This window comes from Pogona vitticeps, chromosome 3, assembly GCF_051106095.1.
Source record: "Pogona vitticeps strain Pit_001003342236 chromosome 3, PviZW2.1, whole genome shotgun sequence".
NCBI classification, from domain to species: domain Eukaryota; kingdom Metazoa; phylum Chordata; class Lepidosauria; order Squamata; family Agamidae; genus Pogona; species Pogona vitticeps.
Genome location: NC_135785.1, coordinates 215425840 through 216002555, shown reverse-complemented (window position 1 = coordinate 216002555; position 576716 = coordinate 215425840). Strand labels below are relative to the sequence as shown.

At 40.0% G+C, this 576716-nt stretch overlaps 1 protein-coding gene, 1 long non-coding RNA gene and 1 pseudogene across 4 annotated transcripts; 1 reads left to right on the top strand and 2 right to left on the bottom strand.

Moving 5' to 3' along the window:
* Positions 1-194203: 194203 nt before the first annotated feature.
* Positions 194204-242225, bottom strand: LOC140705646 (uncharacterized). Its single transcript, XR_013542906.1, has 3 exons — positions 242125-242225; positions 221991-222087; positions 194204-194293 (listed from the first exon to the last, which is right to left on the bottom strand). It is a non-coding gene; the product is annotated as an uncharacterized LOC140705646 (long non-coding RNA).
* On the top strand, positions 241763-439044 carry GBE1 (1,4-alpha-glucan branching enzyme 1). 2 transcript variants are annotated; one of them, XM_078388995.1, is made up of 17 exons: positions 241763-241989; positions 285386-285555; positions 303934-304049; positions 340095-340220; positions 342222-342357; positions 344074-344164; positions 346450-346659; positions 366039-366154; positions 366317-366444; positions 368741-368839; positions 371582-371692; positions 376279-376450; positions 400642-400826; positions 406299-406429; positions 425715-425832; positions 428364-428429; positions 435761-439044. In XM_078388995.1, exons 1-17 carry the CDS (start codon positions 241898-241900, stop codon positions 435815-435817), a joined length of 2124 nt encoding a protein of 707 aa, XP_078245121.1. In that variant the 5' UTR covers positions 241763-241897; the 3' UTR covers positions 435818-439044. The 2 variants fall into 2 exon arrangements, with proteins under 2 accessions (XP_078245121.1, XP_078245122.1); XM_078388996.1 differs by lacking the exon at positions 428364-428429.
* A 52262-nt stretch (positions 439045-491306) lies between these two features.
* On the bottom strand, positions 491307-493536 carry LOC144587758 (nucleophosmin-like; annotated as a pseudogene). Its single transcript, XR_013542904.1, has one exon. The product of XR_013542904.1 is annotated as a nucleophosmin-like (transcript).
* Positions 493537-576716: the final 83180 nt, after the last annotated feature.

Here is a 576716-nt window from a genome sequence, read left to right as displayed (position 1 = left end):
GGAAATGGAAATCTTATTCCAGCTGACTGGAAAGTCTTGGTTAAAGCAATGCTCACTCCTGCGCAATACATATTGTTTATGCAGGAATGGAAAGACGCCGCTGTGATTCTGGCCATGAATAATTTACAAAACAATATTGCTGTGTCTGCAGATATGCTAAATGGAGATGGACTCTTTGTCACCATGGCACAGCAGATTACCATCCCTAACAGGGGATTGGAACAAGTGGGTGACATTGTTAGAGCAGCCTGGTTAAAAATCCCAGACAAAGGAGTCAACAGCGGATGTCTGAGCCAGCAGAGCCTACAGGAAACACCCTGAAAGCTTTTTTATTTACTCAGCATGGTTTACATAGTATGTTGTTAGAATTCAGATAGGATGCTAGTTACCTAATCATAAATAGGATTGGCTAAAATAATCCTTTGATCTTTACCTCTAAGCAAAAGGGCAGAACAAGGGGTTATCCCACCTGCTGGCAGCTGCCACTTCCTGCCAGGGGCATATGCACGTCACTGGGACAGAATGCAGCTACAACCTTTAAGCAGAAGTTTCCCACAGTAGTCTACTCCAGTCTTGGGTTTTTCTATCCCTTAATTATTTTGCAAGCAACTTTGACTTGGATCAAAGCAGTCTTGGTCAGGCAAGGTTGAGATTGATTTAAAAATGGGTTTAACTGAATACATATGTTAAAGTTGTTTTTCCTCTCCAGTAATTGAGGTATGGCCCTAGAAATGGCAGATTCTATCTCCATGTGTCATATTGGAAGTGGAAAGTGGGTGTGTGTTGCAGTTGCTTTTGAATAATTGGTGCAATTGCCTGTGAAGTGTGGGTTAGATCATTTCAGTGAGTGACTGGTTTTATCTTTTAATTCAAATAAATGCCTTAATAGTCCATTAAAGCATGTTTTCTCCAGACATTTATCAATAATTTACTATAGTGTTCCTGGCAAAATCAAAACTGGTTCTCCAGTTTCCTTCAACACACAGGACTCCTCCCCCCCCCCCCCCAAAAAAAAGCAGCACTGAAATAATTTGAAAGAGTAGATGTCATGCAAATGTGCAGGAACTTATGCATGTAATTTCTATTAGCAATTACAGATGTTCGTTAGGTAAAATGTCATTCATGCTGACAAAGAGCTATAAAAAGAGGTGCACTCTTGTGACACTAATATTTATCCCTTCTTCAAAGCACAATGCAAACAAAAGCCCCATTTATTGCTCACAGGGAGTCTGAATGGCCCCAGGTTATTATTTGCATTGTTGTAGTGCCTAGAGGCAGGACCTCAAGTTAGGACCTGACTGTGTTAGGCAACATATATTCAATTAGAGCTGAACAGGAGTTTTTGGCTCAAACTATTTCCCCACAAACACACACACAAAACAAACAAAACACAGACTAGGGAGAAAGGGGGAAAGTAGTATATGAGGGAAGGTATTGGAAAAAATCCAAAAAAAGGTTGCTTTTTTACACTGCAATTTAGTGTAACATTTGTTTGTTAAATGTCTATCCTCGCTGGCCTCTAGTGAGCGAAGGGTGGTATACATGGCTCTCTCCTTGCCTGTGGTACTTGCACACGTCTGTGAAGTAAATCAAATGGAGTTACTGCCCAAGGTCACCCAATAAATTTCATAATTCTACAGGAACTGGATCTCCCACATCTTAACCAAGAACTCTAACCATTTGAATGAAGGGTGTTGCACACTGAGTTGCACACCTTCTCTGCTGTGCTGTCAGGAGATCATATTGGAACATTATCCCACTCCATTTCTTGTGTACAACTGCACTCTCAGGAGAGTATCAAGATATGGTTCTTTCCTTCACATCTCAGCAAGTCTAGGCTTCTATGAGAGATATCCGGACATGTTTTTCATATGTAGATTTGCCTTCCATTCTACTTCCTAGGAATGCAAGAAGATGAACCTCTATGCACTGCTCTGGCCAGGAATGTAATATGAGAAGCAGGTACCTCCCAGTGGGTTCCAGTGTGTGCCAGCACCTCCGGCGAGATTTGGAATGGAAGGAAGAGGCACAGAAACATGGCTCTCTGACAGCTTCTAAGCAACTCCCTTGCATGCATAGTTGCACAAATGGAAAGAAGCACCTTATTTTGATAGGGTTTGGATGTTTCTATTTTTTTTTGTAAACTCAGACTTTTTAAAAGGAAAGTGTCACACTTCTGTTAAATAAAATAAAAAGATAGAGGGGTCTCTGAATGGCTATGTAAATGATAACTAGGACATGCTATGACAAATACAGAACAAAGGATTATAGTTTGCATTTCCAAGCAGCAGATTTGCTGTTGTCTTTTCACTGCTTACCATGGTATTTCATGGCAGAATGTAAATTGTTGGTAACCTCAATATTTTCTTGAAGGGATGGATGTCTTGATCTTTGAAAGCCTATAGAACAAAGTCTGTTTGCTGCCCTTGCTTTTCTGAATCATACACCAATCTGATTCCTCTTGTTCCGCCATGCTATGGGAACTCCCATTTATCTGCATGTCCAATTATCTGAAACTTTTTTGATGTCCCCACTGACAATTCAGATCAATGAGTTTAAACTGTAAAGTCATTAGAGCTGTCAACTGGTTAAAGATTCTGGAGCTGATTAATTGTGTTGTTCCAAACAACTAACTGACAAATTAATTAAAAAACTTAGTCTTGCAGAATCTCAGCACGCCCATTCAAAAGCCTCAAGGGCCTGTAAGATATATGCAGTCCTTGTGCTTCACATGCTTAATATTTTACAGGTAGTATTGGGAGTGTTTCATTATTTTTATGACCATTTAATTTTTGTTTCCTAATTTTTCCAGAGGAAGAGCTTCATAAAATATATATTTCAATCTATGTTTCCATTTTAAAAAGTTATTTTTATAATTTATGTATAAAATAATAAAACAGTACACATGTTTATGCAGAAGACAGTCCCACTGAATTCAATAGGCCTTGCTCCCAAATAGGTGTAAATAGGATTACAGGTATTCATAGAGTAATCTTATACAATATATATCAAAGAAAGATCTATTGTGTTCAGTGGGACTTGTTTTCAGGTATATTGGATAAGATAGCAGGTTTCAACTTGTGCTGCAGAAGTGGTGGCCCTTCAGATGCTGCTGAGCCTCTACTTTCATAATCTCCTATTACCGGCCAAGCTTGCTGGGAAGATGGAAACTGGACTCCAACAACCCCAAAGGGTGCCAGGTTCTCCTAGCCTTGCTTGAAAGCTGCAGTCTTATGTAGACCTCACTGCTTTAAAGTTAAGGCTAGTTTTGATATCCTTTCCTTCACTTATACATAGGGTTGCCAGATACATGGGTACCAAAAGGAGGACATAGGAAGCCAAAAAGGAGGACAGAGGAGGATGTATGGGGGGGGGGCGGGCTCCGTGCGCAGGGTGGGGTGGGAGGTGTGTTGCTTTTGGAATTAGGTATTGGGGAGAATTGGAGGGACATGGTGGCACTGCAGGTTAAACTGCAGAAGCCTCTGTGCTGCAAGGTCAGAAGACCTGCAGTCATAAGATCGAATCCATGCGATGGAGTGAACTCTAATCGCTAGTCCCAGCTCCCACCAACCTACCAGTTCAAAAGCATGCAGATGCAAGTAGATGAACAGATTGACTGCCCGGTGCTGTTCTACAGCTGTAAACTATCAAGCCACCTTCGTGCCGATTGCTAAAAAAACCAAGGATTTACAAGTGCTGCAACCAAGGAAGGAGGGAGAGGTGATGTACAGTTTGAGGTTCGGCTGCATTGGGTGGGGAGGGGGTGGGGGAGGGGACACAAAACCCGGACATGTTAAAGGTTTTTTTCTTTGCCTGCCAGACAGAGGACATTAGCTTGAAAAGGAGGACATGTCCTCCTTTTGCCCGACCTCTGACAACCCTACTTACACAGGACCCTTCACCCATTCATAGGTTTGTCAAAAGGGGAATGAACTTAAAGCAAAGCAAAGTGTTCTGCTTATATACCTCACTATATAGCTTAAAGCACTGTCTGGGTGGTTTACAGTTTAATTATGCAGGCAACATATTGCTCCCCACTCCTGTGAGCAGGGTACTCAATTTCCAAACTTGGCAGGATGGTATGCTGAGTCATCCCTGAGCCAGTTACCTGAGTCCATTGGGAGCAGAGTTGTGAGCAGAGTCTTGGCTGCAGTACTAAAGCCACAAGCTTACAAAAAAGAGAGAGGAAATAGCTATGACTTTTAGTGATTTTAAAACCAAACTAGCAAAAGCTTCCCAGTGTCTTCCTTAAGAAGGCCAACAAGAAGCATGCTGCATCATGACATAGCACTGTCTTCTCCTTCTTCTGAATAAAAAGATGGTCAATGTATTCATTCTATTTCTGTTTCATCATTCTGTACTGAAGACCTAGATCAGAGGTCTCCAAACTTTTCACCGTGAGGGCCACATCATATATGTTCCACATTTTTGAGTGCTGAAGGAAGAAACGCGCACACACACAACTCCACACACACGTCTGCTACATGCACACATGAACGCACACATGCCGGGTCAGATAAAAAGGGCCGGATGTGACCCACAGGCCATAGTTTGGAGACCTCTGATCTAGACAGTCAAAAGGACAACTTTAGGGTCAAACTAGAGGAAACTCTATCTAGACAATTAATAATAACTGCATGCTATTGTCAACTCTGAATTATGATGACCCTTTTCAGGGTTTCCTAGGGACAGAGTACACAAAAGTGGTTTACCATTCCCTTCTTCTGGGGGTGCTTCTGTGACTGTGCAGCTTGCTCAAGGCACCACAAGCTGGCTTTCTGGGATGCACAATGGGGAACTGAACTTCCAACCACTGGCTCTGTACCCAGATACCTAACTGAGCAGTTCTACCATCAGAACATTATAAAATATTTTCCTTTCTGAAGGCAGTCACCAGAAATGATGCTTGCATAGAATCTGCTTGCAAATGGAAGCCACAGTTATCTCCCAACAACCACCACCAAAGAAAAGCAAACCAGCACGTAACTTAAAGAGCTCAGAGACCCTGTGCTAAGCTAGATGAACACATTTCATTTCTTAAGGAAGCTTCATTTCTGATGTAGTGCCTTTTTTGGAACTATCTACCCCTATGTTTTGTGTCTTCTTTTGGCTGGTGGGGGGAGGATAATTGTATATTGTACAATGTCCAGTGTCAGTTGTCCCTCACTGGGGACTCTTCAGTGAATTGCTGCTTGTTGGTGATGGGTTTTTTTTTTCCAGTAACACATATAGAAGATACTTTTTATATCTCTTATACTTTTATTACTCCAAGTTCCACAACTGTGGTATTATATATTGCCAATCAACGATAGCTCAGATTTCCCTGCGATTATGACTGCCTTCAAAAAGCCACCACATCCAAATTGTTCTGAAACATCAGCAGCAAATATTGTACTACCGGGCAGGCTGTGATTAAAAAGATTACTGTTATTGAGCAGAATAATCAGCTGCCTGAAACTTTGAGCTTGACAAAAAATAATGAGGTGCCCTTGATCTCTTTAGCCCAGTAAGGTACCATGAGATCGCCTGAAGCTCTGAAGTGAATAGTGCCAACTCTATTCAGGAAGAATGGGGACAAATTGTCTCCTTTGACAGTATGGGAATTTTTATGTTGCCAAGTTGGGAAGAGTCCTTTTTCTTTTAATTGATTTACTTTCTATAAAGTGCTCAGTGTTTTCTGGTCTCAGGCAGGGAATCTGGTGCCTTTCCTCCCAAAATGTTATATGTGACAGATTACTGAAGCTGCCAACAGAGGCACAGAGGAGAACGATTCTATTATATAGTGAGGCGAGCGTTCCCACACAATAGACAACCAAGCTGAAGAAGCATCTTTCATCTGATGGGAGGCTTTGTGAGTTCTGCACATTTTAACCAGAGTAAGTGCTTCAGATTATCTAAAGTGCTAAATTAGCAGAACATTTTCTGTCTGTAGTAGGGGTAAGTAATAAATTTGTTTCCATTTGGTTTTAATAATTTTTGTAATCAAAATCCACAAACTTCTTCACATTCAGTAACCTGAAGTCTTTAACAAACTAAATGGTGAAGAAAGTGAAACTGGCACTTGATTTACTGTAATGTTTTAACTAAGAGATGCTTAAACATCAAGCTTTGAATCCCTGTGTATTCCACCATGTTAATGCTGAATTAGAATAAATTTCCCCCCCTGAAAGACTACTCATTTTAATGCCTGCATGGTAGACAGACATGTCTACCATGCTTCAATGCTAAGCATAGCTGAAGCTGTTGAATTTCCAAATTAGAATTTTAGAAAGTTCTTCTTTTGAACACTTTGCCAAAACTGAACAGTTTTTCATGACTTCAGATAAAAACTGAGTTTTGAACACTTTCAACCATGGCAGGTTTCATACGCAGCTTTTGAAACTCCTATTTCCAAAAGAAAATTAAATATAAATGATTTAAGATACCACACTCCCAAAGTATAATTGAATTTGACATTTTTACACAGGAATTAATAGAATATGTGTTGACTAGTATTGTAGAAACCTTGAAGGCTCATGTTTCCTGTATGGGCACAGGCATGAAGCCCTGGGGTCACAATCCTAGGTTAGAGAAAGCCACAACTTTACTGCTGGTTCTATTCATTGTTGAAGAAAAGGGTTAGGAATCCTGAGAGAGATTTTAAATGTGTTTTCTCTGAAGGCCAGAGCCTGTACCCCCAGCTCAATTTATTTTTATTACCATTCCATTACAGAGTAGTAGTACAAGACAGCTTACACACATCATAAACCAGAATAAAAACAACAGATTAAAAAAAGAATACAATCATAAAGACTATTAACTGAAAAACAGTTAAAGTTATCACAAGGAGTCAAATACTTTTGTGAACCAGTTTAAAAGGATGTCTCTTCAGACCTTTCTTAAAGTAGTAAGAAATGATTGCAACTTTGAAGGGACTTTCCAGTGATACAGAGCTGATTACAACTCTCTACTGAGTTTCAAATTGTTTCTGAAACTCCTTCACCTAAGGATGAATGTGTGAAGGGGAAGGTCCTCATCCATTAGGCTCATTCCTAATACTGCTTTGGCTACTGACCATGTCCCTTCACCAGCCATGTAGTCATCATAAATGAGAAAGGCTGATGAATAAACACTTGTGTACTTAAATGGTTCTTCAATGATGATGATGATGATGTTGTTGTTCTTGTTCTTACTGATTTGACCTGTATACTGCCCCATAGTGCTAGAGCACTCTCTAGGTGGCTTACAGCATAATTATACAAGAAACAGTAAGTAAGCTGGATACTCATTGGAAGACTGAGTCAATCTTGAGCCAGCTACCTGAACCTGTTGGGACTAAATTCAGGTCATGAACAGAGGCTTGACTGAAGTACTTCCACGTCACAAGTATTGCACTCTCTGATGCAACGATATTTACAGCTATTCTGGTAGTAACAGAAGAAGGCAATCCTTCTCCTCTTTCAGTCAAAATGAGTGCTCCCCATACCTTGTTTCCCACTGAAACTGGGGCTTCTCCTTTTAAAATGGTAAGCACTTCATTTAAATTTCCAGTTGCACCTCTGGGCAGCTTCCACAGAGGTATTTTACTTTAGGTCCCTTGTTTCAAAGGGGAAGATCCCAATTTCAGTTGTAAACAAGGTTCATAAGGCTCATACAACTTGATTTAAGGGGTGAAACATTTTTTCTGTCATTGCAATGACGACAAATCCAAAGACAAAAGAAAACATAAAGACCAATTTGTTAGTCTTCAAAGTGCTGTGAAATGTTGGCATTTTTCCCACTCCACCCTCCCCCACTTAATTTTTACAACATGTGTTCCAGACCTATGTGTTATCCACAGATAGGGCAGATTCTTCTGGTTGAACAAAACATTCCAGAATTCAGAACAAGAATTGGGGGGGGGAGCTGTTTGAGGGTGTGGAGACCAGACATTTTTCTAGGTCTCTCATGCAAACCTTTGGTCTGTACAACTGTGAGAGTCTCATTAGCTCTGTCCAATGTTACTGAGGTATTGCTCACGCATTAGTCGTGTGAAAGAAAAACACAAATACAAGAGGACGTGAGAGCTGCACTCTCAGCCTTTTCAGTTTGCACAGTTCTTCCATACTGAGCACACACTGCTAATTTCCATAAGAGAGAAGATTTAGCACTCTGGAAAGCCTTCTCTCTCTCTCTCATCTACCCACAAAAAGAAAGAGAAAGAGAGAGAAGTGGAGAAAGAATGACAGATAAGGACTCACCAAGTTGTGTTAAAGTCACTTCAATTTGCATGGTTCTCTTGATTCTGGTGTACTTAATGGAGATTTCTCATCAAAAGGGATCCATTTTAGGATGTAATTTAAATCAAGGGTGTCCAGACTTAATGAGTTGCAATTTGATAGAGGGTTTATAGATAGCCTCTAGCCCATGGAGGCCTTCAGAAATATTTATTACAACTAACAAACTGTCACTCCCTTCATTGTTACCAAACCCCATTCATTGGTAAAGAGATTATCCATATAAGTTGTCATCCCACCTCATATAAGGGTTCCCACTGGCTGCCTAACAGCTATTGAAAGCTGAAGAAAATGACATTATGAGTATAGTAAACACCACCTAAGGAGAATTGATCAACCATAATCTCTTTGACATATATTTTCTCTTACAAATTGATATATTTTTATGTGTCGTGGACCAGAATTCTGTTGCTTAATGTAGTAAATCACACTATAATAGGCCTATTGAAACAACAGGGATTTGGTAAGTCAACGCCTCCATAATTTCCATAATTCAAATAGGCTGACTTTAACTGTGACTCACTATGCTAAAGTAACCCACAGATAGAGTAGGCCGCTTTAATGGAACTTATGAAGATAGTGACTCACCTAATCCTCATATTACTCTAGTGCAATATAATATGTTAAGCAAAAGGATTTTAGCCACTGTGTGTGTGTACATGTGTGCACATAAATGCAAACAAAATAATCAAAAAGCAGTGGTGTCACATTCCCAGGGGTTACAACAGCAGAGTCCAATAAGCCAGTCCTATGTCAGGAATTCAGGGAATGCAGAGCCAATATCCAAATACCAAAGCCAACTCACACAACATTGTCCAGAGTCAGAGTCCAAAGCCAAAACACACAACGTAGTCCAGGGTCAGAGTACAAAGCCAAGGGTCCAGAGAACAAGGTTCAAGGTTGTCAGGAGCATGGAGGCAAGCCAAAGATTTGACTTGTTGCTTCCATGGACTTTCAGCCATCTGAGAGCTACTTATATAGTAAAAACAGCCCTTGAACTGCTGGAAGTCTTTTCATCCTGTCAGAACTCAGGGCTAGTTGATCGGATGTTTCTGTGGGCAGCCTTCAAGCAATCCTCTGACCTTTTCCTCATAAGTCTTCCCCGAAGCCTGGCCCTCAGCCTATCTACTGGGGGAGGAGAATCTGGAGGCGATTCAGGTGTTTGTATTTCTAATCGCTTAGCATTCTCCTCAGCTACAGTTAACCCTTCAGGTTCCAGATCTTCGGCTGCACTCATGACAAGTGGCATGTTAAAGACTAATGAACATGTAGATGCACAACTGTGTGAGAGACACAAACTCTGTGTGTGTGTGTGTGTGTGTGTGTGTGTGTGTGTGTGTGTGTGTGAGAGAGAGAGAGAGAGAGAGAGAGAGGAAATGTGTCAGAATCTCCTTCATATGAATAAGCCAGTCATGAATTTGCCCACTGCCAGCTCCAGTTACACCTTCAGGTATGCAATGTCTGATCCATGACCCAGCAAACCTTCAGAGGCAAACAGCTTGCTCACCCTTGTCAGAAATATCCTGCCCATTTTGCCCTTTCTGAATCAGACTCTGTTGCTGTTTACAGTTGATAATATTTTTAAATTAATTATTTCTTTCAAATATATTCAGGTGCTGGCAGATGTTACATCCAGATTTTCTCAAATCTTCCTTTTTCTAATTCTAAGCTCTCCAGATATTTATAAGGCTTGCAGGCTACCTTATCATTCTTTGTTGAGTCCCATTGAAGGCGCTGTCATTTCTGCACTTTACTTTCTTCCATCAAGGCAATCACGAATCTTCCAGTGAAGCAAAGGGTATGGCAGCTGCATGGGTCAGTGGACAGATGGAGAATGTGGGCTTGAGAAAGCTAAACAGTTTGCATCCACCTCTGAAAGACAGCAAAGCTTGTGACTGGGGATTGACTGTCGGCTTTGACAGCAGAGTGTCCTATAGCTGTTTCAGTAGGTTTACAATCTATCTATTTAACTGACGGGCATGCTGGTTACTGTGCTGCTCTGTCATTCCCCACTTTGTATTTACCAAAATGTAACAATATAAAAATCACACATTTTCCATTGCCGCACAAAATAAATGGTGTTTTCTTTCCTGTGGAGAGGAGAAGCACTGTATGATTTCTGTCTTTTTCTATAAAGGCTTCCCTGAATGCAAACATTAGGCAAAGAAAAACTGATTTCAGTAACTGCCAATAATAGTCTGGGAAGAAATTCAGAAGATCTAACTATCTAGTACCCAAGAGGTTTCGCCATGCTTTCTTATCTAAATGCTAGCATAAAATGGCAGCCACAGAGCACAAAATAAAGAGTGAGACATTTTGTGCTATGCGATAGCTAAATATGTATACAGTATTTAATAATAATTTTTCATGTAGGCATATTATAAAAGGCATCTACCAAAACATACATTTTAAATCATTCCTCTAAGGCTTTTTCAACATTCACTTCTAGTAGAAGAATGAACATGCAGGGGAATAGGGATCAAGATAGCAGCTGCAGGTTCTATTCTTGCCTAACTCATGTTCCTCAGAAAAAATGAAGCAGGCATGGACAAAGCCGCAAGAAATTGTCCCCCATGGTGATTTTGTGGATGTCTCAACACTGACAGAATGTTTTGCAGTAAATGGGTTCCAGGTCCCCCAGGCCACAGAAATAAAATTGGAAGTTGTCTTCCAGCAACATTTACTTTTCATTGTACATACCTTTTGCTCCTTTGGACAGCTGGTGCCATCCTTATGTGTGTCCCACAATGGAAAATTGGTCATCAGATGTTGTCAACTCCCAGACTAAGGAGACCCTCTACATGTACAAGTGAGGCCTTTCTATGTGAATATGACATCTGCTTTTTCTAGGGTTTTTAGTCATGTGAAGAGTTCTCAAGCACATAAACTTGAACATACATCTATTTTGGGTGAGTTAAACATGTAAGGGGAGGAGTGGTCTAATTCCACTTGATTTCTTTGCTCATCTAAAAAGTGATACATCTGAAGAGGAAACATGATTAAAAATTGTGTGGACTTCATTGCGCCATGCATACAAAAAACAAGAAACTTCTAGAACATGACCAGTCAAACAAACGATGGACCAATTTCCCTTTGCCATGCCTCAATGTGAAAGGGCTCCACTGGTTGGATGAGGGGTACACAGATTCTGGTAAGATTGAGCTGAGCCCCCACCCCCCAGGCTCGATGACTGGAATTTCCAGAACACGGTTTGGTTTTCATTGCAGTTTCAGCTGTTGATCTTCTGCTTTGACACTATAGCAACAGGCATAAAGTATTTTGTTTAAATTACAGCATTTTTAATTCTCCAGTTTGCTGGAACAAATTTTAGTGAGTTGTCCTAGCTGACCCAAATGTTACTGTGAGATTCTTGAGCCATTCAGTATCTGCTGTGGTAAAATACCACTATCCCTTCTTCACCTTGTTTCAATATTTCTTCCTGAAATTGTTACCAGATAACTAAGTCTGAACAACACACTGTCAAAGTCCTTGCCAATGCCTCTCCTTTCCTCCCTCCATCCCTCCCCCCAAATCTGTGTACACAGAGATTCTGGTGAAAACTGGGAACTTATTTTCAAAGGAGGCTATGGAGGCCACAGTCCCAGGCAAGTTTCAAACAGAAAAATAGAAAAAAAAAAAAAAACCAAGGACTTGATTATCTAATAAGCTTCCAAGACATGGAAAGTCACAAGAACACCAGCAGAGCTTCAACAAAAAATAAGAAAGTCTAAAACTCAACAAAGCTTGGCTCCTAGCACTGAAAAATACAGCCTGCACAAAGGTCAATGAATTCCACCCAGCCACAAGGACCAGTGACCACTGCACACAAAAAACTAGCTAACTAAACTCATTAATCACAGGGACAGATCATCTCGCCCCCTCATCACAACTCTACACCCATAACAAAAAATACCTTGATCACCATAATCACCCAATCTCATGAAAAGGACAGAAAGCTGATACCACAGCTACAAATACTCAGCTATCCCACACACTACACCAGAACACAGAGAGAGTTCTAACTCCTGTCCTCTGAAGATGCTGGCCACAGAGACTAGCGAAACGTTAGGAAGAAAAGCCTCCAGAACACGGCCAAACAGCCCGAGAAACCTAAAACAACCAATCATTCTTTTGCTCCCTCCTTTCAACTTCTTTTTTTCTTTCTTTCCCATCTTTCAACTGGAAGTAACTCTCTCTGTGTTTTGTTTCTGTTGAGTTAATATTAACCAAAAACATTTTTGAAACAAATTTGTTTGCTATTTGATGCTGCTATACTGTAATGTTTGCTATTTCCCAATACAATCATTGTGCATGTTTTGATTTTTCTGTGTTTAATAAAACGTCCATGATGAATAATTCTGTATGGATATTTTATACTCAGTCCAATCTGTGTTGAGACATGCTATTGCTACGATTCAGAGGTCCCTTACAAGTATGTCTCAGAACATGTGGAGTTCATACAGGGTGCATGATCCTAGTTAGCATATTCCTCTCTTCACATGTATATTTTACTTTAGAGAGAACAACTGAATGGGGCTTAGTGTTTCATACCTTAAAGTAAATACATGTACAGCCTCTTAATGTGCTCCTCATCCCTAAAGCACATGCTGATTTTCACATATTGTATATCAGTTAGATCTATAACTCATCTTTCCTGTAGTGAGTTCAGGACAGCATACTAGTTCTACGTAAGAATGAGAATGAATGACCAGTACCAGGTTACTCATTGTTTTTCATGGTTCTGAGAGGACTGTAATATTTTGCTTTTCAATACATATGCATTTTTCAATCATGATTTTTTTTTATGTCAAACAGTTTGCAAATTTATATTGATTTTGCAAAAATGAACTTTTTTGTTAACTTCTCTCTCCTTTGCTATGTGCAAATTTATGGCTACTGTTAATCCTAGAATGACAAAAACATGCTGTACTTGCTTGGCAGGTGCATGTTAAAGATGAGGGCCCTTAGAAGAAAAGAGGTGGTACCCCTAGTTCAGCAGCAACATGGTTAATGTCACAGTGGTTGAAACTCACACTTTTATGATGGAAGTATGCAAGGCCTTGGCATCAATGAATTAATGTGTCTGTCTTGATCAGTTTCCATATCCTCCCACATTGGAGTCTGACTAACCTCAAGTTCTTTTTACCCCAAATGTAAGTGCATTTGTCAGTGTTTGTAGATGCTTATCAGAAACAAACTAAGTGGAATTCGCACACATCACTATACTCATCAAATCTTCTTTCAGTTAATGTGATTTGGCATAATACAGTGGATAAAAGAGTGACACCGTGGAAAGAGTCATTAATGATCAAAATCATTTTTTAAAAAATCACCAGTTCATCACTATAACAAAATAAAACATCTCCACTGTGTGCAGAAAAATCCAATATAAAGAGCTATGAAAATAAAATGAAACAATAGAATCTGTACTGTTAGAAAATAGTTCCTATCATATGCTTGGAAACATTTCAAGGATATTTCATAAAGCAGTCAAGGATACACTGAAGATAAAAGTCGGCGTGCTGGCAGGGAGAAGGACAGGCTGACCCAACAGAGCTTTTTCCAGATCTGATTTCTCTGATACCATGAAGCATGCCCTCTATTTATGTAAAGCGGAGAGCAATACAGAAGCTTCAAGGAGGCAGACATTTGACAGTAGTTACCGTAGCAGATGCCAACCCCATGAGATACTCGCTACCTTTGATTGCTGGGACCTTATGAGCATCTGCCACTTTTCTTATCTTCTGAGGCTAAAGCCTCTTTGAGATCTTTTGACCAGGATGTCAGCAGAATATGTACTAAATATGTGTTGCATAAAGTGGCTTTTGCTAGACTTACCTAGGATGGATAATCCCCAATTCTCAGCAGCGCAACTATGCACACATAAAAAAGAAATGGGTAATTAATTACTGCAAAACCTCCACCACTACCCATTCCCCACACAAATCCTAGGCATGTTTCTGTCCTAGGTACCTCAAGGCAATGGTGTGCACACTTTTTAAAGCTTAGCAACTGTTCCATGAGAAATAGGAAGAAAGTAGCAACTAACGTGGCTGACATCAAAGCCCATTGGGGCTATTCAGCTATATGACTTCCTGTGAACAATAGCTACTAATCATGTTCCAAAGGAGCAGCTGCAGTCATACATTTTTTTTTCTGATGTAGAATGCAGAAAATATAGGCATGTATAGCAGCTAAACTGAACACCTATTTTCTCTCTTAAAAGATTAACAGGTATGCCATATCCATGAGGAAAGGTACTTATTTTGAATGACAAATATGCAAAATATTAAAAACTGCTGATAATGAGTAAGGAAAGGCAAAGTATAGTGGAAAATCCACTACACAAATATGAATTGCAGGCATATTCTGCCTTCTCATAGGTATTTGCCCTTATAAGTGCTATGAAATTTTGCTCTCTAAAAATGAAATCAAAAAATGCAATTAAATTGAGCATGGATCAGAGATAGATATGTGGAAGGGAGTAACTTTGCAGACACAGACTTGAATAGTTGCACATCCTTACCTAACTCCACAATCAGCATGTGATATTAAAACATGCTGGATATACTGGTGTTTCTGACAGAACAGTCTAGAGTAACTCTTTCATTTTTATGTTGTTCTCCATAGTAAGGGGTCAGACTTTGTCAAACCCTGTTAGAAAAAGCAGCTTCTAGAATGCAGAACAGCATATTTAATTTATTTCACTCATTTAAAATATTTTTACCTTGCCTTTCTCCTAAAAAAGGACACGTGGCGTACATAATTTTAAAAAGAGACCAAACTGATAGCTAAAAACAGTAAGTTATTTGAATATTAAAAAGAATTAAATAAACATCGTATTGTTAAAAAAACATAGCATATCACCATCTTCCCTCGTAATGCTTAAGATGAAAATCAAGTATCTTTAGAGAGCAATGCATCTTTCCAAAGCAAAACATGGCTCCATTTCTTGTCAGATCACTTTTTCCCCAGTATTTTGTGTATATTGAATGCACCTAAGCCTGTGTTTGATTAGTTCAGTGGGGCAAGAGTGATTGCAAAGAGAGATGGATTAGTCAGAATTAACCAACCAGCAATAAGAATCTTTATTCTTTATGTGTCCTTAGGCTGCCAGCAGTGACAGCTTGGGGAAATGCAGCCAAATGCAGAAAAAGAAAGGTGGGTGGGGGGAGCCAACTCCTAACAGGGCTTCAGTTCTGGGTCAGAAATTGAAATTGACGTGTCGGTCCCAGAGCAAGAAACACTTCCACTTGAATTGTGGGACTTCTCACTAAAATGATTGGAAACCACTCAGTGATACTAAACTGTATCCTATTTGTGTTAACTGGATTGCTTTTTATATGTTGAAAAATATACGAAAAATGTAGTGTGCCGTATGTGGTCCCTGATGTGCGTAAAGAGCCAATTTAGACAACAGAAGCCTGACGGTTTGTGTTAGCTACTTGAAGGGGTCATTGAAACAATAACAATAATAGTTCCATAACAATAACAAATTACTTTTTCAATAAAACTTTCTAAGCTCTGAGTTGTGACTGTTATATGCTATCAAGTCTTTTATGACTTTTGGTGACCAGATGAGTTAATAATTTTTTTAAAAAAAGCTTATAGTTACAGCCCTGCTCCAGTCTCACAAACTAAAGGTTGTTTGTTCCTTTATTGAGACAATTCATCTCATTTTACTTCTGCTTTTCCTACTGCCTTTAATTTCTCCCAGCATTATTGGTTTTTCTAGAGAATCTTACTTTTTTATGATGCACTCAAAGGAATGATAGCTTTAGTCAAATCATTTTAACTTCTAGTGAGAATTCAAGCTTATTTGACCTAAAACCCTTTTGTTTGTCTTTCTGACTACCTACTTGTGTTATTGTTGCATAAGAGTACAACAATGATATGTGCTGGCACAGCAAATCAATGTTCTATAAGGCAATTCTAAAAATAAGAGAAGCCCAAACAAAAATTAATAATTTTTAAACTTCAGATCAACACCAGATTCGACACATGTGGCACAGACAGTCTGCTCTTGCTCTGTGCCTGATCTGGAGAAACTCAGGCAAAGAGTTTTTAATTTTTTTTAAAGTAAAGCTGTTTTTACCCCTGTTCAGAAATAGGTGACTCTAAACAGATTTAAAATAGCTCATATAAATTGAAAATATGAGTCTTGCTCCTAAAGAGAATGGTTGGCTCCACATGTGGGTTTTGTTTTTCTTTAATTTGGAAAGAATCAAGACAGGGGCTGAAATAGTATTCACTGTTGCACTTTTGAGAGCAGAAAATGGAGATGTTTGGAGACCTTAAGGTAATTAAAGGTCACGGAATCAGAATCAAAAGACAAAAATTTGTCAATGTTGATTTGTGTTTGGGTGAGAAGTGATGAAAAAAGGTGTCAATTTCTGGGATTTTGGTGTCTCTTGGTGAATAATAATGAGTACAAGAGAAGATCCCGCAAACCATCTTGACTGTTGTTCTTGGTACTGTCAACATTCAGGCTGCCCTTTGATGTGTAAAACTTGGTGTATTTTTTCCTGCTGGCAACATAGACATACTATTGCATAGCAATATGCGGTCATTTCCTGGCATTTTGAATCATGGATACAGAAGAAAAATATCCCACAATCATAAACGAGAGGTTTTTTGAAGAATTGAATGATAAAGCTCTCCTCCACAACATCTTTCCTGTACCTTCCCTCACATGGCCTCCCTCCCTGATAATGAATTAGCACACTGGGGAAGAAAAAAAATCACAAACCAAATCGAGAGCTTTCACTTTTAGAAGACACTCGTACATTAGAAAATGTCCTAACTCAATTGATAACTCAATTAACTGGAATATGTTGTAAAATGAACAGCTGCAAGCTAGGGTCCTGAAGAAGAGTAGGCATCCTTCAGTCTCAAGAAACTATGGTAACGTGCTCTGTATGGAGGTCTTGGAACAGTGTCTAGTGTGGCTGAGAAGGCCAATTCAAGAGTGACAATCCCTTCCACACTGAAGACAAGTACAATCTGTCTCCTGTCCAGCTCCCTGATTTTGTTGCTTTTGGGACTACCTCTTTGCCTCAGCCTTCTGAATAAGTGTCTCTTCAGATTGGGGGAGGCCATGATGCACTGCCTGCCTCCAGGCTGAACACTCAGACATCAAGGTTTCCCATCTGTTGAGGTCCATTCCTAAGGCCTTCAGATCCTGCTTGCAGATATCCTTGTATCGCAGCTGTGGTCTTCCTCTGGGGCAATTTCCCTGCACTAATTTTTCATACAGGAGATCTTTTGGAATCTGACCATCAGCCATTCTCACGACATGCCCAAGCCAACGTAGATGTCGCTGTTTCAGTAATGTATACATGCTAAACATTCCAGCTCGTTCTAGTACTACTGTATTTGGAACTTTGTCCTGCCAGGTGATACGAAAAATGCGTCAGAGACAACGCATATGGAATGTGTTGAACTTCCTCTCCTGCCGTGCACAAAGGCTGATTATTAGTCCAAAGTCTTGGCAGGCCTTGCTAAAATGATTGATGTGTTGCTGGAGGTCTTCAGTAGGCCTTGCTAAAATGATTGATGTGTTGTTGGAGGTCTTCAGCAGAGTGGGCAACAATGGCTACATCATCGGAAAAGAGGAAGTCCCACATGCATTCCAGTTGGACTTTGGTCCTCATTCTCAATCTAGAGAGATTAAAGAGCTTTCCATCTGATCTAGTCTGGAGATAGACACCTTCTGTTGCAGTTCCAAAGGCGTGCTTCAGCATGACAGCAAAAAAGATCCCAAACAGGGTTGGTGTGAGGACACAGCCTTGTTTTACTCCACTTCAGATGTCAAAGGGATCTGATGTTGAGCCATTAAAAACTACAGTGCCCTTCATTTCCTCATGAAAGGACCTGATGATGTTAAGGAGTTGAGGTAGACATCCAATCTTGGGAAGTATTTTAAAAAGGCCGTCCCTGCTAACCAAATCAAAGGCCTTTGTGAGATCTATGAAGGCCACAAAGAGTGACTGTTGTTGTTCCCTACATTTCTCCTGCAACTGTCTGAGGGAAAATACCATGTCAATGGTGGCTCTGTTAGCTCGAAATCCACACTGTGATTCTGGATAGACTCTGTCTGCAAACACCTGGAGTCTCTTCAGCACAACACGGGCCAGCAGCTTCCCTACAATGCTGAGAAGAGAGATGTCATGGTAGTTATTGCAGTCGCCCCTGTCTCCTTTGTTCTTATACAATGTGACGATGTTTGCATCCTTCATGTCCTGTGGTACTCCACCTTCCCTCCAGCAAAGACAGAAGATTTCATACAGCTCAGTGGTGATGACAACACTTCAGTACTTCAACAGGGATGTTATCCTTCCCAGGTGCCTTGCTGGAGGCAAGGAAATCCAAGGCCGCTTTTATTTCTGCTAAGGTTAGTTCACTGTCCAACTCTTTCAAGACAAGCAGGCACTCAATGTTATTTAATGCTTCTTCTGTTACTACATTCTTTCTGGAATATAGCTCAGAGTAGTGCTGCACCCAGCGGTCCATCTGCTGTGTTCGGTCCTGGATGATCACGCCTGTAGCAGACTTCAAGGGAGCAGATTTCTTCTGTATTGGACCTAAAGCCTGCTTGATCCCATCATACATTCCCTTCATGTTACCTGTGTCTGCTGCTATCTGTATCTAAGAGCAGAGCTGAAGCCAATAATCGTTGGAACATCTCCTGGCAGCCTGTTGGACTTGGCTACGAGCAGCTCGAAGAGCCTGCAAGTTGTACTCACTAGGATAGGCTATGTGCTGCTAGAGCTCTCCTCTTTTCCTCGATGGCTGGCATCACCTCCTCCAAATGGGCTTCGAACCAGTCTGCTGTCTTTTTGGTCTTCTTGCCAAATGTGGACAAGGTGGTGTCATAAACACCGTTCTTGAAATGTTCCCATCGTTCAGGTGCATTTTTATCAGCTGGGCCTGGAATGGTTTCCAAGTGCTTGGGCAAATTCCTCCACTTTTCTTTGATTGTGAGTCTTGTTGATGTCAGTACATGGTCTTCCTTCCTTTTTCATGTGATACAATCTCTTTGTTCTCAGTTTTACTCTACTACACACCAGGGAGTGATCAGTATCGCAATCAGCACTCTGGTAACTGTGTGTGATTATAATACTAAGAAGGCTAGAATGTCTAGTTCTAGGGTCGTACTGTGCTTCATTTTGATATTGGCCATTCAATGATGTCCATATGTATAATCATTTATTAGGTTACATCAAGCATTTTTAATAATAAAATATGTAGATGTTGCAAAATTCAATCAGTCACTCTCCTGTTTCATACATGTGCCAAATTTTCAAATAATGTTTGGTTCCATTTTATTTCCAACTTTCATAGTCCAGTCACATCTTGTTTTTGTGTGTGATCATTTTTTGGTGTGTTGTGCATCTTCATACTTTCCTTTTTCGTGTGTGCATATTAGCAACTGGATTTAATCCAGGTTGTTTTTTGTTTTTGTTTGTTGATTTGTTTTGCATTAGGAAATACATTATTTGTACCTATTCTTAGCTCTTCCCCAGTAAGTGACTAAGTGCTTTCTGACTTGGGAGTCCTATCCTCCAGTACTATCTCTTGCTTCCTTTTGGGTTGTTCCTCCCGTGTCTAAGTCTTAATATGGTGATGGAGTTTACATTCGTCAGATATGCTCAGAGAAATACTGTTAGCTGGCAATAAGAAAAATCTATATGGAGAATGAAGCACCTTGAGATAAACTGGTCAAATCATTCAGACAAACCAGGTGCTTCTGCAGTACACAGACCATCATTCAATAGAGACCCTGTCTACCAAAATGACAGGAATTATTCTATTATTAGATAAATACTGAAAAAATATTCATTATAGATATGCACAAAGAAATTGATGAGATACATGTAATGTTTTTCATCATAATGGATTGACACATGTTTGTAGAAATGTTGATGATGCATCTGAGTGAGTAATAATTTACACTGTGTTAATTATTTTGACTATGTTTGGAGAACATTATCAAAACCCATAAGTATGGCATCTGGTGCTGTTACAATAATTAAATATAAATATTTAATAGATTTAAATTAATTGCATCCAATCAAAACTTGGCTTATCTTTTATCTTCCCTTGATAGTCATGCATCCTTCCGAACTGTTAAACAATTCTGCAGTTGTTGGAGCTAATGCACATACTGTTTGTAGCAGAGAGGAGAAATCTGTCATTTTGCTTTCTTCCACATCCGTTTTTTAAAATAACCTCATATTCATATTTTAACCCAGTGTTTCCCAACCTAGGGGTTGTGATCCCCAAGGGGGTCACAAAGTATTTTGGGGGTGGTCCCACGTCACCATCTATGTGTTATATCCCTTGTTAAATAATTTCTTCCTTGACTGGAGCCAGATATTAAAGTTAGGATGTATATGTATGTATGAGAAACAGATCCTTTGGGGGAGAAAGAAGCCTCTACATTTTGAGAAGGGATGACTTTACCGTATTAAAAATGCCTTTTGATGCAAACATAGAGGAGGGATCACATGTTATTTGGCTATTATAAAAGGAGGTCGTGACTTGAAAAAGGTTGGGAACCACTGTTTTAGTCCTAAGCACGTGATTTTTGAATTTTGGTGAATTCTCCAAAAATGACATGAAAGAAAATCCACTGCTATTTGCACCAACCAAATCCCGGTAAATGCAGGTATTTCTAGCAAGGAGAGTGCCATATTGTTCCTGCCTATCATCTATATATTAAATGTAGAGTATTTCAGGGAGAAAGTGTACCAAATATTTAAATACAGAAATTTAAATAGGGATTTTTCAGGAATCAGATGGCCAGAATAGAGTCAGCTATCAGTTTCAGGTAAAAATAAATAAATAAATAAATAAATAAATAAATAAATAAATAAATAAATAAATAAATACAAACTCGGATTTTTTTTGTAAATGAAGAAATTTATGAATTTCTATAAATTCTTGCTGAAGATAAACCAAAGCACAATGAGAACATATCCCTATCTTGTTGATAATCACACTCTTTAAAGATAAATGTGTGAAGACTAGGGTATAGACAAAACTGGAATCCTAGCCTGCCTCTGGACTCCCACTCTGTCTCTCCTGCCATCTGAATAGGGCCCCTGCCATCTCCCCAGCAGTCATGGAAGCATCAGTCCTGTACAAAAAGTACCATAAATAATAAAAGATTCTCTCTGTGAATACCGTGTCATTAATATTAAGTGTAGCCTCATTAAGTTCAGTTCAAGTCAAATGCTATAAATGGTAACTGATGGTAGCTCCAGGCATTCTTTTTGCGGTACCTCTTAATTGAAGAAAATGCCCTTCATAATGTATGCATTCCTGTCTGTTTTATATCCTCTCCTCCCTTCTCTGAACCTCCAAGCAAAGTAAATTTCTTGGAGTTATAAATTTTTTTATGCCGACATCAGAAATGGACCTCCCATACAATGGGAAGCAGTGCTGATAGGAGCAATATCCTTCAATATTAAAAACAAAAACACAAAAAAGCCATTGGCCCCTTTGTTGTAAGACAATAGCAATACAATTATCAATGCAAATGGAGACTGTAAGCAAGAAACCAGAAGACTAAGACTCAGAAGGGCAACAATGAAGGAATTAGGAAAAAATGCATGGAGTGTAAGGATGTGTCAATGGAAACCAAGACCAAGATCAGTCATCCATATCCTTTTATTCCTAGTCACCATGCATGGGTGTGACATCTTGACAATGAAAACAGCTGATAGGGGGAAAATGTTTCTTTTGAAATATGGTGCTGGAGGAATGCTTTGTGGATTGTGTAGACTGCCAGAAAGACAAACAAGTGGATCCTAAATCAAATCAAGCCTGAACTATTTTTGGAGGCAAAAATGATGAAACTGAAGTTGTCCTATTTTGGGCACATAATAAGAGGACAAGATTCTCTGGGAAAGACAATAATGTTGGGAAAGGTGAAAGACAGCCAGAAAAGAGGAAGACCAAATATAAGATGTGTAAGGAACCCACAGGTTTGAATTTGCAAGAGCTAAGCAGGGCTACTGAGAACAGGACATTTTGGAGATCTTATTATATGGTCACCAGTGAGATCATCAAATGATTGAGTGGTTTCCAACCACAGAGTATGCCCTTTTTTTTAACTCTAAGGATCCCAAGAGATCTTATGCTGTCTCTCTGTTAGACATCATGCTACAGGAATATGATTTCTAAGTACATGAACATCAGTGATTGTCAAAGCTTTTTCTAAAACAAAAGTAATGGGAATTGTTACTTCCAACCCAAAGAAAGCAGCCCCAGTCCACGACCATGTTGTATGACTCTACGAGGCATTATATATTTTACAATTGGATCAACTAGCCAGATTCTCTGGCTAGCCATTTGTCTTCCCACCGTGGGAAGGTAACGGCATTCTGTGTCTAGTCGCGCTGGCCATGTGACCACGGAAGATTGTCTTCAGACAAATGCTAGCTCTATGGGTTGGAAATGGAGATGAGCACCACTCCCTAGAGTCAGACACAACTGGACAAATTGTCAAGGGGAACCTTTACCTTATCTTGTCATGTTCATCTTGGAAATTTCTCTGTTTAGCACCACAGCAAAAAGTATTTGAAAACAATTTGTACTGAAATGGGCACAGTCCTGAAGTAGTGTATATGAGCAGTAAACAGCTGATTAGCAAAGTCATTCTCCTCTGTTATTACTCTGATCACATCTCCCTCTTAAATCCCTAGTCCTCTCCCTGTGGACTTTTAAGAAGCAATTAAAGACACTGATTTGCAGGGAGGCTTTCCACACCAACCCCAACTGATCTCGTTCTTCTCCCCCTTTCCCCCCCTTCCCTCCCCACTTTTCCTCCATCTGCTCTTAGATTAGTCGGTACCATCTGGTTCTCTCTCTCTTTTTTAAGGGTTTTGTCATCAGTTTTAATATTTCTATTTTTGTGTTTTCTATTTTATGAGATTGTTACCTACCCAGAGTGGACACTATGACACTAATGGGAGCGGGATACAAATTGAATTTAAAAATAAATAAATAATATAAATAAGTCCCTAAATGTAAAGGGAAAGATGACAAATCTCAGGTTGCCAGCTAAAATCTCAGGTAATTACTGTACTTTCCTACATCTCTAATTAAGGAGGAAAATTTCAAGTTGAGCAGAGGTGGAGAAGAATGAAATTTGATTTTTGTATAGGAGGTATCTTTAAAGCATGGGTACCCATATCATCCATTCCCAACTGGCATCAGAGTTCACTGGCTCAGCACAAATGTATCTCTCTCTGTGTTCAGCTTGCTTTCTCCACCACCACCACCACCACCCATCCTTGCATGTCCCTGAAATCCGTAGCAATGTGATATGCTACCTGAGCAACCACATACACTGGAGATATTTCTTTAAAATATGTATGAGGAACTTCTTAGCATTGGAAGCTGCACTGGACACCTACCTACCCACCCACTCACTGGAAGTTACATTGCTACTACTACCAAATAGCTCTACAGTTGACTATCAGAATTGTGTGGTAATTGCAGTGGCATTTCTCTGGTGCAGGAGTTACCAAAAGGGGCCTGTGCAAGAGCAAATCAATGCCATATCAAACAAACTTTTGAATGGCAGTCCCAAACTTCAGTGACGTGGCAAAGGCAGTTGCAGCAACAAATCTGCATGGTGCGGTTCACAGCAGTGGCTGAAGAAGGCACACACAGCCCAGACTTGTTCAAATATGTCTTGCTTCATTATTAGGAGACAATTTTTTGCCTTCAACTGCATCAGTTACTTAAATGAATTCATTGTCCAGAATTCTTTTTTAGTTTAATTCACAACACACAGTTCTCCAGAACTCAAGGTTTACTTGATAAGCCATGTTAAGGAAGGACATCTGTTATTGGCAGAGGTCACCGGGGAACAGAGAGGTAAGAATGGAAAAACTGAGTCCTGAAGGGTATAGGAACTAGACCCCATTCTACACATACCTACTTATTCTCTTTCAAGCTTTAATCTCCTCCAATGAACCTTTTCCTACAATTTAAATCCTGAAAAGGAAGACACTTGAAATCTTAGAGTAATTTTTATCAAGGCGACAGTGTACCATCACTGCTTCTTCATTTTCCATCATCATCATCATTAGGAGATTTTCTTCCCACAGATAGGCCAGGTTTACACATATTTGAATGCAATGTGTCATTTCACAGGGTGGTACAAGGTTTCCTGTTACCTGAGGTTGGAAGCAAACAGTTCCCTCCACATTGGGGAGGGACTCTGCAGTTGTCACTCTGCTGGGACATCTCATTTATGACATAACGAACTGGCAAAGTCCCACCTTCACCCCCACAGAAATCCCTGGCCTTGGAGATCTGTTCACACCACTCTATTCAACCCCTATGATGTGATCACTTTCTTCAATAAGAGTTTATTGCAAGGGGTATTTGCAGACAAGGCACAAAGGAGGAAGTAACCACAAAATTTGTCTTTAGGACTTCTTCAAGCCAGGTCATGCCGATGAAGCCAGCCAAGGCCATTGAAGCTAAATGGAGCAATGTGGAATGGAGCTGCAAGACAAAGGGTGGCATGAGGTAGTCTAACAGAGGCAGGGTTGCAGAGATTTTACCACTCCACCATTCTGTTACCCAAGGTATCTGCCTCTATTTAGCTTAATGATAGGGTTGGTTATCTCATTTTGGCCCGAATCCATTATAGTCCTGCCATTTAGCAGGGAGAAGTAGTTGCCTCAAGAAGCTGGTTTTGTGTGCCCTGCAAGGGAGGCAAATTGTCATTTACTTTGTGTGGCGGACAGCCCACACATCACTCCTGTCAGTCATTTTAGAGCTCTAGTACAGGAGCCTATGACAGGACAGGAGGGGCGGAGTCAACAGAACTGGGAGTGCCAGAGAGGCAGTTAGAGAGAGACAGAGAGGGAGTTAGAAAAAAGATGGTGAAGCATTTAGACAGTTAATCTCCTCCAATGAACCTTGAAGTGTACATTTTCCTACAAAGAGCCCGAAAAACCCACAACCACTATATTTATTCACCCCAGCTATTTTTCTTGACCCTGGCTTCCACTTAGGTCCCCTCAAGGCTCCCTTTCCTCAGAGCTTTGGGATCTAAAGCTAGCCTCTTGGTCCTTCCTTTACAAGTGTGAGGCAAACTTTTTAAACTGAGGCTTCTCTTCAGAGTCTTTTCCCTGCTTTAGCCTTTCCTAAGGCCTGTGAACTGGAGTCCCTTTTCAAATTGCTCACCAAGAGCTCTAGGGTTCCCTAGTCCTTCTTCCACAACCTTTGGCTATCAGGCTCCTCAGACTCAGAATATTTCTCTTTAATTAGGCTCACTGGAATGCATTCCTTTCGAACCCCACCGCTCTGCCATCACTTTTGTCAAAGGCGGAATGGAATGTGGATGTTAGCCATCACAGATCAAATTCCTACCCCTGTGTGATTGGGTTAGATTTATCTGAGCATGTTAAGAGTGTTTTAATAACTACTCGCTCCCAGATAGAAAAGATAGCAACACCTGAAGAAAAATGTGGAATCTCTGATGAAGAAATAGGAGAAAACAAGCAAATGAACTAGTTGAGGTAGTGAATATAAGGAATCCTCAGGAAAACAGTTTTAAACAAGAACAAGGACAGGATTCTACCTTACAACAATGCTGGCCGGAGAAGGACCAATAACCCCTGAGTCCCTTGAAAGATTCTTTGTGGACAGAGACCTGTTATATAGGGAAGTCCTGTTAAATCCAAAGAGGGGAGGGGAAAGCATCCACAGACAACTGGTCATCCCATTTAAGTACAGGGAAAAGATGGAAAAGTGACATACAGACACCTTTGCAGCACACTTGGGGATCACGCGCACAAAGCAGAGGATAGCACAAAATTTTTACTGGCCTGGGATGGGGAAGCAAATAAGGTCATATTGTCAAAGCGGTGACATATGTCAGAGACAGGGTGCTGGCAATGACAAAACTAAAGCTAAATTGTGCCATTTATCAATTATATAAACCACAACTTCCACGCATAGGACTGGACTTTGTGGGACCATTACCTAAAGTAAATAGAAGGAGAATATCACTCACTTCCAGATTAATGAAAAGGCTGTGGCAACTTTGTGGCATAGCTCCTATTACATCAGCCCCATACCAGACAAATGGATTAGGGGAGAAATTTAATGAGATCCAAATGCAAATGATCAGAGATACAGCTGAAAACCCCATTGACTGGGATCATGGGATACAACCCTGAGTATATGCATACTGGTGTGTACCCCAGGAAAGCATGGAGTTCAGTTCATTTGAACTGCTATTTGGATGGAAAGTGCGGGGACCCTTAGATTTACGCAGACAAAATTGGGACAAACAAGAGGGAGAATACCCAGAGACAGTGATCCAGTACATTAATAAGTTAATGAATAGCTTGCAACAATCTCTGAAGTTAGCTGCAGAAAACTTGCAGAGCCAGCAAGGGAAGCCAAAGTTGTGGTATGGTAAAAAAAAAAGCCAGAGAAATATTGTTCAGTCCGGGAGAGAAAGTCCTGAGGCTGAGGTCTACAAAAGGAAATGAGATGCAGATAAACTGGACAGGTCCTTTTAGAATAAAATCCAAGATGGAAGAAGTAAATTACATAATTCAGGAGGAGGGAAAGGAAGGCCAAAGTCCATGTGAACTGAATCAAGTTTAGAGAGTTCACAGTAGTATGCATAAATGAGATAAGGAAATATAGTCTCAAGTGGACAGGTCACCTATACCATAATGAAAAGTGCTACTAAGAATACATGAGACTGGATTAACAGTGGAGGCTAGCAAAGGCCTGCTGTGTAACTTCAAGTTAAAGGACTTAGGCCATAGTGATGGGGGAGGCATAATCAAACCCCTTACATCAAAGATTAAAGAAACCAGTAGCTGCCCTAAACCAAAAAAAAAGAAAGTCAGAGCTTTCTTAGGGTTAATTAGATATGAGAGGTGCTCTATCCAGAACTTCTTTGAAATAGAGGCCCCTTTATCAGACAGAACCCCTAAAAGGAAAGCTGGTGAGATCCTGTGGTCGAGCGACTGGGAGGAGACCTTTGAGAGGTTGGAGACTGCTCTGATGACTGGTCCTGTCCTGAGAGAACCAGATTTCCATCGAGGGTGTACCGTCTTCACAGAGGCATCCCACATTGGACTGCGAGCCATGCAGAGCCAGGAGCATGACAATGGGGACCTTCACCCGGTGGCGTTCCTGAGTAAGAAGCTGCAGGCTGTCGAGAGACATCTTTCCATCATAGACCGTGAGTGTTGGGCGATTGTAGGTCTTTGCGGAAGCTAGGAATATGGGGAAGACATTTTGTTACATGCACTGACCATTCCCCACGGCTGGGGTTGTGGACTAACAGGGAGTACAATAAGAAATTGAGGAGGTGTGCCATACTCTTACATGACTGTGACGTTGAGATCCAGAGAGTTAAAGAGACTCAAAATGTGGTGGCCAATGCCTTGGCAAGAAGACCAGCAGACTGGGTGACCAGCAAACATTAGGGAGTAATGTAATATGTATCTTTAATGTGATAAAAACTACTCTAATTAAAAGTTCTAAGTGTGTATTAATTTGAAAAATAATTAAAAATGTAAGTTGGAGATGAATTAATGGTAAGTCAGGTTTGTATTGTAAGTAATAAAAATGTTGATAAATATAATTTAAATATAAAGTAATAATATTAATATGCTTTAAAAACTATGCAATAGAGTAAGTATATATGGTATATGTTTAACTGAGCAATGTTTTAAAGAAGATATTTTGAATATGGGTAAGTTATTGCATGCATTGTTCATGAGGGTAACCCACTGTAGGTGTTACCCAATGATACAAACTTTCCAAGGGGGGAGAGGTATGTGGCAGACAGCCCACATGTCGCTACTGTCAGTCATTTTAGAACTCTAGTGCAGGAGTCTATGACAGGACAGGAGGGGCGGAGTCAAGAGAACTGGGAGTGCCAAAGAGACAGTTAGATAGAGACAGAGAAGGAGTTAGGAAAAAGATGGTGATGCGTTTAGACAGTTAGAGAAAAGACTGTGAAGTGTTTAGACAGGATAATGGACAGTAGGTTTGTTAGAGAATATTAAAGAGTTAAAAGGAATTAGAAGTACATAGACAGAGAAGATATTGAGACGTTGATTAAAGTAACTGAATACAAGCAAGCTTATAAGTAATGAAATACACGTTTAATGAATGAAAGATCATAGAAATCCATGATTTTCCTTCAGTGATTCACTTATTAATCCTTAAATACACCTTGTTTTATTTGGCAGCAAGGGTGTGAGATTCTTAATTGATATAGTGAGGATAATATCCTCTGGTGGCAGCGAAAAAGTGGAAAAGTACAAGTCATGTTCCAAGGTGAACTTGTGTGAGAGGCAAAACACATGGGTCACTGGAGGTACACAACACTTTGCTATGAATTTAAGTTTTATTTCCAGGAGACTCAGAGAGGTACTTGTGGAATTCCCTGCCTAACGGGGCCAGAACAGTGTGCCTGGCTTTGGATACTATGCACCTAGAATTGGATGGAGGGACATTATCTGCTCTATCTTACCCGGCAAAATGTCTTGAGCTAGTCCTGCATGCAATGCAATGTTTAAGATAATGTTTATAAATACTTAATTGGCTCATGTCAAGGATGTGGCTATGATGGATGGAGGAAAAGAGGGAGGATACTTAAGAACCAAAGGGCAGGAACTCATTCCAAAGCTTAGTGATGGATGACAACGTTTCCTGCAAATTCCATTTTGCTTGTCTCTCTACATATTCTATCCCCCTTTTTAATTTAAAGGGTGAAAATCTGACTTTACTGATGTTAATGGAAGCTATCCCATTGGGTAAAGGGCTGCCAACAGGTTGACGCCAGATGCTCTTCTGCCCCTGTGGAACTGTCAAGCAACAAGCAGCTGCTGCTTTAGGTATTCTTCTCATTGTTCCCAGTTATGGGACTGCATCGTCATTTAAAATTTTGATGGCAACAAGATATGCTTTGTGACTAAGTAACCACTCTTTAGCATATATTTCCCAGAGAACATCTTTGTCAGCTACAATTTAGCAGCTCAGTTAAATTACTTGCTGAATAATCAATGGCTGTTTTTTTTAAAGGGAATGGTTTCTATTAGACATAGCAATATCAGAAGGTTTTCAGAAGTTCAAAAACTATCCACTTTTTTGTAAGATGGGGACAGACGAGGGCAAGATAGGAGCTATCAGGTGAACAGATCAAATTCAGACTACTACCCTTACCTAACTGAAAAATTCCAAAAAGCAGAGGCATTTCTTTAGACTATATTCTTAGTTCTTACCAAAAGGTCTACTAGCAACCTTAATCAGCTCACTGGATAGCTCAGTAAGTATCTCACTGCAGAGATAGAGCTTGATTCTCTACTGTGCCCTTTGCAAGAAGAGCCTACCTGTGTAGCCTGTGGCATTCTTAACACTCCCAGAGTGACCCCAGAAGAAAGCAATGGTATGTCACTTCTGAGTACTCAGTACTTAGGAAGCCATGGGGACAGTCACAATAATTTGGAATTGACTTAATGGCATGCAACTATTATTACTGATTATTAGTAACCATAATCAGGTGGAAATCTGATCAGCCATAATTTGAAATAAGTGTGTGGACCAACCACAAGGTTTGGGTCATATCCCAGCTAGGCATTTTTAAGAACAGACTTATCCAGCCAAGACAAATTTGGAGGCTGTTCAGTTCAACTTGAATTCAAATCCAAAATATCAGTTCAGAAACCAAGATCTTTGTACTTCCCATTAAAAATTACCATTGTCTGCAGATTTTCTGGTTGATCAAACTGGAAACAATTTTCAAGAGATTACTATACCATTCAAATTCTTCCTGTGGGGTGGCTATTCAGTTTTACATTTGTTTAAAGGAAATGCCAATGTGTATTTTGTTTATGTCTTGGCAGAGATGGATTCATCTCCTGAGTGAATGAAGACCACTGAGTTTTAAAAGAATAGCAGCAAGTGTTTTCTTCTTCTTAATGTGCAAAATGCAGTATTCAGAGGTTGGGTTTTTAGAGTTTTTAAAGACCCTGAAAAGGGACATATTAATTTTCATGAATTTTTGAGAGCTATTATTCTGGTAATAACGAAAAGAATAGAGATGGTTCAAGTGAAGAAATCAGAAAACTTTCAGAAGAATAGCTGCAGACAGAGTCTGGAGGGGAAAGAGAGGGTTTGGATTGGAAGAGGGATGGGATGCATTTTGGGAATTTGTGAGAAAATGGCATCTACATGGGGTTGTCTCTAGACCAGAGGCATGGACAATATCAGCAGCATACAGGACAGGGCCCTAGGGACTTTTTATTATATTGGCAGAGTGCACACAGAAGGTGCAATAAGACATGGATGAGTGATGGATGTGGAGCATGTAATAGAAGTAGCTCTAGCAGAAGCTAGAGTTGCCAGTCACAGAAGCTAGAACCCTTCTTTTCTTCCCCGACTCTTGATTTTTCCTTATATCAGATTGCTTGGGACAGATATATCAGGGATTTTTTGAGACCCACTGCCTATGTCTCTATGACCCTGTAGCTCCAAGTAGCTAACTGGACCTCAGAGATTCATTCATATATGATCTGCTTCAGAGGATTACTAACAACTTCCAATCTGTATGAGGCAAAGTAAGATTGTGGACAGTGGCATGGGTGCCCCAGTCAGCAGGCAGTTTCGCCTTCTCCCTTGACCTGCAACGTTTCATTTTATACATTCCCCAGTGGACCTGGGAGATACGGAATCCTTTGAGGAAGCCTCAGAGAATCCTGGACAGGATGAATCCAGGCAGCAGAAGGAGAGCACCCAAACAGAGGCCCTGAGGGGAAAATACATGGCAACATCCCCAGCCCTGGGAAGTGAGCCATGGAGCAGTTAAAGAGGGCCCTGGATCTGGAACAATATAAGGACAGCCCTGGAAAGGACAGGGCAGTTGGAACCAGAGAAGTAGAAGGACACCACAGAGTGTGACAATTGGAGACCCACTCCCTGAAGTGATTGTTGAGGAGGAGGTCAATAAAATGTCCTGGAGGGATGCCCTAGAAGGACCCTAATGATGGATACCAAGTGGAGATACAACTCTCAGAAGAACCCAAAGCCTGGATAAGGGTCCACCTCAAGGTCCCTTAGAATGAGGTAGACTGTCACCAACCTATGTCCAGCTTCTCATCCCTTTTACTGAGGACAGCAGAAGTGAAGGGTTTAGGAGACACCAGGCTCAGCAACCCAGCCCCTTTATTCCTACCTTTATCTGCTAGTATATTCTTATGACCCATCCTTCTTTGTGTCTTGATCAATGATGTATTTAGAGCCTAGTTTTTTTCAAGGAAATGTTCTACTATTAGCTTGTTTTCCCCTCAGAGCACATTATATAGGGTCTATAAACCTAAAGGTTGTGTTTTTATGCTTTATGATGTAGGTTGATCTGTTCGTGTCCATGTTGTTCCCCCAGAGCATACAGAAGCTTCAAACATTAATGTTTCATTTTCCTTTAAAAGGCTGGAACTAAACTATAGCATACAGTAACACTGGCCATGGGGACTGAGAGGTATTGATTTATTTGGGTAAGCAGTCCTGTCTGCTAGGCTGTAAATTCAGTGTACCACAGAATGGCTGGCTGTAATCAACTATCTACAAATTCCAAATGATAGCCATTTTAGTGAGGGGTTTGTACTGTATATCCACCCCAGTTCAAGAATGCAGGTACCAAAGTAAAAATACCCCCAAATAACTAATGGCTTCTAACATACCTATACAAATGTGTTTCAGACTTGTAGCAAATGTGCGCAAATGATATGCAACATCATCATAAACCAAAAAGGCAACACCAGTGTATAAACGCCATGCTGCCATTCCATCACTGATGATAACAACAATAATGAACAACTGGGATTTGAAGTAACAAAACCTGGTGAGCATCTAATCAGAAATCATTCTTTTCGAGTGTTCTCCATGATGACCAAGAAGTGCTTGTTACAGTCCAGTCCTGCAGTCCTTCTGTTCTTTAGATGCCAGTACCCAGCCAGTTGAGGATCACACCAGTTGGGGTACAGTCTGTCATGGTTGATCAATGTAGAAGCAGACTGCAGATAGAAACAAGGAGTTCAAACAGGGTGGGCAATTACAAGTCAAGTTGTACTATCAATATCATGTATTCAAACAAGGAGTAGTTGAAACAGTAGTAAAAGAAGCATTAATGTCAAGTTTCTAGTAGATCAATGAAACAGGGTACTGTCAAGGCAGGCACACTAGAGAAATCCGACTGGGTTGTTCAAAAGGAGGCAAAGGAGGCAGGACAGCCAAGCTACAGAGCAGGATTTGTTAGGATTCTGAGTGCTAGGGGATGATATTTCTCATAAATTATGATTTGATAGGGATAACTGAAACTTGGTGGGATGACTCCCATAACTGGGAATACAGCAACCGAAGGATATAAATTGTTCAGAAAGAACAGAAAGGGAAGAGGTATGACTATAAGTCAAAAACATGTATTTCTGCACAGAAGATGAGCTTGGGTGTCCCATCAAGAGCATCTGGATTAATATAATTGTTGCAAAAAACAAAGGGAATATGGTAGTTAGAATCTAGTACCAATAAGATTTTTGCACTGAGGAGGAAGTTGGACTCAATGGCCTATATAGGCCCCTTCCAACTCCATTATTCTATAAGAGCATTGTTGCTAATGATGCAACTAGATTAAACACAAAAGGATGGCTAGTGAGTGACACACAGTGAGATGAGAGGAAAGTCTGATGTTACATGACACATATAATTGGAACATGGAATGTGAGAAGTATAGATCAAGGTAAACTGGAGATTGTAATGCTAGAAATAGGCTATTTAAACATTGCAGTAATTTGGTGAGAGTGAATTAAAGTGGAGTGGATTGAAACATTTTCAGTCAGGTGACTACAAAGCATTTAACTTGGGAAATGTCAAACTCTGAAAAAACTGAATGACTCTAAACCCGAGACAAGATGTAGCACAGGCAGTTATGACCTATAATATAAGGACTGAATGAATATTATCAGGAGTCAAAAACAAAGTGGGAGGATGATTCACAGAGCTCTGTGAAGCCAACAATCTGTTCATCACAAATACATGCCTCAAGCAACCGAACAGACAACTATAAATGTGGACATCACCAGATGGTCAATACAGAAATCAAATAGACTGCATAATTGTAAGTAGGAGATGGACAAGCTGTATTCTCTCTGCCAAAACAAGACCAGGAGAAGAACAGCCTACTCCAAATTATTAATATCAAAAATTAGACTAAAGTTGAAAAATAACACTAAAGGAATCATGGTATAAAGTATAATTGAAATAGCAATCCTGATATGTTTGAAGTCCACATAAAGAACTGACTTACATTACTAAATTCAATTGACCATGATGCAGAGGAACTATCGATTGAATCCAAAGATACTATTAGGGACAAACACAAAAAGACTAATCCTGTATTCAAAAGAAAGAAAAAGTCAAGATGGATGATGGAAGAAATACTTAAAACTTTAAAGACAGGAGGGAAACAAAAGAAAAAGGAGACAATAGTCAGAATGCTATATGCAACTTTTCAGTGACTATCAAGCGGACACAAATAAAACTATTATAATGACCAGTACAAAGACAGAAAAGAGAATAACCAAAAGAAAAATAATAGAGCTCTTCTGGAAGAACCCAGAAACCAAAAGGAAATCTAAGCCTTTTTTAAAGACACACACTGTGGGAAATAAAAGTCATACTAAGTACTTTTATATAACTAGTTACTTTTAATTAATTCATTTATCCAATAATGAAGATACCTATAACTTCATTACAGTATGGATGTAAATTAATGAAGGATTTCATTCTTTTTTGTGGTGTAACTGTAATTTTTTAGTTACTGTACATTAATAGTTGGGAGGTGATCTTGCTATAAATTTTAGACAAGAACTCTCACATGATTTGAGCGCTGGCTCATGCTGCACCTCATGCTCTTTTCTGAGTGTTGAAATGAAAATAAAGTGGATGAAAAGAGAATGTTTATACCAAGGTCACCTGCCTGAAGCACAAAGATTTCTTTTTAGAAAGTAATGGAAACGTAGCTGTTCCACTTTTGAAGAAAGGGGAAGTAATCAATTACATTTTTGAAATTCTACATACAGTTATAAAAACTTTATGGGCCTGTAACTAAAGACTTTTAAATAGAATCTTTCCACATAATATCTTATTATGTATTCACAATATCAGATAAACATATAAACTGTGCACTTGTCTTTTGTTGCCACTTTATACCTCAATTGCTATAGCATGCACCACTGTCTGTGTTATCTTTGCAATGCGCCAAAAAAAAAAAAACACCCAGATATGTTAAATTAACCACAGATGTCTTATAAAATGGCCAGTAACTATTCCTCCTGGCTATACTTTCCAAAGGGGTCAACTATCTTCTATTTAAGGCAACAGGCACACTGTGACAGCCATGTACACTATTGAGAGACTAGTGTGAAGGCTGTAACAGCCCTAGAGCAAATATGTACAAGTCAAGATGAGGCCAGTTGGATGAAGAGATCAAAACCACAAGACCCCTTTCCAACTGAATTTGACCTCTGAATAGTACTATTACAGTTGTCAGCATCCATTTTGATAGAAAGGCAAGGGCTGTGATCAAGCTCACAGTTGCAAGCGTTTAAATCTCTTAGTGTCATTGGGGCTTGAACATTCTTAACTCTTTGCTGGACTATGTCCAACGGGCAAGTTGTTTCCAAGAAGGTAGTGGTATTTGTACAGAAAAAAGACTAATGAGTGGTTTCCCACTAGCAAGCAATGTTCGCATGCCATCAAACCAGGCATGAGGTTACATATAATTTTCTTCAAATAGGAAAGAGTTGCTGGTTGGTATCATTCCTTACAGCTGAGTGATATTGTCTGATTGTCTCATCAGCTAATTGTGATCTACGTTTCCAAGGGATTTTTTCTAATCATGACCGCATAGTCCCTGTGATCATCATACTGACCATTTGTGTTTTCTGGCAGACTTGTCTTTTTGAATAAATATTCAGCATCTCTCCCCTTCTCACTGTCTCACATGCACAAAGCCACATGTTGTTGGTGGTGGTGTTTAGTCATTAAGTCGTATCTGCCTCTTCATGACCCCATGGACCAGATCACACCAGGCCCTCCTGTCTTCCACTGCCTCTCAGAGTTTCGTTAAATTCATGTAGGTTGCTTCGATGACACTGTCCAACCATCTTGTTTTCTGTCGTTTCCTTCTCCTCTTGCCCTCACTTTCCCAACATCAGGGTCTTTTCCAGAGAGTCTTCTCTTCTCATCAGATGGTCAAAGTATTGGAGCCTCAGCTTCAGGATCTGTCCTTCCAGTGAGCACTCAGGGTTGATTTCCTTCAAAATGGAGAGGCTTGTTCTCCTTGCAGTCCAGGGGACTCTCAAGAGTCTCCTACAGCACCACCATTCAAAAGCATCAATTCTTCAGCGGTCAGCCTTCTTTATAATCCAGCTCTCACTTTCATACATCGCTACTGGAAAAACCATAGCTTTGACTATGTGGACCTTTGTTGGCAAGGTGATCTCTCTGCTTTTTAAAATGCTGTCTAGGTTTCTCATTGCTTTCCTCTCAAGAAGCAGGCATCTTTTAATTCTGTGGCTGTTGTCCACATCTGCAGGGATCATTGAGCCCAAGAAAGTAAAATCTGTCCCCTTCTATTTGCCAGGAGGTGATGGGACCAGTGGCCATGATCTTAGTTTTTTTGAAGTTGAGCTTCAGACCATTTTTTGCGCTTGCCTCTTTCACCCTCATTAAGAGGTTCTTTAATTCCTCCTCACTTTCTGCCATCAGGGTGGTATCATCTGCATATCTGAGGCTGTTGATATTTCTTCCAGCAATCTTACTTCTGGTTTGGGATTCCTTGAGTCCAGCCTTTCACATGAGGTATTCTACATATAAGTTAAATAAGCAGGGAGACAATATATAGCCTTGTCGTACTCCTTTTCCCATTTTGAACCAATCAGTTGCTCCATATCCAGTTCTAACTGTTGCTTCCTGTCCCACATATAAATTTCTCATGAGATAGATAAGGTGGTCAGGCACTCCCATTTCTTTAAGAACTTACCATAGTTTGTTGGGGTCCACACAGTCAAAGGCTTTTGCCTAGTGAATGAAGCAGAAGTAGATGTTTTTCTGGAACTCTTTGGCTTTCTCCATAATCCAGTGCATGTTAGCAACTTGGTCTATAGTTTCTCTGCCCCTTCGAAATCGATCTTGTACTTCTGGGAGTTCTCGGTCCACATACTGCTGAAGCCTACCTTGTATGATTTTGAGCATAACCTTGCTAGCGTGTGAAATGAATGCAATTGTATGGTAGTTGGAACATTCTTTGGCACTGACCTTCTTTGGGATTGGGATGTAGACTGATCTTTTCCAATTCTCTGGCCACCGATGAGTTTTCCAAACTTGGTGGCATATTGAGCGTAGCACCTTAACAGCATCATCTTTTAGGATTTTAAATAGTTCAACTGGAATGCCGTCATCTCCACTGGCCTTGTTGTTAGCCATGATTTCTAAGTCACTTGACTTCACTCTCCAGGATGTCTGGCTCAAGGTCAGCAACCACACTATCTGGGTTTACAGGGACATTCAGATCTTTCTGCTATAATTCCTCTGTATATTCCTGCCACCTCTTCTTGATGTCTTCTGCTTCTGCGAGGTTCCTACCATTGTTGTCCTTCATCATGTCCATCTTTGCACAAAAGGTTCCTTTAATATCTCCAATTTTCTTGAACAGATCTCTGGTTTTTCCCTTTCTATTATTTTCGTCTATATCTTTGCACTGTTCACATACAAAGCCACATACTTAACATTAAATCTGTCATTCCAGAACACATTGGCAAAAAAAAAAAAATTGCAATAGCATTGAGACCTCCTAAACACCAACTGGTTAAAACTGAGCAAATAACTCTATGGCAGCTCTTGGGAAAGTTCTGTTGTGACACTGCAACTTTTGGCTTCCACTATCTGACATATTATGAGCAATAAAAATCATGCCATTTAAAAAAGAAAGAAAAGGGGAAAATAGTACAATCTGTTTCTGTCTGGGCAGTTTTCTAGTTCTAAAAATGAACTGGAGTGGTTGTCTATGGCCTATTTTAATGTGAAATAGTCCAAATAGTTTTTGTTATATATTGTGGCCGATTTCCCCCCTATGTTGGATGCCAAGGAGATGATAAGCTGTCCTCCCCTCCTGCTGGTAAATGTAAGCTGTTTCAGATGGCAGCCTGTAATGATGAAGGAAAGAGAAGCCGAAATTATGTAAAGGCATTTTCTTTCCTTTTCAATGATAAGCTTTATTGAAACTCTCTATCACAAGGGAAGACAAGGTCTGCAAAGCTAATTGAGATCTGGATACTTAGTGCTCCTTTCTGTCACTTCCCCTTATAAATATATAATAAACGATATGAATATTTAAGAAGCAAATGTTCCTTCTACAGTAGGAGGTTTCTTTCTTAAAACCATATTTCAGCATGTAATTCTGCTGAAAATGTAGTACTACTTTTTGGCTGTTACTGTTGATACGAAAAGCAAATGATCAAAACTGCAGAATGGGAGCACAGGATTAAAACTTACATGTGAGGATCGCCTTATATATATGTGAAAAAGCCAACTTAAGGAACTATGCTTTTTCAGTCATGTTTCCTTCCCTATAGCAAAAAAAACTTCCAAGAGAGGCTTCTCTAGGCACTTATCCTCTTCATTTTAAGAAATTATTTTAAAATGTATTATTCAGAGCTGCCTTTCATCAACTACCTGGAACACTCACATTTGTTACGAATTGTTTAATTATAGTGAAAGTTATAGTTTAGCTAGGAACACAGTTTTATCTATTTCACATATTTATTGATGTGTATTTGTTGTATTTATATGTATTTTTAACTTGCTGAAAACCTCTGAGGGAGTGTGTGCATTATGGATGGTATAGAAACTTAATTAATTAATTAATTAATTAATTATCCATAATTTATTCTTGCAGGCTTTCACAGCTGGATCTGATGGTTGTGGATTTTCCGGGCTGTCTGGCCATGTTCTTAAGGTTGTTCTCCCTAACATTTCACCAGTCTCTGTGGCTGGTATCTTCAGAGGACAGGAGTCAGAACCAAAGCACAGGCAGAGTTCTGACTCCTGTCCTCTGAAGATGCCGGCCACAGAGACTGGCAAAATTTTAGGAAGAAAAACCTTAAGAACATGTCCAAATAGCTCAAAAAACCCACGACAACCAATTATCCATAACACAGAAACCTTGATGATAACAACAAAACATGAAACAGGCATCAGCTGCTAATACTTTCGGATAATTAGCTAATATGGCCTCGAAGAAAGGACAGGGTGAAAAAATGGGTAAACAGCCAGCAAAGCATAGAACTCCTGCCAGGGTAAAACACACACACACCACTTTCTTCATATGATGAAGAAGAGTGGTCAGATTATAGCGCTATCCTAGCTAAGTTAAGCGAGCTGGAAAGGAAGAGGGCATTAGCTAGGAAGGCAGCTAGTGCTGCTACACCTTGGAGGTTGAGCAGGGAGTCCAAAGCATGTAGAATGGCTGAGCTTAATCTTTTGGAGAAAGAATGTTCTGCAGCTTCCGGTGCCAGGACCAGGTCTTCAGCACAATGTAATTCAGCATCTGCACCCTTGGTGAGTGAAGAGGAAGGCACACAGGAGACAGCGATGGATGCCAGGGAGCAGGAAAGAGAGCAGCCAGCTGAGGAGGTTGCTGACCCAGGTCTAAGCAGGCATCTTGGAAGGCAGATGGAGCCACCTCTCGCTTCGAAGCCTTGGATGGCCCCATTTCCTCAGAGCCTTTTGCCATGCCCAGGGCCTGGTTTTGTTGAGAGCTATCGACAGTTCAGTTACCCTGTGATCCTGAACAGAGGGTACAACTCCATAGTCCAGAGTGCTCTGCCTTGTTGTGACCAGTCGTTACCTTTGGGTGACCACCTTTTACCAGCTACTGTAGAAAAAAATGGTGAGGCGAATATGTAGACGAGCTTTTAAATAGAGAGGTTGAGGAGAAGAAAGGTAGCAAGGAGGAGGAGCAAGACAAAGAGTGTTTTAAGAAGAAAAAGGCAGATAGGTGCTGGGCTAACTGGCTAACCGGTTTCTTAATTTATGCTGGCACTATAGCAAGGGCGTATCCAGACTGGGCTTTCGCTCTTTTGCAATACCTACACCTCATTTATCAAACTTACATGGACTTCCCAGGCCCCACTTGGCTTCTTTATGATCAAGGATTTAGGATGAGGGCTGCAGTTAAACCCCAGATGCAATGGGATGTTCATCATCAGGGGCTCTGGCTACAGCTAATGACCCCATCTCGACCCATGTCAGGCGAGCACTTTGACAGTGGGCATTTGGTTCAAAGGTCAGCTAATTTTAATTCTCCCCACTTTTTGACAGCCCAGGAGAGTTCAACCCCACCTGGTTTGTTGGGATTTTAACGCGAAGGGATTCTGCAGTCATAAGTCGTGCAGATTCCGGCATGTGTGCATCTCATGCATCAGCAATCACAGTAACATATCCTGCTGCTGAGGTCACCCCAGGGCAAGTGGAGGTAAGGACGGAGGCAGACCAAAGAGGCCAGCAGCAGGTCCAGCCACATCTGCAAAGGGGTCCCAGTCCTATTAATGTGTCAGTTCTAGAGGAATGGTTGCAACTTTACCCCGATCATGAGGCCTCCAGTTATTAATTAAGCGGCTTTACAGTGGTACAGTGGTGCCTCACTTAACGGGCACCCCGTTTAACGACGAATCTGCATAGCAACGAAGATTTAGCGATCGCTTTTGCGATCGCATTGCGATGTTTTAAATTGGAAAAAATCGCTTTGCGATGATTGGTACCCTGTTTCGTTTACCGATCATCATATAGTGATGATTTTCCAACAGCTGATCGGCAGTTCCAAAATGGTCACCGGGTAAAAAATGGCCGCCGGGTAAAAAATGGCCGCCCGCTGTTTTTTTCGCGCTGATGCCTCGCTTACCGGGCAGCAAAAATGGCGGCCGTATGGAGGATTTTTGCTTTAAGGTGAGTTTTAAGCACATAGGAATGCATTGAAGGGGTTTCAATGCATTCCTATGGGCTTTTTATTTTCGCATAGTGACGAAATCACTTTGCAGCGATTTTTGCTGCACGGATTAGCATCGCTATGTGAGGCACCACTGTATTTAGAATACCTGTCCAGGGTACTAGATATGTGACTTTAGCGAGGAATTTAAAATCTGTCAGAGACAGATGCAGTGAGAAGGAAAATTCAGAAAGAGGTAGCTGAAGGGAGGGTAGCTGGCCTCTCTTTGGAACCTCCAGTCCCAAATTTGCATATCTCCCCTTTGGGGGTTGTACCTAAAAAGTCGCCAGGTGAGTTTCATTTAATTCACCATTTATCGTACCCTGAAGGGGAATCTGTTAATGACATGATTCTGCATTAGCTGTGTAGAGTGCGGTACACATCTTTTGATGCTGCCATACATATGGTTCGTGCCTGTGGCAGTGGGGCCAAGCTGGAGAAGGCTGACATTAAATCAGCTTTTCATTTGCTGCCAGTCCATCTCAATGACTTTGAGTTATTGGATTTTCAATTTGAGGGCCTCTTTTATATAGATAGGGCACTGCCAATGGGGTGTTTGATTTCCTGCGCTGCTTTTGAGCGCTTTAGTTCATTTTTGGAGTGTGCTCTTCAGCAAAGTGCAGGCTTCACCCATGTTGTTCATTATTCAGATGATTTTTTTATTTTCTGGGAAACCGGGATCAGAGCAATGTGTTTTCCTTATGAGAACCTTTCAGACTCTCGCAAGGAAGCAGGGCATTCCCTTGGTGGATGAGAAGATTGAGGGACCTTCGATGGTCATTACTTTTTGGGGGATCAAGCTAGATACAGTGCAGCAATCCAGCAGGTTGATTGGGTTTAAATTAAAGGATTTGTATATCTGAATCAAAAGTTTATCGCAACGTAAAAAAGTCATGCTGAATGAATTGCAAGAGGTGGTTGGCCACCTTAGTTTTGCCTGTAAAGTTATCGCCCCTGGCAAGGCTTTTCTGAGGAGGCTCAGCAGAGCCATGAGTGGCTTAAAAAGGCCACATCATAAGAGAAAATTGTCAGCGAACATGAAGGATGACCTTCATACATGGTTGTGTTTCTTGGAGCAGTTCAATGGTATTTTATTTTGGAGAGATGAAAACCATTTACAAGCTGACTTCCAAGTTCACTCAGATGCTGCCAGATCTTTCGGCTATGTCATGTACTTTAGAGGCCGTTGGTGTTCCAGTCTGTGGCCCGAGACATGGAATTACTCCAAAGTCATCCGTGATCTCACATTTTTGAGTACTTTCCCATTCTTTTCTTGGCTGAATGGCTCTTTGGTTGTGGGCCGAGGTTTAGGCCATTTCCTCAGTCACTTTCTGGTGTGACAATATGGCTGTTGTTCATGTAGTGAATACCCTCTCATCTAAGTCATGGAGGGTTATGAGACTCATGAGAGCCTTCACTTTACATTGTCTGGAGTACAATATAGTGTTTCAAGCTTGTCACGTACCTGCCGTTGAGAATGAACTGGCTGACGCCCTGTCCCATCAACAGATCGACCAGTTCAGGGCATTGGCCCCAGATGCTCAACTTCAACCAGAGATATTGCCCCAAGAGGTATTGAGACTTGGAGAATTGAAGCAAACAGGGCCATAAGTTTAGCCATCGCTTCAAGTACCTGGCACAGCTATGCATGTGAAGAGTTTTCTGCATTTTGTGCAAATGAAGGCATGGACAGACCATGGCCTCTAACAGTAGACCACTTGCAGGAATTTGTGGTTCACCTACATTTTAAAGGTTTGGTGACACGCACTATTCAAGGAAAGATGTTGGCCTTAGCATTTTATACTAAGACTCATGGTTATCCAGATCTGGCCAACGATTTCAGGGTTAAAAAGATGATTGAAGGTTGGTCTAAGGAGAGGGGTGTGAGCAAAGACGTGTGCACTCCCATATCCCCCAGGATACTGGTCTGGTTGGGCCACATTTGGAAAGTGGTCTGCGCTGGCTCTTTCGAAGAGTTTTGTTCAAGGCAGCTATACTCTGCATATTCTTTGGGACCTTTTGGATTAGTGAGTTGGTGAGGGCATCAAAATTAGATAATTCCCATTTGGTGTTGCAGATGGAAGACCTGCTACTCTCTGAAGACGGGGTCTTGTTGTATCTCCACTGATCAAAAACTGATCAGTTTGGAAAGGGTCAAATTATCAGGCTGGGGGCTTGTTCTGCAAAAGAGCTCTGCCCTGTTATTGCCCTCACCAGGCTTGTGCAAAAGAAAGGGGAATCAGGTGGTGATTTATTTCATCACAGTGATGGTTCTCCCCTGACAAGATATCAGTTTTGGGCTATCACTTCCCAAGGCCTTTTTGAAGCAGGCATTGTGGGATGGAAATTTGGAACTCGTTCATTCCACATAGACACAGCCTCTACGCTGCTGCCTTGGATTATGGTGAGGAGCAAATAGATGTGACTTTGCTTTTCTCTTATAGGACCTGTGGCAGCTATTTCTCGGCTATGAGAGGTGGTGTATGGCCACAGCTATGTTCATTGGGCCTTGAAGCATGCCTTGAGGAGAGGTTGGGGACATAATCTTGGTTTAGGAGCTTTTGCCACACTCAATTGGAAAGGAAAGATGGGCATGTTATGGTCAGAGCTATTGGGAGCAGCCCTATCGAATTTTGAACGCACGCCTCCCAATTTGATGGTGGTTCATTTTGGTGGGAATGACTTGACAGTTAGAAAGGGAAAGTCATTGATTTTGGACATCATCCACGACCTGCAGACATTGAAGGATTGTTTTCCTTCCTTCCTTGAAAATAGCCGCTTGCCGTGGCAGGTAGTGCAATAAAAAAAAAAGCTTGGATGAATTCAGGGTTGTCACGTGGTGACAACATTTTGGCCATCTCTCTGTCAGTTTCGCTTGTGAGATGAGAGGTGTGTTTTACAGGGTATGGTCTCCCAACTAGCTGTCCACTTAGGGTCACGAGGCTCGGCAGGAGAGTTGGTTGGGGGGTACCAGTTCACAGAGCATCTGAAGGCGTGCTGTACAGCAGACAGCACAATTCAGAAACAGGAGCTCTTCCTGCTAGAGGAAATGTCTGGAGACTGATGATTATCCAGACATTAAAGAATATCACACTATGGTAGCCCCCCTTGCATTTTGGGGGGTGACTTTAAATGGTTAATAAAGTTGTGGACCCAACACCTGTGTCTTGTCTCATTATTTCTGGGCTGGGTGGGCAAAGAGCAGCGACATGTAGCAGCAACAGCTTTCAACATCACCTTGGAAGAGACAAGGACAACAGGATTTTTCTCCATATATTCAAACTGACTTGGCTCAGAGAGCAGTTAATTTTCATGTGTGTTGAGTAATATGCTTAAAGGCTAAAAATTGCTCAAGATTACAATGCTTTTTAATGATGTAGAGTTATATTTTCTGCTTTTTCATTATGCATTTTAAGGCAATAAGCTCCTGCAGTTTTAGAGTGCAATTAAAACATTATTTTTGTATTTCTAGTATTTTGGATTGAAATCTGACTTTAGTATTTTCCTGCAACTTAAGTTGAATTTTCATATATTTTTAAGCATTTGAGCTTACAGTTTTTCCATGACTGTAATATTTCTGGATGTTCTCCAAAATTTTAAAGTGTTTTCTGCATATAGGCTACAGTATATCACAGAAGTGAGTACATCCCCTTACATTTTATAAATATTGTAGTATATCTTTCGATGTGGCAACACTGAAGAAATGATACCTGGCTACAATGTAAAGCAGTGAGTATAAAGCTTGTATAAAGGTGTACATGTACTGTCTCCTCAAAATAATGCAACACACAGCCATTAATGTCTAAACTGCTGGCAACAAAAGTGAGTACACCCCTAACTGACAATGGCCAAATTGGGCACAAAGTGACAATATTTTGTGTGGCCACCATTATTTTCCAGCACTGCCTTAACCCTCTTGGGCATAGAGTTCACCAGAGCTTCACAGGTTGACACTGGAGTCCTCTTCCACTCCTCCATGACGACATGGATGTTAACATCGAGCTGCTGGATGTTAGATACCTTGCGCACCTCCTCCTTCTGTTTCAGGATACCCCACAGATGTTCAATAGGGTTTAGGTCTGGAGACATGCTCGGTCAGTCCATCACCTTTACCCTCAGCTTCTTTAGCAAGGCAATGGTCATTTTGGAGGTGTTTTTGGGGTCGTTGTATTAGAATACTGCCCTGCGGCCCAGTCTTGAAGGGAGGGGATCATGCTCTGCTTCAATATGTCACAGTACATGTTGGCATTCATGGTTCCCTCAATGAATTTTAACTCCCCAGTGCCGGCAGCACACATGCAGCTCCAGACCATGACACTCTCACCACCATGCTTGACTGTAGGCATGACACACTTGTCTTTGTCCTCCTCACCTGGTTGCTGCCGCACACGCTTTATATCTTCTGAACCAAATAAGTTTATCTTGGTCACACTGGACCACAGGACATGGTTCCAGAAATCCATATCTTTAGTCTGCTTGTCTGCAGCAAACCGTATGTGGGCTTTCTTGTGCATCAAGAAAGATAAATAAAGCTTGTAGAAATAGGCAAGTTTATGTTGCCTGGACCATAAAGAAAGCTGACCGCCGAGGAATTGATGCTTTTGAATTGTGGTGCTGGAGGAGGATCTTGAGAGTCACCTGGACTGCAAGGAGAACAAACCTATCCATTCTGAAGGAAATCAACCCTGAGTGCTCACTGGAAGGACAGATCCTGAAGCTGAGGCTCCAATACTTTGGCCATCTCATGGGAAGAGAAGACTCCCTGGAGAAGACCCTGATGTTAGGAAAGTGTGAAGGCAAGAGGAGATGGGGACGACAGAGGATGAGATGGTTGGACAATGTCATCGAAGCTACCAACATGAATTTGAAGAAACTCCGAGAGGCAGTGGAAGACAGGAGGGCCTGGCATGCTCTGGTCCATAGGGTCATGAAGAGTCAGAGATGACTTAATGACTAAACAACAACAACATGTTGCCTGTAATTATTGCAACAGCGAAGCAACTTTTATCTTGATATCTAGATGAATGTTGATATAATTGAGAATAGTTGTCTGGTTTCATTCTGGAATTAATCCTATCTGGGATAAATATCAGTTGTGGTGTACACAGGCTTCTGTTTTTTCTATAAAATCTATAAAAAATTTAGGGCTCTTGGGAGATGTAGAAGTGTCAGACTCTCTGACCTAACATTCAAGTTAATTCTGACTTGTGGAGACCCTTTCCAGGGTTTGCTATGTAGAGAATGCTCAGAAGTGGTTTTATTATTCCCTTCTTCTGCAGATGCCCTGGGACTGAGACCTTTGCCTAAGACTAACCAAGCTGGCTTTGCTCATGGGAGGCACAGTGGGGAATCAAACTCCCAAATTCTGACTTCACAACCAGATACCTAACTCACTGAGCTATGCAACCAACTACTAAAAACAATATAGTGCATTAAATAGTATTGTTACAGAACCAGACCTCCCATGTAGAAAGGTGAATAGTCCTCTTTTAGATGACATCAAGAAAACATAACTGATTAATTCAAGGGCTGGTGTCTGAATTGAGATACCAAGATTTGAAACACAATTGACCTGAGCAGAAGGAGATGACATTTGACTATGACTTCGAAGTTGGCAGTGACCATGTTCACACATTTCAAGACATAGTTCTGAACAATCATGCTTATCTCACGCACACTGGTGCTCTTCCTTCCTTGGCTTCTCTGACTAGAAGGTATAGCTAAATAAACCAATATTAACTAGGGGTCAAAAGGAATATCAACAGGATAATTCCTCTGACTAAACTGTTCTTCATCCCATTAGTGAAATTTCACAAGTGATGATGTCTCAAGAATTAGCCTTGCAAACTAAACTCATGTTTGGTTTCAAAAGACCAACCACAAAACCCACTAAAAACAAAGCACGCTACATGCAAGATGTTTGTGTGAGGGAAATAATGTGTTACTCCAAAACACATCTTTCAGCACTTGAGGGAGCACCTCATCTACAAAACTTGTGTACACCTACATGTATTATCTAGTTTGACTCTAAGGAACGTAGCACTATGTCCAGAATCCTCAAAAGCCTGAAATCAGAAATAAATGATGCCTCAAATTTGCTCACCCAGGATCTAAATGGTCTGGGGTGAAAATCACTTAAAATCTTGCCTCATTCCTTATGAGTATGACCATAGTCTGACATCATGGACCTTTTTACATGTCCCAGCACCAGGATATATTAATCTGAAGAATACATGAGACAGAACTTTTTTTTTCTGTAACAATACTTTTAGTTGTGGAACTCCCTGGCAGGTGAAATCATGTAGACTCAATCTCCATCAAGTTTTCAGCAGCTGGTTAATTGGACAGTTCACCAAACCTTTGGTCTTTAAAACTATTTGGTGCTTGTTTTCAAATAATGTTTTGCTTTTATGCTTTATTTTAATATTGCTGATTTTTGTGTATCATCTTGTATATCATTTGATAGCATTGATCCACAGAAGAGCAATATATAGGTTATTTATATAAATAATAAAATAAATAAATAACCTCAGAGAACAATGACACAAAGCAGAAGTACAAAAACGGGATTTGATTCATCCATAGAAAAAAAAACTTCCAGCTCAGGTAATGCCTTTACTGGATGTTGTAATCCAATAAAGGCATTACTCAAACTGGAACTAGGAAAGCAGATTCTCAGCATGCAGGACCAGTCAGGAGGTGCTCTTAGAATCCTGAAGTTCTTCAGTTTGTGGGCAGAAATGAAAGCATAGTGACAAATGATGGAGTATAGTCACTGTGAAAGACACAAAACAAACGAGCCTTAAAGCTCCAATATGATATGCTGTTTGTTGACATGTTTATTTATTCCATTTATATCTTGTACTGTACCTTCAAACATGTTCCTAGGGCAGCTAAGAGAAATATAATAAAAACAATCTACCACATAATAATTAAATAGCAAAACATAGCATACACACACAGCTCCTAGCAACAAGCCTGAACGGATAAAACAGGTTGCACTCTTGGCATAGGCAAATCTACACTGCAGCCATCAAAACACCATGGGATCTAATTGATGCTGCAGAAACCTATGATGTCTCCAGAGGAAAGAGGTTTGTCCAGAGTCTCCATTATACCAGAACAGGATCATTCCCATAGACGGTCTAAATGAGAAAGTGACAACCCTGCTTTGAAACTGGTGACTGGATGTAACTGGAGAACATATATTGCACTGGAGTGGCTCCAGAGAAGATTTTGAATGAACATAAGAGCCTTTATTCTAGCAGAGGCACCGACTAACAAAATGAAGGAGTTGCATTCATCCATTTGTTATCATTATCTTAGCAGTCCACACCCATGCATCTTTCTACATTCATCTGGACCAAGGCGAAAAATTCATTATTATCTTCTCCTCTCCTGGTAGAATGATGAGAATATAAGAGCAAAATTGCAGTCACTGGAGGAAATGGTGAAGAAATTCAGTTAGTTCACATTTCACCTAATTTGGCACTTTCCAACCAGAACCTGAATTAAAACTCAGTCATCCTTCAAAAGTGACACTTCTCCAACTTAATAATGGATCCCTCCAAGTAAAATGTGATTATTCACATATAATGGAAAAAAATACATTATATTAAACCAGATTACAAACCAAGAAGCAACTGTTAGAAGCAATGTACACAAAATGCATATTAAATGGGTTAAAAAATTCAAACAAACTAAGCTTCAAATTGGAAAAAAGCTTAAATCTTGGAAGAAAATGAACTTATGGTTGGAAAAATGAGAAATAGGGAGAATCTGTATTGACAGATCTCATCATCTCTGAGATCTTAGGCTGGAGATCTTGCAATGATCAGTAGGCCCTTTGTAATGGAGACTCCTGCTAATAGAGGGCAATTATCATTTACATTGGCATTACTGTCTGCAGTCTCCTTTGTTGTTTTGGAAAGTTCCCCAACTCTCTGAGCTGAGAGAAGGAAGTGCCTGTTGCAGTTTTTGAATTTTTGTGGTTAAACTTTCCTCAACTGTGCAGCAGAAGTGAAGGGACTCACAGAGCAAAATAGATATTGGTTCCTAAGAAGTCCATCCCTTTTCTCATTAACTGGGACTTATAGTTTCAGTGACTCACTCTGAGACATTAGTAGTATAAAGAATTTTTTAAAAGTTCCATTTTGGGACAATTGTGAATTTATAAACAACAAACTAGCAACATGACTACTTTTAATAACTTTGTTTCAATGTATATTCATTTTCTACCAGCCAACATCAATGGGCATCAATGAACTCTCTGAGGTAAAATGTATTCTCAGCAGAAAGGCAGGGTTCTCTTAGAATTTAAAACACACGAGGAAACTATTGGCTAATGTTTAACAGATTGAGAGTCCTTCCGAGTCAAACACGCTAGATAGAGGCAGCATGTGAGGCTGCAATACCAGCAGTGCCACCACTAGAGCAGAGTCTCAGTAGGGCCTAGGGCCAATGGTCAATTTGGGCAGGGTCACAATCCCTTCCAAAATATTGTCCCAAATTAGGGGTGTGATCCACCTCCACTGAAAATTAGCAATGCTTCTCCACAATGGCTTTCAATGTTTTGAGGAAGCAACTGAATAGTAATTGAACTTTTAGAATTTGTTTTGTTAATAACCATTGTTTCTCTTATGTTCAAATTTCTTTCTTTAAAAAATCTGAAACTGCAGTACCATAACTACCTGAAGAAGTCTTCAATAGATGCATTTATTTCTTGGCTTCCTTCTATGTTAACTGGAGACTGTTATTCCTTGTGATGGCTAGGAACTATTTAGGCATCAACAAGTCACAGCTCCCTGGTTTTCTGATTCCTAAAACCCCCTAACCTTTGAGACAGGCAATAGGAAACAACAACCAGTCACCAATTAACCAGGAGGGAAGTCATATATCAGGAAGCAATTACTCTAGTTGAAGACTTCCTTATTCAGTTAAAACCATTAGAGCCCCAAACTGCAATTTTACATATAAAGGGAAGTGATAAATAACATTTACTTACTAAATAAGTTAAAGTATTAAAAGAAAGGGGGGAAAAAGCTCTTGTAAAGCCAGGAAAGCACATTGCAAACCATACAGACACTTTTCACAGATTAAAAAAATTGGGACATTTTTATTGGTTTTCACCTAAATTTTGCATAAACTGGCACAGCTAACTGCAGTTAACTGACAAGGTGCCAGCATATGTCATGGACCCAATTGAGCAATCAAGCTGCACCCCGGCACATCATCAATCAGCCACATTGAAGTGTGGCAAATTGCATAGTCCTTAAATGAATGCCGTTATGATTCTGGCCAGCATTTCTGAGGCCTCATGGAGACAGCAAGAATGACTTTTGGGCCTCCATGCAGCCTCTACGTTGTATGATGTCAGCCACTGCACCACAGAGCACCAGGAGTCCATTTTATTGCACTGCATTACATTATACCATCAATTGAGGCACCTCTTAATAAAGTTACTACAACAGGTCTCTTCCGCATGCATTCAGCAATCATAAATTCAGAACAGATGAAGCAATAGTTCATTTCCATTTATGGATGCTCTCGCCAGTTCACTTCAACAACGGTGGCCAGTAGAAAATAGCATCAACTTACCAGCACGTTAAAAAGAGTTTACAAAGTCAACAAAACTAGTGTCTGCCTTGAAATTTTCTGCCTTGAACTAGGTAAGGAAGAGGGGCACCATTTGTTGCTTTGTGTTAGGCGGCCAAATATCTCAAGCCAACTCTAAAGCCATGTTTTTCAGAGATTGAAAAAGTTACCTTTTTTAACTACAAGTTCCAGAATCCACAACTCAGCATAGGCAGTAGTCAACGTTTACTTTAGCCATTCACTCACTGATGTCAGTACTATTTCTTTCTAATGGAAGTCAAGATCTCCATGAAATAGGATTCCAAGCCTTGCTGCCTGAGAACATTTAACTAGGAGGCTGGACTTAATGATCCATAAAGTCCCTTTCAACTCTGCAGTTTTAAATTCTCAGAACGATGAGAACTGACTTGCAGGTATTCTGGATGCAAAAGCCTGTGTTTTGCCACCAACAAACAGTCCCCCTACAATGTGGCACCTAACTCATGAAAGTCTGAAGCAGCCCCAATAACCGTTCTGGAATATTAATTTTGTGAGGCAAACAGTCACTGAATGGTGCTACATATTGTCCCCCAAAGGTTCAATAAGACACACACCAGTAACAAAGAAATGGGAAGATTCTGTATTTCACATTAAGAAAATGGCAACACTCATTGCAGGTTATACAGCTCAGAGGTATAAAAGATGCAATTTAGAGGGTTTTCTTGGTGGGAGAGGTAGAATCCTCTTCCAAAGATTATCAGTTTTATTATATACTGGTGCTATTTCTTTTCCTTTTCCTGATTTCTTCCTGCAATTCTGCTATTTTCTCTTAACAACCAATCTTAAAAACCCCATTTTGTTTACCTTACACACTATTCACAAAATCTCCTGTGGGAGACAGTTTCTTTGTGCTATCCGTTTCCCAGTGTTTATATCATGCTCTCCTTCAATTTCTTTCTGCTTCTGTACAATAGTGAAAATGTGTTTGTATCAGTTTTATCAATTCCCTTCAGAGCAGGAAGAAAAAAAATCTACCCCCCCTTTAATTACAGTATTGATTCCAAGTGGAGCAATATGCCATGCAATTTCCTACCATGTTCCAGGTCAGCTCTCGGATGGAAGCAAGTGCGTTCAGAAGCAATAACTTCCATATTATCCAGTAATAAGGTCATCTTAGCTCATGATAATTCGGAGGCTGACATGTGTCACCAGGAGTGACAGGTGAACCAGAGATTTTACATATTAAAAGTAAATTAAATGCTTGGCACATCCTCTCAATAGCTTGGGTACAGAGCCTAGTGCAAAGGTAGAGAACTAATCTTCTCTTGAGGGCCACATTCTTTCATGGCTAATCTAGCATGGGATACAGAGTGGCAACCCCAGAACCGGAGCCATCTTTTTTGTTTCTGTCTCTCTTTTGCTGCCACTGTCACTTCTCAGGCTCTGTTGCCAGATGTCTGAACTGACCTTCTGCAGATGGCTTCAGAAATTTGAATCATGCTCATGTGCAGCCTAGGATCTAGGGCAGGACACCAATGCAGGGCTCTTCATATAATTAGATTGCAGCCTTCAGCAACTCTACCCAGCGTAGCTGGTGGTGAACAATTCTGGGAGATACTGTCCAACAACATCTGGAGCACCAAAGGTTATCTATTCCCAGTCTAGACTCCCCTGAAGAATGCTCTGGTTTCTGAAATTCTTCAGAACACACAGCTCTTCTCAGTTCAACAAAAAATTGTAATGGAATAACAGATGGCCAAGACAAAGGTTGGGCCTTTTTTAATTATTGACATATAAACTCCTTTTCTTTTTTAGTTCTCACAAAAGAACATAGACTCACTATAAGAAATGTTGCAAGTTGATAAATGCAATAACTTGTGAATATTCTTCAGGGTTAGGATTTTCCAGAGAGCCCTCTTCTCTTCTAGAGTACTCATCTGAAGTACTATCTTCTAAAGCAGAACAGTCTTTTGAAGTGAACCATTTGCACAGATCCTAGTAGTACACTTATACAACACAACACTTTCGATATATCTTTAGGAGTCCTGGGGAGGGGTTCAGGCACTAAATGAACCAGCATGAACCACTGAACTGGCGATACATGCTCATTTCTACCCTGGATCCATCCTTTGGATTTGTTGGTCCCAGAGATCTCTGGGGCATTTTTGTGAGCTACAACTAGTCTAGCAGGGAATTCTAAGTCACTCACCAATCAACAAATGTCAAAGGATGGAACCAGGGCAACTAAAGTGGCATCAAACACCTATAACGGTGCAGTGGAGCCTCATGGTGCAGTGATTTAACTGCAATACTGCAGCCAAAAACTCTGCTTGCAATCCAGGTTCAGTCCCAGGTAACTGGCTCAAGGTTCACTCAGCCTTCCAAGGTTGGTAAATTGAGTCCCCAGCTTGCTTGCGGGGTGAGTGGGTGGCAATGTGTAACCTGCATAATTAAATTGTAAACCATCCACAGAGTGTTTTAAATGCTATGGGGCGGTATATAAGCAGCACACTTTGCTTATAGTGCACATGCTACATAACTACAGCTGAATACAAAGGCAACCATTCATGAATTCTAGGACTTTTCTTTTTCTAGATGATCAGACCCCCAGCACAATACTTTTTTCAGTTAAAACTACCAGAGTGACTATTATTACAAAAGCCATGCCTTGGTGAACTGGCAGATGTAAAATTACATTGAAAGAAGTGCAGCATGAATGGCCATCAGTGGTGTCTAACCTGTTCAGCTATCTAAAAGTGAGATAACTTTTGAAGTGGATAATGCTCCCTTCCAAAGACATTAAGGCAGAGTGATTCTATGGTACTGTACCAGATAACCGTTCACTGTAGCAGGTTTTATATGGAATGTCCAAGCATTGCATATGGCAGGGGGGCAATAATTTTAAGTACAATTAATTCAGTTTTAAGGGCATCCAGGCTATGAGCATCATGGTCAGTCTAGCATACTATTGTCTGGATCCTCATACTCTTGCCTATCCCAAGAACCTTGCCTATGTAACCTTTCACAGAACAGTAGACATATTAGGCAGTGTTAAGTGGTGCCACCACATACAAAAAAATAGATTACTGTACATGTGTACAAAAGCACTGTGGCTGAGCTTCTCAGGAATAGGAGGTTCTCTGCAGGTCTTCAAAGTATTTGTAACTTGGGAGGGGGGGAAGAGAAAGAGATCAGACAGAGCCCACATATCCTCCAACATGTGGTGGGAAGAGGTGTGGTTCTGGAGTGTAAATCCCATCAAGCACAGCCAATGGCAAAGGAGAATGGGAGCTGCAGCCCAGTCATGTCTAGAATGTCAGAAGTTGCCACCCTGCAATAAAATAATCCTTAGGCAATGGGTTGCTAATCTTTCTGCAATTTTTTGGCTGCATCTTCTGTTAGCTTTTCTCCTTAATAGCAGTTTTTGTCTCGAGCTTCCCACAATGAGAAACAAGATGTACAGGTTGTTACCATTGATTGTTCAAGGTATAGTAAATGGGAAAATAAGTGCAGGAGGGAAAAGAACTGTTTGGCTGAGCCACCATGAGGACTGGTTTGGTTGCAGCATGACATCACCTTTCAGAGAAGCCCGTTCAACATCCGGTAAAAGAGGAAGTGCATGAAGAAGAAGTCTTCATCTGACAGTTTATCACTATTGCTTCCTGGTGTCTTCCATCCTGAGTCCTCAGCCCTCAAACCCAGCCATCATGAAAGACAAATCTCTGTCCTAACCTCCATGTTCGGTCATATATTCTGTTCTATTTTTACACAGAAAGCCAAGCCTCTTTCTCACTGGCAGTCAGGACTACAGCAGCTCTCTGTATTTTCACACTAACAATTTAACCTTGCATCAAGTTTTGTGGAACGTTGCATCCCTTCACAAAACTGTACTCATGCATATTTTTCTTCCAAACCGTCTGCGCATTTTGCCACTCAGCTTCTTAAAATAATTTTTTTTGTTCTTCAAGTTAAGATGATTTATGTGAAGTAGGCATACAGTGTTTTCTTTTGTGTGTTTTATTTATTTATTTATTTATTTATTTATTTATTTATTTACTTATTTACTTATTTACTTATTTACTTATTTACTTATTTACTTATTTATTTGATTTCTATCCTGCCCTTTTAGACAAAGTCTACTCCTGGCGGGTTCTATTAAACATTGTAAACTAAAACAGTTCAAAACAATTCAAAACAATAGTGATTAATAATGCTTAATAATGTTTTGGTTTGGTTTTGATGGTTGTTTTCGTTCGCAATGTTGGCACCACACTGCCGCTGTGGGGACGCTTTGCCCTCCCACTCAGAAAGTGGTGTTGCACAGGTGACGCCGCTTCTGGAGGGGAGGGGGAACAGAGCTGTTAAAAAGCCTCCATCCCTCTGGCTCAACCTCTTTGCCAGTTAAGAAAGCAATCTCTCCCCCCGCACCCTTAGTTTTAGAGTGAGATTAACTGGTTGCCTCTGGAGCCAGATGGGAATTTTTGGCCTGCATCCTAATTGCCTTATGGTTGTGGGTGCGTTTTCACCCATCCCATTCTTAACTACAGGGTGTGGCATTATAAATGTTTGTTTAAATATCAATAGTTAAAGTAATCACCGGTCATAGCTTCGGGTAGTGTGATGGAAAAAGTAGGAATGAGTTCATGGTTGGCACGAGGTGCCAAAAATTAGGACATCTTGCTGGCAGGTCAAGTCTATTAGCTATCACATGAGAGGTGTCTCATATGGAAGGACCTCCCTGCCAGCTGCCCATTTAGGGTAATAAGGCTTGGTGGGATGAGCTGGTTGGGGGTACCATTTCACAGAGCAACTGAAGGTGTGCTGTTCAGTGGACAGCATGATTCAGTAATAGGAGCTCGCCCTGCTATAGGAAGTATCCGGAGATCTAGGATTATCTGGACATTAAAGAATATCGCACTATAGTAGGCCCCCTTGTATTTTGGGGAATGCAATTAAATAGTTAATAAAGTTGTGGCCCAAGTTTTAACCCAACAAACTGTGTCTCACCTCATTCTTTCCAGGCTGGGAGAGCAAAGGTAAGAGCACTGGGAAATTCTTTCTGGCTTAATTGGGTATAAGTTGCTCAAACCAGGAAGGTTTATCTATGCATGGAAGCAAGGTCTTGTTCACTGACTATCCCTGCCCTCACATAAAGGGAGGAGGTTCCTAGGGCAAACAGAACATCCAGAAACTGGTGCCATTCAGAGTTCTTTAGAGCCATCCCACCTTTTTACCTTGACACCAAAATGATGATTGACTGACGCTGTGCATGCTGATCCCTGAATGGCACTAGTGAATCTGGAGGAATCTTTCTTCAAAAGTGGGAAAAAATCATGCCTGCAAATATGTGGTAATCTGGAAGTTGAAAGAGTTGCACAAAGATCTCTATGTTCATTTTTTTTTGTTGTTTAAAATCAGGACTTCCTTCAGAGATAAAGGATGTCTGTTTATCCTAGCAGCAGCTGCTCTCACCTTTGCAGGTTGCTAATCAGCCTGCTTCTGTTTCATGATTGGTCTCCTGGACATTAGCTTCCTCTGTAAGTCTCCTTGCTTGGCCACTAGCTCTGAAGCAACTGTATCACTGGAAGTAACACATTTTATCCACTTGTAACTGTGAAGATGATGCCTCATCTCATTTGGCTCTTCATTATGTCTGCAAGACAGATTCTGTTTGGTAAAAAGATCTTTTAAAAGATGTTCCAGAGTTCTCTTCTGGACAGTTTCCTAGAGAGGAAGCAATACTTCTATAATAGGTATAACCCCTATGGTGTTAATTTTTGCCCACTGGTCCTAAAAGACTATCCATTTTGTATGATTTTGTAACTGCCATGGTTAATTACCATTTACTTGCTCATGTTTATTACCACAACAGTGGTATCACTTTTACCAATGCACCTCCTATTGACAGCATTAGCAATCACTTTGGCTATTTCACCCAGCATAAACCAAAAGGCATTCTCTGATTTTCTCCCAGGTAAAATCTAGTAGTAGTAGGAAACATTGCTGCATGGGGTTTTCTTTCTAATATGACAATGGAAATCCTGCGGTCACAGCATAGATAGATAGATAGATAGATAGATAGATAGATAGATAGATAGATAGATAGATAGATAGATAGATAGATAGATAGATAGATAGATAGATAGATAGATAGATAGATAGATAGATAGATAGATAGATAGATAGATAGATAGATAGATAGATAGATAGATAGATAGATAGATAGATAGATAGATAGATAGATAGACAGACAGACAGACAGACAGATAGATAGATAGATAGACAGACAGACAGACAGACAGACAGACAGACAGACAGACAGACAGATAGATTGATTGGAATCGATCAGCTGTTAAGTCTAGAAGGAATAAGAAAATAAAAATGGTACAGAAGGTGAAAAGATGTTCTGCTGAAAGGGCAATTCCCTGAAAGCCCCTCTCTCCTATCGGTGACCATTTATGTAGCAGACTGATTCAATCAACAGAGTGAAAAACTAGATGTTCTACAATCCCTGCCCGCCTATCCAGCAGAAAAGAGCTTAGAAAACTACAGTGCCTTCAGCTGCTAGGTCACCTTTCCTAACTGTAAATATTATTAAGGCCAAGGGCTCATATTAAAAGAAGGAATTTCAGTAAGAATTTATCTTGCCAGAATAATCTTGATTGTAATCATAATCATAACCTCGTGAAAGCTACAGCAAGAATTCAATGTCAGCTTCTTGCCCCCATGGATATGAAATCAGATGGCGATAAGTACCTCTAGAGAAACATTGCGATGGGGTCAAGATTCAGCTCCTCCAAATCTATTAGGTAAAATCCTTTGTGGAAAAAACAGGACACACATCTACAGGTCCCAGAACCTCCCCAGATCGGGGAAATGGCCAGTAGCACGATCAGTGTGTCCAACTTTGGCAGCTCCATAATGTTATTTGGAGGTTTATTTACATTGCTTTACAACAGCTATTTTAGCACATGTGAAACCGAGTACTTTCACCAGTTAGATAATAAGAAGAGCCCTAATGGGTCAAGTTAAAAGTTGACCTCATTCAACACCCTGTTTCTTACAGTAACCAACCAAATGCCTTTACATACCCATACATTGGATATGAAGCAATAGCTGCCTGGTTATTTCAGAGAAAAAGACTGAACAAATGGAATGCATTCGATAAAACCATTAGCACTGTGAACATCAGTGTAGCAGCCTGTCTCAGTCTGAACACAAAGTCACTCACAGCTGGAATCACAATATAAGAGTTCAATCCCCATTACAGTAACCATGTCCCAGTGTTGCTTCCCAGCACCTGGTGTCTTGTTACTACATCTGACTTCACCAAGGCTCCCATGAGATGTCTGTGTGATCAGATCTGGTTTTAATTCCTTTGAAAGTAATGTTTGTTATCATGGTGCTATCAGCTGCAATTAGCTACTTTTTATTTAATGCTAACCTTCTTGAAAAATGATCTGTCTCACCACTGAGCAAATGTCAGATGTGTTTAGTGTGTCATCTCTGAAGCAGAAGTAATGGTAGAGCAGAAAGATATTTTATGATTTGCTTGTTTCTGATGTGTTTGCTTTCCTTCAAAATCATCCTGCCCTGCCTCTCAAAAAAGTAAATGGAATTTATTCCTTCTGGGGTATTGTTTACGTGCACGCATGGTTCTGACCTCTCTCAATTTCATGTATTCTACTCCTATTTTTCCCTCTTCTAAAGGTCACACAAAGATCTTTGTGCAACCAAGGCCAGACTCCTCCTCACCATTGAGCCATGAAATTGTTTATGACAATACCACATTGAAATAATGTCCAAATATATGTGGAATTAACCCAATGAATTCTGGCTGCTGGTAAGAATTTTGATTAGACTAGGATATTAATTCACTCAATTATTTCTGAGGACAGGGATTTTCTTGCGTTATCTTTTTCTTTGATTAAGATATTTACAACATTACTTTTGGTTTAATGAAGTGCTTAAGTTAAAATTATAAAACCCACAATGGTTCACTGGAGCAAATGCCAACAGGAGACTAGTAGTCACCCTAAACTAGTAGAATCATGCTGAACTAGTGGATTGTCATTGCTTCCTTCATGCAACCTCCTTATTCATACTGTTGTAGGGAGATACAGTAGTGGATTTTCTGCGATGGGGGGGGGGGGAATTGGACCATGTATAAACACATTTTGTTTGTTAATAATAGTATGCCTAAAAATCTAAATGTCTGGCCCTCACAAACTCTTCCAAAAGTACTATTGCAGAATAGTACTATTGCCAAAATAGAAACAATGTTTGTGTGTGTATATATTTTCTCTGTCTACTCCAAAATCACTGCAGTAGGAAAACATGGCTTTGATTACAGCCCTAATGGGTTATTCTGATTGCTTATTTGAGAAAATTTCCTTTTTCAGATAAAATCATCTGAAATGGTTTAGATGTTGATTAAAACCTCTCCAGTGGAGATATGATAATCCTTTTATTTGTCATCTTCATCAGTTTCTAATGGTGCAGCATTTAGCTCCAATCCTTTGCAACATCTCTCAGCTAAATTTCTTTTCTTTTCACTTTTCTTGACTCACTTTTCCTGCTGTCTCATGTTTCAAGTTGGTCTTCCAAGGATTGAATTTGAAAGAGAAAAACCATCCCACTGAAATTTCATTGTCTCAGAGCATATGTTCAGACATTTCCAACAGCTATCAAAACTAAAGAGAAGATTCTTTTGAAAGAGGCTCAGTTCCTCAGAATGATCAAAGTGAAATGTTTATAGGATGGAAACAATATCCATAATCCTAGTGTGGCCATCAAATTCCTGCTGAAATCTCAGCCATTCTTCAGAAACTGACAAGAATGACATACTGAACATAAGGTGCATCAAATCATGGTCATAGTCATAATGATTTAAGAGAAACATAAAGCAGATTTTCTAATGTCCTCATGTAAAGGAATGTTCTTGATCCACTCTGGATTATCACTTCAACTTTTTTTTCTGGATTCAGTTAAATCTATCATTCTCTTCTCCTTCATATTTCATCACTAGAGAAAATTCTCATATTTGTTTTATTTCAGGTTCTTGAGGAGAGGCCTTACTCTTTTGTTTTCCTGTTTTTTCATGTTCCACTCATTTTGTTTTACATGAAAGGAACCATCTCCTTTGGGGCAACTGTATTTTCTTTTTCTTTTTTCCCATTTGGGTTTTCTGGCACTAGTATTCCAAAAGCCCTAAAGAAGTCTTTAAAATTACTCCCCTTCCCCCCCCCCAAAAAAAAGCAAAGGGACAAGGCAATGTATAATTAACCTATCTCAAAAGCAGGAAAGAGTACATCCAGCAAAACGACCAGCCATATAGCCCGGTGATACACTGGCACAGTCACAAAGTCAATCTACCCACAAAACAAAACTAAACAGTTCACAATACTCCACCAAGATATATATATTTAATATAATAAATACACTGTAAATTAAACAAATAACAATTTAAAGAAAATAATTAACAGCAAAAGCACTGCACCTACGCCAGTGGTATCAGGAGACAGGTATTTAGTTGTCTCATATGTTCCCAGAGGCATCTGGTGGGGCCACTGTGAGATAGGAAGCTGGATTAGATGGGCTCTTGGCAGAGCTATTTTTATGTTCTTATCTAATCCTGCATTTTAAAAAATCATCTGATGCATCATTCAGAGACCAACGTACTCTTGGTCTGAACAGAGCTCATGGTCTTTGTCTGTGTCAAGTCACATGTAACTTATAGTGACCCTATGAATTAAGAACTTCCAAAAAAGGCTTATCATTACCAGCCTTGCTAAAATCTTCCAAACTGAAGTTTGAGGCTTCCTTTGCTGAGTCAATCCATCTGATGTTAGGTTTGTCACTTTCCCCACTAATATCCATTTTCCTAACATCACTGAAATGAGTTCTATCTTCTCATATTATGATCACAGTACAATACCCTCAGTTTAGTCATTTTAGCTTCTAGTGAGAGTTCAGACATAATTTGATCTGGAATTTACTTGTTTCTTTTTTTAGTAGTCAATCATATCTTCCAATGTGACACATAGAATGAATCATTTCTGTTCCTGTCAGCTTTCTTCATTGTCTGAAGAAAGCAATCTGAATGATAATACAATAGTGTTAATGATCTAGATCTTGGTGTCCAGCAAAACAAATCTTTACTCTTAAGTATCTTTTCAATTTTTGTTCAGACCCACCTGGAGTACTGTATCCAGTTCTGGGCACCATAGTTTATAAAGGGAATCAGCAAGTTGGAATGTGTCCAGAAGACAGTAACCAAAATGGTAATCCAGATGATTTTTGGGGATTATGGAAACTGAAAAATTAAAATATTTGTAACTATCCTTCCACCCAGAGAATGTACTAACCACAAGTGGCATTTTGATTGTCTATATCACATATTTACTGAAGATTTTAACCTGTGAGCTTCAGATGGAGAAGATGCATAGACTACTAGTCCAACAGGCCAATTACTGGCCTACTAACTTATTTCTTCTTGTTGTTGTTGCAAAACTTTTCTTTGATTTCAGTGAAGTAAATAATCCTCTTTAATCAATATTCTACTTGGAACAAACCCCCTGGCTTGCAATGGTTTAAATCCTTTCCATATTTCCTTCCATCATGAAAAGGAAACTTGGCATTTCTATCACTTTATTAAAATAGGACCTGAGCCACCAGTTTGTTCTTCAGCAGGATATTGTTCTCCTTGGAATACTGTAAATCTAGCTCTTCTGCACTGCAACTTTTTTGACTTCTGGAACTAGATTTCAATTACCATCATGCCAAAAATCAGTTAATAACTTGAATATATTCATAAATATATCCAAAAAGGCAAATAGTTCCTTTTTGTCACTTTTAACTGTTCTAAAAAAACTGTATATCATTTTTTTTAATATTATACAGTACACAATGAATTAAAGCAACACAAAAATGGAGCTACTGGTGATCAGTCGTATCCCAAGTGTGACAATGAAAGGGAAGAAAAGTAGAGTTCTATAAGAAAAGCAAAGTCCTGGATAGGGAAGGCAGCAAAGGAATAGAATACCATAGAAACAAAAGACTCTGGGCAAAAAAATGGAGGTGGACCTCTAGGTGACAGCCCATGAAGCTGAATGGGATGACATTTTTCTACAACATAAACATTTAGGCAGATGTTTACCTAGGCAAATATATTACCCTTAATCATAGTCTGCAAGATAAGGGTCCATCCTTTAAGTTTGACCTTAAAGGATGCTCATGTCTGCTTCTGCCTCTCCTTTCCCCAAGGATAAAATAAACTGGACTTGCAGCTTAGAAAAAGAAACAGGAATGTAGCAGGAGGCACTTCTAATTCATCTTCCCATTGGGAACTGAGGCTGCACTGCCCATACCAGATTTTTTAGTGGAAAACTGATATTTCCATTGAGTATCAAGACCCCAAGGAAGACAGAAGCAGAAATGGGTATTTAGAAATTGTAGCAGAATTCTCAAGTGTCCATGAGGCTTTAACGATATTGATTTGGAACACATATGAAACCTCAAACCTGCTCAGCTTGAATACAAGAAAGTTTATAAAGCCCCTGCTGTCTTTTTTACAGGATAATGAAAATACACAAGATCCAAGGGGTAAACCTGTGGTTCTAAAAATGTCCTTGGGGAGGTCTTCATCTTAATTTGTGAAACATGCAACAGAAGGTATAAATATCAGTATAAAATAATATTCATGTCCAATGTCATCTCAGTTAATGTGAAAGAATATGCTGACAAAATTATGATGCTCTGTGCTTGGAGAATTGCAACTAGCTACTCATGGTCTCTACATACAATAAAACAGAAATGCAGGTATACGGTGCCTATTTGGGTAAATGCTACTGTAATTAAAACAGTTCTACTTTTAATGCTTTGATTTTTGTCAGGCTAAGTATGAACTTAATGGCTATGTTTGACAATGTTTTAGTTTTTGTTAGAAAATGCCTTAGGATGGGAGGCTCTTCATCCACAAGGTATCTGAGCAATAAATAGTTCATTAAATGGGACAGAGGAGGAGAAATTGAATGCTACAGATGGCTGCAGAGGACCTAGTTTCTTGCTTCTTCTTAACAATCCTAGACTTAGTGACAATAAATCAGACTGTATAGTGAAGTTCTCCTCAAGATCTGAGAAGAAAGTCCTCTTTTTATTTTTAAGGCATGATTATAGTTTACACAGGGAAGTGGAAGACAACATAATAGTAATTGTGGTCTCTTGAACTGGTTGCAGACTAAAAGTCCAATCCTAGCTGAGATGTTCCAACTAAAGATGGATTAGAAAAGGAATTAAAAATAGTCTAGGTTCTGGTAGGGTGCGGTGGCAGCATTTCTCCTCGCTGTTCCATTCGTTGATTCTATCTAACTCCCTTTTTTAAATAGTGTTTATAGCTCAATAGTTTTATCTAACTCATTTCCACATAGTTTTTACATTATTTTGATATAGAGTTTTTTAACCAAACTTATTTTTTTATTTGCTGTTGCTTTTTCTCTCTCGACAAGCAGTCTCAAGGTCTCCGCTGCTTGTCATGTCCGATACAACTTGGACTCCAACCAGCAAAGTCAGGGAGATTTTAGTATACTTTTAGTTTGTCTTATTAAGAAATCACCTGTGAGATAAGGCATTTGGTCTTCCAAGGGAGTTGATGGTAGCTTATCCTGAAGACTTCACTTCTTAAAGGACCCATAATGAAAATACACAAGATCCAAGGGGTAAACCTGTGGTGTGTGCGTGTGTGTAGTGTTTTTAAGTGTGGCCGGTAGCCATATTAAATTCCAGGTATGGTTTACATACCTGGCCAGTAAATAAATAAATTAATAATAACAATAATAACAATAATAACAATAATAACAATAATAACAATAACAATAATAACAATAACAACAATAACAACAACAACAACAACAACAACAACAACAACAACAACAACAATAATAATAATAATAATAATAATAATAATAATAATAATAATAATAATAATAATAATAATAATAATAATAATAATAATAATAATAATAATAATAATAATAATATGAGGAAGAAAAGTGAACACAATGATGACTGCTGGCTGGTAACCAACTCAAGGCCTACACTCACTCTTCTGTTTTGAGCTTTTACCTTGGACTTACTTTATTTCATTTTATCTCACTTTGAACTTACTGTCCTTGATTTCCCTGACCTATTTAACCCTAAAGAAAAAAAGACAACGAGCTCTCTCGGGACATTCCCCTTCACTTAAGCCCTCAAAACAGCTCTGCATTGAAGAGGTTTTCAAAGATATGAAGTTTGGCTCTTTGGCCAAATACTCCAACCCATCAGTCCTGTCCGTGGCAACCAGCATGAAACAGAGTCTGGATGGGTCCCTGGGTAGGTGCCTGGATAGGTCTCCAATATATGGGGAACCTACCCTGCTGGACTCTCACCCTGATCCATTGGCATGCGAGGATGGACATGTCCCAACAAATAATTCACCTGTTGGCCTTCTCAGAAGCACCATCACAGGGTCTACATCAGTGGAGCCAAACCTTTTTCAGTGCCCAAAATGAGGGGGTGGGGAAGAAACCAGTGGCTGCCGTGCCACCTGGAAGACCAGAACAGGAAGTGGCAGTTTCAGGGGGAATCATGGGGATGGACAGGAAGTTAAAGGGGGAATCATGGGGACAGACAGGAAGTTAAAGGGGGAATCATGGGGATGGATAAGAAGTTAAAGGGGGAATCATGGGGATGGATAGGGGGAATCATGGGGATGGACAGGAAGTTAAAGGGGGAATCATGGGATGGATAGGAAGTTAAAGGATCCAGAACAGGAAGAGAAATGGAGAATCCCAGCTACAACCACTTCAAAAGGTTTGCTGCATGCTAGAAGAAACGGCTTCGCATGCCAGCTGTGGCACGTGTGCCATAGGTTCGTCATCACTGGTCTACATCATCACTACTTCCAAACCCTTAAATAGAGGGTGATGTGCTTTCCTCCTTACAGGGCCCCCAGCATTTTCAGATGATACAGTATCTCAACCCTAGAGCAAGAGCACCTTCTTGACCTCCTGGGTGAATATGCCGTGCTAAGAGGCAAAGTAGTGATGGCACTATTCTCCAAACTAGATCATTGTGTTGATCGACTTGCACTAACAATGGAATTAAGGATGTCTGGAATGGTCAGGAGCCTCATGTGCCAGCACATCTTCTCTTGTTCCATGAGAAAACACTTCTGCTGGCTGATCTGAGGAATATGCCAGCACAATGGTTGCAATTTCAGTTTATTTAGTTTTTAATTAAAATATGTTTACCCCGTCTTTCTCCTTCAGAAGGACCCAAGGGAGCGTACATTATTAAAAGACAATATTGAAAGCTTTAAAAAAGGCAAGTATACAAATACTAAAAAAGATAAACAAATATCACACTAAAAGACAGTAAACAAAAGCAACACCAAAGCAGCAAGGCACAATGGCTAAGATCAGATGGCAGAATAGCCAAGAAAGAGCAGAGGGGGAAAGACAGAAGTTGAGTTAGATCAGTTCCAATCTGTCACCCTGCTTGCAGCCCAAGGACTTTGTATATCAGTGCAAAGCAGGACAAAGTAAAGATAACCCTAAACAATTTTTGGAGATCTGATAGCCATCTCAATATGGAACGTTCATAGAATCCTAGAAAAGTGAAGTTGGAAGAGGCCCACAAGGCCATCAAGTCCAACCCCCTGCTCAATGCAGGAATACAATCAAAGCATATCTGCCAGCTGATTATTTGAGTTTTTCTTGAATGCCTCCAGTGTTGGAGCACTCCCCAACTCCCAAGGTAATTAGTTCTGCTGTCATACTGCTCTAACAGTTAGTAATTTTTTCCTGATATTCAACTGAAATCTGGCTTCCTTTAAATTGAGCCCATTGTTGCGTGTCCTGCACTCTGGGATGATCGAGAACAGATCTTGCCCCTCCTCTGTATGACAGCCTTTCAAATATTTGAAAAGTGCTATCATAACACCCCTCAGTCTTCTTTTCTCAAAGAAATATAAGGATTGGTGTAAGGAAATGTGGAATATGGCTATTAATGATAAACTAACTTGTGAGCTTAAAATAAGAAAAGGAGTGATGCACATTATTGACTTTAGAGACATATGAAAACCATTCTTGTTACATGTATTTGAGAAAGGGCAAGGCTTTGCTCCCGGTGAAGACTCTTATTTCTGAAGAGAAACGGGACAATAATGTAATGGCTAAAAACAATTAATTATAAAAATTTGATTTCTTAATAGTGAAACAGTCTCAAGTGGTGAAGGGTGCACAAGAGTATACAAGTATGTGTAGCTTTACTTGTTATTTTTGTTTTCTTTTTCTTTTATTATTGTATTAACATGATTTTACTATTAAAAAATATTAAAAAGTAAACCAACATGGGTGTGAAACTGTCCTTAAGTCTCATTTTGGGAGAGTGAACAGTTAGGTGTAAACCTCTGACTTAAATATACCTGCAAACCAGAAATATATACAGCACTGAAAGTTATATACATAAGTTTAAAAGGCAAAATATGCAATATGTTTACTTTTGTTTGCCTTTTGTTTTATGGGGAAACAAAGGGCTTGTGTCTAGATGAAAGTAATCCTCCTGTAGCCCTCCTCAAATTAGTGAGTTGCTTAGTTAGTAATTTACTGTCAAGTTTGAACCAACCTATAAGCAACCCTAACAGGGCTTTCAAGATAAGTGAGATATTTAAGGAGCAGCTTCATAAATTTCATTCTCCCAGTGAGCTTCCAAGACCAAGAAGTAATTTCAGCCCCGGCTTCTAGAGTCCTTGTCCATCACTCTATCCACTGCACCTTCGTGTACTTACTTACTTATGGCTGAAATATCTCCCAATGATTTCAATGAAATGATGGTTTATCATACCTAGAAGCAAGAAATAACTCACAGATTTTTCCTCCTGACTTTCTAGAATGAGAATTACTTGATTCTATAATTTCTATTGGATTGTGCTGGTTCTATCATCTGTGTTCTTTGAATTGCAATCTCTCAGTGACCAGTAGTATCTCATGATGTTTTGGTGGCATAAAACTCAGTTTATAGTATATTTGTTGTTGTTCAGTCATTAAGTCGTGTCCGACTCTTCGTGACCCCATGGACCGGACCTAGCTCTAAATAATCAGGAATTCCAAGAAACTGAATAATTGAATAAATTCTACATAAGTACAAGCTGAATAAAGTTGGTTGTACTATTGTGTATTTTAAGAGGAATGAAGGCATGGTATTCACCACATAACAAAAATATATAGAATATACCTTTTTCCAAAAAATATAAACTATGATGCAAAAAAAAAGGATGAGAACCTTTTGTTTAAGGGCATGAAAATTACATTAACCTTTTTCCAAAGCTGTGACTTTCACATCTCTAAAATATCCCAACCAACAGCCTTAACATACTTCACAAACACAGCAGTAAGATATTATTGATTATTACATTTTGAACTCACAAGGGAGGGAAATGCATTTTCCTCCCTTGTGATTTCAAAATGTAAGAAGTCTTTACTTTGTGCTCCAGAATAGAAGGGATTATACTACTGTTCAGCATTTTTATATATGGTATAAATCAGCATTATATATGGTATATATCAGAAAGATTTGGATATCCCGGACAACCCAGACAATGTAGTTGCTGACCTTGAGCCAGACATCCTGGAGAGCGAAGTCAAGTGGGCCTTAGAAAGCCTGGCTAACAACAAGGCCAGTGGAGGTGATGGCATTCCAGTTGAACTATTTAAAATCTTGAAAGATGATGCTGTTAAGGTGCTACATTCAATATGCCAGCAAGTTTGGAAAACTCAACAGTGGCCAGAGGATTGGAAAAGATCAGTCTACATCCCAATCCCAAAGAAAGGCAGTGCCAAAGAATGCTCCAACTACCGTACAATTGCACTCATTTCACACGCTAGCAAGGTTATGCTCAAAATCCTACAAGGTAGGCTTCAGCAGTATGTGGACCGAGAACTCCCAGAAGTACAAGCTGGATTCCGAAGAGGCAGAGGAACTCGAGACCAAATTGCTAACTTGCGCTGGATTATGGAGAAAGCCAGAGAGTTCCAGAAAAATATCTACTTCTGCTTCATTGACTATGCGAAAGCCTTTGACTGTGTGGACCACAGCAAACTATGGCAAGTTCTTAAAGAAATTGGAGTGCCTGACCACTTTATCTGTCTCCTGAGAAACCTATATGTGGGACAGGAAGCAACAGTTAGAACTGGTCATGGAACAACTGAGTGGTTCAAAATTGGGAAAGGAGTACGGCAAGGCTGTATATTGTCCCCCAGCTTATTTAACTTATATGCAGAATACATCATGCGGAAGGCTGGACTGGAAGAAACCCAAGCCGGAATTAAGATTGCCGGAAGAAATATCAACAACCTCCGATATGCAGATGATACCACTCTGATGGCAGAAAGTGAGGAGGAATTAAAGAACCTTGTAATGAGAGTGAAAGAGGAGAGTGCAAAAAACGGTCTGAAACTCAACATCAAAAAAACTAAGATCATGGCCACTGGTCCCATCACCTCCTGGGAAATAGAAGGGGAAGATATGGAGGCAGTGTCAAATTTTATCTTCCTGGGCTCCATGATCACTGCAGATGGAGACAGCAGCCCTGAAATTAAAAGACGCCTGCTTCTTGGGAGGAAAGCGATGACAAATCTTGACAGCATCTTGAAAAGCAGAGACATCACCTTGCCAACAAAAGTCCGAATAGTCAAAGCTATGGTTTTTCCTGTCGTGATGTATGGAAGTGAGAGCTGGACCATAAAGAAAGCAGACCGCCGAAGAATTGATGCCTTTGAATTGTGGTGCTGGAGGAGGCTCTTGAGAATCCCCTGGACTGCAAGGAGAACAAACCTATCAGTTCTAAAGGAAATCAACCCTGAATGCTCACTTGAAGGACAGATCCTGAAGCTGAGGCTCCAGTACTTTGGCCATCTCATGAGAAGAAAAGAGTCCTTGGAAAAAACCTTGATGTTAGGAAGGTGTGATGGCAAGAGGAGAAGGGGACGACCGAGGATGAGATGGCTGGACAGTGTCTGCGAAGCAACCAACATGAACCTGACACAACTCCGGGAGGCAGTGGAAGACAGGAGGGCCTGGCGTGCTCTGGTCCATGGGGTCACGAAGAGTCGGACACGACTAAACGACTAAACACACACACATAAATCAGCACATGCCAAACAAGTGGATGTAGCTCTTAATGAATTATACAGATTATTAGTGGCAGCCTAAAACCTACCCCCACTGAAAAAGTGTATTATTTGGCTGACATTGCCCCTCTGGAAGTTCATCAAGAGGTGCTAGCAAATAATAAATGAAATTAGGTAATACAGCACTTTATGGACACCAGCCCCCTAGATGATGGCTAAGTTTTCTGCAAACATCTCAGGCTAGGCAAAATCCTTGGAGAGCAAAAACAACACACTTTGCCAAATGGATGAATGCTGAAGACTGTCTTTTGCTACTACAAGATTCTGGCTGGACTACATGAGAGTCTTAGACTTCAAAGTGAAGAAGGAAGATCAAAGAATAACCAGGTAAAATGGACTACCTGAATACAGGACAATTTTTCTGCAAAGGTGTAAAAATTCAATCAATGCAGAATTTATGTCCATGCCATTTATGCCACACCATGTGTATCAAAGAAGATCTAGTATTTTGTTGTCATTTTTTACTTATATACCTCTCTATAATGCTAGAGTATTCTCTGGGAAGTTTACAACATAATTATGCAAACTACATTGTGCCCCGCAGCGAATTGGGTATGAAATGGCTGAGATAACACTACCGATGTAGCCCATTTCTGGTCAAAAATAGTCTAATATTTTAACATTTTAAATTTGTTTGAACTTCATCTATATTCCATGTACATCTGTAATTTTAAATTGTGTAACATTCTGATATGAATAAAGAAAAGAAAGACTACTCAGCTATATAACCTGCGACTTTATAGCTGACAGTTAACTCCCATGGGTGTTGACAGATAGCATATGAGCATGCCTTAGTTATATCACAGAAGCAAAGCCTAAGACATAAAAATATAGAGAGCAATATATGTTGATGAAGCTAGATAAGTAGCTGGGTAAGATATGAAACAGTGTAAGATTGCATTTGATAGTGACTGTAATTATTAATTTTTTTCATCTCTGCAGTGCATGGAAACTTGACTATTGGGCTCAGCTCAGATGGAAACAGTTTTCAGACCACATTTTCTAATGATTCTTGGATCCCCACATGCATTTTTGTTCCAGTCCTACTTCACATCTAGATGTGATTTATTTTCCCTTGCAATAAAACCTGTACCTTTTTTTCATTTATTTTGAATTCTAAAAATATACAAATATGTTGGTACACATTTTAAATTCATTGACCCCATTAGCTTCATCATACTGATGAGTATTTCTGAGGCTCCAGTACTTTGGCCATCTCAAGAGAAGACTCCTTGGAAAAGACCTTGATGTTGGGAAAGTGTGAAGGCAAGAGGAGAAGGGGACGACAGAGGATGAGATGGCTAGACAGTGTCTGCGAAGCAACAAACATGAATTTGACACAACTACGGGAGGCAGTGGAAGATAGGAGGGCCTGGCGTGCTCTGGTCCATGGGGTCACGAAGAGTCCGACACGACTAAACGACTAAACAACAACAAAAAATTTTAAAATATGTGTGCCTACATGGGAAGACACTGCAAGCATTGCAAATTTGTGGGTTTTAGAAGCTAGGGGTGTTTGAATTTTGTTTTCTACATTTGGGGGCCATGGAGAGGACAGCATCATATGGAACTGCCTAGAGACACTAATGAGCTGCCTCCAATTTGTTTACATTCCACTTGGACTACTGTCTCTTTCATTCTTCTTGGATGCCTAGGCTTTATCATCTCTAGGAGGAAAGAGGCCTACTTTTGTTCCATTGAGAAGTCTCTCCCTCCCTCTCCTTCCCAAAGACATGTACATATTTGAAAATAAGCATGTTTTAAAAAGTGAGGCCTATGTTATTATAGCAGAGACTGGCTCTTTACACTGGCTCTTTAGATCCCCACCTGCAACCAGCTACAGCATTAAGCTCAACCTTCAAGACATGTTTTCTTGAGATAACCAACAGTCATGACAAGTTGTTGTGGGTTTTTGGGCTCTTTGGCCATGTTCTGAAGGTTGTTCCTAATGTTTCGCCAGTCTCTGTGGCCGGCATCTTCAGAAGCCATTGAAATCCACAAGTACCAGCAGAACTTCAACAAAAAAGAGGAAAGTTTGAAATTCAACAAAACTTGGCTCCCAGCTCTCAAATACACCCACAACAAGACACACTAATCACCCATCTACAGAAAAAGACAAAAGCCCATCTCACAGCCATAAATACTCCATTCTCAGGCCAACTACACCAGAGCACAGAGTGCTGTCCTCTGAAGATGCTGGCGAAACGTTAGGAACAACCTCCAGAGCACGGCCAAAGTGCCTGAAAAACCCACAACAACCATTAGATCCCGGTTGTGAAAGCCTTCGCGAATACATTAATCTTGACAAGATTTTTTTTATTTCCAAGGAGATCTCTTGTCCTGAGTAGCTTGGTGTCTGTCTCTTAGCAATGGATTATTATCATTTCAAAATGTAGTTCACAAACCTACTCAGGTTTCCCTTAGTATCCATGTCAATAGTCTAGGTTTCACAGTTTTGGAGCTATGATAGTGCTCTCTCTTGCTTTCTTGCTCTCCCCGCCCCCTACAAATCTACTATAGATATTGCATCTCTTCCTCTTGTTTTTCCCAGTTTCAGTATAATTTTAGTATTAGTTTACTATCAGTTTCAGTTTCAGTAGCTAGAACAGAGTTGGATGTAGCTAGTTTGATGGGGGTAAGGAGAAAGAGATAAAAAGAAAACAGGGACAAATTGACATTCTAGTTGTCCATCGTTCAACACTGATATATTCCAGCAAAACTGTCTACCAATATGAATCTTTACAAGCACATGAATCTCCAATCACTTGCAACAAAAGGAGGGCTAAATTGCAAACTAAAGGAAATACCATACAGTTCACTTGCACATAGGATCTTTGGTTTTCAGATTTTGTTTATTCAAAACAAAATGGTATGGTTAATATCTGGCCTGTCTCTTCAAAGTGTGGTTGATTCCCTTTGTGTAAATTAAAATAAGAACACTATTATTCATTTGTTTCCATTTAGTGTTTTCCTATATTTGCTTTAATCTGATCAGTATTCAAAAAGTGTTCAGAGGATTCTGTATATTGGCTGAAATATAGGACAAACATCTGTCCCCTCTCACCTTTCTTCAGGAATATTGTTCTCATTTTTGTTCTCTTGGAAGAGGAATAGATAGTGGGCTTTTTGTTCCAAGCCTCTTCTGGGAGAAATCAGAATTGTTTTCTCCTCCTTAGATACTTCAATTTATTTTCAGATCATTTTTACATCATTTTTCTTTTACAAATCTCAACACAGTTTACAAATAGCATCTTGCTTTATCTGTTGAGATGGAAGTAATAGGTAATCCAGGGAAGAATTTTAGAAAATCATAGCAGCATTTCTACTTTGCACATCCATCCATCCATCCATCCATCCATCCATCCATCCATCCATCCATCCATCCATACATACATACATTCAGGCAGGCAGGCAGGCAGGCAGGCAGGCAGGCAGGCAGACCTCTCTCTCTCTCTCTCTCTCTCTCTTTCACACACACACACACACACACACACACACACACACACACACACACACACACACACACACCTCTAGACTTATATTTTTAAAATACACATACAATAATTTGGGGTGAGCACTAACAAATATTAATCAAAGGTGGAGCTTTGAAATATGGAAGAGCCTTGCTACAGTTCTATCTAATACATCAATAATGGCTTTCTATACTTAGTATTTAACTGTTAGTCAATTTGCATCCTTTATAGTTTGAAACCCAGTTCCATTGTCCTGTAGTGGCATAGTATTTAAAACTTGAATTCATGTCAGTTAAATGAAAGGCCAGAATTTTCTGCATCAGAAAAGCAGCCATGCTTCCCATTCAAAGCAATGGAGGCTGTGTATGTAATGTGCCTTTTAATGTGCCTTTTCAAATTGCTCAGTCTTATTTACAGCTTAAAATATTTCTGCCTTATATTAGAAGATAAAAAAGCAGTGTGCAAACCATTTAAAAGTAATATTTAACATTTTTTTAATTGAGCAAAATCAAAATAAATTTGAAGGAACTAAAAAGTAAATTATGCTCATTGGCCCCTAAATGCTTGTGTTTTAAACTTGGCACCAGATTTATCTTGGCTCCAAAATGAGATCAACATCTGTCCATCCTCCAAGGGGAGGCTTTTTTTTTTCTTAGATGATGCCCTAAGGGATAAGAAGTCCCTCCTATCTCCCCACCTTTACTACTCCCAACATTCGAACTCTAAAGTCCCCAAGAGACATCTTACTAATCAAGCAAATACATATAGGGAGTGGTATATTAAGGTCTTAAGGCATTTAGATCTTTGAAAACCATCACTAGTAGCTTGAACTCAAGACTGAAATACAGTGACAATTTCACTTTTTAAAAAACAGTGTATTATCACTCCTATATAAACTTGCCCACAACAATTTAGCCACTGCATCATGCACTAATTATAGTAATTACAGTGGTGCCTCGCTTTACGGGTGCTCCGTTTAGCAATGAAACCGCATAGCAATGAACTTTTTGGGATTGCAAAGTGATCCCATTGCGATGTTTCCTATGCGGTTTTTTCGCTTTGCGATGATTGGTTCCCTGCTTCGGGAACCGATCATCGCAAAGCGATGATTTTTTAACAGCTGATCAGCGGTTCCAAAATGACCACCGGGTTTAATAAAATGGCCGCCCACTGTGTTTTCGCGCGGATTCCTCACTTTAGAGGCAGCGAAAATGGCCCCCGTATGGAGGATCTTTACTTTCAGGTCAGTTTTTTGCCCATAGGAATGCATTAAACAGGTTTTAATGTGTTTCTATGGGCTTTTAAAAATTGCATAGCGATGAAATCACTTAGCAGCGATTTTTGCTGCATGGATTAATGTCGCTATGCGAGGCACCACTGTACTTGCTGTCAAGTTGATTCTGGCTTACAGCAGCACTTTCCAGGATTCTCTAGACTACTTAGAAGTGATTTGCCTGTCACATCTGGAGGTGCTCTGGGAATTTGCAGCGTGCACAAAACTACACAATCTGGCTCTTTTACCAGGAGACACAGCAAAGAAATGAATTGCTGGGCACTGGCTCCACAGCCATTTACACAACTCACTGAGATCCAGCCAGCACATTGCATCTTGCACAAGCCACCAGTTTAAATTCATCTTCAAGGGAAGTTCTATAAAGAACACATCTCAGTAATCTAGATGAAAAGTTATCTCTACATGAACTATTGTGGCTAGATTATCCTTTTCCAGGAAATGTCTACCAAAGCTGCCGAGAAGCACTTCGAACCACAAAGGTCACTGGAGGGTCCAATGACAAAGATATATCCAGAAATATTCCAGACTATACCCTATTCCTTCAGAAGGATCCCAACACCATCCAGAATTCCTAGATCACCAGTCCATAGTGCATCTATCTCATAAAAATTCAGCTTTGGTTTATCAGTGTTTATCAAAAGGTGCAGACAGATACTCCTGTCCTTTTCCACTGTCTGTCCTCCAAACCTACTTAGAATTTGGTGGGGTGAGTTCATGTAGGAGGGGCCTGACAATTCTAATCCTAGCCAGTTGACTGAAAAGTAAACATTCTGATAAAAGAATCTATGTTTTCAGGAAAGCCTTCCCTCAGTAACTACCTACCTATGTGTGACTTTTAGATGGATTGTTATGCATTACTGCTTTGACTGGATTTTTAGTAGTACTTGTGTTTTCCATTTTTGTGTTTTCTATTTCTCAGAGTGACATTTTTTAAAATATGTGTATACTTATTATTTTTAACTTTCATATTGCCTTTCAATGCCATAGGACACCTCTTTATACTTATTGTTCTGAGCTTTAAATATTGTCTTTTAATGAAATTAACAACCATTGTATACTCAGTGTTTTCAATTTTAAATAATGTTTTTCAATGTTGTAAGCAACTTTGGGTCATTTTCAAGGAGAAAGATGGGGTAAACATATTTTAAATAGCTAAAATAAATAAATAAAGACTTCAGTCTCCCACAGAAAACAATAGGAGCAAAAATAAAGAGGAAAAATGAAAGCAGGCAAAATTCTGCAGTGACAAAGGCACTGTTCTAATGAATTAAAATGGGATGATATGAGAGTCTGAAGAATGAAAGAAAATACTGTCCCCTTCCAGTCTCTCTTGAAAATCCTGGGTCACAGTGAGCTGGAATTGACTTGACAACACCTTATCATTATTTTCCATAGAATATTCTGTTTTGAAATGGTTTACCATCTGCAGCAACTTGTAGTTGGAGTCATCTAATATAATTACTCATAAACAGATAGGTGTTATTATAGGCACAATTAAAAGGACTCTTTGGGGTTTTGCTCCCAAGGAAGTACATAAACATTGAAAACTTCTTTAAAAAGATATGATCCCATTAACCATTTCTGAATGCGTACATTATATTCAGCACAGAATGGGTTTAATCTAGTCTTAATGCAGTTTGTTTCTATCAACAAAACACTGTGGTTCTTCTTAGCTTAAATATTTCAAGTAGGTTTCATTAAATGAAAAGATTGTTTCAGAGATTCAAAAATCCCCATGATATACATAAAAGAGGTAATTATTGTCACTGAAAACAAAATTGCAAACTTATGTCGCACATACTTGTTCTGTATTATTATATTATCCCAACTCCTAAAAAAAATATTGATGTGTGTTGCAGGGTTCTTGTGATTCAGTCACCAGGAGCTAGAAAGAACTGAGGGGCATCCTGCATTGCTTTGCTGTGTGGTGCTTCATCAGCACCATGGTCAGCTCCCTCACTAATACTTTGATCAAGATCTCTCAAAGTTGTTCAATGAGGAAAAATTAAACCTGGGCAAATGATTTGACATTAAAGCTAAGGATAAAGGCATTTCCTCTTCAAATGGCATAATTAATAATGAGATTACCCGGGCACATTTGCAAATATATCCCAGAAGGATAAAGTTACAGGTAAAGATATAGATATATGTAGAAAGTGTTATTCAAATTACAGCAATAAATTATCTGGTTGAAACTCTTGTCACATGCTAGAATATTAGCTTCCTGCTATATGATGCAGTTGCTATAGAAACTTACAACTGGGAGCTAAATAAAGTAATTTCTATGCTGGTGGTGGTGTCTGGAACGTCAGCACCTGATGCCAACAAAATTGTGCCCAATAAACGTATTTAAACTTTAAAGCAATGCAAGAAGTTCACAATTGTTTCTACACCACTGATTACTCTCAGATTAAAATGTAAGTGCATGGGAAATCATAGATACAAAAATAGTATATTACATAATGCCAGCGTGTAGGCTCCTTCTGTTTAGTCTGAAGTGTTGCTTCATCCTTCTTTTCTTTTCTTGTTTATTTTCAAACTGCCTCTTGTTGGTGAACCTGATATAGCTAATTGTTTTAAGCAAAATGATTCTACTTGACTTGACCTTCAAAGATAAACCTGAAAACAAAGTTCACCTTGTTGAATTTTTCATGAAACATAAATGCCAACTTAGCAACAACAATAACAAAACCAGGAATAAAGTTGCAGTGGCTATATAAAATTTACATTATACTGTAATTAGCTGTAAGCTTTAATCATTCTAATCAGTTGTAACTGATTAATCAATTAATCTTTGACAAGAGACTGATTCCCTCTCCTCCCAGGTGATTACATCTGTATAGTAAGATATGAAAGAGTAAACTACTGAAGGGTTGCCTGATAGCAAGGCAAGGGTCCATTTTTGCTGACCCCTCTACCCTTATACACCAACTTTTTCCAAAATATTCTCTCCTAGATGGTTTATTGCCCTCTGGATGCTTGGGGCAATCTCTTCCCATCATTATCTCATCTTGTGGGACCCTATGAAATAGAATGAAATATGGGTTGGAAGCTTGCAGTTAATTGGCAGTAGAGATGCAATTTCAATAATGTTTGGATTTCCAGTCCCAAAAGTCACCAAGAATCCCCCAAGCAGATTTCTGAGTCTTGGAAAGCAGAAAACAGAAGGCTTCAGAGATGTCTTTCTACCACTCCACATGGTTTGGGGAAAAGAAACACCCCTCCATTGCACTATTCCATAGGAATCATCTCGCTGCTCCATAGGAGGGTAGCTCAGTGAAAGGTTCCCCCTATAGACTCTAATGTTTAGTGAGACTACTCTGTTCATAGACCACTATGGAGGGAACAGTGTTGAAGGAGTCCCAAAGAGTCTAGGTTTGGGGCTCACCCCCATGCTTTGCACACCAATTACTCCAAGGGCCACTCTTTCCTTCAAAGGTGGACAAACTGTACCCAGTGACACTGACAACCTGTGGAGGTGGAAGATGAGGAAGTGATGGGAGGGGCTTGCCCTGAGTGAGGCTCAGGGTAAGTAAGAGAAAAGGGTAAGAAGGATCTGGAAGGAGGGGTGCAAAGCTCAAGCATATAAAAAGGAAAGCAGAAAGGGAGAGGAGTGATGGCAATGAAAAGGAGGTGGGAAAGGATGGTGAAGGAGAGACCTGAACAGAAGCACCAGAGTGGTCTCAGCCTGAACTGCCTAAAGAGATTCTGCAAGGTTGTTATGAGTTTTCCGGGCTGTTTGGCCATGTTCTTAAGGTTTTTCTTCCTAACAGTTTGCCAGTCTCTGAGGCCGGCATCTTCAGAGGACAGGAGTCAGAACTCTGTCTGTCAGAAACCCACTGCTATAAATACTCAACTATCCAACAAACTGCACCAGAGCACAGACAAAGTTCTGACTCCTGTCCTCTGAAGATGCTGGCCACAGAGACTGGCAAAACATTAGGAAGAAAAACCTTAAGAACATGGCCAAACAGCCCGGAAAGCCTACAAAAACCATTGGATCCTGGCTGTGAAAGCCTTTGAGAATAGGTTCTGCAAGACTTGTGTTTCTGCTGGCTGAAAGATAGCACAGAGAAGGCATGAGCAATCATCTGCCAATGTGAACCCAACAATGCCTGCTCCTACAGAGCCGTCTCATTAGAAGAGGCAGAGGCAGCTTTATTGCCTCTAACAGCTTGAAGCTGCAGTGCAGGCCATGCAAAGAATGACATCTTCCTTCTGAAGCAGAGGGCAGCGCTGAGGATAGTTTTGAGCACTTCGAGAGTTGCAAAGGAGGGTGAAGTAACTATTTCCCATATTTGGAAACTAGAGCTTCCCAGAATCGAACTGATTTGGTGAACCAAATAACAACTTAGGTGGTAAGATAGTTTGGAATTATTTCATTGGTTTCATCAATATATATCATGTTTAAAATATGCTTCAACTCTTACCTTATCTCTGGACTGGTGGGAAATTTTGATGCCCCCCCCCTACCTATGTGACTGTGGGGATGTTACCTTCTGTTTCCCAGACAGTAAGCTGAGGACCATGTGACCCTACAGATGTTATTGAACTGCAGCTCTCATCTGTCTTAGCTAGCATAGCCAGTGATGGGAGATTGTGGGAGTTCTAACATCTGGACGTCACGTGCTTACAAATGCCCATTTTAAATATATATATATTTGTGATATTTTCAGGCCAAAAACAGATGTTAGCAACAGCCTATGGTTAGAAAAGGAAAGTTTTTAACTAATGAAACCATCTCAGTGTCATAGCAGGGGTTTCTTTGCCTCCAGAGGTATACACACTAACTTACATTGCTTGGTGCCTGATGTTCAGGACATAAGTATAGGATTCCTTCAACTCCAAATTCCACAAAACCAAACCAAGAAAGCCTCAGTCACCAGTCTGCAACATTAACATGCTTTCAGACTGAACCATATGCTATCTGTAACATCCATACCTGGACTCAGCTTCACCATTTATAGGTGGCTTTTGTTACAGACAAATAATGCCCTCCTTATTCAGAAGAGGAGCCAAGGTAGCTAGAACAGGATGATTGTCCCTCCTGCAGTCTGTTTTCTGGAGGGTGGAAGTAGAACAGAGGAAATGAGAAACTCTTACTGAAGACTGGCCGGGTGATCCAAGACACGCGATCTGAGCCTGTTCACTGCCAGTTTTGGCACTTAGGCCAAACAGCTGCAGAGCAGACCCAGTCTATACAGGGAGGGTCTGCTCTGTCTTCTGGTTGTATTGATGGAACTCCTTCTCTTGGTAGATTAAAAGCCGCCTAGAGTGGTCTGGTAGTCCAGATAGGCGGGATACAAATCAAATAAAAAAATAAAATAAATTAATTAATACTGTTGGATCGTGGCATCTGAAATCCCAGCAGCATTGTTTTAAAAGGATATTTTTAAAGAAAGGCATCACTGAAAATTACAACCATCTTACTGCTACATTTCCCTGTGTTGTAGAAATTGCTAAATTGCTAAAGTCTAACAATGTGTTCCATAGATAACATATATAAAGATATGAAACAATGGGATTGGTGCCAAAGATATTCTCAATCGTGCTAATCATTAAAAACCAAGAACAATAGCATATGTGTGTGTGTGTGTGTTTGTGTGTGTATACATACACATATATATACATACACACACACATATATACACACACATTACACACACATACGTATACATATATATGTATGTGTGTGTGTATATATATACACATACATACATACATACATACATACATACATATATATATATATATATATATATATATATATATATATATATATATATATATATATATATACACATACATACATACATACATACATACATACATACATACATATATATATATATACACACACACACACACACACATGCATACATACACAGGTGTGTGTGTGTGTGTGTGTGTGTGGTATATGCACACATATGCACACACAAACACTCCTATACTGTATATGTATATGTGAGTGTACATGTGTGTGTATGAATGCACATGTGTGTCTGTGCATATGCATATACCTGTATATTTGTGTTTCTGTCTGTGTGCACGTGCCCCACACACACACACACACACCAATGATACAATGGTTATTTTCATCTTTAAAAATCTGTTTGTGATTCACATACTGCACAGATGCATTTTATGTTAGTTCAATAGCGCTCTTGATGGAATAGAAAGCAACTGGTATGACTTTGGTGACATAATAGGAATTCATTGCCTCATGGTGCTGCAGCAGGAGCTGACAAGCCTTTCATAGTTGGTTAGAACCAGCCCAGAGTTTGGGCTTGCCTTATTCAGAGAAGGCCATGAAGTGTGAAAGCAATGGAGAGTGCATCTGGAAGGCTCTTACAAGCAGGTTGGAGCATCAGCATGCCTGTGTATTAGCCTGAGGCAAGACGTGGCAGCTAACTGGGTGACCCAAGCCAGGTGGTCCGAGTCTATTCACTGCTAATTTTGGCACTTAGGCCAAACAGCTGCAGAGCAGAACCAGCCTGATAACAGACTAAACAGCAGTGGAAATCAGGAGCCAGGCCCTCAATTGCCAGCCAAATCTGAGCAAAGCAGGCATTTGTCCAGAGTAGAGAATAAAGGCTAATTTCTAGTGGTGCCTGCAGGGCATCTGCAGTTCAATGCTTTAGAAAAGTCTCTGTCAAAAATATCACTGGACAAAAGCTGTATGTATGATATGGGGGTGGGTGGGGAAGCAATGATATTAAATCACTGAGTTTTAGTATAAAATTGAGCTCACACAGTATTAAGGAATGAGCTGGGTTTGGTCTCCACATTAATACGCAGTACAGTGACCATTATATTATTTTACCACCCGGAGAAAGAAACATTGTACACATAGAAATCTAGAATACTGAGCTCGCTCTGCTTTCCCCAATGTTTAGTTTTTCACATGCTGTATTCTCTACAGTCACTGTGATATTACCAATAGGTAGATAACACTCATCTGACCCTCCACCTGAATCAAGAGAGGTTGTGTATTTGATGGTTACCTAGAGACAGAAGTGGGCTGGATGAAGGAAAATAAACTGAATCTTGAAAAAGATGCCCACTCAAATAGATAGTTGTAAGACTCAGGAATTAAGTAGGCATCTTGGGTGGGGCAGGAAATGGACAGCATCCCCCATATGCTGGAAAATACAACTAGTTTGGGTGTATACCTCAGTTCAAAGCTCTCACTTGATGGCTTCAGAGGCAAGGACTATGTGTGTCACCTGGAGCTTATTAACCAACTGTATAGGGTCCTTATCAGTATATTCTGGCAATAGTAACACTTTTTACAGAAAGCATTAGATATTATAGCTCATGCAATATGTTATTGCCTTTTGTTGACAATAGAGGAAGAGAGGAACAACTGATACTGTATGCCCTGGATGAGCAAGGACTGCAGGGCAACCACAAATGGCAAGGTCTTCTCTCTGCTGGCATCATAGCTATGGAACTCTTTTCTGATTGAGAGCTGCATGTGTCTCCACACCCCATTGTTTAGTCATCAGTTGAAAATGCATTCATTTATGCAAAATTTTGAAGTGTAAGCAGCTATTATATTTGTTTAACTGTTGATCCCTCTTGATGGTTTTACTGCATTTTATTACATATCAGTTACCTTGTAGTTATGATTTCAGTCCTACTTGTATTGTGCCAGTATAGAACTGATGGATAACTCAGTTGTTTAGGTATCTGGCTGCAGAATTGGAAGTTGGGAGTTCAGTTCCCCACTGTGCCTCCTTGACAGGGCTGGACTCGATGATCCATAGAGTCCTTTCCAGCTCTACAGTTCTAAGATGAGGAGGAGGAGGAGAAGGAGGATGACAAGGATGACAATGATTTCATGCCTACCATTTCCTCTTTGTGAGGAAGGCTGGGATACATACATAAACTCAGAAAGTTATTTTATTAAAATATGCCGTACTTTTGTCTTTGGCACTTCTTCATAGGTTTGGCAGTTGGTAAAGGTTTGAGAACCCAAGGGAACATTTAAATATGCCTTCAATTCTGGATGAGCCAGAAAAGTGATTTAGTGCCAGATGTATTTTTTTTACAGACAGATCTTCCATGCATTTCAGGCATTGCAATACAGCATGTATACTTCTTTGGGGAGATTTGTTTTGCCTACACTGATCATCCACAGCTCCTTCTTGGAGTGCAATCCACATAGGGAAGGTTGAGTGCGAATGATTGGATGCCATTTTTGTGTCCAATTTGTACACTTTGTTTTCATTTCCTTAAAACTGCCACAGTACACATGAGGAAATGAATGTCATTTTTCATCCTGTAGAAATATGCCCTTTATGGAAGATAAGAAAAAGATGTTAGGACCCAGAGAGCTTCCAAGAATAGGAAAGAAATGCCATGTGCACATTCCATCCACTCTGTGTTATAGAATGTGTGTGAACAACTAACTGCATGAAACAGACTACTAATCAAAACATAGATTATCAAGACAGAGCTTGGATTTCCTTCTTTAGAAACCTTATTTAAGTTGCATGTACAAGATGCACTGCATGCCAATACATGCAAAAGAGACCATGACCTACATTAAAAATATTCTGCAGTAGTGTATGACTTCATTAAATGCGAAGGGACCCGGACTCTAGTTTGCTAAGGGGTGTGTGTGTGTGTGTGTGTGTGTGTGTGTGTGTGTGTGTGTGTGTGTGTGTGTGTGTGTGTGTGTGTGTGTGTGTGTGTGTGTGTGTGTGTGTGTGGTGTTGAGTATCCTTATAACATAACCTTGATAGAGTCTTGACACATAAAAAGAAGTCATGAGCAAGTTTTTCAGAGGACAGAAATTCTTATCCACAAAGTAATTGTAAAATGTTCATTTTATTGTTCAATAAAGTGTTCTTCCATCCAGGAACAAACTTGCTTCTTGGAAGGATGATTGTTTCTGACTATTCCTAGAAAAACCAAACTGTTGAGTTTTGTTAGTCATGGTTTAATCCACCTACCCGAATATCATAATGTTAATATGGTAACTATATTAAAACAAAGGGGCGTGGTGGCGCTGTGGGCTAAACCGCAGAAGCCTGTGCTGCAGGGTCAGAAGACCAAGCAGTCGTAAGATTGAATCCACGCGACGGAGTGAGCGCCCGTTGCTTGTCCCAGCTCCCGCCAACCTAGCGGTTCGAAAGCATGCAAATGCGAGTAGATAAATAGGTACCATCTCGGTGGGAAGGTAAACAGCGTTCCGTGTCTAAAATCACACTGGCCATGTGACCATGGAAAGATTGTCTTCGGACAAACGCTGGCTCTATGGCTTGAAGAGCGGGATGAGCGCCGCCCCCTAGAGTCGGACACGACTGGACAAAAATTGTCAAGGGGAACCTTTACTTTTATATTAAAACAACAAGAAATGTTACATTGAGTAAAGATGTAATGCTGGGAATATTTATCTAAGTCAATGGGACTGACTTCTGAGTAGATCTGTTGCAAATGAGGAGACTCCCTGGAAACTTAGTAAAATAGACATGCTGCCTCAAAGAATAGCACACTATTCTAAAATATGGTTTTCTAATACAGAAAATACAGAAAATGTATAGGGTGTTTTCTATAAGATGACTCAAAAGATAGCAAAATGTAAAAAAAATGCAAATAGCATTTAAAACATAGTTACCATAAAGACATGACTATGCATCATACCCAATACAAAATATTGTAAAGTGAGCATGCATGCTGTACATCTTAAGTACAAGTACCTATTGTTACATACCGAATACACATGTTGCTTGCTAGTTGCTACAGCTTCTGAGATCACCTGCTTTATCTATTTATCTTTCCTCCTGTAGCATAAGTTGTAGAGACAATTCAATTTGTTGAAGTCTCTCTTTTAGCCATCTAATGGTGTAGTACATTTAGCTTGATATGCTATTTGCCACTTACTGTTAATGAATCTTTGATCAGCTTATATGTAGTTCACAATTGTGCCTCCATGTTTCACTGTCCACAGATAAAAAGGTAAGAGTTTAATTTTCAAAAGGGCAAAATGGCAAACAAATTTAACAGGGTCATTGCACTCTAGGAGGCTGATCAGAGATGGATCCCCTTGATTCTAATTCTCTAACTCTGTCGGTCCTTCTTAGCCATTCCTGATGTTAACCAAGGCAGACAAGGAATGAGTTTGGGACCAAGCTCTCCAGCTACAACAGTTTTCTTTTCAACTAAAGTACTTCAGCGTGGCAGAACCTAAAGACAGCCTTTACTGAATAGTAATAAACAATCACCCCTTGTTCTTCATGCACAACTGAGCCAATTAGAAATGAGAAGTCTATTTTCCAGATTTAATTTGAAAGAGTTACCTCTTATTCGCCAGTTGAGAGGAATGGAAGCTTTAACCCTTGGAGTTGTATTATTTCTAAGCAACCGCTATCCCCCAGAGCAACACAGTATTGGCTCATGACATCAGGATATGTTCACTCAACCCTAGGCAAGCCGTTTTCTCCTGTGTTGCTAAACAGTAGGCCTTTTCACAAAGATCTATGTCAGCCAGGATCACAGACCAAGCAGGGGGCAGGAGCCCCCCCCCAACAAATTCCTTTGAGTGGACACAAGCTATCTTCTATACAAGCTTGGACTTTCACCTTTTAGCCATGAAGCTTCCCAGTGCTTTGAACAAATTACTCAGCCTAACTAATCTCATGGGATTGCTCTGGATACACAATGGAGTAGTGTCATATATGTTCCTTTGAACTTTTCAGAGAAAATGTGTAATTGTAATAATAATTAAATACATCAGAGGGCATAAAGGGTGTCCATGGGGGCCCAAGTCTGCCCTCTACCATCAGGGTTGCAGGACCAAAAGACCACAAAACAGGCCTGTTACATCTTCTGCCTCCTCCTCCTCCTCCTCCTCCTCCAAGTTACCATCCAGATTGTTCCCCAACACTTCTCAATTAAGGCACATAGATATCTCTAGTCTGAAGACTTTATTCAGTGATTCAGTGTGGCTGTGACATCAGAACATTTTCTTTTCTGGTTATTTTATTTTTAGGGGCTATGGAGAGTATAAGGTTAGAACCACTGTACGTAGACTGTGAAATATCAGAACTTCTGTGGAAATCAATAGGCTACAAGTGTGTTCCTAGGCAAAAACTTTCAGTCATGTCTTCATTTTGATTTCTATCAATGCCTTCTGCTCTTGGCTTATGCTTTAAATTACTACATTCCACCAAAGAACTTTGATCATTCAGTGCTTTATCAGAGACCACAGTTTATGCTTACAGCCAATTGATAATAAGATGATGTTTTTCTGAACTGAAAAAAAACTTTAAATTCAGTGCCATTGTATGATGCTGTTATCATACAAGATGGAAGTCTTGTTCCTGTGCAAAGGGAGGGATGCGAACAAATACATGTTAGTCTGGGGTTTCAGCTTTGACCATTCCACTTTGGGCGACCCTGTAGGAGTCCAGACATGTAATGGGTTGTAACCTTCTTAAGGCAGTGCTCCCAGCTTCCCTGACACACTCAAAGCCCCCTCACCATGTTAAGGAGTACATCCAAAAGAGAGTCATTTGGATACTGACAACTGTTTTAGTGGACCTTCTCTAAGTATGACTAAGCTAATATCAAACTCATTAGAAACAACTCTGATTGAAAATAAGGCTTGATGCTGGACATCAAGCTGCAAGTGTTGAAATGATTGGATTTATACTGATGTACCTTGTTGCAGCTCATTTTGACATATAGAACATCTTGTTGTAACAGTGGGCATTGAATTCCAACCAACGCATATTCTGCTCTCGCGGGGGGGGGGACATTTACAATGAGACATTCCAAATATGTTTCAGCATCACCCTATATTATACACAAGATCCTAGCAGGCTCATTTTTGCTGACTTACTTTCTCCATGAAGAAACATAAATGTCAAATCTCAGTAAGGGTTTACAAAGATGCAAGGTAACTTGGAGGAAGCTATAGATTGCTTACCATTAAGATCTGTGTATATTATTTATCTAAGAGGAGGAGCTGGAAAACCACATGTCAATATTACTCCAGAATAAATTATGTAAAATGAGCATCCTTCCTGACACTAATCCATCCAGTACTTCCAAGCATAAATAGCAGGGGTCCTTATCAATAGCACAAATGTGTCCACTGGCAGCAGCAGAATATGTAAATGTATACCAAGGCTTTGTGTTTTAGAGATGTCAGCAGTGAACCATTGCAGGGATTGATTTTATAATTCTCTGTTTCCTACAAGCACTTTCCTGAAAGCACAGTTGCTTTCTCTGTGGTGATCAGGGTTTAGGATTTCCACCTCAACCCTACCGGGGACTCCTGAAATGCCACTCTGTAACATATATCCCAATTGTCTCTTTTCCTGTCAATGACTACAACCTAAACTAGCATTTTCTGCACCTATCTCATGACAATCTTATAAAAATTGCAGCATTTCCTTGCTTTTAGGCTAGTGTTTTCCCCCTCTGTCTTTTCTATTTTTCTGGTTTCCTTCCATCTCATTCTCTTTGCACAGTAATTACAGAGTAACATCAGAAGCCTTGCACGGGGTTTTTTGAGAAAATGTCCTTTTCAGTGAGTTACCATTTGTTAAGTCACATCTGAACTCAAAAGTAAAGCCCATGTTATCTAAAAGCAATAAAAATGACAAGGACATTGTCTCATAAACAAATGTAAAGAGAGAATAAGGTCAAAGACACGACATCCCACATGCTACTGATCTTTTAAGATTTAAGAGATGTTTCATGCCTTATTCCAGAATCCATACTCTAGTAATATCTTATGAGAGAAGTAGCCACATGATGTCATATAGCTGACAGAGCGCCTGCTCCCACCTAGCTCTGCTTGTACCACTCGATCTAGCCAGGCTGGGCAGTTGAGGGGCTTGACCCCAAGAGAGGCCCGGAAGGAGAGAACTAGAAACCGGGCTGTCTCGGTGGTGACCCCTGGCCTCTGGAACATCTTGCCCTTGAGGTTCGCCTGGCACCCTTGCTGGGAGTTTTTAAGAACAAGCTGAAGACTTGGTTCTTCAGGCAGGCTTTCCCCCCTTCCAATTCTTAGTTCTCTATCTCTTACCATCTTGGACTTTGCCTATCTCTATGATTTTGATATTGTTTGTTTGTGTTTTTTTAATTTTGTATTATATTCGGACTGTAAGCCACCCAGAGTAGATTTGTTGAATCTAGATGGGCTGGGTAAAAGCCAGAAAATAAATAAATAAATAAATAAATAAATAAATAAATAAATAAATAAATAAATAAATAAATAAATAAATAAATAAATAAATGTGCATAATTTACAAGCATCCTCCACACCATTACAACACAGTGGCTGAGATCCTCTTATGTAGCTATGCAACACAAAGCTGTAGAACCAGATTTAAAGTCTGTAGCATGGTGAAAGTGCTATTCACAAAGCACTTCTACAGACATGCTGCATAAGGTTCATGATGGGAACCATACAACTGACTACGCAACTGAATTGTGCAACCTGCATTGCCTTGGCATTAACAACCAGCACATTTATAAAGGTGTAACTTTACATTACGTGAAAACAAAGATGATCTCAGCCAATGTGTCTAATGTACATTGAAACAATATATTTGAGATTTGGGCACAGGGACAAGCTTTTTCCCTCAGTGGGCATCCATATATCTTCAGATACCAGAATATCCGAATAACAGTTGTATGATGTTTGCAAACAAAGACCAAAAGTAAAATTTATGTTTTGTTTTTTGTTTGCTTTGAACACCTACAAGTCATTTCTTATTTGCAAGAATTCAGGAGAGAGACAGATATTACAGCCAATGAAGGCTGCCACTAAAGAAATAAGCCTTGTAGTTAAATTTTCCCATCTCTCTGTCACATAAAAGGACCCAGCTAGATGTGATGATGAAGAAAAGCTTTGGGATTCTGTGATTTTCAGCATTCAGATTCCATGCTGACGTGGCATTCTGGGCATTGTGGCACAACAAGATCTATATAAGTTTTCAGGTAAGAACATTTCTCCATCAGGCATAATGACATTATAGCAGGGCTGGTCAGGTGTTTAGTTTCATCCCAACTAGAGGTTCAGGTTGAAACTGAACACCTAAAGAGTCCTGCCATAGTGCCTGAGACTTCTTCACTCTTTCATTTCAAGATAGCATGCACAGAGATCTAGTAATCCTATAAAAGGTATCTTCACAACATGGAATCTAAAATTTGTCTTGAGTCCAACATGGTTTCCTGTACATTCTGTGTAGCTTTCAACTGAATAGGGATAATTTCACTGGGAAGGGTTTTTTCCCTGAACCATTTTTTCCTGATTAAAATGAAAGAGAGAGAGAGAGAGAGAGAGAGAGAGAGAATTCTGTGCTGCAGGTTTCATAGAAGCCGCCACGGGTTTTCTCTTATAGATAGCTGCTTACGGGAATTTCAAATGAGAAAATGGCCAAAGGGGGGATATGAAACCCCTCTCCTCTCCATGTTCTGCAATTTGATTTTCTATGCCTGGTATTCATTTTTCTAGTTATGTCCTAAGAATACATAATGTGTCATTTTGCATCACTGCACTGTAAATTTCAATGTCCTTGCAATTTCCAGTGTCAGCTATATGTTCCCAATTTGGTAGATCCATAGGGTGGGAGTTATATGCAACACTTGACATCATCTAATATATCTTCCATCACTAGATATTACCAGAGGGAGGGAGCATAGGGCTGCTGTTTTCAGTGGAAGTCTTATACTTGCTGCAATGTCTAGTTCTTTTCTGGCTGCTATCAAAGTTAGAGTCAGATTCTTTTACTCTGCCATGCCAAATGCTTTAGTAATGGTCTAGGTGAAATTGTAATTCATTCCCCAGATAATTGCTCCTTTCCCCCAGTACTCCTGTTACTTATGGCTTTCGTGACACAAGTGCTTTCTCCCGTGGGACTTTGATGTAGGCCACCAACCCATTTCTACTAGGCCAAAGAGCATCAAACAGCCATCAGATAGCAGCAACTTTTCATCGCTGTCAGTCTGGTCTTGATCTGAACCAATGACTTAAAAATGAACAAACCCGTGTCCAATTACCAGTGTCCTAGGCAACGCATCTGTGTCATGCAGATAAAATCAGTTACCGTTTGTATATTCAGACTTCAAGATAAAACTGGTGAGCCCAGGGGACAGAAAGAGAAAATGAAGAGGAAGTTCATTCTGACTCTATCTTGTTTTATCCCCTCATTCTGCGATATCATCTACTAGTACTTTTCGAGGCAGCCATCCAGGTTCTCTCTCTCTCTCTCTTTCTGTTGCAGTGTGAATGCTTTACCCATCTTCTGGGTGCTATTGGAAAAGAACAAATACTACTAATAAAAGACAGTAGTAGTGAAGAGAATGAAATCTTTAGGAGGAAAAAATAATAATAAAGCCCCAAATAAGTTCTTTCTTTGTTAACAGGGGAACTGAATTCATATGGAGAGCCTCCATCTGAATTCCCAGCAAATCAATCTCTTGAAGGTAGCAATCTGAGACCAGAAAAGTTTTAGAGAACAGTGAAAAGCCTTAGAGCACAAATCCATATAGCAGCCTGTGATGTACTTCAATTGAAAAGGGGACTAGATCAGCCAGAGGCAAGGGGAATAGCTCACAAGAAAACACAACATTTTAGGTATAGATGCATCATGAATGTAACAGAGTGGAATACAGCATATGCTTAACAAGTATGTTTTGTTATGATTGCTATCTCCTTTTGTTACAGGGGAGCCGAAATAAAGAGACAGAAGAGCAGTCCCATGGGAGCTCAACACAAAAAGATGCTTTAAATCCTGGCAGCCTAATTGGAAAGCCTTTAGAAAACACGTAATTAAGGTCATTGGGTTGCAGTTTAATCACAGCACTTTGTATGCTCAATGTGGGTTACACTGTTATATAAAAAGATTTATTTTTTTATTTTTGTTAAGAAGAGGCAACCTGTTATAGTAAAGAAAAGAGTGTGAATTCTCTATTAAATTACAAATTGCCTAAGCATTCCACTAAGGGAATCTGAATGACAGCATCTTCTAAAGCCCATGCAAATTTCCTTGAGGTGCAATAATAGATGTTCTCTGAGGATGGAATACTACTTAAAAGAAACATCGCTCTAGTGCTGATAACAGAGTTGAATAGTTCATTGCTTTGAGAAGTGTGCTTCCTCTCCTCAGTCTCCCAGAAGGATTGGGCTTAGAGAAATGATAAGTGAAGACGAAAACTCTCCTGAGCTCCACAGCATGATGGGGTTTGAACTTTTCAGGCTCTTGCCCTGTTAACAATGTGAGATTACTTGCTGTGCTGTGGCAGCTTTCAGTTTGTATCACCTTTCTCTTGCACATTTTATCTTTCTCCAACCACCACATGTTACACATTTCCATCTTGCCCTCATCTCCAGATAATTTCCCCCTTTTATTTTTCCTGAGTTTGGCTCCAATTCATTTCTGACATCTCCTGTCTTGAAATGTCCTGAAACTAAAGATGCCTGCCATAAAGTCACCAGAAGCAAAATTTCAGAGTGCCACACTGAGGCAAAAGGAAAGAGCAGGGCAGGTGATAACTATTAGCAATTTTAAACAATAAATCTTAGCAAAACCATGTATCTGTGCATACAGTATGGTCTTGTACATCCAATTAAGAGTAGGGAGAAGAAAGGTCAGGTCCCAATTCACCTGTGATGTTCCCTAAATGGCCCAGTCACTCTCAGCTTCTCTTGGTGGTTTTGAGGGTGAAATAATAGCCAGGGCCACTGTCAAACAAAAGTCAAAATCTGAACATCCTTGAAGGTTTGTTATCCATTTGAGTTAGAGGAACACAGACAGTGTGTCTGCAAAAAAGGCTGGTTCTCTCCATTGGATCCTCCACTGCAGGAAAACATCAGATAGGAAAGTAGCAGGTGAAAGGAGACTTTGTTTTGGCAGGTCTAGCATATAATCTGAGGTTTTATCACAACTCAACAGCTGCAGTCCTTTGGAGGCAAGTAGGTAGATTTCAGAGCTCTTGCAGCATTTAATATCCTGTGGGATCGGGGAAGATGTAGCACTGCAAAAATATGGATTTTTTTTGTTCTCTACCACTATATGCTCCATAACCATCATCTACTTTTCTTTTCTTGTACTTTTTGTGATTCTGATGACAACTGAGCAGAAAACTCAATCTCTGTTCAGAAATTATGCTTGGAATCATGTCGAGAACTAAAAATTTTGTGGATATGTGCACATTACATCATCATCATCAATGTCCCCTTTCCAGCAAAAGTGAAGATACTAAGAAATTATGATGTATGGAGAGTAGTCTAATATTTTAGCCCTGTTCAATCATTTAAACCTGAAGCTAGTTAGAGTATGGAGCATGATGGTAACATGGTCATATATGGAAATCATGTTCCCATGACTGCTATCTAGACGTCACTGAGATCTTTGTGTGAGGAGCACACAAAGATCTGAAGTGGATACTTGGAGCATGCTTGGCTCAATGTGATTACAAAACTCACCTGATTAAGTATTTAGCTCACCTATCACATGAACACTCTAATCACATTGAGCTGAATACACTTCCAATCCTTGCTATAAAGAATGAATAGGGTTGAAGACATAAACTATTCTTCAGCTGGCTTCAATACCTTCAACCATGGTATCCTCCTGGGGAGGATCTCTGAGTTGGGAATCAGTGGTCTGACACTTACCTGGCTCCAATCCTTCTTGGAGGACCGCCCTCAGAGAGTATAGCTTGGGGAGAGTGTATCAGCCCTGTGCAGTCTCATTTGCGAGGTTCTATAGGGCTTGATTATCTCCACAAAGCTGCTTAATATCTATGTGAGGCCGCTGGGTGGGGTCATCAGGGAATATAGGGCTTTGTGTTCTCAGTACGCTGATGACACCCAGCTCTACATCTCCTTTTTTCCAACAACAGTGGATGCCTTTTCATCCCTTCAGTGCTGCCTGGAGGCTGTACTGCAATGGATATAGGAGAATGCACTGAGGCTGAACCCAGACAAGATGGAGGTCCTGAGGGTGGGTGGCCCTACCATCGGTGGTTTGGGAAACTCCCTCTCTTTTGGAGGAGTGACTCTCACCACGAAGAGTGACATTCACAGCTCAGGTGTCCATCTGGATCCAGTGCTTACCATTGAAACATAGGTAGCATCAGTGGTCCGCTTCACCTACTTCCATCTTAGGCAGATTGCTCGGCTTGTACCTAGCTTGATGTTGGGGCGCTCACCACTCTGGTCCATGCTCTTGAAGTCTTGAGATTAGACTACTGTAATGTGCTCTATGTGGGGCGACCTTTGAGATTGGTGTGGAAATTACAGATGGTGCAGAATGCAGCGGCCAGACATCTCACCAGGGTGAGAAAACATCAACATATTTCCCAGACTCTGTCTGACCTGCACTGGCTGCCCATTCATTTCCACATTGATTTCAAAGTGTCAGTAATGACATATAAAGCCCTAAACGGTTTAGGACCTCAATATCTAGCAGAATGCCTCCTCCCTCCTAGATCTACCTGAATCACTTGTTCTAGCCAGGATGGGTGGCTGAGGGGCCTAATGCCAAGTGAGGCCCAGAGAGAAAGAACAAGGAACCAGGCCTTCTCGGCAGTGTCCCCTCGCCTCTGGAATAGTCTGCCCGCAGAGATCTGCCTGGCTTTCCCTCCTCTCATCACCTAATGACTTTGTCATTTTGAATTATATTTTCACTTTTGTTTTTATAAATCAAATAAATAAATAAATAAATTCATCATAATCTGTTAGTCTCTGAACTTACGCATATGAAATTATAGAGGTTTCTTGTTGAAGAATATCTCTATGGCATATGCAATTTTCATGCAAACTACATAGAAAATCCATGAGAGATAAAGAAAAAGCAATCACATTTAAACCTCTTCCTCCAAAAAATGCTGACCTAGTCTGAATTTTCATAAGACTACCTTTATGCTGTATGCTATTTTCAGAACAATTGTGTATGTAGAGCAGGAGGAAACAAAGTGGGGGTGCAGATTTTGCTAGTCTGTAACTCCCCGAATTTCTCACTACACTATTAGCTATGTTCACTACATCTGATTGGAGTTGCAGCCCAACTGCTTCTGGATGCCCATCCCAGATACAGAGAGATGAGCACAGTTTTCAAAAGCAATACAAAACCCTTGCTCATACTTGACATTTAGCAGTCAAGAACCTCTCATAAAGTGCTGTCATGCCTCCATACATAACCCAGTTATGACAAGGAGAAAAAGACTATCCATTTATTGATTTCTGATTATACTTTCTGGGAGTCATGGATATGTAGATTTCCAAACCTGGTTATTGATTTTCAGTTATAGATTATGGGAGTCATGGATATCTGGATTTCCAAATGCAAATGGAAATTCAGACCCAGGTTGGACCCAGATTAAAGCTAGCAGATTCTGAAACAGCCTGAGTTGTCAGATTGTTTTCTAACTCTCTGAAATGGAGTCCAAACTAGGGGTGTGCACCAGCTTCCAAAGCAGGGATATCTGTATGCTACTAGAGAAGATATGGGGCAGTACAAGGTACTCTCAGTAATGCTTGGACTGGTTAGGATGCCTACTGATCACTGAAGTTTGCTTTAGTGGTTCTTTTTGGGGGAGGGGGGTTTAAACACTGATATTTGAACAAAAATACTTTGGGCCAGTTGCTATAACAAAAAAAATTGTAAAAGCAGAAGGAGATTGTCAGCTGAAGCTCCAATGAAAGACAAAACCTTTACTAGAAACTCCATGCATTGAGTACAAGGGAGGGATCAGATTGGATTCTATTTACTCTATAGCCACCCAAATGAGCAAGCTTTACACTCCCCATATTCTAGAATTTTCTTGTCATTCATACCACCTTCTAATCAACTTAAGGTGGGTGAGTTGCACCCAGTTTGTACGGCAAATATATGATTACAAATCAGATTGGATGATATTTCCATACTAGTCCGAACAGAATCTTGTGATCAAGACATACACCATGCCAAGATAATGCATGGAAAACAAAATATAAATTAAATAAATCTCCTAATATATATTAAAAATATCCAGCAAGCCACCCGTGATGGACATGTGATAGATATAAGAAAATTTGATTAGTACTGGCTTCTTGTTTGCAGATTCTGAATTTACCCTTTCTTCAGGTAATACATGAGGCAAGAACTGAAAACATGAAGGAAAGTGAAGAGAACAGTGGATGTGCAAAACAGTTCTTTCCTCGTGTGTTATTTGAAGAAACAGCAAATTCAGAATGAAAATAGATCATCAGCAGTACTGGAAGGCTATATGGTTTTATGCAATTAGAGAAATCAATGTGTTACTATGAGACTTTTTAGTTAGTGTCATGGTAAAAAGCTTCATCAAAAGCTAAAAAGATTGTTCCAACTCTAGATTTCTTATCAATTTGAGGTTATTTTCTCATTTTGAGTTTGAAGAGAATTCTTTGGCTCAACTTTTTATAAAGCAAAAGTACCCATTTTTGTTGCCAGGAACTCTAGCCTTCCATTTATCCTTCACACCAAATCCCTAATGCCTCTAAGAGCTGCAAGCAAAAAAAAGTCTTGCTCTGTGGTCTGAGCTGCTGAAGTCACAGACTCTGGATCACTTGACATGCCACTCATGTACAAAGGGCAGGAGTTACCAACAGGGACTTAAATGAACCCTTAGTTCATTCCTTGTATGTTTTTGCTATAGACTGCAGAGTGTTAAAAAAAACCCACTAAGCTTAAGGAGCTTCTGTAATACTTCAACAAATGTATTTACTTTTTTAAAGAACAACCAAGTGACATACATGCCTATGTGTCAATCAATCCACATCAGAGGAAGGCATTAGATCTTTAACCCTGTATGTATGTGTTCTGTGCCATCAAATTGGAACCGACTTATAGTAACCATAATAGGGCTATCAGGGTAAGTGAGATATTTAAGGAGTGATTTTACCACTTTTACTCCCTCAGTGAGTTTCCATGGCCAAGTGGGAATTCAAACCCTGTTCATCAGAGTCCTAGTCCATCACTCTGTTCAATAAACCACGCTAGAACCCTCATTTTCAACCCTGTTACATGATTATTGGGACTGTGCCTGTTTGTTAAACTAAAAGCTGCAGAATTTTGAAAACTTAAGACATGAGCCAACCAAAGCAAGTGTATTGTTAAAATATCACTTCCACTGGAGCATTAAGTCTATGCTTTCATTTTTTTTTTTTAAACTGAAACTATCAAAGTTTTAAACTGTTCAATATTTGTGGCCTGGTGCTGGCACTTTATATACCAGGAAAGTCTTTTGAAAAACAACTGCTATGGGCACTGTACATTTCCTTATTTTGAACTAAGACATATCTAAACAGAAAATGTACCTCGACCATATTGGTGTATCAGGTTTCAGCTGTCATCATGCTGTGAAACCACAATGCATATCTCTTCACTTTGTCAAAATTAACAGGCTTTTAAAAAAACACACAACCAAACCAAAACAAAAAACTACCAACTTTGGGACAGGAGATCTTAATACAGTAGGCTTCTACTGTCTGCTCCTATTTAGGACAGTCATCATGTGACACACATTCTATCCCAATTATACATTTCTGCTCTCTATATGACATGAAATTGGGAGCATGAAACAGATTCATCTCTCTTTTTCCCTGATTCACTTCTGATTACCTAGAGAGATCTCACATTTAGCCTAACCCCATCTCATTGTGGCAGCCTGGCTTTAATTTGAGATTAAAATACTCAGTATAGGAACAAGTACTCCCTATGATAAAATTGCCAAAGGAGGTAGGAGGTCAAGAACTGGTCTTCATCTTACTTTAATTCAGTCTTAGTGGGGACATACAGTTTCTATGTCTGTAGAAGAGTGTGAGTGTATGTGTATGCATGTGTGCATGCAAGTGCTTGCACTGTGAGTGTTTAACTCCAATTAAGCTTTGTTTGGCACCTGATGGAAGCTAAGGACCAGTCTTCTGACCCTTTTATCTTTTTTCTATCATTCCTCAAAGGAGAAGGGAAGGAATTGTTATTCATCTCATGAAGAAGATCTATTGTTCCTCATTGCCAGAAGCAACCCTATTTCAGTGGTGCTGTGCTGTGTGGAGAGTGAATCTAGGACTCAATCTCCCCATTACATCAGCCACACCCACTGCTGAAGTGATCATTTAACAAAAGGATCATGGTTCTATACCTAACTACAGCTAGTAGAAATTGATCACTACTGTGATAGTTCTACCTACCAGCTCTATTTACTGACAGCACACTTGCTCCCCCAGGCCCCGAAATGAAGACACAAGACAATAACTTTTGGATAAAATACAGGCCACACTTTATTAAACCAATTCTGATTAATGCAATCAACCAATTCCAAAATTGAGGGGGCTTGCGGTAGTGCAGAGAAATAACTGCATGGCATCCAACCAATCCTTATAAGTCAATGGGCAAGTCCCAGGCCCCAGGTTCCAGCTGTCTTGACAACAGGAGAAACCAGGCAGGCCTCTATTAAACACCCCAGACCTCGAGCCATCTATATTTTGATGACTGTTAGTCTGAAAGTGGTCCAGCGCATCTTGCCGCCTCCGGCCCTGTAATCACATGATCCACAGAGCCAGAAGGTCCGATACGCTGTTGGCTTAGCATAATTATCAAAGGGACACACTGAGACAACCAGTTTTTCCCGCAGTACCCACCACAGCATGAGGACTAGCATAGCTGTGTCCCATGTTCCCACCGAGCTGACCAAGCTCAAAAAGCAGGCCCCCTTCATATCCTCCAGCAAATATCCAAACCTGCAACAAACAGTTGGATTCCATCGGTCTCCAGTATAACAAGACATCAGTGCCATTTCTGGCGATCTGTACCAACCATTGCCAACCAAATGTACCACCAAAATGCCCGGAGGCCCATTTTCCAAAGATGTCATTCTTCCAAGCTGTAACCAATTCATGCCAGGCATGCCTTTCCAAGACATAAATGCATGGGCACCAAGCCCCCAAATCATTCCCACATGGGGAAGATGCAGCACCATGTGCCACCCAATGGATGAAACTGTGCCACTAATCATGATGTGTCTTCGTCACTCCAGAGTCTCACCACCTGAAATGATATAAACAGCCTCTGCCATATGTTAGGTAGTGGCCTCGTCAAATGAAGTGTATAGACTTCCCTGGGGATATGAGGGTTTTTTTCTTTTTTGCCATAAAGGCCGATCTAACCCTAAAGCTGGTACTCATAACCCGTATCTGACACCAAATATCAGGTATTCTGCTCCTTCTCTCCTTGGGTAACTCACTAATCCCTCCTCCCAGTTCTAATTCTAATTGGCATGGTTCCCCTTTCCCTGAGCACCATTACCCCCTTCCGATTTCTTGTTGGGTCCCCCTATCTTGTTTTGCTGCTGCGTCCCTGCTTTAAAGCAGGTTATTTTACGGTGCTTTCCACCACATGTAAGGCAGTCATGGTAAACCTGCATGGGGACCTTGCACAAGAACCTCTGTTATTGAATTCGTAGCAAGGTAGCCGAGGCTGACCCTCCCCCTGGGGGGTATCAGTGGTCTCTGCAGATTTTATATTCAGATGCCCACTGTCAAATCTATCACCTAAATTGCATTTGGCGGGCGTCATATGTTGCAACCAAAGCCCAGGGTGTGTCTCGTCCCATCTCAGCTCGGGCCTGATTGCGCTCCTCATTCTAAACGCTTCGTCGTAACGAAGCCAAGCCAGGCCTTCAAATTCTGTTTGTGCTCTACGAATTATGTCGAAATACTGGAATAGTGCTGATGCCTTCCAGGGTTGGGTTTTAACCAGTACCTTTGCATATATAGTAAATCCAGCGACCCAATTAGTCCAGTTCCTATCGGGCCTCTTTTGCCTATATTTCTCCTTAATTTTTTCATCGTCTTTCTCTATCTCCTTGACCTCAATCTTCCGATTAAGGAGCTCATAGAAGTCAATGTACTGTCACTTCCATATCTTCTCCTTCACTGCTGGGGTCAGATGATTCCCCCAAAGGCGTGCTATAGTCTGAATAGGGAAGTGCCGCTATCAGAACTGTATTGTATCAGGTACTGAAGGGTGTTGTTTAGTTCCTGAATTCTTACCCTCACTGGCTGATACTGCTTTAGCCGGATTTGCATAGGGAACCCCCCATCCAAACCACTGTGGGCTTATTAGGGGCCAGAAACCACCAGGCCACGTCATGGGAAGAGTTGTACAAGGGTTGGGTGAAGCAAATGGTTGCTGCAGGCCTCCAACCCACGGCCAGGTGGCCGACTGACTGTGTGTATTGTGGGTGGTTATGTACTCACCATATGAAGTACATGATGTTCCAGGAGCCTCAACAACCCCTTGCAAACTCGTGGAGGGTTCATCATAGGGCTCATGCCCATATGATGCTCGCCCTTCAACCTCCTGGCAATCAGCTGCTTCAATCCTTCTGTGTTTCTGCCCTCCTGACCCCTTAGCTGTTGTCATTGATCCTTCGTCCACAGTTCGTCTTTCCACCTCATGACCCTGCTCAGATTCAAGGGCATTAAAACGTCTCATTAGATCCTGTGTAAGTGCCCTCATTTCCGCCTTATGTCATCCCCTCGTGTCTCTGACAGAACGACGAGGGGTAACCTCATGGTCCATAGAGGCCTGCCTGTCTAACTTTTTGGCCTCCAAATTTGCCACTTTTTATTAACTGAGGTGTGTAGATCGCACCTCCTGGGACCCGTTTGTGCTGTGGTGGGGGGACCGGCTGAGCGGCTGCCCAACGCTTCATGGCAGGCGCGCATACCCGCCACGCGTAACTTTATCAGCCTCTCCCCAGCTAAGTCTTCCTTTTCCCTGGACAGAAGGAGGGGGGAGCCCAGGACAACTGATCCCTTATCCTTCTTCTTCTTCTTCTTCTCTCTCTCTCTCTCTCTCTCTCTCTCTCTTTAATAATAACTGGTGGGGAGGAGGGGAGGTAAAGAACTAAGCTGATGACTCACGGCGTGCAGCGGGGCGCGCCCGCCCGCCGCACGCTACCCTCCTCGCCCTCCTTATACGGCTAATTCCTCCCCGTCCCACTCAAAAGTAGAATCAATACAGTCCCCCATGCAGCCACTGATTAAATTAAATAAGTAACAGGGAGGGAGATCAAGGCTACCTCCCCTCAAACCATCGTCCAAGCCTTGCGTTTGCTCTGTCAGTGAACCAGCCAGCCAAATCTGTTTCTCGTTCTCCGTGCCAAAAGCGAAAGAGGACAAACTGAGGGCTGGCCCTTCCATATAAGGGCCAGCCCTCACCCCCGTCACGTGGTCCAGCTGGCTTGCTTCTTCCAGGGCCGGGAGAGCAAAGCCACTGCGTATTTCGAGGGCGTGGCCATGCCCCTCCTGCACGTGAAACCTTCTGTCTCTACACTGTGTTGGCACCTTAACTCCTGAGGTAGCTAGAATGTTCATGTCCATTCCAATGGGATGGCCCCACAACACTATAGGAGATATCAGTCTTCATGGCACCATGTATGTATGTATGTCTTGAAAACAGCAGGCAAGGAAAGACAAGTAACCTTTGCTCATTCTCATCTCTTCCCTAACCCCCCCCCACACACAAACAAACCTTTAAGTACAGTACTTCCTCGTATTTTCCTAGAAAACATATCATAAACTCATAGTAGGTATCAACAGCACATCCCATCTCATCATGAGCTCAGAATCATTGCATGTAGGTATCCAGATAGAATTCAGATCACCAGCAGTTAAGTGTTTATGAGATTATTTTATCATATTTGCAAAATCAGAGGAAGACAGAAATACTTTGCGGCTTGAGCAATCAGAACAATTACCTCATAGCTGCTGTAATGTGAAAGGTAGTTCTGTTCAATTTTCCACAAGCACTAGTCCAAATGAGAATTGCAAGCAAAGCCACGAGCGCTGCTTCCATCACACACAAACACACACACATCCCCACCCCTCCCTGCCTTTTCAGAATTCATTCCCTCAAGGTGAGGAACACATTCTAAGCAGTGTGTGATGATCTCAGGGCACACTGGAGGGAAAATAATAGAGGGAAAGACCAAGAAATAAAGAAGTAAACTTCATTGGATAAATAAATATTACTTGGTAATATGCTTTAAAAATAACAGCTAACTGAAGATGTTCTCTCAGAGGGAAAAATAAATTATGAGGGCACTAAACAATCTGTGGAGCTGTACTAGCATTAATAACCAGGTAACTAGGGATGCACTGCTCCTGTTTTGCCGATGTTGATACATTTTTTTTAAGCTTGAAAATGATTTCTCAAAGTCAAATAGTTTTCCATTTAAAATCTGAGCCTGTCCAATCACACTGCTTACTCAAGCCAGGTGTTTCTTGAAAAGTATCTTGGGGTGCCAATAAGCAAACACCTTCAAGGTTTCATATCTCAGCACAAATCAAGGCATTATTTTCAGTGGCAGGAACTGTGTGTTTGGAATCCAGAGTTTGTTTGAGGTTTTTAACCAATGAGAAGAGCATGCTCATCTTCTGAACATTTCCTCTTCTTCTCCACTCTCTCAAAAGCATACCTTCTCTTCTTGAAGAAATAAATACTGCCTTCTGGGAGCTCTACGGGAAAGTTCTGCAATAAAAAAAAATATTGTCGTTAGGAAACAAGCTTGGCTGGATAGCTCAGTGGTTTTGATATCCAACTGAAGAGCCAGAGGTTTGGAGTCAGATTTCTCATGGTGCTTCCCATGAGTAGACCTGGTCTGTGTGGCCTTGGGCAAGCTACAGAGTCCCAGGGCACCCCCACCCCCAACGAAGGGAATGCTAAAACAATTAATATTTGTGAACTTAGCTTTTCTATACTGTTATTTTATATACTTTTATATTTTAATGATGTAAGCCACCATGGGTCCTTTTAAGGAGAAAGGCAGGAATGTTAGCTAGTATAACATGCAAGTTAACAGAAAGAATTTGTAGGTATCCTTTTCTGCAACATAGAATCTTTGTTTCGGATGTGTCTGAAGGGGTGTGATGGATGGGTGAGATAGGATTATCCTTCTTTTGGAAGTTGCCGATAAAATTATTAAGTAAATAAAGCATGGCAAGTCCATAGTTTTTATGTAAGATTATGGAAACCAATCTGGACTAGCTGAATTCAGACCAAGTGCTCCTGTTATAGCAGGTATGCATACAAATGTCAAGGATACAGATGTGTAGCTCAGTACATCTCTGTTCATTTTCGTTTGGTAAAAAAATCACAACTCCTAGAATCCCCCAGCCTTCATGACCAATACATTTATAATAGAGATGGGGGTATTCGTATATGAATATGAATATCCCCACACAGGTGGAAATAACGAGGGTCCGGCCCATTGGGGCCAGAGTGTCCATTGATGATTTCACTGCTGCCACCAGCTCCGTGGAGGCTTCCTATTGCGCTGTTCTCTGCAATGGATTAGCAACTCTCCAACCTAGTAGAGAGGCTTGTCATCCCACTTCCTGCCAGAACTAGGTAATTGATTGCGGACAACGGTGTGATAGGAAGGTCCAACAACCTCGCGTTAGTGGTGAAATCATGAGTGGACACCCTCGTTATTTCCACCTGTGCAGGGATATTCATATTCATATCCTATCGGGGGCTAGAGCCTTGCTTTAAAAAAAAATGAAGCTGGGAATCCAGACCAGCAAATGGTCCAAAGAGGCACCAGGTGGCATGTTTGGAATCCAGACGATACCCAGCCAAATGGGCAATATGGCAACCTTGGCCCACAGGCCTTATGTCTGATATCCCCATAAGAGGTTATAGAAAAGTAAAGAACCCTAAATCATCAATGTGTCCTTTTTTACAGTCTGTAAATAACTGAGAAGAGTTAGCTTGTGAGTCACATCTGATTGGGTACAGCTGTAACCACTTTCCATAAAATTATGCTAAAAGGAGAGGGAGGGATCAGTCTGCAGAGATGTAAATAATCCCAGAAGCCTAAATGAAAGATAACTGTGATTGAAACATCCTCGTCCAAATCAGAGAAAAGAGAACAGAGCTTTTTAGTAAACTGATGTCGATACCAATAGCAGGAATTACAACAAAGGGGATCATGGATCTCCCAATACTTAAAGTACCTCACAACCTCTGAATAAAATAACACAGGTGGCACATGGTGTTTCTTCAGTGCACTTTATAGTGACTGATATGCAAAGAACAAAAATCTATCATGTCCACTTCCTCTGTTCAAAAATATTTCAGTTTGTCAATGGAAAATGTTTGCCCTTCAAGGAAATTGTGTCAATGGAGTTCCATCACAGCTTGGAACAGCTTTTCTGTTGTTGTTGTTGTTGTTGTTGTTGTTGTTGTTGTTGTTGTTGTTGTTGTTGCTGCTGCTGCTGCTGCTGCTGCTGCTGCTGCTGCTGCTGCTGCTGTTGTAGCCCAAGCTTTGAGATTGATACTAACAAAATACTAATAATAATGAGTTGCATCAATAAACAATCATTTTATGTTCATCATCAATAAAAAAACAATCATATGTTAAAGAAACAGCAGATGAAATCAACAAGAATCAAGGTAAATCTGCCTACCCTATAGTCCACTGGTCTGCTTGGCAAGCTCAAGGAAGGACCACTACAGTGTACAGGTGACATATGGCCCATCCCTTGCCTGTTGCATAAAATAATTTTTGAATTACATGTACTAGATAAAAATGTGCTAGATAAAAATCATTGCTAGAGATGTCAAGAGAGGTGGAAATAATGTTCTACCTAGATTATGACTAATAATATTAATATTGATGGATGCACACTACCTTCAGACAAATGTACAAAAATGGACCAAATTGGGGATATTTATAGAGGAAGGCTCATAGAGGAAGATGTGATAGCTCAGACCCAGGCCATTTAGGGCTTTGTAGGTTAAAACCAGCAGTTTGAATTGTGCCTGGAAATGGATTGTCAGCCAGTGGAGCTGCTGTAACAGGGGAGTTGTATGTTCTCTGTAACCAGCCCCAGTTAACAATCTGGCAGCGCTATTTTGAAGTTCCTGAACACTTTCCAAAGGCAACCGCATGTAACTGGGGCATGTGTCACCGTGGCCAGATCAGAGCTCTCAAGAAACAGGTGCAGCTGGTGCACTGGTTTTAACTGTGCAAAGGCGCTCCTGGCCAGCACTGAAACCTGGCCATCCAGGCTCAGGGATTAATCCAGGAGCACCCCCAAGCTGAGCACCTGTCTTTTCAGAAGGTGTTTAACCCATCCAGCACAGAGAGAATCCCTGTTGCTTGATCTGGTTTTTGACTGACCAGGAGAGCTCTTTCTTGTCTGAAATAATTTTCAGTTTATTCAGTCTCATCTAGTCCATTAGTCCATTACTGACACCAGGCACTGATTTAAAACCAAGACAGTTTACTTGAATTTAGATGGAAAGGAGAGATAGAGTTGGGCGTCATCAGTGTATTGGAGACACCGAACCCCAAAACTGCAGATGACCGCTTCCAGTGGTTTCATGTAGATATTAAATAGCATAGGGCACAAAACAAAGCCCTGAGGGATGCCGCAGGCCAAAGGTCAGGCCATCAAACAGGAGTCCCCCAGCACCACTCACTGGGTTCTCCCCTCCAGGAAGTGCCTCCGAGTCCCATTCCAGAGAGACAGCCCAGAAGGTTGATGGCATAAAAAGCCACTGAGAGGTCCAGCAGAACCAACAGGGACACAGATGCCCTGTCTAGTTCCTGGCATAAATCATCCACCAAGGTGACCACAGGAGTCTCTATCCCATAACCAAGCCTGAAGACAGACTGAAATGGACCTAAATAATCTGTCTCATGCAGGAATCCCTGGAACTGAGAAGCCACAACCGACTCCAGCACCTCGCCCAAGAATGGCATATTAGAGACTGGCCAGTAATTATTCAGTACTGTGGGGTTCAAGGAGGGTTTTTTCACTCATGGTCTTACTACTCCCTCCTTCAAGCAAACTGTGATCTTACTCTGTTGCAAGAATGCATTCACTGCCTCTTGGACCCCCTCAGCCAGTCCCTCCCTGGCAGCTTTATTAAGCCAGCATGGGTAATGGTCTAGCAGATAAGTGGTAGCCTTCACCGCTCCAAGGATCCTGTCCACATTATCACATGGCAAAAACTGAAGTTTATTTATCAACATCAGACAAGCAGAAGACATAGTTTCATGTACAGGATCTGCATTAACTACAGCATCCAAGTCAAAGCGGATTCAAGCAATTTTGCCTGCAAAGTGCTGCGTAAATTTTTCACAGCAAGCTACCAAAATTTTATGTGTTTCGGGAGGGCCTGCAGGGTGGAGCAAGGAGCCACTGGGCCCCTCAGGTTAGCATGGATCTGCACCACAACTGACCCTTTATATTTCAATTCATTCATGGGGATACTAAATACATGGGCATGGTGTAGTTGATAGAGTGACAGACTAGGACTCAGGATGCCTGGGATCAAATCCTTGCTTTGATCGCTGAGGGTATAGAACTGATAAAATGACTCCTTAAATATCCCACACCTTGAAAACCTTGTTAGGCTGGTTATACATCAGTTCTGACTTGGAAGCACATAACAATTCATAGGGTTTTTAAAATGGTCAGCAATTTAAACTGAAAGTCATGCAATAACAGTACACTCAGATGCTGGCATCACAGGAGAAGGCAAGTGATAATTAAACCTCCCAGTAATGCCCAAGAATAGAGATGGTGGTATTCGTATACAAATATACCCATGCAGCTGGACAATCCACTCATGCATCCAGTGACAGCCCCTCTCTTCCTTCCAATTGCTCCAGAGCGTTGTTCAGTTCTACAGGGAGACTCATCCTCCCTCCCTCACAATAATTACATTTTTAAAAACTAGAGGTCCAAAAATGCAGGAATAACAGATATGAGCATAGGGTGTCTCCTAAAGGGTACAGGGCAAGTTGGCCTTAAATTTTATGCCTTTTACTATGGTACAGAGTGAGAAAGGGACCTTCTACACACCACAGTTAATAAAAAAAAAATCACACCAATAATGATCATATAATACCAATAACAACCATACAAATAATACCAAAACCAACAATGCCAATAATAACACAACTGTCACCATCATTGACAATTTGTATTCAAGTCTGAGTGACTACTGAAATAATAAAACAACTTAAACTTGTTTAAAAGAGAGATAGAGATAGAGAGAAATCAATCATCGTCGTTTAGTCGTTTAGTTGTGTCCGACTCTTCGTGACCCCATGGACCAGAGCACGCCAGGCCCTCCTATCTTCCACTGCCTCAATTTCAGTTCTGTCAATTTGATGTTGGTTGCTTCGCAGACACTGTCCAGCTATCTCATCTTCTGTCGTCCCCTTCTCCTCTTGCCGTCACACTTTCCTAACATCAAGGTCTTTTCCAAGGAGTCTTCTCTTCTCATGAGATGGCCAAAGTACTGGAGCCTCAGCTTCAGGATCTGTCCTTCCAGTGACACTCAGGGTTGATTTCCTTTACAATTGATAGCTTTGTTCTCCTTGCAGTCCAGGGGACTCTCAAGAGCCTCCTCCAGCACCACAGTTCAAAGGCATCAATTCTTCGGCGGTCTGCTTTCTTTATGGTCCAGCTCTCACTTCCATACATCACTAGAGGAAAAACCATAGTTTTGACTATTCGGACTTTTGTTGGCAAGGTGATGTCTCTCCTTTTTAAGATGCTGTCAAGGTTTGTCATCGCTTTCCTCCCAAGAAGCAGGCGTCTTTTAATTTCGGGGCTGCTGTCTCCATCTGCAATGATCATGGAGCCCAAGAAAGTAAAATCTGTCACTGCCTCCATATCTTCCCCTTCTATTTGCCAGGAGGTGATGGGACCAGTGGCCATTATCTTAGTTTTTTTGATGTTGAGTTTCAGGCCGTTTTTTGCACTCTCCTCTTTCACCCTCATTACAAGGTTCTTTAATTCCTCCTCACTTTCGGCCATCAGAGTGGTATCATCTTCATATTTGAGATTGTTGATATTTCTTCCAGCAATCTTAATTCCGGTTTGGGATTCCTCCAATCCAGCCTTCCGCATGATGTGTTCTGCATATAAGTTAAATAAGCCGGGGGACAATATGCAGCCTTGTCGTACTCCTTTCCCAATTTTGAACCAATCAGTTGTTCCATATCCAGTTCTAACTGTTGCTTCCTGTCCCACATATAGGTTTCTCAGGAGATAGACAAGGTGGTCAGGCACTCCCATTTCTTTAAGAACTTGCCATAGTTTGCTGTGGTCCACACAGTCAAAGGCTTTTGCACAGTCAATGAAGCAGAAGTAGATATTTTTCTGGAACTCTCTGGCTTTCTCCATAATCCAGCGCATGTTAGCAATTTGGTCTCGAGTTCCTCTGCCTCTTTGGAATCCAGCTTGTACTTCTGGGAGTTCTCGGTCCACATACTGCTGAAGCTTACCTTGTAGGATTTTGAGCATAACCTTGCTAGCATGTGAAATGAATGCAATTGTGCGGTAGTTGGAGCATTCTTTGGCACTGCCTTTCTTTGGGATTGGGATGTAGACTGATCTTTTCCAATCCTCTGGCCACTGTTGAGTTTTCCAAACTTGCTGGCATATTGAATGTAGCACCTTAACAGCATCATCTTTTAAGATTTTAAATAGTTCAACTGGAATGTCATCACCTCCACTGGCCTTGTTGTTAGCCATGCTTTCTAAGGCCCACTTGACTTCACTCTCCAGGATGTCTGGCTCAAGGTCAGCAACTACTTTGTCTGGGTTGTCTGGGATATCCAACTCTTTCTGATATAATTCCTCTGTGTATTCTTGCCACCTCTTCTTGATGTCTTCTGCTTCTGGTAGGTCCCTCCCATTTTTGTCCTTTATCATGTTCATCTTTGCACGAAATGTTCCTCTAATATCTCCAATTTTCCTGAACAGATCTCTGGTTTTTCCTTTTCTGTTATTTTCCTCTATTTCTTTGCATTGTTCATTTAAGAAGGCCCTCTTGTCTCTCCTTGCTATTCTTTGGAAGTCTGCATTCAAGTTTCTGTAACTTTCCCTATCTTCCTTGCATTTTGTTTCCCTTCTCTTCTCTGCTATTTGTAAGGCCTCGTTGGACAGCCACTTTGCTTTCTTGCATTTCCTTTTCTTTGGGATGGTTTTTGTTGCTGCCTCCTGTACAATGTTATGAGCCTCTATCCAAAGTTCTTCAGGCACTCTGTCCACCAAATCGAGTTCCTTAAATTTGTTCTTTACTTTCACTGTGTATTCATAAGGGATTTGGTTTAGATTATACCTGAGGAGCCAAGTGGTTTTTCCTACTCTCTTCAGTTTAAGCATGAATTTTGCTATGAGAAGCTGATGATCAGAGCCACAATCAGCTCCAGGTCTTGTTTTTGCTGACTGTTTAGAGCTTCTCCATCTTTGGCTGCAGAGAACATAATCAATCTGATTTCGATATTGCCCATCTGGTGATTTCCATGTATAGAGTCACCTCTTGTGTTGTTGGAAAAGAGTGTTTGTGATGACCAGCTTGTTGTCTTGATAAAACTCTATTAGCCTTTGCCCTGCTTTATTCTGAACTCCAAGGCTAAACTTCCCTGTTGTACCTTTTATCTCTTGGCTCCCTACTTTAGAATTCCAGTCCCCTAGAATGAGAAGAACATCTTTCTTTGGTGTCAGTTCTAGAAGGTGTTGTAAATCTTCATAAAATAGTTCAATTTCAGTCTCCTCAGCAGTGGTAGTTGGTGCATAAACTTGGATTATTGTGATGTTGAAAGGTCTGCCTTGGATTCTTATTGACATCATTCTATCATTTTTGAGATTGTAACCCATTACAGCTTTTCCCACTCTTTTGTTGACTATGAAGGCTACTCCATTCCTTCTACGGGATTCTTGCCCACAACAGTAGATATGATAGTCATCTGAGCTGAATTCGCCCATTCCTGTCCATTTTAGTTTGCTGATGCCCAGGATGTCGATGTTTATTCTTGCCATCTCCTGTTTGACCACTTCCAGCTTCCCAACGTTCATAGATCTTACATTCCAGGTTCCTATGCAGTATTTTTCTTTGCAGCATTGGACTTTCCTTTCACTTCCAGGCACGTCCACAGCTGAGCGTCCTTTCGGCTTTGGCACAATCATTCATTAGCTCTGGAGCTACTTGTACTTGTCCTCTGCTCTTCCTCAGTAGCATGTTGGACGCCTTCCAACCTGAGGGGCCCATCTTCCTGCGTCATATCTTTTAGCCTTTTGTTTCTGATCATGGGGCGTTCTTGGCAAAGATACTGGAGTGGCATTGCCATTTCCTACTCCAGGTGGATTGCGTTTAGTCGGAACTCTCCACTATGTCCTGTCCATCTTGGGTGTCCCTGCACGGCATAGCCCATAGCTTCTCTGAGTTACTCAAGCCCCTTCGCCACGACAAGGCAGCAATCCATGAAGGAGGAGAAATCAATACACTTTGCTATTCTGAGACTTAAAATAGTGTGTCTTTCTTTGATAGTACCTCAAACTACCCTCTAAAAGACCAGAAAGATTGTGTGGCGTTTCTATCATAGTTTGTTTCAGCAAAAATTTTTAAATGGGTTTGGCAAATGCTTGAAAATGTCAAAGGATTCATAAACAAATAGTTGCCAAAACAATCCCCATCTCAAACAGAAGACTGGAGCCATGTATGCTTTTAAATATACCCTTCAACTTGGAAGGAGAATCTATCAAGAGATAATTGATTCCACTGAGCAGAAGCAAAGATTTAAAATGTCACAAGAGAATCTTCCTACGTATAAAAATGTGCCGAGGAAACATGTGAACACTAAAACTTTATAGTACATAAACAGCCTTTTTGATAGCTAGCATAAGGAATTTGTCAAATATTCGCATTTGATTGTCTCAGTAATTTTCTCCATGCAGTTTTATGGTGCTTAACTTAGTCTGTTTGCATCAAACGAATGTGTGATAAATTAGAAATGGGAGAGCCTGACCTGCCTTCCTGGTGTAGTGAGTTGCTGATCTTGTAAAATTTTCTTTTCTTGCAAATGTAGTGCTGTGTTTACAAGTTGCCTGGTGTGGAGCAGCCCATTATGCCAATTTATGTTTAAATGGCTTTTTGTTTTTAAATGAGGTCATATGCATGTGCTTATTTTAGCCTCTCTCTTGGTGGCTCGTTTTCCATCCCAGATTTCCTAACCTACCAAAATTCCAATTTTGGACAGAGACATGTGAATGGAAATATGCATCAGAATACTCAGAAGGAGAGAAGATGCCACTTCGAAGAGACAAGGGGCCAAGTTGTTAAAATTCCTAAAGGGCTAGGTGTGTTTTGGTTGTTCTGATCAGGAATTTTTAAAAGCTTCTCACAGTACCCAAATTAGTTTGCTTTCTTTTGTGACTGTTCATCTAAATAAGAATACAGCCAAACCTTGCTGAATGTGAACTTGTTGCCACCAGACTTCTTCAAAATAGTGGTGTTTCAGGAATTCCCTAACACTACTAGCTGAGTAGATTCTGGAGGTCATATCATAAATCAAGGCAAATGTATATTTTTCTTTCCCCAGCATGCAATTTTTTTCTGTGCTACATGCTTGAGACATCAAGCTTGGAAACAAAGCTACGCTATATCCCAGTTGGCAAAATAAAAGCAAGCTACTTTACCAAATGCAGACTGGACCAAGCTCATGCTACAATAAAGAGTTTTTTTCTTCTAAAGGGTGCACCATTTCTAGAAACAAAACAAGCATCTGATCTACTCTGTCCTTTAGGGAAAAACAATTGTTAGAGTAATTGCTGACATAAAGATCTACATGGTCATCATTTTTTCCTTAGTTACTAGTAACACCATCTTTCTTGCATTCAGCTAAATGCCATTGCCCAACAAAAGAATGTAAGAAGGCACCTTATAATTGAGTCATATCACTGGGACATCTACACCCATATTATCAACAGTATTAAGAGCTAACCATGGCTCTCGGGGATTTCAGTCAGGACTTATTTATTTATTTATTTATTTATTTATTTATTTATTTATTTATTTATTTATTTATTTAGCTCTGACTAGAGATGCCTGATGGTTTCCCATCCAAATACTATCCAGTCCTGAACATGCTTAACTGCTGAAACTAGATGAGATTGATGTGTTCAGAATGGCACAGTATTATGTGTAGATTCCATTAATGGATTAGGCATGGCCCATATCCAGTTTACAAGTCTTGGAATCTGATTTACAAAACAAAAGCCTGCATATACTATCAAAACAAAAAATTAACAATATAATGTACAAGAAGCATCATAGAAGTAGTAATGGCCACAGTAGAAAAGATCCATGGAGCTTCACACACAGAATACCAATAATAGGCAATGTGAGTACAAACTCAACCTCATCCTTATTCCCATTGGTGAGTGGTTAAGGAAAATTAATCTGAAAATAATGTCATCATTTCACACAATTCCAAATTAAGCTTTTATTCAGTGACTGGTTGCCTGAGTGGGGTTGTTAACTGGATTGTTGTACCTTACTGCTTTAAATGTGTTTTTTTGTGTTGTTGTTTTTTTTTTTACCATGTTGTACTGTGGTATTTGACCCTTTCTAGTATTTTTATACTTATTGTTTGTAGCTTTAAATATTCGGCTCAATCTTTATGTATAGTCGCAGGCCCAATAATAGCTTTAAATATTTTCTTTTAATTATGTAAGCTGCCTTTGGTCCACTTAAAGGAGAAAGGTGAGTATAAATAAATAAATAAATAAATAAATAAATAAATAAATAAATAAATAAATAACTTTGCACTACAGGGATGAAAGAAAACTTTCTGAATCTGGAGGGAAATATCTAGTCTGTGCAATTGCTCATAATTTTAACTCCAGCAATATTGCCCTCATGCTCTGTCATACATCAACAATTAATGAGGTTGTTCCACATTTTGAAAAGGCATATTTTGAGTCATCGTAGTTGACTTCCCATCCTCAGCAGCTCTCTTATGTTAACATGTTGTCCTTTCACTTTCCTAAGTCCAAAAGCAAGCAATCTATGTATTGGAATAATTTAAATAGTGAAAATTAAATGGTTTTAGAACTCCTTGCCACCACTACACATATATTAAATGTTTTTAAGTCAACTCATTCAGTGAGGAGATTTTGGATAAAATACATGTTGTCACTGTCAAGACACAGAATGCAAAAGTAATGGCTATAAATAGAAGTATAAAATCATAGTGCCAAATCTCAGAAGTACTGCTTTCTCTAGAAGAGCAATGCAATTGACAAGCAATTTAAACCTGAGTGTGAAAGGATGCAAAAATAACAAGATTTGCATGAAAAATATTGAGATCACGAGAACATCAAATTTCAACACCCCCCAAAAAAAGGCTTCATGTGCCTCATGATTAATTCATGAAAGCTGACATTACTGTTAGAGCATTCAGTATCCTTGGCTTTGAAAACAGTCTTATAATGAGGAAAGTGTCTGTCTGTCTGTACAGGAAGTAAACATTGTAGGCTTTTCATTATGAGAATCAAGGACACAAAAAATCCTGAGTCACAATGGAGGTCAGAAGATCTTGGATGGTTCTGGTTGCCATTGTCAGAAGGATAAACCAAAAGCAAAGATAGACATAGACATTGTGTGTGAATCACTCAATCAATCTAAGATTAAACAATACAAAAGGGCAAAAGGATTTCAATCAGACTCTTGATTGTCTGCTTATTACATCTTATCAGGGGCCAATCTCTCTTAGGAAAGGATAAACAGTTACCCTGATCAGTGAAGAAGGCAGCCGATGTAAAGCCAGGTCCTTGGAGGAGAAATGTTCACTTCATCTTGTCTTTGTATTTTTGAACCAGTTACGTAGTTTCCACGATGCTCTTTTTCTGTTTTATGATATAATAGAGCATCTGGAAGGTGGAAAAGCAGAGGCTATTCAAGACACGTTGTGCAAGGTGATGAAAAACTTTGTTTTCTGTTTATGCTTTGGCTGTATATTATAAACCTGTTAACCTGGGTGGTATGTCCAAGGGGGTGCCATATTCATTACAGAAAGTGCTTTTGTAACATTTCATATTCTTCATTTCTGTATTCTTTCCCAGCCGTTATATTTTTTAAAAATCTTCCAGTGTTTTAAAGTAATAGTTTTATTTGTTACAGCGCAATTGAAAAATGCAAGACAGCTACATTGTCAGGTAGCTATCGTTCTCCTAGTAACTCATGACAGATTTTGTAAAGGACATGGTATTTCAACTGAATAAAAGGAGAGATACTAATCTAAGTAGGCTGTTGTCTCAGAGCGGCCAAGATCAGCTGCTTCAGTGAACCTTGCTTAATAGAAATATTAAGAAAGAAGACTACACACACTACTCTCCAAACAGAAATGCCTCTATTTTAACTTTCTGGTAGACCACATGCACCCAAATGATTTCTATTAAGAGGATTGAAGAAGATCTATACTTAATTAAAAACAATTAAGCAAAACAGGACATGTCCTGCTGTGCCATAATCCCAAGGAGTCATGTCATTTCATCCCACAAGTTTCCTCATGGTAATGCTTTGGAGATGGCATTTTGTTGCGCTGACATTTTGCCATGCACCATTTCATTACAGCAGCATCTTGTCATGAAACACCTTGCAACTGACATTTCATCATGGACATTGTCTTGAAGATTTCTTCATGCTCCATGTCATTGGTGACATTGTTGTCACTGGGGTAATTTGTCTTTCCAAAAGGATAGTTCCATCATCCCACAAATAATGTAATGACTCTCATTTGGGATCTAATTTGCTTTTTGTGCAGGATGAAACTCATGCAGCAAAGCAGCAGGCAGCATGAACATCAAAATGAATGCCAGTATAGTCGAGAAGCTTTCCCATGTTTTCCTTGCAGGAAATCATACAACCATTATCTCAGATATATCCATTTGTATCTAATGTGCACAACTGAAGGATGACCAGCAAACTAATTAACAGCTTGAGAAGCAGCTTGATGTAAATGCAGACCATCAGCTAACTAAAGCTAATATTTTAAATTGTGGTTGAGCTAAATATTTATCCATTGCAATGTTTGCATTTAAAACTATGCTTTCAACAAGATACAACTTTTTGTCAAAATAAGAAGCAAATTCAATTCAAAGCAACATAGAGCAAAAAAAAATCCAACATTTGCTCTGATGAGCAGTTTATCAGGCTCAAGGGCTGTGGTATGAGAGCAGTTCAGCAAGATCTGGGAGGGCCTCATGCTCCTCACTATTGTTCACATACCACCAGCTGTTCTGCTCTCCATAAAGAAATGTAGCTGCTATAACTCCTGTGATTGTAGCAAGAGGAAAACATGCTATTAAGCTCTCAGAAAGCATTGTATGAAGGAAAATGTGGCCATGAACACTCTCCACAAATATTGTCCAGAAGCCATTTAGGAATTTTCATTGTTATTTTATTTTGGATACCTTGGCTTTGCAGGGGCACTATCAATTCATCTCACTGCAAATTTAATTGTTTCTCTGAATGATTATTTTAGTTACTTAATATTAGAGCTGCATACAAATGATATGTTTGTATGCAGCAAGCAGTCCTAAAGACAGGTTAAAAACCATGTTCTCTTGAAATAATGAGTTAATGCATAATTGCTTGCAACAAGCTCTTAGAATGAAGGCAATGTATGAAAGCAACAAAGGGTGTGTGCTCATTTGTGTGTGTGTGTGTGTGTGCTTTGGAAAACATCCTATTTAGTTTTCAGCATGGAATCTACTTGAAATATTTCCCTCTCTGTGTAAAGGGATAACTCCACTCTTTTAATAAATATGTATGTAAGGGCTTGTCTACAGGAGACCATTTAGTGTGGGCTGGTGCGGACTAAATAGGAGGCAGAGGTCCAGTATGCCATTTGATGTGATCCTTGCTTCCAAATGGGATACTCACCTCATGCAACTCTATCTGGTCTGCCTGCCTGTTGGAAACTTGACCAGAAATTGGCTATTACCACTAGACTGTTGGAAACAGCAACAACAAAATGCCGCTCCCATCCCCTCCCAACTTGCAGGACAAATATTTCAATGTTTTAAAATAGTTTTATAAGGGATGTGGTGCTGCTCCAATTGATTAAAAAAAAGGAAGATGTTTTTGCTTCCTCTTCTTGCTTCATAAATGAGCAGAGGAAGGAAATTTTTAATTTGCGTATTCAGTATGTGTTATGTTTTTGGGTCGGAAATCACCTTCCTTGTCCCACCCTGACTTCTCCCTCTTTGTGGAGGAAGTTTTCAGTTTTCTCTCATTTTTTTAGCACTGTCATGATACAGACTTATTTTAAAAAACCTTCCTTTTTGCTAAGCCCCGTGGCTTCACAAAAGGCAAGGAAAAGTGGCAGTCAAAGGGAGCCCTTTGATCCCTTCTTTTCCCTTCCTTTTGCTAAGCTCCACGGCTTAGCAAAATGAAGGGAAAAGCAGGGATCAAATTTTCTAATTTGGGGTTAGAAAAGGGGAGGTCATCTCATACATTGGGTCATCTTATAAATGGAAAAATATGGTAATATCTATTTGCGTATCCCACTTTCCTCCCAGTAGTGAGACTCACAAAGGCTAACAAAAGGAATAAAAAGGTACAGGCACTTTTTTCTGAAAAACAAATGCAGATGAAAACAAAATGATGATCAATATTAACACATAATCTGTGGAGCGTGACTACCCCACTGAGTTGCCAGGGAGTGTTTGTGTGTTCAGATCTCACAATCCTCTTTGGGCACCAGTATGATGTCAACCCCTTGCGGATTGGCAGGCAGCGTGAAGCCTCTAGATTTGTCTGGCTTAGGAAAAATACCAGGGCTGGCCAGGCTTGGAATAAATCCTAGGAGTTTTGCCTTCTGTTTTTTGTCTAGTCAACAATGCATTGTATTTTCTGCTTGCTGCTCTTCTGGTGCCAGCTTTTGGGCCAACAACTTTGGCCCAAGGTTCTGAACTGGAGGATCCACCTTCTTGGTCTGGATTCAGATGCAGGCACTCAACAGCATGGCCTGGACAATAGGATCTGCCAACCTGGGAAGGTATCATATCATATTTTCTTGTTCCAATGGCTCCATGTCACTCACACACAGATTAATTTCTCCTCCAATTGTCTGTAGTATACGTGGGAGTAGCAGTCAATACATGTGCTTGCCTATCTGACACTTTCTGCAAGGAGTAATTCTAAGCATCTTAAACAATTTAGGCATGTCAAATAAAAACTGACAAAGCATAACACAGCTTGTTTTTTTTTCTTTGAGAAAAGTGGAATCAGAAACTTGAAGAATTAAACTGTAAAAGAGGGAAATGGTAACATTTCAAAAAGGTAAAACACATTTTCCTATGAATAGCTTCCTGAGGCACATTTTAATCATTTCTCCTTTTTCAACAAGCTTGGGAAAGCATGTCTTAAATATGATCCTTTCTTCACTAGCAAGGATGGGTTCAGATAACATTTCCCATATCTAAATAGCATTTCTTTAGTGCTAAGTCCTCCTGATTTCCATTTTCTAAAGCCAGCTGTGGAGTGTGGGACTAGTTATTGTTGTCTGCTTCAGTTTGTGTAAAACCCTTACTACTAAAAAAGTCTACACGTATTATATCTATGTGCATGGTGTTAACATCTTGATAAAAAAATGATGTGACCTGCAGACTCACATCTTCTTTTCGAGATTTCTAATCTTCTCCAGCCTCCATTAGCAATTAATGCTCACATTGTATGTTCTTCTGTCTGCAGAAAAAGATACTGACTTAAAAGCACCTTTTGGGTTCTGAACTTCTGTATTCTGCATGTTAAATAATTATGTTTTCTTTTGTGAACACAAAGGTATGTAGCATCAACAACTGGAGAATATCTCCATTAGGCCCAAGCAAAGTGTCACAATCATGTGTAACCATTTAGATTTTTCAGAACTCTAATCAGGATAGATTCTATAAAAAGGAAGAGATGGAGGAGAAACTAGGCCAGATGTTGTGACCATGAACAGACCCCTCCTCAAAAATGGAAATTTGAGACTGAATGAGTGATTTAGTCAGGAAAAGGTCTGGCCAATGTCTAATTGCATCTGGAAATGCATTCTGAGGCTGGACAAAGCAGCAGTTGATCATCAGTTATGAAACATAAAGACTGGCTGAAGTTCAGATCTATCTTGGCAAAATGCAGAAGTAAAGAGGAACATTCCAGTCTTTGTGTGAATTAAAGATCAGTTTTCTCAAGAAACTCTCCACACCCCAAGCAACATAACCCACTTTGTAAGTACTAGGGTGTGACCAGACAGGAACCTCTCTCACTGTTTGGTCTGCTATGAGGATGGTCCTCTTTCTGACAATCACATAACATAAGTGCTGGAGCAAATGAGCGCATCTCCAGATCATTCCTACTTACATCTTTCTGAGTCTTGTCAGAAATAAGACTGCTTGATTTTGGTTCATTTCCTGTGCATGTGCTCATGGTAAATCAATTGAAGCATGCATATGGCTGTCAATTAGCCAATATCATGAAGTGGCTTAAGAAGATAGGTTACCCACTTCATGACATTTGCAAATTAAAAACACTACCTGTGCTATATGGAGGGGCAGAGGAACGTTTTTTCCTTTTCCATAAAGCGGCCATGAAAGGGCTTCAGGATCAAAGGGCTGCAATCATGCAGCCCTTTCATCACTGCTTTACCTGAAGGGAGCCTTCCCTTTCTTTTTGCTAAGCCCCGTGACTTTGCAAAAGGCAGGGAAGCGACTGCCTTCCATGAATAAAATGACCCTCAATTTTATTGTCTAATTATTTAAGGGAAAAGTGTCACTTTATACATGGAAAAATGTGGTATGTGGCTTTTGGTTCCACTGCTAGATGCGCAAAAGTTCTGAAGCTACTAGCAAGATGCATCTCACACATCCCATGGCCTGACAGCACTACGAGAAAAAACTGTTATGAGTTCTAGTCAGGAAAACCATTTAGTGATTCTGGAAGCTAAGCTGGGATAGAGCAAAGGACATTTGCTGGCAAACTCTCATGGATCAGCCATCCTCAAGGGAAGTCTATGGCAATTTCAAACCAATTTAAATCTGCTGCCTCAGAATGCTATTTGTGCTCTACTACCTGACTCTGGGAATTGTTGCACAAATATCCTATTATGCAAACTGCTGAGGGTTAGGAGCAGCCACACATTTCTTTAAAAAAAATCAGTACAGTACAACTATTATGGGAAGGAAGCACAATGCTGATTACCCATCCCCCCCCCAACAGACCATTCCCATCCCAATATTAGACAGGTTGTTTTGTACCCTTTATAGGCCATGGGGATAATTTTGCACATTTCCCTCCTCCACAGCAATGTTTTGCTTTAAAAAAAAAAAAAACCACTAGAGCATGTGTGAGAGCTTTTTGTTTCTTTCTTTGTTTGTTTCTAAAGTCTTTTCAAATAAAAATCTTTGAGGGATGTGAGTATAGAGAGGCTGTCCAATGTCTTGGCATGGATATCTTCGGCGCTCAAACCTCTGGGGGTTGCCCACCTCTCCATTAGAATAAGCGGGCAGATATTAGGTGACATCATTGGCGCTCTCCTGGCTTTTACTACAGCAGTTAGTCCTTGCTATCCCAAATGACTCCAGTTTCTTCAGCATATTAGAAGCCCTACTCAGATTTCATATTAGCTGATGTTCTGAACACTGCTAAAGGATAGCAGCAAGTTCTTCCCTCTGTGTCATCTCATGCTTACAGTTTCAGGAATGAGTCTGAAAATGGAAGAGTTACTGCTCATGTATAGGATTTACATGCAGGAAAGAGCCCTGGAAAATCTGAGTTCTTGCATGCATATAGACCTTTATGCAAGCACCTACTCTCTCTTGTGTAGAGTAAGCACTGAAACCTCTGACAAAGCAATAGTAGAGGGGCTGGAGCTGTGTTCAGAATTCCAGCTGACACCTGATTAGATCTATTGTCTCATGACCAGGGTTGAAACTAATACTACCTGTAGGAGATATTTTGATGTCATAAGTGATGAAGTAATGTGGAACTGCTAATAAGGCCAACTTCTATCCAAGGAATGGAGAAGGGTATCTTCTTTTCCCTCACCTCAGGCAGCAAAATGCCTGGAGCTGATCTTGCCTATGACATAATTAACATACATCTGGCCACACAGATTGAAAGTTTGCCTTACCATCATCTTAAGCACTTTGAAGAAAGCAGACCCCTCAATATAATATTTTCCATAATTAAGATAAAAAGGGGAACATTTTTTATTACCACGAGCAATGGTCAAAAAAGATAGGATTCATTACTCTGGAACAATAATCAATGCGTCCTTGGGAATGAATCATACACTTCTGCAGAAATCCCTTGTTAGACTTTTAACTGAGATACTGTATTTGTGAGTCATCATGTCATCAGCCACTTGAGGCTTTTTTACATTCTTTGCTTTAATAATGCAATTATGAAGAAATTTGTGTATCATCTAATCTGATATACTTAGTCGCTTCATATATAGATATTAACTTGGGAAATCAAGAGTTGATTTATCCATCATACTGAATTTTTTCTTAAGATAAAGTTGATCTCAAAAGCCAACATTCTGTTGTTACTCTTTAAAGCAATAGGGATGACAATGAACACTCAGGTTGTAACACCTTTTGAGGGGGGTGGGAATGAGTATCTACACAGAAAAACAATAACCAGTCTGTTCTGACTGAGATTGGAACAGGAACACTTCTCATTTTGGGCTTATTATTCCCAATGAATTCTGCAGAAGTGATTCAAAAAAGAACTACTGTAGCAGCAGAAGCTGTGGGTAAATCAACACTGAGGCCATCCTGAAACAATGTACAACCTCTTTTATAGACTTAGCTATGTTCATGCCTGTCAGCAAACACGGGTCCAAGAACACACGTGTAAGCCTGGACAGAGAGCAATCAGGAGTTTGCACATGCTAAAATGGGCTGAATGAGTCCAAATTCAGCTAGCCATGCTACAACACTCCTTCTCACAGGTCTGCCCACATAAGAACACCCTGGTACTCTCGGATATTATTATGAAAAGGTCAAGTGGGCTTTGTAGTCCTTAGACTTAACTTGCACCACTGACAGGACTCTAAGTAAGCTAGGCCGAGGCAGCACTCTCAGATGACCCTATGACAAGTGTACTGTTCAGGAAAACCAATTGAGTTTTATAATCTTTATTTTATTAAAGAAAAAGCATGTTACTAAGTATCAAAGCCAAATTAAACCAAAACAAATAAACTAGCATTGTGCTGTTTAGTTACACAGATGTAGTGAGGCAAAGAAAACATGAAAAATATAAAAGAGTACAAAAACCTTACAAAAACACAAAAAGCCATTAAAAAGAATAAAAACAGTTCCAGCCTAGGAAATCATTAGTAAAAACAAAATAATCCAAGTAGGTTATAAAAAGGCTACAGTCCTCAGTGATACTATAGAATAAAAATCCCTTAACAAAAGTAAAAATCCCTTATATGTCCCATAGTCCTTAGAAAAGAAAAATCCAGTAAATATACCATAGTCCTTACAAAATTACAAGAGCATAGTCCATATGGAGTATTCCAAGAAAAGAAGTCCATAAAGAATATTCCATAGAACAGTCCATAGAAAATAGTCCATGCACAGGAAAAATCCCATAAGTCCAAAAGTAATCCCGCAAAGCATAGGAACCAGTCCATGTAGGTAGGCCACCAGTCCGTCTTGAAAGACATTAGGGTGAGTCCCAAATGGCTGAAGAGTAGGTCACGAATGACTGAAAGGTCGGTCTTGGAAAGACAATGTCCATAGGCAAAAAGTTCCTTTTTCAAGAGTAACTGGCAAGGGCTCATCGCACCTTCCCACGATGTCATCCAATCAGAGTTCGTTACTAGGCAAACAGTCCTGTTGCATCACATGACTTCTTTCCCATACCACACCAGATGTTATTTGGGTTTTCCGTGGTTTATCAAAGAGTCACAACAATTCCCATCTATCTAATCACACCGAGTCCTTTCTCAGGCTTTCAGAATAACATTCTCTCTGCTCGCCTAGAAAACAACTTGTCAGCATAGCAAAGACACTTTACACAAAGAAACAAGATGGAACCTCTCTGGCTCATTTCTTAATTACAAATCCCATATGCCTTAAAAGATTTTAACTCAAAAACCCATCTCATCACAATGCCTTCCTTTAGTTCTTGATGCAACTGATGAAATAAAGGAGGGCAAACACAATAACAAGCCAGATGAAGGAGGCATACTTTTCAGAACAGCTTACTGAGAAAGGGGATGGGGGAAATAGACAAGGAGAAAGAAGAAGAAAGGCCTTACACCTGAGTTGACATGCCAAGCTGATCAATACAGATTTTGTTAGAAAAGTCCAAACTTCCTTTCTGCAGGCAGACTGAATACCAATGTTGGCATAAGATGACAATGTACAAGAGATTCAGTAGGAGGGGAAAGAAAATGGAGGTTTAAATCAGGTGGGGGGAAAGTCATTTGTTCACCAAGTGATTCCATTCAATATTTTCATTTCTAAAAAGCAGCTCATAGTATTGTACACCCGCTTGGTCTCTAAACTTGTGTGGTTTACATACCTTTAAGAGACCAGATCCCGTCACTATTCAAAAATGATTTTCAAAGGAAAATTTTGCAAGTTGCTCAAGTGATTTTATTTCTTCTAGAGGAATAATAGCTAACAGGGACTCTTGGATGGGAAACATTCAGAATCTCAGTTGGTGCCTCACACTCTATTGAAGGCAAGGAGGGGCACCTGCTGGCTCCATTATGTGAGTCTCACACCATGAGGCAAGAAATGGAGCTCCCTGTTGAAGTCTCCACAAAATAAAAATCACATAATATACAGAGAATGTATAGCAGTTGTTAGTTTGGCAGCCACCGGTAACTTATGCCTCTTACCTGCGAACTCTCCAAATCCCCATTCAGCAGCTCACAAGGAACAATAATTGTTTATTGATCTAACTGTTAACAATGTATCACTTGTTATTCAATAAGGTCTAGAAATGTGACTCAAGGGCAATAACGGTTTTGGATAGTGACACATCCATAGGGTCTACGTGCTTTCTTATTCTTTACCATAATTTAGTTAGATAGCTAGATTGTTCTTTATTGTTCTTCACAGGGTTATGGCTGCACTTCTATTTAACAGAGGATTTCTGGGAAATGGTGTGTACTACTAGATTAGAAAAATGCGTCTTTATAAATACAGAAGCATGTTTGATGATTGAAAAGATCAAATGGTACTATCCTCACAGTGTAAGCTTGCATGTTACATTAAGGATTTTTAAAAAAGAATATCCAGCAGCAGACATGCCATCATGCTCTACGCCAAGGCAACACATAAGTCTATGAACTACAAGAGGCATCCATTTCTGTTTTTGATACCCAGAGCCTTCTACATGTTGCCGAGTGAAATTACTGGAGAGATTTGTCAAAAAAGGAAAATTATCACTTCAAGAAGCCTCCAGCTATATGTAGCAATTGTCTTCAAAAGCAAGTTGTACTTAGTGGGGAAAGTGTATTTAAAACCTTCTTATTTATATATTTATATTTACTTGATTTTTCTCCTGCCTTTCTTCCCAGTGGAGATCCAAGGTGGCATACAATTTTTTTTAAATCAACCATTAGTTAAGAGAAATAATTTAATACTAAAAATCGTGTATTTAAATAATTTAAATAATGTTTTAAACATGTTTAACACATTATTTTTAAAACATACATTTTGAATCTTTTTCAGGAGAAAGGATGCTCTCATCCTTTTTATTTGTTTTTACATTTTTTAGAATCATGTTCACTAGAAGTGAGCTTGCTGTGTTTGTCTACCCCTCTTCTAACCCTATGCACCATTCAGTTTGGTTGCATGAAAACCAAAAGTGTTGAGGGGACTTGCATGCATCCCATCCTAGAAAGATAGGTGCATACTGGATTTCTCACTTGAGAAAGAGAGAAATACTTGAAATAAGTAAGAGGTAAAATTTGCAAGACATAATTATTCTGTTCTTGAAACAAAATAACCCAAGAAACACACTTCAGGTCCCCATTGGTACACAACACAAGGTTGTTTTGATTCACACATTCTGGAGTACAACTTATTTTCTGTTCTCAAAGCTCTGTACTGCATCTTCTGATTTGTGAGACCTAAGTTAAAGATGACATATCTATTCTTTCTGCTGAAAATAGGGTACCTTTAAGATACTACATCTGTATAACTAAATGTAACTTATTAAGGTTGCATTTACACTGCACAGGGAGTTATGCTCTCTCTATTACAACACAGTTATTAGGGAAAGCAATTATGTAGAAATAAATTAGGATTTTGTAATTATTTACTTCCAAGGTATATTTCCTATAAAATTTTTGCCATTTTTATTTAAATTTCACTGACAATATTGCATGATATTAAATGCAGTGAATGACAAATGAAATATTATACTGAACTGTTTGAAATGAGGTAATTCATTACTCCTTAATAAAGCAGAAGGCAAATAATCATCATGATGGCCCTAAGCAATGAGAACAGCAATAGTCGGATGTGGCACTGATCTTTTAACACAAAGGGCTTTCCTCATCAAATTAGTACTGCAAAGTTTTCAAGTTCACAGCTTATAGCAAATTTGTAGATATGTGTGCCAGATAGACTCTTAGATACTATGGTGACAATTAATTACTTATCTTTCAATTCCGAAAATAGAAGTTGAAAGTTAAGTGGCAACATAAAGCAAAGCACCTCTGGGATTGAATCTCAAGCCAAGGCTAGACAGAAATGACAGAAAATCATTGGGAACAGAAGGCATTAAAAGGTCAAAAATAAATTGTGATCAAGCCCTGTTTGATCATTTTATCAGTCCGTATTTTTCTTTACTTTTGAATAAACAGCACTTTTAATCTCAAAAATGACTCATCAGTCTCTACAATTAGGAAATATCTAAATGCTAACAGTATTTTCATACCTGGGTAATATCTGGCTTCAACAGATTGGATGAGAAAAGAACCACATATTATGGATTTTTTTTTCTCAAGGGAGGAAAAAAATCAGACACACATGCAAAGAAAAACTCAAAATCCACAGGTGGTCAATTAGGACCCAAATTCAATTCCATAACACTGTACAAGCTTTTGAGTTATTTTCGCATGTGAACAAAGAACTTTAGTTAAACTCTCAGGATTACTGTTCATCTGGCTAATGGTTAAAGAAAAGTCCAAGCATCTGGTTAGATTTTTTGAGCCATAACCACAGCAATTGAACTCATCTTATGACTTAAACATCTGGACTTAGATGTCATACAATAGTAGGCAATGTTCCCTCTAATTCTCCAGAGTTCTACGCAGAGGCTCCGCACATGGCGTTCCAGGTGCAAATGGGCGTTGTGCATGCCCAATGGAATGGTGTGCTCCTATGCACACATGCAGCTTAGAGGGAACATTGATAGTATTGTATTATATATACAATCTCTGCTATGTCTGTCCACCAAAGATAGCTAATATAGCCAAATACAAGTTAAACATATCTAAATTAAAACATAGCACAGAACCATCGAGCTCTAAAACACAATTAAAAATGTAACAGTAGAAGCCACAGACAAGACCAGACATGTCATGTTCTCTTCAACAACAGTTCAACTTTCATCCCAAAAGACCAACTAGGTATATATTTTGTGGCCTGCAGAGAGGAAAGCAACAGAAAGGATGCTTAATTCAGCAGGGAGTTCAAGACACTGGGAACAGCCACTGAGAAGGCACTGTTTTCTATCTCAAATGCCTGTGCTAAAATTTGAGAAACGGAGGGGGAAATATATAGATATTCCATCAAATTTCAGAGCTCTAGTGCAAGCCTTACAATCATGGACAGATTTCCAGACTGAAGTTTCCTGAACATTGACTGAAAAAGTAACACACTGTTTTATACTACTGTACTTTAGATGGCTATATTTAAACTTGATTGGTATTCTTTTTTGGAGGGATGTATGAACATTCTCTGACATCTAAGAAGTACCTGTTTCAGCTCTCCTATTATAACCAGAGTTGTGTAATGACCAAATTATAGCACAGTTATGATTTCTGCCAGTGCAGCTCAGTAATGATTATCTAATTTAGCTTTCTTCCGCTTCCTATAAAAGATTCTTTTGTCCCAAAAGAGACAAAAGTGGTCCGGCTAAAATAGCATGAAGATGTCTAGCAGTGCATCAAAGGGTCTACTGTATCCTGCCTGCTCCAATATGCCATCATATTGCTATAAGGGCCAGAAGGTATCATGCACCTGGCAAGGAATCTTTGATGCCTCTAGGCATAAGGCTGGTCCAACACTATCAATAGGCAGCATGAAGAAGGCTTTGAGTATTGTGAACATTGTTTGATTCATTGCAATTATTGTTTCTTTGATTGTCATATGGTCTAATGTCTCCGGTATTATAATTACTCACCTTGTTTTCTGTACTATATACATGAATTTAAGAGGATATAGGATAGGTATTGAATGACTTGCCTCATGCACCAAATGTCTTGGGGTAACTCTGGATAATTCTTCAAAAGGAAACATCACCCCCAAATACAAAAACCTAATGCTTTGAGCCTTGAAGAAATTATGGACAGCAGGTAAACATATGAATGAGACATTTGTAAGCATCAGGGCAGATTCTGAAAGAAAGCCTATTTCACTGCTGAACTCATGTCTGGAAAAAGCATTTCCCTTCTTCTGTCACTTTTCGAGAAAGACACATTAGTATTCTGCTGTTAGCACATCATTCTAACATGCTGCTTAAAAATAATTTTAAATAATTTTCCAGTGCAGCATGCAATTGGCAGCCACCTACAGGATACTGTGATACAAGGCACACTAAGATTCAAATGTTTTTAATTACTACTTGCTTCTGCCTCCGAGTGCCCACACAGGGATCTTTCTGTTAACAAGTGAATTTCTTTTCAACTGTGCAAATGCAATGTTTAGAAGCTTTGATATGCCAGATCCCGTTTCAGTCTAACGTTTTATCCTGTATGCATGCCCCTGCCCTTGGCATTATAATTCCAAAGCAAATTAGTAGCTGAGGTGGTATCTCCTTCTGCATCTTATCTGTTTCACATGGCTGTGAAGATAGAGCACAACTTACCAATGTTTTATGCTGCTGAAGGTGGCCTTTGTATGTTCTTTCTGCCATTTAAAGAATTTGGAAGCAAAGAAATAGAATGCACTGAGAAATAATTTTTTAGCTGTGAGAGGCCCAAGAAGCATGTATGGTTTGAAGAACTCAAGTAACAAAGGCATTGAGTTGCCTCAGATGTAAGCTTAGAGTTATATTGCTGATGCCAGGCTATATCAGGAGTGAAAGCCAATAACCACAGGGTCTTGACAGGGTTACCTGCAAGAAATAAGCATCCTTTCTGAAACATGATACTGAATGAGGTGGCAGGAGGGACAAGGTAATACAGAGGATTGGAAATATATAATGGGATAATTCCTTGTTCCATAGGCAGGGAATATGAATAAGCTTCAACAAGATCTTGTTTATGGTCGAGATTTCTTAACCTCCACACAAAAAGCCTTGCCTTCAGCATGAGAGTGAGACACCAAACCTTTTATCCATCCATCATGGTTTATGTAACTTACACACATCTTTCTGTTGTATTTTCTCTCTGTGGAGCTAAGCACACACAGAGAGAGAGAGACATACACACAACAAGCAGAACTGAAATCAGACTGCTCAGAAAGGTGCAAACAGTTCATACAGTGCTTCTGGTTGTTAATAATCCATGCAAAAGTAGCAATTATTATAGCTTTAAATGTTGTACAGGCACAAAAATGTATAGTTGCTTTTGCAAATGCTCCCTGAGACTGACAAAAATTTGCAAACTCACAGACAAGAAAAATGTCAGTTTAATTTGTTCCTTTAGTACAAGAAAATGAATCAGGTCGCAAATTGTATCTCTATCTGGAGCCAGTTTTCACAAGATATCTGTTTCAGCATGTATAACAAAAATGAAAGAGTTGTAGCACCTTAAAAACTAACAAATTTGTTTGAGTGTGAGTATTTGTGGATTAAAATCCACTTCCGCAGACACAAGGACCTTAATGGGTAGGCCACAGATTTATACACAGAGGCCAAAATCTTGTTGCTGTTTCTTTAAACAATCAGAGATAAAAATTGCAGTCAGGTCAACAATCCACAGGTACCATTAACAGACACTCCTCCCCTCCAGTTATTTCTGTGGATGCCCTTGACAGGAGGAAGACATTTTCAATCCTTAAATAGCTCCTACTTCTGTAGGGTTGGGCTTGTCTGACACACATTTAACCAGTTTCATTGTGTGGGAGCTAGGAATGTGCCATTTGGAGGTTGGCTGGACTGCAAATCTGAGAATTGCCCACCCAACCCTGGAATAAATATGCAAAACAGTGATATGGATTAAATACGGGCCACACTTTATTTAAATAAATTCAAAATTGAATTTGCCAACGTGGGCAAACAAGGGGGGCTGCTGTAATGTGGAAACAGGTGAATGGTGGGGGAATCTAAAGACCCTTTGATCAGTAAATGGGCGAGTCACTGGCCTCCAGCTCCAGCAGTCTTAGACAGCAGATACCCAGCTGGCTGCTAATTAAACACCACCTCTTTAATTGATGACTGTTGGTCCGGAAGTGGCCCAACACATCTTCCCACCACCGGTCCTGTAATAGCACAATCCACAGAGCCAGGAGGTTGGATGCGCTATTGGCTTACCTGAATTACCATGGGACACACCAAAAATACCTGTTTTTTTCCGCACTACCCGCCAGTGTGACCAAAATTGCCACCAAAATGCCAACAACCTTTTTCCAATGTGGGATAGGCAAAAAATCCCCCCATCCATCTGCCAATCAGGATGAAGGTAAAAAAAATCCTATCCAGCCCCAAAGGCAACCAGAAAAACCAACACTAGAAATAGGGAAGGCGGATGGGTGCCGGAAAAAGGGCAAAACAATGGGGGAGCGCTCTTTTAAAGACTCACGCTCCCCCTCCCAAACATAAACACGTGACCCTGGAAACATCTCTCATCATCCAGGGTAGTGGGCAAACACCAGCTATGCTGTTCAAGGTCAGTAGACCACCCAGCGGCTGGGACCTTCTCTATTCTGGGAGACCCACCTGACAGAAAGACACCCACAGACACCTACATGTTTCTCACATGGAAGAAAATCCTAAACTAGAAGGCTTAATGACCTAGCATAGGCCTGTAGAAAAATGAAGCTCCCAGTAACCACTGGGGCAGTTTCCTTTTTGAACAGGAAGCTAGACAAAGCTAGGCTGATATGAGGCCACAGAGCCACAGATAGAAGGATGGACTCTTTAATTACCAGGAATATCCACTACTGAGAGATTTTACCAGCAGGGAGAGATTTTCAATAATCAAAGATTTCCTTCTTTCATCCTGCAGCTCCCATGGCTTGCTTGCAATCAAACTGATTACATACAAGTTGGACAAGCTGCAGAAAGAATTAAGGTAAAGGTAAAGGTTCCTCCTGACATTTAGTCCAGTCATGTCCGACTCTAGGGGGCGGTGCTCATCCCCGTTTCCAAGCCACAGAGCCAGCATTTGTCACATGGCCAGCGTGACTAGACACGGAAGGAAAGCCATTACCTTCCCACCATGGTGGTACCTTTTATCTACTCACATTTTTTTACATGCTTTCGAACTGCTAGGTTGGCAGGAGCTGGGACAAGCGACGGGAGTTCATTCCGTCGCATGGATTCAAACTGCTGATCTTTTGATCTTGCAGCCCAGAGGCTTTGCGGTTTAACCCGCAGTGCCATCACATCCCTCAGGACATAATTAGGAAAACTTTACTTACAAAAAAAACCCCACCCACATCCTCTGCCAGTAACATCATCATCTTTGTAGAGCCATAAGTTATACAGCAGGATTTTGGCCTTTGTACATAAACATGTGAAAGAGGCAAAGGGTCTAGCACTTCATGGATTGCAGCTGCATTTTTATGGGTTCCACAGATTTCTGCCAGCAGTGACACTCAAGCTTAAGTTTCGTTAGTACTGCAAAGAAGAAGGTAACAGTAAAACACACCTAAATATTTCTTACCTTGGAAACTCTACCATCTGAAATAAAGTGCTGAAATATGGGACATCCATATGAACCTTTGGCCTATTACTCACCCTGTGCCTGAAGAAGTGGGTTGGTTTCAGTGTGAGGATTCATAGATTACAATCTCTTAGTCTTTAAGAATGAAAACTCTTATGTTTTATGTTTGCTATAAATATCTGGGATCAAATAATGAGGAAAAAGTTAAGAAAAACTGCCATAAATGAGCAATCTGCCTGCTAGTTATCTGCGGCTTCAAGCAGTCTTTTCCAGTTCAGCTGCCAGAAATTATTTTGACATGGTGGTGTGAAGATTGGCTTCTGTTCTCATACATGCATCTCCTCCTTCAACTCTTTATCACTGGACTACTCCCTTTCCAATAGGCAATTGTTGTTAACTGTCAGCTAGCATCAGAAGATTTCTCTTTCACTAGAGTCCTGCATGACATGCACTTGAGAATGTTATATAATCTGAAAGTGATGCTACTAACTCTTAAAAGATATAAAGAGATAAGAACCAAGGATGTAAGGAACCAAGGATGATAACTATGACAAACCAGTCAGCACCTCATCTCAATAGCCACTCTGCCACACTATTCCACATCATAGAGTGGGTGAACCCAGGGGAGAGTCAGTTGTAGTGATAACCATGGAGCCCACCTGGCACCAGATCACTCCTAAGCAGTTTACTCAGATCTCCAGGGAGTTTTAAAAAAATCAGTAAGCTAGACATGTAGATGTAACAGACTTGCCTTGCAAGGTAGAGCTGTCACACACACACCCCAAATTCCAAGTTTCCAAATAGCAGGTCAAAGCAAGACCTGGTTTTAGTACCACAAACCCTATGATCAAACTACCCAGACCAGTGGTTGAAGAGATTTTTATATTTTATTATAAGGAAAAGGAAAAAGGCCAAAAGACAAAAGTTCCAAAAAGTTGCTAAAGGAGTTCAAAAGCATATTTGGAGCAAAATATACTTTAGCTAATCTAAGGCAATGCAAGAGTTCACACCGGAAAATAACAAAACTAAGAAGTATTTACCTGATACTGACACATCAGCATGGAGTCAGGATAGTTTCAAGGTATGCACATAATGCATCCTTCCAAGCTCAGACAGCAGTTGGACAAAGCCTCCCCTCAAGAGCCAGGTTGAGCTGGACAAGGCCTCATTCTCTTTAGACACAGGCCAAGACACTGAAGCAGATTCATAACCCCTTTTTATGAAATCACTAATTCCAGACTTTTCCAAGCAACATTCATTCATTCATTTCTATCCCACCTTTCTCCCCAAAGGGGACCCAAGGCAGCTCATGTGAATTTACTTTAATGTGTATCAAAATAAAAGCACCTTTCTCCCATCTTCCATTCAAAAATCTGTACTCCTCCATCAATTTGCATGACTCCTGGGAATGAAGCAGACTGGCTTTTGGTGACAAGAGATGAGGTGGAGTTGTTAGATCCCTTTGGTACTTTTTAATGTCCTCTCAGGCCGGAAATCAGTTGGAGACATCACTTTGTTCTTGGCCAATACTGACCTCTGCCTTCTTAGACAGTTTTCCCAAGCACTCACAAAGAAGCCTCAAAGTTTTAGCTAGATTTCATGTTCCATGTTCCCCTAAGTTCTTGTTTTCTTCACAACAACATAGAGAGAATAGGGAATGATTTTGTTAGCCTGATTCTGATGCTCATTTTTCATTCCTGGCATGTGTAAAAATGGAATGTGTGGTTCCATCTGTAACATGATGTGGAAAGCTTCCATTGACAAGTCTGGGAATCAGGGGAAATGATAATAACAGTCAGTTTTTCTTATTTAAAAGATTTGCTTGAATTTCTGCTGAAGTGGCTGTTTAAAAGCTGCTGTCACTGGGCTTAAAGAGGATATTTATTTCGGTTGTAAATTGGGGGCACTTTCTCCCTTGGCTCTGTGGCAGAAAGTATTTTCAGCTTAAGGGGAAGATTTCTGCTTGGTTAAGTATGTAAACACCATAACAGAAGGGAAGCGCTGATTTCCTGGTGCTCTGTTGACACAATGAAATGGGAGATAGTTTCAGGTACCATATTTCACTGAAAGTGAGACGTAAAGCCAAAGTATTTGCTTATTTTTATTTATGTAAAATATTTATTTCCTGCTTTTCAGCACCACAAGAAAGGCAATGGATTTTGGTCTTGGACGAATAAGAGCAAAGCAATAGACCAGCTGGAAAAGTGAAAGGGAGAGAGAGGACAAGCCTGGTTATTAATAAGAGAATAATAGGATGGGAATGGGCTGTATATATTCTTATATTTTGACTTGGCCAAAATTGCTTTAAATAGTTTTATAAACATTTAATATTGTTAAATATTAAGACCTAGAGTAGTCTTTTAAGCCTGATGGGTGGGGTATAAATCAAATAAATAAATAAATAAATAAATTTGTGGTCTGTAACCCATTCTAAGAGCTCTAGATTAAAGGGCAGTATGTATGTTAGAATCAACTAAAATAAATTAAGGCGATAGAAGGGGAGAAAGAAAGAATATAAGGAATGACTGAGACTAGGAAAGGCCATAATTAAAGAATTCAAAAAGATGATGAAATGTAAGAAAACTATTTGGTCACTGGGACTAAGACTAAATTCATCCATACTCTTCTATTTCCAATGACCATGTATGAGTGTGAAAGCTGAGCAGTAAAGAAAGTTGACAGGAAAAAAAGTAATCCATTTGAAATGTGGTGCTGGAGCAGAGCTTTGTAGATATCCTGGACTGCCAGACAGACCAAAAAAAAAGTCCTAGATCAAATCAAGTCTGAACCATCTCTGGAAGCAAAAAATGTTAAAACTGAGGCTATCCTACTTTGGGCACATCATGAGAAAGACAGATTCTTTGGAAAAAAACTGGGAAAGGTTGAAGGCAGCAGGAAAAGAAGGAGACAAAATACAAAATGGACTCACTCCCTAAAGGAACCACAGGCTTAAATCTACAAGAGCTGAGCAGAGCTGTTGAAGATAGGCCATTTTGGAGATAGCTCATTCATAGGGTCACTATGAGTTGGAAGTGATTTGACAACAACCTATTGTGGTATAGACCAAGGGGTGAAAGTCCATCTCCAATTTCAGTATTATCAACATAATGATAATTTCTTCGGAGAGTATTTAACAGCATCATATCACGTTACTTCATAACTGCTGGATAGTTCAGTGGTTTATGTCTCTGGCTGCAAAACCAAAGGTTGGGAGTTCAATTCCCCAGTGTGCCTCCTTGACTGGGGCTGGACATGATGATCCACAGGATCACTTCCAGCTCTGTAGTTCTAAGGTTATTATTATTATTTCTCCTTTACCATATTTCACCTAGTGCTTCATCTGTATTATTAATTTAGACAGTTTTAATAAGAACTGATAGAAACCTGTACCACTAGTTGATATACAAAGAGTAATGTTTGTCATCAACCACATAATGGGGCCTGCAATGGTTGCTGACAATCCCCTTATACTACAGTCTCAAAGTCAGGACCCCTAGTGCTCCACCTTACATAGTGGGTTGAGTGAATTCCGCTTGATAGATCATATGTTGCTCATATAAATGTATTTTAGAATATAGAGACAGATATGTGAAGAAGATCTAGTTAATCCCATTTCTTAGAAAATGGTGATTTGAAGACATGCCCTAGGATCAGATATTGATGAATTGAGGAAGGCATGAAAACACTGTACAAACTATTGATTCACTCTGCAGATTAAAGTTCTGCTTTATGCCAGTCCTCATTCTGTGGTTTATATTTCTGGACTAAAGATCATTACACAGCGAGCCTGAGATAAATTATTTTCCAAAATGGAAAACTGCATCAGTTAGACATTTCATATCTAAGCCAGGCACACAGTTAAGAAAATTGAATGAAAGAAAACTGTATATTGTCTCCATATATTATATTTAAGCAAATATAGCAGAACTGGGTGAATCTCCAAAGAACTATAAAAGATTTAGAATATTTGTTGATGTGCTTTTTTCTGTAGCAGCATTGCAAATTTTCCGACACAGGTTGGTAACTATTCAGCTGATGGGATTGTTTTAAGGGAGAAGTATAATGCAGAACTGGAACAGATGTGGCACATCTAATCTGAATTCAGAAGCACAAGGAAAACCATGCAAGAGCTGGAAAAATCAGTTTATGGAACTTCAAACCTCTCTATGGAAGAAAGGTTTTCTTAGTGGACTATGCAAAGCAATACTCATATGTTGCAATCTGAGAACTGCATTTCATTGCACGTGAATTCATTTGCATTTAACTTTAAATTCCCCTAACAGTAGTTTATGCACTGCCTCCCATAACAGTTTCTGCCATTAGATCCATACTATTTATTCAGCTAATTAGACAATGGGAAGAATAAATCATGTAAGAGAAGTATTAGAAAATGTGTGCTTCATCTGATTTTACTTCCATTTTGCAATATGTCAGAATGAACTGGAAAGAAATATTCTAGAGGTCAAACTACATATTAATAAATGTTTAAATTTCTTTCAATTAACCCATCTTCCCTACTACAAGAGGGTTTCCTCTGAAATATGTGCCTCAGCAATCAGACTTTTTTTAAAATTTTATTTTATACAAAAAATACACAAAAAACACATACATAACAACAAAACTACAAAAAATACAAGTAATAGTGCTTATTATAAACTAAATTCTAATGTGCACCCCATACCCACTGGACTCTATTTACTATAATAATATTTTTTTTACAGATTACCTCTCCAAAATTGTATTGAGTATTCTTTAGAGGCTTTCCCCCTTCCTTTCACTAACCTCAGCAATCAGACTTGCAAATGAAGCCTGTGTTTACCAGTTGTGGGAAATGTCTGCCTAAAGGTTGTAGCTACATTCTGTTCTAGTGACGTGCAAACACTCCTGGCAGGAAGTGGTAGCTGCCAGCAGGCAGGGTAACCCCTTATTCTGCCCTTTTGCTTAGAGGTAGAGCATAAGATTAAAGAGTTATTTCAGCCGATCCTAGGTAACTAGTATTCTATCTGAATTCTAACAACATACTACGTAACTCATGCTAAGTCAATAAAAAGAGCTCTCAGGGTGTTGCCTGCAGGGCTCCGCTGGTTCAGACATCCATAGTCAACTCCTTTGTACTTTCTCTAAGGCAATTAGCCTTCCTTTGTTCTGTGATCACCCATAATTTTTCTGCATTTTTTGGCTCTTGATCAAGGCACATTTACATTGTAAAACAGGAAAATATGGGAAGGTTTAGACATAAAGTGTTACAAAGAATAGTCCAGGGCTTGTGAATTAAACCTGGCCTGTAAAGCAATTATTGCTTGCCAAGGAAAAAAGAGCCATTTTCACAGGTTCCAAGAAACGGAGATATGTTTATATGATTTCTATGGGATTATCCTCTACAAAAATCCTCACTGCAGGGTATTGCTCACTACATTACTAAATGCGTATCTTAATGTGTTGGATTTGGGACATTAATCAGGACATCTGGCAGCATGTCTACTTCCAACGAGATTTGCCCACCCCACAAGAACATCTCAAGCAGGCCAGCTGAGGAGGCTAACCCCAAGAGAGGCACACAGGGAGAAGATGAGGAACTGGGCTTTCTTGGCAATTGTTCCTTGGCTGTGGAGTGCACTTCCTCCTGCGATTTGTTTGGCCCCTTCTCTGGTGGTTTTCATTAAAGTCACTAAAAACTTGGTTATTTAGGCAGGCATTCCAAAACAGAAATCTAAGGATTCAGCTGAGCTTAGCTAGCCTACTCGATCAAGTTGTCCATTTCAAATGTTTCAAATGTTTTATGGAAATTTATTTTTTTATGTTTTTACTGTACTGTTTCTTTGTATTTTATTATTTTTGTTTTCTGTTCTGTTAAATTGCTGTTTATATATGTTGTAAACTCCCAGAGTGGCCTTCAGTATAAAAATTAATTAATTTTTAATTTAAATAAATAAATAAATAAATAAATAAATAAATAAATAAATAAATAAATAAATAAATAAATAAATAAATAAATAAATAAATATCTGTTCTTCTAGTCCTTGAGCTTCCACTTGGAGAGCCAGCTTCCACTTTGGCTCTCCAGAATATTTAGAACTGTGACTCGTTGACCTATTACCACAGCTATAGTGAGTGGAGGTGACGGGAGAGAGGCCAAAACATTTGGAAGAAGAATCCCTACTCTGCTCAGGAGAATAGCATCTCCTGGAATAAAGTTTTAAGACTCTGAAAACTCAGTAAATAGATTGAGATGGCAGAAGTACACCATCTTTGACAGGGTGGAAGCAGATGCATGCATGACATTTTAAAAGGATCTCACGGGACACTAATTACTTCTTGGCAGCTCAATTGCCATTATCATCATCATCATTGCTTCTATGGCACAAGTAAGTTGGTCACTTGTGCATTATTAACATATTGTATTGTCATAACCAGCAGGTCAAAGAAGTACCCCCTGGTTCCATCTGTTGTACCTTGGAAATGTTTATAAAAATGCAGACATCCAAACCAAAGAGCACTCCTCTCGTTACTTAAGATTGATTGAAAAGCAGCAGAACATCTGGAAAAATGCCCATACAAAGTAATGTTTGAAAATACCTTCATGTTACTCATTGCACTTAAGTAATTCTGATGTTACTTTTTATATCGACAAAGTAACATTAACAATTTTTATTAGTTACATTACTTTTTAAATAGTTACATTACTGCTGCAGCTATCTTACTTTGTAACTAATTGTTATTGTTACAAGTAGTGTAGTTGTATTAGTAATGTCCAAAGTAAAAGCTAGGTGCAGGGGAGAAGCTCTCTTTTTTTAAATAAAATGGGCACAGAATGTTAAAACCTCGATGCCTTTGGTTTTGTTTGTACTACAGTGTTTTTCAAAGGAACTAATGATTGCACGTGAAAGTAAAGGCTCTGACTTAAGGTCTACAAATGAAACCTAGATTATATATACTGTTGCTCCTGCTTTTACCAGCAGCATCCTATTCCGACATGTGTCACCCCTCTGTTAAGTGGAAAGTGTCAAGACTGTTTCCTAGTGAAAGAGAAATCAATGAAGCAGAGCCTCAAGGTATTCTAAGATAAAGTGGTTAATTCCCATGGAAACTTTATCCCAGAATGGAAGTGGCCAGCCACTTGCCCTTCCAGTTCTTACAATGCTCTTAAAAACAGATTGTGAAATATACAAAACAAAACAAACATCTGCTTGACATCCGACACCTTTCTCCTAAATGTTACCTGGTTTTCCAAGTAGTCCAGTCCATTATTTGAAGGAGAAATAAATTCCATATTTGAATTGTGCATATTGCTTATATTGTCCAGCATCTTATTGACATTTATGAAAGGTTAACTGCAGCTAATTGTCAAGGTGCTCAGGTGTATCTAGGTTGCAGACTTCGATACATGACCAGACATGTGTGAACCTCATCAGCTTGCAATAATTAGCCAAGACAAATTACTCACACCTTACATAAGCATCAGTAGGATTCTGGCCCTTCTGGTTTTATTATTGTTGTACATCTGTTTGAAATCTTCACATCTAAGCAGTTTCTACATATTTACAAACAAACAAACATTATTCAGAAGGAATTCTTTTGACATTTCAGTAAAGCTGCAATCATATACTGCCCTCCCCAAGAGCAAGGCTTGTTGAATTCAATGGTACTTTCTTCTGAATAGACATATGCAGTATTACAATACAAGTCTACAGAAGTGTATTCAGAAGGACCATAAATAACACAGACACAGCCATGCTGACAATTACTACAACTGTATGGTGTAATGTACAGAATGTCAGACTAGGAATCAGAAGACCTGGGTTCAGATCCTTGCTTGGCCATGCATATTCACTGGGGAGTTTATAGCAGCTGTAAACCACTCCTTGAACATCTCACATACCTCAGAAACCCTATTGAGGATCATTATAATTCAGAAGCTTTACAGCATACAGTGGTGCCTCGCATAGCGAGGTTAATCCGTTCCGGATTAACCCTCGCTATGTGAAAACATCGCTAAACGGAACATAAAAACCCATTGGAATGCATGAAACATCATATTAAACATCATTTAATGCGTTCCAATGGGCCCTAAACTTACCGTTCAGCGAAGTTTCCTCCATAGTGGCAGCCATTTTTGCGCCCTCGGTAAGCGAGGGGAGGGTGCGAAAACACTGCACGCAGCCATTTCGGGCATCCGGTGGCCATTTTAGAACCACCGAATAGCTGATCCGCAGGCATCGCAAAGCGAAGATCGGTAAGCAAAACGCTTACCGATCGTCGCTATGGGAGTTTTGCCCATTGGAACGATCGGTATGCCTCCGCATTAGCGATCCCGAAAAGGGGCTCGCTATTCGGATTCGTCGTTCTACGGTGCGCTCGTTAGCAAGGCACCACTGTATAACAAACTCACCATGTGACTTTAGAGCCTATTTAATTTAGCGGGATATCCGCCTATGAAGTAGCCGGCAGCTTCAAACAAGACAGAAAGAGAGGCTGAAATCCACAGTGAGAGTTCCTGTTGTCAGGTGACACTGTTACAGCAACAGAGGACCAGTATTTTCTATAATGCTTGGTTCTCAGTCAATATAATGGCTTCTTCTTGCTGCACCCCAGGATTAGTAGTACTGCATGTCTTCTGGGTCAGCCACAAATGAACATCTACTTTTTCTCCTTCCTTCATCACAACTGGGAAAGAAGGGAAGAAAATATCTTAAGACTTAGTCCGCTTTTGTTTCTTATCACTCCCCTTTCCTGATTCCTGCCCCTTCCCATTTGCAACATCTTGCCTGACTAACAGGTCAGATCTAAGCAGTTTCTACATAATTGCACATAATTTGGGGGCAGAGTGAAGGTGATCTAATAAACCGATTATCCTAGCATGGAGTCTGCATTTTCTCCTAAAGTCAATTGAGACTTGCTCTCAAATAAATGTGCATTGCACTGCAGCCTTAATGTTAAATCCTAATCATAAGACTATAAGGATAATTAGACATTTATGACCAGTAGTTATAGTATGAAACTGGTACATTTAAGCCTTGCAGTTTCCTGAAAAACTGTATTTGCTCACTGAACACATGAAGGAAGATTATACTGATATTTGAACCTTTGATCAGATGTTTGTTCTTCCTTGGAGTGTGGAAGTGCACAAGACACTGTGTTTGTAAGGTCTTTCACATGATCAGGAAGCCTGTATGATCTGGGTCCTCACTGCATATATGAAGCCTCCAAATGCACAGATGCTATGAATGCATAGAACATTCTGCTGGAGGGCACTGAGTGGCCCTCCAGCAGTGGAAGCTGGTTACACTATAGGCAGTAAAACCACTCTCTGTTTCAGTCCAAAATTTTCAAGAGCAATTCAAAGTGTTGACTTTTTTCTCCAAACAAGCTTAGCACTGTGTGTAGATCCTTCGAGACTTCTTTAGACAAATTCACAGCAAATTCACTACCTCTACAGAATCGATAGCACCGCCTCTGTGATGTTATTGGACTACAGTTCCAAGTATCCTTCACGATGCATTTACCTTGCCTAATGCTGATGGAAAGAGCAGTCACAATCCTGCTCTCTCAATCCTTCATTCCAAGTTCACAGGAGGGCAACAAGAATAATCAGGGAGCTGGAAACCAAGCCTTATGAGGAAAGACTGAAAGAATTGAGCATGCTTAAGCTTTGAAAGACTGAGGAGAAATATGATAGCTCTTTTCAAATACTTGAAAGGCTGCCATACAGAGGAGGGGCAGGACATGTTCTCAATCATCGCAGAGTTCAGGACACACAACAATGGGCTCAAGTTACAGGAAGCCAGATTTCAATTGAATATCAGGAAAAACTTCCTGTTAGAGCAGTACAGCAATGGAAACTACCTTGAGAGCTGATGAGTGTTCCAGCACTGAAGGCATTCAAGAGAAATTTAGACAAACAGCTGGCTAATAGCCTTTGATTTGTATTCCTGCAGTGAGCAGGAAGTTGGACTTGATGGCCCTATAGGCCCCTTCCAACTTCATGATTCTATGATTCATGTATAATCCTGCTTCCAGTCCCCTGTGCATAGTGAACAGAGTTGTGAAGGTGAGAGCAAGGGGAAGGTATGAGAATGTGTATGAGCATCAGAATGGATCATAGGTAGGATAAATTAAATATATACATGCAAACATACAAGAAACCCTCATCTCTCAAACCACCAGAGTTTTTATCCATGCTGTCAAAATTTGCTACTTGTAAGTCATGAACCCTCCTGTTAGTATTTGCTGAAGGAAGAGTGTGAATCCATCAGCCCTGGGTGTGCATATTGCCTAAACTCTTCCTTTTTGTAATTTCCTCTCAGAAGGACATTTATAACATAAAGGCTTGGCACAAAACTGATATTACTGTCATATGCTGAGACACCTCCCCATTTCTTCAGCTTCTGCCACATATGTAAATTCCATATGAACCAAACTTAACCAAGTTTGGTTCATGTGAGCAAGACTCTTGGTGCCAACAGTGCTAGTTACAGCTCTGCAGTCCAGTAAACATATCGTCCATGAATTTCCACTCCTATTAGATAGAAAGAGAGAGAGTTTTCTATGTCTACAAAGTATGTGTAACTATACAAACAATACAGACCTAATTTTGTTCTGAGATACCTTATAACACTTAGCAGTCTCTACATGTATGATTTATTTTCTTATAGGCACATTGAAAGCAATGTAGTGTTAAACAGTGTTTATAACCTCCATCTTGTTTTCCCATATATGGACTGGTTTATAAGCAAGGGGTATAGTTTTCTCAGATAATCCTTCCCTCTCTCACACACACAAAGAGCCAAAACAAAGAACTGATCAAACTTGTGTCACTCATTATTATCAAATCATTCAAATAACCTACAAGGCCATCTTTAGATCTCTGGCTTCTGTGGTGTGCACATTTCTCTGGTGGTTCAATACATTAAGTCTGTTCTGAGGATGATAATCAGATGGTTTTTCTTTGGAGACAGCCTGACCCCAAACCTTTTGCTACATGAGGTGGAGCAGCAAATGGCACCCTCTACTCAATCGTGTCTAGGCACATGGCATCCCAAAGCAATCATGTTATTTTGGAAAATGTGGAAAATCCCAGACGTCCATCTCCCCATTTCAATCAATAAAATAATAAATAAATATTGGCTTTCCTGTCGTAACTCAACACCTGCTGCCTAAGTTAGCTGCTGCACTTAAAATAAAACTGGACCTCTTTGAGGGAGCAATTTGGATAGCATGGTATGTTGATCCCTTCCAGTTCTCCATACGTTATTTAAATATTATCCTTCCTTTAGTTCCAAAGTCCATGAAATAGTTCCATAAGCAGCACTGTTGCCTGCTCACTCAAGTATGTCAGGATATGCAGTTGAAGTTTTTTAACCAAAGTTAGAAAATAGTTATCTGCTTTCCGGGTGATACCCAGAAATCTAAACATTTTATAGTCAAGGGTTAGAATGTTTTTCAAAGACTACAAGGACTTCTTATGTTATTATCCAACAATAACCTGAAACAAATGACTCAACAATAGACAGACAGACAGACAGACAGACAGACAGACAGACAGACAGACAGACTGACTGATTGATTGATTGATTGATTGATTGATTGATTGATTGGTTGATTGATTGGTTGGTTGATTGATTGATTGGTTGATTGATTGATTGATTGGTTGGTTGGTTGGTTGGTTGGTTGGTTGGTTGGTTGGTTGGTTGGTTGGTTGGTTGGTTGGTTGGTTGGTTGGTTGGTTGGTTGGTTGATTGATATAACTAATCCGATCACACAATATATCATTTAATATTTAAAGCCACAAGCAGGTTTACACTATGGAAGTGTGATCATTTTTTAAAATTCAGTCGGTTATAAAAAGCTGCTGAATTCAAAGCCTTGTGAAATATAAAAATCATCACTAGTTTTCAGGCTTGTGAAGAAATCACTTAATATATGGATTTATGGTACTTCCTTTCCGTTTGCTGATTTACAGTCTTAAGGTGATAAAAGAAACCAGAGGGTATCATTTTTAAAAAGTAGCAACAATTGAGGTAAACTAGAGAGATCAAGAGCTAGAAAGATAAAACCATGGTGATCCTGCAGCAAGAAAAAATGTGGGTGGGTCGACTGAGGGGGGAGACTCGAGAAAGGATGGATCCATTCACAGCTGAAGCGATGGGTTAGTACAGTAGACCTAAATTCTTATTTAGAGCTCACCTTAGCTACTGTTCTCCACAATGAAAAATGGACATATGGAACATTTTTATTTCTACTGACATGATGTCCGCCTGTGTCTGGTTTTGAACCTCTGCCGTGACTCATGAATGTGGCTTGCTAGCAACATGTTGCCTAAACATTACATTATTATCTGTAACAAATGTATCAGAAAAACAAAATGTACACAGTCTTGGAAATCCAAATGTCAAGCATCTTGTGTTAGTTTGAGGGGGTGACTATTCCACAGACAGGCACTTGGGTCTCACTAGATATGTCTCATTGCTAGTCCATCTGTTATTCTCCTGCACTTTAATTTTGATACAAGTTCAATCATGCACATTGAATCCTGTGGCTGGATTCTCATCTTTTGCACATTTTTCAGGGATTATATTCGGAATCTTATCTCAAATGACTATTCTGTTCATTATCCTATCTTTAGAAGAAGGAATACTGATATTCAGACAGCACAGAAAGAAAACAGAACTTGACAGTTAGTGGCGACATAGGGAGTAAATAAAGCAAGGCTCTTCATTGTCCCCATACTTCCCAATGGCTATGAAAACTTTTAAAAATAAAAACTCCCACTTTAGATCCAACTATGCCCCCCATCCCACCAAATCTGTTTTAAGCTCTGGAGAAAAACAAACAAACAAAAAACAAAGGCAGAGGGTTTATTCTAGGCATTATTTCCTGCTGCAGTGCTTTCTGGGGGTGGTAGTGTCATTGACCTTTATGCTCTATAGTAAAGTGTGTGCTGCCTATATACCATCCCAAAAAGCTTAAAGCACTCTATGGACTGTTTACAAGCTATACATCACCATCCCCCTAGTGATATGGGTACTCAGTTTACTGGCCTCTGAAAGATAGAAGGCTGAGTCAACCTTGAACCATTGATATCTAACTCATGTCATGAACAGAGTTTTGTTTGCAGTGTTGTTTGCATTAAGTCATGTCCAACTCTTCATGACCTCATGAACCAGAGCACGCCAGGCCCTCCTGTCTTCCACTGTCTCCCGGAGTTTGATCAGATTCATGTTGGTAGCTTCAATGACACTGTCCATCTATCTCATCTTCTGTCGTCCTCTTCTCCTCTTGCCTTCACACTTTCCCAACTTCAGGGTCTTTTCCAGGGAGTATTCTCTTCTCATGAGATGGCCAAAGTATTGGAGCCTCAGCTTCAGGATCTATCCTTCCAGTGAGCACTAAGGATTGATTGATTGCAGTACCCCAGTTCAATCATTGCTCCATGAGAGGACAATATATTCTGAAGAACCCCTGCTCCCAGGAACCATGGCAGCAACTTCATATCAGAATGCACTGCAGCAGGAAATAAGGGTAGGAAGAAGGTGGTCTCAGACTTTCTACAGGTAAGTGAAATGATGTATCTCTGCAGATGCATGCTTGTGGGTTGGAACTTCCAGAATTCTGTCTGCAGAATCCTTGGAGAATCTCAGGATTTGGAGTTCAAATAAGGTACTTCTCTATGACATGTTTCTTAAGAAAGAAAAGACAGAATGCTTGAAATCCAGTAGTAAGTTGCAACTGGAGTAAACCCATTGTACCAATGGAACATACATAAGTGTTGATTCACCAAATCACCATCGGTTCAATGTGGGGTTTTTGGGCTCTTTGGCCGTATTCTGAAGGTTGTTCTTCCTAACGTTTCACCAGTCTCTGTGGCCGGCATCTTCAGAGGACAGCACTCTGTGTCTGTTCAATGTGATTTATAACTGGACTTCACCCAATACCTGCACTTATTGGGAAGAAATCTCCATCTTCCTCTTCAATTTTTTTCATTCTTCTGATGTGACATGAATCCCCATGAAGTTTCATTATAATTGCACAGGAGTGCAACTATCATATCGTGCAGCAGAGCAAATCAGCATTCTACACGGCAGTTCTGAAAATGGGGGATAGCACCCCTCCCAAAAAAATTATAACTTTGAAACTGGCAAAGGCTGCCCTTTGCTCTGTTAAAGCTTGGCATCCTTTTTCCTACTAGCAATTTATTTATTTATTAGATTTATATACCGCCCATCTAGAATGTGTCTACTCTGGGCATATAACATTAGAATAAACTGAGGTAAATGCAGGCATGATATTATGCAGCCACATCAGGCCATTTCCCAGCATTTTGAATTGAGGATAAAGAAACACAGTATGCCACATTTATAAACTTGACAGCTGTTTTTGTTTTGTTTTTTACATGTTTAATATTTAAACTAGAGTAAAGGCAATGGACCAGTCTGGGAATGCTTGGAAATAACATTGTGAACAGTGCAAATTGTGAGGCTTGAGAGGTTAAGAGCCACAGTACAATTTCTTGTATTTTCAGGCATGCATACACAATAAACAAATTCTTCAGGAAAGTACAAACACACAAATGCTTAACTATTCCCTGCAGACACTGGTACAACAAGGCAGGCGGCTGATTCTATGAGGAAATAAAAAGTAACCCCTGACACTGTTATGTAGGAGGATTTAGGAACTAATCAAACAACTTGATTGTGAAGGACTGTGGGAAATTTAATAAAAAGAAGAAGTAGCAATTATATTGCTTCAGCAGATGTATACATGTAAGTTGCTAGTTTCTGCTTAGTGTTTTTACTTCATGGTGAGCTTGTACATTTGTTACAGGAGATCAACTGGAGTTATAGAGATGCTCTGTGTTGAAGTATTTTGGCTCTCCTCTCCTGGTTGTTCATTCAAAATAGTAACTGTCTCTCAGCACAGGAACTATTATATATGTCAAGAGGGCCCAGCTGCAAATGGCAGTTTTTAAAGTATTCCATCCGTGCTGCTGACGTGTCCCAACATGTCAGTGGCCCAACTCACGTGGGAGGTCATACACTAGACCTGTTGTTTTCCTCTGAGTGGAGTGAATGTGGTCGGATGATAACTGACCTTGTGTCAGTCCCCTTGTCATGGTCAGTGTAGCAGGCTACTCTCAAGCCTCTACCCATCCAGGCCTCTAAGAGTGCTCACTACTTCTCTTCAAAACTGCTGCCACCAACCTATCCTTTAAATTACAAGGACAAGTGTTTCTTTCAAAACAAATAAAGTGTTTATTGAGTACACAAAATAAAAGGAGTAAATCACAGGTATAAAATCTAGTTGTCAATCACTGTTTATAAGACACTAGCTCACAGACTTTTCCCTCACTGACAGGCTCTTTCTCACTCTCTATCAATCTCTCTAATCACTCATCTTCCCAACTGATCTCCTCCCTTCTCACACATCACACACACCTTATATAACCCAGCTCCTCCCACTTCTGCACCACCCTCCGTCCTCTCATTGGCTGAGGTTCCCCTGCCCAGCAGTGACGGACAGGTGAGAGCAGAGCTGTATGCCACAGTTGGATCACCGCCTAATAAAATACAACCTCTCAGTGGCTCTCCCTCTCCGTGGGGAGAAAGGATCTAATTTAATGGTCTGCCCTTACCATAGTCTTTCGAGACTGAAGGATGCCTAACTAATGGTCTGCCCACAAAGGCTACTGGATTCTATAGGATTCCAGGATTCCATGAGAGGGTTTCTGGCTGATCTCACTGGTGCTCCTGTCGAAGCTCTGGTCAAAGGCTGGTTCACTGCTGCCACCAAGGCTGTTGACACGATTGCTCCTAAATGCCCTCTCCTCTACAGAGCAGCTGCGAGCTATGAAGTAGAATAGGTGAAGGCTAGAATGCAACTGGAGACAAAACCCGATGGAATATAATTGGAAAGCTGTAAGGATCGCAACTAACCATTACCTGACCAGGGTGAGGTCTGCTAGTCAAGTTTACTTCGCTGTCTAGATAAGCGAAGCTTCAAATCAGCAGGTGGAACTTTTCTGTATAGTACGCGATCTATCTAGAATTGGTCACAGTGATAGGCCTCCCACTAACATTTCACCTAACCAATTTGCAGCATTTTAAAAATCAAAAGTGGAGGCCATCTGCATGGATCTATCTCCTTTTTTGAATACAGTAGATCGAGCAGAGACGTTCAGCACTCTGCCTTGTTTCTTTCAGCCTGTGATGTCAGATATGGTGGACAAAGTGGTTGATCACTGTCAAGCCACCACCTCCTCACTTGACCCTTGCCCGGCCTGGCTAATCAAAGTAGCCAGGCCTGTAACAACTGAATGGGCCACTGCAATAATTAATGGGTCTCTCCAGGATGGCAGGGTTCCCCTTGCCCTCACAGAGACACTCATTAGGCCCATTAGGAAGAAGCCACGTTTGGCGGCGGACGACACTGGCAATTATAGGCCTGTCACCAATGTTTCTTTCCTTAGCAAAGTGGTGGAGAAGGTGGTGGCTGACCAACTTCAGTCCCTTTTGGATGAAACCAATGCCCTGGATCCATTCCAGTTGGGCTTCAGGCCGCGACATGGTATGGAAGCGGCATTGGTCGCCTTGTTGAATGACCTGCTGAGGGAGGCCGACAGGAGCAAAATATTTCTGTTGGTCCTCCTCGATATCTCAGCTGCCTTTGATACCGTCAACCACTGTATCCTCCTAGGGAGGCTCTCCGAGTTGGGAATTGGTGGCTTGGTGCTTGCCTGGTTCTGTTTCTTCTTGGAGGACTGTCCTCAGAGAGTACAGCTTGGGGATAGTGTATCGGCCCTGTGAAGCCTCAATTGTGGGGTTTCACATGGCTCGATTATCTCCCCAATGCTGTTTAATATCTATATGAGGCCGCTGAGAGGGATCATCAGGGAATGTGGGGCTTCATGTCATCAGTATGCGGATGATACCCAGATCTACCTCTCTTTTTTTTCCTACAACAGTGGGTGCTGTTCCGTTCCTTCAGCGCTGCCTGAAGACTGTAATGCAATTGATGCAGGAGAATGGACTGAGGCTGAATCCGGACAATATGGAGGTCCTGAGGGTGGGCGGCCCTGACATTAGTGGTTTGGGAAACTGCCTCACTTCTTGGGGGGGGGGGAACTCTCGCCACGAAGACTGAGATTTGCAGCTTGGGTGTCCATCTGGATCTGGAGCTTACCATGGAAACACAGGTAGTGTCAGTGGTCTGCACCAACTACTTCCATCTTAGGTGGATTGCCCAGCTGCGTCCCTATCTTGATGCTGGGTCGCTCACCACTCTGGTCCATGCACTTGTAGTATCGAGATTAGACTACTGTAATGCGCTCTACGTGGGGCTGCCTTTGAGATTGATGTGGAAATTACAGATGGTGCAGAACATGGTGGTCAGACTTCTCACCGGGGTGAGAAAATGTCAACATATCTCCCCCACTCTGGCTGCTCTGTATTGGCTGCCCGTTCAATTCTGCATTAATTTCAAAGTATTAATGACGACATATAAAGCCCTAAATGGTTTAGGACCTCAATATCTGGTGGAATGCCTTCTCCCACTTAGATCTACCTGTATTACTCCTTCTATCCAGGAGGGGCACCTGGGGGGCCTGATGCTAAGGGAGGCCTGAAGAGAAAGAACAAGAAACAGGGCCTTCTCAGAGATGGCCCCTCATCTCTGGAACAATCTACCCCCAGAGATTTGCCTGGCTCCCTCGCTGGGTGTTTTTAAGAGCAAGCTCTAGACCTGGCTCTTTAGGCAGGCCTTCCCTCCTGTCACTGCTTAGTTTACTATGCCATCTTGTACCATACTATATTGCTGTTGTTATTTTACATTGCCATGGTTTTTATGAATTTGTTGTAGTTTGTTGTTAGCCGCCCAAAGTAGACTTTGGTCTAGATGGGTGGATTATAAATTAATTAAATAAATAACTAAATGTTAAGCTGTGAAGAGAGTATTCTCATGAATGGGGTTAGGTGGAATCTATTTTCTTAGACTGTATTACTTTGTGATTCTCCTAAGCGAAGCTTGCCTGCACACATTTCAGTTCTTAAATATTCTCTAAAGAATTTACAGCATGACTGAGTCCACTCAATTGATAGATTTGGATCAAATTGACCAATTCACAAACTATAATGAGGAAGCTTAGATGATTTCCAGCAAACCAAACTACTTTTCTCAAACAAAACTTTTGCAACCTAGTTATTTAAAATAAAAAAGGAAACAACAACACACAAAAATGGAAGGGAAATTGCTTTATATATGTAACTAGGAAAATTGAGCACTTATATCAGCATCCTCAATAGATATAGCTAGCTGTGAGGTAATGTGAATTGCACATTTCATACTCGAAGATTATCCCAAAGGAATATCATATTGTTTCACAAGCTGATGATAGAATAACAAAACCACAAAATGTTAGAACTAGAAATAACGTCAAAAGTCATCTACCCAAAAGTGGCTGCATATTTGTGCTATGAGCAGTAGGAATAGTTAAGCCATTCCTGCTTGATATATATCCAGTGGCATGTTAAAAATTAAAGCCAATAAAGGCTTTCTGACTTACCCAGTTACAACACCAGTTCTATTTATACTAGGCATACAGTCAAACAAACTCTTAAAAAGTTTAGATTTGATATAGTCTCTGCACAGTCATATAAATAACCACTTCTTTGGCCAAATCCAGATGTTCAGAGAAACCAAAGCTTGTACATGCAAACAGTAACTATTTACTTGGAATTAATTACTTTAGGGGCATAGGTCAGGCACAACTATACCACATTATAATATGACTGCAGTTTAAAGAGGGATAATTTCACTCCTTTCATGTTGCAACTGAAATGACAGGTTATTTTTACAGTTAACTCAAGGGTGGCCTCTAAATCAGTGGTCCCCAACCTTTTTGGGACTGCAGACTGGCTGAGTTTCCAAGGAAGGCACACACCCCCTGCAGGTGTGTGCTCTTGGGCGCATGTGCGAAGCGATGGGGGAGCGCCCGTCCACCAGGCAGGGCCAGCATAAGAACTCCCGCCCCTTCGTGCATGTGCAGGGACACCTGCCCACCTGCCCACATGGCCGCCCCTTCATTTGGGTGCTTGGGCACTCGGTTGCATGAGTGAAGGGGTGAGGGAGCGCTCATGCCAGTGCTGGCACATGCGCAAAGCAGCTGTGGGGAGGGGAATGTGTGCGGAGGGAGGTCTATCTTCACAGCCCAGTCCGGCTCAGGCCACAAACCGGACCCCTGGCTGTGGACTGGGGGTTGACGACCTCTGCTCTAAATGGTGAAGAAAAACTATCACGTGGTTCAAGTACTTGTTCCTACCTTACCTTGTGCTGCTGGGTGGTGAGATGACACTGAAACAGACCAGGGAAACATGAAATGTAACAAAATGCAATGAGAAATATTCCAGATCATCCGAAAAATGTGTGCAGCATAAGAGACTCAGGTTTTTTAAAAATATATATTTTGTGGGTTCTTCTAGCTGTGCCCAGAAACTTCCAGCAACAACAAAGGAATTAAGGGCGCAAGGCAACCAGAGATTTATCTCTCTTCCTCAAACTCTAAGTCATATGGTTTACTGTATAGCCACCAGTGCTTGCTCTATCATTAGGCAGAGGAAGGCAGTGCAGGAAAAAACAGCACTGACATTCTGCAGTCTGCTCTTCCTAAGCCCCCAATTATGTTCCTTTCTGCTGCAGAACAGAGTCATGTCATATGTTCTGCTTCTCTAAAGTGGCCTGCTGCCTTCAGGTAAAGGGATCCTCCAACATTCTTAAAATGAGAATCAAAAGATGGTCCAATAATTATCCTAATGGATGAGGGGTATCAGGATAATCTTTCCCTCATGAAAAGAAATATTTTGGGCCAACACAAAAACACAACCTCTCTTTTTCGCATTCTTTGCCTGTTTTTTGTTTGCTTGTTTGTTTTGTTTTGTGTTTACTCACTGAAGAGGAAAAGGTAGCAAATTTGAAAGAAGTCAACTTAAGGAACAGATTTAACTTCCTTTCCTATATGTGATAATGATGAGGGCACTTTTTAAAAAAATAATTACCTGCAGTAGATATTTCTGACTTGGATTGACTCAGTAACCGAACCCCACACTGTATTGATATATCATATGTTTCATTTAAAGTATTACATGAATTGTTTGTTTGACCAGCCTCATAGGACTGTATGTAATCACGATAAAAATCATTAGAATCAATAGAAAAACACAATGAAAAATAAATGTAGTTCATATGATAAAAACTAATAACATCAATAAAAATTGTCTGGAAGCTAAAACCAGATCCAGGGTTATGTAGTCCTGTTACTGACAATATAGGGCCTTCAAGTCAGTTTTCAAATTGAGTTTAGAAATACAACAGTACTAATTTTCATCAGAGTTTGTTATGTGAGTCTAAGCAACTCTGCCTTTCTCTTGACCCCTGAACATTTTTTTAAAAAAATTCTTATATTGAGACTCAGTCTGAGACTGATTCCCTATTTGTAAAATTTCAGTCACAAGAATATCCTGAAGTCAAATATAATGAACTATTTCAATTAATAAGCACCTGCTTTGGGCTTACTCAATGTGTCTTAGTGCCTAGGGAAAAGATGTCCACCACCAACCCAAATTCTACATTCCGAGTGGACTGGACTAGTAGCTGAATCTTTCTTCAACACTGGTGATGGGAGGATCTCCTTTACCTCTTCTGACGGTAATACCCTAGCACAGAGTATGCATGATGGACCCTGAGGCAGCACAGCTGTGTCCTCCAGCAGAGATGGATGGCTGGGGTGGAAACTGTTGCTTTATTTTCGCCCTGCTGACATTTGGCTCCAAAGAGATATAAAAGTAGTTTGCTACCTGATCGATTTGACAGTCAGTTAGAGGGTGGCCAATTATATAACACCCAAAAAGGAAAATCAAAGAGGACACTGAATTCCATACAGTTGCACATCCTAATTTTACACATGCAGATGCATGTGTAAAATTATATTTATAATTTAAACAATTACAAAGAAGGAAGGCACTGGCAAAGTAACCAGTATACCTTACAAGGCTGCTATCCAGATGTTCACTGTGGATTAGCAACTCACTGTAGATTAGCAACTTTATGGTTCATTGCCCAGAATCCTGTTGGCTAATTTGATCCCAGAAAGGCAACCACTCAAGCATTTTCATCCTTCAGCAGGCTCTCCCTTGCATGAAGAACAGCCTGTTGGAAGGGATAAAGCACAGGACAACTGTCTCTGTATGTACAGATATTCGTAAGAGGGTTCTGTCCTTTATCTTTGAATCAGATTTGGAGTTGCAAAGTCTTCATATGAAGGGCAAGGGGAATATTATTCTTTGTCACCTGTACTCCTTGAAAAGGACTTGTAGTCGTCCCATGCTAGAAGTGAGAACAGTGGTTCCTAGGCCTTTAACCTGTGTCCTTAGACTAGTGGTTCCCAACCTTGCATAATGCAGGTGTTCTTGGACTGCCACTCTGAGAAACCCCTGGCCAGCATACCTGGCGGTGAAGCTTCTAGAAACTGGAAACTGCAGTCCAAGAACACCTGAGTTAACCAAGGTTGGGAACCCCTGTCCTAGATTAATGTAAAGGTATGCTTTTTCACTAGTCTGCCATGAAGGTTGAAGCACCACCTTTGCAAATAAATAAATAAATAAATAAATAAATAAATAAATAAATAAATAAATAAATAAATAAATAAATAAATAAATAAATAAATAAATAAATAAATAAATGGGATACTTTTATAACTTTCACATAAACTACCAAATGAGATGCAGTTGGCAGAGCTAACCGGTGTATTTAAATTAAGTACATTATTCTTTTTAAATAAAGTTAATATTTCTTTGCAAATGTTCTGATTTTTGAATGAAAACATTACCCATTAGTTAATTTTCCCTGTAAAATGCACAGTGTGTACTGCCCTCACGCTGCTTTGTGTTTCTGCATCTTGACTGATTTCCATTTCTGAGAGCAGGACAGGACAGACAATAAAATAATGTCATCTGTTGTCCCTGTGGGCACTTAATTCAAGGGTGAGAGAATTAAAATTAGAAGGACATGTTTTTTTAAAAATCAGGTCATCACCACAGGGCTCTGAGTAGACCTTTGGGCTTTTATATCAATGAGGCCTTTGCTCTTTTTATCCATCAACATCTAGTACTTAGAAGTCAGAACACTTTGAGAAGCTTCACCTTTGACAAGGAGGGCAAAAGTTCTAGCAGTGGTAGCCATGTCCTTCAAACTGTACTGCAGAAGGTTTCTCCAGAGCAGTTAACTCACCAAAGACTAAATATCTCAACAAAGACTTCATACTGCTGCCACGGCATCTCTCATGCATTGTTAAAGTAAACACCAAAGAGTAAATCACATACACTAGAAAAGACTACCAGGTACTAACAAAATACTGCATGTCAACAAAGGCTGTAAAATGTGGGGGGAAAAGAATCAAACTATAGATAAAATAGCATACACTATCTTAGGAACAGGATCCCCAGTATGGTGTAGTGAATAGAGCAACGGACTAGGTCTCTGGAGAACCAGGTTCGAATCCCCACTTGGCCATAAAAACTCACTGGGGGAGTGGAACTGGTAAAACCACTTCTTAAATATCTCATTTACCTTTAAAACTCTGTTGGGGTCACTATAAGTCAGTTCTGACTTGACAACACAGAATACACACACATCTTAGGAACAAATTATCACACGATATACAAAGTTATCAGTTGAACTGCAGATTTATGAATAGTGTTTAATTAACTGCACACTGCTTACAATTTCCTGCCTTTAGAACTATGCCTGTGTGCATGCACTCCTGCACAATAATGCATATTTCTCCACCTAGATTAGAAAACTATAACTTCCATTCCCATCCTACGGTTCTTGCTCTCTTTTCTTCTCCCATACTGACATGTATTCTTTCATGTTGGTTATCCTCTCCTTCAGTCTTGGCATTCATTCAGCCTCTACCAGCTCTATCTAGGTAAAAAACACTTACAATCCCTGCCCCTATGTTTTTTCCTCCCCTCCTCCACTTCTCTCTCTTTCACCTGCCTCTCCAATGCTCCTTCTTAAAAGGACAGAAAAAAATACTCATATTCACTTCTCTTCAAAGGTAATGAGACACTCCATCAAAAAAACACAAAACAAAACAAAACCCTGTCAACTCCTGGATAACTTATATGTGAGAGTCAAAATATGACTTTTCTCATCATCAGCAAATTAGCACAAAAGAACAACACACAAGTATAGGGGTTTTGCACAAGAAAGTTATGTTAACAAAACATGTGCAAAATGCTAGGTTTTCTGTGCAAAAATACAAGGTATGCGGGGTGTTACATGAAAAACTAATTTTTCCCAAACAACTCAACATAACAAAAAAATGCTTAAGGCATCATTTGATCCCTGTATCTATGCTTTTTTAAGGGTTATTGCAGTTTGTTTTAATATCTGTTTTTATTTTTGTTTTCTGTTCTGTGAGTTGTAACCCACCCAGAGAAGTGCTGTGACAAAAATTGAATGAATGAATGATTGAATGATTGAATGATTGAATGAATAAATGAATAAATGAATAAATGAATAAATAAATAAATAAATAAATAAATAAATAAATAAATAAATAAATAAATAAATAAATAAATAAATAAATGTCACTGGGGAGAAAACTTCTGATTTTTTTTTAACCTGCAATAGGTTATATTTCACTAACTGTCAAAATGACAACAGAGCACCCCACTAATGAGCAAATAATAAGAAAGCCAGACATCACAAGGCAGCAGCAATGGACATGGAGGCACAACATCTGCTTGGGCTGTCCAATCTGGACATTCCATATCACTCATGAACTTCTCACGCCAGAACATCTAGATAGAGTAAAGAACCTTGTACATCCTACATGACCTCTGGTTATTTGGCCAGACAAGACTGGTTTCTGCCAGTTTCTAGCAGACAAAGCCTTTCCCAGGTAACCTTTAGTAATCTCTAGTTACCTGTCAGTTTTAAGCATTATCTCTGTCAGTTTTAAGCATATTGCTCCATGCAGTGCTAAAGCTCACCTTTTTTCTGCATGGACAAGAAGCTGCTAAGTATTCTGTGTTGCAAAATGCAAAGAATATTTGCCAACTGAATAACTCTCACATCAAATGATGTTCCTGATCTCCAGTTCCTTGATGTATACTCACTGTTAGACTCATGTACATCTTCAGCATGAAATGTATGCCCACTGCTCATTATGTCAGATACTCATGAGTTAGGTACACTACACATGCATATTTTCCAGTATAGAAGATAACAAACAGTACTGTCTATTTTAGGTTAGAAGCTTAAAGCAGAGCCATTTTTATTTACCTAGAGGCAAATGTTTCTGACAATGGTTATGAGCCAGATGTATTTGTACTCCCTAAACATATGGTTTTTTTTCTACATAGGGCATTTTATAGTCATAGCTATCACAGGTCCATTATCATTAATCAGCATTCCCAGCAACTGTACTTTACTAAATAATTTAAGCTGGATACAGTATAGTCTGCACCAGGGATTAACCTTGTGTCTTTCCCATCTCCCTGTTAGCATTCATTTCTTATTATCCTGTACAAAGATAGAGACCCACATTAACAGTTGGAAGCTTTGAAGGCACACAATATGGAACAGCCCCCACCCCAGCAGATGCCAGAAAGTGCAGATGCAGAAATCTTACAATATATATAGCATAGTATTTGGTTCTTTCTAGTAGCCAGTTCTGGTAGCACACCTTGGAAATGCCTACTTGGGGATTAGTTATTATTTTCAGGAAGTTGATTAGCAAAACTGTTGGTATTGATCTTGCAAATACAGCAGTCCAGAAGAAGTTAAATGCACATATATATTTTTTAAAAATACATTTTAATGTATGCAACATGTTTCCACACTAAATTTTGGGTGTTTGGTTGAAGCACAGCTGAGTCTACACACACACACATTCTTTTGGACACAGCCATTTTTACACCCCATAAGAGATTGGAATTCTTTTTTGTCAGAAAATGTGCAGACATATCCTACTGCATGAAGGTTAAAGTATCACAAGTTGATAGCTATTCCATTCTTGCAATGTGCACACAGGAAGGTGTGCTCTCTCTAAATGACCCAAATCAAGTGCATTCTTTTGCCCTAAAGAAGACAAAGAGATGTCCATAAACTTCCTTCTCAACACGAGATGCTCAGTCCTACAATCAATTAAAAGACATCCCAGAAAAACTGTGTAGAAACAAATGAATCACTTTCCCAGAGGCAAGACGCAGAGCACCTTACCAGGAAGAATACTAAGGAATGTTTTCTTTTGATTAAAGCAATCAGCCCTCAACAATCTTTATGTGTTTTTGTTTCCTTACATTGAGATGTTTTCTATACAATATCAACAGTTGTTGTGTAGCATTTTTATTGTATATACTACTGTTGTGCTGATGTTGTGCAGCACCGGTCCTGTGCAATCTTCACACATTTGATTCAAATGATAAATTATTTATAGACTACACATGCATTATTTACAGATATTTTCAATGTACCATGCTACATTTGTAAATCTATGTTTCTGCTTATTTTAACTCCTGAAGCATTTTCCTGTCCTGGACATCAGAGGTAATGTTGGGAAGCTCAAAAGAAAGAGAAATTTACTACATTCCATATGCAGACAGCCTTTCACCCCTAAAAGAAATAAAATGACTCTTCCCCACAAAGGAATTTAAAAAGAATCAAACACACAGTGCTTCCATAGCTATGCTTTGGTGTCTTTCTGGCTACTAACCAAAAGACTCCTCAGATCTATTTGTATGGTTACAACCTCCAGTGCCATTGGCAAGAAGCTGTTAAGTACTCTCTGTTGCGAAATGAAAAAGATGTATGTTGGTGTTAGTATAATGGTGTAAGATTAGACCAGGATTGCTTTACTTTTTTGCATTTCTTCTATGATCTGTGTAACTTCAGTTTAGGAGGATATATATTGATATTGCTTTCTCTGTATCTCCCTCTTGAGCCCCACACTCAGAAGTTGTTCTCCGAGATCTGTTTGCCTGTCTCTCTCTCTTCTCTCTGCTAATAGTATTACAAAAAAGGTGCTGGTCTTTCCACTCATGTACAAAAGTAAAACATCTTGCAGCAGTTGACAGTTTTTCAGATACCAAGTCACATGGTTGGCATGTGACTAAGGATATCACTGGCAACTTATTAATTAATGGCATGTTCCTGTCACCATATAGTTATATCAGCTATTAATTCCACAATAGAATTCTAGCCAATCTCTCCCCCCACCTTTACTGAAAAATGGATGACACACAACAACCCATTTTGAAGGAACTGAAGTCACTTAGAAGTTGTCATTTTGAACAAGCCCTAATGGACACCAGGGAGCTCAGAGCCAGATCCATTGCAAGGACACCAGCTGTTTTCCTATTATTTACAAATACAACTTTTCAACAAAAACTCCATGAAAGTGATTTGTTGCCTTAGCATTACCAGGTTTACAAATCTTTTTTAAAAGTGTGTGTGTGTGGGGGGGAGAGATCACCACCCCCAAATTAAATGAAAAAAGAAATACTGTAGCAGGAAAACATCTTTCATCAATTATTCCTGGATGTTTTGTGGCTTCTTTGTTCTTGAGAAAAAAAGACGGGAAAAGAACTTTTAAAAATTGGGCCAGGAAAACAAATGATTAATTAATAAACACAGTTCAAAGATCAAACAATAATCTTGCTGAGCTGTCTTCAAGGGGAACCTCATAGACAATTATGGTTGGCAGCCATGAGATTCTTGAAGCTGTACACCAAAATAATTGATTTATCCATTTCTGGACAGTTCATCTCTAGATATCACCATAGCAAGAACAATAATATTACATAGAATAATGAAGTTGGAAGGGGCCTACAATACCATCAAGTCCAACCCCCTACTCAGTGCAAAAATCCAAATCAGAGTATATCTGACAAATAGTTGTCTAATTTTCTCTTGAATGTTTCCAGCGTTAGAAAACTCAGCACCTCCCAAGGTAATTGCTTCCTTTGTTGTATTGCTCTAATAGTTAGGAGGTGTTTCCTGATATTCAATAAAAATCTGGCTTCCTGTAAGTTGAGTACATTATTACATGCCCTGTACTCTGGAATGATTGAAAACAGATCCCGCCCCTCCTCTGTATGACTACCTTCCAAGTATTTGAAAAGTGCTATCACATCTCTCTTCAGTCTTCTTTTCTCAAGGCTAAACATGCCCAGTTCTTTCAGTCTTTCCTCATAGGACTTGGTTTCTAGACCCCTCCTTTGAACTTGTTCCAGTGTGTCAGCATCCATCCTGAAGTGTGATGTCCAAATGCGGACACAGTAAGATGAGATCTAAACAGTGCCAAATAGAGGGGAACTAGTACCTCATGTGGTTTGGAGATTATACTTTTGTTAATGCAGGCTAAGGTAGCATTTGCCTTTTTCGAAGCATCTTTGGGATTATAGATCTGGCTAAGTAGGGTCCAATCTCTCATAATGTATCCATGAGTCAATCCCTTTTTCTTTTTTCTTTAAGTATGAGATTCTCTGTACCATGGAAAGGAATGGAAATATGAAACTGGGAAGATTTTGTCTTGCACTATGAAGAACTATGATGGATTAAACCAATGGCCTAGTTGGTCTAGGCATCCCGATCACACCTATTTGAGTGGTCCCCTTTCTTAGGAATATATGGAACTCTGGAAATACAATGATATTGTCACAGACCCAGAGAGAAAGTGGGTCGGAATGTCTCCTAAAGTAAAGGATGAGCTAGCCCCAATCTGTACATCCTTTGTTCGTGAAGCAGTCAGGTGCTTCAACATATACTTATTCTGCATGTAAAGTGAACACAAAGGGAGATAAAAATAACACCCTTGTCTAGCACCTTTGACACTTGGAAATTATTATATTTCTCCTTATTCTATTCAAATAGTAGCCTCTCATCTACAGCATAGGTTATGCATTAAGAACAACAAATGTTCTGGCACACCTATATTGTTTTAAATGATACACACAGTGGTGCCCCACTAGACGCTTACCTCGCATGACGTTAAAATCGCTTGACGACAACATTTTTGCGATCATTAAACGATGGTTCCAATGGGTTTTTTTCACATTATGTTGATTAGGAGTCTGCTTCGTGAACCGTTTGTTTGCAAAATGATGTTTTTTCCGGCTCCGCAAAATGGCTTCCCTCCACAAAATGGCTTCACTCCCTTCTCATAATGGCTACTTTCTGGATGGAAGCTTCTCATTACAGTGAATAAGAACAGCTGATTGGCGGTTCTCTATGGGCAATCTTTGCTGGACGATGAGTTATTTCCCCTATTGGAACACATTGACCGGTTTTCAATGCATTCCAATGGGGATTTTTTTTCCCTTGATGATGATTTCGCTTAACAGCGATTTTCATGGAATGGATTATCATCGTCAAGTGGGGCACCACTGTAATTCCCATAATTCATACAGTCACAGGCTGTACAGAGTGATTTTCTTCTGAAATTCTTTTATATGTCCCAGCAGCCAATGTATATTTGCAGAATAATCTCTAGGGCCTCTTTCTTATCTAAATTTGGCTTGAACATCTGGAATTTCTTACTCTTTATATCATAAACGTCCTTGTTACAAAATCATGAGCACCACTTTGCTTGCATGGGACAATGATGCAATTGCCCTATAATTTTTGATGTCTCCTTTCTTTGGCATTGGAACATTGCTGAATGTTTCTGGTTTGTGGGCCTTTATTCTCTCCCCCCCACCAATATTTCTTGGCATATTCTTGTCAAGATTTTGATATATTCATTATATGTAGTTTGAAATAGCTGTACTGGTATTCCATCTACTCATGGAAGTTTCTTTCTTCTGATTGCTTTGATATCAGTTTTCACTTTGCTTTCTAAAACTGCAGCTATTTTGTTAAATGATTCTTCATCAAAGGAAATCTGTCATATTTCACTTTTTTCCTTATAGTTTTTCATCATATTGTGTACTTTATCCTCATCTCTGCTTATCTTTCAGTATCCATGATCTTGCTCTAGATTTCTTTTTGATTTCTTGGATCTTATTGAAGAAGTAGGTTGTTTTTCCTTTTTAAAAAAAAATATATTGTGATATATTTGTTTGTCCTATGTGCAAATCACTGAGAAATTGCATTTAGGATTCTGAATGTATGTCTGACAAATTTTCCTTCTCAATTATTAAGATTATTATTAATCTGTTGTTAATTTTAAGAGTTTTCATACGTTTTCCATCAAGGCCTTTCTTTTCTTTTGCCTACAGGATAATATTTTTGCATTTGTTCTTCTGGTTTTGTTTCTACTTCTGGTTTCCATACATAGTAGTTCTGGTTTATTCACAATTGAGTTTAGTCGTACAAAATTGCTCTTTACCAGTGGTGGAGATTGTTGGCTTCCAAAGGCTTCCCAGGACGAAAGGAATCCTTGGGATCTGGGGTGGGGGGTTGGAAAGTTTTAATTCCCTCCAAATGTCTTCAGCTGATGATGTCATCACAGTTGTACAGCATACATTTGCACAACAGGAATCTGGCAAACATTTGGCTTGGTTTTATTTCCTACTTTCCCATTTCAATCACTTACGATTGTCAGGATCTCTTGCTTTGTTATGTGATCAGTTTCCTCCTAAATATGTGCATAAAAGCTTCGAACTTCTTTGTCAGCATTTATACTGGAAGCATTGCCTTGAATGATGTTAGGCTTTCCAAGTAGTCAAATTGATAATATTTGGCATATTCATTAGCTGGTTTTAAATATTATGCTTATTATTGTTAAGTTTTCACATTTTATCAAGCTAACGTTTCACTTTTGGTATTATTTGAAAAGAATGCATTGGTTTCGTTTTTAGTGTGGTTCTGGCATGATGGCCATTTCCTTTAAATCCACTGGAACAAAACGCTGACTATAAAATAACTATTTCCAAAAAACAACAAACACACAAAAACAGCAGCAAAGAAAGCCTATTTGTATCTCTTTTTTGTTTTGTTTTATTTTCAGACATGTAGCTGGAGTATTACAGGTAGTGTTTATGGAGATAACACCCACTTAGTGCTGCTAAACTGGTGTCGATCAGAAAGCACGTTGAAGATATTTAATTAACAGGATAGACGGGGCTTTACTCTTTTGAAAATGCCCATTTAAAGCAAAAAGAACAAAAACAACAGGTTTTCTTATCTATGTTATGAGGCCCTGACCCCTGTTTTTCTGAAGAATATTGTTGAGCACTGTGGCATAGATATGATCTCAGTATTAATCTGTTTTCATTTCCAGATTTATCAAGGCAAGACTAACCAGATATTAACTGCTTTCCCCTTAAAGAAGAACTTCACTTAAATAAGAACTCAAATGATCAACTTCAAGGAGATAATTTAGCATCAGATCTAAGCCCCTTAGGGAAATATTTACATTTTACCAGTTTACTCAGAGAAACAGTGCTGGAGATGTGCAGATATGCTGTGACTTTTATTTTTATTTTTTAAACTGACAGAAACATAGATGCTAGAGCTTCAGGTAGTGATTTAATCATAGGGCATTTTAGTCTCTGGCAGCATAGAAAAAATGATCAATAGGTGCTTTCTCAGCTGTACTATTAGAGGGTTCCCCCCCTTCTTCAAGATATTAATTTGTGTATCTTTTTGTGGCCTATCTTTTTTTACTGAATGGTCTTAAAGAATACAGGACTAATTTATTCCAGGAATCCTTTTTATATCCAGATCACCTATTTTCATTATTGATTGACATATAGAAGGCCTTTCTCATGCATCAAAGCACTTAGCAGACTTCCAAATTGCACGCACATGAGGACTGTTTTACTACAGCCATTGCATGAGCTTAGTCCTCAAAGGGAAGTGGCAGAAATTGCATAACCATTTTTATAAAACACAGAGAAAGCAAAGTGAACTGGCTGAGTCATCAATACCTGTCCATTGCCTTTTCTTTTTAATCAACATAGTAACAGCTCCACTGTTGTCAGACGTTCATTGCTTTAGCCACTATTGCAAGATATGAATCTGCTCAACATTACCTTAAACAGAGACTCCCTGCTTTACCAAGAGAAAGGTTTTGAAGTTTCATACCATGAACATTTCAGGAAAATGTAAGAAGCTGCTGAGTGAATTAAGGAGCAATGGCTTTTCTGTATGATGATCATACACAAAAGGGGTGGACAATTTCTAGACTGTGGACTGAAATTGCCCCCCCCCCAGCTGATATTGTGGCCAAGAAGACCCACCACCACAAAAAAGATATTTTTAATTCATTCAAGTACACTGCTATCCAGGAAGAGCTTTTTTGTATTAAATTAAGGTATACAATTCCAGTCTTACTCAGAACGTTTATAGTAAGGATGTGCATTCTCTTTGGAGAAAAGAAGCAATATAGAACAGATTAAGAGTATCTGTACCATCTTTGGCCAGTGACTTTTAATTTTCCCTAAGGTAGGCCACCACCCCAACAGATTATGCAAATTTCTCTGGCAGTATTGGGAGGTAAAACGGTAGCAGAACAGGGAAAATGCCATAGATGCAATGGTGAATCAAGCCCAGAGCTCTCCTGGATGGACCTGCAACTGAGATCCTGAGGAGGACTCAGAATGAAGCCACTGGAGTCTATTAATCCCTCTGATCAAGCAGCCATTTTTGCATTTAGGTGAGGTGGAGGGAGGGAGCTGTGTTGCTTTCAGGCTTGGTGGTAATTTTCTGAAATTTTCCTTTCCTTTTCTTAAGTGGCTTACACTTTCGCATTACACTATCAGGATGGCATGTGTGGTAATGTGGATGAATGAATGTGTTCTTTCCCTTCTTTTTCCTTCCTTGTTGGTGTAGCACAAAGAAATATCAATGCTTGCTGCTCTTGTAGTCTCTTGGAAGAATTTAAACAGAACCAAGTGTTTCTCAATTCAAATCACATTTTTCTAGTCATATTGGATCTTTGGTGCATTGTGTCATCACTGGGAACAAAATCCACTGGGCACATTTCTGGAAATCTACATTATTGATGCAATGCACTAAATTGGAGGTAACTCACAAATTTGAAAAAGTTTCCAATATGTAAATACAGTAAGATTCCCCTTATTCACTGATTCACTTATCCATGGTCTGAATATATTTAAAATATTAAAAGAAAAATCTTAGAAATATAAATTTGTAAAGATCAAGTTATCATGACTGGACACTAGATGAAGCCATGGACCATGTTATGTGTATTATTCACTAGCGAAATGTATGTTTCCACTATGTCATTACGAGAAATGGCTACTACAGGGAGCCAAATAACAAAACAGTTCAAGGTCCATACACTTGCCAGCTCTCTTCCCAGTGCCTTACCCTCCCTCCTGCATTTTTGGTTCACAGATATTCCCTGAGCACAATACACAGACAAACGTCTTCACACAGTGCCAATAAGCCTTGAAAGGGGAAGAGTGCATGCCCACATTTTCAAGTCACTATTTCTACACAGAAACCAGATTTTCTCCTTTTCCAATGCTGTTTGCTCTGAGATACGTCTCACCACCTGAACGGCTGGAGAAGCATACATTTAGCTGGCAGCCTTAGAGCTCCGCTGGCAGGTCTGTGCTCTGAAAAACGAAGCCATGGTTTGGTTTGACTTGTGACATAATGGTATGTGGCAAGCCAAGTACTGAAGATGCAGCACATTTTAGATACCACAAATCCACCACTAAATCCTTTCAGCATTATTTCTGCATCAGGATCATGACAGGGAAAAAGAACAAAAGCTACAATATTCCTGTTCCACTCAACACCCGTCTACATATTTCCAAGTGGGAAACTGCTGCCAGCCTCTGAAACAAATGGCTTTCTTTCCATCACTCTGCTGAGCTGAAGTAGCGGGGCTGGTTTCCAGCAAAGTTGGAGCTGCTGCTGCAAGACAGATATCACCCCAGTGCCTTCAAGTGGCAAATACAGAACCTTATGGGACTTAGCCATGGCAGAAACAAGAATTAAAGTCAAGGTCTCCAGTTCCTTTTAGCCATAAAAACATGCCTTCCTTGTATACTTCACTAATGTGTCTGAATATCCCCAGAGGTCTTTCATCCAAACACTGACCAAGCTCGACTTTACTTAGCTAATGAGATCTGACGAGATCATGGCTCAAGGCAGTATGGCTGCAAAAACCACATTAAACATGTCAATGCAGGTGATTCTTTCAGTATATAAATTGACAGTGGAAGCTTAGCTTGTATTGCATTGGAAATCTATTAACATTTGAAGTAGTTTGCTTGAATTAAAGGCCTCAACAGAATTACAATTACTTCCCTTCTCCTTTGACAACTTTGCAATGTTTTTTTTTTCCTCTTTGTTTCTTTGGCTCTCAGTTTTGGAAAGTTTTCTAAACAAAAGGACATTTCCCAGATGTTTGAAAAAAATACAATTTTGTATTGAACAATAATATGGGTAGCTCTCCCCCCACCCCATAAGGGATAACAAATAACTGTAGAATGATGCACAGCTCATTCAAATGTAGGGTACATTTGAGTACCCTACATGCTCATTAATTGCTGCTGTTTGTGTTCTTTCTTCATTAGGAAATATGAATGAAAGTCTAGTAAAATAAAAATGACTGAAATTGCAGGAGTTCACACTTGGGTATGAGCATCAGCTCTTTATAATGCCAGCAGCAGATCTGATATATACGTTATGGCCTGTTGAATTAATCTCAGATTTTAAAAATGCCTGTATAGCCATGTCTTCAAGTTAGTCTTGAAGACCCTCAGCAAGGTAGCCAGGAGGATCTCTACAGGCAGGTTGTTATATAGGGGAGGGGCCACTGCCGAGAAGGCCCAATTTCTAGTTTTTTCCCACCGGGCCTCTCTTGGCGTTAGGTCCCTCAACTGTCCAGCCTGACTGGAGCAAGTGATAAGGGTAGAACTGGGTGGAAGAAGGTGCTCTGCCGGGTATTGAGGGCCTAAATCGTTAAAGGCTTTGTATGTAATGGTTAGCACCTTGAAATCAATGTGGAAGCAGATAGGCAGCCAGTGTAAAGCGGCCAAGGTGGGGAAAATATGGTGAAATCTTTTCAGACCTGTTAATAGCCTGGCCGCCGTGTTCTGGAGCATCTAGAGTTTCTGCATCAGTCTCAAAGGAAGCCCCACATAAAGAGTGTTACAGTAGTCTATTCTTGATACTACACGTGCATGGACCAGCATGGTGAGCGCCCCTGCATCTAAATAGGGACACCCCGCTGGGCAATCCATCGGAAATGTAAATGGGCAGACCGAATCACAGATGCTACCTGAGTCTCCATTGTAAGCACCGGGTCAAGATGGACCCCCCAGACTGCAAACCGAATTCTTTGTGGTGAGAGTCACCCCCCCAAAAAAAGAGAGGGAGTTCCCCAAACCACTGACATTGGGGCCAATGGAACCGTGGAGACGAAATCAGTTAGCTCTGGTAGGGAGGTGGCTGGATCACGGGGAGCACAGTATGTCATCAAGATCCTAATACCATCCCTGGCCCCAATCGACATGTGGAGGGCCTCTAGGCCTGGCATTGCCACAGCAGAGAGCCTGACAACCTCAGGGGTATCCTTATAAACAATGGCAACTTCTCCCTGACCCTCCTGTCTCCCCTGGTGCTGGACAACATAAATGGCGGGAACAGGCAAGAGACAGGGGTGCACCCCCTTCACTAGCCACCCACGTCTCAGGATGTGTGTCTGATTTGGACAAACCATAAATCCTGAACCTTCAGCCTGATTCAGATAGATTTCAAAGCAGTATGGATAAATTTGGCTATGAAGAAGCAGATTACCAAAAAAGATTTGTATCTGAGTACAAATTCAGTCACCTGATTATTATGGACAGTACTGGGGCTGCACATGGGTCTCCCAATCTTCTTTGTAGGCCAATTCAGGGCTTCCGAACATATTCAGATTCAATCTGGACCAAACTCAGCCACATCCAGTATGGCGTGTGCCCTGGATCTTAGCTGATTTGTGAATTTGTAATTGCATTGCACTAGAAAACCAAAATGGGGGTAACGTCCTTTGTTTTAGCCCTAGTGTATATGAAAGTCAGATTTATAGTAGTTTCAAAACAGAGGGCAGTAAAGCTGCCACATGTCAGACAGTTCAGGGGATTGTGTGCGAAATATCTTTAATGTTTGTTTTCTATGAACCAGAAAAAGAACATAACATACAGTAAGAACATAAGAACAGCCCTGCTGGATCAGGCCAAGGGCCCATCTCGTAGATACCTGTCTCTGATACCCTTCCCCTGCATCTGGCATTTTGAGGTACCTTCCTTTTAAGCCTGGAGATGATGCATCCCCATCATGGCTTGTAACTTGCAATAGACTTTTCCTCCAGAAATCTGTCCAATCCCCTTTTAAATGCCAGATGCCATCACCACATCCTGTGGCAAGGAGTTCCATAAACTAACAACACGCTTATTTTCTTTTGTCTCTTCTCACTCTCCCAACCCTCAATTTGAGTGGATGTCCACTAGTTCTAGTATTGCGTGAGAGGAAGTGAGCTTCCCTCTATCCACTTTATCCATCGCCTGCATAATTTTACATGTCTCAATCATGTTGTTTCCCACCCCCCCAAGAAACAGAGACAAGAGGCTGGATGATTTGTGTCCCACCTGATTCTATTTGTGTCTTGGTTCTGAACTAAGTTACAAAGTTGATTTATTTTCCCACAGAACGGACTCTAGAAATTCTGCTTTGATCCAGACCTCATACAAAAATCAGCCCCATTCAATTGGGAATTCAATTTTCAGCCAAAACCATAATATCAAGCTCTATGCACCTGTTCATGTTACAGTTGATAGCTGGCTGCATCCTGAATGTTATGCCCTGCCATTTTATGATGGGTGGGGCATAAAAGGGAAGCAAATGGGAAATGATCTTTCTTTCTTTCTTTCAGTCTCACAAGTCTCATCCTGGTATGTGAAGATGAGGAGATGAAGTCTGCAACATATTTGTCCTTCCCCCATCCCCAGAGGTTGGATATTATGTGGTCCTCTTTGATAAGAAAATGAAAAAGAGGTGCACAAATTGTCCAATCTCATAATGTTGCTCATAATGTTTTAATGCAAATCATAAAAATTAAGGAAAGTATGGTTGCTGCTTTGTTGAATGGAGGAGTTTGTATCTTTCTGAAAAACCATCCCAGTTATTCTAAGTACACTGTGACTGTACCCTTTATTTCTCAACGACAAGGGGCACTGTTTTGCCCAGAAAGAGTTTGCGTGTATTGCAAGCTGACCTCCCTCCAGTCCTGTTCTGTTACCTGGAGGTGAGGAATCTCACAAGACTCTTCTTGAAGTGCCTCATTGAACCAAGACATGCAAAATCTGTAAGAGTGAATATTTTTGAGTATTATTTACATCAGATGTAAATGTGCTGGAGAAGTCTGACCTTATGTTTCCTCTTTTCTTCTGCCAACCCTTAAACGATACTATAGCAAAACACTTTTTAGAGCCCAATTGTCAATTCTAATATGAGTAGCAAGACTCACTGCATCTTTCTTACCTTTCGCTAGAGGGATTTTTGAGCATCTGATATCCAGTTTCACTGATGATAATGACTAATGTACATCTAGCCATGCAGTTAGTTTCTGAAGAACCTCTTGACTCGGGCCATGAGAAAAATGCAATTTGTACTATTAGAAACCCAGACATCTCTATCGTCCTGTTAAAGATCTCACAGTCAGTCAAATGAATGTGCTATCTATTATTCAGCATATTGAGAACCCAATTAGAATGCTTTGAATATTGATGTATTTTTCTGTGACAGATGTTCTAGAAATTAGGTATTAGGCTATTTATAACTGGCAGTCAGAGAAACCACTAGTATTTCCATTTTTTAAAAAAAAAACATTTTATTTATTTTTCAATCATACCTTTAAACCACCCAGATAACCAATATTCTATCAAACATGCACATTGGGGGAAAATACATATATTTAAGAAAAATGGCATAAATGGGCAAAACCATCTGCAAAAACATCAGTAGCATTGAAATGTTGTGCTTCCCCTACAAAATCACAGTAAAACTATCAGTAAAGAGGTGTATATGGAAAATTTAAAGCCTGATAAAGGTAAAGGTAAAGGTTCCCCTTGACAATTTTTGTCCAGTCGTGTTCGACTCTAGGGGGCGGTGCTCATCCCCGTTTCCAAGCCACAGAGCCAGCGTTTTGTCCGAAGACAATCTTCTGTGGTCACATGGCCAGTGCGACCTAGACACAGAACGCTGTTACCTTCCCACTGAGGTGGTACCTATTTATCTACTCGCATTTACATGCTTTCAAACCGCTAGGTTGGCGGGAGCTGGGACAAGCGACGGGAGCTCACTCCGTTGCGTGGATTCGATCTTACGACTGCTTGGTCTTCTGACCCTGCAGCACAGGCTTCTGCGGTTTAGCCCACAGCGCCACCACGTCCCTGAAAGCCTGATAACATTGATTCAAATTAGACATGGGATTTTGTATTCAATTTTCTGGAGAAATGAACACAAACCACAGCACCATAGGTGCCATGGTGGCTGAATTCCCCCCCCCCCCAGAACTGGCTGGGCCACTTACTGGGCTCTGTGTGGCACTCGGCTCTGTCATCATCATTGTGCCAATCCTGGCAGGAACCCAAAAAGCCCTTCCCTGCCTCCCCATGTAGACAACCACTCATCGGCTGAGTGGGGAACTCCCTGTCCTGCCTCCGTGGCAAAGTGGTCAGCTGTGCAGAGAGGCAGGCCAGGCTCCTTCCAGGACTAGCATGGTGTCAATGACGAAAGAGTCAAGCACAGCATGGAGCCCAGTAAGTGAGGGCAGGATTGGGAAACAAACACAAAGTGCCCATGTCTAATTGAAATGCATGTGTGCGGGAAAAAAGCCATGAGTTCAAAAAAAGAAATCATGACGTCCATGGAAGCTTTCAGAAGGCTATTCCACAGATGAGGGTTTGCTACCCAAAATACTCTCTCTAATTTATTAACTCACCTTGCCTCATTGGGTTGGGGCAGCTGGGAGACAGCTCAAACAACTTCTTTATCTGATTTTCCTCTCCTCCCTTCCCACAGAACCCCCTTCTGGTCCTAGGTGCTTGTTCTGAACTAACTTACATTTACAGACTGTTTTCAAAGTCCATTCCACATGTAACAGATATTAACAATCCAAACAACCAAAATACAGTGGTGCCTTGACGTACGAACATCCTGACTTACGACCAATTCAAGTTATGACCAGCTCCGGCCGCAAAATTTTGCTTCTACTTGCGACCAGAGCTTTGAGTTACAACCAGAAAAAAGGCAGAGAAAAAAAGGTGAGGAATTCAAATTGCTAACCATTAGTCAGTGAAGAGGCTGCTTCTTTGTAGCTCTTTCGCCCCAATGGTTAGAGAGAGTGCATTGGAGGAGGCTTCGGACTACCTGGTGCTGCTTTCTCCTTCCGAGTGAGTATATACAGGGTTTTGTGACATAGGTTTGGGCTGGGGGTTATGTTTCTGTGCTGTGCTGTGATTTTATTTTATTTTTTGTATTTTGGTGTGTGTGTGTTTTTCTGGCCTTAACGGATTAATCACGTTCCGATGGGCCTTACTGTGATGGTTTTTTTTGGGGGGGAGAGATTTTTTTCCAGCACCAGTGCGTTCCAATGGGGCTTGCTGTGTTGTTGTTGTTTTGGCATTTTTTCCCCCCGGCCCCTGCGCGTTCCGATGTGGCTTGCTGTGTTGTTGTGTTTTTTGGTGATTTCCCCCCCTGGCTTCAGCATATTCTGATGGGGCTTGCTGTGTTGTTGTTGTTTTGGCGATTTGTTTTTCTGCCCAGTGTGTTCCGATGGGTCTTGCAGTGTTGTTTTGTTTTTTGGGGTGTTTTTTTTCCTGAAAGCGTTCTGATGGGTGTTGCAGTGTTTTTTTGGGGGGGGTGAGGGTGATTTTTTCCCTGGCTGGAATGGGGTTTCAATGCATTCCTATGGGAAATGGTGCTTTGAGTTATGACCAACTAGAGTTATGACCATCTTCCAGAACCAATTTAGTTCGTAACTCAAGGCACCACTGTATGAATGCTTGTTGTAAGGCTGCCTCCACCTAGGTGGGGTCCTAGCTAGACTATCAGCCTGAGCTGAATAAAAAGGTGACCAAGCTGTACCCTGAGCAACTACCAGGGATTTCACACAGTAAGACTGTGTGAACTGGGAGTACCTCACCTCACATTTTCAGTTTCCCACTCAGGAGCTGTCTTTTGACATAACCACTTGGGAGGAATTCTGTGTTTGAACTAGAAAGGTGGGGTGGACAATTATGCTGAATTTTTAAAATGGACCAAATGCATGCATGCATAAATAAATAAATACTCTACATTGCAGAGAATAGTGGGAGAACTGACTTTGGATTATTCAGTTTTTAAACTGTAACCTTTTAAACCAAATAAATGTGCATAACTAATAAATAAGCAAATATGTTGCAAAGAGAAAAGTAGAGAATTGGAAGATAGGACTTTTGAGATATTTAAAGGTGGAGAATTAAAACTTGTTGGAAAGTAGGAGACAGGAAGTAAGTGAAGGAGAATGACAGAGCCAAAGGGAGGGAAAAAAGGACAAGGTGTTATATGGAACTATGGCACAAGTTTACTATGAAAAGGTAAAGGGATTGGTTCAGAGAGACCTCTAGTGGTGGAAACACCATGCTATGATGAAAACAGGAGTAAACAGAAAAGAGATTCTAGGGAACACTGTACTTCATAGACTCATAGAGTTGGAGGTCTACAGGGGTGCCTTGACTTACGACCATCCCAACATACAACCATTTCGAGTTATGACCAGCTCTGGCCACAAATTTTTGCTTTGACTTGCGACCAGAACTTTGAGTTACAACCAAAAAAAGGCAGGGAAAAAAGGCGGGGAATTCAAATTGCTAACCATTGGTGGCGAAAAGCCTGCTTCTTTGTAGCTCTTTTGCCCCAGAGGTTAGAGAGTGTGCGTTCAGAGGAGGCTTCGGACTGCCTGGTAAGGTGCTGCTTTCTACTTTTTAAAAACTGGCCATTCTGGGTGGGTTTTGCAGCGTGGGTTTGGGCTGGGTGCTGGGGTTATGTTTCTATGTTGTGATGGGTCTCACAGGATTTGTTTGTTTTTTGTCCCCCCCCCCCATTTCCGATGGGTCTTGCAGGGTTTGTTTGCTTTTTGGTGATTTTTATGGCATTTCCAATAGGTCTTGCAGGGTTTGTTTGCCTTTCTGTTTGTTTGTTTTTTCCCCTTTGGCCAGAACGGATTAATTGTGTTTCTGATGGGTCTTGCAGTGTTTTTTTTTTGGTGAATTTTTTTCTTCAGACGGAACAGATTAATGGCATTTCAGTGCATTCCTATTGGAAATGGTGCTTCAACCATCTTCCAGAACCAATTAAGTTCGTAAGTCGAAGCACCACTGTATAAGGCCATCAAGTCCAACCCCCTGCTCAATGCAGAAATCCAAGTAAAAATTTATACAACTGATGGTTGTTTAAAATGTTGAAATTGTTTTATGGCAGTTTACACAGTGGTATGATTCTTATGTGTTCATAAAATGATAGTTGTGTCTCCAGGAGTGAATGTTGTGTGGTCATGTTTTAGACAGAATCATTCATGTCTGGAAAATGGTGTATCTGAATTCTCCAGACACATAATTCAATTATTTTCTTTTCTTTTCTTATTAGGGTTATGGTCTTTTTTGTTTCTGTCAAGAAGTCTGTTTTTTTATGATGACCATTTTACATAGACACTGTTCCTCTAAACTGAGTTGCTCAGAAAGGGATGTTTTCATTGACATAGCGACAAAGTTATTCCTCATGAAAGAATTTATTTCCCCAACTTCTTTTGCAAAAGTCAATCATGCCTACCAAGAAGCCTGATTGATTGTGCAAAGTCCACAGACGTTAGATGGCCACTGAAGGGGAGAATGTTAATTATCTAGCATTTTAGTAAGGAGATCAAGAATCTAACCTTTAGAAAAGGACTATTGGGAATGACTTAAGGGAATAGTAATCAAATATTGAGCATGCTAACCCACAACTCGCTAGTTCAAATCCTGTCTCCTGGGACCAAAAGTTATTATCGCCTGGCAGGTTTTCCATAAACCTATATCAAAGGGATTGATGGCACCAGTCCATTTGCAAGGAATACATGCCCTCATCATAACCTAGTATAAATACCAGAAGACTGAAAAGGAATTGCAATCTCAGTACACTATTTCCCATACAGATCAAGAACAAGATGGAGAAGGATATTTTGTGGCGGGGGGGGGGGGAAGAGAAGAACTTTCTGCTGCTTTCACATGTTCCTAGAAATTAGATTTTCATCCCCTCCCCACTATAGGAAATTTTAGGACTAATTTGGAGTGCAGCCTGCAGAATCCCCCAATCCGGCATGCATTTTAAGATTCTAGGATTTGGAATTTTTTAAAAAAATCCAACTATACCATGGTTTGTGGTGGTACTTTTATTCTGGTCTTCTCTTGTTGTTGTTCTTTAGTCATTTAGTTGTGTCCGACTCTTCGTGACCCCATGGATCACAGCACGCCAGGCCCTCCTCTGTCTTCCACTGCCTCCCGGAGTTGGGTTAAATTCATGTTGGTCGCTTCGATGACACTGTCCAACCATCTCGTCCTCTGTCGTCCCCTTCTCCTCCTGCCTTCACACTTTCCCAACATCAGCGTCTTTTCCAGGGAGTCTTCTCTTCTCATGAGATGGCCAAATTATTGGAGCCTCAGATTCAGGATCTGTCCTTCCAGTGAGCACTCAGGCTTGATTTCCTTCAGAATTGATAGGTTTGTTCTCCTTGCAGTCCAGGGGACTCTCAAGAGCCTCCTCCAACACCACAATTCAAAAGCATCAATTCTTTGGTGGTCAGCTTTCTTTATGGTCCAGCTCTCACTTCCGTACATCACTACAGGGAAAACCATAGCTTTGACTATGCGGAGTTTTATTGGCAAGATGATGTCTCTTCTTTTTAAGATGCTATCGAGGTTTGTCATCGCTTTCCTCCCAAGAAGCAGGCATCTTTTAATTTCATGGCTGTTATTACCATCTGCAGTGATTATGGAGCCCAAGAAAGTGAAATCTGTCACTGTCTCCATATCTTCTCCTTCTATTTCCCAGGAGGTGATGGGACCAGTGGCCATGATCTTAGTTTCTCTTAGTAAAAACCAAATAACCAGGCTCTGTTTATGAACAGATATGTATTTAACATTCAGAGTTGAATTGTCCACATTTTAAGTACTGTTGTGCTTTTATCCTTGTGCAGAGCTAAGAGTCAATGAAATCTTGGATCTTTTTAATCTGAAATCCCATCTATTGTCAATCAGTTTATTCTCAAATCAGTGTTGCTATTCTAAAAATTTCTATTAAATAAGGCAGAACTAATGTCATGAGATAAGTGTAAGCAAATCAGATTGAAGAATTTAAAGGTGGGTAAACTACAAAAAGCAGAAAGGAGCAAGCACAAAGTAGAACTTTCAGAGTACAGCTATTACAAGAGAGGGAAACAGAAGTGAAATTCAAACAGCAGTCATATTGCTTGGCTATTCTTGTATATACAGTACCTCCAGAAAACCTGATTGCAACAAAACCCTGCTGTCAAAAGGAATTGTGCGCTGCTTGATTGGTCAGAATCAGGCATTAACTACAATGCCAAAGGAATCTATTATTGGAAGGGTAGAATTCCAATATCACACAGCTCTGTTTTTGTATGCCACAATGTTTTTGTGTGCCACAATTTTCGCCTACAACAGCCATTTGAAGTAGTGACATCCAAGAGGTTATTAGCAACCTTGCTCTGATTGATTGGTTGGTTGATTTCCAGATCTCTTCAACATTTTTCAGCATGATTTCTTTCCCAGCAAGTCTTATTTTCTCATTATGTGCCTGAAGTATAAGTAGGACCCCTTTATCCATGAGATCAATATCCACTTATTCAGTTATCCACAGTCTGAGAAGATTAAAAATATTAGAAGAAAAATCCTAGAAATATGCATTTCTAAAGATGAAGTTACTGAAACTGGCCACTAGAGAGAGACCAGTATAGTATTTCCTATTAAAATAATAATTGGTATAATCCGCATTTCTCAGCATCCATGGGGGAACTTGGAACCAATCACCCATGGATATGGGGAGAGAGGGTGTCCTACTATATAATAATTTCAGCTATTTTGTGTTTCTGGAAAGTGTTCAAGATTGATTTGAATAAGCACATTTTTATTTGTCTTTCTGATAGTCCATATATCCATAAAAGTATTCTTTAATAGCACATTTTGAACAAATCAATTTTCTTTCATGTCAGTTTTCTTCACTGCCAACTTTTGCACCTCTACAGGGCAAATGGGAATACCATTGTATGGATGATCTTGGCACTGGTCCACTTACTTCTAAGGATCTTTTCTTGTTCCTTTGTAGCTATCTTTCAGAGTCTCCATCTTTTTTAAATTTTTTGGCTGCAGTCTCCATTTGGATTGATAATTGAATTGAAGTTCAAGACATAACTCTACCGTCAGAGAAAGTACATCTTTTAACTTCATCAGAAACTGATTTGTGATATTCATGTAAAACAAGCATTTACATTTTTTAAAAAAAAAAAATTGCAATGCTTTAGTAATCAGACCACTATTCAGCAAGTTCATCTGGCACTTCTACACACACACAAATAGACACACACTAGTTTTTTCATCTTGTTACTTCTGGAAAAGTCTGACATGCATCTTTACTAGAATTCAGAAAATTTCCCTTGAACTGGCTGGAGATTCTGGGAACTGTAATCCAAAAAAGTAATTTTTCAGAGCTTTGAACATTATGTTTATTTCTACAGTCATAAAAGAAAGTTATTGCACTGTTCATCTTAGGTTTGTAGGTTGGAAATGAACTAGATCGGATCCAAGCATAATTACACTTTAGTCCAATTGAATCCAATATGGCAAGTTTAGTTATCATTCACTTAGATGTCAAGATCTGTTAATGACACGGCCTTGAAGGTTATGAATTCATAAAGTCACCACAGATTGGAAATAACTTTACAGCACATAATAAAACTTGAGTGTGACTCCAACTGCCTGGGTAGCTCAGAGAGTTGTATACCTGACCATGGAGCCAGAGTTTCAGCGTTTGACTCCCCACTGTGCTTCTTGAGAGAAAAGTTAGCCCATGTAGCCCTGGGCATGTTGCAGATTCCCTGGGTGCCTTCAGAAGAAGGGATTAGTAAACTATTTCTGAGCACTCTGTACATAGAAAACCCAAGAAAGAGTTGTTATAAGTTGGAATGTGACTTGATGGCATAGAATAATGGAGTTGGAAGAGCCCTATAAGTTTATTGAGTCTAACCTCTTGTTCAAAGTATGAATCCAAATCAAAGTACATCTGGCAGATGTCTGTCTAGCTTTCTCTTGAATGCCTCCAGTGCTGGAGAGCTCACTGCCTCCTGAGGCAATTGGCTCCGTTGTTATTAGCTAAATATTATTAACTATGATTCACTCTGAATCTATCCCTAAGTTTCTCCCTTCATCTGAATTTTTATTTCTGCCTCAAGCATTACATTAACTATATTCAGTTACATGATTCATCCCTGCCCTTTGCAAATGACAGAAAACCCTTTCATTCTATATGAGTTAAGAAAATAGTCTGTAAGACAACAACAAAAAGAACAATAGCCCTGAAATTTAAAAAGCCATGAAAATCATCACTAAATTAGTTGCAAAAACTGTAACTCACTACTTTTTAGTTTTGTACTTTTAATATTTTTCACACTGTGGTGATCTCTGTGGCCCCCCTAGAAGGACTCAAGAATAGAAACTGGACCTGCTGAAGTTGCTGTTATGTGTCATAAAGCTACAACTGACATATAGCAACCCTGATAGGGCTTTCAAGGTAAGTGAGGTATTTAAGGAGTGGTTTTATCAGTTCCACACATACCCAGTGAGTTTTTGTGGCTAAATGGGAATTGAAATTCAGGCCTCCTGAATCCTAGCCGTCACTCTATCCACTACACTGCACCATTCATGGATCATGCTGAAGTTGCCCACCGTTAATTATAGAGTCATAAAACTGTAGAGCTAGAAGGGGCCCCCAGGGCCATTGACTCCAATTTCAACTGAAGCTTGAAATCTACAGCTAAAGGATCCCTGACAGAGTCCAACATCTGCTGAAAATTCTTCAGTAAAGGAGATGTTTTCATTTTATAGTATATGTACAGACAAGTGCTTCCATACCCTTGGAGGTGAAATTCAATATTATTGCTGCATAGGTGTGCAGCACTATTGCATGACAGCCCAATTCAGAATTTCATAAGCCAACTCAAAAAACAGGGATGCCCCAAACAAAAAATTGTAACTTAGAAACTTCTGCTCACTACCATTCACACTTGTTGAAAAACAGCTTTTGCAATTCCTGTCTGAGGAAATGAACTTCTTCACATAAGTGTGCATTAAAATATAAAGTGCTACCACATTTTTGACTTTTTTACCTATAATTTTTTGTTGCCTATAATGCTTGCACAGACTAACATGGCTACCTCTTCCACAACACTAACAATTGCTTTCTATTTGGGTGAAAAGTGGCTAAATGATGAAAAAGGAGTCAGATTCTGGGGTTTTCCCTGGCTTGGTGTCACTTTGTGAAAGATCGTGAACAGAAGAGGGTATCCTGTAGACTATCTTGACTGTAGCCATTGGTGGTTTCAGCATTCAGGATGCCCTTTGCTTTGTGAAGCTTTGCATCCTTTCTCATGACAGCCGCGGGGGAATGATGTTGTGAAGCTGTATCAGGTCACTTCCTGGCTTTTTGAACCATGGATACAGAAATACAGTATCCCACATTCATAAACCAGAGGGTTTTTTGAATATTTAAATCATTATATTTGAAGCTGATTTTTCAAAATACAATGTCCTTGATTTTAACTGAAGATCCAGGGGCTTTAATAACTATTGTTGTTTTGTTGTTGTTGTGTCCTATCAGAAATGACTTTTAGCAATCCTAATAGGGTTTTCAAGATAAATGTAATATTTAACCAGTTCCACATTCCCCACTCCCCAGTGAGTTTCCATGGCCAAGCAAGAATTCAAACCCAAGTTTCCTGAGTCCTAGTCCATCCCTCTGACCACTTTCCCTCATTGAATACACCTAGCCGGGAGAATTTTTGTGGTTTTTCTGTCTCTCTCAATCCAAAGCTCTGTAAGCTCAAGACTGAGTCCTGGAGAATTGTTTTGCCCTTTAAATGATATTTTAGTGGTCCAATAAAGGTATTAAAAGATCCTGATTACAAATGTGATTGTTAATGATTTTAGCATGCATATCTATACATCTAAAATGCACATAAATAAGTATCTGCTTTCAGATTCATGACATTTACCTAGGATTATCTGTTAATACTGACAGGTAAATGCCAACATTTACAAAATTTCATGCATTCAAACACTAGTACATAAATGTATGTTTTGTTGTTTAGTCGCTGTGTCCGACTCTTCGTGACCCCATGGACCAGAGCATGTCTGGCCCTCTTGTGCTCCACTGCCTACCGGAGTTGAATCAAATTCATGTTGGTAGCTTCGACAACACTGTCCAACCATCTTGTCCTCTTTCGTCCCCTTCTCCTCTTGCCTTCACACTTTCCCAACATCACGGTCTTTTCGAGGGAGTCTTCTCTTCTCATGAGATGGCCAAAGTATTGGAGCCTCAAGGTAGATTTCCTTCAGAATAATGATAGGTTTGTTCTCTTTGCAGTCCAGGGGACTCTCAAGAGTCTCCTCCAGCATTGGACTTTCCTTTTACTTCCAGGCACGTCCGCAGCTGGGCATCCTTTCGGCTTTGGTCCAACCACTTCATTAGCTCTGGAGCTACTTGTACTTGTCCTCTGCTCTTCCAGAGTAGCGTGTTGAATGCCTCCCGACCTGAGGGGCTCATCTGCCAATGTCATATCTTTTAGCTTTTGTTTCTGTCTATGGAGTTTTCTTGGCAGGGATACTGGAGTAGCTTGCCATTTCCTGCTCCAGGTGGATGGCGTTTAGTCAGAACTCTCCACTATGACGTCTCTTTCTTGGGTGTCCCTGCACGGCATAGGCCATAGCTTCTCCGAATTACTCAAACCCCTTTGCCATGACAAGGCAGCAATCCATGAAGGGGAGACCCACTTTACATGGTACTAAAAAGTGCATACTGGCAATTTCTTGCTGATATATGATCCACTAAAGCGAATTCTTCTGGAGAAACCAGACTTCCTGGATGCAAATTCTCAGTGGATCAATTCACATTGTTCCTGCTTTGTAGTTGCACCTTTGATGTTATTTGCTAAATAACCAGTTAACAGATGGCTTATGGGGGACAAGTTATTTTAAGCATTTTAAAACTTCTGCAAGTTTAAGAATTTCTTCAAATAGTCAGATACTGCCTCTTGTTCTGCAGTTACTAAGTTTTGCCTACAACCTTGTTAGCACATGCCAGATTAGTTTCTATTGTAGAGGTAATTCTGTTAATTTGAGAACTTGAAAATATGAAGCAATGTTTCAACTTGTGTACAAAATGGAGTATTGAATATATACAAATTATCTAGTCATAATAATTGATAGAAACATGAGTTTTTATGAGAGACTCCTGTAAACACTGGATTGTCAGTGCAAAGTAATCGCTGCTTATTATCACTGACAATGAACACTGCTGATTTCACCTCCAGAGTGTGAAATATAGCAGTTTTATTAACAGGTTTATTCCTTTGGGACTTTCATTGATGAAAGAAGTGCAAGCTATGTATTTTTCCTTAGATTTCTTCTCTCTCACTCCCTGGAAACTATTTTCTATGCTTTACTTTGTGAGACACAAAATTTGACTCTTAGGCTTGACATTGAACAAAAAGCAAAGAATACATGGAGCTGACAGGACCAAGGGATGACAATTATTGGCTGCTACCTTTGGAAGTTTTATTGGCAGGTAAAGAAAAGAGACCTCTGATTTTAGCAGTTGAGGAGATGTGTAGGGTCAATATTGGCAAGTGGTAAAAAAGGTTAAGACATGCTCCAGACTGTAACTTCTAGTGCGAGATAAATTGGCAGGAGTTCTATGTGTTATTTATTTAGAGCTGGCTCTCCAAATAGTTGAATTGCATCAGGCATCCACAGAAATATACAACAAAGACTTATGTGATGTCTTAACAACTGATAAATTTATGATGGCATAGGCTTTTGTGGACTGCAGTGGAAAGTTGTGTTCTAAGCTGACAGCTACTTGCTTCCCTGCTCCCAATATAAAAGCAACAGAACCAAAAATTAATGAAAAGTAAAGTGCTAAATGAGCTTGTGTGGCACTCTCACTGAAATCAAAGGCAGGCATGATGAAATAGCAAATTGATTCCTAATTCTGAGCTGCAGACAATTGAATACTGAGATATCCAGTATATTTTAGAAGAGGACATTACCACCTTGTTGGAAAGAGGATTGTGTCAGCTTTCACTCAAGGACATCTTTTGGAATGACTAGATTATTCATGCTGGATAGGTAGTATGCACATAAACAGATACATTTCTAAGGAAGGTACAGTGGTGCCTCATTTAACAATTGCTCCGTTAACCGATGAAACCGCTATACGATGACTGTTTTGCGATCGCTTTTAGGCAAAATCCGCTTTGTGATGATCGGTTCCCTGCTTCTGGAACCGATTCTTCACATTACGATGATTTTAAAACAGCTGATCGGTGGCTTCAAAATGGCTGCCCACTGTGTAGAATGGCTCCCCACTGTGTTTTTGGATGGATTCCCGGCTATACAGGCACTGAAAATGGCCACCCCTATGGAGGTTCTTCGCTGGACAGTTTTCAGCCCATTGGAACACATTGAACAGGTTTTCAATGCATTTCAATGGGTCTTTTATTTTCACTTAACGAGGGTTTCACTCTTAAGCGATTTTGCTGGAACGGATTATCCTCGTTAAGCGAGACACCACTGTAACTCAAAATGCCGTATGCAGGGGAGTGGTATCAGGAGACAGGTATCTAGTTGTCTCGTGTGCTCCCAGAGGCATCTGGTGGGGCCACTGTGAGATACAGGAAGCTGGACTAGATGGGCCCTTGGTCTGATTCAGCAGGGGTCTTCTTTTTTTCTTATGTTCTTACATTTGCAGGAGTGTATCTGTTTCATTCTGTTGCAATAAAAGCATGAAAGCATCTTATGACATTGTGAAGCCTGGCAAGTCTTATCTAGCATAACATTTGGTAGTGTGCATAACATTTGGTAGTGTGTCAACCATTTCATCTGATGCACCGCAGTGTGCAGATTATTACACACATGGGAGGGAGGACTGGTGGACTGAGGTACTCTGAAATTCAAAAAGTATAACTTTTAAACTCTACAAAACAGATAACATCTGCTCTGGTTTTGTAACTTTCAACAATTCAACACTAATAATTACACAAGATTGTGCCAGATTTTGGGCATTTACCTTGTGTTTCATTAAAGTATACTAAATGATTGTAGGAACAATCATGCTGAAAATGTACCAGAAGCATACACTGTCAAAAAAAAATTAGTACATTTTGAAAGGGTTATGTGCAGCAGAAGAATGAGCATAACCATGTGCAAAACCAGTTGAGATATGGGGCATTTGTGCAATTTTGGTGCAACTACATTATAGAGCAAAGAGCTACTCTTCAACCAATCCAGAATTCTTAGTGCTGAAAGAGGGTCAGTGTGCTTTGAATTGAGGAAATAGGAAGTATTAAAAAAGGACAGCAGACTGAGCTACTGGTGGTAATGCAGAGTGCAAGTGATAGTCAAACCTCCAATAAAAAAAACAAGATCTCCCCTAGAACATTCCAATTACTGCAACAGCATGAAGGCTCATACTGAGATTTGCATGTGGTATATGTATCCTCTTGTAGTTATTCTGCCAGCCATTTTGTGGAACCATAATGCAAAGGAAAAGATTTAAGTTGCTGTTGACAATGACTTTTTCTTCCTTGAATTTTCTTCTATTTGTCACTTGTGTTTCCCCCTTATTATGGTACTTTACTTTTTACTGAAAATTCAAAAGCACACAGATAAAATCACGTACTTGGAGACAGAGTGGATCAGAATGTCTCCTAAAGTGTACAGCATAGGTTGACCGATTTGTATGTCCTTTATTTAGCTACAAGGCAAGTTAGGATGCTTGCATGCACCCCTACTCAGTAGTATATGGAATTAAAATTAAAAGCATTAACAATTGCTATGGATTGTTGCTAACGGCCAGTGCATTGGAGATACTATTGATCACCATCCTAGGAGGAATAAAGAAAGTCCAATAAAAGCTGGGTTTACCAACATCAGTTATTCAAACATCTTACTTAATCATTTAAACCCAAAGGGGATCTTATTAGCTCCATAATGTGCAACAATGTGCATGAGAGGCTGGTGAGTATGCCATTATTTTCACTTATGACATAATTGCTATGGCTTTTAATTTTATATAACACTGAGAAAGATATCAGTCAAAACATGTTTGATATGAACCTGTGATAGGGAGCCAAATGTTTTAGATTCATATTCCCATCAGCCCCATATTAATTAAAATTCAGGTTTTAGTCTGAATTTTAAAGCATTTATCCATATTACTAAAATTATTTTAGGATCAGGTTCAGTGGATTCTCTTGCTTCTACTGCAAAGAGTAATATGAACACAGTATGAGATGACATCTAATACCATCTATGTGCACCTAGGCTTCTGTGAACCCAGCTTCCAGTAATAATTCACTGTTACAGTGCACTGTCTCCTGCTTAACACCCAGATGAGCTATCAGAGTATGTTAATGCTTTGTTTCAAGAATTCAGTCTGCACAGATTGTATAGACAACATGTACAAAAGGATTGGCAGGTCAGAAAGAAAATATTTCCTTGAAGTTTTGCCAGTGGGCAAATGAGACACAAGAGAATTATCTTCCTCCACAGCATACGGGAACTCTGAAGCAGTGCAGAAATGAACCACTAGCTTCTAAAGTGTGATCTACTACCTCAGTTATAAGATCATTCATCCTTTTGTAGTTCAAGGCTTCCAGAAGACTGAATATTACACTCTCATCTGTCTTTCTGTACTGTTAAAAGAAAGAAATCTTATGCCTCTTTCCTGACACAGAGTACTCCCCAGTGCTTGTAAAAAGTTACAGTGTCAGAATTTGTATTGAACCAGAGATGACAGAATTACTTGCCCTCAATTTGCATGTGACTATTAAAGGGACACAGTGACCCACAAACAACAGATTGTGTGTGTGTGTGTGTGTGTGTGTGTGTGTGTGTGTGTGTGTGTGTGTGTGTGTGTGTGTGTGTGTGTGTGTGTGTGTGTGTGTGTGTGTATCTTCATAATTATGGAACTTTGCATTTCCCTGTCAAACAATAATCTTCCTTAGCTCATTTAAAGCCATGTTATTGCAAATAAAAAACAGTCTGAGGGACATTTGTTTTGAATTGGTTTGAGAAAAGCAGTGCATGTATGTATTCATTCAAACAAACATAGCATGTGATATACTGACAATTGTAACCTCTTTGATAGGGAAAAAGAACATTTTTATGTCTAACATGCAAAAAGTTATAGCTCTTGAATCCTGAACTGTCAGCTAGTGTCCAGGGCCCTGGCAGTTTGAATTCACAAGTGAGTAGACCTTGGTCCTTGTCTCCATAGCATTGCCCACAAAGTGACACCAGGACGTATTTGTGTTCTAAAGTTGCTTACTTGCTTTTTTCACCCCAAACTCCCAGTCTCCTGGTCATTTCTTGTTTTAAAAAGGCAACTTTATCAAGTTCTGCATTTATACTTGGCCTGTGCACCAGATACTTGCTCACTGTTGTTCTCCAAACACACTCAAAAAGTGTGACATATAGAAGGTGCCTCTCCAAGTACTGACACACCCAGGATGCATTGTAGCAGCTTCAACCCAGGTAGCTTTGTGACATGAAATGAAGGCCTAGATTGTGATAGAGCTATGGAGGACTAGGCCTTTGTTTTTTCAGGTGAGTGAAATGAAGGTGTTGATCTGCAGGCTAAAACTCCCAGAATTTTCCTGAGAAACTATTGGAGAATTCTGAGAGATGGATTAAAAACAGTAGCTGAAACAAGTGTACATTCCTAATTGTTACCTGAGGAAGGCATCTGAATCTCTTCTATCATGTGCATTTAACCTGTCAGTCACACATGATTCTGGTGATCCTGGCTGACCCCTCCTCTGGAAGGCATAGTGAGGATTCAGAGTCCTATTCAAGTGCACTGAGCTGTACAAACTCATAAATGCTTCTCATTATAAAGGTGAATATATCTTTATATGACTCATATCCTTTTGCATAGTTATGCTGGTGATGTATTTGAAGTGAAAAATTACCACAAGTCCCAGCTTGGATTCCTAGTTGTTCGCCACCAACTGCTGCACGATGTAGAATGCAGCTTGTGGGGTTGTTAACTAGCAGCAATTTGAGGTGCTGTGAATTATACCTTTTCCCTCCTGCTGACATAATGACACAAGAGGATTTTGGCTTATAGTGTACACAGATAAATCATAAACGTAAAGATGTCTACCACATGTCCACAAAACATCCACAAATATAGAGTACACAACAACAGTAACAACAAATACACTTTTTTTCCTAAACATATCAGACCTACTGTATGTCTTTTAATTAAATGTTGCTCTAAAATTGTTTCCACTGTCTCTGATTAGAAGAACTAAGATTTATGTACAGGAGCAATGCCCTAAGAAATCATTATAGAAATGAATATTTCAGAGCATAGGGAACACTTTGGAAGTGAGAGAGACATATCAGTAGAAAATCAAACCAAGAAGAATTTTATAGGATTTCAAATCCTTCCCCATTCTTTCTGCTTGGTAGATCATGATGTCAGATTTTGAATATAGGTCCTGGTTTCAAAAGTAGCTGGGCTCTTCCCAATTAAAGGGGCAAAGATTTACTGGCTATAGTGCCTCGGAGAGCTTCCAGTATTCTGCTCTCTTCAGTTTGGTTCTGAGCAGCAGTTGGAATTATCAACATGTACGTAAATTTCTAACTGGCCTCCTGGGTCACTGCCTGAATTTTAGCTGGAAAGCATCTGTGTTGAGAATAGGAATCTTTCCTGCTTTAAGCAAAAGGACATATATCACTATGGAGGGCACAATGTCAGTCATTCTGAAAATGCTGGTGAGGGTGATTGGGATATTTTTCATAGCCATTGAACCATTATTTCTCAATTCATGGCTTCTTTTTATAAACATACAAATCTCATGCCTTGTTTTAAACTTTCAAAGCTTTCTCCAATAACTTTATTCAGATTTGGAGTACTGTAACTAATGAACAAATCAAAGCATCTGAAAATGTACTGAAATGAATATTTCAATCTTCAGTTTTAGTGCATTAGTTATAATGTGCACTTTTATGCTATTTTATTGTAAACCATCCAGGGCAGACGTTGTCTAAATTGCAAGGGCATAAATTGAATGAATGAATGAATGAATGAATGAATGAATGAATGAATGAATGAATGAATGAATAAATAAATAAATAAATAAATAAATAAATAAATAAATAAATAAATAAATAAATAAAAGAGTTGATACATTTTCTGTAACTGCACTGTCAAAGTGATTGTTCCTTCTAGCTCTTATTATTATTATACGTCATCAAGCCACTCCCAACTTATGGTTGTCCTATGAATAACTGATCTCCAAATGCTACTGGCTTTAGTTTGCAAAACCTGAACAGGGCTATTCATAAGACATTTTAGAGGCCCTATCATTAACAACGCTGCTCAGGTCTTGCAAACTACAGCCAGTGGGATTCTTTATTGATTAAATGCATCTCATGCTAAATCTTCCCCCTTTTCTAGTACTTTCTACTTTTCCCATCATTATTGTATTTTTCAGTGACGCTTGCCTTCTTGAGATATGTGCAATAGATTCAGTTTAACTAATTTCTCTGAGAAGTCAGACATCATTTGAACTAGAAGACACTTATTTGTCTTTCTGGTAACTATTTGTACCCTTTATGAAAAGAAAATACATGTTTCTTCCATTTGGTTCCTCTATTTTTGTGATAAATATCTCCCCCTTGTAAATGCATTATTCTCCTCTTTTTACAATTTTAAAGTGAACATGGAATAAAACTGCCAACACATGTATTTCCATAAAAGATCATTCACTGATTCTGAATTATTGGGAAGCCTAGAGGCCAGTACTGCTTTGGTAACATCTTTCTTGTTTTCAGAACTGGGTTTACTGAAGCAAGAAATACCAATATGTTAGATTAATTCCAGCAGTGGCACCTGATTCAAGAATGACTCATCAGTGTCCAGTTTTTAACAACAGTCTTCTCAAATGGGCAGGTAACAAGAACCATGCTGATCAATAGAAACAAAGGAGCAGCAGAGAGATTATAATATCATTTCCCCCATTTTTTACCTATGTTCTTCAGGTTTTTGGCTTCGTTTCAGCATTTAATTAGATTACCTCTAATGATCCAGGACTTCACCAGTCAGGAGACTGCTCAATAATATTCTTCTGAGAAAGGTAATCAAAGAATGTATGCACTCAAGTGTTGTTTATCTATTATTGTGGGCAGAAGTGCCTGTCTATTTAAAGGGGCAATCACTATAACTGGATAGTCATCACCTGGTGATCTGTTCATATAGAGAAGTATCATTACCTGATGTGAGTAGAATGAGTTTCATTGTACAGAACTTTTCAGCAATGACAACAAGACATTGCCGTTTATCTCTATATGATTCTGTGTTTGTTCGGCTCATATTTTATTGCATTTGGCCAAGAAATCAGTTTTATTTTATTTTATTTTATTTTATTTATATCCCGCCTATCTGGTCGGTTAAGACCACTCTAGGCGGCTAACAGCATAAAATAGTATAAAAAAATTTTAAATAGAAGAAACCTCAGGAGAGGGAGGAAACAATAGGAGAGGGAGAGGAGAGGGCATCAGGAATTGTCTGGAGGGAAGGCCTGCCGAAACATCCATGTTTTTAGTTGATTTTTAAAGATACCCAGCGAGGGTGCCACGCGAATCTCAGGAGGTAGGTTGTTCCAAAGGCGAGGAGCCACCGCCGAGAAGGCCTGATTTCTTGTCTTTACCTTCCGGGCCTCCCTTGGCGTTAGGCTCCTCAGCCTCAACTCCAGGCTTGCATGAGTGACACGGGTAGATCTTGGTGGGAGTAGGCGTTCCGCCAAGTATCGAGGCCCTAAACCATTTAGGGCTTTATATGTAAGCATCAACACTTTGAAGTTGATGCGGAACCGGATGGGCAGCCAATGCAATGCAGCCAGAGTGGGTGAGATTTGTTGGTCTTTTTTCACTCCACTAAGTAGTCTGGCTGCCGCATTCTGCACCACCTGTAGTTTCCGCAGCAGCCTCAAAGGCAGCCCCACGTAGAGCGCATTACATTTTGTGGTAATATAATTCTCTTGGAGAAAAAGACAAGTCAAATTTAACTGAATTAAATCAAAGTTTTTTGGGAGAATCAGTATAACCCTAGAGACTTCAACAGAAGATCAGAAATATAGACAATGTTTACAAATTATAATACCTTCTTTTAGTACCGCACTCTTTTGCAGGTAGGTACAGAAGAAATAAATGTAGATATGAAGAGTGAAAGTGTGCATGCTCTTTGTTCTAGACAGGAAACAGAAAGAAAAGAAAAGCTAAAGATATTTCAGGTAAAGGAAATTAAATATCAATATTTAGAATGCAATACAGTGGTGCCTTGACTTACGAACTTAATTAGTTCCAGAACTCCGGTCATAACTTGAAATGGTTGTAAGTTGAAGCACCATTTCCTATAGGAATGCATTGAAATGCAATTTAATCTGTTCTGGCCAAAGAAAAAAATCACCAAAAAAAAAAAAAACCACACCACTGCAAGACCCATCGGAAATGCAATTAATCCATTGCAGCCGAAGAGGAAAAAAAGAAAGAAAAGCAAGCAAATTGTGCAAGACCCTTCAGAAATGCAGAAGAAGAAGAAGAAGAAGAAGAAGAAGAAGAAGAAGAAGAAGAAGAAGAAGAAGAAGAAGAAGAAGAAGAAGAAGAAGAAGAAGAAGAAGAAGAAGAAGAAGAAGAAGAAGAAGAAGAAGAAGAAGAAGAAGAAGAAGAAAGGAAATAAACCGTGCAAGGCCCTTTGGAAATGCAAAAAAAGCAAAGCAGAAAGCAAACAAACCCTGCAAGACCCAATGGAAATGGGGAAACAAACCCCCAAAAAACAAACAAATGGTGCAAGATCCATCGGAAATGGGGGAAAAACTCCAAAAAGCAAACAAACTGTGCAAGACCCATCGGAAATGGGAAAAAAGCCCCCCAAACAAACCCCACAAGACCCATCGGAAATGGGGGGAAACCCCAAAATACAAACAAACCCTGCAAGCCCTATTGAAAAGGGGGGAAAACCCAAAAAATAAACAAACCCTGCAAGACTCATCACAGCATAGAAACACAATCCTACCACCCAGCCCAAAACCATGCTGCAAAACCCATCCAGAGCATTTTTAAGAAGCAGAAAGCAGCACCTTACCGGGCAGTCCGAAGCCTCTTTGCCTACCAGCGGTTAGCAATTTGAATTCCTCACCTTTTTTCTCTGCCTTTTTTCTGGTTGTAACTCGAACCTCTGGTCGCAAGTATAAGCAAAACTTTGCAGCCGGAGGTGGTCGTAACTCGAAATGGTCGTGTGTCGGGACATTCGTAAGTCGAGGCATCACTGTATCACTTTTCCAAATAATAAAGAATAATTCAGAAACTGACTTACATGCTAATTTAAATATGTGCAGTTTATCATGCTAAAATGGACCTTTTCCCTTGAGTGGAAGATGTTCTGAAGGCATCCTACTATCAATTTATCTAAAAAATAGTGTTTTAAATGCCTTCCTTTTGGGAGTGTCTGAGTTGAGAAGCTGGTGCAAGCATCTATCTCTTCCTTCTTACCAAATTTATTGGAACAGTAGGATCAGGTGTTCCTTTTGTGATGGTCACAAAGAATTCTACAGTAATGTCTCTCTGAATAAATATTTAGTTCTGAGGCCAATTTTAAACTTCCCACAACACAGCAGTGAACTTCCATACGATGTGTGTGGTATGTAACACAGTGCATTGTAAGACATTGTTCCTTCTCATTTTCACTTCCAATTTTAGCAGCCTTTATGAGAGAAAAGATCCCCTAATCCAAGGCTAATTAATAGGATAGACTGAAATTCTATCATGTCATTGCACTCTTCATCTGCCCTTAATCAGATTAAGACACTTAATCTAAGGGCTGTTGACAGGACAGATTGCAGTCCTCCTGGGAAGCTGCTATCTTCTCTAATATGAAAGGGATTATGGTGATTTAGTAGTTATTCATAATTTAAAATCTTTTGTGAATAGCATAAAGCAGACACTTGGGAAAAATGTGTCCAAGTCTCCTTTTCTCGATGAGCCTAAAATTTTTTTTAAAAGGAAATATCTGCTCATAATATTGGTATCTTTGCCTTTTCTAGCAACATATATTTAACCAGACAAGAAAAACATGAATTGAAATATTGATCTTTTTGCCTTAATAATCATGTGGCATCAAGTCAATTCTGACTTACAGCAAAAGCTTTTCAGGATTTTCCACATATTGTACATAGTACTCAGAAGTGGTTTACCGTTCCCTTCTCTTGAGGGGCATCCTGGGAATGTGAACCTTGCCACACAGGCTGGGTTTTCTCTCTGGAGTCACAGTGGAGAATCAAATTCCCAACCTCTGGGTCCACAGCCAGATACCTAACCAGATACTTATTACAAATAGCACCTTCAAGAAAATGTTGAAATGTGGACTGCTGCTGTTTAGTGTTCTATTCAGTTTCATAATAGTTTCTTCCAATGCCTTATAGTATTCAGCTGGAAGTCCATCTGGTCCAGGGGCTTTCCCATTTTTCTGTTTCTTCCATGCCTCCACAATTTTACTTGTCATGATTGATTGATTTAGAATTTTCAATTGTTGGGAACTACATCTCCAGTTAGGGAGTTTACCCAGATAGTTCCTATGCTGAAACAGAAGGCCCAATGCAGTATTTGCTTGAAGTCCTTCTGGATGATAGTAAAGTTAAGGAGGCCTGAGGATATTGACAAGGCACTAGCACACTGTACGGGTATTGCTCTGTCTTAGACACTGGCCCATCATGGTTATTCAAATCTGCCAAGGATACTACAGTAGAATGTGTCTCATATGTTATCAATGCCTTTCTTTCAGAAAGCCTTCCTGTTTAAAAGAAATGATGATAAATCCCATGGTCACTCTGCAAGATGATCTGCTAAGTGAGGCAGATGAGAAAATCTGGCTGGTCTGTTTGGATCTTTCTGTGGCCTTTGATACCAGGAACCATGGTATCTTTCTGGGTTTTGATGCTTTCTAGGTGGCCGATCCCAGATGATATACAGTACTGTAGCTTGGGGATGCAGTCTCTACCCCTTGGGATCTCTGCTGTCAGGCCCCACAGGGGTCAACCATCTCCTCAATGCCTTTTAATTATCATTCATTCATTCATTCATTCATTCATTCATTCATTCATTCATTCATTCATTCATTCATTCATTCATTCATTCATTTATTTATTTATTTATTTATTTATTTAATACCCCGCCTGTCTGGCCCACCGGACCACTCTAGGCGGCTTCCAAATATAAAATCAAATAATAAAACATAGACAAATACATAATAATCAGACAAGAACAGCACTAAAAATAAAAAGGAAAAGTAAGAAAAAATCAAGAGTTGGCTGGAGGGAAGGCCTGAATAAACAGCCATGTTTTAAATTGGGTTTTAAAGGTGCCCAGCGTGGGGGGCGCGCGAATCTCCGGAGGGAGATTGTTCCAGAGGCGAGGAGCCACCGCCGAGAAGGCCCGGTTTCGTGTCTTCTCCTTCTGGGCCTCTCTCGGCGTCAGGCTCCTCAGCCTCACCTCCTGACTCACGCGGGTGATCCGGGTAGACCTTGTTGGGAGGAGGCGTTCTGCCAAATATCGAGGTCCTAAACCGTTTAGGGCCTTATAAGTAAGCATTAAAACTTTGAAGTTGACACGGAAACAGATGGGCAGCGAATGCAATGTGGCCAGCGTTGGAGAGATGTGTTGATATTTTCTCACTCCTGTAAGGAGCCTGGCTGCCGCATTCTGCACCACCTGAAGTTTCCGTGTCAGCCTCAAAGGCAGCCCCACGTAGAGCACGTTACAGTGATCTAATCTTGAGATTACGAGCGCATGCACCAAGGTAGTGAGCGCTCCCGTGTCGAGGTAGGGTCGCAGCCGGGCAATCCACCAAAGATGGAAAAATGCGGTGCAGACTACCAACGCCACCTGAGTTTCCATGGTGAGCGTCGGGTCCAAATATATGCCGAGGCTGCGGACCCCACTCTTCGCGGCCAAGGTGGTCCCCCCAAATGTGAGAGAGCCACCCAAGCCACCTACCACGGGGGCACCCACCCTCAGAACTTCCGTCTTATCCGGATTCAGCCTCAGTCCGTTCTCCTGCATCCATTGCAGTACAGCCCCCAGGCAACGCTGAAGGGAAAGGACAGCATCACCTGCAGTGGGTGAAAAGGAGATGTAGAGCTGGGTGTCATCAGCATATTGATGACACGAAGCCCCACATCCCCTAATGACCCCACCCAGCAGCCTCATATAGATGTTAAACAGTATTGGGGAGATAATCGACCCCTGTGGAACCCCACAGTTGAGACTCCACGGGGCCGAGATGCTCTCCCCAAGCTGAACTCTCTGGGGACGGTCCCCCAAGAAGGAACGGAGCCAGGCAAGTGCCGAGCCACCAATTCCCAACTCAGAGAGCCTGCCCAGGAGGATACCGTGGTTGACGGTATCAAAGGCCGCCGAGATGTCGAGGAGGACCAGCAGGGAGATTTTGCCCCTGTCGGCCTCCCTCAACAGGTCATCGTACAGGGCGACCAATGCCGTCTCAGTACCGTGGCGCGGCCTGAAGCCCGACTGAAATGGATCCAGGGCATCTGTTTCGTCCAGGTGAGCCTGGAGCTGATCGGCCACCACGCTCTGCTTGGAGCTTAATGTTAATCATTTAGAGATTTGGGGTCTGGGCACTATCACCTGTATGCTGATAATACACAGTTCTATCTCTACTTTGCTTCATCAACAGTTGATGCTATAGGAACTTGAGCACTGTCTAGCATTGATAATGGACTGAATGAGGGCCAAGAAACTGAAACCCATATAAAGTGGAGATCATACTGTTAGGAGGATTGTCGGACTGGTTAGAGGGAAATTTACTTAACCTTGATGGGATTACACGCCTCCTAAAGGACTGGGTCTGCAGTTTGGGAGCTTCTCCTGGACCCAGCACTCTCTATGGAGGCTCCAATATTGCCCATGGCCAGGAGTGCCTTTCATTAACTCTGGTTGATTGCCCAGTTGCATCTCTACCTTGATAAGAAATGCCTAATAAGAATAGTTCTTTCATTGGTGATCTCAAAAACAGGCTACTGCAATGCTCTCTATGTGCGGCTGCCCTTGAAAAACCACAGAAACATCAACAGGTCCAAAATGTGGCAGCCAGACTGATTTATTTGTTTAGTAAATTTGAACATAAATCCCAAGTTGTGGCACGCCTTCACTGAATCCTGTCAGTTTCTATGCTTAATTCAAGGTGCTGCTTATGACCTATACAGCCCTTAATGGTTTAGCACCTCAATTCTTGTCAGAACATTTCTCCCATAAATCAACTATCTAGACCCACTCCTCTCAATCCATAGTGCTATAAGTGGCCACAATGAGGAAGGCCAGCAAGGTGAAGACAAGAAATCGGGCTTTCTTGGTGGTGGCCCCCAGTCTCTGGAGTAGGTTACCAAAAGAGATACACAGCTTCCTTCCGTACTTATTTTCAGGAAATTGTTGAAAGCATAACTATTCAACAATTTGAATAGTTAACAAGTGAGTCTCCTGGATGCTATTAATTTCGACATTTTATTTTTTCTATTCTTGTTCTTTCTTTTATTTTATTTTTGTATTTTATCACCATATTGTCGTATGTATTGTTAATGTGGAGTCTGAGATTTTTAAACGTTAACTTCTCAGCTGCCCAGAATAGTGTGTGCACTAATAGGGTGATATATAAATAAAGGAGAGGGAGAGAGAGAGAGGAATGCTAGGTGTTACCTAACAGAAAATTCCCCAATGATGTTTTCCAGTAGTCTATCAAGAAGCAAACCATTTTCACTGTCTGTTATATGTAGTACTATTGCAGTGGCCACTGAAATGTTTGAAAGTATATTTCAAACCTTCAGCAGAAGAAAATGTTAGGTTTCCATCTTTATTTCTAATGGCACACATGCAATTCAGCATCCCCTTCGCCCATCTTCAGAAAATGCCAGCCAGACATTTAAAAAAAATAGAGTAAAATATGCTGAACTGGTTGGATAGCACAGTACTTCAGTTATCTGGTTGTAAAGCCAGAAACTGGGATTTCAGTTCCCTACTGTGTCATCTGGGATGAGAGCCAGCCTTTATAATCTTACGTTTAGAACCTCGATACTTGTCAGAACATTTCTCAATCCATGGTGGTAAAAGTGGACACTTCAAAACAGGTCAGACATAGCCTATGGACGCCCCCAGAAGAAATGAATGGTAAATTACTTCTGAGAGCTCTATATTTTGGAAACTCTGGAAATGGTGGCCATAAGTCAGAATGGACTTGACTGCACATAATTATTACTAATTATAATGTCCTGAAGATTCAGGGTTTGAAATATGAAAGGACAATTAATGTTTAGAGTGGAGATTACAGTATTTCTAAAAGTGAAATGGGGAAACACATAACATTATTTGTGTTGCTACTAAAAAGTACGCAGTATGTTGAATCTAATCATTTCATTATTAGAACTGTACATTTCATTTTGATATCAGTCCAGAATGCAATGTACCTATCATGCCCCAATTGGATTTTTCATACTGATGAGCAACAACAGCACGATGCTCATTGAGAACAAAACTGAGCCTTTGGTAAGATGGGCTATTCATTGTTTCAAAAGCTCCCTGGATATATCCACTTTTTCAGCTATTTACCAGCTGCAAAAGCAGATGAGGAATTCATCTACAAACATAAAGAGTAAAGAATTCCAGAGCAGAACACAAAGGGCTATGAAAATCCCTATTGTCACTGCCTGAATTATGGCCTAGATAATAGCTTCTGAACCTATCTGTATTTTTCCAGCTATTGTTTAAAATGTAATGAAATTCAGATGGAGTTTCCATCTGTGAATGTTGGTCAACTAGAAGACTTATTTAATGCCCTTGAGCTAGTTCTTAACTTTTAATAGGCCTCTGTGAATATAACCATTCAACAACATGGATTTTAAATAGGGTAAGACATTTATAATTGATATGGTTGAGATTTTGGCATATGATGGAAGATTTTGTGCAATGAGACTACCATGTTTCTAAGAAGATATTTGGTCCATGTTGCTAGGTACATTTTGGACTTGGTGTTCTACAATGGATATGACAGAATGATCTGAAGGTTGGGAGAAAGCAGTCAAGACTAGATAATTCTACAACTAAAACTCTATAGCACCCTAGCAGAATTACATAATAAGTGTTTCTGGAAGGCTTCTCAGAACACCTGTAGGCTTTCAGAGAAGTCATGGTTCCATTCTGGGTTTTGAATAGAAAAGGGGGAAGTGTAAAAATGATGAGGGAAAACTATTTTTTTTTATTTTTTTATTTTTTATTTTTTGGCGAAGGGAGGCCCTCATCAAATTCTTTTGGACTGTTGGGGGGAGTTTGTGTTTCATTTTGTTTTGCTTTTCTAAAAAAGGAAAACAATGTAACCAACTAAACCCAATGAGATGGTTAGCAACTGCTTGCTGGGGTAGATGCAATAAGAAATGTAATAACATTTCCTTTTTTAGACCTATCATTCCAAACTCTGTTTACAACACCACCTATTTTCCCTTTATTTCTCTCAGGCCATGAAACCTCTAAGTAAGTACTTTGAGGATGGAAGATGTTGAATAAAGTAAAACTTAATCCTGACAACGTGGAAGTGCTTTGGTACTTTCAAAGAGCTCTATAAAAAGTTAGTGAGATAGAAGCCATGTTGATCCTTTTCCAGCAAGGCTTGCCCTTCTCTACAGTATGTCTGACTATTATCATTTTAATTACACTTCCCATAAATTTACTTAGAACAGATGTTAAGCAAACCAGTCTGTACCTTCTTGGATTTTTCCTTGGATTTCTTTCTAAAAGCTAATGTTACACAGTCCACTTATCAATGAACCTTCAGTGAGACTTCACTTGTTGTTCTGAAAACAGGCATCGTTCCGGGCATTTTGCTTACATGCCTTCCCCATCTCATAACCAGTGGTCACAGTAAATATGATGCAAGTCTTCAAGGAACTGCAGTAGGGGATTGTGCTCTACAACATACATTCGGGGGGGGGGGGGAATCATACAAACTTGATTATTTACAATATAATCATGCAAATTAGGAGTTGTCCACACAGGGTCAGATGGTAAATGTGATAACTGTTAGAACACACAAATCAATTTCCACTTGGACTCTTCTATTGGCATCATGGACTTAGTTGATAACAGATGGGCTTGCCCAGATTGGAAGAAAAAAGACACCATTAGTTACTGGATTGCATTGTCTGGTATATATTTGTTCTATTGCAGTGTCAGCCAAAGCCTGGGTCTCTACCAGGATAATACATGTACCACCACGTGTACCAAACTGACTTTGTAAATCTCAACTGGAATGGTTGCAAGGAAAGGGTACTCTTTTGAAGCACGTAAAAAAAGCCCATCTGAAAATTGTGTTATTCTAAATGTATGCACAAAGGATGTCAGGAACACTTTTTAAATATCTAGCTTATTTTTTTTTATAAAAAAAGGGCAAGGCTGATGTGGCATGTGACACTGGAACAAGCAGTTTCCAGTTAAAATATTTGTTACTTGGAATGGTATTATCAGTTTATTTCCTCTGCTGTGAACAGAAATGGTTTTACACATGGGCATCCACGAGTACTGTACCTTTAGGCTTATATTCTTGAGCTGACGTAGCCACCATTCTAGATAAATGTAGACTGTGGTACTTCCAATAGCATTGGCAACAAAATGCTGAAGGCTGGATACTGTATCTGGGTACAGATATAAACAGAGCTTGGCCCATCATTTTAAAGACAACTCATATTACTTGTTACTCCAGGCAGCCCAATTGTCATTATCATTATCATTCCTCTCTCTGCAAGGGTAATTTGCTGTGCTGTGTATTACCAATGCATCACATTTTCCTCACTGATTCCCAGAAAATTGCTGGGAAATAATCTCTGGTTCCTTCTTGCATCCAGTCATGACTTTGGAAATACTTCCAAAAATATAGCAGACTAAATGAAACATAACTTTCCGTGCTACTTAGGACTGTTAACAGCATGGCATAAAAACCTGAATAAAGGCCATGAAAATTCCTTAAAAGGGCCTTTTCTAGTAACACCAAACACCAAAAGCTAACTTTGAAATTTTATTTATTTATTTATTTATTTATTTATTTATTTATTTATTTATTTATTTATTTATTTATTTATTTATTTATTTATTGAATTTCTATCCCACCCATCGAGACCAAAGGTCTACTCTGGGTGGTTGTTATATTACTTTTAAAGCATTACTTATTATATTATTAATATTACTTGTTATATTACTTTTAAAGCAGAACTTAGTTATCCACTTATTATAAAAACATAAATAGTGCTAAGTAAATATTAATTGTAATGAGTTACCTCTAAGCTCTTGATATAGGTGAAAGTAGTTTTTAGCTCTAGAGAGTCAGAACATTAACACGTTGTATCTTGTTCACCTTTGTGTCCGGTCTTACTTCACATTTTGAGATGTTTTGACAAGTATCTGTCAAAATAAACTAAATCATATCTGAACAATAAAGAAGAGTGGTGGGTAAGGACTCAGCCTAATTTTGTATCCCACAGAAATGGTAAAGGCAAAATAACAATAGCTAGTGCAACTTATGGTTTTCTAAATTTTGATAGACTATAACTCTCATCAGCCCTCACTAACATAGCTATTAATGAAGGCTGATAGGTCCAACAATGTCTAGATACCAAAATGTTGCCTATCCATGGAGTAGAATATAGAACTAATTATGAGCATATTTTAACAATATATGACAGGGCTGACTTAAGTCACATAATATATTTACTCAACCTTCTTCAACATAGCAAAAGCCTAATTGGACTGGTAATTGAATCCTATTTTAGTAGTGATGACAACATCCTTCAACCCACACAATGGTAACAGACTGAAATAAGGGCCTCAAGGTAGACTGCATGGCCAACTCCACCCTATTCTTTAGGACCTTACAGCTACTTTCTGCCTATTTTGTATTATATTTTGTATGCTGCCCATAGTAGTGGCATGCTCACTAAATGGGTGGGGCATCAATCTAAACAAACAAACAAACAAACAAACAAACAAACAAACAAACAAACAAACAAACAAATAAATAAATAAATAAATAAATAAATAAATAAATAAATAAATAAATAAATGTGCATCTGGAGCATGAGGTGGCTGCCATACTCTGATATATAATAACAATTGTAACGTGTACTGTCAAGCCAATTCTGACTTAGGGAAATCTTTATCAGGCTTTTCTAGGTAGTGATCATCTGCCATATAACATTCCCTCCTTCTAGGTGCTCTCTAGAATTGTACCAAGAATACACAGACTGGCTCTTCTCCTGGGAGGTACAGTGGAGTATTGAATTCCTGACCCTGGCTCTGCTCCTAAACAGCAGCCCCACAGCAGTATTTCAGGTGAAACAAGAGAAATAGTTTGAAGTATGCAATCTAATTTTGCAGCTTACTGCTGCATACTGTACATTACAAAACTTTGTGCATGAAGGAAGGCTCTGTGATCGGAAGGTCTCTGGAGTGTTATTTAGGACACCATTTTTTAAAAAAGAAATATAAGAAAAAAGGTAACCTACAAGCTTCAGAGGGGAATCAAGGTCACAGAGAAGAAGGTCATTTATGTTACAAAAATGCTTGGCATCTTACAAGAGATAGCTTGCATTTTTTATACTACTGTAATGCCTTTTGAGTTTCAGGTTGAAGTGTAAAAGACCGTTTCTAGCCACTTAAGATACTATAATTGCTACTCTGAAAAGCTGTGTATGTCCCAAAGGTTACATAAGTGCTGCCAAGGCATTATGCTGGTTGCTATGGTAATGCCTTATATTTTATTGATTAACAGGTAAATAGTCCTGAAAATCTTGTATTATCTGTTGACGAGGCGGGGAAGGTTGCCTAAGGCACCTGCACTTTGCAATTCCCCTTTATGCCTTGTCATCAAGGTTATATGTTTAATTAATACTTATTAAAATTCTATATAAACGTGATGTTAAATTGAAGGCCAAATTTAAAGTGTTTCGTGTGTGTTTTTAAAAGCCACCGATAATTTGACTGGAAATGATATTTTAAAACTAAATGGTTAAAAACCTATTACTTACATTAGTGTACATCAAACAGTACTTGTCACAGTAACAAACTGCTATTAGTTCAGGAGTTGGGACTTGAATTTCTTGTCATGCAGAGGCATGCAATTTATTATTATTATAGCTGCTGCTGCTGCTGTTGTTAACTTGGCCTGTCCACACTGTGAAATTTAGTGTAATCTGGCTGGTGCTTAAAAGGTCCACATTCCACACAGGAACGTGGTGGCGCTGCAGGTAAAACCGCAGAAGTGTCTGTGCTGGAAGGTCACAAAACCAGCAGTCGTAAGATCAATCCACACAAGGGAGTGAGCTCCCATCTCTTGCCCCAGCTCCTGGCAACCTAGCAGTTCGAAAGTATGTAAAAATGCGAGTAGATAAATAGGTACCACCTTGGTAGGAAGGCAACGGCGTTCCCTGTCTAGTTGCACTGTCCACGTGACCATGGAAACTGTCTTCGGACAAAACGCTGTCTCTATGTATTGGAAACGATGAGCACCGCGCTCTAGAGTCAGACACGACTGGACTAAATGTCATGGGGAACCTTTACTTTTACCTATCTTCACTGCAATCTATTTTAACTCAAGTACCCATCAGGGAAGGTAGAACAAAGAGCTATTTTGCATCTCAAGGAATCATGCCCAAAACATTGCATGCCCTAACCCTGTGCCAGAAAGATACTGGCCAGCTCTTGAAAGGTAAGAACAAATCATTTTAAGTAGACACACAAGCAGATAAGGTCTTTTTCTCTGTGCCACACAGTGCCAGAAAGATATGGGCCAGATGTTAAAGGGGATGAATGAATTGTTTTAAATAGAAACACAAATGAACAAGGCCTTCAGGAAACCATATATCATAGCTATATTGTATGCCAGTGTAGACAGACTCTATATTTATACTCTGCCTTTCCACTAAAAGATAGCACCCAAGGATACTTACAAACTTCTTAAAAGAATGTTGTTGTTTAGTTGTTAAATCGTGTCCAACTCTTTGTGACCCCATGGACAAGAGCATGTCAGGCCCTCCGGTCTTCCTTAAAAGAATAAAGCCATATAAAAATCATTACAACATTTAACCAACCTTACTGTAAAACCATTAAAACAAATAAATACATTAAAAGCAATTAAAATGCACAAAAGGTTTTTTTAAAGCTCCTGAGGCAGGTTATACATCATAAATCCATCTGAAAAGATTTACTTTTGCTTCCTTCATAAAATTAGTCAAAGTGGAAATAGATCATAATTCAGAAGGGAGTACATCCCATAGTCTAAGAACCACACAAGCTGGTAAAATAGATCTCTGAAATGGCTCGTGTTTTTAAGAGGGCATCTTCTCAAGATCTTAACTTCTGGGCAGGCTTGCCCCAAGCCAGCCCACAAGCCATTTAAGGCTTTAAAGTTTAAGACCAAATCCTTGAATTGGGCCTGGTAAGCAAGTGGCAACTGGTGCAGGTCAGTATGTGGGTCATATGATCACAAAACTGTGTACCAATTAGCAACCCAACTGCTTCATGATGTGCTAATCAAAAGTCCCAGACTCTTTTCAAGGGTAGTTCCATGTTGAGCGCATTGCAGTCAAGACATGATGTAAATTGGTGTGTGGTAAGAAAGAGGAGACCCCATTCCTTCATTAGAAACAACTTGCTTTTGCAATTTACACTATTCAACTTACACTAGTGTATTTAAACAATAGGATTCAGTGTTTAATAAAATGTTGGCTAAAATCCTGTTGCACAGTTCTTCATGCACAATAGGAAAGACATCAGAAGCAGCAGGAAATAACTCCTGATTACAGGCTTACTTTATTGATTTGAGGGTGTGACTTAGTTGCACTGTGTACAAGTCACATGTACTCCCAAATCACCAAAGAAACATTTCATCAGTGGCAATGAGTGATGATCATACCATCATTTGTGCTACACATGCAGAGCTATATAACAACATTTCAGATGCTGTTTTGTAGCTGTGAAAATATCTAGTCTGTAGTTTAGAACCAAAGTTAAGGGTATTTCATGGGAAACTAATTCCATAAAGCCAGGGTACTGGAAACTAAGGCCATATCAGGTATGGTTATGATTGGAATTGATGGTGTGATATGTCACCAATTGTGCTTGCTTACAACTTATCCCCCAGATACCCATACTTTGCCTTTGTTTTATTCAAGCCCAGATTCAGATGGGGAGGAAGGAGTGCTTGGGACCACCAAATATACTTTGCCTTGTCCTGGTTCTGTGTTGCCTTCTGAGGCACGTGAATTTACAATGTTCCTAAAGAAATGCTACTGTGAGTTCACCCATACCTCTGTTGCTGTGCTTTAAAATGACAACTAGTTCTAACAGACAAAAGGTAACACAAGAGAGAATGAAAGTTAGTAGTTTGTCAGTTTCCATTGGAGATGAGTCAGTGGGTGGCTATAGATTCTTGGGGACATTCTACCTCAAGGGGGTGAAAGCTGAGTCTGCAGAGCATGATTATGCCAGTATTTATTTATTTATTTATTTATTTATTTATTTATTTATTTATTTATTTATTTATTTATTTATTTGATTTTTACCCCGCCCCTCTAGACCATGCCAGTACCTTCTGCAACATACTTTAATGTGGCACAAAAACCTTAATAACATTTGAGACACTCTTCAGAATTTCGCCAAACATATCAAAGTGACTCATTCTCAACATTTCTGAATAACTTCCATCAGTAGTATAGAAAGAAGTATATGATATATGCCAGTTTAGAAACTGGGCAGACGGGGGAGGAGGAGTGGATGTGTCAATTTTCAGCACTTTTCAATGTGCTGTCGCCCTGGCAGTCTTTATCAGATCAGCTTGCAATCTGGCATATATGTATATCGTGGATGACAAGTTTTGCATTATTAGCTCAAGAGGTGTCACTTGGATAGGCAAAAGAATTTTTTCATGGAGGATGGATTGGTTTATTGATAGTAACTCAACTGAACTAGAGGGGCTCTCTCATGCTCATTTAATATCTTAATTTCCCCCCCCCCAAATCCTTGAGTGCTGCTCTTCTATTGAGAGTTTTGCTAAATGCTTCTAGTTTCATACTGTAAAAAGCATGATTTGAAGACATAGCCTTTGCAACACTCACTTGTGAAACCACCCAATGCCATATCTCATCCTGCCTAGATCGTTTACTAAAGACAACCACAACCAAGTTATCACCCACAACATTTCTTGGGCACATATTTAAATATCTCAAAAGCAGTGAAGATAGTAAAGGAAAATTTCCTATTCTTAATTAAGGCTTTCCAAAATACAGCAAAAACTTCCCTTTGAGCAGTTCATCCTGAAAGTACCTTTTCTCACTCAGGTGTTAAATAGCAGGATGCCCTCTTGTGTAGGGGCAAGACTAAAGAGAGAAAACTGATTTGATGTCTATTCTTCTGGGGTTTGCCTGCCATCAGGGCCAGGCCTTGAGGAAATACCCTACCTACCCCAAGGCATCTTTCTGGCCAGGTCTTTCAAATGTTGTGGTGACAGGAGTCTCCTGATGGAAAGCAAAACTGAAAAATGCCTTCCTCATCAATCTCACTCTACTGCTGGACTGTGGCAGTCTTCTTGATCTCACATCCAACTTCCATTTGGTGGAAATTTCATTTGTAATGCACACATTTGTAATAGCAGATTCTGATATGTAAATTCTCTTCCTGAGTAGTATAACAGTACAGTGGACCCTCAATTTACGGAATTAATCCATATTGGAATGGTGGCCGCAGGTCAAAAACTCCATAGGTTGAGGGTCCATTTCCCATAGGAATGCATTGAAAACCATTTAATCCATTCCAGCCAAAGAAAAAAATCCCAGGCTTCCAAAGCTGCCTTCTGTCCCCGCTGCCCTCTACCTCCCGTCCCATGGGAACAGGAGGCAGAGGGCAGCAGGGACAGGAGACAAGAGGCCAGCAGGTGCAGCTTTTGAAGTCCAGCAAGCCGAAAGCCAGCAGCAGGCGCAGAGCGGCTCTCAGCTTGCCGGGCTTTGAAACCTTTGAAAGCCCGGCAAGCTGAAAGCCGCTCCACACCTGCTGCCGGCTTTCGGCTTGCCGGGCTTCAAAAGCTGCCCCAACTGCCCTCTGTTTCCTGTCCCTGCTGCCCTCTGCCTCCTGTCCCCGCAGGATGGGAGGCAGAGGGCAGCGGGGGCAGCTTTGAATTTCCTGCCCTTTCCCTCTGCCTTTCATGGGTCAAAGTTCTGACCGCAAGTCGAACCGAAATTATGCAGCAGGAGCTTTTTGTACCTCGAAATGTTCGTAAGTAGGGACCTTCGCAAGTCGAGAGTCCACTGTATGTACAATATGAATGTTACTATGCAGTGTCAGATCCTGATTCTGTCATCAAGTAGCGATGATGTATACACAAAAACCTCAGTGTGTTATGCACACAGAAGTCTGTAAATATATTTGCCAAGTATTCTCGGTAGAACTGGACAGTATTTGTGACGTGCCTTGCAATTCATTTAGACAAGAGTCCTCTAAGTTGAAGAAAATGGGTAACTTGCTGTCACAAAGAAGGAGTGTCTTGGCATTTTGATAAAATACATAGAGAAGAAAAAGGTAAAATTTTAAATAATGAACATATTGTTAATAATTGTTATTTTTCCTTGGCTTAAATAACCCATCTTTGCAAATTGGAATAATGGAATAATGACGCGAGACAAGTATCTTGGGATAAACATGGGCCACACTTTATTGAATAATCATTATCACCCACCATAAAAAGGGGCTTCCTGCTGTAGTGAGGAATCACGTTTTGCACAGGGGTCTCAACGGACCCCTTACCAAACAATGGGCGAGTCCCTAGCCCCAAGTTCTCACAGTCATGAAGACAGCAAGAACCCAGCCGGTCAAAATTTGACCATCCGCAGACCTCAAGCCATCTTCTCTTTGTTGACTATTGTTTCGGGTGTGGCCCCAGTGCATCTTCCCCCCCCCCCAGCACTGTAATCACACAATCCACTGCTCTGGGCAGTCAGAGGAGCTATACATTACCTGTGATTGCGAGGGGACTCACCAAAACCTGTTCTATCCGCACTACCCACCATACTATAGGGACTAGCAACGCTGAGTCCATGCCCACCATCCAATCTCCAAAGCTCCAAAAGCACACACACACCCCCCCCCGGATATCTTTAAGAAATAAATCTGAACCTTTGTGCGAGAAGTGCACTCCACCGTTCTGCAAGAGCTCGGGTCTATCCTTGCGACCTATCCTGATCTCCTTGTGACCATTCACCAATCCAAGGTCATTGTGCACTGCCCAATACATTTAATTGTTAATACTCCTCCACACAATATTAATGTGCTGGGCATTCCAAAAGAGCTCAGGCCTGTCCATGCAGATTTCCTGGTGACCAATCACCGATCCACGGCCATTACATTCAGCTCTGCTACTTCTCTGTTAACACTCCTCCGCAGTGTTAACTTGCTGAACATGGCATTCTGCTCTCCACGCGAGCCATGGGATGATTGTGGACCATATAATGTGCACAGCAGGGTAAGTCGTCCTCAGCCATCTGAGGTCATGTATTACATTAAGATCAAGGCCTTTCAACTATACAGGCCCAATCATTACCTCCCAAGTGTATTAACAACACATCTGGGGGTTGCAAGCCAAATGCAGCCACTCTGTAGAATTGGCCCCACTGAGTTCCTCGAAGCTCCTTCCATTCGATCAGAGCTCTATCTTTGAGGCCCAAATTACCCCCCCACACACACACACAGAGAGAGAGAGATTTAACTGCATAGTGCGCTGCCTGAAACACGTCATAATGTGCAGCCACTTTGCCATCACTATCGGACCTGCAACAACAGAAAATAAGCAGGTGCCTCCCCAGACGTGAGGGAGTGCTCTGACATATCCACGGTAAACTGTTGAATGACCAACGCCCAAGCCTTTGAATATCGACCTATGGTAACCTAGGGTGGCTGCAGCTGAAGCAGCACCCATTCTAGCAGAATGTGCACCAAACCATAAACCTTGAATTCCCACCTTATGCAGTGCCAGGTCTATCATCTTCCATCATTAAAAGAGAATGTCTTTCCGCACCAAGAAGTAATCCTGTCTTTGCCCCGACTTCCAAATATGCACCACCCACTCTTACCGGGCATAGCTCCACTATACAACATGGTGCTAGAGTAATATCAGCGCCTCTGCCACACTGCTATGCCTTGGACCGGCAAATGTGCATCCTGACCGTACTAATCTCTCACCTAACATCTTGCCATTGTAATGCTACTTTGGTCAGATCACTCTTTCCTGTAGTTACCAGTTCACTAATCCTTAATGTACCAAAATATGTTAAAAATGATGCTGCCATAAATAATGCTGCCTCATACTCATCTATGCAACTAGCCAGCCATCAATGGCCAATTTTTTACAATTGTGGGGATATGGGTACCCTTGTATCCTAGACTGGACCCCTTTCTTTACTTCAGCCTGCAATCATCTTCCTAATGCATAAGTCAGAGATATGATCCTAATACCCCCAAAACCTGGTGTCAAATACCAATGCTGACATCCAGCCCCTTATGGATCCTGGCAACAGTCCTTTCCTATGTGAATAAACTAGAAACTGAACGGTGAGTTTTGGAGCCATAGGAACGCATTAAATGAAGTTTAATGCATTCCTATGGCTTTTTACGTTCCGTTTAGCAATGTTTTTGCATAGCGACGATTAATCCGGAATGGATTAACGTCGCTATGCGGGGCACCACTGTATACTGTAACCAGAAGCCTGGCAAAGGCTTGTCCCAGCGTAAGTTCAGGTGAACAGCACTTCTCGTCTGAAACAATTCATCAGAAAGCAACCCTCCCTCCCAAGCAGCTAAAGCAGAGCTATGCAGTTAAAACTCTCGCAAGCAGCAGAGCTCCATCCTCGTCTTTTGCCAGCAAGAAAGAGGTAGAAGGGAGGGGGGAATGCTTCTTAAGTAGTTCACTCCTCCCCCCTCCCTTTCCGGGTAGCTCTCGCGAGACTTCCAGGGTTTCACAATATCCTGGGAGGAGGCAAAGGAACTTCGTCCTGATGAAGCAGGCTCGTCAGTGCAGCGAACACTGTATGCAGTAGAAATGCCAGATCAGCTCCCATTTTAATCTTCCACACCTATTTCAAATGGGATAGTCAATCCTTTAAAACAAAAATGTGGCATATGCAATTTCTATATGCATTTACATCAAAGGTAATCCTCCAGATGTTTTTGGCCTGCTATATCTAAATGGTTTTAGCCAGCATAACCAATACTTATCAAAAATAAAAATAAAGACAGAAAAATCAGAAGGGCCAATGCTGCTCATGATGCACACAAAACCATGAGAGTCACAGTTCAGGGTCTCAGGCTCATTTGGTATTGCTATTATGATGCCCAACTATAGTTCTCTTTCACAATGCATGTGAGACTGTGGAGATGCCTAAAGTCAACAAAAGGTCAAATGAGGGCCAATAAACACAAACATACTCTGGGACAAGGTGAAAGCTCTGTGACTAGGTGGTCTCTTCAGAGATATGTTAATCCTGTTCACAAGGTGGCTATTTTTCTTCTAAAAGTGGGAAATTGCAGATCTAGATTCTTGTCTGGAGGCCCAACTAAAATACCTCTCCTGAAAAGAGATATCCCGGTTACAGATATCCATGCTCTTGTAAAAACTGCAGTTGACTGTTAGATAATTATTCTTCAGAATAAGAGCCATTCAACTGTTGAGTGAGACCATTTGGTGGAATTTGTCACTGTAGAACTACATTGGCCTCATACCTCTTTCTGAGCATAAGTGACTTAAGTTAACAGAAGAATACTCATTTTCCTACCAAGTCATCAGGTAGATTGTCTTAAGAGACTCTTCTTGAGATGCCTCCTTCATGTATGGTAGGCAAGCGGTGACCAAAGTAAAAATCTTCATAGTACTGTTGCTACAGGATGGTTCACAAGGCACCTATGTTGGCACCTATTGCTTTAAAATGTAATTTTAACTCTCATGGCCCAGGATTTTATTTTTATAAAACGCTTGTATTGAGTTGTGGAATATTTTCTGGTTTCATGAAAGTTCCTGCTCTCTGAGAGTTAGCAGTACAGTTAGTATTGCAGTTAGGGTATGATTACTGGAAGAGTTTGATTTCACTATCACCATCTTTCTCCCAAGATGGAAAGCTGCAAAATTGTTGATGCTTTTTAGAGGATTCTCTGGGACACAAAAATATATGCATTCATGGTAGGATAGCACTTTCAAACTATTTTTAATATACAAGTGCTACCCGTGGTTTTTACCCCCAGTTTCTGATTTTCTTGGATCTTTTACAGATCATTGTGATGATCTGTGAAACTGTGAAATCCACCCACCACAAATAACAACCCTGCTGTTGTTTACACAGGAATTTATAATGGGATGGAAAATATGTGAATTGGAAGCTCCTAATCTTATCAAAATTTGTTGATTCGTTTTCAGTTCACTTAGTCTTTTGATTGACCCCTTTAAATACATAAACACACCAGAACCTGATGTGAGTTGAGAGATTATTATCGCAGAATAAACTTTGTGAGTAAACTCACAAGCATTTGAGTAAGGGGGGGATAGTACAAAAGTATTCTTCTAATAGTGCTGATTTTGTCTCAAAAATACTGAGTGCAGAAGAAACAAAAGATGTTATCATGAAATGCTCTCCATTTTCCAATACTATCTTAAGAAACAGTAGCAATAGAAACGATGCACTGAAATACAGAAGGAGGCTGAATTAATCTTTCCCTTACTCAAAGAACAGAAAGTATTTATTAAGCTGAACATTTACTGAACGCTTTTAAGTAAAACTATACACAAAGTATAGGCACATTTTTCAATTTGCCTTTGAAGGGGAAAGGGAAATACTGCTTCTGGTCCTAAACATTATTCAACTTTGTAAAACAATGGAGCAAAAATACAATCTGTAAGACAGCATGTGGCTCTTACTGCCTATAAGTCATCTAACATGCAAAAGAATCATGGGTTGTAGTTTACTACAGGCACAGAGCCATGATTTGCATAATTATCACCTCTCTTCACTTCTGCAGCTCATTTTTCTTTTCTCAGGTGTGGCCAGTTCTCTTTCTACATTTTTCCTTTCCTTTTCATTCTTCATCAGCCCTTCTCTCAGTGCTTCAGTCATATACAGTACCTTCCAGCACTTTGTCAATAAAATAAAATAAAAACACTGTGTCCACCAGTGGGACCTCTAAAACCAGTTAGTTGCCTTCAGTTAGATGTACAGTATACTGCACACAACATGTTAGGTTCCTATTACGTTTTGCCATGCTGGCCATCACTGATTTGGAGTTGGGCCTGCATGTAAGAGTTTATGAAATAGAATGGTCATAAAATCAGACGATAAAAAAAGACACCAGGCACCTTCAGTGGCAAGTCAGATTTCCATTTGAGTTGCCAGCTCTCTGAAGCCTCATAGAATTGACTTGTTGCCCCTAGGTGCCAGATGGGAAAAGAAAGCTCAGGGCAAGATTGGGAGGAAAGAGTTTGGATTTTATCTGTCAAGTGGTTTTAAAACCTCAGTACCTATCTCCACCTGGCTGGCACCCAAGCACATGCAGCAGACTGTCCAAGCTTTGGGTTGTTATACTGATCGCCCCCCCCCAAAAAACTTGAGACAATTTATTTAACCCTTTTGTGACCATGTGCACAACTAGCTGGCCCCAGAAGCAATTCCAGATGCATTCCCAACCCTTCCTCCATATTTCTGTGACATCACAAGGACCAGCCTTGTGGTCTCAGGTTTTGCCTCTGACATCTCAGGAAACAGAATGCTGCTGACCTGGGAACTGTGTGTTCTATATACACCTTGTGCATGCAGTTCTGCTTCTGACATTGAAGTCTACACAAACACACACACACACACACACACAGAGAGAGAGAGAGAGAGAGAGACAGACAGACAGACAGACAGACGGACGGACGGACAGACAGAGACAGAGACAGAGACAGAGACAGAGACAGAGTGAGTGAGAGAAAGTATATATACAGTAGTAATCATAGTCTGGAAAAATTATTATATTGCTTACTTATGTGATTCCGGTTTTTAGCATAACTAAGTATGTGGATGTGAGAATACTTTTTAGCTTTCTGGAATTTTATCTTTTTCCCACTGAAGGGACCATGTACAAAAAAGCACTACAGGAAACAAACAGGAAGAGCACAACTTTGATCAGATCACACGGAATGCAGTTTGGAGAGATAAAACAAAGCCAGCTGTACACATATATGTACATGTTTTTGTTCCCTCAAAGAGTCTCTGTAAAGGAATAAGGCTGGCCAGGTTTCCTTTGCCAGGGTGGGTTATCTCGCTTTCCAGTCTAGATTGGAGAAGCAAACAGACACAGCACTGCTGGGTTTTGTCTCTCTCCCTCCAGGCGAATACCAGAACCAATCTTATGCAAATTGAACTCTGGAACCTGGACAGTCTGCCTGCACAATATCTTTTTCCTCTCACCTTGGAAGTCTCCTTTTCATGCAACCTGTAGCCTCTTTACAAGATAATAAATTGCTTTCCTGTCAGAACAATACAACAATGTAACTATGTATTTCCATAATTGCTGTCTATAGACCCACCCTGTTGTAAAATTCTATCCCTTCTGTGATAAAGTTCAGATTCCTCTGTAACTTCATCCCTTCTGCCAATAGGTCACGAACCACCAATTTCTCCATTTCTCCTCCCATCTCCTTGTACCATGAACCACCCATTTCTCCTCCTATTCTCTTGTGTAACCAATGTTATAAAAGTCCTGGTCTTCCTCTGCATGACACTTGGAGTCATGACTTCCGTCACGCCTTTTATTTAGCTAAATAAAACAACAAGCATTTGAAGTCTTTCTCATGTCAAGGTTATTGGCGTTAAACCTTCGACTCGCTATTCCGGAGACTATTTCCTGGTTTCAACACCATCCTTACTCATCCTTTCTTTAGCCACCTGTATCCACACCCCAACACCTACTCCTATTGAAAATGAATAAAAACTTAGAAAAAAGAGTATATATACAGTACACAGGTACATGCACACACACATACGCGCGTGCACACACTTGAATGGCTTGCTTCCCACTGTAGAAGGAATGTTTTTCTAACTTGTAAATGTGCAGCTGTAGTAATAGATGCTGATCATTTGAGAAAAGTGTTCTTTAACTGCTTACAATACTAAAGCAATTTCAATAACAGAATTGAATTTAATACTACTATATAGTGGCTTCCACAAACTCATTTTAATTTCCTTATCAAGAGGCATCTCAGCCATTTTCTGGAAAAAAAATAGATTATGTATTTAAAGTTCTGAAAAGAGCCGAGAATATCTGCAACAGAAATAACTTAATGGCTATAGATTTCAGAATTAGGGTGGTTTTTTGGCCATTATGGAGTTATTTAAGCATCGTAAAACTCATTAAATTTCATGGATTAGTTTGTGCTGTATTATAAAATGCTTTCTTCATATACTAGTGTGAAGGTTTAAGAACTAATAAGGTTTAAGAAGTAACAGAAAATATGAAGTTCATTGTGTCTGTTTTCCAATTCACCTGCACTCATTAGCCTTTCAGAACCAGAACTCAAAGAGTCAAAGCTCTGGGACTTACTGATTAGACAGGTTGATGACATAACATATTGTCCCTCCATCCTATCTTTCTCCTGAGACCAGCAGCAATTTTAATTTTAAGTTCGATCTAGTGATCTTCCATTGTTTAGGAACATGTTGTATGTTTTACTTCCATTTCCATTTCTACTGAAGTTCTACTGAAGGAATGTCAACTGATATTTATATTTTGGTATGTGCTCCAATGTACATGGAGTGAGATTAAAAGAGTGAGAGGGTGAGCATGCAGAGTTGGGAAGTTATTTTAAACTGTCACAGTTCCGAGACCTCAAAATTTAACTACTGTCACTGTTATAGGTCTCATTTTGAAGTAGCTTGATTTTTTTGATATTCAAAAGTAATTATAATTACTTTTAGATACTGTTAAACACAATGAGAATGCTATAATCATTGGCCTGTTGTACAATCCATACCTGAGTCTTCTGACCAATCATATTTTGTTACAATATTAGCAAATAAAACATTTACAGTTAGAATACAACAGGAGCGACATTATGAGCTATCAGCTGCCAGGTCTATACAGGCATTCAGAGTCCTTGTGGGCAGGCATTCATGAACTGGGTCAATAAACAGAAATATTTTGCATGGGTCTGATGGAAGAGATGAGAGAAGTTGAGGATGTGCAAGTTGACCCGAAGCTGATTATTTGACTGTATCCATGTACGCAGATCCAAGAATATGGTGCTATAAGAAGGAGGAGATACAGACTTGGAAACACATTGTGGGGAAAATGTTGGGAAGCATTCTGTGTTCTTGAAGCTACAGAATCAGTAGTAAGCAGAAGAAGGTATCTTGTAGACCACATTGACTGCTGCCATTGGTGTTGTCAACATTCAAGGCTGCCTTTTACTATGTAAAGGTTGTCATCCTTTTTCTTCCTAACAATGTGGGCACGATATTGAAAAGGAAACTCAGGCCATTTCCTAGCATTTTGAAATGCAGAAGCACAATGTCGCACATTCATAAACTGGAGATTTTTTGAAGAATTGAATTTTACATATGCTATCACTCATTCACAGTGAACTAGTAGAATAGTTTTATTTAAACTAGTGGCTACAAAACTAGCCTAGAAATATTTTGCCAATTAAATGATGCATATGTCTTTTGAAGGGTGTCCACTTTATCAAATGGCCTTGTATTTGCTAAACTCCCAAGAAACGACCAGTTTGCTCCTTTTTGGAAATAAATAACACATTCTCAGCTTTTTGCTATGTAGTGAATGACCCCTATTAATATCATATCAAGTTAACAAATGTTAACAGCTCTCCACTAAAAGAAGCAAAATCTACAGCCATAAAAACATTTATTAGATATCTTCTATTTAGAATAAAACCAAAATAACTTTGTAGGCCTTATACTGGATGTGCAGTCGGTGGTGCTAAATATAAATTAATAAAACTAACAGTTTTCAAGTAGCAGATTTTATAACTTGTTATTATCTGAGTCCCAGTTTGGGCTACTGCCAGTTGTCTGAGTGCATACTCTTATTATTTTCTTAATGTAGCCAGAGGACATGAAAAATCTTCCAGATAACAGCTTGCACATTTCTGCAATTTTATTATGATGTTATTTACAGTATGATATTATTGCCTAATGACTTCTGTATCTAAGCAGATTTCATAAAGATAAAAGCTTGTGCTTATGGGGGCGGGTGTATTTAAAGTTCTGTATAATAAATTTACTGATGTTCTGAGTACTAATAATTGGGGTAAATTTATTTTGTGGGGTAGCAAACATTTTTTTAAAGGTTTGGCATTTTTCATTAAGCAACCTGGATATTTCTGTGAAACTTATTGCTACACAAGAATAATCAATGTGGATGCCTGGAAACCCAAGAGGACAGAGGATCAGACAGTGATGGTAAGGTTTCAGGCTTCTGAGTACTTTGATTACACTTTGATTACTTGCACAGCCTAGAATTCACTTTATCATTAATGAATGTACAGTAACAGGTGCGTGGACATTATTCTCTTAAGAGATTCTCTGATGCCTATGCTTGTCTAACCTAGAGTCTGAAGCTATACAGAATGAAGTTGGAATGAAAGAACAAAGCAACTCATGGGAAAAAGCTAGCCCAAGTCTTTCTGGCAGTGTCTCGAAGGAGCGGCAAGGAGGAACCTTTTTAGACTATAGCTCCTGGAATTCCACAGCCAACATGACCAGGACCATTCCTCTCCTCCTCTGTAAACACACACGCACACACTTTCCCACCCTGGAGACATAGGGCCTATACCATATACCATTGGGGGAGGAGGTAAGGCAGGAAAGAGAAACCTTTGGCCAATGGGACTAATCCAGCCTCCAAAATCTCTTCTTTTGGCTTAAGTAGAGTCTGGTGGTGCCTAGCTATATATCAGGCAGAGAGCAAAAGGATGCTTTGCTTAGAGGTTGATAGGAGAGTATGGTATAGTTTAGTGAGCAGCAATTTATATTTATTGTGCTAAGGCAGTAAATGGAAAGAGAATTAAATCTGAATTTCTTACTTCAGGCAAACAGCTTCTACTTAGCTTTGGTAAATCCTATTCCCCACCCTGCCTGAGAAGGGCCTGGAAAGGAACAAAAGTTTTGTTTGATCAATACACTTAAAGCTACCACATTGCCCAATTTCATCCAGAAAATGAAAATAACTGTGACTTTTGCTCAATCGGAAATTACAGCATAGTGGCTACATATCACATAGCCATTACTCATTTGTTCCTCAGTGGAAAAAAACATTTAATTGTACTCTTGAAATGCAGAAATGAAAGTTATAGAAATAGCAAAACCAATCATCTAGTGCAGAAAGCTGAGGGCATTTCTAAAGTTCAAGAAGCTTTTCAAAAAAATGTAAAATGAATGTAATCTTTATAGGAAATGTCAATTTTATTCTGGGTAACTGCAGTCAAAACATAAGGGTTTTAGCAAGAATGGCAAAGGGCTCTACATGCAGAAAACTAAAAGGGGAAAATAGTAATACAGGAAAAAAGGTTAACATCTTGACATTAAATTATGGTTTTACTAAAACTCACAGTATACTTATTCTTTATAATCAGGTACCAATGACTAGTGTGGCAGGTAATAAAACAATGAAGGAAAAAAGCTGATTCATCTGTCAATCTTTCGATTCACTGGTGCTTTGCAGGAAACCTAAATATGGAGCCCTTTGAACTACGTTAAATGGCTGTCAGTCTGATCCAGAGAGTCTGTTAAAGCTGAAGTGCTTGAATTCAAGCCAATGGGACTAGAATCACATTAAACCCAAATTCAGGCTTAGCTGAGTTATGGTCTGCTCTGCCGGGGAAGTAAAAAAAGGCAGGATCTTTGCATTTATCTAGAAGAGACAGCGCTTTTTATGTTCTGTGGCATAAATGCATTCATCAATTTATCACACTGCACTGATTCATTACCACTAAGGAAACAAAGAGCCAAAGAACCAAGTCACACGTGATGCAAGCTACACATGATGCACACTTTTTACATGAATTTCTTTTTCCTTTCTTCTTTTACAGAAGAGAGTCTGGAATGCAACCCAAAGATCCCTGCAGAGTAGGCTGCAGGTGTACCTAACCCCTTCATTCCATGCAGTTTTATTTTCGAAAATACATTTTCACTTAAGGGGGAAGGCTATATATAGGTTGCTGTTCCTTTTCTTTTATGGAAACACATCTTTGGGGCAGGCATTGTTAGTGGAAAAGACATCAGAAGATATGGACAATACTAATAACAATAACATCTCTGCAAAAGATTGCTAAAGGAGGAAAAGCAGTTTTGGGAGCCAGAGTGGAATGAACACAAGCAGGAACTTAGATTAAAAGTTAAATCTGGGCTAGAAAGGGAAAGGTTCACCAAAAAGTTAATACGGTGGGAGGTAGAATCAAACAGCACATTCAGGGAAATGTGTTTTTCATACTATTACAATCTTCCTCTCTAGGCACACAGTTCTTTCAAGGTTGCATGCCTTAGCAATTTGACTTACACAGTTGTCCATGTTTTCTTTCCAACAATCCACTCCAAAACAAGACCAAGCTAATTTGCAACATGCAAATATAAGGAAATCTTATATTAGGAAAAACATGTGTATTTTGCTTCAAAGGAGCTCCCCTTCTAGTGAAGGGCTAACAGTATCACCCAATCTGATCTGTAATTACACAGCAAGGAGCTCCTTCCTTGGGATGGTTGAGAAGTGGAGTTAGATGTATACGTTGAACTAAAGAAAAGAAAGATGCACAGGAAGGCAAACTAAAATTTCACAAAAGTACACAATCTTCAGAGATCTGTCTCTGAAATGCAGTCAGACATGTACTTTAAAGTATAGCATTTAGTCTTTAACATGCCACAACATTTATTTTCTTTTTAAAATTATATTTCTTTTGTTTTTACTTCTCACACAGATTAGTTACTAATTAATATCTTCCAGGGTTTGTTTGGGTGAAACTCAAATTAACATCAAGTGCCTGAAAACAACAGCTATGCACATTTAGTTAAAGGGGTGCCTCGCTTAACGACGTTAATTTGTTCCAGCGAAATCGCTGTAGAGCGAAAATGTCGTAAAGTGAAATAAAAAAGCCAATTGAAACACACTGAAAACTGTTCGATGTGTTCCAATGGGGTGAAAAACTCACCGTCCAGCGAAGATCCTCCATAGGGGTGGCCATTTTCAGTGCCTGTAGAGTGAGGAATCTGTCCAAAAACACAGCGGGGAGCCATTTTGAGCACCCAGTGGCCATTTTGAAAACCCGACAATCAGCTGTTTTGATCGTCGTAATGTGAAGAATCGGTTCCCGAAGCAGGGAACCGATCTTCGCAAAAAACCATTTAAAACATTGTTTTACTATCGCAATTGGAAGGCCAACAAAAACATTGTGAAGCGGATTCGTCGTTATACAGGGTAAAGGTTAAGCAGGGCACAACTGTACATTGAACCCAAGGAGCTCCAGCAGTATCTTGACTACAGGTAACCATGAAGGAGATTTTGATGTCTACGTTCAACTAGATAGGTGGGGTATAAATGCAATAAAAATAAATAAATAAATAAATAAATAAATAAATAAATAAATAAATAAATAAATAAATAAATAAATAAATAAATAAATAAATAAATAAATAAATTTCTGCTGGGGTTAGGAGAAAAGAAGAGAAGATACTTCATAGGCATTGTGAGGAGTCACTTGATTATTTGGGCATTACGGGGTTGAAGTCCTTCTTAGGACTGATTTAAAGACAACCATCTTGTTGTATCCACAATATCAACATTTAAAAAACCCTATTAACATCATCAAAGATATTTAACTTCTCCTCTTCACACAATGGAGGGTTCTTAAAGTCTCACCTCCCTTCTCCTTCTCTCCTCTTCCTCATGAGGAATTATGTTTTTCTCCACTGGTGAGTTCAGGGACTTTCCATTCAGATCCCATCCTGGTGGGAGTATCCTCTTCTCCTTCTTTGAGTCTGCCTCTCCTGCTTCTACCATCCCTTTCTTACTCTTCTCCCCCTTATATATCCCTGTTTTCTCCTTCTCTATATGATCTGGGGCTTCCCCTTCTGGGCATCTATAGGTCTTTCCCTTTTCTCAGTAGGGAAGGGACAGCACTTGAGCTGGGGTGGTACCAGACTGGCTATTCTCCTTACAGGCATACAACCCAAAGACACCTCCATTACCTTAACTGTATGTTAACAGATTATTTCATAATGTGATCGCAACTGGTATGCCACAGCTGTCATAATATTTGCATTTGAACCACAGCTGTATACAATGACTGATGCTACCGTCTAATTTCATATCATGTGTAATAGTCCTCCTTAGTAGCCAGTTTATTTTTGTTTCAATTTTTTACCCCACCTTTTGTTGAGAGTTCTAGGAACTTGTGTAAGTTCCAATAAAATGCACAGTGGAAGGCCAGCTGCTTCAGCTAGAAGTAGGTGAGGAAGTTCCCTTTTATCCACCCTCACCAAAGTCTAGCACTTTTGAAATACAACACTCAGGAGGCTATCTTTAAATGTAAAAAAGTTTTGTATATTTAACTCACATTAGCAGGCACTCAGTAGTTTTTCAGGTTGATACAGAAGGAAAAAATAGTAAAGACAAAAGTTTCTTTTCTTAGCACACGTGGCTAGGAGGATCTCTGGGGTTCAGAGATTCTGCCTGGAGGTCTAGCATCTTGCAAGGTGAAGAAGGATCTGGATTACAAAACAGAGTACAGTGGTGCCTCACTTAACGATGATAATCCATTCCAGGAAAATTGCCGTTAAGCGAAAACATTGTAAAGCGAAATTAAAAAGCCCATTGAAATGCACTGAAACCCATTTAATGTGTTCCGATGGGGTAAAAACTCACAGTCCAGCGAAGATCCTCCATACGGTGGCCATTTTCGCTGCCTGTATAGCGAGTAATCCGTCCCTAATCACAGCGGGGAGCCATTTTAAGCACCCGATGGCCATTTTGAAAACCCGACGACCACCTGTTTTTGATCGTCATAAAGTGAAAATGGGTTCCCGAAGCAGGGAACCGATCATCGCTAAGCGAAATTCCCCCATTTAGACCATCTTTTGCGATCGCGATTGCAATCGCAAAAAGATCGTCTTAAAGTGGATTCGGTGCAATGTGGGGGAATCGTTAAGCAAGGCACCACTGTATCTCAAACCACAGGGTAAAAAGGGGAGTGACAAGGGGCGGAGCTTATTTAACCCAGGAAACAACAAATATCGCTGATTTGTTAGCATGTAAACAAACAAGCAAAAAACAAGTTAGTCTCTGATGCAGGCCCCTTCCTCCCACATCTTGAAAATTGCATTTGGATTGCTGTGTAGCCAACACCTTTCTCCTAAAAAAGGACCCATAATTAAAAACATAAACTAAAACATTAAAGTATTCAAATATTGATCCTGTGTACTAGGAAAATATTATTTTTCTTTCCTTGAAACAAGATAACAAAGTATTTCTTTTAACAGGATTGTTCTTTCCCCTGAACTCAGCACCTTTATTTTAAGTGGCCCATGGGGTTTTCAGTGTTTCCTCTGCTTCCTGACCCAGCTAATATGGTATATTTGATAGTGGCAGCTTTAGTAACTGGCTGCAAGGAATACAGCAATGGTGTGGAGATGCTTCATCATGTTCTGCTTACCTCAGTTTAAAACTATAATAGCATCTCGTAATTAAGATTTAATTATTTACTTGTCTGTGGTAATCATTGGAAGACAGAAGTATTAGGTGTATAGCACTGAGGGGAAAATGGTAATACTCTTCTAATCATTTCTTTGTTCAATAATGTAGTTATTTATTAGTGCTTCCACAGCTCATGTTGAATCATTTGTTCTGCCTTATAGCTGACCCTTTATTAAAATGTTCATAACACAGACCTCCTCTTTGGACACCTACACTTAAAAAAAAAAACCCACAGTTCACAGTTATAGTCTCATAAAATGGGTTCTTTTCTTCCATTGCCCAAAATAATCTCTGGAGAGTGAGGTATGTTTACTTTTTTAAAAAAAAAAAAAATTTATTTATAACTATAACAAAAACAAATCATATACATAAAACATATACACTTACAACACAATAACAGTGTTCCCCACCACCATATACGGGACCTCTTGCCATATTCTTCTTTTTCTTCTTCTTCTCATTCTTCTTCTTCTATTGTCCTCCTCTCCAGAACTGCATAGATTCTTGATTTGGAGCTCTTCCTTTCCCCCTTATTAACACATATTCCAAAAATTTGCCCCATATTACATAAAAATTGTTCTTTTTCAACTCTCCTTTCTTCATCTTTAAATTACAAGTTAATTTATCATTTAATGCTATATTCCATATTTCTTTATACTGATTAGACTGAAAGATTGGCTGTATAAAATGAGATCGATAGACCAAATGAAACAAGTATTTCAAAACAAGACTATCTCGTGGTTGAACTATGTACAACTGGAAAGATGGACTAAGGAATGGGCAAATAAATATAATAAAAGTAGAGAACACACAAAATTTGAGCAATTTCTATTCTCATATGAGGACATTCAGATGACTGACTCAGTAAAAGGTACAGTGAGTAAAATTTATTCACTTCTTAATTTAGAGGAAGAAGAAAGTGAGAAAGAAGGATTGAAATTGGTGTGGGAACAAGATATTGGGAAAAGAATAAATGAAGAAGAATGGAGGAGGATATGGAAAATGAGGGTTTTAAGATTTATGTCAGTAAGAATAAAGGAAAAAAAATTAAAACTTAGTTTAAGATGGTATTTAACACCGGTAAAATTAAACAAAATTAACACCAGTCATCCGAATGTCTGTTGGAAATGTGAGAAAGAAGTTGGTACATACTTTCATATGTGGTGGGAATCTGAAAAGGTACAAAGATTTTGGAAACAAATTTTCAAAGAATTAAGATGTATCTGTGGAAAAGATATAGAATGTAAGGCTGAGATTGCTTTGTTATCAATATATGAGAACGTGGAATATGACAAAATGATTAAAGAATTGATAACTAATCTAATAACAGCAGCTAGATTGATTATTGCTAGACAATGGAAATTAAAGACTGAATTACATCACATATATTTGGAGCAGTTTGATCCCTTTTTGACGACCATAGCTTCATCATATGAAAGCCTGAGATTTATAGTTCGGTGGAGGATTTAGAGGATTTAGAGGATTTAGAGTTCTCTGCTGGAGAGTTCTAGTGCCATCCCTGAACTATAGCAGAGAACTGAAAGTCCCTCATCAAACTTCAGATACCAGGAGTAACATCATTTCTGTATACAAGTGATGCCTCGCTTGACAATGATAATTTGTTCCACTGAAATCACTGTTTAGCGAAATCATTGTCTAGCGAAAAGCATTTACCCATTGGAATGCATTGAAACCTGTTTAATGCATTCCAATGGGGAAGAATCGTCGTTGTCTAGAAAAGATCAGCCATAGGAAAACCACTTTGCGAACCGCCAATCATCTGTTTAAATCGCTGTCTTGCGAAGCTTAGGTCCCAAAAACACCTGTTTGCGAGCACGGAGGGAGCTATCAAAATCATTGTCTAGCGAAATTGGTTTGCGAAGCAAGGACCAAACATTGTCCAGCGAAATTCCCCCATAGGAATCACTGTTTTGCGAATCGCTATAGCGATCGCAAAAAGCCAACGACTAGCAAAAAAATTGTAATGCGGGGTAACTGTCTCGAGGCACCACTGTAATTGCAGCAGTTCTTATTTAATAAATTGAGCACTAAATAAAATATAATAATAAGAAACACTAAATGTAACTATCACTGTAAAATGTTGCAAATAATGCAGTAAATGTAGCATATATACAATCTGAGGTGGGACATACAGGATTATTTCTTGAGCTTCTCTGAGCAGGAAGCCCCACCAGCATAGTAATGCAGGATTGTGTGGGCAGTGATCTCCACTCCATATTGCGCTTGCCATCAACAACGCTTGTGCAAGTGACACAACCCTGTGTTACTAACACTGTTTGTACTTCCCACTCAGTGAAAGTTCAATAGGATAGTTGTCATGGGAAGTTTATAGCAATTACATTTAAAGAATCCCACCTCCCTTAAAAAATAGAAGAGCACTAAAATAACAAAGACTAAATTATCAACACGAAGTAATCCAAAGGCTTTATACCATGACTAGATCACTAAAAAAAATCACAAACATGAGCTAACTTTCCACCCTATGTAGGTTGTCATCAAGCTGGGTGCAACAGAGCTGGGGATGATGCAGAAAAAACATAAAAGTTCTAAAAATCTTGGCCGGATTTGTATGCCACGTTCTGTTGTTGAAAGTAAGCTGCAAAACAGGAGCTGTACTTTCACATCAGAGACACAGCTTCAGATTCCATGTCTGTTGGAATGTATCTCCCAACCTTATTAATCAAATGGCTGCCAGTCATTCCATATCCATCTCTTCCCCAATCACCTTTTATTGAAAGTGCTTTTTGGTACACAGAAATGTGGCAAATATATGTAAGAGAAGTTGACATAAAATTTACTCCACACAATAACTGAGCCAACTGCAGCCAAATTAACACTATTAGCTAGCGGCTGGTAAAAGGTCTTGTCCTGAATAGCTGACTAGAGCACTTTCTACAATAAAGAATGGACATTTACTATCATCCAGGTGAGACTGTGAACTGAGGATAACATGTTTCCTCCAACCAAGCTTTGCAGAGTAGCTGGGTTTTGACTAATACCTTTTAATACAGTGTTCACAAATTAGATGATTATTTAGATCACTTATTGGAGTGATGATAGCACAATTTTGTTTCTCCTGTTTGCTGATAACCAGATGACATACCCCAGATCGCAAAGCAGCCCAGCCTCGCTCCATGCCCAGTCCAGACCTTTTTAGTCCAGCAACAAGGCTCCCTCTTCCTTCCTTCCTTCCTTCCTTCCTTCCTTCCTTCCTTCCTTCCTTCCTTCCTTCCTTGCTTGCTTGCTTGCTTGCTTCCTTGCTTGACTGGTGTGATTAGGACTGGATAGAAGGATCACTTAAAAGGGTTCCTTTTAAGATCACACCCCAGAAGTGAGAAAACACAACATTTAGAAGCAACAAAACAAATAAAGTCACTTAACCAGATAGATTTGGTTTTAATAGAAAAATTGTAAGTGAGATGTATTGGATGGAGTGACAGACTAGGACTCTGGGGTCATGTTCCTGTTCAGCCACAGAAAGTCATTCGGGAATGGTAATGGCACATCTCCTTCTTAAATATCTCACATATCTTGAAAACCATATCAGGGTCAAAATAAATTGGTTATAACTTGACAACGTGTAATATAATCATAACTCCATTTATTTTGTTTTTATTACTTTAGCCACTCAAATACCACATTATGGCAAAAACATGATATCATTATTTCAGTACTAGACATTACAGTATTTGAAATAATATTTATGATATGTAACTATCTATACTTTTGCCATAAATTAGCTTACTGAATTTTACATAAAGTTATTATACATACACAACATACTCTAGCTATAAGAGTTTTATATATTCTTTTTATTGCAATTTTAATTTTAAGCTATTGCCTCTGAGTTAATTAATTTTCAATATATGATGCCCCATTTCAAAGGAGAGGAATTAGCTTGGTCATAGAAAATATAGATAATGATGAAAAATGATGGGAAACAAGTTGAGATGGTTCCTTCAGCTCTTCGAGCATAATGGACTATGAATGAGGTGTAAAATTAATTAGTATTACTGGAAAGACATGATGTGAATCTTATCAGGAGCTTTTTAGCTCATTTTTAGAATACCTCTGAGATGATGTTTTGCAAACAAGGCTTTCAATGTGAAATTTTAGAAAGTAATATTTCAGGAATGGTTCCATGTTTGATCCACCAGAGTATTAACTGTTCATTGACTATGACATTTTATTCTGTGGGTATCAAATCCTTTCAGCTTAATTTTTAAAGTTCAAAGTGCTATTTCATCCTTGGCTTATAGTGGATGGACATGAGTGAGATACTGACTAAATCCTGTTGTGCAGGCGGGCCCTGAAGGCACCTAACATTGAAATGGAGCAACAACTGTAACCCAGGCATAGCTGTTCCCTGGATATGGGAGGGCTTGGGAAGCAGGGTGAGGTAGAGCCTTGGACTTAGTAGGAATTCTATTGCCACTTATTTCCAGATAATCTTATGGTGGCAGAAAATTGTATGTTTATTTATTTGTTTTATGTCCATCCTTTCTCCCTTGCTGGACCCTGGTCAGATTATAACACAAATTTAAAAACACATGTGGCTTAAAAAAACTTGGTATCAATTACAGTATTCAAAACACCAGTCAATAAATGACCATATTAAAACACAGAGTTAACATTATTTAAAAGCAATTTAAAACACAACAAAAAGTAGTACGGTACAACATTTATAAAGAAAATGAATAATCAAAAAGTGGCCAAAGAACTATGCTTTAAAAAAAAGCAGAAAGGTAGGAAGGAGGGGCTAGTCTAGCTTTTCTCAGAAAAGAGTGCTGATACTGAGAAGGCCCTCAGTTGTGTCATCACCAAATGGGCCTGTGAGGGATGAGAGAAGGGCCTCTGGTGAAGAGTGTAGGATCTGGCCAGGCCCATATGAGGACATAAGTTCCATCAGATGGCCTAGACCCAGGACATATTTAGCTTTATAGATCATAACCAGAACTTTGAATTGCACCCAGAGTTGGACCAGTAGCCAGCCAAGCTGTTTAGACCACTTTAGACCACTAAAGTCTCACAAATAAGTGCAATTTAATGCAATTATAAAGGTATCACCCATCCTTACTCTAGGAGTTTGTTCAAGGACATGTTTTTCCTCCCTTTCTTGTTCAATCTACTGTCGAAGTTTTTTACAAACTCAGCTAAAGCCCTATGACATAAGTTCTTAACTTGTGTGGTATGACAACCCCTGGAGGGGCACAGTGTCCTCACAATGGGTCTGTGAAGGCTTTAAGAAATGTTATGATCTTTTCCAGTTAAAATAGAAAGAAGGAATAAATGAGAGGGGGGAAAAGGAAGAAAGAAAAGGAAACATGGAACAAAACTCAATTTCCCTTGCTTGCTTGTGTAAAACTTGGCTTTTCTAACCTACTGCCACCATTAAAAACAAACAAATGTAAAAATTGGTTATGAAAATAACTGTTTGATAGGAAATAACTACATATTAGATATTTCTGCACACGGTGAGAATATGCAAGTGAGTGATGTTGAGTGGCTGAAAGACAGCATGTGATATTTCTTGCTACTGCGTAGTCAGAAGCCACGGGATGAGAGAGTCAGAGTCAGTCAGTGTCAGTGAATGTTCGGATGGACTTTGTGTTTCTTCTTTTTCTGCTAATAAAACTGTTTGTAATTGTCTGATGAAGTGACTTTTCAATATTGTCACAGTGAATTTCATAACAATACATTTTGACTGAGCCTCAGAATGGATTGATGCTGTTGATGAGGTTGCATCCTGTTCAAAGCAAAATTATGCTTCTTCCAGTCATTTTAAAAATGTCTCTGTTATAGCAAGGAATATCTGTTGATGTGATACTTGATACACTTTAGGGTTTTAAATCTTGAGTTGGTGACCACAGTAACAATATATATTTAAAGGGGGTCTATGTTAAAGAAAAGTTTAAGAACCACTGCCCCGTGGGGTTAGTTGAGCAGAAGGTGCCTATATATTGCACGAAGTAATTGAAAACCCCCACCTTGGAAGTCCTTCATATTGTATGTGGATTGTAATGGCTGCCCGTTCAATACTAGTAATGTAGAAGGAGAGCTTTGGTTAAACAGACTATGTCTCAAGTAAATCTTGGACTACCAACTGAAGTAAGGACATAATTTTTGAAGGAAAATCTAGTTTGGTAATTTGAAATACAGTCTAAAACAGGATATGAAAATCAGTCTGGAAAAGAGCTTGTCAAACACATTTTTTCCAGAGATTTGCAAAATCACCTGCTGGGCACCTGCTTTGAAAGGCTGGAAATGGTGGGTGGTAAAATGCAGGCATGGTAATTCAAACACTGCAGCTGGTTGTCTGCCTCAGGAGTATAGGACAGTATGTTTGAGCCGTGAATAGGATTTCCATCCTTTTCTGTATACAATTGAAAAGCAGAATGCTCTCTCTCCTTTCTTCCCAGCTGTTATGCCATTCAAAAGATTACAGCTGACTATAATAGCAACGAAATAATAGAAGCAGTAATAATAATAAGTGCCATCAAGTCAATTTTGACTTCCTATGGCATTCTAGGTATAGAGTACTCAGGAGTGGTTCACCTTTCCTTTGAGGACGGTGCCCTGAGACTCCACAGTTTGCCTAGGGCTACACCGGCTGCCTCTTTTCCCAGGAGGTACAGTAAGGAATTCTCAGCCTCTGGCTCCACAGCTAGATGCATAACTTGAAGTGTGATACATAGGAAAAAATGCAGGAAATGCAATGGAGTTGGGGCAGGGCGATTCACTATTTTTCTAATGATCACCTGACACAACAGGAAATGTGAATCAGCTCAGATTCCCATTCCCCCCAATCCATAGCTTTTCCTCCTCAAGTTCTGCTTTTTCAAAAAGCAGAATCCTTTTGCTTCAGTTCAAAGCATGTGATCACTTTGAACTGATGAAGAAAGGAAAGAACAATTGACCGTGCACACACATACAAAGCAGTGCCTTGGCAAAAGACCACTTACCTCACAACAGAGGATGAGGCGAGCACACACACATGCAGGTGCACACACACAATTGGAAGTGAATCCCCCAGTGCAACTTCACAGCTGGATGCATTCAGCTGAGCTAGCCAGCCAGGCATTTGAAATAACAGCATAGATTATACAAATTTGATGATAATGGTAAAACCTGACAGAACAAGACAGGGACATTACATGAAAGTGGGAAAAAGAGGATGTCAGTGGAAGTGGACTTTAAGGATCTGCATACCCCAACTGCAGATTTTTCTTCTTTAAAGGATTCCATTCATCTCTGCTGGTGCTGTACAGGAAAATCAACAATAGGTCCTTTTAAATAACACTTTACCTCACAAAGTGCTTCTTTTTTGATACATGGGGTGCAAACAAAGTCAAAAGTATGTGCCTGTTTATATTGATGTCCTCACTTTGAATTAGCTTCATAATATTATCATGTAGCTAGATGTGAAAAATGTCCTGAAATACAGTTGAAACCCACTCAACATATAGGCAATATAGAACAATGTTCTATATCTATACTGTAGCTCATAATTCTGATTTGTTAGGATGACATAACCAGTTTATCACATGGTGTGTTGCTCCCTCATGCTAGCTGTAAGATCTTGATCTGCTAGGACTGTGTGGTCAGAGGCAAGTCTTTTTAAAAAAATACCACTGAGACGGTCAATCAAGCAGTAAACACATCTTGAATAAAGGAGGAAGATATGGAGGATGCATCTACTTATACTGCAAATACTGGGCACAGCCTGTATTTTCTTAAACTCTCGGTTGCCATAGCTTTTTCCTAAGGATGACTATCATTTTTCTGAAGTTGACTTCACATTGGCCTACCTACCACACAATTCAAAAGGAACAGGTCAAGTTTAGGATTGGAACACACAGCATGCCTCTAGATAGAGTATCAGCAATCAGTTATCTGTGTTAAGGCAAAAGCAAAATCCATCCATCCTGAAGTTTCTGCAATGCTAAAGACTAGAGGAATTGCTGTTCCACATGATAATTGTGAATATACAATAATTTTGTAAACTTTCTGCTAGGTGTTAACCACTGTTTATTAAATATTTAATTATGACTTTATATAAATAATGTGTGTGTGTGTTGCACATCCTGTAGGCACAAGGTAAATGGATCTGATACGAAAGCATATTTAAAGTGAAATGCTTTGCACATCTACTTGGAAGCAGATCTCTGGCATTCAGCAGGTACTAGTTAAGTAATTGCACAGAATTGTACAATTACTTCCAAGTAAGTGGGCACAAGATTGTAATCTTAATTGTTCAAAATTTATGCTTAGCTAAAAATATAGTTGCTATATTTTTTATTTTCCAAGTTTTACATAGTTCCTCTTTCAATGCCAGCAAAATGTTTCTCTGTATCCAAAACAATGTGTTTTTCAAAAGTATGAGATGTGATGTGTAGCTATTTCAAGGAATCAAGCATTGGAAACGTTCTGATTGTGTGATTACCTAAGCAACACACTGTCCCAAAGTACTGTAGTTTATTCTTCATTTTTGTTTACTTGATTTGTTTTTCAAGCTTGAAATCCACTCAAGATGGGCCACAGAACCTAAACATTAATATTGGTAATTCTGCCTTGTGAAACTGAGTTAAGATTTAATTATAGATCATGAAACTGTGAAAATATATATTATCTCCTACTATTTTCTAATAGTAAAGTGCTCTATCTAGTAATTATCTGAATATGTGAGTATTTAGTTTCAGGCTCCATAGTTACATCTGGGCAGGGATACATGCACTGGATAAATGTTCTATATAAAACAAGCAGTGTGTGGAATAGGTAAATGAAAATACTAATATCTTGCAACTTTAGAACCTACCTCAATTTTATTTTATTTTAACTATAACAGAAACATAAAATATATAAACCAAAATACAAATTAACTGTGTTCCCCACCACCATAGATGGGACCTCTTGCAATAATCCTTTTCTTCCTCCATCTATATTCTTCTTCTTCTTTTATCATCCTCTTCTCCAGAACTGCATTGATTCTTGATTAGGAGCTTTCCCTTTTCCTCTTGTTAACACATATTCCAAAAATCTCCCCCATATATCATAAAAATTATTCTTTTTTATCTTTCCTTTCTTAAACTTTAAATTACAAGTCAGCTTATCATTTATGGCTATATTCCATATTTCATTATACCATTCTTCCATTTGAAATTCAGATTTTGATTTTCATTGCCTAGCTATTATTAATTTAGCTGCTGTTAATAAATTAATAATCAATTCTTTAGTCATCTTATCATATTCCACATTTTCAAATATAGGTAGAGCAATCTCAGGATTAAATTCTATATCTTTTTCACATATATCATTTAGTCATTTAAAAATTAGTTTCCAAAATCTTTGTACTTTTTCACATTCCCACCACATATGAAAGTACAGTATGTACCAATTTCCTTCTCACATTTCCAACATTTAGATAACTAACTTTAATTTTATTCAATTTTATCGGTGTCAAATACCATCTTATATCCAATATGAATTTTTTTCTCTTATTCTCACTGGCATAAATCTTAAAACCCTCATTTTCCACATCTTCCTCCATTCTTCATGATTTATTCTTTTTCCTAAGTCTTGTTCCCACACTAACTTCAATCCTTCTTTCTCACTCTCTTCTTCTTGTAAGTCAACCAGGAATCTATAAATTTTACTCACTGCTCCCTTTACTGAATCAGTCATTTGAATATCTTCGTATGATAATAGTAATTGTTCATACTTCGTATATTTTCTACCTTTATTATATTTCTTTACCCCTTCATTAGCCCATCTTTCTAATTGCAAATACTGTAGTTCAACCATGAAATATTCTTATTCGGAAGGATTTGTTTCATTTGATCTTTCAATCTCATTTTATAACCAGTTTTTTTATCTAATCACTTTTTTCTTTAAACAATTCCACATAAACATTCATATTGACAGAAAAATTCTCTATTTCAGTGACTAGTCTTACCTCAATGTTTTATAGAAGATATGGCACATACTGCATGACAAACATCTGATGTCATCATCATCATCATCATCATCATCATCATCATAGAACTGCAGAACTGGAAGGATATAATGAATCATTGAGTACAGCCCCTGTTAAGGAGGCACAATGGGGAATTGAACTCCCAACCTCTGGCTCTACAACCAGATGCCCAAACCACTCAGATATTCAAATCTTCCATAACCATCCCAGCATGACTGCCATTCTGCTGTTTTGTCAGATTTTGAAAGGTTTTGAGGGCAAAACAATTCCTATATACATATACAATGGATCTGCCTTGAAGTAAATGGCTGTTCTATTTGTTTTTTTATCCAAAATGCTGATTAGTCTATTTCATTATATGTCACATTAATACATTGCAGAATAAAATAGTTTAGTTGAAAGAGATGAATTCTGTTCTAAAGTCTCCAGATCAGCATATGAACATGCACAAGGCAATTCAGACAACTGTTTAGAACAACCTGGGATTTCAATAGTCAGGGAAGTGCAATTAGGTAACTTAAAATTCTGGCTGTAGGGAGACTCCTTCCCATATGTATCTGACTACAGTACAAGGGAATTGATTGCGCTCTCTCTGTGTGTGTGTGTGTGTGTGTGTGTGTGTGTGTGTGTGTGTGTGTGTGTGTGTGTGTGCGTGCGTGCGCGCGCACACACAGGCATGCAAAGTCAGGACCAGCACTCAGTAAAAATGATTCCAATTAAAAATTTATTATTACTAGACAGAAGGGGGGGAAAGTCCTGCTCTGAAAGGGAAACATACCTTGTTTAAATATTTACTATTTCAGCTGCAGGGGGGAAAAGGAAGCCAAATCCAAGTCAGCACTGTTTATTTTATGTTATTCTTAGACTCTGATACACTTGGAAAAAGTGGATGCGATGCAATAACCACCAAATCTCCTTAGAAGTGGCAAGTTACATGAAATGACTTACCTGGAGATCACAATGATATAATGAGAGGGAACTGTGAGGGTGTTATGCAGAGTTCCTTTTTCATGTTAATGCTTATGTTGCAATTGTAGGTTTTTTCCCCTTTGCCACGGCAGCTTGAGAAAAAATAGTATCTTAAAATGATGCAGTGTGCAGAATATTGTTATGAATAATTTAAAGCAATCATCTTCAGTAGCAGCAAGAGTAATCTAAGACTGCTCTTTTGAAGTCCATGTTGGCTGATGGCTGGATTCCATGACCCTGACTCCCCTGCATGGAGTCTCCTTCTTCTTCTTCTTTGCTTGTAAATGAGTCTCAGTATAACTGAGTGCTATGGAATCAAACCATCACGGAGCTGCGCTCACTTTCCTCAGGGCAAAATTTAACTATGCTAACTGTATAGCTGAATATTTCATTTGATTATAACCAGTGCTTTTCTGAAGAGCAACAGGAGGAGAACCTGGAGCTCAGTAAAAACCCTCAATTTAAGATGTCAGGAAAAGAACTAAAGGTTAGAAACTGGGGCTTAATTTGCTGTAGGCCTTTGCCCCCAACTGATATCTTACTATCAGATCTTGGCTCAAGAACACGTGAAGCAGGAAATTCATACCTGAGAATGAAGTTTGCTGTTTTTTCGCTAAGAAGAGCAGCCTTCTTTTCTTTGCTACCATGTCTTCAAGGAGTTAACTACTGTACTTATTTTAAGGAATATAACCATGGCTATGAGTGAAGCATTGTTCAGAACAAGGAGGTGATTCCACAGATCTCTAGGCTGCTGCTGGGTCTGAAGGCTGAGGAACTGTAAACGTTTAAAGAGGTCCCTGTATCTTTAACAGGAGCACAAGGTTGTCTGTACATGGCCTTCATATGGTATCATTTTACAATTATGTTTCTAAAATTAACTGCCTCATGTTTTCTTGTTAGGAGAGTAATTTATCGCCTATGTGCAACACTGATGTAGTAGCTTGAGGACTGTTACATAATTCTTTCCCTTTGATATAATTTTATATTTTGACAAAGGACCAAAGGACATTTTTTAAAAGATTTTAATTTTCAAAATTAATTTAGTTTTCTGAAAATTAAAATGATCCTTACAAGGAGAATGATTAATGTATTATGTTATCTTAAGGGGCAGCTGAATAGATTGGTAGTGAAATTTGGGGTCTGATTTACATTCTTGGGCAAGTGAAACATTTATAATAATGCCTGCCATATTCAAACATCAAGGCCTCTTCAGTATACAATTCCTGATGCTTAGTGTGCCAGTTGTGCCTATTTCTTGAGAGGTCTGAATTGGCTATGGTGACACATGCCCTAGTTACATCTCAGCTGGATTACTTTAACAAGCTCTACGTGGGGCTGCCTTTCTAAAATCTTCAGAAACTCCTGCGAGTCCAAACCTCTACAGCCAGATTGCTAACTAGGGCTGGGCACAGGGAACATGTAACTTCCCTGTTATAGCAGCTGCTTCCTGGCTGCTGATCCATTTCCAGGCACAATTAACCTAGATGGTATAATATATGTTTAATTGTTTTTAAGTATCTGCATTTAATTTTTTTTTTTAAGTATCTGCATAGATCCTGAAGCTGAGGCTCCAATACTTTGGCCATCTCATGAGAAGACTCCCTGGAAAAGACCTTGATGATAGGAAAGTGTGAAGGCAAGAGGAGAAGAGGACGACAGAGGATGAGATGGCTGGACAGTGTCTGCGAAGCAACCAACATGAAATTGACAGACCTCCGGGAGGCAGTGGAAGATAGGAGGGCCTGGCGTGCTCTGGTCCATGGGGTCACGAAGAGTCGGGCACGACTAAACGACTAGACGACGAAGTATCTGCATACTTACTTTTTTAGATTTTAAAAACTGTACTTTATGTAAGCCATCTTGGGTTCTTTTAAGGAGAAAGGCAGGGTAAGAATATTTAAAATAAATAAATAAAAAAATCCTCATCCCCAATGAGAGGGAATCTCCCTGAGGTAGCAGATACTGAGGAGAAAGTGGTGGAAGCCCCTCTTGTTTCCCATGTCTCCTAAACTTGACTGCTGCCTTCATATATCCTGTCTATTGGAACTACAGTTCAATTACCAGTCTAGTCCCATGTGGAAGATTGGGGCACTATTTCTTTTTGGTCTCAAGTGGCAAAGTGTTCTGGTCTGGCCATGGTTATAGCATGACAGAATACCTGAGGTATCCCCAAGAAACATACAGGGCCACCTGTGCCTCAAAGAAAAAGCATGAATCTCCTTGGATTCTTAGGAGACATTTTCAGTACCTTTTAGCATACATCTGAGTATTCACAGAAGAGCCACGGTATCTAAGTGAAGCATCCAACTGAAACATACTGTGAAAGTCTTTCACCTGTTCAGATGTGAAACCTGCTTTTTGTGACCCATTGATAACGTTTGATAATGCATGCATTTTGGCATCAACATTTGCAGTCTACCAAGATACAGTATCCTATCCAAGTAATGCTGGTTCTTTTCTGGCTCAGGGATCAGTAACAGCTAAAAGGAACACACCACTTTCTTGGCCCATGTCTGTATCACAATGACAAAGAATGTAAATGCTGAGACAGAAAGTCTCCAGTTCTTATCTTTTTTCCAGCAATAGCTCATTGAACCTTGAGCTATTTCAGATTCAGCCTCTCATCTGGAAAAAGACAATAATAACAATTACTTACTTGCAAGTAATTAAAAGGACATATGATTCTTTGCTTCTGCCTTATAGAGTATTTCAGGGATTATTAGGAAAAGGTACATCAGGTATTAGAACCTCTCTATTAAGTGATAAAAATATGCAAGGTAAGGACAATAGGCTAGTGACATAATAAATACTTTGTATGCAGAATGTTGGATCCTTGGCATCTCTAATTACAAGATCTCAGGAAGAAGTGTTGAGGGAGAACTCCACTAGAGAACCTGGAGAGCCATTATTGATCAAAGTAGACAATATGGGCTAAACAAGCCCAATAATCTGATGCTTAACGACAAACTTTACAGGAACTATGAAAAAGCACATATGTTACTGTCTTCCACTGAATTAAACTGCTGGTCATTCCAACTTAGTTATGTGTAATGAACTAAAGAGCTTGTAAATAGCATTGGTTCAAACCATATTTGAAGAATGCAGGAACTAAATCTGGGATATTTTATATGGAGAGCCATGTGCTGCACCACTGAAGTAGGGGTTTCTCCTGTTTGTCTGGAAATACTTCTGTCAATCATAAAATCTCCAAAGGTCATTTTTATAATCATGATCATGTGCATAGAAGGGGATCTCCCAGATGATATATTAGGAACACTCATTTCAGTCTTAAAATTATTTGGCCCAGTTCATTAAGTTTACAAGGACAATCTGATCTAACTCAGGCTTTTCTAATGTTAAGATCACTTAACACTAGACATACAGTTCTGACTCTGTACTTTCACTGTTGTGATTGCCTTATTAAAAGCTCTACATGTGCAGTAATGGTCTTGACTACCAATAAAGGATGACAAATTTAAAGCATTTGCTCCTAATATACAAATAAGAGAATGGTCTCTGGTTACTCCGTTATATCATTTTGAAACATACTACAGTAAACATATTCACTGTGAATTCACACTTGTAAGATAACAATAGGCTAGTGACATAATAAATACAGTGGTGCCTCGCATAACGAGTGCACCGTTTAACAATGAATCCGCATAGCGATCGATTTTTTTAGATCGCTAATGTGATCGCATTGCAATGTTCTGAATAGGCAAAACATCGCATTGTGATGATCAGTAAGCGTTTCGCTTACCGATCTTCGCATTGCAATGTTTTTTTAAACAGCTGATCGGCAGTTCCAAAATGGCCGCTGGGTGCCCAAAATGGCCACCGCAAGTGTTTTCGCGCCCTGCCCTCGCTTACCGAGGGCGCGAAAATGGCAGCACTATGGAGGAACTTCACTCAACGGTGAGTTTGGGAGCCATAGGAATGTTTAATGTGTTCCTATGGCTTTTTCAGTTCCGTTTAGCGATGTTTCTGCATAGCGGTGATTAATCCGGAACGGATGAACGTCGCTATGCGGGGCACCACTGTACTGTGTATGCAGAATGTTCGATCCTTGGCATCTCTAATTACAGGATCTCATACACCTATGTATTTCTAAAGTCAGTGGCCACATGGTTATCCATATCACATATTAAAACTGATTTGGTTTTCATGACACCGTATTTCATATTGATAGAATAAATTGTTGCATGTAGCATGAAAATATATTTTATTACTACGCAAAACTTCCCTATTTTCTTTTGTGTATTTATTATAAGTTTTTTTTAGACATATGATTGATTGCTGGCTGGATAGCTCAGTGAGTTAGGCATCTGTTGAGCCAAAGTTTGGAAGTTCGATTCTCAGCTGTGTATCCTAGGAGAAGAGCCAGCCTGTGTAGCCACAGTCATGCTGTGCTGTCCCAGAGTGTCCCCAGAAAAGGGGAATAGTAAGCCACTTGTATGCATTTTACACCTACAAAGCCCTGGAAAGTTTGTTGTAAGTCAGGATTAACTTCATGTCACATGATGATGGTGTATTTACTGCTTCTCAATTTATGTGGGCCTCAAAATATATATACAGTGGTGGCTCGCATTACGAGCGCTCCGTTTTATGACGAAATCACTTTACATTGAAGATTTTGCAATCGCAAAACGATGTTTCCTATGGGGGAATTTCGCTTTGCGATGATCGGTTCCCTGCTTCGGGAACCGATTCTCGTAAAGCGATGATTTTCGGCCAGCTGATCGGCGGTTTCAAAATGGCCACCGGGTAAAAACATGGCTCCCTGCTCTTTTCTGGGACGGATTCCTCACTGCACAGGCAGCGAAAATGGACACACTATGGAGGATCTACGCTGGACTGTGAATTTCAAGCCCCTAGGAATGCATTAATTGTGTTTTAATGCGTTTCTATGGGCTTTTTAATTTCGCATTACGATGTTTTCATTCTACAGCAATTTCGCACCACTGTGTGTGTGTGTGTGTGTGTGTGTGTATACACACACACACACACACACACATATACATATATATCAATTTTTTAAAAAGAAAGTTTAATCTTGAAGTTGAATCATGGCAACTGGACTTTTTTATTAGGTTGAAACGTTTCGCTACACATCCAATCTTTAGTCCGAGGAGAGTTGTAGGAAATACCTGCCATATCTTCCACCTTGGTTTCACTTCCCCTTGTCTGAACAGACTTATTACAAGGACAAAGGACTGGGGGTGAAAAATCCCAATTTTGCAGTTCTTCTCCATCGTTAACAGTCATTAACACTGGCCTTTCTGGTGATGTTTCTTGGGATGGATGAAAGAGCAGCATGAGAAATAGGAGACATATTGTATCTAAGGTCTCCACCCCTGTTGAGTGAGGTATTTTCTATATGCACATGTATGGCCTCCCTGACCCCTCTCTCAAACTACCTATCTTCTCGGCCCAAAATGAGCACATCTTGGTCATCCAATGAGTGTTTTTTTTTGTCCTTCAAATGAAGGAACACTGCTGATTGTAGTCCTGAGCCATTGCCCCTTCAGTGCTGGGCCATTCTCCTGTTTAGTGACTGGTTTCTCCAATACAGAGCTCCAAACACTCCTCTTTGGACCACATATATTATATTACTCCTGTTGCATTTTGGTGTCCTGCCTTTTCTGTGGATGAGTCTCTTTCTTAATGTGTTTGTAGGTTTGAAGTGCATGCGTATGTGGCGTTTACCAAAAATCCTTTTGAGCTTTTTAGACACACCCACCATGTAAATAATAATCAGATTCTTCCATTTGCTCTGGGTCTCAGACCCTTTGTCCTGCTGGGTCGGGGCACTGCCTTGTTAAAGGCCCATTTTGGATATCCACAGGCCTTAAGGGCAGTCGTCAGATATCAATTTTCCTTCTTCTTGGCTTCCGTGACGGTGGGGATGTTTCTTGCTCTGTGGTTTAGCATTCTGATGACCTCTAGTTTGTGTTGCAATGGGTGATGGGAGTCAAACCTCAGGTAATGATCAGTGTATGTAGGTTTTCTCTAGATTTCTATTCCTAAGCTGCCGTTGAATCCTATAATGACTGCACAGTGAAACCAATGTGGAGGATATATTGGGGATCTCCTACCAACTCTCCTCAGACTGAAGAAGCTACTTGGATGAGTAGCAAAACATTTCTACCTAATAAGAAAGAAGTCGAGTTGCCACGACTCAGCTTCCAGATAACCTCACCTGGATGACTGAGAATCTTCAGATATATTTCTTTAATCTTGTTGCCAGTAGATGAAAATAGTGTAACTCACAGTGGATATTTCTACTAATTACTGATTCAGCACAACCAGGAATGCAAGTGGAATGCAAGTGACAATTTACCACTCTGAGTTACATCATTTCCCTTCCGCTGGCATAACTACTGGATGATTTTGGACATTAAAAGTCAGCTTTAAAACCAATTCCTCTAGCTTCCTTCCTCTTTCTTCAGGTTTCTGTGTGATAATTTGAATCTTGATACAGCAGTTTGAACCACTGCAGGGAAGCTGCTGAGCAGCATCTCTACAGCTATAAACACCTTGAGTAGGTCAGATGGCACACTTCCATTACAACTTTAAGGAATAAAAATCTAGCTCCTTGTGATGAAGGATTTGATAGTCTACACACTGACCCAACAATCAAGTATACTCATCCATACTTGATTGAAATCAAATGGATAGCCCTTCTGCCCAGCCCAGAAAAACCCAATAAATGCAAACACCTCTCTTAATTAGATCCTGCAAAGCAATGGATCCCATGTCATAATTCAACGTTAGTAGTTATTTTTGATATAGTATACTGTTTTATTTTCTAATGGATCTATCTTGCTGACTTTCACATACTGATATAATAAACATACTGTACTCTTAATCTGGATTGCAGGTTTGGAGTGTAGATTTTCTGTTCACATGTAAAAGTATGCAAGTGGGAGCTACACATTTTCATTACTGCCAACCTATGATCACACAGTTTTGGATTGCTATTGTTGGGAGCCTGAAGCATGTGAAGGGACTGGTGGCAAACCACTGGATCTTACAGAAGCATGTGGTCTTGACCACCTTGAAAGGCAAAGTTTCCAAAGTTTTAAAGCTAAACAAATGCTTTCTTTCAATATGGAAATACATGAGTATGTATCCAGAGGCTTCAAGTCACTTCTTGTTTTGTTAAACACATTTTTCAATACTATCAATTCCATCGGGGAATGGAAGTCTATGCTTATGAATCAAATTCTGCTTAAAACAGGGTTTTCTATTCAAGATGGAAGCTGTAGATTTCATTGGTATGAAGTACATGGTCTATTACCAAAGAGCTGGCATGAAGCTCCATTCCCTTTTCCTTTCAGAAACATGTTAGTGGCAAAGTTATGGGAAAGTTACACAGAATTCCATGTAATAGATGGCTTTGCCATGAGGTGTTGGGAGAACTAGGGTGACTTTCCATAGTTCCACATATACTTTTAACTACATGCCCTCTCTCACCTCCAGATGATATTTTTTTCAAAGTCTCTCCATTTCTGGCACATTTTTCCACAGAAGAGGCAGTGTGCCATCTGCATTAGTCTCTCTAATATAATTGTCATTGAGGATCTACTAGCAAAAATGAGTTCTCAAAAGATATAGGGCACAGGTAATCCCAGGAGCTAGGCACACAGACTAAAAAGACGAATTCGTACAAGGTCTAAAAGATGTCCAGCTTGTAAGTTGCCACTCATCTGCTTGCCTCAGGCAAATAGCAATTGGCCCCAGGTGAGAAGAAAACTATGCCATACTTCAGAAGCTGAGTTGAACTGAGCTGGTGAAGCACTGCCATCAGCTCTGTGTTGCAGAGACAGAGAATCAGAAAGTATGTTGAGGTTGGCATGCTGAAACTCACCAGTTTCTCTGTCTGTCTAGATTCTTTCGGTTCCCTTGATGCTTATTTACTGGAAAAGGGCAACAAGAAAAAAATGAAGAACAATGAACCACAACAGACACAAGAATCAGTCGGATGGACGTTTTTGCATACCTACATATCCTAATGCTTAGATAAGTCAAACCTTGATTAAAACTCGTTTGCTCATCTACAGTATGAGCATTAAAACATTCAGTGTTAAGACTAAGATTTTAAAAGTGTCTCTGAAATAGTTGGAAGATTTACTGTAGTGTTTATTTGACTGCAGATGATTGCTAGAACTTGTTAGTTTTTCTTTATAAAGGCAAGGAAAAATTTACTATGAGTTCTGACTCTAAATTATTACTATCTAGCCATATTTGAGACTTAGATCAGCAGGTATCTCTCTCAGCAGCTTGAATGTGATGCATTTGCTGACAAATACTACGCACACTGTTGAGAGTCATATATTTTTGAACAGTCATATATACCACTGGTTCTTAACCTTGGGTTACTCAGGAGTTTTGGGCTGCAACTCCCAGAAGCCATCACCACCAGCTGTCCTGACTGGGGTTTCTGGGAGTTGCAGTTCAAAAGCATCCACTGATATATACAACTAAATCCTATGAAGCAGGTTCCTTTGATTAAGTTTATTTCTTAAGAAGTATACAACATAAACTGCTGAAATACTTGTTGATTAGCAAAATACTTGCAAAACTGAGTCTCACTTTTCTTGGGCTTTTCAGTCCTAATCCCAAGATTACCCTTTTAATGCAGGGTACATAGATCTGCTTCCCCCTTCTCTTACTCCTGAATATTTGATTAGCACTGAAATATCTGATTGCACTGATTTTCTGTTCAGAAGTTAGGAGGAAACCTAATCCTTTCTTCCTTGTACCCCACCAAAATGTTTAGTCCTTTTGTCAAAGGACAATCTCTCAGTTCCCTTACCAAGTGAGCTCCAGTGAATGGCCTGTTTAGTAAAGGTACCTAAACTGAGGAAAGTTCTCCTCAGGAGATTGTATGGGTGCCTGACAATAATTTTGGCACCAGACAAAATACTTTTTATTTTAAAGGTCATCACTATCTTTTTAAAAAAAAATCACCGGTTTTTGTATTAAATATTTTACTGACAATGCTAGCTGTGCTTGGAAGCATAAGTGACATAAATGTGCATCAGTGGAGAGAATTTTCCCTTACTCAGGACCCAGCTCCAGAAGGGCAAATGAATGTATAACCTTCGTCTTTGCAAATGTGATGCAGTGAAAACCCAAAGTACAATTCTTATGAGGTGAAGAAGTTTCAAAGTAAGTAGAAGAGGAGGAATGATAGATTCTATCTGAAATATGATGCATGAAATATAAGTAATGGAAAGATTAGAAGTAAGCATCTGGAATATGCAAGGAATTAATTATCTGCTCAAAAAGAGACCAGAATATCTAATATAGTTCTTTTACAAGGAGCAGCTCCCTTGAAGCAGAGCATATAACAAGCTGAAATGTGGTTTTCCTCCTTCCATATTTCCACCAGCTACAATTTTAATCACTAAGAAACTCAATTTCCATCTAGGTGAAATGAAAATTGGATAAGGCAAAAAGGTGTTCCATGCTCCCATTACTGACAGATTCACAAGCTTCCAATGTAATTAATATCCTTCGTTACTGAGCCACCCTCAGCATTGTGCTCCGTCAGATAAAAACAACAATGAGCTCTAAGGCACATTAATGACTCACACATTTTTTTTTTGGCCGAAGAAGCTTCAGTGGGCAAGGTTACGTGCATGTAATGGTCACTTAAGTGGGTAGATACATATCTGTATTATCTGTATGTATAGCCATATAATAGAGAGGGAACTAGTAGTATTTAACTAAGACAGGTTAAAAAGTTGAGCAAGATAGCATAGGAAAATCACAGTATACAGAACATTTGGCAATATAGAAGCATATCAAATGAATAGAACATTCAATCTAGATTTAGTCTCAGCAAATCGTAAGAATGGTCACCTCATTTTAAAAAACAACTACGTACTAACCTTTTTAGATGTTTATTTAAACTATTGATCTTACCATAAGTGTTAATTACCAGGGGCTGCTAGTCAAGACTGGATCACCCTGATGCTAACTAGCTACAGTATTTCTACAGCAGGAATTTAAATTCTACTACCCCAGGGAGTCCAAGCTCTCAGCCACCTCCCTGGTGCTCATTTACAAATTGCTGCTGCTGATTTATAAATTTGTTTCCTTTGTTTGTACCAGACAGCTGATAATGATGCTGTGAACTGCTGGAGCTGTCTCAGAATGACAAAGGGAAAAGCATATGTAGAACTTCAGCTTTACACATTGTGACCCCAAAGAATGACTGACTGCGCAAGCTGCCTTTTTCTCTTTGCTTTAGCAGCAGGTGGGCCCACCATCAAGGAACAATTCAAAGTCTTGAATTAAAGGAGATGGATAAAATATAAGCTACTATGACAAGAGGTGGGTGGAGAGTTCCCATCACTTTATATGAGATGTAACAAAGGCATAGGGGTTCTGAATCAAAATGGCTCTATTCCTGGCATGAGTAACATATACTTACCACCAACCTACAGAGGAAACATCCTTGCTATCGGCAAAGGGCACACAGTAGGTACAGTGCAATTCCTTACCAGATCATAGGATCTGCAAAATGACTTCTAGCTACTACTGGTTGAGTCACACCAAGGAAACATATTTTACAAAGCCTTTATTATTTTTTACTTGAAAGTTTATGAACAACAAAAACTGACTTATTTTGTATTTACTTTCTTTATAATATTTTACCCTTTCTCCTTAAAAGGATCCAAGGCAGCTAGAATGCTTATTGGGTGAAGTGGTAAACAAATATTATGAATAAAGAAATTAATGTCATGATAAAATAAACATACTGACCCCAGTTCAGCAAGTTTTAAATGCACATAGAATGTATTTTCCAAATATAAAACTCCTTCTAGATTGATCTGATAGAGAACTGGTGTTGCTTGGGCAAGCCAGCTCATTACAGGCTTCCTTTCCTCAATAATATAATCATTTTGACTTCAGCAAAGCTTTTGACAAAGTGCCCCATGATATTCTGATTAGCAAGTTAACTAGGTGCAGGCTGGATAGCACAAGTGTCAGCTGGACACTCAGTTGGTAAAGAACTGTACTCAGAGAGTGCTTATCAATTACTCCTTACCTGGGAGGAGGTAACAAGTGAGCCACCGTAAGGCTGGCTCAGTCCTGGGCACAAGCCTTTGAACATTTTTATAAATGACTTGGATGAGGGGGAGCAGGGAATGCTTATTAAATTTGTGAATTGTTAATTGCCTGGAAAACAAATAAAATTCAAAAAGATTTTGACAGACTCAAGCACTGGGCTGAAAACAACAAAATGAAATTTAACAGGGATAGGTGCAAAATTCCACACCTTGGGGGAAAAAACAGAACAAAGTTATAAGATGTGGGACACTTGGCTCAGTAATACTACAGACAAGAAGGCTCTTATAATAGTTGTAGATCATAAATTGAATATGAGCTCATAGTGTGATGTGGCTGCAAAAAGGCAAATGCTATTTTAGGCTGCAGGCTCTTGAGAGTCCCCTGGACTGAAAGGAGAACAAACCTATCAATTCTGAAGGAAATCAACCCTGAGTGCTCACTGGAAGGACAGATCCTGAAGCTGAGGCTCCAATACTTTGGCCATCTCATGAGAAGAAAAGACTCCTTGGAAAAGACCCTGATGTTGGGAAAGTGTGAAGGCAGGAGGAAAAGGGGACGACAGAGGATGAGATGGTTGGACAGTGTCATCGAAGCAGCCAACATGAATTTAACCCAACTCCGGGAGGCAGTGGAAGACAGGACGGCCTGGCGTGCTCTGGTCCATGGGGTCACGAAGAGTCGGACATGACTAAACGACTAAACAACAACAATTTTAGGCTGCATTTACAGAAGTATAGTCCCCAAATCACATGAAATACTAGTTCCCTTCTATTTGGTGCTGATTAGGCCTTGAGTACTATGTTAGGTTCTCGACACTGAACTCTTAAAAGGATGCAGACAAACTGAAACAGGTTTAGAGGGCGACAAAGATCATCAGAGAAGTAGAATATAAACTGTAGGAAGAAATATTTAAAGAGCTGGAGATGTTTAACTTTCAGAAAAGAAACCTGAGATGAGATACAATGGCTCTTCAAATGCATGAAAAGTTGTCATACAGAGGAGAGCCAGAAGCTGTTTGTCACACACCCCCAGTCCCCCTGTTTGTTCTTCCACACAACCCAGTTTCACCTTCGGGTATGACATTTACTTTTCAACCCTTTCTGCTGCCACCAGAGGATTTATTCCTCACTCTATTAAATATGACTTCTAAATCACAGTTATCCAATATGTTCATTTATGTGTTTATAAGTAAATCATGTAAAGTGAATCTTGGATGGTCTTATCTTATTCATTCAGTACTTTGTGCTTTGATAACATTTATATTTGCTTATGAAGAATCATTTTCATCAAGTTATTCATTTCTTATCTTATTCCCTATCTCTCTATTACTCTTCTCTAACATAAGACTGGTCCTAACTACCTAAACTGCTTCTCTCTAAGTCAGGGGTCTCAAACTCAATTTACCTGGGGCCGCTAGAGGCAGAGTCTGGGTGAGGCTGGGCTGCATCAGATTTTCCGCCAAGCAGAGCAAGAGCCCGAGGAAGCCGCCCAGGAGTTTCCTTAGCCCAGCTGGGGCGAGGAGGAGGAGGAGGAGGGGCGCGGGAGCCCTCGTCGCCAACCACGACCCCCTCCAGCTCCTTCTTTACTATCACCACCACCAGCAGCAGCAGCAGGAGAAAGAAACAGAGAAGGGAGGGAGCGCCGATGACCACCTAGCGGGGTCTGGAGGAGGGCATGACATAAAATTAAAACAAAAAACCTCACAGAATTCTCCTTGCCAAAGGAAAAAAGCCCCCACTGGTACCCGTGAAATTAAACAGAACGGGCGAGGGCCCCACAGGTGTGTGTGCGCATGCATGCACACAAAACACATACATGGAGGTCCGGCAACCTTCCTCTGAGGGCCCCCCTCAAAAAAGGTGCACTTAGCAGCTGCAGCTACCCCCACCATGACAGGGGAGCAAACTTTGCAAGGCAAGCCCAGGCAGCCTCCAGAGCCAAGGTGGCTGAAGCAGGACGAAGAGGAGGAGGAAGCACCGCTGGGCGCTGAGGCGGCCACTGGCTGGGCTGGTGCTGGGGATGCTGAGAGAGAGCCAGAGAGCTGCTTCCCTGGAAGAGGCGGAGGCAGCTGCTGTTGGTGGCTTGGAGGCGCTCTTCGAGGATGGGCCAGGAGCGAACTTCGCTCTCAGGTATTGCGCAGCGGTGGGTTGGGTGCTCAGAGAAAAGGGACGGCAGCGTGCCTTGCTTGCCGGCTCTCCCCCACAACAGCGCCTCTTGCACTCTCCATCCCAAATTGCAGCCTGCCAGCCGGCAGACAGGCGGGCTGGCTGGCAGGCTGCAGTTCTGGATGGAGGGTGCAAGCAAGAGAGCCGATGAGCGAGGCAAGGCTTTTTTTGACTCTTCACAGGAGAGGATGTGTGGATGCTTTGAGGGGGCAGGCAAGTCAGGGGCCACAAGCTTTCATCCGGCGGGACGCAAATGGCTCCCAGGACGCATGTTTGAGACCCCTGCTCTAAGTGATATCCTTAACTGAAGTTCCTAACTCTAACTCATATCCCTAACTGATCTTTAACTGTCTTCCATTCTTCTTATATTTCCTTAGTTCCACCTCTTCTGTTCAACCAATGGTTGTTAAATAAGGGTCCTATTGTAATGGACAGGAGTGGTTACTGACCTGTCCGTCACACTGCTCTCACTCATTCCAGAATGCAGGAATAATAATAATGGACTGAAGTTACAGGGAACCTGATTACAACTGAATTTCAGGCAAAACAGTTCCTGTCAGAGCAGTACAACTATGGAACCAATTATCTTGAGGAGGTGGTGAGCTTTCTACACTGGAGGCATTGTGGAGAAAGCCGGACAGCCATCTATTAGATATAATTTAACTTGGATTCCTTTGTTTAACTTGATGTCCTTATAACCCCCTTCCAAATACATTATTCTACAATCTTTGCCTACCCTATTAACTTTTAAAAATCTAGCCTGCTGAAGAGTTCTATAGAGCTCAAAAAGTTGCATATTTTGTGCATTTAATGGATCCTTTCAAAGAATTCCCCAGCTTCCCAGAATTCTGGATTCTTTTTGTACTATGTTGTACTCTTCTACAACATAGGCTCATCATTTTTTGAAAAGAGAAACTACTGACACTCAGAATGAAGTTTTGCAACATTTGTTGGTTAACAACCTAACCATTTCAACCTGGAAGCAAATCCTATTAAATTTAGTGGGATTTATATGGTATGTGTCTATATGATTGCAAAATGGTTGTTGTCTCTGCCTTGTTTCTTTCCCCAGTGTAAAAAATTGCAACTGTAAAAAATATATATTTGCTAGAAACGTAGTGCTTTGGACAGCTTATGACACACAGCATGCCTTCTGGAACAACATAATTTTTAATAAAAACTTAAAAACCTAGGTTTAGGATGAAAAAGTTATTCAGAATCTTTTCTAGTTACATTTCAGCTGAGTTGTGGTTTTCCTGTCACATGAACTCCTGAACATGGAGTCTAATTTTGTTGTTTTATCAGCCTCCTCATATATCCAAGACAAATAGGATACTAGAATATGTTTTCGTTTTTTGATGTGTTATCATTGCAAGATCACAGCTTTTGTTTGAGTGCATGAGACATAAAAGGGAATTTGAATTTTTCATATCCTTTGCTATAGATGAGGTGAAAATATACCGTATTTTTTTGCACCATAAGACGCACTTTTTCCCCCTCCAAAAGGGGGGTAGAAAGTCTGTGCGTCTTATGGTGCGAATGTGGTGACTTCGCCCCCCACTGGCCCCGTGGGGGGGAGCGTCGCAAGGGTCCGAGGGAGCCTTCCAGGACCCTTGCAATGCTCCCCCACCCCCCCATGGGGCCAGCGCAGGCGAAATCGCCAGCTTCCTGGTGGGGGGAATGTTGCAAGGGTCCTGGAAGCTCACTCAGACCCTTGCGACACTCCTCCCACCGGCAAAATCGCCAGTTTTTACCCCCCCTTGGCCCCGTGGGGGGGTGGGGGTAGCGTGGCAAGGGTCCAAGGGAGCCTCCCAGGACCCTTGCCAGGCTGCCCCCAACCCCCCCCCACGGGGCCAGCCCTGGCGAAATCGCCAGCTCCCAGGACCTTTTGGAAGGTCGCTATTTTGCCCATGCTGGCCCCGTGGGGGGGTAGCGTGGCAAGGGTCTGGAAGGCCCCCTCGGACCCTTGCCACGCTACCCCCACCCCCCCACGGGTCCAGGGGGGCAAAACCGCCACCTTCTGGGGCTCTTTTGAAGCTTCCCAAGCCTTAAAAGAGCCCAGAAGGTGGTGATTTTGCCCCCTCTGACCCTCGGGGGGGGGGCAGGGTGAGTCTCTAAAGGGTCCTGGAACACACTCTAGGACCCTTTGGAGGCTCGCCCTGCCCCCCCACCAGGTTAGAGGGGGCGAAATTGCCACCTTCTGGGGCTCTTCTGAAGCTTTCCAAACCTCAAAAGAGCCCCAGAAGGTGGTGATTTTGCCCCCTCTGGCTTTCAGGGGGTCTGGGTGAGCCTCCAAAGGGTCCCAGGTTGTGTTCCATAAGACAGACCTCTCCATAAGGTTCACCAATTTTTAGGAGAAGAAAACAGATTTTTTTCCTGTTTTCTTCTCCTAAAAAATTGGTGCGTCTTATGGAGAGGTGCGTCTTATGGAGCGAAAAATACGGTATGCTTCATGTTAATATTCTAACCAACTTTAATTTCACTTTAAGAAGATATGTACAGGGAAAACATCTGCTATGAATTATTGGGGGATTCCTTTACAATTTTTCTGCACTTTTCACAAGGCAGATGGCTGTAGAAGTGATTATAATTCACAAAAGCTCACATTGGTTGATTTTTTTTTAAAATGGTTGAATAAAGGTGTTGCCTTCTCATGCTCCTCTGGCTCCCTTTATGGTTTTATGTTAACATTTACTAATCTAAGGGTTTAGAAGAAGACAATCTTCCTACTTAAAAACAATGATGACAACAAAAAACAGGATTTATTGTGGCATAGATCTAGCTCTTGTGCACTAGAACCACTTCATAAGATAAATGGAAGTCAAAAGCAAAAGTCAAAATATGAACTGTATCTGTAGGAGAGAAGGGAAAAAGCTTTAGTAAGGAGAATGGAAAATAATGGAACCAGAGAGATTTAATGGATTGGGAAGGAGGCTGATAGTGATATCCTGCTCATGCCTATGCCTAAACAAGCCCAAATAACTTCATGGGACTTATCCCGTTTATTATGTACGGTATGGCAGCGTCAATAACATAAGTGATTTCAGTTGTGATTTTATTTAATTATCAAATGAATAAATAACATCCACTGCCTACCAAGAACAATATAAACACTGTTAAGTCCTCCTAGTCCCAATTTGCAGACAGCAGCTGAAGTCTAATGTGGCTCAGGAGTTCCATTCAGATGCTTAATTGTGGATCAAGCAGAAATGTCTGTTCTTCGGCCATTTTTTTTTTTTTACTATGATGGAAATGGGAACTGTTGTGACCAGGACTGGATTACTGTGGTAACCAACAGGTCTTCAGCCCCAAATCATAATCAAAAACTGGGGCAATCTGATTACACCCTAGCACTCAAATAATTAATAATAATAACCATGTGCTGTCAAGTCAGTTCTGACCTATGGCAACCCTTTTAAGGGTTTTCTAGATATAGAGAACTCAGAAGTGGTCTACTATTCCCTTTTTCTGGGGGCATCCTGGGACTGTGCAGCAGGTTGCCCAGGCCACAAAGGCTGGCTCTTCTGGGATGCACAGTGAGGAATGGAACTCCCAACCTCTGGCTCCACAGCCAGATACCTAACTTCAATAAGTAAACTGGTATCCAGCCAGCTGCTCAGTTATTTACATGGATCTATTTTGACAGGCTTGCTTAAGGTGCATGGCTTCATAGTACTTTGCTGGAGTGGTCACTGAGGCTAAGGCAGATGAAAAAAAAATTGTCAAGATGAGTTGCATCTTTTGGTTTGTGCTACAAAATGGTGCACTGGAAACGAAAGTATAAGAATACTTGTTTAAACAGGTAACAACACAAGTAAAATAGGGAATATTTACAGTGGGAAAACTGGATAAATCTGGAAGCTGGATCACATTTAGCAATTACCGCTTTGATTTTCCAACCCATTGAAAGCGAGTTATTCACTCTGTCAGCTCAGCATCACCTCATTATATAAAGAACAGTAAGGTATACAGTTACCGTATTTTTCTAAGAGGACCCAATGTATAAGACCACCCCCCTTTCTAACCCCCACATTAGAAAATGTGCAGAATCGCACCCCTTTGGTCCTGAAGCAGCCCTTTCACAGCTGCTTTACCCTGTGGCTTCGCAAAAGGCAGGGAAAGCAGCTGCCTTCCACGTATAAAACGACCCTCAATTTTTTTTCTAATTATTTAAGTAAAAAGTGTAATTTTATACACAGAAAAATACGGTAATTGTTAAACAGATTTACAATATATCTGGGGGACCCGATATACTAATGAATATGGGTGCCCTTTCAAACGTGTTCTCTAGGTTAAATTATGACTGGTGTGTAATCATGTTAACCTTAACAAGGTTGAATGTAAAAAGTGATTTGTGGCTTTAAGGTTGACTTTCAGAAGTTTGGCAGGAAGATGAGAGGGACTTCCCCTTTCTATTCTTAAGGATATATTCGGGAACAGGTGTTGAGATGGACTGGCCTATCAGAATAGAAAGGGAAAGCCCCTCTCATCTTTTTGCCACATTTAAGAGCGATACATAAGACATGGGAGAAGCAAAGACTTCTGTGATGTACTTTAAATAAAAATCCACCAGCCAGTGTCATATGCCTCAGCTGTTGCACAAAAATCCACCCCTGGTTATATGAAGCTTTGTTTCAGTAGTAAAACTTTGTGTGTGTGTATGCCGGGAGAGAATATACTTTTTTTGCTGTTAGTACACATAATTTCCTTTGTGGCACATGTTTATGATTATCAATTGAGAATCAAATTCTTATCGATCATCCAGAGCTCTGCCGCTAGACCTAGATTAGCAGTCAGCAAAATCTTTTTTGGGGAGAGGGATTAAAACGCCCAGATAATCAACCAGCTGGCAGCAGTAGTCCAAAAATAACGTTCTTATTCTGAAAAGTAAAAATTCCAAGCTCCCATCTGGAACTACGTTTCAGCCACCCATTTACCAAGTTTATCCAGCACACCTACTCATAGGATTGCCAACTTGGAAATATGTCCTATTGACTGAAACGGAGTTACTCACAAGCAGCACTGCACAGGACTGTATTTCGCCATCAGTTTGCTAGAAAAGAGGGAGTTTAGAATATTTTTTTCACCCCTTGTGGAACCTCCAAATGACCTTGTTCAATTTTGGCTTTTAAAAACCTTTTAAATTTTAGTCACCATTTCATTCCTGTTTTGCTCCTCAATGTCGCAAAACAAACCACTTCTGCAAATCGGACCCTTTCCCAACTTTCCACCCAGAATATTACTTTCTGCTACAATACTAAAATCTGACACTGTACGGGCAGAGGAAAGGTCTGCAGGTTGAGCAGGAAAACTTCACACGGCCTTACTGCGCACGCTCGGCTGACGAGCATGCTCGGACGCTCCACTCGGCGGCGGCAGCAGCAGCAGCAGCAGCAGCGGGAGGTTTTGCTCTTTACGGGCCGAAAGGGTTTCTCCCGGGCGCCCTTTCCCCTCCCGCCGGAATGACCTCCTAGGCGCCTAGTGGGCGGCGCCCGCTTTAGCCCTGTCCAAACGGCGAGAGGAGAGGGGAAGGGGGGGGAAGACAAGGCACTTGAGGGCCCCGTCCCAGCCCTCTTTCCCAAGCCTATATAGAGCCCGGAGGGCGCCGCTCCTCCCGGGAAGCAGCCCGGCACTTGCGCTTTTGGATCCGGCGGCGGCTGCGCCTCGATGGCGGCGCTGAGTCCCTACGTGCCTGAGCTGCGGCGCCTGCTAGAGCGAGACCCTTATCTGGCTCCTTTTGAGGAAGACCTCCAGCGCAGGTAAACGACAAGACCAGCCGGCCGCAGGGGGAGCCCCGTTTCCAGGAGAGCCGCCACTCCTCTTCCCCGCCCGCCAGCTCCGCCTCCGCCATCCCCCGGTTGCCTCCCTTCCTCCCGTCCCTTCACTTTCGCTACCTCTGCTCGAAGGCTCCTTCTCTTGCCTGGCCGTCCCTGCACGCTGAACTCGGAAGCAGAGGAAGCCCCCCGCTCCCTGTGCTCCGCCAGCCCAGGCCCGGCGTTTGGGAGGGGGGGGGGTCGCTCCCGGAGAAGCGTCCCTGGCGAGGCAGAGCGGCCCTTGCGCGTCCTCCCCTTCCCCTTTCTTCAGTCGCCTCGCCTTCCTGACCTGGCCAGGACCTCGGTCTTTGCTTCCCCCCCCCCCCCCAAACATCCCTTCCCTTCTCCCCAGGCAGCGGCTCTCTTTCCCCCACCCCGCGGCGGGGAAGGAAAGCTGCCCGCTTGCTGCCGTCGCCGAGCTGGAGCGCCGGCCCGCCTCGGTCAGGCTCACGTTTCTCATCCCCTCCTACCGCCGCCGCCGCCGCCGCCGGAGAAATGCCGCCCCTTGCAAAAGCAGTGCCCCCTCCGCCCGCCACACTTCCTTCACGTGCGCCGTCCGGATTCGCCCTGTGTATATAATTTTACGCGTATGAGTCAGTGCCGGGGGAAGTTGGTACTTCGCATGCGCCCCGAATCGAGCAAGCGCGGAAGGGCGCGCTGAAGGCAAGCTGGTGCCCTCACTTGCTTCCAGAAACTAGTGGAGAATGCTAGTTTGGGGCTGTAAAAAGTGGTTGGCGGAGCGTTTTATTCTCCATAGGGGACTTGAGGTTGGGTCCAGAACAGTCAACATTTACAAGTTGGGTAATAACGTTTCCGGTGAAGGAGGGACCTCTGCATGTAACTTTTCCATAAATGCACAACTTAAAATCAGCTTTGAATAAAAAGTTGAGGGCCAGGAAGCGTTTTCAGTATGCTGGCCAGCAAAAACATCAGTGCTTGTAAAGACTGTGTATAGAACCAAAGATTATCAGAAACGTACAAAGAGCAATAAAATGAGTAATTTAAATTGGTATTCCTTTGAACTTTCCTGCCCTGAAGGTTCCTATGAAATTCTTTTCTGTGATAGTCCCTTGAAATTCTTTTCTGTGATAGTCCCTTGAAATTCTTTTCTGTGATAGTCCCTTGAAATTCTTTCAGGAAGATGCCTGAATCTTGTTTTATGGTACCTTTGCTAAAGGTATTTATTTATTTTATTTATTTATTCCATTTATACCCCGCCTATCTGGTCACTGTGACCACTCTAGGCAGCAATCAGAATGTTGTTGCAAACCTCACCAAACAGTCCTGATGAGCCACAAGGTTCTGTTCTTTAGCAACATATCCTCTTAAGTGCCCTACTCAGCTCTTACAAACTAAGGCCTGTGATTCCTGTAGGGAGTTAGCCCCATCTCATATTTGGTCTTCCTCTTTTACTGCTGCCTCCAACCTTTCCCAGTGTTTTCCAAAGATTCCGGCCTTCTCATGATGTGCTCAGAGTAGGCCAGCCTCAGTTTTATCATTTTTGCCTCCAGAGATAATTCAGACTTGATTTGCTCTAGTACTTATTTGTTTGTCTTTCTGGTTGTCCAGGGTATCCACAAAGCTCTCCAGCACCACATTTCAAACAGATCATTTTTTTCCCTCTCAGCCTTCTTTACTGTCCAGCTTTTACTCCCATACATGGTGATCAGAAATATAATATGCTTACACTTGATGATCTTTCCAAATTCCTTCATTGTGGCCCTTCATAGTCTCAATCTTTTGATTTCTTGGCTGCAGTCTCAATTTGTATTGATGATTCAACCAAGGTATACAAAATCTCTCATTATTTCACTTTCTTCATTGTCAGTGTTAAAGTTGTGTAGTTCTTCTGTAGTCGTAATTTTTGTCTTAATGTTCAGCTGCAGTTCTGCTTTGTCAATTTCTTTTTTTATCACTTTCATTAAAAGTTATTTGAAGTCGTTGCTTTCTGCCAGTAAGATGGCATCATCTGCATATCTTAAATTACTCATATTTCTTCTACCAGTTTTCGCTCCTAATCTGAATGTAGTCCTGCTTTCTGTATGATATGTTCTGCATACAGATAGGGTATAAAATGTACTCTTGTCTAACACCTTTGCCTATAGGAAGCCATTCGGTCTCTCCATATTCTGTCCTAATGGTAGCTTCTTTCTTGTACACAATACCAGTTGCACATCAAGACAATGGACTCATATGTAACAACAACCAACCAAGAGAACAGTACAAAATTAATAACACAATATAGCAAACAAAAAACCCGACGAAAAATACATCAGGCAACAATCCAATATAGATCTGTATTTATTTCTTCAATGAAAGAATATTTCTAAAGGCTTCTTTGAAAACGTCTGCCTTACACAGTTTTCAGAAGATGCCAGAGGAGAGCACCTCGCTTTGTAGGGCATTCCACAATGAAGTGGTGTTATGGAAATGTGTATGGTTTGTTTCTTATTGTCAGGAAGCAGGATTTGACTTCACCCCAGTTAGAATATTTCCCTTTCTTCAAGAGTAAAGCATGAGAGAGGATTTCAGCCCTGAATTGGGCAGTTTTGGTGGCAACAAATCTCTTTCCCTTGCATGCTGTAGAACCAGTGGGTATTACAGAATGAATTGCCATTTTCTAATCAATGTTCTTGCTAGAATTTTAAAAAGTTACCTTTTGGGCACTGGCCATGCAGGCTAAGAGATTCTAGAAGTTGTGGTCCAAAACAGTGGTCCCCACCACAGCTGTACGTTTTGCTGTTACATAATAATTTCCTCACTGATAGGAGGAGGGACGATTGCTGTGCACTTTACAGCGAGACCTGTATTCCACAGGAAAAGCCATATTACTGTGGTTTAGCAAGGGAAACAGGCTTGCTTTGGCTTAATGCCAGACAAATTTTTAGAGTAGTCGCTTTCAGGAACTAGAGCCAATTTCATCAGCTACATATTTGGCTGCTTATGAACCGTTTGTGATGATATCACCGGAAGAATGCCCTTTCCTTTTGTAATAAAAAAAGGGCAGGAAAGAGGAAAGAGTTTATCACACAGCAAATCGTTATGGAGGCTATACACTGACAGTAGGTGATGCAGCTGGGTCAGCAGGAGTGGAAAGAGAAAGCTTTTTGCTACACCTGCCTTATGCTTCCACAGAAGCTGGTGCTGGATTGGGACCATGAGAGCTTCTGCTAAAACATTTGGGACTGACTGGCTAATCAGAACCAGCTGGTTTTCTTGTCCATCGTCTTCACCTTTCTGGACAGTTGAAGACACTTTGGCAATACTACCTGTTACCTGCAGTGGGCCACTCCGAAGGAATGCCACCAAAAGGGTCACCCGTTTACACCACCAGTTTGGGGAGACATGGGGATGGGGCATCACTCATGGGTGGTAAAGTAACTGGACGCACAGACCTTGGGTGGGAGATCCCACAATGAATGTGTGGGTTGAGTTTATTGGAGATCACCACCAAGTGTTCCTGTGTGAGAGGCAGGTTTCTAAGAGAGTAACTGGGAAGTGACCATATTGATAGCTGATTTTCTTAGTGTGCTTGAGGACTGAGGGAGTGAAGACTGGATAAATACAGCTAGGATCCTTGAACCTATTCAAGAAAAGGATTGAAACTCTTCTGGCCACACCTATATGAAAAGCAGAGGGGATAGATGCCCCTACTGGTGGTGTCATGGGCAGAATGAAGTACTGTGTTGTGCTGCGCATGCTAGGTGATGATAAATGGGGAGAGATTAATGGAATCTATACCATGGACTCATCTTTGCCCAATTTTCCAAGATCTAAGTTGTCCACTTAGCCATTCCTCTAGTTTGTTGGTTCTGTTTCTGACTATCTATGATCTGGTTGTGAGTGAAGGGTCCAGTCTGATGTGTATTACTGAGACTGTGGTGAACTGGGTGGGGTGAACCTATCTCAGCTTTGTCTACCTGGGTACTGGTGCAGTGTCAACCTAGATTGCAGGGCTGGGGCGGGTTTGCCATCATCCACAGTGAATCTGTTTTTCTCTTCCTGACTGGAGTGCAAATGTGGTAGGTTTTGAAGTGAGTATGATCAAAAATTAGTGATGGTTATCCTATGGTTAAAAGGACAACAACATTTTATTTTGGTTTCATTGTGTAATCAACCTGCCAGCCAGCAGGTTGTAAAGAGACAATTGGAACCTGGCTGATTAAGGTCAGCCACCTGCTATTGGAACCTGGCTCATTCAGCTGGTATGATAAATTTGCTAGGTGATTTGAAGAGAAAGGTGGCCATACTCACTTAGCACTTAGTATCACAGATGTCAGAGTGTCTGGAGAGGTATACAGAGCTTCTTGTCAGGTTTCATATTACAGCCTGAAGGCATGGAAAGGATGCTTGAAATAGTCAGTCTCACCATTTGTACTATTGAGCCTTGTCAGTCTTGATGGAGGAAATGGCTAAGGGGAAGAATATTGATGAGTGGATCTAGAAGGTGGTAAATGCCTCCTTTTGTCGGGGGTGCTGCTTGCCACTTTGACCGTGGTGGTGATACATCCTTACATAACGACAACCTCCCTCAGTCCAGAGGTAATTGAGAACTGCCATCCCACCTTGTCAGACCCCTAGACAGGGTGCTTGATTTCCCCAGGAGACCTGTAGAGATTTATAGACTTGCCAGGCAAAGAAAAGAAGTCTATTCTTCGTTATAGCTGCCATTATCCCAGTAAAGGGATAATCTCAAAATGAAAACAGACAATCATTGGCAAGCATTTCAAAATGCATCTGGGTATCTAAGTGTTAAGTATGTTTTTTATTGCAATAATTCCAGGCAATTTCAAAGCTTGTTAATTCTACATGTCTTTTATTTTTACATATCTTCTAGGTTCCATTCTGTGATTATGATAATGATATTTCAAAGATAGCAAGTTCCAAATAGACAGTTATATAGTTGTTAGAGGAAGCTGTAGGCACATCAGTTAAATGAATATGAAAACTGAACTTGGCTTTAAGTAGATACTCAAGTCAGAAGATACAGAGTCAAAAATAAAACAAGTGCCAAAAAGAATGCTACATTCTTAAACATATAGGAACATCTCTACTAAGAGTAAAGACTAAGAGTAAGATAAAGAATAGGTTGTAGCTTAAAAAGGCAGAGAATTCACTCTGGAAAAGTATGCTTTATCAGCTAAAAAACTTTTTTTAATACATGGAAAAATATCAAAGCTCTCATAATAAGAAAATATAAAATGAAAAGGATTTCTGGGCCTCTAATCATGTTTAGACACATAATCAATACATAATATTCTCACCCAATTTAGCCAGGTTAGTTACAAGTCCATTGTTTATGTTTTTCAGTGCTTCATTTCTGTCTATGATAAGTTTTGTTATTATGTCTCTCGCAGGTTAAGGGTGTGAGAATTCCCTGGCTATTTATACTCTTAAGTCTTTGTTTATATAACTCGCTGTAAAGCACCAGCTATGCTGTTTAGAAGCAACAACTATAGCTTCTTAGTAATGGTTATTAGGGTCTAAAATAGCTTAATAATACACCTGACATTACCCTTTTCAAAACAATTTCATCTGTCATGTATTTACTATTTTCATATTTCCTGTTGGTATCTTGAAAAGCAAAACAAACAAGTTATTACCAAAGAAACACTATACAGTACTTTCAATGACCATGATCTGCTACAGCTGATTCTTTGTTTTGGAGTACTCCTAGTAAGCAATATTTTCATGCTGTAAATTTAAAAGTAGGGTAAATTTTCTGCACCCGTATAATTTTACTAAAACTCTTAAACACACAAGGTACCAAACTTTGACAACTGCAATATCTTCTTTTAATGCAAGACATAACATACATTTTAAACAACACTGTAGAGGTTTAAACATTTTTCAACAGTTCAACTTTAATTTTAGGATGATGAATCTACTGTAGGTTCATCATCCTAAAATTAAAGTTGAACTGTTGAAAAATGTTTAAACCTCTACAGTGATGTTTAAGATTTTTAACATGCACGTGTGATATAAGACTGGCTTTTCAGTAGTAGAGGACAAAAAGAACACAGATACTGTACTTGGTGTTTTCACAGAAACAAAGGTGATATTAACACCAAGAATTAAAGGTCTGTGAATGTTTATGTTACACAAGTTTGAAGTTACTGAATTGCAGCATGCTGATTAATGGGTGAAATTTGGGATTTGTTGTAGGAAGCTATAGTAGGCTGCAGTTCTATCCACTTGTGTGAGACTAAACCCCATGACTTTTAGTGAAATTTAATTTTCAGTAAACATGTACAGGTTGCACTGCGTATCTCTTGCAGCAATATGAGCACAGTCTTGAGGCACCTTGAAGACAGTCAGATTTATTGTGACTAAGTGTTTATGGGGCAAAGACACTTCATCAATTCCTGAAGTGTATCCTTACTTGACAGGCTTTTATTTATATAGTGACATATTCCTGAAGATAAGATTCCTCTTCTGTTGCACTTAAAGGCATGGTCTCTGGCTGAGAATTCCCTGAACCACTGTGAATGTGGTAGATTAAAATATACCACTAGACTTTATCCTGTTTCTTTCTTTCTTTGTTTATTTATATATATAATAGAAATACATGCAGGCACATGAGTTGAAGATCAAGCAAGGCAAGATGCTCTGACATTTCTATGCAGACTGTTATCTCCCTGTGTGTGCCCTCCTCCCTGTTAAGGTTTAATTTTGGTAGTCTTTCTTGCAAAAGTAAGTATTAAAAGATGTGTACTGCCTTGAAGCTTTTTCCTTGGTACAAATAGGTTTATTTAATTGCATTTCATCACTATACCAAAATTCTGGCAAATTATACTACCAAAGTGGAATGACTATCCTTTGAACACACTATTGTTGTTTAGTCGTTATGTCGTGTCCAACTCTTCCTTAAGTCGTGTCTGACTCTTCTTCGCTTCGTTAGGTCCCTACCGTTTTTGTCCTTCATCATGTCCATCTTTGCACAAAATGTTCCTTTATTTGCACTGTTCATTTAAGAAGGCCTTGTCTCGTGGCGCAGTGGTTTTTGTAAAATGAGTACCCAGCTTGCTGGGTGGGGGGGCAATGTGTAGCCTGCATAATTAACTTGTAAACCACCTAGAGAGTGCTTGAAGCGCTATCGGGCGGTATATAAACAGCATGCTTTGCTTTTTTGCTTTTGTCTCTCCTTGCTATTCTTTGGAAGTCAGCATTCAATTTTCTATAACTTTCCCTATCTGCCTTGCATTTTGTTTCCCTTCTCTTCTCTGCTATTTGTAAGGCCTCGTTGGACAGTCACTTTGCTTTCTTGCATTTCCTTTTCTTTGGGATGGTTTTTGTTGCTGCCTCCTGGACAATGTTACGAGCCTCCATCCAAAGTTCTTCAGGCACTCTGTCCATCAAATCTAGTTCCTTAAATCTGTTCTTCACTTCCACTGTGTACTCATAAGGGATTTGGTTTAGATTATACCTGACTAGCCCAGTGGTTTTTCCTACTTTCTTCAGTTTAAGCTTGAATTTTGCTATAAGAAGCTGATGATGAGAGCCACAATCAGCTCCAGGTCTTGTTTTTGCTGACTGTATAGAGCTTCTCCATCTTTGGCCACAGAGAATAGAATCAATTTGATTTTGGTATTGCCCATCTGGTGATTTCCATGTGCCTTTTGTGTTGTTGGAAAGGATTGTTTGTGATGACCAGCTTGTTCTCTTGACAAAACTCTATTAGCCTTTGCCCTGCTTTGTTTGAACTCCAAGGTCAAACCAAATGAACAGATTACTTTTTTAAACAAATCAAGTATTCTAAATTAATGCATTTTTTAAAGTTCAGATGTTTCTGCTTGTTTGCCTTAGCTGTGATTGCATTAGAAAGTGCACTGAACTAGAGGTTTGTCCTGTTTATCTTGGTCTGATGGGAAGAGAAGCAATAACTACTCTTTGACTTTTGAAAGTACAGTGAATATTGCTCAGAAAAGCATGCTTTAACAATGTTCACTTTGTTGTTGTTGTTGTTGTTTAGTCGTTAAGTTGTGTCTGACTCTTCGTGGCCCCATGGACCAGAGCAGACCAGGCCCTCCTGTCTTCTACTGCCTTCCGGAGCTGGGTCAAACTTTGAATAGGAAGGTCTTAATCCTTGTTGTGATGTTTGGACACTATGTTCACATACACATGATTAAAAAAACCCACAATTTAAATCGATTTTGTGATTTGAATTGTCAAAGAAAATCTGTTGTTTAAATTTAAATCATGATTTAAATAGATTTGATTTAAACCAAATTTACCTTGATTTGTAATATCTAGATTAAAGTGGTCTCACTATTAATGGCTTAGTTAATCACACTGTATGTCTGAATGAGTCTCATGCTCCGTCTCATCTAGATCTCTTCTAGTCTTTGGCTTCATTGTTTCAGAGATACTCAGCTCAGTATCAGAAAATAATACAATCTGTAAGACCACAGGGACTTGTTTTAGAGTAAATCTGTGTAGTATTTCTCTCCATGTAGGAAATGAGAATTGCTGTTACTTGTGCAAGAGCAAAATTGAGCAATTGTTCTATTACCAATACTTTCCTACCAAAGTACACATATATTGGAGGAACTGTGCTGTGTGTTCACTGAAGTACAGTACTGTACATGGTTTAATCTGTAAGTTCTAAGTGCCACATAATTTAGTTATTTTGTTAAATCTTGTTAAAAATAGAAACTGGAAGAGCAATTTCTTTTAGATACCTTTGATTCTCTGATCTTTCTAGAGCAGTAGTTTCCAATCTTGGGTCCAGATGTCCTTGGACTACAACTCCCAGAAATCCTGGACATCTAGGGATCCATGTTTGGGAACCACAACCCAGTTATTACTTTGGTTGTTGGTAATCAGCCTTGACTTATTTGATTAGCTATCACAGTATTTCAAGATATGTTCCTCTTTGGCTTCCTTTAACAAAGAGTCAAGCTGCAGGGCAAGTTTTGTAAAAGTATTTTCCCCTTTTCAGTGATACAAAACTTGTTCCACGTTGTTTCTCTTCTCTTCATTCTAACGTACCTAGTGGGTGTTGAAATCCAGTCATTGGAGAGTTACTTTCAACGCATACTTTGAGACATTTCCAACACTTGATACTGTACTTGGTTTCACAGATAAAAATAAGCTGATCATCAGAAATAATTAGCCTAAAAACCAATGGTCTTCAAGTGTTCAAAGCAACCATTCCAGTGTTCTAACTGGAGGATATTGATAGAATTTGTTCTCAAGCTGATATTTAATGTATGTAAATGTATTTTCTGCAAAAATAAGCACTTGTTTTTGCCACTGACCTTTCATTTGAGAACTAAATTTAAAACAATCTAATAAATAATTTCGTGATCAATGCAAATTGGCTTTCTCAGATCTTTTATTTTGATTGTATATAACTCTGTGTTAATATCCTTTAAGACTAAACAGGGTTTGAATCTCCAAATTTACATTAGCTTTCTAAAATTTTAATGAGTAATTAGTTTAACTTTCATTGTATTGACTTTTCACTTTTATGTTTAACCTTTTCTCTAACAAGAAATTTTGTATTTATAAAGTAATTCATGACTATAAATCGAGTATACTGTCCCAAAATTAGTATTTATAGAAGTTGCAGAATCAGCTAGCTAAAAATGAGATTAGATGTGCCAGTGGAATCTTTTCTCTAGGAAAGTCCTCTCTAGCTCCTTTTAAATATAGATTTCTTTGGGCTATGTGGATGTCTGTAGGAAAAATAGTTACTGAATATCTTTAAAATATGGTGCTGATAATTAAAAATGTACAAATACTCATGTGCAAAGCACCACTTATGTGCTTTTGACCTGACACTTTTTTAGTCTCTGTTTCACTTCCAATTTGAATTATAGGTAAAAACAAACAAACAAAAAGAAAAGAACAAATAAAGACAAAAACATGATAGCACCTTAAAGATTAGCTTTCATGGACAAGTCCATGAACAGATTGTGGACAAATCATGCACAATTTGGAGAAGTTACTTATTTGGGCTGCAAGCCAGAATCGGCAATAGCCAGTGGCCATGATGATTCTGGGAACTGTAGTCCCCAAAGGAGCTTTTTTAAAAGGATCTGGAAGTGGCAAAGAAGCTATTTGGGAAAGACTATCTTTAGCTTATGTGACTGGGTTGCACTGGAAAGACTGCTGAGTTTGGAGGTTCAAAATCCTGCTTCATATTCTTTCTCGGCCAGGAAGCTCCCAGAAACTGGGGAAAATTGCTTTATTTTGTATCCAGCTTCTCAAAGGCTTTTGGGGGAGTGATGATTTGCTATGAGCTTCTTGGAGGGTGGGATACAAATTAAATAATAAGTGCAAATTAAATAATTAAGATGAAAGTGACTTCATGTGTAATTGACATGTTCCTGGTTAGCAGCTTGCACAGCTGCAGTTTCACCATCTTATAAAGTACCCGAGGCAACCTATTTGCCATTTGCAAGACTGCAAAAAGAACTGTCTGTGTGAAAGATATATTTGAATCACCTTGATTGTTACTAAACAAGGCACCATTAAACTTTAACAGAGTAAGAAACAGAATTCTATGTACATGATTGAACACTGTGTTTTGTTCTGATTTCACTAAATGCTATTGAAAGGAAATTTACTTCCCTCACCATGGACAGCTCTTTTCAGACATTCAATGAAAAGATTACTTTTAATCAGCGAGGAGAAGGAACAGGGTCGCTCCAGCCCCCACACTCAAAAGTCTCTCTTGTGGAGGGCTTAGTCTGAAGTGGGCAGCAGTCTTTCTATGGAGACTCTCCACAGAGTCAGAAAAACCTACAGATTGGGATTCCTGATCTCATGAAGACACTTCACATAAAGAGGCTGTTCTCTTTAGATTTGAGTTGCCTGCTCCCTCTGCTCATGCTCTGCTGATTCTTTTTATTCAGTGCCTTAAGAGGGATGTAGCCTTTACGTGAAATAGTATGCAGCAATGGGCTTACTTAGGAAATTGGTTAAACCACTGAGGAGCAATGTGTTGGACTTCACTTGCCCTCATCCTGCACCATTGAGAGTTCTGGTTGGAGCTAAGGAGAGTTGCAGTCAAACATCATCTGGAGTGACAAAAATGGCTCACCCTAATGTAAATTCCGGTTGGCTGTTATGTTCTCTGCTAATTATTGTAGTTAATCTGTTACAGTTATAAATGACTATGGTTAATGTAATTTTAAACTAATAACTTAAGCTCTTAGGTTATCTGAAGTATCTAATAATATTTCAAATTTACAAGAGGCGAAAAGTAAAAACTCCCCCATTTTCCTTTGACTAAACAACAGTTCTGGGAATGTATGAAACTGGGGAATACTGATTTATAACCCCAGGCAACAAAGCCATGTAGTCCGCTTGCAAGCATATGCACCATTGGCCAAGAATTTTAACCAATCAAGTCCAAATGTTTTGGAGTACAGTTCCCATCAGCCCCAGCCAGCATAGCTAGTGGACTACGAAGTTGGGATTTCTAGTTTTAAATTCAGGTTGGGAAATGTTAGTTAGATTATTGGGACTAGCCCAGTGATTCCCCCATCCCACCTCCAAGAGACCTGCTTCCTATGTTTCCTTTCAGATTTGCACTCCTGTGGCCTAAAAACATGGTGTTATTTTTGTAAACTCTTTTTCCTCTCTTTTTTGCACCATGGAAGAGCAGGCGCCACTGGTTGCCAAAGGACTTCGCTAAGCTATCTTGATACTTGAGGCAAGCCTGGTGCTGGACTAGAGTTCTGCACGGAGGCTCGCACTTGGTTTGTTTTCTTCATGTTGTGTTTTTATTGTTCAAAGATGGAAGTTTCTAACGTACATTTCAGTGACTAATACCATCCTGTTGCCTAATAGTATAGCTGCGATAATAGAGACTGAAGTCCTATACAGTGGTGCCCCACTTGACGATTATCCCACTCCACGACGAATCCGCTTTACGATGGGGTTTTTGCGTTCACTTTTGCGATCGCAAAACGATGTTTCAAAGCATGATTTTCACTTCACGACGATCGGTTCCCTGCTTCGGGAACCGATTCTTCACATTACGACGATCTAAAAACAGCTGATCATCGGGTTTCAAAATGGCCATCCACTGTGCAAAATGGCTCCCCGCTGTGTTTAGGATGGATTCCTCGCTTAACAGGCACTGGAAAATGGCCGCCCTATGGAAGATCCTCGCTGGACGATGAGGTATTTCGCCCATTAGAACGGATTAACCGGTTTTTAATGCATTCTAATGTTTTGTTTTGTTTTTACTTTCGCTTGACAATGACTTCATTGTACAGCGATTTTGCTGGAACAGATTATCGTTGTCAAGCGAGGCACCACTGTATTTAACTAGGAGTAACCCCCACAGAATTTAGTGGGCTCTGCTTTTGAGTAGACATGTGCAACTTTAAAGCATATTTCCAATACTGGCCATTTTAAGAAATAGTCTTTCTTGCAATATACAACAGATTTTCCCCCCTGTGTTCTGTTTGAGTAGGTGTTCCTCAGCAGACTATTAAGCGGTAGATAATGTTTAATCCAAATGCCTCTGTAAAATAAGTATTCTCTCGCACAGTTGTTTTGCTAATAGTAGAGTGTTACACAAGGTAAAGTTATATATAATTTAAAATACATATTTTTTTCTTAGTCTGAAAATGACTTGGTGGAATCATTAATGCCTGTAGCCTAATAGCATTTTATGATGCTACAAACCACAATAAATGCTGCCTGTACAGCTTCCCTGTACTATTACCCGCCACACATTTTATGATATTTTGCTGTCTCCTGCAGGTACCACAATAATCTGTTAATGATATATTGTAAGATGAATTTGTTAGTGGCCTGCTTTATATAGGGCAAAATAGCTTATGAAGTTACATTAAATATTTTTCTCTGTAATTTAGATTGTTGCAGGTTGCTTCTTGATTTCACAGTTTTCCCTTACAGTTTATCCAGATAAACAGAGGGTGAGCAAGCTGTGGTGGTAGGATTGCATATAGGGGTGCCCTTCTCCTTCTCCTCCTCCTTCTCCTCCTCCTCCTTCTTTGAGTTTAGTTTTCTATTTGAAGGTCTGCTAGACGATGGCCCATTTTTTGAAAATGTCCTGTTCATTTTTTTCATTTATCTACACAGAATTGTGTATCCTTTATTATTTATTTATTTATTTATTTATTTATTTATTTATTTATTTATTTATTTATTTATTTATTTATTTATTTATTTATTTATTTATTTATACCCCGCCTATCTGGACCACCGGACCACTCTAGGCGACTTCCAATATAAAATCAGACAATAAAAACACAAACAAATACATAATAATGCAACAACAAGTACAACAAAATAAAAAATAAGGAAAAGTAAGAGAAAAAAAATCAAGAATTGGCTGGAGGGAAGGCCTGAATGAACAACCATGTTTTAAATTGGATTTTAAAGATGCCCAGTGTAGGGGCCGTGCGAATCTCCGGAGGGAGATTGTTCCAGAGGCAAGGAGCCACCGCAGAGAAGGCCCGGTTTCGCGTCTTCTCCTTTTGGGCCTCTCTCGGCATCAGGCTCCTCTGCCTCACCTCTTGACTCGCGCAGGTGATCCGGGTAGACCTTGGTGGAAACAGGCATTCCGCCAAATATCGAGGTCCTAAACCGTTTAGGGCCTTGTAAGTAAGCATTAAAACTTTGAAGTTGACACAGAAACAGATGGGCAGCCAATGCAATGCGGCCAGCGTTGGAGAAATGTGTTGGTATTTCCTCGCTCCGGTGAGGAGTCTGACCGCCGCATTCTGCACCACCAGAAGTTTCCACATCAGTCTCAAAGGCAGCCCCATGTAGAGCGTTGTTACAGTGGTCTAATCTTGAGATTACGAGTGCATGCACCAAGGTAGTGAGCGCCCCTGTGTCGAGGTAGGGTCGCAGCCGGGCAATCCGCCAAAGATGGAAAAAGGCGGTGCGGACTACTGACCACCTGCGTTTCCATGGTGAGCACTGGGTCCAAATGTTTGCCCAGGCAGCAGACCCCACTCTTCGTGGCCAAGGTGACCCCCCCCCAAACATGAGAGAGTCATCCAAGCCACCTACCACAAGGGCACCCACCCTCAGAACTTCCGTCTTATCCGTGTTCAGCCTCAGCCCGTTCTCCTGCATCCATTGCAGTATGGCCCCCAGGCAGCGCTGAAGGGACAGGACAGCATCACCTGCAGTTGGTGAAAAGGAGATTTAGAGCTGGGTGTCATCGGCATATTGATGACATGAAGCCCCACATCCCCTGATGACCCCGCCCAGCGGCCTCATATAGATGTTAAACAGCATTGGGGAGATGATCGACCCCTGTGGAACCCCACATTTGAGACTCGACGGGGCCAAGACACTTTCCCCAAGCTGTAGTCTCTGGGGATGGTCCCCCAAGAAGGAACAGAGCCAGGCGAGTGCTGAGCCACCAATTCCCAACTTGGAGAGTCTCCCCAGGAGGATACTGTCGTCGCCGAGATGTCGAGGAGGACCAGGAGACATTTTGCCCTGTCGGCCTCCTGCAACAGGTCATTGTACAGGGCAACCAGTGCCGTCTCTGTACCATGGCGCGGCCTGAAGCCCGATTGAAACGGATCCAGGGCATCTGTTTCATCCAGGTGAGCTTGGAGCTGATAGGCCACCACCCTCTCGACCACTTTGCTCATGAAAGAAACATTGGCGACGGGCCTATAATTGCCAATTTCGTCCGCCGCCAAACTAGATTTATTTCTTATGGGCCTAATGAGTGTCTCCTTGAGGGCAGATGGAAATCTGCCCTCAAGGAAAGACCCATTTATTATTACAGTGGCCCATTCAGTTGTTATCGGCCTGGCTGCTTTGATTAGCCAGGCTGGGCAAGGGTCAAAAGAGGAGGTGGTGGCTCGAGAGCAATAATGGACCCTGGCCACAGAATCAGGCGTTACAGGCTGAAAGGAGTCAAAAGTCACTGGGCAAGACGGAGCGCTGGACATCTCTGCTCGACTCACTGTATTTTAAAAAGGAGAGAGCTCCTGGTGGATGGCCTCCACTTTAGATTTAAAGAAGGCTGCAGACTGGTCAGACTAAAAACTAGGGGGAGGCCTATCACCTGAACCAGTTCCAGATAGGTCGCGCACTATACGGAATAACTCCGCCTGCTGGTTGGATGCTTTGCTTATCCGGTTAGCGAAGAATGATCTACATGCAGCCTTTATCTTAGTCAGGTAAAGATTAGTTGCAACCCTAACAGCTATCTAGTTATAATCCATCGGGTTCTTCCTCCACCTACGCTCTAGCCTTCACCTGTATCGCTTCATCGCTCGGAGGTCATGGTTAAACCAGAGCGCAGACCGAGCTCTGAGCAGGAGAGGGTGTTTAGTCGTGATTGTGTCTATAGCCCTAGTGGCAGCGATGGACCAGCTGTCAACCACAGCCTCGACAGGAGCACCAGCCAGGTCAGCCGAAACACCTCTCATGGCCTCCTAGAATCCAACAGGATCCAGTAGCCTTCGAGGGTGGACCATAGAATAGGTCCCGGCTCGCTGCAAGGGGGGAGTGCCACTGAGAGATTACATTTTATTAGGTGCTGATCTGACCATGACAAGGGGACTGACACGAGGTCAGTCACCACCAGACCACACTTATTCCAGTTGGTGGAAAAAAACAGGTCCAGCGTATGGCCAACCACGTGGGTGGGGCCGATGACATGTTGGCACATGTTCAAGGAAGCCAAGAACTCAAGAGCTGGCCCTGTAGTCTCTGCCCCGGCATGCATGTTGAAATCACCCAAGACGAGAAGCCCCGGGGATCCCAACAATGCAGCAGAGACAAAGTCGGCCAGCTCCGGTAGGGAAGTGGCTGAGTCGCGGGGAGCGCGGTAACCCAGCAAAATCCCAATACTATTCCTAGCCCCTATCGACATGTGGAGTGCCTCTAGACCTGGCTTTACCACCGAGGAGTGCCTAGAAACCTCTAAGTTGGATTTGTAGACAATGGCTACTCCCCCCCGCCCCTCCAGTCTACCCTGGTGCTGGACAGCATAACCGGGCGGGCAGATGAGAGCCAGGGGAGGGCCCCTCTCCCCATTAATCCATGTCTCGGTTATGCATGCCAGGTCTGCATCTTCCTCCAGGATAATGACCCAGAGTTTAGTTTTTATCCTGAGAGTCCTGTATTTTGTCTTCTTTTGCCCATATTTTCCTTTATTTTGTTTCTTAGAATCATAAAATAATGGAGTTAGAAGGGTTCTAGAAGGCCATGGAGTCCAACCCCCCCCCCCCATTCAGTGTAGGCATCCAAATCAATACACATTTAAGAAATTCTGTAGGGTAGCATGTTTTATATGAAAAGTATTCTTTTGTGATGACCCTTTTCAGGGTAGAGAATTCACAGGAGTAGTTTACCTTTCCTTTCTTCTGGGTGTTCCCTGGGTCCATATAGCTTGCCAATGGCTTACTCTTCCAGGAGGCACAAAGGGGTATTGAATTGCCAACCTCAGTAATGCATGAAATATTGCCTGTTTGTGTATTGAATGTATATGACACATTTTATTACTGTTGGACATGATTTTATAATTTTGATCTAAGCTGTTTATAAACTGCTAAGGAAATTTGGAATCTTAGTATTCCATTAAGTGGTTTTACAGCTGTCACCATGCTCTCAATGTTCCTTTTGGTGTTAGTAATTCTCCTCTTCAGTTTGTTTAGAAGTCTTTGATGAAACGCTGTCTGTTTTAAAATTGTACTCTAATGTTTGTACTTTCAGGATATCTTAAAATTTTATTCTCAAAGGCAGGGGGAGAGACGCGTGTACTCTATCTCTTAAAGTACTTTTTTTCCAAGATCATCATTTTCCTTCTCTTGAGACATAACTGAAAAATAGATAATTTACATAGATGCAAGAGCTAGCAAGACTGTGAGAGTAATGTGTTGGGAGGGAAAAACCCAGATTCCAAACATGGAGTGGTAACACATTAGTTGGAAAAAGGTATTTGGGACTAAAAGGAGTACAGTTGCTGTTTGAATGAGGAAAGTAGAAGACGAGCTACACCATTGCTAAAATACTTAGCTGTGAATGTAGAAGGTTCTTTGCTTCTAAGCTAATAGCATGTACCTATACAAAAAGTACCACTGAGTTGAGAGGGAGTAACTCTTAGGATTTCAACCTCGGTGATAAATTAAAAATCAGGAAAATATTGGGGGAAATAATACTGAAGCAGAGGGGATAGAGTAGTGTATCCAAAATAGTTCCCAGCTGGGTATAGTTCCGAAATGCTTCTGAAGGTTGAAATTCTGTACATGTCTCCCAGAAGCAAGACTAGTTGAAGCGAAGTGGGCATGAGAATGAAGTTTAAGCCGTACTGATATTTTCTCTTACTTTGGGAAAATGGTGACATTATTGCGTAGCATGGAATTCATATTATGTAGCACAATGTTTGGAAGAAACATAGCTCAGGCAAACAGGCTGTATTAAGTATAAACAGAATAACAAGGACAGAATTATTTATATGAGGCCAGTGGGTTGGTGAGCTTTTCCTTTTTTTAATATTAGACTGCCTGGTGTGTGGGTTGCATGGTGCTGTGTCAGAATCTTAAGGAAGCTCTTCTTGGAGCTAATGGACTATCAAGCCTGGAGCGGCAGTACTGGCCTTAATTGTGTTAAGTCCATGTGGGGAAATTTGTAGATGTGCTCTGCATGCTTGCAGTACACAGTTATATAGTTTTCTATTACTCACTTTCCTGCAGGGAAATGAGTCATTTTGGAGAAAGCTGAATTTTGTTGATCTACTTTGAAAAGTGGTTGAAATCCTGATTAGGTCACAAATCTATAGATTTGGACAAGGCATCATAAATGAATACACCGTAAAATCAAGCAAGAATGAATTTTCACCCCAAAGTTGAAGTCCTTGGGCAACTCTCCTGCATTATTGAAGTATGGTCGCAATAAAGCTTATATAAAAAAAATAGGTTAGAGGAGATTGTTTGGGTTGCAATTTGATTTTATGTAGTAATGTACAGCAGATATCCTTCATGCATCATTATCTGTTATGTCCATCTAATTCTGGGATGGATATTGTGCATTCATGGAAGCATTGTTTTGCCCAAGGCTGATGGGAGCTGTAGGTGAACATCTGGAAGTCCACATGTTTATAAATCTTAAGAGAAGCCCCATGATACAGTGGTTAAACTGCAGTACTGCAGTCAAGACTCTGCTCATAACCAAGTTTGCTGCCAGTGGGCTCAGGTACCCAGTTCAAGACTCTGTCTTTCATTGAATACTCAGCTTACTGGGAGACGGGGCATGTATAGCCTGCATAATGAAAAGACAGTGTTTTAAGTATCATGGGGTATTATATAAGAAGCAAACTTTGCTTTAAGATAAAAGCAAAACAAAAGCGAAGCGTGCTGCTTATATACTGCCCCACAGCGCTTCAAGCACTCTCTGGGCGGTTTACAAGTTAATTATGTAGGCTACACATTGCCCCCACCAAGCAAGCTGGGTACTCATTTTACCGGCCTTGGAAGGATAGAAGGCTGAGTCAACCTTGAGCCAGCTACCTGGGATTGAAGGCCAGGTCGTGAGCACAGTTTTAGCTGTAGTACAGCAATTTAACCACTGTGCCACGAGGCCCAGTGGTTAGATAACATATGACATGTGTTGTCGGTCTGATCATAGAGGGGCTAAGTGTACATGTATTTGAGGAGTGCATTATATCTCACCTTAGTCTTGCTTTCTCAAGGCTAAACATACTCAGATTTTTCAGTCTTTCTTCATAGGGCAGAACTTCCAGACCTCTGGTTGTTCTTGCTGGAATCTTGTGAACATGTTCCAGTTTGTCTGCATCCTTCTTAAATTGTGGTGTCTAGAACTGGACACAGTACTCAAGGTGAGGCCTAACCAGTGAAGAATAGAAAGGAACTGGTACTTCATGGGGTTAGAAGACTACACTTCTTTTAAAACAGTCTGATGTAGCATTTGCCTTTTTTGAGACCACGTCACACTGTTGGCTCAGATTCAGCTTGTGATCCGCAACAATTCCAAGACCCTTCTCACATGAATATTGCCGAGCCAAGTGTCCCCCATCCTGTAGTTGTGCATTTGATCTTCATGTAGTCTTAGGGCTACAAGTTGGCCATCCTAATTTTAGAAGAAGTAGAGACTCAAATCAGAGTTCTTATCCTTCATTGAATAAATGTATACAAACCTGTATACACTTTGAGAATACTGTACATTGTATACAAACACTTTACTACACATGCAGTTACATGTTTGAAGTTTAGCAACAATGGCAGTCTTGGGGGTGGGGAAAAGATACTGGTGATTCACAACAGTCAGGTTGGGAAGCTATAGATGCCACTTAAAATTTTTAGGAAATTCACTAGAGAACAAGACAGTAGCTATGGAAAATTCAGTGTGTTTGGACAGAGAATGTTCATCTCTGTTGGTAAATCTGCCAGAAGCAACCCAGCCATCACCAGTAGCCACAGCTACCTGGTGAGCATAAAGATTTGCAACATCTTGGATTCTCAGGGGAATCCAAGATCATCCTTAGCTTTTTTTTAAAGATCATCCTTAGTTGTTTTTTTTTTTAGTGCCACAGAATTTCCAGTGTCACATTAAGATTATCTTTGTGGTAATTAAGCTATTAAAAACTTAGGGGCTAGTGTGTCTGAGGTTTGAAATGCTCATATTAGTGTGTTCATCAATACATTTCGATTTACAAACATCTTCTGGGACAGATTAAGTTCTGTATTAGCAGAGATCAAAGAAGAAACATGATCATGAAGTCCATCTGAACACTCACTCAGACTGACACTGACTGACTCTGACTCTTTCTTCCAGAGTCGTCTGCCTGTTGCTTATGGTAGTAAATGACACTAGAATAGGCACATTGCATCAACAGGGATTTCTTGAGTCAACTTCTCCACAAGTTCCTGTTGCTTAACATAGTAAGTTGCAGTTAGAATAGATTTTGACTAATACGTAACTAGCTATGACAGACTGAATGTAGTGATGTACACATGTATCTGGAATTTACAACTAAAAGTCTTTCCTGTGTGCTAAGACTACTTAGTTGTTAATCAATCCCATGTGTTCATGGGATGAACATGATAAAAGACAAAAATGGAAGGGACCTCACAGAAGCAGAAGACATCAAGAAGAGGTGGCAAGAATACACAGAGGAATTATATCAGAAAGATGTGGATATCCCGGACAACCCAGACAATGTAGTTGCTGACCTTGAGTAAGAGAAGAAGGGGATGACAGAGGATGAAATGGATGGACAGTGTCATCGAAGCGACCAACATGAATTTGGCCGAGCTCCAGGAGGCAGTGGAAGACAGGAGGGCCTGGCGCGCTCTGGTCCACAGGGTCACGAAGAGTCGGACACGACTAAACGACTAAGCAACAACAAATACTGAGCTAATCAGGCCACATGATTTGGTTGTTCCTTTTTTGGATCTTACAGAATTATAATTCAATCCAGTGTGTATTTTACCCTAGGAAATGTCCTCTGTACACCATTCACAATAAAAAGAGGAACCAGAGCACAAAACCAAAATACAGGACACTTACTGAATATCAAGCTGATGAAATACCCTGGGACAAAAGTTTATAATGTGAAAAGAGGAACAGGATCCCTAGATTTAAAAGTCTAGATAAGCCAAGTCTAGATAAGTGTCTTGGTCCCTTTAAATATATTTATTGCCGCAGACCAACAAGACTTAATTCAAAATTTAAAACCCTGAAGTGCATCAAATATTTATTTTATATCTATTGATGAGACCCTTCATTTCTCATGAAGGGTCTCATCAACATATGTTCCTTGCTATAACAGTGGCAATTTTAAGATGACTGGAAGAAGCTTCATTTTGCTTTGAAGAGGATGCACCCTAATCAACAACAATTATTTTATATTTCAAATTCAGCCAGCGATCCATTTTGAGGCTCAGCCAAATTGTATTGTTACAAAAAAAGTCACTTTGTCTGACAATAACCAAATAGTTTTACAGTAGTGCCTCGAGTTACTTACGCCCCTCCCTACTAATACTCTCTCTCTCTCTCTCTCTCTCTCTCTCTCGCCTGCTCTTTTTTTAACCTATGTCATCTTCGGTTTAAAAACAAAAATCTCCCCCTAGTGGTAGAGGATGGATTAACCGGTTTTGCATTCATTCCTATGGGAATGAATGCTTCGACTTACAACCAACACCTCTACATACAAACAAAGTCCAGCCAGAACGGATTAATCGGGTTTCAATGCATTTCAATGGGATTCGAGTTACGAACACTTGACTTCACTCTCCAGGATGTCTGGCTCAAGGTCAGCAACCACACTATCTGGGTTGTCCAGGATATCCAAGTCTTTCTGGTATTGTTCCTCTGTGTATTCTTGCCACCTCTTCTTGATGTCTTCTGCTTCTGTGAGCTCTCTCCCATTTTTGTCCTTTATCATATTCATCTTTGCACAAAATGTTCCTTTAATATCTCCAATTTTCTTGAACAGATCTCTGGTTTTTCCTTTTCTATTCTTTTCCTCTATTTCTTTGCATTGTTCATTTAAGAAGGCCCTCTTGTCTCTCCTTGCTAGTCTTTGGAAGTCTGCATTCAATTTTCTGTAACTTTCCCTATCTCCCTTGCATTTTGCTTCCCTTCTCCTCTCTAAGGCCTCGTTTGACAGCCACTTTGCTTTCTTGCATTTCCTTTTCTTTGGGATGGTTTTTGTTGCTGCCTCCTGGACAATGTTACGAGCCTCTATCCAAAGTTCTTCAGGCACTCTGCCCACCAAATCTAGTTCCTTAAATCTGTTCTTCACTTCCACTGTGTATTCATAAGGGATTTGGTTTAGATTATACCTGACTAGCCCTGTGGTTTTTCCTGCTCTCTTCAGTATTAAACAACAGCTCAGTATTAAACAACAACAAAAATTGTTTTATTCGGCAAAATGAAAGGCAAGATACCAGGCGTGTGTGTGTGTTTTTTTTCCTCTTCACTATTATGAAGTACAAACATAAGCATTGATACTCAAAACTCATATCCCTGAGTTAATTAACACTGTATATTTTGAAGTTTTGTTTATACGTGTTTTGTTCATTAGTCTTAGTTGGCATTGGATTATCCAGGGTTTTGGCTAAACATCCTCCATTTGATGATGTCAGGGATAGAATCAGCTCCCTTATACATGTTTACATATGTATGCCACTATTGAGTTACAGTACATCTCATTGTCCTCATTGATGTACGCCCTTTTCCAAATTGCCAGTACCTTTATTGGTGTCATGGTCACCTCTTTGTCATGAAACTGATCATCAGATTGATACCAGTGTTACTTTAAGAAGGTTATTTTAAGTGGCAATTACAGAAGGCTTCACTGATGAACAAGGAGCAATTGCCTCACAAATACATCTAAGTGTTCTTGGAAGGTTGACAACCTGAACCTACCACTTAAAGAAGTGTCCTATTAGATGCTGATGTGTCTAAATCCTCACTGACAAATCTTGTGCACTAGGGATGATTAATGCACCCACCTCCTTCATACTGTAAATTTCCTTTCACACTCTTAATGATGACTTAAGCTTTTGTTCATTTGGCTGCTCACGTATTCCTAAAGCGTTTTGGAGACACTGATGCAGTCCATTTTGCTATACTTGCTCTGATTTATACTGTGGGGAAACTGGAATGCATAGTAATAAATCTTAGTGAGACTTGGATCAATTTGTAAAACAACACTTTGTCTTTTCCATTAGCAAAATGAAATGTAGAGTAGTATGTAGTGTTTTTCTTTTACATACTCTGGTTTTGATTGGTCATGGCTTCCTGTGTTTCAAAGTTAGTACTTGACAGTAATTAAACTGTGAGATGTAGACCCTTTCTTCTTTAAATTCTCTGAGGAAAAGTTTAAGTCTTTAGGATGAGCTTGGGTTCTTGTGCAGATTTGCACTGGAAAAATCACCATGCTGCATATGTTTGACTCTGTCAGTAGATTATAGCACTTTCTGCTGGAGAGAGACCCACATTATACTTTCTGATTCATGATTCTACTAATTAAAGCTTCTGCACGATAAACCATATGACACAGCTTCCTCAGGGAATTAAGAAGAATTCCCCTACCATGTTCTAGAATATCAAACTTGGACGTCATAGATGTGTTTGATTTTAGTTATCAAATCCAGTGTGTCTATTCTTGATGTATTTTGTTCCGTGGATTTAATAAAAGCATATGCTAGTCTGAGGAGACCACAGAGAGGCAGTACTGAAATATATGGACAACATTGTAGGGATGCGGCATAATGAAGAGGATTAAGACAATGTACAGTACTTATCAGTTGCACATGTGAGAGCCTCTGCTTATGACAATATCAATTTCTTTGGTTGAAAATTAATAAAAAGAGGCTTGCCTTTCAAAAAGATTAAAAATAGATTGGGTCTGACATTGATGTGACCTTATTCTAATATGCATGGTGATTTAAGTGATGCTTAATAGATCTCTCCTTGACACACCTGGCAACTTAGGATATAAATCTAAAATCAATGTTTCTGTTGGCTTTTTATAGAACTCTAGAGATAGTAGCTCTGCCAACCCTTGCTAAGGACAGAACAGTTTGAAATCACAAGCCACCATAATAAGATAGATTAATATAGTGTACTTCTGAGTCTTACCTATGGAATTATTAAGCAGGTATGATGAATATTGGTAATGAAAGGTGTGATGCATGGCAATAGTAGAAAGCTGCATAGCCTTTGTGCAATAAAATGTCCCTGTGCTTGCTTGCCCAAGATACATGAGTCATTTGCGGGTTCCCCATGTCTCATCTCAGTGCTAAACATAGTCTGTTCCTCGGCCCCATTGCTATTGAGTAGGCTTTAGTGCAGTTGTGTATGCATTCAGTCAGAAACTTCAACATAGCAGGTGGCCAGGTCTAAATATGGATACAGCAAATATAAGTGATATGTCTGGACATTTTTTATGAACCTGAATTGGGGGATAATACTTGATGCTTCTGAAGGAGTAACAATAATGAAGAAAATGGTGGTATTGTGCTTTTAAAGAAAGAAAAAGAGGGAAAACGGCTGGTTCAAATTACTCTATAAAATAATACCACTTCCTTATTTTGTTTTTGCTGCCTTTTTAGGGATTACTTAAAAATTGCACATACTGTATAATCCCAATCAGAAGAACTGGAAACCAAGCCCTATGAGGGAAGAATGAAAGAACTGGTCATATTTTAATCTTGAAAAAGAAAACTGTGGGGAAATATGATAGCAGTATTTTAAATACTTGAAAGACTGTCATACAGAAGAGAGGTACAGTAGGATCGGTTCTCAGTCATGCCAGAGTGTAGGGCATGCAATAATAGGCTCAAATTACAGGAAGCCAGATTTCAGTTGAATATAAGGAAAAACTTCCTGTTGGAGCATTACAGCAATCCAACCCATTACCTCAGAAGTTGGTGAGCTTTCCAATGTTGGAGGCATTCCAGAGAAAATTAGACAACCTTCTGTCAGATATACTTTGATTTGGATTCCTGCACTAAGCAGGGGGTTGGACTTTATGGCCTCATAGGCCCCTTCCAACTCAATTATTCTATGATTTTATGCTGTTTTTAAAGGTAGTGCATCTTGTTAGGATCTAGACTGTAGACAAGGAATCTAATGCCTCCTCTTCGCACAGTCTTTAGCCTTGCTTTGCTTATCTAGCTGCTGCTTGCTGATGATACATGACTACTGTTGTCCATAGGTTCTATAAGAAATGTTGCTTCAGTAGTGTTCTCTCCTTGACTCTTTCTATCTTCACCTGTATCTCTACTAAATTATGATTCCTTCAATCACCTGGTAGACTTGTTTTTTAAAGCCATTTCCCCCTCAGGCCTGTTATTCTCACATCTGCTCATAGCAAAAGCCCATCCTTCCTTAAATGCTCTATTTTTTATTTTATTGTGCTCAATTTTTCCCTCAAGCTACTCTCCCCTCAGGCTGTTCTGTTTATTACCTGTTCTGCACTCTGCTTTTAGTTATCTTGATTGTGGGTCTGTGGCACTAGATTATGTATTTTTCAATCTCTTAGGATGTTCCCCAAAGTTACTGTCAACTGCTGGAGTATTTCCCTTCTATCATAAAAGTGGAACTGCAATTTTGGCAGTTTTTCTGAAAGCAATTGGAATGTTTTATGAACAATCTGTGTCACCACACCAACAAATCAGTACTAAAGGATTCACTATCACAATTGAAATGCAGTATAGATAAACTTGTTTTCACCACACATTCAGTGTGTGATGCAAAACAAACCTATGTTATTTCTTGCATTTTCTTTTCAATACTATGTTTGAAGCTCTCGTTTAAAAATTTATGCATTTTGAAAGTTAGATTAGAACAGGAAAATGAAAATAAAAGCCACGTTATTTCTTCTGTGGTTTAGAATAAGGAAGAAGAGTTCTCTGAAAGCAGACTGTTCTTTATGGAAATGCTTATCCATATTTTTTGCTGCTTGGATACAATGTCTGGCAGATTGATGTTAACTAAAAGCATTATCTGAGATGCATCTTCAAAACTTTTAAGATGGTTGTCATTTTCATTAATAATTTGGCATAGAGGTTTGCAGCATAAGAGCAGAACTTGCACTGTCCAAAAACTTAACTAATTCGATTTTAATTCAGGCTTCATAACTGTCAGCACAGTTGCTATGGGACTTACTCAGTCTATATTTTTCCACACTTGACCTTGATGGACAAAATAGCTGACAATGGTATCAAATGGGAACTGGCATGCTGTTACTATCAGATCCATTTTAAAATAGCTTCCAGTTTAAAAAAACCACTTAAGAGAGATGTCTCCAACTTTTTTCTTTCTCTCGCTCTTTCTTTTTAAAAGCAATCCTCTATAATGCGATTAATAAAGTCTGAGTTGAAGATGTTAGCAATACAAAGAGATAACTAAGCAGCTTATTTTAATATGGAACAGGACTTATGATGTAGTTCTTAGTTTAAAATGCTGTTGAATTACAGAAGGAGACGGCATGTTTATTTTACCATGCACATTAGTCAGCTGCTGAATTAATTGTAATGAATGCCTTGTTTTCATCATTGCAAACAAATTAATAAGCTATAGTGCTTCCCTTGTATTTCACCTATGGATGTGATTAATGGTCAGCCGTAAAGATTCTGGTATCTTTTGGCAGTACTGAAACCTGAATGTTTAACAAGAACACAATTTCAAATTAAAGCAATAAATCAGAATTACTCAGCTAAGACCTGTAGCATGCCACCCTCTTCATCCACCATTGGAAATATAGTATTTTGTCCCATGTAGTTTTGGCAGCGTGCCTCTTTATCAGCTACTGTCTTTCCAGTCACGCTTGTGTTCACGTCTTTGCTACATGCTCGGCTGATTACCTTGGAAAAGGGCAATGCTGTAACTGTTGCACTGACCTTTCAGTTTATTTTCTCTTGTGTAGTATGAAACATGAGCTAACAAAGTCTTAGTCTACTGATTTCTAGAAAGAAATATGTCTCTTTATTTCAACAGCTTTTTTAAATTAGGGGGCTCTCCCTCCCCTCAGCATTACTTTAAAATAAGAAAAATGAAATAAAAACTTTTCCTGCATTGGAATTATTCAAAGACCCAAATGAGAAAGTCTTGGTTCCTGGCGAGTAACTCTGTTCAAGCATTCCCTTCTGACGATGAGTAAATGCATAAGAAGCAACAATTTGCTAGCCTGTGGGTGCTAGCCTTCTCTCCCCCTCCCCAGCGTTCTAAATTACATTCAGAGCCTCTCTAGATAGTAGAGGCTTTCCTTTTCAGCAGATTGCCCTCTAAGTATAGAGCATGATGGGATTGAGGACCTATGCTGGACAAGCTACTTCACTCACTTTTCTTGCTCAGCACTGGAATCTCTGAGGGAATGGGCGAGAGAACTGAGAAACAGTAAGAGACCTTTGAGGTCTCTTACCCTTGATGGTCTGTGAAGATATCAGTGAGAAGTAGCAGTGGTTTTTCAGTAACTTGATGTCCTCTTCTGGACAAAAGATATATTGTTGAAATACGATAATTATGTAGAAAAGAGAAATGTTTGGTAATATCAAGAATGAAAATCCCAAAGAAGTTATGTCTTTATAGAGTAAATGGTTGGAAAAAATGGATATTGTAGTTCTCTGAAATATTGATTACAGTGGTGCCTCGCTTAATGATGTTAATTGGTTCAAAAAAATCGCTGCTAAGTGATTTCATCGCTAAGCGAAATGTGGTTTCCCATTGAAATGCATTGAAAACCGGATAATCCGTTCCAATAGGAACGAATTGCCGTCCTTAAGCGAAAATCTCCATAGGAAACATCGCTAAGCGAAACGCGGTTCCCCAATTGAAATGCATTGAAACCTATTCCATGCATCTCAATGGGGGGGGGGAATACAACAACAAATTAAAAAAGAGTCAGAACAAAATCAGATTTGGTTAACAAAGGGTTTATTAAGTGCACTTTATGATTTCAAACATTTTAAACAGTAAACTTTAACTTTATAAATAACAGAAAAACATTTAAAAAACAGCAAACATGAGGCTTTTTAAACCATCGTTAAGTGAAACAGGGGACCCAAAATTTAATCACTATGTGAAGCATGGTCCAAACCATTGCTAAGCAAAAATCGCCCATAGGGACCATCGTTAAACGAAGCATAAAAACACTCCGAAAAAGTCATCGCTAAGTGATTTCATCGTTAAATGAAGCAATCGCTAAGCGAGGCACCACTGTATATTTATTTTGATTTTGGTCCCATAGGCTCAGAGAAAGGTTACATCATCATGTAGAAAAATGTCCAAAGAAGCAATTTTAAAGCCTGTACAGAAACAACTTGTAAAATATGTGCCTAAGAAGAGCTTTCTGGAAACAGACTAAACATTGGTCTAGGATGAGTAGCATCCTATTTCTAATTTAGAAATAGGTTGCTATTCTAGGTACATAAATTGTTCTATTCCCCCAAGCATCAAATTAACTGTTTTTTTCCAGCCACTCTTTCTCAGTGACTGCTATTTAAAAGTGTACTGACTTTAAACCCGGAGGGTCGCTTTAAATTTGACCTTTCCTGTCATGGTTCTACTTCTGCTTCCCAGGTAACCCCCCTCCATTTTGAGTGAATTCTGTTCTCTCTCCCCACTCCTTCCCCTTCTCTCTCTGTGCGTGTCTCTCACACAACTTCTAATCCAGATCTCTTCATATCAGCCACTTACTGTCACCAGAGAGAAGAGAAATGCAATGTTTCTGTCATCCAGAAGTATCTGTAATTAATGAAATCCAAATCCAAAATAGAAATACTTATCAAAGTACTCATCATATTCTCTCCATGAACTACTACCTCTTCCACAGGACAACTGCTGCACAAAGAAATCATAGAATAATTGAGTTGGAAGGGGCCTGGAAAGCCATTGAGGCCAACCCACTGCTCAACGCAGAAATCCACTGCTATCTTCTTAAACCTTTGTTCTCCACAGTTTTAGACACAGTATTATTGGGCACAATACTCTAATGGGACAAATTTCTGATTCATTGACCATAAATGAAGTGCCCTGTTCATTCTTTCATTTTAGTGAAATTTTTGTCTGAAAACCATGCCAAGGGCTACTTTGGTCTCAGTTGTATAGTACAGCATGCACAAGGCATGGGGTAATGGAAGTTGTTTCCAGCTGCTTCAAGAATTCCATCTATATATGTTCTAGCCATCTAGGTATGTTCTTAAACACTGGAGGAAATTTACTGGTACATTATCTCTGATAGGTGGCCATTCAGATTTTGTTAAATGCTTTCCAATAAAGGATAATCCACCTTCTGGAGCACTGTTTTCTGCTCTTGAGATGTTCTTTGCAATTTTAAAAAAATCTTAATTCCTTTCCTCATAATTTGAACTTGTTGTTTCAGGTCAAACCTGATTCCAGGATAAAATTATTTCATTAAAAAAAGAGAGCACCTCTTATGTAGCCACTGCACTTCTCTTGATGCAGGCCAGAACTGTGTTAGCCTTTTAGCTGTTGAATAACATTCCTGGCTTGTGTGACTTGTGTGCTGCTAAATCACCTAGACTTCCTTCATTTGTTATATTAATTGCTTTTTAGTATATACTATCTCTATCATAATCCATAACATAAAGTTGTCTAGGCAGTTTACATAGATGGGGATTTTTAAAAAGAAATCCCAAATATGGTAGAATTTTTCAGCCTTAAATCCCCCTTCCCCCAAAGGTGACCTCCTGGTAGATATAGGTCCAGAATAGGTGAAAAGCAGGGATGGCACAGAATACTGAGAGAGACAGCCTTGGAGCTGGAAACTAAGAGAAAGGACAGGCAGGGCCTTTTTAAGAAGAATGCATCAGGTGGCGAGATTGCTTCAGGCCTTACATACGATGATAGCCTCACACATGGAGGGGGCCACATCAGTACTGGCATTGCTGCATTATTGCCAGCTCTTTTGTTTCAGAATCCCAATTTGAGGTAGCCTACTGGCAGAAAAATAATTTTTTTTTTTAAAAAAAAGGGCTGTGTGAAGAAATTCTAAGGGTGTGTATAAAGGACAAACAGGACAAATTAGGAGCAGTTAGTTGTGTGATAAAGAACACTGGTATCAGAAGCTGTGGCAGAGATTTGTGGAGATCATGATCCTGAGGCAAAGGCACTCCACATAGTAGCCAGGGTAGTAGGAGTCTGAGGCAGGTATTTGAAAATTTGAACTTGCTGCAGAGGGAGGAGGAAAAAGGCAGTGCCAAGAAACCCCTTATACCCCAAGACAAAGGAGGAGGATAGTAAAGACTAGCAGTAGCCACTGTGGCCATCTTCTGCTTGGAGCCAGATGGTGTTCGACTACATTGAGTACTTTCTCTGGCATGTGTGTGGGAGCTGGAGATATGTGCACATGCATGTGAAGGGTAGCAGTGAATGGCCAGTGCCATCTCCTACTGTTGCCCACCACCTGCCATCACTGCTTATCTTCACCTCCTCTTCCTTCTGGGCTGATTGGAAGTAATAGGAGATGTCCTTTTCTTGTTCCTCTTCCTGCCTCTCTTGCTGCTTCTGTGCGAAACAATATAGGGACTTAACTGGAGGGTCTTGTTTTCTCCGGAAATACTTTGCAGCCGAAACCATAGAGAATGGGAGGGGGAATGTCAGAAATAATATGGACTGAGCCTTCTGGCACAATGCTTAAAACGCTGTAACTGCAGTCAAACTTCTGCTCACAGGCTGGGTTGAATCCCAGGTAGCCAGCTCAAGGTTCATTCAACCTTCTATTCCTCTGAGGTTGGTAAATTGAGTACAGTGGGGTCTTGACTTGAGAATTTAATCCGTATTGGAAGGCGGTTCTCAAGTCAAAAAGTCTGTAAGTCAAGTCTCCATTGACCTACAGTGCATTGAAAACCGATTAATCCTGTAACAGGCCGTTTTTGTTCCATTTTGGTTTTTTTCTGGTCTGTAAGTCAAATCTCAGTCTGCAAGTCAAACCTAAATTTTGCGGCCAGAGAAGTCTGTAACTCAAAAAGTCTGTAAGTCAAGCCGTCTGTAAGTCAAGGGTCCACTGTACACAGCTTGCTGGGGGAGGGCAATGCATAGCCTGCATCATTAAATAGTAAACCGCCCAGAGAGTGTCTTAAGTGCTATGGGATGGTATATAAGCAGCACACTTTGCTTTGCATAGCTTTGCTGTAAAGAAGTCCATTCAGCTATTCCTTAAGATAATCTTGTTCGCTTGTTTCTCTTCCTTTACATGTTGCACTGCCACCAGAGCATGATAAAGTTCCTTCGTTGGAATTAAGGATGTGATTAGACCAGGCTGGGTTGGGTTAAACAGGTTGTTTGAAAGCACACACTAAGATTTAGAAAGATTGGATGGTTTTGGAACAGAAAGCCACACCACACCTCAAAGTGACTCTATTTAGCTGTTCCTCCCTTTCAGGGTCAATGCCCCCTCATCCTCTTCTGTATCTTGCTTCTCAGGGAGTGGAGGGGAAACCTTTATAGGTAAGCTGCTGCCATTTCACCCAGTCTCCTGGCAGCTTGAGGTAGCTTGAGGCTGGTCCAGAGCAGCATACATTGGTGCCTTGAGCTACAAACTTAATCCGTTCCACAAGGTGGTTGCAACTCAAGTTGGTCATAACTCAAAGCACCATTTCCCATAGGAATGCACTGAAACACAATTAATTTGTTCCAGCGGTTTTTTGTATCTCAAGGCGCCGGTCGCAAGTCAAAGCATTAGTTCCCATAGGAACTAATACAAAAGACTTTTTTAAAAACCTAAAATGACTTAGGTTAAAAAAAGCAGGAAAGAGAATTCGATATTTAGGGGTCCAAATTACAAAGAAGACGAGTACACTATTTAAAGATAAGTATATGAAATTGATGAAGGAGATACAGAAAAATTTGGAGAAATTGGATAAACTACAGTTATCATTGTTGGGAAGGATTGCGACAATTAAAATGAGTGTCTTGACAAAAATTCTATTCTTATTTCAGACAATTCCTATCATATTAAAACAGATCTGTTTCCAAGAACTTAATAAAATAATCATGAGATTTGTATAGCAAGGTAAAAAACCAAGAATTAAAATTAAGGCAATGCAAGATTCTAAACAGAGGGCTGGCTTTGGTCTTCCAGATTGGGTTCTGTATTATAGATCTTGTATTTTAGATTGGATAAAAGAATGGATAACTTTGGAAAGTGATAGATTACTTAACTTGGAAGGACATGATTTACAATTAGGCTGGCACGCTTATCTATGGTATAAAAAGGATAAAGAGCAAAAGCATTTTAATTTACATATGATAAGAAGAGCTTTATTGGGAATGTGGAGAAAGATTATACAACAAATTTATCACAAAACACCTGTATAGGTATCACCTATTGAGGCCTTTATACAACCTAATCTCATGACAAAAGCAAAACTTTTAAGATATCAAGATTTATTTAAAAAGGATGGTGAATTAAGATCTAAAGAAGAACTAGAGACACAGTATAGACTGGTGGTCTGGAGCACAGCTGGAATCTAGATATATATAAGACAAAATAGAAGGTTTCTACTCAGAACAAATGATGTTTGATAAGCTTTTATTAGGTTCAAAAGACAAAATTGTTAAGAAAATGTATAACTATCTGTTAGAAATTAAAATGCAAGATGAAATGGTTAAAGAATGTATGATTACCGTATTTTTCGCACCATAACACACTTTTCCCCCACAAAACAGGGGGGTGGAAAGTCTGTGCGTCTTATGGAGCGAAGAAAACAGATTATATTTTCCTGTTTTCTTCTCCTAAAAAATTGGTGCGTCTTATAGAAAGGTGCGTCTTATGGAGCGAAAAATACGGTAAGTGGGCACAAAACATAGGGCATAATATTGATATTGATCATTGGTTGAAAATATGGCAAAATAATACAGTGGACCCTTGACTTACAGACGGCTTGACTTACAGACTTTTTGAGTTACAGACTTCTCTGGCCGCAAAATTTAGGTTTGACTTGCAGACTGAGATTTGACTTACAGACCAGAAAAAAACCAAAATGGAACAAAAACGGCCTGTTACAGGATTAATCAGTTTTCAATGCACTGTAGGTCAATGGAGACTTGACTTACAGACTTTTTGACTTGAGAACCGCCTTCCAATACGGATTAAGTTCTCAAGTCAAGACCCCACTGTATGAAGCTTAGAAGATCAGCTACTTTTAAGGAGAATATATACAAGATATTTTATAGATGGCATATGACTCCAGAAAAACTGTTGAAGATGTATACAGATGTATCAAATGTGTGTTGGAAATGTGAAGCACTAGTGGGAAGCTATTATCATATGTGGTGGTCATGTAGAGTAGCGAAACAGTATTGGAAAAGAGTACATGCTGTGTTGTAACAAATATTGCTTTGTAAGGTGCCATTAACCCCAGAACTTTTTTTATTGAGTATGATACCTGATAACATAGATAAGACAAAGGAATATATAGTTATATACATAGTTACTGCAGCCAGAATTCTCTATGCCAAAAATTGGAAAAGTCCGATGGTACCGAAACAAGAAGACCTTATAGAGAAGATAGGAAACAGCGGAAATGGACATTTTATCAGAAGTAATGAAGGACTGTCATTTACAAAAGGCAACAGAAAGATGGGACTTACTCAACAAATGGACTGAGTCAACAGGCAGTGTATGAAGAGCATATATTGAAATGAGAACTTAAATCTGGAAGGCCCGAAATAGTAAAAAGAGTAAAACACCTTTTAAACCAAATACCTTTTTTAAAAAAATACATTTTAAAACAAAAGAGAGATCACAGTACACAAACCCTAGGAGCCACAGAATTAAAAAAAATTATAGCAGAGATTAAAAATGCTACAACTACACACCGCAAGAACCCATCAAAGCGCAGAAACATAACCCCCCCCGCTGCAAAACCCTGTACATACAGTACTCACCCAGAACAGGCAGTCTCTCTGTTTTAAAAAAGAAAGTCAAAAAGCCAAAATCCAAAAAGCAAAAATTTAAAAAAATGCAAAAAAAGAAAAAAAAGGACAGGACAGCACTTTTCAAACCTACACTCTCTAACCACTGGGGTGAAGGAGCTATAGAGAAGCAGCCTCTTCGCTGACCAATGGTTAGCTGAAAGCAGTTAAAATTCCCCGCCTTCCCACCTTCCCCCCCCCCCCAGTCGTAACTCAAAGCGCAAGTCATAACTCAAATTGGTCGCAAGTTAAGACATTCGAAAGTCGAGGTACTACTATAGTTGTAATACTCAGAGCTGGATTGGCTGTCGAGGTGGGAGGAGGGATGCTAACCTAAGCCAAACTTCCTCCTGGGCATGGTTTCCCACCTCCCACCCTTCCTATCTTTCAGCCGGCCCCTTCCTCAGTACTGCTAAGCAATCAAGGAAATGCATTCAAACCACAGAGACATTGAAATTGTTTGTGTGAGTGAGATGGTTGTATTCAGTCTTCAGCACGTTGAGAAACAGAAGATTTCAGCTTGGCCCTTACTCACAGAAGCCCAATCGAAGTAAAAATTGTAGGTACAGGGGAGTCCTGGGTCCAGCAGACTGTGTTAGCTATAATCTGTGCTTTTCAGTATCTATGGGGATGGGTGGGTTTGGAACTGACACCACAAATATATAATGGTCCTAGTGTAAATAAATAAATAACTTCAAAGGGATTCATAATGCTAAAATGTTTGGGAATCTCAGTTGCAGAGGGATATGATAGATATGAAACTACGGGATGGTAGTGGCTTGAAGATAATCAGCAATAGGGTCTGGTTGAAAATTTTCTAGATGTTTCCATAGCTCTCTGCTTTACCTAACTGTCAGTTCTGAAATATGCATCAGAAGGAGTATTTTTTAAATTAGCCGTTGTGAAAAAGGAGCTACATTCTACCATAATACAGTCAAGACACTACCTTAATGAACAGAACAGATTAAAGGAAGTATTTTGAGAAATATCGTTGATAACCTTCTGAATTTGCTGACAAGAAAATAGAAAAAATAGACTTTTGAAAATATTCCGATTGTCACTTGACATATTTTTCTTTACTTTAGCCCTAAAATCTAAACATGATGATATTCCTACATGTCCAAAACTTCCACTTTAGGAGGAAAAATAATACAGACACAAGATACAGTGAGAAGGAAGTGGTAGGAAGGGACATAAAATTTATATTCTCCTCCATGGCCTCTCAATGTCTTCAATTTCCTTTGGGATGTGGGGTTAGCAGTGCATTTCATGTAACTGTTTTGCCATTTTGTGAAATGTTATGGATGTATATTGGTTCATAGTTGTGCTGGAAATTTGCTATAGTTCTTCATAAAATTCTCTTAACCAGTCTTCATTGTGTGATCTTTAGAACTGCATATGGAAATACCTGTGTTTTTGGTTCTATGTACCTTTTAACAAATATTTGATGTTTTTTAGGGATACCAATTTGGGTTTGGTAAGATTATTTATATGCTACTCACTTACTACATTTTAATTACTTATTAAGGTTTAGATCTCTACCAGAATTAACAGCTGCTGACTGGAAATGTCAAGGAAATACTTCATTATTGCTGCTTAATCTTTTCAAATATTTTTCTCCCTCCCCTATCTCTTTGCATATATTTGGCTGCTAATTGGAACATGTTTTCTGTAGTGACTTATTGCTAAAGGCCAGGACTTAAACAAGTAGGAAGCACTGTGTGAACAATGGAGCTTGTTCATTTTTTTAAAAGGGTATGGACCTTTTCCTGTTGGAGGGTCTCATGCTCCTAAAAACTAGTTCTTGAATATTAAGAGATCTTCTGGAACATGATCTTATCTAAGTTGTAATGCAGTACCTTTTGTTTCTGTACAGCAGGGGTTGACATCATGTGGTCTGTAGGAAATGAGCATCTCCTACAAGCATTATTGTGCTCTCCAAGGTCTCTCTAGTATCCCTGTGCTTTAAAATGTGAGAACACTAGTGGGGCCCATTGTGTAATTTTCACTTGGAAGGTCCCAGAAAAACAGAACAAAACTGGAATCATCATCATAGTCATTGTCATCATCCTGGAACTGCAGAGCTGGAAGGGACCCTATGGATCATTGAATCTAGCCCCTATCAAGGAGGCACAGTGGAGAAACAAACTGTCAGTCTTGGCTCTGCAGCCAGATACTTGAGCCACTGAGCTATCCAGTTCAGTACCTCTATAGGTGCTTTCTATCCTCTTTTAAAAAATAATGGCAGAAATGACCATCTCCAGGCCCAGTGCAGTTCAGGTAAAATTGAAGGTGCAGTTGAACATTTGACCCATAAGCTCCACAAGACAATCTGTTCTAGCCATTGCCTGAAATCCAGCATTGCCTTCCAGCAAGAGTGAGCTATAGCAGTAGGATAAAATTATACTAAGAAAGGACTAAATTGGCAAACATGGGGTAAATTTAGTTTCAGACCCTTGGAAATTAGTGGGATTTGGGTTAATATTGACTAAGAAGTCTCACTCATTTTAGTGGGTCTACTCTATTTGAGACTAAAATTGGATGTAGCCCAGTTGTTGAGGCTTCTGTCTCTCCTTGTCAGACCTCAACATTACTTCCTCCACTGTCTGTTGAAGAGGATGCTCCAGATTTGGGAGTAGAGATCGGGAATCATCACTAACAATGATAGGCTTCGTTGAGTCTTCTGCGATATCTCAAAGTTCTATAATCACTATATATCTGTGCATAATTCTTAAGAATGTTCATAAAGGTTAATTAAAAGTTTGAAAATACACAGTTTACTGGTACTGTAACCATCCACTGTGTTCATCTCCCTCTATTACCATCTCCACACAAGAATTAAAGGTTGTTCATGACTTTGTGTACCTTAGCTCAACGATCTCTGACACTCTCTCCCTAGATGTTGAGCTGGATAAATTAATTGGCAAAGCAGCTACCATATTCTCTAGACTCACGAAGAGAGTATGGCTTAATAAGAAGCTGACAGCATATACCAAGATCCAGGTCTATAGAGCCTGTGTCCTGAGCACACTCCTGTACTGCAGGGAATCGTGGACCCTTTGTGCACGGCAGAAGAGGAAGCTGAACACGTTCCATATGCGTTGTGTCCGACTCATTTTTGGTATCACCTGGCAGGACGAAGTTCCAAATAGAGTAGTCCTAGAATGAGTTGGATTTTTTAGCATGTATACATTACTGAAACAGTGACGTCTACGTTGGTTCAGGTATGTCATGAGAATGGCTGATGGTCAGATTCCAAAAGATCTCCTGTATGGAGAATTAGTGCAGGGAAATCACCCCAGAGGGAGAACATAGCTGCTACACAAGAATATCTGCAAGTGGGATCTGAAGGCCTTAGGAATGGACCTAAAAGACAGGAAACCCTGACATCTGAGCATTCAGCCTGGAGGCAGGCGGTGCATCATGGCCTCTCCAGTTTTGAAGAGACCATTGTCCAGCAGGCTGAGGCTAAGAGGCAGTCCTGAAACCAAGAAAAATCAGGGAGCTGGGACAGGGGACAGATTTGTCTTCAGTGTGGAAGGGATGGTCACTCTTGAATTGTCCTTCTCAGCCACAGTAGACGCTGCTCCAAGTCCTCTATTCAGAGCACGTTACCATTGTCTCTCGAGACTGAAGGATGCCTAATCTAATTGTGTTTCTAGTTAATTCTGAGGAAACTGATTTTTGTTTTTCTGTGGAAAAATATAATCACAAAAGCTTTTCCAGAAAATTTTACATTGTTGTTTTTCCCACTCAGGCATAAGTATATTTTTCATGTGGCAGTGGTTGGATGAATTGGTATTTCAGCTCCCGAACAGTTTGCAACATCTACAAAACAAGGCCATTGCAATGATCTAAATCCAATTTTAATCCCAACTAAAGCTGTTTGTAGTGCTGTCAAGTAATTTTGAATTTATGACAACTGTAGTAGGATTTTTGAGGCATATGAGATGTTCAAGGAGTAGTTTTACCATTGCTACAGCGCAGTGGCTTTCATGACTGAATGAGGATTTCAGCTGAGATCTCTTAAGTCCTAGTCCAACACACCATATGCCACACCACATTGACTCACCCCAACTAGAACAGACCTATTGAAATGAATAGAATTCTTATTTTAACATCAAATATGAATTTTTCTGAATTGATTTCAAGACACTATGCAAAATACAAGACACTAATTGAGCCTCATGGCGCAATGGTTAAACCGCTGTACTGCAGCCAAAACTGTACTCACGACCTGGGGTTCAATCCCAGGTAGCAGCTCAAGGTTGACTCAGCCTTCAGTCCTTCTGAGGTCGGTAAAATGAGTACCCAGCTCGCTGGGGGGCCAATGTGTAGCCTGCATAATTAACTTGTAAACCGCCCAGAGAGTGCTTGAAGCACTATGGGGTGGTATATAAGCAGCACGCTTTGCTTTTTTTTTTTTACTAATCCAAAATGAGAATCAAGTGAACAGTTCAGTTCAGTTTAAGCAACAAAAATGTTATCATAATCTGAAAGTAAATACAGTTGTTTTGACGCATATTTTATCTAATATTCAACATTTAGAGCAAACCATGTTAAATGGACTGTACAAAACAAATGTCATATTCCACCTCTATTTGTTTGTTTGTTTGATTGCTTGTTTGTTTGTTTGTTTGATTGATTGATTGATTTGATTTATATCCCGCCCATCTGGTCTGGTCGACCACTCTGGACGGCTTCCAATATGGTGTATACGATAAAACACAAGAATTTTACAAACAGTTCATAACACATACAATAATAAAACAAATAATAAATGAAAGAAAAAATAGAGAAAGAATTAAATATTGACAGGAGGGAAGGCCTGAACATACAACCATGTTTTTAGTTGACTCTTAAAAGTGCCCAGTGTAGGGGCCGCACGAATAACTGGAGGAAGGTTATTCCAGAGGTGAGGAGCCACCGCTGAGAAGGCCCAGTTTCATGTCCTTTCCTTCTGGGCCTCCCTCGGCATTAGGCTCCTCAGCCTCACCTCCTGGCTCGTGCGGGTGATCTGAGTAGATCTAGGTGGGAGCAGGCATTCCGCCAAGTATCGGGGTCCTGAAACATTTAGGGCCTTATATGTAAGCATTAACACTTTGAAGTCAATGCGGAAACGGATGGGCAGCCAGTGCAGTGTGGCCAGAGTAGGAGAGATATGTTGGTATTTTCTCACTCTGGCCGCTGCATTCTGCACCACCTGAAGTTTCCGCATCAGCTTCAAAGGAAGCCCCACATAGAGTACGTTACAGTAGTCTAATGTAGAGATTACGAGCGCATGTACTAAGGTAGTGAGCGCCCCCGTGTCTAGGTAAGGGCGCAGCCGGGCAATCCGCCAAAGGTGGAAAAAGGCAGTGCGGACTACCGACGCCACCTGCATTTCCATGGTGAGCGTCGGGTCCAGGTGTACCCCTAGGTTGCAAACCCCACTCTTTGCGGCCAGGGCCACCCCCCCAAACATGAGGGAGTTTCCCAAGCCACCTATCACGGGGCCACCCACCCTCTGAACTTCCGTCTTGTCTGGGTTCAGCCTCAGCCCGTTCTCCTGCATCCATTGCAGTACGGCCCCCAAGCAGCGCTGGAGGGACAGGACGGCATCACCTGCAGTTGGTGAAAAGGAGATGTAGAGCTGGGTGTCATCAGCATATTGATGACATGATGCTCCACACCCCCTGATGTCCCCACCCAGCGTGCTCATATAGATGTTAAACAGCATTGGAGAAATAGTCGACCCCTGCGGAACCCCACATTTGAGACTCCACGGGGCCGAAATATTCTCCCCAAGCTGCACTCTCTGGGGGTGGCCCTCTGTAAGATTTTGATGTGGGACAATATATAAGTGGTGAGTTGATGGGATAGCTCAGTGAGTTGGACATCTGGCTGCAGAGCCAAAGACTGGGCGTTCAGTTCCTCACTGTGTGTCCTGAGAGAAGAGACTCCCGCCCCCCCCCAAAAAAAGTGAATTACTTCTGAGTACTCTTTACCTGGGAAAACCCGAAAGGGTCACCATAAGTTAGAATTGACTTCATGACACAATATTATATTATTATAAAATAATATTATTATATCTATGTCTACAGGACATCGTTATATAGGATCTCTTTCCATTCGGGCCCAGACCTGGAAAGCCTTCACCTGATGTTGGACCATCAGGATAGAATCATAATCAGCCCGAGAGATGCCAATGGCTATAGTGCTTTCCCAAACACCACCTGACAGGAAGGATAGGAACCACTGTATACAATGCCTTCAGTACTCCTCCTAGCCAGACGATCCAATATGATGAGTGGTATCAAATGCTGTTATAAAGTCTAGGAGAACTAATATGATTGATGTCCCCAGTAAAACTTGTCTCCCAAGGTGACCAAAGCAGCCTCAGTTCCCTATTTTGGCTAAATACCTTCCTAAAATGGCTACTGATAAAGAGTATCACCCAGGAGTGTCTGAAGTTGCAGTGACATATTCTTTTCTAAGGAGGTGTTTTATTACATGATTTAAACATACTAACCCATCCCACCTTGGCAGGAGGGGCAAGGATTGAGTGAGTAAGTGGTAACTCTCACCATTGTATGCACTCTGTCCACATTCTTGAAATAAGTTGAAAAGAATCCCAGTTGAAAATACAGGCAGTTGCAAAAGGGGGCACTGAGGAGCATCAGTGTCATCTACTCCAGCTATTTCTGCATTCCACAGTTTATTCAGCACTTTCACATACGACCACATTCATCATACCACCAGTGAATGAACAGAACTGTGCAGTTGTCAGGGACATCAAAGTGGACAGTTTTACAAGGTAATTAGAGAAATTCATAGAGGATATGCCTATCAATAGGTAGTCAGGATAGCAATATAGTGCTTCCAGTGGCAGAAGCCTCTGAATACCAGTGGCTAGGGGACAAGAGGGAGAAGATACCATTGCAATGGGCATCTATCTGGTGGGCTACTGTGTGAACAGCATACTGGAACAGATAAATCTTTGGTCTGATCCAGACTGACTCTTTTGTTGTTGGGTTCTCTTTTGCTCACTGTATGATATTTATACCCAGTAATGGGCTTAACTGAAAATGGAATTTTATCTTTAAAAAACCCCTAAAACTCAGAGGAAGAAATATTACATGTTGGTGATTCCAGAGACCCAGAATAATTTTTTTCCAGAATAAAAAAATTAGATTTTTTTTTCATTGTGGGGCAGTAATTCAACTTTGATCTATAGACTTTTGCTCTTCTTGAATAAGTATATCAGCAATGTCCAGCCTTTCAGTATTAGTGATTGTGTATCTTTAACTTCTTGTCTTAAAATAGAACTGTCAGCATCTGGCTGCTTAAATCCCTTCTTCACTGAATGTTGAATATAATGTTGAAAGTTTGTCTCAGTTTGCCAGCATGTAACTGATAAATGAGAAGAATAAACACATTCACAAGTGACACAAGTTGTCTTAAAACTCTTATAAATATTTAGATGACAAACATGGGAATTGAAAAATTCATTGATTTGGCCCACTTTATGTCTACTTGTTCAGATTCTACAGTGCCATAGTCCTTCTATTATTTAAAAATTATATTTGGTAAGTCCAGTTATAACTCCTCTTTCATTCTAGTCCCAGTATATTTGATAAGTCATAGAATCCCACAATCCCAAGAAATGTACCTTCCCCTTGCAGGCCACTGTGTTTTCTAATGTTTAGTAAGAAGCTGGAACAGTTTTGGTATCCCTTGAGGAATTGACTGCTGCATGAAGTCTGCATGTACCTTGGGATCCCAGATGTTCTTGGACTACAACTCCCTGAAATGCTAGCTAGCACAGGTGGTGAAGGCTTCTGGGAATTTTAGTTCAAACGCATCTGGGGACCCAAGGTTGGGAATCACCATCTTTTATCAAGCAGTTGGGGGCTCCATGTGCTGAGTGGGCAACGGTGGAGAGGGTTGTGCTGTTGAGCTCTCTCTCCTCAGGCATTCAGGTAACCTGAATAGGGATCTAGTTCCACTTACCAAGAAATCCCAGAGCCACTGAGAAGGCCCTTTTGTGTGTTCCCATCAAATGTGTCTCTAATTGTGCTGAGAGGGAGAAAAGGGCCTTTCTCAAGGATTTGAAAATCTAGATTGGCTTATGTGGAAGAACGTACTTTTTCAAATAGTTTGGTCCCAAGTCATGTGGGGATTTATAGGATATGACTAGTATTTGGAATTCTGCACAGAAACACAGTGTTAGCCAGTGAAACTGGTGTAACAAGGGGGTTCCTGTAAACAATTGTCATAGCTCTGGCTGCAGCATAATGGACAAATGTATTTTTTCAACATCCTCTCATCCGTAGAGAGGGTGTTGATTCAGTGTGTCTGGAGAAGCTGCTGGCAGCCATGATAGTTTCCCCATAAAAACCTTGAACCACTTCTCCCTTGTGATATATTTGAAACCTGTGTCACAGTGCCTTGTTATCATGCTGTTCTTTGACCTTTTTTCCCTCCAAAGATGTACAAGTCATCTTTTCCCACCTTTTTTGTTTGACTTATATTTTATGCATTCAGATTAAATTGCAGCAAGCTTTAAAATTCCATCACCTGTCAGACGTGTTTGTTGAGAAGGCAACTTTATATTTAGATGCTCTTGAGAGAGAGAGAGTTATGTACTGCATAATGAGAGAGCTGGCTCTGGAGGTTACAAAAAATCATTACACAGTTTTGATACATTACACCCACCAGTAGATTTCCCAGATGTAACGTTGGGGGTGGAGGTCTTCAAATGGACGAAGAAGAGTATATGAGCATGCTCTCTGTCCTTGGGTGTTGCTTCTTCTGAGATGTTTATTGGCTGTGAGGTTGATATTGGTTTCTTGAACAAAAGCTATGGGGAAGGCTTAACCTTGCAAGTAAAAAGTTAATATAATCAACAGGAATAACCAATAAATGAGACCTATGGAGCCTCTTAATATAATGTTTCTAAAGTGACTCTTTCTGTACCACAGCTTTAAATAAACCTGAGACTGTTTCCCAGCAGTGGCATTTTTCCCCAAGGTGTAATATCTTAGTTGTCACTATGATTGATGTTTCCTTTGAACAAATGACCCTTTTAAACTAGATAAAACCGAGTATTTTACAATAGAGGTGCCATGCTCTAGCTTGTGTTTTATGAAGAAAAAGTGGTCTATACGGAAACTGTGGGGTGTTTTGGTGGCTGTTGCTTTTAGCATAATAATTCTTATATTTTGAAAAATTAGTAATTTAGTAGTTGAAGTCAATGAAATACAGCATAGCAAACAAAGTGAAGGAGGGGAAACAATCACTCCTATATGTTAAACTCCAGGTTACGGCATAGAGAGTATAATGTTATAGAAAGTGCCAGAAATAAGCAGTTCTTAATGCATTCCTAATTTTATTGCAAAACATCTGGCAGGCTTTACAATTTACAATAAAGGCATAAGTCTCTCTTTGTTATTTGAGGGTGGTCTTATCAAAGGAACCCTGGAAATCATTTTGTTTATATTTCCCTCTTGCTGTGAACTTGATATAAGAAAGCTGACTTATATCTCTTCATATGAATTGTTTAATGGATTTTAAAGTACAGTGTGTGTAAAATTGAGACTATTGATATTCAGTGTGGTTAATTGATCTATTGTTTTATATATATTTCTTATCTAAACTTTAAAATGTTCTACATGAGTTGTAATAATTATACACACACTTGTATAATGATGCATTGCTGTCTTTGTATTGTCATAACTGTAATACTTCCATCACTTTTTTGAACTATTTTTAGCACAACACATGTGCTAAAAATGTGATTTTTACTATATAGTTCATAGGTCATAGTTAATTTAGTTGTATAATACATTCGCCAAAGTTTAAAGGGGTTAATGAAGATGACTGTAGTGTAATAAATTTGATTGAACAAGTGTAAAAATCTGACTATCCTTGAAATTTGTTATGTAGCTATTTGATAACATTTTTTCTAACATTCTTTTATTGAAAGGTATGGGATCTTTCATCATACGTTGAAGAGCATTGAAGAAAATGAAGGTGGCCTTGACAAATTCACCAAGAGTTACCTAACATTTGGAATCAACAAATTCGTTGATGGAGGGCTATATTGCAAAGAATGGGCTCCTGGAGCAAAAGCAGTGTTTCTTACCGGTGATTTCAGTAAGTATTTCAAGCATTTATGTTTTGACCTCATCATTCATTCATTCGTTTGTTTGTTTGTTTGTTTGTTTGTTTGTTTGTTTGTTTGTTTGTTTATATGCCACCCACACTACCTAAAGGTCTCTGGGCGGCTTACAACATTTAGAAATGTCATCAGCGTCGGCGCTAGACGAATTTCAGTCGGGAGGGCATTCCGTAGTCTGGGGGCAGTTGCCAAAAAGGCCCTTTGTCTACAAGCCGTCCCTCTTACTTCCTTAAGGGACGGCTCTTTCAAAAGGGCCCCCTGGCTAGATCTTAATTGCCGGGTAGGCTCATATGGAAGGAGGCGGTCCTTCAGGTATCCAGGGCCCAAGCCATTTAAGACTTTATATGTCAAAACAAGCACTTTGAATAGGGCCCGGGCAGCAACTGGTAGCCAATGTAACTTATACAGAATCGGCTTGATATGTTCCTTGGCGGCTGCACCACTCACCAGCTGCATAGCTCGATTCTGGACCAGTTGCAGTTGCCGGACCATCTTCAAAGGCAGCCCCACGTAGAGCGCATTGCAGTAATCTATGCGGGATGTTACCAGTGCGTGTGTGACTTTCATGAGACTCCGCTCGTCCAGGTAGGGCCGTAGCTGGTATAATTTCTGCAGCTGAAGGAAGGCGCCTCTGGCCACTGAATCCACCTGGGCTTCCAGTGTTAGACTGGGTTCCAGGAGCACCCCCAAGCTGCGGACCCTGTCCCTTGGGGAGGTGTAACCCCATTCAGGGCGGGAAAATGGCCCTCCAGCCTGTCCGGTGAAGCAGCCACTAACAGCACTTCCGTTTTGTCTAGATTGAGCTTCAATTTATTAACCCTCATCCAGTCCATTATCAGGTCTAGACACGAGTTCAGCACAGAAACTGCCTTACCTGGATTGGTGGAAAACGAGAGGTAGAGCTGAGTGTCGTCAGCATATTGCTGACTCCTCAGCCCAAACCTCCTGATGACCTCTCCCAGCGGTTTCATGTAGATGTTGAACAACATGGGGGACAGTATTGAGCCCTGAGGAACCCCATGACATAAATGCCATGGGGCAGATGCATCTAAACATTAGCTCTGTTTCCACATATCTGTTTAAGCACTTCAGTGGCTTTTAAGTAAATATTGTCAGCTTCAAAGCTGAATGTAAAATTATAAGTTACTAGGAAATTCTGATGTCTTAAAAGTACGGCAGAGCATGCCAAAGGGAATTTACATTCCCTTTCTCAACAAGGCAATGTAAATAATGTCTATTAAATAATAGAAAATACATGGTTGTATGCACTGTAAATCATGGTAGTAGAAACATTGTCCAGTCTAGTAAGGTTTCATGGTTAGAGAACTTCACAAAAACTGATAAGGTCTCAATTCAAATGGTTAGTTAGCTTACCTGGTTGTCTTGTACTAGCTACTGTACTTTAGCCTAATCTACTTCCTAAGACAGCTGAAATGATAAAATGGGGGAGGGGGCTTTGTGTATCACCTTAAAGCTCTTGTGATTTAATTATATAAATGTAGGCATGTTTAATTTGGAGCTAGCCCTCTAATTGAGAGAAAATGATACTTTTCCTGCAAACTGAAGTCCTGTGTGGTTATTTATAAAAAGAGAGGACACACAATCATACTTTCTTAAGCCTTATTACCATTTGCTTCCGCAACTTGAAGAAGCTATGTTTTGGGCTGTCCCTCCTAATCCCAGTATAGTCATACTATCTGAGGAATTCCGGCAGTTTTAGTTAAAAAAATAACTTTTCCAAGCTGTTTTAGTCCTTTCCTTGCCCAATTACTGTGGTGAAACCATCCTGCTTTTCTAGGTAATGGAAAGGTGTTGAAGGGCTGATGGCTGGTCTAACAGTCCCAACTTTCTCTGTCATTAACAGAAATACTTTTAATGCAGGTTGTTATTGTTCTTATGTGCCAACAAGTTGCTTATGACATCTTGTGAGTCTGTCGTCTCATTAACAGTACTGCTCAGCAATTATAAATTTAAGGTTGCAGCTTTCTCAGTGATTTAAGGATCTGGCTGCGGAACCACTGTGCTTTCTTGACAGGGGCTGGACTTGATGATCCATAGGATCCCTTCTAGTTCTGCAGTTATAAGAATCCATCTCTTTTTTGGTCTTCCTCTTTTCTTATTGTCTTCAGTTTCCCCCAGCATTTGGTCTTCCTCATTTCCTATTGCTTTTAACTCTTCCCAACAGGTTGCTATAGGAAAAGAAATTTAGGTTGCAATGCTGTACTGAGTGGGACCTGCTTCTGAGTAGACACGTTTGGTCTTTATCTTATTAACAAAGCATTAATAGCAAAGGCCTCTTGCTCTCCTGTTCATAAACTGAGAGATCCCAGTAATAGTGCATTAGTATATAAGGAAATAACAGTAAATCTCACATATCTACAGGGAACATGCACTTGGTTTGAGATAGAGGGGAAGAGAACTTCTAATTTCTACAGAACAAGAGGATGTGAGCCAACAAATTGGTGATTCAAGCAGATTTTCATTTTAGATTGTCCACAGATAGAGCAGATGGTTGTTGCAAGGGTCTATACCAGAAACAGGGTTTGAAAGCAGCCCAGAGATTAAGCACAAGTTGAGTGGCAGTCACAAGGTCAGTAAGTGCTCCATGTACAAGGAAGATCAGGAAGAGAGCTAGTCATAAGAGACAGCACTGGAGTGTGACGCCTGGTGTGCTCATATTGTTTCTGCATTCTGTTCCCAGAACTGAAGGTCTCTGAGCCAAATCATTCAAAGCCCCTCTGAGTGTAGCTGCAGAGCATCAGCACCACCTAAAGAAAAGTCTTGTCATGACACTGTATTGCTCCTTACTATCCCTTTAGCCAGAATGAGTCCTTATTCTGCAAAAAAAAAAAAAAAAAAAAAAAAGCCCTGCTTCATTGGACCAATTGAGCTTGCCCTATGTTTGCATTCCCTAAGACTAATTCAGCAGCTGTTTAACTTTCATCTCTCTGTGTTAAGACACTTGTATGTGTGACTGCATTCTCTCCTGAGCACTTTATGACAACCTTCATTTGCCCCAAGTTGATCCTACTAACATAAACTGTTCTTCTATGGCATTTTGGCTCAAGGAAGTCAAAATAGGAGCTCCAGGTCATTTACTTAGGAGGATTCATCCAGATAGGCCACTAATGCCAGCCGTTTATGGATGCCACTAATGGATGGAATGATGTATTCTTGATGTGCATGCAGTTTAATAATTATGTAAATCTGAATTATAATGGTTGAATTATTATTAAGATCTTACTGTGACAAACCCAGACCTACTGGGATCTGCCACACGTTAACTAAGCTGCCACCAACCATTCCCTATAAGAAGTCACACAGACCAGGGATGGATTTTTAAACAAATAAAGAACAAGGTTTATTTAAAACAACACACAGGGAAAATAAAATGATCAGGTGAATAGGATATAGTAACGTGGCTTAGTTTCACTCATACATACACACAGTTTGGTTCACACAGAACCCTTAACTTGAAGCACAGACCCTGAACCTATCAGTTCTGGCTAACCATACAGACACCTGAACCTCTCAGGTTGGTACTCTGACACACAGTAGTACCCTGTCTGACACACAGACTCCCACACCAGCTTCTTCTTCCCAGCTGCTGCTTTGTCTCCTCCAGCGTCTGCTGAACTTCACCACCCACGCTCCACATATATATACAGTACAGCCCCTCCTCCTGATGTCCCGCCTTCCACTCCCCATAGGATGGAACTTTCCCTCCAAACCCATGACAGACAGGTAACATCAGTGCTGTATGTAACACCTCCCCTCTTTATAAGTTGTTTTGTAGGGGGAAAGCTAAGGTGCTTTTTCCCAAAAAACAACCTGGATAAAACACACAACAACAGTTATACATACCATATCATACTTACTTATACTTACATTCTAAGTTAACCATAGCAATTAGGCATTTAAACATTTACCATATACATTACATCAATTTACCTTTATTCATACAAACCAAGTTCAAAAAACAGGTACATTTAACTCTTTGTCATCAATATATACACATAGTCCATGTTTCTTTCGCCGTCTTCATTCTTCAGGTCTTCTTGACAAGGCGTCAGCAACACAGTTCACTGACCCTCTGACCACCTTCACTTCAAAGTCATAGTCCTGTAGGTTTAAAGCCCACCTCATAAGTTTGCTATTGTGGGTTTTCATTGTCTTTAACCATTGCAGTGGTGAATGGTCAGTGCACAGAACAAAATGTCTTCCCCAGATGTAAGGCTTGGCCTTCTGGATCGCGTAGACTATGGCCAAACACTCCTTCTCCACGGTTGCCAAATGTCTCTCACCTTTTTGAAGGTTCCTACTCAGGTAGGACACTGGATGCTGGTCACCATTCTCATCCTCCTGGCACAGAACTGCTCCTACCCCGCTGTTAGACGCATCGGTGTAGATGATGAACTCCCGGTCGAAGTCTGGAGCCCGCAGCACTGGATAGTTGATTAGCGCCTGCTTCAACCTCTGGAACGCCTCCTCACAGTCGCTGGTCCACGGGATGCGGTCATCAGCCTTCTTCCTCGTCAGATCGGTCAGCGGAGCCGCAATCTCGCTAAACCTCGGGATGAACTTTCTGTAGTAGCCCACCAACCCAAGAAATGATTTGACTTTTTTCTTGGTGTTGGGTCTGGGCCAATCACGAACAGCTTCTATCTTGGCCTCGAGGGGTTTTATCACTCCTCCCCCTACTATGTGACCCAAGTATTTTATTTCTGGGCTACCCAGCTGCAGTTTGTTCTCTTTGCAGAGCCTAGGCCAAAGCACTCCCTCCCCTGGGTTAAAGCGCCTCTCTCTGCCACTCTGGTCATCCCAAGCTTTCTTTCTGACCTTTTGAGCTTGCAGGGTCTCTGCTGCTAGCTCTAGGTTTCTCTTTAGGTCATTCATCAAGGTGTCTATGTATGTCACAACGTCTTGTGGGTCATCCTGGGTGATCTGCTCCCAATTTTGTTTGATCAAATCAAGGGGCCCTTTCACCCTTCTCCCAAATAAAAGTTCAAATGGACTGAACCCGGTACTGGCTTGTGGCACTGATCGATAAGCAAACAAAAGGGATTGCAGCTTCTGGTCCCAATTGTTTGGATTCTCTGCCAAGTAAGCCCTAATCATGCGCATTAGAGTCCCATTGAACTTCTCAGTTAACCCATTACTTTCAGGATGATAGGCAGTAGTTTCCTTGTGCTTAATTCCACAGATTTGCCATAAGCGTTTCATGAGCTTTGATGTGAACGATGCACCCAAATCTGTGATTATTTCTGAGGCAAATCCCATCCTGGACATATACCCCACCAAGGCATCTGCCACTGTGTTAGTTTCAATGTTAGTCAAGGGAATGGCTTCAGGGTACCTCGTGGCATGGTCCACAATGGTGAGAATGAACCTGTTCCCCCTCTTTGTGGCCTTGGGCAAAGGTCCCACAATATCCACCCCTATGCATTTGAACGGAGTGTCAATCACAGGCAAAGGGCACAACTTTGCTTTGGTCCTATCGCGGCTATTCCCCTGCCTTTGACACACATCACATTGTTTACAGAACTCCCTGATCTGCTTCCCTATGTCAGGCCAGTAAAAATTCTGTGTGATTCTCTGCTGTGTTTTGTTCACCCCTAAGTGTGCAGCAAACATGTCAGAGTGCCCCCTTTGTAAGATCATGGGGTGATACTTTTCAGGTACCACCAGCTGACTTCTGATCCCATCTCCCCCTTTTGAGATATTCCTCAGGGTCTCTCTATACAAAATCCCCTTTTTCTCTAGAAATCTCACTGGGGTTTCAGGTGTTAGCTGGGCGTCAGTCACCTGTTCAAAACACTTTTGGAGAGTGGCGTCTGCCTTTTGCTCCTGTCCAAATCTGCTGTCTGTGGTTAAGGTTTCCACCACAGCTTCTGAACTCCCCCCACCTGCTTCCGTCTCTGGCTCATCATTACCCCCCTGAACTGTCCCCGTGGTGGCTTGTGAACGTGTAATCACTAGCACCCGTTTCACATGTTCAGCCAGGTCATTTCCCACGAGCACGGCTGCTGGCAGAGTCGATGAAATTGCTAGCCGCCAAACTCCCCTCCAGCCTTGAAAGTACACCGGTACCTCCGCTACTGGCAGTGAGATTACCTGCCCCTCAATCCCTGCCACCTTCATGCTCTCATTTGGGATCACATATTCCCTAGGAATAATATCTGGATGGCACAGGGTCACCTGGGAACAAGTGTCCCGCAGTCCCCGATACTGACGGTCAAGTATTCCTACGTCCACCCCTGCTGTCTCAAACAACTGAGAATCTGTTCTCACCAGCAGGCAGCGCCTGACCTCTACAAGAGGACCATTTTCCTCAGCCTGATCAGCAGATGTAGCTGTTCCAGATTGAGTAGCCATGGCAACAGGCTCCCTCAGTGACAATGAGCCTGGCTCTTTCTGGACACAGAACACAGCTTTTGGCTTGGTTCCACTCGAATCCTGAGGCACCATTCCTTTTAGCTGCTTTAATTTCTCACACTCTGAGATTAGATGGCCCTTTCCCTGACAGAAGTAACATTTTCTGGTGTATTTTGAGTCTTTCTCATCCTGTTTTGGTTTTCCCTCCAAAATCTGAGGTCTTGGTTTCATGTCTGAGGGCTTCCCTTCACCATGGGCCCCTCCCCCTTGCTGGCTTTTCCCTTTTATTCTCAAATCCAGCTCCTTTTGCTTGGCCTCAAACTCAGCCCTGATCTGTAAAATTTCTTCCTCAGCCCTAGCTTTTATCTCTTTTACTTTTTCTTCAGTCTTATCTCTGATTTCTTTTAATTTAATGTCTTTTTGCTGAGTATATTTTTCAAGATCTTGCTCACTTTGTCTGACCTGAGCCTCATACTTTTCTCTTTCCGCAATTTCTTCAACTGATAAGTTGTTATTTTTCTTATTTAGGAATGTTAATTTTAATTGTGCCATTCTAACTCTGTGTTCCAGTTCCATCTCTTCTATCCTCATGGCCATTCCCCTTTTCTTGGCATCTGCCTCTGCCTGACTGATTTCAGCTCTTTCTCTGGCCTCCCTATCCAATTGTCTCATTCTAAATTCATGCTGTTGGGCTAGGAGCATTTTTCTGAGTTCTAAGGTCTGTTCTCCCGTGCTGTCACCCTGCACTGAGCCAAATTCATCCTCAGAACCTTGGTCAACCTGGGGGTCTTTCACTTCACCCATTTCTGCCATTTGGCTTCGAGTCAAGGGCATAATCCCCCCCCAGAACAGGCTGCTTTAAAAAGTCAAGCCTCAAAATAAAACGACCACTTTTTTTTTTCTCTTTTGCCTCAGAACCAGCTTTCCCTATAGATTGCTGCTGTCCTTCAGCACTACTTGCAACTGTAGCGAGTTAGAGTCTACCCCCCTCTGCTGGGCCTCTCAGCAGGCAGGCTAGATCACTGCTGTTTCACAGTTTTGCCTCAGCTTTTTTCCCGCCAAAAACAGGCTGCCTCAGAGCACCCTAATCTAGTCTCCCCAGTTGGCACGTTCTTCTACTAGCGCACCTCCCCGTGAGGCACACCTAGAAGATTACCTACGCGCTCTCAGATTGTCCCTGACTAGACCCCCCTTGCTCTGGGCACACTTGCCAAGGCTTTGCTGGACCGCTGGACAACTGGACCAGTCGTATCCCACACGCTGGACACCAATCAATGTGACAAACCCAGACCTACTGGGATCTGCCACACGTTAACTAAGCTGCCACCAACCATTCCCTATAAGAAGTCACACAGACCAGGGATGGATTTTTAAACAAATAAAGAACAAGGTTTATTTAAAACAACACACAGGGAAAATAAAATGATCAGGTGAATAGGATATAGTAACGTGGCTTAGTTTCACTCATACATACACACAGTTTGGTTCACACAGAACCCTTAACTTGAAGCACAGACCCTGAACCTATCAGTTCTGGCTAACCATACAGACACCTGAACCTCTCAGGTTGGTACTCTGACACACAGTAGTACCCTGTCTGACACACAGACTCCCACACCAGCTTCTTCTTCCCAGCTGCTGCTTTGTCTCCTCCAGCGTCTGCTGAACTTCACCACCCACGCTCCACATATATATACAGTACAGCCCCTCCTCCTGATGTCCCGCCTTCCACTCCCCATAGGATGGAACTTTCCCTCCAAACCCATGACAGACAGGTAACATCAGTGCTGTATGTAACACTTACTTTTCTACTTCTTAAAATAGAGTCCTGAAAACAGCTAGTTAGTTGCAATTGACCTTAATCATAATGGCGTAAGATTTTTTAACAATTTGTCAACCAGTTTGAATATGATTTATCATAACTAAATTGGTATTTTATTCAATCTAGAATACCCTGTATTTTGTTTAAATTAAAACTCAAGTGTGTACCTTTTCAGCAAAGTAGATTACAATGTTAGAACAGCCAAGAAAAGAAAGGAGATGTAAGAAAGAAATAGGGATCAGAAAATAATATACAGAAGGTAAAACATACTTGAATTTCAGTAATGTATTATTTTAAGGAGCTTTAAAATTGTTGGGGTTTTTTAATGAGACTCTATGGGAGAATAGGAAAACAGATGGGTAAAATAGTTTTTGAGAACTTTAGAAAGCAAAGAAGATTGATTAATGTTTTCTGGAAAAATACTCCAGGCATACGAAGACAGGGAAATATTTGATAGAAAAGAAGGTTTTAGACAGAAGAAGAAGAGAGCAAAGAAAATGTCCCATCTGAAACATGAAGTGAAAAACTGGACTGAAAGATAAAGACTGCTCAAATATATAAGAATACTAAACCTGCAGTTGCACCTTACTTGGGAGTAAACAATATTACCTCCAATAGGATTAATGTCTGAATACTGTAGAAATATGTAAGAATACACCGTCAAACATAAAGTAAGCAATTCAGCATAAAAACCTGGACCTATGATGAAATTTCTTCTTCGTTCTATGGCTAACATTCCTCTGACAGCATTCTGAAACTTATTGAAAAGCCCTACCTTCCTGCATAACTCCTTTGAAATCCTGTTTCCCATGATTTTGTTGGCCCTCTCCAGCATCAGACAGAATGGGAAACATTTTCTCATTAGAGCTTAGAGAGTACCCAGATGTATTAGGAACATTAAAAGTGTAGACCAAGACTGAAACTGAATGAGATCAACAAATAGACATCTAAGACACATTAGGAAGAATGTGATTACAAAAGGGAGAAAGTGCTACAATGTGGACAGCAGAGTATTATCATACAGAGTACTGCAGTAATCAAGAGGAAAAATATTAGAAGCATTTTTGTAGTAGAAGCAGCAAAAGGAAAGTGTGAACTTGAGCACCACTGCTTGAGATAAAAATAACAAGTTTTGACAAGAGAATCAATCCACTGGGAAGCCAGGATAGTACTGAAACACTAAATGCATTCAGGAAAGTGTGGCATAATGTTCAACATGAAATAAGAAATACAGATAATGATTGTTTCCCTGCCTAAAAAATCAGCCATGTGATCCCTGTTGAACTTGATGAGCAGAAGAAAAAGATGTAGAAGAAGATTAGTCTTGAGAGATGCCATCACACACATTCTGTGATACAGGAAGCTATAAGAGCTATAAGAGTGAATACATTTTCAGTGTGTCTGAAAAGAATGGCATAAGAACAGTGAACATGTGTACTCCTCAGAGTCTGAGTAAAGGAAAACGAAAAATGGTTGTTGTGGGTTTTTCGGCCTCTTTGGCTATGTTCTGAAGGTTGTTCTTCCTGACGTTTCGCCAGTCTCTGTGGCCGGCATCTTCAGAGCATCTTCAGAGCTCTGAACATGAACAGAATTCCTACTCCAGTCCTCTGAAGATGCCGGTCACAGAGACTGGCGAAACTTCAGGAAGAACAACCTTCAGAACATGGCCAAAGAGCCAGAAAAACCCAAAACAACCATCAGATCCTGGTCTTGAAGGCCTTCGAGAATACAATGAAAAAGAAAAACATTAACAAATAGTCAAAGAACAAGCAAATATAGAAACAAAGGTGATGTAAAGCTCCCAAAAGAAATGAAATAGACACATGCATGATAAAGAATTAAAAAGTAATATCAGTATCTACAATAAATGTAAAGCCTTGATTGTTTGCTAGAAGAAGAAAATCATCAAAACAATATTATTGTTGTTTTTAGAACAAAGAGGCGAAAAGCCCAATTGGAAGTGTAAATATACAGTTAGAGATGTTCATTATCATTGACTGAAATCCAGTAGAAAGTCACAACTAAAAGTAGGCCCATAAAGTCAGTATAGATTTGGTGGGTCACCTTTCTAAGTTCCATTGATTCAGTGGGCCTATTCTAGTTGTGACTTACTACAGGATTTCAGCCACTTAGTAGGAAAACAGGGAAAGAAGGGGGAGGGAATCATGCTAGCAAAAAGAAGCAGATCTGTCGAAGCACATACAAACAAAACTGAAAATAACATGTAGATGTATAAATTGGATTTGTTATTTTACAGGCGGCAGACTGCTAAATTGTAATAAGAACTGGTGGGCATATTCTTATTTAGATGATGATGTTTTTCATTTTAATTTGGATGTTGGAAAGAGCTTTATACTTTCAAATATGGTCCTAGTGTGAGTAAGAAAGTGTCAGATGAATTGCAGTACCACCACCACCACTCCTTTTAAAGAAAAGTATTTGGTTGCATAAAATTACACTTGTGTTCATTGGATGGGAGTTACATTTAAATTGTTAGACTACTGCCTTCATTTAAATTGTTAGATTGCTGTGGATGGAAATATGTGTTGATAAAAAAGAGAAGAGGCAAAGCAGCAAGAAATGCAAGCTACCCAGCAGCTGTCACTCTGTGTATTACAGAGAGGTAGCCTATCGTTTCCTTTGGCCATGGTGATTCAGTGATACGATCTGATCTCTAGTTAGTCTTAATCTTCTAGCTTGGTACTGTGAGCTTTGTACTGATATGTCTAGGAGGCTAATCCCAACCTGCAGCTCCACTACCATTTCAAAGTTTACTATGCGTATCAGGCTTCCTTCTTCTCCCTTTAGCAGGATTAAAGGCATAGAATGCAGCACAGCTTCTTTTCAACAACAGTATAGAAAACATACATTTGTCAGATTTTGCTTGTCATGCAAAGATCTAAAATTTTCTTGAAAAATACTGCATTTATCTTTTTATAAAGTAAACATAGCTATTCTCAGATTCTAATACAATTAATTAGTATAGTATTTGGATTGAATCTTCTTTAGCCCTCTAGATGAAAAATTGTCTCAGTCACCCAGTACATCTGATTCCTCATCAATCAAAGCAGAAGATTCATTCCCAAAGAGACAGTTAATATAATCAAAAGGCCTAAGGAACAGAAAGTTGTCATTAAATGCAGATGGGTATTAGTAACATTCCCATGAGGAACTGGTCTCTAAACCTCCTAAGATATAGAAACAGATTGACCTTGATGTGTTTTCATTAGAAATTATTTTCACCTTCCTTTAACTCAATGGTAATGGTGCCAGAGGTTGAGTGTTTGATTCTCTATTGTGCCTTCTGTGAGTAGAGCAAGCCTATTTGCCCATTGGTGAGCTGCACAGTCCCAGGATGCCCTCAGAAGAACAGAAAGGTAAACCACTTCTAAGTGTTCTGTACATTGAAAGCCATGAAAAGGGTCATCATAAATCAGAAGTTGACAACACATGATTATCACATTTTGATCAGGTTGAAATATCTCAAACGTATTTGTTAGTTAGTTTGTTTATTGCTTGCATGCTTGCTCGCTTCCTTGCTTGTTCACTTGCTAGTTTAGTGCTAACACTACTCTGGGTGGTTTACAGATTAACACTAAACCCCCTCAAGATCACATAACAATACATTCAGTATGGTGATTCACAGATATGGGTCTAAAATTTATACAAAAGAAAAACAAGGAAAAAAATTAAAAAATATTAACAGCATCCCGGGGATAGGTTCCTGAAGACAGCTTTGTATAATTGTTCTCAGTAATATCCTGAAAATCATAGAATTCTTCCTTTATATTTTGTATATTATCTGTATTCTTTCTTTGTATACAACATTTAGCAGGTATTTGGGACTATAAAATAAATCAAATACAGAAATTATAATTAACTTAAGAAATACTACAGAATTTACAATCCATCTTGAAGCCTAATTCTTTTTAGAGTCCAGAATTGAGACATGTATGACAAATATCTTGAAACTACTTTGTTTTTCAAACCACATGTCAGTTTAAAAAAGAGATTAATGCAAACTAATTTTTCTATAGTTTGTGAAACACAAGACTCTTTAGAATCTCCTTCTTGAAGAACAAGTTAGAAAGAATTAAAGGAATGTAGGAAGCTGAGTGAGGGAGAAAAGGTTCACCATTATAAGCCTCAACACACTATTCTGATCTCTAGTTTGCACAGTTAAAACTAATGTGCCAATTGCACCCATTTCTTGAGAGGTCTGCTTTGGCCTTGTTTACGCATCCCAAAGAAAAGGATATGCAAGAAAGCAAAGTGGCTGTCCAACTAGGCCTTACAAATAGCAGAGAAGAGAAGGGAAACAAAATGCAAGGCAGATAGGGAGAGTTAAAGAAAATTGAATGCAGACTTCCTAAGAATAGCAAGGAGAGACAAGAGAGTCTTCTTAAATGAACAGTGCAAAGAAATAGAGGAAAATAACAGAAAGGGAAAAACCAGCGATTTGTTCAAGAAAAAATTGAGATGTTAAATGAATATTTTGTGCAAAGATTGACATGATGAAGGACAAAAATGATAGGGACCAAACAGAAGCAGAAGACATTAAGAAGAGGTGGCAAGAATACACAGAGGCATCATAGCAGAAAGATCTGGATGTCCCGGACAAACCGAGATATTGTGGTTGCTGACCTTGAGCCAGACATCCTGGAGAGTGAGGTCAAGTGGGCCTTAGAAAGCATGGCTAACAACAAGGCAGTGGAGGTGATGGCATACCAGATGAACTATTTAAAATCTTAAAAGATGATGCTGTAAAGGTGCTACACTCAATATGCCAGGAAGTTTGGAAAACTCAGCGGTTGCCAGAGGATTGGAAAAGATCATTCTACATCCCAATCCCAAGGAAGGTCAGTGCCAAAGAATACTCCAACTACCATACAGCTGTACTCATTTCACACGCTAGCAAGGTTATGCTCAAAATCCTCCAAGGTAAGCTTCAGCAGTATGTGGACTGAGAACTCCCAGAAGTACAAGCTGGATTTTAAAGGGGCATAAGAACTAGAGACCAAATTGCTAACATGCGCTGGATTATGGAGAAAGCCAGAGAGTTCCAGAAAAACATGTACAGTGGTGCCTCGCATAACGTTTTTAATTGGTTCCAAAAAAAAAAACCTTATGCGAAAAAAACTTTATGCGAAACACCATTTCCCATAGGAATGCATTGGAAACCAGTTAATCCGTTCCAATAGGCACGGATTGGCGTCCTTAAGCGAAAAAACCCATAGGAAACGTTGTTAAACGATACAATGTTTCCTCCATTGGAATGTATTGAAGCCGACGCAATACATTTTAATGGCTTTGTGAAGTCAATTTTTGCAAATTTAAGTGTGTCATAAAAGGGTCAAAAATGGTTTTAAATGCTTGGATTAGCTTCTGCACCCTCTAAAACGGATGCAAAAGTTAATTTGGCTTTGATCTGACTTTTCGTTAATTTATGGTGAATTTTTTCCCCCCAACTTTTGACAGCTGTCAAAATCTGACAGCTCCATTGTTTCCTATGGGGGAGAAAAAAATTCACAAAAAATTAATGAAAAGTCAGATCAACGCCAAATTAAGTATGCACACATTTTAGAAGGTGCACTAACGATTCCAAGCATTTAAAACCGTTTTTCAACATGTTAAGACACTTTTGTAATTGAAAAAATGAACATCGTTAAGTGAAGCAGGGGACCTAAAACAAAAAACGTTAAGCGAAGCATGGTCCCAAAATCGCTATGTGAAAATCGCCCATAGGGAAAAACGTTATACGAAGCACAATCTGACTCTGAAAAAATAAACGTTAAGCGAAAAAAACGTTAAACGAAGCAAACGTTATGCGAGGCACCACTGTACTTCTGCTTCATTGACTACGCAAAAGCCTTTGACTGTGTGGACCACAACAAACTATGGCAAGTTCTTAAAGAAATGGGACTGCCTGACCACCTTATGTACCTCCTGCGAAATCTATGGGACAGGAAGAAACAGTTAGAACTGGATATTTATTTATTTATTTATTTATTGCATTTATATCCCGCCTATCTAGTCAACGACCACTCTAGGAACAACTATGGAACAACTGATTGGTTCAAAATTGGGAGAGGAGTACGACAAGGCTGTATATGTCCCCCAGCTTATTTAACTTATATGCAGAATACATCATGCGAAAGGCCGGACTGGAGGAATCCAAAGCTGGAATTAAGATTGCTGGAAGAATTATCAACAACCTCACATATGCAGATGATACCACTCTGATGGCAGAAAGTGAGGAGAAATTAAAGAACCTCAGCTGCCTAGAGTGGTCCTCGCCCGACCAGATAGGCGGGATATAAAATAAATAAATAAATAAATAAAATAAAAATTAATGAGGGTGAAAGAGGAGAGCGCAAAAAATGGTCTGAAGCTCAACATCAAAAAAACCTAAGATCATGTCCACTGGTCCCATCACCTCCTGGCAAATAGAAGGGGAAGATATGGAGGCAGTGACAGATTTTACTTTCTTGGGCTCCATGATCACTGCAGATGGTGACAGCAGCCACAAAATTAAAAGATGCCTGCTTCTTGGGAGGAAAGCGATGACAAACCTAGACAGCATTTTTAAAAAGCAGAGACATTTTCCAGTAGCGATGTATGGAAGTAAGAGCTGGATCATAAAGAAGTCTGACTGCCGAAGAATTGATGCTTTTGAATTGTGGTGCTGGAGGAGACTCTTGAGAGTCCCCTGGACTGCAAGGAGAACAAACCTGTCCATTCTAAAGGAAATCAACCCTGAGTGCTCACTGGAAGGACAGATCCTGCAGCTGAGGCTCCAATACTTTGGCCATCTCATGAGAAGAGAAGACTCCCTGGAAAAGACCCTGATGTTGGGAAAGAGTGAAGACAAGAGGAGAAGGAGCTGACAGATGACAAAATGTTTGGACAGTGTCATGAAAGCTACCAACATGAATGTGACCCAGCTCCGGAGGCAGCTGAACACAGGAGGGCCTGGTGTCCTCTGGTCCATGGGGTCATGAAGAGATGGACACAACTTTTAAATCTCTTTTAAAAATTGATTATATTGACCATTTTTAACATGATACTTATTTAATTCTTTTTAAAAATATTTTACTCACATTTTTAAGCTTTTAAATGTTATCTTTTGTTTGTTGTAAGTCACCTTGGGTCGTTTAAGGAGAAAGTCAGGGTAAAAAGATAAATAAATAAATAAATATTCTTTATTAAAGTGAGATGTGTTGGCTAGTAATCTTAAATGTGACTATGATGTGCAAGCTTTAAAAGTGCTTGTGCTTCCAGAAAAATTGGGGATCCTTTCTGTACACACTTACCTATGGAAGGAAGTTTAATTTACATGATCCTGTTTCCAAGCCTATGTGACGTCCACCCTTGTGCCCCTTTTGCTTGACCTTCAAGCCTCAGAGCACACGAAGGCAAACATTCTCCTCTTTAACACTGCTGCCACCAGGTGATCCCTAAATCACCATTACCTCAGAAAGATTCAGGTCCACTCCTCAAGTTCTTTTAAATAAAACTTTGGTTTATTGATTACAGAGATTGATTCATAAATATCTTCAGTAGCTAATCACACCTCAGAATTTCCCAAACTACACACTCTATTACTTTCTCTGACTTTTCTCTACTGCCTGACTCTTACGTTTCTCTTACTGACTGACTGACTCAGGCTCTGCCTCTTATAGCATCTCTCTCGGCTCCGCCTCTCAGCAACATTAATATGCATGAACTATTCCATTACATAACAAACATGAACCATTATATAATACAACAAAACCCATAGATCTAATAAATGGAGAACTCTACAGCCTAATTCATAATTCGAGCTAGCCTGTTTCCTTTCCTCTGATTCTCTTTTTAACCACCAAAAATATCTCACAATCCAAGATAATGGTAATTCAGAATCAATGTTTCCCCTTTATAATTGAATTTACTGCAATGGCAGTAGAATGGGCATTTTCTTTTGAGATGTCTTCTTTCCAAGCATTGATTCAGAATCAGGGAAGACTGAATGATGCTGATTTCTCATCTTGCTCCCTAAGCAAGATCAAGCTATGAAACATGTGGTCTTATGGAACATAGCAATGACTATTGTTTCTCACTACTTGTTTTACTGGTGTAATAGCAGCCGTGCACATAGCAGTTTACTGAATGCAAGAAGAAAGATCTTTATTTCAAGAAGCTTAAAATCTAAAATTCAACAGGGTAGAAATGGAAGAGGAATTTGAGGGTGTTTCAAAAACTGGATTTAATGGGGAAAGAACATGGACAGAATATTCTTAAGAAAACCCCTGCATGAAAGGACAAGCATGCAGAAACACACCCCCCCAGCATTGGCTGGCCACCATACAATTGTTTGTGCATGTGATTTCATGACCAGTTTGTTACTAGTTATTGAAGGGACAACCTACTGGAGGGACATTTGTGTTATTGGCTGTCCATGATCATATGCTGTTTCCTGAAAACATGCAGGACTGTGGCCTGTATGTTTTCCTCGGTTATACTTCATTAGGCTTGAATATAGGCTTAGATGTTGTACTGCATGGCCAAATGTGGATTTTTAAGAGGAATTTCAGGGAGCATCATTTCAGTGTCTGTTCTAAGCACATGAGTCTGAATTACATTTGCCATGCTTCTGCCTCCTGTTTACAAACCTTTCAGGTTGACAATTCTCTTCAGAAGTGCCAGTACACGTTATTATTCTCCATGCTACTAGGATGCAAGAGAAGGAAGATGTGAGTGCTCATCACAAAACACAGCAAGACTGGAACTGAATCCTCTTTCACCCTGTCCTTTAAAAAAAGAGAGATCCTTGTGGACACAGAAAGACGAAAGATCAATCTTTCTTTTCCTTTCCTTTTCCTTTTGGAGAGAGAATAGTTTGGCTCCCATTTGTTCATGATGACAGAATAGGATGGCAAATAAAGTCCCCACCTTTCTTAATTTTTAGTATGGGCATCCACATGTGTTGAATCAAACATTCCTCTGCTCCTCAAAGAAAATCCTAGACTGATAAGGAAGCATTACAAATGTTACAATTTGTCAGTAGTTTTAAAAGCTTAGTAGATCATGTATCTCAGGCAATTAGTAAGCTGAAGCTCTTGATATGAGAGACAGTATTGACATTGCAGTTTCCTGGAAAGCTTCTGGTAAATGACACTGAATATTTTATTTACACACATTATTGCTAAGTAACCAAGGGACTACAAGAAAAATATCAATATATTAGAATTTTGGGCTTCACAATAAAAGTCTTGTCAATATATATTTAAAAGGTCACAGGTGGTTTAATATTTTGGTGTGAAGGTAGTTCATGTGTGAAGCCACAAAATATTTTCTATTGAGGAAAGTATATTTTCAGCTGGCGATTCAGGTGTAGATCTTTCTTCCATTTCTACTCCTCATCTTCATAAGTTGGCAGAATAACAGAGAGAACGTTTAGGAATAGAAAAGCAACACTTGAAACCATTGTGTTGCCATGGCAGTTGGGCTAAATTAACCAATAGAGAAGTTATCCAGGAAGATTCCTATGATGCTTACAGTACAGGAAAATAAGGGATTATTCAGAAATATTTTGAAGAAGACATTGGAACCAGATATATCAGAATCCTTGGAAGTTTGAATGTTCTAGGAAGATGAGTATATTTTGCCAAAGTGGAAAAGAGAGAACGTGAAGAAAGTTGGAGAATAAAGATATAGGGTCAGATAATTTGGTTTGGAGTGAGAAGGGGTGTTTAGAGTAATCAGGATGCTGTGGCCACAAGTTCTAGCATGTTCTCTGACTTGTAATAACACAAGCAGGGATAGCCACGTTCAGAACAATGGGAGCTTCCACTACTGCAGTGGGCAGTGAATAGAATACAATCCTTTTTGCTTGAGGAGAAAAAAGGATAATTACTGTGAGCCTGTTTTCCAGAAAACTATTAAGGAGCACACATTTGCAAGCTTTCTTCATAAATTAAATGTGGTGGATCATTAAAACTCCTTGGTCTTTTTCAGCATGTAAAATATTTAGGTTCTCCCTATAACAGGCTCAACAATCCTGAATGAGTATGAGCTGCTGTGTGGAAAAAAACTTGATGTTCAGACTTGTATTTATAATTTTATATATGGGTTGAGCAATTTGTGTTTCATATTTAATGCACCTGTTTTCTTGCAGATAACTGGAATCCATCTTCCCACCCATACAAGAAAATGGATTATGGGAAATGGGAGTTGTTCATCCCTGCTGGGCCAAATGGATTTTCCCCTGTTCTTCATGGATCAAAACTAAAGGTACCAGTTTCAAAACTCTACTTTTGTTCTATATTCAGTCATTCAGAGTTTATACTGAAGTTTTCTTGGTGTTCTGTGATATGTCAATTTATATTTTAAAGTTCATAGGAGATTTTTCAGAACCTTCTCTTCACCTACATGACGTCCTGTCAAAATAATATAAAACAAAGGTTTCATGACTATAGTGAACAAAGGGGATTATGATGAATAACACAGGTGACTTTATGGAAAACGTAAAATGACTGAACATAAATAAGGGATTAATAGATGTTAAGAGAAACCAAGGAAGACAGTGTCGGGATTACAAGTTAGGGAAATCAGACCAGTGGAGCAGTCCAAACTATGTGTCAGGACAAAAGCAGTGACAATCCAATAATAAATGGGCACAGTTTTGATGCAATCCTGAAAGTGATGAAAACTTGCAGAAGGGAATTTTCTTGCCTGCCCACCCCCTCATCTTGACATCAGGACTAGTTGCTGGGAAATATGAATGGAAGAATGGTAATTGTATTCATGTCCTGCTTTGGGTTTCCTCTTGGCTAGGCCATTTTGGGAATGGTATTCTGGATTTAACAGGCTTTTGATAATTCGCTATGGCCCCTCTTATGTTTTGGTAAAAATTCACATATGACTATAATATGAACTGTAGTGGTTTCTCATAGTTTTGCTCTTCGAGATGACTCTCAAGTGCAAGAATATGCAGTACAGTATGGCCATATATGAAACACTTCTTTTGTGAAAAGAAGGCATCTTTGGCATGAGGACCCTGTTATTGTTAAGAAAGCTGTCATGGTAGGCATCAAAAGAGACAGCATACAGAACAAGTGTTATACAAACTGTTGGCCAGTAGCTATTACTATTGTTGTCTGGGAGGCCACCAATATATTGCAATAGCAGCATTTAGCATTATGTAAGTCAACTCAAAAAAATAATAGAATTGTTAGTTTGGGGCACCTCTAACTATGAAACTGGACCTCATATAAGCCCCAAATTTGACAAATGTTTTTTCAGTTGCAATTTTTAAAAAGTAAAGCTGTTTTGCCCCTCCCTGTACAGACTACCATTCACAGTTGCTGAAAAACAGTCTTGACAATTGCTTTGTATTTGAGTAAAAATGCTTAACCGATGAAGGAAAAGGAGTCAGATTCTGAGATCTTCCCTTGTGTGGTTTCACTTTGTGATTGGTAGTGAACAGAAGAGGGGTTCCTGTAGACCATCTTGACTTGCTGCCATAGGTGCTGTGAACATTCTGGTGGCCCTTTGCCATATAACACTTGACATCCTTATTCCTGCTGGCAACATAGGCACAATATGTAGCAATATTGGGCCATTTCTTGGCTTTTTGGATCAAGAGTAGAGAAGCACAATACCCTATATTTATAAATCAGAAGTGTTTTTGGGGGTGGGGATTGAATTCACAGACACTGGTGCAAGTCAAACTACAAATACAGTAGTACGTCGGTTTACGTGCGCCTCGGTTTACTTAAATTTCAGTTTACAAGCCAAAATCTGTAAGAAATAATGCCTCAGTTTACGGTTTTTATGGGTTTTTTTCTGCTGTACGAAAAGGATGCATCGCGTCTGGAGGTTTTTAGTGCCACCCCTATTGCTACGGCAATCTGCAGTCCGGTTTACGTAATTTCTGTATTACGTAATGTCCCGGATACGTAATTGACGGATTAATTTCGTAAACCGAGGTATTACTATATTTTCATCTTTTAAGAAGGACCAATGTGAACAATAACTCCTTAATTCCTGGGATTAATTGATTGTAATCTTTTAGGATGGGTCATATAAAATATTTTAAAATCTGTGGTATTTTTAAAAAGACTCTTAGTTTTAATAAGCTTTCATATTTTGCTAGTGGTGTTATGGACTTGGGATTTTGTGCTTTGCAAACAGTGCTTCATTTTTTGCAGAAAAAAAGAAAAACAAATGTAGTTAATATTTTAATTGTTAATATGAATTACTTAGAATATGGAGAGTCATTTCATTCAAATATCATGACAGCAATGCAGCTAATTTTTGGACTTCATTCTAGGTCTTTGGGTAAGTGATAGAAATGCTTTCATATACTTCTGTTTAGTGTGATTTGTGAAAATGCAAGCAAAATGGGCTATACAGCCTTGGTTGTCTCAAAATGTGCACAGTCTAATATTTAGTAATTTTGAGATGTATGTTATCATTATTGGTTCAACCAAACACTGATTTCAGGACTATTTGGAAAAAAAACCCAAAAGAGGAACTAGCTTGTGCCAGATGAGGTTAGAATTATGGCGAGGACCTTTAATTTAGAGCAGGGTATTGGTCACTGAATTTTCCACATTAAAATAAATAAGGAACAGAGGTCACAAACATAAAGTTAGTTTATAAAAAGTAGTGTCTACTTATTTCGCATTCTATATACAGTCCTTTTTTATTTTTAGTTTAATGGCTGGAGAAAATTAGTTATTAAAACCCTAGTTGCAGGTGAATCTCATTTTTCTGTCCAATGGGATTAACCTTATAAATCAGCTGAGGTTTGTTCCCCTGACTGTTAGCAAGTTTTCAAAATGAGTTTGTCAAATGCTGAAGGTCAGACAAGTTTCTATCACAGGATGTGAGGTAATGAAGTATTGAAAATGGATCTTCCTTTGCTTTGAGCAAAACCATACCTTAATCATACATGCTAACAGTATGCTTAGTTTTCCAAGTGCCTTGAGTTACTGTATGTGGCTTTAATAAGCAAACCACAGAAGCCTGTCTTGAGTTCTTAATGTAGGATGCACTCTGTTTCTAAGGGTAATCTATTCAGTTATATTTAGGGGGAGTGTAATCCCGTCTAAGGCAGGGAAATGGCGGGGCATCTACCAGCAGCACTTCTGACTTGTCTGGATTGAGCCTCAGTTTATTGACCCTCATCCAGACCATTATCGAGTCCAGGCATGAGTTCAGAACGGTGACTGCCACACCTGGATTGGTAGAAAATGAGAGGTAGAGCTGGGTGTTGTCAGCATATTGCTGACTCCTCAGCCCAAACCTCCTAACGACCTCCCCCAGCGGTTTACTGTAGATATTGAATAGCATGCGGGACAGTATAGAGCCCTGAGGAACCCCATGACGCAACAGCCAATGTGTCTTTCTACTTGTATGATTTCCTCTGTACCTAAATTCTAGCCATAAACAAATATGAGGAAGATTATTTCAGAATATTGTAGAACAATATTCTGCACTACCATGCAGGGCACTTTAAAAAATGCAGTAACTGTATTAGGCCAGTTAGTATGTTAGTGTTAGTCAGTAGTGTTTTTTTTATTTTTGCTTCATTTATCTTTTATAAATGAGTGTGAAGGAGGAAGTACATAAACTTATGCTTTTTATGAACTCTTTAAGGCAGTTAAAGAGTTCATCAGGCAGTTAAAAAGTTCATAAGACCACCAAGACTTTGGATTGACAACCAGCCTGAAGAAAACAAAAGTCATGGGCCAGGGCATGGACTCACCTCCCTCTATTACCATCTCCACACAAGAATTAGAGGTTATTCGTGACTTTGTGTACTTTGGCTCAACCATCTCTGACACTGTCTCCCTAGATGTCGAGCTGGTAATGCATTGGCAAAGCAGCTACCATGTTCTCTAGACTCACAAAGAGAGTATGACTTAATAAGAAGCTGACGGCACATACCAAGATCCAGGTCTATAGAGCCTGTGTCCTGAGCACACTCCTGTACTGCAGGGAATCCTGGACCCTTTGTGCACGGCAGAAGAGGAAGCTGAACACGTTCCATATGCGTTGTCTCCGATGCATTTTTGGTATCACCTGGCAGGACAAAATTCCAAATAGAGTAGTCCTAGAACGAGCTGGAATTTCTAGCATGTATACATTACTGAAACAGTGACGTCTACGTTGGCTTGGGCATGTCATGAGAATGGCTGATGGTCGGATTCAAAAAGATCTCCTGTATGGAGAATTAGTGCAGGGAAATTGCCCCAGAGGGAGACCACAGCTGCGATATAAGGATATCTGCAAGCGGATTCTGAAGTCCTTAGGAATGGACCTCAACAGATGGGAAACCTTGACACCTGAGCATTCAGATGTCAAGTTTCCCATGCCACACTAGACGCTGTTCCAAGTCCTCCATACAGAGCATATTACCATAGTCTCTCGAGACTGAAGGATGCCTAATCTAAATCTAAGGCAGCATTAGTAATGAAATACTCTATAACTCTATGCACTTAGTTAAAAAAAAAGTGATGAGGGATATAAATAACAATACATCTGATAATTTGCTTTCTAAGTCAGATCAATGAGATTATTTTTTTTATTTATTTATTGTCATTGTAAGTATATACACAGTATACCCATACAATGAAATTCACAGACACCCAGAGACCAGACACATGCACACACATAAAATTCCCCAAACACTCCCCACCCACTAAATACTACTACTACTACTACTACTACTACTACTACTACTACTACTACTACTACTACTACTAATAATAATAATAATAATAATAATAATAATAATAATAATAATAATAATAATAATAATAATAATAATAATAATAATAATAATAATAATAATAATAATAATAAGCTTATATACTGCCCTGTAATGATTAAACAGCTTACATCATAATTATGCAAGGAACGCTATGCCTCCCAGTAAACTGGGTATTCATTTTACCAAACTCTAAGACTGAAGGCTAAGGCAAGCTTGAACCTGAATCTATCAGGATTGAATTCTGTTCATAAGTAGAGACTTGACTGAAATACTGCAGGCTAACCTCTGTGCCATAAAGCATAATAGTAATAGTAATAACCTGTTCCCACGTTAAGCATGGCTGATCACAGTACCTGGCTTTATGTTATAAAGAGCAGTCAGCTTACACAATTAATTTTAGTATGAGTGTGAAGTCTCAAATGAAATGTTATACCAGCTCAGTTCTGACCGGGTTAACAAAGGCTGTGTTTATGGCTCAGGAGATGGATCACATTTGAAAAATCATCCACATTTTCCCTGTGAAACACCTGTTGTGATCAAGCAGGAACACAGCAGTGCTATCAATAAAGTCGAGTGCTTGAGATGTGAACGAAGTCATTTTCCAGGACCAAGACCATAGCCAGAGTTTGCCTTCAGAGCCAGGACTTCCAAAGAAGACCACTTTGGCACAAGGATGAGGAATATAGCGCATAAGAGAATAGCAAATTGACATGAAATGTATGAAAGAAGATAATGAGATTATGTGCCTGCTCTTTAGTATTGATGACTGTCAAGACATAGAAAGACTGGGGTGGAGGCAAAAAGATGCAGTTTATACAAATAAACACCAAGGACACAGTTTTTCAGAGCAGAACATTGCAGATCATAGGTTCATCATATGGAGAAACAATAACGTCATGCAACCCGAAACTGCACACGTTAAAAAGGAAATGTTTATTTGGCGAAGAGCATTTATCAGAAAAACATACAGTCCCTTAAACCACAACAAAAATAGTACTGATGTCAATATGGAAGAAATATCTAAGATACTCAGCAATCTACCAGATGCAGCAAGCAGTATTAGTATTAACAATGGCTCTGTACATGCCTTTGGTGAATGGAGCTCAGGCTCTCCAAGGAAATGGGTTTGTCCCATCAAATTTTCCTTTAAAATACAACAATCTGTAAGGTTTCTCTGATATGCTTGCACAGGATAACATGACTTCTTTGGGAATGAAGAATACTAGTCAACTGTTGCTATTAGTACTCAGTGGTAATGTTAGAATTAGTCCATTTATCTAAATTACTAGTACTTTGAACAGTCAAGATAGTAGTCAGTGAAAATACTGGGTTTTTAATGTTTTTGTTTTGTTACAGACATTACATGTCTTCTGGAATTATTTAAATCCTATTCATTAGCAAATTTATCTTCGTAATGTCCTCTTACTACTTGCATCTGAAGATGGTTTTCCTCTTCCTTCATACATGAGATTATGTCTTACACTAAGACATAACTCTTATTCCTGTTCGTTTTTTATACACATCAAAGACTTAATGCTGTTTTTAATTATTATAGTTAAAGCCTTGATTAGAAGTCATTTTCACCAAAATACTTGTAGTGACTGAAGTTGCCTGTTAAATATCAACTGTGGATTCAGAATTGTCTTCTGATGCTGTTGTGAATGTATACTAATGGGCAGCCTCCTTTGATAGCTGGTTTTATAATTGAGTTCTGATGAAAATCAAACAGAAAGGGAAGTCAATTTCATCATTAATTTCAGCTTTGTTTAACTGACACCGTAGAAGCCTTTCTAATTTGTCTCAGAGTAATGGGGGTGGAAAACCAAATCAATTGCAGCCTAGCTTGCCTCACCCATCACGGTGACCTTCAAATATCTCTGACAACACCTCCTTTCTTTCCTAAATAGCTCCTTCTCTATCTCCTGTCATCCTTATATTTCAGTAGTCAGCACTCCTGGTCATGGACAGTGTTCATAGTGGTTATGCTATGGAGATGGGAATATACATCTTTGGTCACTTGGGATAACCAAAGATGGAAATGAGGGTTAGTCTAGTCCCAATGATATTCTTGAATACCATCATTGACTTTCAACTATGTGTAGAAGTTATGTCATTCTGAAAAAGTAAATGCATTCCGAAGAAATAAATTGTTTTCACTAAGCCATGGGTCTTGTTTTCCAGATGGTAAACGTGTACCAGTACATGCTTGGCGTATGATATCAGCTGGCTGTTTGCTAGCATATGTGATGATAATGTATCTTTATTTAAAAGTCAGTTGCAAGTGTTCCATCATACCTTAATGTGTTAAAGAAAATGAAGCAGAAAGGTAGATCTATTCAGGGATACTCTTGCTTGGTTCTCCAGTATTTCTGTTGAGCTGTGAAAGACATAACAAATAATAAGCAAAGCTAAAATCCAAAATCTGAGATTGTGGTTATATAGAAGAGTACATCTTAATACATTCCCAAATGAATTTAGGGGAAATTAGAAAACCAAAAACATAAGCCCACATATGGGCTGCTTAAATCTCTTTGGTTTCTATTGGATAGAGTAGCTAACTCAGCAGGGCAACCTCTCAATGAAATTTATTTTAATAATGAATTTGAGACAGTTTTAGTTTTCACCAAACCAATTTCAGATCCATAACATAGTTTTAAAATGTCTCCAGTGATCCACATGTTCAATTCAATATAAGAAGCTAACTTCCTTAAGTTTTTCTTGACTATTTTCCTTTGTGTTATTTGCATACCGGTAAATATCCCATAAGTGTAATGCAAATTAATGACACTGGGAATTTTTTGAATAAAATTTTCAAATCAATACTATAGCACCCATTAGTGAACATCATATAACAGGGTAGTCCAGAATTTGGTTTGGGAAAGCCTGTGGATAAGACACAGTGAGAAGCTTTGGATACGTGAAAAATGGGTGTGATTTCCTTACAGACAGCCTTTCTGTCTTCCTTACCCTTAAATCAGCATGTACATTGACTTGCCTCAAAGATAATCCAGTTATTGTATATGAAATGTTTTGTATTGCATGCTTTTCTATATCAGTACTAGAGACCCAATAAAGAATCATGTACACTTTATTGAAAATAATAATCTGTTTCTTCTAATGCCTATGCTTTACTCTGGGTTGTTTATTCCTGAATGGAAAATACGTTCAGGCCTTCTAGAGAAGCAGTGCCATTAGTTTATATTCCTTAAATGTGGGTCAGATCTCAAGTATATCTAGATATAAGTAGTCTAGTATCATAAGTTTGGACTGTATATTTAATAGGTCTAACATCTAGGGACAAAATCTTACTGGAGTAACAGTGTGCAAGAGGAATTACACAAGTAGTGTGTGCTATATTAATCAGTCATGTATCATGAAGTCAGCTCCAACTAACAGCAACTCTTTCCTGGGTTTTCTAGCTATGGAGCACTCAGAAGTGGTTTGCCATTCACTCTTTGGATATTTTATTACAGCGATGATGAATCTATGACATGCGTGCCACAGCTGGCACACAGAGCCCTCTCTGTGGGCACACGAGCCATAAGTCGCCATAGAGAATTACGTACCCATCATCCAATCCCAGATTTTGGCACTCCCCTCTTCTGGTGCAGTGGTCAAGCAGAGGTGTGCAATGGCAACCATTTACCAGTCTAGCCCAATGGGGGACTGGAGGACCAGGAGGTATTTCTTGGTTAATACCGCCCATGGGGGGGGGGAAGAATCAAGTATTTAACCCTTGCAGTGCAGGAGCAGTTGTTTCTTCTAAACTAAAACCTGAGCATTTGGGTTTTAATTGCAGTATTGGCAGTTTGAAATAAGTTGATTTTGTGTTGCAGTTTCGGCACTCGGGCTCAAAAAGGTTCACCATCACCGTTCTATGACTATGCAGCTTGTCTAAGACTACAGTGGCTCGATCTTCTCCCAAAAGGCACAGTGGGGAATCAAACACCTGACCTTTGGTTCCACAGCTAGGTGCCCAACTCATGGAGCTATCCAGCCAGGTGTGAATCACATACTTAGTCATGCTCTGGTTGCAAAATTGATTGCACACTCAGTTGCACAGTAGGTAGTCGGTAGAAAATGTAAATTGCTTCCGCTATTGCCCTTATACACACAGTAAAATTGAACAGGGTCCTAGCCTAAATGTTCAAATTTGTGATATTATATTTTTAAAAAAACATGACTTCTTCTTCTTCTTCTGGAATGAGGCTCTTGTTTATGTACAGTATTTTTCTCCTACATTGCTGTTTGAGCAAGAAGCTATAACAAATAATAAGTAATACTGTATCTATAAATATAGTTGCATATACACACAAAAAATCTATGCTATGTAAAGCGTCGCTTCCAGCTGCGTCACTTCCTGTTTAACATGTACTCTGGTTGCTTTTCCATAGTAGGCAGTCCTCTATGTACATACTGCACATACTTTTGTTTTGCTTTGGAACATTCAACTGCCTGAGCCCCATCTACAGTCTGCTCTGATAAAGGCCACATGCAGACTGCCATCCCATCTACTGTCTGGGAGAGTTCTACATGAGATTACTTTGTTTTAACCTTTGTTCCCTTTTTTACTGTATAATATTTTTGTGTGTGCAGCACAACTGCGGGGGGAAGTTATTCCTAAACAGCTGACAGTAATAGTGTCAGCTCTTTAGGAATGATTCAAATGATCAATTCTCAGTTGTTAGTGTGACCAAAAATAAAATTTTAAAAAAATCATACCAGTTTTCCTGTGTAAAGGGGCCGTGCTATGAAAACTTCCAGCATTTAGAGTGTTGTGTCACAATATGGTTCTGTAAAATTGACCATATTAAAGCTAATTGGAAAATACCACTTTTCCCTTTGTTTCAACCAACATAGGGACTACAGTTGTGTATGTATAATAATAACTGTATGCTGTCAAGTCACTTCTAACTTATGACAGTCTTTTTCAGGGTTCTCAAGGTAGAATTTGCCTTCCATTCTTTTACTCTGGAGGCATCCTGATACAGTATCAGTTGTTGTTGTTGTTTAGTCATTTAGTCCTGTCTGACTCTTCGTGACCCCATGGGCCAGAGCATGCCAGGCCCTCCTGTCTTCCACTGCCTCCCAGAGTTGGGTCAAATTCATGTTGGTAGCTTCACTGTCCAACCATCTCATCCTCTGTCAGACCCTTCTCCTCTTGCCTTCACACTTTCCTAACATCAGGGTCTTCTCTTCTCATGAGATGGCCGAAGTACTGGAGCCTCAGCTTCAGGATCTGTCCTTCCAGTGAGCACTTAGGGTTGATTTCCTTCAAAATGGATAGGTTTGTTCTCTTTGCAGTCCAGGGGACTCTCAAGAGTCTCCTCCAGCACCACAATTCAAAAGCATCAATTCTTCGGCAGTCAACCTTCCTTATGGTCCAGCTCTTACTTCCATACATTGCTACTGGAAAATGTCTTTGCTTTTTAAAAATGCTGTATAGGTTTGTCATTGCTTTCCTCCCAAGAAGCAGGCGTCTTTTAAATTCATGGCTGCTGTCACCATCTGCAGTGATCATGGAGCCCAAGAAGGTAAAATCTGTCACTGCCTCCATATCTTCCCCTTCTATTTGCCAGGAAGTGATGGGACCAGTGGCCATGATCTTAGTTTTTTTTTTATGTTGAGCTTCAGACCCTTTTTTTGCACTCTCCTCTTTCACCCTCATTAAGAGGTTCTTTAATTCCTCCTCACTTTCTGCCATCAGAGTGGTATCATCTGCGTATCGGATGTTGTTGATATTTCTTCCGGCAATCTTAATTCTGGCTTGGGATTCCCACAGTCTGGCCTTTCTCATGATGTATTCTGCATATAAGTTGAATAAGCTGGGGGACAATATACAGCCTTGTCGCACTCATTTCCCAATTTTGAACCAATCAGTTGTTCCATATCCAGTCCTAACCTTTTGCTTCCTGTCCCACGTATAAGTTTCCCAGGAGATAGATAAGGTGGTCAGGCATTCCCATTTCTTTAAGAACTTTCCATGGTTTGCTATGGTCCACACTGTCAAAGGCTTTTGAATAATCAATGAAGCTGAAGTAGATGTTTTTCTGGAGCTCTCTGGCTTTCTCCATAATCCAGTGCATTTTAGCAATTTGGTCTCTACTTGCTCTGCCCCTTCAAAATCCAGCTTCTACTTCTGGGAGTTCTCAGTCCACATACTGCTGAAGCCTGCCTTGGAGGAGTTTAGCATAAGCTTGCTAGTGTGTGAAATGAGTGCAATTGTAAAATAGTTGGAACATTCTTTGGCACTGCCCTTCCTTGGGATTGGGATGTAGACTGATCTTTTCCAGTCCTCTGGCCACTGTTGAGTTTTCCAAACTTGCTGACATATTGAATGTAGCACCTTAACAGCATCAACTTTTAAGATTTTAAATAGTTCTACTGGAATGTCATCACCTCCACTGGCCCGGTTGATAGCCAAGCTTTCTAAGGCCCACTTGACTTCACTCTTCAGGATGTCTGGCTCAAGGTCAGCAACCACACTATCTGGGTTATCCGGGATATCCAAATCTTTCTGGTATAATTCCTCTGTGTATTCTTGCCACCTCTTCTTGATATCTTCTGCTTCTGTTAGGTCCCTACCATTTTTGTCCTTTATCATATCATGTGTTTGTCTCTGGACCAAGAGCCACCTTGAGAGCTATTCTTTAGGAGGAAGACAATGGTTTACATCCATTCTAAAGGTCTGTAAAGGTCTATAGGGCTCTTAAGGAATTTATTCAACTGACTTGACAATAAAATGTTTTAGAAAAATCATGCAGTCAGGTTGGGAATAAATGATGTCACAAATGATGTCCTTAAAATGTTGATATCTAACCTCTTAATGTGATCGTCAGGAATCATATAACCCCCTGTTGCAGCAGCTCCACTGACTGCTGATCCTTTTGCGGAAGCTATTCAAAGTGCTGGTTCTAACCTACAAGGCCCTTAATGGCTTGAATCCAAGCTCTCTCATGGACCACATCTCCCTTTATGTGCCTGCTTGAATGTTAAGCTCACGATCACAGAAGAGGGCCTTCTCTGTTGCTGCTCCCAGACTTTGGAACTGTGTCCCATTGGAGAGCAGACTGCCACCATCTTTTCTGTCCTTCCAAAAGCAGGCAAATACCTTTTTCTTAAGACAACTTATCCCTTAGTAACTGGTGGCCTGAGTGGGGTTTTTAAATAGATTGTTGTGCCTTACTGTTTTGAGTGTGTTTTTGGTGTTGCTTTTGTTTACAAATTGCTTAGGATTCCTGGCAAAAATCTAAGCGTGTGTTCCTAAAATATCAAACAAACAAACAAAAAAAGGTTTGTACAAAATCCCTTAAGCCAGAAGTCTGGCAACAGGCTGGTTCTGTACACTAGGTCATTATCACCAGATGTGCTACCTGGATACAATATTTGGGCAGCTTCTCTTGTTCCATCAGTATTTCTTGTTGGAAAACAAATTAAAAATTTGATGCATTTTCTAACCACTGAATTCTGGCAACTGTACCAGTGCCAAGGTGAATTTCAGTACTGAAACTGCATGCTCTTCTGTTGGCTCTAAAGATGATGTTCTGAGCACCCATACCGGGAGTGACTTCTTGCATATAACTAAAATAGAAACCATTGTGATTTCAAATCAACATTCTCTTGTTGTACTAGAGGAAAAGGGAGAAGAATTAACTGAGGGACAACAATTATAATGCTAAACAAGTACAGTGGTGCCCCGCATAGCGACGATAATCCATTCCGAAAAAATCGTTGCTATACGGATTCGTCACTGTGCGGGGCAAAAAAGCCCATAGGAACGCATTAAAACACGTTTAATGTGTTCCTATGGGGAAAAACTCACCTTTAAGCGAAAATCCTCCATCCGGTCGCCATTTTCGCTGCCCGGTAAGTGAGGAAAGGGCACGAAAACACTGCGGGCGGCCATTTTATTTACCAGGTGGCCATTTTGGAACCGCCGATCAGCTATGTGAAAACGGGGCGTTTGCAATGATTGCTTCTGCGCGATCATCACAAACGCCCTGTTTTCGCCCAGCTGATCGGCGGGGCTTCAGGATGATGGGGGAAAGCGCTTCCCACCATCAACCCAAAGCCCCGCCAATCAGCTGCGCGAAAATGGGGCGTATGAGGAAAAATCGCAAAGCGATTTTTCCCCATAGGGAACATCGCAATGCGATTGCAAAATCTTCATTGCTATGCGGATGCGTCGTTAAACGGGGTGCCCGTTAAGCGAGGCACCACTGTATAAGAAAGCTTAATTTTTCTAAATCATAGCTATCCTATCAAATTTCCTCAGAGATAGATTCAAATCAACTCTATTTTACCATTGCCTCAGTTTGGATTTACAGTACAGCATGTAAATATGAGCTAACTTCTCCATACTTACATATATAAACACAGAAGCCATAGTATATCTTCTGAGCATACAGACCTATAAAGCCCTAACAGATTTGGGGCCATGCTTGCTTTATAAGCCTGCTGAGGTTTGAAAATTTTCAGAGGAGGCCTTTCTGTATGTTCCACTACACCCACAGGTCTGGTGTGGACATGAAAAAGCACATCCCCTGTTACTGCTCCTAAGCTGTAGAGCTCCCTCCTTTGAAAGGGCAAGCTGTCCTTTCCTTGCTGTCCTTCTGCAAGCAGGTAAAATCTTTCTCTGACAGTTTTTTTCTCAGTAACTGGTTGTGAAATACAAAGTTCTTAATAACTTTGTGAAGAACATGGGGCACTTTGTGAAAAGCTTTGTTGAAGTCAATATATATAATGTCTATAGCATTCTCACCATTTACCATGAAGGTTACCTGATCAAAACATGAGATGAGAGTAGTCTGTCAGTATTCTTTACAAACCCTTGTTGGCTTCTAGTTATTACCATATTGTTTTCACATGGTACTTGAAAAGTGATCACTTCATAAACTGCTGCAGAATTTCTCCTGGGATGGACCAAGCTGACTGGTCTGTAGTTCTCTGGTTCCTCCCTTTTGCCCTTTTTAAAGATAACTAGCAAGAATGTTAGCTCTCCTCCAGTCATCTGGTACTTAACCCATCCTCCATGATTTCAAGAAAATAATAGACAGTAGTTCTGAGATCTCTTCATCTAGTTCCTTCAACATTCTTGGATGCAGTTCATCCAGCCCTGGGGATTTGAACTAATCCAAAGTACTAAGATATTCCTTGGCTGTTTTCCTTTGCTTTGTCATTTATTATCATGTTTCTATATCCATTGAGTATCTGAGCCATTGTTTCTTTTCCCAGCCTTTTGCTGTGTACCTGAAAAATGCCTTTTTGTTTCTTGAGGCATCTCTTGATAAGTTGAGATAATTCTCACCTTTTGACTTCCTAATGCCATCTCTACAACTTTTAGTTATCTGTACTCTTCCTTTGTGGTCTGGCCTTCCTTCCACTTCCAATATATTTCTTTTTTTTTCTTTTTGTTTTCAAATCCTCTCTGAACTTTTTGTGAAGCCACATTGGTCTTTCTTGTGATCGTCAACCTTTCTTTCTTTCTTTTTGGAATTATTTGCAGTTGTGTCTTTAGAATTTCATTTTTAAGAAACTTCTACCCATTTTCCTGCCATGGGACCTTACTTATCATTGTTTTGATTTTGTTAAACTTTCCTAAAATCCAGCTACACTCTGCTTTTGTTTCCTTTGAAATCAAGAACTCAAAGCAGACGCATGGTCACTTTTCCTCAGAGTTCCCCTTACTGCCACTTCTTCCACTTAGTCATCTCTATTGGTTACAATCAAGTCTAGGGTAGCTTATCCTCTAGTTTCTTCCTCCACTTGTTGTAGGTGAATATTATCAGCCAGGAATTTCTTGGAAGGGCCATATATGACAGAATTTGTCCTTGAGCAGATATTGAAATCTCCCATTACTACTGTGTTAGATCCCTTTGGAATTCTTACAGTTTGCTTTTCAAAGGTTTCAACATCATCTTGATAGGGGAGTTGAGGCTCTAACTACTGTATAATGTTCTTTTGTTTTCTAAATCAGTCATATTAATTCATATGCTCTTGATGGGACAACCAAGCTCCCGTCTGTATTTTTCTGCAGGAGTATGTGTTTTTGACATACTGCTACCCGCCACCCTTTCTATTCTTTCTGTTCTTTTCGAACAATTTATACCCTTCAGTGTTTTGATCCAGACTTCATATAAATTGCTCTGGCCAATTCAGTTTGACATTCAAGAGTTGGCTAAAGCAGATTTACCATATTGATTAAAAATATAAAAAATAAATGCTGGCAAAACCAGTCCATAATAACCCCAAAATAAAACTAGCAAGATTGTTAAGAGAATATTAAAATATAAAAAGTACTAAAACAGTTCTTAAAATGCTCTGGAGATTCAAAATGTGTGCACATAGGTGCCTGGTTACCTTCTGGGTTCAGGTTTGGTTTCTTCATGAGCTACTTGGTTATCTGGATGTTGAGTCATGGCAACTGGATTTCTTTCTTATTAGGTTGAAACATTTCGCTACTCACCCAAGTAGCTTCTTCATTCTGAGGAGAGTTGGTAAGAAACCACTGATATATCCTCCAGTTGGTTTAACTTCCCCCTGGTCTGAATAGGCTCGTTAGATGGACAGTGGACTGGGGGGAGGGGAGATGACTGAAAATCCCACCTCTGTAGTCCTTTTCCACTCATTGTCATGGGTTGTTAACAGTTGTTAACAGTGGTCTTTCAGGGGTTGTGGTCCTGATCTTTCTGGGGAGGGATGAAAGAGCAGCATGATAAATGAGAGATTGTATGCAAGGCTTCACTCAACAGGGAACTAGAAGCTTCACAGATATAGAACTACTTGGTTATTGACTCTTTTAAAAGAGGCTGGTACTGTCCTATGTCTTAAAAAGAAAATCCAGGACCCAGCTAATATAATTTTCCTACTGGTACTGTTGGGGGGGATGAACCGGTAGAGTTATACAGATATGACTAAGAAAGGTGTCAAATCCTCAAGCCTCAACAGTAAAAGCTCATCCATCAGAACTGGACAAGAAGATTTTCCAGATACCTCCCCAACTAGAATTACCATCAACTGTGGAATCTTAACCTGTAACAGCTGTGATTGACATCATCTTCAGAGCAGTAAAGTCTAGTAATGCCTGCTTTTGCCAGGGCAATGAATCTGAAATTTAAAAGACCTATCCAAGTTTCTGTGCCAGTTATGGGAATGGGATAAAGCATCTTATATAGTTCTTGTGAAGTCTGGAATAAACCCAGAATGGATTTACCTCTCCCATGAAATCTGGGTCATTAGCCTCAAATACAGAGCAATTAAAACTCGGACAACACGCTTTTTGAACAGTTTTTATCCTAGAGCTATAATTGCACTTAACAAGGAATTTAAGAATCATCAGCAGTGAGTTGTTGGACTTTATTACTATTGCTTGGTCTGTTCTGTTGTATGTTGTGTTGATACTATGAGCTCTTGGGTGGGGTTTTTGGGACTTAGGGGTTGTTACGAGGGTGTGTGTGTGTTTTGGTCTGGTCTCTGAGTGTTCTTTGTAAATGTCATTGTATGTGTATATGGTCTATATATGTTCAATGACAATAAATTGAAATCAAAAAGTCTTGTAAATTTGGTCCAGCCTGGGGATACAACCAGCTATCCCTTACAGCCGGATGACATCAGACCACTCACTATATACAAAAGGCTCCAATGAATTACAGTGATAAAAATGCAAGAGGGATAGGAAATAAATATTTCTTTGCCACTTTCACTACCACAGAATAGACTCAATTATAGGCTGTAACTACTTCATTGGATTGGGCACAAATGTTTATTCATCTGTACTCTAGCTGTCGTGCTGCTTGCTTCATAGTTCATTGAGCTCAGATGTATAACAAGGTGCTATCTATACTATACAGAAAGAGAGAAAGTACTTGAGCAGAAATGTGTGGTTTTCTGGAACATCTCCATGTTCCACGTAGTTCATTTACAGGAGTACCCAACCACTAGTAGAAAAATCTCTCAGGGCCTTCTAGAATATATCAAAATTCATTCGAGAGAAACCCCCCTTCCCGAGAAGTCTACATCTCATGGGGAATGCTCTAGCCATGAAAAAGGCATAAACCATTTGCTTTTCCATTAGAACCACCCACACCTTTAACAGGAATTTGAGGAAATGGAATAACTAGTATTGTTGCCGACTATTGCCACAATCATTGATAGAGCTTTGATAGTCTGATCCTGTGTAGACATATGTGTTTTGCTTTTTGCAATGGTGATTAGAGTCTCTCTCCTCCCCACCCCCTCTAATTTTGGTTAGCGTCGCCTCAATACAAATGTAGGGTTGGATTTATGGTTTTAATGAATAGAGCAGTAATGACACATAAGGTGACATTTAATACAAAAGTAAAATGAGAGAAGTTACTGGTTTTTAATAATTCACTGGAATATGTTTTAGGTGTTTTAATGAAATAGAAAGCATCAATCTATTTTAAGAATGGAGTTACATCTCCCTCTTTTGGTGAATCAAGGAATGGCCTGTTTAGAGATAAGACTTTGCCACTTGATTTAAGCTCCCTTTGTCTTCTTTATATAAATGGTTAGATAAACTTTCTTGAGGAGAAAGTAGGGAGAGGAAAGAGAGAGAGATAAGTATTCCTAACTTGTTGTTGACATTTGTATTAAATATTTGATGCAAGTCCAAATGCAAATGGGTAGCGCAACCTAAAATATCAAGGGACAGTGTTAGCAGCATCTGGGCTACTGAATTTCCATATGGAAATGTAGACATCTTTTTATAGAAAATCAAAGTGCTCTGAATACTGCCGTAAAGAAATGTTTTTATCCCCACAGCTCACATTTGTTCTGATGGTTTCCATCTACATCTTGCTCTTCACACTTGTTTATTTGATTTTTGTTCTAAATACATAAATAATTATTGAGACATACAGCTAGCTAACAGCAACATTATTCAGTAATGTTAAAACTACAATAAAATAATCAAGCAGCATAAACAAAATATTAAAATGTCAGAATCTTTACAATGTTGCCAGTTTTGACAGATCAATATATTTCAACAGTGCATTTAAATATCAGCAGTAAAGGACATGGCAAACATCTACCGTGGTTAAAAAAGAACAGATGCCACCACTGAGGGGTAGTAGTGGAAGAAAAAGAAGTCCTACTCTTCATAATTATTATACTAACTTATCATGGTTTGGGCATTCAAAAAAGAATATTAGTTTCATTAGTTTTCAGTTTGCACAAGATGGCTTCTGGAACCAGTCATGATACTTACCTGGGTTAATTTCATGTCGGAGACATCTTCCAAACTCCTCTCTCTCTCTCTCTCTCTCTCTCTCTCTCTCTCTCTCTCTCTCTCTCTCTCTCTCTCTCTCTCTCTCTCTCTCTCTGTGTGTGTGTGTGTGTGTGTGTGTGTGTGTGTGTGTGTGTGAGAGAGAGAGAGAGAGAGAGAGAGAGAGAGAGAGAGAGAATTGTACTGTCCCTAAAACCAGAATGGAAATTAGGATAATTCAGTCGATTATGGGGCATATCATTGGGATTAGCAGTCCATCCCTGCAGAGCACTGATGGTGCTGAAATGTGAGCTACTATTCTCCACAATTCTGCTTCCCATTTTCTTTTATTGCAGTTATGTGCCTTTGAGTCACTTCTGACTTACAGCAGCCCTGTTAATTAGTGGCCTCCCAAAGGTCCTATCATTAAAAGCTCAGCTCTTGCAAATCCAAGGCTGTGGCTTCTTTTAAAGTCACCAAATGAGTAACCATCACTAGTGTTTAAAGCAGATCAAGTTTGGATTCAGCTTTCTTTGAAAGCCACTGGATAATCTGGAACAGAACCCAACTGGTTGTTTACAGAAGCTAACTTAGCAGTCATTTTAGGAGATAGCTGTGAAAAGTAGTTAGAACAAAGATTACGGTTGTGTAGATCCATAAGAAGTCACAGTGTTTCCATGCAAAACAGTAACACAAGACCTGAAGTCATTTAAGGATTAGATCTTTGCAAGCTTCAGCTGCCCAGTTATTTTCAATGGCAAATGAGTTACATAGCTAGTTGTAATCAGATAGTTTTGTGCATACTTTATGGTGCAGAAATCAGTTTCTTTAGAATATTTGGTTTCTTTTCTTCTTTGTGAAAATTTATTTGTGCTTCATAGACGTGTCCAAATAAGATCTTTGTTGATTAGAGACCTCAGTTCCTTGGAAAGCACCTTGGCTCTTGCTGTATTTGGCAGAATAAGAAGAAATGCAGCTAATATTCAATTTAGGAAAAGCATACTTATCTTACAAGTCAACTTTCTTATATGGAGAAGTACAGTCTCTCCCCCACCCAAGGACATCAGTATTAATCAGTCTTAGTCCTGTTGAGGTTAATTTCCATCAGCTTGGCTGAATCCAGTCCTTGGTTGTAGCCCGAGCTGTAGGCCTTTTTACTTGCTTCTCTGCATGTACTGTGAAGAGGTACAGTAGCAAGCGGTACCTCTTCTATTTGCATATGCATGCTGGCATGATGTATAGGAGTATGTGTACAACAGTTGTTTCAAGCATGCATTTCAGCGCACGAGACGATAACTTGGTATAACCTAACCTCCATCAGTACTGGGCCAGGCAATTTTGATGAGTTGGAGGATAAACTTTTGCCCTAATTCAGGTCTGATGTGCTCCATAGAACACAGCTGACCTGAATTTTTAATTTATTTATTTTAAAAGCAAATTTAAAATAAATTTATATGTCTGTTTCTGTTTTAAGACTAGGAAGGCTTGCAACATCCCTTGCCATTTCTTTCTAAGCCAGATGTGGAATTTCCAAAGTGAAAAAACACCTTAGATTTTTTTAATTTAATTTTTCTTCCACTAGGGATATTTTTGAGGGGTTCTTTGGGCCCTAGTTAGGCATCCTTCAGTCTCAAAAGACTATGGTAACGTGCTCTGTATGGAGGACTTGGAACAGCGTCTAGTGTGGCTGAGAAGGCCAATTCAAGAGTGGCAATCCCTTCTAAACTGAAGACAAATCCAATCTGTTCCCTGTCCATTTCCCTGGTTTCGTGCTTTTGTGACTTCTTCTTAGCCTCGGCCTGCTGGACAAGGGTCTCTTCAAATTGGGAGAGGCTGTGATGCACCGCCTGCCTCCAGGCTGAACGCTCAGATGTCAGGGTTTCCCATCTGTTGAGGTCTATTCCTAAGGCCTTCAGATCGCGCTTGCAGATATCCTTGATCGCAGCTGTGGTCTCCCTCTAGGGCGATTTCCCTGCACTAATTCTCCATACAGGAGATCCTTTGGAATCCGACCATCAGCCATTCTCACGACGTGCCCAAGCCAACGTAGACGTCGTTGTTTCAGTAATGTATACATACTGAAAATTCCAGCTCGTTCTAGGACTACTCTATTTGGAATTTTGTCCTGCCAGGTGATACCAAAAATCCGTCAGAGGCAATGCATATGGAAGGTGTTCAGCTTCCTCTCCGTGCATGAAGGGTCCAGGATTCCCTGTAGTACAGGAGTGTGCTCAGGACACAGGCTCTATAGACCTGGATCTTGGTTTGTGTCGTCAGCCTCTTATTGAGCCATACTCTCTTTGTGAGTCTAGAGAACGTGGTAGCTGCTTTGCCAATGCGTTTATCCAGCTCGACATCTAGAGATAGGGTGTCAGAGGTGGTTGAGCCAAGGTACACAAAGTCATGAACAACCTCCAATTCTTGTGTGGAGATGGTAATAGAGGGAGGTGAGTCCACGCCCTGGCCCATGACTTGTGTTTTCTTCAGGCTGATTGTTAGTCCAAAATCTTGACAGGCCTTGCTGAAACGATTCATGAGTTGTTGGATGTCTTCAGCAGTGTGGGCAACAATGGCTGCATCATCTGCGAAGAGGAAGTCCCACATGCATTTCAGTTGGACTTTGGTTTTTGCTCTCAGTCTAGAGAGATTAAACAGCTTTCTGTCTGATCTAGTCCAGAGATAGACACCTTCTGTTGCAGTTCCAAAGGCATGCTTCAGCATGACCGCAAACAAGATCCCAAACAGGGATGGCGTGAGGACACAGCCCTGTTTCACTCTGCTTCGGATGTCAAAGGGATCTGATGTTGAGCCGTCAAAAACTACAGTGCCTTTCATTCCCTCATGGAAGAATCTGATGATGTTAAGGAGACGAGGTGGACATCCAATCTTGGGAAGTATTTTAAAAAGGCCATCCCTACTAACCGGGTCAAATGCTTTTGTAAGGTCTATGAAGGCCACTAAGAGTGGCTTTGTTGTTCCCTGCATTTGTCCTGCAACTGTCGGAGGGAGAATACCATGTCAGTGGTGGATCTATTAGCTCGAAATCCACACTGTGATTCTGGATAGACTCTGTCTGCAAGTACCTGGAGTCTCTTCAGCACAACAAGGGCAAGCAGCTTCCCTACAACGCTAAGAAGAGAGATGCCACTGTAGTTATTGCAGTCGCCCCTGTCTCTTTTGTTCTTGTATAATGTGACGATCCTTGCATTCTTCATGTCCTGTGGTACTCCACCTTCCCTCCAGCAGAGACAAAAGACAGTTCGGTGATGATGATCTCCTTACAGCATTTCAGCATTTCAACAGGGATGTTGTCCCTTCCAGGTGCCTTGCCGGAGGCGAGGGAATCCAAGCCGCTTTTATTTCTGCTAAGGTTGGTTCGATGTCCAGCTCTTCCAAGACAGTCAGGCCATGAAAATGGTCTGGGATGCCATGTGGGGACCATGTGCAGTCCTTTGCTCATCCCCATGATCTTCCCCTATTATCAAGAACTCTTCAAGAAGAAAGTGTTCTGTGGATAGGGGTCTCATTGTACAGAGTCTGAGATGTATGAATTCTGGTTACCTGCTGAAACATCTACTAAACCTCTGGAAAGGATGAAAAAATTTCTTCTGACCATAGCCTGGAATTCTAGTCCTGTTATCTCTCTTCAGATATGGCATGTGTTTCCTGAATGCTCTGCTCGCTTTCTGCACATTGCAAATTCATAAAATCTCACTTCTCACACAAATGTCAAGCTAATGGAATACTATAAATTGCAGAGGATAGAGATAATAGCTTCTTATATACTGTCCTTGTAAATAACCAGTCTCAGACATTTGCATATTTATATTAAAGCTGTTCCACTCAAACAGTATTTAGCATGATGATAGTCTCTGATGTCCGGTTGTATTTTAGTCACTTGCTCAAAAGTCACATTTGCCAACAGTTATTTTTAAGTGGCTCCATGCTAAGAATGTTTAAAAAGTGATTGCTAGAGTAGCAAATTAATTTGTTTTATTCAGGCAAACAAAAATGGAAGAAAACCAATAGCAAGCTTACAAAAAAGCAGAAATCTCTCCACTCTTGTATTATGGTGCATTGTTAGACTAGCAAAATAAAAGTTGTGAAGTGGTCACAGCTTGCTTCACTTGTCTATATTTTACCTATTTCTATATTCCCTTTGTGAGTGTTTTTTCAACTTAAAGTATTTTACCTTGTCAGTGGTTTTTGTTTGTTTGCTTTACTTGAACATACTTTTAATTTTTTAATATACATACACCGTATAATACTACTAGAGAATGACAATGGGTAGCTCACATTTATATCTTCACTGCCATAATGTGTCTTTGGCCAACCACTATAGCTGGTGTTCAGATTAGTTGAATGAAACTCTCTTCCTCTATTTCTACGAATTGCAAAGCTTTATTACGATTACGTTATATACTGACATATGAAGTGCCTGCCATTCCCACTCCTCACATTCCAGCAGGTGGAACTGACAGAGTTGCCTAGAAACTCAGAGAAGCCAGGAGGCCAATTGTCCAGGATGCAAGGTCAGGGAAGGTCAAGAAAACAAACAAACAAAAAAACAAACAAGGGAAAGAGAGGAGACAAACAGAAGGTAAAGGGGAAGGCTGTCTGGGAGAAAAGGATGAAGAAAAGTATTGAGTTTGGACAGAATAGAGGAAGAACAGGAGAAGCCAAAACTGGTGGCAGACTGGTGGGCAAGGGAAAACCTGAGGGCAAGACAACCAGCAACAAGAAATTGAGCCAGAACACAGGGTTGTGTGGATCTTCAGAGGATAAGTAAGGAAAGAGGGGACAGAAAGCTGTTTAGGGCTTGGCTCAGGAGATGGCAGGACGCCCCGGAGAGGAACTGTAGCTCCACAGGAAGATCTCTCCAGCAGGGCCATTTCTCCAGCTATTTGTGCTTGGCCTAACACCACCAACTGGACTGCCAATCCAACCTTGCCACCTCAAACGACAGTGGCTCTGGATACCACCATACATCCAATTCCCCTTAATCCCAAAATTCTAGACCCGTGGCATCAATGTTATGAGAGTCATGGGGGGGGGGGGAAACAGACACTGGAGACTGCAAAAGTCTGGACCAGTGCTTCTCTTTACATCTTTAGACTATCACAGATTGAGACAGTTATGTGAAGGGCCGTGGTGGGCCACAGAATTTGCTCCTCCAATCTGGTTGCTGACATTAAGGTTGGCATAGAGGGCCCTTTACTGTGTAATGATGTATTTATATACCATTTTTGACTGGTGAAGGCAAAATCGATTCATGAAGCTTCACAGTCTTTGTTCTCTCTATGTTACAGCTTAATATTACAATATACAACACCTAAAAAGTAACTGCATAGTGGGTGAAATGCAGTGTTTAAATGGGCATTGTGAAAAGAAGAACACAGGTGGGGGCATATTCACTTAATACATCTTCAACATATGTGTGGGAACCAACAGCATTTCAGAGAATAGCTGGAAAATAGACTCTATGTCATTAGTTCCCTTAGTGACACAACAGAGCAGAATGGCACACACTTCACTGGTTAGAAGAACACAAAGTACTTGCTTGGTGACTTGCTTGAATTGCCTTGGGTTTTGTGACAGTATATGTTTAACAGAGCCTGTATGTAGCTAGCTGGGTGGCTCAGTGAGTTAAGTATCTGGCTGTGGATTCAAAGGATGGAGTTGGATTCCCCATTGTGCATCCCAGAAGAATCATCCTGTATAGCATTGGGGAAGCTGCACAGTCCCTGGATGCCCCCAGAAGAAGTGAATGGCAAAACACTTCTGAGCACTATCTACCTAGATAATCTTGAAAAGAGTCACTGTAAGTCAGAATTAATTTGAGGGCACATAATCACTATTTGATGCTATCCATATCATAATGTTTATTGTCCCTGCCGAGGCTGACATACTTAGTCTCTGCAGCACTGTTACGATCTCCAAGGCTGGTGCTTTTGGGGCATTTCAGCATTCATGCAGAGTCATTTTCTACTGGTTTGGCCTTGGACTTCATGGAATCCATGGGACTGTCCCAACAAGTGAGTGGTCCCACACATGAGGGGTGTCATATACTCGACCTTGTATTTTTGGCTGGTCAGTATGATCTAAGGGTGACCAGATTTTCTTCGTGTGCCCTGTCATGGTCATATCATCACCTGCTGAAATTTGGTCTGGCAATGTCAACACTCCTTCGTGGGGAGAAAGGGCTGATTAGAATGGTCTGTCCATGGAGGCTGTTGGGGCCAACTGGTTTCGAAAATGCCTTGGGTGGGTTTCTGCATGAGCTGGTTGGCATGGGTGACAAAGAGTAGACATGGTCTAGAGGGGGCGGGGTAAAAATCAAATAAATAAATAAATAAATAAAATAAAGCTCAAGTTGCAGAATGGTATTTAGCTGCAACTGGGGCAGTTAACTCCATTGCACCTAAACTCCTTCCCTGTATCAGGGCTCGCCCATCCCCTTGGTTTTCAGAAGAGCATTTGGAGAAAAGTTTCCATGGATTGGGCTGCAGTAAAAAAGATGTCTGGTAAATATTATAACACCATACATGCCACTAAGGAGGCTGTTGTTAGCCTCCCAGAGTGGCCTGGCTGCCAGATGGTGTGGGGTATAAATCTGATAAACAAACAAACAAACAACATCAGGTGTGTCAGTGAGGCAGCTAACCATCAGGAGGAACTCTTTAGAGTCTTCCACAACCTCACTGGAGCCAGACAACATCTAGGGCCTCACCAGATGTCACTACTTGTGAGCAGTTTGCAGCCCACTTTCACATTAAGATTGCGGCCACCCTTAGGGACCTTGACTCTGTTAGTACAATAAGTCATGTTGAGATATCCAACACACAGTCTTATCTGGCTTTGTTGGATCAGTTTCAGCCTGTGCCACATGATGATGTGGACAAAGCACTTTCACGGTCTAAGGCCACAACCTCCCAATTAGACCCATGTCCAGCCTGTCTCTTAAAATCAGCCAGGGCACTGATGGACCACTCAGATCATGAACTCCTCCTTACAGGACGAATATTTGCCCCCTGTTTTGAAAGAGACAATGATCTGCCCCATTCTGAAAAAGTTAATTTGCCAACCAATGATTTAAACAATTGTCGTCCAGTTGCTAACATACCCTTCATGGGGAAACCATTGAGAGGTTGGTGGCTGACCAGCTGCAAATGTTCTTGGAGGATACGGATAGTCTGGATCCATTCCAATTGGGGTTCAGCCCATGTCATGGGACTGAGACACTTCTGGTCACCCTGTTAGATGATCTATTATGAGAGACTGACTGGGGAAGTGTGACCCTGTTGGTTCTTATAGACCTCTTGCCCACCTTTGATACTATTGACCACAGTATCCTCCTGGATCGGTTATCGAGATTGGGAATCAGAGGTCTAGCATTATGCTGGCGCCTTCCCTTCCTCGATGGCCGATGCCAGAGAGTTCATCTTGGGGAAGCTGTTTCATCCCCGTGGACACTACAATGTGATGTTCCACAGGGGTCAATCATCTACCCCTTGCTGTTTAATATCTACATGAGGCTGCTGGGAGAGATCATTTGGAGATCACTGTCATCAGTACGCTGATAATAAGCAACTCTATACAGTGGTGCCTCGCATAGCGAACGCTTCGCTATGCGATGAATCCGCACAATGATGGGTCCCGGGCCATCGCTGGAGCGTTTGCTCAGCGATGGCCCCTATGGGATTTTTTCGCTATGCGATGATCGCGCGGACGCGATCAAAGCATAGTGAACAGCTGATCGGCGGTTCCAAAATGGCCGCCGCTAAAACAAAATGGCGACCACTGTTTTGCCTCGCTAACGAGGCATCCAAAATGGCCCCCGCAATGGAGAAAACTCGCAGAACGGTGAGTTTTAAGTCCATAGGAACATATTAAATCAGTTTTAATACGTTCCTATGGACTTTTTTGTTTCACTTAACGATGGATTCGCTGAGCGAGGGTTAATCCGGAACAGATTAACCTCGCTAAGTGAGGCACCACTGTATCTTCTTTTCCTCTTCAGCAGAGGAAATTGTTCAGACATTGAAATGTTTCCTGACCACAGTTATGGTCTGGGTGAGGGCAAAGAGGCTGAAATTGAATCCTGACTAGATGGAGATCCTGTTGTTGGGAGGGCATCCTGATTGGTTAGGGGGCTTGTTACCTGATCTTGATGGGGTCACACTCCCCCTGAAGGATCAGGTGCAAAATCTGGGTGTGCTTCTGGACATGACCCTCTCAATGGAAAAACAGATCCTGGCTGTGGCCAAATCTGCCTTTTTCCATCTGAGGCAGATTGCACACCTCCATCCCCTTCTCGACAGGAGATCCCTAATAATACTGTTTCATGTGTTGGTAATCTTGAGGATTGACTATTGCAGTGCTCTCTGTGTGGGGCTGCCTTGAAGGTAGTTTGGAAGCTGCAGCAAGTGCAAAATGCAGTGGCCAGGCTGGTCACTGATACATCTAAATTTGACCATATTGCACCTGTCCTTGCCATTATGCTTCTGGGCCAAATTCAAAGTGTTTTATTTTATTTATTTTTATTATTTATTAGATTTATATACCACCCATCTAGAATATGTCTACTCTGGACGGTTTACATATAATATAAAAATAAACTAAGTTAAAATCCAGATTAATGCAAGATGGGAAAGGAAAAAAGAAAGGGGGGAGGAGGAGGAGGAGGAGGGGATATAGGCTAGGTAATGGCTATAGGGAAGGTCTGCCTGTGTAGCCATATCTTCAAGTTAGTCTTGAAGGCCCTCAGCGAGGGAGCCAGGTGGATCTCAACAGGTAAATTGTTCCAAAGGCGAGGGGCCACTGCCAAGAAGGCTTGATTTCTGTTTTTTTGATGCTAACTTATAAAGCCCTTTATGATTTAGGACCTTGCTATGTGTCAGAGCACCTCTCCCTTAGGTCATCTTCATGTTCTCCCCCCCACACCGTAAAAGAGGCCCAGAAGGCATCAACTAGAAACCAGGCCTTTTCAGTAGTGGCCATTTCGCTCTGGACTCTCTTCCTGTGGAGGTGCGACTGGCCCCCACCCTCCTGAGCTTCCGAAAGCACATTAAAACCTGGCTTTTTACTCAGGCCTTACCAAGCACCACCCTTTTGTAAAAATTGCTGACCCATTGACTGCCATCCTATGTCCCAGATGGGTGATTTTGATTGGAGGGGTTAGGGTTTCGTTTGTTTTATTTTAATACAGTATGTTTTATATATCTTATATGGTTATAATATTTTCAGCTGTATGTTTTATAATATTTTGTAAGCCACCCAGAGTAGTGGCATGTTCACTAAATTGGCGGGGTATAAATAAATATTGTATTGTATTGTATTATATTGTATTGTATTGTATTGTACTACTCATATGTTTGTGGTACACAAATGTTGTATAAGTAATTTATTGTAATCTGGAACTGGAATTTATTTTAATGCTTCCACTAGTTTATTTTTATTTTGCTTCTCCCTCTTTTTTTGTCTTTTAAATTTGGGGAGATTAGTTCCTGCTCTGAGAGAATCAACAGAAATTATTATCTGTGCTGAAAATATACACAACTGTCCCACATTAGATTATCCAACTAAGAGAACACGAAGTAGGAAGATTATTTGGGTAATATTTGTGAAAGCAGCTATAAATTTCAGATTATCTGGTTGTTAATTAGCTCTTGTTTTATTTACCTCTTCAATTTATCCTTTACTCATGTCAAACACTTAAAACAAACACTTTGTATTTACCAAATAGATTATGAGGATGACATGCACTGATTTTTAAGTTTTTCTCTTCAAAAAGAAAGCACTATTACAACAGTGCTACAAGTACAGGTCTATCTGTTTACAGTGTTCAGGGTTTGATCACTTTTCTTTTGGACTAATGAAGCGGGAGTAGGTACAGTTTTTTTTCTCCTCTTCATTTCATGTGAATACCTTCAGGCAAGGTAAAATATTTATTACTGTTGCTTAAATATAATTTCTCAACAGCAGTGAGCTACTTTCATGGAAGTGCTAGCAGTGTATTCTACTTTGTCTCTGTAACTAGAAGATTATCTCTGGAAATATTACACAGTGCTTTCTCAGAAGTCTGAACCTAGATACAGTGGTGCCTCACACAACAATGTTAATTGGTTCCAAAAAAATCAACGTTGTGTGAAACATCGTTCTGTGAAACACCATTTCTCATAGGAATGCATTGAAAACCGGTTAATCCGTTCCAATTGGAACGGATTGCCATTGTTCAGTGAAAATCCCCATAGGAAACATCGTTGAGTGAAACAATGTTTCCTATATTGGAATGTATTGAAGCCAACTCAATACATTTCAATGCCTTTGCGAAGTCCTTTTTTGTTCCTTTAAAAGTGTCTTACAATGTTTGGAAGCTGTTTTAAATGATTGCAATGGTTAGTCCACCTCCTGAAACCTATGCAAACTGATTTTGGTGTTGTTCTGACACTTCGTTAATTTATGATGATTTTTTGATTTTTCTCCATTGGAAACCATTGGATGGCACTTCATTGTAAGCTCTTCCTAGAAAACCATAAGTTGGAATCAGCTTGATACACTTTTTTCTAATTCTTGTACAAAACGTTCTTTGAAAGATAAATAGAATTTTGAATTGGACAAAATGAATTAGCTGTTTCTTGCTTGTTTTTAATGTATTGTTAAGTGGAGTGCTCAAACCGAGTTCTACTGAATCATACTCTTTTAGAAATATATTTTGGAAAGCCTGTTACTACCGTATTTGCCGGCGTATAAGACGACTGGGCGTATACGACGACCCAAACATTTCCATTCAAAATATAGAGTTTGTTATATACTCGCCATATAAGACTACCCCCTCCCTCTGCCTTTTACCTCTCTCCCCCCATAACGAGGCGTGCCACGGATTGGGGCCCAAGCGACGGTAGGGCTTACCTGAGGTGTGGGGGGGAAGGTCTTAAAGGCTAGGTGGCGGTGGGGCGGACTGACAGGGCGAGCCCACTTTTCATAAGATCCTCCACCCTCAGTCACAGCAGCCGGAGATTCACCCGACGAGGGCTCGGAAGCTGGGGGGGGACACCAGGCCTAAGCAACCCAGGAGGCTTGCATTGGTTTCAGTGGCAGGCCCAGGGGTGGGGAGGAGCATCAGGGACACCCTTCCCAGATGGGCCAGCCTGCGTTCCCGGGTCGGCCTACCCACTTCTGGCCGTCTTCTCTCGGTGGGTGCAGGGGGAATCCCGAAGACGGTAGCCAGACGCCCCGGCAGCCTTGTCTTTCCCATCTGTGCTGGGGAGTCCCTGGCCAAGAGTGGGGGGAGTACCACGTGATACTGGACGGTATATAGAATGAGGTGGGCAGGCATTGGAAGGCTACTATGGTCAGCTATTTCTATCCTAACTGAAGTGCACTCAGTGTATAAGACGACCTCCCCACTTGGAGGCATGTTTTTAAGGACAAAAAAGTAGTCATATACGCCAGCAAATACAGTATGTATTTTCTCAGTTTGTAAGTAACCTATTTAACATTAAGATTTGACTTCCAATGTTCTGGGCCATAGAGAGAGTTCCTGGGAACTATGAAAGGTCCTTACTAAAAAGGGAAATTGACTGGATCTTGAAACTGAACGCCCTAGTACCTCACGGGGTTAAACAAAGAAATAGACTTTCTCCCATTATTATGATAACATTGCTGGGTTGGTCATCTCACCGCCTTCATCTTTACGTACCTTTAAAGGGTGCCTCCTTTTTCAGTGCTAGCACTTTCAAATGTTTTTGGAGCTGGTATAGACCAAGGGGCAGAGAGTATAAAGAAGCTCTGTATGTGTTTTATATTCTGTCTAGTATATTTTATCATGCCTAATGTGCTCAGTTTAAATGTATGTATTTATGTAAAATCGAGAGTACCAAGCTGTAGATATATTTTTTCAAAAAATGTATATGATTCGATGCCGAAATGTGTTGAGCTTTTTAACTATCCGTTAAGAATACAGAATAAATAACTTTATTCTGTTTTCTATATCCTGAGACTTCATCTCTCATTTATAATCTGGACTTCTGTGGATGTACCAGTTCCTTTTGTTTTGTAAATTCTCTGAAGCAATCATTGAATGGAGAGGAAGTTCATGCCATACCTTCTAAAAATATGAAGGATCTGTGATGAATATGAATAGATCTGTGAAGAAACCACAACAAGCTAAATTTTCATAAGATTCGAAGAAATGTCATGTTCTGAATTCTGCCCATTGTTTGTTGTTTATTTTCAGTACAATGAAGTGATTGAGTGTTGTCCATGTTTTGCAAGCTGTTCATCTTAAGGCTTTGCACCATGACAGTGTCTGTTTAAGTGAGCACTGTGAATTTAAGGCATACTAAGGGATATGCTCTAATGATTGTGAATATATGGAATATAGTTCAATAGTTGATGTGCCTCTCTCTACCTTCCTGTCTGTTACATTAAAGATGATATTAAAACTGGGAATAGTAAGTTGCATTGCGCACTGCAGAAATTTCAGAATGCCTCTGGCCAACAATCCTGCTCCTTCTCCCTTATAGTCAAAGAAGGACATTGCCCTTTTCAGATTTCCTCAAATTGACAAAATGTGCTTCCTCAACATAAAAACCTTGTTCCTGAATAATCATTTCTATTTTATTATTCACTTGCTTCTTCTTAAAGTAGGTTCAATCTTTGAATTATTTTGCCTAGTAACTGTGGTCTGACTTTACTGTGGTATCCATATGGTCTGAGCGGTGTTCTTGTTTCTGTTTCAAAGAGATCCATCTATGACAGTTTGAGTCTTTACTACTAAGAACAAGATTGAACTGCGGTTATGAGTTGATGATAAATTCTGAAGATGCATGCAGTACCTAATAATTTTACACAGTAGCTCTTGGAACACAACAAGAATCTTCTAAAAAACTGAACACAGTACAATACAATTTGATAGAAAAGATTTGTTACAATTTTGTTCTAGCCAGATGGGCAGACCTTCAAAAGCTTTACATCATCCACTGGATGATCTTGCGCATTAGTTTCTACCATGCCCACTCTGTTAAGTACTCCAATTCCTTGGCAAACACGACCACAGTCAGGCCCATCGTAGTCTCCATGGAAACTGGGGGTCTGCCAAGTGTTGAGGGGCACCACTGCCATCCTTTACAAGCTTACATCCATTTTCACTGCAGGGAGACAAAGATTTTTAGTGCATTTCAGGCGTGAGGGCCTATCGCTGTTGTCATGAGATTGAAGGAGAGTGGGACTTGTAGTTGGAGATTAATGGAAAGTGGGATTTGTAGTCAATGAGGAGGAAATAAATAGAGTCTGTTAGGTTTTAAAAGTGAAAGGAGTTGAAGACATGGGAATGTGAGAAAGGCAGAGAGGTTGTTTTTCTTAATTTACAGCCAGGCTGGTGCAGAGTAAAACCTGAGAAGGATGCAAGGACAAGGAGGTCTAGCACAAAGACCCAATACATTATTTTTAAATTGGAATGGAGATAAACCACCTGCATCTCCATAAGAACTGTAGGCAGATCAGACAGTTAGGCTTCTTTGAGTTAATTGGTTTACAGTCGTGAAGAAGGAAGTCTGAGGAATGTAGAAAATGGGTTATGTTTGAGGAGAAGGAGATCATGAAGTGGAAGAGAACTTTTGCCTGAGAGAAGTTCTTAATGGTTTGTGTTATGCAGCTTGAAGGAAAAAGAATGTAAGTAATAGAAGAAGGAAGTGGGGCTAGCCAATCTTAGCCCAGTTTTAGTGTTTGTTATTTTAATGAGAATTAGTTGTTGTATTTAACTATGGTAATCCTTTGAACATGTCTTTATGCTAATACTTGAGCAAAACAAACTGTTTCTATGAAACTATATTTTGTTAATAAAAATAATTATAAAAATCATCACAGAGGATTGGGCCAGTAGCGTTTGGCTAAATCCATAGGATTGGTAAACGCCATTGACTAGCTACCAGAGAAGTCCTAATTAACTGAGGAGCTGTGAGATCTAGGGAATCACAAAGTCCATGTTGCTGTACTTGCAAAGTACTGAGTAAAAATAAAGTGTTCTTTTAAGGTCAGGCTTGATCCAGGCGCAAATGCTACGCACTGCTGGAGGTTGAGGACTTGCCCCAGTGTAAGGTGGTAGGTCTGTGGCCTGCGAAACCCCTGTCTGAAGGACCTATGCTCCTTAGGGAGATTTGGGTGTTATGAATTAATTTTTTTAAACAAGCAGAGGAATAACAGACTGTTGACATAGTCTAGTGGTTTGGGGCTTTTTTCCAGGAAAGAAAATGCTGTATATTATTTGTACTTCTTGATCTAGGCAGGACTTGTGCAAAATATGTAGGATGCAGATACTACAGTATACCAGCTGTTCAGCATAATAGGAACTGTCAAGCAGCAAGGGAAAACAAGAAAAGTGTAAAGCTTCAGATTTGGGTTTGTCAAAGTCAAATGTCCCAATACTTGGCAACACTACCAAATCATCTGGTTTGCAAAATGAGCTTTCTTCCTTATAAGAAGATTCCTGTATAGGCAGGGGTTTCTTCCACCTATAATTGAATACATGAATAGACTAGTAATCAGATAATAATACTTGAATAGATGAGAAATGCAACCGTTTTGTTTGGGTGATTTCCCTGGTAGGCTGTGGGAATGCTGTACATGTAATATATCTTGGCTTCAGCAAAGCCCTTCATAAATTGCCCCATGATATTCTGATTAGCCAGCTAACTAGGTGTGGGCCGGATAGCCCAAGTGTCAGGTGGATATACATTTGGTTACAGAATCATGCTCAGAGAGTGCTTATCAATTGCTCCATCTGAAACTGGGAGGGAGGTGACAACTGGAGTCCCTCAAGGCTGCTGGGCCGGGTGTTATTCAATATTTTTGTTAATGTCTTGAATGAGGGAGTGCAAGGAATACTTATCAAATTGGCAGAAGATACAAAATTGGGTGAATATGAGCCAATAATGCAGTGTAACTGCAAAAAAGGCCAATGCTATTTTAGGCTGCATTAGCAGAACTATACTCTTCAGATCCTGTGAAGTACTGGTTCCTCTCTATTCAGCACTGGTTAGACCTCATCTTGAGTACTGTGTCTAGTTCTGGGCACCACACTTCAATAAGGATGGCAACAAACTGGAACAGTTTGAGCCTCGTGGCGCAGTGGTTAAAACGCTGTACTGCAAGCTAAAACTGTGCTCACGACCTGGGGTTCAAATCCCAGATAGCCGGCTCAAGGTTGACTCAGCCTTCCATCCTTCCGAGGTCGGTAAAATGAGTACCAGCTTGCTGGGGGCGCAATGTGTAGCCTGTACAATTAAAAATTGTAAACCGCCCGGAGAGTGCTTGTAGCGCTATGGGGCGGTATAGAAGTCCAATAAATAAATAAATAAATAAATAAACAGGTTCATATGATGGCAACAAGGATGATCTGGGGACTGAACACCAAACCCTATGAGGAAAGACTTAAAGAGCTGGGTATGTTTTGCCTTGAGAAAAAGAAGTATCGTGTTTCCCCGATAATAAGACACTGTCTTATTATTTTTGGGGGAAAGAAAAACACCAGAGGGCTTATTTTCAGGGGAGGGCTTATTTTAATGAACATTGACAGCACTCATCTCGCCCTTGTTGGTCCTTCGGAAGCCGGCCGGAGGGTGAGGTGGGCGGGGGGAGGAAGGAATCTCCTGCCACCCCTGCTCGCTATGGGAAGCCGGCAATTCCTCTTGCAGAGCCGGCTGGCTCCTGCTGTTGCTGCTGCTGCTGCTGCTGCTGCTCCCGGGAGCTGGAAGGCTGGCCCGGCCGGTCCGCGCTTTCTCTCAGCCAGGCGCGCCTTTCTTGCCGAGCCCGCGCCCGCCGCCGCCCCGCCTGCCCTCGCCTGCCTGCCCTCCTTTCGCTGCCTGGTAATGGGACGGCGTGGCGCGAAAATCAATCTCAATAGGGCTTATTTTCAGGGAGGGCTTATTTTAGAGGAATGTTACACAGTAAGGGGAGGGCTTATTTTCGGGATAGATCTTATCGGGGAAACACGGTATATGGGGAGATATGATAGCCCTTTTCAAATTGTCATATAGAGGAGGGGCATCACAAAGTGCAATAATGCACGTAATAATGGCTTCAAATTAAAGGAAGCCAGATTTTGGCTGAATATCAGGAAAAACTTCCTAACTATGTATTAGAGCATTATGACAATGGAACTAATTACAGTGGACCCTTGACTTACAGACGGCTTGACTTACAGACTTTTTGAGTTACAGACGTCTCTGGCCGCAAAATTTAGGTTTGACTTGCAGACTGAGATTTGATTTACAGACCAGAAAAAATGGAACAAAAATGGCCTGTTACGGGTTTTCAATACACTGTAGGTCAATGGAGACTTGACTTACAGACTTTTTGACTTGAGAACCGCCTTTCAATACGGATTAAGTTCTCAAGTCAAGACCCCACTGTATCTCTGGAGATGGTGAACAATCCAACATTGGAAGCATTCAAGAAAAAAATTGATCACCATCTTTCATATCTCCTTTGATTTAGATCCCCTGCACAGAACAGGGGTTTGGACTCACTGGCCTTCTAGGCTCCTTCCAATTCAATTATATTATGATTCTGTTATTCTAATTGTATTTGTCTTAAGATGTTGCCTTTTCTCAAGACTTAGTCTTGCGAAATGTTCCAATAAGCAAGTGAGGTGAGGCTGTTGTCTACTTATTTAACTACATTGCATTTTAAAATGTAACTTAAAATGTAATTATATAACTTATAAAATATAATTTTTATATTTCATTTAGGGCTTCATCTTTTGTGCTGTCTTTAGACAATGAAATGGTTTGTGTGTGATGGGGGAAAGGAGATAACTAAAACAAGTATTATCAGAGAGGTACAGATTCCCAAAATGATCTCTCCAAACTGTGCAGTGGACAGAGAGATTACAAAAGAGGTTCAGTCTAAGTAAATGTAAAATGATGTCCTATGGCTAAATAAGGATAAATTAATTGAAGCATCACATTCATATGGATGGGATGTGAAGCGGCAATAATTAGCTAGGAAAACAATCTTATTATGGTAGATGTCTTGATAAAATTGTACATGATATGAAGATAATTGATAGAATGGAACCTTTCTCCCTGTCTTGTAATACTATTCGTGTTATGTGTCATCAAGTTGGAACTGATTTATAGCAACCCTACCTAATAGGGCTTTCAATATAAGTGTAATATTTAAGGATTGGTTTTACCAGTTTCACTCCCTCAGAATCGTATCCCATCACTCTATACACTATATCACACTAGAAATTCTCTGCAGGCCAGTTTAATTCACTCAGATTACCTACTATGAGATACACCGTTATTACATCAATGCTTGCTCATCTTGTCTGTTTGTTCTAGTTTATTTATTTTTCTTAATTCACTACAATACTTTCATTGCACAGCATTGCAGTCTGTTAGCTAATGAACTAGGTCTTGTTAACATATAGCTTGCGACAAGCTTACCTGGTGGAGTTCCCTGCCTCACCCCAGTTTAGATTCTTTAAGATTATTAAAGAAGGCTTGCTTGGCTGTATAACAATCTGTATCTGGTGGTAACCCAGAATGAACTTTTCCCGCCTATTGGAGCGCTCTTCTTGTGTAACTGTGGTGTATTTAAGGCTGCCTCTTAAAAGCTATATGATAACCAAGACTTTCTTTGTTGTTGTAGTTGTTGTTTTGCTGGAATCCTGTTGCCACATAGAAGAGGTAAGTGGCATAAAGTTCAGTCACTTTTAACTAGCAAGAAATGAGTGTCTTTTGGGATTCATTGGAACACATGTACCCACTGGCTTGGCACACACTTGAGAATCCCATTGGGGACTCCTTAATTGCCAACTTGAAGTGACTGAATGTTATGCCATTTACCTTCTGCATGCATAATTAAGCAACAGGATTTCAGTCATTGTGATGGATTGTTTTGATCAGGTTTTTTTTCTTTGAATATTTCAGCTGATAAGGGCATTTATAGTATGTTTGATAGTTATATATGACCCTGCAAGATTATGGTAATGTAGTCAATAAATTTACTGAACGAATATATTAATTTATGAATGCAGCTGAACTCAGTTGTAGGTTCCTTCTTTCAGTAACAGTGAGTAGTACAAAACACTTAATGAATGTTGTGTATGTTTGTTGTCGGTTACCTCAGCCCACAGTAGTGGCTGCTGTCTGTCAAAACTGAATGAACATTCAAGATGATGGTGCAATTGTTACTTGTTTTTGAACTATAAAATGTTATTAGGAGGGATAAAATGTGAGACTGTTGCTTTTAGTGGCACCTATATGTGAACACTAATAACTAATCACAACTTTGTTCTTTCTTTCACTCTTGATTTTTGTAGCTTGTGATAGAAACTCAAAACGGAGAGATTCTTTATCGCATTTCTCCTTGGGCAAGATATGTAGTTCGTGAGGATGCCAATATCAACTATGACTGGGTGTTCTGGGACCCACCCCTTCCGTATAGAGTAAGCAGTTTAAACATGTTTGAAATGTAAAATGGGATGAAGTGTTAGTGTTACCCAGTTCTTTCTAAATTGTATTTCCTGTGTTTTCGGTTGGACTAAAAAAAGACCATTCTATTCATGTTTCATTGAGTTTCTTCTTCAATATTTACAAAGACTTTCTCAGTTGTTTGGTATAATATATAGCTTATTAGAAGGAGATAACGTGTTCCTTTTAGTGTACAGTTAAAAATGATACAAAAATATCTCTCTGTCACCCACGTGGTGCATTTGAGGGCTTCCATGACTGCCTCCATAAAATTCTGGAGGAAAATATTTGTGAAAAAATGGACTAATGCCTAATATAATCCTTAGAATGAAATCAAGTTGAAATATAATGCTTGTATAATATTTGGAGTATGGTTCTATTTTCAAAGTAATCATATGGGGTCTCAGTAGAACCCTTCTGGCCTAAAGCCAATGAACAACATCTGGTTTCAAAGCTGCTTCCATCAGCACAATTGTGAGAAGGAGAGCTCCCCTTTCCATAACAGTATTTTGTGCGCCCTATACTCTTGATCGGAACCCTCAAGAGACAGTTTGTGGACACACCATGGGTACGTGGGGAGGAGAGAGAGACAGTTTGTGGACAGCACTATGGGTGCATGGGAAGGAAAAGGAAAACATTGCCTCGTAGACAATAGAAAAACCATGAAAGCAACTGAACTCTAATCATTGTTTTTCTAGAGTCTAGGCTTCTAGGGAAATGTATCCTCGAAGGCTTTCACGCCTTCACTTTTCACTTCTAGGAAAACTTAATTCCTATTTTTGTGTTACTTCTTACATATTTTAGTTAATGTGTCTATGTTATAGATTGAATGTGCAACCAATATAGGTCAACCAGAAGAAAAGTACAGTATTTGTAAAACTGACATAGCAATAGATAGCAGAGTATCCATACTAGTATTGCAAAACACCCATCTCCTTTCAAAACCAGTAACTAAAAAGTCACTAACTTATTAGAGAAGTTTCTATGCTTTGTCTATCGTTCTGTAATCTCACAGCTTCTGTGAGCTTTGACATTCCAGCACATTCCACATTATAGTAATCCATACTTGTATGGCAGGCATTACAGAATTACCCAAGTTCATTACAATTGTATTTTTTTTCCCTGCAGTCAAGAGATGGGTTAGTAATTCATGATGTTCTTTCTGCTCTATAAGCTCAATAAAATAACCTTTGGATTTAATGAGCGGAAGCATGGATGAGAAAGTTTGGGGTGGAGGATGTACAACAGTTTTAGAGGGTAATGTTCCTTGCAGACAACACTAATGAAACTGATAAATATGGATTGACATACTTCAAAACATGTGCAGATTTTTTAGCCTTCTTCAAATCCCTACATTTCCCTAAAAGCAGCTATGCTTCTTTAGTGAGGAAATTGACGATGGCAGAAATGACCAGTTTTTCTTCCCTTGCTTGTTTATAGGGAAACACTTTTTGCGCATTTCTCTGCTGTTTGTGTCTCTCTACATGTTAATGATGAAGTTCAAGGGAATTGTCTAGTTCTCCTATGTTATCATATGGCAGAGACTTCATAGCATACCAAGGTTGCTTGGTAGTCACATCAACATGGAAACAGATTTTCTGTGGGGAGAGATTTTTGAGAAACACTGGTTTAATTGAACAGCAGCAGTATAAAGAGAAAACACTCCTCTGGTTTTATGTGACAGTCATTGGACAAAATGAACATATACATCTAGCTGAATATCTGGTCATTGCTGCTGAATTTCTGGTCATTGCTGCTGAATGGTCATTGCTGAAGAGAAGCTGTAAAAGCCAAATCAAGATTGGAGGCAGATTCCTTTCCAATAAAAAAATTGATGTGATTTTTTAAATATAATGGTTATATTCTTTTAAACTGCATATGCTTTTTCAGATTTTAACACAGTTTACTACTTCTTGAATAATATAATGGGTGGCTTCTCACATTTTTATTCTCAAACTGTTTTCCCGTTTGTATAGAGGAGACATCCTATTCCTAAGAAGCCGAAAAGCTTAAGGATCTATGAATCTCATGTGGGAATTGCTTCCCCTGAAGGGAAAATAGCTTCATATAAAAACTTCACACACAATGTACTTCCGAAAGTCAAGGATCTTGGTATGTAATATCTAAGGCTTCTTCTGAGATAAATTTTTAATGAGCCCTGTGCTTTTATTAGAAGAGCTCATTTTGAGGGTCTGTGGATTGTATCTTGTGTTGATATTTAATGCATCATAGCAATGTATTTTTGTGTACAGAACATTTACTGAAATAATGCCTCTCTTTAAATTTTTTCAAATGGTCAGAAACCCAGACGCAAACGAATGCTTTTCATAGTGTTTAGATCATTATTTGTGCAGTACAATATATTGAAATAACACTCTTGTATCTATTTATTAATCTAGTTGCGTGCCACCATAGTGTCACAAATAGAGTAGGCAATGTTTTTCTTGGCTTTTAGAGAGTAAGCAGGATTATTTTTGTTATAGTGTTTTAGACATTAACGGATTAGTTGCCATGGGGAAAAAAATGAAAATGGCCGCGTACAAACTATCTGATTCCGTACATTAAAAGTTTATGTCATTCTGCCTGAAGACTTATTAAACTACAAAAATGTTCAAAGAATGTTTGTGGAGGCAAGTTTTAACATTTTATTCACTGCTACTATAAAATATGGTTTATATCTGATGCCCAGTAGGACAAAATAGACAGTTGGGTGTTGAAGGAAAGAAGAAGCATAGTAACGACAGCAAAAATAGTATTGAAAATTGTTTAGTCACTATGGGCTTAATTGTGAAAAATTATAAAGCAATTTTGCTGAATTAAAAAAATAGCTAGAATCAGAAGAATGTCACAGTTCAGTGTACCAATGTATCAAGAGCAACTCTGTGATTGCAACCTAAGTTGATGTCATGCACCTCTTAATTCTTATTTGATTTGTTGTGTCAGAAGGAAAATATTGAAATCACAGCTGACTTACATCAACACTGGTGAAGTTAAATGTTTTAATGTTTTAACTGGCAGGTTAAATGTTATGCCAAAATTTTTAGTTAAAGCTAAGAATCAGGTGGAAACTCTCCTGCCCAGACTTTCAAAACAGATCTGAAGGTTATCCTTTCCTATAATCCTTGCATTTGTTTGCTGACATAAAAGTTAGCTTAGTAAAAGATTTGTTTTAAGTGCTGGAGGTTTCATCATTAAACTGTACTTTTCCCTTCAGATTGCCTTCATTTAATATCACAGAAAAACATTTTGGGTTGGATAAGGGACAAAAAGAAAGGTTTTTATTTTTCTTTGGTCGCCAGCTCCTTCAGTAAGCTTCAAAGTAAAATTCCATTGCTTTAATGTTCGTTCTTTTAGAGAGATTCCTTGAGGGAAATGAATTTGGAGAAAAATATGTTAACGATTAGATGGAAATTGAGTATGTTTGAAACATTAAGGAAAGCTCAAGGTTTAATATGTGTATAGTCAGTTACTCTTTTCCCTTTTATGATCAACACTGTAAATATCAAAAGTGCAGTTGAAGTTCAGGACATGTAGATTGGGATAGTTAATATTCTGGAGTTGAATTATGACTGTATTTGCATATCACATATTTCTTCCTAAAAGGCTAATGTTTGAGTGCACTTAGGGGATCACTTGAGAAACCGGCCTTCAAAGGATAGATGGGGAGGTCATTTTTCCCTTGGGTTTTATTTTGGTAGGTTTGCTAATCATTTATTTTATAAATGATCTTACTAATGTAGCGTGTCTCATAGATAAAGGTATTTTTTATTGGTTTGAGCAAGCCTGCCACAACCATCAAGTGGTGTTTTCTTCTTTGTTTCAAAACAGGATATAACTGTATTCAGTTAATGGCAGTGATGGAACATGCTTATTATGCCAGTTTTGGTTATCAGATTACAAGCTTTTTTGCTGCATCAAGGTATGTTAGAGTGCTTTCATTTTGTAATATCTTCTTTTCTCTTTCATTGCACTGATCATTTAAACCAGTGGTGTTGCACTGATCATTTAAACCAGGGGTGTCCAATCTTTCACCTTCCCTGGGCCGCACTAGAAGATGAAAATTTGGTTTGGGCCGCACATACATTTGGTTTGGGCTGCTTGAGGGGGTCAGCCCTATCCGTCCTCCGCAGCCCCGCTCCAAGCGCGCTTACTGGCAGCTGCGATCTCAGAGGGCAGAGGCTGCCAGCTTCGACTCCGGCAGCTTTATGGGGCTGGGAGGGGCTCCACCTATTGATGGGGACAGCGCAATGCAGTCACGCAGCCCCACTGACCTCTCCCACTCCTTCATTCCCTCTCTCCCCCTCTAGTGGTGTGACGTGCCCCGGCCGCAAGCACCGGCAGTGTAACTTGAAACTTTGGAATGTCTTTAAAAATAAAAAAAATTGCACTGGGCCACATTATGAGCTGACCTGGCCGCATGCAGCCCTTGGGCCGCGGGTTGGACAAGCCTGATTTAAAATGACTTGTTAAACCCCTTGTGTTGGTGCAATACTGAGTGGACAGCATCCCACATCTGTTAAAAATATTTAGAATCTATTGTACTTGTTTCTTTTAACGCAAACATTAGAGATCTGATGTTGTGCATTGGGTAAAAGTGGTATTTAATCATTTTTTTAGGGAAAAATATCCACCCAATTGCAAACCCTTTAAATTTTACAGTACAGCTATGGATGAATGCAGGGGAAAATGACTTCTGTGTTGAGTCCCAATTACTTCCTATAAAGCTGCTGTTTACCAACATGCATGTTATGGTTGCACACAGCTAGGCATCACACTGTGAGTTCTGTTAAATAAATGAATAAATGACTTTCTCATTTATAGCCTAGTTGCATATATATTTGCAACTTCATTTGTTTTGATTTTGGGACAGTGTACATGAAAATCAGCAGCCAATTTGTATGTGGGTGGGTGGCTTTAGATCACACAGCTTCTGAATAACCAAATAATAGAGATATGATGGCTTTGTTGCATCAGATGAGAGGGGACAGGTGGGAGATGGAGCAGGAGAATGAAAAATATATTCAGGATATATGGGAAACATGTGACCCTCTACATTTTGTTGATCTGCAGTTGTCAGGCCTAGCCAGATTGCCTGACCATGTTAGAAGCTTTAAAAATACAGTGCCTTTTACATTAGGTAGAAACATTTAGTTGCTGTGCTTCTTTTTTCCAGTATTAGACTGGAATCTGCCATGTAACTTAGATGAGATATTTCTTCTGTAACCAATGGAGTGCTTCTCATTTGCAATCCAGATTATCTTGCTACATTGTAGAGATTACATCACATTATATTTGTGGTTATGTGGAACTACATACTGCTATAGGTACAATTTCTCTTAATACCATTTTGTGCTACAGTTCCACTTCTAGATTTATTTAACATTGCAATCAAGACTCTTATGCTTCTGAATTGCAGAACATTCTGAAAACTAGTTAGAATGTGAACTGAGATATAATTTCCTCCTGAAATGACTGCTAAGTGATGCAAATTAAAATTTCAGTCCTTCATTTCTAAGGTATTTTTATTATGCCAAGTGCTTTACAGCCTATATCTCATGTATGCTCACAGTATCTACGTGAGATAGACTGACTTTCATTTTCATACACCTGAGGCAAGACTTAGTTACTTGTTTAAAGCTTCTTGTCCAGTGTCTTCTTTCACCCTCTTTCTCTCAGTATTCACACATGTGCCATCACAAGGAAAAAAGAAAGTAGAAGGTAGCTCATACTTCAGGTTATACTCTGTCAGGCAAAAGAAGAAAAAACAATGGAACAATTCAGTTCAAGAGACAGAAATGTTGTGGTATCTTAACAACTGCTATATTTTAATGTGAGCTTTTCATGGATCAAGTCCACTTGCTCGGGCATGCCTTGAACTATGAAATCTCACAATAAAATCTAGTAGTTAAGCCTTTAAATGCCACATCTCTCTCTCTCTCTCTCTCTCTCTCTCTCTCTTCGACAGACTAACATGGCTACTTATTCAAAAGTTGTACTCTGTGAATCACACTATAATTGACCCTGCTGATTGGCAGTCACTTTTTAAATGTTATCATAGTCTTTATATTCTACCCTAAAATGGTAGAAATCTTACACATACAAATTGTACTTCTTACCCCTTTACATAATATGGTAAAGCATGGGGGAAGGGGATCACAATGTGAATTTTGACAATCAGTAATTTTAAATGTTCATACATTTTAGCCGTTATGGACCTCCAGATGACTTGAAGGAACTGATAGATGTTGCCCACTCAATGGGAATCACAGTCCTCTTGGATGTCGTACATAGTCATGCCTCGAAGAATTCTGAAGATGGACTGAACAAATTTGATGGAACAGATGCTGGCTTCTTCCACTCTGGTCCTAGAGGGACACATACACTATGGGATAGTCGACTTTTCAACTATGCAGAGTAGGTATAAATCACTTGGGAGAGGTGCCAAACTTTTTATGCTGAAAAAATATGACTAACATCATTGTACATTAAAATAGTTGCAGATGAGAGATATTTTTATAGCAACTGTATGCAGGTACCTTTATTATCATGCTTTTTGCAAGCCCACATTTTCAGCTGAGCTGTCACCTCCCATTTCCTCACATTTATACAGCTTCCTTATATTAGTTCATGAACACAGACGGCAGGCAGTATACTGTGTTGTGTGTGTGTCATATAAGTCTAATTTGAATGTCACTGAAACGGGTAGCCTAAATACCAGAGGAAGGATAACATAGTATCCTGGCTCCCGCCATCATTCTTCTAATATAGAAGGTGACTTTCTGAAGAGGAAATAATGGTTTTGTAGCATTCAAAATTTTATGGAGTACATCCATTGGTGCAAGTGTGTCATGTGTGCATTGGAGTGCACATTGGGGGCCTCCTGCTATATTATATTGCAGTGTTTGCCTATTTGAGATTCTGAGAACCAGCCCTTGGAAGGCACACTTATAATTACTCAGTGTTACTTTCGCAGAAATCGTTTAATCCTATGACTGTAATTGCCACAAAAATAAAACAATTCCAGCCAGTATCATAAGAATCTGAGTGATTATGGAGCAAGAAACCCTTGTATTGGCATGCATGTAGAAAAAGTTTCATACCTTAAATGAGTACCTGGATCTATAAAAGATATGTCTGCTTACTGAGGAATTTTAGTTCAATTTTTAAAAAATCAATTTGTTCTTTGTAGTGGTCTCTGTGAATGCACACAAATGGGTTATCCTGCGCCTGCGCAGGAATGTCCGGAAAATTCTAGAGCTTAAGATAAAAGAGTCAATTAGCTCCCCCCCCGCGGGGTATATAAGCCCCCCCATCTTCCTTTCAGTTCCTCTTTTTCTGCCGTTCTTGTAGGACGTAGGAAGAGCAGAGCTATTGACCGTTAAGTACTTAGCTAGCTAGCTACCCTTTTTCTTGCTTATTTATTTACTTTCTTTTACTTTAACGGTTATTTGACAGAACCTGCTATATTTGAGTTGTTTATCTCTGTTCTGTCGCGTTTTCCCCCCCAATCTAGGGATCCCCTTTTTTTCCTTTTGTTTATGGCCCCTCGGGGCTTCAAGCAGTGTGTCGTCTGCTCCCAGAAAATTCCTTTATCACAGACATGATAAATGCTTGTTTTGTCTTGGAGAATCACATCAAGATCAGTCTTGCACTGCTTGCAAAGGATTTTCAAAGCAAGCAATTAAGGCACCAAAGATTTCGATCTTTCCTTTATGAAAAGACTGTCTCCAAATATGGAAAGCGCGTTCCTCACAGCACTGTCCCCGCCGCGTGCTGAGGCCTCTAGACAAAACTCTCCAGCAGACCAACCGCTGCTTACCATTTCTGTGCCAGTTAAGGGTAAGGACGCTTCCAAACCATCAAAAGCCAAACTGCCTTCTCACCCTGCAAAAAAGAAGGCCATCGATAAGCCTAAGACAGCGAAGAAACCGGCCAAGTTGCCTGTTGTGCCTCCTCCCGCTCCTTCGATATTGCTCGAGGAGTCTTCGAGGGAAGCAATTGGACTCTCTGATGCAGAGGAGCACATTCCTTTAGCCCAGATGGCTCAGGACAATATGTGCATGTTGCCAAACTCGGGCCGATTTGAGGCTGAGCCAGATGCCAGCCGGGCCATTGCCCATACAAGCCCTCAATACTCAGGGCGGGCTGATACCGAGTCTCCATCTGAACAGGAGTCTGGTCATGAAAACCCTAGGAAGTGTACCGCAAAGCGCCAGCCTCGGGATTGTGGTGATGGGTACCGTCCGCAAGGACCACCGCAGTTTGGCCCCCCTTTTAATGCTCCGTTCCAACCGTATCCGTACCAGGGCTACACCTATCAGTCGGAGCTTCAGGCGCAAGTACCGTGGCACCATACCATGGTTCCTTCTATCCCATGTCAGCCACATACTCAACAGGACTTTTCTACGCCTCAAGCGCCATCTCGCAAGAGGCAATTTCCTACAGTACCTACAGAACTTCCAAAGCGTGCTAAGTACAGTGGTGGACACTCTTCGGTTCGAGCCACGATGCTTTACTCCGGTCCTGATGTCCACGATACCATACCCTTCTCCCAGTCCACCCAATCAGATGTGGAGATGGCACCAGAAGACACAGTACCAAGGCGTTCTCCTTTTATTTCCTCACAGTCATCTAATCCATCTACAGTGTCCACAGACTCTGACGCCGCTGATACTGACGCCCAGGGCTCGTCATCTCAGCCCTCGTCAGAGGACTTCTCGTCCTATGCACAGCTTATTATGCGGATGGCAGCACCTCTGCAGCTCGATGCGCAAATCCCTCAACAAGAATGAGACCTTGATTTTCACGATATGGAGCAGGATAAAACTTCTCCTAGCCTCAGTCTCATTCCTGCTCTGTTTGAGCTGGTAAAATCTTCTTGGGACAAACCTTCTACACTGGTACAGGTGCCATGTAAGCTTGAGCACCACTATAAGACTCATGGTTTGGACTCTGACTTTCTGGCCAAGCATCCTTCACCTAATTCCATTGTGGTTGAGACTACTCAATATAAATCCCGTACCAGATCATCAGTTTGTTGACAAAGACGGAAAGAAATCAGACACTTTTGGAAAGAAGCTGTATTTGTTTGCCGCAATGTTGGTTAAAATTGCTAACTATCAGGCCGCCATGGGCGCATATCAGAAGCACTTGTGGGACAAGATAGTTCCAGTGCTGCAATCATTACCTGATCCCTCAAGGTTTATGAAACCCTCAACGTTTATGAAGAGGCTAACACCCTTACCAGGCAACAGCGATTTGCTGCAAAACACACAGCTGACATCGCTTCCAAATCCATGCTGACTGCCATTGCTGTTAGACGCCACGCCTGGCTTAGAACAGCCAACATCCTTGAAGACACCAAGACCAAAATCGAGGAACTTCCCTTCGATGCGGTGAGGCTGTTCAACTCTAAAACTGATAAAGCTATGGACAATATCCATAAGATGAGAAAGACAGCGAAATCCTACGTACCATACCAGCCATATATGTACCACAAGCTATCCTACAAAAAGCCACAGTATCAGTCATTACTCAGTACCAGCCCTCTCAGTACAGTAAGCAGCAACAGGACCGCACTTACCAAACTCAGCAGCTTCCTACGCCGCTGTTCAAGCAACAACGCCTTCGTAGCCCTGAGCAGTCCTTCCGCAAGACCCAGCGTAGGGGTAAGCAATTCTCTTGAATCTCCCTCATATACAAGATTGTCCCCATTCCTACAAGAATGGAAAAACATCACTACCGATAAGTGGGTCCTTAGTATCATTCAACATGGATACAGGATAGAATTTTTTGCATTCCTCCGCCAAATTCAATTAGACCTACTCACTTTTCCATGCCACTGCATTTGGAAATCTCATCTCTGTTATCCAAAGAGGCCATAATCCAAATTCCATCTGACAGTACCAATGGATATTTCTCCCATTATTTTGCAGTCCCTAAGAATGCATAAGGCGGGAGCATAAGGCCCATCATGGACTTAAGAGACCTCAACTGGTACATACTTCATAAGAAATTCCGTATACTCACCCTTGACTCCATTCTTCCCCTCTTGTCTCAGGGAAACTGGTTCATCACCATCGATTTGCAAGATGCGTATTTCCATATCTCCATCCACCATCTCATCAAAAATTCCTCTGGTTCCGGTTCTACAACGATACCTTCCAATTCACTGCCCTACCGTTTGGGCTCTCAACGGCCCCCAGGACATTCACAAAATGCATGGCACCAGTCATCGCGTACCTACGGACCCAACAGATAAAAATCTTTCCTTACATCAACGACTGTCTTTTAGTGGCCCGATTCTATCATGAAGCACTCTCGGCCACAAGATTCAGCCTATCCACCCTGGAAAAATTAGGCCTAAAAATCAATGCAAAAAAGTCCAATCTCATACCTTCTCAAGTAGTCTCCTACATAGGAGCAACCCTGGACTCCGTTCGCACAAGGGCTTTTCTACCATCATAGCGAATTTGAAAGATCAAAGCAGCTGTGAGCAAGCTCAAATCGTGCACTATACTCACAGCGCACTACATTCTTTTTTTTTTTAGAGAGAAACAGAAACCTTTATTGGCATGCTGCATAAATAACATAAAAACACAATAAAATACTGGGGAAAGATTCATTACAGGCAAGAGGAGGTGCCAGGAAATCGTAATTGGAGCCCCTCGTTTTGGGGAAGCATGTTGCGGCGTCTCTGAATAATGGCCTGGACGTATCTAGCAGTGGATAGAGTGACTTCCTTACTAAGGTCACATAGAAGGTATTGTATTTTCCTCAGGTCTGCCCATCCGGAATGAGAGAGGAGAAAAGCTGTCAGATGTGACAGACGGATGTCCTTGTACAGTGTACAGTAAAATAGCATGTGTTGCAGGGATTCAGTCTTTCCCTGGCCACATGGGCAAACTCTCAGTTCTGTTGGTAAGCCCTTGTACCTACCCTGCACTAGACTTGATGGTACTATGTTACATCTAGCGAGGGTGAATGCCCAGCGGTCTTGTGGCTGTTCTAGATGATGTAGGTAACTGGGTCTGCGTCCGAGGGTAAGGGGTAGCTGAAAGTGCAGCGGGGAGCAGACTTTCAGGGCCGCGCTAAACAGCGTTTGCCCTTCTATGTCCAAGACCCTGTTTTTGATGGTTTGGAAGACGCTGGGGGGGGGGAATTGAACCCATTGAGTCTGGTGACAGCCCTAGGGTCTTAATTTTTTTGAGAAATAGGGCCAGGCCTTTGGGTAACAGACTGTCAGCAAGCAGAGCTTGGAGTAGGATGTCCTTGGAAGAAAAAAAGCAAATTTTGACCCAGTATTTTAAGAATCTAAGCCAGGCCCTAGTTTCAATTCTCTGTTGACCGCCTTCAAGACATAGGGCAGCATATGGAACGCAATGGGGGAGGCCTAGGATTTTGTATAGAAATACAGATTGGACTCTCTCCACGGAGCTGTGTAGTGAAGACATCCAGATGGGGACGCCGTATAAGAGCTGTGAGACTGTTTTCGCGTTGAAGATCTGCAGGGCTGCAGGGATGTAGCCGTGGCCCCAGGTGTGATGGAAGCGTAGGATGGCTTGTGCTGAGAGCTTGGCAGACTTAGTTGCTGCCCGTTGGTGAGTTGTCCAGGAGTGTCGGTAGTGGAAGAAGACACCCAGATACTTGAACTCTCTGACCTGCTGGATGGAATTCCCGTGGAAGGACCATGGGAAGGATTTCCAAGCTTTGCCGAAGACTATGATTTTGGTTTTCTCGAAGTTTAGTTGCAGGTTGTTATGTGATAGATAGTCAAGACAGCAGGTAATTAGCCGCTTTAGACCAACCCTTGTACGGGAAAGGAGGACCATGTCGTCCGCGTAGAGTAGGATTGGTATCTGTAAATGACCTAGTTTGGGACTGTGTCCGATGGTATTGCGTAGAAGTGGGGCGAGGTCATTAATAAATAAATTGAACAGGGTAGGAGCCAGGACGCAGCCTTGCTTCACTCCTCTGTTGGCGAGAATGGGATTGGAAAGAGCCCCCTTCGACGAAATTTTTATACGGCATGTGGAGCCTGCATGCAATCTTTGAATTAAGAATAGAAGTCTCCTATCGATGCCCAGCCTAGCCAGCTTTAGCCATAAGATGTCTCTGTTGATAGAATCAAAGGCCCCTTTTAGGTCTAAAAAGGCTGCATAGAGACGGGTGTTGGATTGTGAGGCGTATTTAGAGATCATGTGAGATAAGATCAGGCAGTGATCTAGTGTGGACTTTCCCGCCTTGAAGCCCGCTTGTTCGGGTCCCAGGATGTCTTGATCTAGAAGCCAATCTTGGAGTTGGTGTAGTAGGTGACTGGCGTACATCTTCCCAATAATGTCGAGCAGGCTTATAGGTCTGTAGTTGGTTGGGGATTTCTTGTCGCCCTTCTTGTAAATCGGGATTACTATAGCCTGTGTCCACGTCCTAGGCATCAAACCGGATTCATTGACGGCCGTGAATAAAGCAGCGAGCACCGGCGCCCACCACTCTGTGTATGCCTGGAGCAGTTCCGAAGGGAGGGCGTCGGGGCCTGGGGCCTTTCCAGTTCTGAGTTGGCCTATGAGTTTTGTTATTTGGCTAGATGTGACTGGTGCCCAGTCTGGGAGATCGCAGGGTGGAGGCGAATCAGTTGGCACTGTGGGCTTGCAGCTGTCATGAAAAGTGGCCAGAAAGTGATGTTCCCACGTCTCGGCTGGTATATGAGGGAGGTCCTGTGCGGTCTTCTTAAAGATGAAGGAACCGGAAACCACATCCCAGAATTTTTTGTTGTTGCCTGAATTGATCGCCTCAGCTAGATAGGACCATCGGACCATTGCAGAGCGGAGCTGAAGTTTCTTTAGGGCTGACCTGAGGTGGGTTTTCAGCTCAAAGTACTGGGAGGGGAGCTTAAGGGCCTTAGAGGATCTGTAGTTGTTGTAGATCCTCCTCATGTCCTGCTTCAGGGCGATGCAGTCCTTGTCTAATCTCGGACGTGTGGGCAGGGTCTGTCTTTTCTGAAGTTGTTGGGGGGGCCGCCCAAGGCTAGCTGCTATGAAGTCTATTAAGTTCTCGAATCCTTGGATGAGGTCTTCGGGCTTTGGTGAAGATAGCCAGTTGAGGGAGCCTTGCGGTGTCATCTCTAGATTGATTATTTTTTCAAAGTATTGTTTGGTTCTATAATTCCATTTGATTCTGGGCAGGGTCACTAAGGGCTCCTCAGGGGCCAGGTTGGTCAAGGGTGTCGAGTCTGTGTTGGGAGCAAGACTACAGCATAGGGGGAGATGATCACTGGCTAGAGGCTCACCCGCCCGGAACTCAGTCACACGCGGGAGCAAGGAGATCGGGATCAGAATGTAATCTATTGTACTGGATCCGCGTGGGGAGATGAACGTGAACTCACCCTCGCAATCAGCCTCTGTAAGGCCGTTTAGCCAGATGAGGCCTCGGAGTAGGCAGAGTTGAGCCAGGTGGATCCCCGCGTCGTTGATTTGGTGGTCTTTGGACAGCCTCCCTGAGACATAGGGATGTAAGGGGGAGGCGTCGCTGAATGAGTCCATAAGACGGTTGAAAATGGCCTCACCCTGGCCTACCCTGGCATTGAAGTCCCCTGCCAACAGCAAAGGCATCCCTGGGAACTTGAGCTCGAGATTGTCTAGGGCAGAGCTCAAGGATTCCCATTGGCTAGATCTGTGGGACTTAGAGGATGCTGGAGGCATGTAAACATTGACTACTAGGAGCTCTTGATTCCTGGATTTGAGTTTTATGCCCTGAATTTTGCAGTTGCCGTCAATTGTAAGTATGGAATTTGAGGTTATTAAGTCAGCTACTAATATTGCTAATCCCCCAGATGGGCGGCCCTTTGCCGTGGGCCTTTGTGCTGGAAGAGAGTATACGGCGTATCCAGCTAGGGATATGGGGTGAACTGCCCACGTTTCTTGTAGCAGTATGATGCTAGAGCCTCGAAGTAAGTCACTGAACTCAGGGTCCTGCATTTTACTGTACCATCCCGCCACATTCCAGGAAATCAGTCTTAGATTGGAAGAGGGGGCAATAGAGAGTGAATTGGCAGTGAGTCAATTGGTAGACAACAGTGGGGCGCGTGTCGTTGGATCCAATGGGGTGCACATCGTTGGGTCCGGAGGCAAGCCTTCAGTGTGGGAATCCAACCTGGCTAAGTTGTCTGCGTCCTGAATGTCCGAGGGTTCTGACAAATCCGGCGGAGCCGTGGGGCAGTCATTGGGCTCCTCTGGATTGTGAATATCCACAGTCACTTTAGCTGGATTGAATGGGGAGCAGGCGCACTACATTCAACACGTTCTCAAACTAATGGCATCCACTACTGCGGTGGTACCGTACATTAGACTTGAACTCAGACCCCTTCAATCTTGGTTCATCATTCAGTTCGATCCCATGGCAGACCCGCAGTCCAAGAGGTTGAGAATTCCCTCTCATGTCGCGCAACATCTCGGCTGGTGGTCCAGATCCAGTAACCTGTCACGGGGAAGACCGTTTCACTCCCCTTACCTGTCCATAAAGGTGGTCACCGATGCCAGCCCTTCAGGCTAGGGTGCACACTGCCAGGACCTTCGTGTTCACAGTCTTTGGACCCCAACCCAAAAGACCTGGCACATCAATCAGCTAGAATTGCTAGCAGTCATGAAGGCTTTTCAATCTTTCCTGCCTTGCATCCAGGGTCAGGCAGTACAACTAGTAATGGACAATACCACTGTGATGCACTACATCAACAGACAAGGCGGAATGCGATCAGCGCATCTCCTCCAGCTAACCATCAAGTTTTGGAAATGGTGTTGTTCCCACGACATCTTCCCGCAGGCGATCCACATCGCTTCCAGGGACAATTCTCTGGGGCACCTTCTGAGCAGACTACCTACCAGGATGCACGAATGGACGTTAGACCAGATGGTCTTCCTCGACATTTGCAAACGATGGGGACAGCCCACCCTGGACCTTTTTGCGTCCCATCTCAACACCAAGTGTGCCCGATACTGTTCCAGGGCGGGTATGGACACCGCCTCCCTGGGAGACGGCTTCCTCATACCATGGTCAGGGGAACTGACGTACCTGTACCCTCCAATACCGCTGCTCCTCAGAACTGTGACCAGGATAATGCAGCACGATACAGACGCAATCCTCATCGCTCCTTGATGGCCGAGGCAACCGTGGTTCGCTCACCTGTCAGAAATAGCACAAGATGTGTACCCCTTACCTCAGATACTGACCCTCCTGTCACAGAACAGCGGGGCTCTCCTCCATCCCGATGTTCGGTCACTTCACCTGACGGTGTGGAGGATAACCCCCGCTTCCGCGAGGTGCTAGAACATGCACGAAAGCCCTCTACTTCATGCTTATATGAAGGCAAATGGAAAGCTTTTACCAAGTTTGCCCAAACTGAAGGCTTCAGCACGATACCAGCCTCTCTACGCACGGTACTTACCTTTTTGCTGTATCTCTTTAATATGGGACTTGCTCATTCCACGCTTAAAGTCTACATTTCAGCGATTGTAGTGGACCAACCTCCTCGGTCATACTCCACCAGGCTTTTTTCTGACCCTACACTTAAAAGATTTTAAAAGGTCTCTAAAACATACGACCACCCTCCCAAACCATTGCACCGCAGTGGTCCCTTCCGCTCGTCTTGGAGGCCATTACTAAACCTCCATTTGAACCAATGGGCTACCTGCTCTGAGAAGCTTCTCTCCCTGAAAACAGCATTCCTAGTAGCCATTACCTCAGCCAGACGAGCAAGCGAGATTGCTGCCCTAAGGTCAGACCCTCCGTACCTGCAGATGCACCCAGATAAGGTTACCTTATACATGGACATTTCCTTCCTCCCAAAAGTGGTGTCAGAATTCCATGTCAATCAGCCCATTTTGCTTCCAACTTTTTCCCCGTCTCCAACCACACCGCTGGAGTGTAAACTATATTCTCTCGATGTTAGACGGGCCCTTGCCTTCTATCTACACTGCACCAAGCGTTCTCCGCATCTCTTCTTATGTTACCACGGACCGCACAAAGGTGCTCCTGCTTCCTTGCAGTCAGTATGGTGGTGGATTGTTCAGCTCATTCAGCTGGCCAAGAAACCTCTTCCAGAAGGATTAAAGGCGCATTCCATCAGAACGGTTTCCACTTCGACAGCCCTATTCAAAGGTGTTCAACTGCAGAACATTTACAAAGCAACCACCTGGGCTACCCCTCTGACGTTAGCCAGACATTATCGACTGGACGTCAGAGCTAAAAATGATGTGGCTTTTGGATGGGCGATACTGTCATCCATGATACTGTGACAGCCCTCCTGCCGGTGAGTACAGCTTGCTATTCACCCATTTGTGTGCATTCACAGAAACCACTACGAAGAAAGTTAGGTTACTTACCTGTAACTTTGGTTCTTCTAGTGGTACTCTGTGAATTCACACATCCCTCCCTTCCTCCCCTCTATCCGTCATGGTACCATTCTATGATACCATGCTTATCTAACTTACAGTAACAGCGGATTTAGGGAACTGAAAGGAAGATGGAGGAGGAGGGGCTTATATACCCCTCGGGGGGAGCTAATTGACTCTTTTTTTCCTTAAGCTCTAGAATCTTCCGGATGTTCCTGCACAGGCGCAGGATAACCCATTTGTGTGAATTTACAGAGTACCACTAGAAGAACCAAAGTTACAGGTAAGTAACCTAACTTTTTGTAAAATAGCTAAAACATATTAAAATATAAATATGGTAATCAGAATAATAATGTAATGAAGTCTAAGGCAAAGGAGATTAAAAACAATAAATATAAGCTATATAAAAGGGTATGCAAAGGTCATAAAAGTATATATGCATGAAACAATCATACTTGTAGATAAAAGACGAGTGAGTCAAATTCAGTCCAAGATTCTAATCCTACAGGTGCCAGAACAGAAAAGACTCTGCTTTGTGTTAGTCAAACATGCTTCTGAAGATGGTGAGATGTATAGGAAGTCTTGTGCATAGATCGGGCAAGATCTAATAGAATGAATGGTTAGATCTCTTGGTCCCTACCCAAATATAAAGGGATATAAATAAGGATGAACATTTGAATTGTATCTGCAAGTGAAGTTGGACCCAGCGTAGGTGGATGAAAACTGGAAGTAGTATCATATTGGCACTAGAGCAGTTAGAATGTTTCTAGGAAGCAGTCTAGCTACTGCATTTCATTTCCAAAAATTCACTACATGTCCGTGACATTACACTTTCCACCACACTGAATTTTATTGGGAATGGGTGCAGTGTTTGGATACAGTGCTCTTTGCAGTGTATGCAGGACCCCTTGTCACATGAGCTGGACCCCTTGGCAAACTGCAAGCTAAATAACTTTGGTTAAACCTTGCCATGGACTTAATTCTGATTGTTGGGCACTACTGACTGGAATTTATCCAAGCAAATTATAAAATGCTTTTAAAAAGGGAAAGTCAGTTGTTAAGATTTGTTCCAGTGCAGGTTCCTCTTGTTCATTTTGCAAGTCAGTCATATCTACCTCCACAGCATTCCATTCATTCATTTCCCTTGCTTATTCCCCCCCCCCTGTGATTAGTATGCATTCTGTACCTACTGAGTATTCCTTTTCTTCATTAGATTGGTTCAGCTTTTCCCCTTCCATGTTCTTCCTTTGGTAGTTTTGTACTGGTTGCTCCAAATTTGCTGTAGCATCATGGGACATGTCATTTTGGCTACATCAGCAAGTTTATGTTCCCCAAAACTAGCATTTGTGAATTTTATAATTACAGCTGCACAGTAGTGCAGCCATGTTTTTGTGTAGCAGAGAAAATCAACATTCTACAAGGCAATTCTAAAAATGGCAGATAAAACAATTTTTAAAAACTTTGATACTAAGCTTCAGATCAGCATCAACTAGCACAAATGTAGTAGACAGTCTCCTCTTACTCTGTGCCAAAACTGAGGAGGTTTGGACAAAGAGTTTTTGAGTTATGAGTTTTAAACAGTTCAATGGTGGAGGAACCCCCAACTCTGAGGCTACAGGATCTGGACTAGCTGAGAGCCTAGTAATAGGAACTCGACTCTCTGCCAGACTTAAGCCCCTCCTGGTTAAAGGGAATCAGAGGGCAAAATACAAAGAACACAGATTGTGGACTAGTGCAGTAGTTCTTAAACTTGGGTCTCCAGATCTTCTTGGACTGCAGCTCCCAGAAATCCTGGCTAACACAGCAAGTGGTGAAGTGGGGAATTGCAGTCCAAGAACACCTGGGGACCCCAGTTTGAGAACCACTGGACTAGTGAATGTAACTGGGACCAGAAACTCTGATCAAGTTATTTATCTGTTAGATTATTTCCCCACCCAAGTTACAATAAATCTTGTTGCGTTTGATCATTGGTGTTGTGCTTTTATGGACTAAAGAATGGAAGAGGGAGGCCCCCAAGAATTGGACAAGGCTGGCAGGGTTCATGATGACAGAATAGGAGACTTCAAACCACAGATGTTGCTTTAGCTAGAAAAGTTTGCAATAACGTATAATTTCCATTGAAGGGATCCAGTTTTCTTTATTATCTACAATCAAACACAGCTGTGTACAGAGGTCTTTAAAATGTAGCTTCATAAACCCAAAATTATATGCTAACTAAGTTATATACTATGATATTTGTGAAGGACACTGAAGGTAATTGTTAGTTTTCCAAGATGTTTATTATGCTGTAAAACACATTAAGCGGTCACTCATAAGGACAGTATTACCTTTGATCTAATCCAACAAGACTAGTTTTCTGTCTCCAGGTAAACAGAGAAAGAAAATAAATTGGTGAACAAATCATCTTTCTGTGTTGACTTTCTTTGCATATATTGACCAACCAAGCCCTATTAGTCTTTTGAGAGGTAAAGCACTGTTATAACAGGTGTAAGCATACTGTAGAGTTGTGCGGATTTAAAAAAAAATCTCACCATCTTCCAGCTGAACAAATTAAATTTCAGAATGCAAGTATCCACAACTCTGAAATCTCTGGACTACTGTCTTAGAAGGCTATCCTTCTTCCTTTAATTAAATCTCAGGAGATCTGTATAGTATAGAAAATCTACATAGGAAATAGTTTGAGGGGAAATAATCCGGGGTGGATTTATTGCAGCAAGTTCTGTTGTTCAGTAATTTATATTAATATGTGCATAATACATACAGCATTGGAATAATTTTTATTTCTTTATTATTTTCTGATACCAGCTAAAATGTTTCAAGGTATAGCAGAAAAACAGGAAGTGTTTTCATTTTTGTCATAAAAGAAGTATTTCTGAAGGATAGGCGACTCTGGCTGGAACTTGCTGTTATGTGTCAGCATGTTGCTTCAGACTTACGGTGACCCTATGAATTAGTGACTTCCAAAAAAGTCCCATCATTACCAGCCCTGGTAAAATGGCTAGAACTAGAGATGGGTGAATCTGTCCATTCTGGTTTCACTCAATTTCTCAAACTGTCCCCCCCCCATTTTTAATTCAAAACTTCGGGGGGGGGTCTACATTTTTCCTAATATACTCTCTCTCTCTCTCTCTCTCTCTCTCTCTGTGTGTATACATATATCTGTTTCCCCCACAATATATTACATATTTTTGTAGATTATTTTCACTAATATACACACTTTAGTGGACACTTTCTCTCCCTGTATATGTTTTGTCATGTGTTTTTGACTGAAGAGCTGCATCACAAAATATGTTGTGGTATAATGCAAAAAAACCTGGTGTTTTCTGGAGCTGCTCTATTTCGTTGGCTGCCAGATGTGGAGATGATAAAATCTGTGATGCCACAACATTAGGCCACACGTCTTGCATCGCTAAATGGTCCTGAGGGTGGGAGGAGTGAATGATGAGGCACTGGTTGTCACTTTTTCTGTCAGCCATCTGTTGGCCATAACTTTTTAGTTCTGGCTTCATTCCCAAGTACTGCAGTCTTCTTTTCATCTTTCTCTCCTGCCAAGTGTCACTAGGCCTAGATTCCATGACAGGATGAAATAGAGTCCCTCTTTGGGGGCTGAACAGTATGTTTACTTGACATAGTAGGAAGCCTCGAGTCACTGTCACTGAGATGATTTGTAAACAGCGAAGCTGATGTAAGTATAAACATGGTTTGCATATACAGTATCTGATTCCCTTTCAGTGTGTGAATAGAGTTAAATAATTACTTTCAGATTCTAGACTGGAAGTTTGAGGGCTTCAGCTGTGACACCCAGATATTTACCAGTGCCAGTCACAATTGTGTATTTGCCTTCCATCACTTAATAAAAGTTCTAGACATGTGTCCATCTACAGTTAGCGTCAAAGCACAATGTTTTATCTTAACCTATTAGTAGTGGTAATGCTTGGTGACCTTCCTTTTCAACATTCCAACCTTCTTTATGACTTAATCCAGCATAAATCAGACCTTACTTTTTAAAATAAATGAATACAATTTAATGGTAATAGTTCTCTGTAGGCAAAATACCCTCATCAGAGGACATCACTGAATTGGAATTATAGATGTTTCTCACTGAGAGATTGGTTTCATTTCATTGCCATCATCCCTGAATAAATGAAGATCACTTTGCGTTTGTTAACAATATGTATGTGCCTGAGCCAATTTTGGCTTGTGCTTCAAATACTACATAAAATCCTCGCTCGCATGAATGGAAAACTTTTTGGCTAGACTGCTTTCTTATTCTGTTCACTTTCCTGTGTATCACTGAATCAATCTTAAATCATTATAAAGATACACCATTTCACCAAGTTGTTCAGAAGACTGTCTCCCAAGTCAATAGATCTTTTTAGCTTCCACTAAATGTATTTCATTTTTAATATCCACAAAAGAACAAAACCTCACTTGAAAAGCAGAGCCCTTCATTTATATTTGACAAGTGCCTGAACGACAGCGTTGGAATCCAAATTAGTATTGGGAGAGTTCCAGTTTTAGGGAGTAGAGAAATTAATGAATCAGGAATTAAACTAGAAATTAATGATTTTTGAAAAGACTTTATGTAGCCCCTCCCCCCTTTGACTCTGTTACTATTTGAAATACTATTTCCACTAACCTTTTAGATTTCATTTCTCTGACTGTTTAGAATATGCATGTAACTGGATTTACTAGATTTGCAGCTACTACATATTTGCTCCCAGGTGAGGTGAAAGAAAGTCAGTTTCATTTTGTATTAGAACTTTTTTCTAATGCTTCTTTTGTTTTCTTCACTGTTAGGTTAGAAAATAAATAGACTAGTAACCCTTTTAACAGATTTAGAAGAACTTTTGAGTCCCAGGATTTCACTAGTTTTTCTTAAAAGAAAGCCATTTTGAAAACCCTTTCTGTTTTTATTAAATATACAGTGGTGCCTCGCATAGCGACGTTAATCCGTTCCAGGATTAACGTCGCTATCCGGAAACATCGTTTTCCGAAACAAAAAAACCCCATGGAAATGCATTAAACTCCGTTTAATGCGTTCCTATTGGGGAAAAACTCACCGCTATGCAGGGAATCCTCCATCTGGCCGCCATTTTTGCTGCCCGGTAAGCGAGGAATCCGGGCCAAAACACAGGGGGCGGCCATTTTGCCAGCTTCCCTGCTCCAGCCCCTCCCCCTCCCCGTCTTACAGCTGATCCGCGGTGCCTCTTTGAAGCTTCCGCAGCAGCTAAATAGGCAGGGAAAATGCCCTGGGGAAGCCTCTGAAAGCCCCGCTTTGCCGGGGTGGGTGTGGGTGGGGGTGTGGCAGGGACAGGCCCGCCACCCCCTGTGCGCCCTCCGCGGCAAAGCGGGGCTTTCAGAGGTGCATTTTCACTGCTGAAAAAAGCCCCAGAAGGCTTCCGAAAGCGGCGCTTTGCCGGGGTGGGTGTGGGTGGGGGTGTGGTAGGGGCAGGTCCGCCACCACCCCGCCCCCCACCCCCGCCACCCCACCCCCCACGCCGCTTTCGAAGTCCTCTTTTCCAAGTGACACAAATGCCATGTGTGTAACTTTCTTAGCATATATCTCTCTGATTATACCTGTCCCTTTGCCCTTGCTGCTCCATCAGCATCACCGTGCCTGTAAAATATGCTCTTCAGTTTGTCTTTTAATACTTCTCTCTAGATTATGCATCTCAAATGTACAAATGTTGTCAGATATAAAACTACATTATCTTACAATGTACTGAGAAATAATGGCACTCCTTTACAATATAATTATAGTTTTTAAGTTAGTTTTGTAGTTAGATGGATGTAGCTGACTAAATAATGGAGAAAGAATATCAAATAGTTGAACCACTGGCTTGTACTGTACCTTGTCTGGTTGTATGAGAAACATTCAAATCTTGTTTTTAAAAAAGTAACTAAGAAACAACCATTTATTTATCTTTAAGAATTAGGAAAGTAATGAGTTGCTTTAAAATGTAGCTATACTGACAGCTAGCTATATTTTGGGGGCATTGGATTTACAGCTGTAACTAATACATTTTTAATTTTTTTCCAATTTCTGGACTTTTCTGTGAAGCTGGTGCTATATAAATTAGCAGTATTTTTAAGAGCTTTCTTGTGTTGGCCACATACTGCAATTGAATACAACAGTTTTTCCATTCCTTTTATTAATATTCAGTCTCTTGGGATTTCTGTTTTTTCCCTACCAGAAAGGAAGTGAAGGAAGTTAATATGTTCACTGACCTCAGATTAGTATTCCCAGAGCTTCACCCTCTCTAACTCAACATTTCTTATGATGTTCTTATCTGTGCTGCCTAAGATTAATTATGGCTTCCTCTAATTTAAGTACTTTAATAATGAAATAATTGTAATGCATTGGACATTTCATCTGAAATATAAGCCTCCTGCTTTCTTGCTAAACTGTAGCTGTGTAGATATAGTTCTGTGCTGCGAATAGCTGAAAGCTTGATTTAAAAAAATAAAACAAATTTATACAATTTTCTGAAATTCTCATTACAAAAACTGTTTGTTCTGAAGGTTATCTTGTCCCTCTAGTTCTCAAAAACGTGTGTGTCAAAAATATTTTGTGGATGAGAATATATATGTATGTATGAAGTGTCATTTTATTGTGGAGGAGGGTTACATGAGAGAAATTGAACTACTTACATCTCTAATGCCTGTACAATTAAACATTCTCTAATTTTAAGTAACATCCAGTGAGCTAAAACAGATGTTTGTTTTTTGCACTAGTGTTCACTGTTACATTATTGTTGCTGCTTTTATTTTAATATGCCCGTGTGATTATAGGCAGGTGAAGGTAGGAAGCAAGCAAGTCTTTGTTAGTCTTTTCTTATCTGCCACTTATTCCCTGCTCTCTCTAGGCTGCTGAAGCATAAGAATCCTTTTGGAGTTTTTAACATTGTAAATTGCAAAGTTATTCAAAGTTTTGGGATTTTTTTTTTTTTTGCTTTGCTTTACTTTTTTTTAAACTCAGAATGCTATAGCATGAGTAGCAGTGTAGCTGCTAAAATGTGTAACATGTTTCCTATTTATTTATTTGTTTGTTAGTTAGTTAGTTAGTTAGTTAGTTAGTTAGTTAGTTAGTTAGTTAGTTAGTTAGTTAGTTAGTTAGTTAGTTAGTTAGTTAGTTAGTTAGTTAGTTAGTTAGTTAGTTATATCCCACCCATCTAGTCAATAGACTACTCCGGGGGGCGTACAACATATAAAATAAAACAATTTAAAATATAACAGTGATATAAGACATCATAACCAAACTGATCCCAGATGGAAAAGGTGAAAAGAGTAAATCAGATAGTGGTTGGAGGGAAGGCCTGCCTAAACAGCCAGGTTTTCAATTGGCTTTTAAAGATACCCAGCGAAGGGGCCATGTTGATCTCTGGAGGTAGATTATTCCAAAGACGAGGAGCCACTGCCGAGAAGGCTCGGTTTCTTGTTTTTTCCTTCCGGGTCTCCCTTGGCATTAGGCTCCTCAGCCTTACCTCCTGGTTAGATCAATTGATATGGGTAGATTTTGGTGGGAGTAGGCACTCCGCCAAGTATCGAGGCCCTAGACCGTAAGCATTCTGCACCATTTGAAGTTTCTGCATCAACCTCAAAGGTAGCCCCACGTAGAGAGCATTACAGTAGTTTAATCTCGAGATTACAAGCACATCTACCAAAGTGGTAAGCACCCTAACATTAAGATAGGAATGTAGCTGGGCTATCCACCAAAGATGAAAATAGGTGGAGCAGACCACTGACACCACCTGAGTCTCCATGGTGAGCGCCGGGTCCAGGTGGATCCCCAAGCTGCATACTTCACTCTTCGTGGTAAGAGTCACCCTCCCCCAATGAGAGTTCCCCAGACCGCGGATGGTGGGGCCACTGACCCTCAGGACCTCCGTCTTGTCCGGATTCAGCCTCAGCCCATTTTCCTGCATCCATTGCAGTACAACCTCCAAGCAGCACTGAAGGCACAGAACGGCATCCACTGCAGTTGGTGAAAAGGAGATGTAGAGCTGGGTGTCATCAGCATACTGATGGCACGATGCGCCACACCCCCTGATAACCTCACCTAGCAGCCTCATATAGATATTAAACAACATTGGGGAAATAATTGAACCCTGAGGAACCCCACAATTGAGGCTCCATGGGGCCGATACCCTCTCCCCAAGCTGTATTCTTTGAGGACAGTCCTCCAGGAAGGATTGGAGCCAGGCAAACTAGCAATCTATTCCAACTATGGAGCCACTGCTGGAAGTTGGATAATCAAAAGCCAAGAAAGAATGGGAAGGCAAAAGCTATATTTTAAGACAACCCCGTGAAGTGTTTTTCCAGGTTGCAATAGAAGTACTTAATTTTAAAATGTTTTATGTCTACACTGACAAAGGACCTGCATGGTGTTCTATTTATTTTCTAAATCTATATAGCAATGTTGTCAGAGTTGTCATTTGAAAAAGGATATGATGTTTAATTGAAAAGGATATTGTTTAGTGTCAAATTAAGGACATTTACATTGGTTGTTGTTGTTTTTTTGAAGAATTTATTGAAATATGTGTTTGAAATGTGCCCTTAATATGTATCTAAATAGTGTCCAGGCATCTGCACTGTTTTCAGATAAATGTGCAAAAGAACCTGCACACCAAATCAGAGTTATCTGTGCTATTACAGGGTGATTGAGATGAGGCAAGGAGCTGCTCATCACAACTAGAGTAGATTAGTTCTACAACAGATCCAGTTGTATCCCATATGGTATCTGTTGGGTTAGAAAGATAGTCAACAATTTCAATAGAGGAAAGGAGAAGTCGAAACAGCCAGTGGACGGAGCTACTGGCACTAGTGGAGATTTTGTGTGACAGCTGTCAGCCAATAAAAATCTAAGAATTCTTCTGAACATTCCGCTAGAGTGCTATGTATGCGTAGTATATGTATTGCAACTGCTCAATCCACTATTTTGTGAAGCTGGAAATGTGCAGATAATGTCATGGACCTATGAAGGGAACAGACTGAAATGGCTCCTCAAGGGAACTCACCTGTTTGGATGTGGGCTGAGGGTTTCTGTACAATAATAATGACCATAGTTTCCTAACTAAGGTTGTTTCTTCTTTCACTGCTTAACCCTATTTGAAATGATAAAAGAATGTTAAGAATATTGAACTAGAACTTGGAAATAGGCTCAAGTCTTTGTTTAACCATGATACTCACTGGGTGATCTTTGGACATTCTCTTCCTCTCTAAACCTAATCTTAAAATGGGGTGTGGTAAGGGCCATGTATATAACTTTATTGAGGCAGGCTGTACTTGTAATAAATACCATTAGAAAAAGTTCTTACACCTCCATTAGAAAATAAATTAATGAGTGTGAGAACTATAGAAAATTTGATCAGACACCTTAATATTTAGGATATGTTCTTAATATTGCAGCTGGGAAGTCTTGCGGTTTCTTCTTTCTAATCTAAGATGGTGGGTAGAAGAATATAGCTTTGATGGCTTTCGATTTGATGGTGTATCATCTATGCTGTATCACCATCATGGTGTTGGTAAGTTCAGTCTGTTTATCAGTGATGCTTGTAATGTAATTTATGGATCTAGCTGCACAAAAGTTTCAAATTTTTTAATGGTTGCTTTCAAAATTCTGTACTAAGGTTTACAGAATCAACTTCCTACATTTATATATTTTTTAATTATCATTGTCTTGTTAGGTGAAGCCTTTAGTGGAGATTATAATGAATATTTTGGTATGCATGTAGATGAAGATGCTCTGGCATACCTAACAATGGCAAACTACATGATACATCTCTTGCATCCGGAATGTATAACAATAGCAGAGGTAATGGCTCAGAATACATGTTACGATAATTGCTTTTTGCTGTTCTCTTATTTGAAAGATGTTTTAACTTAAACAATAATCAATTACAATTACTTCTACTTATATATCCTTAAGCATGATCAAGCTCCTGTTAAACATTTTATTTTCAATCCAATTGATTTCAATTGGAGAATTAAATACGTGCTTAAATCTCAGTCATTTTAATCACTGAAACCTAAATACACTCTGGGCTGGATTGCTTACCTTGTTAGTAATTTTAATTTCTGCTCAAAAAAATAATCTAATTTACACTGCAGTCCTGTACTCATTTCCTGCACTCAGTGGAGCTTACTTGTGAGTATACATGTAAAACATTGTGCTTAGTAAACATTAATATATCACTCCAAATGTTTTTCTTTTAGTATACATGGTAACTACTAGCACTCTTCTAAGAAGTTAGTTCTGTAGTATAATTTAATAGAGTGAGATTTTTTCACAGATGAGATGATTAATTAAGAGAATATTGAGACTTAAAATGGAATGTGATTGTTAAAATTCTTTTGAGGATCATATTCTGTTTTAATACATGAACTTACTTGTAATATGCAGAAATTCTCCAGTTGTTTAAGGTGATGAAATCTTATATTTAATACTGCCAAAACTAATATATGTATCACTGAAAATTCTCGTCTCTGATAAATGATAAGCATTCTTTGGAGTGCTTATCATGAGTATTCTTTGGAATGCTTAAGTCTTTGTGCATGATTTATAAATGAAATTATGTAGTCAATAAGAAGTGCTTTTTTGAGGTTCAAATGAATGTTCTTGGCATGAAGAATTATTAAACTTCAAAGGACTAATCTTGAATGGAAAGATCACATATGTCATTTGCAGTTATTTCAAGCAAAGAATTATGGCTCGACTCTTGAACAATTTATGTCTCTTATTACTTACCATTGTGTTATTATTTTGCACACAACTTGCATGAATATACTTCTGGGAGTGGGTGCGGAAGGGGAATTACAGCCAGTCAGAAATACCTGGTAAGCATCCAAGCACCAAATATCTAAGTTGGGGAGGGTTTGTGCAGGAGCAACAACCTTAAAAGCAGAACATTATGCTACCATGTAAGTGTGGGATATAAGGATTTTACACTTATTCATAAAATAAGTAATGTGTATGTTGTAACATTTTGAAATACTCCTTTCAAAGCCGTAATGTGTATGTAGTAACATTTTGAAATACTCCTTTAAAAAGATACTAGCAAGATATCAATGACATCCAGTATTTAAAACAGAAGCTGATTGAATTAAGCAGTTATGGGGTGTATTAAATTTAGGATTATCTCATTGATTTTGTGTTCCATTTCAAAAGCAGTCCATCATCCAGTGAGCCACCAGATGGTTATCAGTATTCCTACCAATGAAACAAAACGAAACGAAGCTGGTTTGCATTACCTCATTTAAACTTTTTTAAAAGCAAGATGTTCCTTCAATTTATTCTACTTAAATTGAAAACTACTTCAACTTCAATACATCATTTTTTCTGTCTTGTGGGAGCTCCTATACGAAATGTGGAATTGATCCACATGCTCATGGTGGAAAGAAATAGGGCAGGAGAAACTATTGATATTCTAAATTACAAATGGCTAACATGAATTTGTGCTTGCATGTAATGATAGTGGAATGAGTGGCGCCACATGAGAGGAGCACGCTATTGTCTAGAGTAGGATCGATTTGTAGTCCTGTTCTGTAAGGACCTGTCTGATAAAATTAAGTAACAGAATATGCTTTTTAAAAATTCTGAATATTCTCTGGCTGAAGACATGTTCTTCCATTATTTTCCATGCCCACACAGGAGCAAAAAATGGGTTAGAGAAGTAATGCAGCTCTCATTGTTGCCTATGATCAGATTCTACTACTATTATACCAGTGTACGATTAATAGTGAGAAATGTAAATGACAGTGGAATAATATATTTTATTAAAAGTTCATGTTTCCTCTCATGCACGTACCATGTACAGTTTCATACACACTACAATTGTAAAGCTGAAGCGGTGTGTCGATTTTTTTTGTTTCATCTTCCCCATTTCCTCAAGATAGAAGTAATAGGAAACTCACAGTTGGAAACTTTCCCTCTTATAGAAATATTAGTTTGGTACATTTGTAATATTAGTAGGATTTTAAAGTTTTACAGTATTTGTAGTTGAGTATCCACATAGGGTTTTTTTTTCTCCTTTCCTCTCTCCAGAAAATCCTTTCCCCTTTCTCAATAAAATTTTCCTACCTGTCAAATAACTCTTCAATTATTCTTCAAGGAAGTGTCTGGGATGCCGGCTCTTTGCTGTCCAGTGACAGAAGGAGGAATAGGATTTGATTATCGGCTGGCCATGGCAATTCCTGACAAATGGATTCAGGTCAGAGGATGGTCACTTTCTCTTTCCTTTCTTTCCCTTTTCATAGTTAAATATTTGGAATGTTGCTGTTGTTTCGATAATTGCATTTTCACATGTTTTGCCTTGGCTTACTGGGAAGCCACAGTGCTGTGGCCACTATTCATCTTCTCTGGCTCCATTGTGCATACCAAAGAAAAGAGATGGAGTGGGGGATCCCCAGTTGCCCTAGAAGGTACTGCTTGGCTTTGTTTTGCAAAGGTCTATCCAACATATGACTAATTGTTTTGCAATAATATTTAATAGCTTAGTTTTCATTGTCATGGCTTTGTGAGTTGAATTTTTTATAATCCTTACAGCAAGCTTAACTCCTAACAAAATGAAGATTAAGAATGTATCTGTTATGCACATGCAGTAAGAAAAGTATTGTATGGCACACTAATTGTCTATTTCTAAATCTGGTGACTTAAGCACAGCTAGATGTACCTCCATGTTAGGCGTGCCAGTGTGGCACTATGGTGATTTTTTTTAAAAAAAGAAAGAAAACTCTGTAACTACTTTTCTCCCATTCTGTTTGAAACAATGGCATGCTAAGTAAATCCAGAACTTTTCTCTAAGAATGCAAATGCTATTCTACAGAGGAGAGAATCATAGGAACAGGGGCGAAATGGGCAGATATATCGAAGAATTGGTCTATCAGTTACATATTTATACAGTTGAAAACACATCTTCAACAATTGCAACATAAGATGACAGTAATAAAAGAAATAGTATGTTTCTTGAGTTAGCTACAGCTTTAAAGATTTGCAGACTAAAAGGTCTGCAGGGTCAACCTTTTCTGCTCTTTTAAGAATGTCCATTATTTTAAACCATAATTCATCCTTTCTGATTTCTCCCAAGACTCAAAATGCTTTCATAATGTAGCATAATTTCATTTCACCAGGTATTCCATGCAACTATTGTTCCACTAGAGAAGGTGCAACAGCTGGGAGAATCTGCAACCATTAATGGAACAATATGACAATTTATGTTTTTTCCACTACTGTTATGTTAAATATGACTTGACATTCCTAAATGTGCGTCTCCATCTCCCTTCACTCCTAGCCTGGCTCCTTTCCATTCCAAATCCATGTTCCTCCAGTTAGAGAACAGTAGAAAGGAAATTGGGGGATCAGTGGCAGAGGCAGTAGGAACTACTAATGCAGGAAGACTATTGTTCCTTTAGGGTGCCGTTTTATGTTGACTGACATACATGATATACCATATAAAACCTTCTGGCACGTAAACTGGTTATACATCTCTCTTACATCTGCTGAAGTGTACTTCAGTCTATGAACGATTGTACCAAACAAAACTTGCTAGTCTGTGAGGTGCATCAGTACTCATCAGCAACTTTATAGTGTAACACTTCTGGAAGTGAAAGGTTGGTTGGCTGCCCACCATTGCCCAAGGGACACCCTCGTGTGCTCACAATGCTTTGCCACTCTTCAAGGAGGCTCCTTCTGTTTCTCCTATATATTAAAGCAGAAGAAGCTAGGCTAAACTTATGGAGAACAAAAACAACGGACTTTACCAAATGGATGAATGATGAACATTGTCTCCCGCCAGGGCAAAACTGTAGCTGGACTATCTGGAAGAATAGACTTCAAAATGAAGTAGGAAGGTCAAAGGATAATCAAGTAAAATGGGGCTACCTAGATACTGGAGAAATCTGTGACTATGGAAAAATTCAATTAGTGCTGTACTTATGTGCATGAAATTTATGCCTTGACACATGTACAAAAGAAGATCTGGCAAATGACCAAGATAATGCTATTGAAGTAGCCTGTTTCTGGTCAAAAATAGTCTGATTATTTTAACATCTTAATTGGTTTTAATTTTACCTGTATTTCAAATAGGTCCATAATTTTAAACTGGACAACACTCTGATATGAATAAAGAGAGCCACAGTACTCTTTGTTACATATTTTACATCAATGTTTATAGATTAACATTGTTACACAAAAGGCTATGTGTATGTGTCTAGAAACAAATTCTATTCTATGTATACAGTTTTATTCTATTTCAGTTCCTTAGGTCATTTGAGGGTCATCATACCAAAATAAGATTCACTTGTGTACATGACACATGTGGTTAAGCAAATAAAAGTTTTTTTGTACATGTTACGTGTGCCGTGCAGTTTAGCAAAGTGGAAGTAAAGAAGTTTTGTATTTTCATTTTGCCATGGTCTAAGAACAGATTAGCCTGTTTTGATATTTAATTAATTTTTAACTTGATCCAAGCATTTCTGTGTGACATGCCAGACAGTAAAATCCCCAGTGAAACAGTACAGAAATAACTTCTCTTCTTTTAAGGTTCAATTAGAGCCAATACAATCATCAGAGGCTTATGCAGTATTCCATAACAAGAAACAGGAAGGTTTAATGGTGAAATTGCTACATTTAGTCAACCATTAAAATGATGGCAAATAGCCCTCACTGTTTTACAGAAGTACAGAGGAAATCAATTTAAATAGCATTGACATGCATAGTTATTAATCAGACGTTGGCAGATGTTTTGGCAGAAAAATAAAATATGGGGTTTAAAATGTAGAATATTATGGAGTTGAGACAAAAATCCCATTTTATAAATCCAAGAACATACTTTTCCCATTTCACATTTTCTGAAAGAATATGAATATTAGTTTTACAGTTGAGAAGGAAAAGCTTAGGGAGAAATGATGAAGTGTAACAGAGACAAAAATAATAATTCCTTTTAATCTTGCAGATAATTAAGGAGCTAAAGGATGAAGACTGGGACATGGGAAATATTGTGTTCACATTAACGAATAGACGATACGGAGAGAAATATATTGCATATGCAGAGAGTCATGACCAGGTACTATAACAAGCTTTAACATAAAATTGAAATGTTCAAATATTGTTGGATGAGTGGGTGCATATTTTGAATACAATGAACAGTTCGTTGGGCTCATCCAGATTTTGTTATAATTAGAGTATACCCACTGAAATGAATGGGGTTTTAGTTATGCATTTCTTTTATTTTTTAAATACAACTGAGGTTGACTGACCTGTTTTGTTCAATGTTGTCAATAACAGGAATTCATGGGGTAAAATCTAATAATGTCTGAACACTGACAGAGTGGATTCGTTAGTGGACAAATAAGCTCATCCTCTGCAACCCGTATTCTACATTTCTCTATACCAGTCCTCCCTACAAATTTGATTATTACTCTTCCAATATTTTCCAGTTATTAACCTTGCCACTGTCAACATTATAACGATTAATTCATTTTCTTTTCTCTTCAATTCATTGTTACACCAGAGCCAACAAAGTAATCATTGGTGACATTTGTACATCCACACCAATTATTTCTCTTGTCTCTTTGAAAATTATTGCCCATTTCTTCTTCCGTATTTCACAAAACCATCACATACATAATACTTATATTAGACCACTAAAATCTCAAATACATGTATACACTAGCTTTCACGTCCAGCAGAAATTCTTTGTTAGGCTATTGTAAAATCAAGGATGCCACGAAAAAGAGAAATTCCCAGATATCTCTGAAATAATCTTAGCCTTAAAAAATGTGGTCATAGGTTAAAACCTTCTTTAGGACCAGTGGGCAAGCTTTGAAATTCTCACAAACTATGAGTTTGAAAGAGTGGGAACTATTTGTTTGTTTGTTTGTTACAATTAAAATACAATAAAAAACTAGTTTCTTTTGCTTAACATGAGAAGCAGATCCAGGACAAATTTTGCCAAATTTTTTTTTTAAAAGGAAATAATACTTTCTGTATTTGTTTGTCTTAGCTTCTCTAGAGGATAACTTGACAATTGCAAAGCCCATCAGAAGACCTAACCTATTAACATCTGTAACTTCTTCCTAAAGTTCTATCTTAATACTATGAGAAATACAGACACTATGGCTGCAGCAGTCAAGCTATGTTCATTTCTCCATCCTTTTTGTAACTAATGATCCTGTTTCCCTAAAGAGACTAAGATCGCGGTCAGAGAGCCCCTCTGGGCACAAAACTACCACTTTTATTCCCTGAGGTAGGTCCTGTAGGCCTCGGAAGTGCGTAATAAGCCCCATAGACAAGCCTGAACCTCAAAAGTAACCTTTGATTGCTTCCAAAGCAATAAAACATAGGCTTTGTGTTTCCTTAGAATGCACAACAGCCTTACCAAGTAGGATAGTAGGACTTCTTAACTTACAGTGGCAACTATTACCTTTCTTTAATCCATGCTGGATTTAGATATAGTCCTGCTGTAGCAAGACTAGACCCCTGTTGAAGAATTATATTTTTTTATTAAGAAAATAAAATAGATACATTAACAAGCTACAAGTTGTAGCTTCAAAGCATAAGCATTGTGCATATCCATCTGTTACAATGTTTAAATAAACTTACAATTTCAAATTACAATAAAAACAGCTAGGTTATAATCTTTTCTCTACACCGCTACATGTTGGCATCTAGAAGCTGGGCTATTCCCCCCCCTTCTTCCTGAAAAGAAAAACAAGCCTCTCTGTCTCACATTCCACAGCATTCATGGACCGTTTTACACATACACAAATCCTCTCATTTTACAACTCTTTAGGACCTCCTCCTTCATTGCAGTTTCAAGCTGACACCCAATTAAGTCCAAGTGGGTATAACTGAGATCACTTTGATCACCGCCCAAAGTTCTCATGCTTCAGGCTCCAGGTGTCTTATCTTGGTCTTTTGTTTTGTCTTCTTTTCCTGGACTGTCCAACCTTGTGACTTTGACAAACAACTCTGCACAACAAGCTCATGAAAAACATCTCTTTCTGAATTCATCTTACACAGAACCTAACAGACTCCATTTTTGCATAGCTACAATTCCCAATTTCCTTCCATTTCCTTACAGTAACATTCTACCAAGTTAAGAATTTTGCATTTCAATGTTTGCTGGGTTTCTTTTCTGATTTTCCCTCCTTTAAAATATATTGTCATATTGTGGGTGATAAACTGGATTTTACTTTTATTATTGCTGTTTTACAGATGGATAGTTAAGGAAGAGGGAGGGATTACCTGAACCTATGACAGATATAAAATTTGAATTTGAGATCTCTGGTTCATTGCAGTGGTGCAGCAGTATAGATATGGCTACTTCAGGAAGAATCTCCATGTATTAGGACTGCTTCATGCATTGTCCCGTAGATAGTTCGGTACAAAGATGTGAATCTCACAATATCTTGCTCTCAGCAAGAAACGGAGAAAAAAAATCCCTCTTTTCTCCCTGTAGCATGATTTTTCTATGTGATTTTTTTCCTGACAACATTTCATAGGACTTAAAGAATCTGTAGTCTTTTTCCCCCTGGGAAACGCCAGACTGCATAGAACTGTCAGAGTTCCTATGTAGAATGACATATTTTCAGCACAGGATTCCATGGAAAGGAATTTGGTAGTTTTCTTCTGCAAAAGAAAAGTAGAAAATAGAAAACAAACAAACAGGAGAAATAAGGCCATGTTTTCATGGGAAGCTGATATTGCTGGTGCATGGGGACAACTTAGCAAGGAGTTTCAGCATGGCAAGACTTGCAAAACTGCCGAGAACAAGATTTTTTTTCCCAAGTTCTCTCTGCAACCCTACTTTAATATATGGCACGTGTTTCATTTTTATGTGTTTTCTTCAGGCATTTGGAGGAGGTGGTATGTTTTGCTCTTTTTCTGCTCTTAGCACCTGATATGCTGAATAGCAAAATTATTTGGCCAGTTGAGGTATTTTTAAAAAATCTGTACTAAAGGTTTTCACCTGTTCTCATCCTTACTGAAATGGAACACTTGGCTGCAAGGACAGTGGTTAGAAATTCGGTTTCTCCACTGTGCCTCGTAGAAGAAGAGTCATTCTAAGAGTCCATTCTAAGCGGCCTTGGGCAAACTACATGGACCCAGAGAACACCAAGACGAAGGGAATGTTAAACCACTTCTGAGTACTCCATACCTAGAAAATCCTGGAAAGGGTCTCCATAATCTGGAAGAAGACATAGTTGTTATGATATTGAACTTTTAATCAAAGATGCTTTGCAGCATATTAATTAATTAAAGATATTTTTTTACCCTGCCCTTCTCCTAAAAAGGACCCAAGGCAGCTATTAAGAGGTTGTAATTTTTTAAAATATGCAAATATTGTAGCAAAACTGGAGTTAAGATGTGACTAAAGGAGTGGAGGGTTTATTTATTTGGCAGTTCTGTTACTTTGACAGAATCATCTTTTTTGGATTCTGCAGCCTGTATCATTTTAAGAGAGAGAGTGAATGAGTGAGTGAGTGAGTGGGTGGGTGAGTGAGTTTTCTAGGTATTTTTCAGTACCACAGACAGAGATTACCCCCAACAACTAGGTGTTCTAACTGTGTGGATTGGACAACACCATGTAGTCTGAAAGTTAATCATATATTATCTCTTTTGGACATTGCTAGTACAACACCTCCTCTTCCCCCAAACCCTGAAAAATATATGAGTAAGCAAAAATTCTCTTCACTCTTTTACCGCTGTCTCTAGGGAATTCAAGATAGTGCACATACGTAACTCTCTGCCTGTTTTCCTTTAGACAACAGCTATGTAAAGTGAAGTAAACTAAGTGATTACCTATAATCACCCATTAAGCTTCATGGTATAGTAAGGCTTTGGATTGGCCTTTCCAGTCTTAGTCAAAGACATTGGTCAGAATCCTTTTGGTGTTTTACACATCTGTAGATTAAACTGTGTAATTAACCACAGCAAATTGCTGTTAACTAACAAGGTTCTGGTCACCTTAAGATATATGTGCCTGACTATACAACATACACATTAAGAGATATTTGCCTGACTGTACAACATGCCTAGTAATGTGTTCACCACCTTGTTAGTTAGGAACAATTTGGTGTGGTGAGTCAAATGCTTTTAAATAATTTAAATCACCAACAGTGTTCTAGCTGTTACCTCAGCCCACATTGGCTTTCTTTTGACATGTCTTGAGCTATAAATGAAATTGTTGTACTCAAAGCTAAATGTCTATATAGAAGAAAAATATTTTGGAGGTGCTCCCTGTTCAAATGCCTTTTGGCCCTGGAGACAGCTTGTAAATTAAGTAGCCTTGAACTTAAATAATCTCTAGCCACATGAATCCAAAGCTAAATAACTGCTTGAAATATTGGTATACCAATAGGATGCCGCAGAAATATGTTACTGAATTTACTACTATACTTAGCGGAGTGGTTGCAGGACAGGATAATATAGAAATAATATCTTGGGGGTAATTATTGATTTCATATAAATTAAAGTGCCATTTTTTGGCTCAAGTACTTAAAAGGATCTCCTTAAGTAGTATTCTTAGATAATGTTACATGTTCTGAAATATTTAAATTGTTTAAATCTGACTTCATATCATCACATATTAACTGAAGAATATGATAGGTTTGTTTTTCTATCTCCTTACTTACTTTATCAATGCAGGCTCTTGTTGGTGATAAGACCTTGGCATTCCGTCTAATGGATGCAGAGATGTATGACAATATGAGTGTTTTGGCACCTTTTACACCAGTTATTGATCGAGGAATACAGCTTCATAAAATGATACGCCTCATTACCCATGCACTGGGAGGAGAGGGCTACCTTAATTTCATGGGTAAGTCATTCTGGATATAGGCCCCTGATTTTCTTATGTAGTTAGAACTGGAGATAAACAAAGTTATCCTATAACATGAAGCTCTGTGGGCACATCAGCACGTGTGTGTGTGTGTGGCGGGGAAATCCTCTGCCGCTGTTCTCCTCAAATGGTGTTCTTCTCCCCTCAAATGGTGTTTCCCTAACATCCTTTGCTCCTTGTCTTGGCTATCTTTCCTGGCAAATATTTATCTCCTTACCATCCCTTTTATCAGTTAAAACAATATTATCTGCAAAGCTTAGAAAGCTAGGAGCTTAGAGATCCAGGAATTATTTTTTAAATAGAAATCTTAATTATTTCAGCAGAGTTTGTAACTTCAGAGGTTTGTAACTTAATATCAGTTATGTTGCCATTCTACTAATGACATTTGTTGTTTCGACAAGGCCTTTTGCAAAGCTTGGAGCTAACAAGGGACTGCAGCATCTGCAATTTAAAACCATAAATTATTAGAAAACACACTGTGATATAAATGTGTTGAAACTTCAGAGTGCAAACTGTCAGATCTGAGTATGTCACCTCTAGGTTGTAACCAAAACATAGTTCAGCTGTCAGAATATGATAATAAAATATCCTTGTTCAGCTTGAGAGCTAGCCAATTGTTTTGGATGACTAAGAGTAAACAACAACCTATTTCTAAGCCACAATTTCTAAACAAACTTTCAGTTTTGGGACTGCTTCTCCTGTACACCTCATTAGTATTTTAATGCATAGCTTAATGCACATTTTCACACCATGACAGATGAATAAGGTCAGATAGGTTTTAGTGGTCTTTAGTACTTTCAGCTGATCAAAATACTTTTCACTTAGATTGACAAGGCAGAAAACACATTCTTGGTTGAGGAATAACACTGTGTGTTCCTCTGCCTATGAATCCAGAACTCCTTACCTTAAAGGTAAAGATTCCCCTTGACAAATGTCCAGTTGTGTCCGACTCTAGGGGGTGGTGCTCATCTCCGTTTCCAAGCCATAGAGCCAGTGTTTGTCCATAGACAGTTTCCATGGTCACGTGGCCAGCACGACTAGACATGGAATGCCGTTACCTTCCCACAGAGGTGGCACCTATTTATCTACTCACATTTTTACATGCTTTTGAACTGCTAGGTTGGCAGGAGCTGGGACAAGCAACGGGAGCTCACTCTATCGCATGGATTCGATCTTACAACTGCTGGTCTTCTGACCTTGCAGCACAGAGGCTTCTGCAGTTTAACCCGGAGCGCCACCACGTCCCTCCTCACCTATAACCCAATTCAAAAACAATTAGCCTTCTAGTCCTTGCCTGTAATCCAGATAATTTGGACCCCCAAGGGAATGTCGTATTTGTTTTTCTGGGTGAATAAGTAGGAGGAGAGCCTTCGTACCCAAACAGGTAACTGCAGGGAGGAAGAACTGTTCAGCCAAAGGAATCTTTATTGATCATAGGCTGCCTCAGAAGATCTGGCAATCTAGGCAGCGTTAACTATAAATTTTAGTGATAGCTTCTATTTCTTAGGAAGTAAACATATATATTAAGCCCCAAATAGCTATGGCCATCCCTGTTGAGCTTACACTACAGGAAGCTGGATCATTTTCTCTCACTATATTCAAAAAAATCTGTTGACTGGTGATGGATTACTGTTACATGTACAATGTTAAAATGGTATGATAAATGATATATATTTTTTTCAGTGTAACAGATCTGTTGAGAAATGGTTAGCAATAGGCATCCTAATGAATAATTTCATTCTCTCTATACCTTGCAATAGCAGAAAATGACGAATTCATGCTGGGACTTGTTTCCCTTGAAATCAATAGAATTTTAGTTTTGGCACATTTTAAGTTGAAGGAGCTGGAATTTTGCTATCTGAACTAGTTATTAAAGAGTACTAGACTGGAGAAAATCCGTATGAAATAAAGCACTTTCCCAACCCCCCCCTCTGTCTGTCTGTCTGTCTGTCTGTCTGTCTGTCTGTCTGTCTGTCTGTCTGTCTGTCTGTCTGTTATCTATCTATATCACTCTCTTAATACTATATTTGTAACAGTTCTTTATGAAATATATTGTGGTTACATGTAAATACTGTATCAGAGAATAGACAATTCAGTTATATAAGCCAAAATACATTATTGTGCTTCCACAAATGCTGTCTGTCTGTGTGTGCACATACACACTATATTCATTGTCTGGAACAAAGTATTGCAGCTGCGTTATTCAAATAACCATGTTTTCTGCATCTCTATAAGAATATGGTGGCCTTTTGCTAGATGGATGGTATATAAATAAATAAATTAATAAAGTAAGTAAATATATAAGTAAGTTAGTTACAGAAGAAAGTACCAGAAATAATCATGAAGTCTCCCTAGTATTTCTTTCTTTGTTCATGTCAGAAGCACCACTGTATGACTAATAAATGAATTAGACAATTTTCGCCCAATAAGAAGCAAAATCAAGACAATTTGGGGCAACTAACATCATGTCTTCCATAGAGCATACTGACATAGGTGTGAAATTAGAACAAAGAACTCAAAGCACAAGAAGATAGCATCATGAGGGACAGCCATCAGCAGCTGATAATAAAGTAAAATCAATTGGAAGTATGAGCAATGCTCATGGAATTCCATAAATCTTAGCCATACCAGTCTGTGGAAGACAACAGAAATATCTGACTTATATCTAGCTCCTGAATTTTTGACCTAAATCTGCCCAAACTCTTTTTGACCAACTTTTAATATTTTCAGAACATACTCCTGCCTGGTTGTTGCGGGTTTTTCGGGCTCTTTGGCCGTATTCTGAAGGTTGTTCTTCCTAATGTTTCACCAGTCTTTGTGGGTGGTATCTTCAGAGGCTCTTCCAACTTCCTTTCTTAGATGTCATGATCATACACAGAACTGACTTCCTATTGGGACACAAGGCCTACAGAAAACCCACCCACACAGACCAGTACCTACACAAAAACTCCAACCACCACCCACAGCAAAAAAAGAGGCATATTCAAAACACTGGTAGACCATGCAAATCGGAATTTTGAAGCTCAGTTTCTCAGCACTGTACTCAACCATCTGAATTGGGCCCTACAGGCAAATGGCTACTCCAAAAATGAAATCACAAGAGCCATCAAACCAAGAAAACAACATTGTGGTGCAGTGGTTAAAACGCTGTACTGCAGCTAAAACTGTGCTCACGACCTGGGGTTCAAATCCCAGGTAGCCAGCTCAAGGTTGACTCAGCCTTCTGTCCTTCCGAGGTCGGTAAAATGAGTACCCAGCTTGCTGGGGGGGGGGCAATGTGTAGCCTATATAATTAAATTGTAAACCGCCCGGAGAGTGCTTGTAGCGCTATGGGGCGGTATATAAGTCCAATAAATAAATAAATAAATAAATAAATAAATAAGCTGAAGAGGCAAAACAGCCACCCACAAATAAAGTATTTCTGCCATACATCAAAGTGGTCACGGACCACATGGGGAAACGTTTGAGAAAACACAACCTACAAACAGTATTCAAGCCCACCACAAAAATACAATAAATGTTACGGTCAGCAAAGGACATAAGGGACTCCCTCACCACTGCAAGAGTATACTGGATACCTTGTAGTTGTGGCCAGGTATATATTGGAACCACGAAATGAAGCATCCACACTAGAATAAAAGAGCATGAGAGACACTTCAGACTAAAACAACCAGAAAAATCAGCAGTAGCTGAACATGCCCTGAAACAAGCTGGACATGAAATTCTATTTCAAAAGATAGAAGTACTGGACAACACCAGCAATCATTATGTTAGACTGCACAGGGAAGTCATTGAAATCCACAAACACCAGCACTTAAACAAAAAAGAAGAAAGTTTAAAACTCAACAAAGCCTGGCTCCCAGCACTGAAAAATACAGCATGCAAAAGGTCAACGAACTCTACCCAGCTACAAGGACCGGTGATCACTGCACACAAAAGACCAGCTAACAACATCCATCAATCACAGTGACAATAATCTGTCCCTCTTATCACAATACACCCACAACAAAAAAAAAAAAACACTGATCACCACTATCACCCATCTCCTGAAAAGGACAAAAGCTGATCCCACAGCTATAAATACTCAACTATCCAAACAAACTGCACCAGAGCACAGACAGAGTTCTGACTCCTGTCCTCTGAAGATGCAGGCCACAGAAACTGGTGAAATGTTAGGAAGAACAACCTTCAGAACATGGCCAAAGTGCCCAAAAAACCCACAACAATCATCAGATTGCAGCCATGAAAGCCTTCGAAAATACATACTTCTGCCTGCTTCTTTGCCCTGCAAGTGATTTATGGACAGACTTCTTTGGTTTGGACCATTGACTGCTCTTGTGTAAGTCCCTGACAATTAATTATCTGTGCATGAAACCAGGCCAGCCTTGACTGTCTGATTTCTGGCACTTTTACCTGCAAGTATCACACATATGTAGCAGGAATACTATAGTAAATTGATCTTGGTCACACTCTCCAGACATACATAGGGATATTCTTCTGGTTTCTTCATAGCTGCTATTGAGATTCAGTCTTCTGATTTCTTAGCTTCAGGCTCCAGTTGCATTGATGATTGAACCAAGCAATAGGAAATATTTAATAATTTTGATTTCTTTGTTGTTAAGAACCAGTGGTTCTTTTGATTGTGAAAGCAGAAATATGAGATGAGCAACTCTGTCTCTACTTTTTGTGTATCCTCTGTTATGCCTTCCTTACTCTAAGAAGCTAAGACCAGTAAAAACTTTCTCTATAAGGAAGTTGCCCCCAGCCCCTTAAGTCTTTTGATTACTCTTTTCTGCAGCTTTTCCAAATCTACAATATTCTTATGAAACAGATACTTTGTATACAATTTCTCTGTTTCATTTTTAGACTTTTGCTAATTTCATTGTTATACCAGAATGAGTTACCTTTCACAAGTTATTCAGTCTACATCCGAAACTCTTTCTCATGAGTTATTTCAGAAAGATTCAATTTCAATAACATAGCTGTATCCTTGAATTTTTTAAACTTCCTTCCCCCATTGAATTTGGCAATTCTGCTCTTATTTGCCACTTTGGAACTCTTAATACTATATTTCATCAGACAAAATAAACTTTTTCATCTGCAAACTTTTTTTTTCTCATATGCTACTTCTTTCAAAGACAGGTAAAACAAGATATTATATATTTCATATTGAAAGGAGACTTATTATGATGGACTACATGATACACAGCATGTGAAAATCTAAACATAGATAATAACTGGGGAAAAACAGACCAGAACTCTTATTTCTTACATGCTAGATTCCTTCCTTCCTTCCTTCCTTCCTTCCTTCCTTCCTGAACAGAAGAGCATTTCAATATCTGAAGCTCTCATTTACCATTCAAAGTTCTGCCTTTCAGGGAAGAGGTTCACTGTTCAAGGGCGTGCTGAAATCACACAAGAATAAGACAAATTTTGCTAGATTCAATGCAGGTACATTTATTTCCTTTTATAGTGTGCAGTCTATTCCAGTACAAATCTGCCAGATTGTACTTGTTCAATATTTGCCATATGTGGAGTTGAGCGTTACTTTGTTCAGACAATGCTACACTTGGCAGACTGTGGCAGAGTTGCCAAGTACTGTACCAGAGTTATTTGTAGAAAGAAACACAGAGAAACTGCCATAGTCGTTAACTAGAAGTGATCTCTTGTTCTCCTTCCCATTAATTTCAGTGCCATTTTAGATAGATTTTTTAAAGCATGAGTTAGTTGCTTACAAAATTACAGTAAAAATAAAAGTGATAGTTTATATACTGATTCATTGCTTTGGTATTCTTGTCCTTTCCCCCTTATTCACTGGCAGTTTCTTTTCCTGTTCAGTATTATAAATATGTTTTGGTTCTATTAAATGTTAAGGAGTCGTTTTTTTCCTGTCTGCTGAGATTGTGACAATAAGAATTTGATGAAGACCTTTTGCAATAGAAGGCATTCTGAAAACCAGGGAGTTACCTCGATTATCACATTTCTTTCCTTCTTCAGTGTTTGCAAGTTCCTTTCGAGGCCAAATTCAAAGCATTGGCTTTTCTGCTATAGAGATCTTAATGTTTTGGGATCAATCCATTCAAAGAACTGTCAGATATCATGAGAATTGGCCTATTTAGTTCATGCAGAAAGAGAAACAAACAGTAATTCATCAACAGCTTTCCTGTAATGTATTTACATTCTTTAGTTTCTCTTTTCCTTTTTTACTAATTTGCTAACTTTTTTGTGTGTGTGTGTAATGATTTTAGTGAAAAATTTAAAATTTGGCATGGTATTAATTCTGAAAGAGTCATTTGGTAGTCTGATGGTGAGAAAAGTGCTTGTGGCATGCACCCTCGTGCCCCCTTGCTTGACCTTCAAGCCCCAGAGCACACGAAGGCAAACAAACTTCACCCTTTTCACTTGCTGCCACCAGGTGATCTCTAAATCACCATTACCACACTTCAAGTTCTTTTAAATAAAACTTTGGTTTATTGATTACAGAGATTCATAGATCTTTTCAGTAGATAATCACATCTAAATTTCCCAAACTACACACTCTATTACTCTGTCTCTTTCTCTCTACACACTGACTGAAATACTGACTCAGGTCCGCCTCTTATGGCATCTGTCTCGGCTCCGCCTCCCAGCAACATTAATATGCATGAACTATTCCATTACATAACAAACATGAACATAGACTAAATAAACAGAGAATGCTACAGTGCTGTCTTAAAGTTAAAATATTACTGAAAGAATTGTATAGACTGTACTTTCTTCTCCATTGCATGTCTTTAATCCATTGCAACTTGTTACGAGCTATTACATGTCACAAAGTGAGCATATAGATTTGTTGCCCACAGCACAAGTTTAAATGGTCTTCAACAAAACCAAAACCAAATGGCATGTGGACAGAATGAAAAACTAACAGACATTACAAGGCATTTGTAGATTGGCTAAGTACCAAATCAAAGCTTATCTATGGATGTACAAAAGAAGCTGATTATGTGTCTAGCCTTTTGTTGCAACATAGAGTATTCTTTATTTGCAATAGCCATACACTTTTGCAGGCAGCACATAAAAGTTACTGTGAGATAAAACCAACATACTAAAATCAAGAAGACAAATACATAATCATCAAATATACATACATACTCTAGAAAATTAAACAGGTAAGCCAGCAAAGAATTACAGTTTACAAATCATATTTTACCTATTTTTCACTGCTGCTGCTAAAACTTTTGCTGACTGCACCATCACCTCTTTATTTTGGTATACAAGAAGAAAGGATACACAAACAAAAATCTGATGAGTGGCCTAACTTTCTATCCAGCAAAGAACAAATTAATTCTTTGTGCACATCTCTGTAAAAAGACCAAAACAGTAATACCTGGGCAAGTGTTTCAGCGCTGTCAGCACATGGGCGTATATGATTTTGTTGCAACATAGTCTCATTCCAGTTTCCACAGATTTTAAAATTTCATGGACAGTAGCGACACCAGCCATGGGTAAAGAGAAAAAGGGTGAAAAAGAAAGAGTGATTGTATCTAACTATTTCTAAGTATCATCAGAGGCACAGTACAGGTTTGAGAAGTGACAAACTTTTCACTAGGGCAAGGGGGAGAAGTAAAATAGGAAAAATTGGAGGAAATTTTATTCATTCCACTCCATTCCCATAGGATGTCAGTTCAGCATTGTCTGCCTTTGTTTCTTAATGACTACTATTCACATTTCTAGTCTTTTCTGTCTTTCTTAGCAACCCCCCCTTTCCCCCCCTTACAATAGGATCATTTTCAGCTTGTGGACAATTTAAGAGTTATACAAATTTCAAAAGGGTACATTCTGTCTGTTACTTAATACTGTGTGGATGATAGTTCGTCATTTCAGCACTTCTCCTTTTTATTGCTGGAAGTTACTGCTTGTATTAAGAAAATAAAAAAGGAAACAATGATTGTTTCTTTGTTCAATGAGCCATTAAATATGTAACAATCTAGAATATGTAATAAAAGCACTCTTACTGTAGTTAACTTGATTGCTATAAAATTATTCAAAATATTATCAGTTTATGTAATTATGGTGTACTTTAAAAGCTATGTTTTATAAATCAGCTATTCCAAAGCATCTCATAAGGAGGAAAAGCAGATTGCAGTGAAACACATTTTATTATGTATAAGCATTTTCTTTTTGAGGCTCTGAAGTGAGTCTTTATAACAAGTATATAAAATGGTTTTGTATGCATTACTGACTTTGCTCATAATGGACGCTGAAGGGGGGAAAGCAATTTATTTCCTGTATTTCAAGCACAAAGCACTTTCCAAGGAAGGCTTCCAGCCTAGGTTTTGATCCCATTACAGATTTTTGTTCAGAAGCGCTATTTTCCAGATGCCTAACTTTTCATTTCGATTGTGAGTGCTCTTACTGCTCTCACTAATCTCTTGAGATTCTAAGATAGAAGATACCGTAGATCTGTCCAAATCTACAAGAGATAGAGCGATTCCCAGTCAGAGTCATAAAGGAAGACTTTGGAAGAGGTGGCAATGAACACTGATTATTTAGTCCAGTGTCAATGCCTCTCTTTCCTCTCTTGCTCCATGCCAGAATTCATATATCTGTATTTGGAAAATAATGTCCTTTAAAAAGTCGCTTCCTAAGACTCACTGAAACAAGACTAAGAATAGCATAGCATCCTTAGAAGTCAGCCCACTGAGGCAGGTGGCAGTTACTGCCCAGTAGCAATTCTGCTTAAGGTTGCATCTTAAAAATGTGGATGTGGAATTTCTTTTGTAGTGTTCCCACCATCTTAAATCATCCTGAGGAAGCATGCAAGTAGCTTTATTTTTGTGTGTCTTTTATTCGTGTAGTAGCATATGACTTCAGTCAGAATGCTGTAATCAGTTGCTCCCCTCCAAGAGGTGTGTAACTATCTAGCAAAGCTTTTATATAATCAGCTGCTTGTAACATTGTTAGGCCGTATCTGCTAGAGACATAACATATCAGACATACACCATAATGGAATCATGAAAATGTCCTCTTTAGTGCCTGCTTTTCATATTTGTAGATAAAATCCACCTGTTGAGAGGCCTTTTCTTCTTAACTACCCAAACTTTTCAATAGATCAGCGACACCTTTAAAACTGCTTTCTCTGCCTCGTCCTCTCCTTCAGCTACCCAGATGAATGCCATTCTTTCTAAAACAGCTTCTGTATGTTCCAATAATGCTAAATAAAGCAAATAGGCTAGATTTTCTGGGCCTATATATACCCAGTGAAATGAAGAGCTTTGGTGAAACAAATCCTAAAATAGAAATGGAAAGGGGGGGGGCATTGTCCAGTAATGCAACTGGAAATCAAGCATCAAGCTTGGCTTTATTCTTATAGCAGCCAAAGTAGGAGTCAGCAATTTTGTACCTGGTTAGTCTTCTTCCTTAAAACACCATTCTATTTGACATTTAAAAATTGTTTCTCACCAGCCAACCATACCTTTTCAAAAAAGGCCAGATTTCACGGTGACTTGATTTCCCAGCATAGGCCTCTGTGCTGTACATGTCAAAGGAGTTCCACAGCTAAAGAAATGGTGGATCTATGCATATTTTGTTTTCTGTTTCAGATGCAAACATTGAAAATTATTTTTTCCAAGCTTTTAAATAGATAAAAAGCATGAAATTCATTACAACTAAATGCATCTAAATAGAGCCATGTGCTGCATTGGCAAAAACTTTATGATGATTGGGTTTGTTGCCAGGCTTGCTACTGTAGCTTCTTACAGTAGTTTCTTTTCATGAATAGAGATTCACCTTGTAATTTTGACTCCCTCTGTAAGGAAGAGCATTGTTACTTGAACTTACAAAAAGATCAAATGTTATTCCTAGTAAAGTTTATAAGAGGGGGAGAAACATGATTTCCATCCATCCCCATGTTGTTGTTGTTATGTTCCATCAAGTCATTTATGCCTTAGAGTGACCTTGTGAATTAATGACTTCTACTGTTTGTGTCCTTAAGAGCATTGTTTTAGTTCTTGCAAATTAAAAGGAATGTCTTCTTTTGTATTCTCGGAAGGCTTTCACAGCGAGGATCTGATGGTTGTTGTGGGTTATTCAGGCTCTTTGGCCTTCAAAACACAGCCAAAGAGCCCGAAAAACCCACAACAACAATGTCTTCTTTTATTAAGTCATTCCATTGCTTTTCTGCTGCCTTCAACTTTTCCTGGCAGGGAATTATTCCTGTATTACTAGGGTGATAAGTTGCTATTTAGATATTCCATTTCATCTTCTTATTGACAAATAATGCTGTATTGGTACACATGCATATGTGTATTTGCATAGGGAATATAAAAATCTAAAAGTTTTTCATATTTGTGACACAACTGTTATTAAATGTTTGATATATTATCATGTTAGGCTGCAGCAGTTTTGACCCTCTTGAGAAAATACATATACAAGGAGAGAGACAAAGAAAAGGGTGGCCTGGTCGGTGCAAAACACAGGGGAAAACATCACTGTAACAGAGAAATAGAATAGATGGTTGTAATTTAGTCATGAAGTCTGAAAGTATGGTCTTCCTTTAAAAGAATGTATAATGTGTGTTTGTTTTCAAGGCACTTGTCTTCTACTCAGTATTTTTCCTTTAATCTTTTTTTATGAATATTAGATCATACTTGCATGTAGTTGAAGCTGACTGAAAAACTCAGCTTCCGTATGATCATTCTGCCATTAGTTAGCAGCACAGGGTTTTCAGAACTGAACTACACTTGTGAAGAAGAATTAAGCAACCTTGGTCCATGCATCTTGCTAGAATGACATTACTATGTGTCTAGGAGTACTAAAGCCAGCAAGTCTCAGCATAGGTGGTGGTCTTGGCTTCCCCATCCAAACAAGTAGTCTGGAAACCTAGGACACATTCTTCATTCTGAAAGCAAGGCTTTCAATGTGTTAACCATGTCAAAACATTAAATTTCAAAAACGTCAATAAGATATGTAACTCTGAAGGAAGCTGCTTCCACATACGGGGTCAGAAAACTTGGTTAGCTGGTATTCTTCTCCCAAATTTAAAAGGCATAGAAAGTATCTCCCTTCAGATAGAGATGATTGCACAACAGTCAGAAAAATATGGCAGGTAGGCATGGGGGCATCAAGACTGGTATAGAGTTCTAGCCCCACAAATTACTCTTGCCCTTTCCTGCACTCAAGCAGACTCTGACGAAGGCTGCACACTGTTCACTTCAGCATCAGATCAAAATGTTTTATTTGAAATAACTTGCACTAATAAATGTTTTATGGTTAGTCTGCTGCTGTTTGATATTCATTAATTCTGGAGAGTGTGGCAAGCCATACCAAGAAAATGAGGCAAGGATGTTTTTGCAGTTCCTGTTTTATTTTTCTATGCCAGGCAAAGCCAAATGAAGCCCAAACATGTTCCCCATATTACAGCCTTATTCCAGACATTTTTCATCATCCCCCTATTGACTAGTTTTGTTCTGGTACATGGGAGATGCAGACCAAGTCATCTGGAAGTTGAAGAAGACCAACCTGTGGTACTATTAGTAACCCTTAGGAGGAGGAGGATTAGTCCTGTCCCCTTTGGCCCCTCACTGCTTGACAAGCTAAAAAGGCAGTGATTACAAGCCATATAGAGAGAAAAGGCAATACGAAAAACCTCCCCATATCTTCTGGTATCTGATACCTCGCAATGCTGCATAGCAGTATACTGTATCAGGATGAACTACCTTCAAGGAAACACACATTCTAATGGTAAACTGCTTTCTCTGTGCATATGTGGCAGGATGTGTGTGTCTTTTCCTGAAAATTGGTCATTCGGTCCCCTTTAGGGCCATCTGAAAGTTTTGTATTTCCACATTTCCTAGTTTAATTCTTGGAACAGACTAGTGAGGCAGATGAGAGTGAAGAGGTAATATTCCTTATTAAGACCATCTAGTTTCCTTCATGACTGAGTGGTGATTTGAACTTGGGTCTTCTCAGTCCTCATCTTGACACTTAGTCATTATATCATAAGGTAATGTGCAGTCACATAAAACATCAGTTTGCACAATGGAGATAAATTATTTAGTTACTATTGTGACTCTAGCACAAATAGGTGCAAAGCCACACTCCAGAATCTGTGGGTAGAATATAAAATTAGAACAACCTTTTCTTTGTGAATCTGGGATTAACTTCTGGGGGTCTTCAATCAAACAATGGTGTTGGGAAGACAAATGGCCTCAATCTATCTTTAGTCTTGCTGAAGTGAACATGATTACAGGGAAAATAGAGGATGGTCTAATGTCACTTAACAGTACTGCATCTTGTGACTAGTCAGAACACTGTAATGCTATTTCTTCAAAGCCTTTCCTTTTCAAAGATATAGACGAAAGAAGATAAAAGGGTCTGAATCATATAGAAAACCTACGCTACACCACAATTGCCTTCAGAGACAGAATGTGATAACATTCTGTTAGTCCTTATGTAAAATAGTTGATACAGTATCTCAGTAGCCTCAGCTGATAGTGAAGAAATTTACCTCCCAATTCACCTCTCTTTTTTTGACACTTTTTTTCTCCTTTCTTTTTCATTTCATTTTATTTTCCCACTTCAAACTGGCACCTTAGTTTTAAATTCCCTCTCTGTAAGCATACATGCATTATCAAAGGCAGCTGGGTACAGATTTTTCTGTGCTAAAAATGCAATGTTTCATAGATTTTTTAAGAAAATACAGCCAAAAAATCTTGAGTGTTCCTTGTTACTAGTACTACTAAAAGCTGAGTTGCAGTTTTGTGAAATATTTTATCAGCCGATTCAAAGAGTTAGTTTAGAAAATCCCCCAAAGATGCACGTACCCAGTGAGAACTTCCTCTCTCTCCCTTCCACTACCAATATTTTCCTTTCCTGAGAATAGTTGACCTCTTTTCACCTCATATTCTACTGTAAGCAGTGGACTCCTGTGCTTGCAGGTTACACAATATTGAATACAGTTTTTAGAAGATTTGTTCTGATTTCTAATTCGACGGACTGCCTGTATGGTCTCTTGGAATTTTGTGGCTAAACAAAACATGTTAGCCCCCTCAGCTGTGAAACCATTATCAAAACCAGGGCCTTATTATGAAAATTTGAGCTCTGCCCTAGCACCATTTTCAGACTGTGAAAACCTGGGCCTGGTCAAAGCTGCATTAATTTTGGCCATTAAAAATAATCAAGTACACATGTTCTGAACTCGGGACCTTTTCTTGGAGCACCCAAATGTAATACATAGACTGCTGTTGGTCTGCCAGTCACAGGCAGAGAACCTCTCTTGTAAAACATGCTCGTGTTCAACTACTTCCAGCTGCTTCTAGCCCACACTTGCAAGAAAACAAAGAAAAAACATTTGAAGCCTTTCGTTTCTATCTAGCTGGTGTTTGCTTCAATTATTTTTAGAACCGACTTCCCTAAAAGTCACTGGTGTTGTTTAAAAAACTTTAAAAAAGAAGAAAATGATTGCAACTTCTCCTGTAGTGTGTATATATTGCTGAGCCCTGTAAATTCCTGAAAATGGATGCATTATACATTTTCACAGCATGCTTGAGTCTTCCTACCTGAAATAAATTCTGACAAGATGACACATTGAAAGGTACACAATAAAATGTCCGGCTTCATCTGATATCCATACAGCATGGGTCATTTGTTTTGGTTATACATATTGTTTTCTTGCATTTATATTTAGAAATCTCATTATAGGCTCCTTTTATTGTCATTTTAGATGGAGTAATACCTGTGGAGTGTAATTGCATATAGACAATTTTCTGTCTCTCTAGTCATTTGAAACTCGATGTTTGATAAAATTAAGATGCACTCAAAGAATGGATTTAGTTCTTTGTGCATTTCCCACAGTCTCAATTTACAGATGGTTGATAGCCCATCCACAGTACAACATTTGTCCTAAAGCAATAGGGACGGATTGACCAAACATCTGTCTTTAGTGTGAGTGGTAGGCACTTATTTTTATCTGTGGTACAAATATGTCATCTAGCTTTGAATGTATGTGAATAATTATCTAGTGTCTAGCTTGTAAATTCATTTGCTGAGTGGTAAGAATACAATAAAAATCCAAATGCTTTTTCTGCTAAGGGCTGAAATTGATGTATTTCTTTCTTTTTTAAAAAAAGAATGTCTCTTATTCTGAAAGGTAGGGAGCTGGGCTTGGACAGTTTTCACTTGCTCAGTAAAATAAATGTGCTCCTCAAATGAATTATCTTGGAATTTTTAACCAAAATGGAACGGGAAAAAATCCCCTTTCAATTTTGATAAGCATAACATCCAGTCTTAGAAACTGCTGTGTGTTGTAGTTTTTACTTCAAGTTCCTGAGTAACTGTTTTCCAGAATTTATTTAAGTGGAGGGAGTCCATCCATATGTGGATTACTTTGCCAGGAGTGAATCAAAGTTCCGGTCTTTGAGAAATTGCCATTACTGATAGTTAGGCATGTCCTTCTATTCAGAAGGTCCCAAGCTCAACTCCAGGGATCTCCAGATAAAAGAATACAGTTGTACCTCGCTAGACAGTTACCTGGCATGACAGTTTTTTCTCTAGACATTGGCTTTTTGTGATTGCTATAGCGATTTGCAAAACAGGAATTCCTATGGGGGAATTTCGCTGGACAATGTTTGGTCCCTGCTTTGCAAACCGATTTTCGCTAGACAACGATCTTGACAGCTCCCTCCGTGCTCACAAACAGGTGTTTTCAGGACCTAAGCTTCGCAAGACAGCGATTTAAACAGCAATTTGATTGGCGGTTCGCAAAGCGGCTTTCCTATGGCCGATCTTCACTAGACAACGACGATTCTTCCCCATTAGAACGCGTTAAACAGGTTTCAATGCATTCCAATGGGGAAATGCTTTTCACTAGACAATGATTTCACTATACAGCGATTTCAGTGGAACGGATTATCATCGTCTAGCGAGGCACCACTGTAGTTCGGCACGTAACAGGAAAGCCTTCTGGTTGAGACCCTAAAGAGTATCCAATATTGGACTAGGCCAGTGGTTCTTAACCTTTGCTACTCGGATGCTTTTGAACTGCAACTCCCACAAACCCCAGTCAGGACAGCTGATGGTGAAGGCTTCTGGGAGTTGCAGTCCAAAACTCCTGAGTAACCCAAGGTTAAGAACCAGTGGACTAGGCAAATAGTTTACCTTTGTCCTGAGTTCTTCACTACAGAACCAAGGCAGGGTGGTTCTTTTCTTAAATATCAATCTTGCCTTGGAAGTCCTAGAAAAAGTATATAAGCAGGCTGCAGTATGATGACACATAACACTGAATAGACAGAGGTGTGTTCTCTGGTCAGTCTTCATGTTTTTAATTTAAAAAACAGAGTGATACATTTAACTATCTTGAAAAAAAGTGACTTTTCTGTTTTTTTCCAGGTAGAGAACACTCAGTAGTGGTTTACCATTCATTTATTTTGGGGGTTCTATGAGACTGTCCACTTTGCCCAAGGCCACACAGGTTGGCTGTAATTGCAGGAGGCACAGTGGGGAATCAAACTCCCAACCTCTGGCTCCACAGATACCTAAACCACTATGTAACCATTGCTCATTCTTTCTGCGACCACATCTGAGGTTTTAATTCACCTGATTTTTAGGATTCTGTTCCAATATACTAATATGGAAAAGAACAGCTATGGCTAGTCCCTCTTAGATTAAACAGTGCAGATATGTCTTTACTAAACCTATCAATATAATAGACCATCAGAGTGTACTGGAGATGGAAGTATGCTATAATTTCAGTTTCTTTGAATCTCTTCTTTCATATTCAGCAGTAGAAACAGCTGCAGGTCCATTCTGGCAGTTTTTAATGCTGTGGTTGCAAATTTCCATGTACAGAAGAAAGACTCTGTCCAATTTTACACACACAGCAGATACTCAGTACATGTTACATACAAGAAAACACAAATACATAGGGCAAGCTTTCTTACTACACTAGATTATGAACATTTGAGTGGTGTTGAGGGATGTGCCATTTGGATTTTTGGATATCAGTACTCAGAATTCTCCATTCTACCCGTCAGAACCACGTATAGGCGTAGCTGGCCTGGCTTCATAGCTTAACTTCCTCTTAAAAAGGAACTTGCCCAAGTGTTTGGTGGTGCATAAAATTACCCTTTGTATGGCCCAACGACAGGGGGAGAAGCTTTGGTCCCTATTTCATAATACTAGAAAGGGCAGGGACTGTCCACTGAAGATGGACGTGAAGGATAGATAAAAGAAGGCGCTCCTTCATAAAGTATGCAGGTAAATTGTAGAAATCCCTAACAAAAGATGCTGCCAGCTTGGATGGCTTTAAAATAGGATTTAACTGATTAAAATGAAGATGGAGTTTCCTGTGATTATTATTGAAGATGGATATATACACATTCCAATTCTAGACTATGCTTCTGCTGGACAGCACAGATTGGAAGATGCCTGAGAACTCATGCCCTCCCTGAAGGGTTCCCATTGGAAAACAGTTCATCCACTGTGTGAACCGAAGTGCCACTGGAATCATGGTGGAAAGAGAGGATATTGAACTTGCCTTTATTTTATATCAAACAGAGGACAAAACATGTCTTGACACCTACAGAGTCACAGTGCATAAAGCACCACAGATTGTATGAGATGATAACCATTTGTTCCTGTAACTCGGCAAGAATTATGAGATGGAAAGATCTGATTCCGCACAAATTGAAATGCTATTCCAAAACTGATTTCCCATAAAATCCTGTGTGTTTCTTGTGCTGTAAACCAATTTCTTTGAAAGAACCTAAGGGGATTGAATGCTCCCAATTTAAGAAACCACTATACTTCCTATTTATCAAGTATTATGTATTTCTTGGATCTCTCTCTAATATATATATATTTTTCATCAGTCTTTTTAGACGGTAGTAAGCTCTATCAACAAGCATGTGTGTCTTCCTGTCATTTCCGAAATAAGTATAAAGTATTATGATATATAAAATATCGGAATTTAGTCGTTGCTTCCTGTCTGAGGGTTTTTTTTCTTTTTTTCTTTTCTTTTTGGTAATAGCATAAGAATAAGAATATAAATTATCCTAGTTCATAATTCTGAATGTCTGTTACTTCATGAATATTAATGTATTCATGAAGCTTGACATCTGTCACTTGGGATGTTCAAAAGTTTTCTCTAAAAAAAAAAAACCCACAAAAAGACAAAATTTAATGGCTCTTTTTAAAGCCAGCTAGTCTGGGGGAGTTTTCAAAAATATCTTGACAGGGCTGTTTTGCACATTTTTACACAAAGTTGTGAAGCTCCCAAATAGCTTTGTTGCTTGTCAGTTTTGACACCCATTCCAGTCCTCTTTGTAGTATAATTAAGTATCTGATGGATCCTTGGGCTATGTAGGCATGCTGATGGCATTTCTAGCTGAATTGCTAACTTTTTGTGTGTATATTGTTCATATTCACTACAGGTGAGTATAATAACAAATAATAGCAAATCATTTTCAGTTGCAATTGTTGTTTAGTCGTTTAGTCATATCTAACTCTTCGTGACCCCATGGACCAGAGCACGCCAAGCTCTCCTGTCTTCCACTGCCTCCTGGAGTTGTGTCAAATTCATGTTGGTTGCTTCCATCTCATCCCCTGTTGTTCCCTTCTCCTCTTGCCTTCACACTTTCCTAACATCAGGGTCTTTTCCAAGGAATGAGATGGCCAAAGTATTGGAGCCCTAGCTTCAGGATCTGTTCTTCCAGTGATCACTCAGGGTTGATTTCCTTTAAAATGGATAGGTTTGTTCTCCTTGCAGTCCAGGGGACTCTCAAGAGTCTCCTCCAGCATCACAATTCAAAAGCATCAGTTCTTTGGCGGTCAGCTTTCGTTATGGTCCAGCTCTCACTTTCATACATCACTAGAGGAAAAACCATAGCTTTGACTATGCGGATTTTTGTTAGCAAGGTGATGTCTCTGCTTATTAAAATGCTGTCTAGGTTTGTCATCACTTTCATCCCAAGAAGCAGGAGTCTTTTAATTTCATGACTGCTATCACCATCTGCAGTGTTCATGGAGCCTTAGAAAGTAAAATCTGTCCCTTCCTCTATATCTTCCCCTTCTAATTGCCAGAAGGTGATGGGACCAATGGCCATGATCTTAGTTTTTTTGATGTTGAGCTTCAGACCGGTTTTTTTTTTGTTTTTTTTTTTTTTGCACTCTCCTCTTTCACCCTCATTAAGAGGTTCCTTAATACCTCCTCACTTTCTACCATCAGAGTGGTATCATCTGCATATCGGAGGTTGTTGATATTTCTTCCGGCAATCTTAATTCCAGTTTGGGATTCCTCCAGTCCAGCCTTTCGCATGATGTATTCTGCATATAAGTTAAATAAGCAGGGGGACAATATACAGCCTCGTCATACTCCTTTCCCAATTTTGAACCAATCAGTTGTTCCATATCCAGTTCTGACTGCTGCTTCCTGTCCCACATATAGGTTTCTTAGGAGATAGATAAGGTAGTGAGGCACTCCCATTTCTTTAAGGACTTGCCATAGTTTGCTGTGGTTCACACAGTCAAAGGCTTTTGAGTAGTCAATGAAGTAGAAGTAGATGTTTTTCTGGAACTCTCTGGCTTTCTCCATGATCCAGCATATGTTAGCAATTTGGTCTCTAGTTCCTCTGCCCCTTCGGAATCCAGCTTGTACTTCTGGGAGTTCTCGGTCCACATACTGCTGAAGCCTACCTTGGGGATTTTGAGCATAACCTTGCTAGCGTGTGAAATGAGTGCAGTTGTACAGTAGTTGGAGCATTCTTTGGCAATGCCCTTCTTTGGGATTGAGATGTAGACTGATCTTTTCCAATCCTCTGGCCACTGCTGAGCTTTCCAAACTTGCTGGCATATTGAGTGTAGCACCTTAACAACATCATCTTTTAAGATTTTAAATACAGTGGTGCCCCACTTAACAAGGATAATCCGTTCCAGCAAAATCGCTGTAGAAGGAAATCCTAGTTAAGCGAAATAAAAAAGCCCATTGAAATGCATTGAAAACCCATCAATTTGTTCCAATGGGCTGAAAACTCACCGTCCAACGAAGATCCTCTATAGGGGTGGCCATTTCTGCTGCCTGTAAAGCAAGGAATCCCTCCTAGAAAACAGTGGGGGGGCATTTTGTACACCCAGTGGCCATTTTGAAACCCGACGATCAGCTGTTTTAGATCGTCGTAATGCGAAAATCGGTTCCTAAGGCAGGGAACCAATCATCATGAAGCGGATTTTTCCCATTTAAACCATCGTTTTGCGATCGCTTTTACGATTGCAAAAACCTAATCATCAAGCAATTTCCTCATTAAGCAAGGCAGTTTTTAAGCGCGGCACCACTGTAGTTCAACTGGAATGCCATCACCTTCACTGGCCTTGTTAGCCAGGCTTTCTAAGGCCCACTTGACTTCACTCTCCAGGATGTCTGGCTCAAAGTCAGTAACCACACTATCTGGTTTGATATCTTCTGCTTCTGTTAGGTCCCTCCCATTTTTGTCCTTTATCACGTCCATCTTTGTTCAAAAGGTTTCTTTAATATCTCCAATTTTCTTGAACAGATCTCTGGTTTTTCCTTTTCTATTATTTTCCTCTATTTCTTTGCAATGTTCATTTAAGAAGGCCTCTTGTCCCTCCTTGCTATTCTTTGGAAGTCTGCTTTCAGTTTTCTGTAACTTTCCCTATCTCCCTTGCATTTTGTTTCCCTTCCCTTCTCTGTTATTTCTAAGGCCTCGTTGGACAGCCACTTTGCTTTCTTGCATTTCCTTTTCTTTGGGATGGTTTTTGTTGCTGCTTCCTGTACAGTGTTACGAGCCTCCAGCCATAGTTCTGGCACTCTGTCTCTTCACTTCCACGTTGTATTCGTAAGGCAAATCTGGGTAAAATGTGGCCCTCCAGATGTTGTTGAACTGCAGCTCCCAGCAATCCCAGCCCACACAGCCAGTAGTGAGGATTGCTGGGAGTTGCAGTTCAGCAACATCTGGAGGGCCACATTTTGCCCAGTTCTGTCGTAAGAGATGTGGTTTAGATTATGCATGACTAGCCCAGTAGTTTTTCCTACTTTCTTAAGATTAAGCTTGAATTTTGCTATAAGAACCTGATGATCAGCTCCAGGTCGTATTTTTGCTGACTATATGGAGCTTCTCCATCTTTGGCTGCAGAGAACAGAATCAATCTGATTTCAGTATTGCCCATCTGGTGATGTCCATGTGTCAAGTCACCTCTTGTGTTGTTGGAAAAGAATATTTGTGATGACCAGCTTGTTCTCTTGACAACACTCTATTAGCCTTTGCCCTGATTCATTTTGAACTCCAAGGCCAAACTTACCTGTTGTTCCTTTTATCTCTTGACTCCCTAGTTTAGTATTCCAATCCCCTATAATGAGAAGAACATATTTCTCTGGTGTCAGTTTTAGAAGGTGTTGTAAATCTTCATAGAATTGATCAATTTTAGCCTCTTCAGGTTGGTGCATAAACTTGGATTACTGTGATGTAATAAGAAATGCATGGTATTAAAACTGGGTGCTGAAAAGGAAGAGGATCTTAAGATTGTATTGCAAATATCTGCTGGTGCTGGAGCACATTGAAGGATTTCAGAAGAAGATCATCCTTTGCTTTATAGATTACAATAAAGCTCTTTGCAGATTGTTAGAAACTGGGTTGTTCTGAAAGAAATGGGTACGCTTTAGCACTTGATTGTCCTGCTCCATAACCTGTATTGTGAGTTAGAAGCCACAGGACAAAATATGGAGTAACAGGATAGTTTCCCATAGGCAAAGGGGAGACAAGGGTGCATTTTATCCCCATGTCTGTTCAAACTATATGCAGACCATATTATACAGAAGGTCAGACTACATTCAGATGAAGGAAGAGTGAAAGTTGTTGCATGAACCATCAGTAATTTAAGGTATGCAGATAACACCTTCTTACTGGCAGAAAGCAGCAGTGACTTGAAATGACTTTAAGTGAAAGAAGAAAATGCCAAAGCAGCTGAACAGGTACAATGAAATAGTGAAAGATTTTGTACACCTTGGTTCAATCATTGATCCAAATGTAGACTGCAGCCAAGAAACCAAAAGAAGATTGAGACTTGGAAGGGCAGCAGTGAAGGTACAAGATAATGACTGACATAACGGTTGACTGAACTGGTGGTGTCAGCAGTAGCTCCTAGCACTGCCACCACCACCGCCTGGAGATGTCAGGGCTTAGATATTTAACCTTGTGCTTGCTTGCTCTCTGAGGTTAAGCAAATGGCTCTTCTGTGGCAGACAGAAGCAAACTGGTAAGGTGGGAAGGAACTTTTCCCTTATCTGGAAGATCTAATGTTGCATTCCAGAAAGTTTGTATTCCAGAATATTTAGTCCCTGGACATTCTTGGTGGCAAATGCAAACATTAGATAGCTAGAAAACACCAAGAACTCAGGCAAAAACAAAACAAACAAAAATAAGTCAAAAACACTGTGGCACCTTAAAGACTAATTGCTATATTATAGTATGAGCTTTTGTGGACAAGTCCGCTGTTTCAGACCAGAAATGTGAATATGGGAAAATGGATTCCAGTGGGAAAAACTGGGAAGTGTTCTTTGTCCAAGGTTCCCATCTGCTCCTTCAAATTTGTTCAGTGTCATCCATAAAAATTATATGATTTCAAAAATAATATTTTTTTATATGCAGCCTACATTATAACCTATGGTGATGATGCCATGCTGACAGCTATTTTGAATCAGGGCCTGGCTGACTTCTGGTTTAGAACTCACTGAATACAAATTGATTAAGCCAGCAAAGATTCCCCCCCCCCCCAGTGCTCTGAACAACATGGTATGCAAAAATTATTTTGGCATCCTACCTGACAGGGAAATATATATACCATATTTTTCCGTGTATAAAATTGCACTTTTTCCTAAAATCATTAGAAGAAAAATGGAAGGTTGTTTTCTACTCGGAAGGAGGTGAAGGCAAAGGAACAGCCCCGCTCGACTACCTTTCACAGCTGCCCATTGACTGCTGCCGCTGCTGCCAGATCACTTTATCCTCCTGCCAGGGCTCACCTCCAGCTCACATTGCTGCCTTGTCCCCTGCCCAAAGGGAGCCTGCAAGTGGCACTGGAAGAGGCGATCCGGCAGTGGTGGCGGCAGTCAATGGGCAGCAGCAAGAAGCGGCCAAGCACGGCTGTTCCCTTGCCTCCGAATCCGCCTCCTCATGCTGCCTCCACCACCGGATTGCCTTCTCCAGCACCACTCACAGGCTCCCTTTGGGCAGAGGACAAGGCGGTGACTTGATTGGGTGGCGGAGGCAGCAGCAGCAGGAAATGGAGGTGCTCATCCACCTCTGGCATGATAGGTAAACTGCCAGTAACATTACTGGGCATGAATGCAAAGATTGTCTTAAAATGATGCTTTTGTTTCTTTTCTTTTTTTGTTTCCTTTTCAGTATAGCAGATTGTTGATTAATATCTGTTTAGGAATTCTTGCATGTGTAGACAGTGGTATACAAAATTTATTCCAGGCAAAATCAGTATGTGTTATAATTTTGTGAAATAAAAATATCTGCTAATCAGAATATTAAAGAAGTGCAATTTGCATGTGCATACATACAAGCACATGTAGTACCAAATGGCCGACAGAGGTTGAAATACAAAGGAACTGTGATTCATCTTGGCTGCTCCTATTAATTGTAGAGATCAAGCAGGATCTGAAGGCCTTAGGAATGGACCTCAACAGATGGGAAACTTTGACATCTGAGCCTTCAGCCTGGAGGCAGGCAGTGCATCATGGCCTCTTCCAATTTGAAGAGACCCTTGTCCAGCAGGCCGAGGCAAAGAGGCAGTCCCGAAACCAGCTGGACAGGGGATAGATTGGATTTGTCTTCAGTGTGGAAGGGATTGTCACTCTCGAATTGACCTTCTCAGCCATACTAGATGTTGTTCCAAGACCTCTATTTAGAGCGCGTTACCATAGTCTTTCGAGACTGAAGGATGTCTACACACACTATGGACTTCACACTGAACTGTAGTTCTAGCTTTACATCTAATTGGATTCAGCATGTAGGTTGAACACATTGGTTTAACTCTCAGAATTCAAAATGAAATGTATTATTAAACTCAACATAAGTTTGCCATTTTTACTGTTATTACTCCCTATTGTTTTCTTTTAGGGTTTATATTTTTAATTGTGTTAATGTTTTTAAGAAGAGTATTACTTTAAGTGTCACATTCCTGAAAAGCCACTTCCATTCCTTGTTTGGGTATCAATCTTTGACTGGGATTCAGACAATGAAGTCCAATAAAGTCTAAGCCTCACTCATCCCCAGTGAAATTTTCCACTTCGTCCCTAACCCATTCAAAAGCAGAGCTCATTCTTATGGTTTCAAAAGATTATCTTGCAGCATACAACGCTGCTGTGGGGAAAGCAAATCTAAGTAGGTCCTCTAGTTTGTTTGTTTATTTATTTATTTTATTTTATTTATACCCTCGCCTATCTGTTCATTAGACCGTCTTTGTGAGGGTGTAAGATTTGGTTTTGGATACAAGTTGAGGCCCTTGCTTTCTTCTCTAGATAAATGGATTATCATTGGACTGGGTGTTGTATTGTATCTGATCATTGGTTCATCTAGCCTGTCTAGTCTTTCCTACTCCACCAGTGGACAGAAAGTAGATCAGGATCTATTAGTAGATCTCCAGGGGCTTTCAGAATATGTTAACAATATTGTCATCAGAAGCAAGGCTAATTAGTACTTCCAGAACTACTCAAATTTGAATTGCTAGAAGTGTTTGGAAAGTACGTCTGCATTTCTAAGGGTTGTTCTAAGAGTCTCCACATAAAACCTATTAAAAGATGAGATCTACTAAATATTAGTTTGGAGGTATGATTAAGGAATTTTATTATTCGTTTCTAATAACAAATTGTCAGTGGAAATGCTGCTACATTTTCTGTTTGCTCAATAATCTTTTGTGATCTTTAAGCAGATTATGGTTACTGACAATGATATTCTAGTACCAAATCACAATTCTTGCAGTCCAGTACGTTATTGTAGACGGCTTGAAGATTTGCAGCATTATACAGTGAGGATATTAAATTAATGCAATTTCAATCCTTTTTTGGGGGAGGGGAATTATGTATTTGAGTAGCTTGAGATGGATTTCTGGAACCATTTTTATTGCATATTTCCCTTTTTCTTCCTCCTCTCCTCTCCCCTGCAAAAAAACAGGTAACGAGTTTGGGCATCCAGAATGGCTAGATTTTCCCAGAAAAGGAAATAATCAAAGCTACCATTATGCTAGGAGACAGTTTCATTTAGCTGATGATCAACTTCTTCGCTATAGATTCCTAAATGCATTTGATAGAGATTTGAACAAACTGGAAGAAAGATTTGGCTGGCTTGCATCACCACCGGTAAAGTATATAAAAGTGTTGTGTATTAGTCAATGCAATTGTGCATGAGTAACATTTCAATAATACAAGAACTACACAGAAAGATTTTTAAGACAAATATTTACTATATATTGTTTTATGCTTTTGACATATTTTCATAATGCTAGTGGGGTGCTGATAAAATTACTAAGAATTATCTTTTTTTCCCCAAGGAATGTTTTGTTTTAATTTCCCTCTCTATTTCACATATTTTAAAAGATGTTAATTAGGGAAGCCACCTACTTGTAATTCAGTAATTTCAAAATATTTTAATTATTTTGACATCTCTCTTTGATATAAATAACTGTTGTTATCCTTTAAAAATTATATTACTGTTAGGTCATTTGTAGTACCATTTTCCTTCTCCTGGTAATCAAGGTTATGTTTACTTTCAAACCTAGTGGAGTTTGTTCTACTATGTAGGTCTAGTAAAGTTGGATTGAGTTAGACCTCTTACCATTTTATTTATAGATCCCATTTCTAAGCTTCCTATGGTTCTGTAGTTTACTGTATATGAATGAGGAGTGTTTTGGCTGTTTAGATATTGTGGACCAATATTTGTAGTACACATTAGGGATGTGCATCTGTTAGCCTTTTTCTCCTGAAGATATACTGAAGGGGGGAAAGCTACTTTTCTACTCACAGCAAAATTTCTTTAATAGAGCCCTCCACACAGACGCACACAAACACAAATCCTTCAGGAAATCCAGTGGGATTCTTGGAAGTTTCATGGTCATATTTATGGCAACAATGTCATGTTTTGCAACATTGTTACAATTCTTACACAACATAGAATTTTTCTTGCATGGCATTCACCTAGAAAGGACTGAAGAAAAATCAACTGCATGTAAGTCTTACCCTACATCAGGGGTCTCCAAACTACGCCCCACAGGCCACATCCAGCCCGCCTTGCCTTTTTATCTGGCCAAGGCATAGGAAGAGGAGCGAAGCCTGACAGAAGCTATTCCCCACCCCCGCTGTCTTTGCAAGGAACAGTCTCAGCCAGAAGTTCTGGCATTGTGAGACTTGGAAATTCATCTAGATTAAGACATTTTATGATTGTTCGTCACATTCCTAGAATGTCTAGACTGGAAATAACTCACTGCCTTGTTTTGGTACTGTTGACAAGAAAAGCAAAGGTATTTTTAAGCAAAGGACATTGTTTTGCATTATAGAAGCTCTAACAGTATTGATACCATACCTTACAATAAAGCAAAGATAGGGAACTCAGTGTTGCCGAACTGCAAGTTCTATCATCCTTTACTGTTGGCTTTGCTGGTTAGGACTAATGAGAGTTGCAGTATTTGGAAGATCACTCATTTCTCACTGTGCAATGAAATGAAAAATGATTCTCATGTGATAAAATTCTAGGAGATCTCTTAGGAGGCCATTTAAATATTTGTGTTCATAGGAAAATATTTTATAACATTACTTTCTCTGTAATAATTACGTTATATTTGATTTCCCAATTAAGAGTGTAGAGACTGGTTAAAATCAATGGATATAATGGATTTCTCAGTTCAGCTGAAACTACGTCTGATATGCCATTAAATTATACACTTAATACTTCTTATTAACACCTCCCAATAGGACCTTTTATACATAGAGGGTAGCAGTTCAGGAGATTTCAGAAGTGCAACCAGATTGCGCTGAATAACATAGTAGAACACTGTTCCCCTTTGATCAGGCCTGCATTCTGAGAAAGATGCCAGCATAGCTGCTCTTGGAAATGTTGGTAATTGCATTGCTTCACACAGCTATTTAGAGCTCAGTTTGTGGGCACTAACGTGTTAAAGTTAATCTGCGAACAAAAATTAGATAATCCATGTTAAACATTATAAAATTATAAAATCAGTGGCTGAAATCCAGTACAGTCACAACTAGAGTAGGCTCATTGAACAGTGCAATGCACACAGATGTTGATGGGCCAAATTCCACTTTTATAGAATTTGGTTCTACTCTGGTTGTGACTGACTACTGGGTTTCAGCCATGGTGGTGTTTGAACTGTTTGCTTAAAAAAAAAATACAGTATTTAAACTGGCCACTAAGAAATTGTTTAAAATGTTAACCCATTAGGGTTAACACATCAATTTTCAACTGATTATTTTCAAGCTCATCACTAGACATGGGATATTCATATTCATCTCCTAGGGAAGACAAATACAAATATTGGCACTATAGGTGGCTGGGCCACTTGAACCCTCCCCCCCCCCAGAACCATCCAGTTCACTTACCTTTTGCTGCACAGCCATCGTTGTTCATGTCACGATAATTACAGAAGTAGGTTCCCCGCCTCCTTGCACAGCCAACCACTCTAGTGAGGAGGCAGGATGATGGGTCTCCCTACTCAGCTGTAACTGGTCAGCAGCACAGGCAGATGGGGAAGCGCCAGCCGGGCTATCACTGCAATTGGCACAATGTGAATGATGCTGGCTGTGCATGATTTGCAGTGAGTGGTAAGCAGACTGACCAGTTCTGGAGGGATGCTCCAAATGGCCCTGGCACCTGTGGTGACAATATTCATATTTGTCTCCCCTGGGAGACAAATACAGATATCCCATGTCTACTCATATACACTCATATATGCTTATATACACAGTTTCACTGAGTGATTGTTCTGTTGCCTGAATGTTTTTACATTGAGGATGGTGCCTGAGCTATCCAACAGTGTAGGGCAGCCATTCTCAGTAGGGGCTATATAGCCCCCTGGGGGGCCCTGACACATTTGAAGAGGGCCACAGACTGGAAACAGTTCTTCACAGATCACTTTGTAAGGTTCATTATGTGACTTACACAATCTGATTTGGCCTGTATTTTTTTTCATGTGTTTAAGACCATGGCCTAAAAAAAAAGGCTGAGAATGGCTGATGTAGATTGTTGGAATTGCCATGTCTCCCTACACCTACAAGGGGATATGATTCTGTCCTCATACAGAATCAACAAATTGTTAGCCATTATGTTAAATAGGGTGCTACCCCAGGCAGGTGTTTGCCATAACCTTGCAGGGTTTTTCAAACATTTTTAACATAGTTACCTGAGAAAATAATGAGCTCTTAAGTCTCTGCTTCCAATCCTTCCTGAAAGCTTCTCATGAGCTTACCTAGTGCCACTTACCATCTGTCATCCTTCACCTACTGTCTGCAATTTTGGTCTGAATAATACTGTCCTGAGGATTCCGGAGTTAATGTATGTGGAGTGCTTTGAACAGTCAAATAGTGGTAGATAAAGAACAAAAGTGTGAAAGAGATCCTGACAAACTATGCATTCTCTCCTCTTCCAAGCTGTTTTGTGCAAAATTCCCAGTACATGTCAGCATTTGTGTTGACAGTATGCAGGACTGCAGACTTTAATTATCACAACTCCTTCTCATAGGAGACTTTTGAGGAAAGCTTTGTAGCTGTATAACTTGGTGGAAGAGGCAATGCTATAGCTTGGTGATCACAGAATTTTACAGAATGAGTTGTCTGTGGAAATTCATTTCATAAGAAAGCAAAGAAAGCAATCTAAGGTGCCAAAGCACCTTTTTGTTACTTTTCTAATTCAATGGGATTTGCATAGGTTACTCCGTATCTGAGAGCCTGATTCCTTTATTCCTATTTAATATGCAAACTGCATATGAAGTAGTATTGACATTGCATTAGAATAATTTCCTTTGGAATGAAAATAAGACATATCTGTCTTCTAATATTAAATAGCCCTTGACCCTCTACCAATTGTTTGTTTATAATAACATTTGTATCCTACTTTTCTCTAGCAGTACTGACAAACTGTTCCCATCAAATTATGCGCATTAAAAACACGGCTATTTTGTAGATTTTGAAAGCTAGTCGAGGCAAAGAAATATAATCATGAGGTCAATTATAGTTTATACTTTCCATGTAAATGACGTTTCTGGCATGTTAGAGGTCAGTGGAGTCTCACTCATCAACCTACTCAGAACCTTTTTTGTTTGCACAGTGGTATCAATCCAGACCTCCAAAGTATCGTAGAAAAATTGGATCCAAAATATTTATCATTTTAGGTCTTGAATTCTGGATATATTATTTCTAATCTCAAGCTTGAGAGTAAATATGCCAACAGCAAAGCTAACCTGCTTCCAAGAATACTGTACTTTTTTACAGGGGTGAGCAGCTATGGCCAGCCTGATGTTATCGGACTGTCCATCAGCCCTAGGTAGTGTAGCTGATGATGATGATGGACTGAAGTCCAAAAACACCTGGAGGGGCCACAGCTCCTGACTCAGCAAGATTTAAGTGCAGGGCTTGTTATGTTTAGGAAGTAACAGTGCTTGCACCACACTCCTGCTGCTTGTGGTCCTCATTCTTGAGCAGCCTAGTCCTATGTGTGCTTATTGGACGTCTCACTTACTCAGTGGAACTGACTTATTCACATATATCTGTGCATAGAGATATGTTTGTTACCTTACTCACTCAGAGCCCAACCTTTACTCTTTGCTCATTTCTGCTTTTCTTCAGCTTCGGCATTTAATTGTTCCATTTATTCTCTTTCATTTCTTTCTTTTCTTCTGAGGTATTCATCCAGGTACCATTACATTATAAAATAGCACATCTAATAGATACAGTAGGATTCCTGTATTAGCAAGATCAATATCCGCAGTTACATTTAGCTCCGGTTTCCTGCTGCCCTGTAAACTATAAAGAAGAATGCCCCTTGTGGCCTTTGACCTACCTCCTTGTATGTTATATATACACGGTTTCCTCATATCCACTGTTTAAAGGCATCCACAGAAGATCATGAAATGAGCCCTCCATGGATACTAGGGCCCTACTGTACTGAGAATATTTTGCACAGCTTCTAAGGACTGTGTAAGAGTTACCTTCTTTATTAGCAAGGAGATAAATCTTCATCTAGCATGTTTCTTTCTCACTGAAGTGAAGTTGACATGAAATAGATGAGCAATTATATATTTAAAAATGACACTGGAATTATCTCAGACACTGCTTTTATGATTCATGACAAAAATAAGATTTTGTGCTGCCCTAAATCTTTATCAGTCTAACTTTTGGCTAAGTAGAAAAGATGAGTGTGTATATGAAAAACAGTAGTGAAGAAAAGATGAATCCTATGAAAGGATGGATCATCTTCACTGTAGTAGAATTTCTTGATGTATAATGGATAGATGCATGCATGTATACATACATACATTTTTGACTAAAGTGAATTGTCTAGCTGATCCTTGTTAATCCTATTTTCTTTTGTAGTTTACCCAGCTCTTTACAGGTAGAGATTTTAATTGTCCTCAGATATTACCTACAGAAAAAAATGTTTTTTTTATATATTTTATGTTTTGATACCTCAAACTCCATTTATCACCCCCATACCTTAATGAAATTCAGGGTAGATGTAAAAGTGTTACATTTCTATTTATTTAGTTTAATTTCATTTTCTTATGTAAATAAATTATTTTCTTTCTTTCTTTTCATTATTTACAGGCTTACATCAGTGAAAAACATGAGTCAAACAAAGTTATTGCTTTTGAGAGGGCAAATCTCCTATTTATATTCAATTTCCACCCATCTAAAAGCTATACAGATTACAGAGTTGGTATAGAAAAACCGGGGAAATATCCTTTTTGTTGTTATTTGTGTATGTCACTCTGACTGGTTTCTAGCAAAACGATAAGCCTAGTTTAATACAATGTGAACAACACTGAAGCTAACATAACTCAGCCCCTTTCATCCAACCATGAGTGTGATATTCAAAAGCATCTGTTTCCCACTTTGCTCTTCACTCGTCCTCCACAAATCCAGATGTCAAGGAAAAAGTAGAATGCCAGTGGCAATGCAGACTAAGTATACTTTCACTACAATTGTAGTGAAATTGTAGAATCAAAGAACTGTACATTTTTAGTATTTCTTTTCAGTGTGAAATCACTGCATTCTAGCTTGAAATGTTGAGCTTTCATGTAATGTTCTTTTAGTTGACTAACCATTTAAAATACTATTGTGCCTTTCAGCTGCAAAACTAGCAGCTTCCATTATTGAGTGAATTTTAACTTGTATGTTCAGTAGTAAAAAGTATATTTGAGGAATAGGTTTATTCCGTATTCTTCTAATATCAATAAAGTTCCAAAGTGGCAGAGGAGAACACCAGGTGTTTTACGTATAACTCCCACTTACAACTTTGTATGTATGTATCTCACTTATACTTTACAAATACAGGTCCCACAGATAATAATACATGATATTCGCATGCAGGTCTATTTTTACCTACCTTGCCAATTTAGCCAATTCTTCCCTGGGTCTGCAGTACCCATCAGCTGAAGTGTCCTTGCAATATTCTCATTCCCCTTCATGAAATTTCTCCACAAACATAAAAAAAAAAATCCTTCCCCTGCTTTATAGTGGTTTTTTTGTCAGATTTGTAGTTTCACAGCTCTCGGGATTCTGCCTTTCCATCAGTTTTTTAATCAGGCTCCCTTTTTTGTTAACTCACTGTTGGACCTCCATTGCAACAGGCTTTTGTTCTGATCCCATTTTCTGTTCCTTTGCTTCCTAAACGATCCCACAAAAATACCTGAACTCAGCTATGCTGCTTCTTACTAATGCAGTTGTTCTCAGTTTGTCTGAGCTAAACTTTACCTACCAGTTATACTATTAGCATGGTATATGTCCAGTCTTCTCCATGCCAGTAGTTATATTAATGAACAAACAACAGCCGGTGTTAGGTAGTGGATGCTTTGTTTCAAGACATCAGTTTTGTGTGTCGGCAGCACATAGCAGGAATTGTATGTTAAAGGAAATTTTAAGTCCTTTGTTTATATGTATATGGAAGGAAATCCCAAATGTTCCAAATGTTATCTATATTTTAATATGAGTACAAAAGTGGATTTTCCTGATTTACAGTACTGGGATTTTTCACCTTCAGCTTTAGCACACTGTTGCATGGAGAATTCAGTTGTAACTTCCAGTGCTACAGTTTTCCTGTGTTTGTTTTTCACTTCAAACTCTCAGGAGTTTTCAATAAACATGGTCCACTAGTAGTTTCTCCACAGCACCCATGCTGCCTCAGCATGGTGATTTGAGGATAAACGTAGTCAAAATAAAATTGAGTTTTTATTCGTGCAGATGATATTGGGAAATGTGTTTGAGAGATGCACCCAGTGGTAGCATTTGCTGCTGATTCTTTTGTTCTCTCTACATTTATTTTGACTCTCTGGAAATCAGATTAGGATTTAATGAAGTGAAAATACATCAGACTTCCTCAACACAAATAATTGCATACAGAAAATACAAGCTGCCTTTAAAAAATAATTCAGATCTTTTAATGAAGAGTCTTATGCACTGTGCATATTAGATAGGTTCCAAAGAAGGGAATATGCACATGCCAAAGAGAACTGTGCACAGTATGAGGTGTGTTACTGGTTTAATTGCCACCATACTTCCCATTTTCAGATAGAAGCATCTTTTTAAACCGAACGTAGGCTTATGTATCCAACTCTGAATAATTGCCATCAAACAGCTAATAATGTTCTGGGGATGGAGTTTCTCCTGTACATATATTCATTAACCACCTACTACCAAGGAGTCAAGTGGTGGTAGATCTAGAAAGGAACACTTAGTTGTAGTTATGGTAGGTAACACAGTCTCCAAAACATAAATGAGCATTTCCTATTGATGTGTTGTCTCTGAGCAAATTAGTCATATAGTTCTCTAAAGATGGAACTGTTTGGAAAAAATATGTTCAAAGGAGTATCTAGGATCCCTGAAGCTTGGTTCAAGCTCTTTTTAAATACTCCCAAGGAATCATTTAGAGTAATGGGGGAAAGCGGGAAACTGTCAGTAAATGCCATAGACTTGCAGAGGCTGTGCTTCTATGGATAACCCATTGGTTGTACATAAGATGACATACCAAAGTGTGCATATTCTTTTGTGAGTCTGCATCCAGTTCTATCAGATTCTAGGAGTCAGTGTTTACTTGATTTAACAGTTATGTATATATACATATGCTAAGAGAAAGATATAGAAAATAAAAATGCAGAAGGTAATCACTGGTGATTTTTTAAACCTTGGTCATTTGCCCACTTGTTGGGTAATACACCATGAATCTGATGGAATCAGATGCTGAAGATATGAAAGATACGAAGACGTCAAATCAAAACTTATTAATATTAAGGTAGCATAAAACTGTTGTTTTTTGTAAAATGAGTGGTCATTTCCATAGTATTATGGAAGGATTATTGCTAAAGGAATATGTAGGGTACCCATGTAAGTTTCAGTTAATACTTCTACTAAACACTACATATATCCATACACATCAGAAGGTGAGTGGCCCCATAGACTAGAATAAAGTAGTCTCACTCTAGGTAATGGCATTACAATTGCCTATAATAAACACAAATGGTTGTTGTTTAGTCGTTAAGTTGTGTCCAACTCTTTGTGACCCCATGGACCAGAGCATGCCAGGCCTCCTTTCTTCCACTGCCTCCCGGAGTTCGGTCAAATTCATGTTCATAGCTTCGATGACACTGTCCAACCATAGTGTCCTCTGTTGTCCCCTTCTCCTCTTGCCTTGACATTTTCCCAACATCAGGGTCGTTTCCAGGGGGTTTTCTTTTCTCATGAGATGGCCAAAGTATTGGAGCCTCAGCTTCAGGATATGTCCGTCCAGTGAGCACTCAGGGTTGATCTCCTTCAAAATGGATAGGTTTGTTCTCCTTGCAGTCCAGGGGACTCTCAAGAGTCTCCTCCAGCACCACAATTCAAAAGCATCAATTCTTCGTCGGTCAGCCTTCTTTATGGTCCAGCTCTCACTTCCATACATCGCTACTGGAAAAACCATAGCTTTGACTATGCAGATCTTTGTCGGCAAGGTGATGTCTCTGCTTTTTAAGATGCTGTCTAGGTTTGTCATTGCTTTCCTCTCAAGCAGCAGGGGTCTTTTAATTTTGTGGCTGCTGTCACCATCTGCGGTGATCACGGAGCCCAAGAAAGTAAAATCTGTCACTGCCTCCATATATTACTCTTCTATTTGCCAGGAAGTGATGGGACCAGTGGCCATGGTCTTAGTTTTTGGTTTGTTTGTGGGTTTTTTTTTTTATGTTGAGCTTCAGACCACTTTTTGCGCTCTCCTCTTCACCCTCATTAAGAGGTTCTTTATTTCCTCCTCACTTTCTGCCATCAGAGTGGTATCATATGCATATCGGAGGTTGTTGATAATTCTTTCAGCAATCTTAATTCCGGTTTGAGATTCCTCCAGTCCAGCCTTTTGCATGATGTATTGTGCATATAAGTTAAATAAGCAGGGGGACAATATACAGCCTTGTCGTACTCCTTTCCCAATGTTGAACCTATCAGTTGTTCCATATCTAGTTCTAACTGTTGCTTCCTGTCTCACATATAAATTTCTCAGGAGATGGATAAGGTGGTCAGGCACTCCCATTTCTTAAAACAAAAATTGCCATAGTTTACTGTGGTCTACACATTCAAAGGCTTTTGTGTAGTCAATGAAGCAGAAGTAGATTTTTTCTGGAACTCTCTGGCTTTCTCCATAATCCAGCACATGTTAGCAATTTGGTCTCTAGTTCCTCTGCCCCTTCAAAATCCAGCTTCTACTTCGGGGAGTTCTCAGTCCACATACTGTTGAAGCCGACCTTGTAGAAATTTAGCATAACCTTGCTAGTGTGTGAAATGAGTACAGTTGTATGGTACTTGGAGTATTCTTTGGCACTGCCCTTCCTTGGGATTGGGATGTAGACTGATCTTTTCCAGTCCTCTGGCCACTGTTGAGTTTTCCAAACTTGCTGGTATATTGAATGTAGTACCTTAACAGCGTCATCTTTTAAGATTTTAAATAGTTCAACTGGAATGCATCACCCCCAGTGACCTTGCTGTTAGCCATACTGTACTTTCTAAGCCCACTTGACTTCACTCTCCAGGATGTCTGGCTCTAGGTCAGCAACCACACTATCTGGGTTATCCAGGATATCCAAATCTTTCTGGTATAGTTCCTTTGTGTATTCTTGCCACCTCTTCTTGATGTCTTGTGCTTCTGTTAGGTCCCTACCATTTTTGCCCTTTATCACATCCATCTTTGCACAAAATGTTCCTTTAATATTTCCAATTTTCTTGAACAGATCTCTGGTTTTTCCCTTTCTATTATTTTCCTCTATTTCTTTGCACTGTTCATTTAAGCAGGCCCTCCTTGCTATTCTTTGGAAGTCTGCTTTCAATTTTCTGTAACTTTCCCTATCTCCCTTGCATTTCTGTAATTTTCCCTATCTCCCTTCCCTTCTTTGTTATTTCTAAGGCCTCGTTGGATAGCCACTTTGCTTTCTTGCATCTCCTTTTTTTCGGGATGGTTTTTGTTGCTGCTTCCTGTACAATGTTACAAGCCTCCATCCATAGTTCTTCATCCATCGTTCTTCCACCAAATCTAGTTCCTTAAATCTGTTCTTCACTTCCACGGTGTATTCGTAAGGGATGTGGTTTAGATTATACATGACTAGCCCAGTAGTTTTTCCTACTTTCTTAAGATTAAGCTTGAATTTTACTGTAAGAACCTGATGATCAGAGCCACAATCAGCTCCAGGTCGTATTTTTGCTGACTATATGGAGCTTCTCCATCTTTGGCTGCAGAGAACAGAATCAATCTGATTTCAGTATTGCCCATCTGGTGATTTCCATGTGTCAAGTCACCTCTTGTGTTGTTGGAAAAGAATGTTTGTGATGACCAGCTTGTTCTCTTGACAAAACTCTATCAGCCTTTGCCCTGCTTCGTTTTGAACTCCAAGGCCAAACTTCCCTGTTGTTCCTTTTATTTCTTGACTCCCTACTTTAGCATTCCAATCCCCTATAATGAGAACAATATCTTTCTTTGGTGTCAGTTCTATAAGGTGTTATAAATCTTCATAGAATTGATCAATTTTAGCCTCTTCAGATTGGTGCATAAACTTGGATTACTGTGATGTTGAAAGGTGTGCCTTGGATTCGTATTGAAATCATTCTATCATTTTTGAGATTGTATCCCAGTACAGCTTTTCCCACTCTTTTGTTGACTGTGAGGGCTACTCCATTTCTCCTACGGGATTCTTGCCCACAGTAGTAGATATGGTAATCGTCTGAATTGAATTCGCCAATTCCCATCCATTTTAGTTCACTGATGCCCAGGATGTTGATGTTTATTCTTGCCATCTCCTGTTTGACCAACTCCAGCTTCCCAAGGTTCATAGCTCTTACATTCCAGCTTCCTATGCAGTATTTTTCTTTGCAGCATCGGACTTTCCTTTCACTTCCAGGCGTGTCCACAGCTGAGTGTCCTTTCGGCTTTGGCCCTACCATTTCATTAGCGCTGGTGCTACTTGTACTTGTTCTCCACTCTTCCTCAGTAGCATATTGGATGCCTTCCAACCTGAGGGGCATCATATCTTTTAGCCTATTGTTTCTATCCATGGAGGGTTTTTTTTTTGCAAAGATACTGGAGTGGCTTGTCAGTTCCTGCTCTAGGTGGATCGCATTTAGTCAGAACTCTCCACTATTGCCTGTCTTGGGTGTCCCTGCATGGCATAGCGCAAAGCTTCTCTGAATTACTCAAGCCCCTTCACCACGACAAGGCAGCAATCCGTGAAGGGGAATAAACACAAATACATTCTGCTAAAGTCACCAGCAAAGTATATGCCTTTATTGTTGTTCTTCTTCCTCTAGGAAAGAGAAGTAAAGGTGAACAGACTCCTGGCCTTTTAAAATGAATCAATAACTAGGATGTCTGCTGGATATACAGAGTTGATTATGTAGGCCAAAAGGTTTCTGAAGTCAATGAAGCTTATAGGCCCTATTCTAATCAAGGAATACAGAATTTTGTAATGAGTTCCTGACCAAAACAATGCAATAATAATAATAATAATAATAATAATAATAATAATAATAATAATAATAATAATAATAATAATAATAATAATAATAATAATAATAATAATAATAGTAGTAGTAGTAGTAGTAGTAGTAGTAGTAGTAAAAGATTTAGCACAGCTATAAGGGATCCTAGGGATCTGCCAATCCGCCTTTCTTTCAGCAGGTCCCAGTTCTGAAATCAGGCTATGGATGGCTGGGAAATCCTGTGGAATATGTTTTTGAAGTTTTCTTCATTTCTTTTTTTATTTTTGGTATGGAAGAGATCTTTTACACATAGAGAGTTAAGTCTCAGTTTCAGCAGTGTTACCAATATACCTTGTATTATGGCTTGTGTTGTCAGCCTTCAGTATGTTCATGATAATGTCACTGCAATTGTTCATTCAGGATTGGAACATGTTCATATTTGTTTTTGAAAAAGTTTTATCAAGATGTTGGGATTAGTTTAAGCCTGTCTAATTTTGCATGCTATACAAAGTACCAAGTACTACATATGTAATAATGCATATAGTAAAAGTGTACAGAAGTTCAGATCTTTAGCAGGGATATGTCACCTGGACAGCTAAGTAAATAATGCTAGCTGTGGACTGAGATCTGGAGAACATTAACATTCAGATAGCTGTGCTTCTTAAAGATGTAAATTAGAGCTCCCTGACATTTGCAACCTGTACCTAAAGCTTCTAATGAGCAAATAAGGTCATTTGAATGAGTCACTGGAGTGTGATTGCCCAAGGCAAAGATGTTTCTTTGTAGCTGCTTGGTTTGCTCCTTGCTTTGAAGTACAGTTATGTAACTGTCCCTGGTTATTAGAATTCAAGCTTTATATAAAATGAAGACAAAGAATTTAATTTAGGATCAGCCAGATGTCAAGTTCCATCAAGGTGCTTCATCTGTTAAGGTTAATATCAGTAAATGGGAATATTCCGACTCTTGAAATGTGCTTCTTTATGAAAATGGTTTTAGAATGAGTTTGAGATTTCCAGCAATATGGCTTTTTGTGGTAGGCTGGTGATATACTAGTTTCTCATGGCTTCCACACAGTCCCAAGTGTGCATTTTGATGAGCTCCAGGAATCTTTGAAAAGCACAAGACAGAAGTCCATAGTTTTTGCACAGCTCCGTTTATTTCAAGGGAAACCTTAAAATAGCAGTGACTTCTGGTAAGTACAACTCTTTCTTTAATGGAGGCATTTAAATGCTAATATTTTGAATTAATTAATCTATTAAATAGCTTTATAAGGTTTTTTGGTCTATAGAAAATGTTTTGTTGTTTTAATATGAATGTTTATTGTAAACCTTTATTTATCCATAAAGTTTCAGATAGTACTGTTAAAAATATGTTATTATTTTGATTAATATTATTTTGATTAATGGAAAGGACATATTCCTGGAGAACAAACCATAAATAGCTCTTGTTCTTACTGTTGCTACTGATAGTTGAGTTGGATTTACTTGCTCACAGTCCAGAAGGCCTCTCATTGTGAGGAGAGGCCAGCTTTCCATTTTGATTAATATAGACTTCCAGATGTGAGGCCAGAAATAGCCTTTGTGCTCCAATATGGGTTGAAGACACTTGATGCAGCTGTCTTGCTGCAGACAAGGAAGTCTTGCTTTCGGCAGCACCTGGAAACTACAGTGGAATCCAGTATAGAACTATAGAACTTGAGGTTTTATGGAATTAACATGCAATATAAAAGTAGTAACATAAATAAAATAGTTATCTTATATCTGTTACCTTCTTTTCACCCGTATAGTAGTGAAGGCTAGCTAAAAATTGTCTCATGTCCACCACCCCTTCACCACTTCCACCTGAGGATAAGGTTTGAAAGAAGAAAACAAAAGAAGCCATTTTAAGGAGGGAGGGTGGGAGAGAGAGAGAGAGATGACACTGGCTATACTCAAGGTGATATGGATTTGGAGTCTTTTATGCTTAGTCTGCTGGGATTCTTCTCAAATCAGAACACAGGAACATATGAAGCTGCCAACTCTGACTGGCAGCAGCTGTCCAGGATTTCAGGCAGGATTCTGTCCTGGCTCTTCCTGAAGTTCCCTAGTATTCTCTGATGGTCTCCCATCCAAGTACTAATCTGACTTGACCAGGCTTAGCATCTGAAATTGTGGTCTTGCATTTTGCAAAACTTCATGTACATTCCTCTCCTCTATGCTGTTTTCACTCGTCAGCCATGGAAGGCAGCCCATCTAGGAGAAGGAAAACTCTGATTTCAAACCTCCACTGCCTTATGGCTATATCCACTGATGGAAAAGGCTTCAGGAGTTAACCTAGAGGCAAAATCTGGAGCTAGAGTCCCGAAGGCAGTTCGTGTCATCCTGCCAACTCCTGTGACGTTGCTGGAACCAGCTGTATTGGCTCTTGCCTTTCCATTGGACCATTTTAGCAACGTGGAGAGGGGGAATCTGGTGCTTGGGTAACAGCCTATCCTCCATATTACCTTACCCAGGCTTCATGCTCTGGAGAGGACACTCCTCAATTCAGAGCATGTTACCATAGTCTCTCGAGACTGAAGGATGCCCCTGGAAACACTGTCAAATATAAAAGAAATGTTTCTTTCATTTTCAGTCTTTCGCTGACACAACTCTTGCATCATCTTTTCCCATGATCTCAACTTAAAGGGATAGTAGCCTTCAGGAGGTTCCCAAAGAGAAGCTGAAGTCACTCAGTTGTCAGTAAAGCAGAATCATGTTCCTACATTGTCATGCTTCATTGAGTAACCAGTTGTGGAAGGTAGCATGATGACTTATGTCAGGGGTGTCCAACCTTTCATCTTCCCTGGGTCACATTAGAAGATGAAAATTTGGTTTGGGCCACACATACATTTGGTTTGGGCCGCATGGGGGGGGCAGCCCTAGCCATCCTCCGCAGCCCCGCTCCAAGCGCGCTTACCGGCAGCTGCGATCTCAGACAGCAGAGGCTGCCAGCTTCAACTCCGGCAGCTTTATGGGGCCGGGAGGGGGTCCACCTATTGACGGGGATGGCGCAATGCAGTCACGCAGCCCCCCTGTCCCCTCCCCTCCCACTCCTTCCTTCCTTCCCTCTCTCCCCCTCTACTGTTGACACATGCCCCAGCCACATTCCGGCCGCAAGCGCCGGCAGTGTAACTTGAAACTTTGGAATTTCTTTAAAAATAAAAAATTGCACTGGGCCGCATTACGAGCTGACTTGGGCCACATGCGACCCTCGGGCTGCGAGTTGGACAAGCCTGACTCATGTGGTCTGCATTAAAGTTACCAGATACATCCTTGTGCCATATTTTCTCAAAGTATTTTAAGTAGTTTGACTTCAGAAACAGGGCCTATGAAAATATTGCAGTCACTTCAGAATGCCATTGAAATATTTCCCCAGAAGACTTTTGGACTCTCTTTTATCTGTGATAGACAAGAGCAGTTCCTTATTTTAAGACTCTGATGAATGCCTGCATAAATGGAAGCAGAAGGTATAGAAACTAATAGTTCCTCAATGAATCCTTGATAAATCCTGGCTTACAGCATTTTTCATCAGTTGGGCATAAATTCTCATCAGCTCTTCCCAAACAAAAGGTCTTAATTATGCCATATCACAATTTTCATAAATTACAATTACCATTTATGCTGCGAGAGAACTTGATTACAAAATACTAATTTTGCTCTTTCTATCTGGTCTGAATTTACCTAATGATGCTTCATGTGTCATTAAGTCTGCATAACATAAAAAATGAATGCTTCACTTTAAGAATTTGTTTAAAAACATCATAAAAGCACAGTAATTAGGTAAGTAATAGGGTAGATAGTGTCAGAATTCTAGTAGATAGTGTCAGAATTCCTGTTTTAAAGCTCACGCTCTGCCAGGGTTCATTGGATCTGTTCCTTTAGAGGTGACAGATGGTAAGGATAACGTATCTTGCTTTGTTTTTAAATAGATCGCCATTAGTATCTCTTGCCACACTTGAGCTGGAGCAGGAGATTAAAATAATTGTGTTATGCAAGTATTGGAAGTACTTAACTCTCATTTCAAGTTTTAATGAGGAAACATTCATAAAAGAACCTTGCCAAAGTCTGAGGTATAACGGGGGGGGGGGGGGGGGAGAGAGAATGAATTGGTTTAGGAAATACTAAATATTGGGAACAAAAGTTACTGCAGTTTTGATATATATAGAGATGTATAATATTTGTATGTGTGCTTGGGTGTTCAAACTTGTGTGAACTATGCTAACATATAATATAAAGAAGAGAAACAACAAATGTCTCATCACATGGAGCATTTAAGTATTTTTGCCATCTGCTTCTGGCATTGGATGGCACTGACATGTTGGCTTGATTCCTTGACCAGATTCTTTCAGGTACTTCTCAATACCACTGAAATTGTCCCTGTAGTTAAAAAAAATCATTTGAAACAATTTGGGCCTGTTTAAATGCATGCAAATTATCTTATTTTTATCTTCTCAAAACCTTAATTTTCAAAAACTTCCTCAACAAATCCATGAGTAAATGTGGACAATTACTCCCATAATCCCCAAACACTGTGGCTAACACTCAGAGATGGTGGAATTTGGAATTCAAAATACAGGAAAATAAATGTGTAAAAGGAGGGCAGGAGGGAAATAATATTTTTAGTTCATGTATAACAGCATTGTTAAAATTGTTCTCATGTTTATGATTAGGAAGATATAATATTTTTTTCTTTCTTTTTCTTAAAATTAATAAAGCTATAAACATGTTCAGTTTCTGGTAAATAAATGTAAAGCAACTTTTAAAAATGTCAGAGCTTTCAACAACAATGATAAATTATTAAATGTATCATATGCAGTATATCACAGAAGCTAAACAAGAAATGCCAGTGGGAGACATTACCCCTACATTCATAAACTACAGTGACACAGTAAATGCATTTTCTAGTGCTGAGTTTAAAAAGGCACCAGAGAGAGCAACTGAAGTTGTTCTTTATCGGTCTCTGTGAGGTTTGTGACAATAAAACAAGGGGCTATTTAGGTGGTTAAAAAAGAACACCACATTTATGGCATTGTGGAGCATTCGTGCTATTCAGCCTTTTGATATATCAAAGAAATGAAACTATCATTTAAAAAGTACTAGAAAAACTTTCACTCATAATTATATGTTTGGCTGTATCAGTACTCTCTCTTATGGAATATATATATATTGTACCCTATAATAGTCTAGTTTCTCCAGTATACCTACAGGTTCTCTGATACAAACATGAGTTCTGCAGTTGCTGAAGTTTCTGTAGTCACTTCAGTACTAGGGAATGTTCTTCATGTATAATCAAAGTGAACTTCCTGGGGAAGCCTCAGCTCATATGGAGCTCCATATTGTGTAGTGCAGTCTTTACACTTTGGATTTTGGTATGTCTCTTTCAAAGCAGCAAAGAGAGCAGTGGCACTTATGAGACTTGCTTGCTCACTGGGATTTGAGCTTTCATAGGCAAAGGCGTAGCACAGCACATACCAAAAAGTCATGTGTGTTTGTATTATATGTATACATATATTGTTTAGGTATCATGGAAGAGGGGAAAAACAATGTGAGAACTGAAGATAACAGGAATGTAAAAAGCACATCTTGGTCTCTGAGCTGTGAAAAACAAATACATTATCTAAACATTTTTGTGTTTACTAGAGCATCAAAGCATGAATATAGCAGTTGTTGAAATACGAAGATGGGAGATATACTTGTTTGCATAAAACTCAGAATCTCTATGAAAACCACAAGAAATGGTGTCAAAGAACAAAACGTTCACCTCCTGCAGTTGTTATGTATGGTGAAGAGTGAATAAAAATAAATGGTATTACTTTGGATGCAACTCCTGAGCACACCTATTCTGGTGCACTTTTGTTTTTTGAAAAAGTGCAAACATTTTGGAATGTTGCATAATTATGAATTACATTTTTGCTTTGTTTCTAAATTCAGATTAAAACACGCCCATATTTATGGCTCAGTCAGTTTGAATTATTGATGCTCTTGAAAGGTGAAAGGTAAGGTGCCTTTGTTACTTAGCTAGTTAGAACTATTGTTTGTGTGTCATGAAAACACAGAATAAGACCTAAACCCTAAAATTTGTCTCAACTAGAATAGGTCCTGTGACCAATTAGCTCCACTTGTAGAGTGGAATGTCTGCTGTGGGTAAAGTTTTGAGCCTACTGTACTTCCTATCCTAAGAATACATGAACAGTGGAAAATGACTGTCTCTCCAGAAAGGTTACTAAAAACAACTAATTCAGGCTGCTTCACACTTAAGAAAAGCTCCACATCAAAGCTGACAAAACTGCAAGTTTGCCTGAATTGAAGAACAGTTCTTACCCTATATGGTAAAAATTTGTCAAAGTGTTACATTCTGTTTGTTAAAAGATTGAAAAAAATTAATCCACCAGAGATGCATCAAACAAAATTACTACAACTCAAGCCAACCTTGAGCAAAAATATTTGATACACACTGCAAATCTACTCCTATGTAAAGGACATTCTAGTAACAGCAAACTGGCATCGAGCAAGAACTGTACATCTTCTCAGCCTGCCCAACCACACTAGATGATGACAGAGTAGAAAGAAAAAGATAACAAGAAGCATTTTTTTCAATCTTTTAACAAACAGAATGTAACACTTTGACAAATTTTTACCTTATAGAGTAAAATGTAGTAGCTAATGTAGTACAGACTCTGTATCAGAAGCAGTGGTCCTTCCTGGCCTTGTCTTCTATCTTGTAAGGGCAAGCCCAGGACCTAAAATGAAAGACCTTGTTTGGGGTCTGTTTCTTTCCTAAGCCTCATGATCTGGGTTGGTCTAGAAAAAGATGGCCATGCCTCTGATCTCAATATCCAAGGATGTGTTAAATTTCCTTTCATCAAATTGTGCCACCTAGGGTTTACCACCAATAACACCTAGTTCTGCACTACCCACCACTGTAGAGGGGCGTGCTTACACTTGGTTGTTTGTCACCACTAGACCATCACATATAGCCTTAACACCACCCTCCTCTAAGTAAATGTCCATGCCCTGTTCTGACAAGTAGATTCCATCACTCCTAAAAAGTTTTAGAAGGTCTTAAACAATGCCCAGATGTGTCAGAAAACAATCCTAAACACAACTCCTAAGGTCTTCTAACATGTCTGTTCACATCCTTCCCATCCCCATCAATGCACCAGACCACTGGGACAACAACACAAATCATACCAAAAGAATATCGGGCTATCTGTTCTTGATTTCCCACAGATCCCTTGCAACATGCAAAATCAACTCTTCTCCTTTTGTCAAGCCTAAGTCATTTCCCCACTAACAAATTAATAAAATATATGGGTGGGGCACTATAAACAAGCTGAAGAGATCAGGCATGAGGTCCTCCCACCTTATACCACGACAGCCTTCCACTCCATGGACACAACAGCACTCAGACAAGCTGTGATCTCGGTATAGATTCTTTGCTTGTTGGCTCGCTCAAAAGTTACAGTACTGTGAATTTAAAAAAATGTGATGCCAGAACTGCACCACAGCTCCTGTGAAAAGAACAAAGGTGAAACAATCCAAACCAGCCAACTGTTATTCCAACAACAGCCTAACACAGCATTTGCAGCATCCTTATTCCCATCTTTTTAATAGCTTTACTATCCAATCCTGTGGATGCTGCACAAAACTGATATTTAGTAAGAGGCAACCCATCTTTGTTGCTAAAGAGGGCTCCGTGTTCCTGTCCTCTTTGTTGTACATAAACTGAAGAAGCCTTTACTGGACACAATTCCATTTTCTGACAGGGACTCAACTCAGCTAAGGGTCTCTTATCCTTCCAGTCTGTTTTAGTGAAACAAAGCTGAAGAATAATTGAACATCGTTTTTAAACTGCAGTGAACAACCAGAAGCATCACCTCTGGAACTCACCACTAGGTCCCTGACCCTGATCCATTAGGGAGATATCCCTAAATTTGGAACTGGCAATGTGGAATATGGTCCCATAATTCTGTCCTTCTTCAGCTCCTTCTGTAATTTATTGCTGACTGCTTGCTCTAAACCCTTCATGCCTTTTGCCCCTGTAAAGAATCCCAAAACCCGAATAAAACCCACCCCAGATGTATTCTACATTCTGCCTGTTTGGGTAGCCCCTCAACTGCACTGCCAACCTTTCCAGCTTAAGTGGACTGGATCCATTTTGGAGGAATGGGACATCACTCTTCCTTTTTTGGCCCTGTGGTATCTCTACGCCTGAACTTGGCCTTGAATCATGCACAACTGTGAAAGATAGGGGTTCCTCAATCCTCTAGCCACAATTGTTTCAGGTCTCCTTCCAGCCTCGCCACATGACTTGGATTCTCACCACTCTGGTCCATGCGCTTGTAATCTCGAGATTAGACCACTGTTATGTGCTCTATGTGGGGCTACCTTTGAGACTGATGTGGAAGCTTCAAATGGTGCAGAATGCGGCAGCCAGACTTCTTAGTGGAGTGAGAAAACATCAACATATCTCTCCCACTCTGGCTGCCTTGCACTCTGCCCATTCGCTTCCGCATGAATTTCAAAGTTTTAATGATTACATATGAAGCCCTAAACGGTTTAGGACCTTGATACTTGGCGGAATGCCTCCTCTCACCTAGGTCTACTCATATCACTCATTCTAGCCAGGAGGAGTGGCTGAGGAGCCTAATGCCAATGGAGGCCCTGAAGGGAAAAGTAAGAACCCAGGCCTTCTTAGCAGTGGCTCCCCGCCTTTGGAATCATCTCCCCTCCGAGATGTATTTGGCCCCTTCACTGGGTATTTTAAAAAGCCAACTTAAAACCCGGCTATTTAGGCAAGCCTTCCCTCGGGACACTACTTAATTTATCTTTTTATCTTCCATCTTGAATGGCTGTTTATCGTTGTGAAATTGTTGTAAAATTGTTGCCATATTACAATTGTTTTTATTCTACTTGTGAGCTGCCCAGAGTAGACATTGTCTAGATGGGCGTCAACTAAGTCTAATAAATAAACAAATGAAATATAAATTCTGACCTCGTCCCAACATCATGTCATGTAGGCAGTGAGAATCCAAATAAGGATGGCCTCTAGGTGGGAAGGGTTATAAGTCCTCATGTCCCACTCAGAAGCCAGCAAATATTGTAGTGTAAATAGCATTGACACTCTCCACTAGCCTTATCATGAAGGGGCAGCAACAAGCCCACAGTCTTGTATGCCCAGTGTGGGGGCAAGGCAGCATTCTGCTGGGTGTGTGAAGGGCTAATGGTAGGTAGGATACATGTAAGCCCTGGCCCCATCCTACCTGGAAGGCTTTTACATGGTTCAATGTGAAGGTCTATAATGGCTTTCATAAATATTGCACAAAACTAATAGTTGTTCATTTGTTCCAGCATTTGAAGCATAGAATGGGTTGTTAGTATATTTTTTATCAGTCATCCATCACTTTCTGCTTGCTACCTGGGTAAGAAAGGGACTGTAATTTAGTGAAGAGACATTTTGGGCAAATTTCAAAGACCTTGAGAGGAAGGAAAAGTTGCTGCCCTTGCCATCAATGTAGCGAAAAGGACTCTTGAAGCATGAAAATTCCTTGTTTAGATATGTCATCATATAAAGTCAGCCTTACTCAACAAGAACAAGGAATTTTGTCAATAGTCTTCATCAGTTGTTGTTGTTTAGTTGTTAAGTCATGTCCGACTCTTTGTGACCCCATGGACCAGAGCATGCCAGGACTTCCTGTCTTCCACTGTCTCCCAGAGTTGGGTCAAATTCATGCTGGTAGCTTGGATGACATTCTCCAACCATCTCATCCTCTGTCATCCCCTTCTCCTCTTGCCTTCACACTTTCCCAACATCAGGGTCTTTTTCAGGGAGTCCTCCCTTCTCATGAGATGGCCAAAGTACTGGAGCCTCAGCTTCAGGATCTGTCCTTCCAGTGAGCACTCAGGGTTGATTTCCTTCAGAATGAACAGGTTTGATCTCCTTGCAGTCCAGGGGACTTTCAAGAGTCTCCTCCAGCACCACAATTCAAAAGCATCAATTCTTCGGTGGCCAGCCTTCTTTATGGTCCAGCTCTCACTTCCATACATCGCTACTGAAAAAAACATAGCTTTGACTATGTGGACCTTTGTCGACAAAGTGTCTCTGCTTTTTAAGATGCTGTCTAAGTTTGTCATCACTTTCCTCCCAAGAAGCAGGGGTCTTTTAATTTTTTGGCTGATGTCACCATCTGCAGTGATCATGGTGCCCAGAAAAGTAAAATCTGTCAGTAACCCGCATGATTAAGGTTCTGAATCACAGAGAGTGTGTGCTACCAACTCCCCTGTATAGAAATTCCCCACAGCACATGGTTGGTAAGGAAGACCAAGGAAGATGGGCAGGCACATTGCTTCCTTATCTCTACTCAATTATATGGAAGGAAATGCCAAAAAGGGCTTTTATGTCCAGATATTTTGAGTTACGCTTGTTGCACAGAAGTTCATTTAGCAACAAGCGTGCTTTAATTATAACAATTGTTGATGAATACATATGCTTGTTCACTACATATGTTATTTATGTAATGGCAACATGAGCCTATATTAATTTAAATGAGTCTCTTTTTCTTTATTGTTTAAAACACAGAATTTAAATTGCCTTGACTTAAATTATTCCTCCCTAGACAGTTCTAAACCTGGGATGGAAATAGTGCCAACAGACAGTTTTACAGTCTGAAGTCACATGGCTGAGTGCAATTTTGGATTCTCTTAACTATACGTATCTCCCTGCTTGAAAATAGACATTTTGCATGAATTTTCAGGCAATAAAAAATAATGAATAATATGTTAAGTTGTTTTCAGGAGCCTACAGTTTATAATATGAGATTTGGCATCGCACAAATAAATTGAGTTAGTATTGGAAATAAAGAAACATGAGGCAGGCATAATTCTTCTTATGAATCATTTGGGGTTCTGAAACACTATAATATAGATATATGTGTAAACAACCATATATTTGGCTTTATTGTTTTCATATAATATTTTAGCTGCATAAATAAAACCAGTTGCAATTTTTCAGTAAAGCACGGTTAATTGGAGAGAATAGTTTTAAAAGATATAAATGATAATAGTGTTTTCAGCATCACATTCCTTAGGCTTGATCAAAAGGCAGAGCAGACCCAGAGTAGTTTGTCATCAGAACAAGCATGGTTTATTTCTGCTTTTAGTAGGGACTTAATTATAAAGCCTTTTCCTTATCTCAAAACTAAGGTTCTGGAATATTGTTCCCAATGCATTAGAGAGTTCTATAGTTCTAGTTTCATGCCTCGGTAAAACCTTTTTGAAAACAAGATCAGTTCCGTAGGTAGTTTTTAACTGCCACTAAATTACTTCCTTAAATATGTACAATATTGCACACGATTCTCTAGAACTATCAGAAAATATTAGAGCTCTGTGATCTTGAAGTCTCTGATAGAGCTTACTGTCAGCATATTCACATAATAGTGCTCCCTGTTCCCTACATAGTTGTGGATGCAATTTTGATCAGCAAACAATTGACAGCAATTTATTAACAAATAAGTAAAGCACAGTGATGAGAGGAATGTGGTAGCTCCACACACACACCCAATGTGACTAATCATGCAAAACTGAAGCGGAAGATACTGACCCTATTCAGACAGCCTGAAAGTATGTAGGGATCAGGGGGAAGGGGGCAAAGGAGGCTGCTCATAAGTTGCATCCTCCATGTCCCCAACCTATATGGACCTTCAGGTGTTCACCATGGAGGTCTGGTTAAGTGTTGTTGGCAAGTTCCACCGAACAGTGTTATCATGGCTGCTGATTGTAGAAAGGCTGTAAATGAATTTAGCTGAATGCACTTAAGTGTCTGTAGATATTTTCATTCTGAAGACTTGAAGGTCTGCAGTATTTCTGGATGGGATGGGGACTTGGCATGCATTGCTGCATCCCTACCACCTTTTGAGCCCACGTGCTTTCAGGCTGAACACCTGAATAGGCCCCTAGCTGTGTAGACTGTGTAGAACTCTTAAGGTTCGTTTCACATTCTCACTCACATCACATGGACAGCTTATACAACAGTCTGTAGTTCTCTTACTTTGAAGCCCCTATTAGGGTTGCTATAACTTGACAACACATAACAACATATATATAAGAACCATACATTTCTTTAAAATTTGCTTTAATAACAAGTGAACAGAGCTTCAGAGTGCATTTCTAATATTACTATGAAAAAACACTAGCACAGAAAGAGGGTACCTTGGGACTGTGTGGTAAATTTAAATTAACAATTTGGTACAAAATCTTATTTGTATTTGTTTGATCTAGATTTAGTTAGTTATGCTTTGAAATCAGTTGGTCTGGTTAGTCATGATGACTTAAATCCCACTGAATGCAAAGGGACTAAAGGAGGATTAACTGTGTGTGAATTAAAGTCTGTATAAATTTACAGTCATCATATTACTTAATTCTGTGTTATACATAGTTCATATACAGGTGTAAGATTTACTAACACCATAATCCTATACTAGTCTGCTCAGAAACAAGCCTCTTTGGCCAAAATCATGTTACACTGGCAGAAGTGAAATAGTGTAACTTGAAGAAGTAAATCCCCACTCATTAATGAGTCCACGCTTGGATTCCTCATTGCACACCTGTTGAGGAGCTCGACACATGGTCAGAAATCCAAGCAGGGACTCATTAATTAGTCTTAATTTTCCATTGTGAGTTATACCATTTCTCTTCCATCTATGCTTTCCATCTATGCAGCAGAATTTTGGCTGTTAAGTTCGAAGGGTAGGTTAAAGCTTGTTCTCAACATATATTGAAACAGGCAAATGTATTGTCTCATTAGTAATAGAGTATGACCTAGCCTTGCCTTTGTGCATGTAGATTGGGAAATAGGTACATCTTCTGCAGTAAATTTCAGAAATTTGGTCAGTATAGTCAGATTATTTTCCTGTTAAATTGCATGAAAAGTTCATTATTCTATTTAACATACTCCATATGTTCAGTGTTTTCAAGTTAGGAAAATGTTATTTGGTATAAAATTCCTTAACCATTGCATTAAGTATCAAATTGTATTGGATTCTGATGCTCCAGAGTATGGAGGACATGGCAGATTGGACCATAATACAGAATTCTTCTCTCAGAATTTTTCACAAAATAATCGACCTAAATCTCTTTTGGTAAGTACATTCTTTTCCATTTCACTTCTGTAATGTTTATTGCAGTGATAACATTTTATTAAATGCTTGCCTTTTACTTTCCAACCCTATCCAAAATGTGGCAAGATATTTGCATGAAAATCTAAGGTCAAACTAAAGGTCATCAGTGAATGTGCTTGTGACTTACACAAAGTGATAGCTGAGCAATGCTGTTTCTAAATATATTTTGACTTTTAAAATCAAGTGTTACTGCAGTGCATACAACAATTCTATGAAATAACTAAGCATGAAAGTATTTTAATGTGCATTTTTGTTGTCATAATGTTTCACTCTTGAGTTGTTTCATTTTCATGTCTCAATAACTTGCACGCTTACCAGGTTTCTTTTGCATATAAGCATGAACATCCTAATCTCTACATCAATGACTACAGAATCTCCTAGAAAGGAGTAAGAAATAGTTCAACAATCATCTAACTTTTTTAGACAGACATGTTTTCTCTTAAGGCTCAGAAATATATATTCTCCCTAGAGATACTTAGCAGTGTTTAAACCAAACAATATTTTTAATGGTGTTTCGTATTAAAAATAGTGAAAGACCATAAGGAGATTTCTCTATGATATTTTATTTTGTATTTCTAATTATACTCCAGTACTTTACTGCAGGCAAATCTTATCACTTCAGCAAACCTTATATTTGATATACTTTGTATATGAATAATCTATGCACAAACTTGGATTTTATTTTATTTCTGGTAGTTTTTCTTTTTCAGAAGTCCTCATCAATACAATCTGATCTTTAAATTTACTTTGTTCTTCTCTGTTTCTTAACAACTTAAACAAATGCTTATTTTTTGATGAAAAACCTGAAGACGAGCCTTTTTCAGTGGTTGTTATCCAGAATCATCAGCACAGATAGAGGCGAGGTTGGCTTGTCACTTCTCACTCAAGCACTGACATGTCTGAAGAGAAGGTTCCTGCTTCTGTATATATTCTTGCACACAAGGAAGAACCCAAATATTCTAGGGTTCTTACTCATATTTGGATCCTCTGTGCTAGCAAAAGCGCCTTATTTTCAGATTCATTGCCGCTCACATGAACAAAGCAACAAAGATGGAAGGAAGAACTATAGTTTTTGTATTCTAATTGTGCATTGTAGCTTATTTCCAGTAACCTTTCAAGTATCTTGGATTACAGAATAACTGAAGACAGCTTAGTTTAAGCACATTAACATGATATGGGTTGAATTTGTCCACTCCAGTAACATAGGATCAGGTTGACATGATTATTTATAGCATCCCCAACTGTATTCACAACTTGTACAGATTAAAGTGGAAGAAAGATAGCAAAACTATGTAAGTGTAGCTAGAACACAATTATGCAATCTCATGCAAAGTACTTCAACCCAAACTCAAATCAGACCAGAGGTTTTTGTATGTTTTGTGCAGCTTGTCCTGCATACATTAAAGCCTAGGAAAAAAACAAACAGTGGATTAACATATATATACCCCTATGCAAATTAATTGCTGTGTATGATTCCAGGGTATCTAGAATTAAGTGTGGCAATATGTTGATCCATGTCACGAAATTTCTGTTTCTACATTGCTACTGAAATGAATGAGATACCTCATCCTTAAATTCAGTGAGTTCCATTCAGTTTCATAATACTGTAGGGAATTTTAGAAGTAAAACTGCCACTCCCCCCCCATTAACTTGTCATGGTGGTTTTAATATAGTAGATTGGCTTATTATACTATATAGTGGTGTTTTCACTAATAATAATAATTCATATATTTCATAAACTAGGTTCATGGTAACCCTTCCCAAGGTTTTCTATGTGCAAAGTCATCAGAAGTGGTTTACCAGACCTTCATTCTGGTTGCCCTGTGAGACCGTCGGTTTGCTGAAGGCCACATAGGCTAGCTTTTCTCCCAGTGGAGAATCAATCTTCTGATCCTTGGTTGCCTAGTCAGTCCTTCAATCTATCAGATTTTTCATCTTTAATGTCCTCAAATTGTTTCTAACATAATTCTTTCTTCTTTCTAATGAAATAGAAAATGTTGGTCCTTAAGCTTTGTAGTAGTTCATAAGAGCTCAGTGGACAGTTATTCTGTTGCTACATTTCATATACATAAGAAAGTACAGGTCTACTTTCTACGGGCAATAGTATTCAGTCCAAGAAATAATGTGTATTCTGGTCAAGCATCACTGCGGATCCCAGGGAACAGCATAATAACTCTTATTTTTCCTTTCAGTACACTAACATAGAATATTAACATGCAGCAAATAGGTTAAAATAATTACTTGTGTGTCTTATTAACTATAACATATTATAAATATGACATGCATAGTAGAAAATGAACGTGTCCTGAAGCTGGAATAGCTGTGTAGAAGGATCTTGACAAGTGCATGCAAATAAAAGCATGAAAAAAGCCAAGCATTTAGGCAACTAATATATTTCTAAAATAGCTAAAAGCTATGGCATGGTGACTGCACTACTATATTAGCTACTAAACCCAAGTGTGTGGGTCACAGTTCTCCTTTATATCTCCCAGCAACCCAGTTCACTGAATGAAAGTGGTGGCCAGCACAGAAGACAGCAGGACACATACTACCTGGAGGTAAAGTTGCAGACCAAAGCATGCAATCCAGAACAATAGGACTTGATATAATAAGCCAGATCTAATTCTCCTGATTCTTCAGTTAAGTGTAAATCTCCGGTGTTTTGTAGATTCTACACAAATGTAGAGCTTGCATGTAAACACATTTATAGGTAATTACAAATTCCAGTATTCCAGTCAATGTCCTATGAAGAATAAATGACATCCACACAGCTCATTTTGAAGATATACACACAGAATATAATTTCTGTTGTGGGTATGATTTTTTTACTTGAGGACAATTCCTGATTCCCATGCCAGATGAAAGGACCTTATAAAATGACCTACCTCTGTTAAAATATCTCTAGAATGGCTGTACACATTCCGTATTTTAGCTGAAGCCCATCCGTTTAAAACATTTTGGTATGTCCGTGCACAAAAAGAGAAGGAAAATCATCAAGCCCACATAAAATGTCTGGTGCCTCTTCACAAGTTTGTGTATGTATGATATGGTGTGGGTCCGAAAAATCAGTCAAGTCTCTCTGAGGGAAAAGGAAAGTCTGGACCATTGTGTTGTAAAATATTATATAACAAAAGGAGAGTGATAAATTGAAGTTATAAAGTTGACTAGACCAAGTAATGGCTTACAACAGTTAAGAGTAACAGCATATGAGATCATATGTATTCTGTTATGCAAACACATATTTCAAAGATACAGTAGCTCACAGGTATCCAGAGCTGGTATCTGTGGTTTTAGTTTTCCATGGTTGCCTCTTGCTGCAACCCACCTTGTAGTGTACACATACACTTACTTCCGCTTTTTGTCTTTCCAACTCTTTTCACTCACCGTGGACCAGTTGGGGGGGGGGACGGGGTCCACATGGGGTGGTGCTTGCTTGTGCGGGCACTTGGGTACTTGTGCACATGCACTAAGAGATGGGGTGCTAGTGTGTATGCACAAAGGGGCTGTGCGGCGGGAGTGCAAGGGGAGGGCGTGCAGGAGGTGGAAGATCTGTGTCCACTGTCCAGCCAAGGCCACAGACCGGCACCGGGTTTTAACTGTGGAAAGAAAGGAAGGAAGATAAAGCTTCCCCTCTGTATACAGAAACTTCACTGGTAGTTGAATATTAGAGGTTGCCAGGGTAGGTCCTGTGTTAAGACTGGGTCTGATTAATCATATTTTACTACTATAATCAGGAAGTGGTTGTAACTTCCATGGATTATCCTCAGAAAAGAAGTAATTGACCAGAAATTTGTCTGTGTCAGAGAGGATAAAGAAAGCCAGATTTCAGTTGAATATCAGGAAAAACGTCTTAACTGTTAGAGCAGTACAACAGTGGAACCAGTTACCTCAGGAGTTGGTGAGTGCTCCAACACTGGATGCATTCAGGAAAAACTTAGATAATCACCTAGCAGATATGCTTTGATTGTATTCCTGCGTTGAGCAAGGGACTGGACTTGATGGCCTTGTAGGCCCCTTCCAATGTCACTTTTCTATGATTATGTAATTCAGAGAAGAAAAAGAAGCAATCAGAAATTTTAATCCCAGTAAAGAGGTAGACATTTCTTCTGCTAGGTTTAGAGGTTCCACAATATTTGTGAATAAATAATATCAGCTTAATTTTCAAATTAAGAACTGTCTTAGATTAATGCCAGTGGGATCTGGTGATAGAATTTAGTTGGTGTTGATTTGGAATATGTAGCATTTTTAGAATAATTTCTTCAAATAATTGTTAACATCCCATATTAAAAGAAATGTAACATTCTTTTTCATTGTTGGAATAAATGCTTTATTGGAACAGTGGCATTATGGCATACCCCTCCTCCCCCCGCCAAGAATTTAAAAATATCTTGTGCTATCTCCTTGCTTAGGCTGTTTAATTTGCAAAGCCTCACACACACACATATGTTCATGCTGAAAATCATGTGGCTTTCTTGAAGCACATATTTGAAAGTAGTTGTGTGTTACAGAATTCGGCTATGACATTGAAAAGAATTGCCAGAATGCTAGCCTGAATCTGAATTACACAATGATACACAACATCTTGCAGTCACAATATACAGTGTTGTGCTAGCACTAATACAGCATTAGTTTCTGTCATGTTTGCTTCTGATTTAATTGGCTTGCTATGTGAACTAGATGGAAAATCTCTTTTGAGCTGCACATAAGCTATGCTGGGCACTTTTAGGAAAGAGAAGAGCCCAGTATAACAAATTGTTATGTATAGACTATCTCCAAACCACATATGTGCACACACATACAAAGATGAAGGTAATGCTGCCCATTTCATATAACCATTTTCCATGGATTATGGTGAGCATTGATTATGTTTGTCTCTGCACAGTGTGATATGGCAGACTGACATATTCTCAATTAGCTGTCATTTTATCAGCTATTATGCTGCAGTATATGACATTTGTCTGCAAAATATGTGTTGTGAGTTCTAACACATGAATTAATGTGGACATTTAGTCATGTTAAGATTCAAATCAGAGCATTTACAGAATGTAGTTATGTTGGCATTCCATTAGATACCCAGGGAAATGGATGTTCCATTAAATTGACATGACAGGTCACCGTTGGCACCTGAAGTTTTAAACCGGGCAATGTCCTAGTATATGGGGGAAGAAAAGCAGTTACTTCCTTATGGTACTACTGATGGATCTAATAGGAAGTTTTTCCTCCAGAGATTAAAGGCATCCCAGTGATTCCTGATGAAATATCTATTTTGCAAAGTTTTGCTTGCAGAAGCCTGGCCTCCTTTGATGAGAACCTCTGTGTCCCCTGTCCCACAGGGCAAATCCAGCCTGTTCCCTGGTTTGTCAGAGGGCTGGAAACAAAGAAACTGATTGGAGCTTGGTGGAAATATTGGGGGCAAATATTTACAGAGTAAATTTGGGTAGAAGCTCATTTTTTGAGCCTGTAACAAAGCAGTAGTGGTGAAGGACTAATATTTTCCCTCTGTTACGGCCGTTATCAGTATTTGCCTGTGAGGAAAAGCAGAATGCAAATATATGAGCGGGGGGGGGGATAAATAGTGTTTGTGGAGTTTTCTGCCAGGTGTGAATTCAGCCTCCTTGGTTGTATAGAATTGTTGTTTTCTCATGTGATAAATTTTAATGAGAAACTTTTTTCTATGTGAAAGAAATTTAGAAGGATAGCTGCCAGTTAATCTGTGGTATCTACAGTGTCTCCTCTGCAGAGCTTTCTAATATCAAGTAACTAAATTATGTAATCTTTTAATGAGAAAAGGGGGACTTGGCTTTGAAGGTGAACTTTTCCAGAGAGTCAATATTTGGGCTTCAAAAATCCGATTCATAATGAGTATTTCCAAAAGTATTGCTGTGAGGAGTCCTTTGAATCCAACCCACTATTTTTTTACCAAGAATTTTTTAATTTGTTTTTGTATTGCCATGGAGAGTTCTAATATAATTTCTAAAAATTAAGTTTACATAGAAAATAACCCTTATGATTAGATCTGGTGGTATTCGTATTTGATATACGAATACCCGGTTGGCTAGCCACTCCTGGTGGAAGGAGGGAAGATGAGTCTCCCTGCAAGGCTGATGAGTGGCTAGCCAACCAGGCACTCTGGAGCGATTGAAAGGAAGACTGGGGCCAGCAGCGGTGGTGGATACGTGAGTGGCTGGTCCCGCCCCAGGGCCCAGACCCTCATTAACTCCAGCTGTGCAGGGGTATTCGTATACGAATACAAATACCCCCATTTCTACAGAAAATAAAGTTCTACAATAGGAAACAGATTGGAAAGGCTTGACAAACCTACCTACCTACCTACCTCCCTTCCTTCCTTCCTGAGATGTTATATGTGAAGTTGTAGCAATAGTGCCTTCCCAGTTTGTCCCAGGACAGTTTCAGAGGAAAGTTATAGCAGGGGAAGAGGGGTAAAAAAGGGAAACAAGAAGTGTACCAAACCAAAATAAACAGATTATTTGCACCCAGGCCTTGCCTTCTGTGTCATGTTACAAAAAGGTATTGGCAGAAAGCTTCCTAAATTACATAAAGATCCAGTTGTGCAATTCTCTTGATCCCACTGTTTCCACCAGAACTGGTGATTCACCTCTTTTTTGGCCTTCCATCCTCCCTAAAAACTGCTCTATAGAAATAGGAATCCTCTGGAACAGATTTATAGTGCCATAGATAGCTGAAAGGGGAAAAGAAGAAAGTCCCAACTGTGTACTGAAGTATACTATTTGGATCTTGATGATGTAACAGCCTTGCTTGGCTTGCTCATTAATGAAGAGGGTTATAGCCCAACACATTCAGAGGGTACCTGGCTGAAGAAGACTACTATATATTCCATATTTGAACATGCAGTTCTGTGGGATGTATAAGAAGGCCATAGTGAATTCAAATTTATAAGTATTTTTCTGCATTTCTTTAGGCTGGCAGTCACCTTTGAATAATGGAGTGATTTGGTGCAGCTGTTGACTCTATCTGGAAAGCTGCTTTATGCAGAAGTCCAATTTTATGTTATTTTCACACACACACACACACCTTTAGTAAACACCCTAGTAAACAAACAAAGCAAGCCAAGAACCAATTAAAAAGGAATGCAGTTTTGAAGAAGAATACTGTATAAGCTTGAAATTATACTAGCATGGTAAATGTGAATGAAATGCCAACAAATATCAGTGTGATTGATAAAGGAAACTATGCTAGATAAGTAAATGGCAAGTGATGCAAGGCAGTTAATCAGATTATGTAACAAGACAGGTGGTACTGAAAACCACAACCATTAAAAAGGCAGTTAAAGTTTCCATACCTGACAGTGTCATTTGCCCCCTTTCTGTTAACAGCTTTTTGCAGACCGTAGACAGTCCTGTTAAGTGTTTTTTGGAGGAGCTACACATTTAGATGAATAGATTTGTTGTACTGATTTGAAACATTTTACTACTCCTTAAGCCAGAGTTAAAACCTTAGATTAATTTGTACTCACCCATTACCTTCCAGAACAGTCTTAAGGGCCAAACTTAAACCTAACGACAAATGTGTCCTTGTATTTAACATAGAAGTTGTTGGGGTTTTTTTAAAGTTAGATAGAATCATGTGGAAAGTTTCTGTTTTTCAGGGTCACTGAAGTAGAATGAATGTTTCATCCATTCTTCTCCACCCAAAGCTATTCTGTTTCTTTATAACAGAGCTGAAGAAGATATGAACTGCAAGATCTCGCTGGACTAAAACTCCCATAGGGCCTCTTCATTGGCCATGTGTGGCTGTGCTTTAAGCAATGGGTGTGCTTTGTCTTTGTATAAAATATTTGGATAATATTGGGTAAAAATGATAGCACAAGGAAGAAGTGCCATCAAGGAGACTGACAGCTGGCTGGTCTATGATGTGCTATTTCTTCTGCATACTTTGATTGGATAGGTCACAGTAGTGTTAAGAACTGCTTGCCCACCTCTTCCTTTTTTGCCTTTTTCCCCTCTTCCTCTTTTTTCCTTATTGGTAGGTGTCAAACAAACACCAGTGTCTCCTGCTCTTAGCAATATCTTATCAGAAGAAAGAAGAACTGAGTATTTTCCAATTCAAACCATCCTTACAGTTAGACTTTTGATGCCTTTTGTCACGCCTGGAAGTAAAATCTTTTTGGGTCCTACCTGGACATATTTCTAGTAGTTATCAAGTGGGAGAATTCCATTTTTGCCCTGCCACATTGCCACTTAGAGTAGTCCGGCAGATAGTTCCTTTCCTGGGACAAAATGGTCCCCTGGAGATGACTGTCCCCTGCACCTGAACAGGTGCATGCCTGTCTGAAATACAAACACACTAATTCAGAGCCACCGCATTGCATTCCCCAATATAATGGTCCATCACAGTCTGACAAATATTTGGATACAGGTCAGGTCAGGAATATACTTACTCTCTCTACTTCAAACCATTTCTTTCCTGGCCACCTAATTAACTGCTAGTAATCCTTGTTTAACTTCAAACCATTGTTTTGAATATTACAGTATTTCTGTATTGGGCAAATTATTTCACTGTGCTGGTAGCTGCTTGCATTTACCGGAATATGATTTTGTTTATTCCTCCTTCACCCCAAAAGACAATACATCGCTTAGCACCTGTGTCTAGGAGTCATAAATAAATACAACCGACAACTATCATTAATTTTTCTACATGCACAAATTTAAAGACACGTGATTCTATCCCAAGTGTATGTCATATTCCCTGCTGAGCAGATCTGTAGGAGTTATTTATCACTAAAACCTTAGGAGGGAAACACTCTGTTCACCGGCGAGAGCTGAGATGCATTGGACATGCTACAGTCTGCTTCGATGAAGATGAGCTGTTCTCCTTTTTTCCTAAAGCCGTTTGCTTTACACCTTTCATTCCGGTTCCAACTATAAAAGCTTTTCATGCCATCAGTCTGGCTCTTGCTCAGAGATATTACATGGCTGAAAATAGCATTATGTTAGGAATGCCAAGAGGAGGAGAGGTGTCTTAAAACACTGCGGTTGTCAAAGAGGAAGCCTGCAATCTTCACTCCTCTTCTGGCTCTTTTCTAATTGCATTGTTATTGAGTTCAGTTTATGTGATCAGTTGCATTCAGCAGTCTGTAAACTACCACATATCAAGGTAATTGGTAAACAGAATGTATCTGTCATGTTTTGAGTTGTGAGCCTAATCTGTACTTGGAAAGTGCATTGTGCAGAGATCATATGTTGCCACTGATTTCTTTTTGCCTTGTTAAGAGAAAAATAGCTTGGAAGATCAAAACAAAAGATGCAGTTCAATCAGATTAAAAGTTTGTGTGTGAGGGGATGAGTGGGAGAACTTAATCACACTTTGGAAAAGCAAATGATGGCATTTTTCCATTCAGGAGCAAATACAGTAAAACCTATTTCAACCTGTGGATTCTCAAATGCATATCTGCGATTCACCTGTATAAAATGACATCATAGACCTGGGGCAGCTTTAATTCAGAACACAATAGAGCTTAAATGCAGCAGTAAGAGCTTGTCATTTATCACTGTACAATGTATCGACCTGGATGTCCTCAAATGTCTAAAATAGGTAGTAATTGTAAATCACATGGAGCCCTCTAGTGGTAATTATATTTAAACCTATCACCAGATCTAGGTTTGGGAATGGTAAAAGAAGTGTATCATTTCTGTTACCTTGTGGTTACCTCAGGGACACAATGCCTGAGTCCCTTATGTAACCCTATATTTAATTAATATTGATGGCACACTTCATATATGTCAGTTACTAATTGCATATTTCATGCTTAAATGGTAAGTAGCTTATTTTATGTATTTACGTAGATTTATAGCCTTCTCTAGTCAAAGAGAATAAATAACCTTAGAAATATTGTTGTCCTCCTTCTTAGGTTTACATTCCAAGCAGAGTGGGCCTCGTGCTTCAGAATATGGATATTCAGAACTGAAAATTTTCATTCTAGAACTGCATCTATATCAGCAAAGGTCAAGTGGTATTTTGATTGGTGGTGGTATCTAGGACTTACTGTTCCAAAAACATTTTTATTTCAAGATACATTGATATTGGGAGATTCTTATATATGTTTATTCTCAGTTTATAACTCTTAAGCCTTCTGATTGTGAATTGCTTATTCAAAGTGAGCATATATGAAAGTGGAAGAAAGAAGATGGTGTTGCTAACAGCTGGATGTTACAAAAATAGACTTTGGAACATTTGGTAATCTAAAAGTAAGGTTTTCCGGTATTCTATCAGGAATAATATGATCTATTTCAAAATGCATGCTCTGTTTTCAACTATTTGCTGCAATTCCATTTATAATTTGTTTTGAATTTATTTTTAAATAGTCTATATTTCCATTAGTTATTATTATAATTTTGACATAAAAGGCTAATATATTTCTTGAACACTGGATTACAAGTTACAGGGATTTTTGTTTTGTTTTCTTGTACTGAACCACTTTTTAAAAAGGAGTTATAAGACTTAATAAAATGTTTGCAGGACATTGATTTGGGGAAACCACAAGATTGAAGAAATTCCATTTACAGAAGGACTTTAACAATTTTTCTCAAAGTAAACCCACTGACACTGAGACATAAGTCCATGGATTTGTATTTATCAAACTATATGACATATAATTTTTAAAAATGGAGTCTAAGTCTTATTTTTTATAGCAATAGCTTCAAAATATTAACAAAACATAGCCAAAATCCTGTTGTGCAGCTCCATGTGTGCAATGAAGACAATGTCTTCAGTAGTGACAAATCACCACTATTTAAAATCTTTCTCTGGCAATGTTCAGGTGCACACTAATCAATCATATTCTGTTTAAGTCCCTTGCACTGTGGAATCGCCAGAGAATATCTTTGATCAGTAGTGACTTGCCGCTGATTATGATGTCATTCCCATTGTGCTCACAGAACTGCACAACAAAATTTTAGCTAATATTTTCTGTCTATAGAGATTTGAACGATGACCAGTTTTGTACTTGTGTCTGTGTGTGTGTTCAGCACTCGTGGAAGCAAGACTTTCTTTACTTCCTCCACCCACTTCAGATCTTTATGGCACAAATAACCTGTTGTAGAGGTTGTGGTGGCCCTCCAGAGCAAGTTTTTCTAGTTTATACTGGAAACATTACTGATTTAGGTGGAAGCAGACATGATTCATTGGGTTAAGAGAACTCTAGGATAGAGCTTTGAACATATGTGAGACATATGAGATTGAAGTATTTCTGGATTAAAGTTTAGTAGTCTTCAGTAGTTTAGTAATAGGAAACTGGCTCATCACTGGTTATGCCTTATCTTGAGTGTTGTGTCCAGTTCTGGGCACCACACTTTAAGAAGGATGCCAAAAAACTGGAACAAGTCCAGAGGAGAGCAGCAGGATCAGGGAACTGGAAACCAAGCCCTGCGAGGGAAGATTGAAAGAACCAGGCATGTTTAACTTTGAGAAAAGAAGACTGAAGAGGAATATGAGAGTACTTTTCAAATACTTGAAAGGTATTACAGAGGAGGGGCAGGATCTCCTCTTGATTATCCCAGAAGACATACAACAATGGGCTCAAGCTACAGGAAGCCAGATTTTGGTTGAATATCAGGAAAAACAGTCCAGAGCAGTCCAACAATGGAACCAGTTACCTCGGGAGGAGATGAGTGCTCCTTAGACATTCAAGAAAAATTGGACAGCCATTTGTCAGATCTACTTTGACTTAGATTCCTGCACTGAGCAGAAGGTCAAACTTGATGGCCTTATAGGCCCCTTCCAACTCAATTATTCTATGAAACCTTTGGCCTTCTAGATATTTTGTACAAATCCCTCAGTTTCTTGTCAAAGGTCATGTTAGCTGGGCTTCTGGAAACTGGAATTTTAATAAAATCCAAAGAGACGTACAGTATGTTCTCCATCAATTCAGTAAATATGTTAAATGCATAAAGTCTGGAGAGCCAAAGATTCCACCACCCACTAATGTAGTAGATTATAAGAGTCACATCATTTCAAACACATGTTAAGCTGAAGTCAACTAAACATTCTTTAGTCTTATTTATGTTTTGTTATATTAATGTAGCCATCAGCAAAGATGTCACCATAAACATATAACTAGTCTACAGCATGTACAACACTTGATCTTGCACCTTTCAGAATCAAAATATGTGTTTTGTTAGCCATGAATGAACAGTAACAGCTCTTTAATCAAGTTGGGAGATAAATTTGAAATGAGGGAGTGAAAACAATATATTCTTCATTATGTAGGCTTTAAAAAATGACTTGTAACATAAATGCAAGAGATGAAAGCCTAGCCTAACTACGGACATCTATATGTCATAACGTTACTGAATTACCCTTGTGCTTTTTAAAAAGACACATATTCTTTCACTGAACTTTAGGAACATTTGTGATAATATAGTTTTTATTTTAAAAAATCATCAAGCAAGATGTTTACAAAAGGAATTGTTGACTTATTTGGACTAGCTATGTTTTGTTTCAACTTGCAGAAGTCAAAGTTCTTGTGTCTATTCTCAGTCCCTTGCTCAGTGTTCACTGTGATCACACCATTCTGCAGCAAGGTTGTAAGTGCCACTGTAGTCTACCTAAAATATTAATTACAATGCATGAAGTTTCTATTTTAGAATCAAAGAAGCATGATGAATAGCATGGATCCTCCATTTGAGAAGCAACTGTTTTATTTCTCCTTGTCTGCACAGTCGTGACATGGAACCATTTACCAGAGAGAGTTGTGGGAGGATGTTGTGGGGAAGTATGTTCTAATTACTGCCGACACAAGAAAAAAAAAGGGGAGGAATCCGTGAAAACACACTTCTCCAGTCTGTGGAGCACAGAAGTATTCACAAACACAGTAGCTTCTGGTGTGTTTAGTTAATTATGTCATCTGAGAAAATATATATATTATAGTGCTAATTAACATCACCATTCCTGCATTTTAAAAGCACTCTGAATAAAGATTCATTTTGCATTTTTAAATATGGATTTAAATATTTAATATTTTCTTAGATGGGTTTATTAAAACATCATACTGATTTTTCTGGCCTACTGTCTGCACATTTTAAAAGGATTAATGTAAGAATGTTACCTGCCAAGCTTAAGTTCAAGAAAAGCAATAAACATGTAATATGATGAAAACCTATAAAACTGCATTCAATAAACAAGAGGAAGTAAAAATATTGTTTCTGGAATTTTTATACTATAGTTTAATTTTAGAAATTACTGATGCATACTAGAAGATTTCAGCAACAGTAACATTGCCATCTGCAGTAAAAACTTAGGATTATAAGATAATTACAATTTTTTCTTCTTGTGAGACCTACACCAGAAGTAAAATAACACATAATGCTTCCATCTGATTTACAAGCTTTCCAGATCACAATTCCACCTTTAGGTAGTAGCAAATTGCTGTATTGGTGGGATCAAGATTTTCAAAGTACATTTTCTTTATATACAAATGCTGGGAAGGCAGTAAATGCACCTTAAATGGAGAGAGGGGAATCAGAGAGAGAACTACATTATTATGCTTGGTGCCCTAAATACATATTTCATGTTCAAGCCTGAGGGTTGAATTGCTTTTAATATAAAGACAAGATTTGCAACATTTATAGATGCCAATAGAAGTTTGTACTTTTACTATAAGTACAGAAGCCTGGAACTATCAATAGGATAAGGAGCATTCTGGCAGTGCCCACTGCGCTCTCGCACATTTTTGAAGCAGACTTGCTTACAATGAGATTTCTTGCATTCAAAAAGGCCAAGCCCCTTGTTAGTGCAACTGAGTATTGTGGCACAGACCTTCCATTCACATGAGTGGCCTACTTGTATATACAGTCTTATGGAGAAAGAATTAAGACCTTTCTCTTTTTTTCAACTTCCCCTCTAATCACAGGAGCAAAACATTGGTGGGTACAGTTATTTATATGCAAGCATTAGCTGAAGTAGGATCTACATCACCCTAAAGGCTACCATTCATGAGTTATTTTGTATTTGAGTTCAACACTGAAGGATCAGGGCTGCAACCCACATTTGAGGGAATTGAGGGCCATGTCCCCCTGTCTGACCCTGGCTGGGGCTCCAAGGAAGAGGAGGAGGAGGGGCGTGCGAGCCCTCATCGTCGGCCATGATCCCCTCCGGCTCCTTCTTCACTACCACCACCACCAGCAGGATGAAGAAGCAGAGAGGGAGCACCAGCGACCGCCTAGCCGGGGGGGGGGGAGGGCGTGACATAAAATTTAAAAAACCCCTCACAGAATCACCTTGCCAAAAACCCTCACAGAATCACCTTGTCAAAGGAGAAAAGCCCCCATCAGTACCTGCGAAATTAAACAGAATAGGGTGCCCCCCACAAGTGCACACACACACACACACACACACACACGGAGGTCCAGCAACCTTCCTCTGAAGGCCCCTCAAAAAAAAGGCGCACTCATCAGCAGCAGCTACCCCCACCACGACAGGGGAGCAAACTTTGCAAGGCGAGTCCAGGCAGCATCCAGAGCCGAGGTGGCTGAAGCAGGATGAAGAGGAGGAGGAGGAGGAAGCACTGCCAGGCACTGAGGCAGCCACTGGCCAAGCTGGTGCTGGGGGTGCCGAGAGAGAAAGAGAGCCACAGAGCTGCTTCCCTGGAAGAGGCGGCGGCAGCTGTTTTGGCGACTTGGAGGCACTCTTCAAGGGCGGGCCAGGAGCAAGCTCCGCTCTCAGGCATCGTGTGGCGGCAGCTCGGGCGCTCGGGGGAAAGGGCTGTCAGCGCGCCTCGCTCACCGGCTCTCTCCCAAGACAGCGCCTCTTGCATCCTCCATCCGGAACTGCAGCCTGCCAGCCAACAGACCGGCAAGCTGGCTTGCAGCCTGCAGTTCCGTATGGAGAGTGCAAGAGGCGCTGTCTTGGGAGAGAGCCGGTGAGCGAGGCAAGGCTTTTTTTGACTCTTGACAGTAGATGACATGTGGGCGCTTCGGGGGGGCAGGCAAGGCCAGGGCCACAAACTATCATCTGGCAGGCCGCAAATGGCCCCCGGGCCACATGTTTGAGACCCCTGGTTTAGAGGATGGACAATTACCCCACCCCAGAAAAGTCAAATCCCAGACTGAGAGAGCTACCAGTAATTGCTGCCAGAGAGGTTTACAATGCCGTGGCACACAAAAGAAAGTACTTGGGTCAGAATTCATTCAGTTCTTTCTAGGTTTGCTATTGATAGGTTTTTGTTCGTGAAGTACACCATCACCAGCTATGACAAAAACAACTGGTATTTTAAAACTATTGCCTCTGCCTTTCTTTTCCTTTCCCTCCCTTCTGTGAATCAAAGTGTTTGTCGTGTTTTGCTATGACTTACTAACATGATTTTCAGCCAAGCAGATTGCCAAGTTAATTACAGAGCTCGTTTCTTTTGGATGTGAGCCTGGCTTTGGCGTAGCCTGCGTTACTTTAAAGCATTATATAAAAGCAGTGGATTTCCCTCCCCCTTCCCCTTCTGCCAGCCACAGTTTAAAACAGTGAGAGCAGGCTCCTTCAACACACCCCAGAAGTGCTGCATCTTCCATGCTATTGAGGTTTACATGCATATGCATAACTTTTGCTTCTTATGCCCATAATACATAACTGCCTCCCTCCCCCTGCCAGGTTTGGTTATATAAAACATGCACAGCAGAGAGCTGAAGCCTAATGATGACATGTCAACTGCCTGGTATCTCAGTAAGTGCTTTTTTCCCTTTTACCTAAAAACAGTCAGTGTTCAGGGCCCAGTTATGGTACAGAACACAGTGTGTCTGTAGGGGGCATTTAATTCTTCCCACTTGACACATTTCTGATAGAGGTCAGCCCATTATATAACAGTAGTCTGTGCCAGCAAGTAAGTTCCCACACGCCATTGAGACCTATTAGGGTGTGAGAAGATCCTAATTAATTAGGATGTGTGGAAGTTAACTCCACCAGAATTACAGAGTGGGAGGGAAACCTCGCCCCTATACTGTTGTCTATTCTAGATCATATAGCCAAGAGCTATATACAGAATTATATACAGAATTATTATACATACAGAATTATACCTGCATATTCAAACTATAGTTTGCTCCTCAAAGAATGGACTTTCACTTATGAAGTCTCCAGTTTGATTCTACCACTGGTTCATTAGTGCTCACTGGCACCAATATACAACAGATGATCTCCATCTCAGTACCCCCTCTGTAGTATAGAAATAAAATATGTTTATCTCAAGGGGAATGTCATTAAGTTTACAACATTGACCTGCCTATTTATTTATTTGCTGCCAACATTATTGCCTATCAACAACATGTTCTTTACGTAGTTCACACACACAAAAAATGTACATGGAGGAACACTGTACATTTGTGAATGCTCGATAAATATTAAATGTTCTGTATTTCCACAAACATGACATTGCCTTCCTTCAAATCCTTTGTGCCTTGTGATAAATAAGAGCCTGAAAATGGTCATCAAATTGCTTGCATTCGCTAATCTAAAGACTAATATTCGCTTTCAGGATATCATTAACCTTGAATCTAGGAGACTTCTTACATAAACAATATGTTGTTACTAAGAGACGGTCCTCTTCTTTTTCTGCACCAGAAGTCATAAAATCATAAGGCAGAAACAGATTTAGATTTAGACAAGTGACAAAGTCATAGTAATTGCCAACACAGAAACGTTCAGCAAACCCACTCGTTCATAACAAGAAGACTGTTTATAAACACATTGAAATGAATGTGCATGAATATAAAATGACTTAAAATCATAGCATGGAAATGACCCTCCAGGTTCCACTTCAAGATGTTTACATAGGATATACAAGCCTTATTCAGGTGGGGCCAGTGGCTTCTGAGTACTGTTCAGAGCAACAGTATAGCCCTAACTTGTCAAATTAAAAAATATGGCAGGAAGACCACAATTTCTTTGCTCCTGCTGTTGTAAATTCCTTCATAGACATTACCTGACAGCATTACATACTTCATCAGCTGCTCTGCTTAAAGATTACCACTAAATATCAATTCAACTAAGTATCCCAAGGATCAGTAGCTGTGTGAATATAGTGTGGATCTGTGAACTTTTGATTTGAATGATGTAATCTACTAGATTGCTGCTGTTTAAATATGCAAGGCAGAGTATGGCGTTTTATCTGTATGGACTCCCATTAATTTTAATTAGACTGGCACAGTTTAACTTCTTTGTAATTCTTTGGTAGTCTTTACAAATAAATACTCTCTGCTGAGTGCAATTTTATCATTAAAAATTAATTTTCGGCTAACACTTCTAAAACTGTGTGTACACACTAATTTCTCCCAAAATCCTCCAGGACTTCTTAAAATTCTGCCATGAGTTGATGAGAGCAGTAATGTACAGTGACCCTTTGAACTAATCAACATTTAAGATTAGGCTTCTGTTTTTTAATAATCCAAAGGAATCATTTGTTAATATGAATTAAGGACTTTAGAACAAGTTAAGCATGTTGTGCCCAATGGGGAAGGGCTGGTGAGTTGTGATAACAAAGCATCAGATACTGTATTATGTTTTTTCTATATTTGTGAGGCAGATACAGAAACTGGTCTACTGCTGAGCCTTTGAAAGACTTCTGTAAACTGGACCATGGTCTCCCCCCCACCTCTCTCTCGCACACACACACCCACACAGTGTGTAGAATTAAGCAACAACCAATGGCCAGTTTTTACATTCGCAAGGTGAAACTTCAGAGGACTTTCACAAATTTTGCCCCCAGTATCTCCAGCATTCCTTTCCATAGCAGTTATTCAGGCTTTAGTGTCACCTGTAGTACTATTCTAGTGTGTCACTGCAAAAACATTCATAGTGTCATCTCTCTTCAAGTTATTTTATACTTTTTAATTGTATTGTATTTGTTTTCACTGCACATTTTGATATTTGATTTATGCCCCAATTGTATTGATATTGTATTATTTTGTTATTCTGTTTTTTGTTTATCTGTTGTAAACTGCCCAGACCGGCTTTGGATGCCAGATGGGCAGTATATATAATAATAATAATAATAATAATAATAATAATAATAATAATAATAATAATAATAATAATAATAATAAAGTTTCAGGAAGTTTCATTGCTGATCTTTTTGAACTGAAGATTCTAGTAATTGATAGCAATTGAGCCAAGGACGCAAAGTGTGTGCTCTCCTCCCATTAAATAATGGGCCCTTTTGTATTGACAAAAAGGATTTAGATCTGTTGAAGCCCTGAAGTAACCCATTATAACAAACCATTCCTGTAGGGCTGGCATACTTAAATATGGCATGTGTACATGACTGATCTTCAGAGTATTATCTAAGATTGAGGAACACAATTGGGGCCTCTCTGCATGGGATTTCATGTGTGAAGGTGGTATCTAGATAAACCACTCTCTGCAGTTGGATAAGAATGGCAAATCTGAGGCTGCCTTTTCACTTTTAAATCTTAAACTAGAGCTTGTAGTTGAACCGTAATGTGCTTCATTTTTCGGGGGAAAAAACAACCTGTTATTATCTCAACCTGGGGAAATTGTGGGATTGTGTTATTCTATACATAGCACCTTCCTTTTAAAAATCTAGTACAAAAACTCTGTGGTTCATCCAATTAAGCTAGATGTTGTCTTAGAAAAGGCATTTCCAGGAGTTGAAATTCTGCCAAAAGGCAACCTCAGAAGTACAGAAAGTATAAAAATTACAAAAATTAAATTACAAAAATTAAGGCAAGAAGCTAAAGGAAAATGGAAGCAAGATCAAGTCATCCACCTGTCTATATGAAGTTCAGCACACGGACTTGTTCCAAAATCTGTGGTCCCCATTTTTTTTTTAAGAAAGTGCCAATAATTGCTAATTTGCTTCCTGAAATTCAAAACTCAGCAATTTTGCAAACAGGTCATCTCACAATTTTGTAGGACTTGACTCCTAATGTTTAGGCTTGACCCTTTGGTTCCCCCTCCCGCAACACCTGCACCACCAATGCTGAGAAATAAGTGTACAATAATAATTGGTGGTAATATCAGAGAATTTATTAAGAAAGCAATGTGTAGAACACAATTAGTAATAAATGGTGAAATGGTGGCCCAACTTAACATCCATAGGTGAGTATTTCAAGGAGGCTCACTGCCACCGCTACTTTTTATTATAGTGAGGAGGAGGAGGAAGATTGTGGTTCTCCTTAGAAAACTTTTTTTTATTAAAAGTGAGTTATAAACTGAGCTTGGAATGTTAGTACAGAAGGTCTAATCAGTTAGAATTTTAGAGGACTGAGCAACCTAATTTAGTTTATATTAATATTAATGCTGAAGTGTTTAAGTAATTAAGTTAAACACTATTAGTATAAAAGCAACCCACAGGAGAAAATGACATATGTTGCTCTGGTCGATACTCTTCCCCCACTGGAATTTATATTTCTCCTCTGCCAAATTGGCTTTTAGTTGTTTAAGTTGACTTCCCTGTCTCATATTTTCTACAAATTTTCATCCATAAATCCTACAACTCAATTGCTGGCTAGGGATGGTAGAATTTATAGCTGAACATGTCATGAAAGTGTCATGTGGGGAAATGCCGCCCTAAAGCACAACCTTTGCAATTAAGATTTGTCCCTCATCTGCATCCTCACCCCCTCAAGACATGAGGTGTTCATTCATCCTTCAAACACTGGACTGTTTATCTGGACTGATTTTTAAAAGAATGATGTCTTTATTCCTGTTAAAGGACACTGTTTCATTGAACTATTGAACTACAGTACAAAAATTTGTAAACTAAGGTAGAGAATTCTTAATTTCAAATATCTTATGTGAATCGGAGAATGTGCAAAACATTTTCCTGCACTACTCAGTAGCTGCCTCCTCATCCATTCAGAATCACCAAAGGTGGTTAAAAGTCGACATGGAACATTATCACATGGAAATAGAGACATATATACCCAGCATAAGCATAGTTCTATGTCCTCTCTCTCACCTCACTTTTTTTCTCGCCACTCTCCTATGACAGTATCAGTTTCCTGCTGCAGGGAACTGAAAACAGAAAAAAAGCCCCACCTGCACCCCCTCTGTGTCTGCCATAATCAATTCCCCTTCTCCTTGTCCTGGCTTGTGGCTCACACTTGAATCAGTGCCTTCATTGCTAGTTACAGGACAAGCAAAACAGATGAAGAAAACTATTAAGCCATTAAAATAAGGTTACACTAATTAGGACCTAATAAAATTGCATCTCCATGTTAACAGCATCAGTCCCTCACTGAGTACTATATTGGACTAAGTAATTAAAAAATAAGTAGTTTATTCCAAGTCCTGAGGATAAATCTCCTAACAAATTGAAGAAATGAATGAATTAATGAGAATCAGTAATCCATTAACACTCTCTCTCTCTCTCTCTCTGTGTGTGTGTGTGTGTGTGTGTGTGTGTGTGTGCGCGTGTGTGTGTGTGTGTGTGTGTGTGTGTGTGTGTGTGTGTGTGTGTGTGTGTGAGAGAGAGAGAGAGAGAGAGAGAGAGAGAGAGAGAGAATGGTGGTGCTTTTTCAGCCTTTGGAGCCATTTTTGTTGGGTTGTGTTCATGTTCAGCACATGCATGCTAGTTAAAGCACTGGAATATATGAAAAATGAGGTTTTCTCTACACTCAGCACATTCAGAATAATCACATTATGCAGTCTCAAATGGAAGAATTATAGGCCTATGACTTCCTGCACTTATGTAGTATTCACTAGAAGGATAGCCAGCTTAGATCCTCCTCTCTAATGGGCTAGGTTTTGGTTGGTTGTATTCGGCTGTGTCCCCACAGAGGAACACACACCATTTATGGAACAGAGTCCCCCATCATTTCCTCTCCCCACATGCCCCAAAATGTATTCTGGAGAATGAAGAGACCCATCCAGAGAAGAATTTGAGGTGTGAGAGAGCAAGAGGAAGGAAAGAAAGGTTCACTAAGAGGATGATTACATGGGCATTTAGATCACTGTTTGGTCTGCAATAGGGACGGGCTGATTTGTCTCTTTTGCCAGCAATCAGGTTGCTGGAGTGAAGCAGCCTGGCCCCAGAGCATTCCTATTTACACTTTTCTCAGTTCCTTTCGAGGGCTACTGTGTCACTTCGTTATGAGCTAATAAGGAGGAAATGGAACAATGTGAAATCAGTTAGTTCTGAATGTAAAAGATTGGTTCTCATACTCACCTATGGAACAAGGAAAGCAAGGCCATATACTGAGCAATGATCTACTCTGGCAGAATCCTTTCTTCCACATCAACCGTGACAGGCAAATCACACAGGCCTTACCTGCACTAACTTATAATCTGCCCTGTAGCCCACAGAGTGAATTGGGGAGCACAGCTGAATTCACCTCGGAATAGTTACTGAAATCTTGTATCATCCGTAGCATGTACTGTAAGTATTTGCATCACACAAGCAATACTGATAGCACAGAGAAACTGATGGATAGGAACATAAAGAGAAAAGGCTTGAGCACTCAAGCTGTGCCTGTCAGCTCAGGAGATCTTGGTGTATTTTGCTTGCATACTCCTCTCTGGAAAGCCTGGTTTTGTAACAAGGCAGCATTTGAAATCCTTAAAGTATGCTTGCTGCATACAAAATTGGTGTACCATTAACACTGACATGTCCTATAGACACCCCCGTGTGGTTGTTCCTTGAATAATGTTACCAGCATTATTACCTCCTGAAAAATACTAAAAATAAGTGCAATATCTTAAATGAGTCAAGGGGAAAAAAGTAAGCACTATAAGCTGTTTAATTCTTTCAGGGTCTTTATTGTTCAGAATTGCTCTTTGTTTTTCTATGTGAAGGTGATTAGGTATCTGCATCTTCAAATGGGGACAGACAGAATAACTGTAGCCAGTAATTAAGCTGTAATCCTGCACAAACGTCCCTAGACAAAAGCACTTTTTAATTCAAGGGGACTTACTAGCGAGTAGGCAGACATGCTTAGTATTGTGCTGTTATTCTAAATACACTAGATCAGTGGTTCTTAACCTTTGTTACTCGGATGCTTTTGAACTGCAACTCCCAGAAACCCCAGCCAGCACGGTGGTGAAGGCTTCTGGGAGTTGCAGTCCAAAACTCCTGAGTAACCCAAGGTTAAGAACCAGTGCACTAGATCCTAGATTCTAGCCTCTTGTTGGTTTGAACCCATGAACAAGAAGTTATCACAGGACTATAGTTCCAGTGAGAGGTATTGCTAGGTTTCAGGGTACCTGATGACGTTTCGTCAAACTACTATGTTTCTCTGAATCTCCAGCCGAGGAAAGCAGTGCTGGAAGAAATAGGTTTTATCCTTACGTGTACCATGGGTGTCAATCTCCACCCACACCTAGCTGGTGTCAGCTTGGCATGTATGTGTCCCCATATATGTGTGGTAGTTGGTTCTCCCCTCCCAACCATTTCTTGCCCAACTCTGTGACATCACAAGGACCCATTCTCTAGTGTAAGATCTTGGCTCTGAAATCTTAGGAAACAGAATGAATGCTGACCTGGTAGCCCTGTAAGAGGGTATTTTCTTATCTTATCCTGGGTTTTAGCTACTCAGGCATATGCAATCCAACAGCCTTCTGATTCATTTCCAGTCCTCTTCAAAAGAGGTTGCTTACCTTTTAAGCCCTAATGCCTCTGGATAGTGAAAGAACTGCCTCATTCCACATGACTCTATTAGATCATCAAGAAAGGTCCTGGAGAGGGAAGTTTTATTCCACACCACCTTCTGAGGGTCAATCCTAAAAGGCAGCTTATAAATCTTTTATATAAATATTTCTCACTGTGCTTCCGAATTTTAAGCAGGTTCCCTAGAACTTTGAGCAAGAAAAGAAAAGTGATGCTTCAAAACAGCATGTATAATACTTTGATCAAATATATTATTAAATGTGCATTTGCCATTTCTGATTAAAGGGACTTTGTTTTCTTCTTCTTCCCATCTGTTTGTTCATGTTGCCTTCCACTGCCCTCTCTAGAGGTTTTAACAGACTCCGAATTCAAAATTCATAAACCCTCATTTAAATCAAGTCTTCCAGTGCAAACAAACAGAAACTTCTCATAAACGGGTCCTGGTCTTCCTATCAAGTCAACATGGCTTCCCAATGTCACCTGTATTCTTTGTCCTAAATAGCATCACAGAGTGTTTTAAGCACGATAGAGTAGTGTATAAACACTACACTTTGCTTTTGTTTGGTTTTTTTTTGTTTTTACTTTGTAGTATGACAAGGAAACTTGAGCTAAATCCATAGTAATGATGCTTAAAATGTTTATATAAACTTGATGTGAATCCACAATTATTTCTGCAGTTTCCTTAATGGCATTCTGGTTTAATAGCGGTGCTTACTCACTGCTCTTCTGCTTGCTAAGGCAAATAATGTGCTTGTCTAATGTGATCGAAATTGCAGGCAGAAGCAAAATCTATAATATCTAATTTGCTAGCTCTAATTTTGCACTTTTTCAAATGAAATGCAGATTTTATAAGTCAAAGACACTGAAGGAATCATCGCCCATAACATGTTGAATGAGAAGTTATTTTCAGTTTCCTGTGGGATGAGATTTAAGAAACACGACAAAATGTTTAGGCCGCTTTCTAAAACAAATAAAAAATGTATAGACTTAACTCTTGTTATAGTTTATAAACATGAGTGTATAACAATGTACAGTACATAACAAATTCTATGGGGATGTAAAGGAAATGTGCAATCATATTCAAAACTATGTAACTCAAATGGAAGCTATCTGGCAGAAGTGGGCTACAGTTTATGCAGTGCTGAATGAAATTGCCCAGTGGCAAGTAGAATTCTTATCAATTTGGGATATTTTTCCACCAGTGTATAAAACAGAGTTCAAATCTTGGTGCCTCTACTTAGACAAAAGTACCAGTGCAACAGTTTTTTTCCTTTGCAAACCACAACTCATTTCCATTTAGCAGATTTCCTGCCTTCCCAAATCACTGCACGGTTCAACAAGTGAAATCTAGTGAGATAATTTATGCCACTTAAGGCTGATGACATCCACAGGTGGGGCAGTTTTGATAAATTAGACCTTTCCATCCACCACCACCTGGAAGGTTCCGAGCTTCCTTGAGATCCCTTTTGTCTTGGGAAAGCTGTTGGGGGCCACAGAACAATGTGGGTCTTTAATTTCCAAAAACTGGCACTGCTAGTAAAATTTATTTATTTATTTATTTTATTTATATCCCGCCCATCTGGTCTTATGACCACTCCAGGCGGCTTCCAAATGCATACATAAAATAACACATAAATATAACAAAGAAATCATCCAGATGTTGTTTATTTTTGGAAATGAGAGACTTCCTCCCATCCTGTGGCCCTGATGGCTTTCCCAGGACAAAAAGAGATCCCTTTTTGGAGAATCTGGACCTTCAGGGGCGGGGGATGGGAGAAATGGAAATGTTTAATTTAAAAAAAATGGCCACAGCAGATGACATAATCAGCCTTATGCACTGTTAAGTTCTGCTACTGGATTTCAGTCTATATATGGATAATTAAACCTTAAATTCTTTTAAATAATGTATTCTCCTCAGTCTCAGACTGGGGAGTGCAGAAGCATCAGCTTGCCAATTGGACAGAAAGAACTGTGGGCAATTTATGGAATAATCTCCCTTCTGAAATACAGTACTGATACTAGATTCCTCCCCCACCTTCCAATTACTGTGGTCAACATTGTGCCCCACTCCATGCCTGCTTCTCCTTTCAACAAGGAGTTGACCTGTGAATGCCACAGATTTGCTGATCTGTGCTTGGCATTTTGTGAACACATAATTGGGATTCTTCCCCACATGCAAGCACTGTAAGAGTTTGTTTCATTATTAAAGGCACATGACACCTGCTGTACTGATTTTCCCTTGGGCAATGAAACTAATAAAAGAATGGAAGAAACTGTATCTATAAATTAAACCCCAAATGATTTTTTTAATCATCAGCAGACTGCAAAAACAAATTGCCAATTCTCCCCCCCTTTTTTTGAAATTAATATTATAGTAGAAACTGGATTCAGCATTTCTTGTCTAATATATAATATCCAACGATACTAATATGTTTTGTCCTGTGTTTCTACAAAAATGGTATAATAATTTTTAAATAGTGGGAATTTTTTCACTTTCAATTCCTGGAACAGTATAAAGTTAAAGTGTATCACCTTTTACATAGTCTCCATTCTGTACTGACTACTAGTGAAATGTGTAGTTTGCATAAGAGGTTAGAACATACAAGAAAATAGGAGTGATACGCTGCAAATTATAGCTATTTATTAAAATATTAGAATATAGCAATTTCATATATAGACAGAAACATAATATGAACTTTATAATAAAATTATTCATACTATCAGACTAGTATCAGACAAAGAGGCAGAAATCCTGTTGCTTAGCATAGGCCAGATTGTACCTTTCAGTCCATCCTTTCCTGGTTAATAATGTATCCCTGCCAGTATTCTTGGGTGGGTGGGGGACTCATGCTGGTTTGGTGTACACATGTGCATGCCCCCCTGAGAACTATGGCAGGGACTGTTTGTTTCTCAGGGGGGAATGGCCTGAAAGTTACAATCTGGATGATGCTGAGCAACAGGATTTTCACCTTAAAGACCAAGATTTTATGACATAAGGTTTCATGGGCTTGTTTGTGCATCATCAGCTGTGTCAGAAAGGTGCAGCAAGTTTCTTAGTAGTTTGATGCCCTAATGAGCACGAAGCAGAACAAGAACAGGCATTGCTAAGTATCTTCCAGACATCCAAAGTGACTGCCTATCTACCAGCTACAAAAACAACCAACCAACCCCCTCAAATGCTCATTCTCTCTGGCCAAATATGAAACTTGCTCATTCTGCCCTCTCTTCCAGACACAACTTTACGTAGATGCTGGTGCCAGAACCTGCAAATGTTACTTGATTCCCCAAATCCCCTTCATTATGGCCACTGTTGAAGAAAAGCCTACAGATCTCCAGCTGTATGCATATAAGAAGCCTCCATGCAATGCAGAGTTCTTCAGAATTATTCCTGAATGTCTGAAGACCCAAGTGGATGTTGGTGACATTGGAACACATGATGTGAAGACCCAAGTGGATGTTGGTGACATTGGAACACATGATGTGAAGAAAAGCCTACAGATCTCCAGCTGTATGCATATAGGAAGCCTCCATGCAATGCAGAGTTCTTCAGAATGATTCCTGAATGTCTGAAGACCCAAGTGGATGTTGGTGACATTGGAACTACCATGATGTAGAAGTACGGCAGACCTTCCATGTTTAGTATCAGGTCTGCAGAGACACTTGTAAGCACATTCAACTGAGTGCTCATACAAGTGCCTGTGGAAACCTTCGCCCTACACTTCTGAAGGGCTGTTTTACCTCTAGAGTAGAACTGGCGGTGGAACTTATATGCACCCCTACATCACCACTATCAATTTAACTCTTCATACTTTCAGGTGAAATGCCTTAATAGAGTTTAATGGTTACCCTACACTAATTTACCTAAGCCCTTTCTAAAGACTTCTAAGCTACTGAACCATGTCTCGTGGCAGTGGATACTAACAATTAAATAGGCAATGTGTGAAGAAGTATGGTAAAGGTAAAGGTTCCCCTTGACATTTAGTCCAGTCACTCTAGGGTGCAGTGCTCATCCTCGTCTCCAAGCCAGGGTACACTGTTATAATTATTCCAAATCTACAGTAAGATGTTTTGATGAGATGAAAATACTAGATAGGAAAGAGGTGTACCTTGTTTGATTTACATTCTGTTCACACACCTTCACAGACATACTTTCTTCTCAACAATAATGACAAAAGCCCAAATGTTTTATCATTTTCCTCACAGGCAATGCCAGATTGACACACAAGCTAAACAGGCTACAATTTAGTGTCTCAGCTTATGAGTGGACTCTAAACTAAGAAGAAATACTAACATACCATTGGTGGTTGAGGGTAATGTTCCGCAGACTCTTATGTTTGACATAGCTTAGGACCTCCATGTGGCCCTGCCAATCTCCTGCTCTTTTCTGCCTCCTTTCCAGATTAGGGGGTTAGAAAGTGTGACCTCCTTCCATCTGAATCTATGTATACAATGAGATCTCAGGCAAGGCCTTACTTTGTGTTCAGTCACTGTCTGTAAACAAGGTAGGTACATAATCAGGGCATTTTCTTAGAGTGATACTCCAGTTGTGGAACTTGTTGAGAAGCTAATCTATTTTTTTATCAACTATCTGTAAGTCCAAGATTGATATGTTGCTGTTTTAGCAAGTGATTTGATCAGTGCAATTGCCAAATTGATGTAATGTTTTGATTCTCTACTGATGCGTCTTTTAATCTCTGCCTCTTCTGATATATTCATTGTAAAAGTACATTTAAAAAACAGCATTGAGAATATTTTTTGCTGCATCACAGGAATTCAGCTCTCAACAGTATTTTTGTTGGTGTTTCTCAACAGTTCCTGAGACAACCAGCCATCGAGAGACTTGGGTAAGATATCACCATGGGGGAAGAAAAATGTATTTAGCATGTTGTACTTCAAGCTGCTGAGAACATGCTGTGCCTATGAGTATATACTTTGCCCAGCTGTCAGTTCTGTTACTGAAGAAGACTGAGAGAATTTTGTCTAACAGACAGCATTCCTCTCTAGAGAAGACATGCCAAGAAGCTGTGCAAAAGGCAATTATCCTATAGTGTATTCCTTCCATAAACAGGATTGTCTGGTATCCATACTTGGTTGGATATTTATAAATGTTCATTGTTTGTGCAGGTTGTATGCTCCAGGTGAATTATAAAATCAATTGACAACAGGTGGCATATTTAGGCAGCTGCCAATGGCTCAATGGCACTTTGCTGTTGCCTCTTTCTTTCCTTCCCAGCCTGGAAGCTGATTCTGCTTGCTCCACCTTTACTGGTGCTGGAATCCATACTCATTTCCCATCATATGTGGAGAAGTCTGCTAATAGTGTATGCTCTATGAGATAGGGAGGGAGAAGGACAAAAGAGAGGACTTTTGGATTGTTCTATATAGAGGTTGGTTTTAGCCTTTTGTATTCTGCATCCCACTGTGTCTGAGACCTGGGTTCTACTACACAAACAAACAAAAAAAGCTAATATTTTCCCAAGAGGAACACAGGCATATTTACAGGATTCTACTGTATTTTATATTATTCAGTTTAATATTTACACTATATTTGAAGTTACTACTAGAAGACCAAGCAGTCGTAAGATCGAATCCACGCGACGGAGTGAGCGCCCGTCGCTTGTCCCAGCTCCCGCCAACCTAGCGGTTCGAAAGCATGCAAATGTGAGTAAATAAATAGGTACCACCTCGGTGGGAAGGTAAACAGCGTTCCGTGTCTAAATCACACTGGCCATGTGACCACGGAAAGATTGTCTTCGGACAAACGCTGGCTCTATGGCTTGGAAACGGGGATGAGCACCGCCCCCTAGAGTCGGACACGACTGGACAAAAATTGTCAAGGGGAACCTTTACCTTTACCTTTACTAGCATCTAATGTCTCAGATAACTAATCTGTTGCATTGGTAGGAGGCAATATACTACACTTTGAGGAGGACAATGGGAATGAGGAAAAGTGAATTCTTAGCAATTGTTTTGAAATCTTGGTATCTAACCCACGTTACCTCTGTTTCCCACCAATGGCATATGTGCCTCTGGTTAAGAACCACTGTTGTAGAGGAAAGAGGACAAGTTATAGCAATGTTTATTCCCTTCTTGTACAAAATTCTCTCTACAGACACATATATCTTTCACTGCTTAGTTAGGGTTACCAGGACAGGAGCATCTCATTCCCTGAGATTTCAAAGCCAAAATCTGAGACCAAGGGTGACTCTGTGTCACAGGGGTGAGGCTTTGTGGTATCACAGATGTGAGGCACACAAGGCCTGTGAAGGGAATTCAGAACTGCCTTCGGTTGTGCTGACTGTGAAATTGGGCATGAGGAGTATGTGACTAAAGGGACTCATAATCTGGATAAATCCCAGCTGAAGAGTTAATATGGCAACTCAGAACCAGGGAAACAGGCCAGGTTGGCATCTAGTCTGGTGGCAAAAAGCACCATGGTGCCAGCTAGGAAACAGTGAAGATGGGTGCCCAGGTTTAAAAACCACTTGAAATACAGAAAGCACACTTTTTTCTCCAATGCAAATCACCCCAAGGTTTTTTTCCTTGCCTGGAGAAATAGAGAACTGTAGCAATTGCTTAAGACTTCAGATGATGCCCTGAGAGATCTGGTAACTCTTACAACCAAGGTATCAAATATGCAAATAAAGCTATTTTTCATCTGACTAATTTCAGAATAAAGCAGACTAAATTCCCAAATGCTGATTGCAGCAAGTTCATGTTAGAATAAACAGAATTATATTTTCCTGATCATGAAGCTCTGCTTTTAACTGTACTATCTACTTTGGCCACAATGACTACATGCATTATTAATCTGTCTTCCAATTTACAAACTGTCTGGCTTTCGATATACCAAAGCAGGTGAGTACCTTCAGAAAAGGCAGCAAATTTGCAAAATAAGTCTTAACCAGTTGAGCATAGCCATTCTTTGAAGAAACAGAGTGTCTTTCAATTCAAGCTCTTTCAAGATTCTTAGCCTTATGGCCTTAAACTACACTGCCAGGTCACTTATGTTCAATCGGTAGCAATGACTTTGCAGTTTGGCAAAGAATTCTACTGCAATCTCTTGAGCTACAGCAAAGCTACAAATACCAGGAATTCCAAACACAAAACTACAACAAACCCCAGGGTTCCATAGGATGGAACCAGACCGCAGTTAAAGGGGTGTAACCATGCCCTGCAGATACTTCCACTCTACCTTTTGGTTTATTTGGCAAAACCCTTTACATTCGTATGTTTCTTGGGAGTTGATTCCTTTCTGTTTTCTATCCATGAAGGATCATATAAGGATCATATAAACTGATGGTGTTGGGTTAATAAAAGATTTAACAATAAACTGTGATTTTAAAATGTTTTTAGAAAATATATGCAGGATTTTGCTGTTACAACAAGAAAATATTGGAAGAACACATAAAGCTGTTACTGATTGAATCATTTCTTTGGCATATCTACTTGGTATTGTCTACAGCAGCTTTCGAATGCAAGCATGGTCAATTATCAAGATTAATGGGAGTTGCATATGGAGGAATAAAAGGAAGTTTGTCTTCACAAATCACGAAGTTAAGCTACTGAGTTCAGTATCTCAAGCTTTATTGATAGGATAGCCACTAATTTGATTGACTTTAAAAAGGGATTAAGCGGATCAGTGCAAAATAACTTTATCAATGGTTAGAGGTCATACTGTCTATATCAAACCTCCAGAATAAGACATAGTGTACCCCTCAATATTATTCACTGAAGAACAGGAGCTACAATGTGCTGTTTCATTCATGTCCTGGCTGTGGACTGTTCATAGGCATCTGGCTGCCAACTGTGGGAACAAAATGCATTACTAGATATGCATGATTCAGCACGGGTCTTTTCACATTCCTATTACTCAGGTCGAGACTGGCTGGTCTATCCTAACAGCACCTCCTGAGGATTCCAGATAAGAGCATTTTCAGCATTGCCTGGTCATCTCAACGAATGGAAATGGGACGTTTTGTATGCAGACCCTTTACACTATCACTGTGGTACAATCATGTCTGCTAGGACTGACCAGCTAGTACAAAGGAACATCAATGATTTCTATTCTACTTCAATAATATGCTTTCTTTCTTTATGTGAGCCTAATGACACGGTAGTTAAATTGGAGTATTGTAGCCAAAACTCTGCTGATGACCTGGGTTCAATCCCAGAGAGCCGGCTTGAGATTAACTCAGTCTTCCTCCTTCCAAGGTCAGTAAATAGAGTACCCAGCTTTCTAGGGGGAGGGGTGAATATGTAACTAGTATAATTCAATTGTAAACTACCCAGAGAGTGCTGTCGGGTGATATATAAGCACTATGCTTTGCTTTTTACTTTGGTTTATGTAATTGATATCATCATTCTCCACATTACTTTGTTACATATTATTGGTGAGTTTTGTTTTGTGTTGTTTTTTGCTTCCTCTTAAGGGTATTTTTTTTCTTAAGTAATACCTATGAAATGGACAGACTGGTGAACTGCATATTTTAATCCTCCTGACCTAAAAGAGTAAGAGTTTAAATAGCTGAGCCATCAAGCAATTCATCTTCCCCAACAAATCAGAATTCCAACTTCCCAGTAATTTTGATCATATCCTCCAACTTAGAAATTAATTTATTACTTCACTTACTCAATGGCTATAGCATGGCACTATTGTTCCCCTGGGAGAATTTTTTAGTGCTTTGCTATATATATATGGAAGCTCAACATTTGATTCCCTTAAATATATATATATGTTGAGCTTCCATCACTGACAGTAAACAGCAATCCCTAAGGAAATATGACATGAATATTAAGTATCCACATTTCCTTTCTCTTATAAAATATGTCCATTTCTGGCAGCTTGTGCATAATCCTTACTTGCTGAATTCATTTGCAAGATGTATTGGTATGGATCATACATGGAACAAGGAATGTGCAGTAGTCCTCCAACCCAGTCTAAAACTCACTTAAGGACACAAGAGATAGGTGCCTAACCCACCTTGAGCCCTTTAATGACACTCCAACCTGGTCCTTGCCTAAGTCTGTGAAGGTATTTGTGTGTTTCTGTATTCCTGTGAAAAATCCGTTCCTGCAAATGGAGGGGGGAGAAACAGGTGTGAGCCAGACTGGGATAGAGACTATACAGCACCAATTTTGGGAAATGGAGAGGCAGGGAGATGGAATTGCTGTGGTCTATCATGATTCCATTTCCCTCATCAGATGTTGTAGTTTCCCAGGTTTGAATGTTTACATCTGAAAGTGAGAACTGGGGACAGAGTAGGGATTCTGTTGGTGTACTGCTCAACCCACTGCTCAGCAGTCTTCCTTCCTGAGCTAGCTGGGGTGGCATCAGAATCTCCTTGGCTTGTTGTGTTGGGGTATTTCAATATCCATGTCAAGGTAGCTTTGTTAGAAGTGATTCTGGATTTCAGGTCCTTCATAACAAATGGTATATGGCCCCATCCATGTCACAGGACACATTTTAGACTTTTTTTTTATACAGGGGTATCTATTAGTGATCTGGGTGTAGCTCTTTGCAGTCCATTGTCATAGACTGATCAATACCTGGTGGGATTCAGACTCATTGGAATCCAGAGCCTCTGCAGGAGTGTGGGACCAATTAAAATGGTCTTTCCCAGTGTTCACCAAAAGCTCTTAGGGAGTTTCCTGTTGCCTCAGCAGGAAATTCTGTCAAAACTCTGGTTGATCTCTGGAATGGGGAAATAGCCAGGACTGTTCGACTGAACACCCATTAGAAGGCCTACTTCATGGCAGTGGAGGCAATGAAGAAGTCATCAGCACAGATTTGTACAGCGGAGGTCTTTTGACCACATGCCAGTCCACAAGAAGAGAATGCCCACGGTAAATAAATTGTACAACACAAATTGCTTGAATCCACTCTGACCTAGATGCTGTAGTTGATACAGGTCCTGTAAATGTCACATAATCTTATCGTGTGTTAATGGATACATTTCAGTTCTTGAAGCCAGAGGATGTGGATAGGACTCTTCGATAGGTGAGACCATGATAACACATGCCTTAATTACATCCCAGTTGAATTACCGTAACATACTCTATCTCAGACTATCTTTGGAAAGTGCTCAAAAACTTCAGTGGGTCCTAAATGCTGCAGCCAAATACAGTACAGGTTTAGCCCCTTCTTATTACAGCAGCTCCACTGGCTACCAGTCCATTTCTACAATTCAGAGTGTTGGTTTTGACATACAAAGTCCCAAACAGTTTGTGCTTTAGCTATCTCAAAGACAGTGTCACACTGTATGAATTTTAAGATTATCAGGAGAGGCCTTTCTCATTGGTCTCCTTGGTGGGGACATGAACAACTGCCTTTTTTGTTTTTGCTCCCAAGGTGTGGAACTTCATCCCAGGGGAGACCAGGCTACCCTACCCTCCTCTTTGCTGCCCTATCACAATCAGACAAAGAGAACCCCAGGCCAGCTTTCTTTTAGTAGCTGCCTGCTTAGGAGGGGGGTGCTTGTTTTAAATATGCTTTAGAACTGTTTTTATGCACCAGTTTTAATATTATACCTGTCCATTTCTTTTCAATACTGCAATAATGTACAGTATTGCTTTCTAGCTCTTAATAGTGTTTATTTTCAATACTGCAAGCCACCTTTTGTTCTTTTCAGGAGAAAGATGGAGTATAAATGTTTTTACCAGACAGACATACTGACAGAAAGACTGACTGCAGGATATCTTTAACATCACAAATGCAGGACAGAATGTGAAAGACCTACACAGTCGTTGATCCAGCCCATAGATAATCAGTAGTTTTATTTTGGTTTTGGTTTAGGTGTTTGGGTTTTTGGGTTCTTGCTGGTAGTTGTGCCGTAATCACACAAATACTACAATTCAGCTTTTTTTTTTTTTTTTGCAAATTTGTCTAAAAACAGTATATATTCCCACATGAAACTAAACTGTTGACAATGACATTTTCTTTCACATTCCATCCCTGGCACGTTCCTTCATACTATGAACACTGATTTTTTTAAAATGATGAAGAGAAACTAAAGGTGAACTTTCCCGACAGCCATCAACCAGGTACCAGGAACGGAAATCCTTGCACCTCCAGGAAGATGGCTGTGTCCAGAAAGGATGGTGTAGTGAAGCCACCCAGTCACCATCACATTCCCCAGTTATGACACTGGAACATGCTGGGGTTCCATCTGTGGAAGTGAAATGAGTAGTGGAGGACCCTAAACCATTTTGTTTCTAGGAGTAATCATTTTTGTCTGCTGGACTCAGTTTCAAATTAAACTACAGAGTTTTCATGCATGGTAAATACAGTTATTTTAAAATGAAAAAAAAAATAAAAAGAGTACTGAACAATTAAACATGGACATTGAGGCAACAGTTGAGTGGACATGAGGAGAGTCTGTCTTGTATCAAAGGCAGGTAACTTGTAGTAGTCAAATATTTTAAAAAGTAACTAAATGGAACCACTGTAGTTAGTTTTGAGAAATGCATGAGTTATTTTTAAACTTGTAATTGTAATGAGAACGAGCTGCTTTTACAGGGCCTTTAAAACAATAACAGTAATTACTTTTAAAAACCAACATTTCTAGTTCTGAAAATTACTTCCAACAATTATAGGTGTGTATGTGTGTGTGTTTGTATTGTTTTTCAGAATTAGAACTTGCTTGAGCCACTTTTCCTCCAGCATTGAGCCAAAATTGATGCCAACATGCGCTTTGCTAGGGACAACATTTTCATAGTTCAAACACCATGACCTGCCTCTATCTTCCTTGAGCTGCTTGAAACATTTTGCTTCATGCTCCTGCAAGTTCAATATCACCCCTGTCAAAAAGCTATCTTAATTTGCCATCCTCTTTTAGCTGTATGGACTACCTTAAATAATGTTTCCCTTTTCACTTCATGCCCTGTAACATTTCAAGATGTCCATATCACTTCATCCACATCCCTCCATCACACCTCTTCAGACACTGTCTATACGTGGTAAAAATCTGCTTCCTTTTCATCTCTTTTTATGTAATATTTCCATCCCCACTTTTGCAAACTACCTTTATCGCTGTTCTGCTATGTCTCATCAGCCTCCTGTTTTCTAAATGAATGCAATATATTGAAATCTATATAGCACCCAAGATAATCCTACTTTGCCACATTTAAAAAGGAGAGAGAGAGAGAGAGAGATTGAAAGAGAAGCCATTTAGTGTTTGGATTCTACACCTGACAGCCCAAGACTTTGGGGGAAAAGCTACATTTTAAATGCTGGCTTGGTGGCTTTCACATTTCACTAGTCTCAGACACAAGAGAAGGGACAGTAAAACCCAGAGGTGTGGGGCTGTTCATGGAGAACACACTGCCAGCAATCCACAAAGTAACTCGTTTTTGCTTGAGTGACTCTGCTGATTGCACAGGGGACAAAGGTGGTCTCTCAGATACGCAGGTCAGACCACTAAGGGCTTTGTACTAAGGTCAACCTCACACCTTTACTTTTCATTTGGAAGTCTATTGAGTTTTGCTGTCTTGCCTTAAGCAGTAAAGCTCCTTTCATCAAGTAAGCTACCAGTGCTTGCCTCAGCCATATCTTTCTGAGGAAGTTAATTTGGAGATGGCAGACGTCCGTGACTAAAAAGACACCTCGCCCTATCCCCATTTCAGTTAAACCCAAGTGTTGAAGTCAGGAGCTGTGGATCCCTCTGGTTACTTCAAAGCAGTACAGGGAAAATTCAGCTCTGTCCACCACACTAACTGCCTCTCTAGATAGCAAGGGCTTTGTCTGTGCTGCTCTTTTGCTTATTCTTTCTGCTTCTGTCCATAAGCCTGCAGTCCCTTTTGACAGCACCTACTGTGTGATACTCTTTGTCCTATCTTTCCTTGAGATCTGGAAAAAAAAGTCTGACAATTATGCAGGATCTTTCTGTTCATACAAACATTTTGAAGCCACAGATGAGCAGAGTTCTCTTTAAATTACCTTGAAAAGAGAGAGATTTTCTTGATGGAATGAACTAAATAACCTAATGGATGACATTATAAATTTAATTCGAGAAGGACAAGAAAAAGGCAACAAGGGGAAAAAAGTTGATTTATTCATTTACATATTATCTCTGTTAGGAAACTGTTAGATCGGGCAATCTGTGCAGGTGTTGTAAACCAGTTATTGTTTTTATGGGGGGAAACACTGAAAAACAAAATGAATGCCATTTTGCGCTAACTGTTCCTAATGATGTCCCTGATCAAATTGATTAACACTGGCCAAACATTTTAGTGTGCTTACTAGCCACCATTGTGCAATTAGCAGACCCACTCCATATGGCATAATTGTGACTCACATTGTTATATTCCCAAAGTTTCAGGTATAATCATTTAAATGGAGGGCTGGGTGGAGGGGAAAGAGATCAATAGCACTCCACACATTATATTAAACTCAGGCAATGAAATAATCCACCATCTCCTAGTCAATGTGTGTCCTTTGAGTGCACTAGAGCTGTTGCAAATGAAAGATTTAGGTAAGCACCAGGTGAGAAAGCAATCAGGAGGAATGCCTGCATTGGCTCAATTAGTTTTCACACTTCATAAAGGCATACAGAGTTACAGAAATCCTTCTCAAGATGATATTACACATTTTTCCATTAGCTGCATCATCACAATTTTAAAGAGAACACACACAGCTTTAAAGCTACCATGCTGTAACACTTCCCAGGCAAGCAGTCTCACTGAATGCACTGGGATTTACATTTGAGTAGACATGTATAGGAACGTGGTGGCGCTGCGGGTTAAACTGCAGAAGCCTTTGTGCTCCAAGGTCAGAAGACCAGCAGTTGTAAGATTGAATCCACACAGCGGAGTGTGCTCCCATCGCTTGTCCCAGCTCCTGCCAACCTAGCAATTAGAAAGCATGTAAAAATGTGAGTAGATAAATAGGTACCACCTCAGTGGGAAGGTAATAGCATTCTGTGTCTAGTTGTGCTGGCCACGTGACCACGGAAACTGTCTTTGGACAAATGCTGGCTCTATGGCTTGGAAAGGGGGATGAGCACCACACCCTAGAGTCGAACACGACTGGATTAAATGTCAAGGGGAACCTTTATCTTTACCTAGACATGTATAGGATTGTGGTAGGCAACCTCATGGGGCAGTGGAAGGAGCCTTTTCGAGTAGTGGTTAAACTGAAGTACTGCAGCCAAAACTCTGCTCACGACCCAGGTTCAATCCCAAGTAGACAACTTGAGGTTCACTCAGCCTTTCATTCTTCTGAAATCAGTAAACTGAGTACCCAGCTTGCTAGGGCGGGGCAATGTGTAGCCTACATAATTAAATTACAAACTGCCCAAAGGGTGCTTTAAGTCCTATGGGCCAGTATATAACCAGCACACTTTTTTGTGTGTGTGCTGTAAAACTCCTCTGCAACATACACCCATGATCATGATTTGAATACATCAATTGATAAGCAGTTGCTTTGAGCTACGGAACATTAGTTTATTTTTATTTTCCACATGAAACATTTGATAGTTTTTTTTTTCCTTATAAGAGTAGTACTTCATAGGGAGACATTTTTCCCCATTTGCATTTATGATCTTTTGACATCCAAACCAACTTTCATGGATTAGAATAAAAGCAAATAATACAAAGACAGCGCTATAAAAGAGTTCAGCCTTTCTAAGAATGGCATTTTCAGTATATTCTTCTCTCTCTTCATTCAAATTATGCTTTTTTTCAGGTATTCCAGGTAGATTATTTTTATCTCTTCATAGATCAGATTTGGTAGGGAGAATTTATGAGAGGCCTTAGTGAAATACAGTGACCCCTGGACTCCAGCAAATCATGCCTGTTTACTAATTATTTATGTCAATTGTACTGTATACTGCTTTGCATTTAAACACCGCAAAGTGTTTTTACAACAATATAGTTGCATCTCACCAAGCCAGTAAGATGGTTACAGTAACACAATAAAACAAATACAGTAGGAAGAAAAAAAAGTCCATGTAAACAATCAATTAAAGATCAAAGGTAATTGGTAATGTTAATAATCAGGAAGACACCTGGCCTAGACAGTAAGTGTTTAGTTGACTACAAACACACGTAATGGAAGAAACAAGAGTAATTTCAATGGGGAACCATTCTATATAGGGGTGCCACATACCAGAGAAGTCCTTCCTTCACTATACAACCAAACAAACCACATTAGACCATTGTTCATTGAGCAGGAACCATCCGCTAACAAAGCAAAAACAGGGTGGTGCTTGTTGGAGGAGCTCTCTCTCAGATAGCCAGATCTTGAACTGTATGAGGTCTTGTAAGCTAAAACAGAACCCCTAACACAGCTTGGTATGGCAGACAAACTTTGTAACAAAGGAGACTGTCACAATAGTAGACAGACCAGACCCGTCCATCCTGCTCCAGCATTCATAATACAAGGAGCAGGTGTAGCTTTTAGTTGTAAACAGCAAGAATCTAGAATATATTCCCCACTCCTCAAAGAGATTTTTTACATATGTGAAAATGACAATGCATCTTACTTGAAGAACCATATGACCTGCATGCTAAAGAGGTCTAGACACACAAACATGTTTGAGTTAAGCAAAGAAAAATAAATCTGAGAGCTGAGTCTACTGCCCAGCCACCAACTGTGGAATGGCAATTTCTGACTCCTCATCCCACTCTTTTAGGATTCTGAAATGGAGGACAAATACCCTCCCTTGTATGTCCATACCCTTGTTTGGACGTACTTGTATAAGACCTCCTGAAAGGGGTGGGTGGGTTCAGAACATCTGGGAATCCTGAAGAAACTTCAGAGAAAACATATAATGTGGAAAGAAAAATCTACCCACCTCTTTAAATAGATGGAATCTCAGTAAACTCTAGCCCCCAGTGACATGGGCTTCTACATAACTGAGTTATTTGTAAATCACATAAAAGGGTCTGCATTAGCATTGGCTTAACCCAAGTGAACCAAGAAAATGAGGTTTTTAATACTGACATAGCCCTTTCAAAGTACAGAGAAGAACAGACAAATTCACAACTTTATCAGTGTATTTTATGTCCCTCAACATGTATCATGGAAGTCATAGTGCTAGGTACCCCAAACGCTCTTGATGCTGCCCATTATTGGATGAAAGCTGTTGTATCTAGCAGTTGTATTGTGGTGTTTCTGACACAAAGGAAAAAAGATCAGGAAAAGTTGGGTTCCTGACATAAGCACAAAGTCCATAAAAGCAAAAGGACAATTCAGTCTACAGTGGTGCCTCGCTTAACGATGTTAATTGGTTCCAAAAAAACATTGCTAAGCGAAACACGTTTTCCCATAGAGATGCATTGACAGCTGTCAAAATCAGGTTCAATGCTTTCCAATGGGGGAGAAAAAAATTCACCAAAAATTAACGAAGAGTCAGAAACTGTTTTAAATGCTTGGATTCATTAGAATCCCCCCCTTGAAATGCATTGAACCCGATTTTGCACACGTTTTAGAAGGTGCACTAACAATTCCAAGCATTTAAAACCGTTTTTGAACCTTTTAAGACACTTTAAAAATAGCGAAAACGGAACATTGCTAAGCGAAACAGGGGACCTAAAACTGTCATCGAGGCAAGGTCCCGAACATCGCTATGCGAATTTTCCCCATAGGGAACATTGTTAAACGGAGTGCAAAATCACTCCAGAAACTACATCGTTAAACAAGGTAATCGCTAAGCGAGGCACCACTGTATTTGGAATAGGAGAGGTTAAACAGCAAGGGGGTTCTAATGCTTTTATACATGCTCTGGTCCTCCCTCCACTCCACCTCTGTTTATCAGCTTCTTTTATTCAATTTGAACTTTGGCTGATGATACTTGAAATGCTATATGAGAAAGCTAACTAGCAAAAGGGCCATTTATCTGAGGATTATGCAGCAATCTTAGTGAGCCTAATAAATTGTTTCCCAATATGCATGCTCAAGACTCAATTAAACCAAGCAATTAGAAACTGTTGTATGGAATTCTGACATAAAGCTGAGCTACCTATGGTGTCATTTCTTCCTTTCTAATGACAAACTCCTGAAACTTCTGCGAGGGTGTTCAGCACCCAAAAATAGCAAATTGCTAAGAATTTCCATGAAATCCTCTCAGAAGGAAATTGTTGTACATTCTAAGACAAGCAATGCTTCCTCACAGCATGAGAGCAGTGCACTTATTAAAATAAGCAGTGGGGAGAAAGGCTCATGGCTAATTCTAAGGAACTGAGAGCTCGGGGGGGGGGGAGAAAGGGAGGATATGCAACACATTATTTGCTTTTATGGATTATTTTTGAAAGCTCAGACTTTGGCCTTATTTCCGTTTAAGTGCTAAACCTGGCCCTGGTTACCACTTCAGATTGCTCTTGAGGACTCACATGTACAAATGTACCACCTTGCATAAATAAAAATCAGCTCTGCACATAGAAAAACAGCTGACAACTGGCAGGAAAGAGCAGACAGATAATCTCTTTCTTCTAGCTTTCTCTGCTTGAGGGACCATTGCTATTGTTGCTACATTGGCTAGCTTTCTATCTGCAAGGACAGTTTTACTTATCAAAAGAGAAATACAGGAGACCCTACAACAGGTAACAGATTCTCTGAGAACATACAGTCCTCAAAGAAAATGTTGCTTTAACTGGCTGTGTCAGACAAATAAAAATACATCAACTCATATCAAAATCCATACCTATAAGGTTACTCTAAATTCTCATATGTGAGTGATATCAGTTATTTCCAAAAACAAGGAGATACCATCACCATAAGGTCTCCATTCCACAGGATCACAGTGAATGTTCAGAGCCCCAGAAATTTCCAATTTAACTATTTTTGTTGAGCTAACTTAGTATAGAGGACTGGTGTGGGATGTGTGTTTTCTATCCATCATTTCCCATCTTCATTGCTGCTTGTTATTTCTTGACACATTCCTTCCGAGATTTAACACCTTAGAGATTAATTTTATTTGAACCTAACATCGAACCAAGCACTAAACACTGTGATTACACTAATAACACATTCAAATAATGGGAGTTTGCAACATTCAAGAGTTAATGTTCACATTTTCTTCCATTCCATCCACTGTAACTCCTTCCCCACCTCTCTCTCCTCCCACTTTTTTGACTAATTTTGTAGCACAGAGGTTTGTAGAGCAATCCAAATTTAATTGCAAATAATCAATAACCCAGATTCTCTCTCTGCTTTGGAGTTAGCTAGTATTAAAGTTCAAATCCCAGGTAGCCGGGTCAAGGTTGACTCAGCCTTCCATCCTTCCGAGGTCGGTAAAATGAGTACCCAGCTTGCTGGGGGGGCAATGTGTAGCCTGTATAATGAAATTGTAAACCGCCCGGAGAGTGCTTGTAGCTCTATGGGGTGGTATATAAGTCCAAAAATAAATAAATAAATAATAAATAAAATAAAATAACATTAAAGATGCTAAGATTCTGATAAATAATTATGCTATCTCATCATTTTAAATGGTTATCACATCAGTATGCTATTTTTTCTTAATGACCATGGGGTTGGCAATAATTAACATTAGAATGGTAGAAAACAAATTGCATTCTACATCACAGAAGTATTAGTGTTGTAAAACAAATACATCTTTTCTATTGTGATTAACAGTAAAGTCAGGTAGTTAAAAAATAGGAAGAACTATTCCCACTGAGGATTATGGAAAGAAGATTTAAATCAACATATTATCCTCTTTGTCCTAACTTCACCAACAAGAGATGTTACTTACAGAATTCTCCAGCAGTAACCAATTTATTCTCTTAGACTAGTGCTTGTCCAAGATGTTTTGTTACCTAAAGAACTTCAAGACTTCTCCTCCTACCAGTAATGACTGATGCCCATTGGATCTAGTGGGTAGATTCACCTGGTATGGAATCAACTGTATGCTCAGAGTATCCCCGACTACCTTCCTGCCTTGCATGTTTAAGTACATGCATTACAATTAACTGAGGGAATAACTACACTGATAAACAAAACAGAAAATGCTTTCTGGATTCAGATGGTCTGATATGTATTATTTTCCATTTACTACACAATGTTAAAGTCAGTGAGAATCCATCTGGGGTTTCTGATAGTGCACATGTATGTGTGCATGAGAAACAGGAGGAAATCAGTAATGAGCCTTTGTTTGCAAGTTGTTAAGGTAGCTGTATCGTAGCCATGGCTCCTGCATGTCTGGATGGCTATAATAGAGCTGCTGTAACAAACTGTGACAAAGAGCTCATTGCCAATTTCCTCCTATTTTTCTGCTGACTCCTGTGTGGTCAGCTGAAGAAAATTCATCCAATAAAACCCAACTCCCCAAGTGCAACTTCTCAGCATTCCTTCTCACAATAGCTTGCTTTATAACCCTCCCCCTGTTTTTGCAACCATTCCAATACTAATTAATGTCACCTGCTAGCACCTGCTTTCTAGCACCTATTACAACCACAGTGACAAATATTATAAAAAATATAATACTTTTTACAACCACTGGTACATTCACACAAAAAATGGTATTAAAAAACTAGAGATGGGAGGGAGAACAGAGAGGACAGAGGAGGTCAGAGGAGAGTTCACAGCAAGCAAAATAGATAATGTGAGAGTGGAACAGAAGTCAACAGAGGTTTCATTTATAAGGCATGAAAACTTTCCAGGAAGCAAACTTCCATTTTAACACTGATCTTAAGGGGATAATAAGGTTACTTATTTTATGATTTACAACTCTAATCAGAAAACCTATTATGACGTATGATTTGGGTTTCTGCTATATGTGGCTTCCACCAAACTGTACCGCTACTCCAATCTTCTGGCTTTCCATCGCATTTCCACTTGGGTCCACTTAGCCACCATGATCTGTTTGCCATAATTGTCCAGCACATTAGCAATGCATGATGATGCATATAAAAAAGGAGAACTACAAAGCAAACACTTGCACAGCAAAACAGAGAGTAGGGCTGGATTTACAAAACAGAGAATGGCACCTAAAAGCTCTTACTTGCTCCAACAGTGCCCTCCTCCACTAATAGCCTGGATCACTGTGAGCATCCCACAACAAACATCCTTTGCTATGATTTAATTAGCAATAAATGTGAAAAATAACATAAAAGGGGGGGGGGGAATCCTGTGTATACAGACCTACCGTGCTCAAAACAGAAGACAGTAAACATGGAAAGCATATTTTCAACATCTACAGCATACTTGCTTATATGAGCTTCTCCACCAACCTTATTATTTATTGGATGTGAGGATGAGTAGCAGTACAGTACAAACACCCAGTTAAGAGCTGGATTAATTAGGAATAAGCATAGACAGTGAGATTCAAAGCGCAGTATCCTCTCAAATCATGAACAGCAGAATCAAGCCCTTCAGCCTTTTTTCCAGTCTATTACCTAGTCATTTCTCCCACTACTTCTTGCCTTTTACTCATACCCACTTCCTGCCTACCAGGCATATATTACCAATTCCAGCAGTATGAGTGGGGAAGTGTAGACCTGTTCTGCTTCTCCAAGAAGATGCACTATATTTTTCTTCAGTGGTCCTGAGCCTGCAGAAAGTGAGCATAGCTCTTCATCCTTTCAGTAAACATCAGGTCCTGCACAAGTGCAGGAGAGCCAGTCCAATTTTAGATGCCAGAAAGAACATTCTTCTAAGACACACTGCACCACAGCTAGTTGAATAAGGCATGGTGGGGAGCAGTATGGAACAGGTAGCCTCAACCAGCACACATAAATGGTCCATGGGTCTCCCAGCACTACAAGGAAAAGATGATTATTGACTGTTGTGTGCAGCAGTGCCCCCTGCAGCATCGCCTCTGGCCAACATTTTAAAACTATTGGACTCTTCAGACAACTGTCCATCTAATTCTCCCTCATGGTGGCACCTAAAGCAGATCAATTGCTTCACTCTGCTGCATGGCAGGCCTGCTGCTTTCACTCCCCTCTTAAATTACAGTATCTGCTGGTCAAGTCTTCAGGTCAAGTCTTTGGATACTTGTGCTGTCAAAACATTATTGCATTGGGGTGGCCACGTGTCAATCCTTGGACAGCCGCAGCAGAGTATGCACCCCAGCAGCATGCAGGGCAATAATCAGCAGTGCTGTAATTAGGACTTTGCCCCAGAGCAACAAAATTTAGAGTGTGTTGAAATAACAAAAAAAAAGTAGAAAATAAACAGCAACACTTGCTGGTTCTATTCACTTTCTCTCTTTTTTGACCGCATAAACATTCCCTTTTGTTTGTGGGGGCACCACATTTCCCCTTTCCTTTTCCTTCAGGGGACTCATGCCTCAGAACAGAGCGGGTAGAAGACAGTGTTGCTCACCCTAAGTTTGCCTAGACTTCCAGGTTCTTTCACACAGTTTTGCAACGTAATTGTTTTCCTCTGCCAGATGCTCAAGATCACCTCAGACCCATAATGGTCAAAGGAACACACCTATAACCAAGTAACATTGGGATAAATGACATCATTTGCAGCTACAAATGATGTAAGCAGAAAGAATGTCAGCTGCCGCCCTCCACTGAGCTTTCTTCTCCTCCCCAGCTGTGACAAGCTGACCCGTTTTTCAGTTGTCTTGCCAACCATTTGTCACAATTAAATGCCTAAATCTTTTAACCCTTTAAAATTGGACCTTTATGATGTTCCCTAGAGGTGGCCTCTGGAAACAAGAGAACAAAATCTGCTGGTTCTTAGTACTAAATACTCAGTATGGTCCCCCAGACTCCCATAATCCTTTTAAATGGTTCATGTTCTCCACTAATTAGTTTTCCTGAGCTATTATATATCCCAAGAGATTTGAATCCTTGTAGCTTTAGGAATTGATTTTTTTCTTTTTCCATAGACTGTGGTGTTTAATCAGACTGTGGTAGGTAATAAGTGTAAGCATTCTAGTTTAATTTATACTGGTCAAAGAAGTGGGCACTTTGCACTTTATAGTGCTTGGTGAAAACATCTGCAAAGAAATTTCAAAACAGCATTAAATTTAAAGTTGTTGGCTACATCCTAGAACTCCTTTTAGGGCTAACTTAAGACCAAGGGTAAGTATTAGAATTTTTTTTTAAATCTCAGGATGCAGTTTTGAGAGATGTAGAGAATTAATTGAATGCGCCTTTGAGCAAAATTAGCATTCCATTCAATCAGCAGTAAAGCTGAGCAGTACAAGCACAAGAGTAAGGTGAGAATAAGACTCTCTTTATATGGCAAAAAGCTTCTCCAAAGCCCAGTATGATGAGCCTGAGTGAGGATTGAGTTGTGCTGAGGCACGATGAAGGTGGGTACATTTGCCTTCTGCATATGTGTACACACAAGTGTATCTTTGGAAAAAGGTAAGACTGGGGTGACCAAATCAGCAGCAAAGGTTGGGGGTAGGGGTAGTATGATTGGTTCACATTCAAAAATAATCAGTTCCTCCTTTTTGGTGGAATTAATTACAGGAGACGTAGTTTTATCAATCAAACATTTACTTTCAACAGGAAAGGGGGAATCAGCAACAACTTCTGTGGGTCCAACGTAATGAAGAGTCAGGCCATAACATGGAATGTCCATTAATTATCTCGTTGTCTCTTAATGCGGTGATGCTCCAAATCTCTCCCTATCAATCGGCTTTCTCATAGGGTTGCTCTTCACTGCACAGATGCTTCCACAACATGGGTGATGGGCCCAATCTCCTTCGAGAGGTGTCTGAGTCACTGGAGCAGGATCTGGTCAGACCACCTTCCTCCAAGGACCTTTTCCCCGTGGGTATACATACACAGTCCATTCCAAGGGATCCAACCCTCCCAACTGTATTTCTAGACCATGACCTCCTCGCCCCCACGCATAACCACCATTTCTCTCTCTTTCCGGAACATTAAACATATAGGGTCCTTCCTCCTCTCTTTTCTTTCTGCTATCCTCTTCCTTCACTGCGTTGTCCTCTAATGATGTTTGCCCTAAAATTTGTCTTCCCTGAGATTTGGATCCCCAGGGAAACACAGCAGTTAGCTGAATTTTCGACAGGCTCTGTAGTTTAAGAAATTTCTGCTCTAACGTCTTGACTTTTGATTCTCTGTCTTGTGGGTCTGAGCAAATCCAGTTATATCTGAAAGCTTGGCTGTCGGCAATGAACCTGGCATGATGTCCTGGGTGGAAGCTGAAGATATGTCAGTACTGTACATTTAACTGTTGATAGGTTTTGAATTTAGTGCTTATACATCCCTTGGGCAGCTGCACGGTGCTGTCCAAAAAGTATGCTTGTTGTGTGGACTGATTGATGGAAAGATGAAAGTAATTGATATCCCAGTGAAATTTTTCTACTGATTCCTTACCATGTGCCCAGATGTTTAGTCTGGAAAAAAGGAAGATGCAGAAGTGCTAAGCTAGCAATATTTTACATTGTAAGCCGCCCAGAGACCTCTGGGTAGTGTGGGCAGCATATAAATTGAATAAATAAATAAATAAATAAATAAATAAATAAATAAATAAATAAATAGATAGATAGATAGATAGATAGATAGATAGATAGATAGATAGATAGATAGATAGATAGATAGATAGATAGATAGATAAATAAATAAATAAATAAATAAATAAATATTTGAAGGGCTGTCACAAAGAAGATAAATCAAGTTAGTTACTCCAGAAGGTAGGATCCAACCATGTGATTTAAAGTACAAAAGAGGGGAACTCTATCTAACCATTAGGAAGAACCTTCTGACAGTGGCTGCTGTCTGACAGTGGAAGGGACTTCCTTGAAAGGTGCTGGACTCTCCTCCATTTGAGGCAGCACTTTTGCAGGTGGCTGAGCTGGATAACATTGGGTGTATCTTCAATTCTACAGCTCTTTGATTCGTTTCTACAGACTGTATGATCTTAATTTTGCAATGCAGTCCTTGGTGCCAAAATGTATTCAAGAATGTGTATATTAGGAAAATTATTTGCAGAAATTTGTATATTGGGACAAATTAAATACAGTATATATCTGTGTGGACAAATGCGTACACACAGAGAGATTCCTTGTGTGCAGAACTGATCAGCATTTCTAGTAATATATATTACTAGAAACGCTGATCAAATCTGAGCACAAGGAATCTGCTTCTGAAATCTGATTATCTGATTTCCATGACGACACATATGTAAACATTGTCATTGTATAGATTTGGAACATGGCAAAGATGAAGGCGAAGTCACGTCTGGCAGTTCTAACAAATCATTTTGCACCACAGTATAATGCATGTAACAGCACTATTGACATGGCTATTGCATCAAAATTTGACCAAGGAACTCAATAACAGATCACTCAATAAAAGTAAGGGGGGGAGACCGCACTGATTTAAAAAAAAAATCAGGAAATACTCTAAAATGGGGGGGGGTTGATATGCATTTTTCCCTTTGGTCACATGACACAAAGGGAAATGTGGACCAGCCCTGACTTCCTCCCCCCCCCTCTTTAGTTTTTTCCTCTGCCACTAGGGGTACTGCTTTTTTGTTTTTGTTTTTTTAAAAAGAGCAGACCTTCTCTCTGTTGGTCTCTAAAAGAGAATTTTCTTTCTTTCTTTCAAGATGAGAAAATGAGGCCTTCTTTAGAATTTAGTAGATTGTTCTTGCAGGGGTGTAAACAAAAGAGCAAACAAGCTGCTAACAAAGCTCTGCTCCACTCTGATTCTCTAGCAAGTCAATGTGAAGAGATCTGGGGAAACCCAAATTCCTTGGTGTGACTTCACAGAGAGTGAATGCAAGTGAATTCACACTTCCTTCACTGTGCAGCCACACCCTAAGAACTACGTTTAAATCTTCATCAGTTGAAGACTCTGCCTCCCTCTTGGCTGCTGTGTCATGTGTTCCTGAATATGCTCCTAAAGCCTCAAATGTAACTGAATTTGCTTAGAGTTCTGCTTCAGTCAGATGACTCTGTTCCCAATAAACTTCTATTAAAATATTAAATAGCTCTTCCTAAACTGCCAGATTTATCCACACTTGCTGTGCGACCCTAACCTCGTAATGCGGTAGCTTCAACAATCTTACTATTTTGCAGATGCACCTTCAAAAGTTGGAACAATATAGCTGTAGCACACACCAGAAAAGCTGCATCAAAGTGTCAAGTTGTTAAGTTGGGTGTTTTGCAACAGCCCATGCACTAGCAGAGGTCATCCTGGGTAGAGAGCTAATTAATAGACCTGGGTACTAACATGGGGTACTGTTGCTTAGCAACTCACTAAAGCCTACTAGTTTCTCTGTGGCTTGAGTTCCTTTGTAAAGATTTAAGAGCTTTATTTCTTAGTGCTATGTCTCTCTGTGTCTTCATAATTAAGTTCTGTTTCGCCCAGCCTTTCACAGTTATTCAGACAGCCTCACTAATAATAAAGACTCATCCAGGAACCACCACTCTGGAAGGAGAAATGATCACATACGGCACAAGTGTGACCTGGCAAATAGTGAAAACATGAGTAATTAATTAACGATATGTAAGAAAAAGAGCCAAGATGTAGCTACATGATACGCACAACAATCTAGGACAGTGGTTCTTAACGTGGGCAATAATGCCCCCCAGGGGGCGATTTCATTTTTCAGGGGGGCGGTAGAATGAAAAGGGGCGGTGTGGGGGCGAAAGAACAGAAGGGGGGCGGTAGAGGGGCGCTGGAGTGAGCCAAACCTGTGAAGGCGACTGCAGCTGCAGTGCTGGCAGTAGATCCAGTGCTGCTGCTGCCGCCAGATGTTCCAGCTCTTTCTACCTGCCACGTCTTGCCTTTTTCCTTCAGGGCAGCACTGAGTGTGGATCGGGTGGAAGGGTCTCTTGGGTCCTCATCCTCGCCTCGTGAAGTGCTGCCTCGCACCCGGGTGGGGAGGGAGACTAGGTAGGTAGGTAGGTAGGTAGGTAAGATATAATCACCTCAGGGAGGGGGGCGATGATAACTTCCTCAATGGCTCAAGGGGGTGTTTCTTTCAAAAAGGTTAAGAACCACTGATCTAGGAGATTCTTGCCTCTTTGACCAGTTATAACACTGTATATACTTAGTACAGGCTGAAGTTGGGTTATCCATTTATTTTTGGTAACTTCTGCCATTAAAGTGCTGCCTTGACTTACAAACTTAATCCATTCCGGAAGATGGGCGTAATTCAAAATGGTTGTAAATTGAAGCACCATTTCCCATTGCAATGTCTTGAAATGCAATTAATCTGTTCCAGCCAAAGAAAAAAAATCACCAAAAAAAAAAAAAAATCACAGCAAGGCCCATTGGAAATGTGATTAAACCCTTCTAGCCAAAGGGGGGGGGGGAAAGCAAGCAGAGCATGCAAGACAGATGGAAATGGGGAAAAGGCAATGCAAAAAGCAAACGAAGCATGCAAGACAGATCAAAAATGGGGAAAAAAGCAAAGCACAAACAAACAAACAAACCCCCAAGCCCCATCGGAAATGGGGGAAAAACACTCCAAAAAGCAACCAAGCCCCTCAAGCCCCATCAGAAATGGGGTTGGGAAACCAAAAAACCAAACAAACCCCCTAAGACCCATCACAGCACAGAAACATAACCCCCCCAGTCCAAAACCACGCTGCAAAACACCTAGAACAGTTTTCAAAAAGGAGAAAACAGCACCTTGGTCATAAGTAGGGATGTTCGTAAGTTGAGGCACCACTGTATTTGCTTTTTTCTTAAAAACAAAGTAAAGGCAATGGTAAAATCAGAACAGCTCTTCAAAACAGACTGGCAGGTTTGACAGCAATCAGATTGTGGGTAATTAGCACCACTTTCAGGGTATATTATCTAAATGCAAAGGGATTAATTCTTCAGTGTTGTGGCAAAAAAGATAAAGTGAGCACAAGAGAGACAAATTACATTGCAAGCTATACATACGTACCTCAAGCAAGTATTTTTAACTTTTGAAAGCTTTTTTGCTACCTTCAGTCCTTTTAAGGAGAAAGGTGGGGTAAAATACATTTAAGATCAATAAATAAATATAAATAAAAACTCATTGAGACTTATTTCTCAGCAGATATGCATAAGACTGCATTGTTGCTATGCACCTAATTTGAGTGCCTTTCTCGTTCTCACACGAAACATAACTTGCTATGGTAGATGTCATAATACCTCTGCATATGATATTATCAGTATGAAGATGATATAGCATTAGCTGAAAACTTAGGTTACTCAATAAAGACAATGACGTTAAGTAATGAAAATGGTTTAAAAATTAATGTTAAGAAAATGAAATTAACATAAGGATTAAAAAGCAAACAGCCCAGGAAATATAGTTAAACATCGAAAACAAAAGTGTAGAGAGTATTTACAAATATAAGCACATTGGAACTGAATGAGCAGTGGGATCATACAGTCATAGTCATGTTGGAACAGAATTGGCCCAGAGCACCTTGTCAAGAAGTATCTCTAAGATACAAGATAAGGTCAAATAGTCCTTTTGTCTCAAACAAGAGATCCTATAAGTCTTAATCAAAACCCAAGGTTTCTAACATTGAACTTCTTGAGTCCCAAACAGTATACAGCTGCAACCATTGACCAACTAGGGAAAGAACTCAGCTGCAGAATTTGGTTCAGTGATCTCCCATGAACAAGCCCCCATTCCATGATTTCAGCTGAATATCAGGAAAAAAAAGAAATCCTAAATGTTAGAGAAATATGACAATGAAACCAATTAACTTGAATAGGGTCAGCACTGGAGGCATTCATGAGAAAGACAGTTATCTGTCAGGTATACTTTGACTTGCACTGAGCAGGAAGTTAACACAGTGGCCTTATAGGTCCCTTCCAATTCCAGTTTTCTGTGATTCTATGATTCTGTAAGAGCTTTCTCTGAAGGAAATCTCCTATTCTTGAGGATGCCTTTTCTCTGAGGAGTCTTATCTGTATCCAAGCTCTTTGCCTGGGGGGTTATAGCTAGGCTCTGGCCTACCCTGCATCAGTCCAGCCACCTCCTCAGATTCAAGCACAAAGCACATTCTCTAGTTTGATGGTCTGTAGAATCCAGTGTTCTCCCACCTTGTCAACTGCTGGTGCTGGTGGTGTGTATGTTTCTGGCTCGTTGTTGCTGGAGATCTCACCCAGTTGGGCCATGGTTGCTTTGGAAATCCAAATTATATGGTACTGTGTATTCTCAGTTCTATTTTCCAGCATGGAAGCATGAACATTAGTACAGGCTACCATAAACAATTGAATCAATTGTGTAGATTTGTATAGGTCTTGAGTATCCACTAGTGAATAAAGTGTGCTGCTTATATACCGCCCCATAGTGCTTCAAGCACTCTCTGGGCAGTTTACAAGTTAATTATGCAGGCTACACATTCCCCCCTCCCAGCAAGCTGGGTACTCATTTTACTGACCTCAGAAGGATAGAAGGCTGAGTCAATCTTGAGCTGGCTACCTGGGACTGAACCCCAGGTGGTAAGCACATTTTTGGCTGCAGTACAGCAGTTTTAACCACTGCGCCACGAGGCTAAATACTAAGGTGAATGAAAAAAGACCAAGAAACTACAATACACAGAAAATGCAGAAATATAGAACATTTCTGCCATGTGATGAGAGGCAAAAAGAAGAAACTGTTACAGCTGATCATTCAAGGCAAAATAAATTGGAAACGGCAGTGTTGGAAGGAAGGAAAATAATTTTTTGTCTGAAAAAAATTGTCTTAAAAAAGGGACGGGGAATTTGGGAGATTCCTGAATACCAGACTGGAATTCTAGGTGGGCCACATTCAGCAGCAGGAATTAAGGTTTCCCACTGCTGTTGTAGTATCATGTTGCAGTTGTGAACTACAGAGATTGAGGCCAAGGACAGAGTGTGTCCTGGGACTACTGATATCTTTGCTCCTTGCGTACCACAGTATCATTGAAAATGGGGAGCAGGGATACTTCCCTCCTTCAAGGCAGCCACCTTTACAAATCCATGGTGGGTCAGCTGAACACACCACCCACTCCCTGTGAAGAACTAGCATATGTAAAACTGTGCAAACATTTGAGACGTGCTCCATCATGGAGGTAATTTACGTATCATAAGAAGAGTACAGAGGCGCCTCGCATAACGATGTTAATTGGTTCCAGAAAAAAAACGTTATGTGAAAACATCGTTATGTGAAGCACCATTTCCCATAGGAATGCACTGAAAACCAGTTAATCCGTTCCAATTGGAACGGATTATCCGGTTTTTTCCCTCCCCCCCGCGGCTTGGATCTGACCCATGGCGGCTACCTCAGCCATGGCTGGACTCCCTAGAGTCCGGCCATGGCTGGGGTAGCTGCTGCGGCTCGGATCCAAGCTGCGGGGGGAGGGTGGTGGGATTGGGATGCCTTTCAGGCATCCTGGGCTTGGATCCCACCAACCGCCGGTTACCCTTTAAGCGGCGGAGACAGGCTGGGGGGTGGATCGGGAAGCTTGAAGCCTCTCCGCGCTGCCTACCCCGGCCGTTCTCGGACTTCCAGAAGTCCGGGAACGGCCTGGGTAAGCAGTGCGGGGAGGTTTCAAGCTTCCCGATCCACCCCCACCCTGCCCCCGATGCTTGAAGCCTCCCCGCGCCACTTTCCCCAGCCGTTCTCGGACTTCCAGGCGTCCGAGAACGGCCGGGGTAGGCGGCGTGGGGAGGCTGCCGGCGGCGGGGACAGGGTGGGGGGGGTGTCCGCAAGGCTTCCAGGCAAAGGCCTGGAAGCCTTCGACACCCCGGTACCCTTCCCCCGCCGCCGCTGAGAGCCTTCCGAGCTCTCAAAGGGCTTTCTCCAATATCGGAGGGGGCCCTTTGAGAGCTCGGAGGGGAATTGTCGGCAGGGGACGGTGGCTTCGGGGTCCTTCCGAGGCCGCAGCCCACTGCCGACATTTTCCCCCAGCTGAGCGGCGGGGCTTCAAAGCTCCCGCCACTCAGCTGGGGGAAAATGGTGCCTATGGGGAAAAATCGCAAAGCGATTTTTCCCCATAGGCAAGATCGTTGTGCGATCGCAAAAGCGATGGCAAAAAAGCCATCGCTATGCAATTTTTTTGTTAAACGGGGCGCTCGTTAAGCGAGGCACCACTGTATTGCATTATGGAAGAAAGAAGCACTTGAAGATAAGGGATGCAGCTATTGCTTCTCTGTTATAGAAAAGCCACTAAGCAGAAACTTGGCAACTCCATTGTGAGAAAAGCATGGCTGTCATCCAATGGCTGCTTTCCATGTGAAGCAGGGGGTGCTTTTTGTTTGAAAGGTCTGTCTCTTTTCCTCTGCCCTCGCAATCCAATGTGTTAGAATGGGTGCGCAGTTCCATTGACATTCAACCTGTTTTTATTTTATGGAACATGTTAATAAAGCCAGAGGATAATAAGGAGTAATTATAGCTCTGCAGCCATGGCTCCATAATTAAGGCTACATAGAGATTTGGTCTTAAATGGAACACAAAAAAGGCTCCCCTGCTATCCACCATCAATACCCTCCCCCTTTTGGAATACTCCAGCTATTAAAGCTGCATAAAAATCCAATATAAAACCAGATCGAGGGAATGAAGGGAACACAAATTGATTTGTTGTTGCAGGAAAATGTACTTCTCATGTGACAATCCCTGCATCCATATTGCTTCTTAGTTCAAAATGCTTCTCTGAAACCACTTCATTAGCATTACAGTTTGCATCGCCCACTGGCCCCTTTTGTCAGATTGTAATGCAAGTGTGTATGCCAAGGAAATGTATATAATTTAGGCCTTGTTTTCCTAGAACAACAACACAGTATGGCTGATAGACCACAGTTGGCTTCCAGATACTGAGCTGTAATAATAATCCAAGGGTTTATTTTTTTCCCTCTAATTGTTGTTGTGTGAGTTCTTTTTATCAGACAAAAATCTTTTGTTTGTTTGTTTTTAATCAAAAATCTCCTTATTATTATCATTTCTCAGGGGAAAGAATTCACATAATGTTAAAAGTATTTTAAACTGACATGGTTAAAAATAGCTATAGAAAAAGCAGCTACATTATAAATTCTGATCCAAATCATAGTTTAGCCTTACCCTCTTCACCATTTCCCTACTCCAAATCTCTTTCCTTACGTACCACTGAAGATGTTATTTGCAGATAGAATCTTTGGGTGTATGATTTGCACTGAAAGAGCAAACCCACTTTCCTCCTCCCAATCTTGTGGTTACAATTAGACATAGGGATGAATAAAAAAATGAATCGGGATATTTGTGAAATATCACTGATTTGTGGGATATTCATCACTTCGTATTCATCAGGTCTGGAGACCCCGACAAATTCAAAGGGATAAATATTTACCCATTTTTATTTGTCCCTTCGTGCAGGCTGGATGCAGAACAGAAATGGGGTTTGCCTTCACACAGCCTGCTTGTCAATGTCCTGACGATCAGCTGAACTGCAGGACATTGATAAGCAGGCTGAGGGAAGGCAAACTTCCCCAGTTCCATTCCACAGCCAGCCTGATTGTTAATGTCCTGACAATCAACTGATGATGAGGACGTTGACAAGCAAGCTGGCTGCAGGAACTGAACCTGGGGCTTGCCTGCCAGAATACAAACCCCAGGTTCAGTTCTTGCAGTCATCTTGCTTGTCAATGACCCAAGCATCAGTTGATAATCGGGTAATTGACAAGCAGGTTGACTGTGGGAAGGCAAACCCTGCGTTCAGTTTCAGCAGCCAGCCTACTTGTCAATGTCCTGATCATCAGCTGATTGTCAGGTCATTGACAAACAGGCTGGCTGCCAGAAATGAAACCAGGGTTTGCCTTCCTGCAGCCAGTGTGCTTGTCAATGTCCTGCTGATCAGCTGTTTGGTGGGACATTGTGTTTTAACAATGAATTAATGAATACCCATCAATTCATCACTACAATTCAGTACTTCATCCATTTGTCAACTTTGACTTATTATGAATCCCATTGAAGAACCATTTTTTTGATTCATCCCCATCTCTAGTCACAATCCAAAGTGTAACATCATGAGTATTCAATTTTAAGAGAGAAACACAACCAATTTCAGGCACCACAGTAAATTATTATTATTATTATTATTATTATTATTATTATTATTATTATTATTATTATTATTATTATTATTATTATTATTATTATTATTAGTAGTAGTAGTAGTAGTAGTAGTAGTAGTAGTAGTAGTAGTAGTAGTAGTAGTAGTATTAGTATTAGTATTAGTATTATTAGTATTAGTATTATTAGTATTATTATTAGTAGTAGTAGTAGTAGTAGTAGTAGCAGCAGCAGCAGCAGCAGTTTTATTTATATGCTGCATTTCTCCTGACAAGAGACCCAAAGTGGTTTACAACATTAAAATTCACATAATTTAAAAACACAGTAAGTTAAATATTAAAAGATAAATTATATAATATATGATTTAAAATACAATTAAAAGATTAAACCATGAAAACATAAAAAAGATTAAAATTTCTGCTGAAATGGGGTTCAGGGATTCAGTTATAATTGTTAAAAGCATGCCTGAAGAGATATATCTTTAGCTTTTTTTTTTTTTTTTTTTAAGGGATAAAATGGAAAGGGCCATCCTGATCTCCCGAGGGAGAGTGTTCCATAGCCTCGGAGCTGCCACAGAGAAGGCCCTCCAAATACACAAGTGGATAGGGTCCCTGCACCTTTAATAACTATAGAAGGGGTGGCTCTTTTACATGCACAGGAATATTGTCTTTTGCTGTTGGATATTTAATTGGCTATTTTGTTTTTGTTGGCTATTTAGGTTGGCACTAACCTCTTCCTTGCTATGATAATGATGCTCAAAACACCTATGAAACAGTAACAGTACTTTTTCAACATTATTGAGTTTTCCTCTAACAATCATTTGAACATCTGGAAGACTTCATTTTCCTGAACAAGCCTGCCTTGAATCTGAGATCTTCAGCTCAAACCTTATTATATGTCCCACCACCCCAGGAGGCTAGGTAGCTGAGTTCATAAGATAGAACTTTCTCTATAGCAGCAACTCATCCATGGAATTCTTTGTGAGAGAAAGTCTGGTCAGTCCTAACTATTTTGAGTTGCTGGTAAGCAATCAGAACTGTAGTGAATGTGTGTGTGAGAAAGAGGGTAGGCTTTTGACATTAACAGTTGTTTTTAATCTGCTTTTAAATGATGCTTGTTGATGTTGTTTAATCGTTAAGTCATATCCGACTCTTCGTGACCCCATGGACCAAAGGACGCCAGGCCCTCCTGTCTTCCATTGCCTCCCAGAGTTGAGTCAAATTCATGTTGGTAGCTCTGGTGACACTGTCCAACCATCTCGTTCTCTGTCTTCCCCTTCTCCTCTTGCTTTCACACCTGCCCAACATCAGGGTCTTTTCCAGCGAGTCTTCTGCTCTCACGAGATGGCCAAAGTATTGGAGCCTCAGTTTTAGGAGATGTCCTTCCAGTGAGCACTCAGGGTTGATCTCCTTCAGAAAGGATAGTTTGTTCTCTTTGTAGTCCAGGGGACTCTCAAGAGTCTCTTCCAGCATCACAATTCAAAAGCATAAATTCTTTGGCAGTCAGCCTTCTTTATGATGCTTAGCTTTGCTTCTTTCACTGTCCATCAATTGGCTGACTTTGATACCCGGAAAGATAATGTGTAAGTGTTTTTAATTAATAGAGGTGAGTATGTTGCTTTGATGCAATAAAACTCACTCTCTCACACACCAAATTAGCAAAGTAAATAAGAACACTGGGTAACACCCCCCTCGGATGCTTTATTGAAAAAACTGCCGTTGCTCACAGAACACATGCATGGTAATCAAAATGGATTCCATTTCTGGTCTTTCCAATTATAAAATGATCAGGTTGCAGCAAAGTGATGTGAAGACCATCAGTCTGAAGCCCTGGTTTGCTACTGCCGTTTAAAATAGACAATATCCTACAAACCAGACAAGTAGTCTGGCCTGATGTAAGGTTTATTCTCATGGATCAGAACCGTTGTGCCAGGACAGGAGAAGAATTAACCCCTTCCTTTCATTGTTTTTTCCCCATGTCAAATCAGTTCCAAAACTGATATTATGTGATAGGGAGACATTTATTTGTATTATACATCTATCCTTGCACCATAAGAGCTGCACCCTAAGAGTTATGGTGGGGCAGAGGTAAAGGAGAAAGTGTTAATGCACACACCCTTTCTTCAATGCCATGGCCCTAATCCAATTCTATCACTTCTGCCCAACACAGTTAAACAAAGAAAGGCAGGTGGAGAGTTCCTATCGCCAATTTCTCACATCCCATCCATCACTGTATTTGCACAGTAGGTGCATTTCACTCACAAAAATTTTTGTTTCACAAGCATTGTTTGTTTTCTTGGAAGGATCTGCAATGCAATTAACAAAGAGACTATTCTCCCCCTGGAAAGATTTGCTATATGCACTCCATTTTACTTTATTCTTTTTACAAACACACTTTGACTCATCAAACCAGTAATCATTATTGCAGGTGAAATTAAAAAAACATTGGTAATAACAGAGCAAATGAGGATTAATTTCAAAATATCATCAAATTTCAAAAAAGTTTGCTAAAGCATGCCACCTACAGGTCTTCAGCACTTTAGAAATAATTTTTATTTTCAGCCAAATACTCTAAAGGCACACAACTATATGAATTGTATCTATTTGTGGCTTTCTTTTTACAATTGGAGCCATGAAAATCCAGGGGCAAGGGAAAGGAGATTGGGCTTTGCTCATTTTTTAATCTAGGAAAACTGCTTCATGCTGAACTGTTGTCTTTTATCTTAGCATTCAATCTTCAATTTTAAGACCTGACTTTCAGTTTCTCTTTGCCTAATCTTTTGGGCAGAACGCAGAAGAAGGAGACACTTCAGGTACAGCTTATAATACATTTTGGTGCTATCTTCATGGTAGTGAAATTAAATGACTCTAGAGTCATAGGTAAACATTTTCAGCTGAATACAGGTGATTAAAATTGGCCAAAGAGTTCAGAACAAGTACTTGATGATGATTTGTATTCTCTTGAGTTTCACTAGTGGGAAGCCAAGTTGAGCATGTTAAATAAATTCAAATGCACATTTGAAAATGGATGTTTGAAGTAAAAAGAGATTTGCTACAATACACCACCAACATACATTCATCAGACCACCAGCACATTATTTTAAGAGTTATGCAAAAACATGACTTTTTGAAAGGGTTATTAAGGGCTAGCAAAAAGTCACATTTTTGCATATCTATTAGCATAGTACTGTACTGCATTGGGATCTGAGGAGCCTAATGGTAAACCACTTCTGAGTACTCTGTGCCTAGAAAACCTTGTAAGGAGTCATCATAAGTCAGCATTGACTAGATGATACATAATTATTATTCATTAGGGATATGGAAGGGGCCACAGGGGTCCCTTCTGTTTAAGGACCTTCAGTGGTGGAGAATCTGAAGCAGTTAATTCCATTATCAAGCAGCTCTTGCTGTTAGGAAGTTCTTCCTATTGCTGAATTGAAATATCTTTTGCTCTAATTTAAACCCATTGCTTCTTCCATCTCTCTGCTGAAGAGATCACTGCCAGGTAGTCATTTGTAGGCAGGTCTACCTCTCCCACCAGAAGAGAGACAGCATATCCCTCAGCAGACATCTTCCATGCATCAGCATGATCACAACACTTGTCTTGGTGGCTGATGTTTTTTGATGGATTTAATGATACAATACTGACACCTCAATTGGCTTTGAACCATCTTAATTGCCCTCAAGCCCTTGCCCCTCCTCTCAATATCTGCTTGTTCCAGTCTTCTAAGGAGCCAGTTTTGGAGACAACCAGGGCTGGTGTTGGAGTGTCACTCAGTTTAGCTGGCACATTGCGGTTCAGATCATGCCAGCTAACTAGAGAGGGCCACTTCTGCATATGACTAGCCTCTTTCATGCTCTGCATTGAACGTTGCCATCATGAGGGAACCCCCATCAGTTGCTACTGTGTACAAGACTAGGGTGGATGAAGCTGAAAGTAGGTTGAAAATTGTCATAATACTCTAAGTACCTATACACAGGATCATAATAGGGTAGATTGTGTCATAAAACGGGTTGCCTGTTCTTCAGTAAGGAGCAGATGGTTGTTCTAAGGGAAGACTAAATGACTGCCATGCCACTGGTGGATATACGCAGAATCAGGGTCAGCAATGTTGTAAGTGGCAGCAAAATAGCCATCACACCCCAGATAGATATCTGCAGAATCAAGGCTCTGTGTTATTTTCTTGGCAAGTGACTTGGTCAAAGGTAAGTACCCCAAAGTTGGTGGGTCTGGAAGAGGGACAATTACAAGGCCAGGTGCCATACCTCCTCTTTCAAAGGCCTCAAAGCTGTTTTACTATACTTTTTCCTGGTCTGCCCATCAGCCTTCTCCACCACTCCTTCTGTCCCTTGTGGGTGGACAGTCCAGCTGCCAATGGATATGGCCTTCCTGGCTCCCCCAGTGTTGGAACCTCTCCTCCAGTGTCACCACCTGCTCTCATGTCCAGCCTCCTGCTCTAGTCTTGGCATTGATTTCCCAGATTGAAGCCTCCACCTGCACACCTCAAGGTCCTCTCCCATCACTCCACCTATCTCCTGGCACCCTCATTGCCACTTTCCCTCTTATTTCCTCCTCAGCATCTGACTCCTTGCAGCTGGCCTCCCACTCTCCTGCTAAAGCTCCTCATTTTTGCCCATCTGATGTTGCCCCTGGCAATGCTTCAGAGGGAAGCCAGGAGAGATGCTATGTTCATTTGCTGCCCTGCTGCAACAATTGGACTTTGTGTATTCTCAGATACTATGCTGAAACTATCCTAGAGTATAAATACTAGAATAGTTTAGCTAGCTTTATTTTCTTGTGTGATTGCATTGTATTGTTCCTGCCTGAAGCTTTTAATTGATTATTTTCTCCAAAACATTTTTGCTGTCTTCGCAACGGTTGAGATTGTTTTTGAACTTTGTCTGCTTTGTGACCTTTTCATCATCCTTAATATACAATTTCTTTATGCAGTATCTTGATTAAGAGGGTTTGTGGCACTTAAAACCAGGCCTTGCCTATCTACTGGCAGCAGTATGTTTTGTGGATATGGAGGCATTTCTACCTTGTATCACAGTCCAGGATATCCCAGGGGCAAGGGCACCAGGACCCAATCCACCATGCAGAGTATCAAATCCCACAGCACTCACTGTGCAGTTGGTTGTAACTAAGCAGAGACAGGAACACAAGGCTGAGGACACAGAGCAGGAACCAGGTGCCAAGATGCAGTGGGCAAGCAGTGGCAAGAGCAGATACCAAGGCAGGAAAATGAACAGAACAAGGTGCACAAACACTGGCAGCACGATGTAAAGCACAGGAAGCACAGCCAAAAGACCTTTGTTGCTGAGGCAAGTTCAGGGTGGGAGAACCACTCCTTAAATAGGCCTTCCCTCCAGGTTTCCAGGTGAGCCTCGTGAATGGTCCAGCAGCTGCTACACAGGCCAGGGTCTGAGCCTGCAAAGACCAGGCCACTCCTGGCTCAGGTTGGCCCTGATCCTGCAGCCCTCAGAGTGGTACAGGCCAGATCCTGACACCTTGTAGGCTTGATGTAAGAGTCAAAGTGCTTAACCTTGTGAATTTTTGGCAACTCAATTGAAGCACTAATCAGACTGAAGTACTGGAAGCTTTGGGACTGGTAGATGCAGCACCCTACACCAGAATAACTAGAGTGGTTTGGCTGAGTAGTAAGAGTTAGCCTCCCTGACCCCAGTGGTTCTTTATAGTGGCTCAAGGTCAACTCAACCTTCCATCATTCCAAGGTAAATTGAGTTTTCAGCTGGGGGGGGAGAAAGTGTTGTTGTTGTTTAGTCGTGTCTGATTCTTCATGACCCCATGGACCAGAGCACACCAGGCCCTCCTGTCTTCCACTGCTTCCCAGAGTTGGGTCAAATTCATGTTAGTAGTTTCAATGACACTGTCCAACCATCTCATCCTATGTCGTCCCCTTCTCCTCTTGCCTTCACACTTTCCTAAGATCACGGTACATAAATAAATGGTAAACTGCCCAGAGAGAGCTTTAAGCACTATGGGACGGTAAATAAGCAGCACACTTTGCTTTGTGTTTCTCATCCTTGCACATTAGGTCAGCACATTTCTCTCCTTGCTGATGAGGATGGCATGCCTGATAGCGTTCTTGAGAACACTGTGTTGCCCAAAATATTCATTTGGTTGGCAAAACAGCCAGATGTTATGCAACACTGCACTACTCACATAATGGCTGGAAAATTAGAATGGCTGCTGCCTTGTTTCAGCATTTAAAGCCCCTGATTTGTAGCTTTTATCTTTTGTAGCTTATATCTTTTATCTGCCAGTTGTTGTGCGATGTTTATGTGTGTGTGTGTGCATGCTCAAAGAGAAGGACATAAAGACATTTTGTGCAAATTACAGGACCCTTGAATGGAACAGGAGTTCATAGTCAACTACTTGATTGGTGGCTAAGGATCTCATGGGGCTTTAACATTCATAACCAAGATGTCATTTGAGGCTGTCGTGGCAGGACAAGAACAAGGAACATAGAGAGTAAACAGTAATGGAAAGAACAAACCTGCTGAAGCTCCTAGACCATGAGTATGCAGCCTTCTTGTCCTGGAGGTTCGAGGCATGTACATATCCAGTGTACTTATCCAAGAAATGTTGCATGTCAGACACAATGCAAATATGACTCTGCCTGTCTGCTGCTCCCCATAATTACAACTTCACTGTGGAAAAACTGCATGGGTAACGGTTGTGCAACCTTTTTTTTCCTCTGATGGGCTTTCCTTTGAAATCACGCACCCCATTTCAATGTATGTCCAGCCATATGTAGGAGAATTTAATAGAAGAGGCACTTGCCTAATTGGTTATTGTGCAAGCAAACAAAATTCAAGCCCAGATATTTTTGCTACCATCATCTGCCTTTGCACCTCACTACAAATGAACTCTGTCAAATTTTGATCTGTCTGTGTGAGAAAGTTACTCAAAAAAGCTGTTTTTATTTAAATACGGTTGAGAGCTCACCATTTACTTCTATTTTCGCACATAAAAAAGATAACTCAGTAATAGACCATAAATAGCCCTTTCCCCTGGAGTGACTTGGAGCTAGTGCAGAATATATTACCCCTGTCATGTACCCAAGCAAAGCCATGTCCACAGGCATTCCTAGTGAAATCACTCATTAGCACGTCATTAATGCACACTATGACTGAGCAGCAGATCTAGGGGATGCTGCGATTGCGCAGCACCTTAGCAGTGGCTTTGTAGTTACTGCTGAGTAGCATATGCATTAATAAGCCATTAATGAGGCATTTTGCCAGCCGCTCAGCAAATTGTCTATAAGCCCCTCCTCCCAGGACAAGATCTCAGCATAAAAGCCATTAGCGGAGCAGGAGGATGTTGTTCGTGTCTCCATTTTGTTGAAGGGAGAATTCTATCTCACCCGACGCACAGTATTTGTTTTTAAATCTGATAAGATGCAGTGCCTTAAAAATGTGTTGTGTATTATATCTCATACCGTGAGCAAATAAAGAATGATGGAAGGAGGGAAGAATTGGCTGCAAATTTGTACAGGAGGGGGAAAATCACATTACCTGATACACTTGCTATGCACACAGGCCTTTTGGGAATTAAATTCTATACCTCACGAATCCTTCTGAGTGGAGGAGAGATTAGTCCTATGGAGGGAAAAGGATAAAAATTGATTCAAGGCTGACCACTTTGAAAGTTCAGACATACCAACAGCAGGATCTTCTTCCTTTTAAAAAACAGAATAAATCTAAATTGGATTCCTAATGATGTTGTGTGTGTTTTAAAACTGATAATATGCTTTCCTATTCTCTGCTGTGCATAGAGCCCTTAAAATGTTCCTTTCTAACAACCAAATGAATTTCTGGGTCATGCTGATGGCACACACAAAAATGCATGCTAATACCCATCAAACTCATGGGCATGAAGGTAACAAATAAATAAACATAAAATTACATCTATATCTCATTAGTAACAGGATACTGATGCTGGGGATCATCAGAGAAAAGTCAGGTCCAGGGTGATTGCTCTTCAGCCCACTTCTAGGACATGATTTCTGTATCCATAAATTAGCTCTAGAAGGTTTACTGCATGAGATGACACAGAGAATAGCACACCTCTCCCAAGTCAAGGGGCATAATATCCAAAGCTAGCATTATTATTGTGGTATGGGTCAAAGGAAGGATATCTTTCAAGCACTTCTCCCCATCTGCAGTAATAGTATCATAACAGTAATAAATAATTGAAAGTTTGTAAGTCTTCTGTATCATTGCAAATATGCTGCCTGATAATACAGCTGGCCCTGCCAGGTTCCCATATGTAGAGTCATAAGGTTCATCCTTATGAGGATTTTCCCGTCTCTAGGGAGCAGAGCAAGAAGTGAGATAAGTTGGAGAAAGAATCTCTCTAAGCAAGTGTCTTTATTAAAGGGTTTGGAGCTAAAGGCAGCACAGCAGTCTTTGCATAACAAAATTAATTACAATGAAGATGTCAAGAACCCTAAATGACTACCAGAGATGTGAAGATTATTCACAGAGTTTCTTGCCCTCGAGAAATATGGCTGCTTCAACACACCAAGACAACCAGTGAGAAACTGCAGGCCCTTGGAAATGAGACTAGTACCACTTTTTCCTCATGATCTTCAAGGTAAGAATGAAACAGAGTACTCTCCCCACCCGACATCACAGATTCTACAATTTCCACGAAACTTTCCTATTCCCCGCTCAAGTTCTGAGACTCCCTAGGGATCCCTTCTGACATGGAGAAATCTCAAGATTGGGGAGGGGGAATTTAATATCAGAAAGTCACAGCTGGATAACCAATGGCAGTTTTCATCCAGATGGCAGTGATTCGGTGGTGATTTTCTGATATTAAAGGCTTCCCCCATAGCAAGTCTCCCAAAGGCCCAATTCAAGATGTTAATTTTAATCTTGGAGCATTAAATGACTCAAAGCATGGGTATCTAAGGGAACTGTCTTCTTCATTATGAATATATCCAGATGTTAAAATCTTCTGGAGAGGCTTTCTTCAGAATAGATAATCTGTGAAGATGCATTTGACAGGCACAGGGGGGAAGATTTTCTGTTCCCAAATCATGAAATGCACTTTGTTCAGAGCTGGGATCATTTCCACTCTCATTGATTTCAGAAAGTGATATTTGAAACCAAACTAGTCTTTTCATAAGCAATAATGTTTTGATTATTGTGATGATTATACCCTTTAAATTGTTTCTGTTAATGTCTCTTAGTCTGCTTGAGTGCTATCTTCTAGGCAAGATAAAACAAAAATTTAACAAAAAACTAATGATAAGTAATAATTGAAATTGTCAACAGAGTACCTTATTCCATTCCCCCCTCCCCAATATGGCATCCAACACACACACAGACCTAAGCAATTCAGGGAGCATAAAATTTAGTGCCTGATTATATGAGGTTCCCTATTAAAGTGCTAGAAGCTTGTCAAGGACTACAAGATCCATCTGGTTTAAAAAGAAATGCTGTTGGTATTAGAAGTTTGATTCTCCACTGTGCTTCCTATGAGTACAGCTAGCCTCTTTGGCCTTGGGCAACCTGCACAAACCCAGAGAATGGTAAACTAATTCTGGGTATTCTCTACTGGAAAAAGCCTGAAAAAGATTGTCATAAGTCAGATCTGACTTGACAACATATCATCATGATGATGATACCTGATTCCGCAGCCAACTATCCAGTGGTTCCTAACCTTTGTTACTCGGATGTTTTTGAACTGCAACTCCCAGAAACCCCAGCCAGCACAGTTGGTGGTGAAGGCTTCTGGGAGTTGCAGTCCAAAACTACTGAGTAACCCAAGGTTAAGAACCAGTGATCTAAACCACTGAGCTTGGATAGCATAATGAAAATAGCATAATGAAAATAGACTATTAATGATATTCAGTAACACAAGTTTAATTTTTTCTATGGGGTCTTAATGTTATTCAGTTATCCTAGTTTACTCGTTGAATAATATAACAAAATCATAATTTAAAGAAAACCTCTTATTGCATTCATAGAATAGCAGTCATTTCACATAGCTAGAATTTGCTATTGTAGACTCGATTGTTATGTTGCAGAAAGATGAAATGGACAAAATATAAAGATAACAGCTTTGAAGAGTTAAATTTTATGATTCTATTATGTAAAAAGGAGGAATCAATGCCAGTGAAACATGGTTCAACCAAATGGTATGCCCTATCTTGACACTTCAGAGTGAGTGGCCCACTGCTCAGACCACAGGTCAGCCCTAGAAAGCAACACAGTAAAGTTCAAACACAAGATAATTTAGTTTGCTTTAACTGAAATGTCTACTGGTCGTCTTTCTCACTATAATTTTACTATCACAATGTGATAACATTTGCCTGTGTTAACTCAAGCTCCAAAACACCCAAAAAACTGAAGTTTTATGCAGATATATATTCTCTCCCCCCCCCCCCCCCAATTCCTCAGCATATTTTAGCACAACATACTCTAAGGCTCTAAAGGATGAACATATTTTGAGTCAACCTGTAAGGTATGAAGAAATGTTCCAGCTGACTGAACATTTCTTGGTTGAAAAATACTTCAAGGAAGATGATAGGGAGCTATATACATCTGCCCCTCATGCCTCCGTTCTACCCATAAGTAAGGCGGATCATCACATGTTCATCCAGGCAGTAAGAACTATAAACAAAGTGGCTGTTGGTGGCACTACCTTTAAAGAACAGAAATCTGGCTTGTTCTGTTTTGCAGGGCCTGACATACTGGATTATGCACAGTCTTGCATATATGTCTACTGCTCTAGCCATATCCCAACTTCTACCAAATCATTAACTATATATATTATTGGCAGAGCTCTGCAAAGTATGTAACAAACAGTCTGCATATCCCAATTATTCAGAAATTTCTCTACATCCTCATTCTTCTTTTTTAAATGCCATAAGTTTTATTATTTGTTCAAGTTTTCATTTTGTTTTTCCTCCAGTTTGTTCTCACCCTGTTGGTCACCCAGTTCTAGGCTTGTACCGTATACAATGATTTCCCTCTTGTGTTGCATCCAGCATAAGTACGTTTCTTCCCCTTGAGCACTTCCATTTTTCCCTCTGTTGTTCTCCCCACTTGCTCAAGATTTTCAATCATCATTTCCTAGCAGTGGTCTCTGAACTTTGTTATTCTCACAATACTACCTGCCACAATAAGAGAAATACATTACCTGACTCATTTTAGAAACAATTTTACAGTATGTCAAGATAAAAAGGCCTGGGGATATAAACAAACTCTGAAATACTCTGAGATCAAGTAGACATAATTAGAACACTGAATGTTGATTAGATTGTTTCATTTTGCAACAATGTGAGTTTAATCATGTTGGAAATTGGTTGTGGGGCTTCTTGTGGAGTTCGTCATTTCTATTAAGTTTTCATCTTTAGAATAAAACTTTCTACAAATAAATAATGACTTACATCTTTCAAAGAGAAAAGTTACACTCTTTTATTCAAGCCAGTAGTTATTCTATTATGATTCTCAATTTAAGTAATATAATTTTAGATAATTCCTCCTTTGTATCAGCCAACACAATTCTCTGTTAAGCTCCCTCAGAAATCAAGAAATGGTATGGTGATGTGTGTGCAGTGCAGACAATCATTGCCATGTTGCTGCTCGATAAAAATAAAATATAAAAATAAAATAGGTAAGACTACACTGGATCAGCTTCTGGTAATGTAGAAGCACATAACCTTTCTGAGTTACATTAAGGTACCTGAAGAAGAAGCCTATTCAAGGCTCAGACTAGACATAATGTAGAGCTTTCTACTATTTTAAGCACAGAACTGCTGCAGTCATCTAAAAGGAGGAAGGCAAGCATTTGTTTTTTTTTTAAAAGAAGAAAATGAATGTGAGGAGCTCCTAATGACAAGATGTGTTTTCCTTACCTGATGCCTTTTTAAAATGCAAGCCACTGTGATTGAAGCAGCTTTGTGTTCCCTAAGGTCTGTAGTGGGATCAGGTATGTTGTGGCTATCTGTAGTCAATTGACTGATTAGCAGCTAATTGAGTTGCCAGGTGCACCCAACTGTGCCCATGGCATGCAGTGTGGAACTTTTGTCTATTGGCCACAGCAACTTCCATTAACACCAATAGGATTCCAAGGAATTTATCCTGGCATTGGCTTTAGTTTGCCTCTTAAATGGAGTGGCATTAATTTAATATTTATTGTTCTGTTTTGTTATTAAATAACAAAACTAGTTTTTGTTCAAGATTGCAAGATGGCTAGTGCTACTTAACTCCAGTGACAATGCTTCTTCAGAAGCATATTTGGAACTTAATACTGTATTGCAACTAACACTAGTGGAGCAAAGGGACACATAAGCACACGTGGAGATGGTTCATCCTGGCAACCAAAATGCTCTTTCATTCTCAGGTGCTGTGGTAGTTACTGAGGTAAAAAAAGTCCGGGATACCAATCCTCTTCATGCCCATATCAGTATTGATCACATCAAATCACTATAGGTAAAACAGAACTGAACAGTTACTTTTAACAATACATTCCTGGCAAAAACATTCTGGTGATGTTAATCAGACTCTGTAGGGGTAGTTTTCACATTTATAAAAAAAGTTAGTCAGATATTAATGGTTAAACACACAGGACTGTAACTTAAAAACAGCAATTTCACTTCTAGCTTACAGAATCTGTTTCCACTGCCAGAGTGCTTGAATAGCCTTCTGGTCTTTTGTCCTGTAGCAATTCTTTAACATAATTTGCAAATTTGGCTTCTGTCTTTGGACAAGTAGTTTCCTTTTGCCCATTGTCTGCATTTTTTATTTTAAATCTTCCAACTAAATGTTTTTGCTGTTTCAGAGTCTGTGGGGTTTTCCTTTCCTTTCCTTTATGAGACTCTGGAGTTTTCAGCTTGGATGATGAAATCTTTTCCATTCTGGTTTGATTTTAGTGTCGTCTTTGCTCATGCATCTCAGGAAGGTTTTTTTTGCAGGAGTCTCATTTTCTTTCCCATCTTCACCCATATCATCATTATTACTGCCATCTTCTCCTTCATCATCATTGCCACCATCATCATCTTCTTCTTTATCCTTTGCGAGCTTTTCTTTCTTTTTTTATTTTTTTGGGTGGAACTTCAGCCGATGTTACTCCTGATACCTTATCATCTTCTTGAAGAAGATGAGACTCGCTTTGGTATGACTGACACAATAGCTGATAGAAGAACATCCCTTCTAAGGAAAAATGCCTGAGTTCATTATGGCTCTGTATCCTCTGTGCAATGAAACAATCTGGAAAGGCCTCATATCAGAAACCTTGAACCTCTCTTATCACAGTTACTAGAATTAAATAATCCAATTTGTATGAGAATTTTATTTTGTTTGCTTGTATAGATTAACTAGACTACACTGGATTGGCATTTTGTGACAGTGTGAAGCACAGATTTGTGCACAGCAGGTGCTTATATCACCATTCATTTTTACTTCTGAGGTATATATGCCAACAAGTAAATCCCCATATAACATATTACCTCGACCACTGTCTAGCAAGCTCTCAATTTATCTCTTGATCTTTGAGTCGTCACTGCTTAAAGCTTTTCCATTTCCTCACCTATTTCATAAGCCTTTCTAAGCCCATTATAACTAAAGTGAATCTGATCTCTTGCCACCCACCAGATAGAGAAAGTAAAACAAATTTGTTTAACCCTGGGTATTATTATTGTAGGATTTTTTTTAAAATGTCAATAACTTTCATCATGGTTCAGCAGTAAATGGCCTGAAGATGATATCATGGCTATATGAAAATAAAAACTGCCTTGTGTAGGAATGAATATCTTATAATCAGAGTACTCTTACTCCTTTGGCAATGGCCCAAGCAGAACAGATTGAAACCAGCATGCAGGAGAAAAAGTAACCCAGGGACTCTGTTTCTTCCATTTTCCAGATTACTCTGAAAGGAACATACCCTTGCTTCAATTTTTTTTTAAAATAATAAAATACAATCAGGAAAGCATGGACAAAACTATCCTTGCAGGGGTTCTGATGGGATTTACAGTGAGGGCATTGGGGGCTGGCTGGTCTTATTATGAGACATGACGATGCTTCTGTAACCTTAAGTGGCAGATGTTGGGAGGATTGTAGTAGAAGCCTTCATGGGTTTTCTACCAGAATCCCTTGCTATTCCCGTACCTCCTAGGCTGGTAGTGATGCTTCTTGAGATTTCCCTGTAATGGTTGTTTACCTCATTTAATAATCTTTTCTCAATGTGTGGCATTGTGAGAAAGGCACCAGACCTGGTATGAATAGGAGCTGAGGAGATCTTTGTTTCAAATAGTATTTTCCAAAACTTACAATGTATTTAAAATCCAAATATAAAGGACAAATAAGGGAGAAACCAAAACTGACAGGTACACTAATTTGGTCACAGAGTTTTGGAATGCTTAATTTTTAAACAGGTAAATATATTCAGCCATATTACTGCTCATTAAGGGCTGCCACTTCTTTTCTTCCAAAAGAGTCTTCAGCTTTAATTTTGAACAGATGTGACATGGTCTTCTCCAATCCAGTAGCCAACCTTCCTTGTTCAGTGGGTCAGCCACATACATATCTTGGAGAGGAATGGGTAGGTGAGGCACATAGTATTAGCCAAGCCTCCCGCTGATGGAGAGGATGGGAGAATCAGCAATATAAAAACAACAATGGAACAATTGTAACTGTTCTTATTAATGTAATAATTAGATTTATTAAAATTAAGGCAAATTTTCTTTTTTTTTTTCAAATGCAATTGGGAAAATTTGCTCAAGCCTTGGGAATCACTGAAAGTATCTATGGCTGATAAACCCAAGTTAAAACTGGAAATGTGTAACAAATGGAGATACAGCAGCTGAAAGTCTTTACAGCAGCAAAAAGCTGCTAAGACCACTCTTTGTTCTTACATTTCTTAAAATACACATAGGTTGCTCTGCTTTTCTAATATATTTTTGGCCTCAGAAAACTCTTCTCCTTCAGAATTATGATTCCTAAGGAGCTATGTAGACATATTTGCCCAAAATTCATGCCCTCTGCAAATGTCACCAATGTGATCATTTCATCATTTTCAGAACATATCCTGTTCATTTCAATAAAAACAACACAAATGGCTACAGAATAAATTCTTCAGTCTTGTACACTTCCTGCCCCCTTTTCAAGCTCATCTTTTCTGCTACATCATACTCTTCTAGAATTACATTTGTCATCTTTAGATATATGTCTAGATCTAGATTTGAATCTAGGTAAAACACTGCCACTTGAATGTAATAATCCATATCATTCTATCAAAGTTTTTTGTACATCTGAACATGGATGAAACTCAACAAAAAAGAGGAAATACAACAGACATGCTGTACACCAAGATGTATTTTGGTATCCATATCAACATCAACATATTGTCTATGTCAATATGTATGTCCAGATCTCAATCTGGATAGTAATATTATCATTGTGTGCTTTTGCATTGATCAAGAAGAAGGATACATGACACAGATGAACAGAAAGAAGTGAAAGCTGTGACTAAGTGTGTCTCAGTAGTATTGTGTACCACTTTTGGAAACAGGAGGTGATACTGGAGGTGTCCTAAGGCATGCTGGAAGTGAGACTATGTACTTCAGAATTGCTGAAAACATGTTTGGATGAGGAGAATTTGAAAATAAAATTACAACCCAATTCATCAGAAACATGGAGTGTAGTAGTGAAGCTACAGGTTTATATTTACAGTGTACATTGTATGAGTGTGAGACTAGAGATGGTCACAAATCATGCTTTTGTAGTTTGGCCTGATTCAGTGCAGCACCTGCACAGGTGTTCCATGGACACTGCATGCTTCACTCCCCTGCCTCCTCTGTATGTTCACCCACTCACTGGCTGCAGCACTCTTCCCTCCTCTACCTTCTCTGTGTGATCATTCACTCAGAGGAGGAAGCAGGGCAGAGAAGCCAATGACACTGCCAATGAGCAGGCAATTGTGCTGAGAAGGCAGAGGAGGAAAGTGCTGCAGCCAGTGAGTGGGCAAGTGCACAGAGGAGGCAGGAGAAGAGAAGTATGCTGCAGCTGGTGAGTGGGCAAGCATGCAGATGAGGCAGGGGAGGGAAGCATGCAAGAGCCACAGAACATCGTGGGTATCGTGCTGTACGAGGCTGAATGCTTCGTGCCCATCTCTAGTTGGAACCAACTGGGGTGGAATATAGAAGATGACAGTTGTGTTATTAACATCCTGGCCATATTTTGAGTGATTAGTTAATGTCAAATGTCTGACCACTAATATCAGAAACACCCCTACTCTCAATTCTAACTGCACCTGAGACAGCTGCAGTTAAGACAACCAATAGTGGTAAAAAGGGCATTTGCACCAACTTTTCCTGTTTTCCAGATGATGTAGTCAGACTGCATCTCCCAGCATCCCCAAGAAGCATAGCCAGTGGCCTGAGATGGTGACAATAAAAATCCAGTCACTCCTGGGGACCCAGTATTCAGAAGGTCTGATAAGGCCTTTGTTGCAAATACTCAACTCTGTTAAGGGCTGGGCTAATTCTGGAATAATTCCAATTTGGTGAAGCCCAGCCACATGTTTGTTTTGTTAATAGTTAAAATGGCTGAGAGGAAAAAATGTAATTTTATCAAGCATCCAGTAGCTTCCTATCCATGGCGCCCACTATTTTTTCCAAATTTGAAGGCAATAACCTTTCTGGGAGCTAGAAGCCTCCACTGCTATTTCAGTTGTCAGCAGGATTACCTGGGCAGTATTATATATACTCCATCTCATTTTCAGCTCTAATGCACCAGTTATGCAGCCTGGAGGCTTATACAGGCTTATGTGAAGTTGCAGCTTGATGGAAGAAAGTAGCCTATATATTTTTTTTATTGATAAGAATAGTCGCTAATTACAAAGCCCCATAAACTGTTTAGAATCTTAAGGAAGATGAGCTTGTTATCATGGTCATATGTACTTATTCTCTGATGAATTGCTAAGTATAAGAAGGAATTTTTTTATTTGTTTGACAATATGTGTTAATTATTTGAATAAAGGTTTGAAGAGATCTATAGGAATAAGCTTAAGTGCTTCGGTATGAACTTTCTTTTAAGGGTTTGTTGCTTTCTTTCTGCAAAACTGATTAAAAGTTGATGCTTAAGACCTGAATCCTTCAACAGGTTCACCAGTTTAATCAAAGGCCTGCCTTAATCTGTGCAATGATGTGATTCCAGATAAACAACAAAACACTTTTCAAGCTGCTACAAATGTTTGAAAGCAATATAAGAAGTAAAAAGTAAAGGATAAACAATTCAAGAAACCTAAATAAATCCAAACAGACTGAGGAAATGGAAAGCAGTGCTTTTTTTAATTGTAGCAGTATAAAGTGAGAATAATTGAGCTAAAAATAATTTTAGATAAAAAACCAGTTCTAACACCTCAATTTCAGAAAAAGGCAGTTTTCCTAAATAATTTTTTCTGCAGCCCTGTTGTTCCTTCTTCTTTATGTGATGCAATGGTACAAATAAACATCATGCTATTTGTATCCCACCCACTCCCCCATTCACAAAAATGTTTGTGAGCTTGTTTGTTCTTTTAAATGGAGATACAGGAATACACAAATAATATAATGGATCAGGATATTGAATGTGTTGGAATATTTCCTACAGTCAGCCCTAAGCAGTACCCAATGCTAAGGGAAGGATTGGACATTTGGGTTGGGAGGATCAGGGTGGTTTTGGATCCATAGTCCTCCCTGTTCCCAACCATGTTTTCAGTATTGCGCATGGAGGAATACATATGTCAGCTGGCATATGGAACTGCCCTTCCATTATGCATGTTAAAAAAAATATGTGTGAGAAATGCATTCATCTGGAAAATGCAGAACAGGACAGTTCATAATGGAATACATATCTCAGGCAGAATAAGCAAGGCACTGGAATAATAAGATTGAGTTGATTTCTTGATGGCATAAGGACAGTTCTGGATGCTGAGTTGTAGGTAAAGTGACAGTGTATAGTGAATTTTCTTTGTGTCAAAAGATACATTAAATTAATCTGGGAATAGATTTTAAACATCAGTGGCAGTGATGAAACACCGAATTCCTCATCTATAGTCTGTATCAATCATGGATAGAGATGAGCATAAACTGAATCACGAACCAGAAAAAATGACAAATTAGGCTAGTTTGCAATTTGGCTCACAATCCAGTTTTGAGATCCTGTTTTGCTGAAGCAAAATGAAGCACTGAACTTTTTCCCCCTCAGCATTTCATTTTGCTTCAGCAAAATAGCAAAATGGATGCCCGCCTACCCCTTCCCACTGCCTCCGTCGCCTCCTTCCTTGGTCCTGCCACCACCACCTCTTCTGCCACCACAGCTAAAATCAGAAAGAGCAGGCCAGCTTCTCTTCCAGGAGCAGAATCCATCACCTCTGCACCAGCACCTGGCCCATAAGGCAATCAGCACAATGCCCAGACTCCTTGTGAGAAAGCTGCACCACCACCACTTCCTCAGGTGCCTGGGTGCCATGTGCAGAGGCAGCAATTGGCTTTCCTGCAAGGATTCTGGGCAAGGGTGGAAGCTCAATTTCAGTGGTGGCGTGACAGGAGCAGGTGGTCCTCCCCACTGGGCATGAACTGGAAACTGAACCATGAACTGGCTAACCACAAGTCAGGAACCATCATGAACTACCATTTTTCAGGTTTGTGCTAATCTGTAGCCAGGGCGTGGATTCACCTCCCTCTATTACCATCTCCACACAAGAATTGGAGGTTGTTCATGACTTTGTGTACCTTGGCTCAACGATCTCTGACACACACTCTCTAGATGTCGAGCTGGATAAACGCATTGGCAAAGCAGCTACCATGTTCTCTAGACTCACAAAGAGAGTATGGCTCAATAAGAAGCTGATGGCACATACCAAGATCCAGGTCTATAGAGCCTGTGTCCTGAGCACACTCCTGTACTGCAGCGAATCCTGGACCCTTTGTGCACGGCAGGAGAGGAAGCTGAACACCTTCCATATGCGTTGCCTCCGACGGATTTTTGGTATCATCTGGCAGGATAAAGTTCCAAATAGAGTAGTCCTAGAACGAGCTGGAATTTTCAGCATGCATACATTACTGAAACAGCGACGTCTACGTTGGCTTGGGCACGTCGTGAGAATGGCTGATGGTCGGATTCCAAAGGATCTCCTGTATGGAGAATTAGTGCAGGGAAATCGCCCCAGAGGGAGACCACAGCTGCGATACAAAGACATCTGCAAGCGGGATCTGAAGGCCTTAGGAATAGACCTCAACAGATGGGAAACTCTGACATGTGAGCGTTCAGCCTGTAGGCAGGCGTTGCATCACGGCCTCTCCCAATTTGAAGAGACCCTTGTCCAGCAGGCCGAGGCAAAGAGGAAGTCACAAAAGCAGCAAAACCAGGGAGCTGGACAGGGGACAGATTGGATTTGTCTTCAGTGTGGAAGAGATTGTCACTCTCAAATTGGCCTTCTCAGCCACACTAGACGCTGTTCCAAGTCCTCCATACAGGGCACGATACCATAGTCTCTCGAGACTGAAGGATACCTACTACGGCTAATCTGTAATCATGGACATTGACACAGGCAACTATTGAAAAGACACAAACATTTGAAATACTGCATAGGTTTACTGCAGAATGCTTAGATAAAGGAATGTATGTGAAATAGTGCTAAGGCTAATGAAAAAAGATTAAGAAATCGCAAAGCACAAAAAAAGCAGAATACTAAAATACCTTGGTCATGTGGGAGGAAATGAAAAGTACAGTAGATTATTAAAGGTAAAAGAAATTGGAAAAAAAGGGGGGGGGAATAATTTACTGGTTGAAGAACCTCGGACACAAGTTTGATGATACAAATCTTGTTTGGAGATTCCATATTCAAAGCCACGATGGATCTAGAACATCCAAGAGGAAAGAAATGAGAAGATAGTGAATCGTCATTAGTAAAATAAAAATGTTTTGAAAGTTCCACCATCCTTGTCTTCTCATGATATGTCTAAAGCTTGTTTAGTATTAGCATCTATTGAGAGTTCAAACTTAATTTGCTCCAGAACCCTTTCATTGGCTTCTCTGTGGTATCTGGTCTCCAGAAAGACTTCCCTCCATCATATTTTGAAGGAAACTCTTTTTAACACCATGAACTTTAGTTGCTGTCCAGCTTCTATGTTTGTACATTCTAACTGGAAATATCATAGAATGGATGATTTTGGTCTTGGTCTGCAATAGCACATGCTTTAATTTAAGAATCATATTTTTAATATTTCTTCCAAATCTCTGTCATCTTCTGATTTGTTGCTTTCAGTCAGTAGAGTTAATCAAGCTTTTGAAAATCTAACAATTTTGACTTTTTTCCACTAATTCTAGAGTCTCCACCTAAATGTTATATATTTTTAAAAAAATGTAGACAGATAAAATACACGATTGTTTGGGACCTTTGCCAAAGAGAAACCATGCTCTTTCTCTATATTCAGTAGTATCAAAGCCTCTTGTAAAGTCGGTGGGGCACACCTACTTTTTTTTTCATTAGCCACAGACTTTTTACAGTTAATCTATATAGCACAGCCTGGTCCCTCCCCCTTGCAATTCTATGGTACATTCTAGTAGCCAACGTATGTGTTGCAATATGATCTTTAGTGCCTGGCATTAGTTCGGCATTTCTAGAAATCGCTTTGCGACGCTGTTTTTGCGATGGCCCCTATGGGGAAAATTCTCTTTGTGATGATCGCAGGGAAGCGATCATCACAAAGCCCCCATTTTTGCATAGCTGATCGGCGGGGCTTTGCGATGATCGCGGGGAAGCGATCATCGCAAAGCCCCCATTTTCAGCCAGCTGATCGGCGGGGCTTTGTGATGATCACTTCCCTGCGATCATCGCAAAGCCCCGCCAATCAGCTGTGTGAAAATGGGGGCTTTGCGATGATCGCTTCCCCGCAATCATTGCAAAGCCCCCATTTTTGCACAGCTGATCAGCGGTTCCAAAATGGCTGCCCGCTGTTTTGCCTCACTTTAGAGGCACCGAAAATGGCCGCCGCAATGGAGGATTTTCACTTAAGGTGAGTTTTGGAGCCCATAGGAACGCATTGAAGGGGTTTCAATGCGTTTCTATGGGCTTTTTAAAATCGCTTAGCGACGAAATCACTTAGCAGCGATTTTTGCTGCACGGATTAACGTCGCTAAGTGAGACACTACTGTATAGTAAAAGTCTTTATTGCAAAATCTTGAGCATCACTTTGCTTGAAGGGGAAAGTACTGCAGCCACCCTATAGCTACTGCACTCTTTGGCATCTCCTCTCCTCAGGCTTGAAGTGTATATTGAACATTTCCAGACTGTAGACCATAGTTTATTTTCTTGGCATATTCCTGTCATGGTTTCAATAGATTAAGTCTCTGTAGTTTGAAATAGTTCTATGGGTATCTACTACTTTCTATTTTTATTCAATTTCCATTTCTTCCATGTACTTTGAGAACAGTGGTTACTTCCCTTTCTGAAATTGTAAGTTTTTCATCACAGGATCCTTCTGCAAAGGAACCTGTCATCTTTGCATCTTTTCTTTTGCTTCTTATTTGTTGTCAACAATCTGTAGTAGTCCTCCACTGACAATTTTCTTTTCTTGTTGCTATAGGAATAGCTCTTCTTCCCTAACAATGGTCAGAATCCTATTGTAGATTTGCACCAGTATAAGTGTAAATCATGGTGGCAAACTGATGCTAATTAATAAGTTGCTGCTCACATTCCTGGTCATGTGCCAGTCTTGCAACAAGGAATGTGAGTGACAAATCATTAATTAGCCCAATGCACTGTTGTAAATTAAGCAATTGCTGTTAGGCTGGCAGAAATCTCAAGCAGAGATTTCCACAAGACTAACAGCAACCGCCTAACTTGCCACAGTGTATCTCTGGTGCAGTTTTAGAAGAGGTAGCAGCATGCATGTTTTACCATGTTAATCACTGTTTCCCACCCCATATGTCTAACAAAGTGGTCTAAGAAGGATAATGAAAGCTTACATTAAAATATAATAGTCTTTAAAGTGCTATAATGCTTTTGTGTCTTTTCTTTTGTTTTTGCTTGACAGACTATCTCTGGTTTCAATCAATCATTCTTCTGCTTTGCAGTTAGCTGAGTTCAGTATTACAAATCTGTTGTTTACATGATCTTAACATTCTCCAGGAATATTCTTTAAATTATACTTTTGGTACTATGAATGTTTTAATGTTCTTTTCTCTAATTTTTGATATCAACTGTTCATGACTGTACCACAGTCTGCTCCTCATCCTGTTTTTTCAGATGGAATAGATCCTTTCCATCTTCTTTCTCCAGTTGTATAGGCCGAAATCCGAATGAGGTTTTATGCCTGTGTTATAAATTGTCACCTGGTGATGTACATGTATTAGATAAAGCAATCTGTTAGATTGCTTTAAACTTATACTTGCAATAAACAAATTGCAGGGCTTCAGGCAAGTGTTTCTCCTAATCTGTAAGTATGGTGTACTACTAAACTACAGGCGCCCTCTAAACCTACTAATCCTATAGCTGTTCAACTGGCATATTCAAACCTATTTGTTCATCTAGCACAGATAAACAAATCTGACAATTTATAATCAAACAATCTCATTTATCTTAGTGTTGGTCTCACATTCATAATTGCAAGTTAAACCTAGAACATTTCTATCTTCATCTCTTACACATATCCATTGCCTAGATTAGTTGGGGACTTATTAATTATCAATATCATTGAAAGAGTCAGAAAAAAAATCTAAGCTTTTAGAATATGTTCACACCCCTAACAGTTTAATATCTCTTCATTTTAGAATAATACCAAATGATATAAACTACCGAATTGCAAAATCATTAGATTTTTTTCAGCACTAATTTCCCTGCTTTTCTGCCAATTTACAGCAATAATGTCATTATCCTGCTTGCATTATAGTGAGTAAAGAAGATTAGGAATTTAGTTGAGTTTGGTGTACTGTAGCTTAAAATGTACAGGGTTTTCATTTTAATTTTCTCTTGCTCATTAAACTAGAAAAGACTAGGCTTTGGCTTTAGGGACTAGTCTCCCTGGTAGCTTTTAAAGAACAGCAGAAATAAGCTGTTTACAAGAGGGATAGAAGTCTTCTCCAAACTTAAATTAAATATGATAAAACCTGCCAAAAATATTAAAATCTCACTCTTCTCTCACACTTTTTATCAACACTGATGTAAGGCCAGTTACCCAGTGGCAAATTTTCACATTATGTGTTTATATGAAAGCTCTCCAAACCTGACAGTATAGGATTATAAGAATGGCAATATTGCACTGCTCTTGGAAGAAAACTGCAATTCCTAAATTTATTTAGAAATAGATTCTGAGAGCACTAAAATAGACTTTGCCAAGTAGCGTGTGTGCATATACACAGAGCGAGGCTAAAACAGGACTGGAATTGTTGACAACAAAACTAAGCCAGTGTTATAGACATAAAGGTATATCTATACACAGAGAAAGGGATGGAGCTGTTTTATATTCAGTCAGATTATTTGTATGTCTAGCCCAATATTGTCCCTTCAGTGGCTGAAGCAGTGAAGTGAAGACCAGAGGGTGGTGAGGAGTGGGTGGGGTGTCAGTACTTGTTTCTCGCCTTCATCCCCCTTTTGGAGGAGTCTTAACCACACTGGTGCACAGACTGGGTCTCACTGATCCCTTTGCCTCAGTACCCACAGGGAATCCAAGAAGCTTGCTGGACAAGCAGCTATGGGTAGGAGGGGGCTGTCCCAGGAGTGTACTCTCTCTCTCTCTCTCTCTCTCTCTCTCTCTCTCTCCTCTGTGTGTGTGTGTGTGTGTGTGTGTGTGTGTGTGTGTGTGTGTGTGTGTGTGTGTGTGTGTGTGTGTGTGTGTGTGTGTGTGTGAGAGAGAGAGAGAGAGAGAGAGAGAGAGAGAGAGAGAGAGAGAGATCCCATCCCTCCAGCCTATGTGAAAGTTTGCAAGGGGGCAGATGAGGAGAGGATACTCCCACAAGCTTCCTTCTCTCCCCACCCACAGCCCGTATCACATAATGTGAGGGTTCAATAGTTACCTCAGGCTCATCGGACACAAACACGGGATGCTCGTTTTTTTTTTAAAAACAGAACTAGGATTTATTGGAACATCAAATAAAGAAGTGTCAACATTAAACTTGTCATTGTTCTTTTCTCTCGTCACCAACGGGTCAAATGAGGGTGTCCATGCATCTTGTGAAAAGGGATTGTAACTTGGATCATACCAGGGTCCTTTGGAAAACGGGTTAGTCTCACCTGGTTCCTTAGCTTCACTGTCCACATCTATCAGGGGTAAGGTCTCCTCGTCTCCCCTCTCCCCAGGTCATAGGGGTCGGCTCCCTCTGCATAGGGGCCCCAGGGTCCAGTAAATACCTCCTCCGGCAAGCCTCCTCCAGACACCATGCTTTCCCTCTCTTCCCTCTCTACCACCTCCTTTTCCTCTCTCAACCTTCTCTGCCACTCTCTAGCTTCTGATTATCCCCAATAGGACGGTTTGGGAGGTAAACCTCTTTGTTGTCTGTAATCTGCCTCTTCCCGAGTGTCATGAGTGCTTCCAAAGACCTGGACCCAGAAGGGTTAACTGTGGCTGAAGAGAATATGGAGAGATCAGAAACACCTGAACCGCCTCCAGATTCTCCCTTCACAGCAGACAGGCTTCGGGGCAGGCTTCGGGGCAGGCTTCGGGAAAGACTTAGAACAAGAAGAGGATCGCTCAAAGGCTTTCCACAGAGACCTACGTTCATCTAGTCCTGAGTATTAGCAAGATAGAAAGCTTTCCAGCAGCTCAAGGAGCTGTTTCATTATAAAACAGCTTCCAGTGAAGCCAGAAACTTCGTGGAAGCAAGTAGTCAAAACCTTGGCTTGCATCCACGTTTCTTGTATCATGTTCCTGACCCTGAACTCTGCCCTAGAACTACGCCTGTATTGGACTTCGGACTCTGACTCTGGACTACGCTGTGTATCGGACTCTGGACTTTGACACTGGAGTTCCTTCTATGAGTTAATTTATGGACATTGGCTTTGCATTCTTGGTATTCTTGACCCTGGACTGGTTTATCAGACTTCGGCTGTTGTAACCCCCGGAAACGTGACTCCGAGGCACCCTCACTTTCTCACATCTCCCTGTCCAGGGATCCTCCACCCATATCAATTCCCAACCTCCTGGTATGTTGCCTTGCTCTACTTTTATATCCCCATGTCCCACCTCTACCAACGGTCGCTCCCCAATCCGTGTTCCCACCTTTTCTATCCCTGTCTGGGTAGCCATTGACAGTCTCCTCACACCCTGTTCCAAATCACAGGTGTCTATACCCTGATGTCTGACTGCAACGCGAGTAGCTGTAGATTCCATTTGAGTCTCCTTCTCTCTCTTAATTGAGGACAACACTCCGGCGAGTGCTTCTATAGCCTCACCTTGGGTCTTACACATCACATGCTCTCCCTTCCTAGGGGGTGCCCCAGCTAAAGTAGGTTGGAGTGAGCAAGCATGAGGGCTCCCATAACCCCAGGAGTGGTTTGGTTTGAGGCTTAGGTTCCTGCAGGAGAGGAGATTCCATCCTCTCACCTACCAAGGGAGCAGGCCATCCAGGAGAACTCTCTGAGACCCTTGGTCCTGTCCTTGCCAAGCCCTCAGTTTCCCTTGAGGCCTGGCTGCATTCTTACACTGCCTCCCTTCCCTTTCCTTCCTCCTCTAGATATCTTTCCTTCCTTCTTCAATTTTCTTAAATCAGTGGTCCCCACACATTTTTGACTTTTTTGTTTCCCCCTCTCTTCTCCCCCCTAAACTAATAGGGGAGCCATAGCCAGTGGTCAGTAGGTCAAGAGAGCCATGAGTCAAAAAAAAAGTTTAGGAACCACTGCCATATAGGATACTTGGCTGAGAGCCAGGGAAGTTCTACCTCGCTTGTCTGAAAGCAATGTTTGGTGCCTACTCCCATGTCAAGGTCCTCTTGAACTATATCAGGGGACAGTTGCAACTCTTCTCCCTGCATCATCCTGGCATCCAATCCCTCCTGTGGCTCCTTCCTGGCTGCATATATAAGAATCCTACCTCATTTGGGAGATTTCTAAGACAAATTAGTTGAGATTTCAGCTGCTGCACCCTGGCCCTCGGACTGTGTAGGCAAAATTTTCCTTGGCTCTCAGCCACACTTACTCCTGCAAACTATTAAAGGATCAGAAGAGGCAGGACCAGGAAAGAAGGAAGGAGGGGAGGCTGTGGACTGGAATATGACTTGCATCTCAACCAGCATGAACCTCAAACTCCTGAATCAATCCACAGCTCCTGTGTGGCTATTTCAGACATAATGCAAGCTGTGTATCAAACTGCAGCAAAGCCGAATAGTTCCAATTCATTCCATTTCTCCAATGTAGCCACACCCTTGTTTTCTGAGTGCACATGAATCAGATTTCACCATCAACTTGTCCTTTCATTTTAAAAAGTAAAGGGTACGTTCTCGAGGTGATGGCTCTCCAGAAGGCATTTGCAATTTTGAAATGAGCTGGCTTTCTCTCATTTAACCCATTTCTGAATTTGATAGTGTAAAACCACCATATATATATACCCTGTTTTCCCAAAAATAAGACCTGACCTGAAAATAAGCCCTAGTATGATTTTTCAGGATGCTCATAATATAAACCCTACCCCCCCCAAAAAATAAGCCCCAGTTAAGTGAAACCCTGCCCTCCACCATTGTGCAGCAACCAGAAGAATATGACATGACTGTATTTGAATAAATGTTGCACATGAAAAAATAAATCCCCTGAAAATTAGCCCTAGTGGGTTTTTGGAGCAAAAATTAATATAGGACCCTGTCTTATTTTTGGGGAAACACGGTATATACTCTTTTCCATCTTCACTGCCTTTTGCTTCCTTTACTTCTGCATTCCCCAGCAACTTTAATTAAGATTTCCTTAGGCTTTTGACCTTGGCAAACTTTTAAAAATAAAGTGAGCTGCCATGCAAGGTGATTGTTTCCCAATTTCACATAACCCTGCTGGAAATGTATTATGTCTGCTTCCCCCTTCCCATATAGTCTATTTGAGATCATTCTGGGGAGAATGTGCACTGAGTATCAATGAGACTGAGCCAGGCTATAAGCCTTTCTTCCCACCCCCGCATTTAACTTAGTATTTCATTCCTGACAGAGCACACTTTGACATTCTTCCCCTGTAAAAAAGGCCCAACAACTGTTTTTTTTCCAAAACAACCAAGAAAAATCCTCCTGACCGGGGGGGGGGGGGGAGGAGAGATGAAAGATTTTAGAATATCCCCTAGAGTGACTCTCACAACACTTTTGATCAATCTTAATATTCCGTCCCCCCAATCATCATACAGCCAGATAGACTGGCAGAAAGAGTAGATGTTTCCCAGTTCAGTTTATAATTGCATTCCGAGGCCTTTCTTTGTATGTCAGAGTTCAGTATCTTATCCTAGTTTTCAGTGCTATGGAATCTACATATAAATTGCTGTGAATCTCATTGTTGGTATGGTCAAATGTATTCCCCCCCTCCCCAATGTGTTACAAGGTATTAATAAAGGACAAATGAAAAAGAGGCAAGTGATCCATTTGTATAACCTAAAATTGTGCACGAGCCCTAAAAATACATTTCAAACTTAGTCTCCCTTGCCAATGAGATTTTTTTGGTTGTTATCACATGTATTTGTGCATGTGTGCGTTTCAATGGACAAACACATCATACTATATTATGGTGTGTTTTGTCCATTTTTGGAATGGACAAACAAACACACCATACTCTATTATGGTACAATCTGATTCAGGAGTACAGAAAGCATACTTCATACTAAAATACAGCAGCAGCATCTGAACCAAGCAGGAGAGTGCTTTAGCTTAAAATTTTGAAGGTATGTGTGTGCTAGTCAAGAGTGTCAAGGATCACCAGGTTCAGGGAGACCTGCTCTAACTACTAGCCAATCTACCTTGGTTGTTCTGTTATGAGTGATACCAGGAAAGCCAACCGTCTTGATAGCTGGGGGGAATCTACCTGCCTGACACCCTCCCAACATGTTAGTCTGACCCAATTAAGTAGTGCTTTCAGGAGGATCCCCAATATCTACAAGGTTAAACACTTAGACTCTTACACCAAGCCTACAGGGTAGAAATGCCACCACGACCACAAAAGACACAGGCTCCTAGTACATAGTCAAAACAAGGTGTGGTTTTAAGTACCACAAACCCTCTTAAACCAAAAAAGTAAAACAGCTGCATAAATATATAGTACATTTTATAAATATGGTAAGAAAGTCAAAAAGAGCAGAAAATGTTAAAAACAGTCTCAACAGTTGCCAAGACAGTCAAAAAGGTTGTGGAGCATATGATCAATTAAAAGCTTGAGGAAGAAGAAATTCAGAGCAAACACACAAGAAAATAAGTAAGCTAGATAAACTAATCTAGTACTTACACTTTAGCATAACTTCAGTATAGTTTCAGAGCATACATGAAATACATTCCTTGTAGCAAATTAGCATAGCCTATCTCCTGAGGGATAACTAAGCCAATTAATGTAACTTCTGTTCCCATTTTTATACCTTAAACCTCAGCTTCTGGTCTCTTCTAGATTAGGGGTCAGGGAACTTTTTTACTTTTTACCCCCCCCCCAAATTTATATATGTTGATATTACCCCCCTGGCTCTTGCTGTCTGCAGCCGACCCCTGCCCCATCTCTGCGCTCGCGCGGGACCTGAGGCCATCATCCGGGAAGCCAGGCTGGAGCTGCCACACTGCTGGGAAAGTGCATCCTTGGTGAGGGGAGGCGGGTGCCACAGGGCTGGCAGGTCCACTGGCCATGAGCTCAGGTGAGGCAGGGTGGGAAGGGGACCTCCTCGCCAGTGCACCAGGCAGGTGGGCACGGGCAGGAAGGAGAGCCCCGGCCAGGGCTCTGCCAGGCAAAGAGTCCAGCTGCCCTCCCACTCACTTTGGAAGCGAGGAGGACAGGAGGGTGCCCTGTGCAGTTCCTCGCCAGGGCTCGCTCTCCCCGTGATGGAACACCCACCTACACACAGCATCTTCAGAAATAAAATGCCTGGGGGTAAAATGCCTGTGGCGACCATCCTAATTACCCCCAAGATTTTCATTTTTACCCCGTTTGGGGTAATTTACCCCTGTTCCCTGACCACTGTTCTAGATAGTCTTCCAAACAGGAGTTGAGTTCCCTCAACATTACCAAAGAAAAGAGCTGGTTTTTTCCCTTCCACTCACTCAGCTGAAAATCACCTCCCCAATTAGCTTAATACAAGAGAATGAGCCAGCCTGTCCTTGAAAATCATTCTCACACCAATAAGCTGCAAGTGTTCCTCCCTTCCAGTTACTGGTGGGCACTATCCCTTGCTCAGCCAGCTGACTACAAAGCCTGAATTTTCCAGAAGAGCACCAGAATACATGATCCCTCACTTTCCCAGTCTCTTGACAAAGAGCTGCCTATATTGTAAAGGCAGCCACATGAAATCTTTACACCATTATGGTCGCCCACCTTCATGTAAAACTGCTCATTTAATAATGAAACATGACATCAAATGTTTATGAGAATAAGAGGAAATAAAAACACTAGGATTTTTTGAATTGATTTGTAGAAAAAAAATATTTTGACTGACAGTGGAATTCATTTGAAATATTTTTAGTTGCCAGATTTTTTTCTATGTCATATTATGCATATGACTACATTTTACAGTACAACTAAGTTATGTGAGTATACTGTATGTTTTCAAAGTAAAAACACTTCCTTTTATTAGTACATGGGTCTGATTTAGTTTCAGCAGTGACATTTCTTTACTAATTCTGATCCTAAAATTATGTATTAAATGTGTTTTCTTATTTTAAAAAATCAACCTAGCAGAGGTTTAAAATAAAAGCAAAATATTTCACAGGTAATGTTTCCATCTATGTTTTGACAGGTCATATAATTACAGCCAGTGATGGAATTACTGCCACTAAGTGCATGCCCATGTTTGGGGTCCTGGAACACCAACCCTATAATTTTTAACACAGAGAGAAATACATGTTTGAGGAAAACAAACTCCTACTTCTGTGTAGGCTGTACACATAAGTTAGAATCCCAGTTTCTCAGGATTCTTGCAGATGTGTACAGCCAAAATAGGAGCAGAAATGTCTTCCCTTCACTGAAATGCCCTCCACTTGGACAAATGATAAGGCAGAGACTAGTCGCGCCTCTCTGAGTATACTAAGGTATGGATAGGTAATGACTGAACAGGTCTACAGATTCTTCACATACACTCATACGGAACCTTGATATGCTCTCCACCCTCTCCCCAAGTATAATGTTTAAAAAATCATCTATCAACTCTTTAAAACTGGCAGCCTGTAAATTAGCGAAGGCCAAAGTGCTCCATGCAGCTGCCAACCTTTCTATGACTTCCCCAAAACTACTTACCCCCCCCCCCAAATTACCAAATAAATCCATCACCAAAATTTACTGGCAAATGCACTGCAAAAATTTCATACCAATCCACTAAAATGTAGTGCTCTGTCATGCAAGCTGAACAGTTTTTACTTACTGAAATTGCTTAATGCAGGAGAGAGATCTTTGAGAGATCAGAGTCTATTTTTCTGCCCTTGGGACCCTCTATGGCCTCATGGGGCACTCAAAATATGGGAAAAATCAAAGTGGCAAGAGGTCCAGTTCTAGTTTTGGAAAATGTGTATATTTGGTGTTAAACATAGGGGGTAAAGCGGGGTTGGGATTGAGGTCAATCAAAAATGTGAATCACTGCTTCTGAAGGCTTCCAGGAGCAATACTTCACTTTTTTAAAAGGCTGGAAAACAATTGAGAAGGGACTGAGAAAAGCTGATGGACCTGGTGACAGAGAAATACAGTAGCCTGGAGGCTGCATGCAAGCCCATTACCCTTTGCCCATGCCTAGGTTTAGGAAATTTCTGGTTCCCAAACATTTATTTGAAGGTGACAATTCTTGATACAAGACTATTTCAAACTTTGTCCCCAGTTTCTCTTTCTGGACGAAACCTTCCTGAAACGTTATGAAACTTCCTGAGGCTTCATCAATGAAGTCTAACAACACAGACTCTTCACAGAGTGCAAGTGATAAAGGTTTGAAACTGAGATGGGCACAAACCACTAAAATGACCATTTGTTTTGGTTTGTGGTTCATCAAGGTTAATGAACCATGAACCAGGAATTTCCCTGTGGCTGACTGATGAACCCCAAATTGGTTTGACAGGGCTTTTTTAAAGACAGCCAATGGCTGTCTAAAAAAAAAAAAAAAGCTAAGACCCCTGCCCCCACAGACTGCCCCACCCCTTCTCATTGCCCCATTGCCTCCCTACTTTGTCCCCATCCACTTCCACCGCCACCTATTCTGCCGCTGTTTGCCACTGCTGCCAGCCACACCTACACTACTGTCTTTGCAAACAGTGGCCTGGTTTCCCTTATGGTAGCCTGTATGCCTGTGGTCCTGGTTCATTTTTAGCTTTGTTCTCATCTCTAGTTTAAAACATAATGTGGTATTTTCTACACTGGAGGCTGCACTCCCTAAATACAGTACTTGGAGTAATGTGAAGTATGAAGCCAAGCTCATATGATTTTCATACATATTTGGGAAATGTGGAGATCCTCTTTAGCTTTTCCGTTCTCTTCATGACAGAGCTTCTCTATTTCATTAGCTGACACAGAATGGAAAAATGCTGAAGACACAGAGGAATTAAAGTCAACCTATACTTTTGCAATGAGTAGTTCATGATTACATTTAATATCCACTGGAATAAATTGGCTATGCTCCTCAGTGGCTCCCAGCCACAAACCTCTCTGTCTAATCCCTACATCAAGCATGATCATGTTCGTAACACTCATAGATACCCAAATTGCACTATCGGGGTGGTACAGAACAAAAAGTGTATGAGATTCAGGTGCTTAGAATGAGATTTTCATTGAAACATCAACAGCTGCAGTTAGAGTGGATTTTGTTTGATATTCCCTTGCCCTATTTTATCACAGCAAAGTAATGCATTTCTTTTGCCTGTGGGTTTTCCCTGCTGCTCACTTGATCCAAGAAAGCTTATACAAACAGCTCCTAAGAAACAAAGTTGTGTCCTTCAAGGAGCAGAAATTAATTCATAGTCATTGTTCACAGATTAGCAGCTAGGGATATCTCTTGCCTTTGTAAAGCAATGAAAATTTCCCTAAGCTTGCCAAATGATGAATGGCAAGGCCTATGAATTGTTATGCTCAAATCAGTGTCTGAGTTCACAATTCCTGGAGATAAGACTAACACAACCTTCACTATAATTTCAGACAGAACTTGGGGGAGTGATGAAGCTTTTCCTGGAATACAAATTCCAATGGCCATGCCACCCAATCAGTAATTTTTCCATGATGAAGACTCTGGATATTGGTTTTCATTATTTGGAAATATAGTATTCTCACAGGTTGCAATTGGAAGAACATGTATGATTGTGGCCATATAAATTATTTCCTCACCAATGTTTTTAGCCAAGGAACCAGCTTTAGGTAATCACACATAAAAGTTAATTTAGTGACATGTACAGAGAGCACACCATTGCAAGAGTGTTTCTCAAGTGAAGAACGCATCCAGTTTTCATAAAAATAACTATTCACACCTCCACTAATTTGCAAGTAAGCTTGCTTTTTTTAATTATTGGTATTCAGAATGAAGACATGGGCTTTCTCTGAAAATCAGATTTTTCAAGCAAAGAAATTCTGCTGGAAGCATGTCTCTGGAACACTAAGCTGAAAATCTCCATATGCTCACCAAGTAAAAACATTATTTTACTTTAATTTGGCACAAGATCTCTGGGTAGATTGGGCGGCACAGAAATTAAACAAACAAACAAACAAACAAACAAACAAACAAACAAACAAACAAACAAATAAATAAATAAATAAATAAATAAATAAATAAATAAATAAATAAATAAATGGATATTTCCACTTGGTGAATAAACCGAACTATGAACGCTAACTTGTGCTGAAGGCTACTATGTCTTTGTGCTGTTTCTCCCACTCCCACAGCCAATAAGAAACTGGAGTTTCAAAGCAAGCAGTGTGTGTGTGTGTGTGTGTGTGTGTGTGTGTGTGTGTGTGTGTGTGTGTGTGTGTGTGTGTGTGTGTGTGTGTGTGTGTGTGTGTGTGAGAGAGAGAGAGAGAGAGAGAGAGAGAGAGAGAGAGAGAGAGAGAGAGAGAGAGAGAGAGAGAGAGAGAGAGAGAGAGAGAGGCCGGTCATAGAGTAACAGGCAGTATTTTGGTCCTAGAAGAGGGGTGTAAAGATTCCAAGCCATGCTACAAAGAAGCTTGAGACCATAGCCTCAGAGGACTTAGATCAACTCTCATAGATATGAGCCATTATGCACAACTTTTCTGTTCACTATCCATAAAGGGGTTGTGCGAAGTCTGAAGAAGTGGAATTTTCTCCACAAAAGATTGCAATTTGTTTGATTCAGTGGTCCAATAAAAGGTATCACCTACTCTTACATTTGGGTAACCTGATTTCTCATGATGTTCTATATACAAAGCATAGTTTAGCCCTAACTTCTGAATATCAATACTGAAGGGAACCTGGGATTGATGCACTTTTTCATGGTATTGTCTTTTTAGCCCATATATTCTGGGCCATATCTGAGCATAAAAAGTAGCTCCTCCCCCCACTTTTAGTCACTTAATAAAAATGTTTCTAAAAGATTTTGTTGTGAACTCTTTTACATATCTTGTATGAATAAATGACATTACTTCTACATAACATTTTACTTACTGGTTTTGTGGGGCCTTTTTGGTGAAGAGTCTGCATTCTTCAGCTTCAGAGATAACATCTTCCAGCCAAAGGTTTCTGTGAATTCATTTTGCCTTTATCACATCATACCATATGACTAAAGAGTAATATAACAGGCAGCATTTTTAAGCTATCAAGAGCCCTCTTTTTTGGTATTTTAAAAAATCCTTGCATCAACAATGTATTCTCCCTTCCTTTTTATCATTTGTATGCCTCTTTCTTATCTATGTTTCTGCGGCTTGGGTTTAGATTCAACCCGTGCATAGGAAAACTGAAATATTTTAAATGGATCAGTACTGAAAGATAAAGCATAATCTTCATGATTAAGAAAAATTGTGAAAGTCTTCATCTTTATTTAGGTGGCCCTATTGCCTGTATCTAGTGTGCATTCAAAAATGAAACATGTGGAATACTTGCATCTACATGCAGCACATTTTTATGAGCCACCACTGATCTCAGGCAACTCACCCTACACTGCGTTGAGACCCTGTACTTGCATACTCAGTCCGTGACTAGCACTGTGAATCTTAGCAAAGAAATTGAGTGAATATGCTGCCTTCAGAGAAACAAACTTTTAGAGACATTTTATAAAGTAGGGTAATGTCACTACATTTTTCCCCTCCTCCAAGTAATTTGAATTGCAATACCTAGGAAGTTACACAAAATTAAATTCATTGACATAGAAGCATTAGAGAGAAAGCATACCATAGAAATCGTCGTCGTCATCTTACAACTGCAGAGCTGGGAGGGACCCTATGGATCATCACATTGAGCCCTTGTCAAAGAGGCACAGTGGGGAATTAAACTGTCAACATCTGGATCCACAGCCAGATACCTAAACCACTGACCACTGGTTAACACAGGTTCCAGAAGTACTAGATGTTATTCTACAGCTTATATTGAGCCACTGGTGAAATCTGAGGAAGAGTACAACAAAGTTCTGTATTCAAAATAGATATTGCTTTGCAAATAATAAAACCTCGGGCCTCTGACAAAGCATGTCAATGCTGAAGTTTACAACAGGTTCCCAAGTCCCATTTAGCTCTGAGATTCAGGGTTAAATGCTGAGATCAAGAGCCATCTTTTTTCTTTATGATGGATTGTTATGATATCACAGAAGAGAGCAATCAAGGGTTGGGAGGCAAGACTGCTTCTTAGTCAGCTGATGCTGTAAATCGGCAAGATGGGAATCTAAGTAAATGGCTCCAACATCTGGATAAAGCCGAACAAACTGGCTAATGGACTCTGAGATCAAGGTATCTAAAAAAAAAAAATCACATTTTCCAATATGAACCTGCCCATTAATTTAGACCATTATCTGAGCCCCTGCTCCAAGTGTTTCTTCTGCTTTGGAGGTTAGGTGCATAGCAATTTAGGACATTACTCTCTATGGTGGCTGCTCAGTTATTAACCGGTTATCCCTCAAAAGTCCGGCAGTACTCCAGAAAGAATCATGTGCCATCTGTGCTTTGATCTTCTTTGTACCCTTCACCTCCCAAAAATGTTATTCAAGCAATACTATGAATTCCTGAATTCTACTTTCCTGTGGGTCTTTGCTCTTTATTGTATTTTAAATTGACTGCTGATGATCTTCATCTTGCAGATATTGAAGTAGAAAAGCAAGTTACAATGTGGTAATCATATGATACACATACCCTTCATAGTAGTCTATAGTAGATACTAGAAACAGTGGTCTTTGGAGAAGTATAGAATGTTTTGTAATTCATCTCAGCATTTTATATCAAAACCTGAGATCTAATCTGTCTTGATTGTCTATATTCCTGAGTTGACAATGCTTTTCCTACTAAGTAATGGCAAAGTCTTTTCTGACTTTATTATTTTTTTCCTTTCTTTTTTTGTCTTTTCCTTTCCTTTCTTTCCTTTCCTTTCCTTTTTTTTTTTTTTGCTCATGACATTTTTGAGATAAATTTAATTTGCTTAATCCAAAGTAATATTTTGCATACCTCTGAGTGGGTGGGATTCATTTGAGAAATAACACACTTGTCTGATTTGATTAACAGGCCAACAATGTCTGTTGCAGTAATCTCACTGTTCACCACTTTCATAAAAACAAGGCAAACTAAGTGCTTTGGTAGCATAACAAAGCCAATGTCTACATGGGAAAACCCATGACAATAGATAATTGCACAATGCATGGAAAGCAATCAGGTTCTGCAAGCACCCATTTGCCTAGGAATTATAAAAAATTACATTCAATTCCAATTAAAAAAACCCACTGTAGTGACTTGTTTCTCCCTCATCCCATTTTTATTTCCATTAATAAATATAATTCATGTTGCTCTAGAGCTTAAAAATTTTGTCATAATAAACCTCTATAAATCAAGGTCAAAATAATTTGATTAAAGCTCTCCAAGAGTAAGAGTTCACCTGGCAGGCATTGTCTTGCATTCAGAGTCTGGGAGCAAGCAGTTAATACACAGGATGGGGGCAAAGCTGCTTGGGGTATGTGCAAAACCTGAATGACAAGCAAAGTATTACTTCATGATGCAAATCAACCTATTGGGTTACTTAGTGGAATTGTATCAACAGAGTCAAGACAATAGATGGAAAGAATACTCACTAAATCCCCCAATTTTCATTGGTTTAGGCCATTACAACCCCATCAAGTTCCTGCAGCAAGGAATTCAAAACCCCATGAGATTCCTCACCTTCTCTGATAGTATGACAAAGACTTCTTCAAGATGTCTGTGATTGAGATAAAATGGCTCTACTGCCTATTTTCTTCCAGAAACAAAGCATACATACAAAAGCCAGCAAGGACTGACTTGTTGTTAAGAAGGAAGCAGACAACCCATCCAGCGTTTCTTCAACAAAGTGCAGTCATGTGGTTGTTGTGGGTTTTTCGGGCTCTTTGGCCGTGTTCTGAAGGTTGTTCTTCCTAATGTTTTGCCAGTCTCTGTGGCCAGCGTCTTCAGAGGACAGCTCCTCTGTCCTTCAGAGGACAGCACTCTGAAGATGCCAGCCACAGAGACTGGCAAAATGTTAGGAAGAACAACCTTCAGAACACGGCCAAAGAGCCCGAAAAACCCACAACAACCATTGGATCCTGGCCGTGAAAGCCTTTGCGAATACAGAGTGCAGTCACCCTTGTTTGGGCAATCTGCACAAAAAACGAATGGCAACTGATGGTAAAAAAAAAAGTATTCCTTTCAATGCAAGAACTCTATTGAGAATGTCAGGAAATTCTTTTTCATTTTCCTAAGAATGTTGCACTTCCTTGCCCTTCAGTGCAAGGACAAGACGAGTAAGGATTTACATTCTGAATCTAGAGACCAAATATCTCGGATGGGAGCATGTCAGCCTTTGGGCCCACTGGCAAGGACCAAGATTTTCTTGTTCTGTCACTTCTAAAAGGCTGGGACAGTGGTGGGTTGATTTTGGTTGAGGCTTTGTTGTGCTTCAACTTGACTGAACCTGCTCCTGTTGCTAATCACCGTTGTTGGCTGTTGTTACAGTGTTGTCTTTGCACCTTCTTTGGCAACTGATGGCTTTCTGCTTTGTGACTTGCTAATATTTCACAATTTGATTGTATCTTGTTAGCCAGTGCAATTTTTGTGGAATGTAAAAACAAGGCAACAGACAAACAAGGAAGCAAACAACCATGTTTTCAACTGAACAGAAGCAGGGATAGAAATGAATAAGTTTATTAACATAGAACAGATGCATATACACAACTGCTGCATCCATCTCTTTACCTCTCTGTATATCTGAACAAGGAGTTTGTATGGTGTGTGACTCATTTTTAGATGGATTGTTATGCATTGCTGCTTTGACTGGATTTTTAGTATTATTTGTATTTTCTATTTTTGTGTTTTCCGTTTTTCAGTGACATTTTCTTCTTTTTAGTATTTGTATACATATTGTTCTTAGCTTTAATGTTGCTTTTTAATGATGTAAGCTGCCTCTTTGTCCTCATTGTCTAAACTTTAAATGCTGTCTTTTAATGATGTTAACCACCATTCTATACTCATTGTTTTCAATTTTAAATATTGCCTTTCAATGCTGTAAGTCACCTTGAGTTCTTTTCAAGAAGAAAGGTGGGGTGAAAATATTTTAAACAAGCAAACAAATAAACAAATAAATATTATTAAGTCATAAGCAGGGGCATATATGTAATTGTTGTTGATCAGCGGTCTAGTACACTGCATTCTGAATCAACTGGCATTTCAAAAAACCTTCTCTAAGGCCCTATATAGAGTGCCTTATAGCAGTGCAAATGGAGTATAATTAAGGCATGTGTCACTATTGCCAGATCCAAAATCTTCAGGAATGGGTGGAGCTAAACATGCTCTTTGAAGCCTGAATTTGGGCATGCATAAACTGGGAACTTGAGTATTCAAGAGGAACATTACTTCCTCTAACAGTGATCTGTCTTTCAAGAGACCTTAAACTTCAATTTCTTTGCCTTCCTCAGTCCATTACCAACATTAATAGGACTTTTGCCATGTCATATTTACATAATAACAACTATTCTCTGCCAAGCCATATTCAATACAGCAATCTTCATATTTCATTTATGCTGGCTTTGTTTGACTATTGCATTTTCTCACTGCTGTCTCTCTTGCCTCTCTTGTCTTTCCCATGTCCTCAGAAATACATATAGTGTAAAAAAAACTGAAGCCAGTTGCTAAATAAGCCACTTGCCCCATCAAGATGTATAGCCTTTCCTTGTATGAAAAACCTTGACATTTGCTCAGCAGATTTCAGTGACATTGAAATTTCCTCCCTTTGCTCCCTGATTTGGAATGTATAAGTAGTAACGTTTCTGTCAATATGTAAATACTTGATAAAAATACACAAAGAGTTGCTACTGGAAAAATGTCATTTTTATACCTTGATAGATTGTCTGGAAACTGATAAAATATGTTGTTATGGGACCTTATACAAGGTTTCCATGCTTCTGCTGTTTTACAAGCCGCTCTTAACGGTAGAGTGGAGAGCAGCAGAATCTTTTTGGCAACAATCCCAGCCTGAGAAGGTGGAGGTACAGAACTAATAAGAGCCCCTGGTGATATTAAACTGCAGGTTTATCTGTGGGGAAGGACAGATTATTGCTTCAAGGGATGCTTGCCATATTGTGTTTATGTGAGACAAAGTGCTCCAGTGTATTTAACTTGTCTCCAATGGCCTTCTGAAACTCAGGTTCGACCATGTTTCTGTCTCTGTGGAAGCCCTGGGTAGTACAGCTGAGCAACTTCTAACATCCCTTTGTACCTGCATCTTCTTTTGAGTTGATGTTGCATAACTGTAATATAGAAAAAAAAACCATTAGGGAATGTGGCAAACTTATCATTAACTATCAAATACTTTTGAATATTTATCCACATGAGACCAATGATTCCATATTCATGGCAGATGAATTGTGATAATGAGAAGATCGACAGGGCTTCATGGTTCATCAACTGGTAGTTACTAATGCTTAATTTGCAAATGAGAGGATTTGGGGCTTGTTTTTTCTTGAAACCGCATTCTCTGGCATGGAGTTCTATTTCTGATTCCAAGTACATAATTTCTGACTTTTCAGAAAACAAACGTTTTTCCAACACATTTCTCATTGTTCTAGTGCCTGAACACCTTATCTATCTCCTGAGAAACCTATACGTGGGACAGGAAGCAACAGTTAGAACTGGATATGGAACAACTGATTGGTTCAAATTGGGAAAGGAGTACAACAAGGCTGTATATTGTCTCTCTGCTTATTTGACTTATATGCAGAATGCATCATGCGAAAGGCCGGACTGGAGGAATCCCAAACTGGAATTAAGATTACCGGAAGAAGTATCAACAACCTCAGATATGCAGATGATATCACTCTGATGGCAAAAAGTGAGGTGGAATTAAAGAACCTCTTAATGAGGGTGAAAGAGGAGAGAAGAAAAAATTGTCTGAAGCTGAACATCAAAAAACTAAGATCGTGGCCACCAGCCCCATCACCTCCTGGCAAACTGAAGGGGAAGATATGGAGGCAGTGACAGATTTGACTTTCTTCGGCTCCATTATCACTCCAGATGGTGACAGCAGCCACAAAATTAAAAGACGCCTGATTCTTGGGAGGAAAGCGATGACAAACCTAGACACCATCTTAAAAAGTGGAGACATCACCTTACCAACAAAAGTCTGCATAGTCAAAACTATGGTTTTTCCAGTAGCAATGTATGGAAGTGAGAGCTGGACCATAAAGAAAGCTGACTGCCAAAAATTTGATGCTTTTGAATTGTGGTGCTGGAGGAGGTTCTTGAGAATCCCCTGGACTGCAAGGAGAACAAACCTATCCATTCTAAAGGAAATCAACCCCAAGTGCTCACTGGAAGGACAAATCCTGAAGTTGAGGCTCCAATACTTTGGCCATCTCATGAGAAGTCTCCATAGAAAAGACCCTGATGTTAGGAAAGTGTCAAGGCAAGAGGAGAAGGGGACAACAGAGGACGAAATGGCTGGACAGTGTCATCGAAGAGACCAACATGAATTTGACCAAACTCTGGGAGGCAGTGGAAGATAGGAGGGCTTGGTGTGCTCTGGTCCATGGGGTCACAAAGAGTCACACACAGCTTAACCACTAAACAACAACATCAAGCTGTTGCCTCTCTTCCCTCCTTATTATTTGAATTATTTTGTAGCCAATGTCTACATTGTAATGCCTGGAATAAAGAGGTAGACACAGGTTGCTGGGGTAAAACTTCGGCCACAACTTTATTAACTATTTAAAATAAATCCCCAATCTACAAAGGGACCTAAAATAGTGCGATATTATCTCCAAATCTGGTGTAGCCTTTATATCCGGATAATTCAAGAGCAAGGCGGGTTGTGCTGTCATCTGTACAGCACGTATTCAGGTCCCTGGTTAGAGGTTTGCCCCCCAACACCCCAGCCCACCAAGCCTCATGACTCTAGGTGAACTGCTGCCCGGGAGGTCCCACCATGAAGAAACTACCTCTCATCATCAGCTCTATTGACACCACCTGACCGGGAGATGGAATATTTTTGCACCTTGTGTCTTCCATGAACTCACCCTGACTCTTCCCTTCACACTACCCACCATGGCATGGGGCTATTTATATATTTTTTAAATCCAAAGTGGAGGCCATCCGCCGTGACCTTTCTCCTTTTTTAAATACAATGGATTGAGCAGAGATGTCCAGCGCTCCATCCTGCCCGGTTATTCTCGACTCCTTTCAGCCTGTAACACCAGATTTGGTAGGCAAGGCACCTGATCGCTGTCAGGCCACCACCTCTTCTCTCGACCCTTGCCCGGCCTGGCTAATCAAAGCAGCCAGGCCGGTAACAACTGAATGGGCCACTGCAATAATTAATGGGTCTCTCCAGGAGGGCAAGGTCCCCCTCGCCCTCAAGGAGACACTCATTAGGCCCATTAGGAAGAAACCAAATCTGGCGGCGGATGAAATTGGCAATTATAGGCCCGTCGCCAATGTTTCCTTCCTCAGCAAAGTGGTTGAGAGGGAGGTGGCAGATCAGCTTCAGGCGCTCTTGGACGAAACCAATGCTCTGGACCCATTTCAGTCGGGCTTCAGGCCGCACTATGGTACAGAGACGGCACTGGTCGCACTGCTGGATGACCTGTTGAGGGAGGCCGATGGGGGCAACATGTCCTTCTTGGTCCTCCTCGACATCTCAGCTGCCTTTGATACTGTCGACCACGGTATCCTCCTGGGGAGGCTCTCCGAGTTGGGAGTCTTGCCTGGCTCTGCTCCTTCCTGGAGGACCACCCCCAGAGAGTACAGCTTGGGGAGAGGGTCTCGGCCCTGTGGAATCTCAATTGTGGGGTTCCACAGGGGTCGATCATCTCTCCAATGCTGTTTAATATCTATATGATGCCGCTGGGCGGGGTCATCAGGGTGTGTGGGGCATCGTGTCATCAGTACGCTGATGACACACAGCTCTATATCTCCTTTACACCAACTTCAGTGGATGCCGTCCGGTCCCTCCAGCGCTGCCTGGACACTGTACTGGAATGGATGCAGTCAAATGGATTGAGGCTGAACCCAGACAAGACGGAGGTCTTGAGGGTGGGTGGCCCTTCCGTCAGCGGCATAGCTGACTCCCTCTCCTTTGGAGGGACGACCCTTGCCGCAAAGAGTGAGGTCCGCAGCTTGGGAATACATCTGGACCCGGCGCTTACCATGGAAACCCAGGTGGCGTCCGTGGTCCGCTCCGCCTATTTTTATCTATGGCGGATTGCCCAGCTGCGACCATATCTTGATCGGGGGGCCCTCACTACTCTAGTCCATGCGCTCGTAATCTCGAGATTAGACCATTGTAATGCAGTCTACGTGGGGCTGCCTTTGAGGCTGACGCAGAAACTTCAGATGGTCCAGAATGCAGCAGCCAGGCTCCTTAGTGGGGTGAGAAAACACCAGCATATCTCCCCCACTCTGGCTGCTTTGCACTGGTTGCCCATCCGTTTCCGCGTTGACTTCAAAGTGCTAATGATCACTTATAAAGCCCTAAACGGTTTGGGACCTCAATATTTGGCAGACCGTCTACTCCCACCCAGATCTACCCGAATCACCCGACATAGCCAGCAGGGGCGGCTGAGGGGTCTGACGCCGAGAGAGGCCCGGAAGGAGAAAACAAGAAACCGGGCCTTCTCGGCAGTGGCTCCTCGGCTGTGTAATGCCCTCCCAACAGAAATTCGGCTGGCACCCTCACTGGGTGTTTTTAAAAGCCAGCTAAAAACTTGGTTGTTCAAGAAGGCCTTCCCTCCAGTCAATTAAGTCTTTCTCTCTTTTTTTTTCTTTGCTATTCCATCTTGGTAATCCTCTCTTTAAATTAATTGTTTTAAGTTGAAATTGTAGTTGTAATTTTATGATTTCATATATTTTTATACTGTTTTGTTTTATTTTGTAAGTCGCCCCAAGTAGACATGGGGGGCGGGGTAAAAATCAAATAAATAAATAAATAAATAAATAAATAAATAAATAAATAAATAAATAAATAAATAAATAAATAAATAAATATATGCCCCAAGCTCGCCAACACAGCCGAAAATTTCAGCCAAAAGGCCCCCTTGTAGGTCTCTTAGAAAAAGGCCCAAACCTGTATCGGACAAGTGAACCCCATCACTTATGTACCATTCCAGCTGGCGGACTCAGTGATAAGATGCTTAATTACAAACCCCAACCTAGCCTTCATGGCTCTGGTTATTTCACGATTCACACCACGCTGTGCACGGTCAATGCGTCTAGGATCACAATCAGCCTTTCAAACCATGTTTGACCAAATCAGCTTTGAGCTGGAAAGTTGGTCTACATGGTCTGCAAATCCTCAATCACCTGTAGTATCAATGATTTGCCTGTTCTCTGCAATAAGTCATGTCCTCCCTGGTGAACATCAATAAATCAGAGGGAGCTCATTCATACTCTGGGACATTCAGAGCATGCACTTTCACCCTTTCAATTCCACTGTGGCCCAATCACCAAGGCCTGAATTGTGACCCTGACCTGTTTGCAAAGCATATGTTACCACTCAGTTTATATAACTGTGGCCACACAAAACAACTCAAAATTGGGTGGCGACCAGCTGGAATCCTGAAAGAAAAAACAAACACTAGCATCTATTGAGGTAGATAACTTATATAAGTTTTGAACCTGTGGGAAGACCACCTTCCTATTTTCTTTATCTGGTCTTCCCCATATCAAAAACTGCTGTTATGGGTGCTACACCTATTCTCAGTGAGTGGGTGCCAAATTTCTATCCCACAATGCTTGCCTTGCGCAGCCCCCAGGAAGTGGCAGTCCAAAACTGGCACCTTATGAGGTGAGAGCCACCCTATGGTGAAATAGATCTTCTGCTGAAGTCCCATTATCTCAATATAGGCAGATAAGCTCTAACCAGGCAAAGCTCCTCACTAAACAACATCCCAAGCTTACCACCCGACTTTCTCCTAATTGATCTCTCTTAGATCGGCGGAGATAGAAAAAGACTTGGAAACAAATAAGTCATCAATCTGTAATGCTGTTCTGAATTGTCTACTTTTGACTCCCTTATGAGCTTGCTAATTCTAAATGTCCCAAAAATTGCACAAAGCATCACTGCTTTAAATAATTTGACGGTATGTTGTTCCATGTAAATCTGCTCCCAAAAATTGACCTAACTGAAAGAAAAATTTGGGGGACATAGGGTGGTGTTATAGGCCATAGTATACCCAAGCCTTTCCACAGCAAAATGCAAAAAATTTCTTCGCAAGCAACTTCACAGCTGCACCGGGTACTAGGATTGACAGCTAAGCTGCTTGCCCTGTCAGCTTCACTCCTCCAATGCTCCATGTCTCTTGTGGCAATCTCTCTAAGGTACCGATAAAGGACACTCTGATACGCATCCAGCAGATCTTTCCAGAAGACATCAAGGCCCTTTTCCAACACTGCCTAATGACCAGCTATTTTCAGTGGGATAATGAACTCTATGAACAGACAGATGGAACGGCCATGGGGAGCCCCCTCAGCCTGGTTATAGCAAATATCTACATGAAGCATTCTGAAAAACAGGCCCTGGCTTCAGCACCCTTCACACCCACAGCCTGGTTCCGATACATAGATGACACATTCGCAATTTGGAACCACGGTGAAGAAAAATTGGAAGAATTTCTAAACCATCTCAACAGCATCCACCCAAATATACAATTCACAATTGAAAAAGAAATAGAGGGCCAACTCCCGTTCTTAGATGTCATGGTCGTATGCAAAACTGACCTCCGATTGGGACACAAGGTCTACAGAAAACCCACCCACACAGACTGGTACCTACACAGAAACTCCAACCATCACCCACAGCAAAAAAGAGGCATAATCAAAACACCGATAGACCGTACAAATCAGAACTGTGAAGCTCAATTTCTCAGCACTGAACTCAACAATCTGAATTGGGCCCTGCAGGCAAATGGCTACTCCAAAAATGAAATCACAAGAGCCATCAAACCAAGAAAACAACACCAAACTGAAGAAGAAAAACAGCCACCCACAAATGAAGTATTTCTGCCATACATCAAAGGGGTCACAAACTGCATGGGGAAACTTTTGAAAAAACACAACCTACAAACAGTATTCAAGCCCACCACAAAAATACAACAAATGTTACGGTCAGCAAAGAACAGAAGGGACCCCCTCACCACTGCAAGAGTATACCGGATACATTGCAGTTGTGGTCAGGTATATATTGGAACCACAAAATGAAGCATCCACACCAGAATCAAAGAACATGAGAGACACTGCAGACTAAAACAACCAGAAAAATCGGCAGTAGCTGAACATGTCCTAAAACAAGCTGGACATGAAATTCTATTTCAAAATACTGAAATACTGGACAACACCAGCAATCATTATGTTAGACTGCACAGGGAAGCCATTGAAATCCACAAACACCAGCAGAGCTTCAACAAAAAAGAAGAAAGTTTAAAACTTAACAAAGCTTGGCTCCCAGCACTGAAAAATAGTCTGCAACAGGTCAATGAACTCTACCCAGCCACAAGGATCAGTGATCACTACACACAAAAGATCAGCTAACGACACCCATCAGTCACAGTGACAGATAATCTCTCCTCCTTATCACAACAATACACCCACAACAAAAACACACTGATCACCATAATCACCCATCTCCTGAAAAGGACAAAAGCTGATCCCACAGCTATAAATATTCAACTCCCAAACAAACTGCACCAGAGCACAATGCTACTCCTGTCCTCTGAAGATGCTGGCCACAGAAACTGGCAAAGCGTTAGGAAGAACAACAGTCAGAACATAGCCAGAGCCCAAAAAACCCACAGCAGCCATTAGATCCCGGCCATGAAAGCCTTCACGACTACTGTTTTTTCTTCACTAAAGGAACCCGAGTTCCCTTGCCCTACCTGAAAAGTCTGCATGAATGCCCTACCCAGCATTAAGCATCCATTCCTAGTTCATATCTCCTGGGAAATTGGACTGGAGCCCTTCTGAAGCAGCAGACGGGCTAGACGGCTACCGCTTGGGACCACCACTGTCCATGTAGCCACCTGGTCCAGGGCAACCCCTAAGACATGTGGCTGAACCATGAAATGCTCCCATATCGAGCACTGGTGATGGAACCTGAACTGTTTGGACTGCAGGACCCCTTAGCATTAATTCCCAGCAACAGGTGGGTTCGAAACAACTGGTCCATCAGAGCTCAGGAAAAAGACCCAAGGGACTGCGTAGCTTGCCTAAGGCCACACAAGTGGCCTTACAAAGAGCATGCACAGCAGATATTAAACTCCCAGCCTCTAACTCCACAGACAACAACTGAGAACTGACTTATCCAGCCAGCTGGCTTTTAATTAGGAAGGGACCACTGTGGGTAAGGTGCAAGGCTTCAAATCCGGCACGGGCACTCCCACTGTGGATAAACCTCCCCTTATTTTGCCGGGCAGTGAGCTGGCAGTCATCTGAGGCCAACTTCCCCCCCAAGGCCACATACATTTTATATGTGTGTGTGAATGTGGTTGCTGCCTCACTTGCAACTGGCAGCGCTGGTACTGCAGCATTGGTGTAAGGTACCTCTTACCTCCTGTCGGTAAGTGGCAAAGTCAACTCTGCCTGTCTGCCTGCCAGTACCCCATGCATCTTGGCGGATCTGCTCTTCTTCACCTGGGTCCTCATCATTCAGTTGATTACTCCGCACTGCCAGAGGCTTGAGCCTCCTGCCTGCTTCTGCATCAATACACTTGGATGGGTGACCATCACCCGCTGACACCGCCCAAGACACTCCTGCCAAAATTCTTTTCTACGAGAACAATACATAACAACATTACCTCACTCAGTTGCCTCAACTCAACCATCCTGCACGCCTTAGATCCACTACGTGACTTCCTCAGGGTGGCCGTATCAGCAGCCTGCTGAACAATGGCTCTCTTCTAGCTCCAATTCATTGTAATAGGACTGTAGTTGGGCCACTCCTCATCTTCAGATGAAGAAATTACAGCTGGGGCCATATGCTTTGCAGGCTGCTTGTCTTTTAAAAAACTTGTCCCTTTATATATAATTTTATTTATTTATATATATATTAGGTCAGAGGAAATTGTATATATATACACACACTATATATATCTAGACACACATACATATATACAGTGTAGTAACTAGCAGGCAGCCCAGCGGGAGAGAGGGACAGCGGCGTAGCAACCAACCCAAAAGCTTCCTTTTTGTTTTGTTTTGTTTTGTTTTGAATATGCTGGGCAACAACCGCTAGGCTGAGCCCAACAGGGTGCTTAGCACCCACCCCAAAAGCTTACTGTTTCCCTGTTTTGTTTTGTTTTGAACCAAGATATAACCACCTATACTATTTAATTTAATTTAATTAGCTTCTCTCTCTCTTAATACTTCTGGCATCCCATTCACAACTCCATTCCTTCTTCTTTTTTAATAAGGCTTCTGTTTACCCCACAATAGCTAAGGGAGAAGGCTCCCCCATTTCCTGCCTACTCCCCCAAACAATTAAAAGACCAGTAAGAAAACAGCCCGAGGCTGTGCTGCTGTGCAACCCAAAAATCTCGAGACTCCTCTCTCAGCTACTCTTGCTGGAGCAGTGCGGTTTGTCTCTTGCTGGGCTGATGCAAAAGAGGCCGGGCAAAGAGGGAATCTGCTTTTTAAAAACTCAGTCCCTCCACCCTCCTTGAGAGCGGCGTCATCCACCCGTGATGCCGTTCTCCGGATGGAAGGACAAAGCTCTCCACCAGGGCAGCTTTGCGCCTCGCAGAGCTGCCATTCTTATTCTGCAGAGATGTCAGCAGGTCCAAACTACAGCAACCAGAATGATTACAAGTACCAGCAGAAATGAACACAAATCCCCAGTTTTATTTGGTTTCTTGTCAGTTTCTGTGCTAAATTTAAGGTATCATTCTACATATCCATTCATCCCTTGTAACATCAAATTGTTCAAAATGGGGTTGATTTGAAAGTGGGAGAAGGAACAGGTTTCTAATCCTGCTCCCTACCTGTCATTATCTACACAGGGAGAGGGGCTGTCTGCAGAGGAAAACCCCTTCTTTACATAAGTCTCTTTAAGTCATAAGTCTCTAGGAATCTTGAAAACCCAGGATGCCCAACTGCATGAAGAGACTTTATGTATAGCACTCTGACTTCTCTTCAGAGTGTCCTTCTTTAAGTGAAGAAAGTGGCACCTGGTGGGCAGTACTAGAACTCTTTCCCAGTTCAATCGTTCAAATAAATTTTTCCCCTAAATGCCTAAATAGGGATAGTCATTCCTTTAATTAGCTGTAGAAGATATCTGACATTTGTGCAAAACACAGGTGCTGTGAAGTACATATAAGCTTCAAGGCGGGTTAAAATGTTTATATATATGTATTAAATATATATATTTTATTTATTTATTTATTTATTTATTTATTTATTTATTTATTTATTTATTTATTTATTTATTTATTTATTTATTTATTTATGAACTCTACTGAATGCACAATTGCTTCATTTATCTTTTTTTAAAAAACTACCCGGGGGACTATTTATATATATTAAAGGTAAAGGTAAGGTAAAGGTTCCCCTTGACAATTTTTGTCCAGTCGTGTCCGACTCTAGGGGGCGGCGCTCATCCCGCTCTTCAAGCCATAGAGCCAGCGTTTGTCCGAAGACAATCTTTCCGTGGTCACATGGCCAGTGTGATTTAGACACGGAACACTGTTTACCTTCCCACCGAGATGGTACCTATTTATCTACTTGCATTTGCACGCTTTCGAACCGCTAGGTTGGCGGGAGCTGGGACAAGCAACGGGTGCTCACTCCGTTGCGTGGATTCGATCTTACGACTGCTTGGTCTTCTGATCCTGCAGCACAGGCTTCTGTGGTTTAGCCCACAGCGCCACCACGTCCCTTCTTTTTAAAAAAAAAAAACTACCCAGGGGACTATTTATATGAGGCTTATATAAATAAGCTTTATATATATAAGCTTATTTATATAAGCCTCATATAAATAGTCCCCTGGGTAGTTTTTTTTAAAAAGGGTAAATGAAGCAATCGTGCATTCAGTAGAGTTCATACATTTAAACAAACCATAGAATTATTTTGATAAATTATGGGGAATAACTATATTTACTATGTTTAATGCCATACAAGTAATCTACCTGTTCCTAACAGATAACAGGTTGTATATGAGTAAGCAAAGCCAATGCATTCCGACACTGCATTTTTTATGACAATGGCAGGGTAATGGAATTCCTATTAGTCTTTATTTTGTTAATTAGAGAGATCAGAGTGAGGTACTTGGGGTTCTGCAAGGTATCAGTACCTGTTCAAGAGTTGCCTCAGTTCATAAAAAGGATAAACGCTCAACAGCAGAGAGTAATTTTTCTTTCTTTCTCATATCAACCAAATTGCATTCTGGCTTTTTTTTATACGAACAAACAGAAAATGTGAAATCAGCATGTCTTCTACGCTGATCAAATGTTCTCTAGGGAGGCATACTAAATAGAACATGGCAGAACGGTAAATCCGTACAAGCCCCTTAGGCAAATAAAGCCACAGGTACATGGCCTGCCCAAGTGACCCAGTTACCTCTTGGTCAAACTCAATTCTTTTGACACCTGAGAAGAAGAAAAGATGACAAGCTTATTAGACAAGTTTTGACAACATCAGAATAACTTAAAGAGTTCTTTGAAAGGTTTTATGCCTAGTTATGGCCTAAAGCAGAGATGACCTAGTTAACAATGATGTCCCGGCTTTCTGTTTTAAAACTCAACACCGACTTCAGAAATTCTAGCAGATTTCATTTACTAATCATATTAAATTGTTGATGGGCATCACAGTATCTTCAGGCCTTCTCAATGTTGTAACAAAGCCGGTGGGAATGCATATGGGGACTCCTGGAAATGCCTGATGCCCTGCAAATTGGGCTTTTATGTGACATATCAGAAATGAGGTAGACTTTTCTAACAATTTTATTCTTTCAACTTGCTCTTTGCTTGCATATACCTTTCCCCAATGCTTGTCCTCTGTTTTTAAGCATCTGTACAAGAAGCTGTGATATATCTGTCAATGCTGGGAAATGTGCTTCGCGAAGCACTTAGCTTATTTGGGTCACATACTGTATAATGTCAGGGAAGATTTTCAGATGAGAAATTAGGCAACAAGCTACAATAATATGTGCTGACTTTTGAAAAATGAACATTGTCAAAGAGCAGATGAATTAAATTCTTGGAACTAGAAATTAGACTGAGAGCCAGCTTCGGTCTATTTGCAGAAGACAACAAGAGATTAGTGTTCGTGGATAGCAGAAACAAAAAGTAAGGTTTTGACTTTGTAGGTGACCTGGTTCCCTTTGGCTACAGAGTTGCTTTATCTGAGCCAAGACAGAGTGCAAGTACAAGAATGCCATAGATGAATTACATCTATTGTAGGAAAAAATACAATGGTACCTCGACTTAAAAATGTCTCCACTTGCGAATGTTTTTACAAATGGCTCCGTTCGCAAAATGTTACTTCGACTTGCGAAAGCAGCCTCAACTTGTGAATGAAAAAAACCTTTCCTGCCTTTTTTTGACCTAAGTTCATTTTAGGTCAAAAGAAGAAAAAAAAGAAAAAAAAAACTCTCCCCCTAGTGGTAGAGTACGAATTAACCAGCCATGCAATCCATACCCTTTTTTTTGGTTTTTTCACCCTCCCCAAATGTTTAAATCCTATAAACTGTTTGCATTGTTTGAATGTGTGTAAACACAATCTATAACATTCTGCAACAAGATTGCACACCAGGTCTTGCAATGCTAGTTGTATGTCACAATGGTGTGCATCTTCACATGTGGACATTTAAAGTACAGTGGTGCCTCGCTTAACGATTGCCTCATTTAGCGATGTTTTCGCTTAACGATGGTTTTTTAAAAGAATTCTATGCATCATTTAACGATGTTTCCTATGGGCGATTTTCACTTAGCGATTTCGGGACCATGCTTCACATAGCGAATGCATTTTTAGGTCCCCTGTTTCGCTTAACGATGTCCGTTTTTTCAATTTTAAAAGTGTCTTAAAATGTTCAAAAATGTTTTAAATGCTTGGAATTGTTAGTGCACCTTCTAAAACATGTGCAAACTTAATTTGGCTTTGATCTGACTTTTCGTTAATTTTTGGTGAATTTTTTCTCCCCCATAGGAAAGTATTGAAACCAACTTTTGACAGCTCCATTGTTTCCTATGGGGGAGAAAAAAATTCACAAAAAATAATGAAGACTCAGAACGAAGCCAAACTAAGTTTGCACAGGTTTTGCATGGTGCTCTAACGAATCCAAGCATTTAAAACAGTTTCTGAGTCTTCGTTAATTTATTGTGAATTTTTTCACAAATTTTGACAGCTGTCAAAAGTTGGTGGGGGGAAAAATTCAGCAAAAATTAACAAAAAGTCAGATCAAAGCCAAATTAAGTTTGCACCTGTTTTAGAAGGTGCACTAACGATACCAAGCATTTAAAACAGTTTTTGAACCTTTTAAGACACACTTAAATTTGCAAAAATGGACATTGCAAAACCATTGAAATGCATTGAATAGGCTTCAATGCATTCCAATGGAGGAAACATTGTATCGCTTAACGATGTTTCCTATGGGTTTTTTCGCTTAAGGACGACAATCCGTGCCTATTGGAACGGATTAACCGGTTTTGAATGCATCTCTATGGGAAAACCCGTTTCGCTTAACGATGTTTTCCCATAGCGATGTGTGTTTTTTTGGAACCAATTAACATCATTAAGCGAGGCACCACTGTATCTTGAATTTTGTATAGGAACTTCCCCCATATGCATATGTTAGGAAAATTTGTGGATACAAATGAGTTTCATGTCTTTTTAAAAATTGTTCAACTGATGTGGCTATTAGATGGAGAAAGTAAATTAGATATAAAACTATCGGGCAAGTACTGTGCTATTGAGAGTGGGGCTATGCCCTATATAGGTCGTTGTTTGGGGTTCAAGCCTAATTGAACTATGGCTCCTCTCTTATCAACTTGTGAGCAGTCCTGCATGTAAGGATATAGATGTAGCTGTATTGTCTTTTCATATAAAATCTTCTCAGAGATTTGCTACAGACGAAGAATTTGATATGTTTCCAAGTCTTTCAGCAATGCTCCATGATTCTTTTTTTACAGCTTTGTGTTATAGCCATTCAAGTGAAAACAGCTTCAAGCATTTTCTCAAACAGAATAAAGGTTCAGTTGTAAATGAAAAACTGTGTGGTCTAAATTCAGGACAACATAGAACAGCAATAGGAATATTGTTTTTGAGGTCTCTTTGGCCTTTAAATGAATGATCATACTTATTTTTCCTCTTCTGTTCTGGTCACTTTATTCAACAACAGATACTAGCTACTTATTGTATGTGCTCCTAGGCTTCTAGCTGGAAATATATGCTCTTCATAAAGCCTGTGCTGCACCATGTTTATTCATTTGAAATGAAGGGAGAGGGGTGAGATATTACTTTGTGAAACATAGCAGTCTATTCTCCTGTCCAAGTATATCACAACAATAAAAAAATATAGATAACAACTTGATATAGAAGCACTAACTGGAGATGAACCCAATGATCATGGTCTGCACGCCATTAAATGGGATGAGGGGGGTCAACTAAGCAATGTTCAAGGGGAAGGAAAGCCCCAAGTTTTTGTTATGTTTTATGTTTTCTTCTCATTGGTTCTCAGCAACGTTAGACTTTTCTTCCATCACCCTTCTAAGTATTTCGTTTCTTTTCCCTGTGTGAATTTTCTTTTTCAATTTTCAAATACAGCTTGGTTTAATTATGTAATTTTTTTCTGGCAACATCAAAAAAACTAAGATCATGGCCACTGGTCCCATCACTTCCTGGCAAATAGAAGGGGAAAATATGGAGGCAGTGACAGATTTCACTTTCTTGGGCTCCATGATCACTGCAGATGGTGACAGCAGGCACGAAATTAAAAGACGCCTGCTTCTTGGGAGGAAAGCGATGAGAAACCTAGACAGCATCTTAAAAAGCAGAGACATCACCTTGCCAACAAAAGTCCGAATAGTCAAAGCTATGGTTTTTCCTGTAGTGATGTATGGAAGTGAGAGCTGGACCATAAAGAAAGCTGACCACCAAAGAATTGATGCCTTTGAATTGCGGTCCTGTACGAGACTCTTGAGAGTCCCCTGGAGTGCGAGGAGAACAAACCTATCAATTCTAAAGGAAATCAACCCTGAGTGCTCACTGGAAGGACAGATCCTGAAGCAGAGGCTCCAGTACTTTGGCCATCTCATGAGAAGAGAAGACTCCCTGGAAAAGACCTTGATGTTAGGAAAGTGTGAAGGCAAGAGGAGTAGGGGATGACAGAGGATGAGATGGTTGGAAAGTGTCATTGAAGCTACCAACTTGAATTTGACCCAACTCCGGGAGGCAGTGGAAGACAGGAGGGCCTGGTGTGCTCTGGTCCATGGGGTCATGAAGAGTCAGACATGACTTAATGACTTAACAACAGCAATATTTTTCTGTGGACCTTAAAATCATCAGACATATTGTTTATATTTTGGCAATAAGATTCTTTCAGTGTTCTTTTCAGCTTTATTCTAATGTTTGATATTACCACTTCATTATCAGTACCACAATCTGCTCCTGGTCTTGTTTTGGTGAAGAGAATATAGCTTCTCCATCTCCTCATTCCAATTATGTAGTCTTTTGGATTCGATATTGCACATCTATACAGTACACATGTAGCATCATCTGTTTGGTTGCTTGAAGTATGTATTTGTAATAAACAGGCTGCTGGCTTTACAGAACTCTTTGAATCATTGTCCTGCTTCATTTATGTTCCCTAGACCAAATTTTCCAATGACATTTGGTTCTGTGTTTTTTCCTACTTCTCTGTTCACTTACAATTATATTTTGGTGTGTGATCAGTTTTCTCTTGGATGCTTGCATAAAAGCATTCAGTTTGCAGATACTATGGGTTGTAGATACTAGAGCCTGAGTTTTAGTTACAAGATTTCAATAATACAGCACTTTCAAACCTGTTTTTTTGTCTCTATGTGGCAGTCAGTGAAAAGCTGCATTCAGAATTCTGACATGATTCTGACATTTTGTGCAAAGGCCAGAAATATATCTTGTATAACTGATTGAAGGAATTAGTGCCCCTAATCAGGCATTTAGGGAAAAGAGCAAGGAAAGAGTTCTAGTACTGCCCACCAAGTTTTGCTTTCTTCACTTAAAGAAGGACACTACACATGGTGTGCTACACATGGAGTCTCTTAATGTAGTTGGGCATCTTGGTTTTTCAAGATTACTAGTCACATGGAGAGACTCTTATGTGTCTCCATATGGGCTTTCCTCTGTGGACAGCTCTCTTCCAGAACAGATAGTGACAGGAAAGGAGCAGGATTAGAAATCCTGTCTCTGCTTCCACTTTCAAATCACCTCCATTTTGAACACTTTGTGTTACAAAATTGTTACAAAAGAGTACATATATGTAGCATTATAAATTGTGACCCACACGTTCAAATTAGCACAGAAACTGACAGGGAAGTAATGAAGACTGGTGTTTGGGTTCATCTCTGCTGGTACTTGTAATCATTCTGGCTGCTGTAGTTTGGACCTGCTGAATTTCCATACAGACTTCATGGGCAGTCCTAGGTAGAGAGTGCTGTAGTAGTCTATTTTAGAAATTACCAACTTATGAACCACTGAGTGGCATTTCTTATCCAGGTAGGTGTGTAGATAGGCAATCAACCAAAGCTGATAAAAGGCCATTTTTTGCCACAGAAGATAATTAACATCCACAGGCTGTGAACCTGATCCTTCAGGGGAAATGTAACCTCAATGAGGCCTGATAAATATCCCTTTAACCTGCCCCATGATTTTCCCAACAGTAGAATCTCCACCTAACCTGAATTCAGTTTCAGTATGTTGACTCTCATCCAGTGCATCACTGACACCAGGCAGCACTTAAGCATCTGCATAGCATTTCCTACAGATGAACATCTACTGTCACGTGAAAAAGAGAAGAAACCCTCTTTGAGTTCTATGGTTTCATGTATCAGGACTAGAGATTGGAGTATTCGTATTCATATACAAATACAAATTCCCCCACACAGCTGGATGTAGGCGTCCACTCACGCGTCTGCTGCTGGCTCAGTTCTCCTTTCCAGTCGCTCCAGAGATCACGGTTGGCTATCTACTCTTGGCAGAAGGAGGGAATATGAGTCTCATTGCCAGGCTGATAAGTGGCTAGCCGACTGCAAGCTCCGGAAAACTGGAACGGAGAGTGGAACTGGTGGCGGACACGTGAATGGACAGTTTGGCCCCATTGGGCCGGACTCTCATTACGTCCAGCTGTGCAGGGATATTTGTATTCTTATATGAATACAAATACCCACATCCCTAATCAGGACATAATAAAAATAATCTGATCCTTAGTAGATCTGAAAATTAGGTAAATAGAACCTCAGATGAACAATAACACACAACACCCTTTCCCTGTCCCAGTGCAAACACCTGATTGAGGGGGTGACCTGAAACATGCATGGGCCCCATGGCATGTTGGGGCAGGCCCATGGTGGTGTGCTCTTAGGATCATGTCGTAATTGTAATTCATAAATCAATTTTGCCAATGGAGAGTAGCATTTATGTGGCCAATGTGCCTGCTGTGGCTGGCTATTTCTGCTGCTGTTGGAAAACTCCCATTAGCAGGGGAATTGGCAGCAATAGCATAGAGCAAGAAGAAGACATCTTTGGATCTGCTGGATTCCAAACTGCTATTCATATCTGTCCACACAAATCCACTTGAGGTGTTTTTACAATTCCTAAACAGGGCTTCTGGTAAAGGTATCATCAAAATAAAGCCTCAGCACAATTACTGACTGTAATGAATCAGATTTATTAGCTCATCATAGAATTGGGTAACTGTGGCCTTCTAGACGATTTCTGGATTTTAAGTATTTAATTACTATTTCATTACATTCATATCCCACCTTTCACCCAATGAGCTCAATCTGGTGTCCATAACTCTCTCTTTTTCCCTTCATCCTCACAACAATCCTATGAAGCACATCAGACTAAGACAGGATAGAGGGTCTGAGGCCATCCAGTGAGCTTCATAATCAAGTGAGGATCTGAACACAGGTTTCTTGGATTCTACTTGAATTCACCTCTTTGACCACCACTGCAACATGTTGCTCATTATAGGCCAGCACCAACCGTAAGCCAGGTGATGCTAGCCTATGGTTGATGCAACCAAAGACATCTGGAAGACCTTGTTTATAACATAAGACTATTGCACTGTGATTTTCCTATATTATAAACTCAAAGAATCCTTAGAATAAAGGAAAGAGCAAGTATTCTTACAAGAAACTTTTCATGTTGGTAAAGCCATTTGGAATAGGCAGAGGCAATGAAATGCATCCTAATGGGTTTAAATAAACACCCTTTTAAATAAAGATTGGAGCCTTACATCCGTTTTACAGGTGCAATCAGGTAGTGGATTATATAAAGTCAAGCTTTGATTTTTACAGGAGAACCTCATTCAGTCCCTTAAACCCCTCTCTTAACTTGCATTGGGAAATAGACATGAAAGTGAATGTCATCTAGGAGGCCTCTTGAGGAAGTAAACAGTAGCCACTTGTTTAGTCAGCATCTATATGCTTAATAAACAACACAGATTAATAAAGGTTTCCAGGATTGCTCTTATCTTGATTAGTAACATGATTTTTTTAAAGTTTCAGTGAATTCAGGAGCAATAAAATATAATAGAATCTGCACCCAGAGGGGCTTTCAGATACTGTATAATTATAAGTCTTGTCATAGCAATTCTGTCCAAGGGCAGAATTCTCTGTATGTCACTTCAGGGTTTCTTTTTTCTTCATTTTCTCCAGATGTTGGCTGCTGGCATTTGAAACAATGCAATTTCCTTGGCTTTGAGTGCAAGGTACTGTAGTAGACTTTTAAAGCATGTATTTCTGTTTTGAAAATGTAGCCGCACACTAATGAGCTTTGAGTGGTAGCTGAGAATTAGTATTCAGAAGTCATGTCTATCAAGGAACATTCCTGTTTCAATTGAAAGCTTTGCTTTTAAAAAAGAGTAATTCTCTCTCTCTTTCTCAATCTCTTTCTCTCCCCCTCACCCTTCCCTAGCAAGAAATGCTTGTGGCTCTTGTGTTAAAAATTTGTCCTGGGTATTGCCTTAAAAGTGTTCTATGTAAATCAAGTATCAGTGCAACACAAATAGATGCACTCTTAAAACACTTCTTGTAAGGAAAGGAGCATCATGAATACACCACCTGGCTTACTTCCATTACTGTGGAAAGGTATAGCAATAATTAGACATCATACACGTAGTGATGAGATGTGGGAATGATGCTACTTAACATTCTGCTTATCCTTCCTGCTTTGATCTATCCACTGGGGACTCAACCTTCTCCATCACTCCCAAACAATGGGTAGATGCAAATATTTAAATCAAGTAAAGCTTCTCTCTTAGCCTTAAAACACATCTCTTTTGTTAGGCTAAGAACTGATGTTTATTGAGTATAATAAAGTTTAATGAGCTTTTCTTTTCTTTTAACAGCCACTCTGAAAAAGAAAACAGTGAAAAGAAATGTGTTGCAGTAGTGATAGTCACAAGTTGTAACAGATAATTTTAACTAGAACTGTGGAAAATGTTCTCCCATCTTTGTTTCCCCCCCCCCCTCATAATTTGAAACACTGCATGCTCTTTTGAACCAATAATTTCAGGTGATGTTAACTTTTCTTTAATTGCTGGTTGTCTCCTTTGATTTTAGAAGTTTATATCATTTCTCTAACCAGTGATTATCACATACAATTCAGAGATATCCACCACCACCCCTACATGCACCCTTATCTTTCCTTTCAGTGGAAAATAAAAGAGAGAGAGACAAGAAACTCACCTCACTCACCGGAGTTGTTCTGTCTGATTCAGGACCTTTTATGGGCTGCTCCTGAAAGAAGATAGCTTCTGTCACCTCATTATGCATCCTGGACTTTGGATCCAACTAATAAAAGAGCCAGGTTATATATAATTATTATGAGATACAGTTAGGAAGTGTCTTAAATATAGTTTTGCAGCACTAGATATTTCATTTGCAATAACAAATGCACTGAACACTTTGCAACTGTAACTAAGAAGGGTGCTCCCTGCTTTTCATCTTCTGGCTTTAGATAGCTAGTGTGAGGACTTGAGGACAGAACAGAAGCCAGTTTAGCAGTGACAAACATCTATACATGTTGCTTTGGTGGAATTTATACATTTATGAAAACATACTGTACTTCAGTTGGTCCCACTTCTGATGGCAGTAAATGAGGTAGTATAAGTTCAAGCACTCATATCAAATGGTTATCCTCCACCACCTTCTTCTCTGCTTTTTCCATTCAAATAGCTAATAGGATCTTGATTAAAACCATCTTCAGACAAAAGCATTCACGTATTCATTGCATACATGAATGGAAAGCAGACATGCACTGCTTAACTGTTCTGCCAACTTTGATATTCATCTTTAACTGCACCCTAACTTCACACCTGCGCTTTCACTATACATTGGAAAACAGTGAATACATATACTGTACATTATTACCCTTGCTACCCAAAGCAATCATGGTAAGCAAGCTTGCTAATGTCTGCTGCAGTACCTTTGAATACACCAATGAATGTTGTTCCAGTACCATCACAAGCTCTAGAATTATTGAGAATAGTCTTTTTTCAGATCCAGTGAGATCCTTGTAAGAATCTTCCCAATAAATTGCAGGGATGGGGACTCACTGTCAGGTTGGACCTAAATTGCACCAGCAATGTGACTCAGACTTGACTCATTTTTTTAATGACTTGGGCTAAACTTGCACCTCAGAATCCGCTCATTCCCTCTCTTTTTTTTCTGGGGAAAAAAGCTGGTTCTTAATAGGGACTCATACTTGGGGCTTGGGAGTCAGGACTTGGTACCAAAGTCTTAGACTTGGACTTGGTACCAAAGACTTGGACTTCTACTTGGGACTCAGACCCAAAAACTTACCAACATTCCTGGTAAAATGCAACAGGAAAGTAAATTGAGTGATGTCAATGGTGAGAAAGCCTGGTTTCAAGGCTGGAATCAACCTAATTAGATACACTAGATACCTTGCAGTTGTGGCCATGTATATATTGGGACCACAAAACACAGCATCCATACCAGAATCAATGAACATGAAATACACTGCAGACTGAAACAACCGGAAAAATCGGCAGTAGCTGACCATGGCCTGAAACAAGCTGGACATGAAACCCTATTTAAAAACACAGACGTGCTGGACAACACCAGCAATTATTATGTTAGACTGCACAGGGAAGCCATTGAAATTTCCAAACATCAGCGAAGCTTCAACAAAAAAGAAGAAAGTCTAAAACTCAATAAAGCCTAGCTCTCAGCACTGAGAGCAGCAGCCTGCAAAAAGGTCAACGAACTCTACCCAGTCACAAGGACTGGTGATGACTGCACACAAAAAACTAGCTAATGATACCCATCAATCACAGTGACAGATCATCTCTCCACCTTATCACAACAATACACCCATAGCAAAAAAACACCCTGATCACCATAATCACCCAATCTCCTGAAAAGGACAAAAAGCTGATCCCACAGCTACAAATATTCAAATATTCCACACACTACACCAGAACACAGAGTTCTAACTCCTGTTCTCTGAAGATGCCAGCCACAGACACTGGCGAAACATTAGGAAGAAAAACCTCCAGAACACGGCCAAACAGCCCCAAACCCTTACAACAACCAACCTAATTAGAACTTGGCTGAAACTGTATTGCTTAGCATAAGAAAAATCATAACTTTCAGTCTTCTCCTATCTGACAAATATGTACCCTGGCTTGGTGCAGGAATCTGCATCCCCAAGAATTGTAGCAGGGACTTTTCATTTACTGGTTAGAAATGGATTGAAAGTTATATATTTTCTTATGCTAAGCAATCAGATTTTGAGCCAGAGTCAATTTTTTAAAAAGTCTTGGGCTTAGTTCATCATTATCCTGGATGTTCCAATTTGGTAAAGCTTGAACTACAATTTTCTAAAAGATACCTATTGGAGTATAAGAATCCCCTTAAATCCACTTCATCAGCATCCATGCTGGCTGCTAGATTCTTGGAATGGCTATCCAAAAACAGTTTTCTGATTCATAAAGTCCCAATTACAAACGTCACCACTAGTGTGCCAGAGTATGGCTCTCCCTTGAGTGGAAGATCAGAGGTTCCAACACAGATCCCACTTCTATAATCCCTGCCTATTTTTCTCAGATACCAAAAATTTGAACTAAAATATCTGAAAATTAGTATAGCACATTTGTAGGTAGATTTTCATGTATTACTCTGTTTCTGTGAAGATTCTCAGTCATCCAGGTGAGATTATGTGGAAATTGAGTCATGGCAACTAGACTTTCTTATTAAGTTGAAACGTTTTGTTACTCATCCAAGTAGCTTCTTCGGTCTGATTGAAGAAGCTACTTGGATGAGTAACGAAACGTTTCAACCTAATAAAAATGAACTCCATTTGCCATGATTCAACTTCCAGATATTACTCTGTTATTCTCACCTTCATTTGTGTTTGGAGACAGAGTATCTGCTTGACTGAAAACTGTTTGGCTGAACCCCGCCTTCAGCATGAAGCCAAGATTCACTAAGCTTGAATGAGCCGAGAGCTTCAGTCGGTGTCTCTTAAGGGACTCTACAAATCTCTACATTGCATATCAAATTCCATCTTGCTTTTTAAGAGGCCAAAAGGTCTTTTGACAAGGATTGTGAATTATTTCATCTGTTTAAGCTACCCACTTTGAAGCAAACATTTTGATGCTCTCAGTGCTGGTATTTATAGTTAGTCCCCACGGACAGGAATTTCTTTGAACTGAGGGATCAATGGTACTACCTGGGTGGGTTATTTAAAGATAATTTGTTTGTTGCTCTGTGACTTTAGTTCAGTGGCAGATACTCTAATTCTTCAATCCATTTAATGCCCATTTAATGTTTGTTTTATGCTACCATATTTTATTACCCCCCTTTATGACTGTAACTTTGAAGCTCAATTGCTTATTGTAAGTGAAAGAGTTTGAGATGATTAAAGACATTTCATTGTATCCCACAGCCTAGTTTTCAAGGGCATTATTTGATTAGCTGTTTCAAGAGTGACAGATGTATATCCAATGAACATTGACTTCACAGGCTGCAATTTAATTCTCTCTTCTTGTACAGAATATAAGGACTTTGGTTAAGCTACTAAGGGCCATTTAGATATCTGAGAATGATGTTATTCTCACATGAAAATGTGAATATTAAGCTACCTAATGTGTCTTCTTGCATGTCCTGGTAATTTGTAGGTATTATGATCTTCATCTCCAAGGAAATACCAAACCAGACAGTTTCCTGATCCCAAAAGATTTGTTGCAACTTCCTCTAGTGACCATGAATGAGGTCTCCTCTTCTGCTTTCCCTTCCACAGATTTTCCAAACCCTTCCTAGACAAAGTTATACTTTGAACTAAAGCTTCCAGAATCCCACATCCAGCATAGCATGTGACCATGACCATTGGGGGTATAATGAGAGTTAGAGATGGGCACAAATTGAAAAAATGTTGATTCATTTTGATTTGTGATTCGTCAGGGTCAATGAATCACAAATAATGAATTTCCATTTTTTTTCTGATGAATCAGTTTGTCAATTTGTTTTGACTTTAAAACTCTGTAAAACAGCCCCCAGGAATTTACAGACACTAACGTCACAGGAAAGCTTCCTCTGGCTCAATTCTACAATCCTTCCAACTTTGTTGAAGATTGGTTTTCAGACCTCCAAGTTATACAGCCGCAAAGTGGGTTCCCCCAGGACAGTATTCTTTTGCAGCTGGCTTGGGGAAACCCCAATCTTCACCAAACCTGGAGAGATTGCAGAAGAGAATCAGGGGAAGCTTCTCTGCAATTTTGGTATTTCTAGGTTCCTTGGGGCAACTTCCCTGGGAGTGGCTTTTTATGGGTGTATAACTCGGACATCCAAAACCCAATCTTCATCAAACCTGGAGGGAATCTGGAGGATAATCAGGGGAAGATTTTCTATGATTTTGATGTCTCTGGGTGCCTTGGGGACTGTTTTATAGCCCAATAAATCGACAAATCAAAATCACTAAAAATTCATTTATTCATATTCCGCAAGGGGAATCGCTTCGGATGAATACAAATCAACAATCAGCGTTTTTTGATAAATTTTGCAACTTGGTTTTTAATTCATGCCCATCTCTACTGAGACTTAGTAAGTTTTTTTCCTGAGCCCTGTTCTTGTCACCTCAGATATGAAAAAGCTTTAGACCATGTACAGTAAATAAGCATTGCCACTTTAAGAGTTTCAACTAGGAATTGACGGGGTGGAGCTTCTAGAATATCTATGCAGGCTACCAAAATAAACCTTCAGTGGCTGGAAGTACCCTTGCTGGGACAACAACTTCTCCTGGAAGGATCTATTCTAATTATATTGCTCTGCAGAAATTTGTACAAGTTCCCTCATAGTTCTATCATCAAATATTACTGCTATCATATCTAGGAAGGCTTTAGAAGAGAAGGCATTGCTGCATCTAGTATGTTCTCTTTCCCTGAGCTGACCTGTTAGTTCACCAAGATGTGGCAAGGCTTTCTCAGGACTGCTTTAAGTGTTTGATGAACCTTACACATCCACCTGGTCCCTGAGAACTAGGGGAGCTCTACTTCTCAAATTTGGGGAACAGCTGCAGTTAGCATGGGTAGTCATGCATGTCATGCCTGCTGAAATTTCCTCTTATACATAGTTATTAAAAGCACAGGAGTCCCAATATTTTTCTCATGTGACCATCCTAAGCAGAATATGTGCTTAGCATGCAAATTTCTTGCATTTTTTTTTTTAAAAAACTGTCATCCCACCTTTCCTCCTTATGGTACTTTAGAGCCCAAATTTTACTCTTGGACTTTCCAGCTGTGGAATGAGTCCTGTGTGAGGAAACCATCTGCCAGTCAACCTATATGGATCAATAATTTGGGTCAAGCTTCTGGAGTTCAATATAACTGGAAGACATTTCATTCATCCCTTTACAATGCTGCCAACTTTGTTTTGTTGTTCATCATGTAGCAAAGTATGGATGAAAATCATTTTACCACAGCACCAAGAGGATAATTCTTTGCTGGTGTAGCATACAGAAAGTGGATACTGGTATGTGGTAACATGCTTTGCATGAATACTCTCCTGAGTGATTAGGGGTGTCACATGTAGGGGAACAAGACAGTTGGAGCCAAGGGAACATGCAAAGCACTTCCATCATTTGATGATATCTGCAACCAACAAGGATATTTACATTGGTAAGTTTATCCTCTCCTCAAATGACATTTTCATCAATCATTAAAAAAAGCAATTAAAATACAACATGGGGATAGATGTGCATATCTACAGCCTCATTATGTCTTCATTATTCTGTGGGTGCAAGCATATTTCTGATTTATTATCTTTCCTAGACCTGCCATATAACCCTGTATTTAAAATTTTATTCTAAAGCTGGTTCTTGACCTCACAGACTGTGTCAAAAATTTCTGAGTGGGCATAGAGTAACATGTCAATGAATATGAAGACACTTCCAAATTTATGGATTAATCGTTTGTCATGTGTGTACACTAAGCCTCCCAAATCAAAATCCCCATGAAAGTTTTACCAGAGAGTTTGAGAAATCTGAACATATTTCTAAAGCAACAGAATTGACTTCATAATTTGTTTTCTCTGTTATGATAAAGATCAGGGGTGGTACTTTTAATGAATGCTTTAATTGACTTATTATGATTAGATATGATCAATCTGTGGAGGTGTAATCATACATTGTTACCTATTCCAAAGGTAACAGGTGTGTGTGCAGAGAAAATCCAGCAGAGATGAACAAAAATATTACAAATAATATTCAACATGAACTTTCTAGCTGGTATTACGACATCTTGTTGGGATCTTCCTATTCTAATTGTCCTCCGTTCCGACAGACAGACAGACAGACAGACAGACAGACAGACAGACAACTACTTATAACAGTTCTGCAGTGCAGATCTGCAGTAATTTCAGAAGTACCACGTAATTCCTTTGAAATACATTTTCAGATGACCAGATTTATTCTCCTTCTCTTTACTTATCTATCTGGATACTTCCGCCACTGTGATCAAAACAGTGCATGTAGTTCTCCTAATTCACAATCTGAAATTGGAATTCCACCCACTTCTCAAACCACTGCACTACCCTGACTCATAAAAGCTTTTGTCTTTGTTTTCTCCTGCCACAGGCTTAAAGAACTTAAATACGTGCAAGTGCAGCCCGCTGCTTATATTTGAAAGCAGAGTTGAGCCCGAAAAATGTTCCATTTTTGGTAGCGGCATTGCAAGCAGGAGGCTGCTGAGCCCTAGATAAGATGTGAATCACCCTTGGTGAGCAACTTGGATTCCAGGTTATGCAGCCTTATTGTCTCCTACTATTTTAATACCCCATCTCTTCCCTTCCATTGAAATATAATCATCTGCCAAACTGATAAATGCTCCGAGCATGCCAACAGATTATCAAAACACACTGTTCAATGCAGCAAAAAGGTCACAGGCCAAACAGTAGCATGTCATATAGCAAAAGGATAAAGAAAAAAGAGCCAAGTTGCCTATTCTAGATAACCATTAAGAGACAGTACAGGAAGCAATATTGTTAAGAATCTGTATTGCTCTGTATTGGACAAATGGAGTTCTTAATCCAGAATGCAGTTAATAGAAACATTGGTAAGTAATGTATGGCTTTTGAGGTGGCAGCAGCACTAGCATTTCTGTCACCAATTTTTCATATAACACAATTATTAGTGGCTTGTCCTTCTGTTTAAAAACCTCTAATATGAAAGTTCTGTACAACATCCTAGGGAACACTACATGAGCCCAGCACAACCAGCAAGCTAATCGCAACCCACCAGCTGTATCTGGCATCCTACCAGAGCTTTGATAATCTTTCTGTTTTGCATATTTGCCTCAAACCACAGACATGAGGGGTTGAAACACATCTGGTAGGCCTTAAAAGGTGGCTGGCACTCTTTCACAAGTTGGACAGATCTGCCTGAAGTTATGTTGTGGCATAATATAAAGAATGCCATGAAACACTTTAACTGCTTTTCCCCTCAGCTTTGGAAACAAACAGAAAGGCACTTTATGAAATGTTCTCTCAACCTGGCCTCCGATGATAATTATCCAGAAACCTGTGTCAAATGCTGAGTTTTTCACAGATGCTCATGCAACAGAGCATTTTACTCTTTGCAATGGCTAGAGGTAATACATCCCCTCTCCTCTGTTGGACATGAGCGTTATCCAGCATAAGCAAGAAACAGGGAGGAAACCTACTGTTACTCCCTGCTGAGTGTGGCTATGGTTACTGGCAACATGGACTGCAGCACTGCAGTGCATCATACGTAACAGTAGCTGGGAGGAATCCAAGAAGGTGAAAACTCAGAGGGAAGCATGGTCTGCACCATGCTGCTTTCATACACACACAAAGAAGCAAGCATCCACTAGGTCTCAATGGCTTTACTTTTTAAAAACTGAGAACAACAAAACACCGGAGAACAAATACGATGTCTCTACAAGTGATTTCACAGTGTGCCTTCCTTGCCTGTTGGAAATAAATTCTAAGGAACAAAATGGCGGATGAGCTCAGCATGAAAAGAGAGTGCCTCAACATATAAACAAGCTGCTCATGCTGGAGAAAAATCACAAGTGCAAAAGGATAATTCTCTTGGCAAAGTATTTATGAAAGTTAAACATCCTGTGGGAATTAGTAATGGTGCTCATGAAACCGTAAACAACAGTTCCATGTGTGGTTGTCCTTTTGAAACAAACTGCTGAAATGGTCAATTATTCACATACTTTTTTTTGCTATAGACAACTTTTTAAACCTTCTGGGTGCTTTTGTTACAAAAATAAAGATTGTTCTCTTTGGGCATGATCCTAAGTATCCTCCTTATGACCTATATCTATAGAGAACTGAAAGCTGAGCGGCAACAATGCTGTGAAAAATCAATTTAGTCAGTGTATCTGATAAAAGCAAGAAATGACACAACAGTGATTTGAGTCACTTTGTTAAATGTAGATTATGAGGACTTTCTGCTCAAAATATAAAACACTCCCCAAACTGGACACCTCGCTACTGTCCTAAACATTTGTTTCCTATGGCAACTGCCTCTGCTGGATTGTAGGGCTGGCCTTGGTTACATCACCTTTGTCTTTAGGGCCATGCCTAAATATGGGTGAAGATTTTATGTTCTATTTTAAAAAGTTCTCACAATTGAGCTTCCATGTTAATGCTGCTTTCAGCTAACAGGAGAAAGGCAATCACCTCAGCCTTAAAGTGGCCAATGTAAATAAGGACAAATTGAGAAATTGTTGACGTTTCTGGATGTAAGCAGAGTTAGGAAATATCAGGTTGCAAAGACGCTATAATGCTGAGAGAGTAAAATTCAGCATGGTCTATTTACAGATATACAGAGAGCATAGATTTCAGACATTCAACTGGCAGAATGACATGATACAATATGTAGTATAGAAATAAATGATCTGACTTACAGCAGATAACATGGAAATTCTGGAGTATCTCAAATGTGCAAGCATTGCATCTGTGTGTGGAGAGGGAAGCCTAATGAGCAGTCCAAAGACAAGTCTATACTAGAAGCTCAAGACAAAAACAAAAGAAAAACATGAAAAGAAAGAAGATACAGTATTTGTGGCATCTTAAAGACTAGCGGCTATGTTTTAAAGTGTCCTTTCATGTGCAAGTCCACTTCCTCAGACATAAGAGTGGCTTTAAATACTACGACTAAAAATACAATATGTAGATTAAAAAGTGCAACTAGGTTGCTGTTTCTTGGTAGTTTTGTAAAAAAAGTGTTCTGTAACAAGCAAGAATGTCTTTTGTGTGTGTGTGTGTGTGTGTGTATGACACACATGCACACACATTCTGGTCTACCCTTCTTCACCCATCTAGCAAAATTTCCCTAGGCTAGTACATATTTTCCTTATTTTGAAATAGCTGCCATACTCTGTTGAATAGAAGTTTCCAGTCTATTACAGAAACTCACAGAACACAGGTGCTCGTATGATTCAACAAAAAAGGAGCAGCTTATTCTATTATAACCAAACCTTTAATTCCCATGAAAGATGGGTTTGAATAAGAAACCTGGGCAGTATAAAATGGGCAGTGGTGAGATCAGAGGAGTTACTTATCACACAGTATTTGCACAGAACATGCCAGCAACAAAACTGCCTTTAAATAAACTACCTAGGAAACACCATTGATTTCCCAGTTCAAAGAAATCCTGATCCTATGAGACCAAGAGTGTTAGATATCTAAGTGGTGATGTTCAGCGCTTCAGAAGTGCTTGCTTCAGAGAAGGCAGATGAAACTGAATTGTGAGTCCTTGTCAAAAGACCTTTTGGCCTGTTATGAAGCAGGATGGCATTTCACATGCAATGCAGTGATTTGTAAAGTGACTCCCTTGAGGTTTTTCTTTTCTTTTCTTTTCTTTTTTTAAGGCCATAGGAACTTTTAGTAGTTTGTCTTTCTGACAAATTTTTGCTGTTTTGTGAAATCTTAGATCAGGAAATAGAGAAAAAGAAAGCTGAGGGAGAAATCCCACATATCTGGAGACTATTCATCTTGGATCTTCCCTGGTATTTATATTGTTTACTTGAGCCATTATACACTCTGTGGTATACTATGTCTTTTATTCACATTACTAGGCTCTTGCAGAAACTGTATAAATAATGCAGGAAGAGGCTCTTAGGAGCATAATGTAAAATCAAAAGTTCAGAGCAATACTTCTGCTGTGGCATATGCCCTGTAAGAGACTGGCTATTCCCTGCAGAAGACCCTCTCTGATCCACATTGCGTTTTTAACTTATCACTTATCTGGAAAAAAAAACATTGTGGAAATGCTCATACCCTCCTCCAAAAAACAAAACAAAAAAACTAAACAAAAACAAAACACAAACAAAAATTAAAACAAGAAGCACTGAAGCACCTTAAATAGTAAAAGTTTTATTTCAGAGTGAGCTTTCATTGTTTAAAATTCTCTTCCTTAGACATACAGAGTTAAACATTTAGCTATAGATTATATAAACAGACACACTGAGGCAGTGGGGATCCAGAAAAGATAAATACCAACACAGAAAAAGACATTTCAAAGTGACAGTAATGTTATTAACATCAGTGCTCAGCTTTGGGTGTGTAGATTCCGTAAACATCCTGACAAAGCTAGCGTAATCAGCTGTCCAGCATAGACTCTTTTAACAAAAACAAAAAAGAAAAAAAATTGAACCAGGAGGTGGCTTGTATTTCTCTGAATCAACCTCTGATTTTGCAGCTAGAATCAACAAGTTCAGTTCCCTTTCTTACTCCTAGCTATTCTGAGCATTGCATGTGACTAGATAGCCAAATTATCCTGGCCTGGACCAGGCTAGATCATACTAAACAGGGACATTCTGAGATGCAGCATGTCATTTGGGGGAGGAGCACACATCTTGGCATCTGACAAGTTGTTCCTTGCATACACATGCAAGAATTGGGTGGTTTCAGGGCAGGAAACCACACCACACCTTAAACAGCCCGATTTGGTCCTTCCCTTTAAAGGGGAAAAAATAATTACAACAGAGATTCCCCCCCCCCTTGTCCCCTTCTCTCCTCATCCATGTAGAAGCATAAGGACATTTTCGTTTTTTTCTTTCTAAGTGGCATAGTGCATCAACACTGCCTTACAGGGGCTTAAATTATGTTTGCTTTAATTTCTTTCCTTCTCTATGGAAGAGTGTAAACAAGCTTCGAGTTTTCCAAGACAGTGAAGCAGCTTCAACAAAGTGACACTTTAAGCTAGTGGGAATGAAGACAACAAAGAATGATGCCATACAATGAGAAGAATTTGGGCTGGAACTCCAGCATACTATCATGATTAGAGATGGGCACAAATAGCTGATTTGTCTGTTTGAACCAGTTTGTTTATTGATTGGATGTTTGAGGCTTCTCAGCTCTGCCCCCTCCAGTGGGTGCCCACTCAGAGGCAGCGCCCAGACCAGGTGGGGCAGGGAAGCTGGAGTGCTGCTTCTGAGTGGGTGCCTGCGAGAAGAGGCAGGGCTGAGAAATCCCAAATGCCTGTTTGGCCAATAAATAAACCATCATGAACTGACAAACCAGTGGTTCATGACCTTCTCTAATCATGATGCATCCTAAGCACAGGTGTACATAGAAAGTACAGCTTGCAATAATAAAAAATACAAATTAGGTAGCATTTGTAAATAAATGCACACTTGGGGGATGGGGAAAGGGACCAAAATATGCATGAAACTGTGCAGAAAAGAAACCCATAATGTCTTGCAACCAAATATGAAATGAAGAACAGGAAGAATATATAATCAAATGAAATCAAAACTGAAGAGTTTTCACATCACTGGTCTTGGATTAGGAACTTGAAACCGGGGGTGGAGGGTGTTTGTTAATAAAACCAAAATTTTGCTGCCCTCATGAATTGGACCGTCAGATTCTGTTATCATTTTGGATGTTGCTGTGGACATTGTAGATAAATCAGCAATACATAGCTGATTACACAAAGGATTAATTTGTTGTTATTCTGAATCATCTTTTTTTATAAACTCAAAGCAGGCTTAGAACCATTACCGTGTTCAAAGAACACAAAAAGAAGCCATCAAAATCTGCTTTAGTGGTTCACCCTATAAGCTGAGAATAATTTATTTTCTCAAATCCTATGATCTAATTATTTAGTAAAATAATACCCAAGCAAGCCATTGTTCATTTTCTACACATGGTCAGTATGGCAAACAAGTTGGTTTAATTTGCTTTATAAGCCTGTTACAGGAGGGCACAGTAGGAAATGAAGGCTGAAAAGAACTCTTACATTTGTAGTTTTATTAAGCTCAGTTTTCTCCAGGGAACTCTTGGCCTGTCAGATTAAAATTGCAGAGGCCTTTTTACTGTAGCAGTTCTGACAGTTATCCCCTTAGTAAAGTTTGCTGTTGTGATAATTACATTTTACCATCCACTCTGGTTTCCTAAATGAATAGATTTTCTATTACTTTTAACCTTGACCATATTATTGTGTGCTAATTATTTGTGGCAATAATGAAAGTTTTACAAATTGAATTTTCACTCTTTTTTTTCCTTCATAATTTTATGTTTTCCTCTTTCATAACAAATGTGAACTTCATCAATTGCTTTGTAATTATCTGTAATATAAAGAGTACACAATATTTACATTGTGTTTTATCGAACACAAAGAATCAACAAGACATAAATGTTGTCATTTGTTTCTGAGGAGGCTCTACCATATAATGTCTTTTGACTTTAAAGTTTGGTACTAAATGGTACAAGATGTCTAAATCCTTAATGTCCATGCACCAACCCTTTGCAACATCTTTACGGGAAATTATCAGTTTGTGTATGTAATGTTCCTTTGAGGTTTCTTCTGGTAATCAAATTGTACACAATTTCTAACAGAGTGACTATAATGCATTTAATAGATTAAATTGTTCAACAGAAGCCTTAACATATCATAAATATGAACAGGAGGAACAAGAAGTGCCTATCAACTTGTTAACTGCACATTAATTAATAACCCTGGAACAAAAAAGCGAGCAAAAGTGAATTTAGTATACCTTAAGCTAAAGGTAAAGGTTCCCCTTGACAAATTTTGTCCAGTCCTGTTCGACTCTAGGGGACAGTGCTCATCCCCATTTCCAAGCCATAGAGCCAGCGTTTGTCTGGAGATAATCTTCCGTGGTCACATGGCCAGTGCGACTTAGACACGGAATGCTGTTTACCTTCCCACCAAGGTGGTCCCTATTTATCTACTTGCACTTGCATGCTTTTGAACTGCTTGGTTGGCGGGAGCTGGGACAAGCAACGGGCGCTCACTCCATCACGTGGATTCGATCTTATGACTGCTGGTCTTCTGACCCTGCAGCACAGGCTTCTGCGGTTTAGCCCACAGCGCCACCACATCCCTCTATAACCAAAATGGAGCTACTGGGGCTTTGCACCAGGATACTAAAACTGAGAGAGCACTGTATTCTAGAGGTGAATCTGCTGATGAATATTGAGGAAATAAATGGCTGAATGTATTCAGATTCTTTTAGGGAGGAAAAATTACCTTTGTCTTTAGAGCTCACCATATTCTCGTCTTTTTTTCTTGTGGGGGATGCTTGTGCCAACATGTCAAGGCAAAGTGGGTGTGAGAGCATGCTAATTGGTCCAGGTGTCAGTATTGATACTTAGAGCTCTGTGTATAAGATGATGCTAAGGTTTTTATAGGAATTCCTCCCATTTTGTTTTTCTCATTCTATTGGCTTTAGGATAACCAGGACACCTGGCTTGAATAAATTGTAGAGTTCATTCTCTCCATTGCAGGAGATTGCAGCAAATTATGTAAAATAAGTTCAACCATATAGAGTAATTTAAGCAATTAATTTAATATGTATGGTTTTAATTCCTTAAGTTACTCTATATGGTTGAACTTATTTTACATAATTTCCTGCATTTTAAATGATTACATTGTCTTACATTGTCCTTGTTGCAGTTTGCCTTCATTTTCATAATACAAGGTGAAAATTAAATGTTCTAAATAAATAAATAACCCTTACTGGAAACAATGTAGTATTAACAGTTGTATTAAAAAGGAAATGCTATGGAGATATGATATCTAAGCAAATTCTCATGCATGGTCTTCCTATTGATGCTGGACTTCAACTCCCATCATCAAATATTGCTCATAATGGATAAAACTGAGAGAATTTAGAGACCAACATCTTACAGCATAGCTATACCTGCTGAAATTAAAAGTATGCAAGTGGCTGCAAAATTTGCATCCAAGTTGATGTCATATCCAGCAAGTAGTTCCATGGGCCGAGTTGCACAACCTGTTACACAAACAGACACTCAGTATGGTTTGCTTTGATGTCACTCCTGCAGACATAAATCTAGGCTATGCCAAATGTCATAGGTGTCCAGGCAGCATCTGACAATGTCTGGAGTGCTATATAAATCAACAGCCATTTCAGAAACAAACACAGCTTGAAAGGTTGAAGGGCTGTTATGACACAAAGTGAGGGGCACAGCTGAAGAACATTTTTTTTAAAAAAGGAAAACTGAAGTAGCAACTGAACCAACATAAACTTACCTACCTGTCAGGTCTAACGCAGACAACTCTTTCAAGATGGGGCGTTGTTGTTTTTTTGCTTTATTTTTTGAGGGGGGATGTTGTGCTTGTAATATTGATTGTGTGCTGAGAAGTAAATTCTGAGTTGTGGCAACCCTTTTAAGGGTTTTCTAGGTAGAGAGTACTCAGAAGTGGTTTACCATTCCTTTCTTCTGGTAGCATTCTGGAGCTGTGCAGCTTGCCCAAGGCCACACAGGCTGGCTCTTCTGGGATGCACAGTGGATAATAGAACTTTCAACCTCTGGCTCTATAGCCAGATGCCTAACTCACTGAACTATTCAGCCAGTTCATACCCTGTAGTAAAATTTGCCAGTTTTCTATTCAATAGGCAGGCTCACCCCTATCTGTCCCTACCACGACTCTAGGTTACTAGTTCTCTTCACCAAGCTGTACTTAAATGAGTAACTTCTTCGGTTAGTAAATGGCTGCTTTACAGTGATTTTTCCTTCCCTTTCTCTAAAATGTGAGAAAGTTTCTGCAATGCCTGTCAGAACCTGAAATTGAGCTTAAGAATCAAAGAGATCAAGAGCTTTGTTGAAGAACTCTCCTTAAAAATAACCGATGCAAGGTGAGTGGCACTGAATAATACACTCCAAGGTTTTATGCTGCCCATGGAAAACACATATATTTACCCTCCTCAGATGAGTTCTTAAGTGTTTAGACTTTCTAGAAGATTTGTTGTGCAAGCCTATGCTTATCTGTTCAGAGGTAAGCCTCATTTAGTTCAGTGGAAGTTGTGCACTGATTGGGTTATATGAGATTGGAGCCTAGAAGTGCAATCCTAAGTAAATAGAACTCATTCTCTGCCTGGATCCTTTTAAGGAAAAAGGCAGGGTAAACATATTTTAAATAAAATAAAATAAAATAATTCTCGAACAACTGTGAAATCCACACAGACTTCCTAGAAAGTAAGCTCCTTACTTTATTTGATTCCAAAAGAAACAAACAAACTCACACTTAGGATTATAGAGCATGAACCCAATTTTTCATTTGTGATTCATGCCCAAGAGAAGGTATGGATGTTTTTAGTTTTCTAGGTTCTCAGTCAGAAGTTGTTTCAAACTCACTGGAGGTCATTTGGCAAAAGCTTTGAAGAGCAAGGACCAGTATACATTTATGGCAGACAATATGTTAATATAATGCACTGCATTGTTACCAATAAACAGTCTGGCATTAATGATAAGACAGACTGCACGAAAACAAGAGACAGCTTTAAAAAGTCAATTTTTAATTCCTTTTTAGTCCCATTGAGTGTTGAATAAAATGAAACCTACCAATCAAAAATCTTCTTAATTTTACTAACAACAGAATCTTTGTGGGTATAGGTACCAAAGAATAGTTTATACATGGAAAAAAGATGCCTTTGCCATTAGTCAAAAATTATGAAATGATACATTAGAATTTGACAGTTTCATTTACGTCAACATTCTTTTTTTAAAAAAAAAATATATGTTAATGCTGTTTGCAAAACTGCTTTGAATTTTTTTCAACAGTGGTGTAGCAATTAGAGTGCTAGTCAAAGTTTCAAGAGACCAGGGTTTAAGTCATCACAGCCAAAGAACACACAAGATAACCAGTCACTCACTTTCAGACTGACCTACGTCAGAGTTGTTATAGACATTGTAATAGCTTAATCTATGGTTACATAATCTTGATTTACTATCATTCTGGGTATAGTAAAATATGTGGAAGTTATAGAAATTTCATTTTTTTAATGTTCTACAATTACAAGCAGGGTGCCTCTCTAAAAGGACATGCATGACTGGGAAGGTATCAGCAGGGAATTTGCAGAACTGCCTGGGTGCTAAGTTAAGTATGGCCATTGCCAAATATTTTGGGTTGTGAGATTGTTTCGGTTTGGTGGGTATGGTTGTTGGTTGTCTGCTTTTGGAATAGATTTTCTGTTTTTGTTGACCATTCTTGTTGGTAGGTTGGTTCTCAATTGCCCTGCCCTGATATTTTTGGTATGGCTTTTGGCAGTTCTTCAAGGCTGACTTGATATTGCCAGAAAAACAAAACAAAAGAACTCGAAAGAGCAGGTCTCTTTCCTGTTTATCAGAAGTGCTGGTAAATGAAAGAGACAAAAGTGAAAAAGGGACCCACTAAAAACCCCAAAATAAATCAAACACAAACATTTTCCCTAAATTAGTACCAGTAGCTTCAGACATACCATAGAAAACAGATGCACCTTTTGAAGCCACTTTCAAAACCATTTTTGAAGAAGAAAGCATATACACTTCTTGAGGAAAGGGTGTTGTTATTTAACCATGTCCAGTTCAGAATGTTACTGTTGACATGCTGCTCAAAGTTTCCCCCTTGAAAATACATTTCACAATCTAGCCCAAATCCAGGATGGAGCTGTAAAAGTCCTAAAATTTCATTTTTCAATTGTCAGTGTAGATTACTTGTCCAGATAAAAGACACAAGTGGAGAGCTTAAGCTTTCAGAAGGTGGTGTCATTAAACAGGCATAATCAGGACCTTTTGAGGTTCATCCGACCACTGTCTTTCTTACAATACCTTCTCACAGTTTTGCAAAAGCTAGGTGGGGGAAAAGATGAGAATATTCAGGTTTGATGGGCAAGAAAAATATTTATATACTGTGACAAACAAAATTCTAAACATTTTAAAGGCTTTTTCAGCCCTCTGACTTTTCTTGTCTAAAGTTTCAGAGAAAAGGTTATTAAAAGTATGCTTCTAAAAAGATTCCATTGTGTGGATGGAGTATAATGGTAACAGTCAAGAATACAACTATAGAATGTAATTTAGTTTTTTAATAAAATCTAATTCTGAGAAGTGTTTTTTTTCCTTCACAATCTGAAATTGGTGGCATTAGATTCATGCAGAGAGTAACAGAAAAGCTTTATAACCAGTTCCATATTGTACATTATCTTCAAACTGCTATGGGCTGTCAGCACAAGTTACTGCACGCTAGAGGATCATGCCCACTTTGGGGTTTTTTTTTTAAAAAGAAACCCTCTGATCTGTTCCTGACCATCAATTCCATTTCCCCAAATTTTAGTTTATAATTATAAGCTATAATTTATCATAAAAATGTTTTAAATTATGAAACATTTTTAAAATTTAAAAATGTTTTAAATTATGTTTTAAATTAAGCTATAATTTATCATAAAAATGTTTTAAATTATGAAGAAGTACAAATAATTTTTCCTCAGGAATCATAATTTATTATTCCTGAGATGCAGTACAAGAAGAATCTTTCAGACAGAATTCCACTCGCCTCTCAAGGCACAAAAGAAATGGTGAAAGACGTGGAGCTGAGGGAGGAATTGGAATTCAAGGGATGGTTTTCAATAAAATGTACTTTGTCTAGAAGTCTGATCTGAATAAACGATTCCTTGGGGAGGCTCTGGTACAGTGTGATTGAAAAAAAAGAGTCAAACAGTGGTACCTGTTCATTTTGAGGGGATTGTGTGGTGAGAACTCATCTTCCATCACCTGTTCCATTGGATATTATTTCTAATGATACACAAGTCATGCATATATACAATACACTTTTCCAGGCTCTGGTGATGGTGAAAGAGGTGAAGAAAAATGAGCAGGCACTAGAGCTTCTTCCATGGGATAGCTTACTTCCATGCCAGTGTCCATAGATTAGTGACCTTGTCATAATAAGGGTCTAGAATGCTAAAGTAGGGAGTCAAGAGATAAAAGGAACAACAGGTAAGTTTGGCCTTGGAGTTCAAAACAAAGCAAGGCAAAGGCTAATAGAGTGTTGTCAAGAGAATGAGCTCGTCATCACAAACAATCTTTTCCAACAACACAAGAGGTGACTCTACACATGGATATCACCAGATGGGCAATACTGAAATCAGATTGATTATGTTTTCTGCAGCCAAAGATGGAGACACTCAATACAGTCAGCAAAAACAAGACCTGGAGCTGATTGTGGCTCTGATCACCAGCTTCTTATAGCAAAATTCAAGCTTCAACTGAAGAGAGTAGGGAGAACCACTGGGCTAGTTAGGTACAGTGGTGCCTTGACTTACGAACGCCCTGACTTACAAACAATTTGACTAATGAACAGCTCCAGCCTCAAAATTTTGCTTTGACTTGTGGTTGGAGCTTTCATCTACGAACGAAAACAGGCAGGGAAAAGGGGCGGAAAATTCAAAAAACCTAACTGTTGGTGATGAAGAGGCTGCTTCTTTGTAGCTCTTTTGCCCTAACAGTTAGGGAAAAGGAAGTTGAGCTTCCCAGGGTTCTGGCGATGCCACCATCACCACCTGCAGAGGCCTCCTGGGGGTCCACCGCTGCTGCTATCGCCACCTTCGGAGGCCTCCCAGGGCTTCCCCGTTGCCCACTTGACTTCATTTTTCAGGATGTCTGGTTCAAAGTCAACCTCTTCTTGATGTCTTCTGCTTCTGTTAGGTCCCTACCATTTTTGTCCTTTACCATGTCCATCTTTGCACAAACGTTCCTCTAATATCTCCAATTTTCTTGAACAGATCTCTGTTTTTTTCTTTCTAATATTTTCCTCTATTTATTTGCACTGTTCATTTAAGAAGGCCCTCTTATCTCTCCTTGCTATTCTTTGGAAGTCAGCATTACATTTTCTGTAACTTTCCCTATCTCCCTTGCATTTTGTGCATGTTATTATTATTATTATTATTATTTTGTTTCCCTTCTCTTCTCTGCTATTTGTAAGGCCTTGTTAGACAGCCACTTTGCTTTCTTGCATTTCCTTTTCTTTTGGATGGTTTTTGTTGCTGCCTCTTGTACAATAGCCTCCATCCATAGTTCTTCAGGCACTCTGCCCACCAAATCGAGTTCCTTAAATCTGTTCTTCACTTCCACTATGTATTCATAAGGGATTTGGTTTAGATTATACAGTGGTGCCTTGATGTACAAACTTCATCCATATTGGAATGGTGTTCAGAAGTCAAAACATTCGTAAGTCAAAGCACCATTCCCCATAGGAATGCACTGAATAATTGGTTCAAGCCAAATAAAAAAATAGAAAAAAAATTAATAATAAAACACTGCAAGTCCCATGCTGGGACTGCAAAAAAACAAACAAACAAACAAACAAACAAACAAAAACACACCAAAACCAAAGAAATCCAGAAATAAACATTGGAGCAAGCAAGTCCCATGCTGGGACTTCAAACCCCCCCAAAAATAACAACAACACAGAAACATACCTCCCCAGCCCAAACCCAGCCTCCATAATCCACCAAGAAAAAACTTTTTAAAAAGAAAAAGTGCAGCACCTTAGTGGTCCGAAGCCTTCCAGGGGTTTTCCGCCACCGCAATCGCCACCATCGAAGGCCTCCCAGGGCTTCTCCGCTGCTGGCAGAGTCCTCTCATGGGTCCCTTGCCGTTGCCAGTTGCCATCTTCAGGGGCTTCCCAGGGCTTCCCTGCCACCAGCAGAGGCCTCTCGGGGGTCCCCAGCCGCCACCGATCACCACCTTCAGCCTGGGAAAGAAAATTGAATGCTGACTTCCAAAGAATAGCAAGGAGAGACAAGAGGGCCTTCTCACATGAACAGTGCAAAGAAATAGAGGAAAATAATAGAGGGGGAAACTAGAGATCTGTTCAAGAAAACTGGAGATATTAAAGGAACGTTTGTGCAAAGATGGGCATGATAAAGGACAAAAATGGTAGGGGCCTAACAGAAGCAGAAGACGTCAAGAAGAGGTGGCAAGAATACACAGAGGAACTATACCAGAAAGATCTGGCTGTCCTGGACAACCCAGATAGTGTGGTTGCTGACCTTGAGCCAGACATCCTGGAGAGTGAAGTCAAGTGGGCCTTAGAAAGCTTGGCTAACAACAAGGCCAGTGGAAGTGATGGCATTCCATTTGAACTATTTAAAGTATTAAAATATGACACTGTTAAGGTGCTGCACACAATATGCCAACAAGTTTGGAAAACTCAGCAGTGGCCAGAGGATTGAAAAAGATCAGTCTACATCCCAATCCCAAAGAAGGACAGTGCCAAAGAATGCTCCAGCTACTGTACAATTGCACTCATTTCATACGCTAGCAAGGTTATGCTCAAAATCCTCCAAAGTAGGCTTCAGCAGTATGTGGACCGAGAACTCCCAGAAGTACAAGCTGGATTTCGAATGGGCAAAGGAACTAGACATCAAATTGCTAACATTTGTTGGATTATGGAGAAAGCCAGAGAGTTCCAGAAAAACATCTACTTCTGCTTCATTGATTATGCAAAAGCCTTTGACTGTGTTGACCACAACAAACTATGGCAAGTTCTTAAAGAAATGGGAGTGCTTGATCACCTTATCTATCTCCTGAGAAATCTATATATGGGACAGGAAGCAACAGTTAGAACTGGATATGGAACAACTGATTGGTTCAAAATTGGGAAAGCAGTACAACAAGGCTGTATATTGTCTCCCTACTTATTTAAGTTATATGCAGGATACATCATGGAAAAGGCTGGACTGGAGGAATCCCAAACTGGAATTAAGATTGCTGGAAGAAATATCAACAACCTCCGCTATGCAGATGATACCACTCTGATGGAAAAAGTGAGGAGGAATTAAAGAACCTCTTAATGAGGGTGAGAGAGCAGAGCGCAAAAAATGGTCTGAAGCTCAACATCAAAAAAACCAAGATCATGGCCACTGGCCCCATCACCTCCTGGCAAATAGAAGGGGAAGATATGGAGGCAGTGAAAGATTTTACTTTCTTGGGCTCCATGATCACTGCAGATGTTGACAGCAGTCACGTAATTAAAAGACACCTGCTTCTTGGGAGGAAAGTGAAGACAAACCTAGACAGTATCTTAAAAAACACCTTGCCGAGAAAGGTCCACATAGTCAAACCTGTGATTTTTCCAGTAGCAATATAAGGAAGTAAGAGCTGGACCATAAAGAAGGGTGACTGCTGAAGAATTGATGCTTTTGAATTGTGGTGCTCTAGGAGACTCTTGAAAGTCCCCTGGACTGCAAGGAGATCAAACCTGTTCATTCTGAAGGAAATCAACCCTGAGTGCTCACTGGAAGGACAGATCCTGAAGTTGAGGCTCCAATACTTTGGCCACCTCATGAGAAGAGAAGATTTCCTGGAAAATACCCTGATGTGTGTGTGTGCAGACAAGAGGAGAAGGGGCCGGCAGAAGACGAGATGGTTGGACAGTGTCATTGAAGCTACCAGCATGAGTTTGACCCAACTCCGGAAGGCAGTGGAAGACAGGAGGTCCTGGCGTGCTCTGCTCCATGGGGTCACGAAGAGTCAGACACAACTTAACGATTAAACAACAACAACAAAATAGCTAGCTTGGACACTTCATTAGGACTTTTCTTCTGGTTTAGCACTGCAGAGCTGGAGGTGGGAGTAGGATGAAATAGAAAAAATTTCCTGGTTGTTAAATCCTGGATTTAATAGTTTAAAGCTGATTTCTACAATTGGGGAAGTAGCATTGTAGAATCAGTGGGTTATCAGATATTATTACCTCAGTCATCACCAGGTGCGAAGTGCCACTTTAACTCACTCAGTTTACAACTTATGTCCACTAATCAACGACTGTCTCTTTATTTTGGGGCCATGCATAAATGTATACAAATTTGCCATATAATCTCACTCTTATGTCGGAGCAAGTAGACTTGATTCGTGAAAGCTCACATTAAAATATAGTAATTAGTCTTTAAAATGCCACAACATTGTTATCTTTTTAGAAATTTATTTTTCTTTTGTTATTGCCTGATATGCTTTTACAGACTAACATGACTACTACTTCCAAAAGTACTGTAAGGGATGTAGATGTCACAGTCTTTCATTATTTGGTCTCTTCCCAGTCCCCTCCCCTCATTCTTGGTGTTCATAAGTGCAATGAAGTTTGACGTGAGCCCTGGTAAGGTGGAGATGGGTGCCAAAGCTTTAAAGTCCTGTCATACAAATGTTTCTGACTTTCTTCTGCATCACTGCTTGCTCTGAAATATGTCTCCCTGTTTGGTGACCTGGAGAATCACCACAATTCTTGGGAGACTCTAGCCAGTGCCTTGTCACTTGACAACTTTGTCACCCGCTTATATTGCTCATGGCTATGCAAGGAAATCATAATATGAACATTACCCCCTTCATACTTAACTATGGAAAGCCAAGACACTTCAGAATGAAACTTCCAAAGAAGTTCCTGGTATTTGTGGCCCTTTGATTTTTCTCCTTCCCACTGTCATCATTGCAAGCACATCAAGCAAACACAATAGAGTCTTGCTGTAACATGCACAAATTTTGATGAAAAGTGTTGGACACAGTTGGGTCTCTCATGGTTAATATGGCAAAAGGCAGGGAGACGCAGAAAACGTAATGTGAAAGCTTTTTAATGTGCCCCTAATGGAGTTCATGGTGATTTTCTTTCTATTTGCTTTAGTTGTTTTTCTTCTTCTCTCTCTCTCTCTAATCACCTCCAGGCAGCTAAAATTGAGTCTCCTAATTGTTTCTACTTTTAAAAAGTTTAGATTCACAGCTTGAGACTGAAGTTGATACACTTAGAAAGTTTAGTTTCACTTTTTGACTTTAAGGAACATGGCCTCATTCACTGAGTGATCTTGAGCATACACAAAATACAAATTAGGCCAATGGTTTAGTACCATGTACTAACTAATACGAGCCAAGCAAGTTATACCAGTACATATTTCTCAAAAGTACTTGTGGAATATGAGCAAACTAAATCTTGCCAGGTATGGTGTATACACAAATGTTCACACACACGTATTGTATTGAAATGGCTTTAAGGGCTTATTTTCCATTATGAGTTATATCCAGTGGACTTCACATTAGGCTCGCTGATATTATTTAATACTTAAAAATAAAAATCAGCATCTACTGTTGCATCTCTTTGACTGTAAACTGAAAACCTTTGTTGAACTAGCCTTCATTTCTTTTACTTCTGGGTGTGGTTACAATTACAAGATGTTTCTCTTTGCTTTAATGGAAGGAAAGATCACAAAGACTGAATCACTGTAGAGTTAAGAATACAAAATATTCTTTTTCTATTCTATTTCCTCTAATGCTAGGGCTTCTGTGGAACTATGAAATGATAAAACTCATGAATAAGACCACACCTTCAACCCTTAGGCCTTTCAGGAAGGGCTAGAAAAGATTCTTGTTTGAAACACAAGAGAGTCATTGCCAATCTACAGTTCTCAATACTAGATTAGAAGGACCAATGTTTTAACTCAGTCTAAGGCTGCCGAGAATGCCTCTTAAATTAATTGAAATTATCTACAGTATAGAATTAGGAATAGACCTCAACAGATGGGAAACCCTGACATCTGAGCGTTCAGCCTGGAGGCAGGCATTGCATCACGGCCTCTCCCAATTTGAAGAGACCCTTATCCAGCAGGCCGAGGTGAAGAGGAAGTCACAAAAGCAGGGAGCTGGACAGGGGTCAGATTGGATTTGTCTTCAGTGTGGAAGAGATTGTCACTCTCGAATTGGCCTCCTCAGCCACACTAGACACTGTTCCAAGTCCTCCATACAGAGCACGTTACCATAGTCTTTCGAGACTGAAGGATGCCTAACTAACTAGAATTATATTACAAATTATTTTTCTAGAGAAGGCACAAGTGTATTATCCCAGATGTCGTAAGATTGTTCTATATGCCAGGAATTATTTTGCTATTCCACTCCCATAGCTCCATGGACAGTGATCATAGCCACTGCCAGACATGTCCTTTACACAAGCAAAGCCTTAGATAACAGCTCCTGTCATGGCACACTGAAGTTTGCTGCTTGCAAGGACGTCATGAAACTCCAGAGAAACGTGGCTGATCAAGATAGACAATTGTGATTTTTGGACATTTAGGATCTTCTTTATATCAAAATGATAGCTGTGCTTTTTCGCACCTCTTTTCAGCTATATTCATGTATCTGTCCTAAGGCATTCTCAGAATTTTTTTCCCCTGGGGAACATTCTAATATGATCAAGGTGCTAGGTGGGGAAGGTTTTCTTTTTCCTTTTCCCTGTTTCTTTTCTCAGTACTTACTACTTCTCTCCCCCTATGATCCCCAAGGTTTCACTGGTTTCTCCTGGAAACATTCTTACACACCACACAAGATTTATTAATTTGATAATCTTGACAAAGAAAACAAGCAAAAAAACAACAACCCAGATCTATTAAAATGTTCTGCATTTTTGCACTGTTGAAAATAGATATTGTAAATCAAGCAGAATTATCCACGTGTCGGTCTTTATTTGTCTGTTACTGTTTTTATGGAGAGACACGTTATTTCTCTGGGATTTCTTGCATTTGTTTGTTTGTTAAAAGAAGATTGCTCCAAACACTCATAATATGCTTGCGACTAAAAACTGAGCAACATTTTCTTTTTCTCAAAGATTACCTGGGGTGCTAGGATTCTTCACTTAATCTGAACATGGTTGATATACAGGAAGGTGCAATCATTCTTAAACCTCCACAGCAGGTAGGCAGTTTAGCCAAATGAATGCAGAAACATGTCACAGTAATTTAGAAGACTCTTCCTTCTCCTGCTGAAGTCTAGACTAAAGACAGTAGGAAGCTAAATTTTATGGCTGGCATGCAATAGGAAAGCTGTCCTATAAACAATTTGTATTCTTCCAACATTCTACTTGGTAAAGATTTTTTAAGATGTTTATTTGGCTGTTGGTTGATTTGTTTTGTCTGTAAGCTCATATGTAATATCCAGTTTTATCGCTCAAATAATTTTTCCCTGTGGAGGCATTCAGTATTATGGACGAATATTCAGATTCATCTCTCTAAGGATAGGGAATGTGTCACCCTCTGGATGTTGCTGGACTGTAGCTTCTATTATTCTTCAACACTGGTTATGTTCGCTAGGTTGTGAGTTGTAGGCATTGGAAGAACATACATTCCCCACATAGGAGCCCCATCCTAGTTCCAAGCTGGAGTTGAAATTGTATTTCCCATAGCTTCTATCTATTTCCCCCTAAGCATCTACATAGAATATAATTGGGAAAAGTAATGTGGATGGTTTGTGTCTAATGCTATGTCTTTCCCCTGGAGCTGCTGGGATTTTCAAAGGTCAGTTGGGGGGCGAAAATGGTGGTGACACAACTATTCTTCTGCTTCTACTCTGAGACTAATGGCAGTCAGTGGAAATTGTTTAGGAAAATGGAACAGAAGTAGAAGATGAACTACCCTGTTCTTCAGTACCACTTTCTTATAAATTAGAGATCTTGGCCACATATTGCCTGTGTCACATTTAAAGTTGCATTCAGGGGGACCAGTCTGAAGCACACATGCTTGACTGCAAATGGCAAAAACAAGAAGGATTAAAAAGATGTCTAAAAAGAAACAATAGGCCCTATTTATTTATTGACAGATAGTCCCATAAATATTCCCAGTGTGGTGTGGTGTGATGGACTAGGACTCTGGAGTACAGGGTTCAAATTCCTCCTTGGCCATGAGAACTCACTGGGGGGGGAGTGGAGCCATTCCTTAAATATCTCACCTTGAAAGCCCTATTAGGGTTGCTATAATCTGATTACAATTTGATGGTACAGAACATACACATTTATTGATAGCATAGAGGATGTTCTTCTGTTTCTCTGGCTTGACAGATGAGAGATGCAAATTGCACCACAGAAGATGCTACTCTTTGGGAATCCATGAAGAAATAGCAAACTGGCATCATTTTGGTACCAAGTCAAGGCATACTTATTTGTTAGTTGAGTGGTTGAGGATTGTGGCCTGTGCAGATTTTAGAGCAATGGTTTTAGTGTTTGAGTGTTTTAATTTTGTATTGTTTGATTTTAAATTGTTTAAATGTCTTATATTTAAAATGTTTTATATACAGCCTTGTAACCTGTTCTGAGACCCTGTGATGTAGGGCAGACTATTAATGTTTAATTAAAAAACCCAACCCTATCCAATGGACAGTTGAATGAATAGATGGATAGCTAAAGATAGGTAGGTAGGTAGGTAGGTAGGTAGGTAGGTAGGGAGGGAGGGAGGGAGGGAGGGAGAGAGAGAGAGAGAGAGATTGTGTTGTGCTTCTAAAATATCATGGCTTAACAATTTAAAATTGGCATTTTGGGAACCGCAACACATCATTTTTCTCCTAATGGAGGATGTATAGTTCAGCATATGTGACACATCATTACTGTTTTATGTTATGCAGATGAAAGCTTGATCTAATTTCCTTGTTGGTAAGAGAGCTTGAAGTAGTTTCCATGTCATGTATAGATCACTATCTGATGATCTTAGGCTCCCATGAACTCCTGGTATCTCTATAAAGATGGGAGGCTTACTAGATGTATCCTTTCCATACAATAGATAGATCTGATTAGTTTCATGAAGGCATAAGAAATAGTTGCTGCTGGATAAAAAAAACCCTCAAAAAAAAAAAAAAAACCTCTCAAACAAGGCAAAACTGGATTGAACAACTTGAAATTAGTTTATGAGAGACCTAGCTTCTATCATGCCCTCAATGGCCAAACCCTGTGTTTCTGGGACAGTGTAGGTTAGAAAGGAAGGATGGAGGGAGGGAGGGAGACACTGGTACTGCCAAGAAATGTCATCTGTTCTGCAAGTATACAAAACAGATCACTAGGGAATAAAATGCTGTCTTTTCTCCTGGTCAAACTGTGCTGACATTATTCACTAACATTTCTCCACAGCATCATTTGTGCTGCAGGGCAGCTAAAGAGATATTTTGCATTAGTGAATGATTTCTGCACACTCACTGTGCAGATTGAGTGATATTCTGTCTGTCAGTGCAGAGTTTTGTTTCCTTAAGGAGACATGAAGATCATTGCCAAATGTGGTGAGCTGTTGAACACAAATGGCTCCCTATCAGGAGATAATATCCTCAGAAAAATTTTTTAATGGGACTTAATGTAATAGCCACATCTCCCTCCAGTGTTTAGAGCCCATTGTCACCTTTTAATCTGAGACATGAGATTCTTTAATATGGAATTTATTAAGCCATTTTCACCCAGGAAGCTATGCATCTCAAATGGTCTCAAGATAAAAATTTGGTAAATTTGATAGATCCTGAAAAAACCTGGTAGGTTTGGCATGAGCATTTATTTGTGTTGGGGTTGGAATCAAACTCTATGTGTTCAAAAGGTCTCAGTATGAATAGGACACAGACACTCTGGTCCCTTCAGTTTCTGAACATTGTACCTTGAGTGATAAGATCTTCAATGTGAGATGGTAGCATAAGACTTGTTATTTAAGGCTTTATCCATGTAAAAAGAACATGGAAGAAACTTTCTGAGCCTTCCTGCCATTTCCAAGTTATACCCACTCTAGTTCTAATACTCCCTTCCTTTACTTGCCAGAGGCAAGGTAAATAATAACGGCAACAGGTAGCAAGTCTTCTATTTACAGGCTTCCCAGGCTTCTAACATCAGAAATTTGAGTGCACTGGACTCTGGAAAGATAATTTCTTGGCCTATATCCTGTTTGGTTAACAGTAAGACATACTGAAGTCATTTCCAGATGTATGCACAAGCTAACTAAGTGCAATTTTGGATGCTAGATTATGAGGATAAATCAATCTATTAGAGTAATACACATTTTGAGTATTATATTGATATAGCTTCAAACTTCACCATGCCATGATTATTCTTGAGTATGTACTTGAATGGATGGCTAGATAGCTCAGTGGCTTAGGTATATGAGAGCCAGAAGGTGGGTGTTTGATTCCCCACTGTGTTTCTTTTGAGTAGAACTAGCCTGTGTGCCTTGGACAAGTTGTCCAGTTCCAGGGCACCCCCCGAAGAAGGGAATGGAAAACCACTTCTAAGTACAGTACTCTGTACTTGGAAAACTATGAAAAATAGTTGCCATAAATCAGAATAGATTTGATGGCACATGATTATTATTATCTACTTGGATAACCAGGGTTTTTTTTTGTTAGAGACTGCGTTTACATACATTTAATAAGGAAAATTCAGAAAACATTCAAGCCAAACTCAGAGAAGAGTCATTGTTTTTGGCCAGCACTTTTTATTTTATCATGTGAAATTTTAAATGGAAAAAAATGTTTTAAAAGTTTTAAAAATGTCGCAGTGTTTTTGCTGTAAAAATAAAGAACTTAATTCTGTATTAGATTTAAAAATAAAAAGCAAAAAGCAAAGCAAAGTGTGCTGTTTATATACCTCCCCATAGTGCTTAAAGCACTCTATGAGCGGTTTACAAGTTAGTTAGGCAGGCTACACATTGCAGGTTACACATCACATACATAAAAATTGCTTCTTTGGAGAGGAAATAAATTTGGGAAGTACAAGGTGGTTTTGATCTGTTTGCGTGTTTCTTTATCATATGAAAAAATGCACATTATTTTTGTCATGACTGAAAAATAAATGATGCTTGAGTCTCTCCTTGAAATCATTAAGCTTTGGTACATTGTTGTTCTGTACACTTTTTATTTCCCTTAAATTCTTTAAGATTATCTTTAAAAACATTTACTTAAGGTAATGAACCAATGGAGTAGTGAGGTGGTAACTCACCAAAAATGCTGCTATGAACAAATACTTTCAGCTCTGTTCCACCTGCTGTTTAAATTTATGGTCTACTATACTCTAATATTAACCTTGGACCCTAAACTGTGGTTGCTGTACCAAAGGGTAGACACTTTCCTATTATGTCCTGACTGCAGCTCACACAGTTGCTGAAAATGGTTTTCTCTAGCAGACTCCTAGAGAAATTTATTGAGGGAAATGTGAGGCAGCAGTTTCTTTCCTTTTCCCTGGTCAACAGGGCTGGTCGAAGATTTATTACTGACTGAGAGAGTAGCATTTTGTGTCCAACTGTCCAAGTTAAGGTGAGTAGCAGCCGAAGCCAGCCACACATAGAAAAGACCTGAAAGGATATACCCATGAGAACATGAATTCAGACTCTAAAAATGCTGGTTTTATTTAAAAAAAAAACACCTAGGCAATACCTTTATTATGATCAATTAAAATGCCATGGGATTGCACATGCTTTTGATTCTCCAGAGCTGTTCATCAGAATACGTGATACCACCTTGCTGAGGCTCATAAAGGTATTACACATGGACTACAGTCACCTATATGCATCATTGCCTAAAAAATCCTCCACACATGAAGAAATGCTTCCTTTCATGCTTGAATATTAAATGAATAGCATTTGATCTTTTGCCTTACAAAACGTTTTCATATGATATGTGAGAACAAACCAGAAGACATTTGAAGACTGCCCGATACCAGGTCACATATTTGTCTATCACGCCTTCCATTATCTAATCTGATCCCAGCTACTGTCAGTTCTCAGGGAGAGGTCTTTTACACCGTTCAGCTCCCAGAAATCCTTTTGGCTTCTTATTCTAGAGACTGAATTTGGAACTTTTTGATCTGCTGCTAACTGTGGCCATTTCTTTCCATTATATATATACATACATAAACTTTCCATTATATGTACACAGTTTATATATATAATGTATATATAATGAAAAGAAATTGGGCAAACATTTGAATATGCAAGAAAGTAGAATTGACTTAGTTCTCTAGCAGTTTATTACCTATATTTCCAGAAGACAGTGCCGTTCTCAGATATTCAAGCTTGTTAAATAAATTAATTTTAAGTACACTTTGTTGAGTCTTCTAGCAAGTGAACAGATTTTCCAGGTATGATTGCCTCCTGGGCTGATACAATCAGCTGTGATAACTTGGGAATTTGTAAATTCTTCAATGACAAAATTTTCCCCTGTTTCCACTGGCCAAATTCAATAGGTACAGCGATTCCAAGGATAGAGAGGGCCATGATTTTATTGCCTTTAATAATGGTGCTAAAAATAAGAAGCATTTTATGAAAAGAAAAAAAGATCAACATTTATTCTACAAGAATTCAGACCCAAACGTTTAATAGTTAAGCATGTGAAATTCTAGATTTGGGCTTACAAATCTAAGCCTCTAAGTTTCTTCCATATTCATTTTTTAAAAAAATCTTAAATTCTTTCCATTGAAGCTGTGATGAAATTTGCAAATACTAAACATTCCTTATAGAACAAAACTTTCCATCATCCATAGAAATTGCACATTCATGCCAAAGCTGACCTTCTTACCACTGCTGGCAGACATGGGTGTGTATGTGCACACAAAAACAGCGCTATTGAATGTTTGGAATCACATCACTGGGGGTGGGGTGGGGTGGGGACCCAAACAGTTGTATTATCAACTTCAAGGCCTCAAAGTTATTTCAGATAAAAAAATTGCACAAAATGGCTAGCTTTTGTTTTCTGGGAATCAGCCATGCAGTTTCTCAAGTTAGCTGATCTATTGTACAGGCATGAATTCATAAGATCATGTTCTAACACATTATGTGGAGATCCCATTGTAATTTGTTCATATGGAGAGTTACTCCAGAAGCAGTCAGAGGGATGTAACATATTACATAGAGCTCAGTCTGAAATGATATGACTTCAGTGAGGCAAAATATCCTTTATATAATGTACATCATATACATTCGATTTATTAAAAAACCAATAATATAACTCACTTGCCTTTACACTGCCAAATTTCACTGCACCAGCTAGGCAGTAAAAAATAATAATAATTTTTTGATACTAGTCAAGCCTCCAGCATATGTCAGCAGTGGATCAAATATTAAAAGCAAATTTTAATAAGTGTGAATCAAAGAAGGATTTAAAAAGCTCAGGGGATTTAGAGATGAGAGTTCAGTTCAGGGAATTCCACAACTCAGGGCATAACAGGTGAATGCTCTGTTGCCCATGGATGAGAGACCTGACAAGGGGGTTGATGAATTTGAGATTTATTATTAGAAAGTAAGAACTGAGGGCATATATAACTGGAGACCATTCTGATAAATGTGAAAGGTAAGTTTCAGATAGGTAATGAAAAACTCTGAGCCAAATTTAAAAGTCAGTGCATTGACTGATAGGAAGCCAGTATAAATCTGCCATAGCTGGAGTAAGGTGATTGAATTTATTACCAACGTAAATGCATAGGATGCAGCATTCTGAACAATGGGGTCATTTATGAATATTATTCTCTAAAGTGTCTGTCGATCAGTGTAATCTGGAAGCAATAAAGATGTGCATTAAGGAAGGGTGAGTAACATAAATAGTACCAATATCACCCCTTAACATCAGGGAAATCTGAAAACATGTCACCTGAAGTGACTGCTTTTGGGGAAAAGCTTTTAAGAAGTTAACATCAAATGAATTTAGAAGGCAAAGCAGAATGCAGAGTTGAACATTTTCAAGCATCTGTCAGACTGCCACCAGATGGGAGAACAGAGGGTATGACAAATGGAGGTAAGCAGATGAAAAAAAAGGAGGAGGAATTTGGAGATTTGTGTTCAGAGCCGAGGGCTCTTGTGTATCCATCACAGATAATTCCTTACAGCTGTTCTGCAGGGTCAGTTTTTCTTTCTTTTTTAACCACAATGCACACTCCCCCTCCAGTCTCTTAAAAAATTTGACAGCTAAGTCTACAGAAAAGATCATTCAAAAGAATGACACTATCTAAATGATTCATGTGCTTATAATACAAAAAATAAAAATACAATAAACATATGTTACAGTTTATTCCACATCTCTGCATTTTGTAGTCTGAGGGGCCAAATAGCTTTTCTAAGTGTTTACCTGTAAATCTGGGATTTTTCTCACTCTAAAAGTCCTGTTTCTTTTCCTCCCTCAAATTTTAGCCCAGTGGACAAAAATATAAAGCCAAGGTGATTTGGCACTCGTCCTCATGGCAATTTTTTGAAAACTTAAGTGGTCAGGCAAGGTCTGTCAGGACCGGCCTGAGACATTTTGCTGCCTGAGATAAAAGCAGCAATTAATGCCCCAACCAGTCATCTGAACTGAAGTAGTTCTGTAAAATGGTTAGTGTCAAGCAAAACTAGAAATATAAGTGGTGCCTCGCTAGATGATGATAATCCGTTCCACTGAAATCGCTGTTTAGTGAAATCATTGTCTAGCGAAAAGCATTTCCCCGTTGGAATGCATTGAAACCTGTTTAATGCATTCCAATGGGGAAGAATCATCATTGTCTAGTGAGGATCGGCCATAGGAAAGCCACTTTGCGAACTGCCGATCAGCTGTTTAAATCACTGTCTTGTGAAGCTTAGGTCCCAAAAACACCTGTTTTGCAAGCGCGGAGGGAGCTGTCAAAATCGTCATCTAGCGCAAAACGGTTTGCAAAGCAGGGACCAAACATTGTCCAGCAAAATTCCCCCATAGGTTCACTGTTTTGCGAATCACTATAGCGATCGCAAAAAGTCAATGTCTAGCAAAAAAACTGTCATGCGGGGTAACTGTCTAGCGAGGCACCACTGTATAATACAAAAATGCAAGATAGTTCCCACAGTTATTGTGGGGAAAAACTATCATTCTATGCTGTATGAGACAGCCAATCTGTTGTAGTGAACAGAGCATCTGGTTAGGACTCAAGAGATCTGGGTTCAAAACCCCGATTGGCCATGGTCATTCAGTGGAAGTCAGAAAAGGTAAAGTACACCTTGAACATCCTGTATAGCTTGAAAACAGAATTAGACTCACCATTAGTTAGAAGCGACTTGGAGACTGGTAACAACATACTCTGTATAAATAATGAAGGGATGAAAGATGGAATTCAGAGGGCTTTGCTTTCCTTAACTTGGAAACTAAATGCTATTTAATACTGCAGCTAAAAACTACCACATCTATTCTTCTTTACTCAAAATTAAGTGTGGGAGACATGATAGAGAGTGGATATGATAGGTAGGTTTAACCCCTTCTTCCCTGCACCTGCCATCTGCATTACAAAAAAGGAATCAGTAGGTCCTTTTTTGCCAATGGATATTTCCATGCAAAAGTAAAGAAGTGAAGAAATCTCATCACTTCCCTGATTTTTTTCCAGATCTGTATATTTTCATATGAAGGAAACATTCCACCTACACACCGCACTCCCATGGACATCATTCCTGAAACCTGCTGCCAACTCCCTAGTTTGAAAGCCCCCCCCAAAAAAAAGGCCAGTATATACCCTGTCTCAAACAAGAACATTTCATACTTGGAACCACATACTCTGCTCAGTCGAGATGTCAAAACATAACATTTAGGTGTGGTTATAGGCTTTCTTGCATCAGGGAGCCACAAGGTGGCGCTCTCCCACCCAGCTATAGCGCACCTAATGTGGAATGTCCCACAGGGATCAGGGAAGCCCTGTGCCTGATTAAAGAAAGGCAATTGCTGACAAAGGGATTCGCATAGTCCTTTTATTGGTAAGGGTGGAAGAGGCAACTGAGTTATGCACTTCCTGAGATATGTCATTGATCACATCCCACTGTGCATTGGCACTATAAGAGACAATCTGCAAACTGGCTGAAGAGGTCTCCCTGCTCCATGTACATGCTAGGTGGAAGAATCTGGAACCTCAACAGTAAAATTTCTCTAAAAGCAATCCTTCTTGGATTTTTTTTTTTCAAATTGAATTTCTTTTCTATCACATTGAAAGAGAATTTTTTGTGGGATAATTTTATGGCCCTACACTAATGTTTACCATGTTTCTGGCATACTTCTTTTTTTCCCTTTTGTTTTACTCCTTTAATGATATAGCATTTTGTTGTTTTACTTGATTTTCTCTTGTCATAAACCAGAGTATTGCTTGCTGAATATCCCTGGCCAGTATGTTGATGTAGATTTTCACATGTTTGCCACCCCAACCCCAGAATAAAGACATGAGACAGCAGATTGGATTAAATGCGGGCCACACTTTATTTAAATAATGAATTCAGGAAAATTGCCTTTCGGCCAGTAAAAGAATATGGGGGCCTGCTGTAGTGCGGAAAGCCGGTTAACTGGGGGTATTCCCATAACCCCTGATCAATAAATGGGCGAGTCCCCGGCCCCCAAGCTCCAGCAGTCCCGAGACCACAGGATCCTGGCTAGCCGCTAATAAACACCCCCAGACCTCAAGACATCTTTGACTGATGACTGTTGGTCTGGAAGTGGCCCGGCGCATCCTCCCCCCACAGGCACTGTAATCGCACGATCCACAGCATCGGAAGGTCAGATGCGCTGTTGGCTTACCTGATTTTACAAATTGGGACACGCCGAAATACCGGTTATTTCCGCACTACCCACCAGTGCGACCAAAATAGTTTCCACCAAAAGCCAACAACCCTCATCCAGTGTGGGATAGGCGAAAAATCCCCCCATCCAAGGCCAATCAGGATGAAGGTCAAAAATTCCTATCTGGCCCCAGATGGCGACCAGAAAAACTCACACTAGATTTAGGGAGGGCGGGTGGGTGCCCGGAAAGAAGAGGACAATGTGCGCTGGGTGAGTCACCTAAATAGGTTTCTCTCTCCCCCCCAACCATCACGTGTCCCTGTGATGTCTCTGCCTTTTCTGGGATGGGAGGCAAACAACGCTCACTTGCTCAAAGTCTGCAGACTTAGCAGCGAGCTAAATCTTGTCTCTATGTACATAAGTGCATGACTATCTTAGCACTGCTCATCCTTCACAGAAGCATAAGAGCTATGACCATCTGGGAAACATGAACCAACTCATTGAGGATTTTATGAAAAACTGCATTAAGACAAAATGAGTCATGGATGTACAATTAGTGATTTGCTATCTTGAGATTAGTGCTAGCTTTTGAGAGTTTACAATAATAAGTGGATATGTCTCTGCTTGTGCTATGTCAAATTGACCTATCCCACTTTCTTATTAAGATTAATCCAATTGGGGATACCTATGCTTGCCTCATCAGTATTATATCTTTCTATATGCATAGATTAATAGAGCACGGACTGGATCCAGATTTGGTCAAAATACTCCAGTTGATACCAATGAGATTTTATTAACAATTATTTGTTGTTTAGTTGTTTAGTCGTGTCCGACTCATCATGACCCCATGGACCAGAGCAAGCCAGGCCCTCCTATCTTCTGCTGGCTGGTCGCTGTTGGTCGCTTCGATGACACTGTCCAACCATCTCATCCTCTGTCGTCCCCTTCTCCTCCTGCCTTCACACTTTCCCATCATCAGGGTCTTTTCCAGGGAATCTTCTCTTCTCATGAGATGGCCAAAGTATTGGAGCCTCAGCTTCAGGATCTGTCCTTCCACTGAGGACTCAGGGTTGATTTCTTTTAGAATTGGGAATTCAGTATTTTTAAATTTTATTTTCAAAACTATTGGGTAATGGGGAAGGAATACAAAAGGCAAAGGGCAGTGGGGGGGGAATGGAAAAAGGGTTTTGAGAATAAGAAAACATCAAATGCATAATCATTCAATCTTACATATCAAGTATATAATCTATTCATCTAATCTATTCATGTTCCAATAAAGGTTCATCTTTCTTCTTCTTTTTCTTCTTCTTCTTTTGACTATTTTGTCTATGTATTAACCTCTTTAGCTTTCAACTTATACGTGTAATACAGCTTAAATCTATGTTATTCCCACAGCATCAGAACACCAAGGCCAATTGTGAAATATATCCCCTCTTTCACCCTCCTTTTTTCTTGAGAATGCACTCAGCAGACCCAAAATAATATAAATTCTGCTCTCCCCTCCCCTTTCCTCCCTGTGCTTGTTTTGTTTCTGCGACTCTTTTTTCTTCCATATTTTAAAGGGGGAAACAACATCATTCAAAGTTTGCTTTTCAACCTCAATCGCTACATCTCTTACTGGATGGTCCTCCATCCCTTGTATATTATCTGATATCTTCATCAATACAGCCGGTTCTGAGATCTCTTTTTGGTGTAATTTAACCTCTGCTACCTTCCCTCCCCTAGAGCCTCCAATCACGTCTTCCATCTGGTCAATATAATAATTTACCTGCATGAATTTTTGCAACAGTGAAATCTGAAAAGAAGTTTTCCAGTCTAGCCACCGATCTGTATTTTTCTCAGGGGGAGGTTCCATTTCCTGTTTCCACTATTTTCACTTAAAATTCCCTCTCCCCTTTACCCCAGTACACATCCAATATTTCTAATATTTCACCTTACAACTATACCATATTAGCAATAAGATAGCAGGTACATTCAAGTAAGAGATGGAATCTAAAACATAAATCTCCCAAGTGTCTTTGTAGCCGCTAATATCTTCAGACCGGTTGCTTCTTTTTTTTTCCCCCTTCTTTTCATTTCTCCAAGTTTGTTTTAACCTTCACCCGGCAAGACTCTATTATTAGAATGTAATTTGTCAAGATCCCAGTTCAGTTCAAACCACATAGCCCCCAGTTCACAGCTCACAGTCCGTTTCTTCCTTTTACTTTCAAAGACTTCCTTCTCCTCCCCCGAACAGGGAGATCCAGCAGAGTCCCGGCAATATATTATTCACGGAAAGCAGAGTCCCACACAGTCTAAAAATATATGCCCACAGAGGAAAAGGGGTCCAAAGTGAACAGTTTGCAACAGAGTTTATTTTTTCAAGGCCCGTCAGTTGATTCTTCAAGAGTTATTTTTCCTCCTTTAATGGAGACACGAGCTATTTCTGCCTGGCTGTTCCTTTCGAAATAACCCGACCTTCAGCTTGGGTAAAGCTGGAATGCTAGGAATGCCGCTCCTTATTTGGTCATAAATTTGCACACAATCACTTGTTCTTCATTTAATGAGGTTTTTCATAGAACAAGGGCTTCCACTTACTTTGATGTATACTTTCGCCGTGCTTCTGTTTTCTTATTCTCGGCGAACGGAGCTGTCTTTGGCTAGTTGCCAAAAATGGCGCCCATCTTCGTCTGTGCTGATGTGAATTTCCAGAAGAAAGACAAATCGAGTTGCTGCCCAATCTTCTAACTTCTGTGGCTCACCAGCTGCTGCAGAAGGGTCTCTCCTGACTCTTCCTTGCCCCCCCCCCATTTCTGGAAGGGTCCCAGACCGAAGTGGTTCTAGCTTTCCCCGGGAGCTATTCCCGAGAGCTGCTAGCTTCACCAAGACGAAGCTCCTCCTCCGATTTCTTTTAGAATTGATAGGTTTGTTCTCCTTGCAGTCCAGGGAACTCTCAAGAGCCTCCTCCAACACCACAATTCAAAAGCATCCATTCTTCGGCGGTCAGCTTTCTTTATGGTCCAGCTCTCACTTCCGTACATCACTACAGGGAAAACCATACCTTTGACTATTCAGACTTTTGTTGGCAAGGTGATGTCTCTGTTTTTAAGATGCTTGTCTAGGTTTGTCATCACTTTCCTCCCAAGAGGCAGGCATCTTTTAATTTCGTGGCTGCTGTCACCATCTGCAGTGATCATGAAGCCGAAGAAAGTGGAATTTGTCTCTGCCTCCATATCTTCCCCTTCTATTTCCCAGGAGATGATGGGACCAGTGGCCATGATCTTAGTGCTTTTGGACGTTGAGCTCCAGACCGTTTTTTTGCACTCTCCTCTTTCACCCTCATTACCAGGTTCCTTAATTCCTCCTCATTTTCTGCCAGCAGAGTGGTATCATCTGCATCTGAGGTTGTTGATATTTCTTCCGGCAATCTTAATTCTGGCTTGGGATTCGCCAGTTTGGCTTTCGCATGAGGTATTCTGCATATAGGTTAAATAAGCAGGGGGACAATATACAGCCTTGTCGTACTCCTTTCCCAATTTTGAACAAATCAGTGTTTCCATATCCAGTTCTAACTGTTGCTTCCTGTCCCACATACGGTATAGGTTTCTCAGGAGGTATATAAGGTGGTCAGGCACTCCCATTTCTTTAAGAACTTGCCATAGTTTGCTGTGGTCCACACAGTCAAAGGCTTTTGCATAGTCAATGAAGCAGACATAGATGTTTTTCTGGAACTCTCTGACTTTCTCCATAATCCAACGCATGTTACCATCTGGTCCCTAGTTCCTCTGCCCCTTCGAAATCCAGCTTGTACTTTATTTATTTATTTATTTATTTATTTATTTATTTATTTATTTATTTATTTATTTATTTATTTATTTATTTATTTATTCAATTTATATGCCGCCCACACTACCCAGAGGAACTTCTGGGAGTTCTCGGTCCACATACTGCTGAAGCCTACCTTGGAGGATTTTGAGCATAACCTTGCTAGCGTGTGAAATGAGTGCAATTGTACGGTAGTTGGAGCATTCTTTGGCACTGCCCTTCTTTGGGATTGGGATGTAGACTGACCTTTTCCAGTCCTCTGGCCACTGTTGAGTTTTCCAAACTTGCTGGCATATTGAATGTAGCACTTTAACAGCGTCACCTTTTTAGATTTTAAATAGTTCCACTGGGATGCCATCACCTCCACTGGCCTTGTTGTTAGCCAAGCTTTCTAAGGCCCACTTGACTTCACTCTCCAGGATGTCTGGCTCTAGGTCAACAACCACACTATCAGGGTTGTCCAGGATATCCAAATCTTTCTGGTATAATTCCTCTGTGTATTCTTACCACCTCTTCTTGATATCTTCTGCTTCTGTCTTCTATCTTCTGCTTCTGACCATTTTTGTCCTTCTATGTG

Bases quoted from the DNA above. Each gene is read 5' to 3' on its own strand.
- GBE1 (XM_078388995.1), top strand. From the start codon at position 241,898: ATGGCGGCGCTGAGTCCCTACGTGCCTGAGCTGCGGCGCCTGCTAGAG. The intron at 340,221-342,221 runs GTAAGCAGTTTA...CCGTTTGTATAG, and splicing joins ACCCACCCCTTCCGTATAGA to AGGAGACATCCTATTCCTAA. The intron at 344,165-346,449 runs GTATGTTAGAGT...CATACATTTTAG, and splicing joins AGCTTTTTTGCTGCATCAAG to CCGTTATGGACCTCCAGATG.